At 38.7% G+C, this 487,587-nt stretch overlaps 1 protein-coding gene, 1 long non-coding RNA gene and 1 other non-coding gene across 4 annotated transcripts; 2 read left to right on the plus strand and 1 right to left on the minus strand.

The window, feature by feature from the left end:
* Positions 1–64,891: 64,891 nt before the first annotated feature.
* On the plus strand, positions 64,892–132,286 carry YTHDC2 (YTH N6-methyladenosine RNA binding protein C2). 2 transcript variants are annotated; one of them, XM_059061078.2, is made up of 30 exons: positions 64,892–65,299; positions 66,843–66,933; positions 73,567–73,763; positions 75,097–75,296; positions 80,378–80,544; positions 81,308–81,410; positions 82,638–82,794; positions 85,917–86,024; positions 87,152–87,300; positions 89,037–89,172; positions 93,623–93,749; positions 93,961–94,026; positions 99,342–99,520; positions 99,775–99,871; positions 99,950–100,037; positions 100,125–100,205; positions 101,902–101,984; positions 107,641–107,746; positions 109,202–109,321; positions 109,630–109,902; positions 111,605–111,731; positions 112,980–113,185; positions 113,540–113,735; positions 116,152–116,261; positions 117,638–117,930; positions 122,263–122,440; positions 127,950–128,153; positions 128,918–129,100; positions 130,325–130,412; positions 130,531–132,286. In XM_059061078.2, the coding sequence occupies exons 1-29, from the start codon at positions 65,113–65,115 to the stop codon at positions 130,403–130,405; spliced, it is 4,293 nt and encodes a 1,430-aa protein (XP_058917061.1). In that variant the 5' UTR covers positions 64,892–65,112; the 3' UTR covers positions 130,406–130,412; positions 130,531–132,286. The 2 variants fall into 2 exon arrangements, with proteins under 2 accessions (XP_058917061.1, XP_066887564.1); XM_067031463.1 differs by having other exon boundaries at positions 116,155–116,261.
* A 56,810-nt stretch (positions 132,287–189,096) lies between these two features.
* On the minus strand, positions 189,097–189,170 carry TRNAD-GUC (transfer RNA aspartic acid (anticodon GUC)). The gene has a single exon. It is a non-coding gene; the product is annotated as a tRNA-Asp (tRNA).
* A 39,780-nt stretch (positions 189,171–228,950) lies between these two features.
* LOC136794168 (uncharacterized) lies at positions 228,951–471,217 on the plus strand. Its single transcript, XR_010840540.1, has 4 exons — positions 228,951–229,012; positions 349,576–349,707; positions 468,702–468,844; positions 471,133–471,217. It is a non-coding gene; the product is annotated as an uncharacterized lncRNA (long non-coding RNA).
* Positions 471,218–487,587: the final 16,370 nt, after the last annotated feature.

A 487,587-nucleotide genomic window follows, 5' to 3' on the forward strand; every position in this document is an offset into this window, starting at 1 on the left:
AAGGGCACATATTGTATGACTGCACCTACATAAAATGTATGGAATAAGCAAATTCATGAAAACAGAAAGTAGGTTAGTGTTTGCCTAGGTCGGGGGGAGGGGAAGCAGGGAATGGAGAGTGGCTGCTAATGGGACAAGACTTATTTTTGGAGTGATGAAAGATACTTTAAAAATAGATCATGGTGATGGTTGCACAACTTAGTGAATATAGTAAAACCCACTGACTTCCACACTTTAAATAGGTAAATTTTGTGGTATGTAAATTTCATCTCAATAAAACTGTTAAATTTTTTCAAAGCATAGACATTCATCTGGACTGAAAGGGTCTACGTGTAGCCAGGCTGAGGCCAAGAATGTACCATATGACCTCTTATCAGCTCTAGATACTATTATCCTCTGACTTTGACCCACAAAGATACCAGACTTAGATGTGATCCAAAGGATAAGTAAACTGGATTTTTCAAAAGGGTCACAAAGATCTCTTCATATAGATCATAAGGGAAGATGCTTTACTCTGAACACCTGCACTTAGATGCTACTGGAAACCAGTTAAGACTCAACTTTTACTGTCCAGAAGTGAAAAGTCCTATATGTGGAGTCCAAGCCACATACTCTCTTTCCTAAATGACTGTCCTTTGTTCCAAACTACTCTTCCTCTTCCCACTCTTGCAATGCTCTACAAAGAGAAGACAATGTGATCTTTTAAAATATACATCAGAATATAGATTCTTCCTATTTTACTGAACTTGAAATCCAAATACTTACCCTGTCCTGCAAATCTCACATGAACTGACCCCTGCTTCCCTCCCCACTCTCGCTTTTACCCACAAGCTCCAGCCACACTGGCCATTTTCTGGTTTCCTGGGGGCGCAAAACTTGTTTCCAGCTTAGGGCCTTTGCCTCAGCTCTGCCCTCTCCCAGGAATGCTCTTCCTTCTGACTCTGTGTGGCTGGAGGCTTCCTTCTTTGTCCTCTAGCCTCAGCTTCTCCTTAGCATGTCAATTCCATACGAGGATACTGCTTTATCCTTGGGGCTTATCGTATATTAGACACTCAATAGTATGTGTGGGAAGAATGAATTACCGATTTCTTCATTTTGAGGAGCTATGATATTTACCTCCTGGAACAAGCCTAGGAGGGTCCCCATTTTATAAATGAGAAAGTAGAGACATGGCCTGTAAGAGGCTGCCTAGCAAGTAAAGGTGGATTTTGTTGTGTGTGAGGATAATTTATTGGGAGAGTAATTTAATGATTCTCCCTGTATTTCCCTTCTCCCACTCTGTCAAGCAGGTTGTCAGCCTTTTCATTTCCTTATGTCAGAGATTGCTGCTGGGTTGTTTGAAGGCAGCTGCTCTTCCTGTATTTGGATATCCTTCCTGTGTTTCTTCCCATTGAAGAGCTGATGCTGGTGTGCTGGCGGGGTGAGGGAGGAGGAGAATGACTTTGAAAAGAACTGGTCTGAGAAGGAAAATTCCAGCAGACCGAGGATGAGAACTGGAGCCGTGGAGAAGTGTGCCCAGCTCATTGCAATGGCAGGAGAAATCAAGACCTCAAAGGGACACGGTCCCAAGTGTGAGTCAGAAGGCCAGGGCTTTCCTGCCCCAGCAGTTTCACTTCCCTGGGCAGGTTACAGGGGCAGAAAGTTGGATATGAAGAGCTTACTAGGTTTAGACCCTGATGATGGCAGTGGGCCCATCATGTATGGAGATAAGAAAGCCTTATTCCGTAAACTATGCTACATCATCTCCCCTTGAGGTTGCAAAAATCAAGCAAAAATGAAAATCATCCATTTCTCTGAACAAAAGATCACACATTTGCATAACTATTTGACCAAACTGACACGTCCATTCGGAATCTATTCAAACCACCCAGGGCAAAGCAAACACCTGCTCCAGGCCTGAAGGAGAGAAAGACCTCAGAAGGGGTGAGGCGCCCTGAGGCGCCCTGCAGGGAAAATCAGAGCCAGTGCCTTTTACAGAGCGCATGGAGGGAGGATAGACGGGCGTGGATTTTTAAATAAGAGGGTAATTTGGGAGGACCTGCTCTAGGGAGCCGGCTCTTTCCCCTCAGTCACCACAGCCTCCATACCAGGGGCCACGTGGTCCTCACCCAGGAATGTAGAGAGGTTCCACTCACACCACCAGCCCTCTGGAGAAGGCAGCAAATCTCCTTCACCGAGTGGTGGGAAAACAGGTCTCTGCCAATATTTAACTGGTGAAACTGCTGAAGTGGACTCCCAACTAGGGTGACATGAGAGCAGTAAGTATTTAAGTAAGATTTATGAGGTAGCACATTCCTGGGCAGTCAAGGTTGCTGCAGCCATCCAGTTATCAGTGGGCTTAAAGCTGCATATTGTCTCAATCACTCGTGAAACTGGAATGTCTATAAAATGGCATTTTCCTGTCTTCAGAAATCCCTAAAAAGTCCCAAACTTTCTTATCAACATGAAAAAACATACACTCTTGGGACTTCTCTGGTGGTCCAGTGGTTAAGACTCCATGCTTCTACTGCAGGGAGCCTGGGTTCGAGCCCTGGTTAGGGAACTAAGATCCTGCACGCCGTATGGCACGACCAAAAAAACCCACTACACTCCTGCTCTTGCTTTGCTGGGTTGGCTGTCTCTGCCTTCCACTCCACTCAGCACTTCACTAGAAGGACCCACATTTTCCCTCTCCCAGCACGCCAAGCTCCAAGCATGCTGCCTTTCAAGCAGGACACCTCATCTAATTCTTTTCTAAGCTAAGCTGGATACCCAGCCTGCCTGAGTATTAGACTGGGGCCCAAAAGAGTGCCCGAGACTCCTGCCTATCTTACAGGCTTAGTCTCTGCCCTTCGCCCTGAGAGAAGCCTCCAAATGGATGTTTTGTAGACACATCAAATATAGTCTAACCAAACACTGAGCCCATATTCTCCTCCAAAGTGGTCCTCTATATCAGCATCTTTCTGTTTGTGGCACTCACATTCCCATTTCCCTAAAAATTACCACATCACCAGACTCTTTTTTTACCTTCATTTCCAATATTCATTCTACCATATCTAAGATGTTCCCATTGAAGTCTTCTTTCATGCTGTCTCTCCTTTCCCACGTTCCCTGATCCAAAAATCTGGGCTTCTAGCTCAGTCTCCTGGATGGTTCTATAGCCTGCATTCTGTATCCACCTCATTCTTCCAAAGCCCACCCCCAAGTGACCCTTCCTCATCTATTTTCCATTGTTAATTCATTCACTCAACAAAGATTAAGTTACTACGTGCTGGGTACTGTTTTAGGCACTGAGTGTACATTGCAAAAAATATGCACAGTCACTAGTATTTTGGAGCTTACATTTCTAGTGGAATAAACAAATACATAGTAAATCAGATTGGGGTGAATGCTGCGGTGGGGAAAGGAAAGCCTTTAGTAAGAGGCATAGGGAATGCTGGGGATGGGGTGGTGTTGTATATTGGGTGGTGAAGGAGGGTGCTTCTGGGAAAGTGATATTTTGTCAGAGACCTGAAAAAAAGAATGAATGGGTGAGTGCATGAGTCATTTGAACGTCTGGGAAAAGAGCAGTCCATGGAGTGAGAGCTGTAAGTACCTCAGAGGCAGGCTTGGTATGTTCAAGAAGCAGTTAAGGAGCAGGGATCTCATTAGAATTTTAAAAGGAATACTCTGGGGACTTCCCTGGTGGCGCAGTGGTTAAGAATCCGCCCGCTATTGCAGGGGACACGGGTTTGATTCCTGGTCCAGGAGGATCCTATATGCCTCAGAGCAACTAAGCCTGTGCGCCACAACTACTGAGCCTGCGCTCTAGATCCCGAGAGCCACAACTACTGAGCCCATGTGCCACAGCTACTGAAGCCTGGGTACCTAGAGCCTGTGCTCCACAACAAAGAGTAGCCCCTGCTTGCTGCAGCTAGAGAAAGACTACGCAAAGCAACGAAGACCCAACGCAGACAAAAATAAATAAATAAATTTATATATATATAAAAGAAGGAATACTCTGGCTACTTTATTGAGAATCAAGGGGAGATGGTGAAATGAGGGAGCCCAGCTAGGAAGCCATTACAGTCATACTGGTTGAACCAAGGCTTAATGGCAGGGGTGCCAAGAAGTAGTTGAATTCTGGAAATATCTTAAAGGTAGAGTGGTTAGGATTTGCTGATGGGTTGAATGTGGGGTGTGAGAGCAGACTCCAAGGTCCTCTAACCAAACCATTGAAAGTCTGGAATATCCATTTATTAAGATGTGGAAGACTGGGGAAAGAGAAAGTTGGTGTTGAGGAATGAGGGTGAAAATCAGGAGTTTGGTTTTGGGCATGCGAAGTTTGGAATGCTTTTTAGATAGCTGCGTGACAATGTCAAATAGGCACTTGGATGTATGAATGTGGAGGTCAGAGGAGAGGTTAGGTCTGGATATGTACACTTGACAGGTATCAGCATATGGATGGCATTGATGAAACCAGATGAGATCACCAAGGGAGTGAGTGTTAGGAGCGTCATGTAGAGTGTGCAGTGGCTCTGGGGATTTCTCACTGACTATAGAGAACAAAAGCCCTTTGCACCTTAGGCCCCGCCCCAAGGCTGTCTGGAATCCAGCCTGACCTGGCTGTTCAAAGACCCGCTCTTGCCTTTTGTGAATCCTCTACACAGGCGTTACTTTCATCTTCTCCTCCCTGAGTCCCTGGCATACTTTGCACATTTTAAATTCTAAGCCTTAAATGCTACCCATCTTAAGAGGTCCAATTCAAATCCCACCTTCATTTATTCATTTACTCCCCAAATATTCTTTGAAAATCAACAGTGTTAGGCGCCAAAGATACAGCAGTAACAAAACAATCACTTTCCAGACAGCCTTTCCTGACTTCTTGTCTCATTGCCCTTTCCCTTATTTTCTATAGCAAACAAACCCATGAATATTAATTGGTAGTATGGTACAGGCTCCATGGAAGGCACTGGAACAAAGCTGGAAACAAGAGATGGTCACAGTATTGCAAAAGCAGGCAATTAACACGAAATTACAAAAAAGTGTGTTCCTTGCTCTCACAGGAGAATGCACTGTGTTAGGCAGAATAATGCGTCTTCCAACCTCTGGTGGCAAGATGTCTACCCCCTAATGCCAAGAACCTGTGAGTGTATTCGTTTGCATGGCAAAAGAGGAATTAAGGTTGTGGGTGAAATTAAGTTTGCTAATCAGCTGACTTTAAGATGGGGACATTATCTGGGCTATCCAGGTGGGCCCAGTGTAATCACAAGGGTGCTTAAAGGTGGATGAGGTAGCAGAAGGGAAGAGTCAGAGAAAGATATGTGACGATGGACGTTATGTTGTTGGCTTTTTTTTTTTCACAATTTTAAAATTTACTTTTTTTAAAAAATTGAAGTATAATTGACATATAGTATTATATTAGTTTCAGGTGCACAACATGATTCAATATTTGTGTACATTGCAAAATGCTGACCATAATAAGTCTAGTTAACATTTGTCAGCATACATAGTTACAGTTTTTTTTTTTTTTTTTTTTTTTTTGCGGTATGCGGGCCTCTCACTGTTGTGGCCTCTCCCATTGCGGAGCACAGGCTCCGGACGCGCAGGCCTAGTGGCCATGGCTCACGGGCTTAGTTGCTCCGCGGCATGTGGGATCTTCCCGGACCAGGGCACGAACCCGTGTCTCCTGCATCGGCAGGCGGATTCTCAACCGCTGCGCCACCAGGGAAGCCCTTCTTTTTTCTTTTTTATGATGAGGACTTTTAAGACTTACTCTTAGCAACTTTCAAATATGCAATACAGTATTTTTAACTATAGTCACTATGCTTTTGACTCCCCTGTTCACTTGTTTTGCCCATCTCCCCCTGCCACCTGACAACCACCAATCTGTTCTCTGTATCTATGAGCTTAAGTTTTGTTGTTGTTTGGTTGGTTTGGTTTTTAGATTCCACATATAAGTGAGAATATATGGTAGTTGTCTTTCTCTTTCTGACTTACTTCACTTAGTATGATAATCTCTAGGTCCATCCATGTTGCTGCAAATGACATTATTTCATTCTTTTGTTTTTTAACATCTTTATTGGAGTATAATTGCTTTATAATGCTGTGTTAGTTTCTGCTTTATAACAAAGTGAATCAGCTACACATATACATATATCCCCATATCTCCTCCCTCTTGCGTCTCCCTCCCACCCTCCCTATCCCACCCCTCTAGGTGGTCACAAAGCACCAAGCTGATCTCCCTGTGCTATGAGGTTGCTTCCCACTAGCTAACTATTTTACATTTGGTAGTGTATATATGTCCATGCCACTCTCTCACTTCGTCCCATCTTATCCTTCCCTCTCCCCATGTCCTCAAGTCCATTCTCTACATCTGTGTCTACATTCCTGTCCTGCCCCTAGGTTCTTCAGAACCATTTTTCCCCCTAGATTCCATATATATGTGTTAGCACATGGTATTTGTTTTTCTCTTTCTGACTTACTTCACTCTGTATGACAAACTCTAGGTCTATCCACCTCACTACAAATAACTCAATTTCATTTCTTTTTATGGCTGAGTAATATTTCATTGTGTATATGTGCCACATCTTCTTTATCCATTCATCTGCTGATGGACACTTAGGTTGCTTCCATGTCCTGGCTATTGTAAATAGAGCTGCAATGAACATTGTGGTACATGACTCTGTTTGAATTATGGTTTTTTCAGGGTATATGCCCAGTAGTGGGATTGCTGGGTCATAGGGTGTTGCTGGCTTTGCAGGTGGAGGAAGGAAGTCACAAACCACAGAATGTGCGTGACTTCTAGAAGCTTGAAAAGGCCAGGGAATGGATCCTCCCCTAGAGCCTCCAGAAAGGAATGCAGCCCTGCTGGCACCTTGATTTTAGCCTGATGAGACCTGGGTTGAACTTCTGAACTGCAGAACTGTAAGGTAATAATACATGTGTCTTGTTGTAAGACCCTACATTTGCAATAATCTGTTAATGGTAGCAATAGAAAACAGCACTTGATGGTGATGTAGCTCTTTCACAGCGTTGTGTGACCTCTCCCAATGTAAATTGCCAGTTTCCAAAGATCAGCAACAGTATAAATATCTTTAAAAGTTCCCTCTTTTAATGCTCATAGTAATCAGGGTTCTTTTGGTTGGAAGTAAGAGGAAACTTAGCAAAAATTTTCTTAAGGTGCAAAACTGGCTCCATCAATGACAAGTACTGGAGTAGGTCTAGCTTCAGGCACAGCAGAAGAGATGGTGAAATGAGTTTGACATTGCCAGAAATCCACCTCTCCTCTGTGCTTTCCTCTGTGCTCACTTTCTACTGATTGGCTGTTCTTCAGTGCAGGCAGCTCCAGTCTTACTTTCCACGGGCTTAGCAACCCCCAAATAAAGAAGGAAGTTTTTCCTCAGCTCTAGGAGTTGAAACTCATTATATTTACTTGTGTCATCTGCCTGACCTTGCTCTAATCATGGTGGCCAAGGAAGGACCATGGTCTCACCACCAGGCCAGGGTCAAGTTCCCAGCCCTGGAGACCAGGAGCAGGGTCAACACCCTCTCTCCCCAGTGTGTGGAGAGAACAGGGGAGGGTCCACCGTGACCTCCCTTTCCCTGTGATGCCAGAGCAAGGAATAAGTGTCCAAAGCAGGCTACAGAGAAGTGTATGGACTTTGAAGTCAAATAGATTTAGTTTCAAATTCTATCCTTGTCTTTTCCTAACTGGGTGTCGATCAGCAGTCTTACAACCTTTCTGAGCCTCAGTTTCATCATAAGCAGTTACGTAATAGTGTCTGACTTACTGAGCAGTTCTTAAGCCAGATTATCTGCATAAAATTGCCTAGCACTGTGCTTGGCATGGACAAGGTACTCAGGAAATGTAGTTCCTTTCCCTTTACCCATTTAGTGAAGGAGAGAGTCCTGTAGCCTGGCAGCTTCCTACCAGACACCTCTTCCTGGCCCACATTCCTCGCATCTCCAGAAAGCCTTACTCTTCTCTCCCTGCTGCCAACTTGAATCTACCAGCTCTGCAGGGGAGTTCTTGGCCATCTCAGAATCCTTCATGCTTCTCTAGCTGAAAGGGAATGCTCTTCAGTTACTTATTTAGAAGCAATGACCTCCCGTGCTCCTGCAAGAAGGATCCCTTGCACGAGATCGCTGCTAGGACCTTAAATCTACAGCGGAAGGAAAATACAAGTGGTAGCATTGTATTTTCACAAGGAACTGCTTTCACTTCCCTCACAAGTGCCATGGAGAAAGGGGGCTGCCGCTTATATTTCAAGGTGGAGCAGGCAAAAACAGAATTTGTTGGATGTTCAGCAAATCAATAGTGAAGCTGGGAGCAGATATTTAGAACGAAATGGAGCCAAACTTGGGTGGTTCTCAAAATTATCAACTTACGAAAAAAAAAATCTATCTGGCACTGTCCCCAGAGCTATCCCGTTCACTATCTCACACCTTACCTCAAGCTATCACTACCCACGTCAAGCGCTAAAACAGGATTGGCAGAGCCTTGCACAGAATTCCAACCAGTGCTAGTTCATTTCCATGAGGACTCAGTACAGAAAGACTAGGAAGGGGTAAAGAGAGTATCTCTAAATCCTTAAGACCTGTCATTAGTTCCTTACTTCCTCAGTTGTTTTAGGTCTGGCCTTATTTTAGAGACTGGCTTAGACACCCTCAACTCCAGACCTCAACCATTTCTGGTAGGTAAGTATTGTGAGAGCTTCTGAGCTTGGATGAAGAGGGTTTTCCTCATCACCCACATGCAGCCAGAAGATAGAAAAACTTCTAAAAATTCCATTCCACTAGAAATCAAGTGGAAAATCACATTGCAACCCAGTTTCCAAGCCAATAAAGATGAACAATCCAATAGTGGGTAGGGTAGGGCAAGAGAGGGGGGAGTGTGGGAGAGAATGAAGAGAGGGAAAGAGAAAAGAAAACCCTAAAGCTATCTTCAAATGTCAGGGGACAAAATGAAATTAAGTTGCCCAGATGCACAGAATGAAAACATTTAGTCATTCCCCCAAATCTTCAAGCATGAATAATAGGCTCTGTATTAGCCTACCCAAACTAGGCAAAAATCCCATTAGCAGGTCTACTTTTTAAGAAAACAACAAAATCTCTGCAAATATGGTTAACTCACCCTAAATCTGCTGTCAGAGGAAAATGTCAAGGAATGAAATGAGATTGATAGGAAGATGAGGGTCACAAATGAGAGAGGGTGGTAGAGTTAATGGCATCTTTGGGATCTGAGAGGAGACTATGAAGATGACTGGCTTTGGTTTCACAGAGACAAAATAATCAGCTTGCTTACTGCACCACTTTTCATATTCTGCATTTTCTTCCTGAGGCAGCAGGAGGATTTGCAGTCTTATTTTGCATACTCAGCTTCACAGAAGGAAAGCAATATGGTGTACCATTGTGGGGGAAATGACATTAGTCTGAACATTTAAAGCAAAAATTGAATCAAAGTACTGCCATGTTAGCCTTCCATCAGAACCTGAGTTAGATTTATGTTCACACTGGTTGATTGTTAGGCAGGGAGGGTCATAAACTTACTTCCTTCTTTCTGAGTCAAGGAAGGTTTTATGGCCGTTCTTAACATTATTGACGCCATCTCCTTCAGGGACATTCTTTTCTCTGAGCTTTGCAAATACTGCACTCTTTTCCCCTCTACTTCCTTGACAGTCTTCCCCGGGGTTTGATCTGGGCCTCTCCCCTTTACTGTGCTCTCTCTCCTCAGGCATTCTGATCTGCTCCCACAACCTCAGTTACCATCCTTCTGTTAAGAGCTGTCTTCCCTTTTGAGCTCCAGAGCTATGTAATAGCTGCTTCATTGGACATCTCCACTCTGGCTCCTCAATGCAGTGTATCCTTCAAATTCTTTAACTTTCCTTCCAGAATTGCTGTGTTCTTGGCCCTCCTACCCCAGTGAATAGTTCAACTATACTAATAGAAAACTGGACAACATCCTTAACACCTTTCTCTTACCCATTCCCCACATCCACTTAATCCTCAGGTCTGTCTATTCTACCTTCTAAATATTTCTTGAATCAATCCACCTTATTATAACCATCTTGCCACCGCCTTCAACCAAACTGACATCGGGAGGGAGTGGAGAGGTTAAGAAAACTGTCCCTGAGCCCAGGTTTAAATTCCAGCTCTATCTTATATTACTCTTGAGCAAGTTATTTAATTGGTTTATCTTTCAGTTTTCTCATCTATAAATTGGTATGATAGCACAACAACCTCACTGAGCTGTTGCAAAAGTTAATGACAATACTGTATGGCTGAGTCACTTTGCTGTACACCTAAAACTATCACAACATTGTTAAACAGCTATACTCCAATATAAAATAAAATGTTAAAAAAATTAATGACAATACATGTGGAGTGCTGAGAAGTGGGCCCAGCATATAGTTAGCTCAAGATAGTGTTAGTCGTGGCTATATTTTATTACTATTATTATTACTATAATTATTATTGCCCATCTCCCACCTAACTTCATCTCCTTATATTCACTAATATTTCTTTCCAATCCTTTCTGCACATAATATCAAGAGTTGTGGTTTCTAAAGGCAAATCCTATTGTGATACCACCTTGATTATTCAATTTTCCTCAGAATAAAGTCCAAATTCCTTCACATAACTTAAGAGGCTCTTCATTACCTGGATTTTCCCTGCACCTCTCTTGCATCAAGTCCTTCCTGACATCTCTGGTCTTTTATTATTATTTTTATGTATGTATGTATTTATTTAATTTTGGCTGTGTTGGGTCTTTGTTCCTGCGCACGGGCTTTCTCTAGTTGTGGGAGTGGAGGCTACTCTTCATTGTAGTGCATGGGTTTCTCATTGCAGTGGCTTCTCTTGTGGAGCACGGACTCCAGGCACACGGGCTTCAGTAGTTGTGGTGCGTGGGCTCAGTAGTTGTGGCTCATGGGCTCTAGAGCGCAGGCTCAGTAGTTGCTTAGCTACTCCGCGGCATGTGGGATCTTCCCGGACCAGGGCTCGAACCCGTGTTCCCTGCATTGGCAGGCAGATTCTTAACCACTGTGCCACCAGGGGAGTCCTCTCTGGTCTTTTTCACATGACAAACATGTTTCCCTCTCTTTACACGGATAATTTCTGCTCTCATATAAATTCTCCATTGATTGTCCCTGGCCTGTATTGGGGAAATAAAATCATAAACAAAATCTCCCAATCTAGAAAACCTCCCCACAAAGGTAGTAGAAAAAGGAAGCAGGTTTATTATTGAATAAACATAAAACCAGAATGTGATGTATATGTCACAGGCGAGCCACTAAAAGATGGTGAAGACAAAGAAATCTCTCACCCTTTTTTGTAACCAAGTAGATACAGCCTATTACATACATGTTTTCAAGATAGATAATAACTAGTCCACAAGTAAGAGAACTTGATAACATCATTTGTTACACATAGTTCATTCCTAGTTTACCTGGTAATTGGGGTGACCATCTGTGTTAGTTAATTGGCTTTATCCAGAAGAAAAACAAACTTCTCATACTTTTATGACAGGAGGCAGTTTTGCAACTTAGAGCAAGGTACCCACCCAAGGTAGGCTCCTATTCTGCCTTAGAAACTGGGAGGTAGGCATGCTATCTCTCTTGATGTTTATGTTTTGAAAAGATAGCTCCCAGGTCTTTGAGAAAGACATTCTCTAAAGCTGACAAAAGGCCTACTTAGTTTTCAAAAGGATTTATATACATTTCAAAGAGAGGAGAAAGTCCTTTACAATCACAAGTTTTCTATAGTAAATGCTCTGAGTCAAAAAAGAAAAAAAAAAGGGGGGGGGGAATCTTTTCCTTTCTTTCCAACAGGGAGAATGGAGCCTCTTAATTTGTATTTATTCTTACACTTGCACCAGAAGAGGTTATGAGCTGCCATGTCTGCCCACAGCACCCTTTTCTTCCTCTGTATTACACTTGAAGCACCATTCAGTATTTCCTTCATTTACTCTTTAATGAGTGTCTACCTGGTTCTGGATACCGGCTACACTATGGTAAACAAACTGACAGGGTCTTATCCGAATGAAACTTCCAGTTACTGAGGGAGCTAGACAAATAAATAAACAACTATATGTTTATTTATCTATTTTTTCCTTTCAAGCATGATTTCATTAGATCACTTAAATATCCTTTCTTTTTAAAAAATTTATAAAATTTGTAAAGGTTACTATCCATTTACAGTCCTTACAAAATACTGGTTCTGTTCCCTGTGTTGTACCATACATCCTTGAGCCTATCTTACACCCAATAGCTTGTGCTTCACACTCCCCCAATCCTGTATTGCCCCTCCCCACCTCTCCCCACTAGTAACAACTAGTTTTTTCTCTGTATCTGGGAGTCTGCTTCTTTTCTTTGTATTCGCTAGTTTGTTGTGTTTTTAGGATTCCACATGTTAAGTGATATAATTTAAAATGTGATGAGTATAAAACAAACATGTTGCTTTTGAATAGAAACATTTTGTTCAAGAATTAATTAATGATTGAATAAACACATTTCTAGAGCTCCATAACTTAAGGAAGAGAGATTGCTTGGGCAAATAAAAAGAAAAAATTAGGATTGGAATTTGTCTCTAAACCCCATAGAGAGTGACAGCCTCTCATGTAGGCAGGATGGGTTGAGAGTGAGGAAATTGCTTCATGCTGTTATTGTCTGCCCCTCTCTTTAGAGGATAAAAGGATGGTATAAACAAACTTCTTATGAAGCTGATATATTATCAATGTTGATGCAAGTTCAGACAGTCAATTTGTGTGGCTCTAAAATTAGTGTTCTATTTCTCAAGACATCAGTTAGGACAAATATTCAGTTTTCTAGATGTTGGCTGACTGGTAACCTCAACCAGGATCATATATTTCATCCCAGGATTTGTAAGAAAGTGTTGGATATCAGAGATTTATATAAGAGAAAGAAAAGGCAACCTCGTAGCCAGTTCCAGTAAGCCTACTTCCAAGAGTGCTACCCATGTTGGCAGCATCTGTGCCTGATATTCACTCCTATTCTCTATCCCAGCCAGAGATATGCCCTACTGCCCTCCAAGATAAATCCAGCATTCCATTCTATGCCCTAACCTCATATATATTTTTTACATGTTAACTCTGCTCCAGTCAAGGAAGCTCCCTTGTTGGAAGACATAAGGGTAGCTTAAACAACAACTTTGAAGCTGATTTTGGTTGTATGAATGAACATCTTTAAAGATAAATGCCAGGGATATAATGCGCTGAAACTATAGTAGTGACCTCTAATTTTGATGTCATGGGCTTGAGAGAGAAGTGTTCAAAAAGAGGCAATGATTTAGAGTGCATCAGACTCACCTATAGAGATTGGAGTTTCTAATTCATTAGGTCTGTGTTGGAGCCTGAGAATATGCATTTCTAACAGTTTCCCAAGTGATGCTGATCCTGCTGGCCTAGGGGGTAAAACTTTGAAAATCACTGTTTGATGCTGATGGTTGCTAATCATCTGCACATTAGAATCATCTGGCATGCTTTTAAAAAAATACCAAGGCTGGAGTACTACATTAGACCAATAATGCCAGAATCCCTGGGAATAGGGCCAGCCATCTGTATCTTGTAAAGTGCCACAGTGAAACCAGGGTTGAGAACAACTATCTTACATAAAGCCCTGGGAAAGAAAGCAGAGGGATGAGGGGCAGGTAGAAAGGGTAGTGCGTGAACAGAAGTGAATATATTCTCTATATATGTTGGAAGGTATAGAGAGGAATCAGAACATGGTAGATTATGATTATATATGGTGTAAGCCTCTCCTATGCAAGCTGGACCAGAGAAGGGGAGTGACTTGTCCAAGATTTCACAGCAGATTAATAGCTGATTTAGACCCTGAGTTCTTATGATTTCTAGTCCAGTGATTTTTTTCCTTCTGCCACTGAACTTGGACTTTACCTCTGACTGCCCTCAAAACACTTATGAGAAATTCAACCTTGGGGACAGATGCGAGAATACCATGTGATAAATCCCATGCTATGGGAACAGGAACACCAAGATGGGTCATTTAGCTCAGTCTAGGAGGTAAAGTGATGAGTAGGCACTAACCAGTGGCGAAAGAAGGGCAGTTCAGAGAGAGAGAGAGAGAAAAGTGCAAGCCAGGGTGTAGAGGTTGGTTTGTGAGGGATCTGCAAACTTTTCAGAAGAGCTGTAGCATAAAGAGAGAGTCAGGTAGTGCTCAGATCTTGAAGGACCCACATCCTATAAGTAATGGAGAAGACACTGATGGATTTTAAATAGCAGGGTGTAGACTAACAGGATAAGATTTGCATTTTAGATAGGTCACTTTGTCAGTGATGAAGAAGTATTATTTGAGGAGAGCTAGTCTGTAGGCAGGGAAACATTTAGGGCACTGTTGAAATAGTTCAGGGGAGATATATGTTTTTAAAATTTTCTTGAAGTACAGTTGATTTACAGTGTTGTGTTAATTTCTGCTATGCAGCAAAGTGATTCAGTTATACATATATATATATATATATATATATATATATACATACATATATATATACACTCTTTTTCACATTCTTTTCCATTATGGTTTATCACAGGGTATTGAATATAGTTCCCTGTGCTCTACAGTAGGACCTTGTTGTTTATCCATTTTATATATACTAGTTTGTATCTGCTAATCCCAAACTCCCAATCCTTTCCTCCCCCATCCCCCTCCATCTTGGCAACCACAAGTCTGTTCTCTATATCTGTGAGTCTCTTTCTGTTTCATAGATATGTTCATTTGTGCTGTATTTTAGATCTCACATATAAGTGATATCATATGGTATTTGTCTTCATTTTTTCTGACTTTCTTCTCTTGGTATGAAAATCTCTAGGTCCATCCATGTTGCTGCAAATGGTGTTATTTCATTATTTTTTATGGCTGAGTAATATTCCATCGTGTGTGTGTGTGTGTGTGTGTGTCTGTGTGTGTGTGTGTGTGTGTGTGCATACAACATCTTCTTATCCATTCATCTGTCTATAGACACTTAGTTTGTGCCCATGTCTTGGCTATTTAGTGCTGCTATGAACATAGGGGTGCATGTATCTTTTTGAATTATAGTTTTGTCTGGATCTATGCCCAGGAGTGGGATTGCTGGATCATATGTCAACTCTATTTTTATTTTTTTGAGGAACCTCCATACTGGCTGCACTAATTTACATTCCCTCCAACAGTGTAGGAGGGTTCCCTTTTCTCCATACCCCCTCCAGCATTTATTTGTAGACATTTTAATGATGGCCATTCTGACCTGTGTGAGGTGACAGTTTTGATTTACATTTCTCTAATATTTAGCAATAATGAGTATCTTTTCATGTGTCTATTGGCCATCTGTATGCCTTCTTTGGAAAAATGTCTATTTAGTCCCATTTTTCAATTAGGTTGTTTGTTTTTTTGTTATTGAGTTGTATAAGCTGTTTGTATATTTTGGAAATTAAGCTCTTTTGGTCACATCATTGCAAATATTTTCTCCCATTTTGTGGGTTGTCTTTTCATTTTGTTTATCGTTTCATTTGCTGTGCAAAAGCGTATAAGTTTGATTAGATCCCAGTTGTTTATTTTTCCTTTTATTTCTAGTGCCTTGGGAGTCATACCAAGGAAACATAGGTATGATTTCTATCAGTGAATGTTTTGCCTATGTTCTATTCTAGTTTTATGGTGTCATGACTTTTAAGTCTTAAGGCCATTTTGAGTTTATTTTTGTGTATTGTACGAGGGTCTGTTCTAACTTCATTGATTTGCATGTGGCTGTCCAACTTTCCCAGCACCAATTGCTGAAGAGACTGTTAGGGGAGATATATAAAGGGTATATCTTAGAGCAGAAATATAGAGTAGGGGAGAGAGCAATGAATTGAGAGACTTTTAGAACTAAATAACCCAAGGCTTGGTGATTAATTTGAGATGGTATATGAAAGATGAGGGTGGATCAAGCATGATGCTGAGCTTCCAGGGCTGGGCAATATGGAGCAACTGTAATAGGAACATTGGAGGAGAAGCATATGTGGAGATGAAAAATGCCATTTCGAGAACGTTGAATATTGAGGAGTCTGTAGGTTATCCAAGTGGAGATGTCTAGTACATGTTGAGTAAAAGAAAATTATTCACAATTCCCATTCAGAGAGAGAGTTAGAATCACAGGAGTAGCTGAAAAAAAACAGCAGGGCATGATTGAATATTTCCTTTCTCATATTAGGGAAGCTTTCAACTTTCTGGAAAGTTTTTATCATAAATTGGTGTAGAATTTTGTCAAAAGCTTCTTCTGCATCTATTGAGATTATCATATGGTTTTTCTCCTTCAATTTGTTAATATGATTTATCACACAAATAACATACAGGGGAACTCCTATAAGTTTAACAGCTGATTTCTCAGCAGAGGCTCTGCAAGCCAGAAGGGAGTGGCAGGACATATTTAAAGTGATGAAAGGGAAAAACCTACAACCAAGATTACTCTACCCAGCAAGGATCTCATTCACATTTGATGGAGAAATTAAAACCTTTACCCCCAAATTAAATTAAATTAAATTTAAATTTAATTAAATTCAGCACCCTCAAACCAGCTTTACAACAAATGCTAAAGGAACTTCTCTAGGCAAGAAACACGAGAGAAAAAAAGACTTACAATAACAAACCCAAAACAATTAAGAAAATGGTAACAGGAACATACATATCAATAATTACCTTAAAGGTAAATGGATTAAATGCTCCAACCAAAAGACATAGACTGGGTGAATGGATACAAAAACAAGACCCATATATTTGCTGTCTACAAGAGACCCACTTCAGACCTAGGGACACATACAGACTGAAAGTGAGGGGATGGAAAAAGATATTCCATGCAAATGGAAATCAAAAGAAAGCTGGAGTAACAATTCTCCTATCAGACAAAATAGACATTAAAATAAAGACTATTACAAGAGACAAAGAGGGACACTACATAATGATCAAGGGATCAATCCAAGAAGAAGAAATAACAATTGTAAATATTTAGGCACCCAAGATAGGAGCACCTCAATACATAAAGCAAATGCTGACAGTCATAAAAGGGGAAATCGTCAGTAACAAAATAATAGTAGGGGACTTTAACACCCCACTTTTACCAATGGAGAGATCATCCAAAATGAAAATAAATAAGGAAACACAGCTTTAAATGATACATTAAACAAAATAGACTTAATTGATATTTACAGGACATTCCATCCAAAAACATCAGATTACACTTTCTTCTCAAGTGCACATGGAACATTCTCCAGGATAGATCACATCTTGGGTCACAAATCAAGCCTCAGTAAATTTAAGAAAATTGAACTCGTATCAAGTATCTTTTCCAACCACAATGCTATATGATTAGGTATCAATTACAGGAAAAAAACTAAAAAATACAAACACATGGATGCTAAATAATATGCTACTAAATAACCAAGAGATCACTGAAGAAATCAAAGAGGAAATTAAAAAATACCAAGAAACAAATGATAATGAAAACACGATGGTCCAAAACCTGTGGAATGCAGCAAAAGCTGTTCTAAGAGGGAAGTTTATAGCAATATAATCCTACCTCAAGAAACAAGAAAAATCTCAAATAAACAACCTAACCTTACATCAAAAGCAATTAGAGAAAGAAGAACCAAAAAAAAAAAAAAAAACTGTAAAGTTAGCAGAAGGAAAGAAATTATAAAGATCAGACCACAAATAAATGAAAAAGAAATGAAGGAAATGATAGCAAAGATCAATAAAATTAAAAGCTGGTTCATTGAGAAGATAAACAAAATTGATAAACAGTTAGCCAGACTCATCAAGAATAAAAGGGAGAAGACTCAAATCAACAGAATTAGAAATGAAAAAGAAGTAACAACTGACACTGCAGAATGAGAGATTACTACAAGCAATATATGCAAATAAAGTGGACAACCTGGAAGAAATGGAAAAATCCTTAGAAAAGCACAACCTTCTGTGACTGAACCAAGAAGAAATAGAAAATGTAAACAGACCAATCACAAGCACTGAAATTGAAATTGTGATTAAATATCTACCAACAAACAAAAGCCCAGGACCAGGTGGCTTCACAGGCAAATTTCATCAAACATTTAGACAAGAGCTAACATCTTCCCTCTCAAGCTCTTCCAAAAAATATCAGAGGAAGGAACACTCCCAAACTCATTCTATGAGGCCACCATCACCCTGATACCAAAACCAGACAAAGAGGTTATAAAAAAAGAAAAATACATGCCAATATCACTGATGAACATAGATGCAAAATCCTCAACAAAATACTAGCAAACAGAATCCAGCAGCATATTAAAAGGATCATACACCATGATCAAGTGGGGTTTGTCCCAGGAATGCAAGGATTCTTCAGGATTCTTCAGTATATGCTAATCAATCAATGTGATACACCATATTAACAAATTGAAGGATAAAAACCATATGATTATATCAATTATCTCAAGATGCAGAAAAAGCTTCTGACAAAATTCAACACCCATTTATGGTTAAAAACTCTCCAGAAAGTAGGCATAGAGGGAAATTACCTCAACATAATACAGGCCATATATGACAAACCCACAGTCAACATCATTTTCAATGGTGAAAAACTGAACCCATTTCCACTAAGATCAGGAACAAGACAAGGTTGCTCACTCTCACCACTATTATTCAACATTGTTTTGGAAGTTTTAGCCACAGCAATCACAGAAGAAAAAAAAATAAAAGGAATCCAAATAGGAAAAGAAGTAAAACTGTCACTGTTTGCAGATGACATGGTACTATACATAGAGAATTCTAAAGACTCTACCAGCAAAGTACTAGAGCTAATCAATGAATTTGGTAAAGTTGCAGGATACAAAATTAATGCACAGAAATCTCTTGCATTCCTATACACTAATGATGAAAAATCTGAAAGAGAAATTAAGGAAACACTCCCATTTACCATTGCAACAAAAAGAATAAAATACCTAGGAATAAACCTACATAAGTAGACAAAAGACCTGTATGCAGAAAACTATAAGATGCTGATGAAAGAAATTAAAGATGATACAGATGGAGAGATATACCATGTTCGTGGATTAGAAGAATCAACATTGTGAAAATGACTATGCTACCTAAAGCAATCTACAGATTCAGTGCAATCCCTATCAAACTACCAATGGCAGTTTGCACAGAACTAGAACAAAAAGTTTCACAATTTGTATGGAAAAACAAGAGACCCCGAATACCCAAAGCAATCTTGAGAAAGAAAAACAGAGCTGGATGAATGAGGCTCCCTGACTTCAGACTCTACTACAAAGCGACAGTAATCAAGACAGTATGGTACTGGCACAAAAACAGGAATATAGATCAATGGAACAGGATAGAAAGCCCAGAATTAAACCCACGCACATATGGTCACCTTATCTTTGACAAAGGAGGCAAAAATATACAATGGAGAAAAGACAGTCTCTTCAATAAGTGGTGCTGGGAAAACTGGGCAGCTACATGTAAAAGAGTGAAATTAGAACACTCCCTAACACCAGACACCAAAATAAACTCAAAATGGATTAAAGACCTAAATGTAAGACTGGACACTATAAAACTCTTAGAGGAAAACATAGGCAGAACAGTCTATGACATAAATCACAGCAAGATCCTTTTTGACCCACCTCTTAGAGAAATGGAAATAAAAACAAAAATAAACAAATGGGACCTAATGAAACTTAAAAGCTTTTGCACAGCAAAGGAAACCATAAACAAGACAAAAAGACAACCCTCAGAATGGGAGAAAATATTTGCAAATGAAACAACTGACACAGGATTAATCTCCAAAATATATAAGCAGTTCATGCAACTCAATATCAAAAAAACAAACCCAGTCCAAAAATGGGCAGTCCTAAATAGACATTTCTCCAAAGAAGATGCACAGATTGCCAGCAAACACTTGAAAGGATGCTCAACATCACTAATCATTAGAGAAATGCAAATCAAATGTACAATGAGGTATCACCTCACACCAGTCAGAATGGCCATCATCAAAAATATCTACCAACAATAAATGCTGGAGAGGGTGTGGAGAAAAGGGAACCCTGTTGCACTTTTGGTGGGAATGTAAATTGATACAGCCACTATGGAGAACAGTATGGAGGTTCCTTAAAAAACTAAAAATAGAACTACATATGACCCAGCAATCCCACTACTGGGCATATACCCTGAGAAAACCATAATTCAAAAAGAGTCATGTACCACAATGTTCATTGCAGCACTATTTACAATAGCCAGGTCACGGAAGCAACCTAATGTCCATCAACAGATGAATGGATAAAGAAGATGTGTCACATATACACAATGGAATATTACTCAGCCATAAAAAGAAACAAAATTGAGTTATTTGTAGTGAGTTGGATGGATCTAGAGTCTGTCATACAGAGTGAAGTAAGTCAGAAAGAAAAAAAAAACAATTAAAAAATGGTTCTGAAGAACCTAGGGGCTGGACAGGAATAAAGACGCAGATGTAGAGAATGGACTTGAAGACACGAGGAGAGGGAAGGGTAAGCTGGGATGAAGTGAGAGAGTGGCATGGACATATGTACACTACCAAATGTAAAATAGATAGCTAGTGGGAAGCAGCCGCATAGCACAGGGAGATCAGCTCGGTGCTTTGTGACCACCTAGAGGGGTGGGATAGGAAGGGTGGGAGGGAGGCTCAAGAGGGAGGGGATATGGGGATATATGTATATGTATAGCTGATTCACTTGGTTATACAGCAGCAACAAACACAACAATATAAAGCAATTATACTACAATAAAGATGTTTTAAAAAGTAAATTTTAATTAAAAACAAAAAACAAGCAGGGCAATGCAATCATGGAAACTTGGGGTGGTGCCAGTATTTCAGGGGAAGGCAGAGCAAGAGGCGTCAATGAAAGAGAATCAGTGTGTAGTGGAACAAAAGTACTTATGTGTGAGTCATCACCCCTGTTAATCACTTTTCCTCTACTTCTCACCCATGCTTGAAGAAGAAATGTGTATTTGGCCCCTCATTTCTTGCTTCTTCCCCTTTCCAAATTAGTAAGGAAAGCAGAGGCAGAAAGGGCAAATAAATGTATATAATAAAGAGATGGATGGAAGAAGAGTGTGGGAGAATAAAGAAGAAGAGTCTCATCTCTGGAGCTCAGGAAGATAATTTTGGAGATTTTGGATTGAGAGACTCCAAACCAGCTGTGAGGTTTAAGAAAACTTGCGTTATAGGAATCTTTGAAAAATGTGGCTGAATTAGATTCCCTTTAATATTCTTAGAGGGATCTCAGGCTAAATGATTTTTAGTTGTTGCTCTGGACATTTTTGGGAAAGTCTCTGTGTCGGGACTGAGCAATATGACACAACAGATTTACTAGGGTTATAAGAAGGAATCTTCAGGGATGTAGGTGGCACCCAAAAGGAAAAATGCCACAGAAACCAACAAGATGATGGAGCAGCCCTCAGCACTGAGTGCTGCTGAGAGATCAAATAACCAGGTTTGCTTTTGCCAATGCAGTTTTGAAAGAGTTAGGAGTCAGAAGTCCATGGGCAATGAATGAATGATAGGTAAAGAAGTGGAACAGTGAGTTTGATATACTCGAACGAAAAGCTTGACTGATAAAGGACAGAATTAAGAGTGGCTAATGGGAGATAAGAAGACCATTTGAAGTGAGACATCAGTTTATGCAAGTACAAAGTGATTGATCTGAGCAGATGTTTCAGTGCAAACACTTTGATTCTCTCTAACTCTTTAGCCAAAGCCCAGCTCCTCTTGCCTGGTGACAACTGTACATCACCCTCATGGAATAATGCTAAAGAAAGAGTAAATAAGAAGGAATTTGGTTCTTATCCAAGAATATTTGGGAGAGAAGTTCCCATGCTTTTCTGTGTGCTTGCTATAACCGTTTTGTTGTTTGTTTTCCTTTTTTAGTTTAGAAGTTCCCTTAGAAAAAATTATTACAGAAAATTTTTTAAAATGAAATCATCTGACTTCCATTTTCTTTTAATTAAAAAATTTAATAATATATATATATTTCAATAGTAAAAATGGTGTCTCTCCACCAGTTAGCCTTTGTGTACACTGGAAAAGAAATGTCTCCTGCTTCCTCTGAGTGAAGCAATAGCTTCTTTAAAGAGGAAGACGTATTTAGGAGGAGAAAAGTTAAACCCATGGCCATCCTTACATTCTTACTTGCAAATCCAAAATTCTCTTCTTTGGTGACTTCTAGTCAAGGTCAGCTTGCCTTGAAAGCAGGCTTGTCAATAGTGTGCTAAGAAAGTGGCAACGATATCTTTTCAACTATTGTAACAGAGTTGATATTCTGCTATTAGACCTCCATTCCTTAGGGTTTGGGATTGTCCTTTCTCAAAATGTCAGACCACTGCCACACAAAATGTGATCTGTAGAAAAGCAGCAGAGGCAACACTACGAGTGTGTTAGAAATGCTAATTTCCCCACCTCACTCTAGACCCACTGAGTCAGAATTGCTGGGCAGTGGTGGTATGTAGGGCCCAAGAATCTGTATTTAACAAGCCCTCCATGTGATTCTTGCATCTGCTGAAGTGTGGGAAGCACTCTTGCAGGCTCGTAGGAAGGAACCCTGTCTCATCCATCTAAAGCATGTTCGGTATCTTCCTTTGCTCCTTGAGATCCATTCCCCTGCATTCTCACACTGCTGGGTCCCTAAGAAGCAGATCTGTATTGGTAATATCAGCAGTATCCTGGGAGGATTGATTGATAGATGGCACCAGAAGGAGATGGATCTTAGAAGAGTGTGGTCTGAGATGTTTATTTCTTCCCAATGTCCTTTCTGCAAGGTCATCGAGGGCTGATGGCTTCCTTTAACTGAAGGTCACAGCTTCTTATCAGTTGGCTCTCTCCACACAGCGCTCCCTGCCTCAGTTTCCCTCCTTTCACCTCTTTGTAGTGGTGGTTATGAATTCCTTACTACTGTCCTAGTAGCCCCAGGAAATTGCACTATCCCTGGTCCTTTCCCTGTGTTTAACTCCACCTAACAGATAATTTGTAAATAGTCACTTTATAATACTTCCTTTAAATCACCCAACTTAAGCATGCCTTCCTTGTCCTTTCACGACTCTGACAGAATCCATACATTCCCAATGCCTAGAATGATGATTAACAAATCTTTATAGTAGGAACAAATGAAGGACAATATAGATAATCCTATCTTATGATGGATCAACTTACGATTTTACAACACTTAACAACAGTGCGAAAGTGATACACATTCAGTAGAAACTGTACTTTGAATTTTGATGTTTTCATGGGCTAGCAATAAGTGGGTTGATACCTTCTCATGATGCTGGAGAGTGGCAGCTCTCAGTCAACCATGAGATCATGAGGGGCAAGAACTGATACACTTAGAACCATTCTGTACCCATATTCTGGTTTTCACTTTCAGTACAGTTTTCAATAAATTAAATGAGATATTCAACACTTTGTTACAAGATAGGTTTTGTGTTAGATGATTTTGCCCAACTGCAGGCTAATATAAGTGTTCTAAGCACATTTAAGGTAGGCTAGGCTAAGCTATGATGTTCGGTAGGTTAGGTGTATTAAATGTATTTTTGATTTATAGTATTTTCAACTTATGATGAGTTTATTGGGATGTAACCCCATTGTAAGCTGATGAAGATCTCTATATATGGAAAGGCATAACCATCTCCAAGAGCAACAGTTATTAGTAGCTTAGTGACTTTATACTTTTTAAAAAATGCCAGTAGGCCAATTTGATGATGGGATATGGAAACGTGGGATATGGATTTTAGAGACATGAGGTCCAGAGCACTGGCTTTGGGAAGTACTGGCCCAAATACTACCCTAATGCATTAAACGGGAGGTGATTGATCCCAGGGGCCATCAAAATTCACTGTCCTCAAAAATTTCAACAGTAAAATAGGTTAACACAGTCACGAGGTAGGGAAAAACTTGGTAGGTAATTCAAAAATAATGACTAAGCCTTCAGGAATTAGCAAATATGGCTGGTGGGAGAAGAGGACCTTACAGCAATATATTAAATCCTGGCTCTTACGGGTGGTCCAAGGATATTCAACTGGCTCATGCTTAAGGTGGGGCAATATTAAAGACAAAGCTCTAGTGCTTGGAACAGTGCCATGCTGTATTATTATTCAGCAGACATTGTGAAGAGTGAGTGGCTATTTTCTTTTATCAAAGAAGAGATCTACCAATATCAATGTCCCCTATCTTAATAGAATCTGCTCATCTTTCTTGTTAACTGATCTGTGGTACGTTCCTTAGCCTTTGCCAACATTGAAAAGCACAGTCAATATGAATCAAAAGGACTTGGAAGATTTGGCATTTTGGGACGTGGTGTACAACCCCACCCTGTACTCCATCACCTTATTTTATTTCCCCCAGCTCAAGTTTCCAGGGCCATCTGTAAGCACTGATCCCTATGTAAACAAACACAAAGAGATGGGCAATGGACATTGTTTAGAGTTATGATATCCTTACTGTGTATTTTATGTATTTTAAAAATTCTTTCCTAAGAGTAACTGAATTTACCAACCAGCTTATCAAAACAGGCAATCCTTGGAAGATTGTTTTTTTTTTTTTTTTAAAGTTTCCATCTGCAGCATAATGTTGTATATCCAGACCTGCTTCTTTTATCACTTCTTTCACCCAAAGTTCCCTCAACACATCTTGAATCAACTCTTCAAATTTCTATTCTGGCTCACCACATGTCAAATCTTGCTAAGCAAATGAAGAAACAACACTCAACATATCTCTTCCTGTCAACGGCAACATCTGCGTTCGAGTCATTAAAGACTAGATACTGAATTTTATCCCACTGTTTACTCTCATATCAAACTTGGTAAGGAATGTATACAAGCACTTTCCCTTATAATTATGGACTGAGGTATGCAGGGCTCCGAATCAGCGCTCTTTGGTTTAGCATCTTGTGCCTTGATTACTAATTAAAGTAACTCATCTCCAACTAATTCCATCACATGATGCGTGTCCTGCCTGACAGGATGCAAATTTAACTACTCTGCTAGACACAGGATACCTTCTACTGCAGACAGGGAAACTGTAGTCACCAGCATGAAATGTCATCTGCTTAAGTCATTTTAACTCCAAAATAGTAGTTTCTGTATCTACTTAGATACAGAATACTTAGTATTACCTACGTTTTTGTACTTTAGTTCCTGCAAAGATTCTTTCTACTTGAGGGCACTGAATGCCAGTAGATCCTAAAAAGTTACTAAAGCCAAAATAGTCATTGTGCCCAAGAAATGACACTTAGTCCAGGAAGACATGAAAATGTTTGGGTAGCTGGTAATTTGCCATATTTTAAGACCCATCTGAATAAATAGTGAATAAGGGAACCACCCTCTCCACCTAAAAAGCTTGATAGAACAGTTGTTTTATACACATTTGAAACTAAGCTATTGGTTTTGTTTGTTTGTTTTTGCAGTACGCGGGCCTCTCACTGTTGTGGCCTCTCCTGTTGCGGAGCACAGGCTCCGGATGCTCAGGCTCAGCGGCCATGGCTCACGGGCCCAGCCGCTCCGCGGCATGTGGGATCCTCCCAGACCGGGGCACGAACCCGCGTCCTCTGCATCGGCAGGTGGACTGGCAACCACTGCGCCACCAGGGAAGCCCAGCTATTGGGTTTTAAAAATTCAGTAAAGAAAGAAATATGGATAGTAGTTGATTGTATGTGCAGGTTTCAGCTCCCCCCGTCCACTTACACCAAGTGTCCAGCACATCAAATTATTCATCTCATATCAACAATCTCCTGTTGGAAATCCAACAGTCCCTTCAAACTCAGCAAGTCAAAAACTGATCTGATCACTTTCCCTCTTATATTATGCTCCTTCTTTTGACTTTGTTATCTCAGTGAATGGTAACCTACTTACCCAGATGCCCAAAGCTAAACTCTGGGAGACATCCCCACCTTAACCAATCACCAAGCCCTCTTTTTTCTTATATGATATTTGATAATATATGATATTTCTCAATTCCTTCCTTTTTTTTTTTTTTTTTTTTTTTTTTTTTTTTATGGTACACAGGCCTCTCACTGTTGTGGCCTCTCCCTTTGCGGAGCGCAGGCTCCGGATGCACAGGCTCAGTGGCCATGGCTCACGGGCCCAGCCGCTCCGCAGCACGTGGGATCCTCCCAGACCGGGGCACAAACCCGTGTCCCCTGCATCGGCAGGCGGACTCTCAACCACTGCGCCACCAGGGAAGCCCAATTCCTTCCTTTTTTATTCTCAACATCCAGTGTCTTTATTTTGTTCCTCAAAATTTCTTACCTGAATAAGTGACATATCCTTCTAATTAGTATTTCTGACTCCAGACTATTGCCTTTCAATTAATTCTCCAATTGCAGGTCAAACTGGCTTTCTGAAAAATACAAATATGACCCTTGGGCTTAACTATCTTTCAGTGCCTCCTCATATCTTTAAGTGTTTTTTTAAAATCCAAACCCCTTATCATGGCACACAACCTGCTTTATAATCTGACCCCATCCTTGTGCCTTCACCTGATTTCCTGCCACTCTTCAACTCTCACTTGATACTCAAACTGTAACAAACGACTTGTAGTTTCCTGAACAAGGCCTGTAGTTTCTCTCTAGCCTTTACACCTTAGCTTGGATCTCAGGTGGGGCATCTGAGGCCACCACCCCCCAGAACACATTAGGCAACAACTGGAGACATTGTTGATTGTCAGGCCTGAGAGGGATGCTACCGACATGTACAGCACAGTCTCCCACTACAAAGAATAACCCAGCCCCAAATGTCAATAGTTCCAGGATTAAGAAACCCTACCCTGTTCCTTTTCCTTCCCTTGTGTGGCAGAAATTACTCATTATTCACAGTATCATTCTTCATTTTTCTTTGAATTATCAAACCTTCCAAGTTTAGCTGGGCTACATTCCCCAGCTTCCATTGCAGGCAAGCGTAGGCATGTGTGCAGTAAAGGGTTATTATTGTGGGCCTGAGATTTCTATCCTTAGGAAGCCCTGCTTGTGAGGCTGACCTTTGGCTGTCATCTGGGAACTTGAATTTCAGGAGGGTTCCCACCAGTCCCTGATAGGAGTGGGTCACTATGCCTAAACTGTATAAAAATATATAGTTTATGGTGACCTCTTGCTTTTCTTCTGGAGATCTGGAATTTTGGTACATTCTCAAGTAGAAAGTGACATGACCAGCTCCGATAAAAACCCCTGGTACTGAGTCTCTAGTGAGCTTTCCTGGCACAAAGTACTTCATACATGTTAACCACAGTTTGTTCATGGAGGAATTAAGTACATCCTATGTGACTCGACTGGGAAAGTACTTTCGGAAGCTTGCAGCTGTTTTCCTCTGTACTTCACCCAATGGGGCTTTTCCTTTTGCTGATTTTTCTTTGTATCCTTTTCTTACGGTAAATCTTGGCCATGAATTTAACTGTATGCTGAGGCCTGTGAGTACTTGTGTATCACTGAAACTGGAAAAAGTCTGGGAACTCCTTACAAAACATGTAACTAAATTCTGTCCAGGGAGAAGTGAACAGAAGTCAACTTCTGGGTCACATCCTTAAAACAAATTGTTTCACTCTTCTTCCCCTTTTCCTTCTTCCTATATACTGGATTGGTACTAGCCAGCTAGCTTCAATCAGGTGGACAAGGACCATACCCTGGAGTAGAGGTTGGTGACTTTTTCTATAACCAGGCCACATGATCTCTGTTGAAACTACTCATGTCAGCCACTGTAGCACTGAAACCACCATAGACAATATGTACATGAGTGTGTATAGCTGTGTTCCAATAAACCTTTATTTACAAACACCAGAGGGGGGCCAGATTAGGCCTGTGGGTCATGGTTTGCCAATCCCTGCCCTAGAGGACAGAGACAGAAGGTGTCAAAAGACAATTCTCCATGGGTTTAACTCCTATGATGTGATCACCCCCGCTTGCTATCCATACAAATATCCTAGGAGAGCCCTCTCCTAAGTGTTTCTATCTAGTCCCATATATATATATATATCTATCAAAACAATTACTTGTCTGAATTGTCATCTCTCTACTCCATTATTCTGTAAGCTCTTGAGAGCAAGGACCCTTCATCTCCATATCTTTAGTGCCCATCACAGGGCTCAAGATGTATCGGGACTTAAAACAAATTTATTGATGTGGTTAATCAAGTACACTTTGCTTTTTATAATTTTTTTTTCTTTTTTGAATTTTATTTTATTTTTTAATACAGCAGGTTCTTATTAGTTAACCATTTTATGCATATTAGTGTGTATATGTCAATCTCAATCTCCCAATTCATCACACTACCACCACCAGCCCCTGCCACTTTCCCCCCTAGGTGTCTATACATTTATTCTCTACATCTGTGTCTCTATTTCTGCCCTGCAAACTGGTTCATCTGTACCATTTTTCTAGGTTCCACATACATGAGTTAGTATACGATATTTGTTTTTCTCTTTCTGACTTACTTCACTCTGTATGACAGTCTCTAGATCCATCCATGTCTCTATAAATGACCCAATTTCGTTGCTTTTTATGGCTGAGTAATATTCCACTGTATATAGTACCACATTTTCTTTATTCATTCATATGCTGATGGACACTTAGGTTGCTTCCATGACCTGGCTATTGTAAATAGTGCTGCAGTGAACATTGTGGTACATGACTCTTTTTGAATTATGGTTTTCTCAGGGTATATGCCCAGTAGTGGGATTGCTGGGTCATATGGTAGTTCTATTTTTAGTTTTTAAAGGAACCTCCATACTGTTCTCCATAGTGACTGTATCAATTTATATTCCCACCAACAGTGCAAGAGGGTTCCTTTTTCTCCACACCCTCTGTGGCATTTATTGCCTGTAGATATTTTTGATGATGGCCATTCTGACTGGTGTGAGGTGATACCTCATTGTACATTTGATTTGCATTTCTCTAATGATTAGTGATGTTGAGCATCCTTTCATGTGTTTGTTGGCAACCTGTATATCTTCTTTGGAGAAATGTCTATTTAGGTCTTCTGTGCATTTTTGGATTGGGTTGTTCGTTTTTTGATATTGAGCTGCATGAGCTGGTTTATATATTCTGGAGATTAATCCTGTGTCAGTTGCTTTCTTTGCAAATATTTTCTCCCATTCTGAGGGTTGTCTTTTCGTCTTATTTATGGTTTCCTTTGCTGTGCAAAAGCTTTTAAGTTTCATTAGGTCCCATTTGTTTATTTTTGTTTTTATTTCCATTACTCTAGGAGGTGGATCAAAAAAGATCTTGCTGTGATTTATGTCAAAGTGTGTTCTTCCTATGCTTTCCTCTAAGAGTTTTACAGTGTCTGGTCTTACATTTAGGTTTCTGATCCATTTTGAGTTTATTTGTGTATGGTGTTAGGGAGTGTTCTAATTTCATTCTTTTACATGTACTGTCCAGTTTTCCCAGCACCACTTATCGAAGAGACTGTCTTTTCTCCATTGTATATTTTTGCCTCCTTTGTCATAGATTAGTTGACCATAGGTGTGTGGGTTTATCTTTGGGCTTTCCATTCTGTTCCACTGATCTATATTTCTGATTTTGTGCCAGTATCATATTGTCTTGATTACTGTGGCTTTGTAGTATAGTCTCAAGTCAGGGAGTCTGATTCCTCCACCTCCGTTTTTTTCCCTCAAGACTGCTTTGGCTATTTGGGGTCTTTTGTATCTCCATACAAATTTTAAGATTTTTTGTTTTAGTTCTGTAAAAAATACCATTGGTAGTTTGATAGGGATTGCATTGAATCTGTAGATTGCTTTGGATAGTATAGTCATTTTCACAATATTGATTCTTCCAATCCAAGAACATGGTATATATCTCTCCATGTGTTTGTATCATCTTTAACTTCTTTCAACAGTGTCTTATGGTTTTCTGCATACAGGTCTTTTGTCTCCCTAGGTAGGTTTATTCCTATGTATTTTATTCTATTTGTTGCAGTCGTAAATGGGAGTGTTTCCTTAATTTCTCTTTCAGATTTTTCATCATTAGTGTATAGGAAGGCAAGAGATTTCTGTGCATTAATTTTGTATCCTGCAATTTTACCAAATTCATTGATTAGCTCTAGTAGTTTTCTGGTGGCATCTTTAGGATTCTCTATGTATAGTATCGTGTCATCTGCAAACAGTGACAGTTTTACTTCTTTTTCAATTTGGATTCCATTTATTTCTTTTTCTTCTCCTATTGCCATGGCTAGGACTTCCAAAATTTTGTTGAATAATAGTGGTGAGAGGGGACATCCTTGTCTTGTTCCTGATCTTAGAGGAAATGCTTTCAGTTTTTCACCATTGAGAATGATGTTTGCTGTGGGTTTGTTGTATATGGCCTTTATTATGTTGAGGTAGGTTCCCTCTATGCCCACTTTCTGGAGAGTTTTTATCATAAATGGGTGTTGAATTTTGTCCAAAGCTTCTTCTGCATCTATCGAGATGATCATATGTTTTTTTCTTCTTCAGTTTCTTAATATGGTGTATCACCTTGATTGATTTGCATAAATTGAAGAATCCTTGCATCCCTGGGATAAATCCCAGTTGATCATGGTGTATGATCCTTTTAATGTGTTTGTTGAATTGTGTTTGCTAGTATTTTGTTGCGGGTTTTTGCATCTATATTCATCATGATATTGGTCTGTAATTTTCTTTTTTTGTAGTATCTTTGTCTGCTTTTGGTGTCAGAGTGATGGTGGCCTCAGAGAATGAGTTTGGGATTGTTCCTTCCTGTGCAATTTTTTGAAGAGTTTGAGAAGGATGGGTGTTAGCTCTTCTCTAAATGTTTGATAGAATTCACCTGTGAAACCATCTGGTCCTGGAATTTTGTTTGTTGGAAGATTTTTAATCAGAGTTTCAATCTCATGACTTGGGATTAGTCTGTTTACATTTTCTACTTCTTCCTGGTTCAGTCTTGGAAGGTTATACTTTTCTAAGAATTTGTCCATTTCTTCCAGGTTGTCCATTTTATTGGCATTGAGTTACTTGTAGTAGTCTCTTAGGATATTTTGTATTTCTGCGGTGTCTTTGTAACTTCTCCTTTTTCATTTCTAATTTTATTGATTTGAGTCTTCTTCCTTTTTTCCTTGATGAGTCTGGCTAATGGTTTATCAATTTTGTTTATCTACTCAAAGAACCAGCTTTTAGTTTTATTGATCTTTGCTATCATTTCCTTCATGTCTTTTTCATTTATTTCTGATCTGATCTTTATAATTTCTTTCCTTCTGCTAACTTCGGGTTTTTTTTTTGTTCTTCTTTCTCTAATTGCTTTAGGTGTGAGGTTAGGTTGTTTACTTCAGATTTTTCTTGTTTCTTGAGGTAGGATTGTATTGCTATAAACTTCCCTCTTAGAACTGTTTCTGCTGCATCCCATAGGTTTTGGATTGTCATGTTTTCATTGTCATTTGTCTCTAAGTATTTTTTGATTTCCTCTTTGATTTCTTCAGTGATCTCTTGGTTATTTAGTAATGTATTCTTTAACCTCAATGTGTTTGTGTTTTTTATGTTTTTTTCTCTATAACTTATTTCTAATCTCATAGCATTGTGGTCAGAAAAGATGCGTGATATGATTTCAATTTTCTTAAATTTACTGAGGCTTGATTTGTGACCCATGATGTGATCTATCCTGGAGAATGTTCCATATGCACTTGAGTAGAAAGTGTAATCTGCTGTTTTTGGATGGAATGTCCTATAAATATCAGTTAAATCTATCCGGTCTATTGTGTCATTTAAAGCTTGTGTTTTCTTATTAATTTTCTGTTTGGATGACCTGTCCATTGGTTTAAATTAGGTGTTAATGCCCCCCGCTATTATTGTGTTACTGTTGATTTCCTCTTTTATAGCTGTTACTTTATGTATTGAGGTGCTCCTATGTTGGGTGCATATATATTTATAATTGTTATATATTTTTCTTGGATTGATCCCTTGATCATTATGTAGTGTCCTTCCTTGTCTCTTGTAACATTCTTTATTTTAAAATCTATTGTATCTGATATGAGTATTGTTACTCCAGCTTTCTTTTGATTTCCATTGACATGGGATATCTTTTTCCATCCCCTCACTTTCAGTCTGTATGTGTCCCTAGGTCTGAAGTTGGTCTCTTGTAGACAGCATATATATGGGTCTTGTTTTTTATCCATTCAGTGAGCCTGTGTCTTTTGGCTGGAGCATTTAATCCATTCACATTTAAGGTAATTATCGAAATGTATGTTCTTATTACCATTTTCTTAATTGTTATGAGTTTGTTTTTATATGTCCTTTTCTTCTCTTGTGTTTCCCACTTAGAGAAAATTAATTCCTTTAGCTTTTGTTGTAGAGCTGGTTTGGTGGTGCTGAATTCTCTTAACTTTTTCTTGTCTGTAAAGCTTTTGATTTCTCTGTCGAATCTGAATGAGATCTTTGCTGGGTAGAGTAATCTTGGTTGTAGGCTCTTCTCTTTCATTACTTTAAATATATCATGCCACTCCATTCTGGCTTGTAGAGTTTCTGCTGAGAAATCAGCTGTTAACCTTATGGGAGTTCCCTTGTATGTTATTTGTCATTTTTCCCTTGTTGCTTTCAATAATTTTTCTTTGTCTTTAATTTTGTCAGTTTGATTAGTATGTGTCTTGGCGTGTTTCTCCTTGGGTTTATCCTGTGTGGGACTCTGTGCTTCCTGGTCTTGGGTGGCTATTTCCTTTCCCATGTTAGGGAAGTTTTAGACTACAATCTCTTCAAATATTTTCTTGGGTCCTTTATCTCTCTCTTCTCCTTCTGGGACCCCTATAATGTGAATGTTGTTGTGTTTAATGTTGTCCCAGAGGTCTCTTAGGCTGTCTTCATTTCTTTTCATTCTTTTTTCTTCATTCTGTTCTACAGCAGTGCATTCCACCATTCTGTCTTCCAGATTACTTATCCGTTCTTCTACCTCAGTTATTCTGCTATTGATTCCTTACAGTGTATTTTTCATTTTAGTTATTGTATTGTTCATCTCAGTATTTTTGTTCTTTAATTCTACTAGGTGTTTGTTCTTGAATTCTTCTAGGTCGTTGTTAAACATTTCCTGCATCTTCTCGATCTTTGCCTCCATTCTTTTTCCGAGGTCCTGGATCATCTTCACTATCATTATTCTGAATTCTTTTTCTGGAAGCTTGCCTATCTCCACATTATTTAGTTGTTTTTCTGGGGTTTAATCTTGTTCCTTCATCTGATACATAGCCCTCTGCCTTTTCATCTTGTCTATCTTTCTGTGAATGTGGTTTTTGTTCCACAGACTGCAGGATTGTAGTTCTTCTTGCTTCTGCTGTCTGCCCTCTGGTGGGTGAGGCTATCTAAGAGGCATGTGCAAGTTTCCTGATGGGAGGGACTGGTGGTGGGTAGAGCTGGGTGTTACTCTGGTGGGCAGAGCTCAGTAAAACTTTAATCCACTTGTCTGCTGATGGATGGGGTGGGGTTCCCTCCCTCTTGGTTATTTGGCCTGAGGTGACCCAACACTGAAGCCTCCCTGGCTCTTTGCGGGGCTAATGGCAGAATCCCGGAGGGCTCACGCCAAGGAGTGCTTCCCAGAACTACTGCTGCCAGTGTCCTTGTCCTCACGGTGAGCCACAGCCACCCCCTGCCTCTGCAGGAGACCCTCCAACACTAGCAGGTAGGTCTGGTTCAGTCTCCTATGGGGTCACTGCTCCTTCCCCTGGGTCCCGATGTGCACACTACTTTGTGTGTGCTCTCCAAGAGTGGAGTCTCTGTTTACCTCAGTCCTGTCGAAGTCCTGCAATCAAATTGTGCTAGCCTTCAAAGTTTGATTCTCTAGGAATTCCTCCTCCCCTTGCCTGATCCCCAGGTTGGGAAGCCTGACATAGGGCTCAGAACCTTCCCTCCAGTTGGTGGGCTTCTGTAGTATAAGCGTTCTCCAGTTTGTGAGTCACCCACCCAGCAGTTATGGGATTTGATTTAATTGTGATTGCACCCCTCCTACCATCTCATTGTGGCTTCTCCATTGTTTTTGGATGTGGGGTATCTTTTTTGGTGAGTTCCAGTGTCTTCTTGTCGATGATTGTTTAGCAGTTAGTTGTGATTCTGGTGCTCTCACAAGAGGGAGTGAGCACATGTCCTTCTACTCCGCCATCTTGAACCAATCTCTGCTTCTTATACTCTTTACTACTTATTCTCCAGGTTCCTTGGCAGTCAAATCAAGAAGGCAGTATTACTCATCCAATCAGAACTCTACCCTATAGCATTCTTCCAAAGCCTTCTAATCTCTAAGCTACATCTCAGAAGGACACTCAGGGGTGCACATGTCTCACTTTAGGGGCGTACTTGTTTTAGACCTTACATAGCATTTAATACAATAGAACAGGATATACACTGATAGAATGTTTATAACTCACTCCCAGAATCAGTTCCAGCATTTAAAAATTTTACCCAGTGAACTTCATGTTCATTGATCACAGGATAATGCTTCTTCTTCTGTGAAAATAAGGGTACCAGAAATGTCCCAATAATTCAGCTGCTGTCACTTTTAGGAGTATTTGCTAACACAGCCATGGGACAAATTATACCCAATGGGACCTGTCTTGCTTATGAGAGACAAAACTGCTCACTTGTCGGCCAGAATTTCTGGCTCTTGTACATCCTCCAAATCCTGCTCCACTGTGCACACTCTCTACAAATGAGTTCCAAACACCTTCCTATAAACCCTCCTCTATTTTTGGAAATAGCCCCACTGGGCATGTTGAAGCTATAGCACCCTTATTAATGTAATTCCTCTTTCTTTTCCCTGTGGCCATGACTGGATATTAGTCCTCTAACATCCAAACTTGTATGAGATAAAAGATTTGATTGTAACTGGAAGCCATCTGGCACAGGTCAGAACATATTTTATGGGTAGGCTGTCCATCGCAAAGGTTTGGGTGTATTCTCTGCAGGCTATCAACTTCCCTATGACTAACTGGGCCATCACTTCCAGTTCTGATTAAGCACATCACTACCCATATGAAGCATCTCTGGTTCCAAATGTTCACATTATCCCCATCATGGCTATCTTTCCTGGTACCTGTCTTCAACAGTGAAGTAGCATCAACACCTTGACAGTTCCCTGAGGGAGTCAACAGAACCAGCCTGTTTCTGGCCTCAGTGTCTCTTGAGGCTGCTGGTATACCTCCTTTGGATGTCAGTTATTGGCTGTTCATTGTTTCTTAGTTTGAAATCGAATAATTAATAGAAGGACATTGAGACTTTCTGAAACCCAAGATGGATATGAATTACATATTAATAAATATTTGTAAATATTGACAAATTGGAACTTCTCTGACTTGACCATTCACAAGGCAAGAGAAGCAAATGTTATATGAAAGTGGTATGTCAAGGACTGGGTGAAGCCTAGGGTGGAAATGGATCTGATCCCAAATAGACAATATTCAGCACAATACCATAAAATTGCTGGCTGAAAGAAAATGATGATATTGAAGGAGCATATGGTGTTTTGGCCAAAGTTTATGAGAACTGGGAGTGTCATCCTTAAACCCAAAGGGCAGATGTAAGTAAGTACCTAGGGATTATCTGAATCTGTATCAAATAGAAATCAAATTCCTTATCTTGCATCATATACAAAGGTAATACAAGATAATGAGACAAAATGATAAATCAACCCAATCTGGTCTGTTGTCCTATGCTTTACTTAGTTCACTATTTCTATCTATCTGAATAAATTCAGATAATTTTTCTTGCATTAAAGCCTTTAGTATCCATCCACCATTCAATTTCTACCCATCCTACAAAGCCTACTATAAATCTATTTCTACTCAGAAGCATCTACTGCTCTCCCTTTAGGCTCCATCTTTATAGAACTTGTCTGCCACTCACATGAATACCTTCATGACACACAGCCTTGTGTTACTCAACGTTCCTTTATATGAATTATTTTTATTATCTCACCTCTTGAGATCGGGAGCCTTCACCAAAGCAGTTAGCTTAGCACAGCTATGTGGCAGCTACTCACACTTTTGATGGGTGGGTTTTTAAACATTGTAGAAGTGAAGAAAAACCAAAATAACAAACACCGTGACACAACGGACATGAACGATGTGAAAGCCAATTTGCATGGGAGCTGGGGCCTCCCAAGGAGTTTAGGGGCTTCTTTCTCAAGAAGTTCCCAGATGCCAGGCCTGAGGCAGAGTTTGCAGGGCAGGAGCTCCCTGGCTGCTCCCTTCCCCGAATTCTGAAGTCCAGTATAAAGTCCTAGTCAAAGGCCCCAAACTCACTGTCCAGAAATAAAACTCAGGTTTGTACTCTTTGATAGGTCACCTTGCAGGACACACCCTGGACTTCAGCAGTTGTCTGCAGTGATCCAAGCACGGGTAGGACATTCCGCAGGAGTTCTTGGATCCCAGCACGAGGCCATGTAGGGTGAGTCATGTGGGGCCTGAGAAAAACCAGATGCTTGGGAAAGAAGTAACAGGAGATACTGGAAATACTGTATGGTCTAGACTGAATGCTTCAGTGGTTTCAAGATAAATAAAGTAGGCCAAGGGTGAAATGTGTGAGCTCAGTCAGCTTTACCCAGGAGACTTCCAGCTCCTATCTTCAGGAAACAGCTAAGGCTCGCTTATGTGACCACAGGCAAACTTGGCATGCACTTTCCTTGCTTTCTTTCAGCCTGATCTGTGTACTTGAATTTATAGGAGGCACATTCCCATTACAAGCATTTCTCCAGATTCTAGGGCCTGATCTTGGAGCATATGGAAAGGCAGTCTCTACAGGCGTTTCATTCCTGCAGGAGGTGCTAACTGAGGTACCTTCCCCTGCCGAGGAAGGATGGGTGTTCTGGGGCTCTGCTCCGGCTATTTGCTCTCCTCAGATGTTACCTGCAGGTGGATCAGTGCTGATGACTGGCATGTTCACCAGAGAGAGATTTGCAAAGGCTGAGGGAGGACTGGCTGGTCCCAGGAGGGGCCTGAGCCTAATCATGCCTTAGCCAGATGGCATCAGAGAATGTTGTCATTCACATGGACATGAGAGTAGGTCAGTGCAAATCTTTCGTTCAGCAGGCTAGGGAAACAATGTTCCAAAACTAGTGCTTGCAGAATTGTCTCTCAACATTGTTTTCTTCACATCAGGTTCGGAGGTTCCATCCAGGCTCTGGTACTGTCATAACACAGGTCCTGTCCAGCTGGGCTCACCCATCTGTGCCTACGATACGCCAGAGCATTGTCTCAGCTTTCCCAGGGTGAGTTCCTGAGTTGGCTTTGTTTCTAGTCATCCTGTTTCTGACCCTCACTTTGATCCTTTGGCTCATGTCCCACTCAGCTCCTCTAGCCTGATGAACTTTTTGGTTTATTATTCTTTTGACTTGACTTAACTGGACTTTTAATCAGCTTTCTTCCTCCTGCTAGTTCTATGCAAGCCCCTGTTGGCACCCTTCCAGGCCCCCTCCCACCTTTGCAGACTTTTCTCTAGGATAGCCTCGTTGGGGGTGAACTAACTTCACCGTCCCTCCCGCATCTGACTTTGCCTGAGAAGGCTGTAGGAAGCAGCTCTGCAGAAACAGATGTGTAATCAAGTTACATGAGAAAGCCAGAGTCATTATACTTAACAGACCCAAATTCTCCCTCAACAGATAGACTATCATAATATTTAGTCTATTGACTAATCAAATTAATGTTGAAACCACCAAGCCCTTAGAGGACCACAGGTGGCAAGTGTCAAAGAACTGACCTCGATGGGCAAGTAAACTTTCAAGTCTTTGAAGAAAATCCAGGCTTGAGATCCCAGGCTTACAAATGGAATTCACAACTAGGCTTGTGATTACAGTGGCAGTATATAGTGCTAATAAAAAAATGAAGAAATACAAGTCTTCTGAAGAAAATTGAAATTGTATCCACATGAACATAATTTAAGTAAATACTCTGAGCACTAACACAATGCCTTTCAGATTGTCAGCTTTCCAGGCAGACATATTCAAATACCTGAGTCTGTATTCCCAAGATAAATTCAGTTTTTCACACCTCTCAGACCTAATATGTGAAGTTAAGGACTGTAAGTGAGCAGTAATGTTTTTCCTCATTTTGTTTTACTATTTATTTAGCCCAGCATTGCCTCTGTGATGTTTCAGTCTGCACAATGGAGAATAAAGCATCTTATCATTTCTTCCTTTGAACTTGTGGTTCCACTGTGCCTTCTACCCAAGAAATTTCCCCTCTCATCTCTGTTTTTCCAAATCCAACCATCCTTGAAGGACAGTGAAAGTCCTGCCTCTTCCTTGAAGCCTTCTATGATGTTACCAGCCAAGCATGTTTTGTTTTGTCTTATCTTTTGAGCTTTTGTACTGCTCATTGTCTTTCCCATTCTTCTAGCATTGCTTGATTATATGAACCAAATATTAAAGCTCATGAAAATCTACCCGGGGATACAGATCAACATACGACCTCATCTAGCATGTGTTCTATAAAAATACAGTTCCTTAATTAGGAATTTGGATTTTTATTTTAATGATATCTAAGTTCTAGGGTTAAGCGTGGCTTCCTTTTATTTATTTATTTTTTCGGTACGTGGGCCTCTCACTGTTGTGGCCTCTCCCGTTGCGGAGCACAGGCTCCGGACGCGCAGGCTCAGCGGCCATGGCTCACGGGCCCAGCCGCTCCGCAGAATGTGGGATCTTCCTGGACCGGGGCACGAGCCTTTGTCCCCTGCATCGGCAGGCGGACTCTCAACCACTGCGCCACCAGGGAAGCCCCGTGGCTTCCTTTTAAAATGGGTTGCAAACTGGCAGCTTGTGGACCATGTTCAACACAAGAAGTGGGGTTTTTTTGCCCTACACAGTGTTGCGTGGCCCAATGTTTTAATCAAGTCAAATTATTATATGCTCAATATTTTAAAATTTGGAACTTTCCTCAAAAATATATATTTCTAACTTTGCTTCAGCTCTCTGAAGATTTGGCAGCACTGGGCCCTCCTGATTAGCTGTAGGAGGGACGCTCACTCTGGATAGAGTCAGCACTCTGATTGCTCCAGTCCTATGTCACTCGTGTTTCTACAGCACAGAAACTGAGGGCCCTTTGCCTTCCATCATCTTCCAAGCATCTCACTTCATCCATTTGCCTTATCTGTCTTGTCTCCATAAGCATCTGAATTTGCAAGGCCCCTTTTCACTAAATTGTTTTTACCTACAGTTTAACCTAACTCTTTTTGCTTTCTTCAGATTTTAGTAGCAATTTTAAACTTCCTCTTGTCTTCACTTTAGGTGTCAACATTCTCTTACCTAGCTCACTGGCTGCTGAGAGTCTTCAGAACTTCAAAGCAACTTAATTTCAAAAGCTCTTAAGGACATACCTTGAAATAATCTGTCTTCTTAACTCTTAATTATTGAAACACTTCTCATTCACTCTCTGCTCCCTAACTCTTTTTTGAAGAGAAACTGACTTCTGATCAGTATTGCCTGCTCCATTCTGTTTGGTGGAAGTTAGAAAGAGCAAGATGGTAGCATCATCCCCCCTGCCCGTGTCCCTAGACAGTGGAGAGCAGCCTATTTTGCAATACAAGTGAGAGAAGTCTTCCACCAGCTTGAGGGTCATGCTGGTATCCACATTATTGTAAGTCACCTCCAGGAAGCGAGAACTGATACCTGCAAGGACCACACAATTGTGATGATCTCCCCTGTGAATGAGACCCAGGGAACCAACCTGGCACTTATGGAAACTAAGCCTGGAGAATGGCTGTGCAGTTCAGCCTGTTTTCTTCCTGATCCACTCTGTAAATATGCAGTCAAATCTCGTGACACTCTGAGCTAATGGCGTTCAGCTACTGGAAGGTCTTTGGAGGGCAATCAGGTGCTAATAAAAATATGCTAATGGCAGCTTGTGATCTAGCAGCAGGACCCCAGGATTTGGGGTTGGCATGGCAACTGCCAGCAGATAGTTCACGCAGAACAGGAACAACGGAAAGAATTAGAATGAGCTGCTTAAATGCAAGTGTTAATGAAAAATGTGAAACACAATTGAGGATCAGAGAGAATGTTTGGTACCCTCAGCGGCAAAAACAAAACACACAAACACACAAAACAGAAAACCTGAAAGCAAATGAAGCCCTTCCTTTCTTCTATGGCCATAGAAGGCAAGCCAGTCGCTGGGAAGAATTTAGTATTTAGCCTGATGGTTTTATAGAGGACCTATGACCCTGTAGAAATCTGTGTCCCATATGTGGACGAGAGAAGTGTCATATGTGTATGTGTCTCCCTGCCAAGGCTGAAAGAAGAGGTCTGACAGGGAACAGCTTTTAGCAATCTACTGTATCAAAGGCAGTACAGATGGCAGTTTTTGCTTTTAGTTTAACTGAATGTCAAAGAAAAAAAAGGGGGGCTCCCTCACAAGAGCATATCCAATATGTAGAAAGAGCTTGAAACTGGGGCTTGTACCCATGTGCATATCAATCACTGTGAAAACCTAAGGCGTGTCTCAATGTGTGTGCACATGTGGGCATTCCTGTATTTTACATGTGCCCTGCACTCTTTCCCCTCTTTGCCTGAAGCTGGAAGTTTCATAGTAAGTCAGCCTCTGCCACTGTGGGCTTGAGACCACAAAGAACAAGATTCTTTCCTGCTTTTCCACTGCAAAGAGTCAATGCCGTTGTAAATGATTTCCCATGGCGGGGATGGACAAGAAGCAGGCTAAGTTCACTGTCTCCGTTAGCTTTGCTAGCTTATGTGGCTGAGGGGAATGACACAGAATAAAATTATTTGGAAGGGAGCTGTCTGAGACAGGCAGGGATGGGAATGACTCCAGGAAAACAGAAGTAATTTATCTGCAGCCATCACAGACACTCTCATGTGCCGAAGATGGAAATGAAGCCAGCTATGCAGAAAATGAGGCATGCATATCTCTGGGGGTGCAGAGGAAAAAGGAAACAGAGAGGTAGATGGACCATGAATTAAGTGAGTTTGGGAATATAGGGGATCCTGGGAAAATCTGTAAAAGCTCAAAGGACAATCCATAGGCAGAATAGTAGGAATTCAACTCCTAAGATTCGTGTTTCAGTTCACGCTGTCCTTAGCCTCACCTGAAACTTCTACTTAGGGAAAAGGTTGTGTCATTCGACAAATACACTTTTCCAATGACTTAGGCATAGCTTCCTTTTCTTAGTCACTTCCTTCCTTCTCTTTGATACAATAGGCCCTTAAAGAAAGACCAGGGGAGAAAAGCTGGTGGAAATGCGTGAGACTTGAAACAATTGCTATTGTCCTAGAGTGAGTGACAGGTGTTCTGCTGCTGAAAGGATGGTTCTAGGTATGGCTTCATGTAAATATCTGGGGAAATCAAGATTTTGTGGGGACAGCCTGAAGTTTATATAATTGGGGAAGCCCCATTTAAGAAAAAAAAAACAGAATTGCAATACAAAATTGCTAAGGCTCTCCTAGAGACTTGGAAAGGGTCTGGGCAAGCGAGGAGCATGTCAGATAATATCCACTACCTGCTGTATATTATTATGTCAACACCTGCGGGGGCAAGGGAGTGCCTTTCCATTGAGGGGTCCTTAGGCAAGAAAAAATAGGGTCCATTTATTCTTTTTAATTTAAGCAGTCAGCCTGGGCTTAAAACACCCACACTGTTGTCTGCTCATTAGAATAAATGCTGCATCCTGTACTGTTAATAGCACTTCCTGAGGAAATGGGCTGAAATCCCAAGATAATATCACTAAGAAACCAAGCGACGTTACGGTGATGGGCATATTCCTAGAGACACCTACATGACTATAGTATGTCACCTCAAATAAGACACAATCTCTTGGTCTTGTAGCAGACCTGATGGTGATGTGTATGGTATAAAACTGAAAGAAGCCAAGAGTTCACTTTGAATCCTTCTAGATGCCAAAGGCAGGCAACTCATTGCTTAGAGGATAAGTACAAATTTAACTGGAGCTATTGTAAATAGTATGAGACTCCTAAAGAGTGATGTGACATAAGAAAATAGAGTCCTGAGGTGATAATAGGAGTCTTTTGTTTTGGACTCACAGGAGCACCTGTGCTTCAGCTCCACAGGAATTTAAGGGAGCCAGGGAATTTCTGTCTTCATCAGGGGATGTCTTCCTGCTGGGCTCCTCTGAGAGGCCTGGTTTCTTCTGAGGTTGCTGGCATCAGGCACAAAGGATGTGAATGGATGAATGAGGACTTTCTTCTGCAAGGGCGCCCTCTTGTGGGGAACTCATTAATTATCTTGCAAGGGAAGGGGCTGTCCACCTACCCTGTCATCTTACACAAGGCACAGTTGTGAAGATTCCCAAAGTTTCCTATAAAGCTTCAAAAACCAAGTCTCATCCAGCACTGATCTCTCTCTCTTCTCACTGTGGCTGAACTGGTGTATTTCTCAAGTCTATGAGATCCTTCTAAACCGGTAACCCAGTTCCCTGTCAGGCAAAGTGAGTGTCCTGAACACACACTCCTTGCACCTTGCTCGTTCATTCTCCTGAATTCTCCTAAATGCACAAAACCCTGAGTTAATCTGTCCCTTACTTGCCTCTTCCCTGGCCTTCTTCACCCTTCATTCCTGCAAAGTCTTTCAACTCGCTTTTGCCTCCAGGCTCTCTCACAGGCTGTTTTCCTTACCTGAAACACACTTCCTCTTAACCTTCTCCAAATCTTAGTGATCCTTCAGGTCTCAGCCTAAAAATCTGGGGAGACCTGTTCTCCTCCTCCAAGCCTGGAGTTGGGGCATGTCCTACAAGCACCCACAGTGCTCTTTGCTTCCCAGACATAGCTCTTACTGGGTTCTGTTTTCATTACCTTTTTATTTATCAGCATCTCCCACGAGACCAGGCTCCCCAAAGGCAAAAATTCTGTTTCTACCTATTTTGTTCCTGGTGGTGACACCAGTGCCCAGCCTGTTGTCCGTTACTTAATAAGTGTTAAATAGGTGTTGGGTGATGAATAAATGAGTGGCACACAACAAGACACCATTCTCTAACACTGCACACACTCCTTAAACACTAATGCACGCACATTCAATACAATTCCTGGGCAGTATTTGATCACCACCAGTTTAGTAAACAACTACCCAGCACCTACTATGTGTCAAACACAGAAATTGACACAGTGTAAAAGGAATCAACAGAGAAATTAAAGAGAAGTAGAATATAGCTGGGGCTACAGCACCACAGGAGGAAAGGGAATCACACAGGAGAGTTATGATCCGCTGAAACTTCACCTGCTGAGAAGGCAAAATTCTCAAAGGCTTTACCACTTAGGTGGTCATTGTTAGAAACATTATCACGAGCAATTTCAGTTGAGTGGTGAAAATGACTGGCGTGTTACTTTTAATCACATTTGGAGGCTTCTATGAAGAATAAGGAAGGAGTAGGCACTTTTGTGTCTATTGCAAGAAAGATCCCTGAGCAGGTTTTAGTTTTGATTAATTCTTGGCCTTCATGTGGCTCCAGTAAAAGGCTCTGATTTGGCCAGCCCTCTAGTCAGGACCACCGTGGAGCTTCACATCCCCAAAATCTCCCTGCCTTCTTTGAATATTTAGCCTCCTTGTCTTCTCATAGGGTTCAAGGAACAATCTAAGATTGTGAGAGTAGGGTAATTGCTGTGACTCACTAAAGAAGGCCTCCCAGCACCAAAGTGTTACCATGAGCTCTAAAACCTGCAAATCATATGATAATTATTCCTGAAGCTCCTTGGCAGCCCTTAAGTATAATTATCATGTAATCTGCAAGGCATGTAATGTTTTCAAAACAAGCATGAATGGAAAAGAAAGCTAATGAGCCTCTCCTTTTTTTATTAGCACAGCCCTACTCTGAGGTCAAAGGGACCAAGGCGTAGGTAGCCACAGGTCATGTCCGAAAGCGCCTCCCTCTGGTGGGAGGTCTGTCACTTTGTAATCTACTGCGACAGCCTAGTTTGCCCATTGGCTCCGAACAGTGACTCAGTGCCGTCGTGCTTTGTTTCCTCTCTCTGACACTGCGGGTGGCTCTAGCAGTTCCTAACTGAACTATTCAAGTGAGTCCTAAGGATTTTAAGATGAACTCTGAACAAATTACCTTTGTCAGGCCTGGTGGATGGAGGCTTTTCAGTTTGCTTAGATTGCCATGTGGAAAGGGGGGAATTGGGATAAATAGGCCCAGAAAGCCTGTCAGTTCTACTCCTGATCCACAAGGATTGGGGATTTCCTCCTGGAGAAGAGTATGGTGATTACCTATCTCCTCTGGAGCCATCAATTTCCTGGTGTGAAATGGGGCAGCTATGTTTAAGAAACAAAGTGCAACACAATTTTACAGCTCAGGGCAGGAGGCCAAGAAAGGCGAATCGTGTGGCTACTTGGGGAGATATTAAGTGAAAGGTAATTTTGAAAACTGCAGTCCATGTCCAGCAGAGGAGAGCTTATTTAGCTGCAGCAGTGACAAGGAGCTTGCCTGTGTAGGATGGCAGTTGGAATCACTGGATGCTGAGGTCCTACAGGGTAGACGCTGTGCCTCCGTCCTCTTGGTGTTCCAGGACACAGGTTCTGACACACAGAGGGATCTCAATAGTGACTGAATCATTATGATCCACACAAAAATGGAGACTCTTTCCAGAGCTCTTGGAATGTAGTAAATTGAGACAGTGGACTGGAGAGAGAAAAGAGAATGGAGTTTGCTAGTGTGGAGACTACAACCTCTGTCTCCATGTGTTATCAGGTGTACTCCTGCTCTCGCCCAACCCCCCATGTTCCCTGCCCCAACTCTGGGGAAACTCTCCTCTAGCCAGGGCAGGAAGATCTTTCTTTTCAAACATCTATCCCTTGGCCAGCTGATCAACCCTCAAGGACAGAGCAGTCAGATTCAATATGGGACAGTGCCTGGTCTCACAGCAGAGACAAAATGTCAAAAATGGATTTTTAAACATAAAATTTTATTTGATTTATTTCATAAACCTATTTTTTAAAAATAAGTAAATATAGAAAAGGCCTGGAATCACTGTAGCCTTTGATAATATTTTGAGCATATTTCTTTCTTATATCTTTTTCTAAGCAGTATTTTGTTTTTTCTGTAATTGTGGCATATGGCACAAAGCGTTTGTATCTTACTTTAACTTAAGCCATAATTGTTTCCCTGTGATGTTATTATATACTCTCCGTAACTATTTTTCATGGCCCTATGATGATAGGGGAATAGTTTATGTACCCATTGCTCTATGGTGGCAACATGATATTATTTCCACTTTTTCACTGTTCACTAATAGTGTCATAAAGAATGTCCTTAGGCATATAACATTTTCTTTCTTTAAAACTATTTTCTTAGGGAAATCTTTTATGACCTAGGGTTAAGCAAAGAGTTCTTAAGAATGACACCAAAATAGGATCTGTAAAGAAAACAATTAATAATTTGAACTTCAGCAATTTAAAAACTTTTGCTCTGCTTAGGATATCAACAAGAGAATAAAGAGACAAGTTATAGATGGGGAGAAAATATCTGCAAATCATCTTTCTGACAAAGGCCATGTATTCAGAATGTATTTTTAAAAGATCAAAACTCAACGATAAGATAGCAAACAACCCAATTAAAAAATGGGCAAAGGACTTGAACAGAATCTTTACCAAAGAGGATATAAGGATAGTGAACATAAACACATGAAAAATGCTCAACATCATTAGCCATTAGATAAATGCAAATACAAAACCACAATTAGATATCACTACACCCCTATCAGAATGGCTAAAAGAAAAAATGCTGACAATACCAAGTGGTGACAAAGAACTGGAACTCTCATACATTGCTGGTAGGAATGCAGACTAGTACAGCCACTCTGGAAAACAGTTTTGTGGTTTTGTATGAAGTGAAACAGACTCTAACCACTGATCCCACAACCCCACCCCTGGGTATTTACCATAGAGAAATGAAAATTTATGTTCTCACAAAAGCCTGCACACAGATATTCATAATATTGATAGATTTGTTTGTAATAGCTAATAGCTAGAAATATCCCATGTCCTTCAATGAGTGAAGGCATAAATAAACTGGTATATCCGTACAATGGAACACGACTAAGTAGTTAAAAGGAACAAACTATTAATGTACTAAACAACTTGGAAAAATTTTGAAAGCCTTATGCTGATTAAGAGAAGCTGGTGTCTAAAAGTTACATATTGTATGATTTTATTTATTTGACATTCTCAAAAAGACAAAGATAGAAACCAGATTAGCAGTTGTCAGGGGCTAGGGGATGAGGGTGTGACTATTAAGGGAGTTTTCTGGGTGATGGGACAGTACAATTTCCTGATTGTGGTGCTACAAGAATCTATCCATGTGTTAAATCTCATAGAATTCTACTCCAAAACAAAAAAGGTCAAACTTACTGCATGATCATTTGGGGAAATTAAATTAAATTTTAAAATAGAGTTATTTTTTAGGGAAAATCACCAGAAGTTGAATAAATGGGATAAACAGTCAGTCACAGGATGAAAGAGCTACGAGGAGCTTCATTAACTATTCAGCTCCACCTGTGGAAACTAAGATGAGATGAGACTTTCCCAAGGTCAGTGGCAAGCCTGGGACAAGAAGGAAAAGCTACACCTACCTGCTTTGGTGCTTTTTCCTTAACTGCTCAAGTCTCTTCAAATGAAAGATATGCTGTACTGTTATGGAATAATTTTCTTCTCACAAATCCAGTCCAGAGAGGGTATAGTGGGGACAGGGAGCAGAGGGGAATTGCATCACTGCACTTTGGAAAATCAGCCCCATTCTGCAGAAAATCTTGTTTTAATCAGTTTGTGACCATATAGCAAATGGGTGTAACTACAGGATTTCAGGTCCCAGCGCTGTGTCAGAAGGAAAAGAAGTTCAGAAAGCTGGTCCTTGGTTGGCTGGTGAAAGCTCCCAGATACAGAGGGAAAATCTGTTACAACTAACAAACTGTAACACAAGAGTAAGACCTGAAAACAGCAGAGAACTATATAATCATTCATCAAAATGATGATAACAGGAACAATTCAGGGGCTTCCCTGGTGGTGCAGTGGTTAAGAATCTGGGGGACATGGGTTCGAGCCCTGGTCTGGGAAGATCCCACATGCCATGGAGTAACTAAGCCCGTGTGCCACAACTACTGAAGCCCATGCACCTAGAGCCCATGCTCTGCAACAAGAGAAGCCACTGCAATGAGAAGCCTGCGTACCGCAATGAAGAGTAGCCTCCACTCACTGCAACTAGAGAAAGCCTGTGTACAGCAACTAAGACACAACACAGCCAAAAATAAATAAATAAAATAAAATAAAATAAATACATTTTTAAAAACCAGGAACAATTCAGTCTTTCTTATCAGTGAGTTATTTATTGGTTACATGAAAATCTATGCATTTAAATATGGATATTCTTAAGGGAAATATTTTTTTACTCATTGATATTCTATTTCATGATTGTTAAATGTTCCATTCAAAACTGAAGGGAATGATTCATATATTTTCCTATCTGTTTTTTTAGGATGATATATAATATGATGGAAAGTTTTTTTTTTGTTTGTTTTGTTTTTTGTTTTGTTTTGTTTTGTTTGCGGTACGCGGGCCTCTCACCATTGTGGCCTCTCCCGTTGAGGAGCACAGGCTCCGGACGCGCAGGCTCAGCTGCCATAGCTCACGGGCCCAGCTGCTCCGCAGCATGTGGGATCCTCCTGGACCAGGGCACGAACCAGTGTCTCCTGCATCAGCAGGCAGACTCCCAACCACTGCGCCACCAGGGAAGCCCTCATGGAGAGTTTTAATTCAACTATCATGTATATTCACAAATGTTTGTCTCATCTTCCCTTATTTTCTCTAACTTTTCTTACAGGCTAAAAGTCACTGAAAACCTCAGGGTAATAAGACAGCATAGATCTTCTAATAAATAAAACAATCACAATTCCAACTAAATCAGTTGAGAAATAAATTTGTAAATGTGTTCTTGTATGTTGTAATAATGGATCATATGCATGATAAAAATCACATGCATGAAATCTTATTAAGAACAATATTATATATCTGTTGCTTTGTAAACTGGTCCCCGTGCATGGAGGACAAGGAGAAACTGAAGAAAGAGGCAGACCAATCCAGATTGGCAGGCGGCAGTTTTCATAAGCAAAAAAACCTTTTTTAGGAGGCTTGTCTTGGGTGGCTATAAGACCAGTAGATCTCTGAACCTGATACCCAGAATATGAACTTATATGGGGGCCTTAACTGGGTTCAGTCACATATACCATCCACATGGTCTCAACAACACATTACTGTCTCAAGGCTGCATCCCTGAAAATGGCTCCAGCTGTGGGAACGGTGGGCGGAATGTATATTCCAAGGAGGGGAAGAGCGTGGGGATCCTCCAATTGCCTGGGTTCAGCTTACAGGTCACCAGGCAGTCACGTCCACTCGATGACCTCCTCCAATAATATCTAGTTTGAATGTGTGTCAAGAAATCTGTTCTAAGATATTAACAAGCTGAAAAGTCCTTAATAAGCTTGCCAGACGTCAGAATGTTGAAAACGCATTTTTTTCCAAATTTGTTTGATTTTATTCAAATAAAAGTTGAAATTGTAGATTTTTTAAACTGTAAAGTTCTTTAAAGTTTCCTTATTACCACCCTTACAGATGAGGAGATTGAGGCAGGAAGAATCCCGCAGCTAGTTTGTACAGAACTGACGTCTGCTGTGAGTACTGCCTCCTTCCTCTTCCCTGTGCTCTTGAGCAGTTCTCCTCCCCTGGCCCCTAAAAGTGTAGAATTTTTCCTGACTGGTTGGGTGAACTTCCGATTGGTCAGATAGCTTTCTGGTAACATGGCCTGAAAACAAACAAAAGATATGCTTGCTAAAGTTTCAGAGCACTGTGTCCTGAGGGGCAAGTAAAATGATCACAGGTTTATCCATTTTACTCTTTATTTTACATAGAGCTAGAGAAAATCTAGAAGGGAAAAGGATAGAACTTGTTTTATTTGCCTGCTACACTCTGGATATCCCTATTTTACCTCAATATTTGGTTTGGGGAAGTAACAGGAAAATGTGATAATGACTAAATTGCAAAACCAACCGAGGGAAGTATTTTAGGAGAGGCAATTAGATTTGTTGTAGGGAAAGAGATTTTCCGATGAAGCTGGGGTTTTGGTGTTGGACAAAATCAATTACAACTGAGTTACACCTATCTCCAACTTGACTGCACCTTGGCTTGTGAGTGGGGTCTACTTGTATGAATGCCAGCTGGTAATGGGCAATTAATGTTCAATGAATGAATGAATGATTTTCTTGCCCCATAAAATGTCGACAGAAAGTTTTAAAAGTGTTAAGAAGATATCTCAGTTCAATATAAAGAATAATGTTCTAAATTTTGTTTAAAAATGGAAGAGAAAAACTGTTACAAAAAAAAAGAATGAGATACCTTGTAGAATATTTACTCTTTTATTCTCTGTGCAAGCAGAAGCCAGAAAACCACTGATAAGGAATTTAGTGGATGGTGTGTATATACAAAATCTAGGATTCCTTCCAACTCTAAGATTCAAAGATTCTGTGGTAAAAATGTTGCCTCATATTCAAAATTATTCAAAATGCTATTCTCTTGTTCACATCTTTTTTTTTTTTAACATCTTTATTGGAGTATAATTGCTTTACAATGGTGTGTTAGTTTCTGCTTTATAACAAAGTGGATCAGTTATAACATATACATATGTTCCCATATCTCTTCCCTCTTGCGTCTGCCTCCCTCCCACCCTCCCTATCCCACCCCTCTAGGTGGTCACAAACCACCTAGCTGATCTCTCTGTGCCATGTGGCTGCTTCCCACTAGCTATCCACCCTATGTTTGGCAGTGTATATATGTCCATGCTACTCTCTCACTTCGTCACAGCTTACCCTTCTCCCTCCCCATATCCTCAGGTCCATGCTGTAGTAGGTCTATGTTTTATTCCCATCCTACCCCTAGGCTCTTCATGACATTTTTTTTTTCTTAGATTCCATATATATGTGTTAGCATATGGTATTTGTTTTTCTCCTTCTGACTTACTTCACTCTGTATGACAGACTCCAGGTCCATCCACCTCACTACAAATAACTTAATTTCGTCTCTTTTTATGGCTGAGTATTATTCCATTGTATACATGTGCCACATCTTCTTTATCCATTCATCTGTTGATGGACACTTAGGTTGCTTCCATGTCCTGGCTATTGTAAATAGAGCTGCAATTAACATTTTGGTACATGACTCTGTTTGAATTATGGTTTTCTCAGGGTATGTGCCCAGTAGTGGGATTGCTGGGTCATATGGTAGTTCTATTTGTAGCTTTTTAAGGAACCTCCATACTGTTCTCCATAGTGGCTGTATCCATTTACATTCCCACCAACAGTGCAAGAGGGTTCCCTTTTCTCCACACCCTCTCCAGCATTTATTGTTTCTAGATTTTTTGTACATCTTTATTTTTTCCTTCAATCTCTTAAATCAAAAGATTTGGTAAAAGTGTTGATGAAAATTGAGGGAGTTATGCTATATGAATATAATATCTATCTTATATCTATCATCTATTTCCAAGCTAGGATAAACATTCATATATATATCACATATATTCATGTAATTCTACATATGAGATGATTTTAAAAATTCTAAGATCTCAGTTATGTAATTGATTTATTTAGGTATCAATTAATTTCTTATATCTGTCATGAATGTCAAGTTCCAAAGAGTGATATCTGGTCATTAAGATCAGCAAAATGCCCCAAGTGGCTATTTCTATTCCATTTACTACCCAAAGGGATTGGTTACTTGGTGATTCTGTCTACAACTTGGCAATGATTCTATACACCATTTAAACTTATGTAAGCATGCATCTATAAGCCTCAAGTGGGAATTCATATTTGAACATTTTTTTTCACATTAATCTTTCTCTCAAGGAAATGGTAATGATAATATGATAAATATTTGTATAGGAATTTATAGTTTGTAGAGCAATTCTACACATTTATTTAATATAGTGAATTTTACACCTTGTTATAGCCTCAATGCAATTCTACTGTGACTACCATTTTATAGATTAAAAACACTCAGATTCAGTGCAGTTGGGTGTCTTGACCAAAGTTACCCAAATAGTAAGTGATTGAGTTGAGACTGAAAACCCAGTTTCCCAATTCCTGGTTCCACATTCCTTCCCCTTTACATAACATTGATAAATGTTCTCAGCAGTTTCTTCAGAGGTAATTGAGTTAATAATGGGGCCCTTTGATTTCTGTTTGAATGCTCTTCAGTGTAAAATGTAGGAATGTGATAAATCTAAGTACTGGAGAAATAGGCCCTACAGAAACAGACTGTTTGATTTATAAAATTTGTTCAAGGTCCCTTTACAAAATTGTAATAACAACATATGACTTTTTAAAAAATTAATTAATTAATTAATTAATTTACTTTTGTCTGTGTTGGGTCTTCGTTTCTGTGTGTGGGCTTTCTCTAGTTGCGGCAAGCAGGGGCCACTCTTCATCGTAGTGCGCGGGCCTCTCACTATCGCGACCTCTCGTTGCGGAGCACAAGCTCCAGACGTGCAGGTTCAGTAGTTGTGGCTCACGGGCCCAGTTGCTCCGTGGCATGTGGGACCTTCCCAGACCAGGGCTCGAACCCGTGTCCCCTGCATCAGCAGGCGGACTCTCAACCACTGCGCCACCAGGGAAGCCCCAACATATGACTTTTTAATAAATGTAATTTGGAAGCATTTAAATGTTGGCAAGATCTGTTGCTATATAATGAAATGACCAATCAAACTGTGGTATAATCCCAAATAGGAATATATCATGACTGTATCTATATGACTCAAAAATAACTGCTTTTTAAAAGAAAATTGATATTGCAGAGTCTAATTTTTAAATTAATCTTTGCATTCATTGGTCATATTTTTGACATAACAGAGGCAAAGCCTCTACAAAATATAAATACTCAAATGAAAATTGAAGAATTCAGTCCAGTATATCTGTTTTTTCTTACACGCAGTCATTTTTATATTTGACTTCAGGGTCTGCTTTTAGATCTTAAGCTTCTTGAGCACAAACTGTATCTAGATTATACTTTTCTCCAAGACACCGTTAGGCATAGGGGAGTTGTCTAATAAATGTGTACCGAGTTGAATAAATCATCAAACAGATGGGCTTCCACAGTATTCTACTCTATGATCTGTGGTAATTTTCCACAGCTGTTTACGTTTCTCACCAAAATGAGAACCATTCCTTTCAACATGGACAGCCACACCTTCTTTCTTAAAATCATTTCGTCCCACTGCTTGAGAACATTTCTCTCCTGGTTTCCAGCTCCCCTTTTTGCTTTGCCTTTCTTTTTAATGTTGGCACTTCCCAGGATCCTCTTTTCTACTTCCTTCTGATCCCTTCACCCGTTATCCCTGGGTATCTTCATATATTAATAATCCCCAAATCTATATCAGCAGCTCATAACTTTCAGTTGAGGTCTAGATCTATATATCTAGCTTCCCACTGGGTAGCTTCACATCTTCACTTGAATATTGCACAAACACATCAAACTAAACTTATTCTCTTTCTCCACAGCTGGTTCCTCTTATTATGTCCATCATCCACTTAGTCTTCCAAACCCGAAACCCCAGAGTCCTTGCCTCTCTCTGCCCCTCACTTCCCACCTCCTGTGAGCCCCCTTGCCATGCAAATAACATATTCATAGGTTCTAGGGATTAGGATGTAGGTATCTTGAGGGGCATCATTCTGCTTACCACATGTCCATCAGATTGTCCTGTTCTAAAATGAAATGGCTGCACCTTTCTACCTCTGCCTCAATCAGTTATTGAATGGAGAGCCACATCCCATTGGATCTAAACCCCAGGAAGGTTGTGAACTTGGCAAGGTCTCTGCGGTAGAGTTGGTTCCTGATGGGCTGATAGCTGAATGTTGTCTACTGACAGCGCTCTTAGCAGCTGGGACAATAAGCTCCTTTCTTGAAGGAAGAACTGCGTGGTGCATCTCCATGTTTATCACAGTTCACTCTTTGAGCCATCTGGATCCACTTCTTCATAGCTATTTGGGGAACTGCTCCTCTTGGATTCTGGTGGGTCTCTTAATCTGGGGGAGTCTTAGAGGAAGTGATGGGAAAAAGTAAAATTCTGAGCACTGCTGCAGGTCTTGGGGTCCCAAGTGATACTCATTGTCCCCTCCCCCACTAGCAAGTCTAGATTCCCCTTACCCTCAGAGAGCTGGCCTCAGTGGCTTACCTCTTGGCACAACCCAGATCCTCATCTCTGATTGTGGCACTTGTTCATTTAATTATAACTGAATAAGGGAGTATGAAAGTGGTGCCCCAATGAATCACGCAACATATTCCTCTTTGCCCCTATTGTATAACTATAGCCCTGCCTCTTCTTAATGACTGGGGTCAATGACCTCAGCAAAGATGTTGAGTTTTCTTCTTGCCTGCTGATATCTGTATCCCTTGGTGGAAGAGTTCTTCCATTGAAGACCAAGATTTCTAACCCTGCAAAGGCAAGAGCTTTGTGGACAGGAGGCACACATTTCCCAAAGGGGTCATGGGGAGTCAAGATAAGTGTGGTCAGTTCTGCTTCCACCCCTTGGCTTCTAGACCCATGTAGTCTTCCTAATGGGGTCGCAACACTATATGAAGCCTTTGACTAAAGGTATATCCTGTGTCCTGGAGGGGGGTCCACCGTCCTCATAAAGTATCACCCTCAAGCTGGTGTTTTAGCTGTACTTCCAGGAAGCTGTGCTACTTCTCTTGCCAGAAGCTTCTTGGTGGTGCAGTATGTGATAAGACCAGTGGATCTCATGATCATGAGCCCCCTCCTATGCTTCAAGTAATGTGAGTTAAGTGATTTGACATAGTGTTATGTGGGATCTCATGCCCATAGAGCAAACACTCTGTAAGCCCTTGGATAGTAATGCTGGCTGAAGCCCTGCAGGTAGGAAAGGCAAACCCATACCAAGAATATGTGTCTAGTGTAAGCATGAATCACAGGCCTTTTCAAACTAATAGTGGCCCAATGTAGTCAACTTGACCAACAGGTGAACTGATGGTCAGTTCATCTCCTCAAGGAATGGTGCCATATTGGAACTCTAGGATTAGTCTCCATTAATTCCAGGCTAGACATTGGGCAGCAGTAGCAGCAACATCAGCCTTCGTTAAGTGGGTGCCTATATTGCTGGGCCCAGGCATACCCTCCATTTCTGTCTCCATGGCTGCTTCATTCATATGCCCATTGTGCTGGCACTGGGGTGGCTGATGACAGCACCTGGCTGGTGTTATCTGGCTGAGTTATTTTGTCTACTTTGTTGCTTAGTGCCTCTTCTGTGGTTGATCCTCTTTGGTGGACTATAAAATGTGATAGAAAGGTTTTCACATCTTTTGCCCACTCCCATGTGTCCTTTCATATATCTCTATCTAGTCCTTCTTGTCTCCCTGTTTTTCCAATTTTCCTGCTTTCATGCTCCTGACCAGCTGGCTAGACCATTTGCCACTACCTATGAGTTATATATATTCTAACTTGGGCCATTTCTCTCTATACAAAGTAGATGACCACTTGAAGCTCTGCCCATTGGGAAGATTTTTTTTCCTTGCTACAGTTTTGGTTCTCAGGGAAGATACCTGGAGGTAGAATATGGTGTGCAAGATATCTATTAAGGACTGTCCTTGAAAGGACTGTGGGAAAAAGAGAAAGGAAGCAAGATTAGGTAAAGGGAGAAGTATAGCTTGGTATGGGCCTAATGGCAATCTGATAGGAAGCTCTGGAGTTAAAGTGATCTTTTAGCGTTGTCCTATGTTGGTCTGTCATGGCTGGGCCTTCATATCTCCACCTCAATCAGTCACTGGGTTTCGGCTGCTCTGAGAAAGTCGTGACTCTGGTCAAGGAGTTTCTTTGAGGCTGAGTCAACCCCTGAACAGTTTGACAGCTGCAGGCTGCCACTGATGACACTCCCAGCAGCTGGCCAACAAGTCTTCTCTTGAAGGGGGATTGGGTCGCACATCTCTGTGTCCACACAGAATCAGATAGCCTGAGTTCAAGTCCTGTCTATGCTGATTACTTCCTGGGTGATCTTGGATGAATTACTTAACTGTTTTGCCTTTCAGTTTCCTCATCTGTAAAATGGGGGTCGTAGTGTTGTTTATTTCCTAGGGATATTGTGAAATTCCAGGACATAATTCATGTAAAGCACATCATATGGATCACTAAGAAGAGCCCAGTGAAACTTAACTATTATTATTTTTTATTAGAAAACTGGATCAGGCTATGCATTATAGTATTATCAGGACCTTTATGTTGGATGGCTATCTTCAGACATTCTCCTTTAAAATGTTTTCTATTTTTTTGTCTGGGTTTAGGTATAGGAAGTTAGCTATACAGTATTTAGTTTCAAATCTTTGGAGAAGCAGTCTGGTATTTTCTTTGCACACAGAGCACCTCTTGTATGTAAGAGGCTTGCATTTCTTCTTGCAGCTAAAGGGTATGGCAAACACAACATGGAATCTTGGAGCAAGCTGAGTGTGTGGATGGCTGTGCATTATCATCACTCTCTTCTGACCTCAGATGATGACTGGCTCTCCAGCCACCTCCACCCCAGCTATGGCGAGTCTGGCAGGCTGTGAAGGGGAGCCCTCTATCTGGCAGTTACTCAATGTCGGTTAGCTTTAAATAATTCCTAGCTAAATATCATCTCTTGTAAGGAGCCTAGGTATCCTGGATTTAAGCTGAGCAACCATACTTTGTGAGGGCTCAGACTGACCCCCTGTGAAGGAAACAGTGAGACCAAGAGCCCCAGAGAGAAGCACCCCAACCCAACATCTTAGGCAAAGCCCCTAGGGTGATGGTTTTCAAACTTTAGATTGCAACCCATAAAATGCCAAATAATTTTAGTGGATGGTGATCAACTTTTTTTAAAAAATGAGCTAAAGAAATAAAAAATATCTGAATGTATTTAACCTAGTAGTCTTATATAGTGGTTCAGAAAACATTTTCATTTGTGCATGTATTGCTTTTTCTGGGATACAATGTAAATAAAGTGTGTATCTGGTTGTATATCTGGCCAAAATACATAATCTTAGGGAAAAGATACTTGTAGCAAAAACAATTACTACTACACAGAGTCTACTCTGATTACTGCGATTATAGTTGTTCATAGTTGTATATTAAAACCGGTGATGGTCAAGGAGGGCCTAGAGCAAAAGATCATTTTCTAGTACCACCTTGTGGCCAACCTATTAATATACCTTTATGTAGATAGGAAGGTAGGTAGATTACAGAGTATTAGCAAAATATATATTTTTGATGTCTGTGTAATTATACATGTAATAAATGATTGAGCTGGAAGAAACTTCACAATTAACTCAGGTAGGGGGGGCAAATTTCACTTCACAGATCCTGATATGTAGGACTTAATTTCTCTGTAATTAACTTAATCTCAGTCAGTTCAGTGGCCCCTAGTCCACCCGTAGGCTTGTTTCTAAACTCTGGAGGACTTAAGGGGTATCAAGTCATCAGGAAATGTGGGAAGGGTTTCTTTCTTTTGTTGTCAAACAACATTGGTCACTTCTGAATCTTTCATTCCTTGTTCCCAGCTGTGCAAAACCTTCAGGTCTGGTGTATGTCTCTGCCAATTCTGGGCCCCTTTTGGGCGCCAGGAATCCCCTGCTGTTCTACACCACACTGAGCCCCATCTGCCTAGACAGCCCACACCACCACTTTCCCAGGCTGCCTCCTTGGGGATCCACCTGGGAAAGCTGCACAGGTCAGGCTCTTAGAGGATCTCCCAGACCATCTGGAGTTTCTGTTTTGTTCTCCTCTAGGAGGGCAGGGCTCAGGATCCTTTTTAAAAATTAATTAATTAAAATTAAAAAAAAATTTTGGCCGTGCTGCGCAGCATGTGGGATCTTAGTTCCCCAATGAGGGATCGAATCTGTGTCCCCTGTGGTGGAAGCTTGGAGTCCTAACCACTGGACAGCCAGGGAACTCCCTCAGGATTCTTTTTAGTGACTCACAAGCATGTTAGTACATGACTTCTTCCTCCCCCTGAGTCTCCCCATTTCTTCCACCTCCCAGCCCCTGACAAGCACCTTTCTATTCTCTGTTTTGATGAGTTTGACATTTTTTTTCTTTCTTAAAAAAAACAAATCCACATATAAGTGCTTATAATTCCACATGCAGTGTTTGTCTTTCTCCGTCTGGCTTATTTCACTTAGCATCATGTCCTCCAGGTTCATCCATGTTGCTGCAAATGATAGAATTTCCTTATTTTTTAAAAAAGTGTGAATAATATTTTAGTGTGTGTGTGTGTGTGTGTGTGTATGCCATATTTTCTTAATCCTTTCATCCGTTGACAAACACTTTGTTTCCTATCGTGAAGGATGTTACAATGAACATGGGAATAAACATATCTCTTCCAGATAATGGTTTTGCTTCCTTTGGATTTCTACCCAGAAGGAGGATTGCTGGATCATATGGTAGTTCTACTTTTAATTTCTTGAGAAATAACAATTCTCTTTTCCACAGTGTCTGTATCAGTTTACATTTCCACCATTTGTGTACCTGTTGGCCATTTGTATGTTTTCATACAAATGAAGAAATACTTATTCAGGTCTTTTGCCCATTTTTACTTGGGTTATTTGTTGTTTTGCTATTGTGTGAGTTCCTTATATATTTTGAATATGAACCCCTTATGGGATATGTGGTTTGCAAATATTTTCTCCCATTTCATAGGTTGCCTTTTCATTTCATTGATAGTTTCCTTTGCAGAATAGAAGGTTTTTAGATTGATGTAGTTCCACTTGTTTATTTGAGCTTCTGTTGCCTAATCCAAAAAAATCATTGCCAAGGCCAATGTCAAAAAGCTTACTCCCTATGTTTTATTCTAGGAGTTTTATGGTTTCAGGTCCTATGTGCGAATCTTTAGTCCATCTTTAGTTAATTTTTGTGCATGGTGTAAGATAGGGGTTCAGTTTCATTCTTCTGCTTATGTTATATCCAGTTTTCCCATCACCGTTTATTATTAGAATCATTCTGTAAGGAAGAGCTGTCCTATCCCTCCTTTACTTATACATCCAGTTATGTATTAATATTACTGTGGGCTCATGGATGTTTATTTTATTTTATGGGTTATATTCCAATACTATCACTATTTTATTAGTCACATTGTGCCAGCATTAGCCCCTATGAAAGAGCTCCTTGAGGTTGGCTCCTGTGTTCTTTTGATAAGCCTGTATCCTGTTTTGAGCAATTCCTTACCTTCTGACACATAAAAATGTTTCAGGTTCATCTTGCTTCTGTCCTGTCCCAGCCCTGGAGTCAACCATTTCTTTAGGGAGCCTTAGTTCTTTTTATTGGAGAATGGAATTTGGAAACTAGGATCTGAGTGCTAGATGTACACAATAATATTGGGATGTCTGCTTCTAGGCCATCTCAGTGTTTACACTCACACATACATTCTTACATAGTTATTTTTATTTCTTTACCTATCCCTCTGTGTATATATATTAAAAGCCATGATTTCATACTGATACTGCTAATTCCAGTCCAACACCACAGACCTCATTCTGGCTTTCCCTCTTTCCTTGTTTGTAATTCCTTCTTCCAAAATCTGGCTGCAGACTAGAGAAGAGGGAGGATCACAGGAGGGGTAGGATAAATCACTTCTGTCCACATTCCATTGGCCGGCACTTAGCTATTTGGTGTCACAATTTCACGGCAAAAATAGGGACAGAAACATGGGAGAATATGGGAGAAATGTGGTCTAGTGTGCTTAGAAAGAAGAGGAGAAACATGAAAATTTATGAGCACTAGCATCTTTGCCATAGCCACAGTGCCATGCAAATATTGTAATTTTCTATGTGTGCCATGAAGTGAAAAATTTGAGAAGTACTAGAGAGACTCAATAACTTGTCAAAATTAAGGAGCAGCTAGATTTCTTCCAGTTAAATCATATTATCTAACTAGGGCTGAGCACAACAATTTTATTATTATTTGGGAATATTTTTGATATGTAAATAATGAAGTCAGTGAGAAAACACCAAAACTTGAGTGTAATAAGTAGACTCAAGGTTTCAATTCAGGGCACATTTTGTTCACCTTAATCTCTAAGGCAAATAGAAATCTGAGTGTTTATGTATGTAAGTCTGTTTGTTGGGTTAGGTTTTTGGGTTTTAGTTTCTAAATTATCATTATTTGTAACTCTGTGACATCCTGTGAGGTACTGTAGGAAAGTGACTAACATGGTGGGACAATAATTATTCTTTGACTGGTACTGAGTTGCTAATTCAAATTCTATGGATATGTTAAGAGATTTGTGGTCTTTTCTACTTTAGTGAAGGAGATGGCTGTTCTCTGTGGCTTACTTTCTAATTTCTTATAAAGTCTTAATGTATCTTCTGGGAATTAAAATATTCTGCCTTCCAAGATAGCCGTTCTTCCCCTTTTAGCAAAACCATATCCGAGATATTATTTTTGTGGATAATTAGACATGTTTATTTTAGATAAATTAATTATCTGAGCTAAACAGACCTGCAATTTAGTACCTTGTATAAGGGAATATTTAATTAATACAGAATATTTGATCATTCAATTTGGATTGAAATTATATTTCACTTTAAAACATAAAAGATCACATAACGACTCTGTTTATCTGGAGGTTCAAGAATGACTTTTATAAAGGAGGGAATATACCTTCTGATATTATGTAGGAAAAAATAGTACTAGACTCAGAGTCTTGTAGGTTATTTTTAAAAAAAACAAATTTATTAAGGTATAATTGACATACAATAGCACATATTCACAGTGTATAATTTTAAAAGCTTTGATATATGTATACGTAAGTGAAACCATCACCCAAATCAAGGTAATGAATATATCCATCACCCCAAAGAGTTTCCTCATGTCCCCTTGAAATTCCTTCCCCTCCATATTATCCCTAGGCAACCACTGATCTACTTTCTGTCACTATAGATTAGTTTGCACTTTCTAGAGTGTTACATGAATGAAATTATATAGATGTACTCTTTTTGTCTGACTTCCTTCATTTGGCATACTTATTTTGAGTTTCATCCATGTTACTGTGTGTAACAATATAGTTCATTCTTTTTATAGTTGAGCAGTATTGCATTGTATGCATGTATCACCATTTGTTTATCCATTCACCTGCTGATGAATATTTGGATTCTTTCCTGTGTTTGGGCTATTACAAACAAAGCTACTATGAACATTTGTGTTCTTGTCTATGTACAGATATATACTTCCATTTTTCTTGGGTAAATACCTAGGAATGGAATGGCTGGCTTTTATGGTAACTGTGTGTTTTACTTTTTAAAGAAGCTGCGATACTGTTTCCAAAGTGGTTTCTTTCCCATCACTAGTGTATGAGAATTCCAGTTCCTCAACTAGCTCTCTAATACTTTGTAAAATCAGTTAATTTTAGACATTCTGATAGGTATGTAGTGGCATCCCTTTGTGGATTTAAGTTGCATTTTTCTAATGATGAATAATATTTAGCATTTTTAATGTGTTTATTTGCCACCCATATATTTTCTTTGGTGAAGTACCTGTTCAAACTTTGCCCAGTTTAAAAAATTGGGTTGTTTGTTTTCTTATTATGGTATTTGAGAGTTATTTATATATTCTGGACATGTCTTTTATCAGATATATGATTTGCAAATATTTCCCCCCAGTCTGTGTTTTATCTTTTCATTCTTTTAACAATGTCTTTCAAAGATCAAAATTCTTAACTTTGATGAAATCCAATTTATCAATTCTTTCCTTTAATGGTTTGTGTTTTTGGTGTTATATCTAAAAAGATCTTTGTCTAACCCAAGGTCACAAAGATTTTCTCTTATGTTTTCTTCGAGAAGTTCTGTAGTTTTACCTTATATTTAGGTAATACCTATAATCCATTTTGAGTTAATTTTTGTGTATGGGGTGAGGGAAGGTTTGGGATTATTTTTAAAATTTTATTTACATTTGGCCATTCAGTTCCAGCACCACTTGTTGAAAAGGCCAGCCTTTCTCCAGTGAATTATCTTTTTACCTTTGTTAAAAGTCAGTTGTCCAAATATATGTGGGTCTATTTTTGGACACTCTATTCTGTACCAATGATCTATTTGTTCACCTTCATGTCTGTACCACACTATCTTGTTGAATGCAGCTTTATAATAAGTCTTTAAATCAGGTTGTGTTCGCCCTCAAACTTTTTTTCTGCTTCAAAGTTGTTTTGGCTATTTTAGTGCATTTCCATATGAAGCATCAGCTTGTTACTTTTTTAGAAAAAAATTGTGCTGGGATTTTGATTGGGATTATGTTGAATTCATAGACTAATGAGAGGAGAATTGATATCTTAACACTACTGAGTCTTCTGATCCCTGAACACAGTATATGTTTTCATTTGTTTGTCTTTAAGTTTTTCTCAGCAAAGTTCTTTTGTAGCTTTGGAGTTTTAAAATAATTTTTAATAAGATAAATTCACTTTTGTTTCTTAGACATGTTTTGTTAGTTGTTTGCAGCTAATTGCAGTGAAAAGTGAGGTCAACATGAAAGTGAAACATAGCACTTCAACTCACTCCTCATTGGCCAGATCTAATTATATGTTCCCACCTAACTGCAACAGGGCCAGGAAGTACAGTTCTGGGACATCCCTGGGAAGGAAGAAAACCAGAAATATTTGACGAACATCACTGTTGACTACCAAAATATCTTTGGTTGCCTACCCAGTAGTCATTCTCCATCCCTTTTTACTTGCTATGAGAACCCCAATTTTGTCCATTCTCTTCTAGGTGACCACCTGGTTCAAAAAAGACAAGACCTTTCATGGTAATCTCATTTTTCTTTGCTGGTTATTGGGTTAGCCATGTTCTGGCTAGGAGACATAGGATGTCTATGTCTGGGACTTCTAGGAAAGCTTTTCTTTATCTTAAAAGAAATATCAGATGGGGGCACTTATCTTGCCTTTATCTGGTTCTGTGTGATGATGTGCTTACTTGGATCTGCAACCAAGAGGGAAGTGTCAAACACTCTTAGGAGGCAGAGTGCTAATCTGAACAGATTCTGCATGACTGAGGGCATTGGTGTACAATGTTGAACTAATCATTTCCTGGAACCACCCTATCCCAAGACTTCTTGCTATATAAGATGATAAATGTCCTTATTTTGGGCCTTTTTTAATCTTGGTTTTCCTGTTACCTGAAGTCAAAAACATCTAGTTAGTACTGAATGCTAAGGATGAGCCAGGAATTGTACTAAGTACTTCATAGGCATAAAGGTAATACAGTCTAACTTAATTCCCATAATAATGCTGTGATATAGGTGTTTTTATCACATACATTTTATGGATGGGTAAATTAAAGCATAGGGAGATTAAGTCCTTACACAAGGCCATAACTATAAAGTGGTAAAAACAAAGATTAAAACTTTAGGTCTATCTGACACTAAGTTCAACTTGAAATCATTTGTAAATATTCCATATCTTCCTTATTTTTAATTTTTTTCTGAAGCACATGTAAAAAGTAGAATTGCAGTGTTCACCCTAAGCACCAGAAATTTCTAGGAGTAGGCAAAAACACTAGATAATGTAGAATCTGATTGACTTTATAATTTACTGCTGTGTAACTTAAGTAAATATTCTCCTTTTTTCAATGAACATATTCCATATGTTTACTAGGTACTAGGAATACAAATATTTTGGCATTAGTCCAAAAGAAAGGAAAGAGGAAAGAAGAAGCACACATTAGATCAATGCCTAATACTTACATATTATGTCAAATTCACAATACTATAAAATGAAGATTAAATATACCCATTTTACAGATGGGAAACCAGAAGCTCAGAAGGCAAAGTAAGTAGTCAAGTCACAAAGTTAATAAATGATGGAGCCAATAAAGTGTGGAACAAAGAGGTTATTGAGTGAGATTGAAAGCAATATGTGTCTGACACCACATAAAATGTTTTCAGTTTTATCACAATATATTTGGTGCATCCAGGTATTATCTTCTATTTATGATTTGTCCTGGAATGAAGAGAGGCCTCATGATCAGCTGGGCTTTTTTTCCATTACCTCATTAATTATCACTAGCATGGACTTGGACCAGTTTTTAAGCTCATCCAGCCTGTTTACTCATTTGTATCATGAGGTAATATAACAACTTCATATGGTTTTGTGAGGATTGGAAAAATAAAAACAGTGCCCCTGGGCACTTAATAAATGGCAGGCATTATTACGAACAGCTAAGGAAATTAGGATCAACATAGTAGAAAATGTTCACACAGTTCACTGGTAACCATGCCAGGACCAGGACACAGGACTTATTTCTGCTTATCCAGAACTCTTTCTAGTAGCCAATCAAATTGATTAGGATCCCAAGGATTATGAAGAAAGTTTTCAGAGGATAGAGATGAAAAATCTTAATTCCAGATTCTACAATATGGAAAACCAATAAATATTTATTGTATGGCCATACAGTTCTAGCTACTGATGAAACAGTGACCAACAAGATGTTCTAGCTACTGATGAAACAGTGACAAACAAGATAAACAATGTTCCTGCTCCTAAAAAGCTTATGTTATAGTGAGAAGAGCAAATAATAAATATATAAATAAACAAAATAATTTCAAACAGTGGTAAATGATAATGGGTTGATGTGGGAGGGCCTATCTAGGTAAGGGATGGAATCCTGGCTTATATGAGGAGAAAGAGGCATCCATGTGAAGTACTGGGAGGAAGACTGTCATGTGCAGGAGAAAACTGTGCAAGTGGAAAGTTCCCCTGATGGTAATAAGCTTGGTGTGTTCAAGGGACAGAAAGAAATTAGTGCATTTGAGCACTGTGAGGATGAGAATGGTGTGAGATAGACAGAGGCCAGATTAGGCAGGGTCTTCAGAGTCATGGTAAGGAATTGAGGGTGTTTTATAGTTGCAATGGGGAGCAATTGGAGTGCTTTGTGTAGGGGTGTTAACCTACTTGGCTTCTACAGTTGTCTCTCTATCTGTGGGGATTGGTTCCAGGACCCCTTGAGGATACCAAAATGCAAGGATGTTCAAGTCTCTTGTATAAAATGGCAGTAATATTTGCATATAACCTATACACATCATTTTATGTACTTAAAATAATCTCTAAATTACTTGTAATACCTAATGCAATGTAAATACTATGTAAATAGTTGCAGTGCACAAATTCAAGTTTTGCTTTTTGGAACTTTCTGGAATTAAAAAAAATTTTTTTTTGGTTTAGTGGTTGGTTGAAGCAGTGGATAAAGAACCCAAAGATACTGAAAGCCAACTGTGTTTTTAAAAAGATCTCTCTAGTTGCTTTCTGGAGAATGGATAATAGGAAGACTAGAGTGGAAGCAATTAGGGTGGCTGGGTTTAGGTTTATGTTAGTGGAATTGTATACAAGCAAATGGACATTCTCATGATCTTCCTTGACATTCCAAACTAAAGGGTTGCATCTTCCTATTCCATCATCTCACATAGCACTTACAACTACCTTTAATAATTTTTTTGTTTACTGTTTGTTATTCCCATATAGGGTTGCCAGATAAAATAAGGCCACTCAGTTGAATATGCATTTCAGGTACCAAATAATTCTTTACTCTGTGTGCTCCCAAGTATTGCATGGGAAATACCTATACTGAAATTGTGTTCCTTATCTGAAATTCCAATAAACTGGGCATCCTGTATTTTTGTTTACTAAATCTGGCAACTCTACACCCACTAGAATATAAACTCCACGAAGGCCGGAGCCACTTCTGCCTGGTTCCCCAATGTATATCTAGGGCACTTAGTAGAAGCCCACATATGCTTACCGAATGAATTAATGATTTAACCAAATAGCGAGCGACTGAATAAGTGGTTGAACGAGAGCCCCTCGGGACGGGGGGGTGGGGGTGGGGAGGTGCGTGGGGACAGGAGACGACAGGGAGAACCAGCTCGACTGGGAGCTGGAGATTGGGGTGCAGCGCCCAGGAGGCCAGGGACAGTCTGCGCGCTGAGGTCACCGGCGCCGGCCCCGGTGACGTCATCACGCCCGCGCTCTCCGCGCGGCTGGGACTTTAGTGCCGCCGGCGCCTCGTCGGCTGTTGTGGTCACCGGGGGCTTCCCAGTGAGCCTGATCCAGCGCAGGTAGCCTGTGGAGTCGTTTGGCCCCGGCAAAGGCCCCCGAGGCCCACTTTCCCTGTCGTTGGACGTCAGCCAGTTGGCCTGACCGCTGTACAGCGAGGAGAACATCTCCTCAGGGCCATGTCCAGGCCGAGCAGCGTCTCTCAGCGGCCGTCGGCTCCTGGAGGGGGCGGCGGCAGCGGTCCAGCGCCGTGTGGCCCGGCGAGCGGCGGCCGGGCCAAGGGGCTGAAGGACATTCGTATAGACGAGGAGGTGAAAATCGCGGTCAATATCGCTCTGGAGCGCTTCCGATACGGGGACCAGAGAGGTGAGGTTCCTGACAGGGACCCCGCCGGCTGCCCCACCTCCCGGAAGCCAGGCCCCTCGTGGGAAGGGGCTGCCTCACGGAAAGGAGGGGAGTCGGGGGCAGTCCACCGGGCCGGGGCGAGGCGGGCGCGGGTCTGGGGCGGGAGTTGTGAGCCTTGCCCGGGGATGTGAAGAGCCCCGTGGCGTCTTGCGGATCAGCCGGGTTACGGGGCACTTGCCTGGCGTCCGAAGGCACGAAAATCAGGTTGCTCAACTGCAGGAGGCATTTCTTTCCCCAGGGAGAGGCCTTTCGGTAGCTTTGCCACAACTTTTAGGTATTGTTAAGACCCTACTTTTTTTTTTTTTTTTTTAAAAAGGAGGTTGTGGTAGCCTTAATCGAGGTACGTTTAGTTTGAGTTTCGAAAGTAGAGGAGCAGAAGGAAATCAGACGAATAAATGCAGTGGCAATATGTACTGCTTTGTTTACATCCTGGAAGTATCGCTCTAAATACTTAAAAAAAAAAAAAAGAAAGAAACTCGTTCTGTTAGACGAAACGTCTTCCGTACCTCTTAAGGTTGAAAAGCTACTTGTCTTGGGTCACACAGTGCAGAACCAGCAGCCGACCTGTGATCAGTACGGTATATTGACAGCTCATTCCGATTTGCTGCTCTAAGTAGAGGACCCCTTATTATGGAAGCTTAGAGTCCTTCCCTCTCCCCTCAAAAAAGGACCTGGACAGAGTGATTCCGAACTTTCATTAAACAGAGGTGAAGCCCCAGAAATATACAGCATCATATCCGGTCTGAGGCAGTGAAATAGGGATTCTATGCAGTTTTTGAAGGCAAAGACAATGGAATCTGATGCTGAAAAGTCATATTACTTGAGCATACCTCATCCTTGAAGGAAATAAACATTTTGTTAGTTAAGCAAGTAAGTTAAGATAGTAAAATATGTTCACCTGGAGCTCAAGATTTCAAATAAGGACTAATCTTTGGTGAACATCAGAGTCCTTTATCACATTTAGGTTTAAATGTTATTAATATCAGAAATCTGGTAGACATTCAGTGGTTAATTAGTACAGGCATATCTCATTATTGCACTTCACTTTATTGTGCTTTGCAAATGCTGTGTTTTTTTTTACAAATTGAAGGTTTGTGGCAACTCCATGTTGTCAGATGATGGTTAGCATTTTTTATCAATATAGGATTTTTCAATTAATGTGTGTACGTTGTTGTTTAAGACATAATGCTGTTGCACACTTAATAGGCTACAGTGTAGTGTAAACATAACATAGGCCCTGGAAACCAACAAACCAACATAGGCCCTGGAAACCACAAAAATTTATATGACTTGCTTTATTACGATATTCGCTTTATTACAAGGGTCTGGAATCAAACCCACAGTATCTCCTAGGAATGCTTGTATCTACTTTTCACATAAAATATGATAATAAATTTGATTATATGTTTATATGATTTTTCATATTTTATAAATATATATGTGTATTGAAGTACCTTGAAGGAATATTGCCGATCCACTATTGTGTGTGTTTTTTTCCATGTAGAAATGGAATTTCCTTCTTCTTTGACCAGTACGGAAAGAGCCTTTATTCATCGATTGAGTCAGTCTCTTGGTTTGGTTTCTAAAAGTAAAGGGTAAGCTGATAAGTTTTCTTAATTGAAAAAATTATTTACTGAAAAAGAGAAATGTTTTTGACTAAATAGTTATTACTGCTTTAGTTAGATTCACATCCTAAATTATATTGTGTGTAGATGATCTGATTCATGTCTGTACCAAACTCAGCTCTTTGCTTTTCTTACTATCCCCCTTTTTTTTGTTTTCCCTGACTGGGGGAGAGAGGGAGAAGAAGGTAAATTTTACGATGTAAAGAGAATGGTTTAAAAGTTGCATTGGGAAAGGTATTATCTTCTTTTATGGAAACCAAAACTTTTTTCTTGAAGAATGGATGGACTAAAAATAATAAGTACAATTATTTACAGAACTTATCTCTTTTAATGCTACTGTACTATAATGGTATGCTTTTAGAACATAAGCTTGTTTTTTTTCATACCAAGTCAAAAATCTGATGATTAGAACTGATTAAATATAACTGAACAGGAGGAAACATATATATTTTTTGAAGATCACTTATCCATAGTGGGGAAAAGGCACTTGAGCCATCCATATTGAAGAACTCTAAAATTCTGTGGAGTTATTTCATTTTGGGACTAAGAATGATGGGATTGATATAGAGTTCTTAGTTCTTATTGTTCTTAGTTCTTAGTTCTTATTGGTGCTATTGACGTTTTGGACTGGATAATTCTTTATTGTGGAGGGCTATTTTGTGCATTGTAGGATGTTTAGTAGCATACCTAGCCTTTACCCACTACATGCCAGTAACACTTCCACCCCCAGTTGTGACAACCAAAAATGCCTTTAGACATTTCCAAAATCTTCCCTGGGAGCAAAATTGCTCATGCTTGAGAACCACTGAGATTAGGGGGAAAAAAGATGAAATTTCAGCTTCCAGTTTTTAGGTTAAGAAGAGGGAAAACAAAGCCTTAATTAAGTAAATGTATTAATAACTAAATAGAAGGTCGTTGAGGTTGGAATGTCTTGCATATGAATGTCCACCACAGTGATGATATAGTTACTGACTGAGACAAGGGATGTAGCTTAGGTGCATGTGCCCTTTGAACATCACTAAAACCAGTGGTGGCATCCTGGGAAGGTTCCACCCATATTATAGTCCTATGGATAGGTAAAATATTGCACTTGAAAATAAAAATAAGGTGCAAGGCCACAATCCTTTATCCAAAAACACCTGGGCCAAATAAGTTTTGAGATGCAGATTTTCAGATTTCAGAAAGGCAATAGGGTATATTAGCAGTATGTTATATTTCTTGCTGAAAATTGTATGACTATTCACACTAAGGTAAATAAAGATCATAAATAGCTTCATGTTAATTTAACCAGGCTTTGCTGCCGAATGAAGTTGCTGCAGACGTACAGAAGTCTGCCACTTTTCAGAGCTGTTTGGATTTAAGGGTAGTAGATAAGAGATTATGGGCCTGCACTAGAAAATATCTGTTATAAACGCACTGTTCTGCATCTACATCATTTCTGTGGTTACATGGGTTTTTAATTCTAAACAGTGAACTTGGAAATGACCTTTAGAAATTACTCTTAGAAAAGCAGTCCATTGGACTAGACTACCTCTACTTTTGTTCAGTAGCATGATCCTTTAAGGGATGGTCCAGAGAGGAAAAGAAAGTTGGGGGGGAAGGGGAGAGCAAGTTATCAGGACAAAAAAAGGGGGATGAAGAAACTTTGAAGAGACAGAAAGGAAACAGGAAAGAGATGCTAAGGGAATCAAGGCAACCCCACCTATTATCTCATCCCTACTCCCTATATCTAGTGCTCCATAAATCCTCTTCTTAGTAAATGTCCTAGCTCTTTCCCAATCCCTTTTTATATCTGAGCAAACTTAGTACAATGTTTTTCTAGTGGTTCTTGTCATTTTCAAATGCCTTTCCTTCTTTTTACATATATAAAGAACTAAATCACTTTGAATATATTTCTTAAATCCTTTCTTTTCATTTATATGAGAATTTGTACCTGACTTGTATGGGTTTTTCTGTTCACTCTTGAGTAAAGATCTTTTATTTTTAACCTCCTAGAATTAACTTTGTTAATTTAAGATAGTTAAGTTAGTTAATAATTGTTAAGTTAGTCTTTCTGTTGTGTGTTTTTTTTTTTTTTTTTTGTGCCTGGTATTATGATTCCATAATACCTATTTGAGAGGTGTAGAGGAAAGGGAAAGAAACCTGGATTCTAATCCCAGTCTCTCACTGCTTTGTTCTTTAGCTTTGGTCATGTCCCTTAGCTTTAAAGGCCCGTTTTCTTAAATGTAAAAAATGAAGGAGTTAATCTCTATGTGTTGGTTAAGATTCTGTGATGCCGTAGTTTATTTTGAGTTTCTTACAAGGGTTTTAAAAACAGATTCCAGACTTACTGTGTGATAATTTACAATTTTTTTTCTGATCACTTTTTAATTTTTTTAAATCTCCTTTCTTTTAAAATGAAGCCACATGTGTTGGATTTTGTTTTTCATCTCCTCTTAGAGAGTTGAATTTACTTTGAATTGATTATTTTCTTTATAATTGCTCATCTTTTGGTAAAAATACTCTTGTTGGAGTAACACCCCCATTTTGTGTTCTTCACTATATCCTAACGTTTTCTTAGACATTCCAGTCAAGTTTTCCCATACCCCAAATTTCACCTCCTTTTAATTTGTTCTGCTTTTCCTCAACCTATGTCACTGTGTTTCGGTTCTAAGAGCACACTTTTTTGAGTCTTTAATTTGTTCATGAATAAAACCAAATTCTTTCCTATTCTTAGTCCAAATTAGACAAAAAGAAATTTACAAGATGAACTTTGTTAAAAACTTGTGGAAAGAGAAAATATAAAGTGTATGAAAGCAGGTTTTCCAAGTACAGGTTTTTTATCCTGTGATTGCTGAAGGTGCTGCTTAATAGGTATCCAGGTATTCTCACCCTGACCAGGAGGCTCTACCCTACAAGACCCCCTTTCAGATCTGAGTTACTGCCTCCTTTACCTCCTGCCATGGAAGATTGCATACTGCACTCCACCTCTCTTCCCCTAGCTAAAACAGGAAAAATGGGTTAAAAGTGATGAACCCTGTTAGTGAAGTTTTGGATATCCATTAAGTAAACCCCTACAGTGCGCAGTAATAATAGTAACAGCAGCTAACATTTATTAAGTGCTCTTGTGCAACAGGCATTGTACTAGATGCTTTAAGTAGATTATTTGATCCTCACAACACTCTTGTATGGTAGGTTCTATTTTTTCAATACCTGGTACCTGTAATAACAGATGAGGCAATTCGAGCTTAGAGAATTAAATAGTTTTCCCAAGATCACACAGCTAGCAGGTGGCAGAGCCAGCAATCAAACATAGTTAATGTTTAGCTAATTAATTTTTGTTTTTCACAGTGAGTTCATAGCAGTGTTTTAGGAACTGTGAGGAGTTAAGACAGAGATATTGAATAAGGCTCATCTCTAAGTTGCTTATTGTCCATTAAGTCACAAAAAGAAAAAAAAATTACCACAAACATAGCATCACATGAAAATAATTGTGTTTGGTGACAAAATTAACTTGTTTGGTTTATTATTTTCTAGGTAATTGTAAAAAAGCACAAATTTATATGATTCAAACTTTAATAAATTTGTAATTTTGTATTACAGTATTGAGGAGAAAATGGTTTGGAGTTAGATCTTTGCATCTGTCTGCTTAGTGGAAGTATAAATTAAAGGGAAATGAAATTAAGTATATACTAGACATCAAACAAATATGTATTATCTTTTTAGAGTCATTAGCTCCTTGGTGGCTGTGAGCTTTTCAAGCAGTGATTTCAGATTTTGGCTCTTCAGCAGATTTTTAAACTGTTCTCAGGTTTGTAAAGTGGGGAATAGCAAGGTGTATGATTGTATTTGAGGTAAATTATTCAGTAACATGCTGTGTAAATGAAACATTTATTAATATTAAAATTGCATCAAATTTGATTAGTTATATCATCATTTTTCTTTAAAAAAGCTATTGAAATATCATAACTTCATTATAACATGCATGATTACTTTTCCCTTTGAAAGTTAGAAGTTATGATGGTCTTATCTGTATTTTTAGTCCATTTACTTTTATACTTAAATATGGCATATAGGGCTTGCAAGTTATTATTTTAAAAAATTCTTGTGAAGTTCATTTATCTAGCATCTTTTCCATGTTGTGCAGGTAGTTTCTAGTCAGTTTTGCTGTGTAAAGGGAACTACTAGATATTCATCAAATTATAGTGTTGGTTACCTTGGAATGAAAGCATAAGGAGGAGATTTCAGTGTGTTCGTTCATATAGTAGGACAACTCTACTATATTGAATGTTTTCATCCACACAATAATGAGGTGAATATTTTGCCAAAATTTCACTAATTTTTAAATTATATATCAGTGTCACTGTGGTGCTGAATGGGGTAGGAATGAGCACTAGTAGCCTAATAGCACTAATAGTAGAATTTCTGTACTAAAACATAAAAACTATCAAGTTGATATTCTCTTTCTGTCCCACCATCTGGGTTCAAACTGAATTTAGTAAATTGTAAATGGTAATGACTAAGTACTCACACTTGCTTAGTATGAGTTATTGTTATAGATTAATGCTGAATTATTATTAGGCAACCTATGTTAGGAAAGTTTCAATCTGACCCGTTATTTTAGTTGTGAGCTTATTGAGGAAACAGTATATTTTACTCGACTTTGTAATCGCAGCTTATAGCATAGTGCCTGGCATACAGTAGGTACTCAATATATGATGAGTGATTGAATGAATGAATAAAAGAAAATTAAAGGTGAAATATAGCAAAACTTTCCTGAGATGATTTTTGAGAAAATTAAAGCATCTTGGAGCTGATAGAAATATTAGAGGTTTTAAAATTCTGTGTCAGAGAAGTAAAATGATTTATTTTTGATCACATAGTTAGTTAATTGAAAGATTATTACTAGCTGAACACAAGCCTCCTGACTGTTGCTCTAGTTAGTGCTCATTTCAGCACACTTCTGGCCTTCTATAGTTAAAATTTTATGAAGTACGTGGAACAGAAGGGGAATGAATGATGGAGTCTATCATGATTGTACTGAAGTTTCAGAAAGGTCCATGGGAAAAGAACCTACTACAGAGAACAACTCTAGAATCCAATAATTCTGATTTACCATGGAAATGACTAAAATTTCTAGATCAGTTAAATTTTAATAAGTTCATCTTTATGCCATCATTTAAGCATCACTAAGCACTTGTTCAGGAGTAGATGATGGCATAGAAAGGGTATAATTCATTGAGGAGTTTCCAGAAATTAAAAATCTTGGTAAATTGAAAGCCTCACTTAGAAGACTTAGATAGCTAAAGCTGTATAGGTTAATCTTCAGTTTAATGTTACTCTATAGTGAAGATATTATTGAAAATATTTAAATTAGATTTAGGAATTAGGAAAATTGTAAAATTTAATTTAGAATTAGTAAAATTATATATATAATTTTCATTGTATTTGTGGCTTTGTTGCTCATTTCTATAATATGATAGTGGCATTAACAAATGGCAAAACATTTTATGAAATGTTTTGTGTAACTTTTTTTGGCACAAGAAATGATATTTTTTCCTGGCTCTAGTTATAATAATAGCTTTCATTTATTTAGTGTGTACTTTGTAGCAGATACTACCCTTTACATGCATTATCTTATTTAATCATATGAAGAGTCCTTTGAGGCAGGTATTATTATTATTATTATTATTATTATCATCATCATCGTCTTAGGCTCAGAGCTATTAAATAATTTGCTTGTGGTCCCACAGCTAGTAGGTGGTAGAGATAGGATTCAAATCCAAGTCAGTGTGCTTTCATAACCCAAGCTCTTTACAGTACTACATTGTACTAGATTATAGACATGTATTATTAAATCATTCAAGATACATTTGAGGACTTCCTGTGTGTATAACATTGTACTTAGTACTCCTGAAGCTACAGAAGTCATCAAAGACATAGTTAGGACGATTTAAAGAAGTAAATATACCTACATCAGGTAACTTGAGAACAGTTATAAATCATCATTACCTTATAATTGAAGGCTAGAGTCAGAAGCTTTGAAAAACTTCTTTTTTTTTCCCCAGTATACATCTGAAAATACTTATCAGTAATGCTGATTTGTGTTTTTTTGGTCCAACCACTAAACTTGGCTTTCTTAACAGGTTTCATGGGAGTGTGACATTACCAGCATACTGGAGAAACATTCAGTGGGGTATATTAGTCTGTACCACTGTTATAATTGGACCACCATAATGTTTTCATTATCAATTTTAGATTCTATTATTGTTCAAATTGATTTTCTCCCTCTATATGTTTCCCAGCATGTATTAACTGGTGATGTTTCATCCACCATGAAGCCTGCTAAGACAAACTTTAACACTTAAGGGTAAGTAAGCCTTTTGTTTTTGCTGATTTAAAATTGGATTTGCAGCATTTTGAAATTTTAATAGAAAATGGTCTTGTGGCCACTTTAGCACTGAATTCCTCTTTACTGAATTTTCTGGGATTTACAGCATCTTATCCCAAAGCATTTTGATCTTTTTCAGTGTTTTGCTTGAGACATGTTTTCTGAGTAGCCATACATCATATGTGAACAAATTGACTGTATATAGTAAATAAATGATTTTTATTAATATTCAGAAAGGGAGCAAGTAGATACCTAACTGTGAAGAAGAAAGATGGATCAGAAACAGCTCATGCAATGATGACCTGTAATTTGACTCATAATACAAAACTTGCTGTTAGGAGCCTAATTCAAAGATTTCCTGTCACCAATAAAGAGCGTACTGAACTTCTGCCTAAAACAGAAAGAGGAAATGTGTTTGCAGTTGAAGCTGGTATGTATTTTCTGGGGAGCTTCCTTGTTTATCCTATTATTTCTTGACTGTTCTTTTTCCACTTAAAATTTATTTTTAAAAACTAACATGAAATATGATTTCTCAATTTGAATAGTTGGTTAGAAATGATTAAGAGTTGTGAAGATTTTGGAATGAAATGCAGTGTTAAGGCACGTCATTAAGTTAGACAAGGGTTTTTGTAAAGTGTTACAGTAATAGCTAAACATTTATTGAGCACTTATTGTGTGCTAGACAGTATACTAAACTCTACATACATAGAGCCTCATAGCAACCCTTGCAAGGTAAGAATTTCCCCTATTTCACAGGTGAAGAAACTGGGGCCCAGAGAAGTTAAATTTGTTCAAGGACACTCAACCAAACAGTAAACCACAAAGCTGGGATGTGACTCCAAAGTCTGAACTTTCCTATATTATGCTGCCGTGACTCACTAATAAGTGGGATTTTGAATTGGGACTTTAGCTTCTGGGAAGAGACAGGACAGAGTCTTCAGTACATTAACTTGCTCAAAGGTGGATAAATAAATATATTTAGGTTATAAAATGAAGTAATTTTACTATTTGGAAAAATAACTTTTCTAATGAGAAAGTTATTTCCTTTATTATCTCCAGTGAAAGAATCTGCATAATTTCTATTGGTGGAGTACGTTTGCAGAATGTAGCAATGCATGGTGCTAGCTATCAAGGAGTTTTAAAAATACATGCACATAAAAATATTTTGAGTTATGTGAAGAGTATAAAACACATCATGCCTTTTGTATTCCTATCTGCTTAAATGTAGATGTTGGCTAAAATGCACAATTAGGAGATTTGTTAAGCATTAGGACCTTATATTTACAAATATTATTCTGTTTGATCACATAATCTTACATGCTAACTTTAAACATAGAGGGTTTTTTATTTTTCATATGTGTTTTCATATTGTATGTTATAGAATTTATAAGTATAATATACATTGTTTCCTAATCTAAAATTATAATTTTCTGTGTTATAATTGAGAGAAACAAGCCTGAAAATTATTTTAGAATATCAAAATTCGGTTTTATTTTTAATGATTTTTGAATGATTGATTTTTGTTCATTTTTAAACATTGTGCACCAGAAATACTTTTGGGAAATTTGCCTTCTCATTGATATAAAAATGTGTAACATATTCTCTAAGAATATTGTGTGGCAGTACAACAGCTGAGGCATTGCTTTTTAACTTTAGACTGAGTAGAGAAGAAACACTTGAAAGGAATTACATTAGAAATTACTTATTTTTGTTTTTTAACTCTTTATTGTTGATCATAAATTTTTTTGTTCTCTTATTCAAAGAAAACCGGGAAATGAGCAAGACAAGTGGGCGACTCAACAATGGCATACCTCAGATTCCAGTGAAAAGAGGAGAATCTGAATTTGATTCTTTCAGGCAGTCTCTGCCAGTGTTTGAGAAACAAGAAGAAATTGTTAAAATAATTAAGGAAAATAAAGTAGTTTTGATTGTAGGAGAAACTGGGTCTGGAAAGACTACACAGGTTTGTTTCTTCTTTGCTGTTTATAGAAGAAAAAATTATTTTATCTCGTGATGGTTTTATATCAAATTTACACTACATGTATTTTAACAAAAATCAAAAAAGGAACTTTTGTTTATTTTAATGGTTATTTCAGAAATAAATTATTACTGGAAGTACATTTTGAGAATTTGTAGAAAGGTAATATTTTAAAATATTTATTTTTAAATTAGTACATAAGGGCTTTATTTAAACAGAGGTGAGGTTGTGATTTGGTATCATGAAAGGAAAATGGACTTTGACCTTCAGTTCAGATTCCAGCTTCCGTATTTATTGAATGTGAAATTTTAGGCTAGACTTGTAACTCTTGAAGCCAGAGTCCTCATTTATAAAATGGTACTAACAATTGCTAGCATTCAAGGTAGGGTTTAGAGATAATGTCTGTGAAGTGCCTAGCCTAGTGTTTTTACATAGCAGCTAAATTAAAAGTAATATTGATGACAACAAGAAGTGTTAATACAAAGTTAACATAAAGTGGGATTAATATGACATGTTTGACTTGGATGTTCAGAATCATAGTACTTCATTATTATGAAGTTTCACTCATAGGCTGACAAGGTTGGAAGTAAGCATGGTACGATGATATGACCTTTTCTTGTTTTTGTTCTTTAACATGTTAGCATGTTGAAACAGTAAAATTACTTTGCTTTTGATTGAGAAGCAGATAGAATAATCAGTATAATTTTACATTTTCTTCTTTTCTTTTATGGACAAATAAATTTGCTTTTGACAATTGCTTAAGATTTCCTATGCTTATATTGGTTGGTTTCATAAAGTTAGTCAAATAAATAAGGCAAGGTGGTAGGAGAGGTTGACTATAAACTTTACCAGTTATTTTACTTGTGGGACTTAATCATTTTCACAGAAGTATAACTCTTTATACCTAAAACTTGAGCCTATAAAACTAATTACAAACGTGATGAAATTTTTATATGAAGACAATGTGTAAGATTTTTCTTCAACATGATTATGATTAAGTGAAATTCCATGGAGTCATGCCAAAGAATCTGTTCAGATGTCTTAGATTGTTATAATTATTTTAGTATTAGAAAGTTTTGCCAGTAGATGTTAATTGTAGCCATTTTAATTATATCAAATAGAGATTATGAAAGTTTTGATAAAATATAACAAATATGGTTTTAAATTATTTGAGTGTTCTTCCTAAGGATATTTGTATACTGGAATTATGGATATCTATTTTCTCAATTATGTGTATCATTTTACTAGGTATGAAAAGATCTGGAGAATTTAGTTAGGAATTAAATATTATTTTCTTTGCTTTTCAAAAGAAACTATTATAAATGGGTTTAAACTTAAGAAGTAATTGTATCTTGTTGAAGGAGCTCAAATAAAATTACTAATGTTCCTGTCCTATGAAATACAAATATGACATAGTTTGAAGTTAATATCATTAGCCATTTTCATCTTTCCTTTGGTAGCATTACGAAATTATTTTCCTTTTGAATGTTCATATTCATTATTCATGTTCATTATATAAAATTCAAACATTATAGAAAATATTATGGAAAGTGAAAGATTTCTAGTTCTCTTGCCACCCTCCTCTTTCTCTGGTTTATTGTCAGAAACTTGGAGTGTATGTTTCTGGGTTTTTGGGGGGGATTTTTTGTTTTGTTTTTGTTCTCTTTACAGTATTGATATAGATTATTTTTAAAACAAACATGGGATAATATGTATACGCTTTGCATCTTGCTTTTTTCACTTAATAGATATTGGATATTTTTCTGTGTCAGTACCTAGCGATAGACCTCTCTCTTTTTTTTTTTTTTTTTTTTTTTTTTTTTTTTTTTTTTGCAGTGCGTGGGCCTCTCACTGTTGTGGCCTCTCCCGTTGCGGAGCACAGGCTCTGGACTCACAGGCTCAGCGGCCATGGCTCATGGGCCCAGCCGATCCGTGGCATGTGGGATCTTCCCAGATGGGGGCACGAACCCTTGTCCCCTGCATCGGCAGGTGGACTCTCAACCACTGCGCCACCAGGGAAGCCCAGACCTCATTTTTTTATTTTCAGACCTCATTTTTTAAAACAATTGAGTAGCATTCCTGAGCATTTTTGTAATAACAGCGATAAAATAAATGACCGTTTACTGCGTGCTGAAGTTTTACAACAGTTATCTTAATTAAACCTCTTATTAACCCAAGATATGTAGGCTTGTTATTATCTCTTTTTACAGATGTGGAATAAAAACTAAAATTTACAGATGTTAATCTACCCAAATTCACATAACTAGGAAGTGGCAGAGCAGGAATCTTACTCTGTACTTACTTTATTATATTGCATCCTAGTATTTCTTTTCTAATTGTGGGAATGTTTTAATAGGATAAATTCCTAGAAGTGGAAATGCTGGATCAAAATTACTGCATTTAAAATTTTAGTAGCTAGATTAACTAGTTACTGTCTGTTAATTCAAAAAAGGGTTATCATTTTAAAATAGTACTGAATGTATTTAAAGTTCCCATTTCTCTAAAACATAGGCAATAATGGATATATTTTTTTTTACCTTTATCAATCTGATAAGCAAAAAATAATGTTTTAATTTGCCTTTCTCTGATTCTTAGTTCAGTATCTTTTCGTTTGCTTATTATCTATTTATATTCTGTGAGTTACTTATTTATATCTTATTTTTCTTTAGGTTTAATCATTTTGGATTTATTTTTAATAGTGCTTTGTACATTATGGATACATGGCTGTTATGTGTTAGATGTCTTAAAAACAATTTCTCTCAATTTTTTGGTTGCTTTTTCAGCTTTGCTTATGGTATCTTGATTAGTAGTTTTACATTTTTATTTAGTCAAATCTGTCAGTCTTTTTTCAGGGCTTCATGCTATGCTCAGAAAATCATTTTCTACCCAAAGATTAAAAAAAATTTTCCTACAAATATTTTATTCTAATACTTTTATATTTGTAGTTTAAAAAATCCATCTGGAGTTTATTTTATTGTGTCATATCAGGTAGGAATCTAACTTTTTTCCTTATGTTAGTATCTAGTGTTCCAATATAATTTTCATTTAATAATCCCTTCCCCCGATTTTAAGATACTACTTTTTAAAAATTGAAGTATAGTTGATTTACAATATTATGTTAGTTTCATGTATACAGCAAAGTGATTCAGTTTTATATATATATATAATTATTTTCAGATTATTTTTCATAATAGGTTATTACAAGATATCGAATATTGTTCCCTGTGTTATATAGTAAATCCTTGTTGCTTATCTATTTTATATAGTGTGTATCTATTGATCCCATACTCCTAACTTATCCCTCCTTCCCTTTTCCCTTTGGTAACCATATACTTGTTTTCTACGTCTTTGAGTCTGTTTCTGTTTTGTAAATAGACTCATTTGTATTATTTTTTAGATTCCACATATGAGTAATATATAATATTTGTCTTTGTCTGTCTGACTTACTTAGTATGATATTCTCTAGGTCCATCCATATTGCTGCAAATGGCAACATTTCAGTCTTTTTTATGGCTGAGTAATATTCCATTGTGTACGTGTGTGTGTGTGTGTGTATGTGTGTGTGTATACACACCCACCACATCTTTATCCATTCATCTGTTGATGGACACTTAGGTTGCTTTCATGTCTTGGCTATTGTAAATAGTGCTGCTGTGAACATTGGGGTGCATGTATTGAGATACTACTTTTGATCAAATACTAAATTTCTATAGTACCTGGGTATATTTCTGGAATTTTTGTGACATATTTTTAATTATCTGTTCCTACACCAAGATCTCACTTTTTGCATTTTTGTAGTTTTACAGTATGTAGCATAATATTCCTCTTTATTAGCTTCTCTTTTTAGATATTTCTTAGCAGTTTGTTTGCATTTATGCTTCCAGATGAACTGGTCAAGTTTAAAAAATCCTGGAGAGTAAGACATGCATGAAAAGATGTCCTTTTCACTCATAGTTAAAGAAATAAAATCAAAACAATAATTATATTTTTCACTTATTAGATTGGCTGAAATTTAAAAATTGATGAAATCCAGCATTTGCATAGGTGTTGGGAAAACAGCATCTTCTGCTCTGTTGGTAAAAGTATAAATTGTTTTGAAGGGAAGATTGATAATTTTTCTATGAAAATTTAAATTTATATACTCTTTTTTGACTCCACATATATTTGTCTTTGCATAGTATGTGAAGATAGATGTTCACTGCAGCATTCTTTATAATAGTAAGCAACAGCATCAAAAATAACAAGCCTAAACAAACTGGAAATTGCTTAATGTATAGTCATATTTGTTAAATTATAGCACATCCATAAGATGGAATGTGCAGCTATTAAAATGGATTAGGTAGAACTGATATGTTATTAAGTGACATCTGCAAATTACAAACATGAAGTATAATAATGACTTTGTGTGAATGAAAACTTGTTTATATACACCAATAATTTAAGTTGTATAAACTTTTTTTTTCCCCAAAGAGTTTATAAGAAACTTAACAGTAGTTACTTTCATGGATAGGACTATTGGTAGTGGTATGGGTGGGGAAGACTTTTACTTTTTATTTTAAATCTTTCTGACCTGTTTAAAGTTAATTATAGAAAAGTGTCTGCAATCCTGGTATTAGGCTATTTCTGGTTTCTTTATATTTTTCACTATTTCAAAAATTCCAATGGAATTTTGATTGTTGTTTCATTGACTTTATAGGATAACTTAGGAAGAATTGACAGTTTTGCAATACTGATTATTCCTATCCAGGAATATGTCATATTTTTCTAGTATATTCCTGTCTTTTATGTTTTTCAATAGTGTTTTATAATCTTTTTCATGTAAACCTTAACTATTTCTTTATAATTTTGTTTTTAAGTGTTTTAGTTTCTATTGTGAACAAGCTCTTTTTAAATTATAATTTTTAGCTGATTATTAGAAGTTACATGAAAGTTGTTGGTTTTATGATTATTTTATGTTTGGACATGTTACATAACTTTTTTTAGTTCTGATGGTTTTTCAGTTGATTGGCATGGATTTTCTGGATATACAATTATGTTATCTTATAGTACTTCAAAATTTGTTTCAGATTCCTCAGTTCCTTTTAGATGATTGCTTTAAAAATGGTATCCCCTGCCGTATATTTTGTACTCAACCAAGACGATTAGCAGCTATTGCTGTGGCTGAAAGAGTTGCTGCAGAGAGAAGAGAAAGGATTGGTCAGACAATTGGGTATCAGATCCGTTTAGAAAGCAGGTAAAGGCAATTCACCTGTAGCTTTTTATCATTCTTAGAAAAGACTAAATATTTATATTTCACTAAATATAGAGCATGTGTTAGTTGAAAAGTTAGATGATCATTTTGTTCCAAGTAAGTTTATAATAGGACACTGAGCTCATGTCTAAACTTAATGAGGTTTTGAATAAATAAATAGCTTGAAAAAGAGTTTGGGCCATAGACAGAAATCCTGTTTCATAGTTTCATAATAAAGTGCAAGTTATTTCACCTCTTTGAGTCTTAGTTTCCTTATCTATAAAATGGGGCTAATGAAAGCATCTAGAGCACAGGTTTGATGTGAAGTTTATAGTAAGCGCTCAGTGAATGTTAGTGAATGAATTGATTATTATTATTAGTAGTAGTGCTAGTAGTACCTTCTTGAGAAGTAGTACCATTTCTTTGCTCACAGCTATTTGGATTTAGTGATTCAAAAAGCTAATCTCATTTATGATATACTTTTCTCCCCCAAGTAAAAAGTGTTTAAGATCTTTAAAAAAAAATCTATTTAAGTTCTTTAACAAAATAATTACTAAATTAATAAAAGGCTGTTAGTAATAATACATTTGTGAGATTATCAGGCATAAAATACATATTTCACATAACTTTGCTAATAAAGCATATATACTAGTACACTGTTATATTAGTAACACTTATTAAAGTACAAAAGACACTAGCATTTAATATATGACCTTGTTTTAATTACATAAAAGATTTGTAATTGTGAATTTGATTTTTTAAAAAGGGTTTCTCCAAAGACACTTCTGACATTTTGCACCAATGGGGTACTGCTTCGTACTCTGATGGGAGGAGATAGTTCATTATCAACTGTGACACATGTTATTGTGGTAAGAATATTTAAATTTAAATATCTAATTAAATTTTTAGAATAAGATATAAATGAGAACCAATTTTTTTAAAGCAGGCTATTCTAATCAAGTTACTTTTTTTTAACTTTTATTTTTAAAGATTTATTTATTATTTATTTATTTTTGTCTGCGTCGGGTCTTAGGTTCTTAGTTGCAGTACGTGGGATCTTCGTTGAGACATGCAGGATCTTTCATTGTGGAGCAGACTTCTCTCTATTTGTGGCCTGCAGATTTTCTCTTCTCTAGTTGTGGCATGCAAGCTCCAGGGCATGTGGGTTCTGTAGTTGTGGCGTGCGGGTTCCAGAGCACATGGGCTCTAGTTGAGGCGCAGGAGCTCAGTAGTTGTGGCGTATGGGCTTAGTTGCCCTGTGGCATGTGGGATCTTAGTTCCCTGACCAGGGATTGAACCCGTGTCCCTTACATTATAAGGTGGATTCTTTACCACTGGACCACCAGGGAAGTCCCTCAAGTTACTTTTTATTGTCCATAATTGTTAGAAATAAATATTTTATATTAAATAAAGATATTCTTACCATCAGGTTTTATGAGTGAGAATAAAATAAGTAGATAGGTTTTTTTTTAAAGTGCTTTTTATATATGAAAATGGCACATGTATTTTAAGGGTTCTCTAGAATGGTGCAAGTTTTCTTTTTTCTCTGTGCTTAGTCATCTGATTTCTCTTCCAAATCTTAGAGGCATACTTTAAAGTCATTTAACTTCATGGTTAAGCTGCTAAATTAACTAGCTGCTGCTGAAATAAGTAGATGAATTACCACCTTATTAAAGAATTCTAAGCTTTTATCTAGTTTGTGTCAGAAGGCTTAGATTAAGTTTTATAAGCTTGTGATAGAGCAGCTTTTGGAAACTTATTAGTTCTGTGCATTCAAACCACGGGATGCACCTGGTTCTGATACTAACAGAAACATATTAAAATAGATTTTGTATTTATTAAAATTACATTAAATTAGACTCCACTAATTCAGCATTTGTTGTAGTTTTTGTGGGAAAAAGGGCAGTGTTTTGTTACCCACAGTAGGTCGTTAATGTCTGATTATTTCTAAATTGTCCATAATACAAAATTTTCACTAATTGGCTGTGTCCACATTTAACTTGAATTAGTGTGAAACCCAGCAGCTCCATAATTTTAAAGACTTCAGTTATTTTTATGTTTTAACTGTTCCGTGGTTTTGTTTTTGTTTACTGCAGGATGAAGTACATGAAAGGGATCGATTTAGTGATTTTTTACTTACAAAGTTAAGAGATTTGTTGCAGAAGCACCCAACTTTGAAACTAATTCTTTCTAGTGCTGCCTTAGATGTAAATCTTTTTATGAGATATTTTGGGAGTTGTCCAGTGATATACAGTAAGTTAAACTGTCAGATTTCTTCTAGGATTTTTATGAAAGAATACATTTTTGGCTTGATTTTATTTATTATAATAGAAATTGGGGAATAGTCTGATGTATAGAGCATCCGTTTATGTTTTCTCTGAGATATGCTTCATCAGTCATCTCTATATATTTTCATCCTCTCCTTTTCCATCTACAACTCCTTGGTATTGTGTAGTGAGCCAGTTCTCTAGTCTTAAAAGGAGATATGCTTTATTTTGTATTCCCCTTTAAATTCTGTCCTATAGCTTTGCCTTTATTGCTAGACTCTTTCAAAGAGTAGTCTATACACCCGTGTTTACTTCCCATGTACTTCTAAATATGTTGCCACTTAACTTTTGTCCTTATCCTTTAATCAAATCTGGTTTTTCCACCAATCTTTAAAAAAATTATTAATTTCCTCCTCAAAAGTTGAAAAAGTTGTGTGTTTACCTCAGTGAAATAGTACAAACATTCAGGGAAAAAGTTCACAATCACCTGTCTTCTTTTCATTTCATCTTTTCTTCCCTGAGATTTACTTGATGTTGAAGCCCAGTGTATATCCTGTCTCACCTTGTCCATGCTCATACAACATATGTAGATATGTACATATATTTTGGGTTTATAGAAAATGGTTTTTACATAAATGGGCACATGCCATATACAATGTTTTACAATTTGCTTTATTCATATGACAGTATATTATGAGCAGTTCTCCAGTTTAGTAGCTCTAGACGTAGCTCATTATATTGAAAAGCTGCTTTTATATTTCCTAATATAAATGTACCATGATTTATTTAACCATTTCTTAATATTTGGACATTAGATTGGTCCTGGATTCTCCCTTTCCCCTACTATAAACATCGTTGTTATGAGCATCCTTCTACATATATTCTTATATATTGGTGCTCTTATTTCTTTTTTTTTTTTTGTGGTACGCGGACCTCTCACTGTTGTGGCCTCTCCTGTTGCGGAGCACAGGCTCTGGACGCGCATGCCCAGTGGCCATGGCTCACGGCCCCACCCGGACCGGGGCACGAACCCGTGTCCCCTGCATCGGCAGGCGGATTCTCAACCACTGCGCCACCAGGGAAGCCCTGGTGCTCTTATTTCTAAGGATAGATTCCTGAAAGTGAAATTGTTGAGTAAAAGAATGTATCTGTTTTTAATTTTAACAGTAAGATGGTTTAGCCATTTTACTTTTTCAAAAGGCTGAAATGATTCACATTTCTGCAGTTTATGGGGCTATTCATTTGTGCATTCTTACCAGTATTGTTTTGAAACTGATTTAATTTTACATAAAAATCTTACTTATATTTTCCGTAGTATTTCTCATAATAGTTACCCTTTTTTTGTGAAATGCTCGTATCCCATAATTTATTTGCCAGAACTACCTCCTAAGTCTCATTCTGTATTACAGCCTGTACTTTCTTGGTCTCCTCTATGGGCTTCTCTTCTTTTGAATGGTGCTTAAATATTGATATTTTTGAGGATTTTCCCCATGATCCATATTTTTTTCTCTTCCTCCCTTCACTCCCCTTCCCTTTCCTCTTTCCCCTCCCTTCCCTGCCCTTCCCCATCCCTCTTCCCTTCCCTTCCTCCTTTGATTTCTTGGCTTTTTCTCTCTTTCCTGCTCTATGCTGTTCTCTACTAGGTACTGGGGGTGCACAGTTAGTTTTCCTGGAAGATCTCATTCTTGCCCTTGGCTTCTACTTTCTCTTGCACTGATGACTCCTGAATCTTTATTTCCCAGTTCAAACTGTTCTCCAGAGCTTTGGACTTGGTTGCTTATAAGCAGTTCACCTCTATTACGCCTGAACTGAATACTTAATCCTTCCTAAAAAATCTGCTTCTCTTGTGTTGCCTGTTTTGGTTAATCATACCATTGACCTAATCACCTAAGTCACAAACCTGTAAGTCTTTTTGCTCATAATATTACTGGGTGGTAAGGTACATAAAATTTATGCATCTGCTAATTGAAGGTCATTTTGGCACCTAACATTTGACATGTGTAAAACCAAACCCCGGCTCCCACAAGCCAACCTGTTTTTCTTTTAGCTTTCCTTGTCAGCCTCAGAAAATGACAACATCATCCATTGAGCTTTGTAAGCCAGCCTTTCAAGAACTGTGGTTGACACTTCCTTATCATTCTTCCATATCCAATCTAATGCTGAGTTCTGTGGATTTTACTTCCCATCTATCTAGAGTCTGTCTGTCTCCTTCCGTTTTTACTATCACCAGTCTTGTTCAGGTTATTGTCCTCTTCAGCCTGAACTGTTGTAATTGCTCCTACCTGGTCTGTTTCATCCACTCTGCTTTCTTTTAAATCCATTTCCCATGTTGCAGCCAATGTGGAATTTTCAGCCAGATTTCTAAAGTGGAATTTTGATGATGTTAAATACTCTCATGAGCTTGAAACTTTGAACAACCTTTACCTCAGAATAAAGACCTAAACCCTTAATAAGACTTATCTGTTTCTTCTGCCTCATCTTGAACTACAGTCCCTTCTTCACACCCCTCTTCACATCATGTTCCAACTAGCTTGGCCTTTTAGTTCCTTGAGAACATCATACTCTTTCCCACCATAGGGGCCTTGTACATACTGTTTTTTTCTTCATAGTATACTCTTTCCTGTCTGCGTAGCTTAGTTATTTTGTTTACCTCCTTCTCTTGGTTCTCATTTTTCTCAGTGAGGATGCTTTTCTTGATTCCTTCAAATTCCCCTATTATGTACTGTCATGGTATCTTGTACTTCTCTCTCATAGGACTTTTTACAACTTTATTTTTACATTGATGTTTTGGATTATTGGATTAATGTCAGATTCCCCTGCTAGACTGCAAGCTTCAAGCTTCAAGAGAGCAGGAGGAACTCTGTTTCTGCTTACCATTTATATTCCTAGTGCCTAGCATGATGCCAAGCAATAAACTAAACAGTAAACACTGGAAAAAAACATGCAAATGAACAGTTGTCTAAAATATAGATCAGGACAATATGAGGATCACTTGACCTATGGAATTGCCTTTGGATTAATATTCAGATTTATTAATTTGAGAATCTCATGTTTTTATGTGAATTATCTCTAAGATGCAAATTGACTGTTTAAAAAATTCCTATTTAGTACAGGGAAGACCATTTGAAGTAAAAGAAATGTTTCTGGAAGACATTTTAAGAACTACTGGATACACAAACAAAGAAATGTTAAAATACAAAAAGGAAAAACAACGAGGTAAGCTTTTTATCAAACAGATATAAAAGAAAATTACTATTGATATTGACTTTTTGGAGTACTCCAGTCTTTTACTATGCAGATACAAGGACACTTGAAAGTATTTCTCTCTGTGTATAGTTGTAGAATATTGTATTAGAATACTGTCCCATATGGATGTTCTACATTCTGGTTTATGTCCAGAAGTTATAATCTATAGAGAGGAATTGAAAGGGGATGCCAGAGTTGAGGAGGCTGAGTGTGTCTATATCCAAATATTCAACCACTATTTTAAGGAGGCAGAAGATTTGTGCTGGCTGTCCCCAGCATATGTTATAGAGTGGGAGTGGGGAGTGGGTGAGGAAGTGAAAAGAGTAGCATATGAGTAATAACAGGCTCATCTTTGGTATAATTGTTGAGTTTTTCAAATCTTGATATTGTATGAATTGCATCAGTACTTTGAATTTAACATTACTTGCCTATTAATACATCTCTTATGATTTATACTATATCTCAGCTTTTGAATTAAGGTTAAGTTCCTTTTGCTTACTTTTAACTACATTATTCATGATGGAAGACTTGGCTTCAAGCTTTGATTCCTTTGTTTAGTTAGTATAACCTTGGACAAATAATCTCTTAACTTCTTTGGATTCTTCACTTGAAAAAAGGAATTAGCAATGCCTGTGTCACAGTGCAGTGCTGAATCACTAATATGTAAATTATAAAACTTCTGGTTCTCAAAACTTTTGAAGATGAAAATTGAATATAACTTGTGTCTCAAACAGCTAGCATGGTGGTAGAAATTCAATAAATGATTTTCTACAAAGTGCTATATGAATATTAGTCATTGATTTAAACAGTATTTGTTATATGGCTAAAATACTGGTCATTAAATTATGTCCTTATTTAGAAGTAAACTTCTTACTAGTAGATGAATAGATGAGGTTTTATAAAGCAGTTTCATGTCTCCTTTTGGTTCAGCATAACACATTTTATTGAATGTTCCTAATTAATATATTTTTTAAAAGTAACTTTAAAATAAGGCCAACTTTTAGGTATTTTCAGATTCACTTAATTTTTTTAAACAAAGAAATATATTTCAAAAAGCAAAGAATTTATCTACTTATTTTCTTTGGTAATTAATTTAGAAGAAAGACAACAAACCACACTTACAGAATGGTACTCAGCTCAAGAGAATACTTTCAAGCCTGAATCTCAGAGACAGAGAGCTGTCCCAAATGTGACTGAAGAATATGATTTATTGGATGATGGTGGTGATGCCGTCTTTAGTCAGTTGGTAAGACCTCAGTGGTTTCACACTGCTATTTTGAGTGAAAATTGTGTAATTTAAAGAACATTTTATGAGATTATATTTTTATTACATTATTAAGGCATAATTCCCTTAGTTTATCTTAGACTACAACACATTTTTCAGAATAATTTTCAACACACTTTTTTTTTCAAATAATGCATCATCTTTTATTGTTTCATTCTGAGTTAAAATTATTTCAATATTTTCTATAAATTTTGTGAAGAAAATAGTTGTAGATATTATGTATATACACACACATTATTATTGGTAGATATCTTATCATCTCAAAAGTGTAAGAACCTATGAGCTAAGCAATGCAAGATAAGCTAAGTTAGGAAAAAACTGAGAAAAGCCTGTTGGTATTAGGGCAAGTAATCAAGACTGATGTTTCTACCACAAAGCCATGTGACTCTGTAAAATCAATTACCCACTATAGACCTCAGTTTCTTTTTCTCTTCTGATTTTCTCCCTTCTATTTTGCCACGATATCTTTTACAAATGAAATATTTTGTAGAAATCCTGCCTGCTCATCCATCACTCTCCATCCCCACCCCTAAGTGGGGCTTCTGCTACTTTGGATTCCTTGGAGTCTGTTTGAAAACTGGAACCAGCGGATTTCCTAGGACCCTTCTGGTCTTTGATTCTGGTTTAGAATTCTTAAAAAGGCATTGGTGATTAGTGAGATGGCTGGGACTATGCACTTCTTAGAAAAGGAATTAAACTCTTTTGAGCATGAGAAGCTACGTAATGCAGATATGCTTGCAGTTTTCTCCCAGTGTTTAAAGTTCTGATGCATCCAAATGAACTGTAGTTTTAAAGAATGTTTAAAAATTGTTATTTAGTGCAGGGAACATCCATTTGGTTCAGTGAATAGCATTTTGACCATTTAAATTAGTGTTTCTTTTTTTAAAAAAATTATTTGTTTATTTTTGGCTGCATTGGGTCTTCATTGCTGCGTGTGGGCTTTCTCTAGTTGCGACGAGTGGGGGCTACTCTTTGTTTTGTGGTGCACGGGCTTCTCATTGTGGTGACTTCTCTGTTGTGGAGCACGGGCTCTAGGTGTGCTGGCTTCAGTAGTTGTGGCACGCAGGTTCAGCTGTTGTGGCTCGTGGGCTCCAGAGCACAGGCTCAGTAGTTGTGGCGCACGGGCTTAGTTGCTCCGTGGCATGTGGGATCTTCCCAGACCAGGGCTCGAACCTGTGTCCCCTGCGTTGGCAGGCTGATTCTTAACCACTGCGCCACCAGGGAAGTCCCTAAATTAGTGATTCTTAAGCCTGGCTGTACAGTAACCTCCCCTAAGGAACTTTTAAAGTCCTATGGAATCTGGCCTCCATCCCAGAGATTCTGAAGTACTTGCTCTGGGTTGGGACGTGGCTTCAGTGTTGAAAAGCTCCAGGTGATGTTTCCTCTGTTGTGCAGTTGGGACATAAGACCACTGATATACAGGTACATTTAGCAACATTCTGTCAGAAACACAGTTAATATTGTGACTGTATCATACTTCTTTGTTGACAGGCTCATTCTCAGATAAAAGATGAATGTGAAAACAAGATACAATATTGTGAGTGATTATGTTTGTGATGAGATGAGAAACTTTTATGTCAAAGCCTTTGCTGTAATACCGAATGGTTAGTAGTTCTTGTGGCTGATGGCCATCTCATGTTCTTTGCAAGCAAAGGTTAAGCTGTTAAGTAATTTATAATCTTTGCTTCTTTTTAAAGACAGAAAAAGATGTGAATTGCCTTGAGCCATGGTTAATAAAGGAAATGGATGCTTGTCTTTCTGACATATGGCTGCGTAAAGATGTTGATGCCTTTGCTCAGGTCTTTCACCTTATTTTAACTGAAAATGTTAGTGGTAAGTATAATTTATTTAAGTTTTTTTTATTACTCTTGAAGTTATTTATTATGATAGAAGTGTAGCTTAATTCATAAAATTCAAAATTCACTTTTTGTTCACAACCAATATTTTGTTCTTTTGGAGTACTATTTCAAATGTACAAATCAGGATCTTCTTATTAGCCTAGTAGACTAAATAAGTATTGATTAAATCAGGGACTCTTAACCTAATGTCTCCAGAATAGTTTCATGGGGTCTGTGAATATATGACAATTATATGCAAAAGTATTTTTATGTGTATACAATTTGTGACATAAATATACTCCCCCCTATGCATCACCCTGGAATATCTTGGATTTTCAAAGAGATTTGTTATTTCAAAACGGGAAAAATGTTAATAACTTTTGCTCTAGATTATTCATTCAATAAATGGAAAATTTTAGTATACCTTTAGTTGTATAGGTTCAAGTTCTGATTCACATGAACCTGCGTTATGTCACATGACATATTTTCACTAATGATTTATTCTGATTTCGTTAGTTGGTTATAATGGATATTGGCAATCAGGTGAGTTTTAAGACCCTGAAGGCTTTTAGGCAAAAGGTAGAATGACGATAATAAAAGGTCGGTACTGGAAGGGATTTAGATATCAAGTAGTTTATCTCCTCACTTGAACTTCTCAGCATTATTATTACTATACTTGATCACTCCTTTCTTGAAACATGTTCTTCAGTTAACTTCCGATATTCCATACTTGATTTATTTTCTTCTCATCTCCCTGGCTGGTATGTCTTGGTTTCCTTGGCAGGATTTTTTTCTTTTTCTTGACCTCTGAATATGGAATGTCCCAGGCCTCAATCCTCAGACCTTCCTTCTATTTACACTTACTCCTTAGATGGATCTCATCTAGTCAAAGCTTTAAATATTTATTTAAAATGACTCCTAATTTTACGTCTCCAATCCTGAACTCCCCCCTCACTTCAATACACCTCACCACTTGACATCTCCGGTTGGAAGTCCGTTAGGGGAATAAAACTAGATATTCCCCAAACAACTTGATTCTCTGTTTTTCTACCTCCCTCTCAATCTGCTTTTTCCTTAGTGTTCCCTTAGCGATCATTATCAGTTGTAGACCTCTTTAAAAATGCATGTGCCTGGCCATCCCAGGCACACTGAATCTAACTCTAGGGTACTACCATTCACCTAGTTGCTAAGGCAACAAAATATAAAATCATCTTTGACTTTGCTCTCATACCCCACATATAATCCATTAGCAAATCTTGTTAGTTTTACCTTCTAAATAAATCCCGAATCTCACATGTTTTACTTCCTCTACTGCTGCCATCCTAGTCAAAGCCAACATTTCTTTCCTGGACTATTACAGTGGACTATTAACTGCTTCTATTCTTATGTTACTAGTCTGTTCTCCAGAGAACAATCAGATTGATCCTTTTGAAAGGAAATTGGATCATGCCACTTCTTCTCTCAGCTGTCCCATGGCTTTCAATTACACTTTGAATAAAAATCAAAGTTCTTTCCCTGATTCAGTCTCTGACAGTCTTTTTTATCTCATTTTCTACTACTCTTTTCCTTGTTCACTGTGCTTTAGCCACTCTTTTCTTCCTGCTTTTCTTTTTTTTTTTTTTTTTTTTTTTTTTTTGCGGTATGCGGGCCTCTCACTGTTGTGGCCTCTCCCGTTGCGGGGCACAGGCTCCGGACGCACAGGCCTAGCGGCCATGGCTCACAGGCTTAGTTGCTCCGCGGCATGTGGGATCTTCCCGGACCAGGGCACGAACCCGTGTCTCCTGCATCGGCAGGCGGATTCTCAACCACTGCGCCACCAGGGAAGCCCTTCTTCCTGCTTTTCATATATGCTGGCCCATTCCCATTTTTGGGCCTTTGCTTTTGTTGTTTTCTTTGCTTGGAACGTGGTCCCCACAGAGACTCATATGGCCCAATGCCTACTTCATTTAGGTTTCTATCCATAAGTTAGGAAATTTGAACTCTGAGACATGTTGCTTTAAAATATTTATGAAACATTTTAAAGTATTTTTGTATTGTCTTTGACACTCTTCCTAGATATTTCTTTAGAGAGTACTAGACTATTACTTTGATAATGGTCATCCATTATGACCATCCAGGTCCCTCTCCTTTATAGTTTTATTGGACATTTTCCAGAGCGCAGTATTCGAATGTCTTTAGGCCATGTGTATGTAGTAAACTAAAATGTTATGGTATCTCTATGAACAGTAATTTACTTCCCATGTTTTTATTTCTCTTCTAAAATCTCAACTCTTAATTGGCACCAGAGTTGAAAATACTTCATGTGATCCAGGAAGCCTTGGGCTTGGTAGATTTTTTTTTTAATCATATCAATTTCCCTCTGTGATCTTGTATAACCAGGTAGTAATTAGCTGGTTTAGTAAGACTAGGCATTCTATGGAACGCTGGATGCTAACCCTCTATTGCTGCATAACAGATGATTCCCAAACTTAGCAACCTAAAACATCTATTATTTCACATAGTTTCTGAGAGTCAGGAATCTGGGAGTGGCTTAACTGAGTGGTTCTGGTTCCTAGTCACTCATGGAGTAGAAGTTAAGCTGTTGGCAGGTGTTCAGTCATCTTAAGATTTATGGGGCTGGAGGATCTGCTTCCAAGAAGGCTCACTCACATGGCTGTTGGCTAGAGGCCTCAGTTTGTCTCTGGCTATTGGCTGAAGGCCTCAGTTCTTTGCCATCTGGACCTCTCCATAGGATTGCCTTATTCTTCCCAGAGTGTGTGATTCAGAAGAGATGAAGAAAAGGCAAGCAGGAAGCTATAGGTACCTTTCATGACCTAGTCTCCAAAGTTGCGCACCATCTTTTCCACTTTATTCTATTTGCTAGAATGAGTTACTTAGTCCAACTCACACTCAAGGAGAAGGGAATTAGGCTCCATCCCTTGAAGGGAAGAGTATTAAAGAATTTTTGGATGTTTTCAAACTCCCACACTTATCCATACCCCTAACTGAATATTCCTTTAAAACAGTAATTTGCATATAGTGAGTACAAATCATAATCTTTGCAGATCTCTGTAATAATGCATGTCCCTGGCCATCCCAGACCTACTGAATCTTAGTCTAGGAGTAAGGCATAGCTATCTGTGTTTTCAGAAATAAAAAGCCTGAAGTAATTCTCTCCATAGGTCCCTCTCCCCACTTTAAGAACCATTGGCTTATATTAATAACGGATACCATGTTTTTTTCTTTTATTATTATTATTATTTTTCTTTTTTGCGGTACGTGGGCCCGTCACTGTTGTGGCCTCTCCTGTTGCGGAGCACAGGCTCCGGATGCACAGGCTCAGTGGCCATGGCTCACGGTGGACCCAGCTGCTCCACGGCATGTGGGATCCTCCCGGACCAGGGCACAAACCCGTGTCCCTTGCATCAACAGGTGGACTCTCAACCACTGCGCCACCAGGGAAGCCCTGGATACCATGTTTTAGAGGGTTGTTAAATAATGAGGATAATTGGGTATATATGGAAAATTAAATTTTTCCTTTTGTAATTATCTTAAATTTTACTACAGAGGTTTTTTTTTTTCACTGGTGATTTCTTTATGAAATTTTGTAATTTTGTAATTTATGAAAATTAGTTCTCAGTAATTATAGTATGCTGCATTGCTTGAAATATATTCTAAGAAGGAATTTAAATTCAATAAAAGTTTAATTTTTTTCTCATGGAGGGGTTTTATGGGAAGTAAACCTCCTGCCAGTGTTATTCTCATTAAGCATCTAAGATAATAAGAACCTGGAATGATGGGGTAATAAAAGCAAAACAAAAGGACCTCAAAAAATCATTTTGAACTTTTAATTTGCCCCTTTAAGCATTCTTTACCAGATACTGATGAAAATTAACTTTTTTTTTTTTTTCTGCGGTATGCGGGCCTCTCACTGTTGTGGCCTCTCCCGCTGCGGAGCACAGGCTCCGGACGCGCAGGCCGAGCGGCCATGGCTCACGGGCCCAGCCGCTCCGCGGCACGCGGGATCCTCCCGGACCAGGGCACGAACCCGCGTCCCCTGCACCGGCAGGCGGACTCTCAACCACTGCGCCACCAGGGAAGCCCGAAAATTAACTTTTTAATTCTTCTTTAATTATATCTTGTCATTTGGTCAAGGCAATATCTAGATTTAGGAAGATTACTTAAGGATTCTACAAAGTTAGTAGCTTTCCTTTTCTGTTTTAATTAACAACTATCTTTCCTTCTCCTGCCTTCCAACTGATAGTACCTATTTCATTCTGCTTATACTAAGGACACGTCAGTATTGGATCTTCTTGGATCAACGGAGTTAAAGGTTATACAATGCTTTTATATACTTAGGTAAAGGAGCAAGTCCCAGGTTAATTCTCCTAACATTCAAGAAAATTTAAATGATTTTCCAAAGTAATTTGGAAATTTAACATTTATGTATCTTTTCCTTCTTTTAGTGGATTACAGACATAGTGAAACCAGTGCAACAGCTTTGATGGTTGCTGCAGGACGAGGTTTTTCAAGTCAAGTAGAACAGTTAATTAGTATGGGAGCCAATGTTCATATTAAAGCATCAAATGGCTGGTAATTTTAAATTGCATTCATTTTTTTGTATATCTTTGTATAACTACACATATCTTTTTTGATTTCTTATATCTTTATATTAAAAGCTATTTGTAATAATTGCTCATACATCTCTACTTTAATGGGTGAATCAATAAATTTGAGTAACTAGTTTTATAATTTTGAGAATATTATTTCTCTTTCTTAATTCAATATCTTTGAATTTTGGCAGGATGGCTTTAGATTGGGCTAAACACTTTGGGCAGACTGAAATTGTGGATCTTCTAGAATCTTACAGGTAACACTTTGTACTATTTTTAATTAATCCTGACTCCTTTTAAAAAAACTTAGCCATATAAATCATAGAATGTGACAAATGAAGGCTATTTATAGTCTCTTATCCAGATTTTTTTTCTTTGTAGTTCTAAGGAGTTTTTCTAATAACAGCTTTCAGTTATTTTGTAGGTTGCTAGTAAGATCCACTGTATTATAATATTTATCTTATTTTTTATTTTATCTTAAAAAAGAAGAAGGGGAATTTCCAGTTAAACATGGTATTTGTCTCTCTGCATTTGCCCAAAACCTCACGAAAATGGTAAGAAAGGAATATAAAATGTGTACACTAACAAAGTCAAAGAGAATGGAAGATGAAGTGGTTAGTGATGATGATGTTATCATTGAAAGATGAAAGATGTTAGTAAATTTGATGAAATTTAGAAGTTATTAAAGATGTTAGTAAATTTTTGGATGTTGTATGGCTAATGGATTACTGATGTTTGACTTAGCAAAGCTAAGAAAGCTGAAGCCTGAGTGCCTAAAGAGGGAAGTGCCAATGAGAAACAACCTCATTTTAGCTTTGAACTTCTTAGAGGCTCATTCAGCTACTTCTGAATGAAGCAATGAAAGAAAGGGCTAAAAAAATAACAGAGTTAGTTGAAATTCTCTATGAGGAATATTTGGAATTTCAGATTCCCTTCTCCCCTGCCCTCAGATGATATCTCTTTCCCACCGTAGCAGGATGTGGGAAATTTATTGAAAAATTAAACCATTTAGAGTTTGGTCTTGGGGTGACCAGATACAGTGGGAGAGTGGGAGTAAGGTATCAAACAGAAAAGGGGTTTAAGTGAAAGTCTACTTAAAGACTAAAAGTTGAGATACCATCCACTCCCTTCCCCTGCTGTCCCTATCACCTTTTCCTGTTTGAAGCTTATGTTCTTTGGCAGAAAACTTGAGAATTCCTTCCTGGAAAAACAGACCAAGCCTAGAGAAAAGATTTAGAACTTTAAGAGTTTTGGTATTCTTTCAATGAAAAGACCATCTTTAAACCAGATAACTCAATTTTCCCCACTTGTACACATGGAGGTTTTTGTGTTTTACTCTTTAAAAAGAAACAAACTGCCAAGGATTGATCACCAGGCATTTGAGTGGAAAAAACACTCAAACATCAAATAAACAGTAACAACAAAAAACCCCAAGAAGCTGAATAAAACTGAGCATCAGTGACCAGAAGAAAACTTCAAAAATAGTAATCGAAAATAACATTCATGAACCAGAAAACAGTATGCTTTAAAAAAAAAAAAAAAAAAAGGAACAGGGGCTTCCCTGGTGGCACAGTGGTTGAGAATCCTCCTGCCGATGCAGGGGACACGGGTTCATGCCCCAGTACGGGAAGATCCCACATGCCGCGGAGTGACTGGGCCCGTGAGCCATGGCCACTGAGCCTGTGCATCCGGAGCCTGTGCTCCGCAACAGGAGAGGCCACAACAGTGAGAGGCCTGCATACCACACACGCACGCACACACGCACGCGCGCGCGCGCGCACACACACACACACACACACACACACACACAGGAACAGAACACAAATCTTTGTTCAGATTTCATCTTCATGAGGGCTACCCAAATTTACCTATCTATTGCAATCTGCCTCCTCCCACAGTTGATCCTCTTTAACCTGTTCTACTTTTTCTTTTGTCCATAGGACCTACCATCCTCTAATAAACTATATAATTTACTTATTTACTGTATTTATTGGTTTATTGTCTGTCTCTTCTCTCCAGTGGAATTTAGTAAGCTCCTTGTCTCCTTTGTTCAGGGACAGTGTCTGGATATAGATGTTCAGTGATTATTTTTGAAAGAATGAATAAACAAGGAAGAGCCCTTGAAAATTAAAATATGATAGAAAAATAATTCAGAAGCATTTCAAGATAAAGTTGAAAAAAATTGCTGACAAAGTAGGAGAAAAAGACAAAAAAATAGAAAATAGTAGAAAAAGGATAGGAAAATTTATTTCCTATGTATTTTTTTATGAGGAAGCTGTTAGAGAATGTGTTCTACAAAAATGAGGAAGTGAAGTAAAACAGAGAAGAGCTCAGTAGATCCAGCACAGGAGATAGGTGAAAGAAATGCTTAGTATGTTGGTGCACAGGGCTGTTACTATGCCAGCTGCCCAGTAGGCCTAGTCTCATAGAAACAGAAGATAGAGAGCTCCAGGAGGAAGGTCCCTCTGGGGTAAAAAGGATTACCTGATGGTTTTGATCATATTAAAAAGATTTTATGAATTTGTTGGACACTTTGGGAAGAATTAGTGCTAAGTACAGAGAAAACTAAGCAAATAAAAATTAGACAGTAATTACTCAAGGAAAACCAAAAAGTTACAGAAGAAAGGGAGTGTAATCATAGTTACTATTTAGCTCAGTGGTAAATAATGTTTACGTAGCAAAGTAAAGCTGAATGCAGTTTTAATGAAGATTGTATGGGTTTGTGTGTGTGGAAGCTATATGGGGGTGGGGGGGGCAACCTCATTTTTCATTAATTGGAGATTCACAGATAATTACTAAATTGTTAAATCAATAAATAGCAGAAGATGAATGTTGCTTAGAAATACGGCAGTAAATACCAAAAGAAATGGCTAAAAGAATTGAAAAAGGTCCTAGGCAGTGTGACTAGGAGTGGAGAGGGGTTTTTGTTATAACTTCTATAAACCCTTTTTTATTAACACTATGTACATGTATTACTTTGATTTAAAAAAAAGGGCAATACTTTCAAAATCCTATGAAACTATTGTAATTCTCCTTTTAGATAATTATTTTAGATAAATTTTGGTATTTATATAGATTTTAGATTAGACATTTAAAGAAAAAAGATATTTAAAACAAATTTAAAGAAAATGTATTTTATAGTACATTGATAGTTTTTATCTATTTTCAACCTATAAGACTGTCAAAAAAATAATAGAGTATGAAGTTAAAGTATATTAAAACTTCTATTATTCAAGAACATATAAAATGTTTTATTTGACTTGGGTTTTTGTATTTAAGTCTATAGATGAAGTCTCAGATATTAGATGAAGTAAACATTTGAAATATGAAAGTAGTTTTATCATTTTAATTTCATTAAATGATAATGTAGAGTCTCAAAGTCTTGGCAGATCCAAATGCTAATTCTGATGCTAATTATTCATTTCATTAATAGCACCAGAACTTACAATCCTTTTAATGCTAACACTTCGAATGTGCCAGATATTGTTATGGTGTTAGGTGTAGCTCGATAGGTACTACAGATTACCATGTAAAACAGTTATCTGGATAATATTTTAATTATCCCAGCTAAGTCAGCTTTCTTTTTATTCCACAGATCATGATGTTATCAACTATAAATTTCAAATATTAAATTTATTATGTTTGCTGGATTATTGATACTTGATATATAAAGTTTATAGCATTAAAAAAGAACATAATACCTCCCTAATTTACCTGGTAAAAATAAGAAAACAAAAAACTTGGAATGTTTTAGATTGGATTTAAAAATTTTAAATACTACAATTATAACATTGCAGAATTTTCATATTTTTTCCTATTGAAAGCAGTCTTTTTAAAAAAAATTTACTTATTTATTTATTTTTGGCTGCGTTGGGTCTTTGTTGCTGCACATGGGCTTTCTCTAGTTGCGGCAAGCGGGGGCTACTCTTTGTTGTGCATGGGCTTCTCATCGCCGTGGCTTATCTTTGTTGTGGAGCACAGGCTATAGGCGTGTGGGCTTCAGTAGTTGTGGCTCGTGTGTTCAGTAGTTGTGGCTCACGGGCTCTAGAGCACAGGCTCAGTAGTTGTGGCACATGGGCTTAGTTGCTCTGTGGCACGTGGGATCTTCCCGGATCAGGGCTTGAACCTGTGTCCCCTGCATTGGCAGTCGGATTCTTAACCACTGCGCCACCAGGAAAGTCCCTGAAAGCAGTCTTATGTTGTTTTCTGCTAAGCTCTTTAAGAAAGATTGGGCTGAACTGAACGTTCTAGAGATCATATTGATAATTACTAGTGATGGCAGTTTTATATTTTCACATACAGGATGAAGAAGCAAGGGGGTTATTTCAGTAATTTCTACTGATTTTGGCTTTTGGGAAATAGCATAATCAACCTGCTTTTAGTATAGGATAACTGAATTAGTAGTCATTTTAAGCTGATACCTGTAGAGTGTTTTTTTTAATATATGAATTATTCTACAGAATAGTGTTTATAATAATGAACAATTAGAAACAACCTATTAAGAAAATGTAAATGATGACCAAAAGTTTGTGTTTTTTTAAGTTTTATTGAGATAAAATTTACATACCATATAATTCACCTACTTAAGTGTATAATCCAGTGGTTTTTAGTCTGTATGTTCAAAGAGTTATGCAGTCATCACCACAGCCAATTTTTAGAACATTTTTATCACCCCAAAAAGAAATCTGTGCTCATTAGAGGTCACTTCTAATTTCCCCCAACTTTAGCAGCCCTAGGCAACCACTCATCTACTTCCCATTTCTATAGATTTATCTGTTCTGGACATTTCATATAAATGGAATCATATAATATGTGATCTTCTGTGATTGGTTCTTTCACTTAGCATAGTGTTTTCAAGGTTTGTACATGTTGTAGCATCTTTTTAATGACTGAGTAATATTCCATTCTATGGATAGACCACAGTTTGTCTATCTGTTCATCAACTGATGAACATTCAGGTTGTTTACACTTTTGGGATGTTATGAATAGTACTGGTATAAACATTTGTATACAGATTTTTATGTGGACATATATTTTCATTTCTTCTTGTCTATATACCTAGGAGTCTAACTGCTGGGCCATATGGTAACACCATGTTTTAACAGTTTTGAAGAACTGCCACATTGTTTTCCAAAGTGGGTGCACCATTTTACATTCCCACTAGCAATGTATTAGGGTTCCAATTTCTTCACATCCTCTCTCACACTTATTAGTATCTGCCTTTTTTATTAGAGTCATCCTAGTGGGTGTGAAGTGGTATCTCATTGTGGTTTGAATTTCATTTCTCTCATGACTAATGACGTTGAGCGTATTTTCATGTGTTTATTGGCTATATTTCCTTTGGAGAAATGTCTTCAGTTGGAATTTTTTTTAAAATACTTATTGCCAAATTTTACTTTGAATAATATACTTGAAACCAAAATATGAATTACATTATAGTTAGAGTATTAATTGTCACTTACCCTCTTTAGAGTATATTGAAAATTTGAACATGGACATAATGGGAATCATTGGCCTTTAAGGGTTACTCTTTTTAATGAAATTTGACTTGGTCTCTGTTTTTCTTTTCTAGTGCTTCATTGGAATTTGGAAATTTAGATGAAAGTTCTTTGGTTCAAACAAATGGGAGTGATCTCAGTGCAGAAGACAGAGAGCTCCTGAAAGCTTATCATCATAGTTTTGATGATGAAAAAGTAGACTTGGATTTGATCATGCATCTTCTATACAATATCTGCCATAGTTGTGATTCTGGTAAATAAGTATTGTCTTAAAGAACTGAAGCAAAAATACATTCTTTAACTTAAATTTAGTATTTTGTGTGTGTACAAATTTTTATACAATTTTATTGATAATAATGCACAAATAATCTCTTGTGTCATCTTATAAGTATTAGAGTTTATCAGTACTTGAAAACACATGATGTAGTTTATTATAGCTAGTTGTTTTGATTGATTCTGGTTTTACAAAGAGATTTAATGTTTAAAAAAAAGTCATTCTTCTTCAAGGTGCAATATTGATTTTCCTGCCTGGATATGATGAAATTGTTGGTCTGAGGGATCGCATCCTGTTTGATGACAAGCGGTTCGCTGACAATACTCATAGGTAAAAGCTAAAGCTTTATATTTATTGCATTAAATAACAGTTAGGTACCATAGTATATTTTCTCTTAATTGTCAACAGATACCAAGTCTTTATGCTTCATTCAAATATGCAAACATCCGATCAAAAGAAGGTATTAAAAAACCCACCTGCAGGTGTTCGAAAAATAGTAAGCTTCATAAAAATCTTATTTTTTCCATTTTATTAGTCATTGGTTTTGCTTTCATATTAACGATAACATAATATCCTATTGCAGATCCTTTCCACCAATATTGCTGAAACCAGCATCACAGTCAATGACGTTGTCTTTGTTATTGATTCTGGTAAAGTGAAAGAGGTATGTATGGATAAGTTGTATTTTTACCTAAATGACAAAGGTTAAGTTCCATAACAATAAATGCTTTTATAAGCAGAACTCATTTTAATGGGAAAATTTCTGGTTCTAGGATGAATTTAACGTAGTAAATGTTGGTTTCACTAAAGTAAATATTCACCTTAAACAATTCAGTTTGTAGGATCTGTCTTGTTATTTTAACAAATTATACAAAAAATTTAGCCTCTGCTCACTAAATATCAGGAATAAAATAAAGGATCTGGCTAGTTACAGTGAAAATTTTGTCAGTGTGGGAATTTGATTACATATTTTGTATGTTTTCTTTCTACTCATGGGCATGGACCATGTCCCTCTTGTTCATTGTTATATCTCCAGTGCTCCACATATAGTAGGTATTCAAAAGATACTTAGTTCAAGAGAACTATGCTGACAGAAAACAAACAAACATAAAACCAGGCTTCAGCAAATGATGGCTAGCAGTAAAATTGGGCCCATCACCTACTTTTGTAAAAATAAATTTTGTTGGAATACTGCCATGTCTACTTTTTACTCATCATCTGTGGCTGCTTTCACACTCCAGTGGCAGATTTGAGTAGTTGCAACAGACCCCCTCTGCAAAGGCTAAAATATTTACTGCCAACTCCTGATATAAATAAAAGGCAGCATTTATTTCCTTTTAGTGTTGGAATGCCCAGCAATTCTCAGCACCCTTAATTTTGGTCGCTCCTTTCACTAAAATAATTGAAAGTGATAGAGGTAATTGATTTTTCAAGGAGAGCAATGCTATCCATGTTGGGAAAGCAAATTATATCTGTTCTAGTGGATATAAATGATCATTTTTAATGTGAAAAAATTAATTACCTTTAGGTGTTATTTATCGAGTAAACTGTGATGGTAGTGCCAAAAGTTATTTTATATACAAAATTGTCAAATGTAACATTTTATTAAAAACAAAATAAGCAGCATCTTTTCTAAAAATCCCATAATTTAACAATTATGAGAACACATTTGTATTTGCTGTATGTAGTTATTTTATGAAGAGGAAAGTATAAAGTCACTGAATGATTGATGTATATATTCTAGCAATGAATTCTTTTAAAATATTTCTCTACATAAGTTTCCACTTTAGAAGTGAAAGTATGGGAATAGTAATGGTTCTTTTTTACTTTCTCTTTTGTAACATTCTGGATAGGCTAACTGCATTAGTAGTTCAGCAGGAGGCAAAATGGAAGGGGTTAAAATTATTTAGTTGGGAATAGGATTACTTTAGTGATTATTGTTATTCTTCCAATCAGCTTCCTGGAATGTATTTCAGAAAATGTCTTTCCCTGGTCACTCCTATTACCCACAATGATGTAAATCTGATAGAAAATGACCTCAAGGAATAGATCTGTTTTCTCCAATCTTGATGCCTTATGAGAACTGACTGCCATTATCCAAGTGAAGCAGAGTAAAACAGCTTAGCAAAGCACAGAATGAGGAAGTTTTACAGCTCTTCTAAGTTTAATTTTCATTCATTTTCCTTAGAATGTTTGTGCCCAGAAATCTGGATTTTATTTTAAAATCAGTACCCTGTTCTAATTAATCAAAAGGGACTTTGAATTAAACTCGATGTGCTAAAATATATTCATAATGTTTTCTGCTATTTCTCCTTAAATACCTTTTATGTATTAACATGAAGGTGATTTAAATATTACAGAAATCCTTCGATGCACTGAATTTTGTTACAATGTTAAAAATGGTGTGGATTTCCAAAGCTAGTGCCATACAGCGAAAAGGCAGGTAACGTATATTTAATGAACATTGATTCAATTGCCTATAAAATGGAAACATTTTCATATGTATTACATATTTAATGTATATTCTACTTTCTATAAAATGTTAAAACTTTCATGTTAGTCTTAATTTTTATATTATTTTTGCAAAGCAGACCATTTTAATACTTATTTTTAAAGTTGAATTTAGGTTATGTTAAAAATAAAAATTTTTGTCTAGTATGATCTACACTCAGAAGACATAAGAAACTTAAAAAACAAAAATAAAAGCAGTATAAGATGTAGGACTAATTTCTGTACAATACAAAAAAAGCTCCATGAAAATCAATTAAATAAAGACCACTACATTAACCTCACATATACCACATATATCTCATATATACCTAAGGAAATGCAAATTAATGAGATACTATTTTTTACTTATCAGATTGGCATCAATGAAAAATTTTAACAGCACACACAAGAGTTGACAAAAGCATGGGCCAATAGGCTTTCACAGTTTGCTGGTGGGAGTGTATATTGATGTGACTTCTTCAGAGGATGATTTGAAACTGTTTATCCAGGTCTCCCCTTTAGCAGTGGATTCCACTTCTCATAATTTATCCTGAGTATACTTGCACATGTGTGCCAAGATGTATGTTTAAGAATGTTTTCTGCAGTATTATTTGTAGTAGTGAAAAGTCTAGGAAAACTGTAGTATCCATAAGTAGTGAAGTGATTAAGCAAATTATATTATTGCCACACAATGTCATACTAAGTAACTTAAAAGGAAATATGTAGATGTATGTGTTTTATATGGAATGAGTTTTAAGAAACTCATATTAATTGAAAAAAGTAAGGTATAAAACATGTATCTAGTATTTTCTTATTCTAAAAAATTATGCATGTGTATGTTTGCATGTATATTTAGACACACATATGTTGTCAAGACTGAGATAAACATTACAAAACAATGATTGTTGACTCTGAGAAGGAGGATTTGTGGGGCTCTTGGAGGAAGGAGACAATTTTTATTTTTGTATTTTTTGTAGTTTTTGTATTTTGGTTATTTAGCACATACTTGAATTACTTTTTCATTTTTAAAAAGGCAAGATTAAAAAGAGTAATATTTTTCAGTGATTACTTGACTAATTTTTCTTGCATTTTAACTAACAAGAAAACATCAGATACTGACTTTAAGAGTGCTGCCTACTGAAGATGGTGGATACATTGATTTCTGTACTTTATAACTTAATAGAATGCCCTTTGTTGTTGTTATTTGTTGTTGTTATTGTGTCAGTTGTCTTCTTATGACAATTGTGGCTTGGCACATTGAGCTGGACTTACACCGTATTAATAGTATATTATCAGGGATAAAAATCAGAAATTATAGAAATTTTCTTTGTCATATTTTTCAACAGATGTTTTTTGGCAGCCTTCACTGTGAAAGTGTTAGGGGTGCAATGATGAATAACTATGGTCTGATGGGTAAAGTTTGAGATGAGATGGGGAAATGTTGCAGTCCATCTTGGAATCCAATAAATTAAGCAATTTTAATACTATGTGATCTGCACTGTAACTGGATAATGCTTCTAGAGGAGTTAAGATAGAATCTGAGACAAATATGATTAAATAGGTATTTTGGGAAGGCATTTCTGTCAGAGGGAAGACATTCACAGAGGCCTAAAGGCAAGAGTGACAAAGAAAGTTGTTTGGATGGAGTTTAGTTTAGAGGAGAATAATGAAAAATGAGTGGAAAGAGGTCAGTTGCAGACTGGTCCTTTAGGGCCATTTTGTATTTTCTCTCTCTTCTTTTTCTTCTTAATAACATGGTTATAGTATTCTTTTACCTTTTTGAGGAATGAATAGGTAGAGACAAAAATGATGGTAGGAGGACCCCAGTAGGAGACTCTTTTCATTAATCCTGTCACGATAAGGGAGAGATGAGAGTAGCCTGAATTATTATAGTGGTGGTTGAAATAAAGAGAAATATAGGCATACCTCCCCTTACTGCACTTCTCAGATACTGAATTTTTTACAAATTGAAGGTTTATGGCAATCTTGTGCACCCCGTGTTGAACAAGTCTATCAGCACTATTTTTCCAACAGCGTTGCTCATTTCTTGTCTCTGTGTCACATTTTGGTAATTCTTGAAATATTTCAAACTTTTTCATTATTATTATATTTGTTATGGTGATCTCTGATCAGTGATCTTTGATGTTATTGTAATTGTTTTGGGGTACCATGAACTGTGCTCGTATAAGAAGGCAAACTTAATCCATAAATATTGTGTGTGTTCTGACTGCTCCACCGATCGGCCATTCCCCATCTCTCTCCTTCTTGGGCTTCCCTATTCCCTGCGACACAATACTGAAATTAGGCCAGTTGATAACCCTACAATGGCACCTAAGCGTTCAAGTAAAATGAAGAGTCACACTTCTCTCACTTTAAATCAAAAGCTAGAAGTGAATAAGCTTAGTGAAGAGGGGATGTCAAAAGGCTGAAAGCTAGGCCTCTTAGCACCAGTTAGCCAGGTTGTGAATGTGGAGGAAAAGTTCTTGAATGAAATAAAAAGTGCTACTCCATTGAACACATGAATGATAAGAAATCGAAACAGCCTTATTGCTGATGTGGAGAAAGTTTTAGTGGTCTGGATAGAATATCACATCAGCCACAACGTTCCCTTAAGCCAAAGCCTAATCTAGAGCAAGGTTCTAACTCTTTTCAGTTCTGTGAAGGCTGAGAGAGGTGAGGAAGTTGCAGAAGAAAAGTTTGAAGCTAGCAGAGGCTGCTTCATGGGGTTTTAGGACAGAAGCCATCTTCATAACATAAAAGTGGAGGTGAAGCAGCAAGTGCTGATGTAGAAGCTGCAGCAAGTTATCCAGAAGATTTAGGTAAGATAATGAGGGTGGCTACACTAAACAGATTTTCCTTGGAAAACAGCCATTTCTTGGAAGAAAATGCCACCTAGGACAGGCTGACTCTCTTGTTAGGGACTAATGCAAGTGGTGACTTGAAGTTGAAGCCAATGTTCATTGACCATTTTAAAAGTCCTAAGGTCCTTAAGAATTATGTTAAATTTACTCTGCCTATGCTTTATAAATGGAGCAACAAAACCTGGATGACAGCACATTTGTTTACAACATGGTTTACTGACTATTTTAAGCCCACTGTTGAGACCTGCTGCTCAGAAAAAGTGACTCCTTTCAAAATACTACTGCTCATTGACAATGCACCTGGTCACCCAAGAACTCTAATGGAGATGCAATGAGATTAATATTGTTTTCTTGACTGCTAACACAACATTCATTCTTCAGCCCATAGATCAAAGAGTAACTTCAGCTTTCAAGTCTTATTCGTTAAGAAATACATTTTGTAAGGTTATAATTGCCATAAATAGTGATTCCTCTGATGGATCTGGGCAAAGTAAATTGAAAACCTTCTAGAAAGGTTTCACCACTCTAGATGCCATTAGGAACATTTGTGATTCATGGGGAGACGTCAAAATATCAACATTAAGAGGAGTTTGGAAGAAGTTGACTCCAACCCTCATGGATAACTTTGAGGGAGGAAGTAACTGCAAATGTGGTGGAAATAGCAGGAGAACTAGAATTAGAAGTAGAGCCTGAAGATGTGACTGAATTGCTGCAATCACATGATGAAACTTTAACAGATGAGGAGTTGCTTCTTATGGATGAGCAAAGAAAGTGGTTTCTTCAGATAGAATCTACTCCTGGTCAATATGCTGTAAAGATTGTTGAAATGATGACAAACGATTATATTACGTAAACTTAGTTGATAAAGCAGCAGCAGGGTTTGAGAGAATTGGCTCTGATTTTTTTTTTTTTTTTTTTTTTTTTTTTTTTTTTTTTTGTGGTACGCGGGCCTCTCACCGTTGTGGCCTCTCCCGCTGCAGAGCACAGGCTCCGGACGCACAGGCCCAGCGGCCATGGCTCACGGGCCCAGCCGCTCCGCGGCACGTGGGATCTTCCCAGACCGGGGCACGAACCCGTGTCCCCTGCATTGGCAGGCGGACTCCCAACCACTGCGCCACCAGGGAAGCCCAATTGGCTCTGATTTTGAAAGAAGTTCTGTGGGTAAAATGCTATCCATCCAACAGAATGGCATGCTTCAGGGAAATAGTTTATGAAAGGAAGAGGCCGTTGATGTGGCAAACTTCATTATTGTCTTATTGTAAGAAATTGCCACAGCCTCCAGCTTTCAGCTGATCAGTCAGCAGCCGTCAGCACTGAGGCATGACTCTCCACCAGCAAAGAGGCTATGACTTTGAAGGCTCAAATGATGGCTAGTGTTTTTTAATGATAAAGTATTTTTTAAATTAAGGTATGCACGTTGTTTATTTAGACGTAACGCTATTGCACACTTAATGTACTACAGTATAGTGTAAACATAAGTTTTCTGTGTACTAGGAAGCCAAAACATTCTTGTGATTCACTTTATTGCAATGTTTGCTTTATTGCCATGGTCTGGAACCGAACCTGAAATATCTCTGAGGTGTGCCTGTAAGTAACTAATTCAAGAGATATTCAGAAGAGTAATATTGTGATTGTATGTCCAGGGGGTGGGGGGGTAAGGAATAGAGTAGAATGAAGGATGTCTTACAGGTTTCTATGAAAATTTTGTGGATGGTGGTGCTATTGTCGGGGAAAATGTGAAGCGTGGTTATGTGGGGAGAATTAATTTTTGGTTGTGTTGTTTGAGTTGACTGTGGAAAATCCAAGTGGAGCTAAGAGCCTTCTGAAATATAGGTCTAGAATTAGGATAAGGAGACCTAGATGGATGGAATTTGAAGTTAAGAAGATTATTAATATCACTTGGGAGAGAGCGGAATAAGGAGAGCAGAGGGCTAATGTCTGACCGCAGAGGAACATCAACATTTAAGGACTGGGAAGGGTAGAAATCTTTCAGAGGAGCCTGGATAGTTGGGAAAGCTAATGGATGTGTAGTGAGGGAAATATTTGATGAAGGAAGGAACGGTCCAACAATGTCAGATTTTCTAACTTGTATCACACTGTGTTATAGTTAAGTTTGTCTCTTTGGATTATGAGCTTTGTGAGGCTACGTAGGGATATTTCTGTATCTCTGTCATTTGGTATAGTCAGCCTTGCTATTAGCTGATACAGGGACTTTGGGTGAAATTAAAAGTGACTGCTTTTCCTCAAGATGTATTTCTAGTGCTTTCCAGAAAATTATGCAAGTCTCTATCATCATGGGGTAAATGACACTCCCTTAGAGTTGTGTAATGCATAACTTCCACAACTCTGTGTTTAGTGGGCCTAAACACAGTGCTTAGTATCAGCTCTGTAAAATTGATTAAATTTAAATTACCATATATTTATTCATGCCTTATTTTTTACTCACTTTTATTTTTGTGTGCATATATATATATAGTATATAAATTTTTACCATTGTCTTAGAAGTATTACTTGTCAGGTAGTATTACTTGTCATTCGTGAATCTCACTTTATAAATAAAATAATTGAGTCCCACAAATGTGAAGTACCTTTTCAAAGGTTAGGGGATAAGTATCAGAGTAGAGGTTCAGACTCAGATGTCCTGATACTGGTTCATTGTTCTGTCTCCTAAATCATATTGCTTTTACAGTTTCCTTATTATAGTCTTTATTCCTTGTTTGAGCCTTAATTTTGTGTTTTAATTTTAAGGGCAGGGCGATGTAGACCTGGAATTTGTTTCCGGCTGTTCAGTAGACTTCGATTCCAGAATATGTTGGAATTTCAGACTCCAGAACTTTTGAGAATGCCATTACAGGTGGAAATTTACTTAACTCCATCTAAAATGCTATTTTTTGTGGGTGAGGGAGGAGAGGGACCATTTCAACTTATACTGATTGGGCTTTTAAAAAATCAATTTATAAAATAAAATTATAAAATATATATTATGGAGGATGGTTATATATAACTAGTATTTTTTTCTGTATAAGAAAATTTAACTCAAAAACGTCCAAAATTTAAAAGAATTATTTCAGTGCATTTGAAATTTAGTATGGTTTATAGATATATTGTTTTTTTAATGTAACATTCTAGGAATCTGTCAACCACATGAGTGTTCACCTTTTAAATTCTCAATGAGAAGTAGAAAACAAGTCATTTAAAGTACAAAAGATAATACCAAAATCTCAGTTTAAGATGCTGATCGTACCTTGGCAGTTTTGGAATTGAGTTCACTGAGATTTCCTAGCCTGTATGAATTGTTTTCCTTTTGGTTTTCTGACTTCATGGAACAGCCAAACACTATGCACTTTCTAGGGAAAACTATCAGAAGTGCATTAATTTGATTCTCTGGTGTGCTGAGCTAGATGCTGGCTTTCAAACCTTAAAGAGACACTGGGTCATATTTTTGGCATCCAGGTACCTGGATGACTTCCCACTTCTCCATGCCTGTGTGCCATTTTCTATTCTTCTTAGGATAAAATGCAAAGTTCTTAACAAAAGCCTAAATTATCTCTCCTGCTTGTGTCTCCAGTTTTAATTTTTTAATTCTTGCCTTTCCTCTTCTCTCTGCTCATACCAGTAGTTTCAATTTCTGAAGCACATTTTGTTTCCTTCTACCTTAGGGCCTTCATATGTGCTATCCCCTCTCCATTGAAACCGCCCCCTTATTCCTTTTCTGTTTAACTCCTAATTAATCTGTACATCTTAATTTAAGTGTCATTTCCTCAGAGAAATTGTCTTTGACTTCCCATGGCCGCCTCCTCCCACTCTTTCTTGAACTTGTGTTTACATCTTTAGTTCCCTGTATCCTTCATAGCACTTATCCCAGTTGTAATTAAGTAGTTAATTATATAATTATTCTGTTTTTCACACACAGTGAAAATCCATGGGGGCAGTGTCAGCCTATCCTCTTCTTTTTCTCCAACTTGATACGTGGTGCCTGGCACCTAGCAAGCACTTAAATATTTGTTGAATGGATGAAAGATTCTAGAATGTAATATAAAGGGGAAAAAAGATTTTTGGACAGTGACTGTTATATATAAGAACTGTGTGAGGAGACATTACCCGCAGTTGATGGAGGATGGTTATTAAGATTCTCGCACTAAAGTATGAGTCCATCTTTCATAGAAAGACATTGTTCCCTCTGCTGTTCATTTTAACCAGAGACTCTACTAGTCTGTGTTGGGAAACTATAGTTCCCAGGATTTTTTAAAAACTAAATATCAATTATAAGTGTCAGTATTTCAAAATTATTTGCTGTTCTTATTTACAGGAACTTTGTTTACATACCAAGCTCTTAGCCCCAGTTAATTGTCCTATTGCTGATTTCCTTATGAAAGCTCCTGAACCTCCACCAGCTTTAATTGTAAGAAATGCTGTGCACATGCTTAAGGTTGGTGTCTTAATAGTTTCATTTTACCTGAAATTTAAACCAATTGAGAATATGTCTTAACTAATTTTGTACCTAAAAAAATTATCTTCATATTATGTATTTTGAATAATACTCTCGTGGTAATTATAGTAACACAGTAGGTATAGTTCATTTTTATGTAATATATTTGAAGCAAAATATATTTTTTATGGGGTATAGTAGCCAAAGAAAATTTATGTTCTTATATCTTACTTATGGATTTTTAAGTATGTGGTTTGATTAAACAGTTTTTGGTCATGTCAAGTTCTATTTTATATCCTTTTATTTAGACAATAGATGCAATGGATGCATGGGAAGGTCTCACTGAACTTGGATATCATTTGGCTGACTTGCCAGTAGAACCACATCTTGGTAAAATGGTCCTGTGTGCTGTGGTGTTAAAGTGTCTGGACCCCATCCTTACAATTGCCTGCACACTAGCCTATCGAGATCCTTTTGTCCTGCCAGTGCAGGCCTCTCAAAAACGTGCAGCTATGCTTTGTAGGAAACGTTTCACTGCAGGGACTTTCAGTGACCACATGGCACTTCTCAGAGCATTCCAGGTACTATTATTGTCATTTTATTTTTGAAGTGTTGCTGGTTAAACACATTTCTAGTGTAAGTGTAACAAATTAAAAAATAGATATGATTCTGTTAATTTTGTTTCATTATAAAGTCACATTTTATTAATTGCTCAGAAAAATAGCTTCCTAAACTGTTAATATGTTAAAATTATCATGTTTTTCTCTACTTTTTTCTTTCATTTTCTCAGTTTTCTCCTTGTAGAACTATGTTTATGTATATATTTATTTTTATTTATACTTATATGTATATTTCTTTTTTATAAACCCAAATTACTTATCTTTAATCATATCTTGTTTAGGAATGCTCTAAAATTTTAGTTAAGAAACATTGTATATTATTCGAAGTATATAGAACAAAACAGAAGAAAATTATCTTGAATTTAATATCCATTTATTGATTTTTTAGAGTGCATTCCTTTCTTGTGTGCTCAAGACACTATGTTGAGATTTTAATTTTATAAAGCAAAATCCAAAAATCACTTAAAAATTTTAAGATAATAATAGTGAGAAAATGAGGAAAGTGATAAATGGGAAAGAAAAGATAAGGATAGTGAGCCTGAGTAAAGGAAATGATATATAATTTAGAAATTCAGCTATGTGGAGGAAGAATATGTTATTTCTTGAAAAGGTAGACATGTTATTTATCCTTCCATTTTCTTGAATGTAGGCTATATCTATACATTAAAAAATTGTGTTTTTGCAGAAAGTACTCCTTTCCAGGCATACAGGATTTTTCCAGTATATACAATTAAAAAAATAATTGTAAAGGTCTTTTGTGGGCATTATTGAATAGTGGTTGATGCATTGCTACTAATTTGGCCTATTAGATACCATATATTATAGTAGATCAGTTGAGTGATTATAACTGGGGGGAGATTTGGAGTAGAATTCCTATCTATTCTTTGTTTTTTCCCCAGCTCCTTCAAAAACAGAGAAGGTAAATTACTGCTTTTTTCTTTCAGTTATATTCCAAAGCAAGAGAACTCATTTTCAAAGAGAGCTCCATTATACTACAGATAGGTGATTTCTAGGAATCCCACTTTCCATTGAGGGAGGGGAGGGATAAATTGGGAGATTGGGATTGACATATACACACTACTATATATAAAAGAGATAACTAATAAGAACCTACTGTATAGCACAGGGAACTCTACTCAGTACTCTGTAATGACCTATAGGGTAAAAGAATCTAAAAAAGTGGATATGTGTATATGTGTAAGTGATTCACTTTGCTCTGCAGCAGTAACTAACACAACATTGTAAATCAACTGTACTCCAATAAAAATTATTAAAAATATAAATGTTGATGTTGAAAAATGAAAAAAAATTACTGTCTTCGCAACTTTCCAGTATACAGTACAGTGTTATTAACCATAGTCACCATGCTATATATTACGGCCTCAGGACTTATTTATTTTATAGCTCAAAGTTTGTACCTTTTGATCCCCTTCACTTATTTCATCCACCCTCCTCACTCCTCTAAGCCCCCGCCTCTTGCAACCATTAATCTGTTCTCTGTATCTATGAGTTTGTTTTTGTTTGTTTTTCATAGTCTTAGATTTTATAAAATAATTAGAAAAAGGAGAATTGACCTTGAGTGGTTATTGTAGTGATTTTCAGTTACTTTGCTTCCTTAGTGGTGATTAGAAATGTGTCTTGTTATGTAATTATATTTTTATAGGCATGGCAGAAAGCTCGAAGTGATGGGTGGGAGCGAGCCTTTTGTGAAAAGAATTTTCTTTCACAAGCTACTATGGAAATAATCGTAGGCATGAGAACTCAGTTACTTGGTCAACTTAGAGCATCAGGTAAAGTTTTCCTCCAAAGAACCTATTTAAACTACTGAGAGTTGCCTATACTTTATAGTATTTCTGGTGTTAACTAATGCCATCTTATATTATTTTTATGACATTATCATGTTGTATGTCTTATGTTCATGAACTGCTTTTGTAGACTTCTGTATTACCTCAACTTTTGTTTGTTGATTAAAAAATGATATTGTAGAAGCTATAGTTGAGAAATATATGAATCTTTTTGATACTGTTGGCAATGAGCAATTTATATTTATTGGCAAAAATCAATTTAGAGATTGTACTTGTTATATTTTATCACTATTAATAAATATTGTGCTCTATGAAAGAGAAATTACAAAAATTTAAGTAGATTGATATGAAAGCTGGCCTTTATATTTTTGGAACATAAAACAACTAGTAATCTCTTGAAGGCACTTGATTTTTTTTTTTTTTTTTTTTTTGCGGTACGCGGGCCTCTCACTGCTGTGGCCTCTCCCGCTGCGGAGCACAGGCTCCGGACGCGCAGGCTCAGGACGCGCAGGCTCAGCCGCTCCGCGGCATGTGGGATCTTCCCGGACCGGGGCACGAACCCGCATCCCCTGCATTGGCAGGCGGACTCTCAACCACTGTGCCACCAGGGAAGACCTGATTTTTTTTTTTTGAAGAGAATGCCAGTTTTGCTATTTCATTTTAGAATTGCTCCTTTGAATATCTTTTTGAGTGGCATAGTACATTGAGGAAACAGAAGAAAAGTACCTGAGCCTGGATTTATGGAATAGCTGAAGTGCCAAAGTAATATAAGGAATGAACCAGAGGATTTAGAGTTGTCTCAAACATGGGGAAATATGAAGGACTTTTGAAATTCAAGCAAGAATATATTTACTTGACTTCACTTCCAGGATTAGTTTCTGTCACAACCAAGATGTTATTAATACCATTCAGCAGAATATTTTAGGTTTTCAGCTATGATTTTAGTATGATTCTGATAGCAGCTTATGAAGAACTTTATTGCAAGAATGTGTATTTGTTTTTGAAGTCCCTAACTCTTCAATGAATCTTCTGCTTACTTTAGCCTAAGCATACTTAAACTTTCTTAGAACATTGACTCTATATTTTAAACTTTTCAGAGGAGATTTTATGAATTATTATGGTGTTTGAATCATTAAACTTGTATGGATTTTACAATTTTTTGTTAAAAACCCAAATTTAAAAGTATATTTTGTGCAATAGAAAAAGTTGGTGTGGTTTCTTTCCTCTTTCTAGGTTTCGTGAGAGCACGAGGTGGTGGTGACATTCGAGATGTTAACACAAATTCTGAGAACTGGGCTGTTGTTAAAGCTGCATTGGTTGCAGGCATGTATCCTCATTTAGTCCATGTGGACAGAGAGAATGTAGTATTGACAGGGACAAAGGAGAAAAAAGTACGGTTTCATCCCACTTCAGTTCTCAGTCAGCCTCAATATAAAAAGGTAAAACTTTTTGAATGGTCTTAGGCCGTGAGGTAAAACTAATCTAATTTAGATAGTTGAAGATCAATAAAAATATGCTCCCAATGCCAACCTGCTTTAAGAAATTAATTAGTTATGTATGTATAATTCAACATTGGAACAATATTTTGGTTGAGTCTTAAAGTTGGAAGAGGTAATGTGTTAAGTAATGAGGACTTTTGTACAAACTACATGAGTGATGACTTGCTTTAATTTTTGTTTGGGTACTAATATACAACATCTATTTCGCTGAGGGACTTCATACATTTTAAAAGTATTAACAGTAAGTTAAGTGGTAAATTTACTTAACAGTTTTACAATTTATTTTCCTAATAGATTCCTCCAGCTAATGGTCAAGCTGCAGCAATTCAGGCACTGCCCACAGATTGGCTTATTTATGATGAAATGACCAGAGCTCATAGAATAGCTAATATTAGATGTTGTTCAGCAGTGACACCTGTCACTGTATTGATATTTTGTGGACCAGCTAGGTTGGCAAGTAATGCTCTTCAGGAACCTTCATCATTTCGAGGTAAATATATTACTGAAGGAAATACAAATCTATTTGAAGTAAAATTTTTTCTTCTTACTAAACCAAACAAATTTTGAAATTATAAAAATTTATGTGGTAGTAGCTCCCTTTTGATGTATTAAGACTAATTAAAAATTACTAAAGTGTACCACTGTTCTTGAAATTGATTTCTAAGATAACTTGATATTCATTTGTGCATTTTTTTAACATCTTTATTTGAGTATAACTGTTTTACAATAGTGTGTTAGTTTGTCCTTTACAACAAGGTGAATCAGTTATACATATACGTATGTTCCCATATCTCCTCCCTCTTGCGTCACCCTCCCTCCCACCCTCCCTACATTTGTGCATTTTTGATTAATCTTGTTGATAGTCTGTTTTTTCTTCCACTTGAATTTAAATGATAGTTTAACATAAAAAACAAGTAATTGTTTAACCACCAAATATAAAATAGATAGCTAGTGGGAAGCTGCCACATAGCACAGGGAGATCAGCTCCTTGCTTTGTGACCACATAGAGGGGTGGATAGGAAGGGCGGGAGGGAGACACAAGAGGGAGGGAATAGGGAGGGAATATGGGGATATATGTATACATATAGCTGATTCACTTTGTTATAAAGCAGAAACTAACACAACAATGTAAAGCAATTATACTCCAATAAAGATGTTAAAAAGAAAACAAAAAAGTAATTGTTTAAAGGAAATGTTACCCATAATCCCACTACCCTTATGCAAACACTTTTTAATATTATACATTTTTTTCTGTATGTTTACATATTTTAGGTTATTTTACCCATACTGTTTATATTCTGCTATTTTCATTTCACAAAATATAAAAAAAACATTTTAAATATTTCATATTAATGGTTGGAAAATATTCTATCACATTATACTGACATAATGCATTTGAAATGTTCCTTTATAGTCGGACATCTTGATTGTTTCCAATTTTTTGCTATTTGGTGATTCAGCAAATATTTATTGGACAACTATTACATGTCAGTTATTGTGCTAGGCCTTGAGGATATAACAGAAAACAACATATACAAAGTATTTCTGTCTTCAGGAGTTTACCTGGTAGTGGGTGTTGACATATAGCAAAAAAGTAAATAACATGCATGGTACTTTGAAGAAAATGAAGAGGGTCTCCTTAGGAGTGACCAACTTTAGAAAGGGACCTTAGACAAGTTTCTCTGAGGAGATGAGGTTTAAGCTGAGCTCTGAAGTATGAGAAGAAATCAGCCATGTGAAGATGCAGAAATATGCTTTAGGTAGGAGAAGATGGCAAGGACCAAGATTCTGCACTAGGAAATGATATAGGAACAGACAGAAAGGTTGTATGATTGGGACCACAGTGATCAAGGTGAGACTGTGATGATCTAAGGTTGAAAGAAAGGCATGGACTTGTAAGGGAAATGCAAGGGAAACCATTGAAGGGTTTTAAGAAGGGAGTAACATGGTGTGATTTATGTTAAAAAAATCATTTTGGCTTTGCGAATGGATTGCTTGAAGGAGCAAGAACAGAAGAGAAGAGGCAAGTAGGAGGCTTTTGCAGTGGTCTTACGATAGATAATGATGGCTCAGAATTACAGTGGTGGCATCTGACATGAAAAGAAGTAGATTTTTTTTTTTTTTTAATTTTTGCGGTACGCGGGCCTCTCACTATTGTGGCCTCTCCTGCTGCGGAGCACAGGCTCCGGACGCGCAGGCTCAGTGGCCATGGCTCACGGGCCCAGCCGCTCCACGACATGTGGGATCTTCCCGGACCGGGGCACGAACCCGTGTCCCCTGCTTCAGCAGGCAGACTCTCAACCACTGTGCCACTAGGGAAGCCCAAGAAGTAGATTTAAAATTATTTTGGATGTACTAGTAACGGCTGGATTGAATGTGGGTGGTGAGTGAAAGGGAGGAATCATTATTCTTGGGTTTTTGGCTATGGTAGGTAGTTGGATAATTGGTGCCACTTATTTGAGATTCAGAATACTGGGAGGAGCAGGTTGTGGAGGGGAGAAGTCAGGGGTCCTCTTAGACATGTTAAATTTGAGATGGCTAAGGAATCCTAAGTAAGATTTTTTTCTTTTGGAGTCTGGATTTATTATCCATATCTGGAGCTCAGGGAAAAAGTTTGGACTAGCATTACAAATTTGGAAATCATCAGCTTGTAAATGATATTAAAAAGAAGGGTTCTTGACAAAATTTGAAAAATTCTGATATTTAGAATTTGAGTAGAGAAATAAACAATGGCCAGATACTGAGTTTTAATTTGTGACCTGTTGTGTTTGGAGAACTCCCCGCACAAATTGTTAGTATATCAGGAGGATTTGTGTAAATGTAGAGTATCTATATTGACTTACTTTTTTGTCTGTGATATAAGATAGTAAAAATGAAATTTTTTTCCTTTCAATATGCGTGAACAGCAGATGGTATTCCTAATGACAGTAGTGATAGTGAAATGGAAGACAGAACTACTGCTAATTTGGCAGCTTTAAAACTTGATGAGTGGCTCAATTTCAAACTAGAGCCAGAGGTAAGTTGCTTTTTAGTAGTGTGATAGATTTCTTTTACTCAGTTGTATGAATTGATACACAGTGTGATGAAAATTATATCTTTAAAATTGAGCCCTTAGTATGAGAGAATACAGCTTGTTTTTCAGTTTTCATACGTTCTCTGCCATATTGGGGTTTATTCTCTGCAGAGGATTTGAAAAATCTAGGTGTGGCTCAGTATTTGAGCATGGCAATATTTGAATATTTTTGTATATATAAGAAAATATTGAGTATTGGGTACACAAGAAATCCTTTTATTTTATATAACTCTGTTTATAAGGGAAAGATGTGAGTTCATCCTGTTTTCTCTTTTCATATTTCTCTGGAGTAGGAATGATGAATTTTTTTTTCAAATTAAAATTTTTCTTGATAAAGCCTTCCCTTAATTCCATCTTTACTTTTAAAGATCATTCTATATACTTTTTTGGTAGAATATCAACTGTTAAAAGTTGATACTGGCTAGGTTTACTTTTTTTGCCATATATTCATTTATCACTTCAACCTACTGCAGTCTCATTTCCATTCCCATTGATCTTTCACTTCACTGAAACTGTGCTTGCCAAGGTCAATATTGTCTCCTCCAGGTTGTCAAAGCCAGCCTGCTGTCCTTGATAAACTTGACCTTTCTCTCATATTTAGCTATTGTCCATATCCTTCTTTTTATTGATTCTGCCCTTCCCCATTTTTCTTCCTCACCCCTGTCCCAACTTCTTTGTCACTAGTTTCTATGACATTACTCTTTCCTGACTCTTCTTCTATCTAGAGAGGTCATTCCTTCTTAGGTTCTTTCACTAACTCTTCTTTATGTGTTTGTGCTTTAAATGTTAGATGTTCTCTAGTAGTCTGTTCTTTACTCTGTTCTTCTGTCTCTGCACAATCTCTAAGGACCTTACCTCTGTGTGTAGATTTAGTAACCGTTTATGCATTGATAACTTCCAGGTACATCTTATATGTATTTCCACCTTAGGCTTTTCTCTGGACCTATGAATCCAGCTGCCTTATGGACATCATCATTTGGCAGTAAAATAACGTATGAATGGAACTAAATGTAATTTTCTTTATTTACCCTGCTGTTACTTCTCCAGTATTAATCACACTCTACTACACATTGTTTACTTTCTCTCTCATTGGACTGTTTCATTTGATTTTGGGTCTCTAGTACCTCAAAATGGTAAATAAGAAATTTTATTTCTTTCATGCAACAAAAAGACTGAAACTGATAGTAAGTGATACAAAATGTGAAACATGTTCTTTGGAAACAGTTTCAGACCTTAACTAATAAACAAATAGTTGTCTTGCAAGTGTGATAGATATTTTGCTTGTATCTATTTGAACTGAAGAAATCATTTTATTATAGGCAGCCAGTTTATTGCTGCAGCTTAGACAGAAGTGGCATAGCTTATTTTTACGCCGAATGAGAGCTCCATCCAAACCTTGGTCCCAAGTTGATGAAGCTACCATAAGAGCAATTATAGCTGTTTTAAGCACTGAAGAACAGTCTGCAGGTTTACAACAACCATCTGGGATTGGCCAAAGGCCAAGGCCTATGTCTTCAGAAGAACTTCCTTTGGCATCATCTTGGAGATCAAATAATAGTAGGAAAATTTCAGCAGATACTGAATTTTCTGATGAGTCTACTACTGCAGAAAGGTAAATTCATAACATTTTATCAAAATGAGATATTTTCTCTAGGAAAATAGTTATTTATCGTAGAATCACGTGCTTTTATAATATTTAAAAATTACTTTCTTGTAATCTAAGATACACAAAAAGGTCACAATAAAATGGGAAGACTTTCTTACTTTCAAAAGATAATTGTTTCAAGTGTTAGATAATATTAAGGATTTCAAGCTCCTGTGGTCTTGAGTTATTTAACAAGGAATTTTTTTGTCAGGAAAAGCTTAAAACGTTTAATTTCCAGAATTTACAAATTTAGGGTCTGAGAAAAAGATAGCAACATTTTTTACTATGTATTTTAGTTGATATATGTCAAGTCATATCTTTCCTAGATACCTCACAATGAGAAGTGTTGGCTGTGGCCATTTAGAAGAACAGCCTCCCCATAAGCCTTACCTAGATATTAATAACACTGACTAGTATTCCTACAGAAAACTACTTTGTTCATTCATTCATACAGGGACACGTGGAATGCCTGTTGTTCTTAGTGTGAGGGATATGGCAATGTGTAAGACAGACAAAATCTCTTCAAAGAGTTTACATTTTATTGAGGGGAGGCATACATATATTTAAAAAGTAAATTTACTATCTTGGCAAAATGTTTTAGTTTAGCTAAATTCTTTTATCCTTTCTAGCATTTGGCAATTAAATGTGATTTTTTGTTTATTATATGATTAGTAATAATAATGAGAGCTCTTATATTGAATTATTTATCCAAAAATGTATTTGGTGGTATAATAGTGGTTATAATGAAGTGTTGGTCATGATTCAGAAATATTTCTGGTTGTAAAAATATTTGTTAGAATCAAATTTAAATTTCTTTATATCAGCTAAAATTTTTTTTTAAACCGGCTTAGAATTGATAATAGAGACAAAATTCTTGCTTGGAATGCTAGTTTTGGCAGTATGGTAGATAGTCTCTGTGGTGAGAATATGATTTCATTGTTAAAAACCTGAAAATAGGAACAAAGGAAACATAAAAGATATGTAGTGCTTATTGTTTTTCAAGGATCAGATGGAGTATATAGTACCTGCCTTCTTTTGATCAGATTTTACTTATTTGAAAGAAGCATAAAGGCATGTTATCAGTTAAGACTTCAGTTAAAAAGGAATAATACATGGTGGTTTCCAAGTTCTTCATTGGAATTTGAATGTTCTTCATTTGAATTCTTCAAATTCAACCAGTTGCTTAGAAAACCTTCTCATAATATGCGTCCCTGAACCTTTTTCTCTGATGTAGACATTGCCAAGTGAAAGGAAAATAGTAAAAAACACATTTTCTACTTAGACATGCCTCACTTTTTAAAAAGATTGTTCTGAAAGTTTGCTTGAACAATGATTGTTTAGAATGTGTGAATACATTTGCACAGAAATTATGTGGTAGAGTTATTTATAGACTAATCTGTAAAAAACCTGTTATATTCACAGAGACTTTTTACACACATATGTGTCTATATACATAAACACATACTACACACATACATTTTTAGGGAAAAAAACCTTCATATTTTTTCTTTAAAACAGTAATACAGGGCTTCCCTGGTGGCGCAGTGGTTGAGAATCCGCCTGCCGATGCAGGAGACACGGGTTCGTGCCCTGGTCCGGGAAGATCCCACATGCCGCGGAGCGACTAAGCCCGTGAGCCATGGCCGCTGAGCCTGCGCGTCCGGAGCCTGTGCTCCGCAACGGGAGAGGCCACACAGTGAGAGGCCCACATACCGCAAAAAAAAAAAAAAAACAACAAAAAAAAACAGTAATACATACTCATTTAATAAAATTTGGAAATACAGAAGAAAATCAGAATTATAAAGTGTAATATTAGTTATGCTTTAGAAACTGATTATCTTATAAATTCATTTTTCTACCTGTGATACCAGTGTCTACCATTTTCCTTTCCTTACAAGTTGTAGCCTTGCATTCTTCATTCTCTTGTCTGTTGAACAGTGAGATACAGAATTTCATCCACTTTTAGGCTTTTGGTAGCATTAATAGATAAGGCCTGGAATTGATGTAGCTTGGTGAGGAATAGAATGAGGACTCTTAGGAAGATTTATTTTTGAATGGAGAAGTTATAATCTTTCTAGGATTACTTCTTGGAGAAAAGGGATTTATAGTTAGAGTTTTCATGCTAGCATGGCAAGATATAGATTAGATAATTTATTTTAATAAAAGCATTTTATTGAAACTATTTTTTTAAAGTTTAAGAAACTATTTAAAAATAGGAGTTGCCCACATCCCACCTTAAAATTAAACTAATTTTTTAATTGTCATTTTCTAAATAGTAACTTGCTCATTTACAGAGGATAAACGTATCTTTTCTATAAGAAAAATGAGATATAAATGAGTTATCAGAACTCTTTGTTCCTCTTAAATAAACATTTAAGTTGGAAGGGTTTACACAAATGCTTTGTTTCTACGTGCATGAAATGTTGGAGGGAAGCCAAGTATGAGAGAAAAGCTTAGAATAGAGCACATAGTCAAAGATCAAATTGATAAACCACAAAAGTAGATATTTAGTTCTATTGGAAACATCATTTTTATTTTAATAAGGTATTACACTCAGTTAAATTCTGTTACCTAATTTTCAGGTAAATAAAGTACCAGGGAAAGAATGATGGAATTTTAGAGGTGTAACTTGATAATTCATTGAACGTCAATTCACGAGAGGAAAAAAACCCTGAAAAGTTGGTTTTTTACATTTATCAAGTTGTTATTAATTATTCAGATGTTTATTCATTATATATTTTTGTTAATATTTTTAGGCTTTAGCTATTTTATTTCATTTGTGAATGAAATAGTATTGGATCTAAGATACTTACTGAAAGAGAAGCAAATTGTGGGGATAAGCTATTTTAACTTGTTTTGAAGGCAGAAAAATTATAATTGCAAGACTCAGCGGAAGTTTATGAACTATTAGTGACTTGGTCTTTTTTGTTTTGATTATTTATTGTAAATATTGTTAAACATAGCAAAGTAAATGATATGTTATGGTGAATTCCATATTTCAGCTTCAGTAATTTACCAAGATTTTCACCTATTTGCTTTATCTACCCCAATTATTTTTTTCTTGCTTCCTTTCTTTTTCTGTTTACATATTTCAAAAATCAGTCTCACACATCATGTCATTTTACCCTTCTGTATTTAAGTATGTACCTCTTAAAAGTAGAGGAATTTTTCCTACATAATCAAAATCCAATTATCAGTCCCAATAAAATAATCATTTCCCCAATTCTCAAACTATAGATTTATTTGAAACAACATCTAGGGAGGACTCATGCATTGTATTAGGGTGTCTTGTTTCTTGAATCTCTTGTGATCTAGAGCAGTTAGTTCCTCTGTTGACATTTTTTAGGGAACGAGGTCAGTGGTATTAGATGTACCACATTTTGTATTTGTCTCTTTTTATTGCTATTCCCTATGTATTTCATGGAAACTGGTGGTTAGCTCTCAGGGCTTGATTAGATCCAGTGTTTTGGCAAGAATATTTTATAGGTAGTGCTATTACCTTTATATTGCACTACTTTAGGAAGTACTTAATGTCTTTTTTTTAATGTCTGGTTGTTCCACTAAGATGTATACTTTTAAAAAAATTATAAAATTCCTGACTGCCATTTTTGCTGCATTTATTGATAGAATTTTAAAACAGAAGAATCTTAGTGTTTATCTAGTTTAATCCCTTTATCTAACAGGTAAGGAAATTAAAACTCAGATAAATTAAGACTTGCCCAGGATCACCTGCCTCATTAGTTGTAAATTTAGTACTGTCCTAAAAATCTTCTCTCCTGACTCTAGTCCAGTCTTATTTCCACTTTACCATACTGTAATTTTTAGTATGCTTTTGAAATCTATTGTATTTGGCTTTACGATATTGTATGAAAGTGGAACGGAAGTGGAGTCGGTGATATTCTAGCGAAGGCCATTAGCACAGATATATTTAATTAATTTTATAATGTTAAAAGACATTAAATATCAATATAAGACATTATAATTGTTAAGGACTTCTCCTAGACTGACATTAAAAGAGATTAGGAGTTTTGTAAGAGAATAATACTTGGGTATTTAATATTAAGTTAAAGATTTTTGTAGGTTGTTTTAAATGTATTTTTGTATTGTTTTAAATGTTGTTTTTGTAAGTACTCCATAATAGTACAACTCTTTCATCTAAATGTAATTGAAGAATGAAATTGCCTTTTTAAATACTATTCCATAAATCAAAGTGTCATTGGAACTTTGGTTTGAAATGTACTCTGTTTTGTATTATGAACTTATGTATAACTGATCTTTGCTTCCTCATTTTCACTCAAGAGTACTGATGAAGTCTCCATCTCCAGCACTGCACCCACCTCAGAAGTACAAAGATAGAGGAATTTTACATCCTAAACGAAGCACTGATGACAAGTCAGATCAGTCTTCTGTGAAATCTACAGACAGCAATAGTTATCCAAGTCCTTGTGCTAGTCCTTCTCCTCCATCCTCAGGAAAGGTAGAGTATCAAGGATTTGTAGCAAATCTGATGTTACATATTTAAACAAAATTATAAAATAATTCTGTTTTTAAGTTACTAATCATGGCCTCTGTTCTAGATATAAATAGAAGCTGACAAACTGAGTAAATTTTTTAGGTTTTTCCTGCTTGCCAAGTATTTGGGGTTATTATCATCTTGGGGTGTTTTAAACCTAATAGGTCATTCACTGATGGCATGTAGCTAGGCAGTTCATGATTTCCTTTCTGTATCTTTAGAAACTTTTTTTTTAAAAACAAATGACAAGAAGATTTTCTTAAATTAATTTTGGTTTATACCTTCAGAATTGAAAACAATAGTTTCTTTCAATTCTTAATTGATTTCTCCAATTCAATGGTTATATTAAAAAATACAAGACTGGATGGGGTTAGGAAGATAGGAAATGTTGATAAAGAATTGAGAACTATGTATCTTTTAAACAATTTGTAGTACGAATGATTTCAAATGTTTAGAATGTTTACTTTTACTTTCCTGCATTGTTAGTACCTGAGTATTCGATTAGTGTTTGTTAGCTATATGATATGGTTCTGGTGAAAATGTCTGCTGAAATACTCTTGTTAAATAAGAGGAAAAGAAATGTTTTTGCAGATTTGCATTCTTAGGTTTTAAGATTTTTTTGTTTTTTGTTTTTAATTTTAAAGTGCCTTTATTAAGGCATAATTTACACAATAAAATTCACCAATTTAAACTGTACAGTTGAGTGAATTTTGACAAATGTATACAATCATGTAACTGTATGATAGTCATGTGGAGAACATGCCCATCACCCCTAGATTCTGGCAACCACTAAACTGCTCTTTGTTCTGGGAGTTTTGCTTTTTTTGGAACTTCCTGTAAATGGAATGTATATAACTTTTTATGACTGGCTATTTCACTTTTGAAATTCATCTGTATTATTGAGTGTATTATTAGTTTATTACTTTTTATTGCTGAGTAGTATTCCATTGTATGGATATACCACAGTATGTTTATCTATTTACCATTGATGGACATTCAGATCCTTTCTACTTTTTGACTATTATGAATGATATTCAGGTACAAATCTTTATGTATAGATATGTTTTCTAATCTTGGGTACATACCCAGGAGTAGGTTTGTTGGGTTGTATGGTAAGTGTAACTTTACAAGAAACTACTCAACTGTTTTCTGAAATAGCTGTACTATTTTCTATTCCCTTCAATAATCTATGAGAATTCCATTTGTTCAGTATTCTTAACAATACTTAACATTACTAGTCTCTTAATTTTAGCTATTCTCGTGGGTATATAGTGATACTCCACTGTAGTTTTAATTTGCATTTCCTCAGTGACTAAGGATGTTGAGCATCATTTCATGTGCTTTTTTGCCATTTCTGAATCTTCTTTGGTGAAATATCTGTTCAAAGTTTTGTTAACCTCTTTACATTGTTTATTGGTTGTCTTTTTTTATTTAGTTGTAAGAGTTTCTTAGTATATTCTGGATACGAGTCTTAATTTTATGTTTTGAACATTTTTTCTAATAGTCTGTGCTTACATTTACGTTTTCTTAATGGTGTCTTTTTTTTTTCTCATGTAACCCATCACTTTATTTATTTATTTATGAGTGTTTTTTAATTTTTAATTTTTTAAATTTTTTTATTGAGGTATGCTTGATTTACAGTAGTATATTAGTTTTAGGTATACAACATAGTGATTCAATATTTTTATAGATCATACTCCACTTAAAGTTGTTACAAAATAATGGCTGTATTTCCCTGTGCTGTACAATGTATCCTTGTTGCTTATTTACTTTATTTTTTATATTTTTAATTTAATTTTTATTATATGTTGGAGTATAGTTGATTTACAATATTGTATTAGTTTCAGGTGTACAGCAAAGTGATTTAGTTGTCTTTTGAAGAAGAAATATTGATGGAAATCCATTCAATCTATTTTTTCCTATTTTGGTTTCATCTGTTTTTTGTATTAGGGTTCATATTTTTGGTGTCCTAAGAAGTCCTTGCCTAACCCAAGATTTTCTCCTGTGCTTTCTTCTAGAGATTTTTACAGTTGGAACTTTTACATGTATTGATAGGTATATGATCTATTTCATATATCTTGAATTAATTAATTTCAAGTTAATTTTTGTTTATAGTATGGGTGGGTGAATGACAATTTTTTGTTGTTTGCCTATACAGTTGTTCCAGAACCATCTGTTGAAAAGATCTTTTTTTCATTGAATTACCTTGGCACCTTTGTCAAGAATCAGTTGACCATAAATATGTTTTCTACTTATTGGACTCTGTTCTATTTCATTGATCTGCATACTTCTCCTTTGCCAGTGCTACAGTGACTTGATTATATAATAGCTTCATAGTAAGTCTTGAAATCAGTAAATGATTTTTCTCCAACTTTGTTCTCCTTTTGCAAAATTGTTTTGGCTCTTCTACAATCTTTGTGCTTTTGTATAAAGTTAGGAGAAGCTTGTCAATTTCTACAGAAAAATGTTTTGGTATTTTGAGTGGAATTGCATTAAATCTATAGATCAACTTGAAAATCTACAATTAACAATTTTTAGTCTTCCAATCCATAAGCATATCTGCATTTATTTAGATATTCTTTAATTTCTCTCAACAGTGTTTTATAAATTTCAGAGTTCAAATATTACAGTTTTTTGTTACATTTATTCCTAAATATTTTATATTTTGATGCTGTTTTTTAAAAATTTTAAGTTTCAGTTGTTCATTGGTAGCATATAGAAATACATTTGATTTTTGTATATTTATCCTATATCCTATGACCTTACTTCACTTATTAATTCTATTAGCTTTTTAGGTAGATTTCTCAGGATTTTCTACATGGACAATCATGCTGTTAATAAAGATAGTTTTACTTTTTTCCTTTCCAAAGTGAACGCCGTTTATTTCTTTTCTTGCCTTATATCTATGGCTAGAACCTCCAGTAAAATATTTAATAAAGTTGTTGAGAGCCTTCCTCTTAGTCTTGACCTTAGATGGTAAGCCTTAAGTCTTTCACCATTTAGTGGAATGTTTTCTTTTGGATCTAGTTTGCTAAGAAGTTTTGTTAGGAATAAGCATTGAATTATACTCAGTGCTTTTTTTTTTACATCTATCGAAATGATAACACAATTTTTTTTTTTTGGTCTGTTAATATAATGGATTTCATTGATTTTCTAATGTTTATACCTCTCTTGGTCATAATGTATTATCCTTCTAAAATATTGCTAGATTTGATTTTGTTCAATCAAAAGTTTTATTAAATGAGGGATCTTTGTTTATGAGGGATATTATTCTCTAGTTATCTTTTCTTGTATTATCTTTGGATGGTTTTGGTATCAGAGTAATGCTGTACTCTTAAAGATTAGTTGGGAGGTGTTCCTTCCACTTCAATTTTTTGGAAGAGATGTATAGATTTGGAATTATTTCTTCCTTAAATGTTTGATAGAATTCACTAGTTAAGTCATTTTTACCTTACCCTAATGTATCTTGAATCAGTATTATGCCCTTTCAGTTACAGTTTGAGAACCTTGCAACAGTGTACTTTTGTTTTACCCTTCTATCTGTTATGTAATTGGTTTCATACATTTTTTTCAACATATATTATAAATGCCACAATGTATTGTTTTTTACTTACATAGTCAATTATCTTTTTATCAAAAGTCAGGAAAATGTCCTTTATATTTACTCAATATTTACAGTTTCCTGTGCTTTTTATTCTTTTGTGTTGACATGAATTTCTGTCTTGGATCATATTCTTCTGAAGGTTTAAAAGAAAACCTTCTTTTAACATTTCTTTAAGTACAGATCTGCAGGAAATGAATTCTTTTAGCTTTTGTGTGAAAATTATTTTTCACTTTTATTTTTGAAATATATTTTTACTATGTATATAATTCTAGGTTGACAGTGATTTCTTTCATTATTATAATACTATCATATTAATAGTTTACATAGTTTCTTATGGGTTGTCTACTATCATTCTTATCTTTCTTTCTCTATATATAATTTGTCTTTTTTTCCCTAGCTGCTTTTAAGATTTTCTTTTTCTCACTGGTTTTCAGCAATTTGATTTTGATATGACTTGGTCTGGTTCTCTATATTTCCTGTTTAATCTGTATATTTATAGTTTCCATCAATTTTGGGAAATTTAACATGATTATTTTTCATATATTTTTTTATATCTCACCTCTCCCCCTTCTTCTCTGGAACTCTAGATATACAAATGTAAGACTACTTGATATTGTTTCACGGGTCACTGATATTCTCTTCATTTTTTTCAGTTGTTTTTGTCTCTTTGCTTCATTTGAGATCATTTCTATTGCTACATCTTTAAATTCACTGAAGTTTTTATATGTAGTGTCTAATCTGATGTGCATTCTTTTTAGTGTATTTTTGCTTCAAATATTATATTTTCATCTCCAGAACTTCCTTTAAAAAATACCTTCTATTTACCCATTCATCACATTTATGTTTCCACCACCTTCTTGAATATAGCACATAGATTTAGGATAGCTGCTTTAAATTCTTATCTCCTAATTTCATCATCTGTCAGATCTCACTCTGTTCCTGTTGATTAATTTTTTTCTGGTTGTGTGTCATATTCTCCTGTTTGCATTCCTTAAAATCTTGTTTGGCTGTTAGATTTTTGTTGTGTTTCTTTAAATAGTGTTAGACATTTTTCTGATACACAGTTAAGTTAGTTGCAATCAGTGTAATACTTTCGAGATTTGCTTTTAAGCAGTGTTAGGGTGGATCCAGGGCAGTTTTTATTCTGTTACTAATTTAGTTCCAGTACTAAGGTATGATCCTTCTGTGGGCTAATGCACTATGTATTACAAGTTCTTTCTCTTCTGTCTGGAATAAGATGAAATATTCCCAACCATGTGTGAGCTCTAAGAACTCTTTTCCTTTGGATCTTGGCCTCAGGTTATTTTTTCTTACCTATGTGCAGGTCACTACTTAGCCAAAAACTTGTGGGAACCCCTTCTGCAGTTCCCTGAGAGTTTTCTTCCCATGAAGCTTCCTTCTATGTAGTACACTGCCATGGAAAATCTAGTTACCTTGGCCTCTAAACTCTAAGGTCTATGTCTGCAATTCAATGAAACCATTGGATTCTGTTTGTGTTTGCCTTCCTGCATTGTTGCCTGGAAACTGTATCCAGGCAGTAAGCTGGAGCAATTTTTGTTTTGTTTTCAGACTTTTCAAGTTTATTAAAATATTTTCTGAAAGTTCATTTGGAGTGTAAATCAAAGTTGGCAAACCAGGATCCTTTCTTCATAAGGGATTTTGAATACTCTGAAAATGAGTACTTGGTTTTGGCTCTTTAACCTCATTTTGATTGAGCCTTGTGTAGGTTTTCAGACATGATAGAGCTATTTGCATTTGTTGACTATTTGGTAAAATATTTTGGTTTATATATTTATGAAGGTGTTTAATGGAGCCTATTGATTTTGAAAGGTCAAATTACCTTTCAAGAATTTATACTTTCTTTTTTAGGGCTCAAAATCTCCTTCACCAAGACCAAACATGCCTATTCGATACTTCATAATGAAGAGTAGCAATCTGAGAAACCTTGAAATTTCTCAACAGAAGGGTATCTGGTCTACAACCCCTAGTAATGAGCGGAAGCTAAACCGAGCCTTTTGGGAAAGCAGCATGGTTTACTTGGTATTTTCTGTTCAAGGATCTGGACATTTCCAGGTGAGCCATCCTGAAGCAGTAAAAGGGCATTGTTCTGTCTGCAGATTAGATCATTTAAATCATAGAGGTTAAAAAGAAGCTGGCTTTTTATTGTATTGGGATGCAAGAATGCATTGTGCTTGATGGAGGATGAGGAATATATTGCACCTCTTCAAAGGAATGATGTATATGGATCCCTTTGCTTTTGCCTTGTTTTACCAGAGCTTTTCCAGATAAACAATTTTTCCTTCTGAGACAACTTTAGATTTACTATTTCTCAGGTGGATTAAAAGTAATGAGAAGCGTGACTTTCTGATAAAATGTTTATTTTAAATAGGCCAAAGAGGTTAGTTTTGACTGTCAGGAAACAGAGTGTGTTTCTTAACTCATCTTTACTTGCTGTATATCTGAATTTATAAAATAATGAATTTATTATTTGACACTATTATAATTTTTGGAACTAAAAACCTAGACGTTAGATTGTAATGGAATTTGTAATGGAATAAATGTGGGTTTAGAACTATGATATATTATTTAGAAAATATCTGTTTGTATTTGAAATTATATTAGAAGGCTGGAATTGGTCTTTCCTCTAAAATTTGCTAATTCATCTTTTTATAAAAAACAATGAGTGGCTTTCTGGATTTTTGTTATATATCTATTATTTTTATATTACATTTTTACCTTAAAATAAAAAAAAAATAACTCAGAGTTTCTGAGATAAATTGAATTCAGAGTCTTAATGTCATCCTCACCTTCACCGTTTCCCCTCATTTTACCCACAGGGATTTTCTAGAATGTCTTCTGAGATAGGAAGGGAGAAGAGTCAGGATTGGGGTTCAGCTGGACTAGGAGGAGTGTTTAAGGTGGAGTGGATACGAAAAGAAAGTCTTCCCTTTCAGTTTGCACACCATTTACTCAATCCTTGGAATGACAACAAGAAAGTCCAGATAAGCAGAGATGGGCAGGTATACAATGGCATTTAATATTTTTCTTCCACTCTTCTTTTTGTTTTGTTTGGCTGTTATTCAGTGATTTGTTTGAGGAGCAAATGCAAGAATACAAATTGTATATTCTGTGTGCACATGGGGAGATAATGGTTCAGATTTGTAAAAGAGCTAGTTAAAAGCCTACTTTCAAATGTGCCTGACAGAGCTCATTGTTTTTTTTAACATTTTGTAAATTTGACTTCTCTCTGTCATTGCATATATAAAATCTTTCATAAGTCAATTATTGGAGGTTCCTGTTTAACTAAAGATATGATCAAAATCTAGTATAATTCTGAAGTAATTTCACTAAAGTCTAAGGATAACAACAGTATCTAAGTTCTTTATGGCTTTAACTAATGATATAACATAAATAATAACCTTTTTATATTTTTGTGGCTTGTTTTATTTCTATTATGCTTTGCTTTGCCTTCATGATGTTGCTGATATGTATTTTAAACTAGTTAAGGTGATGGGAATTAACATATATTGATATATTGACTACTGTGCTAGCTTCTTTATATGAGGTAGTTCAATTCTTAGGCCTAAAATGAGTTATTAGCCAAATATTTTATAGGAGAAAATAGATTCAGAGAATCTATCTAGTCTTACCTAATGTCACATCTAATACTTTATTTGAACACTTGTGACTCAGTTCAAATCACCATATGAAAAGTATTAGGGTTCTTTTTTAAGTGCACATGATGTCACAAGGGGACTATAAATGTTCTTTTCAATTATATAAAAATATTTTCATTTGTATTCTATAATAATGATTTTGAAATAAATCACATTCCTGTAGTCATCCAAGATAGTTTCTTGAGAAAAATACCCCAAACATCTAATATGCTAAGTATCACCATAAACCTTTGGAAGTTTACGCTGAGTGCTTTTGCTAAATCTCCATGAAAACAAAATTCATTATTTCCAGATAGAAAAAATTGCAGAAGAACTCCCTGGAAATTTCTCACCATTTTGTCACAGATAGTTGCAATATTTGCAGGTTAACTGCAATCTTGGAAATCTGGAAGTCAACTCTGAATCTTAACGAAAAGAATTAGAGCAATGCATAACATAGGATTTTAGCATGTTCTTGTAGAAACATGGAATTTGAGTTGATTTTCTTATTTTTATCAGTATAGGTTTTGATGATAAAAAATTCAGTCTAGTCCTTTTTATGTTTATTCTGACTTCTGGTTTATCTAGGAACTAGAACCTCAGGTTGGTGAACAGTTGCTCCAGTTATGGGAACGCCTTTCATTGGGAGAAAAAACCACAGCTGATTGACATTCAGGTTATACCATACTTGATTTTGAGTACTGGCAGTATTTGTGATCATTAAGGATATCTTTCAGATTATTTATCTTTTCTTTTTTTTCTTCTTCTTCTTTTTTTTTTTTTAACCCTTCCAGACTTCTTAGCTTCAGAAGAACATCATGTCTACTTATAACCACTGAATGCACTGACTTCCAAAACCTGAGATGAGGTTGTGTGTTATTCTGAATGGGCTTTTCTGGTTGAAAGTGTTGGATAGTTAATTTTTATAGTGATCATAGGGAATAATTATATGTTTGTTAATATGTTTATAATTGAATGAAATAGAGTGGTTTCATATTTAACACAATAGCACTTAAACATACTTAATTTGAAGTTAAACATTTCATTTGTTTGAAACACTGACTTAGAACTCTTACTGGTGATTCTTTTAATGGAGAGTAAATTGTTTACTTTTAAGAAAGGTCTGACTATATCTGTCCATCTGAGCAACATTTTAGAAGAGTCAACTCTAAAGATTTATCATTAAAAAACAGGCAAAGAAAAGCAAATGACCAAAATCTATAAGTGTCCCTTTAAAAATAGTGTGTGCTGATTAAGGACTATTCATTGTGCCATTTTTAACCTGAGGCACATTAAAGAAAAACAAAAAAGATGGATATTCTTTTTTTGCAACTATGAAATGCAGTAAAAACTGAAGAAAGGCAGAATTCCTCCCTGACTTTGATCAGATCAGATTAAGTGCTTAGTTTTATTCCTGGGTGCTACCTCTTTTAACGTGATGTGTCCCAAACCTTCCTTTCTCCTACATTACAATCGTCACACATCTCTGATATAAAAACAGTGATTATGATCTCTATGTTTTGGCTAGAGAAACTTGATTTAGACAAGTTAAAAATTTAAGCAAGTTATACAAGTTGAAAAGAAATGCTCTTAACAGTTAGTGGTAGCTTGGTTTCTCTATGTCTTCCAAACTGAAGCCTCCAAACACCACAATTCTAAATGCCTTCTATTTGTTTTCTAGTACTTTTTATTCTACCTATGTTTCCAGGTAAGATTTCTCTTGTTTTGCATTTGTGGTTTAATAAATGGAGAGTAACTTTTTGTAAACCCATTTTAGTGCCAACTCTCATATATTTCTTTGCTATCTCAGAATTATTTGGTTTGCTCTCTTTACCACAGTTGTCTATGAAATTTTCTTAGACGCTTTCTGAAGGGAAATGGAGGTTCAGGGAGAAATCAAAGAAATGTCTTGGTTACTGAGTTCTAAATAGAATAGGTTTGATAGCACTTCTCATGATACAGTTGGGTCATTGCCATGTAACAAAAAACCAACATGAATCTGATTTAAAGACAAAAAGAAAACTCTAAGTCCTCTGCTTCTGTATTTGAGAACAGAGAACTGAAAAATCATGGGTCAACGTAAAATCTTGGGAACTCTTCTACTTTCTCTGGGAAAGCATTATATGTTGGTGCATAAGTTTAAAATGTTGGCTGTGACTTTTGCCTATATTTGTAGGTACTGGATTTTTGTTTGTTTTATACTTTGAAACATACCTGTAAATTGAGCCTATGTGAATTATGTTCCACTATATGCATATTACAGTTCTTTTCCTATTAGAGCAAGTTGTGGTTTTCTGATAATGGATACATTTTGTTTAGGTACATATTTAGCAGTTCACAGTGTCCTAATTTGGAAGTAAGAACTTCTAAAAAATAGAACTTGTTTTAATTTCCATCTGTTTTCTAATATATATCCCTGTATGTAAATGATGAGTTTGTTGATATTTAAGATGAACACAATTTGAATGTAATTAAAATGCTGTTTTTTGGAAGAGGTGAACTTTAAACATAATTATTAAATGAAATTCTATTAAATCATTTAAATTTTGTTATTTCTGACATTATATAGTAGTACTAAGGTAACAACGATCAACAATACCCTTTGAGATATTAATGAATTTCATACACTTTGAAGAATACTAAATTGCAATAGAAGGTGATGGCCTCATATCAATACCTCCCCCTCAAAAAAATTGCTTTATTATGATAGGGGAATAGGGAAAATCCCAAGACATGTTTTTTAAATCCTTTGCTTATTAATAGAATATGTAGCCATCCACCTTCTGTTCTCAGGACACTGCATTATGGTACTGCGTTATTGCATCCACTGAACAACCCAGCTTCACTCTACCAGTTACAGCAAAGATAGACAATAAGGAAAGAATAATCTCAAGTGAGTACTTCAAGAAAAGACATGTTCATTTAAGAATTTGTCCTCAGAGATTCATTCCTCACCATTTAAAATCTTATATCCTGAGACAGAGTTAAGTATTGAGGAATAAGTCAAATGAACTTCACCCCTGAATCAACACCAGGGTGAAAAACTGGACACATAATTCACAAGTGACCACACCTCTCAGTCCGAGTGAGCTTCCCGTAGCACAGATCCTCACTGTGCTCCTGAATTCTCTATGATTCCTCTCTACCCAGAGGACCACACAGTGCAGTCAGTATGGCCAGGCCACTGGATTCATCATGGTCTTTCTAGCCAAAAATGAATTTCTACTTGGCTGTCTAATGTCAAATTCTGTATATTCAAAATTGAACTACAGTTCTTTCCCCACAATCTATTCCACTTAAATCTGTCCTATTTTCAATTGATGCCAGTTTCATTCTTTTGGTTGTTCAGATCACAAAACTTGGAGTCATCCATGATTCCTTTATTTCTCTCAAACTAATCCATCAGAAAATTTTCTTGGCTTCACCTTCAAAATATATCTGGACTCCAGCTGTTTCTCACCACATGTGTCACAACTTCTCTGGACTGAGCCACCATCATTCCTAAGATGTCTTCCCTTTTCTCCTGTTCCTCATGCCACCAATCTGTTTTCAACACAGAAATCAGTAGTCCTTTAAAAACATTAAATCAGTTCATATTACTCTGTCGCTCAAAACCCTTCAGTGGCTCCCCATTTTGCTCAAAGCCAAAGTTCTTATAATGGTATAAGCACCTTTTATGATCTGGTCCCCCATTACATCTCTTAACTTCTCTACGCTCCTCCTCTGCTCATTCTGCTTTAGCCACATTGACCTCCTCACTATTCCTTGAATATACCAGGCACCTTCCAGCATCAGAGACTAGTTTTAGCTATTCACTCTGCCTACTCCTCTCAGAATATCTGTTTGGCCTATTAGTTGTGTCATCATTTAGTGTTAGGTTTACTGTAAATATTTTTAAAAATTTATTTAACTTCTAGAATTAACAGTAAAATCGAAACTTTCTTAGATGTATAGCTCTATGAATTTTAACTCATGTACAGATTTCTGTAACTTCCAGCACAATCAAGATACAGTTCCATCACCTCCAAAACTCCCTCATGCTATCCCTTTGTAGTTATATACCCTGACACCTGCCAGCCATTGGTCTGTTCTCTGACATTTCTAGTTTTCTCATTTTGAGAATATCATTTAAATAAATCATGCAGTATGTAACCTTTTGGGTCTGGTTTCTTTCACTCATCATAATGCCTTTAAGAGTGATCCAAGTTGTGTATATCAAAGTTCATTTCTTTTTATCGTGAGTAGTATTCCATTGTATAGAATATGCCACATTTTGTTTTCAACCATTTACTTGTCAAATGGCATTTATATTGTTTTCCATTTTGTGTGTGTGTGTGTGATTATAAGTAAAACAGCTAAACATTGTGTACAGTATTTTGTGTGGAAATATGTTTCCATTCCTTGAGTAAATGCCTAGGACTGGGATTGCTGGATCATGTGGTAAGTGTATGTTTTATTTTATAGGAAACTGCCAAACTGTTTTGCAGAGTGGCTATACCATTTTGCATTCCTACCAGCAATGTCTTAGAGTTCCTGGTTGCTCCACATACTTGAAAGTACTTACCATTGCTGGTATATTTTATTTTCATCATTCTATTAGGTGTGCAATAGTATCTGATCATCGTTTTAAGTTGTATGTCTCTAATGGCTATTAATGTTGACTGTCTTTTCATGTGCTCTCTTAGTCTCTTTAGGCTGCTATAACAAAATACTACAAACTTTGTGGCTTGTAAACAACCAAAATTCATTTCTCATAGTTCTGGAGGCTGGAAGGCCAAGATCAAGATGCCAACATGGTTGAGTTTGGGTGCAAGCCCTCTTCCTGCTTGCAGATTGCTGACTTCTTACTATGTCTTCACATGGTAGAAGGGGATTATAAAGGCACTAATCTCATTCATAAGGGCTCATCCCTCATCGCTTAATCACTTGCCAAAGGTCCCAGAAAGATTCCTAATATCATCACATTAGGCATTAGAATTTCAACATGAGAATTTTGGGGGCACACAAACATTCAGCCTCTAGCAGTCACCCTCATCTTTGGTGAAGTGCCTGTCCAAGTGTTTTGACCATTTAAAAATTAAATCATTTGTTTTCTTACTGTTGAGTTTGGCGATTTCATTATATTTTTGGAATACAAGTTCTTTGTCAGATATGTGATTAAGATTTTTTTTCTCTCTCTGTAGCTTTTAATTCTCTTAACAGTATTTTTTGTATTTTTAAATTTTTTTTAAAAAACATCATTTTTTTCTTTTATTAATCATGATTTAGGTGTCATATCTAAGAAGTCTTTTGCCTAATACTTAGTCAAGAAGATTTTCTCCTGTGTTTCCTTCTAAATTATATGTTTTATATTTAGATTCATGATCCATTTTGGGTTAATATTTGTACAAGTTGTGATGTTTAGGTTGAGGTTTATTTTTAATGCATATGAATGTCCAGTGGTTTCAATGCCATTGTTGAAAACTTTACCTTTATTGAATTGTCTCTGCACCTTTGACAAAAATCAGTTTGTCTGTTTCTTTGGCTCTCTTTCTGGACTCTCTATTAGGTCCCATTGATTTATATATCTGTCCTTCACCAATACTGAAGTCTCGATTATTGGTGTTTTAGAGTAATTTTAAAAAATTGGGTAGTGAGGACTTGCACTTCCAACCAAGATGGAGAGTAACATGGACGGTATTTACTTTCTTTCCTGAAACAACATTAAAAAAAAAAGACAAAGTACATGAAGCTGCAGTTTTCAAGACACTGGACATCAGGTGAAGGACAGTAATCTCTGAGACATAGGAAAAAAACAAGGTGAGTCCTACAATTGCCCAAGCTTACTGCCTCAGAGGGTGTCCAGGCTGTGGCATAGGGAGGGGAACTGAAGCAGAACTTGAAGGTTTCTGAGTTGAGGAGACAGAGGTTAGATTGGGGAAACCAAAGCAGCTAGAGTTCATAGAACAGAAGAGCAGAGAAGGTAGAACTGCATAGCAGGCCAATCCCAGAGATCTGTCGGTCTCCCTGGAATACTCATCAGAGTGCCGATCAGGTCATGCATGCACAGAAACTGCCTGAGGTCAGGAAAAGGACCATCTGAAAGGGTTAAAGGGAATAGTGCCTGGTGCTTATAAAGGGCCAGTAATAGTATCTGTTCTCACTAGCCAGACTTGTAAAAATTCAAAAGAAGGCAGAAAAGAGGAAAAAAGAAAGAACAAATGGAAATAAATGGAAACAATAAAATAAATAGAAAACAAATAATGAGATGATAGACTCAAACCTAACAAAAGCAATAATGATATTAATGTCTAAAAATCCCAGTTAAAAGGGAGAGCTTGTCAGACTGGATAAAAAAAAAAATCAAGACTCAATTACATGATGCCTACAAGAAATGTACTTTAAATATGAAAAAAAATAGGTTAAAAGTTTTTAAAAATGGGAGAAGTTATACCATGCTATTATTAGTCAACAAACAAACAAAAACCTAGAATGGCAGTAGAATTCAGAGCAATGACTATAAAGACAGCGATGAAGACAGGCAGTTAGTAATAATAAAAGGATCAATTGACATAATCCTAAATATTTAGGCACCTAATTAAAAGAGCTTCAAAATACTGAAGTGAAAGTTGATAGAACTGAAAGGATAAGTTCACAGTATTGTCAGATTTCAATACCTCTCTCTCAATAGTTGATACAAAAAGTAAGGAAAAAGTCAGCAAATATATTGTAGACTTGAAGAACACTATCAACCAAATTGACCTAATTAACATTTATAGAACTTACCACCCAACAGCAGCAGAATATACACTCTTTTTAGGTGCACACAGAATATCATGATAGACCACTTTGTGGACCATGACACAAATCTCAATACATTTATTTATTAATTTATTTTTTCTTGTGGTAAGAGCATTTAACATGAGGTCTACCCTCACCAAATTTTTAAGTGTACAATACAATAATGTTAACTATAGGCACAGTGTTGTACAGCAGATTTCTAGAACTTATTCATCTCCATTTCCCACTCTCCCTATCCCCTGGCAACCATTATTGTATTCTCTGTCTCTATGATTTTGACTACCTTAAATACCTCATAAAGTGAATGATGCAGTATTTGTCCTCCTGTAACTGGTTTATTTTACTTAGCATAATGTTCTCCAGGTTCATTCATGGTGTTGTGTTTGACAGGGTTTCCTTCCTTTTCAAGGCTGGATAATATTTCATTGTAGGTATGTACCACATTTTCTTTATCCATTCATCTTTTGATAGACATTTAAGTTGTTTCTGTATCTTGGCTATTGTGAATAATAATACAGTAAACACAGAGTGCACATATCTCTTTGAGATCCTGATTTCAGTTCTCTTGAATATATCCAGAAGTGGGATTGCTGGATCATATGATAATTCTATTTTTGAGAAATCTCAATAAATTAAAAAATGGTTCCGGTCATACAAAGTATGTTCTCTAACCACAATGGACTTAAATTAGAAATGAGTAACATCCTACTTTAAACCAGCTGGAAAAAGCAATGTTTTCTCACTAGTTTCCTCATAAACTCCAGGATTGACTCTCATTGGATCAATTGGTCATGTGTTTATCTCTATACCAAGCACTATGCTAATTGGCCAAATCTGTGTCAAATATCCACCCCAAACACATGGACCAAGAACAGAAGAGAAATGATTCTCTAAAGGGATATCAAAGTAATATTACCAGAATAAGCATTCTGGGGAAGGCAAAATTATTAGCTATCCACTACCAAAACCTACTAGAACTAATTAGTGTGTTTAACGAGGTTGCAGGATACAGGATCAGTTTTTTAAAAGTGTATTTCTATACAATTGTAAATTAAAAGAAATACCGTTTATAGTAACATTAAAAATATGAAATACCTAGGAATAACTGACAAGAGATGTGAAAAAACTTGTACTCTGAAAAGTACAAAATATTGCTGAGAGAATGAAGACCTAAAAAAACAAATTGTGACTTAAACTTGTTCATAGGTTGGAAGACTCAGTATTGTTAAGATGTCAGATCTCTTCAAACTCTTTATTTAACAAAATCTCAAGCAAAATCCCATAAGCCTTTTTTGTAGATATTGGCAAAATTCATGTAGATTGCAAAGGATCTAGAGTAGCCAGAACAAGTCTGAAAAGGAACAACTTTAGAGTACTCACAGTACCTGATTTCAAGATTCATAAAAAACTATAGTACATAAAACGCTTGATATTGGCATACAGATAGACAGGTAAATCAATGGAACGTAATAGAGAGTCAAGAAGTAAACCCAACATCTAGGGATAACTGATTTTTTTAAAAAAAATCAAGGGCACCAAAATGCGTAGGGGAGGCTGAATCTGCTGGTCTGGGGCTCACACTTGCAGAACCACTATCCAGAGGAGACACATTGCAGCCCAACATCTCCAGCCTGCCTGCCTTTAAGCCAGACCCAGATTTGAGGAGCCCAAGATCAAGCTACTTACCTGGACTTCCCAAAGGATAAGAAGACCAAATATCTTTAGGGACATCTATAATTCTACCAGCTGGAAAGCCCTAATCTATAGAAATGAAGCAGTGGAACTGACAGGGTCTTGGTGCTTCAGCTGGGTGTCAGGCCTGTGCTCTGAGGTGGGAGAGCTGAGTTCAGGACATTGGTCAACTAAAGACCTCCCAGCGCCACGTAATACCAAACGGCAAAAGCTCTCCCAGAGATCTCCATCTCAACGCTAAGACCCAGCTCCACTCAATGAGCAGCAAGCTACAGTGCTGGACACCCTATGCCAAACAACTAGCAAGACAAGAACACAACCCCACCCATTAACAGAGAGGCTGCCTAAAATAATAAGGTCACAGACACCCCAAAACACACCACTGGACGTGGTTCTGCCCACCAGAAAGACAAGATCCAGCCTCATCCACCAGAACACAGGCACTAGTCCCCTCCACCAGGAAGTCTACGCAACCCACTGAATCAACCTAAGCCACTGGGGGCAGACACCACAAACAACAGGAACTACGAACCTGCAGCCTGTGAAAAGGAGACCCCAGATACAATAAGTTAAGCAAAATGACAAGACAGAGAAACAACAGATGAAGGAGCAAGGTAAAAACCCACCAGGCCAAACAAATGAAGAGGAAATAGGCAGTCTACCTGAAAAAGAATTCAGAGTAATGATAATAAAGAAGATCCAAAATCTTGGAAATAGAATGGAAAAAATACAAGAAACATTTACAGAGACCTAGAAGAACTAAAGAACAAACAAACAATGATGAACAACACAATAAATGAAATTAAAAATTCTCTAGAGGGAATCAATAGCAGAATAACTGAGGCAGAAGAACGGATAAGTGACCTAGAAAATAAAGTAGTGGAAATAATTACTGCAGATCAGAATAAAGAAAAAAGAATGAAAGGAATTGAGGACAGTCTCAGAGACTTCTGGGACAACATTAAAGGCACCAACATTCAAATTATAGGGGTCCCAGAAAAGAAGAGAAAAAGAAAGGGACTGAGAAAATATTTGATGAGATTATAGTTGGAAACTTGCCTAATATGGAAAAGGAAATGATCAATCAAGTCCAGGAAGCACAGAGAGTCCCATACAGTATAAATCCAAGGAGAAACATGCCAAGACACATATTAATCAAACTATCAAAAATTAAATACAAAGAAAAAGTATTAAAAGCAGCAAGGGAAAAACAACAAATAACATACAAGGGAACCCCATAAGGATAACAGCTGATCTTTCAGCAGAAACTCTGCAAGCCAGAAGGGAGTGACAGGACATATTTAAAGTGATGAAAGGGAAAAACCTACAACCAAGATTACCCAGCAAGGATCTCATTCAGATTTGATGGAGAAATTAAAACCTTTACAGACAAGCAAAAGCTAAGAGAATTCAGCACCACCAAACCAGCTTTACAACAAATGCTAAAGGAACTTCTCTAGGCAGGAAACACAAGAGAAGGAAAAGACCTACAATAACAAACCCAAAACAATTAAGAAAGTGGTAAAAGGAACATACATATCAATAATTATCTTAAATGTAAATGGATTAAATTCTCCAACCAAAAGACACAGACTGACTGAATGGATACAAAAACAAGACCCATATATTTGCTGTCTACGTGAGACCCACTTCAGACCTAGGGCCACATACAGACTGAAAGTGAGGAGATGGAAAAGATATTCCATGCATATGGAAATCAAAAGAAAGCTGGTGTAGCAATTCTCATATCCAACAAAATAGACTTTAAAATAAAGACTATCACAAGAGACAAGGAAGGACACTACATAATGATCAAGGGGTCAATCTAAGAAGAAGATATAACAATTATAAATATTTATGCACCCAACATAGGAGCACCTCAATACATAAGGCAAATGCTAACAGCCATAAAAGGGGAAATCAACAGTAACACCATCCTAGGGGACTTTAACACCCCACTTTTACCAATGGACAGATCATCCAAAATGAAAATAAATAAGGAAACACAAGCTTTAAATGATACATTAAACAAGATGGACTTAATCGATATTTTTAGGACATTCCATCCAAAAACAACAGAATACAGTTTCTTCTCAAGTGCTCATGGAAAATTCTCCAGGATAGATCATATCTTGGGTCACAAATCAAGCCTTGGTAAATTTAAGAAAATTGAAATCTAATCAAGTATCTTTTCTGACCGTAATGCTATGAGACTAGATATCAATTACAGGAAAAAATCTGTAAAAAATATACAAATAAGGCTAAACAATACACTACTTAATAACCAAGAGATCACTGAAGAAATCGAAGAGGAAATCAAAAAATACCTAGAGGGGCTTCCCTGGTGGTGTGGTGGTTGAGAGTCTGCCTGCTGATGCAGGGGACACAGGTTCATGCCCTGGTCCAGGAAGATCCCACATGCTGCAGAGTGGCTGGGCCCATGAGCCATGGCCTCTGAGCCTGCACATCTGGAGCCTGCACGTCCGGAGCCTGTGTTTTGCAATGGGAGAGGCCACAACAGTGAGAGGCCCGCGTACTGCAAAAAAAATAAAATAAAATAATAAAGCCTAGAAACAAATGACAATAAAAACACGACGCCCCCAAACCTATGGGATGTAACAAATGCAGTTCTAAGAGGGAAGTTTATAGCAATACAATCCTACCTCAAGAAACAAGAAACATCTCAAATAAATAACCTAACCTTACAGATAAAGCAATTAGAGAAAGATGAACCAAAGTCCCCAAAGTTATCAGAAGGAAAGAAACCATAAAGATCAGAACAGAAATAAGTGAAGGAAAAGATAGCAAAGATCAATAAAACTAAAAGATGGTTCTTTGAGAAGATAAACAAAATTGATAAACCATTAGCCAGATACATCAAGAATAAAAGGGAGAAGACTCAAATCAATAGAATTAGAAATGAAAAAGGAGAAGTAACAACTGACAGTGCAGAAATACAAAGAATCATGAGAGATTACTTCAAGTAACTATATGCCAATAAAATGGACAACCTGGAAGAAATGGACAAATTCTTAGAAAAGCACAACTTTCTGAGACTGAACCAGGAAGAAATAGAAAATATAAACAGATGAATCACAAGCACTGAAATTGAGACTGTGATTAAAAATCTTTCAACAAGCAAAAGCCCAGGACCAGGTGGCTTCACAGGTGAATTCTTTCAAACATTTAGAGAAGGGCTAACACCTGTCCTTCTCAAACTCTTCCAAAATATAGCAGAGGGAGGAACACTCCCAAACTAATTCTATGAGGCCACTGTCACCCTGATACCAAAACCAGACAAAGATGTCACAAAGATAGAAAACTATAGGCCGATATCACTGATGAAAATAGATGCAAAATCCTCAACAAAATACTAGCAAACAGAATCCAACAGCACATTAAAAGGATCACAAGCCATGATCAAGTGGGATTAATCCCAGGAATGCAAGGATTCTTCAGTATATGCAAATCAATCAATGTGATACACCATATTAACAAATTAAAGTAGAAAAACCATATGATCATCTCAATAGATGCAGGAAAAGCTTTTGACAAAATTCAACACCCATTTATGATAAAAACCCTCCAGAAAGTAGGCATACAGGGAACTTACATCAATATAATAAAGGCCATATATGACAAACACACAGCAACATTCTCAAGGGGGAATAACTGAAACCATTTCCTCTAGGATCAGGAACGAGACAAGGTTGTCCACTCTCACCACTATTATTCAACATAGTTTTGGAAGTTTTAGTCACAGCAATCAGAAAAGAAAAAGAAATAAAAGGAATCCAAATCGGAAAACAAGAAGTAAAGCTGTCAGTGTTTGCAGATGACATGATACTATACATAGAGAATCCTGAAGACTCTACTAGAAAATTACTGGAACTACTCAATGAATTTGGTATAGTAGCAAGATACAAAATTAATGCACAGAAATCTCTTGTATTCCTATACACTAATGATGAAAAATCTGAAACATAAATTAAGGAAACACTCTGATCTACCATTGCAACAAAAAGAATAAAATACCTAGGAATAAACCTACCTAAAGAGACAAAAGACCTGTATGCAGAAAACTATAAGACACTGCTGCAAGAAATTAAAGATGATACAAACAGATGACGATATACCATGTCCTTGGACTGGAGGAATCAACATTGTGAAAATGACTGTACTACCCAAAGCAATCTACAGATTCAATGCAATCCCTATCAAACTACCAATGACATTTTTCACAAAACAAGAACAAAAAATTTCACAATTTGTATGGAAATACAAAAGACCCTGACAAGCAAAAGCAGTCTTGAGAATAAAAACAGAGCTGGAGGAACCAGGGTCCCTGATTTCAGACTATACTACAAAGCTACAGTAATCAAGACAGTATGGTACTGGCACAAAGACAGAAATATAGATCAATGGGACAGGATGGAAAGCCCAGAATTAAACTCACGCACATATGGTCACCTTATCTTTGATAAAGGAGGCAAGAATATACAATGGAGAAAAGAGAGCCTCTTCAATAAGTGGTGCTGGGAAAATTGGACAGCTGCATGTCAAAGAATGCAATTAGAACATTCCCTAACACCATACACAAAAATAAACTCAAAGTGGATTAAAGACCTAAATGTAAGGCTAGACACTATAAAACTCTTAGAGGAAAACATAGGAAGAACACTCTTTGACATAAATCACAGCAAGATCTTTTTTGATCCATCCCCTAGAGTAATGGAAATAAAAACAAAAATAAACAAATGGGACCTAATGAAAGTTAAGATTTTTTGCACAGCAAAGGAAACTATAAACAAGACAAAAAGACAACCCTCAGGATGGGAGAAAATATTTGCAAATGAAGCAAGTGACAAAGGATTAATCTCCAAAATTTATAAGCACCTCATGCAACTCAATATCAAAAAACCAAACAACCCAATCCAAAAATGGGCAGAAGATCTAAACAGACATTTCTCCAAAGAAGATATACAGATTGCCCACAAACAGATGAAAGATACTCAACATCACTAATCATTAGAGAAATGCAAATCAAAACTATAATGAGATATCACCTCTCACCAGTCCGAATGGCCATCATCAAAAAATCTACAAACAATAAATGCTGGAGAGGGTGTGGAGTAAAGGGAACTCTCTTGCACTGTTGGTGGGAATATAAATTGATACAACCACTATGGAAAACAGTATGGAGGTTCCTTAAAAACTAAAAATAGGGGCTTCCCTGGTGGCACAGTGGTTCGGAGTCCACCTGCCGATGCAGGGGATGTGAGTTCGTTTCCCGGTCCGGGAGGTCCCGCATGCCGCAGGGCAGCTGGGCTTGCACGTCCGGAGCCTGTGCTCTGAGGCGGGAGAGACCACAGTGGTGAGAGGCCCGTGTACCACAAAAAAAACAAAACAAGCAAAAAAAACCACTAAAAATAGAACTACCATATGACCCAGCAATCCCACTACTGGGCATATACCCTGAAAAAACCATAATTCAAAAAGAGTCATGTACCACAATGTTCATTGCAACTCTGTTTACAATAGCCAGGACATGGAAGCAATCTAAGTGTCCACAGACAGATGAATGGATAAAAAAGATGTGGCACATATACACCATGGTATATTACTGAGCCATAAAAGGAAACGAAATTGAGTTATTTGTAGTGAGGTGGATGGACCTAGAGTCCGTCATACAGAGTGAAGTAAGTCAGAAAGAGAAAAACAAATACTGTATGCTGACACGTATATATGGAATGTAAAAAAAAAAAAAAAGGCTCTGAAGAACCTAGGGGCAGGACAGGAATAAATACACAGATGTAGAGAATGGACTTGAGGATGCCAGGAGGGGGAAAGGTAAGCTGGGACGAATTGAGAGAGTGGCATGGACTTATATATACTACCAAATGTAAAATAGATAGGTAGTGGGAAGCAGCTGCATAGAACAGGGAGGTCAGTTCTGTGCTTTGTAACCACCTAGAGAGGTGGGATAGGGCAGGTGGGAGGGAAACGCAAGATGGAAGAGATATTGAGATGTATGTATACGTATAGTTGAATCACTTTGTTATAAAGCAGGAACTAACACACCATTGTGAAGCAATATACTCCAATAAAGATGTTAAAATAAATAAATAAATAAAAAGGGCACAAAGGCAATATTGTGGAGAAAGTATACCCCTTTCAATAAATGTGATGGAATAATTGGGTATCCATATACAAAATAATGAGCTTAGATCCATACTTCACATAATATATAAAAATTAACTCCTAATGGATCATAAGCCTAAAATATAAGAGCTAAAACTATAGAACTTGTAGAAGAAAACAAGAGAAAATCTTTCTTGGTTTTCCATAATTTTTAGTTCCACTATCTCTAAAAGAACAGAAGGATAAATTTGGCTTCAAAAAAATTTAAAACTTCTCTTCTTTAAAAGACACTATTAAGAGAATGAAAACACAAGGTGTAGACCACAAGAAAACATTTGGAAGATATACATTTAATAAAGGACTGGTATCCAGAACACTTAAATTCTCCAAACTCTATAATAGGTAAAACAACCCAATTTAAAAATTGGGCCGTTTCAACAGTTAGTTCACCAAAGAAGATACAGAGAAGACACATGAAAAAGATGCACAATACCATTAGTCATTAGGAAGTTAAAACCGCAGTGAGATACGATTATGTATCTAGTAGATGGCTAAAATGATAAAGACTGGCCATGCAAACGTTGGCAAGGACAGGGAGAAATTGGATTTCTCAGTCCAATGTAAAATGATACAACCACTTTAGAAAATAGTTTGACATTTTCTTAAAAAGTTAAACATACACTTAGCCACATTCCAGTCCTAGGTATTGACATAATTTTTCCTCACTGTTTTGCATATTTTAATTATGGTAATTATCAGATACTTTAATTGCTTTATGATTCATTGTTTTCATGTCTGCCTTCTCTGTCCACAGACATTCCTTGGAGGTGGGGAATCTTTCAATTTTATATGCTGAGTTTCTTGCCCAGTGATTAGTAGGCATTTAATAAATATTTGCTAAGAAATTACTAAGAGCAATAAAGAAAATAGCAATGAGAAAAAGTCATTATTGAATATTAATTTTACCTAGTCTCTTTTATAGTACAGTATAATATTTTATTTATTTTCACTTAAAATTATATGATGATTTTCCCCCATGGTATTGCAGACTTCTGATTCATTCATAGTAATGGCTATATAATATTCAATACATTTCATTTTTTTAGAATAAAATTATTTCATTTATTTTTCCCTATTGTGAATAGTGTTATTGCAAATATTTTCTTATTTTAAATAATTTCATTAGGACAGATACCCAGGAGTAGTATTACTAGATGAGAGGGTATGAACAATTCTACTATGTATTTCAAGGTATACTTAGCTACAAGTGGAGGATATAGTTCCTTAAATAGAATGATTTGGGTATGAAAATAGTCTTAGCTATACCTGGGTAAATTTTTAAAAAATTTCTTTAATTTATTTTTTGTTCTAGTTTTATTGAAATGTAATCGACATATAGCACTGTATAAGTTTAAGGTGTACAGCATAGTGATTTGATTTACATACATCTTGAAGTAATTATCACAATAAGTTTAGTGAACAAAAAACTTTATTTTTAAATCAGGGAAATAATCTTTTTAAAAATTAGGCCTATCTGTTTGGGTTTGAAAAACATACACAAGGGCTTCCCTGGTGACGCAGTGGTTGAGAGTCCGCCTGCCGATGCAGGGGACACGGGTTCGTGCCCCGGTCCGGGAGGATCCCACATGCCGCGGAGCGGCTGGGCCCGGGAGCCATGGCCGCTGGGCCTGCGTGTCCGGAGCCTGTGCTCCGCAACGGGAGAGGCCACAACAGTGAGAAGCCTGCGAACCGAAAAAAAAAAAAAAAAAAAAACCCACACACAAACCTGTTGGTGGTTCTTTCCCTTTCGTGTGGCAGTTTCTTAAGAAACGATTCTATAGTTACAATTAATTTTTCTCAGAACATGTTTCATCTACTCTTAATTCATCCTAGTTAACCATCAGAAACACTAATGTGAGTATGTAAATATATAGAATCCTTTATCTTGTTCCAAAGTGTATTTGAGATTGTACTAAACAAATTCTGGTGTGAAACATAGGGGAAAATAACAAAATAAGAAATGACTTCTTGTATAAACAGCAAAACATAGGGTCATCAGTTAAGAAAAGTGTGCATATAAGACTGGCCTATACTGCTGTAATGCACTGTCAATACTTGATCATCTTTAGAGATGTGGCTTCTGGAAATTTTAGTTTTCAGTCTTTTGTTTTAAGTAGAAGTATTGGTAAGTAAATGATAAAATATGTTGTATTGAGTGAAAGTTAACTTTTGGGTCACCCCTAAGAATTTGGTGTGTGTATCAGTCAAAAAGTTTGGTGTAACTTAATTGTAAGCAACACATTCTGACTTAAGCCGTAAAGGAATTTATTTGAAGGATGTCAAAACGGTTTAGAGAACTGATAGGATTAAAGATATGGAAATGGGCAGGGGAGTGGGTAGATGGAGTTAGAGCCAAGGAAAGGTCAGTCCAGGATCTTACCACTGGCTTTGCTGCCACTGGACACTGACAATGCTAGATTCCCACTTCTTTTTTCAATGACTTTTCCAGTCTCCCCTGTATCTTTTCCCCACCCTCTCAAGAATCAAAATTGGTGGGAGCAAATGACTGGCCAAGTGGGTAACCTTCCTGTCTAAGAGTAGGAAGCAGAAGCATCTGGCCTCTTCTGCCATGGAAGGTGGGACCCTGCCTCCTAACCACCCTAATACATTGAAGTATCTCTCCCAAGAACAAAGAGGTTTGAATTATGGTTAGATTTTTTTTTTTTAAGGGAGACATAGATCTGTTATAGCAGCTACTGATTCCTGATGATTATAGTATCATTTTTTGTTTTCCCAGTGGTTGAAATAATGTTAACAGTTGAGGTTCTTAAACTGTGGCCCATGCATGATTGGAGAGACCTGGACAGGGCCATGTGTTCCCTGAAATTATATGCAGAATTTAGGTATATATGACTTTTTCATTTTGGGGGGAATTTCCAAGAGACCCACAATGTATAAAAAGTTAAGAAATACAGGCGCTTCCCTGGTAGCACAGTTGTTAAGAATCCTCCTGCCCATGCAGGGAACACGGGTTAGAGCCCTTGGTCCGGGAAGATCCCACATGCCACGGAGCAAGTAAGCCCGTGCGCCACAACTACTGAGCCTGTGCTCTACAGCCTGTGCTCCGCAACAAGAGAAGCCACGGCAATGAGAAGCCCGCCCAACCAGAATGAAGAGTAGCCGCCGCTGTCTGCAACTAAAGCCCGCGCACAGCAACGAAGACCCAATGCAGCCAAAAATAAATAAATTAATTTTTTAAAAAAGAGAAATACTACCTGGAATGTTCTACATAATTACTTTCTCCTTGTGAAATTTCATTTTGTTTGTATTAATTATCCCTAGTATTATTTCCTTTTTTCCACTAGATGGTGGTGTTGCATGGTGCTTTCAAACTTCAATCGTAAGCTTTATAGACGTGAATGAAAAAGTGCAGTGATTTAAATGGCACGTTCTCAAGAACATTTTAGGGTTGGAAGGAATTTAAGAAATCACAAAGTGCATGATTTTTTTTTTTTTTTTTTGACAGATGAAGAACCTAATGCCCAAAGGTTAAGGGAGAGCTTTGACTGAAAACAGGACTTTGGAAAAGTCAAAAGGATGCCCTGATGGGGAGGAACACTTGGAGCTGGGGCTCTTCTTCAGTCATAACATACTTTAAGGATATGCCTCTGGCTGCTGGGACCAGGGTGATACTGGTTGTGGACTTGGATTCTTTGGCTCTGAGACATTTCTATATTTCAGTTACAATCATGACTTAAAAGCCAGTCCTTCTCCCATGAAGCAGAAGGGGTCCTAGTAATGCTGAGAGGCTTTGGTTAGGGAGGGAGCTTGCCCAGAGCCTTCCTTGTAACTAACCTTCCCTACCACCTTCACGTACCTTACAGTTATGTGCTTTATGTTCTCTCCACAGCCAAAGGTAACACTATAAATGTGTGGTTATGGAGTATTGATGACACATAAGGAACATATTATAAATACTGGTGTTTGGAGTCCTCAGACATGAAGAGAGAGAAAATCCAAGTCAAATGGGGAGACCACTTGGGCAAAGTGTCTATACAGATTCTCTGCAGCATCCCTTGTGTACAGACCACTAAACAAAGGCATGAAGAAGAGCCATGGTATGTGCTCAGGACCCACTTCTCTAGAGTGTAACCCTTCCATATTTCTTTCCCCAAAATTCTTTTTCTTTTTTTTTCCCCAAGACTGCGTGGCTTGCAGGATCTAAATAATTCCCCAACCAGGGATGGAACCTGGGCTCAGGGCAGTGAAAGCACCAAGTCCTAACCACTGGACTGCCAGGGAATTCCTCTTTTCCCCAAAAAATTCTTGATGTGCCTAAATCTCCAAAAGATGTGCTATTTTTCCCTCTACTTCCTTGTTATCTTTTTCCTCCAGTCCTTTCTGACTTTGGTAATATCCTCAGCCATACTCTAGCCAAGACAGGAACTAAAGTGCTCACTGTTCACCTCTTTCCACTGAAGCTAATAATATTGAGTCAATAAAGTATCCTTTAAAAGAATAATCTTTTCATTTGCACTGATAAACATACCTAACTACATCTAAAACTCAATGTTGTGTCTTAAATTATAGTAAGCAATTGTGAAGTTTGCTATGATGGATAGACCTTGACTCTACAGATCACTCTCCTTTGTGCCCAGGATACTGGCTTTTATGTCCTCTGACTTCTTGTTAGGCTTGGCCAATAGAAGGCAACAGCGAGAAATGGGAAGGTGAGAAGATAGAGAGCTGAGAATTTATTTCCCTACATCTGTCTGCTAGGTCACTGGGCAGATTCTCTGTGTCCTTGATCCTCTGCTAAAAGCCACAGCTCCTGTCAGATAGCTCTATCCTACAGCTGGGACTTTCTGATTTCCAGCGACTTCTTGTTTCTTCCTTTGCTCCATCTGGTCTAGGGGTGGTAGTAGCCTCCTGCTCTTGCCAGTCATTGGGTAGTTCATTCCCCCTTGTTGTTTTTCCTTAACCTTGACTCCTTTGTAATAGGCACTTCATAAAAATCTCTTCAATCTTTCCATCTGTTTTCAGTCAAAACCTTGACCTGTTCAATGAAACTTTATTGAATTTCTGTAGTTTGAAATTCTTTATTAAGATCTGTTTGTGATGATGGATTTAAATGTGAATTTTCAAATTGGAGCATTAATGGTCAAGTTTTATTAGATTTAGTTTGAAAACATTTACTGAGTGCCAGGTATGGCATTGATGAGGCTTAGGCCATGCTGCCTCAAAATATGCCCTTTAGCATATTAATCATTTTGAATTAAAGTTATTTAAGACACAGCTGGTGCAAGGATACTTTGATCTCCACTTGTCTCCCTGAAAGCAGGAAATAAATCTCCCATGTGAAAAGTACCATCACTGTACCAGGAGGGAGAGAGACATCCTTATCACTAGAGACAGGGAATTCAGGGCCAAGAAGGCTGTATAAACAAACCTTGTTATTTCTTTACTAATTTACTACTGCAAGCCCAAACCCTTTTGTCTTGTCATTTCTTCACAAATTTACTGTTTCTTTGTCTAAAAGGTGTAAAAACTGCCTGCTTTTGTCACTTTTATGGATCCTATATCTATGGGACCACCCTAAATATAAAATGAAATTTTTTTTTTTTTTCTTCCTGTTAATCTGTCTGTGTCAGTTTAATTATTAGACCAGCCAAAAGAACCAAGAAGGGTAAGGGGAAATTTTCCCCTCCCTGACAAAATGAGGCACTTCAGTTTCTCATTATGTATTACCCTCATCACAACCCTCTAGGTTGACCTGAGGGCTTTATAGCTGAAACTTTTTAGCCATTAACAGAATAGTTGAACGTTGACATTTTTTATTGTGTATGTATTTGTATGTGTGTTTTAAAACACTATCATAAAAATCCATTATTTACTGCTCATCATAGTTTCTATGTAGGCACTCTGGTACATTACCCAGATACCTGTTTAGGAAGGAAACAGGTCCCCTTTCTGCGTGCGCTGCTGTCAGAAAGCCCTCAGATGTCAGCCCCTTGTGGGTACTGCCTCATTTGAAGAGAACTGCCTTGCCCAAGCCATGCCTGCTTTCCAGGGTGACCCATCTCCAGTGACTGATTGACATTTGGGGTATAAATGTTTAGGCCTCTTGTCCCAACTTGAGACAACTCTGAAGGGTCATTCCAGCTTCAAGACTTTCTGTAGAGAGGGCTGAGACCTCCACTGAGATTGCATATTGTGGCTCATCTTCTCTCTCTACCCATGTCTGCTGCTTTGCTTCCTCTTTTCAGGTATTTATCACAAGGACACTCCTACATGCCATAATCCTTCTCAGAGTTGGGTCCAACATGTGACATTTGGTGCCAGGAGTGATCCAAAAATGTAGATGCTGGCAGAAGATGTTGGATCTGGATTATGCACTACTTGGTTGACAATGAGGACTCTCATCACTGGTGGTAAATGGAATGCAGATAGCCCCTGGCACAAGGTAGCAATGCAATTGTTAAAACTTTTGACCTTGCTTGAGCCACATGACCATCTACTCTCTGGGGACTGGATGAGAGGGGATAGTGCTGGACCTGACCTGGGTCATGTACTTTGCAGCAGGGGAACTGGCAAGGTGTTGTGACAGAGATTTAACAGAACCCTATGCGGGAGGGTGAGAGTTCACCAAAGAAAAGGATGATGAGATGTCCGGTGCAGTTGGAGATGCAGTCCTTGTTACTAAAGTACTTATTATCGCCTACAAGGCTGTACTTGACCTGGCCTCTATTTTTCTAAACTTCATCTCCTTCCACTGTCCTCCTCCCCAACATTCTAGGCCACGCTAGCCTTCCTGCTATTCCTTAAGTATGCTAAGCATTTAATTCCTGCAGTGGGGCCTTTGCACCTGTTCTCTTTGCTTGGAAGGCTCTTCCCTCATTTTACCATGATCACTCCCTCACTATGTGGGTCTCTGCTCAAATGTCACTTAGTCAGAGGGGTCTTCCCCAACCTTTTCCATATGGTCATTCTATTCATCTAATTCTTTATCTAGTTTAATTTTTCTTTATAGCACCAAACTGTACTTGAACTTCAATTATTTTTGTTTGTTACTTTGTATCATCCACTTGAATATGAGCTCATAGAGCAATAGTTGTGCCCTTTAAATTACTGTATCCATAATCCTTAGAATAGTGCTTGGCATATAGTAGATGCTGAATAATAATTAATGAATGAGGATAAAGGGCAGATGGAAAAATAGAAATGCAAAGTAGGGAAAGGTTAATTTTGACTGGAGAAAACAATGATAAAGGCTTCGTGGAAGAGAAAGCATTTACATTGGACATTGCAATGGGTAAAATTGGCAGGCAGAATCAGAAATATTCAGGTATAGAGACTTTTGTGAGGAAAGGCACTTTTGCGCAACATATAAAGGAATGAGTAGTCCATTGTGACAAGAGTTATGGGGTAGTCTGGTGACCCAGGCCAAGTGGTCTTGGGGCTAGTTCATATTGTGGTCCAGGCACTGTTAATAAGTAGTGCCTAACCATGGAAATACTCTTAAAAAGTATTGCTGCGGGCTTCCCTGGTGGCGCAGTGGTTGAGAATCCGCCTGCCGATGCAGGAGACACGGGTTCGTGCCCTGGTCCGGGAAGATCCCACATGCCGCGGAGCAACTGAGCCCGTGAGCCATGGCCGCTAGGCCTGCGCGTCCGGAGCCTGTGCTCCGCAACGGGAGAAGCCACAACAGTGAGAGGCCCGCATACCGCCAAAAAAAAAAAAAAAAGTATTGCTGCTGCTCTTTAAGTTATTTCTTCCTAAATCATGTGCAAACCATCATTTGTGGTTCCTGCTCATAGTTCAAACAAATTTACCTACCTACTCACCATGCCAGTTAGTCGATATGTATCTATAGTATGTACAGGTTAAGTAGTTACCCCCCTGTTATCTCCATGTTCTTATAGGGTCCTAGTGTAATGTAGAGAAGACCAAGACTCCTATTAAGCCAGTGGTTAGTAAGGGAGTGAGTGATGTGATTTCTTATGCCTGTGTCAAAGGTTCACATTTTGAACAAAGCTTGGGTAAGTACTCTCAACAATGAATATCAGAAGAGGCTTTAGATGTTTGCATTTAAAAAAAATTCCATAGACTATACCTCTATTTAAATATGCATTATTTAATCAATATTTTGATGAATATTTGATAAGGTATTTAAATATTCAAATTAGATAAGTTTCTGGAAGGACGGTAAAATAAAAGTAGGTTTGTCTTATTCCTCTCCCTGAAGCCACAGAAATGGACAAAAATAATCAAATATAGAGGAAAAAATATAGAGAAAACTAGGAAACAGCTAAATTCCATATCACAGATGAAAGAATATCTTCTAGATATAACATCATTTGAACTAAATTGAAAAGGGATGCTCAGAGCTGACTCCTATAAGGGACAGATTTCAAAATGTAAATTAGTGGATTAAAAAGAGCCCCACTAGTAACCTTTAACTTAATACAGTAAGGATTATGGGTGGATCAAGGAGAAATAGGGAGGACCTTGACTGCAGCATGTTTCTATTCCCCAAAACAAGGGAGATGATGTTAAAAGAGACCATGTACCTACACAGTCTTTATTGTTTAAGATCTGCTCCCAGACTAGGATAATTTTCAGACTGACCAGGATCCTAAGAGATTACCTTACAGAAACAATGTTTATACAATAGAGAGTTAATGAGTTTTATATTAAGTTTTATATTAAGCCTAGGTTTCTATGGAAAGGCAAAAAAACAAAAAACAAAAATTCTAAAAAGGGAAAATGGAGGTTGTGGCAGAGATACTCTAAAGCAAGTAGATTTGACAATAAAATGATCAAGGAATAAATTAATGGTGAAAATGTGGTACTAGTCAGTGCTATTATATCTTGAGGAAATGTCTGATTCCTGGTTTGGACATGGAGAAAGAGGAAAAATGAAAAATTTCTGAAATCATTTTCTAACACGCATAGTTTAATTCTGTTTGATTATTGTTTCCCTATAATTAATGTTAGATCTCTGTGGCATTAGTTCTCTGAAACCTAAACACTTTTTTACACTAAGTAAGAAAAGGAACAGGTGAAGCAAATTTGAAGCTTTTCCTATGATTCGCATCGTTTAGGTAATTTCTGTTTTCTGTATCCTGAGATGATCAATAGTTGATTGGAGGTGAAAATCATATTGAAAATCTTTGTTATTGGGTGTTTTATTTTTCTACTTCTAGGATTTCTGATGTACACGGGTTACCAGTTGTTCCTTACCATTGTTTCCTATAGAGATTCTGTAGTCCAAAGGCAGGTATTAATTTATGGCTCTGCCTTTACTTATCTGTGTGACTTGGGGCAAGTTTCCCAATGTGTTCAGGTTTTGCCTTTGTAAAATGCAGATAATATATATCTCATAAGCTTGTTGTAAGGATTAAACAGTATTTCACCGACAACACCTGGTTCAGTGTCTGGGATAGAGAGGGCATCCTAGTAATATACTATTGTTGCTAATTCAGTGGTAAGAGCTCATAAGTAATGAAATATGATAATGCCAAAAAGAAAGCTTCCTTCACTGAAGGATTTTGTCCCTCCTAGGTGGTAGCCCACCCATGACACCTGTTACATTACTCTATATTCTTAAAATTAGCATAGCATAGCATTCTGCTGGACATTTTATGGATGGGAATAATTAGAAATTTTATTCTTGGTTCAGATAATGGCCTCTGAGCATATAGAAGTCTCCTAATTCACTGTCAATGAGTTCATAAACTCCTCTGGATCTACAGCTGTGAACCTATAGTACATATCCTCTGGGCATTTTTAACAAATTTTTACTTGGTGATAATTAATAAATTAATAATTGGTGCTAAGGGAATTTAATGTATCATGAAAGGAGAATCAGAAGCAGCAAGTCAGAAACACATGCGTCTATAAAGGACATGCAATTAGAACAAAAGAAAAGTTTGAAGGGTGATTTGACCTTGGCTAACATACTGGCATATTAGAGTGATTACCTCCCAGAACTTGTGTTGATAAAATAAGTCTTCTTCATTTAAACACTGATCACTGATGCTATAGAAGTTATCTTGCTTTATTAGAATAGTGATATTATGGGAACTCCTGAATTATTGTTAATGATTAGTGCTTAAGTATTAAATTCATACAAAATACATCTGCAGCCTTTTAAGGAAAAGTGATGCTTATATTGTCTTTGAAAAATTGTTTCTGTACAAAGTCATATTCTTCTACATAATCCCTCTCCTTTAGTGAGGAAGATCTCTGTGTATAGTCTCATAATCATTCTCAATAAGTTACCCAATGTTCAATACAACTGTAGGCACCTAATAATAAGAGTTCAGAATGTATACAATGTTTTTTAAAGAGCTTCCTCAAGTTGTTTTGTATTAAATATTTTATTATAATAATAATTATTATTTAATGTCCAGGGATCAGGAATCTTTGTTTATCAGAGATTATAGCTTGTAGTGCCCTTCAGATAGAGTCATGGCTTGAGAATGAGGCTGTCCTAGTAAGAATCAATACCTCTGGCTTCATTAATTTCCTTGGAAAATGGAGAAAGGAGTAAGATAGGTACATGAAAAGGATATCGTTTTGGTGCCTTTTTCTTTCTTTCTTTTTTTTTTTTTTCTATGATAAACTTCCAAGTGTGATCAGAGGCCATGTGAAAGGCTTAAGATCCACACTGCCTCCTACTCACTAATTTCACTGGATGTCTCCAAGGAAACAAATCACCATGTCTAAAACTACCAAGTTCGCTATTTGGATGCCCCCTTCCCCAACTCCACACCCCCCTCCAGGTGTTCCTCATTTTTGATATCCTAACTCAGCAAATGGCACCCCAGTTCATTCAGATGCATGTGCCAGGAGCTAGGGGTTATTCTTAGTCTGGATACATCCCTCTGCCTCACCTTCTACAACCACGACTGACCTTTTTACTTCTTAATATCTTTCAAATCCATCTGTCTCTCTCCATCTTCATTGTCACTGCCCTGGACAAGCCATCCTCACATTTTACCTGGAGTACTTCAGTAGCCATCTAATTGGTCTCTTCATTTCCATTTTTCCATTCCAATCCACTTTCTGCAACTCAAGTGACCTTTTAAAACCAACTTGGATTACATCACTGACCTATTTCAAATCTTTGTTGTTGGCATAAAAGTCTGTTTGATCTGGCCCCTGCTTGCATGTCCAGGTTTTTCTGACACCTCCTCTTCACTTGCTGCACACTCTCTTAAAATCCTTCATCAGAGATGTGCTTCTTCCCACAGCAAGGCTCACCTCAGTCAACATCTTCAGATTTCAGGGCAAAAGTTACTGCTGAAGACTTCTCAGATTTTCAGACTTGGTCAAATCCCCACTATGTGCTTTTATTGTACCAGGTATTTTTCCTTGAACATTTATCAGACATAATACCTTGTGTGATCATTCAGTGTTTGTGCAGGAACACTATATACTAGGTGCACTATTGCAGCATGCCACCTGGGACATTGTAGCCTTTTCCCCCCTTCTTTTTATATTAATGCCTTGGCTTCATTCACGGCTCTTTTCTATGTGTTATCTTCAGAGTTGAGTTGGAGGAGGAAGTAAGAGCCTATATGATAATTAGCCATCTTGTCAGGAACAAGAAATTCCCTATTTCCATTCCCTGTGACTTTCATAATTAAATTTTAGTAGCTTCTGTATACTCATCTTATTGATGAGCAACAGTGTGAGACATTCATAAGGCAGGGAAAACTAAACTACAGTATTCAGGATCATATGTAGGTGATGAAACTATAAGAAAAGCAATGAAGTGGTTACCATAACAGTCAGGATAGGTATTATCTTTGTGGGGAGGGAAGCGATTGTAATTGGGAAGGGACAGGTTGGGGGCTTCTGAAGTGTGGCAGTGTTTTTGTTTCTTGACATGGATGGTGATCAGGATGGGCTATATAATTTGCAGAGCCATTGCAAAATGAAAACGTGGAGTTCCTTGTTTTAAAGATTATTAAAAATCTCAAGACAGTGACATTAGATCAACCATGGGGACCTTAGTGTGGGTCTCTGTGTAACTGCACATGACTTAGCCTTGGTGGTGATTGGATGAGTATTCACTCTATAATAATTTGTTAAGCTAGGTGTTTACGTTTTATGCACTTTCTTCTGTTTGCTATGTTTCACCATAAACAAATAAAATCACTGAATAAAAGGGGAACTCAAAAATGACAAAGAATGAATTAAAACTCAATATGATTACTTTGAGGAGCTCACACTGGTTAGGAAAAGATAAAAGGGTAAGAAATATAAACAGAAAGTCAAGAGATATGAATAGTAGAAGGAACTGTGTTAACATCTGTACAAAAATAGGAGGCCCCAAAGGAGAGAAAAAAATAATCAGAGAAGTAAATATTTTAAGAAATAATGACTGAGAATTTTCCAGAATGAGAGAAAGTGGTAAGAATTCACTGAGTATAAAATAGGATAGATAAGAAGATACCTATACCTAGACATACTATCATAAACTTTAAGAACAAATAAGAACCAGAGAAAATTCTAAAAGCTTCTAGAAAGAAAGAACAGATAAGTCATAATAGTACAAGGGTAAGAGTAAATTTAATGCTGAACTTCTCTTCAATGACATGGAATGCAAGAACATAATGAAGTAGTGTCTTCAAAATGTTAAAGGAAAAATCCTTTAGATTTAGAATTTTATTTTTAGCTAAACTGTTTGTTCTAAAACTTTTTGATCTCAGAACTCCTTTGCATTCTTAAAAATCATTGAGGACTCTAAAGAGATACTGTTTTTGTGGATTATATCTATTAATATTTAATGCAATTGATATTAAATCTGAAAAAAGATTTAAAAAATAATTGTATTACTTCATTGAAAAATTACTAGTTACATTTTAACATAAATAGCATACTTATGTATATTTCAAACAAAGTACAATTAGTGAGATGACTGGCATTGTGATGACTTGACCTGACTCAGGAACTTGATCTGCTGGGAAATGCTCTGTCCCCAAGGCATTTGTCAAGAACAATAAGCAAAAAGTCTTTAACATCTCAGCTGCCTGAAGCTACAATGCTAGTTGGGGCAAACAAGCCTGGCCAGAAACTTTAGAGGAAAATCTGGGAAACAAAATATGTATAGGGGGTTTTGAAAAACTCTAATTTATTTCTGGTAATCTAGAATGCCATATGCATGTGTGGGACGGTGAGCATATCCAGGAAAGGCCTGAGAGGGCCTCATTTTCTCCCCTCTGGCTGCCTTTGAGGCCATGGGCAAGCAGAAAGTAAAGGCTAAGGCAGAATTGTAACTTCTCAAGTGTTAAAGATATGCTCCAACACAAACTCAGAGCCGTTCATCGAGGCTCCAATCTCTTCTTAAAATTGTTCTAAGAAGGTGAGAACACGGTTATGGGATAAAGAAAGATGTCTTACCCTAGAAAATAAGTGTGCTTCTGGTGATCAGGAGAGAAGTTCTGAACATATTCAGACATCTCTATCTCCTCTGCAGATTCTGCACAAGTGATGACTTCATTGCAGTTTCTCTCTTCTCTGCTTGCACATTCTCTAGAGTAGTTCTAGAGGCTTCTGAAGCAAGAATGTGAATAATAAGAGGATACCAGCTTATCTCATCAGGCATACCCTAACATGTTGCTTTATTTCTACTAAACATAAAATCAGGAAACAGAAGCAAACAAATGAAATAAACCACCTAATCAGTTTTAAAACATAAAAATGGGCTCCAGGGTAGAGTAGAATCTAGGACCACAGTGTTTTAGAAAATAAAATTTAGAAAAATAAATAATGCCAAAAGCACACAGTAAATGAAGCCTGTTTCAAAGGAAAAAGACTAAATTAAAAATAAAAACTTTCAAGCAGTTCAGGGAACACAAGAAGCATGTCATAAAGCTGAGCAAGTTGTGAATAGGGAGGAATTCAACACCTGTTTGGGAATCTTTTTCCATTTAGGACTCATAAACGAAGCTCTGTCATTTAAGGTTTAATCTTTTGAAAAAACAAGCCTTCATCAATAAAGGTGCCTTGCTCTGTCAATTTTCTTTCACTTGGGATGGCACTCAGAGTGCAAATGATGTGAAAGGAGGCCGAAGCTCTCTCCCTAAGTCAGTAATACAAGTTGGTTGTGATTCCATGAGGTCTACTGTGCTTTTTAGCATTTTAAATTCTATTTTGGATTGGACTGGGGAGGAGGGAGAGTGGATTCATATTATATTTTTCATCTTGTTGCCCAGACTTAGACTTGTCCCATTTCTGAAGCATTACCATTTTTGGAGTTGAGGAAAGAGAGTTGAATTGAATCCTCTAAGTTTACTTTCTGCTGGTCTGGTGTAGGAGACCTGTGCATGCCTTCCCTCCCACATCCAGGAGTCATATCTATTTGAGACTGATCCACTCTTACAGGCTGAACACTGTGAAGCAGATGAAGCAACCAACAGACAAATGATCATCCCCATTCAACACTGCTATAAAGTATAGAAAAATGTTTTACAACTGGTTTAATAAAAGAAGTCATTATTGGTTTTCAAATTCATCCAAGCACTGACATGTTACTAGGCACTGAGTTAGGTGCTTGCACATGTATTATTTCACTTTATTGTTAGCATCATTATTTCCCCCAAAGTTCCAATAGGAAATTAAGTGATACTGCAAGCCATTTCTGGGTGAAATTGCTGCCAAATGCTTAGAGGAAATTCAGAGCTTTAATTCATAGGTTTAATTCAAGACTGAGCTGAATCAATCTCAGATGCTTTTCTATTCCAGTTCAGATTGTGTTGTTTTTACCTCTTTCCTTGAATCTCCTACAACAGGTCTCAGGTCTGAGACCTTGTCACTGTGAGCACTCGAACAATGAAGACATATTTGAAATGTACAAACTCTACAAAGACACCATGACTGACCTACCCTTGTCAAGAAGTCCATTTGTTACATTGATTTAGCCAAGAAGTTTGCATCTCATAACTACTTTTGAAATTTACAAGCTGCTTATAAAACCCTTAAGAAAGAATAACCAGATATGAGGATGCATGCAATAATATTTTATGACAGTGGAGAAGTGCATAAAACCCTTAAGAAAGAATAATCAGATATGAGGATGCATGTAATAATATTTTATGACAGTGGAGAAGTGCATCTCTGAAACTTAACTCTGAGTCCTTCATTCAGATGATATGTTGACAGAGGGGCCAGAATGAAGATCAGGTATGTGGGGCTTTCTGGATGACTGGACCTCAACATATATTTCTGTTCCAATTCCGGTTAGAAAGCCCTTTCTCAAGGCTGCAGGTAAGAGGACTTACAGCCTCAGTTTTTAACCCTTACTCCAACTCATGTGGAAAGGCATTTGAGCCCAGAGGTGATATAATACTTCCAGTACAGGTCAGAGTCCAAGCCTGAAGGCATTCATGTGGTCTAGTGCAAGGACAGGTGTTGAAGGGAGACCTAGAGGAGTCTCTAACTTCATGATCAGGACCTTTTACTTCCCTTCCTCAGTCAGGAGCTGGGATGAGCATTGGGAGATCTTGGCTCTCCTCCCTCCCTGCTTCACACTGTAAAGTTTCAACTTGTTCAGAATCTTTAATGCATGTCCACGTGATACCATCTCACAGTCAGGATGTTTTCTGAGGGGGCAAGGAGTTCACCAAGTTCAGCTGGCACCAAGAATGGAATCTGTCATCTGGGGAAAACAGGGATGTAGCACAATTGGAATGAGATGCTTTAGCTGGACAAGCTGAGGTCCTGGGGTCCTCCTCTGCCTCCTCCAATCCAGGATGAGGATCAGGCTGCCAATGCTCATGGTCATAAAGCATGACCTCGAGACAGAAGAAGGGGGTTTGCAACTGGTGAAAGTATGCCTCAATTTTTCTAAAAAGAAAATCAGTTCCTAAGTAGTACAGAGCAAGTATAGGAGCATGGCTGAGGAACTTTTCATATTCAGAGCAAGGACACAGCTGTGTGTGTGTGTGTGTGTGTGTGTGCTCATGCGTGTGTGCACGCATGGGTATATGCACGCATGCACACGTGCATGTGTGTTTATGTTGTGGTAAAATGTATATCTCACATGAAATTTTCCATTTTACCAATTTTTCAGTGTACAGTTCAGTGGCACTAGGTACATTCATAGTACTGTGCAATGATCACCTCTATGCATCTCCAGAACTTTTCCTCATCCCAAATTGAAACTCTGTACCCATTAAATAAAGACTCCCCATTCTTTCTTTTCCTCAATCCCTGGCAACCACCACTCTGCTTTCTGTCTCTATGAGTTTGACTATTCTGGATACTTCATAGAAGTGGAATCATACCAATATTTGCCTTTTTGTGGATGGCCTATTTCATGTCTTTAAGGTGCATCCATGTTGTAGCATGTGTCACAATTTCCTTCATTTTTAAGGTTGAATAATATTTCATTATATATATATATATATATATATATATATATATATATATATATATATATACACATACATACATACCATAATTTGTTAATCCATCCATCAGTGGATGCTTGGTTTGCTTCCAACTTTTGGCAATTGTGAATAATGCTGCTATGAATGTGAGAGCACAAACGTCTGTTTGGGAGCTTAGTGTTTTTACTGTGAAAAACGACACATCTACAATTTGGGTTTGGAGCATTGTATGTTCTTGTTTGGGTTAACCTTTCCATCCTTGAAGAGTGTCCCAGCATGAGAGAAAGGAGGATATTCTCAAGTGTTTGAGCAGAAAAACTGGGCACAGCCTGGTAGCCTGAAGCACAGAACCTGTAAATTAATGCTAGTGAAAATTTTTTTTCTGATGACAAAATCTTTCTCAGATTACTGTGTTGCCAATCAGCTTTTGAAAGTGTTGCTTGGTTTGACTTTCCTAACTGATCTTCTTGACTTAGTTTTCAGTGTTTCAGGAGGTAGCTTAGTTTCAAATGCCCAACAGTCCCTGACCTGGGCCTGCCTCCAGGCTTTGTTAGGAAGTGAGAGCTCTGTTTACTTCAGTATTTTTTTTTCTTAAAACACTTGTTAAATTATGGAGATGTGGCCTTATTTTTTTTTTAATTTATTTATTTTTGGCTGCGTTGGGTCTTTGTTGCTGTGTGTGGGCTTTCTCTAGTTGTGGCGAACGGGGGCTACTCTTCATTGTGGTGCACGGGCTTCTCATTGTGGTGGCTTCTCATGTTGCGGAGCACGGGCTCTAAGCGTGCGGGCTTCAGTAGTTGTGGCTCGTGGGCTCTAGAGCGCAGGCTCAGTAGTTGTGGCACACGGGCTTAGTTGCTCCACGGCATGTGGGATCTTCCCGGACCAGGGATCAAACCTGTGTCCCCTGCATTGGCAGGCAGATTCTTAACCACTGCACCACCAGGGAAGTCCTGAGAACTCTGTTTATTTTACTCCCCCCACACTTTGCTGAGAGAATGAGGCAGCAGTGATGGAAAGGAACAATTATGGTGACTTCTCTGGGTGGTTAGAAGAGTGAAGCTGAAACATAGGAAAGTGCTAATTCTGAGTAAAAGCCCAGCAGGAAAGTGGAAGGGGAAAGGCTACGTCTATCAATACTTCCCTACAGAGATTTTCTTTGGGCTATGGGCTAACATGTGACAGGGAACTTACATAAATTTAAGGATTTTTGTACATTTTCTACCTATAGTTACAGGAGCACATTTTCTTTATCCATTCATCTATTGATGGGCACTTAGGTTTCTTCCATACCTTGGCTTTTGTGAATAATGCTACAATGAATATAGGAGTGTGTGTATCTTTTTGAATTAGTATTTTCATTTTCTTTGGATAAATACCCAGAAGTGGAATTGCTGGATCATAAGATAGTTCTATTTTTAATTTTTTGAGGAATCTCCATACTGTTTTCCATAGTGGTTGCACCAATTGCATTCCCAACAGTAGTGTACTATGGCTCCCTTTTTTTTTTTTTTTTTTTTTTTTTTTTTTTTGGCGGTACGCGGGCCTCTCACTGTTGTGGCCTCTCCCGTTGCGGAGCACAGGCTCCGGACGCGCAGGCTCAGCGGCCATGGCTCCCGGGCCCAGCCGCTCCGCTGCATGTGGGATCTTCCCGGACCAGGGCACGAACCCGTGTCCCCTGCATCGGCAGGCAGACTCTCAACCACTGCGCCACCAGGGAAGCCCTTTGGCTCCCTTTTCTCTACATCCTTGCCAGCATTTGTTTGTTTTCTTTTTGACACTAGCCATTCTGACAGCATGAGGTGATATCTCATTGTAGTTTTGATTTGCATTTCCCTGATGGTTAGTGACTGTTGATCATGCTGCTTCTCTTTGGTGCCTTGTATTCATTTTTCTGTCTTCAGAAGAGTTAAGATCTTAGGCATTTGCTTCTGGCTTGCTGTTGTTGTTGCTGATACTGGGAGAAACTGTGGAGATAATTTCTCATCCATGAATATCCACACCAACTGAATACACTGTAAAATATAGACAGTAACCATTGTAAAAATGCCTTGGAAATGAAATGATACCTAAAGCAAACTGTTGCTAAATGATGAAAATAAGATGAAGAGCACTTTCTGGCATTAATGTAATTATTTCTTGTAATTTTATCTCAGTAGTAAAGATTTATATATACCTATTATTAATCAAGAGAAAGATCAATTTAATAGCTCATAAGTGGCATAAGTGATAAAATGACGTCTCCAAGATTGAATAGGAAAACACTTTAAAGAAAAAAAAGTAGAAGCAATATTTCCATACAAGAATCATGAAAATATGCACATACTTATAGATGTTAAATATGAGTGCAACTAGGATAATATTCTTAAAAATATGTTGTATTTTTCTTTTTTGTCTCCTTCCATGTATTTTTCTTCTACAGCCTGAGGGATTCATATGCCTGAGGGTGGGGATGAGGTTATAGGATTATTACAGTAGGAATATAAAACAAAAGAAAGAATTAACATTCAGTTTCTGCCATATCAAACAGGATTTTGCATTAAGGCAATAGGCTTGCATGACAAACTTTATGAGGAAGAGGCAAGTTTCTCAAACTTAGCACGTCAAGAACCAAACAGGGAGAACTTGGATCAGGCTATAAGAGTTTCTTCAATAAAGGTAAACAGAAGTAAATTCCCATCTATCTATGACAGTTATTCCATGAGGCATACTGCCGTAAGCATGAAATGAAATCCTCTTGTCATGAGGGATAAAGAGGGAAGAGAGAGGCAGAGTAGGTAGGGGGTGAGAGACATCCCAACCGCTCCTCTCTGGGCTAAAATATGTTAAATAATCTGAAGGGAATGCCAAGGTCAGGGAACTGTGTCCTTGATTGGCATTTTGGGGTTGGGGGTAGGGGGTTATTTTTGTAAGTTACACCCTAATTTGTGGGAGAAACCGCATCAAATTAAACTTGGTGACAGTGGTTTTAGGCATAAAAGGGGGGCTAAGCTTAGTTTTCCCACTAACCTTTGGTTCATGGCCTAGAGAAGTCCAGAAGCTTCTAATATTCTTTAGGAATGACACAACATTTGGCTAAGGATTTTTTAAATTAAAAAAATGTTTTTAATTTAAAAAACTTATTTTTAAATTTTTGGCCATGCTGCACGGCCTGCAGGATCTTAGTACCCTGACCAGGGATTGAACCCACGCCCCCTGCAGTGGAAGCGCAGGGTCCTAACCACTGGATGGCCAGGGATGTCCCTGCTAAAGGTTTAGATGAGGAATTTGCTCTAGGTTGGAGTGGGGGAGTGTGGGGGGAAGTTACCATGTAGCTGAAGGCTGCAAGGCAGAGCCGGTGGCTGGGATCATACAAGAGACACACATACTTCCAAGTAAGCCAAGTAAGCCAATGAATAATGCTAGGCCCAGAACAAGCCAAAGAGACCAAACCACAAATTACACCAGGCACGAATTTGTGCTGTAAATGCTGTTAGAGGGATAAGTTACCAGTCTAACTAGGGTGGTTGACGTAGAGGTAAGAGAAGCAAGAAGTTACCACTCAGATCATTAGGTCCCTTTGTCCACTGCCATGAGCATGCACCCCATCTGAGGGCAGGGGTGGTAGAAGGGAGAATTTCTGAAAGCCTGGCCTTGGTCCTAGCCTGGGAGTCCCCAGTGGAAGTCTGGCTGTATCTCCTGTATGATCCCAGGAGGGATCAATGAGTTACTTCAAAGTATGTTCTCAGACAGACAGATTACTAGATTGGACTGAAATGTAAATGTCTTCCTCCTGCTACTAGCTGGTGGGTGCTTGTGAGCACTTATCAGAAGAGTTATAGGCAAGATTTTAAAAATGTACATTTCCTCTGCCCATGTGAGCAAAGGGTGAGAAATTTACAGCTCTAATAAATCAATAAAACTCTTAAAACAAACTACATAGTATGACAAATGACAGCCACAACAAATTAAGATGAGAAAACCCTTGTGATATTTTTAAAATCTAGAAACGTATTGAGGAAATGCTATATACCTTGGGGGTTGATTCTGACAGCTATCCACTAAGTAGGGAAAACTAGCTACTGTTCCTAAGGCCAGTGGGTGTAGAGGTGAGAGCACAGGCTCTGGGCTCGAATCCAGACTCCACCATTCCCTGCACTGGAGCTTGGCCAAGTTGCATCAGTGGCCTCATCTGAAGATGGGAATAATCAAATGTCTTCAGAGAGTGGCTTTCAGACACATGGGTTAATATGTGTAATATTTAATAAGTGCTCATAAACATTCATTTTCATTAAAAATGTGGACTATCTATTGCCTTGTGTGAAAACAAACTTGAGAGTAAATAAATCAAAGGGGTCTTGTTAGGGATGCATTTTGAGTGTCCTGAGTCTATATATTTGGCAGGAGCTTTATTCTAAATCTACAGATTCTTTAGTTGAAATGGCTAATCATCATTTCACCTGGTTAGGAAAGAGCAGAAAAGGACTATGATATGGATAGTTCATTAACAAGAATTCCATTGTGTTTCATCATATTAAATGCCACTTTCAGAGATTAGAATAAGATCATAAGACAATAAACCAGTTATGAATTAGCTTAGTATGTATATTTTATTTATTTATTTTTATTGGAGTATAGTTGATTTACAATGTTATGTTAGTTTCTGCTGTACAGCAAAGTGAATCAGCTATACATATACATATATCCCCTCTTCCTTGGATTTCCTTCCCATTTAGGTCACCACAGAGCACTGAGTAGAGCACCCTGTGTATACAGTCTGTTCTCACTAGTTATCTATCTTATTAAGTATGTATATTTTAAATGTCACATTAGAGCTCACTTCATGGTTAGGTATTATTTCCTTTAATATTTAAGTATTCCCTATAACTTATTTTGTGTTTCTTACTCATGAACTTTTCTAAATCTTTGAAAAAATTCACTGACATAATTTATTAAAGGGGATGAGTTCCTTCAGTTTTTGCCCACACTGTGCAGAAATTCCTTTTATTTGTAATAAAACCACCACTCTCAGACACAAATGTTTTTCTTTGTTAGTTTTTCAGAAAAAAAGGAATGACGAAAATGCTATTTTTACTTTCATGTTGCATACTAGTCTTCAAAATGAGATAGTTTGAAAGTGACCTGTCAAATGAACTAGATTATTTACCAAAATGCAGAGGACACTGTTCTTTACACTCGATTAAAAAACAGATGATTTCTTAAAATTGCTGTGTACTGTCTATCACTGTGACATCCAAAGCCCTCTCCCAAGAGTTAAAGTTTGTGGATTGTTGTCTTGGACAAAGTTTCTCAGCAAGGCTTCTATGCATTTCTGAGGCATGGTTAAGTACAGCATCCAATGTGGATATTCTCGTCCTTACTTTTCGCTGGGGAATTAAGGAAACAAATTCCAGATGACCAGCAGTGTTTAATTTAGTGGTTGCATACTCAGTATACTTCCTGGTTAGAATGAACTGAAAAACAAAAACTGTACCCATTGGCAGACAGTTCTCGTTGTGTCTCGTGCGTTTCTGCATGTCTTGTGAGCAGAGGCACTGAGTGACTTTGTTTTGTTTTCAATGATGTTTGTGTCAACCTAAAGGAAAACTCACAGTTTAAGAGTTGTGAGTTTAAGTTTTATTCAGGGTCTTGCTGAAGACTATAGCCCAACAGACAATCACTCAGCTCTGAGGAAACTGCTCTGAAAACGTAGGAGAGAAACCAGTTTATATCTGATTTTTGGCTAGGGAATACATACAGTCAAGCATATATCTTGGCAAAAGATTACTGCTAATCACAAAGAACAGATATCTCAAGTGAATGATTTTTGTGCTTTTCTGTGTATGGGAAGATGCAAGAATCTGGGGTCATTAAAATTCTACCTGAGATATACATCTAACTATCTAAGGGGACTGCTTGTCCAAAGCAGAGGGCCTCATCCTGTTATTGTCTCAGTTTCCTGTTAGAGTGCACTGTGGATCAGCAGTGGGTTACGACTTAACCCTAGCAAAACCAGGTGGTGAGCAACACTCTTTGTTCCTCTTTGTTCACATTTATATAGCGAACAGCCTTGGAAGATAGAGATGGTGTCTCCCTCTGGAACAAATGGGAGGCATGCTTACCATCCTTGTAAAAGCTTGGGTTCTTGCACCACACCCCTCTGTGTGTACAGGTGTCCCATCACTCTCTTTGCATTGACTTCTGGGAACCAGGGCTCAGGTAACTGACACAAGAAAATGCAAATACTCTGGCAACTGCTATTGCTGTGTGTAACCATGTATTTTGACTCTGATCCAGGAGTTTTGTGTCTTCTGTTAGGATCTGTAAACTGTGGCTGACTGAGCATGAAACAAGAATAGATCTGCAAAAGAAAGTTGGGGTGCAATTACCTGAAAAGGAAAAAAGGATGCTGGACAAACAATGACCAGATATCTGCTACCACAACAAGTACTTTCATATCAGTGGTCCTTTCCTCCAACTGATTATCTTGCTTAACAGCTCTCCGTGTCCAAATCCTAGTCTTCAACTAAGGCCAAGCAAATCTTCTCCAGCCCAGGAATGGCATGAAACCTCTTGGTATCTCATTCTTAGAAAAACACATTTCATAAAGTAGGCATTTGATAAATATTTGCTCTTGATGATTTTGATCTGCATCCTCCTGTGTCTTCTGGCTAAAATATTTTAGAAGACAGAGAGTATAGTATCTGGGATTTACTAAAGTCTTTAGTAAATATTAGTGTAAAAAGAGTCTTATTAATCTAGTAAATACATATTAAAATTAGCCATGTTGACAAATAGCTTATTCCAAGGGTCAAACTTATATTATGGGAAAAAAATCACTTGCAGTAACATGAAATGGATATAAAATAGGTATAAACTCCTTCTTTTAGTAAGTATAAGCTATGTTTTCATCTGTTCTGGGCTTTGGGATTATGTAATAACTTTTGGCTGTATCCTTGTGGAGAGCTTTAAGATTTAGTGTGAGGAGAGATATATACTGGGAAATATTTTTACCTAAAATATTTCACTGGAATGTTGGCAAATTTGATAAAAAGTTAATAAGAAAAATGGAAAGATGGCTCATGGTTTCAATATCTAAGAGCTAGTTTAACTACATGTGAGGCTCAAGTTGAACTTCTCTTTGTAAAGATAAACTTAGCATCTTCCTGAAAGCACTATGTCTCAGGACCAATACCATGCCCTAAGATTCTAAGATCATGGATCCCATTTGAAAATATTATAAACCATTTCTCTTAAAATATAAGAAATATGAACATCTCTTTTCCATACCCATATCAAGATTCCTTCAAAACTCGATCTCTTCATTTCTTCTCTGATGTTAATACTTCATAGACCTAAAAGCTCTAAATGTTTAATCATTCATTTTAGAGCAATTCTTTGAAAATGATATGTAATTCCAGTGGGTACAAGATCTACTCAAAGGACTTACATCCAAAGCAATTTGCTTTTGCCTTTGGCAGAGATGTGTATACTGAGGCAAAGACTGGCAAATTTGTGGATCTCTGGGGTGAGAGCAGGTCCTAAGATCTCAGAGCACAATCAATGGGAAGACATAGCCATATATCCGGTAAGATATTCTTTTGTCTTATTTTTTTAAAATGACTTCATTTTAATAACAGATACCACAAGGATAAATTTTAAGAGTTTTGATAAACAAACAGAAAAAGTAAACTGGAGAGTTTTGAACTTGAAGGTTACTGAAAATATATAGAAACAAAGAACTGCTATGAAAGTAATGGCTCCCAAATTCTGCTGCCCACTGGAATGACCTGGGGCATCTTTAAAAACTACTGATGCCTTGTTCTCATTCTCCAATATTGCAATTTAGTTGGCATGGAGTGTCAGCAGGGCATTAGGAGTTTCCCATATGATTCTAGTGTGTAAGCAGAGTCTGGGAACCACCATGTCAAAGAGTATTTCCTCAAGAAGATGCTTCATAATCTGTGACAGATTCTAAAGACATTAGTGACCTGTAGTGTGCTCAGTGATGGCTCCCCAAAATGTATGTCCATGTCCTATGTCACCTTATTTGGAAAAAAGGGTCTTTGCAAGTGAAATTAAATTAAGGATCTTGAGTGAGGAGATCATCTTGGATTATCTGGGTGGTCCCTAAATTCAATGACAAGTAACCTTATGAAAGGTAGGCAGAGGGAGATTAGACAGAGAGAAGGGGAGAAGGCCGTGTGACCATGGAGGCAGAGATTGCAGTGATGTGCCAACAATCCCAGGAATGCCAGTGGTCACCAGAAGCTGGGAGAGGCAAGGAAAGGAAGTCCCCCTAGTGCCTCTGGACGGAGTGTGGCCTGCCAACATTTTGATTTTGGATTTCTGGACTCCAGCACTATAAGAGGATAAATTTACATTGTTTTAAGACACTAAGTTGTTGGTGATTTGTTATGACAGCTCTAGGAAACAAATACATTACCTAATGCTGCTGTAGTAGGAGAACAGATGCTAAAATGAGGGATGCAGTTGATGAATGCTAGCTTGTTGCTACACATGAATCATAGCCACACACCACAGGGCAGCTTTGTAATTCAGGTTCAAATGTCCCCATTGTGGGGAGCTGGGCTGGAGTTACAGCTTGGCAGACCATCATTAGCTAAAACAAAACCTCCTCTGCCTCAAATATCTTTTATATTTGTATCATTTAGGAATTTTTTTGGGGGGACAGAAAGTCCAACTGGCCTCCTCCAAACTGGTAAATAGATGATTGACTGAGAGGTGCTAGTGGAATGCTCAGTGGCTTACTTAGGGGATTAAATAATGAAAATGGGACAGAATTTCTTTATATCCACCAGCTCTGTCCCTTCCACTTAGGCTCCATTCTCAGACAAACTCAGTCCTTTGGGGGCAGATAGGAGTAGCTGAAGATTTGTGTCCTCACAGCTGCAACTGCCTCTGTCTCAGAAGTATCAGCAAACCTCTCCTGGTGCTTCATTGCAGTTATCGAGTGAGATGCTAATCCCTGATCGGTTTAGGCTAGTGTGAAGAATACATGTATATAGACATGTGCTGATGTTCCTTGAATGTATGATTCCATCTCAAAGCTAACTGTTAATGATTAGGCGTTCTGATTCATTGTAATTTATTCTTATAAGTAGAATACCTGTATTTTAGTCTTGCTGGTCTTCATCAGATAGTATTCAAAAACTGCTTTTTGGACATGAGTTCTGCTTGTTTTTGTTTGATTTTAAAGATTCCACATATAAGTGAGATTTGCCTTTCTCTGTCTGACTTATTTCCCTTAGCATAATGCCCTCAAAGTCCATCCATGTTCTTGAAAATGGCAGGATTTCCTTCTTTGTTATGGCTGAATAATAGTCTCCTTAATATTTTGAAGTGTCATTTGTCATCGAGCTTCCAGTGTTCCTGTGAAGTTATGAGAAAGAATTGATTCCCCATCCTTTGAATATGACATTTTTCCTCTCTGGAGTCTTATACTTGTGTGAGCCCATTCTATATGGAAATTCATGTCATTTAGCTTTGGGAAATTTTTTTGAATTATTTCTTTAATAATTTCCTCTCTTGTGTTTTAGTTTCCTTCTCCTTTTTTAGTGAAACTACTTTAAGTCGGATGCTGCACATTCTAAACCAGTGAAACCAAGAAAAGGGTTCATGTGCCTGCAGCGCAGAAAGCCCAACTGACAGAGTTTGCAACAGAGTAAGGATTTTATTGCAGGGCACCAAGCAAGGAAGCGGACACAAGTCTCCGATCCACTCCAGCTTGGTCTTCAAGCTAGGGATTTTTAAAGGGGAAAGAAACAGGAGCTTGTGGTTAATCATCTTGTGACATTTCTTAATCACAGTTACAAGGAGGCAGGATGTCTGTGGTTTATGTGTCTCTGGTCCGGTGGTCCGTGACCTGGTGGTCTGAGTTAACATGATCTGCAAAGGTCATCTTGCCCTGGAAAACAACTTAGATTTGTGCGTCAGTGATGTTATCACTGCTTATAGTCTTAAGGCATCTGGTACTGGTTAATTATTACTGCACAAGTGTGAGATAGAAGTCAGAGGGGTAAGAAGAAAAGGAAGAGAAAAAAAAAGCTTTAAAATAAAAAGTTAATACTAGTTAATGTACTGGACTTGGTTTCACCAGTTCTTTAATTGCCTTTTCTCTCCTAGTTCCCATCTTTTAATATTTTTGCTCTGTTTTCTAGGACATTTCCTCAACTAGGTTTTCCAAACCTCCACTGATCTTTTTAATTTTGGCTACCTTGTTTTTAATTTCCAAGTCTTCTGTTACTTTAGGTATTCCTTCATTGTTTCCTGAAATAATGTCAGTTAGGATGGCAATGATAATTTTCTTTTGAAGTTTTCTTTTGCTTCATGGCCTTACTCTTGTCTTGTTTGCTTGTTTTGGTCTTATCTTTCACATTAGAAGCTTCCCCCAAATGGTTGGTGATCCTGGGCTGTCCATTCATCTTTAAATGAGTCATTAACAAGCTGGTTTGGCTGTGTGCATGGCCAAGGCCTGTTGTTTGGTGACTTCACTGTAGGATGGTCCTGGGAGTATGGAGTCATTTATTAGACTTTCCCCTTAGTCGGTTAGTTTCTCCAGAATAGAATTCTCCTATCTTTTGACTGGGGTGAGGTTGTATAATCCCTGTTCCTAGATTCCTGGGTTCTCAATGGGAGTAAGGGTTAGAAAGGTTTTATAGATCAGTACGTAGACTCTTAATCCTTTCCTTGTTTCATGCCTTATCTTTGCCTTCTGCTGTTCAAGATGTCCCCAAATCTGGAGTCTTTCAGGTTCAATTCTCCAGTGCACTGATTCTCAAACTCTTTGGTTTCAAAAACTCTCTACATGACCTTAAACATTATTGAAACTTCCAAAGAGCTTTTGTTTATGTTGGTTATATCAATTGATATTTACCATGTTAGAAATTTTTATAAAACAACAACAAACCCATTGCATTTAAATATAAACAACACATATTTATGAAAAATAGTGAAACTTTCCAAAGCAGTTTAGTGAGAAGAGTAGCATTTTAAAATATTTTTGCAAATCATTTTTTATTGATTGATTGAAGTATAACTAATTTATAATAATATATGGTTTAGGTGTACAATATAGTAATATAATATTTTTATAGATTATATTCCATTTAAAATTATTACAGAATGACTATATTTTCCTGTGCTGCACAATATATCCTTATTGCTTGTTTATTTCATACATAGTTGTTTGTATCTCTTAATTCCCTATCCTAATCTTGTCCCTTCCTTCTACCCTATCCCCACTGGTAACCACTAGTTTGTTTTCTATATCTGTGAATCTCTTTCTATTTTATTATTTTCATTCATTTGTTTTATTTTTTAGATTCCTCCTATAAGTGAAAACGTAGAGTATTTGTCTTTCTCTGTCTGATTTATTTTGCAAAGCATAATATCCTCTAAGCCCATCCATGTTTGCAAATGGCAGAATTTCATTTTTTATGGCTGAGTAATATTCCATTGTGTGTGTGTGTATGTGTGTGTGTGTGTGTGTGTGTGTGTGTGTACAAACCACTTCTTCTTTATCCATTCATCTGTTAATGGACACTTAGGTTACTTCCATATCTTGGCTGTTGTAAATAATGCTGCTATGAACATTGGGGTACATGTATCTTTTTGAATTAGTGTTTTTGTTTTCTTCAGATATATACCCAGTAGTGGAGCTGCTGGATCATGTGGTATTTCTATTTTTAGTTTTTTGAGGAACCACCATACTATTTGCCATAGTGGCTGCACCAATTTACATTGCCTCCAGCTCTGTACTAGTGTACAGGTAGGCCTATATCGCTATGAAGTTCCCTTGTAAATCTGGTTTTGCTGCACTGCATAGGTTTTGGAAAGTTGTGTCTCCATTTTTATCTGTTTTGAAGTATTTTCTGATTTCCTCTTTGATTTATTTTTGGCCCACGGGTCTTTTAGTAGCATGTTGTTTACTCTCCATGTGTTTGTGTTGTGTTTTTCCCATTTTTCTTCCTGTAATTGATTTCTGGTTTCATACTGATATGGTCAGAAAAAATGCTTGATATAATTTCTTTTTTTAAAACAATTTATGTATTATTAATGAATTGATTGATTAATTAATTTTGGCTGCATTGGGTCTTTGTTGCTACATGTGGGCTTTCTCTAGTTGCAGCAAGTGGGGGCTACTCTTTGTTGCAGTGCACAGGCTTCTCATTGTGGTGGCTTCTTTGTCGCGGAGCCTGGGCTGTAGATGTGTGGGCTTCAGTAGTTGTGGTGCATGGGCTTAGTTGCTCCGTGGCATGTGGGATCTTCCTGGACCAGGGCTCTAACCCATGTCCCCTGCATTGGCATGCAGATTCACTGAGCCACCAGGGAAAACCCCTATAATTTCTATTCTCTTAAATGTGTTGAGACTTCTTTTGTGGCCTAACATGTGTTCTATCCTGAAGAACATTCCACGTGCACTTGAAAAGAATGTGTATTCTGTTGGATGGAATGTCCTCTAAATATCAATTAAGTCCAACTGGTCTATTGTATCATTTAAGACTGCTGTTTCCTCATTGATTTTCTACCGGGTGATTGGTCCAATGATGTAAGTGGGGTGTTAAAATCTCCTACTATTATTGTTTTATTGTCAATTTCTCCCTTTATGTCTGTAAATACTTGCTTTATATATTTAGGTGCTCCTATATTGAGTGTATATATGTTAATGTATGTTATATCCTCTTGTTGTATTGATCCCTTTATCATTATAAAATGTCCTTCTTTATTATTTGCTATAGACTTTGTTTTAAAATCTACTTTGCCTGATATGAGTGTCACTACCCATGCTTTCTTGTCATTTCCATTTTCATGAAATATCTTTTTCTACCTCCTCACTTTCAGTCTTTTTGTGTCCTTAGGTTTGAAGTTAGTCTCTTGTAAGCAGCATATAGACAGGTCTTTTTTTAAAAAATCCAATCAATCACCCCATATCTTTTGATTGGAGCATTTAGTCCATTGGCATTTAAAGTAATTATTGCTAGGTATGTACTTATTGCCATTTTACTACTTGTTTTCTGGTTGATTTTGTAGTTCTTCTCTGTTCTTTCCTTCTTTTAGCTTCTTCCCTTGTGGTTTGATGATTTTCTTTAGTGATGTGCTTATGTTACTTTCTCTCTAGTTTTTGTGTATCTGTTGTAGATTTTTGATTTGTGGTTACCTGGGGGTTCATATATATTGACCTATAACTATGTCTACTTTTTAAAAAACTGATAGTCACTTAAGTTCAAACACATTCTAAAAGTACTACATGATTTATTCCCCTCCCTGACATTTTGTGGTTTTGATATCATATTTTACATCTTCATATTTATCCTTTTACTGTTTATTGTAGTTACAGTTGATTTTATACTTTTTAATTAATTTATTTATTTTTTTGCAGTACGTGGGCCTCTCACTGTTGTGGCCTCTCCCGTTGTGGAGCACAGGCTCCAGACGCGCAGGCTCAGTGGCCATGGTTATGGGCCCAGCCACTCCACGGCATGTGGGATCTTCCCGGACCGGGGCACGAACCTGTGTCCCCTGCATCGGCGGGTGGATTCTCAACCACTGCGCCACCAGGGAAGCCCGATTTTATACTTTTTTGTCTTTTAATCTTCATACTCACTGATTTAAGTGGTTGATCCACAGCCTTTACTATATATTTGTCTTTACTAGTGGGATTTTTCCTTTCCTATAGGTTCTCACTTCTTGTTACAGCCTTTTCTTTTCCACTTAGAGAAGGCTTTTCAACTTTTCTTTTAGGGTCAGTTTAGTTTTGAGGAACTCTTTTAGATTTTGCTTGCCTGAGCAATTCTGTATCTCTCCTTTAATTCTAAATGATAATTTTGCTAGGTAGAGTGTCTTAGGTTTCAGGCTTTTCCTTTTCTGCACTGTAAACATATCATGCTACTCCTTTCTGCCCTGCAAAGTTTTTGTAGAAAAATCGTCTGATAGCCTTATGGGGGTTCCCTTGTATATGAGTGCTTTTTTTTTTTTAACTTTTGCTGCTTTTAGAAATCTCTTCTTATCTTTGTATTTTGCCATTTTAATTATAATATATCTCGACATGGCTCTTTCTGGGTTCATCTTGTTTGAGACTCTCTGTGTTTCTATACCTGGATATCTGTTTCCTTCTTCAGGTTTGGGAAGTTTTTAGCCCTACTTTCATCGAATACATTTTCAACACTTTTTCTCTCTCTCTCCTCCTTCTGGGATCCCTATAATGTGGATGTTGGTATGCTTGATGTTGTTCCATAGGTCCCTTAAACTGTTCTTATTTCTTTTCATTCTATTCTGTGTTCCCTCAATCTGACTCGTTTCCAAGCTTCTTCAGGTCCTTGGGCTTTCTCTGCTACACTGAACCTCCCTAGAGTCTGGTAGAAGGAGAATTTTTGATCCTCTTCCAACCCACACTGGGCCAGGAGAACTCAGTGAGGTTATCTGAAGCACCCTCTGTCTGGTCACTATTTCTGTTCCACCACTGCAGCATGTTGGTAATTTCTAGGACTTCATTTAGGAAACAAGGTTCAGATTTTATCTATTGTCACATCCCTCAAATTATGGTGGGTTCTTTCAGCTGAGAGAGGGCAGAGGCAGTTATTGGGGATGCTCACTAGTCCCTGACTCTCTTGCCACCCTTCTGACTGCTCAGGCAGCCGAGGGAGCCTCCTCTGTGTGTGGAAAACTGTGCTGCAAATAGTCTTCTATGTGTTTCCTATCCTGACTTAGAAGTACCAAAGGATTTGAATACTTTGTTCCTCTGGGTTGCCTGTGGCAGTCCCTCTTGTGTCTCTTCACCCCCTGAAAAACTGGGCACAAATTGTGACTTCTCTTTCTGTCAGGTATTGTGTGTGTGTGGTGGTGGGGGGTGCGGGTATGTGTGGTATTGGTGGGGAGGCTTGTTTTCCTTATTTTTAAAAAGATTTTATTTTTTGAGACATCAGTGTGCCCTTTGTGTTCTTTTTTCTGTTTTCTCTCTTTGGCTGCCTATAATTCATGTATGACACCTGGAGGATCCACAAGGTGTCCTTGAGCATGTAAGTCACATTCTGAGGATGGCAGAACAGGAAACTAAGAGGAGCCTGATCCCAGCCCTAGATTGCCTAACCCCAGACAAACAGTCCTATACTACCTGGAAGCTCTTAGGTGAGAGAATACACCCATTGTGTTAAAGCTACGATTATTTTTTCTTTATACATAGCTAAACCTACTTCTAATCAATACTGCTACCCTAATCATTTCAATCCTGAGTCTGTGAGTGCTGAGTAGACACAAAAGTAACAGAACATCATCACTATTCTCAGGGAGCTCATAAGTTGGCATGAGGGGCAGAAACCTGTACAACTTACTCTGGCACAAGGTAAAGTAGGAGAGGTGCAGAAAAGATTGCAGAATGCTGTAGGGGTTCAGTGGAGAAAGATGCATCAGGTTTATCAGTGAGCAAATGTGGTGAGAGACTCAGCAAAAGATGGATCTTGAAGGAAAAGAATAAATTTTTTAAATGCTGGAGACAGGAAGGGAAGACTTTCCAAGCAGAATGAATAGCATGAGCAAAGGGGAATGCATGGTATCTGTTCAAGAAATTCTGTGTTGTCTAGATTGCAACATTCCTGCGTGGAGCAGAGTAGGGAGAGGTGAAGCTGGAGAGTTAGGCTGAGGCTACTTATTAGGAGGCATCGGATGTCCATGTATTAGGGTCAGTGTATCGAAAAATAGTAAAGAGCTTTTCTCTTTTTTATTTCTATGTACTTGATTTGCTCCATCATCAGCCAAAGTATACAACTTCCCTGGGAGCAAAGACACTAGAATTCTTAAAGTTGAAATGCAGATGAAAAGCAAGTGTTAATATTGAGCCTATGAAATTCAAAATAGGATTTAGCAGCAAGACAATAAGCTTGGAAGCCAAGTTTTTTCTTAAAAGTAGGACTGCTTTTTTAATTCCTTTATCAGGCTGAGAAAAGAACCCAGAGGCTTCAGATGATACGATTCTGTTAAAGTGTTTAAAGGATTCCCCTGTCCCTTTTGTTATCTAGGCCTGGAGGCTTGATGTCCAAGTAGGAATCAAGAATAAGGCAGAACTGGGCTTCCCAACCTGTGTACTGCCAGTGGGTTAGAGGTACCTCCTAACTGTTACTTTTCAGGAAAGCTTGGCATGATCTGGGGTAGCCAGATCATGGCTAGTAGCTGTGGCTCCTGGCTCGTGGCTTCTAGACATGAACAATTTTGTCTGTGGCTTGAGCAAAAATAGAATCAGACACTTTCCCTATGCTTGGCTTAGGAGATGCCCTGCACTTGAGCGTGGATTTCATCAGCCAGTAGATCAGGCAGATGTGTTGCTGCCCATTGTGGACACATGGCCTCTGATGCTGCAGGGGATTGCAGGGGTGTGGGGGACCTCATCTTCTAGGTGCTGGGGAGTGTGGGTATCACCTGAGGGACTGTGGTCAGAGTTCAGAGGTTGGGAGGCCTGGTGCAGGCTCCTGGTAGACCCAGTTATGGCTGTTTTTCCATATATGATATATTTTTGCCCAGGTACAGCAGATGCACCCTTTTATGGTGCCCAAGCTGTAGATGGAGTGACTGCTCTAACAATGCATGTGCCTTCTGCAAATTAACTTTACCATTAGTTTAAGTACTTGATGTGGGAAAAAGTTTGATTGCACTTGAGGTGCTTTTCTATAATCACCCAAGATTTCAATATTACACTTATCCATGAAAGGAAAGAAACAGCTAGTCGATTCTTTAAATGTCATTATTTCTACTATTGTAAGTTTTTGAACTTGTATACAATCCCCAAATTTTGAATGGTTGCAAAATATTTGATGCAAAAAATGGTTTAAAATTTATCACACCTTTGTGAGACTAAACTTTCTCATCAATGTCAACTTTCTGAATTTGAAGAGCTCATCATGAAAAACTTGCTCAGAAATTACTTGTGCCTATTTTAGGGATACAAGCTGACATAAAATTTATGCATTTAGAGTCACATTCAGGTTTCTCTTAAAAGACTGGAAAATATTTGTGTATTTTATACAAATTCAAAATTTAATAACTTTCTTTTTTTTATTTTTCTTTTTGTGGTAAGCAGGCCTCTCACTGTTGTGGCCTCTCCCGTTGTGAGCACAGGCTCTGGACGCACAGGTTCAGTTGCCATGGCTCACGGGCCCAGCCACTGCGTGGCATGTGGGATCTTCCCGGACTGGGGCACAAACCCATGTCCCCTGCATTGGCAGGCGGATTCTCAACCACTGCGCCACCAGGGAAGCCCTAATAACTTTCTTGATTCTTGTCTTCTTATTTATCATAATTACAATGTAATGATTTTTTTTTCAGCAGACCACATATAGATGTCCCCACATCTCCTCCAGTTTACTCCAGTGTACTGAACAAATATTGTGAACTTTTATGTTTGTTGTGAAAAAGGACTAGAGTATTGACAAAGAAGAAGAAAGTCTGAGGTCCCTCTTTCCCCTCTATAAGGCTTAGGGAAGAAGGGAAACCAAGGAGATCGGGCATCAAAGATTACAGAACTATCCAGACAGGTATGTGGGAGCCCAAGATACTAGTTCTACTAATAAACCTTCTCAGTTATGCTATAGGACACTGCAAGATTTAAAACCAACCTTGCAGCTGGCCACTACTAGCATGGAAAGTGCAGATGGTTTTCCAGCAGCAGTGGTGGAAATGAACCAGCCTGTAGCAGCCCTTCTGGTTTCCTATGGACTTGGAGTCACGAGCAAGGGATGCAGGAATTCCTTTTTGCCCCAAGGAGGAGATATGGAGGTGCCATCTGTGATGGGACCTGGTAGAGACCCAGAGTAAGAACATCGAGGTTACCATCTGTGGGGCCATCTAGACTGGGGGCAAACATTTGGGACCACAGGTCTAGAGATGGATGTTCTCACATCACCTCCAAACAGCCAGACATGGTCAGTTGTGTTAGGAAGCAAGGACTTGCTGCCTGATGCACATAGAAGCCAATACCACGGCACTGGCCTTTGAGAAGAGAAAGAGCTTTATGGTGAGGTCCACCAGCAAGGAGATAGGAGGCAAGGGCAAATCCATCTCCCTGATCTGGGGTTTGGCAAACTTTTATGAGTTAGGGAAGGATGGGTTGGTATGAGAAAGCACTGGCAGGACAGATTTTGATCGGAATGACTTTAAGCAAGACTATTTATGGTAAGGTCTGAAAAAGGGCTTTAACACCAGATCTTCCTGAACAATGGACCCTTCTTGTGACGAAGTTCTGGCTTTCAAGTTCTGGCCATTTTGCCAGTCCTTTGATTCCACGGTGGGGAAAAACTTTGGTGCCAGGTGTTATTTCAGGTCAAAATATCCTCTTCTGTACATGTTCCAGTTACATGACTCACAGTTTAGACTCAGTGCCCCTGCAAGATAACTTTGACATTCTGTTATTGATATAATAGGGCCAGTTTGAACTGGTCTGTGATGGTTACAGTTGCGCCTTTGGGGTCAGGCAATCCAGCCATTCAGCAGCAAGGATCACTGGATTCAGAGAATGCCATGGTGGTCTGGGGACCCCCTCCTTGCTGCTGCCAGGAGGGCATAGTAAGTCCCTTTTATCTATACAGTGGCCATCTCAGGGCAGTTGGAAGTGAGGGAGCAAAGCCTGAAAGACTGAAAATTTGGTAAAAATGTCTAATTAAAACTACTGGGTGGATTACTACTACCAGTTCACTTCTGGGTATTTACATGAAGAAAAGGAAAACACTAATCTGAAAAGATACATGTACCCTTATGTTCATTGCAGCATTATTTACGAGAACCAAGATATGGAAGCAAACTAAGTGCTCATTGATAGGAGAATGGATAAAGAAGATGTGCCATATATATATATATATACACACACACACACATACATATATATACACATACATATATATATATATATATACACACATACATATATATATACACACATATATATAATGGAATATAATTCAGCCATTTAAAAAGAAGGAAATCTTGCCGTTTGCGACAACATGGGTGGACCTTGGGGGTATTATGCTAAGGAAATAAGTCAGAGAAAGACAAATAGCATACGATCTCACTTATATGTGGAATCTTAAAAAATAAAGGAAAAAAGTCTAGCTCATAGGTATAGAGAACAGATTAGTGGTTGCCAGGGGCCAGGCATTGGAGGTTGGGTAAAAATGGGTGAAGTGGGCCAAAAGGTAAAAACTTCCTATTATAAAAGCAGTCACGGGAATGTAATGTACAGCATGCTGACTATAGTTAATGATAAAGAAGTGTTTGAATCTCAGCTTTCACACTCAGTAGCTTTGGGACTGACCTGGAATAGGTGAAGTGCCTTCTCCACACCTCAGTTTCCTTCTCTGTAAACAGGAGCACAATCTGCTCGGGATTGTTAGCAAAATCAGAAAGCACCAGAAAGCACCTGGTAGGCCCTCGTGGTGCACAATGGGGCTGAGTGGGGAGGATCGTGGCTCCGAATCCACACCCTGCCTGCCGGCCTGGGAAGGGACCACAGCTCCCCAACCTCACCTGCAGCCCTGCAGGGCTGCCGCTGGAAGCGCTCAGTAAATGGAGGAGTACAGAGCCTGAAGCCTGGGCGTGCTTGTGCTTGTCTCTCAGAGCCAAAAGGCACTTGGTTGTAAAGGAACATTTTCCAGTTGTTAAGATTTATTCTTAATTAGCTTGAATCTCTTCAGCTTTCCAGGGCAGTCCAGGAGTTGGCCTCTAGTTTGTCCTCAGGAGCGGCGGGCGTGGCGTGGCGGCGGGGGCTGCGGGGAGCGTCTGGTCTGCTCTACCTTGCCCGGGTCAGCCCCTCCGTCTCCGTGTCCCGGGCCCTGTCTTCCAGGGCCTCACAAGTAGGCTGTGTGCCCCGGAGCAGAGAGCCGCCTGTGACCATGGCGCTAGGCGGGGACTCCCAACCTTCAGAGCTCCAAGGACCCCTCCGAAGAGCTCGGGCCCCCTGGGGGCCATCACACACCCCAGGTGACTCTGGGGTTTAGGAAGTCACTGCCCACTGTCCCTGCAATGGAACCCCTTCTTTAAGCATCACAAATTGGGGACACACCTGCTAGGGTCGTTGGCCCCAGGCCCTTTTCCTTTCTCCCCTGTCCCCTTGTTCCCACACATCCTTTGGGTCTTTTCCTGTGATCAGCTTCTGCTTCCTGGAGCCTTGGTCCCCTACCTGCCCACCTCCTCACCTGTCTTATGTTCTCCAAAGTTCGTCTGGTATTGGGGCCCCGTGGGTTTCTTGTTATTTCCCCTTTATGTGGAATTTTTCCTTGAAGCATAGCCTGAGCCTGCCAAGGCAGGGGTTCTTTCTGTCTGCCTGTCACCCTGTGCCTGGAGCAGCATCTGGCATGCAATAGGTGCTCAGTGAATACTTGTCAAGTGCACCAGCATGCAGGGTGGGTGGGGGCCTGGACCTGGTTGTTGGCTGCCACCGGCCTGTGCCAGCATACTGCTATGCCTGCCACTTGGCACCCCCTTTTCTCATGGGGGTGCTAGTAAACCTTAGCCCGCGGCACCTCCTGTTCAGCCTTTTTGCCCACCGAGCAGCTTCTAATTCAGGTGCGTGCATGGGAGATGCTTTCAGCTGTCAGCCCTGCCTTTGGGGGGGCCGGCTCCATGCTTGTCTCACGCAGACATTAAGTGCAGCTGGAGGCAGGACACCCCTCCCACCTCTGGGCTGGAGGTGCCACAGGTGAGCGGCTGGGCCACCATTCTGCCTGCCACCCCTGTTACCTGGATATCTGGGCCCAGAGGACAGGCTGGCCCAGGGGGCTCAGCGGGAGTGGCCTGCCTGGTCTGGCCATGCTGAGTGAGCAGAGGACTCACTGCCCCTTCTCCCTCGATGCAGGGCAGACGCTCTGGCTCCAGCTCCGGGACTCTCTGGGACCCCTGTGACCTAGCAGCCTCTTGTGCTGTAAGTTTCCCTGGACAGCAGGGCAGCGAGGGAGGCCAGGGCCTGGGTCTGGGCCAACACAGCTCCTGGGGGAGGTGGAGGTCCCCAGAGAGAGCTGCCCTGAGCCAGGCTGGAGCAGTGACCCTGGAGCCGCAGCCTCTGTGCCCCCAGAGCACCCTGCAGGTGTCAGTGGGCCGTGGGGGAGCTGCTGAGGACAGGCCTCCCATCGGAGTGGCCCTGGGGCCCGAGACGAGCAGGGCCCAGCTCCCCATTTGCAGAGAGGGGCGGGGAAGGGACTGGGGTTCTGCTCGAGGCCAGAGCAGTGGTCCCCCCACTGAGCTGGCTCCCTCTCTCTAGGGCGTGGATGATGCCTTCTACACGCTAGTGTGCACGATCCGGCAGCATAAGGCATGCAAGCTGAGCCCGCCGGATGAGGGTAGCCTGGGCTGCCTGAGCTGCAGGTGCCTGCTCTCCTGACCGAGGCGGGGCGTGGTGGTGCTGGATGTGGATGTGCCGGATGTGGAGGTGCCGGATGTGGGATGTGAAGCGGGAGGAGGCGCACTCAGGGGAAGGAGGCAGGGAAGGAAGGAAGGGCCACTGGAGCCTGGCCAGCCCAGGTGGGTGGACAGAGTGACCACAGGCTTTCCGGGACGCTTTGCACAGACTGTCATGAACTGACGCCACTGGACCCCAGCTGTCACTCTCCTCCAGCCCCATCCTGGCCCGCTGGGCACAGGCTGAATCACAGTAAATTATCTGATGGTCTTGACCCCTGTGTTTGGCTAAGGCTGGGAGGCGGCAGTGTGTGTGGCCCCCCAGGAGGCATGCGGGAACCTCAGCTTCGTCCAGCCGGTGGCCCCTCTGCATCTGGGGGCCCTGGGTGCATCCTGCGGAGACCTCTGTGTGCTGCAAGAACCTGCCAGTCTAGCACTTAACACATGAAACTTTATTAACATTTAACCAGCAAGGGGGGAAATTGAGACCAAAGGCTGTCCCTTCCCCTGGGACGGAGGCCTTCATAAGGAATGGCTGGGCGGAGGGGAGCTCATTTGGCCTCCGGATGGGGTTGTATTTCTTGAGTTTTGGGGACCCTGACAGGCAGTAACTGACTATGGCAGAGGAAGGGACGCAGCCTGTTGGGTCCATCCCACCCAACAGCATCCTCTGCTCTGCCGTGGGGCCCAGGTGGCTGCGTGGGCTCTGGCATCTGGCCAGCCCTGCCTCCTTATGTGTGTGAGGGTGAGGTCGGCCCACCTACCTCTGTCACCCCTTGGTGGAGGTGGCCTGTTGCTCCCAGAGCCACCTCAGGTCACCAAAGTGGCCTTGTGGGGCACGTCCACGCCCCAGCTGGCCATATACAGCTCTGAGAAGGCTTGCCTTGCCTTGGGCCAGAATTCTGGACTGGCGAGGGCGGCCCCTTTAGTCACCGTCCTGGCTGGGGCGTGCTCATAGCGCCCCGCTCTCCCGGGGCCCAAATGCAGGCCAGGCCAGGCCCTTCTGGGTCAGGGCCTTGTGCTGTGTGAGGGGGGCACCGTCCCGTGGGAAGGCCAGCGTGAGGCAGCGGGCACGTCGCTGGCTTCCCGGGGCCTCGGGCTCACTGTGCTCACAGTCGCCTTGTCTTCTGGAGGCCCCTGAGCGTCCAGCTTCCCTGCGGATGTAGAGGGGGTTGTGGGGACATGCGCAGCCTTGGGGCAGCTCTTGGGGCACTGCCCTGACTCCGTCGTGGCCATGCTGGTCACTGCCCTGGAAGGGGCACTGGCTGCAGGTGCCACTGGGCAGGAGGAGAATCCTGGGCCCAGTGGCGCTGTCTTCAGCAGGCTGGGCAGAGCCAGTGGCAGGGGCCTCAGTGGGCTTGCAGGGCCAGGCCTGTCGTGCGGCCCTGGGGGTGGCCCGGCCAGGCGCTACAGGGGAAGGGACCCAGCCTTCCGGCTCAGAGCTGATGTCCAGGGGCCACGTGCCTGTGGCCTCATGGTTCACTGGGAGTTTTGGGAGGGAATTCCATCGCCATGGCTGCAGCCAATCCTGAGGGCCGTCCTGGGCTGCGGGTGGGCAGGCCAGACGTGGAGCCTCCAGGGCCCCCAGAGGGAAGCCTGCGTCCACGGCCCCCTCATGCTGCTGCTGCTCCTTGGCCTTCTGGATGGCTGGGCCGGGTGAGGGTCTGGGCTATTTGTGTGGGCAGGTGGGCCAGGGAGGGCCAGTCCGTCCTCTCCGGGGAGCATCCTGATGCTGGGAGGGGTAGGGAGAGGCCCAGGGGCCTCGTGGGGACCTCCTCAGGTTTTGCTGGAAATGAACAGGCTGGGTCAGTTTCTCCACCAGGTCATTCAGCCTGAGCAGGGTGAGACTGTGGGGCCCTGCGTGGCCGCCCCAGCCCAACACTGAGAGCAGCCTTCCAGGCTGTTGACCTCTGGTATCTGCCAGAGGTCAGATGGCTGCCTCTGGTGTGGTGGCTGCCCTGATGCCCAGCCCTGGCCTGGTCGGCCGAGGGTTAGAGCAGAAGAGCAGACAGATGGGGGTGAGGAGGAAGGCCCGGGGCTCGCCCCACTGCTCACTGCCCCAGAGGGTGACTCGGGAGGAGACCGCAGCTGAGCCCACCTGGGGGGGAGCATGTCACACTTCATCCTGCAGAGCTCAGCCATTGAGGCCTGCAGCTGCCTGAGCACTGTGTCACCCTCCAGGGCCCAGGCCCGGGACAGCATGTCCTGCAGGAGCTCCTGCAGGCCTTCCAGGGGCAGCTTCAGCAAGCGTTCTAGGGCTGCGGATGCTGTCAGGACAGCGGGGGCCCCACTGGGAAGGCTCAGCCCCCCGCACCCTGGGGCACCTCCTGTGGCCTGCGGCTGTGTTCGGCTGTGTGCCACACCTGGGGGTCCAGCTGTGCCCGGGAGAGCCATGGGCAGGGCCATAGCAAAGGGCGCCCTCCAGAAGGTGCTCAGCTTGTGTGCCAGTTGGCCCTCCCTCTGCCGCAGCCTGCGTGCTCCATGCTCAGGCCCACTTACTTTTGTGCACCTTGAGGACCGTGTACGCCATGGCCGTGAGCACACGCTCGCCCCCTAGGATGTAGGCGTCCCAGAGCTTCAGGGTGAGCAAAAAGGGGGTCTTTGGGGAGAATAGGCACAGGAGGGGCAGCTTGAGCAGGGCGCAGTGGGGGTCCCAGCACAGGCTAAGAACCACCCCCCCCATCTGCCTCTGGTGCCTACAAACCCCCCAGGCTGCATCAGACAAAGTCCTATAGCTCCTCGTCTGGGTGGGCTCGTCCCAGTGGGGTCGTGGCTCCTGGATGAAGATGCTTCTGCTAGGCCACTCAGGGTCCGAAGGGCCTGGCCAGCAGGACTACTAATCTGGGGAGCAACAGAGACTGTCCCACACTTGGTGGGAACACCTCAGTGGAGCACGATGCTGGCTTGCCTGCACCCAGGGCTGACTCAGCCTGCTGGATGGGAGCCAAGGCGGAAATGGCTGGTCTCTGGGACTTTGAGGTGCTCCACGCCCACCAGGAGGGCTTTGGGCTGCCCCTCAGACGTCCCTCAGGAGAGGCCTGGCATGTCTGGGGCGGGTGGGGCTGGGCCCTCCCGGGGTGTGAGGAGTGGGGGGCAGGGAGCGCCTTGGGGACCCAGCGTTCCTGGGCAGCCTTACCCGGTCGATGAAGCACTGAAGGAACCACTTAGTTGTGTAAATCCCTGTGGACACCTGCTCCTCGTCCTAATGGCGGACACACAGGGGCTCAGGGTCTGCCCGTTGGGCCAGAAATCTCCCTGTTTCAGGGCCCTGTGCAACCTCCCCCAGGGGCCGGGGGGACATGCTGCCCATGGGCCTGCTCGGTCCAAGCTCACCCCGGCCCCCCAAGAGGAGGAGAATGAAGCCTGCAGGAGGGCCAGGCCCCTGAAGTGGCCGTGGGACAGAGCCTCTGTGGTGGGGGACGACACTTCCACCCACCAGGTGTCGCTTCTGCTGGGGGAGGGCGCTGCCTAGAATGTGCTCGTGATGGGCCTGGAATCTCAGCAGTTTTGGGAACCCCGAGATGAAGAAGCCTGAGGAGCCCCTGGACCCCCACAAGTCAGAGCCGTGCCTAGTGGGGGTTGAGTACCGCAGGTGTCCCTGGCAGTGACCCCAGTGTGCAGTGCCCTCCTGAGCCCTGGCTGGACATGCCCTTCCCAGGCAGGACAGCCTGTGAGGCTGGGGCGGCCAGGGCACAGGCCCCACTCCTGGAGGACCAGCTCAGCTGGTGTCCTGGGCTGAGGGCCTGGCAGGCTTCCGGTCCTGGCACTCGCCCTCCCCAGAGCAGCCACAGTGTGGGATGGGGGTCCCAGTATTAAGGGGCAGGGCGTGCGGCCCACATGAGTGTGCCTGGCTGTTTCCTGGGCTGGGCAGCCAGGCTGGGGGCACAGGAGGGGGTGCTGTGGGGCTTTGTCTGGCCAAGGGCTCGGAGGGCACTGGGGGGTGGCAGGCATGAGGCAGAGGACCAGCAGGGAAGGGAGTGTTGCCTAGATGCAGCCGGGACTGAGGGCTGTGGCTCCAGGACCCAGAGGGCAGCGTGGGGAGCCAGGGCCCTTCGCTGATGGGGAGATGGACTGGGCTGGGGTCCCCACCAGCCCTGCTGCCAGGGGAACTCTGCGGGGAGACCCCTGGCCCTGAGGCACACCCAGCAGTCCACATCAGGCACCTACCATGCGTGGCGTGCTTCTCGTCAGTCATCAGCTGGACCAGCGCCCAGAAGGCTCAGGAACATCAGCATGACGGCCACAGCCTGCTTCATGCCCTGGCAGTGCCCACCTCCTGCAAGAGCCAGATGCGCATGGAGGCCTCCTCTGCCCCCTCACCACACTCCCACCTCATCTCCTAGACGGGCTCCCGCCCGGATGAGCTCACACCACCCTGGAGGGGGCCACCCGAGATGCCCTCCGGGCTGGGAGAGCTCCATGCCTGAGGCTCTGGGCGCTGTCCTGAGGTCCCCTTTCTCAGACGAGGCATGTAGGGTGATGCGGTCTGGAGGTCCTGCCATGAGAGCAGGCAGGGGGCCTGACTGTGGCCTGTGCGGGCCTCGGAGGGCATAAGGCCAGGAGACTGGCCCAATACCCCACTGTGGGTAGCCTGTGGGGTCCTCTCAGCTGGTGTTCCTGGAGGGAATGTTCTGGAAAGAGCAGGTGGGGTGGGAACTACCTCCGTGGGGGCCCACAGGCATCTGGGTTACTGGGAACGTCCATCCCTGCTAAGTTTCCGATTAATAATATGGCATCTTCAGGATCAAAACTCAAGTTTCATGACCACAGCGATGCTTATTAGGCCTCGAGCTAACTTGTTACAAAAACTTTCTGCTGAGGCCAGCACCTGGCAGCCCTGCCAAGCACGGGGCTTGCGCAACCCAGGAGTCGGGAGCTGTTTCTGTCCTGAAAAGCAGAGGTCTGCACCCCAGCCTTTCTATCTCAGTCTGAGGCTGGGGAGCCCCCTGCATCATCTCTGTGACCCTCTGTGCCTGCGTACTGACCAGCGTGAAGATCCCCTGGAAGGGGCAGGGCCTGAGCTTGGGTACACTCACAGTGTCGTACGTGGAGTAGGTCGCCAGCACGTGGAACAGGGCTTGCTGCCTGGGGAAGGGGACACAGGGGTGCTTTTTTCATGCTGAGGATCTTAGTTTCATGTTGTCTGACAAACCCTCATGACAAAACAGGTGTGTTTAAGAAATAAGCCAAAAAAGCAGTGAAGTCTTCAGGGCACCTCGGTGTTAAATATTTTTCAGGAGTAAAGTCTACATGCAATAAAACGCAAATATCCCAGGTATACAGTTTGATGAGTTATTTTCTTTATTTTTGCAGTTTGCACACATTATAGTTCAGTCTCTGGGACGTACAGCCCCGTGGGTTTTCATCCACAGGATGGGCCGCTGCATCTGTGCTCCAGCTCAAGCTCCCAGTCCATCAGCCCCGGCAGCCGCTGATCCTTATCCTCCTGGGGCTGTCCCTTTTCCAGAATGTCCTATGAATGGATTCTTTCACTTAGCAAAATGCGTCTAAGACTCATCCATGCTCTTGAGTGAAGCAATAGCTTGTTCCTTTGTGTCCCTGAATCGTAGTCCATTTCATGGAATTCCACGGTTTATCCATTCCCTCATTGAAGATCTTCTTGGTTGCTTCCAGGTTTAACGATCATGAACAAATCAGTGAAGATTGCATGCAGGTTTTATGTGGACGCAAATTTTCAACTCCTTTGGGTAAATACAAAGGAGCATGACTGCTGAGCACATGGTGCGAGTATGTGCAGTTTTGTAAGAAACTGCCAAGCTGTCTCCCACAGTGGCTGCACCATATGCATCCCCATCAGTGCTGGACGAGAGTTCCTGATACTCCACGTCCTCGCCAGCACTTTGCGTCTGATTCCATGTGAGTCCTTTAGTAGATACACAATTGGCAAATCTTTTCTCCCACTCTGTAGCTTTCTTTTTCATTCTCTTAACAGTGTCTTTTGCAGAATGAAAGTTTTACATTTAGATTCAGTTGTACTTGTCAGTTCTTTCTCTCATAGGTGTCCTCTCTTTCACCTGGCTGGCCTCCTCCCCAGTGTCCATGGCCTTACCCCATCCTGACCGTCTGGTTTTCTAATGCCACAAGCAAGTCCCCCCACCCTGCAAACAAGCCAGAGGTTTAAGATAGAGCACAAGTTGGGACACGGCCACATCCACTCATTTGTGTATCCAGTAGGCTGCGTTCTTGGACAACAGTGGCTGGGCCTGAAGTCTAAAATATTTACCATCTGGCCCATTACATGAAACTTCCCAGATTTTGTCCCCAGGTCTGTAGATGGGCAGGGGTGGCAGGCACGTTGGGGCCCACCAGGCTCATCCCTCACACCCTGGGCTCCTATCTCCGTGAGGCCTGCAGCCTGGTGGCTGTGGGGTGATGGATGTGCCGAGGGCCAGTGGTGTCTGACTCACCCTGGGCCTGGCCTTGGAGGTCAGCAGAGACACAGACATACTCTCCTGGCCAAGGCAGACATGGGGCCACCCCACTTTGATGCCCATGGAGCCCCCTTGGTAGAGACATCTCATTGTGAGAGGAGAATGAAGGGTCCGGGGCGACCACTTGTGTAGCACAGCCCACGTTGGCCTTGCTCATCTCAGCCCTGCCGTGGCCAGACCCTCTTCTCTCTGGGGTCGGGGCTCTGATAAGCATCTCTTGGTTCAGAGTGAGCTTGACCTGCTGGCTAATCATGGGTGCCCCGAATCTGTTGGCAGAACCTGTTCTCCTGCCCGCCCACACGGTCTCCTCAGCAGTCAGGCTTTTCACCCAACACCCAGTTACCTGGGTTGGAACAGGTTGTTCAGAAAGCAGTGAGGGATTGGGAGAGCCGCTCCCTGGCTGTGTATTAGGGGATTACAGTAAATGCTTCAGGTGTAGCAACGGGGTCCAGATCATGTGTAAGGAAAGAATCCCTGTTTTTTGTTTTTTTTTTGCTACACCACACGGCTTGCGGGATCTTACTTCCCCAACCAGGGATTGAACCCTGGGCCCTCGGCAGTGACAGCGCCGAGTCCTAACCACTGGACCACCAGGGAAGTCCCAAGAATACCTGTTTTTAAATGCATACTGAGAGCCTAGGGACGGGGTGAGGCCAGACGTCTTGGGTTCCCTGCAAAACATTTGTGCTGGTCAAGTGTGTGGTGAACGCAGGAGACGGGACAGGACAGGGTCCTTAGTGTTGGACCTGGGTGATGGAATCTGGGGGTTTGTCACACTTTATTTTTTATTTTATTTTATTTTATTTTACTTTACTGCAGTACTTGGGTCTCTCACTGTTGTGGCCTCTCCCGTTGCGGAACACAGGCTCCGCACGTACAGGCTCAGCGGCCATGGCTCACGGGCCCAGCCGCTACGCGGCATGTGGCATCCTGCCAGACCGGGGCACGAACCCGTGTCCCCTGCATCGGCAGGCGGACTCTCAACCACTGCGCCACCAGGGAAGACCCACACTTTATTTTTATAAATGATGGAAACGGTTTAAAAGAGCAGAAGTATATAACTAAAAACATCTAGATGGGGCATCATTTTGACCCCTCCCACCCGCATTCAGTCCATCTGGGCTCCGGTCCAGCCTCTCTGCTGCCTGGCGCCCCTCCCCTCCCACAGGGCCCTCTGGGGTCCGTTGAGCCTGTCCAGCCGGCCCCCACTCTCCCCTCGGCCTCCCGCCCCCTGCCCTGTGCCCCACATCTCTGCCATTGATCCTCAGGTGCCCACGAGCGCCCCCTCAAGGATCAGCCAGCCCAGCCAGGCCAGGGGTCAGGCATCCCGCCACCCCAGGTCCATGGCCTCTCCCTCTCCCCTGGGGGCCCTGGAAACCCACTTGATGCCGTAACGCTCCCGGAACATGATGTGATTTCAGAGAGCGCGGGTCACATCCAGCTGTCTGTTTTTACCCGGGGCGCACAGCCGGGCCTGCTCCTTCATTCCTTGTGGGCGGGGCCAGCGTCAGGCGGAACTCGTACCGACAGCAACAAGTACCGCGAGAGAGCGGGCGCTGGGCGGTCAGCGGAACGGCAGCTGATTCTGTAGAAAGCTCGTTTTGCTTGTTCCTGAAGCCAGGGCGGGTCACAAGTGACGCCCACGTGCAAGGCCCAGACCCCTGCCAGTTAAGAAGGCACCATCAAGGCCAGCTGGACCCCTCCTCTGCCCCCAGCATGTGGCCTTCCAGGATGACATGGCCCGCCGGCCCTGAGCTTGACCCCAAGGCTGCTCCCAGGTGCGGAGCGGTGGGGGTGGGCAGGGAGGGCGGCTGGGCCTGTTCCCTTATACCCGCCTGAGTGGCATGGCGAACAGGCCGGTACAGGCGAGGCGGCGCGAGGGCTCACTGCCTTCGCCTCTGATAGGCAACCTGCTCCTAGTTTCCCAAGTGTGAATCTGGCACCAGCCAGACTCAGGGCCCCTGGGAACGGGGGGCTCGGGCTCCCATCACCCTGACGCTGAAACAGCCCAGGAGGAGTGCGGAGCTCCACGGGCCTGACACCCCCCTCTCGGACCCCTGGTTAAGAAGGCGAAAAGTATCCTTGGGGCTCCCCTTAGGCCTAACAGACAAGCATGTTTCCAGTTTCAGAGCTTTTTTTGTTCATATAGAGGGCCATTCTTGACCTCCGCATATTACATATTATCTTGATCTCTGTATGTATCTGCCTGGTTTTCGGGGGCCCTTTAAGAGCTTTGGGACTGAGCTTGATGCTGGGTGTGGTCCCACAATTATCAGTGGGTGTTCACCACATTCTTAGCCTCTTAGGTTACATGTCTTCCATCTGCTTGTAGAAGCCTGACCACCACCGTCACACCCACTCCTGCTGCATTTCCCCTGCCGCTCCTACTGGGTCTGGGCGCACAGAGCAGCCTCCCCGGGCTATATGACTTCGGGGTACCCTCGGTGGAGAGGCGGGGCTGAGCGGTGGGAACAGGCCGGGTGCAGGGACCTCTCTGGGGCGATGGGAAAAGACCTGTTTCTTGTCCTGATTCAGTCTTTCTTCTCAACTCGGGCCTGTCCTTCATCTGGTTTGGTTTTGCCGTCTCCTTTCATGGTTTCTGTGGGTGTCTCCTTGCTCTTTCCCCCCTGGTTTCTATCCCTTGCTGTGTGACTCTGTCCCTCCCCCCCTCAGCTGTCTGGGAGGGCTTATTTTGATTCCAGGTGGCATCTATCCATCTCTGGATCCAGTGTCTGCCCTGGGCCAGACGGGATGGGCAGCAGGGGGTTGTTCAGGGCCTTCCTGCCAGGCAGGCCTGGGGTCTGTGCGCCTGGGAGGTGCCAGGAAAGCACTGGGGATGGGCAAGGGGTCCCTGAGGTGCAGCCCTCCCCGCAAGCTTCTGATGGCCTGGCCTGTCAGTGCTGCCCCCGAGCAGGTGGACAGACTGTACGTGTTATTTCCCTTTGTCCCCGCTTTCACCTTCTCCACATCCAACAGGAGAGACCATACATGACCTCGAACGTGTGGGGGGATTCCTTTGTAGACCCACCACTGCATCTGCGGGAGAGAAGCCAGCCCTGAGACAGGTGGGGAGGACTCCGAGGAGGAGACAGAGTGAGAAGCATCTGGAAGATGCTCGGGAGGAGCTGGGTCTGCCTAGACCTGGGCCTGGTCTCTCAAAACTAAGAGCGGACCGTGGCCCCAGCTGCTCCCTTCCTGCGGGTCCTGGGCTGGGCTGGCTGCAGCCCTGGCATTGGATTCTCCCCAGGCCTTGTGGGGCACCGAGGCCAGCGCCTTTCAGGGTCAGGATGCTCAGCCTTCTACCTTCTCACTGCCGTGGTATTTACTCCAGTTCCACAGCATCTTCACCCACTTGTCGGCTTGGAGTGAGCACGGGGCTCTGGCGTTGCCGATGCTTTGACGTCCTCCCCCCACTCTCCTCTGTTCTGCTGGTCTCCTTCCTCCATCCACACACCTCATCCCCTGCATCCTCCCCTCCTACTGTCATCTTCCATCACTTCTGCATCCTACCTCCTCCTCCCTCAGCTGCTACACTGTCCTCGGCCAGCCCCTCACCTCCACTCTCCTACCCCTCCATTCTCCACGTTTGCCCCACTCCCAGACCTACTCCTCCTCCTTCCACCTCAGCCACGCTTCCTTCTCCCCCCACTCCTCCTTCATGCTGTCCTCCACCTCCTCTGCCATTTACCTTTCCTGCTCCTCATCCTTTCCCTGTCTCACTTCCTTCTCTTCCCTCCATCCTCCTGCATCCAACTTTCCTCCTGGAGCCATCTGTTCTCTGCATCTTCCGTCCATCCCTTCCTCCCCCTCCTCCTGCATCCTTTCTCTTCCTTCCTGCTCCACTGTGCCAGGTAGCTAAGCTCTGACCTTGGGCTCCTCACATGGACACGGGCACCTCTGGCAGCAGCCCTCTCCGCGACGGAGCCAGGAGGGGGCTGCACGGGCCCGGCTGTCCTTCAGTACTGGGAGCTCAGTGTCACCTCTGCCACATCCCAGGAAGGATGGAGTCAATACCTGGTGGCCTCTGTCCCAAACACAGCCAAAAGAGACGAGGTGATGCTCACCTATACGACCTCTTGCTGGTGGAGCTGAGCCTCTTTGATGGAAGTGCACCCAGGGATGGGGCAGGAAAGATGGAACAGGGCAGGCGAACATCAGAGCAGGTCAGAGCCCACGAGGGCCTCCAAACACTTACAGGCATGAGGCAGAGTGCGTGCTCAGCAGCGGAGGGAACTGTGGGATCGCTGCCATTCCAAGCCACAACGGGGCCTGGGTCAGAGGTCAGGGTCAGCACTGAGCCCGTAACCCTTAAGGTCAGGTGCCCAAGGGGAGGGTCCTGTCACCAGGCAGGGGAAGGTGACCAGAGGCAGGTGTAACCTGACAGGCGCCGGGCCCTGACACAGGACCCTCAGGACCAGCCGGTCCCTAAACCCTGACCGGCCCTCACCCCTACCCTCCCTCTGCTTGTTAGCAGTGCCAGGAGGCTTCATATGCCAACTTGAAGCCTTTATAGTTTGAAGCCATTTCCCCATGGCAGGCCTCACCCAGCTTCTGTGAGGTTCTGTGATGGCCAAGCCAGTGGCTCACTTGGGTACAGCCTTTCCATGGACCCTCAACCTGATGCCGATACAGCTGCTCTGGGCTGGCCTGGATCCCCTGGTCCTCAACCTTCCCCCCTCCTCCATCTCCTCCTCCACCTCCCTCCACCTCTTCCTTCCATCCATCGGCCCTGCCTGCTCCATCCCCTGATCATCCTCCTCCTCCCCCTCCTCCATCTCCTCATCTTCCTCCATCATGTCCTCCTCATCTTACTCCCAGCTCTGGCCTCTCCCAATCCTCCAACTCCCTTCATCTCTTCTCTGCTTCCTGACTCTCTTCTTCCCCTGCCTCTCCTCCTCCCTCCATCCTCCTCTGTCCCTCTCTCCTCCTGGAGCCCTCTATCCTTTGCCTCTACTTCCAACCATCTTGACTTCCTCCTCCTGCATCCTCCCCGCTTCCTCCTCCTATCCCTCTACCTCCTTTGTGCCAGGTGGACAAGCTCTGACCTCCTTGGGCTCTGCATATGGACACGGGCACCTCTGGCAGCAGCTCTCCCCCCACGGAGCCAGGAGGAGGCCCCACAGGCCTGGCCCATGGTCAGTGCTGCAGGGTCCACGTCATCTTGGTGGCAGCACAGGATTGTCTGAGTCACCCACCTGGTGGCCTCTGTCCCCAGGGAGTCTGTAAGGGTTGAGGGTGCAGGTGACACTCACCTTTATGACCTCGTGCTGCTGGAGCTGCACCTGGTCTCAACGAATGCACCAGGGGTCAGGTTGCGTTCATTGCAACGGCGAGGTCGGGCGAGTGTCAGAGCAGGTCAGAGACAGGAGGGTCTCCAACTGCCTATGGATATGAAGCAGACTGAGTGCTGGGCAGTGGGTGGAACTGTGGGGTCACTGCCATTCCAACCCACTCTGGGGCCCAGGTCAGAAGTCAGGGTTGGCACTGAGCTTATAACCCCGAAGGTCACCATCCCAGTTATAGGGCCCTGTCACCAGCAAGGGAACTGTAACCAAGGCAGGTTTGGCCTGCAGGTCCTGAACTTCTGGGTAGTGGACTTACTGATTAAAACACAACTTCTTAACCATTCTTTTTTGCACTAAATTATACCACTAATTGAAATGTTGTAAGGAATAGCCGGTGTATGAAATGTGATTAAGAATGACAGATGCTTAGAATTTAGATAAAAAAGGTCAGGTTTTTAATTTATCACAGAATACTAAGTTATAAAGTCCTTCTGTTGTCTCCTGGGTTTTCTTTATTTTAGGACACAACGATGTTATTGTTTTAGAGGAGAGGTCTCTGGCATGGTAGCAGTGATGGGAGATTAGGGAGAAGTCTCACATTGATGATATAATGCTTTCCTTTATTCTGACAGTCTTATCTTGAATGGGAAAGGGACAATATGTTCACTCCTTAATTATGTTTTTTATTTTCCCCTGAAAAAAAGGGGAAACATTAAGGTTTCATGTGGTAATTGTTCTTTGATTCTGGACATGAGTCTTTGGAGAAATTCTTTTTGGCAAATGCAGTTCACTAACACACAGTGGAAATGGCCATCAAAAGCTTTCATAAAGAATCTAATAGTATAGAGTAATAACTACTTTGCCAGGGCGCTGGGGGAATTAATCAGAGAGGTTCTGTAGAGTGGTTTGGAGATGGAAAGTGCAATATAAATGCTAAGTAGCCACATATTTTTCTGGGAAGAGGTGCAGCAAATGTAATCAGGGATCTGCTCAAGCTGAGCAGCCTGACGGCCACCTCCATACTTACAGTTAATGTTGGTAGAATCCTCTGCAAAACTTCCAACAGAGCATCTCTTTTTTTCCCTCCTACCACAATAGAAACCATTTCCACAAAACTTAGGGCGACTCAAGCCTCTGAAAGCTTTTGCAGAGTCGTGAAGAAAAAACCAGCATATGATACCTACATAGTAGGTGCTCAGTGAATATTTGTCGATTTTATTTTATTTTACCATTGCTTTTTAGGAGCCCCATATTCGTGTGCTTTTAAATGCCCCTAAGATGATATTAGCACTAGATGGCGCTATGTCACCATAGAAGACGGGCCCCAGGGTTGGTGGTGAAGGGGGTGGGATCTCTAATTTTGTAATTAGCTAAAAATGTAGATAAGCAGAGATTTAGTTGAAGTCATTGATAAGAAATCCTGACCTTTTTATTTTGGAGGAGAGGGGGCGGCCAGAGACCTACTGTATTATTTTACCTCTGCATACATAAAGCAAATTCAATTTGATTTAATTCTCACTTTGAGGGATGGAATGCTAGGCTGCAGCTGACTCTGTTTCACTGTGTGTGTGGTGTTGGTAATGGGCTATGACAGCATCCCTCCTGCAGCTAGCTAACTCTCTGTCACATGAGCAGTCAGAAGGTGACTGGAGATTTGGAGAAATGGAGGTGCACAATTGATTCTCACAATGAGAATGTGCTTTCTAGTCTTTCCTTCTCTGGAAGCTAATGACTATTTAATTTTCATTAGAATAAAAGTATTGGTTTTTGTCGTAGTCCTTGGAAATTCCCATAATGGGCTAAAATGTTACTTTGCCCTTTAAAAAACAGTTTGTAATGATTCAGACTGTTAATATGATTTTTAAAACAATTGAACAGTTAAGCCTTAAGGTACTGTCTAAGGGCAAAATGCTAGCAGAAGAGATTACTGGCTTCCACAATAAACAGAATTATTTTTGTGGGAACAGAGACTATTCCTTGAGCTTCCCATCGTTTACAGGTTTTGTGAGGAGATGTGTTTTAATTTGTTAATTATGGTATGTTCAGTTTGGTGTTTAAAATATTCAAAAGGAGTTAAATCATTTAAAGAACCTAGAGGACAAAGGAAATGAGTTCTTCACCAGAATAAAGGCCTCTGAATGATTGTATTACTATGGGATGCATGGTTGTATATATATTTATGCCTTATTGAGGCAATCTGGGGCTACTCAGAGAAGAAATTGTGGGGGAGAAATTCTAGAAAGGAAGCCAGAGAATCTACTGAAGAGGCTAGAAGTAGCTTGATGTAAGAGAAAGGAAGAGGTTTAGGTATGTGTTAACACCACAGTTCTTAACCTGTGTGCTGGGACACCCCCAGGGAACTGAGCACACTCACAGGGATGCCCTGGGATGCTGTGAGGACCTAGATTGGTGGGATGGGGGGAAGAGAGGTCCAAGAGGGAGGGGATATATGTACACATATAGCTGATTCACTTCACTGTACAGCAGAGACTAACACAACATTGCAGAGCAATTATACTCTAATACAAAATTTAAAAAAATATTGAGTGAAAAATGTAAAAATAGAAAAAAAAGTTACGTAGACAGTTCAGTGGCAAAAAAAAAAAAAAAAAAAAGGAAAAAAAGAAGTATCTGTGGTTGTTCACTTAAAACTTGAGACCTCTCTGAAGAAAACCTCACAGAGATTAAGTACCTGGCCCCCTTTAGTGAGGGTTGGGATCGTTACAAATAAATGAGGGAAGGAGGTCAGCTAAACTTGGTTGATTCAAAGTGGAAAGATTCCATGTTGACTCAGTGTATCAGTTTTCTACACTGCATAACAAGTTACCACAAACTCAGTGGCTTAAAATAACACACAGGTAGTATCTCTCAGTTACTGTGGGTGAGGAAGCCGTGCACAGGTTAGCTGGGCCCTCCGCTCAGGCCCTCACAAGGCTGCAGTCAGGGTGTTGGCCAGCCTGTACTCTCAGCTGGAGGCTTGACTGGGAAGAATCTGCCCCAAACTCATTCACGGTGATGGTAGAATTCATTTCGTGTGGCTGAATGACTGAAGACCCCTGCTTCTTAGTGGCTCCTGCCTGGAGGCCCTCTTGGGTTCTAGAGACCACTTGCAGTTATCAGCCATGTGACTTTCTTCATAGCTGGTTTCTAACGTGGCTGCTTGCTTCTTTGAGGCCAGCAAGAGAATCTCTCTGTTTGCTAAGATGGAATCATGTCACATGATCATGGGAGTGACAGCCCATCACCTTTGCTATATATAATAGGTTAGGAGCAAGTCATGGGTCTTACACTCAAGAGGAAGAGATTTCACAAAGGCATTAACATCAGAAAGAGGGAATTATTAAGATCTGCCTGCTGTATCACGTAGCAGAAATGGAGCGCTCTTTATTTTCCGTAAGAGTCCTGACTCCTGTTTGCCACCTCAGCTATATTTTAGACTAACTCTCTTTTCCTTACCTATAATCTCCACCAAGAGCTATGGAGTTTACTGAAAAGCCACTCAACTGTGCTCCTGGTGTGACCTCAGAGCAATGAAGCAATGAAGCAATGAAACCCTTCAGCTTGAGCTGCTCTCTGTAGCCCTGAGGGGCTACAGTTGCCAGCCCCCTTATCTGATGGGGTTGGTTTTGCTTTAGGCTGTTTTGCTGCAGAAGCTCTGTGTTTGCTAAAAAATAAAGATTCGAAAATACATTCCCCTCCGTGAGTATTAGGCTTAATTATTTTATGTTTACTTTTTGGAAGCTTTGTTGTTATATTTGTGATCTAACGAATTATTACCTTTGAATCAATAATAACATGTCTAGCAAAGAATATTTAGATATATCTAGATTATGGGACCTAATACATCACATACATTTTCTTATCATATAAAAAATTACCTATGTGAAACTTTATAGTTTAACCCTGTTCTTATCTAATTTGAATTTCTAGTCTATTTAGTGCTTACATAGGGAGTGGGGTGATGCTCTCTTTGTATCAAAGATAGATTGCAGTAATATAAGTGGTGAACAGCAGGGAGGAGTTATCATGTAGCTACACTGGATCACTCATGACTAGACACTAAATCTTCTCCACCCTCTCTCTTTCCTTGCTCTTAGATTGTCTCAGGAGGATCATCCATGAAACAGACTTCAGTCCTTGGAAAAGTGGCAGAGGGGCAGGTGGTTTTGTTCTCACTGACTTAAGTTTGGACAAAAATGTGACTCTATTATGCAGGGAGATATTAAATGCATATTAAATAACTATATTTTACTTAATTTGACCATAAACTTTGACTGAAATACAGTGAGCATTTTATTAAATATTGGTAACCAGCATCTTAAAAAAATGATAGAGGTTGCCATTCTGGCATTAGAGAAAGAGAATCCAAGATTGCTTTCTTGCATTAATCTCTCTAAAATTGTTCCATCACCTGATAAATTCTACTAATTGTAAAACTGAAGTATAAAAAGAAAAGAAAAACACAAAATGCTGGCTTAAGGAAATTAATCTATCATTTTTACAGTGAATATATTTAGTTTCAGTAATAAGAACAATTAAATGTTATTAATAAAGAAATTAACCTACCAAAAGATATGTGCAAGCTATTTAGAAGTAGGAAAAAAGTCATTTTTTGAGGTATTATGAAGTAAAATTTCATTGGGGAAGAATACTGGAATGTTTTTCTCAAGACTCATGAGAATCATAAATCCATGGAAACTGAGGAGTCTCATTTTGCTTTGGTAAAAAAGAACTGTGTGAAGCTTTGCCTAGGGGTATGAATCTGCATTTATAGAAAGCTATAAAAATTTCATTCTGTTTTTTATCATCTCACCTTTCCATGGATTTCACTGTGATGTGAGTGAAATCTGTACCCATGGAAAGCCTATGATAGGCAGTTACCCAACAATATAGTCAGGATTCAACTATTCTAATAAGTAGATGAGCATTTAAAAAATATTTGTCAAGCACTGCTGATGTCTTCAGTGCTATATAGAAAACACATGGTTTTTCTCCATGGCCTCATAATTCAAGGTATATCATGGCATCTATCCCACCTTTGATTGTCAAAATACAGTATTGTACACATGCGCACGTTTTCTTTAGAGGAATGTTCTCTTTAAATCTCTGAAGGTTTTGTGGCTTGATGTAGACTTTATAGGTAAGAACAAATTCATACAGCCTTTTTAGGGTAGGAATTTCCCGTGTGCAGGCTGGTGCTTCGTGAAGCAGGTTAGTGGCTGTCTGAGAGAGGAGTGGGGTTTAATGAGAGGAAGACAAATGGCTGCTCCAGTGTGGGAACCCACATTGAGAAGGTAGCTCATCCAGAACATCTGTGAGACCTATAGCAGTGGTTCTCCAATGTAACCCTCTATCAGAATCATGTGGAGGGCTTGTTAAAGCAAAGATTGCTACCCCACCCCCAGTTTCTGTTTAAGTAGGTCTGGCTGTGGGGTCTGAGATTTGGCATCTCTGATGAGGTCCCAGATGATGCTCAGCTGTTCTGAGAACCACATTTTGAGAAACATTGACCTGGAGGGTCAGACCACTACCTGGCTTGATTAGGAACTGGCTGCTTGCAGGGAAAATAGGAGGCGAGGAAAGCTGGAAGAAACACCTAAAATGAGAGTGAGGATCCTGGGACTTGATATGAAATACTTTCTTAAGGAGCCTATGGTTGACAGTGACCTTGGAGACAGTCACTCCCTTCACTCGCTTCCATTTCATACTGGCAAGAAGGCAAGTAATTGCTCACATGGGGAAGTAGCTCTCACTGTAATTGGGGCCACAGGCTTTCGAGTCGGCTGAGACATGAGTCTGAATTCCTGTGCCACCTCACAGTGCCAGAGTAAGCCATTTAACCTCTTTAAAGACGCAGAGTAGTTTCTCAAAAACAACAGTGTGGTAGACATTCATCCTTCCAAAGCAGAGGGAACCCCAGTGAACGTAACTGCAGCCTGTCTTCTGTCTGTCCGCCCCTGGGACCAGGGCAGGGTTCACATAACCTGGCTTGGCCATATGTGGGGGGGCAGGACTCTTAGGTTTTCAGCTGGGGCTCATTAAAGAGAGATGGATTAACAAGAGGCAAACAGTTGACTAACGTGTGCAGCACGTATCTTTTATAAAGAGTAACTCAGATGGTGGCTTAGAATTCTGGCTTACATAGAGTCTTCAACAAAGAACAGTACATTTACGGAGAAGTGACAAGACAGAGGAACAGAGGAAAGTGATTTTAGGCTTCTAAGAGCTAAAACTGTGGGAAGGGCTGCAAACAGTGGGAAGGTAAATATCTGGGAGGGAACTAACGAGTAAGGTTTGTTTGCAGGTTCCTCTGGTGGGGTCTCTGGGCTGATAGATTTTATCTCCAATAAAAGCAGAATTTATATCCTGCTTTTAGGCAGACAAGGGGGAGGAGAGAATGAGCTTGTCTTGCATTTGCTGCTGCTCAACTGCCTTCAGCTTTAAATATTTTTTTTTTATATCAAAGAGGTGTATTTTGGGGTGGCATATTCTGGTTTCCTTCAGCCACATAGATGTTCTGCTGGGAGCGACGGGATAGAATCAATAGGGGAGACAAAAATGAAGGGATGGTTAGAATCTGTTGGTGGTCACAGCCGCATCAGTGTCCGTCTGCAGTGGTGGCAGCATCCAATGGTGGTGGCATTACATCTACTGCCAAAATTGCACAGTGCCTTCACCTCCGTGACTCCTGTACCTACTTTCCTTCCCTCTCCTGGGGCTCCTCTTTTCCCGAGGTTTGGGAGGAAGAATGGAGGAAGGGCACACGTCTTCTATATGAGAGGGCTGTGTTTCATCCTTGGCTGGCCATGTCCTCTGTATGGCTGGCATCAAATGACAATGCGTTTATTGCCCAGTGGGCAGCCCTCTGGCCTCAGAGCTTAAGCCTGGCTAACTTCCATGGTGTCCATTTGGCCCAGAGCAGGTACATCTATAGGTGGGAAGGCAGACCACTACAAGGCTGCCCCTTTCCTCAGGCAGCCTCTTCCCACAGCTAATTCCTTGTATTCTCTGCTCAAAAGGGCACAGAGGTAGATCAAGAAGTCCACACATAGGTAGAGTCCACCTGGGGGATGGATGTCAAGTGCCCTTTTGTAGCCACTGCTAATTTCTTAAATCCCATATCATTTGGATTTGGGGTAGGAGAATAGCCTGGTCCTCAGAGGGGAGTGGAGAAAGCCACAGGACTTTCACCTTATGCCAGTATTTCTTTTTTTTTTATTTCATATTTTACAGCCCCTTATTTATTTATGTTATATATATATTTTTTATTGAGGTAACATTGGTTTATAATATTATATAAGTTTCAACTGTACAACATTATATTTTGGCCTCTGTATACACCACAGTGTGCTCACGACCAAAAGTTTAGTTTCCATCCATTAACATACAGTCGACCCCCTTTACTCTCTCCCTCCCTCCACCCTCCTTCCTATCTGGTAACCACTACTCTGTTCTCTGTATCCGTGTGTTCATTTTGTTAATTAATTAATTAATTAATTATTATTCCACAAGTGAGTGAAATCATAACGGTATTTGTCTTTCTCTATCTGGCTTATTTCACTTAGCATCATACCCTCAAGGTCCATCCATGTTGTCACAAATGGCAAGATTCATCTTTTAAAATTTATACCAATATTGTTTTTTTTTTTTTTCAGGCTGCACTATGCGGCTTGTGGGATCTTCGTTCCCTGATCGAGCCCGGGTATTGGAAGTTTGGAGTCCTAACCACTGGACCACCAGGGAATTCCTGATGCCAATATTTCTTAATGGGAGCACTATTGCTATTTTGGGTGGGAAAATTCTATGCTGTGCAGGGCTCTCCCTTACACTGCAGGATCATTTCCAACCTCCACTTGGTTGGAGAGCCATTGCTAGGCCATCAGCTCAGTAACCCGTAGGAATTCTAGAATTTCTAATCTGTTACTTACACAGGCTGGTGGGAGTAGCAGGTAATAGCTGCATGACTGCTAAGTTCTGCAGAAACATGCCTGGCAGTTCACTTCAGAATGTCGGGGTTCTTAGCACCTATTATGCTCAGCTTTGGGCTTTCATTGAAATTCTGAGACAAGAGAGGAAGAAGCACTATCCTTTTACAGGATGATAGCAGCATGTCTCCTAATCACAGTATAAGATGCTTTATATCTGGGGTTTCTTTAACACAGCTCATCCCCTCCTGGTATGTAGGTTTCAGTCAGTCTTGATCAGAAAAACTGCCCCTTTCCTATCTCCTTCTTCTGAATTCTTATGGAGGACCCTCAGTCTTTGGGACGGTATAGCTCTTATTGATCTTCTATAAATGTAAATCTTATCAGAATCCTAACAAATTATTTTTGATGTCTGTAATTTCAGGATCTTAAAAGTAACACTAATGCTTTGTATTTGGTTGAACCATGGAATGGCTGTTCTTGTAGGTTAAAAATGATTGAATGTTGACGATTTTGTGTAATTCTGTCTAATTATGTTAGGGGACTGCGTACCTAGTTTGAATGTGACCATAAAGCTTTAGCATAGAGTAGTAGTGACTGTGACAGCAATAGGACATTATGTCATTTACAAGAGGGGCAGACAGATTTTACCCGTTTACCGCGAGTCCGTCTTATCTGAAGAACATGGGGGATAGGAAGGGAGCTAATCTCTTAGGTTTGCATTACGTTCTGCAGTTACAGAATGTTTTCACATGCATGATCTCATTTGTTCAAATCTATTCTCTAATTAGGCTAAATACTTAAAATGTTCAAATAATAAGGAAATACCTTGTTATGATAGTAGCATTACATACTTTGGGTTCTGGGATATTAGCATATAGGTTTTGGCTTTATGAATTTTGAGGCAGGTCTTCATAGGGGAGTTGAAATTTTAGTGTTGGCTTGAAGATGAAAGAGAAAGTCGTTTGTGAGGAATAATAAAAGAGAGAAATTAGTTAATAATAATTTAAAATCCTCAGACCTATTTGTCAATATCTACAAACCAGGAGATATACCTCCTTATTCTAGTAATGCCAACCAATGGAATTCCATTGATGTGGATTTTTCAAGGAAAATCAAGCTCTTTCATAAAGTGAATTAAAACTTTGTGTCCATCGCATGTCTGTCCGTGTCCTTCCACATCCATGTGGATTTGGAGAATGTGCCATAGTGAGTTGCACCCTTTGAATTTGAATGCTATGTAATATGTTCATTGTGATTGTTTTAGCTCTCTCTTTCTTCTTGCAGAGAGGAAGGCATGAGAATCCTGATGCTGTGTCCTTTATTATCCTCATCCTGGAAGAAGCCGTGATGTCAGGTTGATCATATGAATCCTTTCTATTTGCCCTCGGTAATCATTTTTGCTGACCCTCCTTCTTGAGTCTCCCAGAGGAGCAGTCTGAAATCTGCAACTCTGCTTCAGCCTCACGTCTGCTCTAGTCTTTCCACAGATAACCCCTAAAAGTCCTGCAAAATGCTGGGGAAAGAGGGCAAGAGATGTTGGGCTAGTCTCAGCCAGACATTTATATTTATAACAACTTAAAAGTATTACATTTAATTATATACCCCTTGGTATACATCTGTCTTTTGGATGTGACATGAGATAATTAATATGTAAATACCAATTAGAGTGCTTGGCACAGAACAGGCAGTCAATAACTGTTGGTTTTTATCTGTCTGTCTTTAACTAATAACCTTTGACCAGCAAAGATGGTTTAGGAAAATATTAGGTAACTCAGTTTCAGCCATTATGATGTTGTAATGAGTTATGCTGACCTAATGTCCTTGCTTTATTCAGTGGCTCAGATAATATATGAATGTGAGAATGCTTTAAACCAAAGATAATACCTCAAATGACAAGCCTGTTGTCAAGGTGCTTGGATGGAAGTGACCATTTGCAGCGATACCTTAACTTGGGTTAATGTTCATACTATAGGCCACGTGATATGATCTCAATATTAGAGGAAAGGATGCATCTTGATGAAGCTCCCTACCAACCTGAAAATGTTCGCAGCTTCTCAAAGCTATTGTCTCAGTTTCACTGCTGCTGCAGTTGCTACTATTTTTTTTTTTTTTAATTTATTTATTTTTGGCTGTGTTGGGTCTTCGTTTCTGTGCGAGGGCTTTCTCTAGTTGTGGCAAGCGGGGGCCACTCTTCATCGCGGTGCACGGGCCTCTCTCGTCGGAGCACAGGCTCCAGACGCGCAGGCTCAGTAATTGTGGCTCTCGGGCTTGGTTGCTCCGCGGCATGTGGGATCTTCCCGGACTGGGGCATGAACCCACGTTCCCTGCATTGGCGGGCAGATTCCCAACCACTGCGCCACCAGGGAAGCCCTAGTGGCTACTATTTACTTGGACTTATTGGTGATGTTCTTCTGAAATTCAAGAAATAACTTTTGAGAGACTTCCAACTTGGCTTAATATGATGCATGCCCTATGGCACATGCTGGGGCCTTTTTCAGTGAAAGGGTTCTAGTGGCCCTGACTCAGTAGCAAAGACTGACTTTTGTGGTAAAAATCAGCTAATATTTGTTTATGCTTTGTGGGTTACAGATTACTTCTCATATATTGCCTCACTTATCCTTACATTAACCCCATGTATTTTTATCTACAAAGTTGAACACTACTCTTTGAGGACATTATTTATTTTCCCTTCAGATGAAATGGGCATTTCTGGCTTTTAAGTGAATCTATGTGGTGGCTAGTTGAAAGTTAAATGGCTAAGCTTCACCCTTTAAACATCCAACTCCTTAGACAATACTTTAGGAGGTACAACTGCATGTAGTCAGTATGGTTGTAATGGTATGAATGCTTTATGCAGTGATACTTTGTGCTTTGAATCAGTTTCTTACAACAAGCTCTTCTGTTGCCCCCTTGGAATGACGAAACTTCTTCATAAACATTATATTAAACATAGAATGTTTTAGCAACATCAACTATGATATTATTGTAATTTCAAAGCAGGAATGGTGATTTTTGATCAAAAACTCTGGGGAAGGGCCTTGTCAAAAATTATAGCAGAATCACTTGTTCAGTATTGTTTTTTAATATCCTTTTAAGTCCCTGCCAAGAAGAGTGGGCACCTCGTAAACATTTGCTGAAATGAATTGTGGAAGTCATCATTATAGATTAATTGGTATTCCACATTTAAAATTGAGAGTCCTGTGTCCTGTGCATTGACTACACTGGACCATTGACCAATTCCTGGATGTTACCAGAACCGTCTTGTCCCCTATGCCATTGGTCACTCCACTTCTTCCATCTTGATTTCCCTTTCCATCTCTATCAAAATTCTACCCATCCGTTGGCCTGCATCAAATGCCATTTTCTCCCTGAAGACTTCTTGGCTTTTTCTATCACCACAGATGGAAATAACTAACTCAAATGGTTCTCATAGTACATTGTTTATGTTTCTTTGGGTCCTTAGCATATTTTTCTTGTGTAACAGTAAAACGTATACATATACATAACATCTTTCTTTTTAGAATTTAAGTTCTCTGAGAACTTTGTTGTTGTGTTTATCTTTGTACCTCAGACACACACACACATACACACATACACACACACACACATACATACATTTTAGCATAGTGTCATGTATTCTAGTTTTGAACAAATAAAGTTTACAGAGAATTAACTTTTCTTTCTATATTGTAATACCTATAACTTCCCCATCCTTCGTGAAAATTTTCAACAAAGATCCTGACAAATTAGGAAAAAAATTAAGATTTGATTTTCACTGAAATTTTAAGGCCACTGATTGAAATATAAATGAACAGTACAATGGGTCAGGCTCTGGAGGAATTAAATTTTTAAAAGATAATGAGCAAATAAACCTATTTTGATTAGTTGGGGATGAACAGAATCACTGTAAAAACCACTGATATTTAGTCTAAAAACCTAGGGAGATAATGCAGCCTTTTTCTTCTGACAAGAGTGAAATGTTTATTACAATTTTTTTTCTAGTTTAGAATTCAGCATGTGGTTCTCAGATAGTCTCCAAATAATTTATTTAACTCACAAACTCAAAGCAGCAACAACAGAAACAACCCTAGAATATTATTTCTAGTTCAGGTAATAGAAGGAACTAAAAGTAACAGGAGCTTGGCCTGGGGTGGGCGTGGAGCTGAAGCCTCAAAGAAGCTGAAGCAAAGGTGTGGAAGGCTGCAGTTATTTATTTAAACCAGTTATATAGGTGAATCAACCAGTTCCCTGAGTGGAGCCTCAAACAATGAGGTTGGGATGAAATAGGCATGACTCTGCAGATTTCCTAGGGCCGCGGGGGAGGAACTGCAATACTCCCCCCAACTCCCCTCCTTGTTCTTCCTTTTAATACAGTTTTCCCAGAGGGGTTTGCAAAACATTCACTTTAAAAGGTGTTATGGTAAGTTCCCTAGCGGAAGCTTCCTTCCTGGCAGAGACAAGTATTCCAGCCTGCAGACATCTGGGTTACTGACTTGGTAAACCAAATAAGTGAGGATGAATGAATGGACGAGAGTAAAGAGGCTGCACAGAAAGGGAACCCCTTCCCACTGCATCTTTCAGGCTGGAGGACATTAGGATGCAAGCAGAGGTAGCCCCTGAGTTTGGGTTGCCAGCTGGGGGCTGGGGGGGCTTCTCCGTCCTAGCCCGAGTGGATTAATCATGCGGCTTCAAAGATTTGGGCTCTTCTGCCCCCTTGCTGTGAATTTCCCTGTCCCTCAAAAACACCCAAGACTTGTTAGGGAGATTCTCTCTGACTGCTTGATTTTATTTTCTTTAAAAAATTTATTCTTAATCTGTCCTTTTCCAAAAGAAAAATAAGCTTTTTTAATGGGCAATTTAGCAGTGTGGTAAAACCAAAAGGGACAGAGTTCTCACTTCTCTCTTATAGAGAAGGAATAGGGGGGGATTTAAAGCTTAAAGTCTTAGGTTAAGCGGTTTTCTTCCCATTTGACGGAAAAGCAGACAAACTGAATGGATTTTGAAATTTTATGGAGCAAAGGCTAAGTAAGCCTGCAGCCCAAGGTATGGTTATAAATGAGCTCTTTGGATGCTGTTTATGCCTTTGGGTTGTATGTGGCTGTGTGTGTGTGTGTGTGTGTGTGTGTGTGTGTGTGTGTGTGTGTGTCTATGCGTGTGTGGTGTGTGCAGTGGTGTTTCCATTGTGTGTAAGTGGTATAATCCCTTTCTGAGGATACCTGACAGGAAGCTTACGTTAATACTCTGCTTTTAGAATGGCGATCAGCATGAGGCCCAGCTGTTGAAGGTGACACTAATATTTTTTCCTATAGGGCAGACAATACTCTAGGAAACATCACAGAGAGAAATTTCTACAGCTCTACTTGTTGAGAATGAGTGGGGCTGGAAAGATAGATCTTCAATCCACCGTCTTTTAACGCTGCCTGCCTGGGAAGTTTGTCTCTTAAAAGCTCAGTCATTTTTCCGAGCTCTGATGGGATGAAGGCCAAAGCAAAATGAGCCTTGGTCTGAGTAGCTGCCTTTAGCACTTTGGATAATTAACTGTTCATGGATCAATGAGATCATTTTCTGTCAGAAAAACCCCGACGTTTAGAAGAGTGGACTGAAATGAGCAGGGCACAATAGCTTAATGTTTAGTGGAATTCTCCAAGGCTCTAATAACCATCTGTACAAGTTATCTTGGTTGAATTAGCAAAGCCTGCTAACAGACAATAAGTAGCACCGATGGCCGGGTGTTTTGAGATGCCTTTAGCCCTTGGTCCTTGAGTGTTCGGGCTGCTTCTTGGATTAGTTATAAATCACTCGTGGGGAACTGCAATTTCATGGCTCTAATATGGACAAATTACAGTATATTACAAAATATTATTTCTTCCTCAACATTTCTATAGAGATGAAATCTGGCTACGATGAGCATCAAGGGTCATGTAGATGGGAAACAGATGTCACAAAAAGTAAAACATGTTCTGAAATGGTATTCAGGCAGGGGTGGCCGTATCACATAGTCCTCCAGGTAAAGGAGATGATGAGCGATAATTGCGGTTACTTCTGTATGTTTATATATACTTGTGTGTGTGTATATATGTTTGTGGGCACAAATATGAATATGTAAGCACATGTACAAACCTCATTTTTAGCGTGAATGGACACCCCTACATTCTCCTTGATTCCCTTTCAAAGCTTGGGTTCCATTGAAACCAGGGAACTGGAGTCCCCCCAAGTTGGTCCCACTGTAGGCATGTCTGTCTGTGGAGTAGCCAGGTCGGCTAGCATACACACTTCTAAGCATATAGTATGTCCTCAACAGAGGTGTGATTTATTGGATTGTGAGGGAGAAGGTCTGGATGGAGAGAAGAGAATCAGGGGAGCCGAAGGATGCGTTCTTCTGACCGGAAGTGGGCGTGCTACCCCACGGAGAGTTGAAATGCCAGAATCAGAATGTGCAGATCCAGAGACTAAAAAGTGGCTTCTAAGCAAACTGACTCCACTTGCCCACTTTGGTTTTAAGGACCCCCCCACAGGAAAGGGTTTTTAGATGAAGAGGTGATCGTCTTCTCCTATCTCTACAACATCTCACAGTCATCTTGATGGCCATGCCCCACTTTCTCTACAGCCCCGCCACTATTTCTCCTTTCTAAGAGGAAAAGAAAGGGTGAATACATAGTACAAGTATGTCAAAAGTATTGAAAGAGACACAAGGAATGTACACTAGTGGAAAAAAAGGAGGTTTTGAGTATTGTCTAGAAGTGTCAGTGGATGAGAGTAAGTTCATCAGGTAAAGAAGAGAGGGAGGGGATTCCCACTAAGGAACTAGAATGTGCAAAGGTATGGAAAGAAAAAAGGTCAATATAATTTGTTCCTGAGTTTGAGAGATAAAATAGATAATTTTCAAAATTTATTATTAGGAAAACATATATCTTCACATCTGTCTCCTTTGTAATTTTTACAATTACGGATTATATTTTAATCAGCAAAAATAATAAAAAATAAAGATAAAAGAAAAAAAAGGGTGAATAACTTTCATTCCAAGGTGAGTACATTGTCAGTTCTCAAAGCGCCCCCTCCCCCTTTTGGGGCTCAAATCAGCAGAGAAATGGTTTTATTTAGAGTTTATTCGTAATTCCTCAGAAGCTGAATGTACAATTTCACAGCATGTAAATGTTGTGTGCAGGCTGTCAGATCCGGTTATGCTGTGGCTCCCAAGGATGCTTTCAAGGTTGTGTCTGTTCTGCAGTAATAGGATTTATATCGTGGAGTGTTTTTTGTCTTATTTATATGTATTACATTGTTTATGCTGTTAAGTTGCAAAAATGGTATTTACTCTGTAGTGATTTGTAATTTCTTGCCCCCTTTTAAAGCAGTCTCTGGTTTTGATGTCATGTGAGACTTCTGTTTAGGAATAAAATCACGTAGCCAAGAAGAAACAAAGATATTTACTGTATGTTTGTTTGGTTCGCCTTTGTGTCTGGTTTCTTCAACAAGCTCTTGGTTCAAAGTAGGCATGGGGTAGGGATGGATGCTGAAGAAAAATGCTAATGGGAGGCCTAGTGACTGGATGAATTTCAGAAAGCTCTTTCCTGATGGAAAAAAGATTGCTCAACTCAAAATCTTTCAGGAGCCCTTTTAAACATGCTCTATCCTTCCTAAGAAATTATGTCCCACAGGTGCCTAGAAGTAGGGAGAAAACAGTGAGGCAAATGGAGAGTGGATCTCCCCTCCTCACCTGCACACAAGGAGCACGTGGGGGATAGATTCCACATGTGCTTTTACACAGACACAAGTGGCTCAGATTCCTCAGGGATGATCAGGAGGGGACTGGGGAAGTTTGAGAACCTGTGTTCTAGGGAGCCTAGTATTTCTTACAAATCACAACATTTTTGTGTCAGAAATGATCACCTTGAAAACTGTTTATAAGGTAGAGAAGAGTATTTTGAGCTTCTCTGTTTAGAGGTCATTTGAAACTGTGGAAACAAATATATATGGTCTAAATATCATGTCAACTGGAGTAAAAAATTTTCCCTTTTCTTATAAATCTGGCTTAATTATAGGAAGTGAGAGCACAAACTTTAGGGTCTTCAGCAGCTAAATGAGGCTTTTCGGGTTATTAAAAATAGAAAGAAATACCGTGCATCTCTTTGTAGTTACTCTGCTACAGAATTGTTTTCGCAAGAGCAAGTGGTCAATGGTTAACTTGTTAATTAGCTTTTCCCATGGATCCTTAATCTTTCTTCCTCCACTTCCTTCAAAAGCAATGAAATTAGGGGTTGGAGGAGTACATTATGAGGAGGATCTTTTTTTATTATTATATTTTAAGCTTAGAGAAGGAAGGTGTCAATTTTTAGTAAAAATCCTATTGTATTTAACCACAGATTTTTGCAATCTCATGACTGTGCTATCTAGAGAGTTTTCGGAGTCTTGACTTGAGTGCAGGCAGTAATTAGGAGGTATTACTAGGTTAATTAGAAGCTGCGCCTCTTAATGAGTCAAAATTGTTCAGGGGAGAAAATTGCTAGAGAAGGGAGAGTTCAGGGAAAGGATTTGTCCCAAAAAGTTGTTCTCCCGTGAAGGTCGTGCTATTCTTATAGCAAGATATGCCTGTGTTCTTGTTAGGCATGCTCATTATGCCTGCTTTGTATCAGCTGTGTTAAGTGAACAGTGATGTAGTAAAATAATTTCTGCTCATTGACTAAATTAAAGCTAAAATACTAAACCAGCTTTGACCCTACATTACTGGTTACTTAGTCTCCTTGATATTCACACCTGTCCAGTACTCCTTCTACTTCCTGGAGTGGTGTCTCCTTTGCTGGATCTTCTTCCTCTGCCTGTTCTTTCTGCGTGGCTGGACCTGCACGCTCTCTGCATGGTTTAACACCACTTATGTCCTGATAACTAGAAACCACTTTCCCAGCCCAGACCTTTCTCCTGAGCTCCTGATCCACAAATATGACTGATGCCTCACTAGCCTCTCAGACTCAGTATTTCCAAATTGAATTCATATTCTCCCCACCTTCAAATCTGCTCTCATTTCAGTAGAAATAAGGGTATCAACTTTGACTTTTCTCTCTCCCACATCCGACAAACCCTTTCAGTCACCAATCCTGTAGATTTTGTCTCCACAACTCTTTTAGACCTATCCCCCATCTTCAGTTCTGCTGACGCTACTGTGAATCCCTTGTTCTACTTCTGACCCAGGCTGCTTAGACGGCTTCAACTCCTGGCCAACCCATAAGGCCTCAGGAGCACGACTATTCCTCTTGCCCCTTCTTTGGTTTCTTCCATGCAGTGAAAGCAACTAGTAAACACAGCCTGGCCTTGTGGATATGGTTTACTATCTGTGGACTGGCTTGGAATCCTTTGGAGAGTGAACAGAGCTCCAATGGCCCGGGACTTGTCTCACACCGTGGCAGTTCCCATCTGGGGCCTTCCTCTGGGTGGTCCAAAAGAGTTAGTTGCTTGTGTATGAGGTTCTGCCTTCAACGACTGTGTTTCGTTTTTCACAGAGGGTGTGGCTTTATCTTCATTTAGCACCTGTCCAACTATTCCTTGGTCATACCTCTGATAATCCAGAGGGCCAGCTGATTTCCTTCCAAATGGTTTGCTTCTGTAACCAAAAGTATAAGAAGTGGATGCTTCCGTCTCATTATATTTGTCAAATGTTGGTTGCAACTGACCCGTCTTTTTTCTTTTTGTCTTCTCCTTTTTCTTCTTTCTCTTCCTCTTTCTCTTGCCACTTCCCTGCCTTCTCCTCCCCATCTTCCATGCCCCTTCCTCTCCCCGCCTCCTCCTCCTGCTTCTGCCGGTACTACTGTTACCTCTTCAAACCTCCCCTCCTCCTCCCCCCTCCCCTCCTCACTTATATCCTCCATCCCCTTCCTCTCCCCCTCCCCTCTTCCTCACTTATATCCTCCATCCCCTTCCTCTCCCCCTCCCCTCTTCCTCACTTATATCCTCCATCCCTCTTCCTCTCTCCCCTCCCCTCTTCCTCACTTGTATCCTCCATCCCCCTTCCTCTCTCCCCTCCCCTCTTCCTCACTTATATCCTCCATCCCCCTTCCTCTCCCCCTCCCCTCTTCCTCACTTATATCCTCCATCCCCCTCCCCTCTTCCTCACTTATATCCTCCATCCCCCTTCCTCTCCCCCTCCCCTCTTCCTCACTTATATCCTCCATCCCCTTCCTCTCCCCCTCCCCTCTTCCTCACTTATATCCTCCATCCCCTTCCTCTCCCCCTCCCCTCTTCCTCACTTATATCCTCCATCCCTCTTCCTCTCTCCCCTCCCCTCTTCCTCACTTGTATCCTCCATCCCCCTTCCTCTCTCCCCTCCCCTCTTCCTCACTTATATCCTCCATCCCCCTTCCTCTCCCCCTCCCCTCTTCCTCACTTATATCCTCCATCCCCCTTCCTCTCCCCCTCCCCTCTTCCTCACTTATATCCTCCATCCCTCTTCCTCTCTCCCCTCCCCTCTTCCTCACTTGTATCCTCCATCCCCCTTCCTCTCCCCCTCCCCTCTTCCTCACTTATATCCTCCATCCCTTTCGTCTCCCCCCTCCCCTCTTCCTCACTTATATCCTCTATCTCCCTTCCCCTCCCCTCCTCACTTCTACTCCATACACTTTTTTTTTATGTTTTTGGCAGAGACCCTTTTTTTTTTTTTTTTTTTTTGCGGTATGCAGGCCTCTCACTGTTGTGGCCTCTCCCGTTGCGGAGCACAGGCTCCGGACGCACAGGCCCAGCGGCCATGGCTCACGGGCTCAGTCGCTCCGCGGCATGTGGGATCTTCCCGGACCAGGGCACGAACCCGTGTCTCCTGCATCGGCAGGCGGATTCTCAACCACTGCACCACCAGGGAAGCCCCAGAGACCCTTTTGAGGGGAGTTTATATTTACTCATTTCTGAGGTACGTTTAGTTTTTCGTTTATGTTTTACTTTTTTTTTTTTTTTTTGTGGTATGCGGGCCTCTCACTGCTGTGGCCTCTCCCGTTGCGGAGCACAGGCTCCGGACGCGCAGGCCCAGCGGCCATGGCTCACGGGCTTAGTTGCTCCGCGGCATGTGGGATCTTCCCGGACCAGGGCACGAACCGGTGACCCCTGCATCGGCAGGCGGATTCTCAACCACTGCGCCACCAGGGAAGCCCTATGTTTTACTTTAATGTCCACCATTCTCTCACTTATTTCCCTCTGTTAAATACTGCATACCCTATAATTTTGTTTAATTTGCCTCTACTTTTATCTTCCATTATGACTACCTCATAACTTCCTATCCTCTTCTTCCTATGCTGTTAATAACTGGTCTTCCTAGCTTGGGTGTTGCACCCTCCTCACCCTAAATTTTATAGCCAAAGGAATCTTTCTGAATTGCAGATCTGATTAGGAGGCTCCCTGTATAGTATAGTATAGTATAGTATAGGCCTTTATCCCTAGGCCTTCCTGTCTCTCTCTCCAGCCCTCTTTGTTGCACTGACCTTCTTTGAAAAACTTATGTTTTGGCCATAAAGAATTATTTGTGGATCCTTTCATTTTATAGGTGATTTGATCTTTCTGGAGACCCTGGTGCTCAGGCTTTCTCTCGGTGGTAATGCTCTTTGCCGTCCTCCATCCCATCCAATTGCCTTAAGTACACCTACTCAGTTTTCAAAAGTCATCTCAAGTGTAAACTCAATAATCGTTTGCCTTAAAGACTTTCCTGCTTTTGCTTCTCCCGTAGTAGAATTGACCACTCTCCCTTTTAAGTTCGCTCTCTGGCCTGCACATTCTTCTCAAGAACGTTAGGTAGCACCATTGAGCTTAATAGACTCTAGCTCTTCATGGTCCCTACTATGTTCCAGGCTCCATTCTGAGCACTTTACACAAACCACTTACTTGATTACTTATCTGTCTCCCTTTATGGGCAGGGAATGTCTTAATAATATTTTTAAGTTATTAGCTTTCAATTATAGGAATGAAAGATGCAATCTGAGGAGAACTATCAATTCCTACCACAGATCCTAACTACTTGTTATATACTCCGTGTACCATCTACTTTTGTTGCTAAGACCCATCCCTCTGCAGCCCACCGTCTCTCACCTTTTCAGGGACTACTTTTCTATAATTATTTGCTTTCTTTCTTGCATCTTCTACTGCAGCAATAAAGAGCTCATATTGCCAGTTTTCAAATCATAGCTCTGCAACTTACTAGCGGTATATTTTTGGGCAAATTAATTGACTTCTCTGTGTCTCAGTACCTGTATCTCTAAAACAGTGATACTTTGATAATTAAAAGCAAAACAAGAAAGTATGTGGTACAGTCCCTGGCACGATGTAAATGCTGAACAAATGTTAATTATCAGATGATTTAAAATTATTTGCAACAACATATGAAATGCCTTATCATCATATATTAACAAGTATCCCTTGGGCTTTTGTCCCCATCCAGCTACTGCCCCATTTTTATCTCTGCTTCATAGCAATATTACTGTAAAGAGTTGCCTATGCTTGCTGTCTTTCTCTCATTTTCCTTCTTAACTCACTGGAATGGGGTTTTTATCCAAAGCATGCCAGTGAAGCAGATCTTATGACACTTATCAAGGTCACCAGTGATTTATACCATGTCAGAGTCAATTGTCAGTTCTCTCTCTTTGTCCCAATCAACCTCTCACTAGCAGCTGACATGGTTGATAACTCCCTCCTTGAAAAGGTTTCTTCTTTGGGCTTCAGGGACATGGTAAGCCTGGTTTCCCCCACCTTTTGGGCCCCCTCTCTCAGTCTTGTTGCTGGCTCCTCTCCTGTCTTTTCCTCTACAAGATCCCTGAAAGTAAGAGTCCTCCAGGGCTCAGTCTTTGGTCCTATTCTTTTCTTTATCTGTATTCTCTTCCGACCTGACCTGATCTGGTCCCATAGCTTCAGATAATATCTATATGTTGATGAATCCTCAAATTTATATTTCTAGCTCAAGTCTCTTCCCTGGGCTCCTCACTCAGATATTCAGCTGGTTACTGGGCATCACTACAGGGATGTCTAGTAGGCAGCTGGGATGCAACATGCCCAAAATAGAACTATTAACTCCTCTTTTCCAAAGTTGTACCCCCCAAGTTCTACCCCAAGTAAATGGCACACCATCCATACTAGGCTGCAGCCTAGGATTCATCCTGGATTGCTTTCTTACTTTTATTCCCTATTAGTGAAAGTCCCCATAATCTCTCTTTGCATTATTTCTACAGTCCCTAGCTCTACTTTTCATTCCTCCGTTAGTCTTCCTGACGAATCTTTCTAAAGCTTAAATCAGATCATGTCACCCTTCCTGAAAGCGCTCTAAAACTTCCATTATGCTTAGAATAAAAGCCAGTATCCTTGACATGGCCTAGAAGGTCTCTCATGATATTGTTATTTTCTAGCTCTGGGACCTCATCTTCTACTTTCTTCCTTGGTCTCTTCACTATAGACACATTGGATTTCTTTGACCTTGAGCATGCTGAGCCCATTCCAGTACCGGTGCCTTTGCACTAGTTTTTCCTTCTATAGTGATGTTCTTTCCTCCGATCTTTTCATGGGTGTTGCCGTCTCATCATGCAAGTATCCACTCAAATATAATAATAAGTAAACAGAATTACCTATATTTATTTAGAATTCCTAGTTAAAAGATTGGCTCTTTTATTGGTCTGTATTTTGTTTTTATAACTGTTCTGAAGTAGAGGTTTAACTTAATTTTCTCCCAAAATTTAGCCATTTGTTCTAACACCATTTATTTAAAATGCAATTATTTTCTCCACTAATTTGAAATGCCAATAGTGGACACCTAGACTGCTTGTACTGGCATTTCTTGTGAAAGAATTGGTGAGTGTACTTAACCCAGATCTGAATTTCACAGGATGGCCAGCAAGTCCTATGGATTGTGGCCAAGGTTTATATTTGGTTGAAAATTCTTCTGTCTCCAAGAAATTTTAATTTTATGCTGGCATCTACTATCCAAAGGAATTTATTTGTGAACAACTATCACTATCTTGTGAGCATTATAAGAAATGTCCAAGTTAAGTACCTGTTAACTACCTCCTTATCTGTAAAATATTTTTCTAGCCCCTTTAGCTCTAAATCTTATGATTCTAGGCTTGGGCTTTTAAAAGGCTTTTCTTATATATTTTTGAATGAACTCTACCCACATATACTGATATTTAAGATATTCTGTGTTTCCATACTGCATTTTTGGCTTTAGAGATTAAGTTCAACTGTTTCTAGGTATTTCTTTTTCTGGAAAAACATTTGTCAACATCAAAGACTTAGTGTTTGTTTTTAGCGTTTTGAGCTTCTAAAGTTTCCCTCACATCTATCTTTGTTCTCTGTTTAGCTCAGCTGCTACATTTCTTTTTTAATATATGACCAGACAAAATGTTGATAATAGTGGGGCCCCTGGGAATACGCTGGAGTTGTGCAAGCTTTACTCTTTTACTCCTATTAATGCAGGAAATTTCTGATCTTTAGAAAAAAACTGAAATGTGGAAATATCAGTGTTTGCTCAAGGTCTTTTTTCCCCAAATAGCTGTGCTGAATTTGTACCTTATTTGGACAATTTCCATATTGAAAGGCTCAGAATGCTCTACTATGTGACTCCTCTTTTGCCCTCTAAGAAAAAGGTCGAAACATTTAAAATGGAAATAGCAAGGCTATTATGTGGGAAGTGTGGTTGTAGAGCAGAATGTCATTTTGATAACAGAAAGCAGGAAAACTCCTGAACAGAGCCTGGCTTCCTTCTTCTCGGTGCTAAATAAATAATGCATTTCTTAAAGCCTGTATCTTTGGATGCAAACCTAGGTTTGGGTAAAGAAGAAAAGCATTTCAACTCTATTATTGGCCTTCAGATTGTTTCTGTTTTCCACCAGTTCTGAAATTGCAGTCAATTAGGTACTTTTTCTTGTGACAGATTGGAAACCAGAAGGGAGCTTTATGAATTCAAACAGAGAAATTTGAGCTAAAAATGTCTGTAAAGCACTCCTTTGCACATTTTCTCTTTAGAATTTGCAGAGTACATTAATTTTCTGATATAAGTAATTATGAGATGTTTTAGGCTTAGCCTTATATCAAGTTAATAGAAGGGATGCTTTATTTTGAATTCCTAACTATTTTAAAATGTATTTATTTTAATCATTTGCATTCTGTTACAGAATTGGTAGACTGATTGGAATGGGACTTCTTAAACCTGGATTCCCACACCTTCTCCTTGATTTTCAGTTCCTGTGTTTTTAGACTTGATTCCATGTTGATGATCTATGAGAGCTAACTGTTTTTAAGTTTGTAGCACCGTCCAGGTTTCTCATTCTAAGTCCATGGAGTGAAAATTATATATTTCTTTTTATGGTTGGCCATAATTTTTTTTTGTTTCTGATGAGCAAAACTCCCATTTCAGTATCTTCATTTTGAAGAAGATATTTCAAATCCAGTAAGTATCAATCTGGGAAAGTAGTGCTCATGTTTGAAACATTTAGTGGATGGGGGATTTGGTAGACACCTTTGATGCCCTGCTTAGCTCCCGTTTTTCCATGAATTTAAATCTATGGTTCAGACCCTGCTTCTAGAAAAACTGACCTATGATGGTTGGTACCAGAAGAAGAGTCCTGGGAAACAGATTCTAAGGGATTCTGAAGTTGACTCTGTTCCCAGGTGGCTGGCAGTGAGTCCCTATCACTGCTGGTAGGTGAGGTACTGATAGTCCCTGGTACGTAGCAGCAGTGCAGTTATTAAGCCTTTTACTTATGGTGAACTGGGGTAGGAAGGAGATGCACTGGCTTGTCTGATATCTCTGGGATTTGAGAGGTTCAGAAGCAAAAGTATTGTAAGGACTGAATTGGGTGCCCGTTGCTGAATGCCCTTCATGCTCATGGCAATCAATCACCAACTCAAAAGAAAGTGTGACAGTCAGAGGGCTACCTTGGCAGCACGTAAATGTATGGTAGAGTTAAAGACCAGACTTAATTGTAAGAGTGGCAGAACTTTGGAGAAGGCTGAATTCTCAACTCAGGCAAGTCTTCTGTGACAAAGTTAGTTCCCCTTAGGCAGGGAGTGGGACTCTGAAATTCAGGTTGGAGAGAACTGGGTAGATATACTTGAGTATGTGGAATTGCCAGATTCCTCTGAAGTCTTGGAACTCTCCTCCTGCTTGCTGGAATACTGTAGAGGAGCCCTATGCGATAGAAGCGCCTACAGGACTATGCTGGCCTTCTCAGAATCTGCCCCCATCTCTCTTCCTAGCCACCCAACCCATAACTAAGGTCAAGTGTCAGCATGACCCATGGAGGTCATGAAGGGGAAATGCTATATGCAAAAGGAGCTGTAGGACCTGCCAGAAACCAGGAGAGTGTGCTGAGGTGCTGGATTAAAGGTGATGGAATTTAAAGCTGAATAAGGGAGGTTTTTGAATCTATGAGATGCTTTCTTTTGAGGCAGGATTTAACACCCTGGCAAAGATCCTGGAGCTAGTTCTATTACTCTGCTGGGATGTATCTTGGAAGCTTGGGGAAAATGATAGCCCCCATTAAATTGGGTTGAAATGCCAGTGCTGCCGTGGCCAACCATGGAGGAGTTGCAGTAATGCCCCTTCCTAGCTCACACCTGTGACTTCATGGGAGCTGCTAAAGGTGGGAAAACCTGAACTTGGTTTGTGGATGGGTAGACCTGGTATACCGATGAGAGTGAAAATTTACTGATACTGTACCTCATCCTCATTCAGGGGTGGTTTTGAAAGACTGGTGTGGGAAGTACTCCCTATGGGCAGAGCGTTGGGCAGTGCACTAGATCATCCGCTGTGTGGAAGGAGAAGTAGCCTAAGGTAAGGTTATATGTGGGTTCATGAGCAGTGGCAAATGACTTAGTTGATTGCTCTGGGGTCTGGAATGAGTAAGATCGAAAGGTGTGAGACAAGGAATTTTGTGTAGAGGCATATAGATAGACATATGGGAGTAATGATGAAGTGTGAATATCTTTGTATCACATAATAATAGACAACAGAAAGTGTCTACTGGGGAAGAGTCAATAACCAACCAAATGGGCAGAACGACTCAGCCAGTTGATGTTAGCCAACCTCTGTTCTCGGCCACCCCTGTGCTCATACAATGGGCTTTTGAATGAAATAATTATGGTGGGAGATATGAAGGCCATGATGGACCCATTGGCATGGGGTCTGTCCATTTGAGCTTATCTAGCTGCTGCTGAATGGTTGACCTGTCAACAAGTCTGATGCTGAACTCCTGTTATGGTAGTATCCCTCAAGGTGAACGATCAGGCCCTTGGTGGCAAATTGGCTAAATTGAACCCCTTCTACCCTGGAAAGAGCAATACTTCATCTTGGCTGAGATAGATACATATTCTGACTGAGTTTGTCCTTTCCACCGCAAGGCCCAGTCAGAACCACTAACCAAGGGCTCACCCCCAATGTTTGACTCACCAACATGGGATTCTGCATAACGTCACATAGGACCAGGGACATACTTTACAGGAAAAAATGTGGGAGGGAGGCATGTGGCCATGGAATCCACTGTTCATACCTCATCCCACATCATTCATAAGCTGCTGGAATGAAGGGCCACTTAAGTTCTCCAGGAAACAGATGCTGAGTTGGAGCGGGAGTGCAAGAGGGTACTACTGCAAGTGGCTATAATACCTTTAAACGCAGGTGGCTATAATACCTTTAAACGATTAAGGGGGCAAGAACTGGGCAGGGAAAGCTTTCAGACTATGATGCAATTTGACATTTGTGAAAAAAGAAGAGAGGAAGCAAGGGAGAGAGCAAGGGGAGAGCAAGACAGACCACAATGTAGATCTGACAGACTCAATGGGGGACACTCTGGAGTCCCTCATGGGGCAGAAATGCTTAGTCATTGGCTGCGGGCAGCTGGCAAGAGTGTGGCCTTGACTCAAAAGCTGAGGCAGAGATTGAAGGTGCTAACAGGTGGACACTGTCACCTGAATGCCCTCCTCGCAGCTGAACAGCCAGTGTTTTTCCTGAAGGGAAGTTGGAGTGACACACTTCCACTGCTGCCACAGTCCACACCTGTGCCCTCTGATCCAGGTGTTCAGGGAGCAGCTTCTTCCAGGTTTCAGTGGCCTCTGTTCATGAAGGGAAACTTAAAAGAGGGAAGTTAGGGAAGATCTGCAGCCCTCCCTGCTGCACTTGACCCTGGGGCTGCATCTGGTGCTTGCGGTTTCCCTCCAACACTATCCATTCTAAATTCCCTTGCTTTCAGTTAGCATTTCTGCTGGGTTTGGTCCCTTACCTGGTGGTGTGACTCAAGCTCTCATTCCTACGGGGTTTGAGCCCCTGATAATTCTACCCTTCTCCAGTTAGTGCTATTGCACTTGTCCGTTTACAGTCAAAATTAGACAAAGGAGTGCCCAGAGATGTCCAAGTGGGTCACTTGAATTCCACACATATTCCTCCTGGTCTCCACCTCCACCTGCTAATCTGGGTCAATTATCCCTGCTGTGATGGTGGCCATTCTTTTTGTCTCTTGGTCCCTGGACACAGGAGTTCTAAGTATCCAGGTTACAGTCTTGGCTTGTGGTTCAGTGAGCCCTTTATTGTGTTTCCTGACAAGAGCGTTCTCTCCCGTTTTTGGACTGGGACTTCAACCCTGCAGAGCACAGAGCTGTGAGAATAGGAAGCACAAAATGTCCCAGTGAGACATTGGGAATGATGACCGGTGGGGCTATTCCTATTTTTATGCTTTGGTCCTGGATCCATGTAGTCTTTTTAGTTAGGAGTAAAGGCCTCTGAATTGGTGTGTCTACATCCTCAAGGATGACACCCATTGTCACAGAGTATTGCCTCTGAGCTGGCATTCCAGCCCACACAATACACAGTGGAAGGCAGAGGTGAAGCTCATTGTTGAGTACAGTAGGTTTAAAGAAAAGACTGCATACTGAGAATGGGGCTCCAGTTTCCTTCTCAGGATGGGCTGATTCTTAGGACAGATGTAGCCAGAGAGGAGATGGGAAGTTTTGGTATATTGATATTTGATAGCACCTGAATAAATGTCCAGTTCTCTGCTGGTGGAGAGATCTCTTTTAAAATCAAATTGTCTGAAATGTTTGAGCATTTGAAAAATAATAATTGTAGGCATTTGGCAGATATGATGGGGCACACAGAGAAAAGTTAAGCATAGTACATAGGAAACTAAGAAAATAGGTTTTTAAGAAAACACTACTTACTAACTTCTAAATTTACTTATCTGTTGTATTTATTGTCTCCTACTGGAATATCAGAGCCAAGGGGCCCAGGAACGCGGGCCTCTCACTGCTGCGGCCTTTCCCGCCGCGGAGCACAGGCTCCGGACGCACAGGCCCAGGGGCCACGGCCCGTGGGCCAAGCCGCTCCGCGGCACGTGGGATTCTCCCGGACCGGGGCACAAATCCGTGCCCCCGGCATCGGCAGGCAGACCCCCAACCACTGTGCCACCAGGGAAGCCCAACACTTATTCTTAAAAGCATTTGTTTTATGAGTTGCTTGCTTGCAGGCAACACAGTGATGTAGCTTTGAAACTATAGGTATACCTTGTTTTACTGCACCTCATTTTTTAAAATTGTACTTCACACATACTGTGTTTTTAACAAATTGAAGTCTTGGGGCGACCCTGCATCAAACAAATTTATTGGCACCTTTTTTTTCCAACAGCGTTTGGTTTGCTCACTTTGTGTCTCTGTCGCATTTTGGTAATTCTCAAAGTATTTCAAACTTTTTCATTATTATTATATTTGTTATGGTGATCTGCTATCAGCGATCTTTGATGTTATTCTCCAATTGTTTTGGGGCACCACAAACCATGTCCATGTGAGATGGTGAACTTGATCAATAAATGTTGAGTGTGTTCTGACTGCTCCACCAACCAGCCATTCCCCACCTCTCTCCTTCTCCTTGGGACTCCCTATTCCTGAGTCACAACAGTATTGGAATTAGACAAGTTAATAACACTACAATGGCCTCTAAGTGTTCAAGTGAAAGGAAGAGTTGCACATCTCTCAATTTAAATCAAGAGCTAGAAATGATTAAGCTTAATGAGGAAGGCATGTTGAAATCGAGGCTCAAAGCTAGGTGTCTTGCACCAAACAGTTAGCCAAGTGGTGAATGCAAAGGAAACTAGTTCTTGAAAGGAAATGAAAATTGCTATTCCAGTGAACACACAAATGATAAGAAAGCAAAACAGCCTTATTGCCCATATGGTGAAAGTTTTAGTGGTCTGGATAGAAGGTCAAACCAACCATAATATTCCCTCAAGCCAAAGCCTAATCCAGAGTAAGGCTGTTAACTGTCTTCAATTCTATGAAGACTGACAGAGGTGAGGAAGCTGCAGAAGAAAGGTTTGAAGCTAGCAGAGGTTGGTTCCATGAGGTTTAAGGAAAGAAGCCGTCTTCATAACATAAACGTGCAAGGTGAAGCAGCAAGTGCTGATGTAGAAGTTGCAGCAAGTTATCCAGAAGATTTAGGTAAGATAATGAGGGTGGCTACACTAAACAAGAGATTTTCAATGTAGAAGGAACAGCTTTCTGTTAGAAGAAGATGCTATCAAGGACTTTCATAGCTAGAGAGAAGACCCCCAATGCCTGACTTCAGTGCTTCAAAGGACAATCTGACTCCCTTGCAGCTTGTGACTTGAAGTTGAAGTCAGTGCCAGTACTCATTGATCATTTTGGAAGTCCTAGGGCCCTTAAGAATTATGCAGATCTCTTCTGCTTGTGCTCTATAAATGGAACAACAAAGCCAGAATGACAGCACATCTGTTTACAACATGGTTTACTGACCATTTTAAGCCCATTGTTGAGATCTACTGCTCAGAAAAAAAGATTCCTTTCAAAGTATTACTGCTCATTAACAATGCACCTGGTCACCCAAGAACTGTGATGGAGATGTACGGTGAGATTAATGTTTACAGGCTTGCTAGCACAACATTCATTCATTCTCTAGCTCACAAATCAAGGAGTCATTTGGACTTTCAAGTCTTATGCTTTAAGAAGTACATTTTGTAAGGCTATAGCTGTCATAAATAGTGATTCCTCTAATGGATCTGGGCAAAGTAAATTGAAAAGCTTCTGGAAAAGTTTCACCATTTTAGATGCCATTAGGATCATTTTTAATTCACGAGAAGAGATCAAATATCAACATTAACAGAAGTTTGGAAGAAGTTGTTTCCAACCCTCATGGACAACTTTGAGGGGTTCAAGACTTCAGTGGAGGGAGTATCTGCCGACGTGGTGGAAATAAGCAGGAGAACTAGAATTAGAAGCAGAGCCTGAAGATGTGACTGAAATGCTGCAGTCTCATGATGCAATTTTAATGGATCAGGAGTCACTTCTTGTGGATGAGCAAAGAAAGTGGTTTCTCCTGATGGAATCTACCCCTGGTGAAGATGCTATGAAGATTGTTGAAGTGACAACAAAGGATTTAGAATTTGACATCAACTTAGTGGGTAAAGCAATGGCAGGCTTTGAGAGGATTGACGCCAATTTTGAAAGAAGTTCTGTGGGTAAAGTGCTCTCAAACAGCATTGCATGCTACAGAGAAATCGCTTGTGAAAGGAAGAGGCCATTGCCTCAGCAAACTTCCTTGTTGTCTTATTCTAAGAAATTGCCAGTCACCCCAACCTTCAGCCGCCACCACCCTGATCAGTCAGCAGCCAGCAACATCGAGGCAAGATGCTCCATTAACAAAAAGATTTCAACTCACTGAAGGCTCGAATTATGGTTAGCATTTTTTAGAAACAAAATATTTTTAAAATTAAGCTATGTACGTTGTTCTTTTTAGACATAGAGCTATCGCACACTTAGACTATAGTATAAGGTAAAGATAACTTCTGTATGCACTGGGAAACTGAAAAATTTGTATGGCTTGCTCTATTGCGATACTCACTTTATTGCAGTGATCTGGAACCCAACCCGAAATATCTCTGATGTATGTCTATACATTTTCCTCAGCAAGTTCAAAGCACTTTCCATGCTTAAAATTCTCACAATAGAGTGATAAAGGCATTATGTCCCAGGAATTCTTATGCATATTTTATAGATGGGAAAGTACAAAGGCAGAGCCAGGCACTGGTAGAGGTAGAGGACTCCCTAGTGAGAAATGGGGTACTGAGTTGTGAAAAAATGTGGCATTTAGGACACTCTGAGGACAGAAAGGGAATGATAAAGCTAAAACATCCAAAACCTAGTAGGAAACCCATATGAAAAAGACTCAGCTTCCTCTGGATCCAAAGGGCAGAGAGATACAATTCTTGTCTTGCAGTAAAGAGAGAACCAATAAGGAATGACAGATCTGTCCAATTGTAGTTTATAGCTGAGAGTTTCCTGAGTTGTAACAAAGCAGATTGTGTAATTTATTTATTTATTTATTTTGCGGTACGCGGGCCTCTCACTGTTGTGGCCTCTCCCGTTGCGGAGCACAGGCTCCGGACGCTCAGGCTCAGCGGCCATGGCTCACGGGCCCAGCTGCTCCGCGGCATGTGGGATCTTCCCAGACCGGGGCACAAACCCGTGTCCCCTGCATCGGCAGGCGGATTCTCAACCACTGCACCACCAGGGAAGCCCAGATTGTGTAATTTAAATAGCTGATTCTGTTTGCTTTACTGTAGGATAATATACATAAAGTGGAAGGGTATAATGCTGTGGATTATAGGGAAGCCATCTTTGGATGGACAACTTCTCTGCACTTCCTGTGCTACAGCAGTCGAAAGACACCAAAGTTGCAAATTCCTTGAAGAGTTGAAAGCGAATCATGCAGGGAAGTAGCCTGAACTTCCTGAGACGTATGTTGTCCCAAGAACCTATTAATTCTGTACTATAATTAGCAGTAGATGATTTTGAGTAGAGCCAAATTTGATTATCTTTTCTTTGCTACTGCAGATAACAATTTCCAAGTTGGTTAGTGGAAACGGGAGTCAAGAAGGAGGGTAGGAGGCAGATGGACAACTGGACATCCACAGTGACCACCATTTGGTGGAGATCCTTCTATTTGAGTATTATGCTGCATCAGATGTTCAGTACATATTTCTTTTATAAAAGAGGTCTAGCATCATAATAGCCTAACAACTCTTACTTCTCAAGGGATTGATATTACTGAATAGAGTAAGAACCATTCTAAAACAACTTCTGAATAGGATCCCTTTTGAAGATTTGCAAATGTGGCAGTAACAAAGAATAATGTAGAATTTCTTTTTAACACCCAGACTGAAGATTAGCTTCCATTTTGCACCTGCATCTATTTATTTGATTATATGAATTAATTCGTGTTTACATATGGAAACAAAATCTATGCTATTGAGAAATGCCAGTGTATATGTTCTATTTCTCTTAAAATGAATTCACTGGAAAGGTCCTGGGGATAGATCCCAGGATGGGTGTAAAGGTAGAGATCAATAAACGTACAAACACCTGCATGGGTACTGTCAGTGCTCTGCCCACATCTCCTCAGAATCGATTCCATTTCCCTGTGTACTGTTTCCTTTGTGATTTATCTCTTCAAGGGCTGCCCTCAGGCTGCTGAAGGTAGCTTTGCCTCTGTGCACAGAGAGCAGGGAGTGCCTGGGAATTTAGTCCCCAGAGCCAGCCCTTAACCAGTGATGGACAGGTGCAAGGTAATAAATCTCAATCTCCCTTACCCTTGATGGGACAGCGGGGTGCACTAGCTCCAGAGTTCCCCTGTGGGATTGAACGAAGCTACATCCTCTCAGACATGGCTTGAAATCTCACCCTTGCATAGCTCCCTTCCCTATCCTGTCTCCTTTCCCTATATCCCTATTGTTTATTTCAGAATACTTCCTAATAAATCAGTTTCACATGAATCTGCATCTCAGGGTCTCCCTTTGGGGAACCCAACCTCAGACACTTGCTGTATGGAGCTAGAATTGGAATGCCATAGAGTGGCGGATTGTTGCATTATAACTCTTAATGTTTCCATTCTATTTCCATTCATTCCATTACTGACTTTCCTCTTACCACCATTCCTGCTTCCTTTTTCTACAAAAATTGCCCACTGGTCTTCTGTAGGGTTTTAGGATAGGTATGCATTGTTAAAGATTCATACTGTATTTAAGTAAATCTCTAAATTTGCCTATTAGTAGGTTACCTGCTAATAAATGAGAGACTTGATATATTTTTATACTTGGGAAGGGTTCCTCTTTAGCATTCATATCCATAAATCTGCTTTGTAAACAGATTACTTCCTATAACATAATTTATTACAGCGCGTTGGAAGCGGCACTAAAAATATATCTGGTATCTGCGTAAATCTGTAAATAGAAGAGGGAAAAAGAGAAATGAGAGGTGGAGGAAGGTTGCTAATACTTATTGAGAATCTTCCATGTACCAGACACTATATGTGAACTGAAGAATGACAGGTTAAGGAACTTGCTCCAAGGTTACACAATTAGTGAATAGCCAGACAGGAATTTAAACCCAAACAGAACAGAAGTGAGTGAAATTAAGCTCCTGTGTTGTTTGAGGGAAACCTGTACTCTTACATATTATCATCATTCTGCTTCTGCCATCTTCATGCAAGCACATCAGTCTTCCTGGTTTAATTGCCATTGATCCATTTTTTTCCCATTCTTACAGCCAGAGGCCTATATCAGTTCTCCGTGGACTGCTGCCACCCTCTCTGCTCACTCCCTTTTGCACGTGAGGGCCAACATCATCTTTTCAGAGTGCTGTGGCATCTCCAGAACACAGCTGTCATTCCCCAATTCCTTTTTCCATAAAATCAAAAATTTTAAATTATGGTCTTATAGACTCTCCATCAGGCGAAGGAAAGTCCTTCTTTTGCCAATTGCCATCATTGCCCATTTGCTTTGGCACACACTTTTGGCTTAGGAGGATAAACCAATTTGCTTTTGAACAATGCACAAGCCAAACATGGGCTTTGGACACCATCTAAATTCTTCTTTCCCTCCTTCCCCTGCTGTTACGTGTGCCCTTTCCACATGACGTCCACCAGGCCCTGATACCTGAATCCTTACCAACAGAGAGGAGGCCATGGTCTTTATTCATCCAGGTCCCCACCTGGAATACTCTTCCCAGCCCCACTCATACACTAGACTGAGGGTCTTCCATTCCTGTCAGTGGCCCTGCTCTTTGTTTTCCTATTGTGAATATTCATCCATTATTATTCATTCTCCTCAAACTTTCCATCACTTGGTCAAACCTCTGATTTCCTTGTAGCTTTGTGCTATTTTGATAATTTTGTGTTTTTTTAAGTGAAATATCCAAGTTTAGAACTTAGAACTGGGAGCAACATTCGAGGTCCTCTAATCTAATCCTCTCAATTTAATTTGTCCAGTTTATGATATAAAGCATTTCTTAATTGCAAAAGTCATATAATTTTCAGTTCAGGAAACGTTGAAGACAGAAAGGAAAAAACAAAAACAAGAATCACATGTAATATTACTGTCCAGTGATAACTGTTACTGATATTTTGATGTACACATTTAAAAGAAATATTGTTATGCCTGTTATTGTTAAGCATAACAATGTAAATATTGTTATACTTTTAAAAAATATAAGTATGAACATTTTATGTCCTTCATGTATGTTTTTCTCTTACGATATTTTAATTAGGCATGTAATAAGTGCATACTCATTAAAAATTTTAACAATGTACATAAATTGAAATTTCCCCTTGATTCCTTTTCCCTGTTCACCTCCCCAATCTGTTTTCTCCTCAGACATAATAGCTGTTATCAATTTAGTGTGTATCCTTTCATATCTGTTCCTCTATATTTATATACACATATATACATATAGAAATATTTAGTTTTTCTTACATATATATTTACATTAACTGTGTCATTATCTGTGCATTGGTCTGAAACTTGCATTCTTCACTTAGTAATATGCTCTAGACATCTAACCATGTCAATCTATCATTTCACTCTGGATCCTGACAGAAAATAAATGGCTCAAATAAAATTCAGTAATTTCAGGAGAGTTTGATAACCTGAACTTCATGGCCAGGGTGTAGGGAGACCGTAGGGGACAGTGCAGTACCCTGAGATGAGTAATAATGGGAGCATTGTTGTCATCTCTAGACCGGGACAGAAGAGTTATAGGGGGTGAGCGAGATGGGGTGTGGGGATGGCGGGAGAGAGGAGAGAGAGAGAGCGAGAGACGACCGAGATTTTCAGTGGAGGGAGGCAGTCAGTATGCACGGATTCCATAGGAAGACAGCCAGGAAAATAATCCTTCCCTCTCCCTCCTCCCTCTCTGTTATGGATTAAACATTGTATATCCCCAAATTCATATGTTGAAGCCCTAACCCCCAACGTGCCTGTATTTCGACATGGAGCCTTTGGCAGGTAATCAGTGTTAGATGAAGTCATAAGGGTGGGGTCCTCATGATGGGATTAGCGTGCTCATAAGAGAAGATGAAAGAGCTTGCTCATTCTCACTGCACACACAGGCACTGCAAAAAGGCCATGCTAGCACACAGTGAGAAGGTGGCCATCTTGCAAGCCAGGAAAAGAGCTCTCACTAGAAACCAAACCCTGCTGGACCTTGATCTTTGACTTTCCAGCTTCCAGAACTGTGTGCTAATAAATGTCTGTTGTTTAAGTCACCCAACCCATGGCATTTTGTTATGCAGCCCCTCTGATCTTGGAGGGAGGTCCTTGTTGGCTGAATATAGTGGGAAGCTGGAGAGCTAGAGAGTTGTTGATGCAGCCCATCTATGTCAGCCTCCCAAGGCACAGAAGGCACATTCATGCAGATTTAACTCTTCTGTAAATTTTCAGTGCCTGTAGATGACAGACATTGTTCTAGGGGCGAGAGAATAAGGTAAAAAAAAAAAAAAAGCCACTGTCCTTCAGGAGCTCACATCCATTAGTATTGGAGTCAGTGTTCCATAGAATGCAGAATATTTCTTAGCTTGCATGTGTGAGTTTGTTAATGATTTGTTACTGATGGGAATTTATGCCACTTTAACTTTTCCTTATTTAAACAGCTTCATGAATATTCATGTTTGTGCATCTTTCTGTACATGTAATAATACTTCTCTCTGGTAGATACTAAGAAGTAGAGTTGCTAGATTAAAGGAAATAGGCATATTTAATGTTAAATAGGCTGATCTAAATTACACTTCTACAAATAGGGTATGAGTACTTACCCCTTTTCCCTCAGTGATAGTTATTGTCATTCTCTCAAAGTGTACTGATCTGATGCAGGGCAGAGGGAGGCTGGGGACCGGCATAGTCAGTGATTGTTGTTTGAATTTGAATTTTGCTGACTTCTGGTAAGAATTAGAACATTTTGATGTATTTATCGCTGTTTGTGTTTCCCGTTTTGTGAATTACCTCGTTTGTTCGTATCCTTTGCCGATTTTTTTATAGAGCCACTGTCTTATTTATTTCAAAGAGTTCTTTATCTATTTTAAGTTGTTCTTTAAAGTCTTGTTCTGTTTGCTTTAGTAACACTGTTTAGTCAGGCCTTAGGTGGTGCTTATACGTGGGGTCTCTTAGTCATTGTGCTGATTTTCCTCAAATGTTAGTCAATGTTTGGCTGAATTCATCTTGTAAGTAAGATTCCCTCTTGACTCCCCTGTGGATGCTTCATCTCTTTGTGACACTGGTGGGTAGACTGTGCCAGCAGCTAGTCTCCTGGGAGTGCAATCCCCCTGTTTTCCCTGGGATGCTGTTCTACTGCCTTGACTCATGGACCTGTCTTCCTGCCCCGTCTGGGGCCGATGCCTTTGCTGCCTCAGCCCAGCATGGTGGAGTGTGTGGGGGGCAGGCTCCTAACCAGCCACACTGCTGGCTGCCCTCTGTCTGTCCTCTCTGTCCCGCTCCTGTGAACTGGGCCTTCCTTGGAGTCACTCCCGCCTCCCACGCTGTCCCTTCTTTTATTTATTTATTTATTTTTAAGTTATAGACTTTATTTTTTAGAATAGTTTTCGGTTTACAGAAAAACTGAGCAGAGATTAAAGAGTTTCCATATACCTCTCCCCCACCCTTCCTCTCTCCACACATTTTCCTCTATTATTACATCTTGTATTAGTATGGTACGTTTGTTACAGTTGATGAACCAATATTGGTACATAATTTTATTAACTAAAATCCATAGTTTACATTAGGGTTCACTCTTTGTGTTGTACATATTCTGTTGGTTTTTCCAAATGCAAAATGTCATGTATCCAACATTACAGTGTCATACAGGATAGTTTTACTGCCCTAAAAATCCCGTGTGCTTCTCTATTCACTCTCCCTCCCCTAACCTGTAGCAACCACTGATATTTTTACTGTTTCTCTAGTTTATTTTTTAAAATTTTAATTGAAATACAGTTGATTTACAGTGTTGTGTTAGTTTCAGGTGTACAGCAAAGTGATTCAGTTATACATATAAAAATATATATATATATATATTCTTTTTTAATATTCTCTTCTGTTATAGGTTATTACAAGATATTGGGTATAGTTCCCCGTGCTATACTGTAGGAACTTGTTAGTTATATTTTAATCCCAAACTCCTAATTTATCCCTTCCTCCCCTTTGGTAACCATAAGTTTATTTTCTATGTCTGTGAGTTTATTTCTGTTTTGTAAATAAGTTCATTTATTTTAGATTCTACCTATAAGCCATATCATGGGATATTTGTCTTTCTCTGTCTGGCTTACTTCGCTTAGTATGATTATCTCTAGGTCCATCCATGCTGCTGCATTATTTTATTCTTTTTTATGGCTGAGTAGTATCCCGCTGTAACTATGTACCACATCTTCTTTATCCGTTCATCTGTTGATGGACCCTTAGGTTGCTTCCATGTCTTGGCTATTGTAAATAGTGCTGCTATGAACATGGGTGCATGATTCTGTTTGAATTATGGTTTTCTCAGGGTATATGCCCAGTAGTGAGATTGCTGGGTCATATGGTAGTTCTATTTTTAGTTTTTTAAGGAGCCTCCGTACTCTTCTCCACAGTGGCTGCACCAATCTTTATGCCCACCAACAGTGTTGGAGTGTTCTTTTATCTCCACACCTTCTCCAGCATTTATAATTTGTAGACTTTTTGAAGTTGGCCATTCTGCATCTGTCCCTTTCTTGTATGTACCATTTCTTTCTACTCCCATTTGCCTTCTGTCCTTCAGGGAGTCCTCAGAAATTTATGTACCCAAGAATACCCCTTCTCATTTTTGAGGACTATTACAGAATTCAAATATGTTTTTCATATTGTGTCATATCCAGAGATTTGGGATTGGAGGGAGAAGGCTGGAGCATGAACTAGCTTAGCGGTTGCCAGACTTCTGCTATAAAGGCCCAGGCAGTAAGTATTTGAGGCTTTGCAGACCAGATGGTATCTGTCACAAGTACTCTGTTCTGCTTTTGTAGTACAGAAGCAGCCACAGACGATAAGTGATGGATGGATGTGGCTGTGTTCCAATCAATCTGATTCACAAAACAGGCGTTAGAAAGAATTTGACTCTCAGGCACTGGTTTGTGGACACCTGACCTAGATGCCTTCTCCCTTTTGTAATAGATGAAGACTCTGAGCCATAGAGGAGGTCACGACATTTGCCCAGAGCTGCTCCACTTGTGAGGGGAAGAACTCAATAGATCGCTTCATCATCTGTGATCTTGCCTCCACTTTGCTCTTTTTGCAGCATTAAAGTGACTCCTAAACATAGCCAAGTTCCCCCAGAGCCTTGGAAACAAGGAAGTTGCTTTCAACTTTTTACTTTTTGTTCTGTGACTTGAAGGCAAATAAAGCCCAGGCCAAGTTGCCCAGCTATGACGCGACTGGGGAATCAGAGAGCTGAGGGCTGGATGGGCTGTTGGCATTAGGACTGAGAGGACGATTACTGTCCACATTTTAGTCTTGCCTTTTGTCAGCTGTAGAGACATTATGCAAGATTAATGGAGCATAAAGTATTTGAGCTCTTCAGAGACAAGTTTCTTTGTTATGATGTGATTTCTTTTGTGTTGTGATTCCTACTCATCTTGTGTGAAACTGATAGGATTCAAGCTATGTTACTTAAATTCAAGATGGAGTCACAGAGGCCAATGTGACTTCTACACTAGTTGTTTTGAAACATCCAGTCTAGGACTGTGAGTGATAGATTAAGAGTGTTACTTTAGATAAGGAACTTGTGTAGTAACATCCTTGGGAAAACTTCACTGGAACGGGAGGGGCAATTGATAGAGGCCAGACTCCCTGGTGAGTAACATTTACCCCCTACTGGCAGACCCTTTCAAATGAGACCACTGAGCCCAGTAACCTGAAGGCCCTTGGTTGTAGGACTGACTCCAGGCTGCTGGAGCTGTTCCAGATGGATGCTGTTGGAGCAGAGAGCCACTTCCTGCTCATGCCTGTCGGGAGACCCAGAGCCGGACCAGGGACCCCTGCTCGTCCTGAGACACCTGCTTCCCACACTTCTCCTTGGAGTAGATCGTGACCCCCTTTCTATTTTTTCTACTTTGATTAACCTGTGTGTGTGCTAATTGTATGCGGTAAACCAAGTGATTCATGATTTGAATATGGGCTCTGCTTCATACATCTTCAATCCTGTGATTCTTACCTGGTCTTACTACTGGGCCCTGCAACAAACACATTCTAATTTAACTATAAATATTATTCCCAGTTTTAGTCAATGGGTCCACCAGGGGCAGAATTTAATAGGGTTGAAAGCTGTTTCTCTTTTTGTCTAGCTTTAGGGCAATAGGAGAGGGATTATGCTTGGAGTCTGGTTTGAGGGTTATCTGTATTCTGCCACTTAACAAGCTGTGTGACTTTGAAAACATTGTTTAAACTCTCTGTTTGCCATTCAGTTCATCCTAAAATGAGAATTATAATGCCCACCTCATAGGGTTGTTCTGAAGATTGATGAGATAGTATATAAGAAGGTAATTTCTATGTTGAAAGGCATTGTAAAAACTGAAGTTATTAGTAGCTGGTTGGAGAATAGAAGCCTTGATATAGATAACAAATTAGTGCCAGTTGCTGTGATTTCTTATTTGAAATGCAGGAAATGGGGGATATAACTGAAACAGTACACTCGACACGTTAGCTAGCAAACCCGTGTAACATTTAATGGGAAACTAAATGTGAATTTATTTCTGTTTAAATTTTATTATTACTAGGAGCTTTATTTCAAGTTAGTGCATCTACTTTAATCTTCTTACAATTATCTAGGAGAATAAATAAAATCTTCCTTCCATTGGGGGAGTTTAAATGAAGTGTTGCATTTAAAAATGCACTTGTACAAAATACAGTACTGCTTTGATCTGAGGAATGCGATGGTGAATTTCACCTGTTTATTTTATGAAGTCATTCTTCATGTTCCTTTCATTCAAAACGAGACAATAGGACATAATTGTCAGAGTACAGGAGTTTAGATCTAGACTGCTTGGCTTGAATTCCAGCTTTGACATTTACCAGCTTTGTCACTTTGGACACGTTACTTTCTCTGTTTCTCACCTACTTCAGCCATAAAGTTGAGATAATAATAGTGCATACTATTTTTTATTTGCTTGTTTTAAGAATTGAATGAGTCATTGCATGTAAAGTATTTAGAGCAGTGCTTGGTGGATAGTAAGAGCTCACTGAATATTAGGTATTATTACTTATTGCCAACACTATGCTAAGCATGGTGCTAAGGATCTAAGAGAGCTGATCCATGTGTTAAGAGAGCAAAATGAGCAGATCTGGGATATTGAAAGAGTATTCTACTCTTAGTGATGTGGGGAGAAAGAATTGGAGGTACATAGAGGCAAAATGGGGAAATGTTTAAGGAATGAAACTGATGCTTAATTTTAAGGAAACCTTCTCAACAGGGCTTCAAGGCATATGTAATGCTTTGCATTTCCTTTTGCAGCTAAGGAGACCAAAGGTCCACGAATTATGAGTGGCAAAGCCTGGTTTTGACCTCAAAAATCTGCCTTCCACTGTGGAAGGTCATTGCCAGGCCTGCTCTGTGGAAATAACCGACAGCCCAATGGCACAGCAAGGAATAAAACATGGCAGTAGCTATGCTATACAAAGTGCTTTGTCAGTGCTAATAGCTGTGTTATGTTACTGTCAAGCAGTGATACATTTGGAACCTGAACCTGCATTGTAGCTCACTTGACACATGGTAATAAGGTATACTCTTGAGTGCTGGTGCCGATGTGTCCTGCCAACCCCCAGTGCAAGCTCCCAGGTCTAAAATGAGGCAAAGAAGGTGAATCTGCAGTTCTTGGCCCTTCTGGATCCCAGGCAAGCATCCCTTGACCCATGCAGGCTGCTGAAAACACTAAAACTCAGATGCACTTTCTTGGGGAACAAGAGAGCTGCAGGGGAGTTGCATCCGTACACAGTATCATAAATTCTTGACCTTGTATGTACTGTTGCATCATTTGTTTGCTTGTTCAGTGATAAACCAAAGTGGAAGGAATGAAGCTCAAAGCCAGTCATTGTTCCCACCAGTCCTTGCACCCTGAACCATCTTTGGGCTGGCCTGTTTCCTACTTTAGTGCCTAATACTGCACTTTTATTGAGTTCAGACCTTCCCAAGACTCTTCATGTTGGTGAAGAGTCTCTCTTCACTACCGCAAAGTTGTGATGTTCACCACTGGCAAAGCGCCCAGAAGGGCCACCTCACTGTGGGAAAGTGAAATTAACTGAGCAAGAAACCTGGCCCTCTCCACAGTTAACTTTCTCTTGGAGCTTTCTCTGTGGACCCTTCTTAACGATCTGAGAATGCTACCCTTAAACCTGGCTCCAAATATGAGAGAACTAACATTTTTGTTGCTTTATTCTCTTTGCATAGCTGAGACCAACTAAAATTTTCTAAAAATATTAATACTTATAAACTAAGGGAGGTCAGTTTCCAGTTATGGCAGGTTGAAGATCATGGTGATCCCTTTCTGCCAGAACAAGTACAGAACTGGAAAAAGTTGCCCAAGATATCCATTTAAGGGCACTAGAAATTGACCAAAAGCAGACAACAAATTGAGAAGAGTTTATCCTTGAAAATGAGAGAATTTAACATAAGAACAGCAGGCTTATGTGGCCTTACTGTGTGAGGTTCCCTCTCACAATAATCCTAGGGTTGCTAGATAAAATACACGTTGCCCAAATTTGAATTTCAGATAAACAACAAGTAATTATTTTAGTAAGTATGTCTAACATATTGCATGGGACATACTTATACTAAAAAATTACTCATTATTTATTTGGATTTTAAATTTAACTGGATAGCCTGTGTTATTATTATTGTTATTTGCTGAATCAGGCAGCCTTCCATTTCTATCCAGCCACACCCCCTCACCTGAACAGCTGAAGCAGCAAGAATGTGGGGCTAGATGGGACAACCAGTAGCTTTGCTGCCAGAGGGGGTAGATTTGATTTGGGGTGGGAGGTAGGAGTTAAAACCCGTGGCTTTGTCTGCTAAAAGTGATGAACTTGACTGGGAACTGGAAAAAGCATCTGCTTTACTGACCTGAGGTTGCAATTCTTATTGGGGTGAGTGGGTTTTTCTCAGTGTTCCCAATTCACCCTTATGAACGCCTGTGACACAAAAGGGTTTCTTTCTATGCTCTTACACCTCCCACACTGTATGCTGCCATTATTGGTTATTTGGTGGGAGGTTAAAAATGGTGATGGGCTGTTCTCACTTCTCTTGCTTCAGCCTCACTTAGATCCTGGGTGCAGAGATCTCAGGAGTGGGGCTTTTTCATCATTCTTATCCCCCATATGGTACCTCAAGCTCTGCCCAGTATCTGTGGTGAGCTGAAGGCAGGAGTGAGCTCCCTGGTCTTCTCCCAGTGGTAGCTGACTGTGTGCCAAAACAGAAGCCTGGACCCTGGGGGATTTCCTGGCCCATCCCCAGTGGCAGCAGCTATAGCTTTTAAGCTTCCCTCAGCAGCAGTGATCCTTTGCTCGAGATCAGACGGGTGGTTGCCCTGTACTACTGCACCCCAACCACAGTGGTAGATTGGTATCTGTGCCAGCACATGGTTACTGGTGGGCTTGAAGGGGGCTTCCTGCCTCTGCCCTCAGAATTTACCTTTGCCTGGGCCCCAGGTAAGGGCAAGCCTTGTTGGCTTCCATCCCAGCCCAGAGGCGATGAACCTTTGTCTGGGCTCTGAGGTGGGAACACGCCCCGCCCCAATCCCCAGAGACCTACACTTCTTGGCTCTCACTTTCAGAAGGGTCCTCTTCAAGAAGGGAAAGTGGGTGGGACTTTGTGTGCCCAGAGGGCTGGTGGGGCGGGGCTGGGATGGGGTGGGAAGAGCTTTGACAGAACGGGACTTCCTGTGTCAGGATTAACCAGGGATCTCAACATCACTCTAGCCTACCCTTGAAAGAATGAAGAATTCCTTAAAATTTACTTGTTTCCTCACTATCCTCTTTTAAGGTGGTCACCTCTTCATGCTGTACTTTGCCACAGGTGAAGCAGTTTGTGCATCTGGCCTCTCCTCAGAGAAGTGAAAATTAGTTCACCTGTCTGCCTTGCTGTCTCGGCTCTCTGATGAGCTTAAGGCAAATCATGATTTTATTAATTATCCAACTTTTTCTTGCTTTCAAGGTGGGAGTCATGTTTTATTGGGTTTTTTTTTTTTTTTCTGCTTTGTAAGTCTAAAGGGAAGAGAAACAGTATCCCTCTTTAATTAGTCTTTATTATTTCTGACGTTCTTCTTGGCTCTCCTATGCCACAGAAAGGTAGCAACTCCTCATACTTTCTGGGAGAAGATATCATTAGGATTCTATGTACCCAAAAAGAAACTGAAGCCATGAAGACACTTCATCTCTTCTTCTTAAGAGTTGAGTGAATAACTAAATCTTCTAAAGTTCATACATATTCTCATGTTTAAAATTTTAATGTTTCAATACTAAACAGTTAATTTCTTTTAAAAAGGGGGTTATGAAAAAATGTGAGACATGGCTGCAGATTTTGACTGGCTCTTGCTTTGAATAATTTTAGATTCTTAAAAGATGCTTAAATTTTACTGCCTTGTAATACATAGAATATATGTTTTAAAATGTTAGAACTTTTTGTATGACTTAGATATATGCACCATAAACATTTGGAAAAGAGTGGATGAAACAGCATTTGGAAGGGACTTTAGCCAGTAGGTGGAATTTTATTTGATCTTAATATCAAATGACTTTTAAGATGAAATGAAAAGTTTCAGTCTTCCACTTTTCTTTTGGCAAGATATGATTAAAAGAAATCCAAGAGGAGTGCATTGAGTGGGCTGATGTACTGTGAGATGCCAAGAACACTAATGACTTAAGAATGGAAAAAAATAGGAAACCGTTTTGAGGCAGAGCAATTTAAATATTAAGAAAAATATCTCAGTCAATTTGATGAGAGGGAAATTCTGGTGATTTTATTTCTCTCAGTAAAGAATGGGTCATCTTTAGAAATCTGTCTTTCATCTGGGAGTACAGCCCTACTTAACATATAACACAAGCATTTCACATGAACCTCCTACCCATTTGTAAAGATTTAGGCGTAGAGAAAGAATGGTAAACCAACAAGCAGAAAACTCATAAAATTAATCCTAAGAAGGAAATATTGGGTTTAAATGCCTACAAGAACTTGTGGATGTCCAAGTCACCATTGAACAGTAGGGCAGTTTTTTTCTGCAAATAAGAAATGTTTATTCAAAATACTCAAAATAGCTCTAGCTCTTCAGTTTTTATGTGTGAGGCCAGGTTACATCTGCATAGGACTCTGTCTGGGTGATGACTATGTAAAGTTGAACGCTGAAGTTTTATTTAGATATAGAATAAACATAATCTTCACAAAGGACCTTATTTTTAAAATTGTATGTCTCCTTTACTCTCTAGGTTTTATGGAGTCATCCAACACTCTTACCTACAAATTTTCTAGAATCCTCCTAGAACAACTCTTCTTTATTGTGCATGTGACATGTAAAAATTATATAGAACTCAAATTTCAGTGTCATAAATAAACTTTTATTGGAACACAGACACCTCATTTGTTCTGGATCATCTAGGTCTGTTTTGCTAGACAACAGCAAAGAAGTTGGGTAGTCTTCTCAGAGACCACGCAGCCTGTAAAACCTAAAATATTTACCCTCATTTTCTACAAAGTTTACCGACCCTTACTATAGATCACTATGTCTCAAACTTTAATGTACATACCAATCAGCCAGGGATCTTATTAAAATGTAGTTTCTAAGAATCGGGTAAATGGTATTCTGATGAGTGATTAGTGAGAAGGCCTGGAAAGGAGTTACAACCTTCACCACCTTCTCTCCTGGAGGGTGCAGGCCTTTCCCTACTCACTTCTATTCCCTTATTGGTCACGTGGACCCAGAGGAATGTGGGTCAGCCAGACAGATCTAGGCCGAGTGCAGCCACATGGAGAGAAGAGCAGCCAGCACAATCCCCTTTGTCAGCCCAGCTAGTTGAGGGGACTGGGGCAGGATGGAGTAGGGAGTGAGTATGTGGAGGGAGCTGTGTCCTACTCTGACACATGCCCCCACCTGCTCCATATGGCATCCTCTCCTCCCCTCCTCTCCCTGGCCTAATGTCCCCATCATTACATCCTTGTAGATACAGAATAAGATTCCTTTTGTTCTCTGTAGCACAGGCTGACAGGGTGAGAACTCCTGGCTTTCTTCTCTTTCACAGTCTTCTTTGCTTTATCCTTTTCCTCTATTCCTTCAAGCTTCTGTCTTGTTGCTCTTCTTACTCTGTATTCTCTTCCCAGGCAATGTCACCTGTTTCCATGGCTTCAATTGCTATTTTTATATTGAGAACTTCCAAAACGTTTGACCAAGCTTTCTTCTGAATATTGGTTTGCCTGCTTGAGATTTCTACTTGGATGTATCATTTTTAATATTCAGGTTTCATCAGTTCAAATGGGATATTCTCCCAAATGCTTCTCCTCCAGTACTCTCTCTAATAGTAAATGGTTGGCACCCCCCACTCAGTTGTTCATGCCAGAGACGTGGCAGTTGGCTTTGCTTTTCCCTCTTTCTTAACCTCCTTGAACTATCATTATTAGCACCTCCTAAATATCTTTGGAATCCATCCATTTCTTTCGTTTCTCACTGTCACCATTCTAATCTAAGTCAGCATCATTTGTCACCTGTTCTTCTGCAGTAGTTTTCTGTTGAATCCCCTATATTTAATTTTACCACACTAAAAATAATTGTCTTCACTGTGGCCAGAGTAATCTGTTTAAAATGAAAACATGATCATATCTCACTTCCCTAGAATAAGGTCCAAACTCCTTATTATGACCTGCAGATTCTGCCTCCCTGGCCCCATTACAAGTCTCTGGACTCTCTTATTACTTATTCCCTTGCTTCCTATGATCCTGCCGTATTAGATTTTCTTTCATGTTCTTTTTCAGCCAAGTGCTTTAAATGTACGTTGCTTATAATCTAACATCATGGCACTGTAGGTAATGCATTTGAACACTCATATTACTCTGGCCCCCAGTAGGGCATAAATTCTTTCCATGGGTGCACTGTGCAAACCAAGGTTAAATGCAGAATTTCCTAGCAGGAGATAAGCTGCCTGCTTAGACATATGACATGCTGTGGGCTCAGAGGGAAGAACAGCACGATAGAATTTCCAGATCTGTGTACCCCTCATGTTGCCAAGTTGCCCAGCTCTAGCCACACTTCTACATGAGGCTTTGAGACAACATTCATTCTCAGACACAATTCCATTGCATAGATTTTCCCTTTAAGGATTTTTTTGAGATTTAGCTGTTCTTCTCAGGCGTTAGAGACATTGTCTCAAGGTGTCTCAGCTTCAGTCATGCTTGTAATTCCATTCTAATGGGATACAGTGGTACACCCAATGTAAGGTGGTAATTTATTGAGAATTTACTATGGCAGAAAATAGTAATCATAATTCTAGATATTAATAATATCAAGATTTATTGAATGATCACTATGTAATTCGTATCCAACCATATAAGATACATACCATTGTTAACCGTGTTTTCCGATGAGGAAATTGAGGTTAAGTAACTTGCCCAGAGACATATGGCTATTATGTAGAGGAGCGTGGATTTGAACAACTTATTGGGAAATAACTTATTTTCCTGAGTGTAGGCTTACACTGTAGAGCAATGAGAGATTTTGCAGCCTCTTCGTGAGACGTCACCCCCAGCCCACCTCCCCATCCCAGGCTGGGCCAGTCTTTCCTTGTGCTCTGAGCTCCTCATCTCTGTCCCACCCATCCCCTCAATACCCCACCGCATCTTATAGTTTACCATCTGTGTGTTCCAAAGTGAAAGTAGAATACTCTCACCCTGAGAGGCCAGGTAGGCTAAGTGTGGGCTTGTTCTTGAGGGCTTTTTGCCCATTTAGAAGATTAACATGGCTTGATTGGACGGGAAGGGGATTGAAGACTTAACACTTCAAGGGTTGAAGGGAGAAGCATCCATCCAGGAGAGTTGTGAGGATTCTGCCAGGTGGAATGGAGACAGGTGGGAATCTTTGAGCGCTTAGTGCCACTGAGGTGGGAGGAATGATGGCTGCATGGTGAGCCTACTGAGAGTGGAGGCAAAGGTCCCCAAGGCCAAACTGGGCCTCGAGGCCTCCAATGTAAATGGATCCTGGCTTGGGCCAGCAGCAGGTCACTGGTGACCACACAGGCTGAGTCACAGGCCCTTCCCTGTGACCCAACATCCCATAAACCCTGGGATGTTGAAAGGTACAAAGTTCATGGAGAGAGGCTTGAAAATTAACTAGCATATTTGCCTTCTAGCCTTTTGTGGTGGGTTGGAGCTGGAGTGGACACAACTGAGTTGTATCTACACATTTACAATAAAGAGATGTCATGTTATTTGCATCTTGAGTGCCCAGGAACAACTTGCCCTTGTTTCAGCCTTGCTTAGTTCCCATCGTGCAGGTTGGCCCCATTGAAAATCTCAGCCTCTGTATAAAAGTTGGCCAGCTAGCCATTGCTGAGTAATCTTATATAATGAGGCAGGAGATCTTGTGAAGCCATCCTGGGACAGTGTTCTCTGAAGGACCAGACCTTTGGTATTGCAGTTATATGTCTAGGCTCTGGAGTAATTGCTGGAGTTAACACTGTTTTCTCAAAGGCAAAAGTTACTAAATTTAGTTGAAAATACTTCATGTCAGCTATAAATAGAGGGAGAAAATACAACCTTTGAATTTACCTGTAATACAACACGGTGTGATATGAACAACTGTGAAATTTTATTTTTATTTAGCTTTATCTAGTCCATGAGTAATTTCCATCAGACTGAGAATGCTCCCAGTGTAATTTCCTGGTGTTGAATTATCTTAGATCAATGATAACTGTACCTTTTAAAAGATGTCTAGAGGACAGTTAAGCATTCTTCAGTTTAGAAGACTGAAAAAAGACATAGATTTTCCACCAGGGAAAGTTAAATAATAGACGGATTTCTTTTTTTAAAGGTGACCTGAGATCTTTGTGTTTTATCAGTTGAACCTCTTCATGCGAATGTGAACTCTTTCACATATTTGTAAAGTATAATTTTTAAAGAGGTAAAATAATGATTTCCAGGAAATAATGAAATGAAGATGTGTCATTAATTTTATTTAACTCATTAATTAGTGAAGGAACCAGTTAGATGTTAATACTAGTTGAAAGAACATTTAAGAATCTAGGACGTTTATAGGTGGTGTGATAAAGAAGTATTATAAGATTGCTGAGTTAGTTATAAAACTCTTTAATGTAAAACAGGCCATAAATCTTTGGGGATTGTCTGTTATACTGAATAGAAGTCTACAAGTTAATAAGTTCATTGCATCTAGAACCTTTAATCTGTGGTAAACAGTATATTCCTGTGTACAATGCTTGGGTGGTCATTGCCCCCCTATGATTCTGAAAGTATGGGATGTGTACCCTTTTCTCCTTTCTGATATATTATTTCAAAAGGACTATTGATGCAGCTTATTTCCATGACTGCAGATCCTTTCTGTGACCTGAAGAGGTGATCCACCCATGTACATTTTCCTATACCTTCCTGGACTCCCCGGCTGTGTTACAGCTTACACAGTTACCAGGGATAGGGATGCTGCTGTGACCACAGAACAGGGCAAATCTAATGGCAGGCAGCCTCATTCGCAGGGCACTCTCACAAATATTGCAGCTTCCCAAAGAGTTCTAGAATCTCACTTTAGTAAACATGAGTAACGTAAGCACAAAGCCTCTAGCTCTTACTTTTGATTGAGTTTACAACTATTTAGAATAAGGAGCTAATAGTGACTTTACCAGGAGGTTTTTTTTTTTTTTTTTTTTTTTTTTTTTTTTTTTACCAGAAGGTTTATTAAATAAACATTAATTATATAGGCTAGGGGTCAGGAACTCGGCCACCAGATTCAGAGAAATCAGAGTTCCACCATTTGTCTACCCCTTATGAACTCTGTCCTTTTGGCCATCTACTTAACCTCTCAGGGCCTCAGTTTTCTTACGATGGTGATTGTGAAGGTTATGAAAAAGAATGACTGTAAATGCTTATTACAGTGCCTTGGACACAGCTGTTTAGTAATACAAAATAAGTCACAAATTATGATTAACCATTGTAGGTCAGATGCTGTACTAGGCAGGTCTTGGACATTTAGGGATGATATGGTCCTACCCCTGAAGATAAGTGCTTCCATTAGGGAGAGAGACCTGTAATCAACAGTTATCATACAAAATGTTTATTGCTTTTATAGAGGATCCATAAAGGGCTGTGGACATAGTAGTGACAAAGCCATTAATTCCACCTAGCAGGGGGTGGTGTACTGAAGAACATACAAGGAGGTGACATTCAAGATGGCCTTTGAAGGAGTGGGAACAGTGTCAGCAAAGTTTTTCTGTTAAGGATCAGATAGTAAATATTTAGGCTTTGTGGGCCTTACGTGTGTTTCTCAACTACTTATCTCTGACATTGCAGCGCGAAAACAGCCACAGTCAATACACAAACAAATGGATATGGCTGTGTTCCAATAAATCTTTATTTACAAAATCAAGCAGTGGCTGGATTTGACCTGTGGGCTTTAGTTTGACAGCTTCTGGCTTAGAGGATAAGCTAAAGGGTACAGCCTACAGTCGTCCCCCCTTATCTGTGGGGGATACGATTCAAGACCCCCAGTGGATTCCTGAAATCATGGATAGTACTGAAGCCTAGGTATACGTTTTTCCCCCTACACTAATGGGCAGGTGGCAGGTACAGTGGGATATAACAGGCATGATTCACTACTGAGGCGGGATGGAGTAGGAGAGTGAGAGATTTCATCATGCTGCTCAGAATGGCAATTTGAAACTTATCAATTGTTTATTTCTGGAATTTTCCATTGAATATTTTCGAATCATAGTTGACCGTGGGTAACTGAAACCGTGGAAAGTGAAACGCAGGAGAGTTGGGGGACGACTCTTATTTTCTGTAGGTTGAGGATGAGGATGGGGTGAAGTTGTTTGGTCATCTGATGGTGAAGCTCTCAAAATGGAAAGTGACAGAAGGTGGGAGTGGGAGTCTTCATGACCTTGAATTTTAAGTGAGGCAGTTGCTGGTGATGTTCTTCTTGCCGCAGATATTCTTGGGTTGTCAAGAATGGAGCACAGCTAGGGCCACACCAAACTTGTCTGCAGGTATGAAAGGGCAGGACTCAGAAAGTAGTATCCTGAGGTCTGATGCAAGAAGGACTTGTTATTCATGGGTCTGCAGGAAGGGCTGACTAATCAAGAGTTGAGAAGTGAACCAAAGGCCAGGAATTGGACACAATTAATCAAGCACCAGAGCTGGGGTGACCATTAGGAGGCAAACCCCACAGAAGTGTGTGTGCTGGAAGCAGCAGCCAGGGGGGTGTGGGAAGCTGGACTCGTGGCCTGGCGGGACAAGGGCAGGTGCCAGGTGGTAAGTGCTGAGCCAGTGCCGGATGAGGCTATTCTTTAGGTGGGTGTGGTGTACTTTGCCTGGCGTTAGGTGGGATGTGATAATTGCTCTGGCTCTAGAGCTTACCAATTTGGGATCCATAATTTATATTCCAGAGAGATAGGCTCATCAATTTGTTCTTTAAAACATATAAGCAATATTCACTAAGCACGAGTAATGCATGTTAGAAGTCTGAAGAGTTCCAATGTTAATTAAGATATAAAAGAAGGAGATACACAACTGGAAGAACATATACAAAAGAGAAGAACATTGTTATATGCCAGGAAGAGAATTCAGCATTTTGAAAAATATCACATTTGCAAAAGGAGTAGACTAGATAAGGGAGACTTTGAGGGTTTCAGTTGCTTAGCATAAGCTAACAATACCAGGTGCCCACTAATGTGATTTCTGTTTATCCATGTGTAGTGTCAAGATGGTGTTGAGATTATGAGAGGTCATAATTCCTCTGTAGCTTGCACTGCTCAAGGCACATGTGGAAAAGAAATTTTTTTGGGGGGGTCTGGATGCTACATCCTAAAAGATAAACATGGACTTGAGGACATGGGGGTGGGGAGGGGGAAAGCTGAGGCAAAGTGAGAGTAGCATTGACATATACACACTACCAAATGTAAAATAGATAGCTAGTGGGAAGTAGCCGCATAGCACAGGGAGATCAGCTCGGTGCTTTGCGATGACCTAGAGGGGTGGGATAGGGAGTGTGGGAGGGAGATGCAAGAGGGAGGAGATATGGGGATACATGTATGCATATGACTGATTCACTTTGGTGTACAACAGAAACTAATGCAGCATTGGGAAGCAATTATACTCCAACAAAGATGTATTAAAAAAATATGTCAATAGAAGGGTAGCCAGGAAGGTAAAAAATATGTCAGTGATATGCTATAACTTTAGTTGCCATGTAATTTATTGTCCAAACTAGGATATGTGTGAGAGTGAAAGGGGGCTATTAAAAAAGTATCTAAAACTTGGAAATAAAGCAAGAGAAAGACTATGTATCCTTTCAGCGTCCTACTGGGGCATAATTTATCAGGCCTGCCCAAGATTATTTGATTCTCTAGAAGGGTATAGCATCTCACTTTGCCATTTACTGTTTGATTAGTAATGGAAATGACTACTGGAAAAGACAAAACCTACTTTGTAGATTTCTGTCTAATAGAAAAGATAATCCCAAAATTTATTATTCAGTGCCTCTTAGAGTATTAACCAGCTTTTTTTCTTGTTTTTTTTTTTTTTTTTTTTTTTTTACGGTACGCGGGCCTCTCACTGCTGTGACCTCTCCCGTTGCGGAGCACAGGCTCCGGACGCGCAGGCTCAGCGGCCATGGCTCACGGGCCCAGCCGCTCCGCGGCTCGTGGTATCCCCCCGGACCGGGGCACGAACCCGTGTCCCCTGCGTCGGCAGGCAGACTCCCAACCACTGCGCCACCAGGGAAGCCCAGTGTTAACCAGTTTTATATCTTAACTAGAAAACTTATTCTAACATCTCTGTTCCAAGTCCTCTACCATGTTATTTGTTCCCTCTCTGCTTAATAATTTAAATAAAATATTTGCCACATATTCATTCTATATTTGTTTGAATGCATATTTTAACTTTTAAAATTTTATACTTTGACAAGGTATAATTATTATTCTGGAAAAACAATGTTAAACTAGGACTGTCTTGGGAAAAACAGACTGTATGATCACTGTAGGTAGAAGAAGTGTTTGAAGGAATTCAGACTATGTATTCTGGAGAAGATAGGCTGTAGGATGCTCAACAGGGGCCTTGAGTGATAAAATGTTGTGTTTTTTGTGTATTTTGAAAGCCTTAAGAAATGAGGCTGAAGCTACACATAGGGACCAGAAGAGGTAGAAAAACAGATGGCAGCACCACGGTGGTTCTTTGGGTGCTGAAGCGTCCAAGAGTGAGGCTATAGTTCAGGCCTTTGGTGTGTGCATATGCAGCAGCCCTTGTCTGTCGATTCTACCACTTGTCACTAGTAGAAGTGGGAACCTGAAGGATGGCATGGCTGAGCAAACCAACTCTCTCAAAGAGGCTTGGGGGGATTAGGTGTCTTACCCGTAGTTGCACAGATTGAAATTCAGATGTTGGTTTCTAGACATTCAGGCCTGGGATCATCCCATCACATCCCAAGTGAATTCCTTCCATTTGAATTTTACATGGTTGAGTTTTGGTAAGTATGTCCATACTATGCTATACATTGCATTTTACACTCATTACATTTTGTAAATGTATTTCTAAGTATTGATGCAGTCTATATAGTTGACATTCATTTTTTAATATATATATTTTTACTGAAGTATGGTTGATTTACAGTGTGTTAATTTCTGCTGTAAAGCAAAGTGATTCAGTTATATGTACATATACACATATGTGTATACACACACACACACACACACACACACACACACACATATATATGCACACATTCTTTTTACATTCTTTTCCATTGTGGTTTATTGCAGGATATTGAATATAGTCCTGTGCTATATAGTAGGACTTTGTTGTTTATCCATTCTTTCTTAAATGGTTCACATCTGCTACCCCCAAACTCCCATTCTATCCCTCCCCCATGCCCCATCCCTCTTGGCAACCCCAAGTCTGTTCTCTATGTCCATGAGTCAGTTTCTGTTTTGTAGATAGGTTCATTTGTGTCATATTTTAGATCCCACATATAAGGGATATCATATGGTATTTGTCTTTCTCTTTCTGGCTTACTTCACTTAGTACGATAATCTCTAGTTGCATCCATGTTGCTACAAATGGCATTATTTCATTCTTTTTTATGACTGAGTAACACTCCATTGTATATGTATATACCGCATCTTCTTTATCCATTCATCTGTTGATGGACATTTAGGTTGTTTCCATGTCTTGGTTATTGTGAGTAGTGCTGCTATGAACATAGGGGTGCATATATCTTTTTTTTGTCTGATATATGCCCAGGAGTGGGATTGCTGGATCATATGGTAATTCTATTTTTAGTCTTTTGAGGAAATTCCATACTGTTTTCCATAGTGGCTGCACCAGCTTACATTCCCACCAATAGTGTAGAAGGGTTCCCTTGTCTCCACACCCTCTCCAACAATTTGTTATTTGTAGACTTTTTATTTATTTATTTTTTTACTGGGGTATAGTTCCTTTATAATGTTGTGTTAGTTTCTGCTGTACAGCAAAGTGTATCAGCTATCTCCTCTTTTTTAGATTTCCTTCCCATTTAGGTCACCACAGAGCACTGAGTATAGTTCCCTGTGCTATACAGCAGGTTCTCATTAGTTATCTATTTTAAACATAGTATCAGTGGTGTATATATACATCAGTCTATAACCAGAGAAAACCATAATTCAAAAAGACACATGCACCCCAATGTTCATTGCAGCACTATTTACAATAGCCAGGGCATGGAAGCAAACTAAATATATGTTAATCTTATATCCTGCTACCTTGCTTAATTCTTATATCAGTTCTAGTAGTTTTTGTGTGGAGTCTTTAGGGTTTTCTATATATAGTATCATGTCATTTGTATATAATGACAGTTTTACCTCTTCCCTTCCAATTTGGATATGTTTTATTTTTCTTGTCTGATTGCTATGACTAGGACTTCCAATATTATGTAGAAACGGTGAGAGTGGGTATCCTTGCCTTGTTTCAGATTTTAGCAGGAAGGCTTTCAGCTTTTCACCGTTGAGTATTGTATTGGCTATGGGTGTTGAGTTTTGTCAAATGCTTTTTCTGCATCTATTGAGATGATCATGTGGTTTTGTCTTTTGTTGATGTGATGTGTCACATTGATTTGCATATGTTGAGCTATCCTTGTGAACTTGGGATGAATCCCACTTGATCATGTATGATTGTAGTTGACATTCTTAATGACTAAATTCAATTAATTATGTTGAGACATCATAATATATATAATCATTACAAGTTGGGAACATTTTTAGCTTTCTAAAAGAAATTGGTTTTAAGAATGTGAAATACTATTGTCACTATAAGACTATCTACCAGAATATTCATGTATTTATATATGAATGTACATATATATGTATAGGTATGTATAGATATATTTAATTGCAGAACATTTAGAACTGTAAACCCAGATTTTAAATGAGTGAGAAACCTAAGAAGAGTTCTTTAGCTGAAAATGTTGTATACTGCTCTAAATCACTTAAATGTGCCCGGGGAGGTACATCATTCCTTCTTATAACAGCCTTCAGTTTGACTTTCAGGAAAAACAATTAAAAATGGCTCAGTAAACTCTGAAAAAACTCCGTTTGATGCGTGATTGCACCAGTAGATAAGAAACCATTACCTGTGAAATAGTCTAATTGAATTCCCATGCCATGGGTTAGCTTTATTGTTTTTCAAAAGAAAGCTACATTTAAGATAGATTGAAGCTTTAAAATGCTTATTAAGCTACCAAATATTTTTGCTTCTTTGTATAGTGAACATAAAACATTTGGAAAACTAATAAAACGTTTGTGAACTCAGTCTAATAACAAAATACATTAAAATCTTTTAAATGATGGAGTCTTAAATCATTTGCTTTATGGCAGACTGGAAATTGTATTCTTAACCGTTTTCAATATTTTCAATGGCATCTGCTTTTAAAATTATTATTGGTTCACTTCAACTGCCATAGTGCTTCAGATTCTATTCTTGGTTACTATGAGACATAAAAGATATGAATTTCTTAAAGTATCAGTTCTCAAACTTTTTAAAAAAAAAAACTGTTACAAAAAACCCCCAAAAAACCCCCCAAAACTGTTACAACCTTCCAGTGGAATTTGGACTCATGGATAACAGCGAATTGGTGATGAACAAAATGGTATAAAAATTCATGCATAGGGCTTCCCTGGTTGCGCAGTGGTTGAGAGTCCGCCTGCCGATGCAGGGGACAGGGGTTCGTGCCCCGGTCCAGGAAGATCCCACATGCCGCGGAGCGGCTGGGCCCGTGAGCCATGGCCTCTGAGCTTGCACATCCGGAGCCTGTGCTCCGCAATGGGAGAGGCCACAACAGCGAGAGGCCCGCATACCGAAAAAAAAAAAAAAATCATGCATAATGGAGTTATTAAAGCGTTTGTTCTTTGGTAGGATTTGTGGAGTGTAAAATGAAAGTATTTAGAATTATAAATTATTCTCCTGTAGTGACAAGGAAAGGACTTGCATTTTTGGATTAGTTTTCAGAAGGAAGACCCTCATCTCTTCCTAGCAGGTCGTAGCCTGTGCTTTTCAAGTCACTAGTTTAAAGCAACAGAAATAATTCCAGTGTCAGACCTGTTCAGTACCAAAAAAATAATGACAGAACTGAGATGGGAAGGCATTTTTCTGTCCCAGAAGAACAGCAGCAATTTTGGGGACACTAATGGAAAGCCCACGATAAAGGACTGCAAATGAATACAGTGTTAAAGATTTGACTTTTAAATATTGATGGGCTGGAATGGTTTTCTTTCTGTCCTGCCTGATTTATCTGTGCATGTGTATTTGGGGAAGGAGGGACAGGATAGAGAGGAGAAAGATGGAAGAAGAGATGTGGAGAGGATAAAGAATTTCCAGAGAGACAGTCAGATCATTTGTCAATAATAACAATTTTGTCTTCTCTTTTTAAAATTGCTGTTTATACCTTTCATTTTAAAACTTATTTCAGAGGTAAATAACAGTGGAGTGAGCAATTTTTCCCTAATCCTGATAAGGAGATGCCTCTGAGTTTTCACCATAAAGTGAAGAAAAAATTGCTCTTGCTTTAAGGTAAATATTCTGTATCAAATGAAGGAATCATTGTTTATGCAATTATTTGATAATCATTTATTGAATACTTCCAACATTGTAGGCACTCTGCTAGGGGCTTGAAATATCCTTCTTGGTCTAGTTTACTAACAGTTTTTAAAGTACATATTATAAAACCAACACTGAATGCTGAGTTTTATTAAATATCTTTTCTGTACTTGTTTCAAAAGACTTAGAGCTTTTTTTCAAGTTCCAGTATTTGATAACTTACATGAATACATCTCATTTTAGAAGTAATTAGAAGTGGTATACGTAGATTCAAATGTACATAAGTAATGTAAGATTTCCATATAGGGAATATAGTTAATAATATTGTAACAACTTTGTATAGTAATAGATGGTAACCGGTCTTACTGTGGTGATCATTTCATAATTTATAACTATTGAATTACTATGCTGTACATTTGAAACTAATATAATATTGTATCTTAATTATAACAGTAAAAAAGATACTAAAAATACATCTCGTCTTAAACACTGTAGCATTTTTTCAATAAATTGATTTGGCCAGTTTTTAAAAAACATTTTCCTAGATTTGACTGGATATATTTTTGTTTGACTTACTGAATTTTGTGAATTACTGAATTATAAGTATGCCAACTTTATTTTATTTTGTATTGAGTTATAACTGATAGATAACATTATATTAGTTTCAGATGATTTGCAAAATAATGGCCATGGTAAGTCTAGTTAACATCCATCACCGCACATACTTACAAATATTTTTTCTTGTGATGAGAACCTTTAAGAGCTACTCTTTTAGCGACTTTCAAATATACAATACAATATTATTAACTATAGTCACCATGCTGTATGTTATAGCCTCATGACTTACTTATTTTATAACTTGAAGTTTGTACCTTTTGACCCCCTTCACCCATTTCGTGCACATCCCAACCCCACCTCTGGCAACCACCAGTTTGCTCTCCGTGTCTGTGAATTCAATTTTGTTTTTTGTTTTTTTGTTTGTTTAGAGTCTATATATAAGTGAGATCATAAGATATGTGTCTTTCTCTGACTTATTTCACTTAGCATAATTCCTTCAAGGTCCATCCATGTTGTTGCAAATGGCAGGATTTTCTTCTTTCTCATGGCAGCATAATCTTCCATTGCATATATATGCCACATTTTCTTTATCCATTTTTCCATTGATGGACACTTAAGTTGTTTCCACATCTTGGATATTGGAAATAATGCTACAGTGAACACCAACTTTATTTTAAATGATTGAATCCATATTTATAAGAGAGACAGACATAATTTTCTTTCTCATTCTATTTTGGCAAATTTTGTATCAGGAGTTTGCTACTTTTGTATGATTCACTGGGGAGTTTTTCACCTTTTTTATGTTATGGAATAATTTATATGACAAGAGTATTATCTGCTCTTTGAAGGAATAAAGAGCTTACCTATAAAACTGGGTCTAGTGTTTCTTTGTGGAGACAATTTTGGAACATCCTTTTAATATTTTTACATTGTTACTGATATATCTTCTTTCAATTTTGGTAATTTCTGTTTTTTTCTAGAAAATTATTCAGTTTATTGAAAAATTTCAAATTTACACTCTGCATCTGGCTAGAGACAGAGATGAGGGGATTTAAGAGTCATATGGTAAGCCAGGCTTAGAAATAGAGTATATTACTTTTGCCAGTTGGGTTAAATATTCTATGAGATTTTCTTTTAAACTTAATACTCATTGAATTAATTATTATTACCTCTGATTTATAAAATATTTACAAATATTTGCACTATAGTATACATCATACTGTTTTGCAACCTGGCTCCCCGCTCTGCCGCCCCTTAATATATCAAGAGAATCTGTCTTTAAAGTCCATGTAGAGCATGATTTCTTAAACTTGGCACTATTGACATTTGGGGCTTGATAATTCTTTGTTGCAGGAGCCTGTCCTGTGATTATAGGATTTTTAAAAATTTAATTAATTAATATATATATTTTAATTTTGGCTGCGTTGCATCTTTGTTGCTTCGCATGGGCTTTCTCTAGTTATAGTGAGCGGGGGCTACTCTTTGTTGGAGTGCGTGGGCTTCTCATTGCAGTGGCTTCTCTTGTTGCAGAGCATGGGCTCTAGGCGCATGGGCTTCAGTAGTTGTGACCCATGGGCTCAGTAGATGTGGCTTGCAGGCTGTAGAGTACAGGCTCAGTAGTTGTGGTGAACGGGCTTGGTTGCTCTGTGGCATGTGGGATCTTCCTGGACCAGGGCTTGAACCCGTGTCCCCTGCATTGGCAGGCGTATTCTTAACCACTGCACCACCCAGGGAAGTCCTATAGGATATTTATCAGCATCTCTGGCTTCTACCTACAAGATGTCTGTAGCCCGTCCTCTCTTCAACTGTGACAACCAAAAGTGTGTCCAGATAAATGGCCCTTGGAGGGAGGGGCAAAATTGCCCCCAGGTGAGACCTACTGATGTAGGACCATGCTACTCTTTTTAAATTTTTAAATTTTCATTTTTTTGGCCACACGGCATGTGGCATCTTTGTTCCCCGACCAGGGAGCGGACCCACAGCCCCCTGCGTTGCAAGCGTGGAGTCTTAACCACTGAACCACCAGGGAAGCCCCAACTACTCTTTTTTTAAAAGCTGCATTAATAACCGACTGATGAGTTGTTAGTTTGTTTTCAATTTTCCACTATTACAAATATGTTGAAATCAATAGTCTTTCACTCTTTTGTAAGGATCCTTATGGGATAAATACTAGTTCTGGAATTATACACACGATTTTCACTTTAGTATTGCCAAATACCATCAAAAGAGGTGATTCTGATAAACACTCTCATCAGCCAAGTATTACAGTGTTTTTTCCCTTATACTCTCTGAAATAGATTATCAATCTTTCCAATTTTAGTTAATCTTACTGCTTTAATTTGCATTTCTTTGCTTAATGTATGTTGATCAAACTTTTGAATCTTTTCCTGTGATGTATCATTGTGTTCTTCACCCCTTTTCGTATTAGGTTATTAATCTGTTTATTTTTGATTTGTAGGAATACTTTTTGTGAGTATTAATACCCTCATTTGTTGAATTTTCCCTCAGCTCATTGTCTTTTATTCTTATCTAATTTATTTTTGTATAAATAATTTTACCTTTTACGTAGTCAAATTGATGTCAGTGTTTAATCACTTCCCTGCCATGCCAGGAAAGACTATTCACAACCTGAGATGATTAAAATATTTACTCATTTTCTTCTGGTACTTTTATGTTTTTATTGTTTGTATTTAAATCTTTGATCCCTCTGGAATTTATGCTACAAGTTGTTATATAAAAATGAACTTAATTTTTCCTCAAACGGTTACTCCATTTTTTCATAGCATTTATTTAATAGTTTGTCTTTTTCTTTCTATTTAAAATGTTGCCTTTATTATACACTTAGTTCCCAAGTACGTATTCTCTTCCATTTATTTATCCATTTCAAATCCCATAATGTTTTAATGACTAAATCTTTAAAGTAAAATTTGTTATTTGGTAGGAAATTTCTCTTTTGTCTTTTCCAAAATTGTTAAGGATATTCTTGCACATTTACTCTTCTAAGCACTTTGGAATCCATTTTTTTGTGTGTTCCATGAAAAATCTTGTTGACTTTTTACTTGGATTTTATATATTGGGGGAGAATTAAAAGGTTGCGATATTCCCTTACCTTCCATTATCATGTTTTACCTCTCCATTTATACAGGTCTTTTTTTAAGGCCTTTAGGGAAATTTTTCTTCAGTAGTTTTGTTCAGTTAGTTGTATCTCTCTCAGGCTACTGACTTTCTTTAAATGACTGGTTATTTTCAGTTTTACATTTATTTTTATGCTGATTAGAATAGGCAGTTGATATTTGTATGCTCACCCCAAACACTGATCCCTTGCTCGAGTTTACACACTAGGTTTTGTAGTAGCGGGTACGTGCTACTTCCTAGGTGGACTTCCCTTTGGTGTGTGTGGAAGGTCCCCTATGATCGCCAAGTGAAGGTGACTGTACAGGTGGGGTGTGTGTTTCACTCCTGGAGGAGCTGGATCAGGCTCTAACTAGAAATTGACTAGCCAAGCACAGCTTTCCCTTTGTTTAGATTTAGGAAGTAGTTCTCAGCATTCTGGCTGAGGGCAGGTGCTGCAGACAGCTGTTCTGTATCCACGGAGCAGAGGATGGACAGCCTGATCCAGCCATCAAAGGCAGTCCTTTACTTAATTACCTTTAATACTGCTCCACAGCCCATCTGGCTTCTGTTCCTGCCAATTCTGAGCCTAGAGCTTTCCTGGGAGGAATAACACCTACTTCTGCTGAAACTTTATCCTGTGCTTATTTTGCATTTTGGTTTTCTCTCCTCTGGCTTATCTGTCATTACGATCTGTTCTGCTTTTTATTTTCCAGAAAGCCATCAACATTTCTGATAAAAAGTTCTTACTTTCACTATTGCTCTGGTTTATCTTTGTTAGTATGGATTTACTTCCATTTAAATGAAATTTTAGTGTGTATGTATGACTGGGGAGGGAGCATCTAAATCAGAAATGTGTAATTTAAAAAAAATCCTCTTTTCTAATAAGTTGCTTTTCCTACACAAGAAAGTAAGTGAGTTTAGTAGATTATATATGTAACTAGGCACCTTTCTAAATGTTCTTTTTTATTTCTAATAGCTTTACTAGTTCATTCTTCTGTGTTTTAGGAGTTGCTTTCCATTAATTTAGTCATCTTGATTTGCAGACTCCAGACTTTCTTCTTCTCAGGAACATTTTCTTCTGAAACTGCTTCTGCCTCATCTTTTCTGTTTCCCCTGTCTGCAAAAATATATATATGTACATATAAATACATGTATTTATATTTTGTATCTTCTAGTCTCTCATTATTTTGATCTCTTTTCATATTCTGAGTTCTGGGTACACAGCAGACGTTTATTGAAAAAAAATATATGCAGTAGTTACTACAGCAGCTTTGCCAAGCAGCAACTCATGCGGAGTCTTGACTATTTTTCATTATCAGTAAAATTCTAAACATGTAGGTAATTGATTGCTAGGTAGTTTGAAAATGTCACAGTAATACTTTTAAAAATCATTCTTTTATTTCTCTTTTCCATCATTTTCACTTAAAAATAATTTATTGTTTCAATTATTCAGTCTCAGTTTTCTCAAAAGGAAGCAAGAGGATATTTATTGAATGGCCACTCATAAGATTTTCCAGAAGAGGGAAAGTGGGGCAGAGTAGACCCATCTCTCCTCCAGTCCCACCACTACGTGGGTCTCTGCCAGACCAAAGTGTATGTGTATGAAGTACTTTACTGAAGGGTTAGATGTACCTAAAAGGGTATAGCGTGGTAGGAGGGTCAGCAGTTGAAGTGTTAGTTGGTCTAAATGTTTATCTTTATTGCACAAGGGAGCATATTTCTAGGCTCTTGGCCTTCATATGTTCAGTGTCCCTTGCATGTTTTTTCCATCACTGACCTCACTTCTCTTGTATGTGACCCTCTCCTGTAACTCACACATTTCTCAGTTTAACAACTTCAGCATCTCTGAGGAAATTCTATCCTTTTCCAAGGAAGCCTTTATACCTTGATGTTTTCTGGTGCTGGCTTTAACTGGAGAACATAGGGTGAGCATGGGCATTCATCTCTGGGCAGTGGTACAGAATCCAGAGGTGATAGGCTCCAGTTCCAGGAGGGAGAGTGAGTATGTTCTCCCACCCTACTCAATTCCACTTCGTCCCCTCTGTTAGTGAGTGTATTAGTCAGGGTCCAGTTAGGCAAATAGCATGACACATGCTTTTAACAGAAACAAGAAATACAGGGAATTGGTATTGGAGGACAGAAGGATAATAAGTGATGAGTGAGGTAATATAGAGATAGGAACTGCATGGAGCTGCTGTCACCCTAGGGCAGGGGAAATGGAAGAGGGTGAGGTTAATAGGACCCTGAAGGTTGGCAGTTGGGGCCTTGCGGAGCTGGGACCCAGAACTTGAAGAAGGGGAGCTGCCTGGTGGTATCTCTGAGGGAGTGCATTGAGGCTAGCTCTGGGAGTGTGGAAATAAAACCCAAACTGGAACCATCTGTAATTAAAACCAATTGCTGCTGCTGCTATAAAGAACCATGGCTGGGCAAGACCGATAGGAATGGTGGGTAAACAGGAAGGAGACTCTTTGTTCTTCCTGCAGCTTCACATTCTCCCTCTAGTGATCTCTGTTGGCAGAAACTAACAGGGAGCTGCTGGGACAGGAGAACTGTCTACAGAGTCCAAGCCCCAGCATCACACAGCTGAGTAGAGAAGGGAGGGTTTTGAGGTGAAACAACAGTTAATATCCTGCACAGTGAAGTCAGTGAGGGTTTGACGTGAAGTGAGGTAAATTTACATTCATCAGAGATGCACAAGCTAATCCCACCTCCTGGAAATAACATATTGGTGCAAGGATGGATGAACAGAGCAGTGGAACAAATAGGGTACAGAAATAGAGGTGTACATATATGGTTACATGGTTTGACAAAAGTGCCATTGTAGTTCAGTGGACAAAAGATCACTTTTCAATAAATGGTGCTGGAGAAAGGAGTGTCTGTTTGGGAAAAAAATGAATCTTGAACCTGACCTTACATCATACATAAAAATGAATTCAAGGTGGATCGTACTCTAAATGTGAATGGTAAAACAATAAAGATTTTAGAATGTAACAAAGAAAAATGATGATGGAGTAGGCAAGATTACTTAAATAAGACCCCAAAAGACATTAAGTCATAAAAAAAAAAAAAAGAGAAAAAGATAAGTTGGACTTCATTGAAAGTGAGAACTTCTGTTCAGCAAAAGACATCATTAAGAAAGTGGGCAAGGAAAGTTATTCATCAGTAAAGATATATGTATATATGTATATATATGACAAAGGACTCATATCCAGTATGTATAGATGTTAAACATCTGTAAATCAGTAAGGATAAGACATATAACAAACGAAAGCCGCAGTGAGAGAATAGTACAAACGCATAGAATGGCTATAATTAAAATATTCAAAACATTGGTGAGGTAGCAGAACAGCTGGAGCTGCTGATGGGAGTGTAAATTGGCTCAGTCACTTTGGAAAACTAGTAGTTGTTCTCTATGAACCTAAACGTACTCCAACCTTGTGATGCAGCAATTCTACTTGCATATATATTTCCAAGAGAAATGAGTGTCTGTACCCACCAAAAGGCATGTAAAAGATTGTTGTTTGCAGCTTTAGTTATGATACCCCCAAACTGGAAAGAGTACAAATATCCAGCAATAGAACAATGCAGAAGCCAATTGTGGGATAGTCATGAAATGGACTACTGTGCAGCAGTAGAAAGAAGGGCCTGATAAACACAGAAGCATGGATAAATCTCAGAAACGTTCTGTTGGAGAAGTAAAACCAGACGCAAACATGTATATACTGTGTGATTCTGCAGATGTGAAATTAAAGACGGGCAAATACAAATGATGATGATGAAAGTCAGAGTAGTGGTTGTCCTTGAGGAGAGTGCTGGGCTGCACTGCGAAGAGGCCCAAGGGAATTTTATGGAGTGACAGAAATGTCCTCTATCTTGATCTGGGTGTTGGTTACATAGTTTGCATACACAAGTAAAAATTTACCTAGCTGTACAGTTAAGAAGGTACACTTTTGGGCTTCCCTGGTGGCGCAGTGGTTGAGAGCCCGCCTGCCGATGCAGGGGACAGGGGTTCGTGCCCTGGTCCGGGAAGATCCCACATGCCACGGAGCGGCTGGGCCCGTGAGCCATGGCCGCTGAGCCTGCGCGTCCGGAGCCTGTGCTCCGCAACGGGAGAGGCCACAACAGCGAGAGGCCCGCGTACCGCCCCCCCCAAAAAAAAAGAATGTACACTTTACAGTATGTAAATCATAGCTCAAAAAAGAAAAAGACCCTAAAAAGGAAAGAATATTTCTTTTGTTAGCACGTTCATGGCTTAGCCCGTTAGGAGCAAGGGGATTCCCATGATTGTGCTGAGGAGCATTTGTCTCTTTTCTGTCGGGTGGAAGGCCTAGCATCACACAAAACAAAACAAAACAGAAATCATAACAGCTTTGGGTGTTGACCTTTTTGTGACTTGTGAGGAGGGGCATCACTTTCAAATTGAATTCTTTTAATTTTAGGACTCCTTCTGAGAGAGAGCAAGGGGTGGGGAGTTTGTTCATCACACCCTGGCCTTTGTAGAAAGATGAAAAAGACTTCACAGCACATAGAGGATGAAGTGCCCAGAACACCTTGGAAGGACCGAGGGGAGGCAATGAAGCAATACAGGGAGCAGTGCTAAAGGGCACAGGTATGTAGTGAGATTACCTCATACAGAAAGCACTTGACAAGTAATAGCTACTCATTCAAATCTTAGGCTTTTAGTAAAGCCAAGAAATAGCATCTTTGAGCAAATGGTGAAAAATTGTCTCCCTTATTTTTATCTTTGGGCAAGTGTATGTATGGGAATATGTGTGTGTGTTTGTGTGTGTGTGCGTGCGTGCGCACATATTCACTTATGCACTATGAGAAGAGAACTACCTATGTATTAACCCAATGATCCTTTCCTATGAGAGATCACCTCTGCTGGATTTCTGGGGGTGATAAATAGCCTGTTTGCATCCCTAACTCTTGCCAGCAAGGAGCCCAGTGGAGAGTCAAGCCCTTTTGTTGGAGAGGTCATGGGCATTCTGCCAGAGAAATTTGGGCACTCTAGGGGAAAGGTGATTGTAACTGAAGTGTAATTAAAGAAGCAACAGGACTGGCATGACCATCATTTGGAAGCAAGGGGAAAAACCTAGGAGGAGTGAATGAAGACTAATGGTGTTAATGCTAACCCAAAGCTAAGTTTCTAGCATAGCCTGAATAATACATAAACTTATAATTAAGATTTAAGATGATCCCCTGTGGGAAATGTTCTTTTGGGCCAGAAGAATTCAATATTTCTTGTGATCACTAAAGGCAAAATGATAAATCATCTTTTCATTCTCTGTTGGAAGTAGGAGAGTGGTAACTTAAATCACAAAGTAAGTGCTAAAGTATTTAGAAGGAAGAACTGAGACTGCTGGCGGCAGTGCCAGGAGGATAGAAATTCATAGGAGTCTTGGTGAGTCCCATCAGCTAAATGTGGCAAAACTCAGAAGAATTGTGACTTTTTGGTGTGGGTGTGGAGCGGGGGGTGAGAAAAGAATTGACTTGGAGTTTTGAACTTTTAGGAGTTTTTCTTAGGAGAAGATGAACTAAACATTTTCTGGCCTGCCAGTCTATATGTGTTGGGCTGAGATTTTAATTTTGAGATCTTTGCCATGAAAGGGTGAGACCATCTCGATTGCATTCTATAGAATAACTGTGAAGTAATTGGCCCTTGGGTGGATGCCAGTTCACAACAGTCAGGAAGGTGAAGAGGGAACTGCAAAGGGATGGAGACTGGAGTAGTAAAAATGAACTAGTTCACTTGCCTCTTTTTATACACAGGGAACCAGAGTAAATTGTCCAAAGTCACACAGCCAGTTAGCGGTAGGGCTAGAACTTGAATGCAGATTTCCTGACTCAGCACCTGAGGTCCTGTCTATTTTGCACAAACCTCCACAAAGGGATGCTGTCCGCCAGAGACACTGCTCAATGCAGGAATCATCATTTTGTCATGAAAAAGTATTTTCTGGTGACTTCTTGCCTTCTAATAGATGGGGATACTGTGCATGGGTGGAGAGAATCATAGACACCCTGTTTTTTAGGCTACAGGTTTAAGGAATAGAATTTTATTGGTTTCAATAAGTTAGGAGATACAGTTTTATTATATTGTCAATAAGGAAGAACATGGAGAGCTTTCCTCCTTCAGTTTTGTTTGTCTGAAAATGTCTTTATATTACTCTCTTTTTCTAATGATAGTTTGGCTGCATTTAGAATTTTGGAATGATGCCTCTTTTTCCTCAGCACCTGGAAAATGTTACTGAATTGTTTTCTTCTGTTTTTTACTATTGAGAAGTCTGTTGTCAGTCTAATAATTAGTGTCCCTTTACAAATAATTGATCATTTTACTCTGGCCTTTTCACTTTTTGTCCTTGGTTTCTTGTAGTTGTACCATGAGGGCTGATGTATAGATTTAGCTGTATTAATTCTAATTGGGACTCACTGGGGTTCCTGAAACTAAGGTTTCCTCTTTTATCAATTGTGAGAAATTCACAGCCGTTATCTTTTTCAATCTTACCTCTCTCCCATTTCCTCCTTCCCTCCTCCTATCTCTTTAAAGAAACATGTTGGACCTTCTCATTCTCTCTTCCGCTCCCTTTAACCACACATCTCTCTTTTGATCCTTTCTTCACATCTCTCTTCCTCTTAACTGATTTTCTCTTCAGATTTTGAATCTGCTGCTCTATCTATTCATTATGTACTCATTTCCTAAAGTTCTCTATGTTACTTCAGCAAATATGTTTGTCCTTTTGTTTTGATGGTTAAAATGATCTCTTCCTAATCCACTCTTTCTTGAGGGTGAATCCCTTTGAAGATCCCAGGTTTGTGTGGAGTCTGTTCCATCACCCTGACTTGCCCAGGCCAAAGTTTATCACTATTTGGCTGTTAATATGCTAATCCTTCTAGAACCACCCCTTCATTCTCTATTTCCTGGTATCAGTGAAGCTTCAGCTCCCATTTACCATTTCAGCTTTCTACTGAATTTCAGTTTTTTAGTTTTTCTCTTCATTTGGGGCTTTTCTCTTACTTTAGTGTCCTTTGTCATGCATGTAAGTGGAATGTTGTTGTCAAGCTCCTCTAGATGCTTTGCATGGAAGGGTTTTTAATGTTATTCAGACCAGGGTTTCTTAAATTTAATATACATACACATTACCTGTGAATCGTGTTAAAAGGCCAATTCTATTTCAGTAGATCTGGGGTGGGGCCTGAGAGTCTGCGTTTCTCACAAGCTCTCAGATGATGCCATTGCCTCTGCGCCATGGACCACCCTCTTAGTAGCAGCATCCTAGATCACATATTATTGCAAACAGAAATCTGTGGAAATTTACCTCGTTTTCAAACAAGTAAAGGACTAGAGGATAGAGAAAAAAATTCTAGTACTTCTGTTAGTTAGACTTGTTTGGCTGCAAGTTATATCATACAAAAACTGAAGAATCTCTTGGAATCCTAAGACAGAATTTTTTTTTATTTGTCTGTAGAATGACTGGAAACAGGAACTTGAATGTGATCAACTTTGCTTCTTTGCTTTCTGCATTATTATTTTCTGTCTCTTATCTGCTTCCTTGTTAACGTGGAGGGCATCAGCCACTGGAGAGCTCTCTCCTCTCTCTCTCTCTCAAAATCAAAGAAGTAGTATATCATAGTGGACAAAGGAATGGCTTATTGAACTAAACTGTCTGGTTTGAGTTCTGGCTTTGCCATTTGCTAGCTGTTTAACTTTGGGCAAGTCATTTAACCTATGTGCCCCTTAGTTCTCTTATATGTAAAATGGGGGTATTAACAATTCCTACAGCATGGGATTAAATGAGTTATTATATAGAAAATGCTTAGAACAGATATTGAAATAGAGTAAGCATGCAACAAATGTTGCAATTTTTATATTTTCTTCCATTTTATTTCTCATATATCTTCTAGAAAATGACTCATTAGTTCAACTTGGTTCAAATACACAGACTTGGACCTATCAGAGGTGGCCAGGAGTTATATTGTATGAAATGGCTTCTCCTGCAGTAGTCATGTGGATGAAGGTGGTGGCAGTTCTTTAGAAAGAAGACGGTCTGATCTCCTGGACTAAATAATGGGCTCAGTCAGTGGTCCACAGTACAGTGCCTGTGAACTAATTTGAATAAACAAGTATGTCTTTATTTCTTCCAGGTGAATTATATTACCATAGCCTTTCATTTTTAAAAACAATTAGAGGCTAGTTACTAGAAACTAAGTATTATTTTTGATTACTAATATTTTATTTTTATAATTTAAATTGGCATGTTTCTCAAGGCTATTCTGTATGGCATCATTCTACATTCTATATGCATGTATGGTCCATGCATATTTCCAGAGGGTGTTATTCATATGACTCTGATATGGCTGGTCACCTACCTTGATGTTTGCTAAAACACAGTGTTTTGATGTCTGCAAAAACTCTGGCATTACTGGAGTTGACTTGGGACACTCTTTCAGTATGCTTTAAGAAAATTGGATTCCATAATTCTTAGCACAGTTGCAAAGGTCCTATTGCACATGTACAAATGCAAATAGTTGGATTTCTTGTTTTTTTCAGGAAGGACTCTTTTTAAAATCAAGGCACCCATCAGTCACCAGTGTTGTCTTGAGTGGTTCTCTGCTTTCTATTACTGTTATTCTGGTTTTTTAACTGTAAATAATTATTAGCTTATCTTTTTATACCAATTAAAATTTTTTTGTAGATTTACTGGTTAACCTTACATATGTATTGATGCAGTAATTTTCTAAAGGCTAGATATTTAAATATGAATATCATGTAATTCAGATATTAATCACCACAATCCTATTGCTAATGTAAATTTCTACATAATTTCCCAAAACTCTGTATTACAGTAACATTCACTATTATTACTGACTTCATTTGCCACTTGAATGTGGGAATGAGTAGAGACAAGGGGATATGGTTTCTCTTTAACCTGCTAATATGGGACTTTATGAGAAAAGTTGGAGAAGATAGTGTTATGGATTGAACTGTTCTGTCCCACACCCCCGCCACCCCACCAAAAGATGCTGAAGTCTTAACCCCCAATACCTGTGAATGTGACCTTATTTGGAAATAAGATCTTTACAGATGATCAAGTTAAGGTGAAGTCATTAGCGTGGACCTATGTCCTTATGAAAAGGAAAAATTTGGACACAGAGACAGATACGTACAGGGAGAATGTCATGTGAAGATGAAATCAGAGATCAGAGTGATGCATCTATAGGCAAAGATGCCAGAGATTGTCAGCAAGCCACCAGAAGCTAGGAGAGAGGCATGGCCAGATTCTCTCTCACAGCCCTCAGAGGGCGCCAGCCCTTGATTTCATACATCTAGCGTCTAGAGCTATGAGAAAATAAATTTCTGTTGTTCTAAGCCACTTAGTTTGTGGTACCTTTTTACAGCATCCCTAGCAAATGAATACAGAAAGGAAGATAGGTAAACAGGAATATAGATATATAGGAAGATAGGTAGATACATAGGTAGGTAGGTGGGTGGGTGGGTGGATGGATGGATGAATTGATAGGTAGGTAGGCAGATAGATAGGTAGATAGATAGATAGATAGATAGATAGATAGATAGATAGATAGACTAACAAAGAAGAAATCAGGAGAGCTGAAGAAGGTGAGGCCCTGTTCTATAAGATAAGAATGAATGCTAAGGCTGTATGTTTTGCCATGAGCTGTGTATTTGCTCTTTGCAAAGTCTGTCACAAGTCACCTGCTTTGACTTGCATGAAGAGCAGGAAAATCATATTGGTCCTATGTATCAAAAAGACATCCTGTGTGACACTCTTCTCCTGGGGAGCTCCTATCTGTGGTCCAGAAGTTCAGTCAGGCCTACTGGGCATTGCAGAGTGACAGTTATTGGCTGGGTGTGGGAGTAGCAGAAGATTTCCATTTCTTGAGTGCTATTAGGAATTTGCGACTAAATCACCCTGAGCTGGGCTGTCACTGGGTCCGGTTGCTGGTGGGGCTGAACATTCAGGTGCCGCCCTTCGGTATGTGCTAGTGAGCAGAAATAGCCAGTATTGGAGTAACAGTGGGAGAGAGGTGGTGATGAGGATATAAACTTACTCTTTCCAAGTAGGTTGGCTATCATGAAACTTAGACTTTAAAAGGCCAGCGACTTCTGGGGTTGGGATTGCTGCTCTCCTGTTGAGGGGGAATAGGCGGTGTTGGGAGTCCATTCTTTATCTCTTGCTTATAGAAATCTGGGCCCAAATTCTGAATTTTGATTCTGTTCCCCATGTTCATGATGCCATTCCTGCCTTTGTGCCTGGCTCAGTGTGTGGTGTCTTTGTTTTCTGACTTTCTGACTTGGGCCCTTTCAATGCATTTGCATCTTTGACTCATTCTGCTTCACCCCCTTTGTATAGGACCCCTCACCCTCAGGGGACCAAGCCCTGGTCCTCTGACTAGAGACCCATCTGGCCTTGCTCGATCTTTTGTGTAAGTATGTCAGAAAGGAAGATTCCACTGAATGCTGAGGTAGGATGAATGTGAAGTTCTGAAGTGTGCTGCCAATCACCTTAGAGCAGACTTTCAGAGGAAATGTCTCGAAGTGGATCCATGGCTCGGGACTCCCTCACCCACTTCAAGAATTGAGAAAGTAGAAGGAGGTGGACGTGTTATGGAGGTTTCTTTGGAAAGCGTTGTGGCTGTGAATGCTCCTTTCTGCACAAAGCTCTGTGAGGGTAGCCTCCACAGGTGCACTCAAAGAAATGGGGATGTGCTGGGCTCTGCATTTAGGAACCACTGTAGACCAGGTATGACTCCAGCCTGGGAAATCCAGATAGGGAAAGCAAGGTTGGCTCACTGCTGCCGTGGGATCAGCCTGCTGTCCCAGAGTTGCTAGGGCAAAGGATGTAGAAGTGTGTCTGTGGACAAGATGGGGGCCATGCGGGAGGGGGAATAAGCTTGGGGTTTTCAATAGGCCTGCCTAGAAGGGCAGAGAGGCCAAAGCTGCAAGGCAGAGGAGGGAGCCATCCAGTTACTGGGGGCTAAGGAAGAAGTTGCAAGGGTGTGGAAAAGCTAGGAGGATGTGACCTATAGGAGAGAGGTTCCCATGGTGGAACTTTCATGGAGTCCATGGAGGTGTCCTGTGAGCATGAGAGAGAGTTGTTTTCAATATCTGCCAGGTCCAGAGAGCACAAGTCTCACTTAGACAGAACCACCTCAAGCAAGACCTTTCCTAGGACCTTCCGACCAAGGTGTTGGGAGCCCTGGGGTGGGGGGCTTTCTGCTGCCCTGCTCTATCTTCCAAAACTGCTCACAGTGGCTCCAGCCTGCAGCCAGTCCAGGTGCAAGAGGGGAGAAGATGGGCTGTTAAATTATAGTAGTGATGAATGTGGTGGGCTATGTGGCGTCTGTTTTGTAAAAGATGAGACAAGTCATGGGTTTGTCCAAATCCTTATCCAGGGTCTGGAGAAGAACTTTCCCCACTGAATAAATTTTCAAGGGACAGTGTGAGACTAAATAAAGTCATGTTTTGGTTACTTCCTAATGGTGTGTGTACCAATTACTGGTCACCTCTGTGGGATGGTGCTTCTTTTAGGGCAACACTAGGAAGAAATTCCTCAGATACTTAAAAGTCAGAGGAGGAGGATGGAAAGATATTCATGGCGTTAAAAAGTTTAGGGCATTTGGAATAATGCTTATGGGGTTACATATTACCTTCTGTTTCAAAGCGATTTAAAAAAAATCCAGTAGGTGAAAATTGGGCACTGGATTTCTTGGATGGCTCATGATGATTCGTGGCATATAGGTTTCATTTATAGGGGCAAGCACTGTTGTTGTTGGCACACAGCACTGCAACAGAAGGCGTGGTTCTCAAAGTGTGGTCCCTAGACCAAGTAGCATCAGCAACACCTGGGAATGTGTGGAAACTAGATTATTAAGCCCCACCCAGAGCTACTGAATCAGAAACTCAGGTCTGGGTCCAGTAATCTGTGTTTTGATAGGCCCTTCTAGTGATTCTGGTGCAGGTTCAAGTTTCAGCCCCAGCTGGCATTGAGGTTAAATTTCCTGGCTTTGGTGTTCAATAGCTCTGTCTTGCATATGCCATTACAACTGTAACTTCGGACACATTCCCGAATTTCAATCTTTTTGCTAATCTGGAAAATGAAGATAGTAATTTTATATCTTTCATTGGACTAATGTCAATATCAAATGAGACAACATAATTGAAGAGCTCTTTAGTACAGTCTCCAGAAAATAAACTTTTTGAATTCTTGTCTGTTATGAGTATAGATTATTAGTTCTTCCTAGGGTTACTGGAAATAGCAAATAAAAAGAGAGGACTCCCAGTTAAATGTACATTCCATATAAACAGTTGTATGATGTTGCATTTTTTAACATTAAAAAGTTTAAAAGAAAGGTTTTTTAAAAATTTTATTGAGGTATAGTTGATTTACAACGTTGTGTTAATTTCTGCTATACAGCAAAGTGATTCAGTTATACATATATATATTTTCATATTCTTTTCCATCATGGTTTATTGCAGGATATTGAATATAGTTCCCTGTGCTATACAATAGGACCTTGTTGTTTATCCATCCTATATGTAAGAGTTTGCATCTGCTAATCCCAAATTTCTAATCCATCCCTCCCCCACCTCCTCCCCCCTGGCAAGCACAAGTCTGTTCTCTGTGTCTGTTAGTCTGTTTCTGTTTTGTAGATAAGTTCATTTATGTCACATTTTAGTTTCCACACATAAGTGATATCACATGGTATTGTCTTTCTCTTTCTGAATTACATCACTTAGTATGATAATCTTTAGGTCCATCCATGTTGCTGCCAATGGTATTATTTCATTTTTTATGCCTGAGTAGTATTCCATTGTATATATATACCACATCTTCTTTATCCATTCATCTGTTGATGCACATTTAGTTTATTTCCATGTCTTGGCTATTGTGAATAGTGCTGCTATGAACATAGGGGTGCATGTACCTTTTTGAATTATAGTTTTTTTTCTGGATATATGCCCAGGAGTGGTTGCTAGATTATATGGCAACTCTATTTTTAGGTTTTTGAGGAACCTCCCTATTGTTTTCCAAGGTGGTTGCACCAATTTACATTCCCACCAACAGTGTAGGAGTGTTCCATTTTCTCCACACCCTCTCCAGCATTTGTTATTTATAGACTTTTTAATGATGACCATTCTAATTGGTGTGAGGTGGTATCTAATTGTAGTTTTGATTTGCATTTCTCTAATAATTAGCAGTGATGAGCATCTTTTCATGTGCCTATTGGCAACCTGTTTGTCTTCTTTGGAGAAATGTCTATTTAGGCCTTCTGCCCATTTTTCAATTGGGTTTTGTTGTTGTTATTGAGCTGTAGAGTATGTTTGTATATTTTGGAAATTAAGCCCTTGTTAGTCACATCATTTACAAATATTTTCTCCCATTCCATGAATTGTCTTTAAGTTTTATTGATGGTTGCCTTTGCTGTGCAAAAGCTTTTAAGCTTGATTAGAACCCATTTGTTTATTTTTGCTTTTATATTCATTACTCAAGAGGTGGGTCCAAAAAGATATTTCTGTGATTTATGTCAGAGAATGTCTTGCCTATGTTCTCTTCTAGGAGTTTTATGGTTTCAGGTTGTAAAATTAGGTCTTTTAAACTGCTTTGAGTTTATTTTTTGTAGATGGTGTGAGGGGATGTTCTAATTTTTTTCTTTTGTATGTAGGTGTCCAGCTTTCCCAACACCACTTGTTAAAGACTGTCTTTTCTCCATTGTATATTCTTGCCTCCTTTGTAGTAGATTAATTGACTGTAGGTACCTATGTTTATTTCTGGGCTCTCTATTCTGTTCCATTGATCTATATGTCTGTTTTGGTGCCAGTGCCACAGTGTTTTGATTACTGTAGCTCTGTAGTATAGTCTGAAGTCTGGAGAGGTTATACCTCCAGCTTTGCTCTTTTACCTCAGGATTGCTTTGGCAATTCCTGGTCTTCTGTGGTTCCATATACATTTTAGGAATATCTTTTCTAGTTCTATGAAAAATGTCAAGTATTTTGACAGGGATTGCATTAAATCTGTATATTGCTTTGGGTATGGCCATTTTAACAATATTAATTCTTCCAATCCAAGAGCACAGGATATCTTTCCATTTCTTTGAATCATCTTCAGTTTCCTTTATCAATGATTTATAATTTTCAGCATATAGGTCTTTAACTTCCTTGATTAAACTTACTCCTAGAATTTTTTTTGACGTGATTTTAAACTGGATTTTTTTTAACTTTCTCTTTCTGATATTTCATTATTAGTGTAAAGAAATAAAACAGATTTTTGTATATTAATCTTCTGTATAATACTGCTACCTTGCTGAATTCATTTATTAGTTCTAATAGTTTTCATGTGGAGACTTTAATGTTCTCTGTATAGAGTATCATGTAATCTGCAAATAGTGACAGTTTTACCTCTTCCCTTCCAGTTTGGATACATTTTATTAACAGATTTCCATGGATAGAACTTCCAATACTGTGTTGAATAGAATCTCAGCTTTTCAGTGTTGAGTATTATGTTGGCTGTGGGTTTGTCTAAATGGCCTTTATTATGTTGAGATAGGTCCTTTGTATATCCACTTTCGTGAGAGTTTTTATCATGAATGGATGTTGAATTTTGTTGAGTGCTTTCTCTGTGTTTGTTGAGATGATCATGTGGTTTTTGTCTTTCCTTTTATTAATGTGGTGTATTACATTGATTGACTTGTGAATGTTGAACCATCCTTGTGATCCTGGGATGGATCCAACTTGATCACAGTGTATGATATTTTTTATGTATTGTTGGACTCAATTTGCAAATATTTTGTTGAAGATTTTTGCATTTATATTTATCAGTGATATTGGCCATTAATTTCCTTTTTTTGTAGTGTCTGTCAGGTTTTAGTACCAGGGTGATGGTGGCCTCATAGAATGAATTTGGGAGTGTTCCTTCCTCTTCAGTTTTTTGGAATAGTTTGAGAAGGATATGTATAAGTAGTTCTTTGTATGTTTGGTAGAATTTTCCAGTGAAGCTGTCTAAATCTGGACTTTTGTTTGGAGGGAAATTTTAAAAATTATAGATTCTATTTCAATTCTAGTGATCAGTTTGTTCAAATTATCTGTTTCTTCTTGACTCAGTCTTGGCAGGCTGTGTATTTCTAGAAGATTTTCCATTTCTTCTGGTTGTTCAATTTGTTGGCATATAACTATTCATATTCATATTCTATTATGATTTTTTTGTATTACTGTAGTATCGGTTGTAATTTCTCCTCTTTCATTTCTTATTTTGATTATTTAGGTTCTCTCTCTTTTCTTCTTGGTGAGATTGACTAAGGGTTTGTCAATTTTGTTTATCTTTTCAAAAAACCAGCTCTTGGTTTCATTGATCTTTTCTATTTTATTAATTTTGATTTCTATTTTATTTGATTTCTGTTTTATTAATTTTCTCTCTAATCTTTATTAATTCCTTCTGCTGACTTTGGGCTTTGTTTATGCTTCTTATAATTCTTTTAGGTGCTAGACTAGGTTGTTCATTTGAAATTTTTCTTGTTTCTTGAGGAGGCCTGTATTGCAATGAAATTCTCTCTTAGAACTGTTTTTGCTGCATCTCAGATTTTAGAAAGTTGCATTTCCATTCTCATCTGTCTCAAGTTATTATCTGATGTCTTCTTTGATTTTATAATTGACCCACTGGTTTTATACTAGCATGTTTTTTTGTCTCTCTGTGTTTGTTCTTTTTTGTGGTTGATCTCCAGATTTATACTGTTGTGGTCAGAAAAGATGCTTGAAATAATTTCTATCCTCTTCAATTTGTTGAGCCTTGTTTTGTGACCTAATATGTGGTCTATCCTAGAGAATATTCCTTGTGCACTGTTTTTTTTGGACGTAGCATCCTAAAGATAACAATTAGTTCCAACTGATCTACTGTGTCATTTAAGACCTCTGTTGCCTTATTGATTTTTCTGTCTAGGTGATCTATCCATTGATGTCAGCAGGGTGTTAAAGTCTCCTACTGTTATTTTATTCTTGTCTATTTCTCCCTTTATGTCTGTTAGTATTTGTTTTATATATTTAGGTGCTCCTATTTTGGGTGTGTATATGTTGACGAGTTTAATGTCTTCTTCTTGTAGTGATCCCTTTAATATTATGTAATGCCCTTCTTTGTATTTCTTTATGGCCTTTGTTTTAAAGTCTATTTTTATCTGATAGATTTTTATCTGATATGAGTATTGCTATCTGCACTTTCTTGTTTCCATTTGCATGAAATATCTTTTTACCTCCCCTCATCTTCAGTCTGTGTCTGTCTTTCTTCCTGAAATAAGTCTCATGTAGGCAACACATTGCAGGTTCTTGTTTTTAATCCAATCTGCCACTCTGTTTATTGATCAGAGCATTTAGTCCCTTGATATTTAAAGTAATTACTGATATGTATGTACTTATTGACATTTTAATACTTGTTTTCCAGTTGCTTTTTTACTTCTTTTCTGTTCATCTCTTCTTTTTGTTTCTACTCTTGTGGTTTGACAATTTTCTTTGGTAGTATGCTTGAGTTCCTTTTTTTTTGTTTGTTTTTGTGAATCTATGTTTTCATTTGTGGTTACCATGGAATTTATGTATGTTAACCTATAACTATATCTGCTTGCTATACACTGATAGTCATTTGAACTAAAAGTTCAAACACATTTAAAAAAATCTACATTTCTATACTCCCTTCCCCCACATTTTATGATTTTGATGTCCTCTTTTATATCTTCATGCTTATCCTTTTACTGTTCATTATACTTTTAATTGCTTTGACAATTTTTTTGACTTTTTTTTTTTTTTTTGCGTTACATGGGCCTCTCACTGCTGTGGCCTCTCCCGTTGTGGAGCACAGGCTCCGGACACGCAGGCTCACGGCCATGGCTCATGGGTCCAGCCACTCCGTGGCATGTAGGATCCTCCCGGACCGGGGCACGAACCCGCATCCCCTGCATCGGCAGGTGGACTCTCAACCACTGCAACACCAGGGAAACCCCAATTTTTTGACTTTTTAAAAAAAGCTTCTGTACTGGTTTATTTAAGTGATTTTCAATCCTTACTATATATTTATTTGCCTTTCCCATTATGATTTTTCCTTTTCCTATAGATTCTTGCTTCTTTTCTATTTAGAGAAGACCCTTCAATATTTCCTTTATGGTGGGTTTAGTATTGCTGAAATCTTTTAGTTTTTGCTTGTCTGAGAAATTTTTTTACCTCTTTTTCTATTCTAAATGATAATCTTTCTGGGTAGAGTATCCTGGGTTGAAGGTTTTCCCTTTAGGCACTTTGAATATATCATGCCACTCCCTTCTGGCCTACAGAGTTTCTGCAGCGAAATAAGCGGATAGCCTTATGTGGGTTCCCTCGTAACTGACTCTATTTTGCTCTTACTGCCTTTAGAATCCTCCATTTTTAAATTTTGCTATTTTAATTATGATGTCTGGATGTGGATCTGTTTGGGTTCATCTTGTTTGGAACTCTCTGTACTTCCTGTGTCGAGATATCTATTTCCTCTTTAGGTTTCAGAATATTCAGCTGTAATTTTTCTTCAAATACATTTTTTAACACCTTTATTTGGGTATAAATGTTTTACAATGGTGTGTTAGTTTCTGCTTTATAACAAAGTGAATCAGCTATACATATACATATACCCACATGTCTCCTCCCTCTTGCATCTCCCTCCCACCCTCCCTATCTCACCCCTTTAGGTGGTCACAAAACACCAAGCTGATCTCCCTGTGCTATGCTACTGCTTCCCACTAGCTATCTATTTTACATTTAGTAGTGTATATCTGTCAATGCCACACTCTCACTTTGTCCCAGCTTTCCCTTCCCCCTCCCATTGTCCTCAAGTCCATTCTCTACATCTGTGTCTTTATTCCTGTCCTGCCCCTACGTTCTTCAGAACCATTTTTTCTTTTCTTTTTTTTACATTCCATATATATGTGTTAGCATATGGTATTTGTTTTTTCTCTTTCTTACTTACTTCACTCTGTATGACAGTCTCTAGGTCCATCCACCTCATTACAAATAACACAGTTTCATTTCTTTTTATGGCTGAGTAATATTCCATTGTATATATGTGTCACATCTTCTTTATCCAGTAATCTGTTGATGGACACTTAGGTTGCTACCATATCCTGGCTATTGTAAATAGAGCTGCAGTGAACAGTGTGGTACATGACTCTTTTTGAATTATGGTTTTCTCAGGGTATATGCCCAGTAGTGGGACTGCTGGATTGCATGGTAGTTCTATTTTTAGTTTTTTAAGGAACCTCCATACTGCTCTCCACAGTGGCTGTATCAATTTACATTCCCACCAACAGTGCAAGAGGGTTCCCTTTCCTTCACACCCTCTCCAGCATTTATTGTTTGTAGATTTTTTGATGATGGCCATTTTGACTCGTGTGAGTGATACCTCATTGTAGTTTTCATTTGCATTTCTCAAATGATTAGCAATGTTGACCATCCTTTCATGCGTTTGTTGGCAACCTGTATATCTTCTTTGGAGAAATGTCTATTTATGTCTTCTGCCCATTTTTGGATTGGGTTGTTTGTTGTTTTGATATTAGGCTGCATGAGCTGCTTGTAAATTTTGGAGATTAATCCTTTGTCAGTCACTTTGTTTGCAAATATTTTCTCCCATTCTGAAGGCTGTCTGTCCATCTTGTTTAAGTTTTCCTTTGCTGTGCAAAAGTTTCATTAGGTTCCATTTATTTATTTTTGTATTTATTTCCCTTTCTCTAGGAAGTGGGTCAAAAAGGATCTTGCTGTGATTTATGCCAGAGAATGTTCTGCCTAAGTTTTCCTCTAAGAGTTTTATGGTGTCTGGCCTTACATTTAGGTCTTTAATCCATTTTGAGTTTATTTTTGTGTGTGGTGTTAGGGAGTGTTCTAATTTCATTCTTTTACATGTAGCTGTCCAGTTATCCTAGCACCACCTATTGAAGAGGCTCTCTTCTCCATTGTATATTCTTGCCTCCTTTGTCAAAGATAAGGTGACCATATGTGTATGGGTTTATCTTTGGGCTTTCTATCCTGTTGCATTGATCTATATTTCTGTTTTTGTGCCAGTACCATATTCTCTTGATTACTGTAGCTTTGTAGTATAGTCTGAAGCCAGGGAGACTGCTTCCTCCAGATCCATTTTTCTTTCTCAAGATTGCTTTGGCTATTTGTGGTCTTTTGTGTTTCCATACAAATTGTGAAATTTTTTGTTCTAGTTCTGTGAAAAATTCCAGGGGTAGTTTGATAGGGATTGCACTGAATCTGTAGATTACTTTGGATAATATAGTCATTTTCACAATGTTGATTCTTCCAGTCGAAGAACATGGTTTGTATGTATCTATCTGTATGATCTTTAATTCTTTCATCAGTGTCTTAGAGTTTTCTTCATACAGGTCTTTTGTCTCCTTAGGTAGGTTTATTCCTAGATATTTTATTCCTTTTGTTGCAGTGGTAAATGGGAGTGTTTCCTTAATTTCTATTTCAGATCTTTCATCATTGATGTATAGGAATGCAGGAGATTTCTGTGCATTAGTTTTGTATCCTGCTACTTTACCAAATTCATTGATTAGCTCTAGTAGTTTTCTGGTAGCCTCTTTAGGATTCTTCAGGTATAGTATCATGTCATCTGGAAACAGTGACAGTTTTACTTCTTCTCTTCTTATTTGGATTCCTTTTTCTTCCCTGATTGCTATGGCTAAAACTTCCAAAACTATGTTGAATAATAGTGGTGAGAGTGGTCAATCTTGTCTTGTTCCTGATCTTAGTGGAAATCGATTCAGTTTTTCACCATTGAGAATGATGTTTGCTGTGAGTTTGTCATATATGGTCTTTATTATGTTGAGTTGAGTTCCTCTATGCCTACTTTCTGGAGGGTTTTTATCATAAATGGGTGTTGAATTTTGTCAAAAGCTTTTTCTATATATATTGAGATGATCATATACTTTTTCTTCTTCAATTTGTTAATATGGTTTATCACATTGATTGATTTGCATATATTGAAGAATCCTTGCATTCCTGGTATAAACCCACTTGATCATGGTGTATGATGTTTTGAATGTGCTGTTGGATTCTCTTTGCTAACATTTTGTTGAAGATTTTTGCATCTATGTTCATCGGTAGTATTGGCCCATCATTTTCTTTTTTGTGACATCATTGTCTGGTTTTGGTATCAGGGTGATGGGTGGCCTCATAGAATGAGTTGGGGAGTGTTCCTCCCTCTGCTATCTTTTGGAAGAGTTTGAGAAGGATAGGTGTTAGCTCTTCTCTAAATGTTTGATAGAATTTGCCTTTGAAGCTATCTGGTCCTGGGCTTTTGTTTGTTGGAAGATTTTTAATAACAGTCTCAATTTCAGTGCTTGTGATTGGTTGTTTATATTTTCTATTTCTTACTGGCTCAGTCTTGAAAGGTTGTGCTTTTCTAAGCATCTGTCCATTTCTCCCAGGTTGTCCATTTTATTGGCATATAGTTTCTTGTAGTAATCTCTCATGATCCTTTGTATTTGTGTACTCTCAGTTGTTACTTCTCCTTTTTCATTTCTAATTCTGTTGATTTGAGTTTTTTCCATTTTTTTCTTGATGAGTCTAATTGTTTAACAATTTTGTTTACCTTCCCAAAGAACCAGCTTTTAGTTTTATTGATCTTTGCTCTCATTTCCTTCATTTATTTTTCATTTATTTCTGATCTGATCTTTATTCTTTCTTTCCTTCTGCTTCTTTTCCTTTTTTTTGGTTCTTTTTTCTGTAACTGCTTTAGGTGTAAGGTTACTTTGTTTATTTGAGATATTTCTTGTTACTTGATGTAAGATTGTATTGCTATAAACTTCCCTCTCAGAACTGCTTTTGTTGCATCCCATAGGTTTTGGGGCATCGTGTTTTTATTGTCATTTGTTTCTAGGTATTGTTTAATTTCCTCTTTGATTTCTTCTGTAATCTCTTCGTTATTTAGTAGTGTATTGTTTAGCCTACATGTGTTTGTATTTTTTATAGTTTTTTCCTGTAATTTATTTCTACTTTTATAGCATTGTGGTTGGAAAACATATCATACTTGATATGATTTCAATTTTCTTAAATTTACCAAGACTTGATTTGTGACCCAAGATATCATCTGTCATGGAGAATCTTCCACGAGCACTTGAGAGAAGGTATATTCTGTTGTTTTTGGATGGAATGTCCTCTAAATATCAATTAAGTTCATCTTGTTTAATGTGTCATTTAAAGCTTTTGTTTCCTTATTTATTTTCATTTTGGATGGTCTGTCCCTTGGTGAAAGTGGGGTGTTAAAGTTCTGTACTATTATTGTATTACTGTTGATTTCCCCTAAAGGTTGTTAGCATTTGCCTTATGTATTGATGTGCTCCTATGTTGAGTGCATAAATATTTACAATTGTTATATCTTCTTCTTGGATTGATCCCTTGATCATTATGTAGTGTCCTTCTTTGTCTCTTGTAATAGTCTTGATTTTAAAATCTATTTTGTCTGATATGAGAATTGCTACTCCAGCTTTCTTTTGATTCCATTTTCATGGAATATCTTTTTCCATCCCCTCACTTTCAGTCTGTATGTGTCCCTAGGTCTGCTGTGGGTTTCTTGTAGACAGTGTAGTATGGGTCTTGTTTTTATATCCATTCAACCAGTGTATGTGTTTTGGTTGGAGCATTTAATCATTTATATTTAAGGTAATTATCAATATGTATGTTCCTATTACAATTTTCTTAATTGTTTTGGTTTTGTTATTGTAGGTCTTTTCCTTCTCTTGTGTTTCCTGCCTAGAGAAGTTCCTTTAGCATTTGTTGTAAAGCCGAATTGGTGGTGCTGAATTCTCTTAGCTTTTGTTTGTCTGTAAAGATTTTAATATCTCCATCGAATCTGAATGAGAGCCTTGCTGTGTAGAGTAATCTTGGTTGTAGGTTTTTCCCTTGCATCACTTTAAATGCGTCCTGCCACACCCTTCTGGCTTGCAGTTTCTGCTAAAAGATCAGCTGTTGACCTTATGGGGATTCCCTTGTATGTTATTTGTTGCCTTTCCCTTGTTACTTTTAATATTTTTTCTTTGTACTTAATTTTTGATAGTTTGATTAATATGTGTCTTGGCATATTTCTCCTTGGATTTATCCTGTAAGGGACTCTCTGCTCTTCTTGGACTTGATTGACTATTTCCTTTCCCATATTAGGGAAGTTATCAACTATAATCTCTTCAAATATTTTCTCAGTCCCTTTCTTTTTCTCATCTTCTTCTGGGACCCCAATTATTCGAATGTTGGTGCATTTTTTTTTTTTTTTTTTTTTTTTTTTTTTTTTTTTTGGGTGAAGTAGAAGAGGACAGCTTTATTACTTTACCAGGCAAAGGGGGCCACAGTGGGCTAATGCCCTCACAACTGTGTGTCCCAACCCCAGAGAATTGGATGAAGAGTTTTATAACAGTGGTTCAAGGGTGGGTGTTGGTGCATTTTAATGTTGTCCCAGAGGTCACTGAGACTGTCCTCAATTCTTTTCCTTTTTTTTCTTTTTTCTGCTCTGTGGTAGTTATTTCCACTATTTTATCTTCAAGGTCACTTATCTGTTCTTCTGCCTCAGTCATTCTGCTATTGCTTCTGTCTAGTGAGTTTTAAATTTCATTTATTGTGTTCATCATGGTTTGTTTGCTCTTTAGGTCTTCTACGTCCCTGTTAAACATTTCTTGTATTTTCTCCATTCTATTTCCAAGATTTTGGATCATCTTTACTATCATTTACTCTGAATTCTTTTTCAGGTAGACTGCCTGTTGTTTCCTCATTTGTTTGGTCTGGTGGGTTTTTACCTTGCTCCTTCATCTGCTGCTTATTTCTCTGTCTTCTCATTTTGCTTAACTTACTGTGTTTGGGGTCTCCTTTTCACAGGCTGTATGTTCCTGTTTTTTTTGTTGTCTTCCCCCAGTGGGTAAGGTTTGTTCAGTGTGCTGTATAGGCTTCCTGGTGAAGGGGACTGGTGCCTGTGTTCTGGTGGATGAGGCTGGATCTTATCTTTCTTGTGGGCAGTACTGCATCCGGTGCTGTTTATTGGGATATCTGTGAACTTATGATTTTAGGCAGCCTCTCTGCTAATGGGTGGGGTTGTGTTCCTGTCTTACTAGTTGTTTGGCATGGGGTGTCCAGCACTGCAGCTTGCTGGTTGTTGAGTGGAGCTGGGTCTTAGCATTCAGACTGAGATCTCTGGGAGAACTCTCATTGATTGATATGTTGAGGGGCTGGGAGGTCTCTGGTGCACCAATGTCCTGAACTTGGCTGTTCCACCTCAGAGACTCAGGCCTGACACCCAACCAGAGCACCAAGACCCTGTCAGCCACACAGACCTCAGCCCTAGTTCGTTTGCTTCCCATCACTCTGCCAGCTCCTGCCTCTGCACCTCACTCTCTTTCGGTTTAATCTTTACTTCCCACACTGGTTGGGGGTGGGGGGCAGTGCAGAGGTTGCCAGTGGGCAGCTGCCCCACTGTGTCCTCATCTGCACCCCACACCGAGCTTGCCCGGTCCCTTCTAGTCATGGGGTGGGGTCCACAAAGAGAGTATGATCACCGGACAGACCCACAGACCTAGCAAGGAGGGAGCCAAGTATATTTTTGATCCCCTTCTCTCTCTCTTCTCCTTCTGAAACCCCTATTATGCATAGCTTGGTATGTTTTACATTATCCCATAAATCTCATATGCTGCTTTCATTCTTTTTGTCTTTCTGTCTGCTGTTCTGATTTGGTGATTTCCATTATTCTGTCTTCCAGATCACTTATTTGTTGATCTGTGTCATTTAGTCAGCTATTCATTGCTTCTAGATTGTTTTTTTTCTCAGCAATTTATCTATTTTTGATTGGTTCATGTTTATAGTTTGTAGTCCCTTGTTACAGTGATCTGCTTTTTTATCAATATTTCTTTAATTCCGTGAGTGTTTTTATTACCACCTCTTTCAACTTGGGGTCTTGAGCTCTGTTTCATTATTTGTTCTTTCAGGGGATTTCTCTTTCTCTTTTAACTGGGAGTAGTGCATCTGTCTTTTCATTTTACTTAACTTTCTCTTTCTCTATGAATTTAGGAGAAAGTTATCTATTGTGGTCTTGCAAGGGTGTTTGTATGTGGAAATGTCCCTGTGTAGACTATGTGTGTATAGTACCTTTGGTACGAGGGCTGGTTTTGATATGGATACCAGCCACATCTTTCCTCAGGGTGTGCTGGCCACTGTCCCCTTGATAGGAGGTGTGGTTGGTGTTATGGGATCTAAAGCCTGTGCAGGGTGTGAGGCATGATTTTCTCTCTACTCCGTGGCTGTCACCACCCTGTCAAGGGTGGGGTTTGCTCCCGGTGTGAGAGTAGAAGCCCTGAGGTTTGATCTTGATCAGGCTCCATTCCCCTGAATGCATGGCTTGCCCCCAAAACAGGGTGGGGGGTATTGCTGTGGCAGGTGAAGCCGGTGCCCTCACAGAAGACCAATGAACCGTGTTTGCAAGCGTCTGGGGCTCTGCTCAGATGCAGCCCAAGGTTGTGTCCTTTTCTCTGAGCGTCCCTCCCAGCTAGTGCAAGGCTGTGGTGTGGAGGGGCCTGGGGCTCGGGGCTGGGAATTATGGCTGCAGGAACTGAGGTGGCTGCACTGCCACCAGAGATCTGGGCTGCCTCTTTGTCAGTCTTCTCCCAGGACCTGTCTGTCCCAGATCTAGCACTAAGCTGTGGTGTGGAGTGGGTGGAGTCAGAGTGCTCTCATTGGGCAACAACTTCTGTGTACTCCTGTGGTGCCACCTGAGTGCACGCTGCCTCTAGACTCAGTTTTTTAAAGTTTCACTTCTGCTTTAGTTATTGAAGATATTTTCTTTCTGAATCCATATATGATGCTGTCAGTAGACACTTTATCTCAAGTCATAAGTGCTCATTTGTATAACATTAAGGAAGTTATTTTTAAAATTTATTTTCTGTGTGTAGTTGAGATCTGCACAATGTAACTACTCATTTTGTTGCTTTTTAAATTATCTTTAAAAGTTTGTTTACAAAAACACCTAACTGAATTTGTGTTAAATTTATTATTTTCCCTTTTAAAACCCAGTTCTGTCAGCTGACCACTATTACACATTCCAAACACTGACATAGGTCATATCAGGCTAATGGAGCAGAGACCATAAAGCTCACAAAATATTATGTTTCTTTTCCTACACTTCCCAGCCCCCTTACAATTGGATGAGATTAAGTGAGGAGTTTTGGCCAATGCAGCATGTGAGGCAGTGTTTGGGTCTCTACCTATCTAAGGCAGGGAAAAGTCTGTGTGCAAGTTTCTAGTACCATTGTTGACAAGACACATATTCCACGTGGAGCAGTTACAAGATGGCAGAGACTCTAGTGTCCTGGATTCCTGGGTGACCACATGGAACTGAGGTCTGCCAACCTGTGAGGGGCAGGTAGTGTGAGAGAAATAAACAAGTTGTGTCAAGCTACATGGACTTTGGCGCTAATTTGCCATCACAGCATGACCTTGCCCTCCCTCACTAATTATATGTCTTCTCTATAAACAAGTAAGATAAAACAAGAGAGATGCTCTATCTTAGGAGCCATTGTCTAGACTTGGCTATAAAGTCACCCCCCCTTTTAATAAGGAATAGTTTGAGAATATACCTCACTTTATAGTTGACATATATCGTATGTCTCTTGCTGAAATAGGTTGACTGTTTCCTTAAGGGCATGTCTTTAAAGAGCCCCAAATTAGCATCTTTTGTCATTATTCATTATACTCTAATAAATTATGTTGACACTGATACCATTTCCAGCATGTCCACTATTTTTCATGTGGCAAATAACATCAACAGCTGGTCACCATATTGTCATTTAGAGCAGATTTAGTATAGGACTCTGAAAAATAATGGTCTCTATATTGTTGGCATTGGGGACATACAGTGTCTCAGGAGGTCTCTATAAACATTTACTGAGATTCATATAGGCTTAGAGTTTGATGGTTAAAAAGCCAGAATCATAATTAAAATAGGCCTAGAGGCAATCCTATATGTACTAAAGACATTGTAGCATCAGATAATACTCCCCATCACATATTAGCAGAATCTCATTTCTCCTAAGTGTTCACCACTAATTTCCCAAAAGATGCCTCACATGGGTCCCTACAGCAGTTTGTCACTTGTGGGCACCATGTCACATCTGCCCTCTTTCCTGCTCTTGCTCTAGCCTTCTCTAGCCCACAAAACTGCTAGGAAAAGGAATAAGGCCACCAGTGCCATTACCCATCAGAAAGATAGTTCTGTCTGTGCTTGGAGATTGTCTTCAGTCTCCAAAATCCTCAACGCTGGATTTTTTTCAGAGGTGAGAAGGTCTTCCCAGGTCTGGGGCATACTATGCCATTTGGGCCTTGATGCAACTCTGGTTATCTTGAAAATGTCACAAAAAAATCTCTAAACAGTATTCTATATTATAATCCTCAGTCTTCTAGTAGGGGGTCAAACCCAGAATGTTTAAAGAGAAATAGACAGCATACCATCCTCTTTACCCTCCTCCACAATTTTGTTGTAAGATCTCAATGGAAAACACATTCCTTCTTTAATTATAAAACAGAGCTTAACATGCCTTTCACCAGACATCAACATGGAGTGTGTGTGTGTGTGTGTGTGTGTGTGTGTGTGTGTGTGTGTGTATGGCGGGAGTGTCCATACCAGCAGAAGAAGTTGTGCCCTGTTAAAGCTGAAGCCTGCACTGCACATGATTTTACTCCTGTATGACTTGCTTTTCATAATATAGAGCATTGTATTCATGTCAAGGAGGCTGAGGACACTTGAAAAAGACTGATCAGGGTTTCTCAAACCAAAGCAATTATAGAGGTTGTAGAAATATGAAAAAGATAGATTCCCTTAATAAAAAAAAACCCATTCAAAAGATGAAACGACTTGTGTCCATCAATAGATGAAAAAATAAAATATTAATACATACAATGGAATATTACTTGACTTTAAGAAGGAATGAAATTATGATATATGCTATAACATAGATAAACCTTGAAAACGTTATGCTAAATGAAAGAAGCCAGACACAAAAGAACAAATATCATATGATTCTACTTACATGAGGTACCTAAAATAGACAAATTCATGGAGACAGAAAACAGAGGGGAGTGGGATTGGGAAGTTATTGTTTAAATGGGTACAGAGTTTTCTGTTTGGGATGATGAAAAAGTTCTGGAAATGGATAGTGGTGATGGTTGAACAACTCTGTGAATGTACCTAGTGCCACTGAATTGTACACTTAAGAATAGTTAAAATGGTAATTTTTATGCTGTATATGTTTTACCACAATAAAAAAATATCCAAAGATTCTAAGAGTAAATACATTAAATAAAGGGTAAACGATGGGATTGAAGGATGATGATTTAGGTTTGCTAGATTATAAACTTCTTGAGGACAGAAACATTATCTTATTGTACAATAGATGCTACAATATCTATTAAAGTGTTTTAAACACATTGCAAGACTCAATGAATTCTAGCTGAATAGAATTCGATGACGGCCTACAGGATTTTTCTATTTAATTTGTCCTTGGAGTAGGGGAATAAGTGGATTTCCTGATCAAATACAGGGAAGTGCTTTTAAAGGCTTGTTTTCTTGGAACAGTTTGTTTAGATCTGCCAGTGTTTGACTGCAGCCTGGCTGCTTGCAAAGCTTGGGAAAGAGCCAAGCAAAGCAATAAGAGAGAAGTGATAGGTTGAGGGGTAAGTGATCGGAATTCAATCTGATATGCAGCTCTGGCAAAGGGATGCTCAAAGGTTAATAGCACAAAGATATTGGCTTTGAAAAAGAACATTCTTTCAAAGAATCCAAAAGGACACAGAACAAACTGGATTGGAATTGATGGTACAGAATCTCTGCTGTGTAGAAAGACGAGACAAGTGGAAATCACTTAAGATGGATAATATTCCTCTTTCACGGCAGCAAAGTACAAGTGACAAAAGCAGGCAATGTCTATAGCCGCTGAACTTTTCCAAACGCTTATTCAAAAAGACTCTTTTCTTGGATTATTCCCTTTGACACAAATTATATCTCTACATGCAAAAAAAAAAAGAAAAGGTTCTTCTGGGAGGTTACATTCTTAGGGAAGTACAATGAAGCATCTAGGTTTTGCAGTGTAGACCAAAACTTTATTTTATAATTGGAATTTAATCCAGATAAGTTTTATTTTAGATTATTTTTTATAAGCAATATGTCAATACATTCTCACTTCATTAAAAATTCAAGCAATGGCTGAAGTATCAATACACAGAGTTAAAATGAAAAGCATCTTCCCCTTCCAGTTATCCCACTTCTTTTAACAGAGGGGTCCACTGGTAAGGTTCCAGATGGTTCTCTTTGATTTGCACACATACGTGTAAATATATACATAGCTTTTATTTCCATTAATTTTTAAAATATAAATTGGATCAAACTGTCTTTTTCTGAAATCTGCTTTTTGTTGGAGTTTTTCAAAGCTGTGGAATGACTGAAATGAAGGAGACTAAGAACAGAGACCTTATGTCATCTACACACCAAAAAAAACAATGTTTGTATAATGAGGAACTGCCCACATTACTTAGATATTTAAAGAAACAAAACTCTACAAGGTGATTTTCAAGCTATTGGTGTGAAAGGTGTGGAAGTTTATGTGACCATAAAGTAATAGGAAAAAATTCACACACCACATATAAAAAAGTCTCATCTGCAAAGTCACATCTTTATACTTACATACAAAGAGTGCAGGCAACTTACTTGTTTTTTCTTTGGCTGGTTGATACCTTAAGAAATTAACAACTTTTGTATACGTGTTAAATTTTGCATTTCCCTTCATCCTCTGTTGACTAAAGTGAAGAATCACAGCTAGTTGAATTAATTATCCAAACTAGAACATGCGTAAAATTAAGCCAGATATTTTGGAGATCTAAAACCTGGAGTAATTTAAATTAGCTACAGAATTCTCATTGAAGTCATAATCCTCAAATTAGAGCTTGGCAATATATATGGCTTAGTGGGTAAGGAAGAGAGGGATGTTGCCTTCTGATTAGTCTCTAATTGCTATGTTACGGATTAAAAAGTATCTTGCTAGTTTTGTTTCATTTGCAAAAATCAGGTGCTTTAGGTTGTTGCTTGTTGCGTTGTTTGCACAAAGCCATCTCTCTTTGAGTATTTGATCTATAGACTGTCAGAGGCTGCTGTGCCACCCTCTGCCATGGGATGCCTTCCCCACTTCAATCATAGAGCATCTCTCCATCTTCTATGCCTCCCTGCATGTCATTCTTCCTCAGGGTTCAAAGGGCTTATTGGGGAAGCTCAAATGGATTTGGGGCCTCAACTCCTACTGGGACCTTTGGAGTCCGGCAGATAAGTCACCAGTCAATTCTCTTGCCTTCTGTTTTCCTCTTCCCTGTAATTCCAGTACAAGTGGTTGCCAACTGGAGGTGCCCTATGTTTTTAAACAAATGTGGGTTGCTAATAATGAGGTGTATGGTTGTTTTTAATTGTTTTAAAGGCAGACCTTATTATCAGCCAACATTTACTAAATTCCTCCTTTGTGTAAAACACTCAGTATTTATTTCCAATTCTTTTTGACCCAGGAGAAATTCATGCTCTCTACCCTTAGCTTTGGACTTTAGCAGGATCAGTTAATCAAAGATGTTTGGATGTGTCAGGCAGGAGACTGGGTGTTTTATGGCCTTTTTTGTCCTTTAGCCAAACTATCATTAACAGACATGATTCTTGATGAGCTGGTTTAAAGCAGTCAAGGTTTAGGAGGCCAGAAAGAGGCAGATCAAGCAAATAAACAAGTCTGTTAATGATCTGTGCATATGAGATTTTACACCTTCCAAAATGCATCTACTGGCTTTGATTTTTGTGAGCTAGAATTTAAAGGATGGTGGCAAAACCAACTTAGATGCCAAGAGATGGAGACTGTATTAAACCAAGTAGGTTCTTGAAGTCTGAAAATGCAAATTACTACTACATTTGTTAATGAGGTTGCTATTTTTAAAGACACACACTAATACAGCCAATCTGTTTCACAGCACAAAGTGACTCTTATGTTATTGCTCCTTCACTGGACTTTTTTTCCTTTTTCTTATCTTCCACTTAAACTTTTTTTTCCCCCTCTTTTTCTTCTGGTAGGATCTACTCAGCTACTCCAACTGGGTTAGGAAGTGCAGATTAGGAAACGCCCTTGGGTTTCCTAAACTGGTGGTTTATCAAGAGGTTTCAGAGATCATCCAGTTGGATCCTTGGAGGTCAGCACTGGCCAACCTCTTATTCAGAAAGATTCAGGAAAATAGGAACCCTGGGGAGGAACTTATAAAACTTAGGTGTTAGAGCCTCATGTTCATTAATGGGTTGGGTGAACTAAGCAGATGATTTGATCTTTCTGGGCTGCAGTCTTCTTAGTCTATAAAATGGGAGCTGGTAGGAGAGTGAATTGGCACAAGCCCTATGGAGGTCAATTCAAAATATCTGTCAGAATTACACATTCACATACCTTTAGATCAATCCCATTTCCAAAAATTAATCCTTCAGATTGTGAGTGACACATGTAGAATGACGTTCATTGCTGTACTGTTTGTATTATTAGAAGTTTGGGAGCAACCCAATAGCGGATTGGCTAAATAAATTTTGGTACATCTGTAGGTACTATAGAATGTTACACAGTTGTACTCTCCATTATGGACATGGAAAGTTGTCCAAGATATGTTGTTAAATCAGAAAAACAAGGTTCAGAAGAATGTGTGTAATGCACAATCGTTTGTTTAAAAGAAGAGAAGACGAACAAGAATATATACTTGATCTCATTTGCACAGAGAAACTTTGTTAGGAGACACAAGGAAGTAACTGAAACCCAAGCCCATCTACTCCCTTACTTAGCCTGGGTACTGTGATGGAAACCATATTTTATGTCTACACTAATGTGACTTTGCTTTTCCATTGTCTCCAATACCACTTCATTCCTCTGCTGGGACAATTATGCCCAATCAAATGCCTTAATTGTTCATTATAGGAACTTCCCCAAACATCAACCATTTGTGCCTTAAGGTTCTTTGAATTCTTAGGTCTTAAAATCCTCACCTTGATGATTCCATTAATCCTGGACTGTTGTGTGGAGATTCTTACCCAATTCCAGTCAAGTCACTGCACCGAAAGACAAGCCTTAAACCAAGCTTCTAATTCTCAATAACTTTTGACCTTACACTACAAAGTTTTGCAATGTGATGTCCTCTTTTACTGCAGTAAACAATACACTTAGCTTTGTCTTATTAATAAGTTGTGCTGGTGATTTTAGGGGAACCAGTGTTTGACAGAATAAAAAGTGATTACCTAATGGGGCAGGTATATGTGTATATGGAAACTAGACAGATGATGAAAGGGAGGCAAGACCCTTTACTGAATATTTTCATACTGTAAAATTACGTGAATACATTATCTATCTAAAAGTAAATGGAATAAAAGTAAATCTTATTTTGAATAAATAAAAATATAAAATTAAGTCAGGGGTTAACCATTAAATAACTAAGTTTTCTTTCAATGCTCTGATTCTGTTACAATTTCATATTGTCAGCTAAGAAATTGATTCCCCAAATTGGCGTGATATTGAAGATGCCTGCTCAGTTTATATACCCATTATAATGGGATAGCTTTCAAATACCCAGTTCATTGATTCATCCATGTTTCTAATGTTGATTTCAATTAACATTCGTCAGAGCTAAAAATACAGATTTATTCCAGAGCCCAGGTCTATTTTGACAGAATGATTTTCAACATTGTGACTTTTTAGCATAGGAGACTGTGGTTTTAACTGGAAAACCAATTACTTTAAAAACTGTTCTGCTCCTACCCTTTAACATGATTTGTATCAAAAGAGGCCTGTATTTTTTGGAAGGCAAAAATGAGTATTATGATTAGTGACTGACAGAAAATCCAGTGTCCCAGGGTGAACTGGATCTAACTTCAGAGAACTCTGAAGGTATTCTCAGAGCCTCAGCTGACTGCGGTTTAAAGGTTTGTTGTTACTGAGGAGTTGAAGTAACATAAAAAGGAAAGAAAATTGTCAGAAAAGAAAAAAAACAAATTTTAAAAGTAGTGAGAATGAATAGCAAAACTAACTTTGGCAGGTTTTTCTAGGATTATGGTTTGTTTTACCTTTTTTTCTCCCTTTAAATAATATATGGAAGGAATAAGCTAAATTAAAGGAAGAAGATGCAGGAAAAGGCAGAGGAGAAAGAAAGGAAGACAAAGAGAGGAGGAGGAGGAGGGGAGAGGGGGAGGGGGAGGGGAGAAAGGGAGGAGGAAGGGGGAGGAGGGGCATGGGGAGGAGGGGAAGGAAGGGGGAAGAGAAATAATACTCTGTGAGGATGTGCTATGGTTAAGCTTTATGCAAAAGTAAACATGAGTCCTTCTTCTTGTAATCTAAGTGCTAAAAGAAGGAGAGATTAGGCAGAGATAATTGAAAATGACCCTGTGAGGATGTGCTATGGTTAAGCTTTATGAAAAAGTAAACATGAGTCCTTCTTTTTGTAATCTAAGTGCTAAAAGAAGGAGAGATTAGGCAGAGATAATTGAAAATGACCCTGTGAGGATGTGCTATGGTTAAACTTTATGAAAAAGTAAACATGAGTCCTTCTTCTTGTAATCTAAGTGCTAAAAGAAGGAGAGATTAGGCAGAGATAATTGAAAATGACCCTGGAGCACTTACATTTATTCCTAAGTAGCCACATTCTTTAGGTATTTCTTTTTTACTTTATTAAATCTGAGTGTAGAAAGAAATTATTAATTTTCAAAGTATCGTAACATAGATTTTGCATTTGCATAGTAATGTATTTACATTTACAATTTACCAGAGACTCTCAAATGTGTTCTTATTTCTGATTTCCTGATATTATTCACTATTCTCTATGTATGGCACATTGAACAAAGAATATGTTCTTTCTTTCTCTCGATGGTATTTTTTCATTCAATTAATATTGACATTTACTTGCATCTTTCAGACATAAGTAGTTATCATATTTATCACTCAGCATTAAACCCAATTACATATTCAAGAGAGCTTTTTGAAGCTGGTGTCCATCTGTTAAACATAACCTCCGTTGACTACATCAGTTTGATTTTTTGCTTATGAGCCTTTTTCTTCACTCATACTCATCTCATTTTTTGTCTGTTGATTGACAAAGGCTGACAATTTTATATTGGCAGATGGGACTGAAATTTCTAAAAGTTGGGTATCAAATTTTTCTTTGTGGTTAGAGAAAAGGTTGGATTGAAATTCTATTTATCCTGCCACTGATTTTGATGAAAACATGGAGCGCTGGGGCCCCAATTTAGATGAAAGAATGCCCACTGTTAGTTGGATGTGAGCACACCTGGGGAACAGGTAGGGCGGCCTGCCAGGAGGGCATACGCATGAAGGACTGAGGCTACTCCTGGGAGAGAACTCATCCTAAGGTGGATTTGAATACTCCCTACCATCTGTCCATCATCTCTGTTCCCTCCGCAGCCCCATCAATATATATAGCTGTGTCTGTTAATAGGAGAGAGGTTGGTAAAAGCAGAGAAAGAAATGTGTGGTACAGTTCACCACTGAAGCTCTGTACCTTGGTGGACCCATAGGAGGTGGTGCAAGTGCCTTGAAGATACCCCAGGTTTTGCATAATTAGGTGGCACTGCCTGGTTGGCCACCGCCGTCTTGACTAAAAGCTGAAGTAATATTTATGAGGTAGTTAATAGGACCCAATCTTGAGCCTTGGGAGAAGGCTGTCTGGTGTATCCCAGAAATAAATGTGCGAAGCCTGTGTTGGCAGAAGAGAGCTTAGAGCAAAGCATTAATTAAGATGATTTATTGTTATAAAAAGAATTCTTTAGATGAAATCCTTTGTATGGGATGTGGGTTGCACTGATTTACATTGGTCTGAAAATTGGAAAGATTTCTGAATAGGAATCTTTACTATCTGGATTTGGTGAATGAGATGACCCAATTAATGTTAGCTTCAGTGCTAGCCCACCAAATTTTTAACTATTTATCAGTCATTTCCAACAGAGTTGTGGCTCATTCTCAGAGTGATTTCAGTGAAAGTAGTAGTGAAATCGCAGGTAGTTACAGAGGAGTAATGTGGTTTCTTAAGGGAACATTTAGAAGTAAATTGAATTCACCAGACCCAAAGCAGACTCTCCATAGCACATGGTGTTTCCACTGTATAGAACTACAGTGAGCAATAGCAGAGGTTCTTTAGCGAGAGACACTGATTCTGGCTAACTTTAGTAAGAATATATACTTCAAATACTACAAAAATAGCTGCTAAATTTTTTAAGCTGGAAAGGACATAGGATCTCTTTATTACAGACCTTTCTCACTTCGAAACTGAAATTTTCAGCTCTTTAAAAAAGGCGCCTAGCTTTTTTATCCATGAGAAAAAGCATTCAGAGCTCCCAATATTTGATGAATAAATGAATGGCTATTGATCCCTGAAGGTCTCTTCCAAATTTTTCTGGCACAAAATTGTAAAAAGAGGCTTATTGTTGCTGGCCTTCTTGTATAAATTTGCTCTTCCTTAGAATCAATGTTTTATATTGGCTGATTTAGGTATTTCAGTGCTTGAAGCTAGGAGGTGAGCTAGATGACAGTGAGATTTATTCTGGTGCTGTAACTCTAGTGTTTTCCTAATAAAACCCAATTTCTGTTCCACTCTTAATCCCCTGGGTCCAGAGGCTCCTTCCTCCTTGGTAGGGAGAGATTTGGAATTTTGGCCAATTTTGGGTTCTTTTATTCATGTCTTACCAAATGTCTGGGGGGAAAAAAGTCAACTGTAACTTTCTTTATGTATTTATCAAAAAGTAATAGAAATATGGGAGTTTAGAAATTATCATCAAAATATGAAAAAAAAGGTTGGCTAACTAAAGATTGATTTATTTATGATTTCTTAGTCTTTCTACTCTCGAGATAACCTTTTTATTTCTCTCATTCTTTTGTTCAGTCCTCCAACAATTATTAATTGAACATCTACTATGTGTCAAGAATTATGCTGTGTGTGTGTCTGCTGGGGGTTGTGGAAACCCCCCTGCTGGAAACAATGGGGACATGGTCTCTGCTCTCATGGAACATTCAGCCTCTCAAGTGAGGCAATTAAGGACTTCTCTAGCATCTACTAACCTAAGGTTGTGCCTCAGTTTCCTCTAGTGTACAACAGATGAAGTAATGCCGAACTCATACTGTTTGGATTACTGTAGCTTTGTAATACAGTCTGAAGTTAGTGAACATGATACCACCTGCTTTTTTTTTTTTTTTTTTTAAAATAATGCCCAACTCATAGAGCTGGATGTATAAAATGAGATAAAATATGTAAAATACTTAGCAAACTGTCAACCACAGAGAAAGCTCAGTAAATGAGGGCAGATATGTGTACAATCCCTTTCCTGACTCTTTTGAACCAAAGCAATCTATAAGACAATTACATTATGAGTAAACCTGAAGATAAATTACTATGGAAACATTACTAAAGTAGGTCCATTCTTCAGCCCCCCTCCTGCAGAAGATTGCCTCTTTGTGTTTGTAAAAAAATCATGGTAGTTGGGAAGAGAGAATGAGGAATGACCTATACCCAAGTCTTCCGTTGTACTTTACTTCTTCAGTGATTGCAGGCTCCCCGTGGCAAGGCTAAGGAATGGAGTTCCCCTCATGTAACAGAAAGCCCGGTAGCCTGAGCTGACTCATCCAGGTTTGCACCTGCCATGTTCCTTTGCAGAGCCACCTTGTGGACAAAATCCATCCATGCATCATGGCATGAGGTTGAGAAGTACTTTCCTATTACAGTGCCACCATGGGTAAAATGTGGCAGAATTCAGACAGAGCCTGTGAGGACACTCAGACTCTTGCAAAAGAATCTGAGGTTTAAAATGTGTATCTGACAGTTCCCTCAGAGTGAAAAGTCAGTCTCCTCCTCAAATGCCCCAATAATAGTGGGGTATGAAGAACACAAATAGTCTTGAATTCAAGGAACTGGAAACCTGCTTGGGAGTTGGGAGAGAGAATGCGTATAACATGAAAAGTGAAATAGCTAAACAGGCCAGCTTTAAATAACAGTACTCTTTAGCAAGTATTGTTGACTGGGCCTTGTGTTAGGTGTAAGGGTGTAGAGATAAAAATATTTTCTGTTCCAAGGAGCTTACAGTTGAGGGGGGAAGACAGGAATAAAGCAGCAGTGAAAATAGAAAGGTCGAGTCTTCCATATGGTAACAGTTATGTGGGTATTTAGCTGATAGCAATATCAGAGAGGTTACAGGAGAGTGCAGGCTCATGGCTAAAGATGAAAGGGAGAAATCATTACTGTTACGCCAGAGGAGAGAGAGTCTGCAGTAAGTTGTAAATGGCAGGGAATGTGTAAGGTAGACCCTGAAGGATAAACACTTGAGCTGGACAAATGAAGGCAGACCCCGCTGCTGTCCCTTCAGTCTGATGAGGGAGACAGGAGGTGAGATGGTTTACAGAGGAAACCTGAAATGGAACCTGAAATGGAACCGTTGGGTCCTAGGCTGGGGACTGATATGAATGGCTCTGATGCATTGTGTTAGTCTCTTCCCTCCTCAGGGCCTCCTTTCCTTACCTGTTAAATGAGCACATTGGGTTAGATGATCTGCAAATCCCTTCTCATGTTCACACCTTTCTCCAGTTTCTTCACTTAGAACACATGGAGAATTCAAATGATGAGAATGAGGCTCATCACAATTTGGAAAATACTATTTCTTTTCATGCCAGAGGAAGCAATGTAGGAGAATAAGCAATAGCTTCTCAACGTTACTATGTTAAGTGTGTCTCTTTTTTTGTTTTTCGGTACGTGGGCCTCTCACTGTTGTGGCCTCTCCCGTTGCGGAGCACAGGCTCCGGACGCGCAGGCTCAGCAGCCATGGCTCACGGTCCCAGCCGCTCCGCGGCACGTGGGATCTTCCCACGTCCCCTGCATCGGCAGGCGGACTCTCAACCACTGCGCCATCAGGGAAGCCCAAGTGTGTTTCTTTGTAGTAGGAAATTTCTTTTTAATCTCTTGCAAATATTTTACTGGTATGTCCTCCTACTCATTGTATACTGCAGAAGGGATATTTTTGTCCCATTTAGCACCTGCTCTTTATTGTTTTCATTTCCTGGGGAACCAGTCATCAATGATGACTAGTTTAGCTTAGTTTCAGGTGTGCAGTAAAGTGATTCAGTTATACATATATATGTATATTCATACGTATATTCTTTTTCATATTTCTTTCCATGGTGATTTATTATAGGATATTGAATATAGTTCCCTGGGCTATACAGTAGGACCTTGTTGTTTATCCATCCTGTATATACTAGTTTGTCACTGCTAATCCCAAACTCCCTCCTCAGAAACACTGTTCTTTGGAATTCTCGACTCAAAGACTTTCTTTCAGTTTTGCAAAGGTAGTATGCCATATACCAAAGAGCACTATGGCATGGGGGTGGTTTGACTACTCATACAAAAATATATTGTGCTTGCAGTGATGGAACTGAAATTTTAATTTTTGTAAAAGAATGTATTCTGTTCTTTCCTTCAGTAGCATGAAAGGCTGTGTCTATACAGAATCAAATTTAATGAAGAGCTGTCCATTATACAGCTATTCTTATCTACGTAGAAAATCAAAATGCTGAAAACCAAAAGGCTGAGAATCTTTCTTAATAGTTTTATTACTGGAATACCCTGATTGGTTGCTTGCACTGATTAGCTTCAACAGAAAATGAGTAAAACTCTCCTTCTCTTGTTTTGTGTGAGAGTTACAAAGTGAGTTACATGACTTATTTCTTTCTGCACTTCAGATAGATGTGGGAAAAGGTTTCATTTAGGCACTAACAAAAGGACTGTCTTTTATCCATCCAGGATTTCTTTCACTTTCTCTCCTGTAGTTCTGCCAGCTTGAGAATGGTGGTGCTGCTGCCCTATTCTTGTTTCCCTGTTAAAGATGGCTTAGGGCTTTCCCTCCCTGGATCATTAACAACATTAGCAGCGAGGTAAAGAAGAAAGCACCCTTCAACCCCATGACTCAGGACACAAGCCAATGACTTCTAAAGGTCGGGGGAGGGCCTGCCAGTGTCTTCCTGGCTCATGTGCCTGGTGTCGCACCAGGTCACCAGATGCCTTGGCTGGGTCGGTGTCACTTCTACAGAGAAGCATCAGATACCAGCCTCAGCTGAGAAGGCAGAGCTGACTGCAGCAGACTGACAGTCTGGTCTGTGGAGGCAAACTCAAGGCTGCTGGAATTCATTTCAGAAAGCTCTCCAACCTTCCCCAAAGCTCAAATCAGGCCAGAGAAAACATGAATTAACTCTTGAAGAAAAGCACAGGGAAAGGAGAGCTTTGCGAGTGGGTGGAGAGGTTTCTGTATTCCCAAAGCCGAGGAGTAGGGAGCCTAACAGGCATTTTGCACAGAAGCATTTCCCAAACAGACCAGAGGTGCATATGCCTGCTTCCAGGTGAAAACTACACATGTCCTGGGTGGCCCAAACCCGAGGACAATTTCCCATTTCTCCTCCGAGGATTCACCATTGAATCTATGGGGTGCACAGGGCTCTTAGTGCGCCTAGCTCCCTCTCCTCCTCTCTTCTGGAGCCTGAGGGAGGGGAAGCCCTTCCTGCCCTGGTGCCCAGAGCTGTCACTTGGGCCCTGGGTCCGTGAAACCTGACCCCCAGCAGGACAGGTGGCTGTGTTAACAGCCTAGCCATCAGCCCTAGGGTCCCTGTTTCTATTCAGTTCACACTGCTCAGTGATCTTTGGAGGGTCCCTGCTTAAGCACGGAGACAGACAGCTTTGGCAGGCTTCCACGTCCCATCAGTCTGTCTACAACATGCCATCCTTAGCAGTGTGCGTCTCTGAATTGAGGCAATCAGTGCTCTTCTAGGGTTAAAATAATAAGAAAAATTCCTGACAGCTTTGAAGGCAGACCCTCCTGCTAGTTTTAAATAACAGGCGTTGTTCTCTGGCTAGCTGTCTGGAGCAATAAAAAGGAAAAATACAAAAAGACAGGCTGGGAAGAAGCGTGTGTTCCCGCGCGCGTGGGCAGGATCGTCTGGAGAGTGTTTCCAGGGATCTCTGGCAGGAGGCTTCTAGTTCGTGAAGGATTTCCCCGGCACTGCGCCAGGGCAGGATAACAGATGGGCTGCTCTCTGCTGCAGGAGGGAAAACACCTTTTGCGGTCGCCAGTGCCCTTCACTGCAGGCCAGCAAATAGCAGAGCCACGCAGGTACCCCTTCTGCTCCTGGATGCAATCATGAGGCATCAGATTTTTCTGTGTAAGAATAGAAATCGTATTTTCCCAGTGTTTGGCTCCTGAAAGCTGTCAACTGTGAAGAGTGCCCTGTCCTTCCTGATTCAGAGGCGCAGCTTCTGGAACGCTCCAGCGAGTAGCCAAAGGCGTTTTCATTTTTAGAGATTGTCAGACATCTTCACAGGCTTCCTGTTTATGACCCTCCCACACCCTTTGCGAGGTTGCTGATCTCATTTTTTCTGTCTTCAGGGTTGTACCATGTGTGGAGACCAGAAACCCCAGGGATCACAATTTGAAAAGGTTTCCCTTGTTAGCATGGGAGTCTTAGCATGCTTAGCACGGAGGTTAAGAAAAACTCAGCCAGTGCCGAAATTGTCCAGAGTAGCCTGTACTTTGGCTTGGCATTTTAAATCATATTGAGTTGCTATATTTCTGACCTCCAGCACAATTTCCTGGAAAGATTAAACTGAACCAGAATTCTTCGTTGAATTCTCACAACAGCTAGGTGAGGTAGGTGTTGGTTTCCGATTTCTTCTGAAAAGACCAAATCAAAGAGGAATTGGTTAGTATATTTCAGAAAATGCAGACCCTGGTTTGTCTTCTGCCACGTGATGCCTTGGGATGAGGGCTGGTTCTGCTTCCCCTCCTCTTCAGCTGCCTCCTCCCTGGCATCGGTGCCTTTCCTTCCAGAAGTGGTGGCTCTTGTTCCTCTGAAGCTGCTAAGCAGACAGAAGCTCAGGAATTCCAGCTGAATCTGGTTGTTTTAAGTGCAGATTTGGGGCTTATAAGTGTGCCGTGTACACACAACGTCTGTAACTGCTATTTCTTTTTGAGAGTTGTGATCCTTTTATACCTGGTCTTCTTCCTTTTCCTCCTTTTTTTCTTTTTCTACTTCCTGTTCCTTCTCTTTCTTGTCTAGTTTTTTTTTTTTTTTTTTTTTTAGAACAATGGACTGTTTTCGATCTGTGGGTTTTAAAACCAACAAATGATTCACTTTAACTGTTGTTGCTATTTTTGAGAGAGATGTTTATGTGGATTTGGTCCCAAAATGCTAGGATGCTTTCTCAAACTACCTGATCTTAAGAGTCTTCTAATCTATGTGGAAAGCAGTTTTGGTCCTAAAACAGGTGATAGAAACAGCTTCCTGGTGTAATCATTTGCTACCAATGACTTTATGTGCTTGTGCTTTTGTGATTATTGGGTAAACGGCTGAGTTATTTGTCCTGTTCCATCCTGCATACTTCTTGGTGGCAAGGATGGTGTCACTCATTTTCATATCCTCTGTGGCGCCTAGAAGACAGATTGGCATTTCAGCTAATTTAATTTAATCGTTGTAAAAAGTGTGCGTGTGTGGGTCAGAGAGCTAGAGGAGATGATTCATGTGCAACTGAGAAGGGTAAAACCTTTTTACTATGGATCTCTAGCTACTAAACTGTTGACTGAAAAAAATTAATCTTTCCAGATACTTACAAACTAGATACAGAACTGGATCCAGAAAAGAAATCCAAGATTCTGTTATTTCCACAATGCTGCCAGGCATATTTGGAGAACTGAAAATTCTTGGACACCTACTGGCTTGTGAAAGGAAATGTCCAGAAAAAAATGTCTTAAACATTTAAAAACTTTTCTTAGCTCTCATAAAGCCTGAATACAAAATAATGTGTTTACTACAAAAAAGTTTACTGAGGACCGTAATAACCAAAAAAGCAATAAACTTCGTTTTTTGAGAGGGACAGAAATAAGAATTCATTTTTATGAAATTTTGTAATTTGTATAGAGTCTTTCAACAAAGTGTGGGATTCTTTGCTTTTTTCCAACTTCTTCAGTGGACAAGTTGTTGAGGACTATGAAGAGAGGTACAAACAATTATTCATTCACTGTCAGGGTTTTATTATGAAAATTCTTATTTTACTTAACAGCAGATTCCTTTCTAGGAAGAGCTGTGTTTGTCGAGTGAATAAGCTAGTACACAATTGGAGCTGGGGGGTGAGACAGCTTGTTCAAGGCCTGATAGCTTTTTTTGAAATTACTTTCAGAGGATGGCAGGATTAGGTAACCACAAGGATTTTGTTTTGCTGACTAAAATTTGCAAACTTGGTGCAAGAATCGAGTTGCTTGTGACAATCGAGAGGATTTTTGAAGAATAAAGGAGAGAAGGGTGATGAAGGGTTTAGTGACTAGAGGAGAACTGCAGGAGGGGGAAAAGCACTGTCTCAGGAAGAATTTCTTAAAATGAAAACTTGTTATGTGTTATAAGTTCTCTTTTCTACCATCCTTCTCCCTTCCCCTCTCCCCTTCAGTCTTCAGTAAAGTTTGTGCTACTCATTAACGAAATTGGTTGGTAGTGTGATAGAAGTTTGGGTGTGACCTCATGGTGGGACCATGAGCCAAGACTGCTCATGGGAGATGAGAGATATCTGTATATTCAAGGAAATCAGTTCTTTTAATCCCCTGTCGTATCAGAGATCAGGAGAAAACCAACTTTGATCTATAGTCAGCTACCATTGGACTCTAGTAAGCATCCATTACTTGAACCCTCCAGAGTAGTCTTAATTTATTTACACTTTTGCAGAGAAGATGTGGTAGGCTGGATAATGTCCTCCAAAGGTATCGGGTCCTAATGCCTGGAATCTCTAAATGTTACCTTACGTGGAAAAAGTGTCCTTGCAGATGTGATTAAGTTAAGGATCTTGAGGTGGGTAGGTTATCCTGGGTTATCCTGGTGGGTTCTAAATGCCATCACATGTATGATTATAAGAGGGAGACAGAGAGAGAGATATTACACAGGCACAGAGAAGAAGGTGTAATGAAAATAAGGCAGAGAGATCTGGCCTGGAAGATTGAAGAGATGTGGTCATAAGCCAAGGACTGCCAGTGGCCACCATAATCTGGAAGACGTAAGGAACAGATTCTTCACTAGAACCTCTAGAAGGAGCATAGTCCTACTGACATCTTGATTTTGGCCTGATTTCAGACTTCTGGCCTCCAGCATTGTGAGAGAATAAATTTCTGTTATTTTAAACCACTAAGTTTGGGGTAGTTGTCACTGCAGCCAGACCTTAGTATTCTGATGGTTGGTCTGAGTTTATTGACTTTTATTATTTTTTACATCTAAATGATACACAACTCAGAATGGTGTCAATAATATTAATTACCAAGATCCAAACATATATTCTCCTACCAACGTGTGCCCTAGGCTGATTGCCAATGGCTTAGTTCAGTGCAAATTTTTAGAAGTATTGAGTTAGTTGAAAGTGGCTGCCTTGTGGAGTATAAAATGTGAAAAATAAGGAGCAGGAGAAAAACAATAAGGACTGACTGAAGGAGAGAACTTGAGGCTATACTACTTAGCTGTTCGATATTGAAAAAGTGTAGTAGCAAACTTACAACTCTGTTGTATATTAAGGAAAACATGTCTCATTTTGGGGCAAAGGCTTTTCAGAATTCTTGGTGGGCTCAAAGAAATATTTGGCTTACATCTAGGGACCAAGTCATAAAATGACACTTTTTAACATTAGGGTCATAGCTGGTGAGACTTGAAGGAATGTAGATAGACAGGAAAAAGAGGGTAACCTGTCTCATGTTTTATTTACTTCTAGGATGTGTTCATTGTGTGAATAATGGCTGGCATCTCCTGCCATATGTGCATTGTGGTCTGTATCTTCGCCTTTTTGTCAAGTGTGTCTCGTGAATCTGAGTTAAGTGCTTTGTGATGGGGTGACTTTTTGCCATTTTATTTGTTCATCCATTCAACATTTACTAACAGCTAGTAGAGTAGAGTAGCAGGTATTGCTGAGGAAGTGAAAAGGATAAGGTATGATTTCTGCTCTTAAGGAAACTACTGTCTACTGGGGAGATAAAATATGCACATATTTTGCTTTTTGACATGTTAGAAGGTGAACATTATCAGTGGAGTTCAGAAGAGGGAGAATACTTCTGGTGGGGGATGGAGGAAAGACTTCATGGGGGAAGTGGTATTTTAGCTGGGTCTAACCTGAGGGGTAGGAGTTGAAGATGTGGATAAAGGTAGGAAATAACTTTCTAGACAGAGGTAAATTGTGAGGAAGGCACAGAATGCAGGTAAACTTCAGGCTTTCTTGGGAAATAATAATTTTTAAGAGAGAATGAGAAATTCCCACCTCCAGGAAAGGTCCAGTAAAGGGATAAGTTTTGCATTTCCACCTGAAACAACTAATAAATGGGACAATATATATAAAGTGATGGTTCTCAAGACATCAAACATCAGTCAGTGAAGGAGAGTGATCCTTGAGAGATGGTAAACCAATTAGGTGATCCCTGTAATTGTCTCAGGTGACTGCCAGGTGAGAGTTTCTAGGCAATACTGCAGATATGGGTACCCAGGCTGAGCCTGGCAGTCTCCCTAAGTGGCTGAGATGGAGCTGTGAGTTCAGTGAGCCTAAGAGGGGTAGAATTCTTAGAGAAGAGTACTAGAAAGGAGAAAGCTGCACAGAGGAAAACTCTGGAGCTCTGTAGAAATTACCCTTAAATATACAGTAGAGAGCTCATCAGCACATATGCGTAAGGGAACAGTCATGGCTGGGAAGGAACCATCCTAAAGGATCAGAAGGAACAATGCTCATATGAGGGCAGGGAGAATAGTGCCTGTTCCCAACAGCCATACTGGAAAGCCTCATAAATCACAGGGCTTTGGGTCAAATACTCAGAGGGATCTTGCCCTAGTAATAGGGAACAATTAACTTTAGAACACACGTTGCTCTGGCTTTGCCAAGCAAAGCTTAAATGTAAGACCCAAAAGGTTCAAAATACTACCAAGAGACTTAACTATACCTCAGAATAAAGCTCAAGAGTATTTATAGATACCAAAAATATTCAACACCCAACAAAGTAAAGTTGTCATCTTGTCCTCTGTTCTACCACAGCAATCTCCTCCTTCTCCATCCTCTATCTGACTCAGAATCGTTCTAGCTTCAAGGTGCTGTGCGTGCCTGACCCAAGGAAGCCCTGGATTAATGTAATTGGCTTATTTTTAGAAATGGTGACATAGACTATTTCTGCTTTGGGCACATTTCCTGGTTAATGAAATAGATTAATGTTCCCTTCATTTGTTCTTGGCTTCTGCTACCCTGCAGAATTTTATAAGAAGCTGGCTCACAGAGGTGGTGTCCTCTGACAGTGCTCCAGAAAAAGAACATTTAATTTAGTGATTTTTTGGTCCTGGGGATGAAGGATGCTCTGGTATAGCATTCTCATTTCCTTTTATTATTCCAACTTTACAAGCATGCAAACCATCTGTCTTCATAAGCAAAACTTAATGTAGAATCCTGAACAATTAGGAAGTAATGAAGATCTTGTAAAACAGCTATCAGTAAAACACAGGCAAGGCAGCACTTGTAAAATTGGAATGAATATGAATCAGCAAGCCTGCAGATGTGTGCTCTTCAGGCCTGAGGATGCTACTTAACTAATTTACACACTTGTTGGAAATTCATTTCAAAAATATTATGGAAAAGAGAGCAGTTTGAGATATTTTTAAGTAGAATGGTTCTTGGCAGGTAGTTTCTAATAAATCTAACTCCATTGACTATGGAGACATGTGAACAGACTCTGAGACAAACATGAGGGAAGGAAGTACAGAAGAGTGGTTAGAACACAGGTAATGGTTAGCCCAGCCTGGCTTTGAGTCCTTGTACTATCATTTACTATGTGATCTTGGCCAGTTTATTTAATTTTGCTGAGCCTCAGTTTCCTCATCTGTAAAATGAAGACAATAGTATCCACCTCAGAGTATTATAGTTGTAGAGATTCAAGAGCTGCTACTAATAAAGTGCTTAGCAGGAGCCCTTTAATAAATGTGATGTAATAATTAATTACGGAGAAATCATACAAGTCCACATTAACTGCTAGTTTTGCATGAAATTACAGTAATAAAAGATAAAGGGCTTCCAATAGTGTCTCATATAATTTTACTGACATTGAACAATTCAAATTCTCTGGATATTGGGCTTTGTTACATGCACCATTATAAACAAGCCAGAACGGGTAAACCTGGTAGAAATGCTTTTCTTAAATCTTTGTTGCTTTGTTTTAAAAATTTTATCTTAAAATGAACTCTGTTATTTATTTATTTATTTTTTTCTGGTACGCGGGCCTCTCACTGTTATGGCCTCTCCTGTTGCGGAGCACAGGCTCCGGACGCGCAGGCTCAGCGGCCATGGCTCTTGGGTCCAGCTGCTCCGTGCCATGTGGGATCCTCCTGGACCGGAACACGAACCCGTATCCCCTGCATCGGCAGGCGGACTCTCAACCACTGCGCCACCAGGGAAGCCCTAAAATGAACCCTAGGCGGACTCTCAACCACTGCGCCACCAGGGAAGCCCTAAAATGAACCCTGTTATTGAGTAGAGCAGGTGTATGGTCCATGTCGTTGCCCTAGTAGAGGTCCAGGACCTCTGAGATGCTCATTAGGGCTTGTTACTTAAGAGAAACACTGGTACATGAGGCGGATGTGCCATCACAGGTGACAGACATATTTCAACAGTAATTCCAACCCAGATTAGAACTATGGGGAAGTGATAATATGAGATTTCTACTGAACAAACGAATCTAGACTACTGCCTCTACAAAGACTCAGAATATACACTGTCATGAGAGAGAACTGCAAAAAACAAATAGGCCAGAGGACTTGACCTGAGGGGTGGCAGATAAGACATTAGTTGTAAATATCCTGTGGCACGAAAATAGTTAAGTTCAATATGGTTGGATTTCAATATGATTTTTGGAAGCTGGTGTAAAAACTCCTAAAAATTAGGCTAATTAATTACTTGATGTTCCTAGTTATTCTTTCTTTCCTGTTTAATATGAAATGACATATCTGGCAGTTGAGGGAAGGTGATCCTTTTACCTTTCCCTATTTGTAATTAAAGAAGGTTCCAATATATCACCTTAGAATGGAATCAAAGTTGACTACTTGGCACCCTGCTTCCAAAACTTCACCTTGGCTGGAAAAGTCTTCTGAGAAGAACAGTGAGATTCTTTGGGAAATTAGGAAATTAGGAAGGTTGGCTTGTGAGGACAAAGGAAAAGGATGATCTATTTATAAGCTGCTAACAAAAGATTTATAACTTCTTGAAACAATGGAGAGACATGATTTATCTTGCCAAGTATGAAAAAGTGGGAGTTTTCAGGAGGGAGCATGGATTAGCAGACCTGAGTTTAATGAGAAGAGCCTTGGGAATACATGACCAGAGTAAGATGTGCATTTTCAGGAAACAGCTAAGGCAGTAACAGGACAGGTTTTGCCAGTTGGGGTTTGTCAGCTGTTTAGTGATGCAGAGAAGTTCGTTTTGTCAGAGAGAAGCAGGCATAGTAAGCTTGCAGGATTGAGGACAAGTGACTGGGGGTCAGAGAGGTTTTAGAAAAGCAGCATGGGGACAGATGACACTGAAATAAAGCCCTGCTCTGAAAGCAGAGGCTGTTCATTCTCTGGGCTGTTTACTAATTCCTATTGGTTATGGTGGCTCTGGGCCCTCAGCTAACTGTGGCCAGGCTGGGCCTTCAGAAGAACTTCATCCCTTATCAGGACAGAGGGGCAGAGCCACATTGCTGCCATCACTGAGAATCCTAGAATTTGTAAATGTCTCCTCCTTTGAGACCTGGATAAGGCATAAGAGTTCAAAGTTCACGCTCATGTACTTGTATCTAACTTGAAACCAGCTGACCATTATTTAGGTATGGATTTTGGTGTTTGCAGGGGAAGTGGAAAGTTTATATATTTGTTTTGAGTTATGACTTCTATTCTAAATATCTTGTCTGCTTATTATAGTTTTAGGACCACAACATTTCTGGTCCACATGTCACTCATATTTTCCTATTGCTGTTATTGCTGTTATTTAAAAAACTCAACTTTTTTCCCTCTAATTTTTAGGGATTTTTAGATATGAAACAAAGTAGGTGCCATCTTGATCCAATCTGGTTTAGCTACTTAAAACTTTTTTTTAATTTAAAAATAATTTCAAACTTCGAAAGTTATAGAAGTAGTACAAAGAATTGCACTATACCCTTTACCCAGATTTTAGCTCATTTGGACCTATTTGCTTCATCATTTGTTCTCTCTCTCTCTCATATATTCTTTTTTGGGAACCATTTGAAAACTGAAAACAATATATCTGTTTATCCCCAAATAACTTCAGTGTAGATTTCCAAAGAAGAAGACCTTTTTCTTCATAACCTTAATACAATGGTCAACCTCAATAAAATTAGCAGTGGTATGATACTTTTAGCTAATCTACTTTCTTACAGACAAGTTTTGCCAATTTACTCTATAAGGCCATTTATAATATTTCTGTACATGTATGTGTATTTTTCTCCTGTGCTACAGGATCCAATTTAGGATCAAGTATTGCGTTTAGCGGTAATGTCTTTGTAGTCTCCCTAATCTGGAACAATTCCCCAGCTTTTCTTTTTCTGTTATGGCATTGACACTTTTGAAGACTGTGGTAGTTTCTTTTAAAAGTAGAATGTCCCTCATTTTGGGTTTATGTATGTTTTGTGATGATTTGTTTTAGGTTATACACCCCTAATCAGAATACTGCATAAGTGAGATTGTATCCTTCTTAGTGTATGTTATCCAGAGGCACATGATTTCCACTTACCTCCCATTTATGATGTGAATTTTGCCAGATTTCTCCACTGTATAAATACTGTTATTTTTTCTTGCTCCTAATAAGCAGCCCTTGTTTGAGACATTTTAAGACCTTACAAATGTCCTGCTCCTTATCAAAGTTTACTCCCCAAATGAAAATTAAGACTACCATGAAATGTCCCACCATCTACCCACTAGAATGGCTAAAATTATAAAGACTGATCATAACAAGGATGTGGAGCAACTGTACTTCCCATACTTACTGTGGGAATTTAAAATGGTGCAACCACCTTGAACAATATCTGACAGTTTCTTATGAAGTTAAACATTCACTTCCCATATGACCTAGGAATTTTGCATTTAGTATTAACCCAAGAGAAATGAAAGCACAGGTCTACACAAAGACTTGTGCATGAATGTACATGGCATCTTTATTCACAATAGCCCCAAACTGGCAACAACTCAAATGTCCATCAACAGCTGACCACATATACAAATTGTAGTACACCCATACCATGGAATACTACTCAGTAATCAAAAAGAACTACATTCTGATACATGCAACAGAATAGATGAATCTCAAAAACATGTTGCTCTGAGAAAGAAGCCAGACACAAGAATAGGTACTGTATGATTACATTTATGTGAGATTCTAGAAAAGCTAAAACTACATCTAGGAGAAGAAAGCATATCAGTGGTTGCCAGAGGTTAAGAATGGTGGGGAGGTGTTGACTGAAAGGGGGCACATAGGAGTTTTTAAGGAGATAGAAATATTTTTAGTCTTGATTTATTGGTGGCTACACAGGTGTAAAAATTTGTTGAAAATCATCTAACTACAAATAAAGGGTACCTTTTATTATGTGTAAATTTTGCTCCTCTAAAGTTGGTAATTTCCCTCCCATATTTAGTATCTATTTATGCTTCTATCCTGAACCAATCACTATTGTAATGGTTGAAAAATAATGATTTGTCAACTCCAACGTTCACCCCATTTTACCAGTTGGTACTTGGCATTCTTCTGCAATCAAGTGTCTACCCTTCTCTTGTATCTTTCTTTTCTTGTTTGTTGTCATTACAGATTCATGGAGTCCCAGTTTTTTTAAAGCCTTATAATTTACTAAACCTTTAATTATTTGGCATTTAAATTGTTTCATAGTTGTCCTGAGGTAGCCCCTTCAAGCTGGTGCCTGTAACCTTGTGACATGCCTCATCATTTATTATTGAGCACTTCCTTACTCTGAAGTGAACTGAAGTTCCAGACATATCTTGCATCTTCTCTGCCCCTCCCCTAGAATAGCCATTTCTCAAGATGTCCTGGTTTCTATTAGCAGGGAATGGTAATAGAAACCAAGATCTGACTACTAGATGTGTTCGTGCATCCTGGGGTATTGTGCTTTTAGGTCTTTTCAGAGATGTTTAGTTTGGTTTTTACCAGAGTCACTAAAATGAAAGGAATAGGGATTAATTGCTGGAACTCTCTGAGAGGGGAGAAAACAAGCCTTTAAAAAACTAGCTTTTTTCTTATAAAAATAATACATCCATTCTTAAGACATGGAAAATCAGTTTGACAAAATTAGAGGAATGAGAAGTCATCCAAAGTACAAACTTGTAGTAATAGCCATGTTAATATGTGAGGCTCTAGACTTTGATTTAACCCCTTTTACTAGCTGTTACCTCCTTGTAGTCCTCATTTATGTTGTGGAATTTCATGTTTATTCTCTTGACCAGAAAAAATACCATATTCCCATTGGAGCTCTGTTGGTTATTTGCTTCTCAGGAAGGCAGCCGCGTATGTGGATATGTGTGTGTGACTTAGGAAGGAGAAACAAAGTGAGTAGGAAACTGAGGTGGGATCTAGGAGAGTAGATCTCTTTTTCTTAAATGACCATTTATAATTTCGCAAGCTTCTACATAGGGTTAGCAAGGCAGCGTGGCCAAGAATATATGAATACTAAAAAGTGGTCCTCAGATTTTCTTATTGTTACTGAAAATTCCCACTACTGAGTCTAATTTATAGTGTCATTGTTACTTAATCAGAATCCAGTGAACTGTGGCCTGGCTAGGAGGTCCTCAGGCAAGGCCCTATTAGAACTCAATAATAAGGTATAATTTTTCCTCACATTTTTAGGAGGTATTGTCACCCTGTAGATGTAAGCGAAGAGCTGACTTCTGTAATGCGAAATAGATGAAACCCTGACACTTGAGTCATTTAATACTGAACTAAAAGAACCCAAGATAATACACCACAGGAAACATTGACAGGAGATGGGGAGGACTTCTCCACCTCTAATTTCTATTATTGAATAAGAGGAAGACAGGGATGCCCATTAAGTATTTCGAATGGCTGTCTCATCTCATGTTTCCTGTTGTAAAATTAAACTTACAGAATGGAAACTCCTTTATACTATTTTCTTTGACTCCTCCGACAGACACACTGAACACATTATAGTGGAAATATTATGGTAATCCTATTTTTTTCCTCTTTTTCTTCTCATTTCCCCCTATTTTTATTTTTCATTTAGCATACAGTGAACTATATTGGTTTTGTAAAAAGGATATAAAATTTATTATAAATTCAAGTAATAAACAAAAGGAAAAGCAACTGGAATCCCTCAAAAGTCCATTCAGAAATAAAATTCTTAATATTTGATGAACCCTGTTCTACAGCTATTTTAATTTATATATTTGGACAGGATAGGTAGAAATAATTTAGAAAACTGAGATCATATAATAAATTCTAATTTAAATAAAATATATTAAATAAAACATATTAAATAAAACTTCTTGACTCTCACTTGAGTTTTGCAAAAAAAGCCACTGAAATTTTTTTTTAAATTGAAGTATAGTTGATTTACAATGTTTTGTTAGTTTCAGGTGTATAAAAAAGTGATTCTGTTATATGTATATTATAATATATAATATATATGTCATATATATTATAATATATTATGTATGTAATATATATTGTAGTCTATATTATATGTGTGTAATATATATTCTATATATGTGTAATATATATTATAATATATAATATAATATATATTCTTTCTCAGAATCTTTTCCCTTATTGGTTATTAAAAGATACTGAGTATAGTTCCCTGTGCTATACAGTAGGTCCTATTGGCTGTTTTATATATAGATGTATGTGTATATGTATGTATATGTTAATCCCAAACTCCTGATTTATCCCTCCCCACCCCACTTTCCCCTTTGGTAACTATAAGTTTGTTTTCTATGGCTGTGAGTCTATTTATTTTAAAAAGACACTGAAATTAAACTGAAGGAATTGATAAAACTCACTAAATTTTTTTTACTGTATAAGATATTTATTAGTAAAGATCCCCCTACAGTTAAAAAAATAGGATTTAAAAAACAAGGTGTACGTGTTGTGAATGTGTGCATGCACGTGTTGTGTGTGATATGTTTGCAAGAGTGCCTGTTTTACAGGTGCATGAGTGTCTGCCTGTGCATGTGTGCACATGTGTGTGCCAGTGTGGAAGTGTATTTCTCTGTGTGTGTGTGTGTGCGTGTGTGTGCATGTGTACAGACGTGTGTTTGTTTGTAAACGTCAATCTTTGGGATTGGAATCCCTAAATTCTTACCTCAACTGAGAATGTCTGTCTTGCAAGAGGAAGTCTTGAATTAAACTTTCTTTACCTTGGAAATTTGGAGACATCACTACACTTTCTTTCTGTTTATTGTTGGGAGAAATCTAGGTATACTCTAATTTTGTTTCACCCTATGTGACTTGCTTTATTGGTGTAAATGTCTATAGATTTTTTTTAATATACTTGAAGTTCAGTAACTTCTTCAATATATGTTTCAGTGTTAATCAGTCTTTTTTCTATCATATAGCATTGCTTATTGAGTTGCAGACTCAAATTTTGCTTCGTTAGAGGAGCAATACTAACATATATTTGATAAGTCAATATTGATTTTGGTAGAGAGTCTTCATCATAGTTTGAAGAAAACTATAGAAAACTTCATCAGGAGTTTTCTTCTACTTCTATATAACTCACAGTTTTTATCCGAAATGAGTAGTGAATTCTATACATTTTCTCTCCTTTACTTTGATGATATGTTCAATTATGTAGACAGATTTCCTAAAGGAGCTGTCTTAACTTCCCTTAAAAAATACTTCTTGGACTGAACCAGGGAGAAATAGAAAATATAAACCAACCAATCACAAGCACTGATATTGAAACTGATTAAAAATCTTCCAACAAACAAAAGCCCAGGAAGAGAGGGTTTCACAGGAGAATTCTATCAGACATTTAGAGAAGAGCTAACACCTATCCTTCTCAACCTCTTCCAAAATATAGCAGAGGGAGGAACACTCCAAACTCATTCTATGAAGCCACCATCACCCTGATACCAAAACCAGACAAAGATGTCAAAAAAAAAGAAAATTAAAGGCCAATATCACTGATGAACATAGATGCAAAAATCCTCAACAAAATGCTAGCAAACAGAATCCAACAGCACATGAAAAGGATTATAAACCATGATCAAGTGGGGTTTACCCCAGGAATGCAAGGATTCTTCAATATACACAAATCAATCAATGTTATATACCATATTAAAAAATAGAAGGATAAAAACAATACGATCATCTCAGTAGATGCAGAACAAGCTTCCAACAAAATTCAACACCCATTTATGATAAAAACTCTCCAGAAAGTGGACAAAGAGAGAAACTACTTCAAATGATAAAAGCCACATATGACAAATCCACAGCCAACATCATTCTCAATGATGAAAAACTGAAAGCATTTCCTCTAAGATCCAGGAACAAGAGAAGTGTACCCACTCTCACCACTATTATTCAACATAGTTTTGGAAGTTTTAGCCACAGCAATCAGAGAAGCAAAAGAAATAAAATAATCCAAATTGGAAAAGAAGAACTAAAACTGTCACTGTTTGCAGATTACATGATACTACTATACACAGAGTATCCTAAAGAAGCCAACAGAAAGCTACTAAAGCTAATTGATGAATTTGGTAAACTAGCAGGATACAAAATTAATGCACAGAAATCTCTTGCATTCCTATACACTAACAACAAAAAACCAGAAAGGGAAATCAAGGAAACACTCCCATTTACCATTGCAACAAAAAGAATAAAATACCTAGGAATAAACTTATCTAAGGAGCCAAAAGACATATATACAGAAAACAATAAGATACTGATGAAAGAAATTAAAGATGGTACAAACAGATGGAAAGATATACCATGTTCTTGGATTGGAAGAATCAACATTGTGAAAATGACTATACTACCCAAAGCAATCTACAGATACAATGCAATCCCTATCAAATTACCAATGGCATTTTTCGAAAAACTAGAACAAAAAATTTACGATTTGTATGGAAAGAGAAAAGACCCTGAATAGCCAAAGCAATCTTGAGAAAGAAAAATGGAGCTGGAGGAAGCAGACTTCTTGACTTCAAACTTTTCTATAAAGCTATAGTAATCAAGACAGTATGGTCCTGGCACAAAAACAGAAATATAGATCAGTGGAACAAATGGAAAGCCCAGACATAAATCCACGCACATATGGTCACTTTATCTTTGACAAAGGAGGCAAGAGTATACAATGGAGAAAAGACAGCCTCTTCAGAAGTGGAGCTGGGAAAACAGGAAAGCTACATGTAAAAGAAAGAAATTAGAACACTCCGTAACACCATACCCCAAAGTAAGCTCAAAATAGATTAAAGACATAAATATAAGGCCAGACACTATAAAACTTTTAGAGGAAAACATAGGAAGAACACACTTTGACATAAATTACAGCAAGATCTTTTTATGACCCACCTCCTAGAATAATGGAAGTAAAATAAAAAATAAACAAATGAGACCTAATGAAACTTAAAAGCTTTGCCCAGCAAAGAAAACTATAAACAAGATCAAAAGACAAGCCTCAGAATGGGAGAAGATATTTGCAAACAAAGCAACAGACAAAGAATTAATCTCCAAAATATACAAGCAGCTCATGCAGCTCAATATCAAAAAAATAAACGACCCAATCCAAAAATGGGTGGAAGACCTAAATAGACATTTCTCGAAAGAAGACATACTGATCGCCAATAAACATATGAAAAGATGCTCAACATCACTAATCATTAGAGAAATGCAAATCAAAACCACAGTGAGGGGTAGGACGTTCAAGACGGCGGAGGAATAAGACATGGAGATCACCTTCCTCCCACAAATACATCAAAAATATATCTACATGTGGAACAGATCCTACAGAACACCAGTTGAACACTGGCTGAAGACCTCAGACTTCCCAAAAGGGTCTTGGTCCTCTGGCTGGCTGTCAGGCCTGAGCCTCTGAGGTGGGAGAGCAGAGTTCAAGATATTGGACCACCAGAGACCTCCCAGCCCCACGTAATATCAATTGGAGAGCTCTCCCAGAGATCTGCATCTCAATGTTAAGACCCAGCTCCACTCAATGACCAGCAAAGTCCAATGCTGGACACCCCATGAGAAACAACTAGCAAGGCAGGAACACAACCCCACCCATTAGCAGAGAGGCTGCCTAAAATCACAATAAGTTCACAGACACCCCAAAACACATCACTGGATGTGGTACTGCCCCCCAGAAAGAAAAGATCCAGCCTCATCCACCAGAACACAGGCACCAGTCCCCTACACCAGGAAGCCTACACAGCCCACTGAACAAACCTTACCCACTGTGGGAAGACACCAAAAACAACGGGAACTATAAATCTACAGCCTGTGAAAAGGAGAGCCCAAACACAGTAAGTTAAGCAAAATGAGAAGACAGAGAAATAAGCAGCAGATGAAGGAGCAAGGTAAAAACCCACCAGACGAGACAAATGAAGAGGAATTAGGCAATTTACCTGAAAAATAATTCAGAGTAATGATAGTAAAGATGATCCAAAATCTTGGAAATAGAATGGAGAAAATACAAGAAACTTTTAATAAGGACCTAGGAGAAATAAAGAGCAAACAAACAATGATGAACAACACAATAAATGAAATTAAAAGTTCCCTAGAAGGAATCAACAGCAGAATAACTGAGGCAGAAGAATGGATAAGTGACCTGGAAGATAATGTAGTGGAAATAACTACTGCAGAGCAGAATAAAGAAGTAAGAATGAAAAGAATTGCAGACAATCTCAGAGACCTCTGGGACAAGATTAAATGACCAAAATTCGAATAATAGGGGTCCCAGAAGAAGAAGAGAAAAAGAAAATGACCGAGAAAATATTTAAAGAGATTATAGTTGAAAACTTCACTAATATGGGAAAGGAAATAGTCAATCAAGTCCAGGAAGTGCAGAGAGTCCCATACAGGATAAATCCAAGGAGAAACACACCAAGATACATATTAATCCAACAATCAAAAATTAAATACAAAGAAAAAATATTAAAAGCAACAAGGGAAATCAACAAATAACATACAAGGGAATCCCCATAAAGTTAACATCTGACCTTTCAGCAGAAATTCTGCTAGCCGCAAGGAAGTAGTAGGACATATTTAAAGTGATGAAAGGGAAAAACCTACAACCAAGGTTACTGTACCCATCAAGGATCTCATTCAGATTCAATGGAGAAATTAAAACCGTTACAGACAAGCAAAAGCTAAGAGAATTCAGCACCACCAAAGCAGCTTTACAACAAATGTTAAAGGAACTACTCCAGGCAGGAAACACAAGAGAAGGAAAAAACCTACAATAACAAACCCAAAACAATTAAGAAAATGGTAATAGGAACATACGTATCGATAATTACCTTAAATGTAAATGGATTCAACATTCCAACCAAATGACATAGACTGGCTGAATGGATACAAAAACAAGACCTGTATACATTGCTGTCTACAGGAGACCCACTTCAGACCTAGGGACACATTCAGACTGAAAGTGAGGGGATGAAAAAAGATATTCCATGCAAATGGAAATCAAAAGAGAGCTGGAATAGCAATTCTTGTATCAGACAAAATAGACTTTAAAATAAAGACTATTACAAGAGACAAAGAAGGACACTATGTAATGATCAAGGGGTCAATCTAAGAAGAAGATATACCAATTATAAATATTTATACACCCAGCATAGGAGCACTTCAATACATAAGGCAAGTGCTAACAGCCATAAAATGGGAAATTGACAGTAACACAATCATAGTAGGGGACTTTAACACCCCACTTTCACCAATGGACAGATCATCCAAAATGAAAATAAATAAGGAAACACAAGCTTTCAATGATACATTAAACAAGATGGACTTAATTGATATTTATAGGACATTCCTTCAACAAACAATAGAATACACTTTCTTCTCAAGTGCTTATGGAACTTTCTCCCAGATAGATCACATCTTGGGTCAGAAATCAAGCCTTGGTTAATTTGAGAAAATTGAAATCATATCAAGTATCTTTTCTGACCACAATGCTATGGGACTAGATGTCAATTACAGGAAAATATCTGTAAAGAATACAAACACATGGAGGCTAAACAATACACTACTAAATTACCAAGAGATCACTAAAGAAATCAAAGAGAAAATTAAAAAATACCTGACACAAATGACAATGAAAACACAACAACCCAACACCTTTGGGATACAGCAAAAGCAGTTCTAAGAGGGAAGTTTATAATGATACGATCCTATCTCAAGAAACCAGAAACATCTCAAATAAACAACCTAACCTTACACTTAAGCAATTAGAGAAACCAGAACAAAAAACCCCCAAGGTTAGCAGAAGGAAAGAAATCATAAAGATCAGATCAGAAATAAATGAAAAAGAAATGAAGGAAACAATAGCAGAGATCAATAAAACTAAAAGCTGGTTCTTTGAGAAGATAAACTAAATTGATAAATCATTAGCCAGACTCATCAAGAAAAAAAGGGAGAAGACTCAAATCAATAGAATTAGAAATGAAAAGAGAGAAGTAACAACTGACACTGGAGAAATACAAAGGATCATGAGAGATTACTACAAGGAATTCTATGCCAATAAAATGGACCACCTGGGAGAAATGGACAAATGCTTAGAAAAGCACAACTTCCAAGAGTGAACCAGGAAGTATTAGAAAATATAAACCAACCAATCACAAGCACTGAAATTGAAACTGTGATTAAAAATCTTCCAGCAAACAAAAGCCCAGGACCAGATGGCTTCCCAGGCGAATTCTGTCAAGCATTTTGAGAAGAGCTAACACCTATCTTTCTCAAACTCTTCCAAAATATGGCAGAGGGAGGAACACTACCAAACTCATTCTACAAGGCCACCATCATGCTGATACCAAAACCAGACAAACATGTTGCAAAAAAAGAAAGCTACAGGCCAATATCACTGATGAACATAGATGCAAAAATCCTCAACAAAATACTAGCAAACAGAATCCAACAGCACATTGAAAGGATTATACACCATGATCAAGTGGGGTTTACCCCAGGAATACAAGGTTTCTTCAATATATGCAAATCAATCAATGTGATACACCATGTTAACCATTTGAAGGATAAAAACCATATGATCATCTCAATAGATGCAGAAAAATTTCCGACAGAATTCAACACCCATATATGATAAAAACCCTCCAGAAAGTTGGCACAGAGGGAACTTACGTCAACATAATAAAGGCCATATATGACAGACCCCCAACCAACATCATTCTCAATGGTGAAAAACTGAAACCATTTCCACCCACTCTCACCACTTTTATTCAACATAGTTTTGGAAGTTTTAGCCACAGCAATCAGAGAAGCAAAAGAAATAAAAGGAATCCAAATTGGAAGAGAAGAAGTAAAGCTGTCACTGTTTCAAGATGACATGATACTATACATAGATAATCCTAAAGATGCTAACTGAAAACTACTAAAGCTAATTGATGAATTTGGTAAACTAGCAGGATACAAAATTAATGCACAGAAATCTCTTGCATTCCTATACACTAATGATGAAAAATCTGAAAGAGAAATTAAGGAAACATTCACATTTACCTTTGCAACAAAAAGAATAAAATACCTAGGAATAAACCTACCTAAGGAGACAAAAAACCTATATGCAGAAAACCATAAGACACTGATGAAAGAAATTAAAGATGATACAAAGAGATGGAGAGATATACCTTGGATTGGAAGAATCAACATTGTGTTCTTGGATTGGAAGAATCAACATTGTGAAAATGACTATACTACCCAAAGCAATCTATAGTTTCAGTGCAATCCCTATCAAACTACCAATGGCTTTTTTCACAGAACTAGAACAAAACATTTCACAATTTGTAAGGAAACGCAAAAGACCCCAAATAGCCAAAGCAATCTTGAGAAAGAAAAATGGAGCTGGAAGAAGCAGGTTCCCTAACTTCAGACTACACCACAAAGCTACAGTAATCAAGACAGTATGGTCCTGGAACAAAAACAAAAATATAGATCAGTGGAACAGAATAGAAAGTCCACATTTAAACCCATGCACATATGGTCACCTTATCTTTGTTAAAGGAAGCAAGAATATACAATGGAGAAAAGACAGTCTGTTCGATAAGTGCTCCTGGAAAAACTGGACAGCTACATGTAAAAGAATGAAATTAAAACACTCCCTAACACCATACACAAAAATAAAGTCAAAATGGATTAGAGACCTAAATGTAAGGCCAGGCACTATAAAACTCTTAGAGGAAAACTTAGGCAGAACACTCTATGACATAAATCACAGCAAGATCCTCTTTGACCCACCTCATAGAGAAATGGAAATAAAAACCAAAATAAACAAATGGGACCTAGTGAAACCTAAAAGCTTTTTGCCCAGCAAAGGAAACCATAAACAAGATGAAAAGATAGTCCTTAGAATGGGACAGAATATTTGCCAACGAAGCAATGGACAAAGGATGAATCCCCAAAATATACAAGCAGCTCATGCAGCTCAATATCAAAAAAAAGAAACAACCCCAAACAAAAATGGGCAGAAGACCTAAATAGACATTTCTCCAAGGAATATTTACAGATTGCCAACAAACGCGTGAAAGTATGCTCAACATCAGTAATCATTAGAGAAGTGCAAATCAAAATTATAATGAGGTATCACCTTACACTGGTCAGAATGACCATCATCAAAAAATCTATAAACAATAAATGCTAGAGAGGGTGTGGAGAAAAGGGAACCGTCTTGCAGTGTTGGTGGGAATGTAAATTGATACAGCCACTATGGAGTTTCCTTACAAAACTAAAAATAGAACTATATATGACCCAGCAATCCCACATCTGGGCATATGCCCTGAGAAAACCATAATTCAAAAAGATACATGTACCGCAATGTTCCTTGCAGCACTGTTTATAATTGTCAGCAACCTAAATATCCATCAACAGGTGAATGGCTAAAGAAAATGTGACATATATACAATGGAATATTACTCAGCCATAAAAAGGAACAAAACTGAGTTATTTTTAGTGAGGTGGATGGACCTAGATTCTGTCATACAGAGTGAAGTAAGTCAGAAAGAGAAAAACAAATACTGAATGCAGCACATATATGGAATCTAAAAAAATGGTACTGATGAACCTAGTGGCTGGGCAGGAATAAAGACGCAGATGTAAAGAATGGACTTGAGGACATGGGGGTATGGCAGGGGAATCTCGGATGAAGTGAGAGTAGCATTGACATATATACACTACCAAATGTAAAACAGAAGGCTAGTGGAAAGCTGCTGCATAGCACAGGGCCATCAACTCGACGCTTTGTGACGACCTAGAGGAGTGGGATAGGAAGGATGGGAGGGAGGCCCAAGAGCGAGGGGATATGGGGATATATGTATACTTATAGCTGATTCACTTTGTTATACAACAGAAACTAACACAGCATTGTAAAGCAATTATACTCCAATAAAGATATATTTGAAAAAAATCTTCTTGGTCATGGTGTATTATTTTTTTCGATATACTGCTGTGTTTAATTTGCCAATTTTTTTTGAATTTTTCTATCTATATTCATGAATGGAATTTGCATACTTTAATACTGCTGTTAAGGTAACATTAACTTTATAAATAACTGTTCTTTTATTTCTGTTGTCTGAAACGGTTTAGTTACTATAGGGCTAGGGACTATCTATTTTATATTAACTTGCCTGTAAAGCCCATCCATTAAAATGTCTGGGGAAAGTGGTTTTTTGAAATGGCAGATTTTTTAAACTGCTTTTGCAATATGTTTTACTATGTTTATTGGTACCTCCAAATTTTCTACTTTGTCTTGGACCAATTTTAACATCTTTTATTTTGCTAGAAAACCATCCATTTCCTCTTGTTTTTCAGAAATGTTGATATGGAATTGCATATGATATTCTCTACAGTCTTTTGATCTCTTCTATACTTTATATAATTGTTTTTACATCTAATATTGTTAATTTTTGTTTTCTCTCTTCTCCAGGAGTTGATCAATTTAAATTTTTTAGAAGCAGCTTTTGTTTTATTCATTTTTCCTTTTTATTATTTGTATTTTCTCTTTCATTACATTTAGCGCTTAAAAACTTTATTAATTTCCTCCTATCTATGTAATACGTTTTTGTTTATTTTATTGATCTATTTCCAATATATTATTTTGCATACTTAAATTATACTTACTATTTCTTTTATTTTTTCCTATATATTCTAATTGCTGGCTTGATTAATGAACACAAGGTCTGCTTCTGTTGGATATGGTTTATATGTTGCTTATCCTTTACTATTCTAACTTTTTTCTTCCATTTCTTTCTCAAATTCTGCCTGTTTAACTTTCATCCATTCATGATAACTCGTAATTTCTTCTTTGAACCATTGAATCTATTGTTTGAGCTCTTTTAAAATTATTAGCTTCCTGTAATTTTTTTCAGACTATAAATCACTCTTACTCTGAACACTTTCTGTGATTCTTTTTGGTGATTCCCCTTTGAAATGTGTTCTCTATTTGCCTGTTGCTTCTATTTTTTTCTACCTCCCTCTTTTTTTTTTTTGGCAGATTTTTGATGTATATGTTCCAGTTGGTTCCTTTCTGAATCTTCACTCATCTGGGATTTTGCCTGGCCACCTGTATAGAGTGTGGGGAGGGAGTGGGTTGGTGGAAAAGAGGAAGAAGAATGATCATGATCGTCCTAAACGTCTACTTTGTTTTTCTGTCTTAAATCTCTTCTGTTAAATCTGTTAGTTCCTTTTCCTGATGAGTCCTTTAGGTAATAGACTTCCTGAATTTTGATTTAGCAGCTCCTAACTCCTGCCCCTCCTTCCCTCAGCTTTACCAGTGGGAGCTTCCTTGGCTTTGATGCTACATCATGGGCAGCAGGAATGCCTGGCAACATGGTTCCTCCTACACCTCCCCTGCTTTTCTGCATTGTTGAGATGAGTCTCTATAGCAACACTCTCAGTTGCTCCAGGATACTGTGCATGTCCCTACATCTTAGCAGTTAATCACAGGATCAGTAGCAACATATCTGACGGCTGTAAACTTTTTTTATTTTAATGTGTTGGGACTTCGTTTGTGTGCATGGGCTTTCTCTAGTTGCGGTGAGTGGAGGCTACTCTTCATCGTGGTGCACGGGCCTCTCACTGTCGTGGCCTCCCTAGTTGCAGAGCACAGGCTCCAGATGCTCAGGCTCAGTAGTTGTGGTGCACGGGCTTAGTGCTCCGCGGCATTTGGGATCTTCCCAGACCAGGGCTCGAACCCGTGTCCCCTGCATTGGCAGGCAGATTTTCAACCACTGCGCCACCAGGGAAGCCCTGGCTGTAAACTTTTGAGGAAATCTGTATCCTGCCCAAGGCGTGGGGCGGGAGCTCTGTTCACCCCTTTGTCTTAATTCAAACTTCACCGAATTTGTCTGGAAGGCCTCATAGTTTATTGTTAGTGGTTCTGCTTCTTTCCCACTGAATCTTAGAGAGAGCAATGGAGAAAGAAGCTGAATGGACTTTCACTGCTGCATTTCCTTTTTAGAGGAAGTGCTGAAGAGAAAGGAACCAGTGAGAAGGAAGGAAAGAAGCTTGGAAAATCTGCTAACGAGCCCAACTGTCCTAGGCTTACTGAGAAATCTGCATTCACTTCAGAATTGAGAGGCGAGGCAGACCTTCATACTCGGAGAAAATGACTTACTGAGATTGATTTTGTTATTCAGCTAAGATGCTTCATATGATCAAAGTTGTGTTTATTCATCTATGGCATTGAACTTGACTGTTTCTGTTAGTGGAGATTTAGTGGGTGATTTGTGTGCTCTGTTTCACCACTAATAACTAGAAGCCCATATCTGTTTCTAGAGAAGACAAATTGAATTCTTCAACTGAGCAGCCTCGAGTAGATGCCAAGTGACAAGTGGAGTGAACACATCACTGAACCCTGAGGTCAAGTGGGAGAGGTTGTTTCTTGGTTCCAAATCCACCTGTCTATACTCACTTTGTAATGCTGGGGCTTGGACTCCGCAAAACAGCTTTCTCTTTTGTGTGCTGGCCTTTAGTGAGGCCCACCTGTATGAGGCACTAGAGAGTGACTAGAAGGCTGGAGGGAGAAGAGGCACACTCTGTCCAGTTTGCTCCCTGCTCCTGCCAGCAATGCCCCTTCATCCTGGCAGTGCATTTGGTTCAAGTCTCCAGCTTTTATTTCCACATCCTAAGAACCAGCCTTATCATGTCTTCTTGAATGTAGTAGAGCAGCCAGGCAGCACCCCCTCCTCAGAGGTCTGAGTAAACTTGACATTGTGCATTCACAGGACATATGTATTTTAAGCAAAGTTTATCGTTGTTTAAGCAATGTAAGTCAAAGGTCAATGATTTATCTTACATAGTCATGCATAGGGAACTCTAAGATGGAGAGTATTAAATTAGTAAATATTAAGGGAGAAAGGGGAGAAGGGTTGTAGGATTCTGTATCAAAATTCCTCCCTTTGGATGCTCTTCAGCTGGTTGTGGTACAAACACAATGAACAAAAGCTCTATGTATATACATATATATATACACATATATATATTTTGCGGATAGCTACTAACAATTGAATTGCTGGATTTCTAGACTTATATTTGATTATACTCTGAAACAAATGAAACATTACAGCTGAAGGTGAGTACAGCATGTAGAATGAGAGGAAAAGGATCTAGATTCGGAAACAAAATTCTTACGTACTAAAAATACGAAAAGCCTCAGTGATTTCACAGGTTGACGCCCATGTATGAAAGACTTGACTAAGACTCTAGGGTCCTAGATCAGGGACTGCACACGCTCCCTGGGAAGCACCTGGGTAGCAAAGCTCACCACTTCATGGTGGGACTGGCCATCCTGTGACCCACATCCATGATGCCAGTGAGAGAGAAATTGAGGCATGAGAGCCCAAGGGTCTTATATGCCTGGGAGTTTAATGTTATTATTGTTACCTTTAAAAACATATTTTAAGCATTATCCTTTGTAAATTAATTCTTTTTTTTTCAACTTTCAACGTATGTGAATACTGCAGTTTCACAAACCTAGAATTTGCTACGTGCTTTTCTCTAATTGGGATATACAGCCTTTTTTTTTTTAAAAAAAAAACAGTGAAGTTTGTCAGATGCTAGTTTAAGGTTTTCACATAATTGGTGCACCTCTTCCTTCAGTATCTATATTGCTGTTGTGTTGTAACCTGGAAATTCTTCAGTCCTGTACATATACAGATGCAGACACAAATACACATATATATTTATTTAATGGCCATTTAATGACTTTTCCAATTGCCTTCCTTTGTTAATACATTGTTATTATTTAACTTTCCTACAGGATGTATTGTTTACATAATCCTTTAAAATAATTTCAATTTTACTTCTTTGTAATTTCCACTTTGGTGGAAGTGATTTAGAAAATGTTCACTTTTGCAAAAAGCATCCAGATTCAATCTGTGCTGATACAGAAAGGGGACTGGTCTGTGTTATTTTCCTGGATCAACTTGTGGAGTACAGACAAACTACATTCATCTGGCAAACCAGATTATTTGTGTGGCTTATTCAATGATGTCAACGTATTGGAGAATTTCTGTGTCCCGCTCCATTTCAGAGCTGGGGGAGCTGATATCTCTGTTTCTGTATATTGACTCAGGTCATGTGATTACATTTGAAATTTCTGGAAGATATAGTTTGAATAATCTCTGCTTGTGGAGAATGTCTTGCTTATATGAACTTCTTGCTTCATTATTGCAACAAATGTGGTCAGTCACTATCATGTGCCAGGTACTGTGAGGCTCTGGCAGCAGTGAAACACTGAAAATAAGATCTTGTGCTCATGGAAACTAGCATTCTAGTGGAGAAAGACAGACAACAAAGTTGTGAAAAGCATACTAAAAAGATTAATGAAATTGTAAAAAGTGCTCAGAAGGAAAAGAAATAGGCTCATGTGAAAATAACTCATGTGTGGGTGAGAAGTGGGCTAGGGAAGTCTCTTTAAAAGAGGTGGCGCTTGAGCTGAGGCCTGAGAATAAGAAAGAGTCAGTCATGCTGCAAAGCCTTAAGGAAGAGTGCTCCAGTGTAGGCTGAAAAAAGGGTGAGTGCTAAGGCACTTAAGCAAGAAAGAGCTTGGGATGCTTGAATGACAGAAAGGAGGTTAGGGATAGGGAGCCAGGAGGAGCATGGAAAATAACAACCATCATGGAGGGACTTCTTTTATTATTATTATTATTTTTTTTTACTTGATATGAATATTTTATTGAGTGAGAGAGAAACTGTTTGCAAACAGGAATCCTTAAAACTTGAAATATTGAAACTGGTAAGAAGCTCAGAGACATGATGTCACAAGATGGCTTATAAAGTGAAAATGAGGAAGCTGTTTAATCTTTACAATGATTGCTTATTGCGGGGGAGGGGTGTCCAGACAGCAGGGGATAAGTTAAAACTGATTTTCTTGTACCATTTTAGAAAGATGACTTAGATTTAATTTATGACTATCAGAGGCATTTACAAGAAATAACTGCTTACATGGCTTAACTGATTTTGTATACTCAGGGGATCTTCAAGCTTCGTCTCCATTTTATTTTATTTTAATAATTATAACCCATTTACTATCTCAAATATTGAAAGACAAGGTTTACTCACATTATTGGTCTTTAAAAATAATTATTTTGACAGGGAGGGACTTTTAGAAATTTAGATTTTATTCATAGTGCAATAAGTTGCCAATAAAGGAGTTTAAGCTGGTGAAAAGACTAAATCTGATATATGGTAGTGGTTACGTTCCTAATCAAAGCAGAATGGTATAAGGTGGATATTTGTCAATTCTTTCCATAATCTAGTAACAACTCTTTAAGCTTCTATTCCCTAAAAAGTGCTTAAGATTATTATCATTTCATTTAAAACCTAAAATTAGCTTAAATGAGATCTTGGGAAACTGAGGACTGCAGGTAATACATGAATTGCTTTTTTTCCCCACCTCCTATATTCTGTCTTTTATAAAGAGAAAACATTTATTATAGAGCAGTCATTGCTAATGCTTAATAATTATGAAACTGATCAGGACCTCAAGGACTTATATTAGAATCCTTAGATGGATCTAGAATAACCTAGTTTACCTGTGGGTTGAGTGGGAGGGTGGGAAATGACATTTATCCTCTCATTGGCAGCTGCCCTGGGCTCAGAGTGTCCCCTTGACATGACTGGTAGGACTTTGGATCAGGACGTTATATCAACAGCCCCTTTCCTTCTTCCTTCTTCTTCTACTAGGTGATACCCAGGCCTTAGACTGAAACCCTTGAACAGATGTTGCAGTGTAGAACGTCAGACAAGGGAGACATGATTTAGTCACCAAACTATTTCCCAGGAATCTTATATATAAAAAAAGGAAGCTTATTTCCTGTTTATTGTTGTCAGGCACAAAAATGTGGACACCAGGGTTAGGTCCTATTGGGGAATTAGGTTGTACTGGGGAGTTCGGAAAAGAAAGAATGTGACCAGTAGTCTACCACCCAACTTTGGCAATGTGAAAGCATAATTGCATTATGAAAACTTTAGTTATGGGAATAGTTTTCCCTTTTGAAAACCCCAAAGGTAAACATTTCCAACATATTTAGGGGATGCAAAAGAAACAGGAACAGCCCACTGATTCTTTTAGAACAGGGTTTCTCAGCCTTGGCATTATTACATTTTGGGCCATATAATTCTTCATGGGGGTGAGGCTGTCTTGTGCATTGGAGAATACTTGGAAGCATCTTTGGCTATACCCACTAGATGACTGTAGCATCCACTTCGGTTGTGACAACCAAAAATGTCTCCAGACACAGCCAAATGTACTCTGTCAGGCCAAATCACAGCTGATTGAGAACCACTGCTTTAGATTCTCGGCCAGATTATCCTTAGGCTCACCATTGTTTCTCTTGTGCCTTGACTCCTTAAGTCATCACTTGGGAAAGATTGCTTAGGAAGATCTTGAGTGTTATGTGTGGTAAACACGAGGTGAGAGCTAAGATACAATCAAGAAAATAGGTAGGGAAGAATCCTTTTTATCTTATCATATAGAGCTAACATTTGGTCAAATAATTCCTCAGGGTGAATAGAACCAAAATTTTATTTTTATAGACTTAAGTTCTAAGAAGGGAGAGAGAGCAAACAACTTGAAAGATGTGGTATTTTAAGGTTCTAAAATATATTGATAAAACTTCCTAATTTAATAGCAACAACAAACAATTAGTCTATGAATGTTTAGAAATTTATGCCATTCAACTGATGACCTTAAATTTGTGATTTGAGGATATTCTGGAATGATGAAATGGGAAAAACCTGATTCTGGTAAAATGTGATTTGGGCATTTAGTAGCTGAGTGACCTTGGGTTTGCATTCTTCGATTTAGGGGAAAAAATGTTATTCATTAGGTATACATATACATAATACCTTCAATTTGGATAACCATCAGCCCTTAGTGGATATCATATATATATGTCATAACTCATGAGTATATAATAAGATGGAGAGAAATATAACTCCTCTGTATTTCAGGAGGAGAAATCCAAGGATTTAGTGTTGCACTGATTCATAGACACAAGTCTTACTGGATCAACTCAACCAGATCAAACTTCAGTTTTGCAGTTACATAATTTTTTAACTTAATTATCTTAATAGGTGTATAGATTTAACTGATAAGCAGTCCAGGTGAGAGATATAAATTTTTGCTGGATTCAAACTAGATAACAAACTTTAAATAAAGCCAGTAGGTTGTTCTGACTCTGAAAGAGCCCTACTGCTATTCCCAAGGTACTCTTATTTCATTCAAAGATTTAATCTTTCCTTTCTTAACAGGATAATTAGCTTTGTAAATATGGAATGTGAGGCATCCTGTAGTCTACTCACATCCAAGTTGCGTTTCTAGTTGTCTTAAGGAACTTCGTTTTCCAGTATGGTGACACTGCTTTGTAAAGCCAGTGAATTCAAATGGGAACTTGATCTCTTATTGGCTTGTCAACAGTAGTGTTGTTAAGAAATAGCCCCACCTGGCACTGTTAAGAAATGGCCGTTGGGTAAATGAAACTTGCCTTACTGTAAGCAGTCTGTACTCTATGTTATTCCCTCTCAAGTTGCTTGGTTTCCCAGTCATGGCTTGTTTTATGAGTGCATCATAGCTATTCCAGTATCCCATTACCTTGACAGATGTTTTAGTCTCTCTCAGCTACCACTTGGCTCTCCTTCTACCACACTCTTACCACCTCCCTTGTCTCCCCTCCCTCTCCTTCTTCAGTCAGCTCTGATGCTACCTTTCATCCATGGCCTATTCTGATGACTGTGTAAAGGGAACAGGAATCTCACCACAGTGGCCTAGCTAGTCATTCATTCACTAAATATTTATGGGTTCTTACCTGTTTTAAACCCTGTGGGTTATTTAGTAGTGAATAAAACTGAGATGGTCCCTGCCCTCCTGGAACCTGTAGGTAGTGGGAAAAGCAGAAATCAAACAAGCCACAAATAACATATATAATTACAAAATGTGTGGAAAGAGGAGAGGATCACTCCAGAGGAAGTAGTACAAATAATGGCCCTGAGGTGGGGCAGAGCATGGCTTGACTCAGGATAAGGACAGAGGCCAACTTGTAGTGAACAGGGGAAAGAGAGCCCTGCTCTACTGTAGACTTTCCCCCCTTACCCATTTTTCCTTGTTGTCAGTCAAGCACCCTATCAACAAAGCACAAGAAGGTTTTGAAGGATGAACCCGTGCCCTGTGAGACGTGGCACCTTTGGGGAGCTCTCCTTGTGGTTCTACAGGGCTCTGCTTTTTTTGTGAGGCTTAACAGTCTTGGCCAAATCTCAATGATATATCCTGTCTACTTTGTACTATACATGCCAATTCCATTTCTCTACTGCTTTGTCCTCTAACTTGATTGCCCATTCTGCTGGTATTGCTTGCTCAGCTCAACTCACTTTCTAGGTTCTTAGCTGTGACCCTGCTTTTCTGGACTTTTCCCATATATTTGTGTCTCTCCTCTCTGGTATGGTACTTCTATGGACTGCCCACAGGGGAGCATCACTCTCCCACTAGACTGTTCCAAGGTGCCATCTTGACATTATCAGAACTGTGATGGTAACATGACTCTAACGTTCTTGGGATGTTACAAAGACGTGTACTCTTTCCTTCTTTTCCTTCCTTCCTTCCTCCCTCCCTCCCTTTTCTTTCTTTCTTTTGTTCTTTCTTTCTTTCTTTTGACAATAGCTGAGAATTTTCTAGAATTAATGACAGAAACCAAACCACAAATACAGGAAGCACAGAGAACAAGGAGAATAAATACTAAAAATATCTAGGTCAAACTGCAGAAAACCAAAGACCAACAGAGAATCTTGAATGAAGTCAGGGCGGGGGACTTATAGAGGAACAAGGTTAAGAATTTCATGAGACCTCTCATCAGAATCTATGCAAAGAAGAGAGTGGAGTGAAATATTTAAAGTGTTGAAAGAAAAACCCACCAAACTAGAATTTAGTATCCAGCAAAATTATCCTTCAAGAGTGAAAGAGAAATAGAGGCTTTCTTAGACAAACAAAAACTGAGGGAATTTGTCACTAATAGACTTGCGTTGCAAGAAATGTTAAAATAAGTTCTTCAGAGAGAAGGAAAATGATATAGTTCAGAAATTAGGATCTACAAAAAGAAAGGAAGACCATCAAAGAAAAAAATAAGTGAAGGTAAAATAAAAGTTTATTTTTCTTAATTTTATTTGACCTAATGGTAGTAGCTCAAAATAAGTATAGCAGTAACATATTGGGTGAATAGAGCCTATGGATGAGTCAAAGAATGTGCGATGTGTAGAGAGTGGGAAGGAGGAATTGTGAATACTCTGTCATAAGGTACCACCCATAAGTGGTTTTTGAAAGTGGACTTAGATTAGTTGCAAATGTATGTTGCAAACTGTAGGGTAACCAATGAAAAAACTTAGGAACCAAAAAAGGTGATATAATTCATATGATTTATTTTATCTGTTGCTCATTCAGGAAAAGTACCTTGAAATTCAAGTATGAATTCTTATAAGAGTGAGGCCTTGTTGGGGAGCTGAAAGTGATGCACCTAACTGTGAACAGCTTGGGTTCCTGTCTGAAAATTTGTTTCCGTGTGCTGTGTGTTGTCACTTCACTTCTCTGAGCCCTGTTTCCTCCTTTACCAGTGATGTCCTAGAATTACCTGCTTCACAATGCTGCTGTCAGCTTAAATGAAACAACAGATGTTTAAGGTTTTTGGAATCCTAAGATTTATTTCAATTCCCTTTTTAATTTTATAACCTTTTTTTAAAAAAAAGAGAAAGGTATTTTTCAGGCAATGGGAAACCCTCCACAAATAAGCACCAAACTTTATAATTTTTATGAGTGATAAACAAATGTTAGTTACTACCCTTAGAATGCTAAACATGGAAGCAATTCTACTGGAAGAAATGAAATATTTTGTCTGAGTGCTTTTGCCACCCATTAGTCCCTCAGGTTAACTATATATACTCAGGGTCCTGAGGTCTAATATTCTAGTTATTGATTTTACTGCAAAAAGTTTTACTCCTCATTGCCTTATGCAGTATGTGATGAGAGTTCAAATGGGCTCTAAAATATCTTAAGTGTCCAGTGCTATTTCAAAGATAAATTCCTCACTTGTCATAGTGAATCAGGAATAACTGCTCTCATTGTTTGTAATGGAAATGAAACCTTTTAGGGAACACTTATTAGTCATCAACACTCAGCCACCCCCACTCCATTAGAAATATATTTTGTTTCTTGACTATGGTGGTAACATCCCAAAGATACTTAAGTCCTTGCAAACTTTGAATTAGCCTTTCCAAGCATATGGAACCATCGGGAATTTAGCAGGCTCTGCACCTAGAAGTTGAAGGAGGACACTGTAAGGTTGGTGAGTCAGTGAGGGTTTTTGCTCATCTAGGCAGCTTTAAAGTCAGAACTCATGGGCCAGCAGCCACTAAGTTTGTCCCGTCTCCATATTCCATTGAAGAAAGTGAGGTCGAGAGTGACCCCGAGCTGGGCAGAGCTGCTCTGCTGTTTCCCCTGGATACGGGCAGACAGAGAGCTGACAGAGGAGGGGCACCCAGAGATATCTGGAGGTGCCAAGTACAACTGGAGGTCATGGTCTCCAGGAGGGTCTGACATTCCACAACGGAAATGGAAATATAAAACTGCCCCGTTCAAAAGCCCTGGGGTATCAAGGTATCCCGACAGAAGGAGTGTGAAGAGTTGAGGAATGTCCAAGGCTCATCTTGTGAAACAGAGCTCCAGTGAGAATAGCTGTGGAGCCTGAGACAGTGCAGAGGGAACAGAGGGAGTATTTCTTATTTTGTAGTTTTGACGTGTATGTGTTTAAAAAAAACCCGTGTTTCATCAGCTAAGTAGACACCTCATTTTATAAAATGCCGGAGTGACTTAAGTAAGCCCATAGTTTTTAACGTTCAGTGCTAGATGAGGTTTAAGTTATAGGCCTTGATTATAGGAGAAATTACAGCTAGAGTCAGAGACCTAGGAAGTAAATACAAGTTCTGTCTGTGATTTCCCTAAAAACTGTGGGAAAACAAGGTGTTTGCAGGATGCATTCAACTTTATTAACAGGGAAATCATTACTTATTATGAACGCAGACCTGAGTGCCATAGCATGAAATAACTACAGCTTGCCCACCTGCCACAGTGACTGCGAGGGTCACATAATCCCCAGCGATCTACCGTGATCCCAAACATTAGGTGACTGATGAGATCATCTCCACAGTTTTTTAAGCAGCCTCCCATACACCTGGAGAACTGTTTGGATACAAGACATAATTGATTGACTCATGACATAGTACCCTTTATTGGCAATACTGTAAATTCCAAGGTGCATGGTCATCCCCTGAACATAGTACCCAGGAAGATTCAATGATGAGATTCTCCTCCAAAGGCAAAGAGAATGGGGTCAGCTGATACATTTAGTTTCTTTCCTCTTCACATTTCAGATGGATACAGACCAGCCAGTGCTGGGCAACTGGGGCTGGTTCTCCCCCTCACCATCTGTTCCCTGCTGTGCCCTGATTCTGGGAGGAGAGGGTAGTTGGCCCACTGGCTGCCCTGGGGTTTCCTTTAACATCGTTTCTTTTCTGACTCTTCCCTGGAGTGAGAAGTCCCAGTACTCTAGAAATTCAAAGTAGTTCACAAATCTTCTTTATACCTATTCTGCTTGTGTTCACCAGGACCCAAACAACCTCCATTTGTCAAGCTAGCCAGTGCTTTGCTCTGTGATCTTCTCATAGTGCCCTCTTGCTTTCCTGTCCCTTCTCTTATTTTAATCTACTGTCAAAACTCAGGTCTGCCAATCAATTCCTTTCTAACTCATTTTATCAGTCACCTGTTCTCTTCTATAGTCTGGATGAAATCTAATTTGTGTCTGAATGCAGATCTTGTAGAACGTGTATTTTAAGGACCTACCTCCCCCTTTTCATAAACCAGATCCTGGAAACGTCAATTATCTCTATATACTCAGTTCTCTATTTACAGCCTGAACCAATAAGAGCCAATGTGCTGTATCATAATGTTTTCAAGAAAATGTTATAACAGTAGCTTGGTGGAATTTTTTTTTCCATCCTGTCAGTTCAGTCTTCTGATGAAGGTTTGGATTTATTTTTCCTGAACTGTTATCTACATATTTAATTACAAGTGAATGCTGTATCATTTTCTTCTGCCTTGCTTGTGGGAGAGTGATGTTTGCCGTCTGCAGCAAGAAAACCACAGGAGGATTTTTCTCTGCTTTAAACAGCAGCAAGATTAGGAAAGTAACCCACAGGCTTCTCCTATCTCAAGAAGAAGGAAGAGGGAAATTTTATATCAACATTGGTACAGTATTCATTAGAAAGAGGATTTTTTAGTAGTATATTTGAAGTTATTTTCCTCTTCATATAATATTAAGGAAGGTATCATGCACTCAGGAACTTGCCCTCTTTCTCCTCAGGGTTTATAAGCTATGCTAGCTGCTGTTACGGTGATTAACAACATTCCCCAATATGTAAAATATTAGGCGATGTGGGAAATCAGCAATAAGAGACTATTTTTGGCACAGCCTTTTAGGCCGTATTGTAGAAAGAGCAAAAGACCGAGAAGATAGGAAATGTAGTCTCTTCCTACATCTGTCACTAAACTGCTATGTGACCTCGGGCAAGACATTTAACCTCTTTGAGACACAGGTTTCATAGATGTATGAAATTCAAAATTCCCAACAATTCCAAAATTGCTATGACATTTGAAAGAGTTAAATTTGTTCTTCCGATCATTTACAGAGGCCCTCTTGTTCAGTAGAAGACTTCAAAATAATGTCTACCTTCAAATAGAAATGACTTTCTAAATATATACAGTGCCCAAATTTGGGGGAACCCCTTCCCTGCGTCAGACTGCTTCAGTTCTTTAAATCTCATTGAGAATAAACTCTCTTTCTTTATTAGTGGTGCAACATCTAAATAGTACTTAAATATTACCTCCTTGCTTTCAGCCTCTGTCTGAAGTGGAAAGTTTGAATGCTCTCAGCCTCTACTTGAGCCTGTGCAGAGCATTTCTGATAATGGATCCTTTTGTCTTTTCATGATCTTTCTGAGCGTCAGAAGGCAGCGTTGGTAGTTTAAAGTTGAAATCTATTCCTCTTCCCTTTGGGCTTAAACCTGTTACGTAAACACTGTCCAAGACAATCTTATTTGACAAGCAAAGGAATTCACCTTTTCCTAAATAGTGTAGGGGGTAAATCTTCACAAGGGCAATAGTTTCAAACGTTTTATTCTTATATAACTACTAAAAGAATTTTGAAAAATTATGCAACTCCCCCCCCCCAACGTTAAGTGGGTATCTCTGTTTTTCAGTATAAGTTACAAATATTTGAAAAGAATTATAATTTCTGGTGCACTGTTATATTATTTCAAATGTTTCCAGGGGAATCTAAATACCTTGAAGAGTTGATACCCTCCATCCTCTGCTTACAAAATAAATAAGAAGTTTTCTTTAACAGAAATTTTACATCATTCCATTTATTCTTGGATTTATATTTGAATTTCAGTTCCTTCAGAGAATTTTATCTCAATGTATTTTATGCTTAGAGTTCTCTTATTGATCACTCTACCATATGTCTCTGCAACAAAAATATTTATGAATTGAAATTAATTTTTTTTGAAATTTGACCTTACCATAATATTCTTTCTAAATTATTTTTGGAAAAAAACCACTTTCTTCTGTATTGAGTTACCATGACAATGATTATTCCTGTACAATTAAAGTAAAATAGATAATTTAAAATTTTGATGAGTGACTTTTAAACATGAGGTAAATTTTTAAGGAAATTTTTCTCCTAATAAAACTAATGGAATTTGTGTCCAGTTAATTTATAAATCCATAAATAAATATTGCTCATTGCTAGAATAAAATAGGACTGAGCATCCCTTTTATTTATATTTTTGTTTTCTAGATATAAGCACCAAAAGCCATGTTCCCACATAAATATGTAGGAGTGGAAGGAATTTTGTTATATCAATGGCACTGCATTTTTGGACTTCTTCCAAGTTATGCATTTAAATCATATCCATATCATATGTTTGGTAACATAGTTTTATGTTATCACAAATTATTTTTGATAATATATCAGCTAATGACTTGATTAGGTCCCCCTTCAACTTTGTTGAAATTAAGGAATGGAAAACCACCTGGTTTCCAAGTCAATTTATTATGCAGTCATTAGAGCAATCTTCTTTCCCAGTTTCTGGAATGTATATCACAAAAGCTTTACCAAGACTCATCAACCAATTATTAATTACACCCATTATTCTTTACTTTTATGGACCTTGTTAAATATGATATATTCAGAAAGCGTTGGAAAACAGAATTATTAATTTTAAAACACTTTTTGCCAACTCAGTACGTTTTAATAAAATGCTTTAGTTTCTTCTCCTCGCATGTGTGTGTATGTGTGTGTGTATATATATATATGTCACAACCTTGAAGCTTTAGATTTAGCTCCTTCAATTTATAGAAAATGTCAGCCTTATAACCAGTTTGCAAAGCCAGTGTTGTCAAACCTTTCAAATCAGGCTTTTTCTCTGTAAAAATATTTACTTTGAATCTTTTGTTCAAATACACTTTAATTCAGAAACATACCCCAGGGACAACTATCTTCTCTTTACATTCTAATTCTAAAATATATAGACACTTGAGGCATGGAGTCTTGCCAAGGGTTCGTGCTAAGCCTCTGGGCTCTGCAGTCTTCTGTAGCAGTGTGCTCATGGCTTTGACCTCTAGGGACTCTCAGATAGGAGTATGATTGTGGGTTATGGAAGAGGTGATGTTCTTTGGCACTCTGGAGCTTTTTAAACCCTGAAGCAGTGCACCATAGTAGGATTAGGGTAACTGTAAGCTGCCCTTCTCTATTGTAAAAGGATAAAGGATGACTGGGAAGGGGAGAAGGGGGACAAGGGGAGGATTAGCATGATGTCTCTACTACAGGGACATTCTCAGATGATCTATTTTTTTATTGAGGTGTAATTGACATATAACATGTTAGTTTCAGTTGTACAACATAATTCGTTATTTGTACATATATTGCAGTCAGCTGATCCATTTTTGAAGGAAGAGGTAAGAGTTGAGTCTGGAATTGATTCCCTCAAAACCAACCATGCATGTATTCCTTTGAGAAAAGTTGGTAGGCCCCCAGGAAGTATGTGTTTTCAAGTTTGAAAGCTACTGCCCTAGGGCAAGCCACCAATATCCTTAATATCTTTATTTGGTATTTGTTTTCCTCAATTTAAATATGTAATTGTCTTTCATAAAAATGTTTTGTGTGACCTTGGGCATACTTTGCTTAGGAACAATGACCAGTGCTTACAGAATTAATCTTGTTTTATGAGAAAGAAAAATGGTCTTATTCCTGGTACCAGAGGGATTTCAGGTTCCTAGTGGGGAATTAACCCTGAAAATGCCTCTATAACAATATCTAAGCCTGTCTCCTGGATGAATGACCACGTGAATCTCTAACCCCTCCCTTTGCAGCAGCCCTGACCCTCAGTTTTATTAGCTTTGATGATCTGCACCACTAGGGAGTCATAAGGAAGTACAGTGTCTGAGTGAGACCTTGGCCCAAGCCCCTCATTTCACACAAAGTTTCTCACTGGCAAATTACCATCTGCTTCTTGATGTTTCAGGAGATGTAGTAAGTATCTCAGCAACCCTGAGCCACCCTCTAGCCATTCTCAGATGCTCCTAACAACATCCTAGCCAAGCTTATTTCAATAAACTCCTGACTCAGGGATTGTCAAAACGGTTTATTTTAGATCAACGAAACCTTTTGCTTTCTTTTTAACTGACTATCTGAAAATGTAAAAGCGTAACTGCTTTATTGTAATTATGGAAGTGGGAGTCCTGCTCACTTGTCTATCCTTGAATTCTGGGCAACCAGATTTGAGAATCACCATCTCAACTTGCTCTCAACTTGCCTCCAACACTTTCATCACAGATCACCAACTGGATACTTATTGAAACTACCTGTGAGTTTAAAAAATGCTAATACTCAACTCTACCCCCAAGAGCTTCTGTTTACTTGCTCTGAGTTCTTTGCCTAGGTGATTGTAATGTGCAACCAAATTTGAGAACAACTGCATCAGATTTTTTTAAATGTAAATTTGATTGTGTCACACTCACTCTTAACATTTTTAAGCTTCTCAGTGGTTCTCAAAGTGTGTTACCCAGACTAGTAGTTTCAGCAGCACCTAGGAACTTGTTAGAAATACAAATGATCTAGCCTAAAGCCAGACCTATTAAATCAGAAACGCTGGGAGTAGGACTCAGCAATCTGTATTTTAACAAGCCTTCCAGGGTATTCTGATTCATGCTTAAGTTTGAGAAACACTGACCTACAAAATAAAGCCCAAACTTGGGAGCCTAGTGTACAAGAATTTTCCCTGTCTGAACGTTGCCAGTCCCTGATGTAATGAACCCTTTACCCCAGTCATACTGATAAAGTACCCACTCTCTAATCTCTGTCATGTTAATAAGATTTTATGTTTATTATAAAAATATTTAAAATCAGATAATTTCATGTAATCACATTTTAATATATCCACTCTTCTGGTGGTTTTGGAACTTACTGAGTAAAAGAGTCCCTTGGAAAATTTGTTTTAAATGCAAATTCCTGAAGCCAGCTCCAATGATTCTAATTCAATAAGCCTGGGTGTGACTCAGAAGGGCATTTTTTAAAGCATTGAAGCTGGTTTCTGATTGTAGGCAAAACCACCACTCTGAGAGTCACTGCTGACCACCAGCAAGTTTAGTTCCATTCTTTATCCCCAAGTATTTCTTGATTTTTGATTTTGATTCTAGTGTTAATATATTTTAAAATTTCCATTTTTCATCAGTTTGCTAAATATACAAAAAATGATTTTCATATATTCACCTATCCAGTAATCTTGCTAACTTGCATAATCTAAAAACTTTTTTTGCAGACTTGTTAGGATTTTTTTATGTAGACAGTACATTGTCTGTGAAAAAAAGAGTTTTACTTCTTTCTTTCTGATCCATATGTCTTTTTTTTTCTTGCCTTATTACACTGACTAGAAATTCTAATACAATGTTAAATAGGAGTGATGAGAGCAGGCATCATTCTTTTTCTGCCCTTATGGGAAGAATATTCAGTCTTTCACCATTAAGTACATTAGCTATAAGTTGTGTGTGTGTGTGTGTGTGTGTGTGTGTGTGTGTGTGTGTGTGTGTGTTTCTGATAGTTTTTATCAGATTGAGGTAGTTCCCTTATATTCCTACTGTTCTGAGAGATTTTTACCACTAATGGGTGTTGAAGTTTGTCAAACACTTCTTCTGCATCTTTTGAGATGACCATATATTTTTTCAGTGTAAGTACGTTTATCATTAGTGTTGATCTAGCAACTTTGTTTGGATAAGAGAAATTACCTTCTGATATGGGGAAATTTTTAAACCTGAACTATCATTTATGATTTTTAAAAAACCCTTTGAGTCTTGGAATATTTCCCTCTCATGTGCTTCATGGCATTAAAGTATTGAAATGAATAGAGAAATAGTTGATTTTTCCTTTCATCTATGCTAATGCTTTCCATTAGGGATCAATGAGTTTGGATTATATAAATTGAGTACTGGCATTTTTCTAGGCAAAATAATGAAATGTAGTCTTTCTTTGATGAAATGTAGTAGGAAAGGAAAAGGGAATTAATGTTGATTAAGGATTCACTATTCTTAGGCTGTTTGTGTGCAGTTTATCATTTAAAATTTTTCTTACATATACCTCATAGCTAAGAGTCATCTTCATATGTCAAATGAGATAGACTCAGAAATTTAGTTATTTACTTCTGCAATGAATCTGATTCATGCATTTTTAGTTTTAAAAACAATATTATGGGACTTCCCTGGTGGCGCAGTGGTTGAGAATCCGCCTGCCGATGCAGGGGACACGGGTTCATGCCCTGGTCCGGGAAGATCCCACGTGCCGCGGAGCGGCTGGGCCCGTGAGCCATGGCCGCTGAGCCTGTGTGTCCGGAGCCTGCGCTCCGCAATGGGAGAGGCCACAACAGTGAGAGGCCCGCGTACCACCAAAACAAACAAACAAACAAAAAAAACACAAAAAACAATATTATGACATTACAGAATGTTTGGAAAACTGGAAGAGTGAGTCTCTCATCATCCCAGCACTCTATGCAATAAGTATTTTGGAGAATTAGATGTTGACTTTTTTGTCTAAAAGTCTGTAGCATCAATATGAAGAGCAATTTTATTAAGTGTTTATATATACTCTTTTAATAATGACCATTTACCCAAGGGTGTATAGAGGAGAATGTAGGTACAACTGGTACCAATGAATAACTTGTACAATATCTAGCACTTCATACGTACATTTGGTCTCCCCAAGGAGACCAAATGGTCTCCCCAAGGGTGTAGATGATGTTCTGAATACCTTCTGTAGTCCCCTGCAGTAGGTATCATAGTGCTGAACATGAGGTAAGCGTTTTAAGAAATACTTGGAGGTTGATGGCCTAACCCAGGACCTTAGTTTGGCAGAACAGGAACTCAATCTGTCCAGACTAAGCATGGAGGAGGAGGAGGAGGAGGAGGAGGAAGAAGAGGAGGAGGGTAAGAAAGAATGAAATATTCTGGTGATGGCAACAAGCAGAAATTTGGAGCACATGAGATTGCCTCTTATTCCAAATATAAAATTCAGGACAAAGGAAATGCTCATTTGGTTGTAGGAACAGAGAATTACCATGTGTGGCTTCATGCTGTCAACTCATTCTGAGAACGTAGCTTCCTCTAAACCACAGGCATCATCCCCACTCTGCTCCAAAGTCAGTTCCTAATCCTGACCCATCAGGGAGAGTCCTGTTTATTCCAAGGAAGAAGAAAAATAACATTGCACAGTAGGAAAGCAAGTGGAACCCAAAATCTGAAGGGCTGCATTTGAATTCTGGTTCTGTGTTTCAGAATACTTTTAGGGTGCTTTTGGCTGCAAGTTAAAATAAAAGCCAGAACTCACCAAAACCCTCTTAGTTGGCCTACCAGTAAGTTAATTCCTTATCTCACATGATGGAACTTCCAGGATTAAGAAGGGCTTCAGAGGTGGTTGGGTAGAAGAATAGAGAGATGGCAGGCTCTAGTTTCTTAACTACATCTTTGAGGAGTTAACCACCACCTAGGAATCACAAACCCTTTTTCAGGAGTCCCCTGACAGGCATCACAACACAACTGGATAAAATTGGGTGAAGAGTCTGTTCCTAATCCAACTGCCAGCAAGGGAAATAGGTTACCCTCAAACCACTGGTCTACCCTAGACCTGGGGTGAGACTAGATTTCCATAAGGTCCATCTATGCACAAAACCCTGGTTTTAAAGATAAAAAGTGAGGAATGGATGGAGGATAGGAAACCCTGTGCTTACTATATGTTGCCTCTTCTGATTGGGGTTTTGGTTTATCACCTGTCATTGGGGATAATAATACTCCTCTCACAGGTTCCTATGTAGGTTAACTGAGATTATGTATGTAAAAGAGCTATGAATAGCATTTTTATTATTGTCTGATCTCTTTAGCTCACACTGATTTCCTACAGAATTTAATAGTTCAGTAGTGGTTTTATGTGCCTTAGTCATATCTCTAAGCACACTGTAAACATCTTGCAGGTGAGAACCATGCTTCTCCTTCAGTGTTTTTATATCCTCTAGAATATTGGGCACATAATATATTCTACATGTTTAATTGACTGTAGTATTCTCTATTTGAAAAAATATTGCAGATAAAAGAGAAGTGATACTTGTTTAAAAAATCATTTATTCTAGAGTATATTTTTTCCTTTTTCTTTATGTTTCATAGTGTATTGATTCATCTATTAGCACTTGTGCAAATAAATTCAAAATACATTTCATTTTTCCATGATTTTAATGGATCTGTGTAATTTCTATGAGGATCAGTAATAAAGTACTGAATGGAAATGATTGTCTATAGACTGAAAATGATTAGGTTCAGGGCCTGAGTATACCACATGGTATGTTATCTAACCTCTTCTCTAACATTTTAATTCTGGTAAAATTAAAGTTAATGGTAAATATAATTAATGACAAACCTGATGCATAGCACTGAAGGGAAAATGAGCTCAAGTGGAAACCCACCAGGCTGGGGAATTTATGTGGATACAGAGTTGGTTGTGAAAGTCACTTTAGATTATATGGGTTTTAGCCCTTATCTCTTAAGCTTTTTGTATCATCGGAGACATTTCTCCTCCCTACCCTCAGAGTTCTATCCTAGTTCAGAGTCACCACCCCATTTCAGTTTATGTAGTATCTTCTCAGCTTTGGATCCTTTAAAAATATCTTAATTATTTAAAATCTAATATTATACTTATTTTTCATGGTTATTTTGTGGTACCTAGTAAGTTGTTAGGTACATGTAATACTAACTGCTATCATAATTAATGGAGAACCTGTGCCAGGCTTGAAGTTTAATGTTCACATACACTTTAAAATGACTTTCACTTAACTTCTATTAGTCCCATTTTATAGATGAGGAAACTGAAGCTGAGAGCTTTTAAGTAACTTGCTTAAACTAAGTGGTAGATGAAGGATTTGAACCCTTGTACTTTTGGCTTTGAAGCTTCTGCTCTCATTTGACTATATCTTAGTTGAGATCTTCCAGGTCTCCATGTCCTTTTGTGTTAAACTAAAGTTGGACAATATGATACCAAGATTTTTTCGTGCCTTGAGACTTTGTAAATGTTATGAATCTTAAGATTAATTAAAATCTTGTAGGGATATGTAGTTCTTGGTATCTGTACTCCTGATTCAAATACACTAATCAGGTAGGTATCTTTAAAAGAAAAAAGCCTTTACTTACATGTGATTTTGTACATAGGTGTGTACATGAATATAGATAAATGTGTTGAATGTCTTTAGTGTTGAATATTTAGAAGCTTAACAAAAATGTTAGAAGTTGTGAGGTATAGAAAATCGCTCAAATGTGCTATTAATTGTAGCTTTCCTTGAAAATAAAGAAAATATTTTGATTATTGTTTGATAATTGACATTACAAATATTAGGTACATTTTCCAAGTGATGGATAAATAGGTACTCTCATTAATGATTATTTCTATTAATTGGGTAGATGGGCTTTCCTAAAGGCGAAAATTTAAATGCTCTAATTAAAAAAAAATTATTTCAACAAATCACTGTTAAATGAATCTCAATTTTTCTGGAGTTTGCATAAAACATGATCGTGAGCTGTTGAGTTTACTTTGGTGGAGGAAGGCAATGTATCCTGCTAACCCAGGAAACCTTATCTTTCATTTTGAGAAGTCAGTTGGTGAGCAAAGCCAAATTTAAGTTGGAATAACTTCTGTACTCAATGAAAAAGAAAATACAAATCCTATCACGGAGGAAAGTATATTTAGTGATGACTCAGACGAATGCTGGGGCCTGATAAGAGGGCTCCTTCAGGTTTTTAATTGAAATGTGACTACCACAAGGGATTGACAAAACTCACCTCTGATTTCCAGATAAATGCACAAATCCAATGTCACTGAAAGCCGATGAGACAGATTTGAGAAAAGTGATTTTAAAAGTACCTCCCGCCCTGCTTATTTCAAAATAGGACAACTCCAATGCAACTTCGTTTACCTGACAACTGAATTTTTAATGGCTATCTGGGTGTCATTGGCAGTAAAGTAGGATTATTTCCATTTTCTCAGACTTTTTAAAGCCCCTTTGTTCCCTGTAGCTATTTATCTAAATGTGAAGTAGTAAGATAATATCAATAGCTGGCATAAGGGTTTTTCATTTTAGTTATTACAGCAGAACACTTACCTCTAAGGTTTTTGGTTTCCTAGTGTGCTAAGAAATGTATCTTTCTGAGCAAGATATTTGCAATCATCTCACCCTTACCTCTACACCTCAGGGCAAATGTTGCACAGCATGACACAAACATTAGGAAGGAAACAGAATGGATTTCTCTACTAATTTATTCCCCATGAAAGAAGCTTCTGGTTCCTGATGCAAATCAGAACTAAATGTCTGCATGGTATTCTGTTACTTCCTCTCTTCAGTGTGGTCCCTGAGACTACTTTGTTTGCAACTGCAGGAAGGAAAACACTCAGTGGGATTTAGTGGGAGGAGCTAATTAACTATGGAGACCCAGGAAAAGGACCTTATTTTGGGAAGAAAAGACCAATGGCCTCAGCCTTTCTCTTATACTATAAATTGGGTTCTTCACCCATGTCTCAGAAGATTCTCAGATTAATATTTGTGGGAGGTTTCTTAGGGAATACTCTTGGGATCAACATCTGAGGAAGGGAAGGGAAGGGAAAGGAATGGAAGGGGAAGGGAAAGAACCAGGATTGGTCAGAGGAAGTTGGGCAATCTCAAGGATATTCTCAGCTAACTTGATGGGAAGTTCTAAAACTGGACGTTATTCCACATTGCAACAAGGGGGCTTGACTTTTATGTTCCTGTGTTGACTTTCACTGGATGCAGGCTGCCACCAGGAAAGAGGTGCAGCCTGGGGTAAGGAGCTGTCATTAGCTGAAACAATTTCTGGAGAGAGGTGACAGTTGAGAGCTGTAAGCCACAGTGCTCCCTAGAGCATCAGATCCTTCAGTCCTGTAGGAAAATGTGTGGAGCACACCACAGTGCTCAGTTCTCCAGGTTATAGTGGGACACCAAGGCCATGAGTTTTGGACTAAGCCTCAAAGTGGGAGAAGTGGGTGAGAAGAATGTATTTTTTCCAGAAGATTCTACAAGAAAAATCTGGAGATAAATATATCTATTTTATAAATATATATTATATATTATAAATATGTATCTCCTAAGTGTGTTCTGAGATAAAATGGTAGAGCTGCCTTTCCTTGTTTCCTGCCTACTTGATTGCACATTACTGTCCTTTCATGACTTCTTTACTTTTTCAAGTCCTAGCCTGATTTTTTTTTAACCTACCTGCTCTACCTGTATGAAAATATTGAGGAAATAAAGAGGTTTCTCCTGGGCTTCCCTCCATCCCTGGAGATGTTCTGAGGCCACTTTTAAGACACTTAGAAGAACTTGGAGTAACTTCTTAAAAATTTATCATTAAAATGCCAGAATCAGAAATGGTAGCCAACAGTAATAAGAGTTTATGCATGTTCTAGGCTTGGGATTTAACACATTCTCTAGGTGAGTCTTATATGTGGTAAAGTTTGTAAGCCTAAAAGAATATCGTGTCCATTAGATTTTTCTGAAATATGCATGTAATTGTTAATTTTATGTCTCAACTTTGGTAGGCCATGTTACCCAGATATTTGGTTGAACATTATTCTAGATGTTTCTGTGAAGATAATTTTTAGATGTAGTTAACATTTAAATCAGTGGGCTTTGACTATCAGAGTGGATTACCCTCCATAATGTGAGTGGAACTCATTCAGTCAGTTGAAGGCCTTAATAGAGAAAAAACTGGCCTCCCCGGTAAAGAGGGAATTCTGCCAGCAGACTGCCTTTGGACCGAAACTGTAACTCTTCCCTGGTGGCCATATATATATATATATATATATATATATATATATATATATTCTTTTCCCCACAACTTTGCCAACATTTGTTATTTGTGGTCTTTTTGATGACAGCCATTCTGACAGGTGTGAGGTGCTATCTCATTGAGGTTTTGATTTGCATTTCTCTGATGATTAGTGATGTTGAGCATCTTTTCACGTGCCTGTTGCCCATCTGTGTGTCTTCTGTGGAAAAATATCTATTCAGATCTTCTGTCCATTTTTTGATTTGGTTAGTTGTTTTTTTGATATTGAGTTGGATGAGATATTTATATATTTTGGATATTAACCCCTTGTTGATCATATCATTTAGAAATATTTTCTCCAATTCTGTAGGTTGTCTTTTCGTTTTGTTGATGGTTTCTTTTGCTATGTAAAAGCTTTTAAGTTTAATTAGGTCTCATTTGTTTGTTTTTGCATTTGTTTCCTTTACCTTAGGAGACAGATCCAAAAAATATGTTACAATTTATGTCAAAGAGTGTTCTACCTATATTTCCTTCTAGGAGTTTTATGGTCTCAGGTGTTACATTTAGGTCTTTAATCTAATTTGAATTTACTTTTGTATATGATGCTAGAGAATGTTCTCATCTCATTCTTTTACATGTAACTGTCCAGTTTTCCCTGCATCACTTATTGAAGAGACTGTCTTTTCTCCATTGTATAGTCTTCCCTACTTTGTCGTAGATTAATTGATCATAAGTGCACAGATTTATTTCTGGGCTCTCTATTCCATTCCATTGGTCTATATGTCTGTTTTTGTGCCAGTAGCATGCTCTTTTGTTTACTGAAGCTTTGTAGTATAGTCTGAAATCTGGGACTATGCTATCTCCAGCTTTGTTTTTTTTCTCAATATTTATTTGGCAATTCAGGGTCTTCAGTGATTCCATATAAATTTTAGGATTATTTGTTCTAGTTCTGTGAAAAATGTCATGAATGTCATGGATATTTTGATAGGAATTTTATTAAATCTGTAGATTTCTTTGAGTAATATGGCCATTTTAACAACATTAATTCTTCCAGTGCAAGAACACAGGATATCTTTTCATTTTTTTGTTTCATCTTTAATTTTCTTCATCAGTATTTTTCAGAGTATAGGTCTTTCACTTCCTTGGTAAATTTCATTCCTAGATATTTTATTCTTTTTGATGTAATTTTAAAGGGGATTGTTTTCTTGCTTTCTATTTCTGATAGTTCATTATTAGTGTATAGAAAAGCAACAGATTTCTGTATACTAATCTTATATCCTGCAACTTTACTGAATTCATTTATTGTTCAAATAGCTTTTGGTGGAGACTTTAGGGTTTTCTATATTTAGCATCATGTCATCTACAAATAGTGACAGTTTTATTTCTTCCCTTCCAATTTGGATGCCATTTCTTTTTCTTGTTGGATTGCTGTGGTTAGGACTTCCAATACTATGTTAAATAGAAATGGTGAGAGTGGGAAAGTTTGTCTAGTTCCTGATTTTAGAAGAACTGCTTTCAGCGTTTCACCATTGAGTATAATGTTATCTGTGGGTTATAGATATCTATTAAGTTCAATTGACCTAGTGTGTCATTTAAGACCACTGTTCCCTTGTTGATTTTCTATCTGGATGATCTGTTCATTGATGTAAATGGGATGTTAAAGTCCCCTACTATTATTGTATTATGTCAAATTCTCATGTCTACAAATGTCTATGTTTTATATTTAGGTGCTCCTATATTATACATATATACATATGTTATAATATATATCACACACATATATGTTATAATATATATTATACAAATATATGTTAACTAATGTTATATCCTCTTCTTGTACTGATCCCTTTATCATTATATAATGCCCTTCTTTGTCTTTTGTTGTAGACTTTGTTTTAAAAATCTACTTTGATGTGAGTATTGCTACTCCTACTTTTTTGTCATTTCCATTTGCTTGAAATATATTTTTTCATCCTCTCACTTTCAGTCTGTGTTTTTCTTTAGCTCCAAACTGAGTCTCTTGTAAGCACCATATAGATAGTTCTTGCTTTTTTATCCAATCATCCATCCTATGTCTTTTGATTGGGGCATTTAGTCCATTGACATTTAAAGTGATTATTGATAGGTATGTAGTTATTGCTATTTTGTTTCTGGTTGTTTTTGTGGTTCTTCTCTGTTTCTTCTTCTGCTTGTTTCTTCTTTTGTGGTTTGATGATTTTCTTTAGTGGTATGCTTATGTTCCTTTCTCTCTAGTTTTTGTATATTTATATTAGGTGTTTGACCTATGCTTATCGTGTGGTTCATGTTAACCTAGAACTATATCTACTTTTTTAAAACTGGTAGTCATTTAAGTTCAAACACACCCTAAAAGATCTACATTTTGAACACACATGTTCTGTGTTTTTGATGTCATATTTTATATCTTCTACATGTCTATTCCTTAACTATTTATTGTAGTTATGGTTTACTTCACAGTTTTCTTCTTTTACTCTTCATACTCACTTATTTAAATGATTGATCCACAAACTTTACTATATATTTGCCTTTACTAGTGGGAGTTTTCATTTCCTATAAATTCTTGCTTTTTCTTATAGCCTTTTGCACTGGAAGGAAACCCTTTAACCTTCTTGTACAGGTGGTTTAGTATTGATGAAGTCTTTTGTTTTTCCTTGTTGGAGAAGTTCTTTATCTCTCCTTCAATTCTGGATGATAACCTTGCTGAATAGAGTACCCTAGGTTGTAGGATTTTCCCTTTCATCACTTTAAATATATCATGCCAGTCCCTTTTGGCCTGAAATGTTTCTGCAGAAAAATCAAATAACAGCCTTATTAGGATTCCTTTCTATATGACTCTGTTTTTCTCTTGCTTTCTTTAGAATTCTCTATCATAAATTTGCCATTTTATGATAATTATGATATATCTTGGAGTGTGTCTCTTTGCTTCATCTTGTTTGCGACTCTCTTTTCATCCTGTACCTGGATATCTGTTTTCTTCTTCAGGTTTGGGAAGTTTTCAGGCATATTTTCATCAAATACATTTTTGACCATTTTCTATCTCTCTTCTTCTTCTGGGATTCCTATAATATGAATGTTAGTATTCTTGATGTTTTCTTAGAGGGCCCTTAGTCTATTCTCATTTTTAAAATTTTGTTTTTATTTTTGGTGTTCTGACTCTGTGATTTCCATTATTCTATTGTCCAGATCACTTATGTGTTCTTATATATCACCATATCTGCTCTTAATTTCTTCTAGTGTGTTTGTTTTTCATTTCAGTTATTGTATTCTTCATCTACGACTGGTTCTTCTTTATATTTTCTAGTTCCTTGATAAAATTTCACTGTGCTCATCTTTTCTTTCCCCTAGTTCAGTTAGCATTCTTTTCACTAGTGCTTTGAACTCTTCATCTGGTAAATTATTTATGTTTCATTAGTTGTTTTTTCAGGTATTTTTCTTGTTCTTTCATTTGAAACAAGTTCCTCCGTCTACTCAGTTTGCTTACTTTTCTCTGTTTCTATGAAATTCAGTAAAACAGTTACCTATACCATTCTTGAAGGGGCATCCTTGTATGGGAGCATCCGTATGCTGTCTATGTGTTCCCAGTGGCTTTGGTGGGAGAGTTGGATCTGAAGTGAACACAGGTCATATCTTACCCCATGGTGTGCTGGCAGCTGTTACCTTGGTGAGAGGTGAGGCTGGGGATGGAGGGGCTAGATCATGACCCAGGTGTGAGCTGGGGCTTCTTTTATGCTCAGTGGCCAACATTGCCTTACTGGGGGGTGGAGTTGTGTTACAGGGTTTTGCAGCAGAAGCCCTGAGGGTTGGGTCCCAGTTGTTTCTGTTCCCTTTAAGTGTGCACTCTCCCCCATCCAAGAAACGGCACCTTCACCCCAGATGGAAGCAGTGCTTGAGCAAGATGGGCTGGAGCAGGTGCTTGCTGTGGGCAAGGATTCACTCTGTGGCAGTCCTGGCACACCAACCAGAGATCCTGACCTCTCCCCATCTGCTGCTTCTGCAAGAGCCAGCAATGGTTGCCCTCTCCCCATTCAGATGCAGTGCCAGGTCTGAGTGGCACTGTGCCCCACAACTGTGTACCCTCCTCAGCAATGGCAGGCTTTCACCCTCATGAGGAGCTGCACCACAAAGCAAGAGGGTCTGGAGCATTTGTTTGGTGTAAGCCAGTGTGTGTGCTTGGTAGGTGGCAGGAAATTGGCCAGAGTCCCAGGCAGTTTCAATTTACTTTTTCCACCTTATCTCAGGAGCAAGCAAGTATGTGCACACTTTTCAGGAGTGGAGTTTTGGTTTTCTACAGCCCTCTTGTTAGTCCTATTGGTTTTCAAACCAGCTAAGGGGCTCGTCTTTCCAGTGACGTACTCCAGGGCTGGGGTGCCCAATGCATGGTTTGAACTGCTTACTCTCCAGGGAGGATCTCTGTGCCCATGTAATCATTCTCCTCTTCTGGGTCCCCTTCTAGGTGTACAGGCCCCAAACCCATCACTTCACTTCCCTTGCTACCTGATTCTGTGTGTATCTTTCTTTACAGCCTTGGTTGTATAAGAGTCTTCCTGCCAGTCTCCAGTTTGTTTTCAGTGAGAATTGCTCCATATGTAGATGTATTTTTGGTGCATTTGGGGGAGGGGGGAGCTCAGTGTCCTTCTACTCTGCCATCTTGATCCCCTATTAGCTGTAAACCTTTACCAAAAAAGAAAAAATGGAAATAATTAAGCATTAAACTCAAGAAATTTGAGAAAATATACCATGGGAAATCAGAAGAAAAGATGTAAAAAAAATTAAAGCAGGAATCAATAAATTAGAAAAGAGAAAAATAATGGAATGCATAAATAATTCTGAGAATTGTTATTTTTGAAAACAAAATAGAAAAATATAATAGGCAAGCAAATATTGAAAAATAGGAAAGAGTAATTCAGATTTCAGCAATGTCGCTGCGTTGTTTTAGGTAACAAAAATTTCCTTCTCATGTAGGATAAATAGAATATCTAGTCAGAATACATGTTTTTTAAAAATTGTTTGAATGCATCTGTGACAGCAAGGCAATGAGGCTTTGCTGAGCCAAGATGCAGAAGAGGAGGAAGGCCAAGAGAGATTAGCCCAGGTTTAGGGTTCATCATGAATAAGCCTTCAAGTGAATGTTGATTTCAAAAGTGGCCACTGAAGAGCTGAGAAGCTCAATGGAGCTTTTGAAAATCAAATGGTCTAAGGAAGAAGAATTGGAATCTAGGGACTGCCAAGGAGAGGGAGCCTTGGTAAACACTCCAGGATCCTGGATGGGCTCCTGAAGGGTGAAACTAGACCATCTCTCATAGTGACGGAAGCCCAGTTTTGAATCATGTTAACTCTTGATTAAATTAGAACTTTCTCTTCCTGGCTTGACTGCCTGCCAAAAGCAAAATAAATCTTTTTGTAGGAAGATAATATAACCCTCAAATTACATCTCATTCTTAATAAATAATATTCTTTATGCCACAAAAACTATTAGTCATGCAAGAAGATAAGACCACATGTAAAAAAATGAGAGAAAGAGAGAACATAGAACATCAAATGTTCATTAGAGCTGATCAACAAAACCAATTTTATATTTTGAAGTGATTATTAAAATTGATAAACCTTTGGTAAGAATTATCAAGGAAGGGCTTCCCTGGTGGTGCAGTGGTTGAGAGTCTGCCTGCCGATGCAGGGGACATGGGTTTGTGCCCCAGTCCGGGAAGATCCCACATGCTGTGGAGCAGCTGGGCCTGTGAGCCATGGCCGCTGAGCCTGCGTGTCCAGAGCCTGTGCTCTGCAACGGGAGAAGACACAACAGTGAGAGCCCCGTGTACCGCACAAAAAAAAAAAAAAAAAAAAAAAAAAAAAGAATTATCTAGGAAAAACTAAGAAAGTTATACATAGCCACATAGCCAATATAATGTATGAAAAAGGGAAAATCACCACACATCCTGTAAACATTGAAAAGATCATCAGAGGATACTATAAAAATTGTGCTTATTTATATAAAAATTTACCTCCTAGAAAAATACAAAAAGAAAGTTGAGCGAAGAAATAGAAATTTTATACAGCCCAGTATCTATTTAAGAAATTTAATTAGTAATTTATAAACTCTTCACAAACACACAGAGTAAGATAAAAATAAAAGGTCAGTCCCAGATTCTCTGTTGGCTTCTTTAGTGAATACTTTAGAATATTTAAGAAACAAATAACATCATCTTATTTAAACTGTTTTTGAGACTCATAAAGAGAAAACATATCCCTACTTGAGTTTAAAGCCTTCATATATATGATACCAAAATATGACAAGGATATGACAAGAACAATTATAGTTCTTTCTCATTCATGAACATAGATTTAAAAATTCTAAATAAAATATAATCAATCTAAATTCAGCAGTTTTAAAATAGATAATATATTAAAACTGATAAGAATCTATCAGGAATGAAAGGTTGGTTTAGCACTTGAATATCAATCAATGTAATTCACATGAACAAAATAAAGGAAGAGAGATCATGTGAAACGTTCAACCTTCTAAGACTGGAGCATGAATAATTAGAAAGTCTGAACAGATCTATAATAAATAAGGAGATTGACTCAGTGATTCAAAACCTTCCAATAAAGCAAAGCTCAGGAATATATATGAGTTGGCTGGCAAATTCTACCAAACACTTAAAGAATTATTAGTATCAATCCCTCTCAAACTCTTCCAAAAAGTTGAAAAGGAGAGAACAATTCCAAACTCATTTTACAAGTTCAGCATTACTTGATACCAAATCCAGACAAAGACATTACAGAAAGAGAATTACAGACCAATGTTCCTTATAAACATAAATGTAAAAATTCTCAAAAAAATGCTAGCAAACAAAATTCAACAGTACTTTAAAAGCATCATACCCGTGAACAAGTGGGATTTATCCCTGGAATCCAAGTATGTTTCAACATTAGCAAATCAATAAACATGATGCACCACATTAATAGAAGGAAGGATAAAAGTCACATCATCATTTTATTAAATACTGAAAAAGAATTTGACAAAATTCAACATGCTTTCATAATAAGAACCCCCCAAACTGGGAGAAGAATAAAATTACCTCAACATTATAAAGGCCACATATACAAGCCACAGCATATACAATGGGGAAATAATAGTCCCTTCAATAAATGGTATTGCAAAAACTGGAGCCCCCAACTCAAAATGAATTAAAGGCTTAAATTTAAGACCTAAGACTGTAAAACTCCTGGAAGAAAACATAGGGGGTAATCTCCTTGGTGTCAGTCTTGGCATTGATTTTTTGCATTTGATAATAAAAACAAAGGCAACAAAGCAAAAATAAACAAGTGGGACTACATCAAACCAAAAGCTTTTTCACAGCAAAGGAAACCATCAACAAACTGAAGGCTACCTACTGAAGGTGAAAAAATATTTCCTAATCATATATCTGATAACTATATATCATATAGCCAAAATATATAAATAACTCGTATGATTGAGCATGAAACCCCAAACACTCCAATTTAAAAATGGGCAGAGAAACTAAATAGATATTTTCCAAAGAAGACATAAAAATGGTCAGCAGGTAATGAAAAGATGCTCAACATCACTATTAGTGACATGCAAATCAAAGTCACAGTGAGATATCACCTCACACCTTTTAGAATGACTGTTGTCAAAAAGACAACAGATAACAAGTATTGGCGAGGATATGGAGAAAAGGGAACCCCTGTGCATGTTGATGAGAATGTAAATTGATCCAGCCACCATGGAAAACAGTATGGAAGTTCCTCAAAATTTTAAAAATAGAACTACCGTATGACCCAGAAATCCCACTTCTATGTATATATTCAAAGGAAATAAAAACAGTATATCAAAGAAATATAGGCATTTCCATGTTCACTGCAGCATTATTCACAATAGCCAAGATACAGAAACAACCTAAGTATCCACTGATGGATGAATAGCTAAAGAAAATGTGGTATATATACACCATGGGATATTATTCAGCCATGAGAAAACAGGAAATCCTGACATTTGCTACTACATGGATGAACCTTGAGGGCATCATACTGAGTGAAATAAGCCAGTTACAAAACAACAATACTATATGATTCCACTTTTATGAGGTACCTAAAAAATTCAAATTCATAGAAACAGGGTAGAAAAGTGGTTTCCAGGAGCTGGAGAGTGAGGGAAATAGGGAGAGGGTGGTAAAAATATACAAAGTTTATATAGATAGACAGATGATAGATAGATATAGATATATATAGATAGATATAGTGAATAAGTTATATATATTATATATATACATATATATGTAATATGAATAAGTTCTGAGGATCTAATGTATACCGTGGTAAGTATAGTTGATAATAGTGTATTGTGTAATTGAAATTTGCTAAGAAAGTAGTACTTAAATGTTCTCACACACACACACACACACACACACACACACAAATATATATATATATATGATGTGATGGATGTTTATTTAACTATATGGGGGAATCCTTTCACAATGTATATGTATATCAAGTCATTACAATGTACACTTTAAATAACTTACAGTTTTATTTGTTAATTACACCTCAATAAAGCTGAGAATAAAAGAGCCCACAGCTATTGCCATAGTCAAGGTGAAAAACTGAAAGCTTTTCCTCTAAGATCAAGGAAAAAAATAAAGATGCCCACTCTTACCACTTCTATTCAGCATAGTACTTTGAGTCCTAGCCAGAGCAATTAAGCATGAACAATTAATAAAAGCCAGCCAAGTAGGAAAAGAAGTAAAATTGCCGCTGTTTGCAGATGACATGACCTTATATATAGAAAACCTTGAAGACTCCACTAAAAATGGTTAGAACTAATAAAGGAAGTCAGTAAAGTCAGTTGTGTTTCTATACTCTAACAACAAAGTATCTGAAAATGAAACTAGGAAAATGATTCCATTTACAATAGCACCAAAAAAGAACAAAATACTTAAGAATAAATTTAACTAGTGAGGTGAAAGATATGTACTGAAAACTACAAAACAATCATGAAATAACTTATTTGACACAAAAAATGGAAAGACATTCTAGTTCATGACTTGGAATACTTAATAATGTTAAAATATTCATAGTACCCAAAGTCATCTACAAGTTTCAAAGCAATCCTTATCAAATCTCAATGGCATATTTTACAGAAATAGAAAAACACAATTTTACAAGTCATATTGAACCATAAAGGATCCTTAATAGCCAAAGCAATCTTGGTAAAGAAGAACAAAGCTGTAAGCATCACAATTCCTGATTTTAGACTATATTACAAAGCTATAGAAAAACAGTATGGTACTGGAATAAAAACAGACACATAGACCAGTGTAACAGAATAGAGAGCCTAGAAATAAACCAATTTGTATATGGTCACCTGATCTTTGACAAGAACGCCAAGAAAACACAATAGGAAAAGGATAGTCTCTTCAACAAACGGTATTGAGAAAACTGGCTATCCCCATGCAAAAGAATGAAATTGGACGCTTATTTTACACCACACACACAAAAATCATCTCAAAATGAGTTAAAGACTTAGATGTAACAACTGAAACTGTAACAACTCTAGAAGAAAACACAGGAGGAAAGCTTCATGGTATTGGTCTTGGCAAATATTTTATGGATATAACACCTAAAGCAAAGGCAACAAAAGCAAAAATAGACCTGTCAGATTACATCAGACAAAAAGCTTCTACACAGCAGACATGACAATCCACAGAGTGAAAAGGCAGCCACAGAATGGTAGAAAACATTTGCAAGCCATATATCTGATAAGGGGTTAATATCAAAATATAAGGAGCTCCTACAACTCAAAGCAAAAAACACCTGATTAAAAAATGGGCTAAAGACTTGATTAGACATCTCTCCAAAGAAGACATACAAATGCCCAGAATGTATTTGAAAAGATGCTGAATGTCACTAACCATCAGGGCAATACAAGTCATAACCACAATGAGATATCACCTCATATCTGTCAGTATGGCTATCATCAAAAATACAAAAGACAACATGTATTGGTTAGGATGTGGAGAAATTGGAACACTTATACACCGTTAGTGGGAATGCCGAATAGTGTAGCCACTATGGAGAACAGTATGGTGGGACTTCCCTGGCAGTCCAGTGGTTGAGACTCCACATTTCCACTGCAGGGGGCACAGGTTTGATTCCTGGTCAGGGAACTAAGATCCTGCATGCTGCGTGGTGTGGCCAGAAAATAAAATTTAAGGCAATAATCATTCATCCATTTTTTTTTTAAAAAAAGGAAAACAGTTTGGAGGTTCCGCAAAAAATTAAAAATAGAACTGCCATTTTACCCAACAATACCTGATTTTTTCCTGGGTATTTATTCAAAAGTATTGAATTTGGAATCTCAAAGAAATATTAGTACTCCTATATTCATTGCATCACTCTTCATAATAGCCAAGATATAAAAACAACCTAAATGTTAATCACTGGATAAATATTTAAAGAAAATGTGATATATATATATATATATATATATATATATATAAAACCTATTATGTACATTTAAATACATATAACATTTTGTATATATATTTATAAATTCAGTCTTAAGAAGGAAATTCTGCAATATGTAACAACATGGATAAAAACATTCTATTAAGAGAAATAAGGCAGTCACAAAAGGACAAATATTACATGATTGCATTTATATGAGGTATTTAAAATAGTCAAACTCAGAATCAGAGAGTATAATGATAATTGCCATTGGGAGAGGAGGAAATGGGGAATTGCTAATCAACTGGCATAAAGCTTTAGTTATGCAAGATGAATAATTTCTAGGGATATGGTGTATAAGATTGTGCCTATGGTTAACAATACAATACTGTACACTTAAAAATTTGTTAAAAGGGTAGATTTCATGTTAAGTATTCTTATCAGAATAAGATGAAATTTAAAAAATAACAAGGTAAAAGAGCGGTAATTGGAACCAGAAGAACAGAGTCATACGGAAAAGGCCACCTTGAGATGATCTGTGACTTTCAGTTCTACCTCACAAAAAGAAAGAAGAAAAATACCTATTCCAACCTCACTTTCCTCCCTGAATATCATCTCTTGCTAGGATAATCTGTTTGCCAAACCCATTGAGAAGCAGAGAGCAAGGGAGCCCACTGATGTAGGTCAACAAGTCAGTATGAGGGAGCAGAGAGTGAGGTAGAGAAGGCTGGAGAGAGGACATTAGAGGCAAGTAGAAGATATACAGCACTGTTAAGACCTCTCAGTATTGTAGTCTTGCTTGGATATTCTTTACATCTTTCTTTGCCACCCCAGGAAGCTCACTTGAATGAAGGTGCTCACATGGATAGATTGAAATAAAAGACCAAAAGACCTCACTTGGTAGGGTTTCCTCTTTAGGGCTTCTTTCTGAGGGCTGACACAATTGAACTGAATCTGACTCAACTCAGCTAGTGACGGCAGCTGGGGCCAAAGAGGACGATATGGGCCCAAGACAGTCTCGTTGAAGAAAGAACAGTTAATATCATGGTTATGTAAAAGTCCTTGTTCAAATAAAGTCTCCTCTTGAGCTCCAGGTCTTCACATGTGAAGGTTGAGCTGCCCTGGATGAAGGGAAAGGGAAGCATAGAACTTTCGGGCTTGAGTTTTGAAGGACACAGTTTTAAAACAGCTGATGCTTTTAAAGGCTCTCATCATGCACACAGGGAAACCAAGACCTATTGAGCAAAAGTCTATTGTCCAAGGTCAACCCAGGAGCTAGTGGCTACTCCACAACCAAAGCCAGTTCTCCTCAGTCCCAATCTCATGTTCTTTCCATCTTTCCATGCTGCCATATCATAGCCTGGACTGTTTTTGTTTTTATTTTTTCCTTTAATTGCAGATGTTCTATACACATGGGCTGCCTCCTCCATAATATATTTACATCTTCTGGTGCTGAGGCAGGAGAGCTGCCCATGATGTTTGCTCTTAGATGTCAAGAGTGTATAGATCCCGTGTGTCCTTGAAGTTGTGGGTGGTTAACTCTGGCATGGCAGTCTTTGATGTAGTGTCCTGTAGGTTGGTATGGCTTGTAATTGCCACTTTTTTCCTCATAATAATTCTCTTAAATATATTTTCTGGGTCCTCATTGACTGTGACATTAGCTGTCATTTTGTCATATTAATTTTGCAGATACTGCTTTCAGGGAGCTGCTTCTGTGATTTCCTTGTGCTGAATGGAGGGCCAAATGGAGCCCCCATGGTATAGGTGCACAGCCAGGCCTTAGCCCTCCTGAAGATTTGGGGGATGGCCTCCTACATGAGTGGGGGTTGCTCCTCTAGATCTTCACACTTAGAAATACTTATTTTTTGAATGAAAAATCTACGTGTACCTAGCTGTAAATAAACCAAGATGATGCTTTTAGAGTAATACTTCATAGAAATGAAATTCTGAAAGACAGTTATAATTTGCACCATGTTCCAGCCAAAAAAGGAATTTTTTCTAATATTTGTTATTATTTATATTATTTTAGTATTAAGATGAAAGATATTTTATTATTAAGCTAATATTTTCATAAATGAATGAATACAAAGATCATCTCTTTCATTTATAGCCTTGTATATTTGTGTATGTAGTTGAAAAGAGAAGCTAATAGGGTTTTTGTTTTTCCCTCACTCATGAAATCTCTTTTAGCATTGTGTTAATCTAGCCAGGTTTCTGTGCAAGGCAGGCATAAGAAATAATTCTTGTGATGCCCATCTACTCTATCTTCTAAAAAGGGACTCTCTCAGGGAATTTTACCTGAATGTGTCTTTGCCATTCATCCTCTGTCCTCCAGGAGGATGGGTAAAATCCTCAGGGTCATATTGGAAATAACCATAAATCTCCAGAGTCTTCTGTGAATCCTACCAAAGAATTTTACACTGTTGTCTTAAAATTTTTTAACCTCTTTGAAAGGAAATCATTCTCAATCTATACACTCTGGTATTTTACTCATTTATTTATTTGTTTAACAAATATTTTCCAGAGCCTATTAGATGTAAAAAATTGTGCAAGGTGCCAGGGATATAACAGTACAAGATGATTTGAGACTGGTTCCCGGGGAATCTAACAGACTATTCATCAGTTGGGCTACACTATATTTTGGTGAAAAATCCCAAGGTTTCAGTGGCTTAACTCCACAAGGTTTTATTTCTCACTCTTGTTACAGTCTTACAAGTCTACCATCATGAAGTTCTCTGCTTTCAGCTACATAAACAAGAGAGAGCACGTGGAGAAGTTCTACCCAGTTGTAAATCCTTCAGATGAGAGTGATGTATCACTTCCAGCCAGTGGACTGAAGGTAGTCACAAAACCCTATCCTGCAACAGCAAATCCTGGGAAAATTTGGGGAGCACTGGGACTGTGTGGTGGGCACTCTTGTCTTTGCCACACTCAGTGCAGGGATTGAGAGATACGTTTCTGAGGAAGAGACATTTATTCACGCTAACGCATTAAGCAAGAGTGAGGGTAATCAGAAAAATAGGTGGGAAAGCGTTTCAGCCAGAGGGAGGCTCTGAGATGGAAAGAGCTTGATACACCTGCATAATTGAAAGATGATTAGTGTGGCTGTAATATAGAAAGAAGGAGGGTAGTAAGAGCTCATGTTAGAAAACAGGCAGAAGGCAGATCAAGCAGGACCAGATCTTGCAGGCAATGGTAAAGATTTCCAATCTTTCATACTAAGTATAATAGAAATCCACTGAAGAATGTTAAGCAAGGAAGTGACACTGGGACCTCTGTATTTTAAAATATCACCCTCACTGCAAGGTGAAGAATTTATTGGAGAGGATATGAATAGGACTGGGAGACCAGTTAGGCAGTTTTTCAGAAGTCCAGGAAAGAGGAGGGATAGAGGAAAAAGCAATGAAAGTCAAAATAAATGCATTTGAGGTCTAGGAAGCAGAAGTAGGTGACTGGATGTGGAGGATGAAGGAGAGAAGGTCTCAGTGATGGCAATAGGTTTCTTGCAAGACCAACTGTTGAGCTAGGAAATGTAGGGAACACAGCAAGCAGATTTTTCAGGTGTAGGAGTGAGAAGTGGGGAAATGAGTAATCATATATTCAGTCCTAGACATAAAGAGTTGGGGATTGCCTGTTAGATGTCTAAATAGAGATATTGATGACTAAAATCAGATATATTTTTATGGAGCTTCAAATAAGGGTCTGGACTGGAATTACACGTTGGAAGTCCTTGATTTATATGTGGTCATTAAAACCATATGGGAGCTGGGAGTGCCTCAAAAGAAGAGAAGATGGCTCAAGATGACTCTGAGAAACCTTAGGAATTAGAGGTTAGGAAGAAGAAGGGGAGATGTAGGCCAAAGAAAGTGAGAAGGGATAGTAGAGAGGGAAGAGGAAAACCCAGAGTGTGAGGTTGCACAAGGGAAAGGGAGAGCTTACTTCAAAGAAGGATTCCTTTGGGGATGGCTGATGAGGGGCCAAGTAACATGAGGTCAGAAAATGTCATTAGATCAAGTAGATGGAGGTCCTTAATGACCTAAGAATGATTAGAAAAAGAGTGGCTTTGGCAGACAACAACTCTGTTTTCAATGTCAAAGTTAACTTATAGCCATATTTGGTGAATTCCCTGAGCATCTCTTTTAATAACTGGACTTTTAAATTAAATGTTTCAGAAAGTTTTCTATAGAACAAAACATTGTTGAACAGAATTGAAAATGTCACTGTTCCAGTATACAGCAGATTCATACAATTGATATAGGTTTCCAAAGTAACAGTGACATTTTAAAGAAAGTTTCAAAATTAGTATGTCATTGGTACAACTGTGATATGAAAGTGAAGCCGTGTATCTTCTTAATCTACTTTTTATTGGTCCTAAACTTACTGTTTCCAGTTTGCTTTTTTAATTTAAAATGAAAGTGCAGAAAATCAGAGAGGCTAGAACAGTAGAAATCATCAAAGGGATGAATTGGAGAAATGGTCCTATGAGGCAAAATTAATGATGTTGTCTAGCCTGAGTAAGAAGATGAGAAGGGGCCACCCTGTAATTCTTTAGTCATGACTGTAGAGAAGTATAGAGAGAGTGCTGACTAGGGGCTTTGCATCTCCATGGAGGGCCAGAGGAAGGCGAATTGAGCTAGAATTGCTGTAAGAGATAATTGGCTTAATAATAATAGGTTTTTGACTGTAAGTGATTTAAAAACTGGAGAAGGTAATGAAGAGAAGTACCAGATCTCCCATCTTACAACACATTTAGCAGAATAGTTGGCAAGTCATTTGTGTTTCTGTCATTCTTTAATGGGGTTCTCTGGTAATGGGAGGTCATCATGCATCTTTGAGGGACGTCACTGGTAAAAAAAAACAAGCAGGGGAAGGCCCTGACTAGGATTGCTGAGCTTTGCTGACTTTCTTCTCATAGCATCCTTCAGCCATGCCTTTATGAAGTTTTAAAGACCCTGAGAAACTCTCCTGGGGGAGGGAGGCCTGGGATTTGGGTACTTCTGAGCTTTTTCTTATGCCCTATTTAGTGAAGTGCGTTCAGTATGCAGTGGATTGCATTCTGACCTTCTCTTATATACCTGGAGCATTTTCTTCTGTAAGAACTTTTCTCCTGTGCCAATTTCCCCAAGATATCTAGTGTTCTGAGTTACTTCTTTCCTTTAATATCAAAATAACAATAGTCTGAGTCAGCAGCTCTTGTGAGCCTAGGAAGTTGACTCCCCCTTCCAAAGATTTTTGAGGATCCCAGGGAATTCTTGCCCTTCTTTATTGGCCATACCTCCCTTTGAAGCACTGCTCTGGGCTTCTCCTGCATTTTTTTTTTTGCTGCCTCCAGAAAGCTTTTCCAGATTGTTGAGCTGCTTCCCTGCTCTTCTTCACCCTGTGGGTGGATACAGTCCTTCCTTTAAATGTTCCTCACCCAATGGACACAAAATCTCAGACTTTACTGAGTTTCAGGGCAACTCAAGTCCTGTTGATGTTGCCTCCTTAACGTCTCTCAAATATGTCTCTTCTATCCATTCTGCAGTTACCTGCTTGAAGGCAGTCTGCTATTTTTATATTCCCAGCTCCTAACCAAGATTGGCAAATAAGAGGTACTAATTCAAAGATTGTTGCATGATTTGTTGCATGGAGGGATGAATGAAAATAAAATAGTCAGGCTAGAAATTTGCGGGTGGAATCCTAGGCAAGAAGGACTGGAGGGACTGCCTTTTCTTCTATGCAGAAAGCTGGAAGAGAGTAAGGGAAGTACATGTAAGGCTCAAAAGAACAAAGTGAAATTGAAAAAGCTGGAATGTAAAGACTGCAATGGATTTTTTAATCAGTTAGACAGGAGAGGGGAAGTTCCATTTTATTTATTTATTTATAAGCTAAACAGGAGCTATTAACAGGATGAGAGAACCATTGTTTATTAGTGCTCACTTTATGTAACATAATACTAAACATGTCATGAATATCTTACTTAGTCTTTATGTCAACTCTGTATAGGTAGATATTAGTATTATCCTTATTTTACAGATGGAGAACTTGAGACATGGAGAAATGAATTAACTTGCCTAGGGTCACATGACTAGTGAAGGATGGAATCAGGATTTGAACCCAGATCTGTCTGAATCTAGATATTGTGCTCTTAGCTTCTGTAGCATGTTGCATATAAATACTGCTAATACATTGTATCTCCCTAATCTTACTGTAACTTAGTTTTGTTTGGAAGAAGGAAATAGCATAAAGACAGGGGTGTAAGTTTAAAAAAGAGTAAAAAAGGTAGGGAGAGAAGGGGCTTTAGGCAGTCTCAGCTTATTTCACAGCCTTGCCTAGGGTTGTCTTAATTACTCTTGGGTATAGGCTGTTTTATGATAACTATATACCAGGTAAACACTTAATTCCCCCCTCTCCCACATTCATTTTATAGATGAAGAAGCTAAGGTTCAGAGAGCTAGCACCTTGTACAGACTCATGCAGCTAATACCTTGAAACTGGGATTCAACCCCTGACCTGTGAGTCTTTTTTTTTTTTTTTTTTTTTTTTGTGGTACGCGGGCCTCTCACCGCTGTGGCCTCTCCCATCGCAGAGCACAGGCTCTGGACGTGCAGGCCCAGCGGCCACGGCTCACGGGCCCAGCCGCTCCGCGGCACGCGGGATCCTCCCAGACCGGGGCACGAACCCACGTCCCCCGCATCGGCAGGCGGACTCCCAACCACTGCGCCACCAGGGAAGCCCTGTGAGTCTTTTTTTTAACTTTTGATTTTATATTGGAGGATAGTTGATTAACAATGTTGTGTTAGCTTCAAGTGTACCGCAAAGTGATTCAGTTATACATATACATATATCCACTCTTTTTTAGATTCTATTCCCATATATATTATAACAGAGTACTGAGCAGAGTCCCCGGTGCTATAGAGTAGGTCCTTGTTGGTTATCCATTTTAAATATAGTAGTGTGTACATGTCAGTCCCTAACTATCCCTCCTCCCCGCTTTCCCCTGGTAACCATAAATTCATACTCTAAGTATGTGACTCTGTTTCTGCTTTGTAAATAAGTTTATTTGTATCATTTTTTTAGATTCCGCATGTAAGCAATATCATACATTTGTCTTTCTCTGTCTGACTTAATTCACTCAGTATGACAATCTCTAGGTCCATCCATGTTGCCGCAAATGGCATTATTTTGTTCATTTTAATGGCTGAGTTATATTCCATAGTATGTATGTACTACATCTTCTTTATCCATTCATCTGTCGATGGACATTTGGGTTGCTTCCATGTCTTGGCTATTGTAAACAGTGCTGCAGTGAACATTGGGGTTCATGTATCCTTTCGGACTGTGTTTTTCTCCGGATATATGCCCAGGAGTAGGATTGCAGGATCATATGGTAGCTCTATTTTCATGTTTTTAAAGGTCAGTCTTAAGGCTGTGTTCTTGCCATAACTCCATAGGAAACTTTTGTGTGATAGCAAACATTTATCATAGGTAGATTCATAATACGTTATAGTGAAAGGATAGCATAGAGATCATGTAACTCAACTCTTTCATTCTGAGGAAATGAAGTATTGAAGAAGCAAATTGACTTTGTAGTGATCATAGATGTAGTTAATCACAAAGCTCTACTAGGAGCCACGGTTCTTGGGTTTCTTTGAGATTTCCTTTTGCCACCAGAATAAACTGCCTTTAAAAATTTCCGGGACATTCTTTGACCAAGGCTATCTCCATACCTGTAAACCAATTCTAGTTGAAGGGTGAGCCTTAGGGCAGCTCTCTCTTTCAGAGAAAGAGCATCACAAAGGACCCCACCTTGGGCTCTGATCCATTTTCTTTGGTGGTGTCAGGTGTGTGGGCTTAGATATTATTGACTTGCCTGCAGGCTTTCTGTGAGACTTTGGAAAAACTGTCTGTTCACTACTTTAAAATGAAGTCTAATTATTCTCCATTCTGCAGTGACAGACATCACAGTGATGGTGTATTTGCATGCAAATACCGCAAATATTTAACATGAATTATATACTAAATATTTGAATTTGTGCAGGCAAAATTGTGTCCCTGGGATATCTCATATCTGCTGAATTGTAGAATTCTGGGGTTTTATGAAGCAAAGGGAACACTGACAAAATTTAACTTGGGAACAACAGTTAGACTGTAAATTATATATGTATTATTGTCCCTCATTTGCATGACCAATTGTAGGGAAGTTCCTTATTGTGAGATGCAATAATTTTATACAATTGAAGCAGCTTCAGCAGTCCTCAAGGAGGTTTCCCTAGTAGAACACTGTCTCAGGGAAAACAAATTATGTTGATTTACTAGCAATTCTGCAAATGGGTTGTCTGGGGGAATCAGGAGGAGTCTTTTTATGGAGCACAAAGAAATGGCTCACTATTTGACATTTTAAATTGCTTACTTGGAATATGCAAAACTGCAGACATCTAATTGCATGTTGTCGCCTCTGAGGAGCCACCATTTTACGCTTGGATTTGGAGCCTTGCTGTGTGATGATTACGGGGGAGAAATAATACCCCTTTTTCCAAGTTGTAGAGGGCAGGGTAGAGACTATGAACATCAGGAAAAAGGAAAGAAGAGTGAGTCTGTTGCAAATTCCTATTTAAGATACTGCTAGTAGCTCTACGCTTTTACTGAAATTAGCTTATATGGATGTTTCCATCAAATGAGCAGCATGAGAAGGAAAGGCAGTTGGCAACTTAGAAGTCTCTTAGTCTCATAAAATCCAGGACAAGGTGGGTTTAGAGATAATCTAGGCTATGCTGTTGTTCACTGTGCAGGCAGGAACGCTGAAAAGTGAAATGCAGTGTCCAACAGGCACCAGCTATGTGCTAGAGGAGCCAAGGCTGAACCTCACTGGCCAGGGTTTCAGGTCCCATCAGGATGGGCAATTCCTGGCAGTGTGATGATGTTGAATAGGGTTTTGTAGCTCTGGATGGCATTTTATTTATTTTCTATGAGATCCAATAAACTGACACTGGCATTTTTTGGGTGGCCAATTGTGCCCACCTGCTGAAGCAGACTGTGTAGCTGCTTCCTTGACAAAGAACTTTACGCTGTAGATGCCCATGAGGAGGTGTGGCCTGGTAAACACATCTTGTGGTTTCCAAAACTGAAAGTGCCCCTCTTCTATTCTGTGCTGAAGATGTAACTGGGGATATAAGGATTTGGGGCTGCTGCTCATTCTCTGACTAAACATTTAAGAAAATTTGACTTTCTTTGGGAAATTTCTGGCCTGGAGTAGGGGAGCACTAGCAATAAACTTGTGCTATTTCTTTAACCAAAAGCAGGTTTTTCAAAATTAAAGAACATTTTTGTCTGTCTTCTGCACGTGTTTAACTTTTTACTGTATTACTCATGTGGGACTTTGATATGACATTTTATCCTATTTTTGTTTTATACCAGATGAGAAAATTATAGAGGATAGACTATTCATCTGAAATCTCTTTCATCTCCTTCCCTGCTCAGCACAGCAGTGCCTTACATGTAGAGGGTCCTCATGAAACATTGCTAAATGAATGGACACATCCCTGACCATCTCTGGACCTTTCACTCCCTAGATGCTTCGCAGTATGTATGGCTATGTGATTAGGTGTCTGCCCCCAATTTATTTCCCTCCTGGATGTGGTGGGTAATAGGCATGGAGATCTCTGCTTTATCCCTGCCATCCCTTGACTTACTCACTAGTTTCTTTTTCCAAGACTTGTATAGTGAAGAGAAATCTCAAGGTTGTCCTCTAGAGCTGTGTGCACAACAGTTTTCTCATTTCTAACTTCAGAAATTCAGTCAAAAATTTTTTTTTCACTGTTCAGACAGTGCTATTTCTAGTGAGTTTGCTTAATGGGAAATATAATTGCCATCAACTTTAGAAAATTAGGCCCTTTTTTCATGACGCTGCAATTTTTGTTGTTGTTTTTCCAAGAATGTTGCCAAAACAATGATCTGTTTTTAGTTTTTCTGGAGCTACTACCATTCTTATACCCTTAAATTTTAAAATATTGTAGAGCCATTATTGTTTGTTTTTGGCAATCTCTCTGTGAGGTAAATTTAAGCCTAATATTCTGGAGGCCAATTTTGTTAATTTTATTCTTAACAAAACTTAATCTTAGATTCATAAATAAATTTTGTGATAAAATTCAAAATCCTCCCAAATTCTGTGTGTATTCTGTGTACACATCTATTTGATATCAGAGTCATTTGATCATATCCTTACTTTATAACTAAAAAAGAGAATTTTAGTAAGTCATTCCAATGCAGAAGGACAAGGAGGAATTTGAGGAGGTAGAGCTGAAGACCAGGTGGGATCAACATGCTACCAAAAGCAGGAAGTGAAGAAAAAAGCTTACGATTGAGGAGAAGAGAGAAATGAATAGAAAACAGGAGGAAAGATGATGGTGTAGAAACTGATTCTGACTGTGTGCTTAGGACACATTAGGAATTACAACAAGTGTAAGACACATGATGTGGGAGAGGGGAAGAACAAGTTTGCCTTTGTTAGATAACTACTGAGGTGTGCAATTGGACTGGAGCTTGGGGGTTGTGTCCAGAGCTTAACCAAAAAGGACTTGGCATCCTATCAGGTATTTGGGCATTTAAAATGGTGCAGAACTGTTGAAACTCCTTATTGTCCAGGCAATAATATGGCTGAAATCACTCCATTCTAATAATTTTATAAACTGGAAAACATAGGACTCCCAAAGAATAAACATTCATCCTTGAAGATGAGCTCATGTTTAAAAACTACACATTACATAAGCAAGATTGAGCAGATGCAGCCAATAGAATAATTACTATCCTAAGATCCAAACATTTTAAATCAGAAGGAAACTATAAAATAAGAATATTTAAAATAATTGTAAAAATAAAAAATAAACACAAAACACAGTGAAAGAATAAAATTGTATAAAAAAGAATATGTGGACCAGCGGGCAGACAGGAGAAGCAAGAAGAACTATAATTCTGCAGCCTGTGGAATGAAAACCACATTCACAGAAAGATAAACAAAATGAAAAGGCAGAAGACTATGTACCAGATGAAGGAACAAGATAAAACCCCAGATAAACAACTAAATGAAGTAGAGTTAGGCAACCTTCCAGAAAAAGAATTCAGAATAATGATAGTGAAGATGATCCAGGACCTCAGAAAAAGAATGGAGGCAAAGATTGAAAAGATGCAGGAAATGTTTAGCAAAGACCTAGAAGAATTAAAGAACAAATACCTAGAAGAATTAAAGAACAAACAGACAGAGGTGAATAATACAGTAACGAAATGAAAAATACACTAGAAGGAATCAATAGCAGAATAACTGAGGCAGAAGAACAGATAAGTGACCTGGAAGACAGAATGATGGAATTCACTGCCGCAGAACAGAATAAAGAAAAAAGAATGAAAAGAAATGAAGACAGCCTAAGAGACCTCTGGGACAACATTAAATGCACCAACATTCACATTATGGGGTCCCAGAAGGAGAAGAGAGAGAGAAAGTACCTGAGAAAATATTTGAAGAGATTATAGTCGAAAACTTCCCTAACTTGGGAAAGGAAATAGCCACCCAAGTCCAGGAAGTGCAGAGAGTCCCAGGCAGGATAAACCCAAGGAGAAACACACCAAGACACAGAGTAATAAAATTGACAGAAATTAAAGACAAAGAAAAGTTATTGAAAGCAAGGGAAAACTGACAACATGCAAGGGAACTCCCATACAGTTAATAGCTGATTTCTCAGCAGAAACTCTAAAAGCCAGAAGGGAGTGGCATGATATACTTAAAGTGATGAAAGGGAAGAAGGTACAACAAAGTTCACTCTACCCAGCAAGGATCTCATTCAGATTCAATGGAGAAATCAAAAGCTTTCTTGACAAGCAAAAGCTAAGAGAATTCAGCACCACCAAACAAATACTAAAGGAACTTCTCTATGTGGGAAATACAAGAGAAGAAAAGGACCTACAAAAACAAACTCAAAACAATTAAGAAAATGGTAATAGGAACATACATATCAATAATTACCTTAAATGTGAATGGGATAAATGCTCCAACCAAAAGAAACAGGCTAGCTGAATGGATATAAAAACAAGACACAACTATATGCTGTCTACAAGAGACCCACTTCAGACCTGGGGACACATACAGACTGAAAGTGAGGGGATGGAAAAAGATATTCCATGTAAATGGAAATCAAAAGAGAGCTGGAGTAGGAATTCTCGTATCAGACAAAATAGACTTTAAAATAAAAACTATTACAAGAGGCAAGGAAGGAGACTACATAATGATCAAGGGATCAATCCAAGAAGAAAATATAACAATTATAAATATATATGCACCCAACATAAGAGCACCTCAATACATAAGGCAACTGCTAACAGCTATAAAAGAGAAAATTGACAGTAACACAATAAGAGTGGGGAACTTTAACACCTCACTTACACAAATGGGCAGATCATCCAGACAGAAAATTAGTAAGGAAACACAAGCTTTAAATGACACAATAGACCAGATAGATTTAATTGATATTTAAAGGATATTCCATCTGAAATCCGCAGATTAACTTTCTTCTCAAGTACACACAGAACATTCACAAGGATGGTCACATCTTGGGTCACAAATCAAGCCTCATCAAATTTAAGAAAATTGAAATCATATCAAGCATCTTTTCCAACCACAACGCTATGAGATTAGAAATCAATTACAGGGAAAAAACATTAAAAACACAAACACATGGAGGGTAAAAAATACATTACTAAAAAATCAAGAGATCACTGAAGAAATAAAAGAGGGAATCAAAAAATACTTAAGAGTCAAATGACAAAGAAAACATGATGATACAAAATCTGTGTGATGCAGTTCTAAGAGAGAAGTTGATAGCAATACAATCCTACCTCAAGAAACAAGAAAAATCTCAAATAAACAATCTAACCTGACCCCTAAAGGAACTAGAGAAATAAGAACAAACAAAACCCAAAGTTAGTAGAAGGCAAGAAATCATAAAGATCATAGCAGAAATAAATGAAATACCAACAAAGAAAATAATAGCAAAGATCAATGAAACTAAAAGCTGATTCTTTGAGAAGATAAAGAAAATTGATAAACCTTAGCCAGACCCATGAAGAAAAAGTGGGAGAGGACTCAAATCAACAGAATTAGAAATGAAAAAGAAGTTACAACGGAAACTGCAGAAATACAAAGCATCATAAGAGACTAATACAAGCAACTCTATGCCAAAAAAATAGACAACCTGGAAAAAATGGACAAATTCTTAGAAAGGTATAACCTTCCAAGACTGAACCAGGAAGAAATAGAAAATATGAGCAGACCAATCACAAGTAATGAAATTGAAACTGTGATTAAAATCTTCCAACAAACAAAAGTCCAGGACCAGATGGCTTCACAGGTGAATTCTGTCAAACATTTAGAAAAGAGCTAACACCCATCCTTCTCAAACTCTTCCCAAAAACTGCAGAGAAAGGAACACTCCCAAACTCATTCTATGAGGCCACCATCATCCTGATGCTAAAACCAGACAGAGATACTATAAAAAAAAAAGAAAATTACAGACCAATATGACTGATGAACATAGATGCAAGAATTCTCAACAAAACATCAGCAAACAAAATCCAACAACACATTCAAAGGATCATACACCATGATCAAATGGGATTTATTCCAGGGATACAAAGATTCTTCAGTACGTTCAAATCAATCCATGTGATACACCATATTAACAAATTGAAGAATAAAAACCATATGATCATCTCAATAGATGCAGAAAAAGCTTTTGACAAAATTCAACACCCATTTATGATTAAAAACTCTCCAGACAGTGGGCATAGAGGGAACCTACCTCAACATAATAAAGGCCATATATGACAAACCTACAGCAAACATCATTCTCAACGGTGAAAAATTGAAACCATTTCCTCTAAGATCAGGAACAAGACAAGGATGTCCACTCTCACCACTATTATTCAACAAAGTTTTGGAAGTCCTATCCACTCCAACCAGAGAAGAAAAAGAAATAAAAGGAATACACATTGGAAAAGAAGAAGTAAATCTGTCACTGTCTGCAGATGACATGATACTATACATAGACAATCCTAAAGATGCCACTAGAAAACTACTACAGCTAATCAATGAATTTGGTAAAGTTGCAGGATACAAAATTAATGCACAGAAATCTCTTGCATTCCTATACACTAACAATGAAAGAGCAGAAGGAGAAATTAAGGAAACAATCTCATTCACCATTGCAACAAAAAGAATAAAATATCTAGGAATTAACCTCCCTAAGGAGGTAAAACACCTGTACTCAGAAAACTATAAGACACTGATGAAAGAAATCAAAGATGATACAAACAGATGGAGAGATATACCATGTTCTTGGATTGGAAGAATCAATATTGTGAAAATGACTATACTACGCAAAGCAATATACTGATTCAGTGCAATCCCTATCAAACTACCAATGGCATTTTTTACAGAACTAGAATAAAAAAATCTTAAAATTTGTATGGAGACACAAAAGACCCCAGATAGCCAAAGCAATCTTTAGGGGAAAAAATGGAGCTGGAGGAATCAGATGCCCTGACTTCACACTATACTACAAACCTACAGTAATCAAGACAATATGGTACTGGCACAAAAGCAGAAATGTATCAATGGAGCAGGATAGAAAGCCCAGAGATAAATCACAACACCTATGGTCAACTAATCTATGACAAAGGAGGCAAGGATATACAATGGAGAAAAGACAATGTCTTCAATAAGTGGTGCTGGGAAAACGGGACAGCTACATGTAAAAGAATGAAATAAGAACACTCCCTTACACCATACATAAAACTAATCTCAAAATGGATTAAAGACCTAAATGTAAGACCTGACACTATAAAGCTCTTAGAGAGGGCTTCCCTGGTGGCACAGTGGTTGAGAGTCTGCCTGCTGATGTAGGGGACGCGGGTTCATGCCCTGGTCCAGGAAGATCCCACATGCCACAGATCGGCTGGGCCTGTGAGCCATGGCCACTGAGCCTGCATGTCTGGAGCCTGTGCTTCACAATGGGAGAGGCCACAACAGTGAGGAGTTCGTGTACCACAAAAACAAAACAAAACAAACCACAAAAACTCTTAGAGAAAAACATAGGAAGAACACTCTTTGACATAAATCCCAGCAAGATCTTTCTTACCTACTTCCTAGAGTAATGGAAATAAAAACAAAAATAAACAAATGGGACCTAATGAAACAATAGCTTTGGCACAGCAAAGGAAACGATAAACAAAATGAAAAGACAACTGTCAGAATGGGAGAAAATATTTGCAAATGAATCAGTGGACAAAGGATTAATCTCCAAAATGTATAAACAGGTTACACAGCTCAATATTAAAAAAACAAATAACCCAATCAAAAAATGGGTAGAAGGCCTAAATAGACATTTCTCCAAAGAAAACATACACATGGCCAAGAGGCCCATGAAAACCTTCTCAACATAACTAATTATTAGAGAAATGCAAATCAAAACTGCAATGAGGTGTCACCTCACACTGGTTAGAATGGGCATCCTCAGAAAATCTACAAACAGCAAATGCTGGAGAGGGTGTGGAGAAAAGGGAATCCTCTTGCCCTGTTGGTGGGAATGTAAATTGATACAGCTGCTATGGAGAACTCTATGGAGTTTCCTTAAAAAGCTAAAAATAGGGCTTCCCTGGTGGTGCAGTGGTTGAGAATCCGCCTGCCGATGCAGGGGACACGGGTTCGTGCCCCGGTCTGGGAAGATCCCACATGCCGCGGAGCGGCTGGGCCCGTGAGCCATGGCCACTGAGCCTGCGCGTCCGGAGCCTGTGCTCCGCAATGGGAGAGGCCACAGCGGTGAGAGGCCCGCGTACCACAAAAAAAAAAAAAAAAAAAAAAGCTAAAAATAGAATTACCCTATGACCCCGCTATCCCACTACTGGGTATATAGCCAGAGAAAAACAGAATTCAAAAAGCACCCCAATGTTCATTGCAGCACTATTTACAATAGCCAGGTTATGGAAGCAAACTAAATGCCCATCAACAGATGAACGGTTAAAGAAGATGTGGTACATATATACAATGGAATATTATTCAGCCATACAAAGGAAAGAAATTGGGTTATTTGTAGAGATGTGGATGGAACTGGAGACTGTTATACAGAGTGAAATAAGAAAGAGAAAAACAAACATCATGTATTAATGCATATATGTGGAATATAGAGAAATGGTACAAATGAACCAGTTTGCAAGGCAGAAATAGCAACACAGAAGTAGAGAACAAACATATGGACACCAAGGGGGTAGTGGGGAGGGTGGTGATGGTGGGATGAATTGGGAGGTTGGGATTGACATATATACACTAATATGTATAAAATTTATAACTAATAAAAACCTGCTGTATAAAAAGTAAATAAATAAAATTAAATTAAAAAATAATATGTGGATTAGAAAAGAAGAACCAAAGAGATGTCTAGTAATAAAAAATACAATCCTTGAAATTATAAGCATGAGAGATGAGTTAAATAGATGATTATGTATAGAAGAAGAGAGAATTAAGTTGAACTAATATCATTAAAGGAAAATTCCTAGGCGGTCTGACGGAGAGATAATAAAATGGAAAGATAAGCAGCAGTTAATAGATAAAGGTGATAGAATAAGCAGGATAAAGAATGAAAAAAAGGGAACAGAGAAGAGGCAATATTTGAAGGGATAAGAAGTTTTTGTAACTGAGGAAAGATGTGAGTTATCATATTGAAGAAGAATCACAATATTTTCCAAGTAGAATTTTAAAAAACCTATCCCTGCTATACTTGTATCTAGTATTATCATCCTCTTCATCATAAGCCTCACTTTTAAAATATATCCATGATATTGTAAATCATATACCATGAATAAAATATGGACTAAGATAGCCCCTATACTTGAGGAGTTTATAGTCAGCATCATCATTTATATTCACAATCATCCTCAACGTCATCAGTAATAACATGTATCAAGGGTCAGAAACCGAACTAAGCATTTTAGGTCAATTACTTCCATTACTAGGAAAGCCTATTTTATAACTTTACTAGGCTAACTAGAAGATGGCCTCCTATCTTCTTTTGAATAAAATAAAGGGCCAAAATTAATTTAGCAGTAAAATCTGACATCTTTTCTAACATTCTATTAGAAAAGCTTTTTACAAATATGTAATTCACATGAATGACCAACACAATTAGATTAATTTATTATATGGTTCAGTAGACATTTATTGTTCACCTGCTATGGAGACTAAGGTGTGTAGGTGTTCTTAGGTCTGAGGGTTGTGCCAGTTATAGTTTGTTTTGTATCTATATAGCTCAAGACTTAGTGGCTCAAAACAACATCCAATTTATTTGCTCATAATTCTGTAGTTTGGCAATATGGGTTGGTGTCATCTTGAGACCATTCATTTCTGTTCCACATGGTGATGGCTGGATTCACACGTGCATTTGGGCTTTGGCTAGGTTGTCTTGAATAGGGGGGATGGCTTGAACAGCAGAGACCTTTCTCCACATGCTCTCACATCTTCCAAGAGCTACCTGGGCTCTTCCACATGGTGGTGGAATAGTTCCCAATAGACGAGCACTTTTCAAGCCTCTATTGTGTTATGTTTGATAATGTTCCATTGGCCAAAGCAAGTTATATGGCCAGTCTCAGAGTCAATGTGTATGTGTATGTGTGTAATACCTAGTGGGCATGGATACCAAAAGGCATAATTCACTGGGGCCATTACTACAACAGTTTACCTCAAGGGTAATTAAAATATAACTGGAGTTGACATCTCAGTTAACTAAAAATTCTATGACAAATAAAATTTGAGAGTTACTATCCCTTTAAGACTATAAATCTTTAGTCATTTCTTAGGTTATGATAGTCTGTCTGCAGTATTCATCAGGGGAATTTAGTCTAGATGGGAAGCCGATCTGAACTCTCCAGGTAAAAGCAGGCTTCCACTACAACAGCTTCTAAGAATCTGTCCATTTTAGATGAGTGGATTAGTTTTATACAGTCCCTCAAATGTGTTCCTTTGGAGAGCTCATCTTGGAGGCAGTGAATTATTGCTTCTGTGGAAGGATCAAGCGGCTAACCTTCCATTCCTATCTCACTGCCACAGGCAAGGAATCTCTTTAGAAGCTGGAAGAAAGACGATGCCGTCTAGTACATTGGACATTTCAGCCTGCAAGAATATAATTAATCATTACTTTCTGGGTCAGCTTCTGAAACAGCTCCTTTACCATCATCTATCTTTTTCTATAAGAGATCTTTAAATTCTACTTTGTTAAAGAAAGAATAATGTGGCTGCTTTTTGTGGGGGTGGGATAAGAGTCTTGGGAAGGTATCATTTTCTTATTTTGAGAGAGAGATTTTAACACATCCATAAGTATAATTGTGAAAGTTCTAAGGTTTTTGAGGATACTTATGTCTTCAGAAAATTATCACTTGTACAGAGTGTAGTGGACATTTGTGCCAACAATTATTGCTCCTTTATTTTTTTGCAACAACCCTAGATTTCCATGTGGGAATTTATATGTTTCCTGGAAATCTGGCTCTGTGTTCTATCTTCGGCATTACAGCCTGAGATTGTAATTAGTCAGTGAATTTTATTCCACTGGCCTCAGTTCAGATGTGGGCAGGTAACCTGAACTATCATAATTAGATAAAATTTGTGGGAATGTAGGGAAAATTATATTCTTTTCTGCAAGATGAGGAAGAAAAAGCATATAGTGCGTGGAGCTGTTGATAGCTATCTCTCTCAAGACCACAAAGGAGACCAGTGCTAGATGATGCTGAAGGCAGAGTGACAAGATAAGAAGAAATCAGGTCCAAGATGGCAACAGTGAGCTCTTGAATCAAGCTTTAGCTGAGCGATTTTTCAGTTACATGAATTAATAAATTACCTTTTTTAAAAATCCATTATGAGTTAGGCTGCCATATTATTTGTAACCTAAAGCATCCTAACAAATGACCTCAAAGAGCAGATGAAATGCTCATTTTGTAAAATCCCTTGAAGGCCACAGGGTGGGGAAGAGGATACCTTTATAGGATGATGATAAAGGAGAGGATGATTATAACCTAGAGAAGGGGAACATTGTCTAACATGCTGCTACCAGCAGAGCCTTGTGTGAGAAGAGTCTTGCAGATGATATTTTATGGTGCAGGAAACATCCGTGATGATAAACACCCAGAAATGGAACTATGTCCTCTTACTGGAATGAAAAGGAAAGTTTTTGGCCTGGGACTAGTCTGTCTTGGCATTCCTTCTACACACAGAGTCATTTGTATAAATATTAATTTAACACATTTATTGAGCCCCTATTATGTACTAGGTACTTGGAATATATAGAATGATAATAATAGTAATAGCAATAATACTGATAATAATTCCTATACTCAAAAGTTCAAAAATCAGTGAGAGGGCTTCCCTGGTGGTGCAGTGGTTGAGAATCCGCCTGCCGATGCAGGGGACACGGGTTCATGCCCCGGTCTGGGAAGATCCCACATGCCGCGGAGCGGCTGGGCCCGTGAGCCATGGCCGCTGAGCCTGTGCGTCCGGAGCCTGTGCTCCTCAATGGGAGAGGCCACAGCAGTGAGAGGCCCACATACCGCAAAAAAAGAGAAAAATCAGTGAGAAGAGGATGAGATTCAGTAAAATAATTACAACTCAGTGTAACAAATCTGTACAAAGTATTAGAAGCCAATCAATGGAACAATCAGTTCTACCCACAGTCTAGGACAGTGGTTCCCAAATGCAAGTCCATGGCTATTTTTTTGATTTGTTTTCCTGTGGCAAAGTGAGAAAATTAAGAAAAACCAAACGAGTGAAATGTTCATAAAACAAAATTCATGAACTTGAAACACTCTTATTTATTCTGAGATTATATTCTTCCTTTTTGTTTCTAACTTGTCCTATATATTATGATAGATGTGTGTGTATATGTGTGTGTGTGATCTTACTTGGCGAAGTAACAGTGAACAATCCCATATTAGGACTCCCTTTTTTTTATATTAATGTCTGTATTTCAAAACTTTGGTAATAACTTGTCTAGGATATAGTTGGAGAGGGCTTTAGTGTATAGGTTATTCTGAAATGGATCTCGAAGAATAAATACAATTTCAAGGCATAGTGAAGAAGACAGGGGCCTCAGCCTAAGCCCCTGATATGAAATAGTGGGGCCTGATTGGGGCATGGCATCGACTTTGGCATATTTTAATAGGATATATCATGCAGCGAATGGCAGGAACTAAAGATGAAGTAATTGGCTTGATTCACATATTAAAAGACTGTGAATGTCATGCATTAGATTTGATCTAATAGACGGCTGGAGCTACTGAAGCATTTTAAAGTAGGGGAGTAACATGACCAGATTTGTGATTCAGAAAGATAATAAAAGTAATAGGGAAATGGGTCCACTTCTTTGACAGTTATGTTTTTTAGTGGATCTAAAAGCAGAAGATACTTTTTAAATATGAAGAATAAAACTCTTAAGAGGGCTCTGATATTTATCAACAGAAGGAATTGGTTAGCGATTCATAAAAAATGATGAATCACAAACTTGGCTTTTTCTGGTTATTTTCAAACAGTTAAAAGAACACCCCTCTCTCTCTTTCATACACACACATACACACACACACACACACACACACACACACACACACACACACACAACTTCAGAGCACAGGTCCCTCTCCAGATTTTTTTTTTTTTTTTTATCTTTAAGTGAGGAGCAGGTTTTTTCCTCCTGATTTGTTGCATTGAAAGACTCTCTGTTGGTCTTCCCAGAAGCTAAATTGTGTTTCCAAAGGAGCACCTTGGGAAGGCATCTCATTCCTATTACAAGGGCCTTGGAAAAAACAAGCTCCTAGAGTCTGGGTCTCTCTAAGGAGATGCTCTGTTTGGCTTAGGAGGCAGTTGTTGGTTCATTTTCCCCATTCTAAATGAAAACAAAAGCAAAGAGTAAGTAAGCTGCCATTGCACCTACATCTCGGCACTGGATTAAACTGAGCCATAATCTAGTGGAAAGAGAATGCTTTGTGGTTGGAAAGAATTTTGTTGGAGTTCCAGGTCCTTGCCTATTAGCTATGTGATCCTGGTCAAGCATCTTAACCTCTGTGCCTCAGTTTGTTTATATGCCTGTTTAACCTCATAAAATTGCTGGGAGGTTTAAGTAAAATGACATAAGCAAAGCCCCGTTCCTGGCCCATCACGGATGCTCTCACACTGGCAGTTGACTTCTCACAGAGTAGAATGGCTGGACATTCTCATTTTATATTTGTAGAGTCCAGGCGAGAGTACAAATGGAGGCCTATGTACCATATGTGTAAATGTTTATAATATAAACATTTATAAATATAATCAAATCAAACCCAAAACTTTTGATTTAATATAAATTAAACCAACAAACTTTTAAGTAAATATGTTCTATGCTTCTGGATTGGCAAATGCACCTTCATAGTGAAAAGTTCAGAACTATGTGTAAAGCAACAATTCATAACAAACAACTGAATAGTGCAAGTTAAAATGAATATAACATTTGCCAAAGACCATGATTGTCTCCAGAAAGGCTCATTGGCAGCGGCCACTGGGTCGGGGCAGGAGGAGAGAAGGGGAAGCAATTTCTCCTTCATTGTTGGCTAGCCAATGCTCACTTCTAGGCCCTCCCTGAGTTTCTCTTTCTCTTTATGCAGGAGAGACCCAATTATCCCTCCCATGGCTGGACTGTTGACTCATCTCTCACCTCCACCTTTGCCCCACCATCCAGCTACCTTGTGAAGGTCCTGAGTATTGCATCTTCAATATTACTCTTCATCTCCCCTGTCCTCTCCAGGTTACCTCTTACCACAAATTGCCATCAACACTGCTACCTGCACCAGCATTTCCCTTTTAAGTTCATCAAAGCAATATGAAGCTGGAAGGCCAGGCTTTCACTTCCCCTCTAACCTCTAGCCCATAGCCCATCCTCCTCATCTTTCCATCTCTGACTCTGTCCTGAAAGAAGGCCTCATGTGAAAGTAGGACACACCAGCCCATGGGTCCCAGCCCTCTCTGCACACATTGAAACAGCTGCCCTTGCCCGTCTCCTGATCCCAAGAGTGTACACAGTGGTTGTCTCTCCGACAGCCAGATCAGGGGAGTGGATCAAGCAGGGCCTGAAATTGTAATTAGGACCATTGGGACAGGAATTTCAGGGTCTGTATACCTCACGCATTGTGTAGAAGTAGAGGCACAGACCATAGGCAGGCACATCACCTTGATCCCTATCTCTGTGAGGAGGCGTGTGATGGAGGAGGGTAAGATGGGGACCTCTAAAATATAGGGCTCAGTGCAGGGGAGCTTCTCTCCCAGGCTTTAGAGGAATGCTGGTTTTAAGGGACAATTGTGTGTGCTACCCTCTTCCTTGTTACTACAGTCCCCTTTTCAGTGCTTCTGATGTTTTTTTTTTTTCTCTTTATCTTAATAGTGTTTTTCCCTTTCTCCATGTCCCACTTGCTTTTACTCTCTCTTCCTCACATCTTTTTTTTCAAAAAAAATATTTCTTTATTTGTTTATTTTGGCTGCACCAGGTCTTAGTTGAGGCACACAGGATCTTGAGTTGTGGCATGCAGACTTCTTAGTTGCAACATGCGGACTCTTAGTTGTGGCATGCGTGCAGGATCTAGTTCCCCAACTAGGGACTGAACCAGGGCCTTCTGCATTGGAAGCGTGGAGTCTTACCCACTGGACCACCAGGAAAGTCCATACAGAATATAATTTTAAAGGTAAATCACATATAGGTCTGTAACAGAAGATTCTTCTCTATGCTTCTCTTTCCCAAGTTAACCACTTAGTTCTGTTCGCATCCCCTGCATCGGCAGGCGGACTCTCAACCACTGCGCCACCAGGGAAGCCCCTTTGTCTCTGCTTTTTCTTTTTTCTTTTGCCCTACCCAGGTACGTGGGGGAGTTTCTTGCCTTTTGGGAGGTCTGAGGTCTTCTGCCAGCGTTCAGTAGGTGTTCTATAGGAGCACTTCCACATGTAGATGTATTTCTGATGTATTTGTGGGGAGGAAGGTGATCTCCACGTGTTACTCTTCCGCCATCTTGAAGGTCTCCTCCTTTCGCCCATCATTGTATGCTGCAAACAGCTGCGTGTTCTCCATCCTTCTGGACTTGCCAATGTGGAATTTCTCAAACAATTGATCGGTCTTCATAATAATTCATATTGTTGATAATAATTACTTGTTCATATAATTACTAAAGTAACACTTTCTCCACTCCTCACCTCCACGTGTAGTCGAGACACATGCTATTTTACCCTATGACCCAGGAACGCCCCTCGTAATTATAAAGCAGAGAGGACCTGCAACAGCATGTTCATGGTTGTGTTGTCAGAGATGATGGCGAAGGGGAGGCAAAACTTTACCTCTACCCATCTTAGGCTTTCAGCTGGAACTCTTTAACAAGATGACAGATTAACAAGAGAAAAAACGTTGACATGTGAAGCGCCTGTCACGCAGGAGAAAACTAAACGAAAAGTAACTCAAGAGTTGTGGCTTAATATTTCGGCTTATATAACATCTGTAACAAAGAACAATACATTTGTGAGAAGTGACAAGACAAAGGAAAGCAGTTTTAGGCTTCCAAGGGCAGAAAACTGTGGGAAGGTGAATAGATAGGAGGAAACTAGTGTAGTAAGATATGTTTGCAGGTTCCTCTGGTGGGGTCTCTGGCCCGACAAGAGTCTGTCCCCAGTAAAAGGAGAATTTATTTTAACTTTAGGTGGAAAAACAGAAGCTTCTTCTGTATTTGCTGCTTCTTAATTGCCTTCAGCTGAAAATAAATTTTACCTCAGAGTTATTGTTCTGGGGTGGCATACTCTGGTTTCCTTTACCAGGGAGTTGAAGGCAGTTTGGAAGCCTACTACTGGAGGAATGGAAAGGCAAAATGTGGTGGGTATACTCTGTGGGGTGCTTTGCATTGCTATAAGTCATGGACTACGTGTACAGATGCAACGTGTATGGATTATAAAAGCATGTCGTATTAAGTAACAGAGTAACAGCATTCATCTAAAATAAAACTTATTATACATAAAAATTATAGAATTTAAACGAACAAAAACAATAGAGGAGCCTCATGCCAACTTATGATGATCATATGCTATGGACTACAGTCATGATGAACTCAACTCATAGCACCTGAATTTCAAAAATCAACATTTTTGTCTTGCCATGGGCAATCTTCCTGCGGTCATTGAATTCTTATCTCTCAGCCCACCAGGCAGGGTCTCTGCTTCTTGCTATTACAACTTTTTTGGGATTCATGGTGCTTTTAATCCTTCACACTTCCATGGGGTAAGTGGATCAGATTATACCCTGCTGGGGAACCCCTAGCTCTCCTCTGAGGGCACTGCAAGTGCTTTGCCATTCCTGCCTGAAAAGGAAAGTCAATTTGTAGATCTAGGTTCTGTACGGGGTCAAGAAAAAGTTAGAAATGTCTATTCGCTTTTTCTCTTATCCTTACATTTTACATTTTCTGTATTTTTAAACAGTAATCATAGTACATTAAATATGTTAATTAAAGGTACAAGCTAAAAGATGGTTGGCAACCATGTGTTTAAGGAGACATTTGCTGGCCTGAACCCTTAGGGTCCTTTAGATGGTGATTCAGCATTTGTTTACCACAGAGGAAAATCTTGCAATGTCCCACAAACTTTTTTGGGATGCTTTATACATTTTTGGAAGATGAGTGGGAAAGAGTTATCTGTTTGCTCCAAAACATTTAATGGCTTGCTTGTTACTGTCTAAAATGTAAATTCGTAGTCCTAGAACATTTGCTTTTGCTGCTGTAATGTTTCTCAACTGAGACATGCTGGTGGAGTTTGGGGAGGAACAGTTCTCCCTAGTGTGGCACTTAGTGGGTATCACAGGAGGGTTAACTCCTGCCTACCACTAAAAGGCTGGGGGCTTGCCCATTCTTGGGGATAACCCCAAGTTCCCCCAAGTATTTCGTCAGTCTCCTGGGGGAGGGGTCATTACCTGCCCCTTTATGAACAGTTCTCCCTGATGCTTTGCCTGCACTTTCTGGACTTTTTGCAACCAGTTGAATTCCCACACCTCCACCATGATACCCCACCTATATACCAACCCACAGAGATCTCTTCCTCCTATGAATATTATGTTTCTGGCCCATTATATTATTTTGTGGTTTCTATTATATTGTCGTCTTAGGTCATTATTTAGTGTGCATATGTTTTAAAAACTTTCATGATTCTATATATTACTTTCCCAATTAGCTCATAAGCTGGAAGACCTGAAAGGTGGGAGAAGGGGAAGCAAAGACCTCCAATGATTGTTCTGATCAGTGCCTCCCTTTAACTGGGTTCCAGGTAAAAATCTTCAATTCTAACAAAGCTTGGAATATTGTCCCCAAGCAGTTTAGGAAGGACAGTAGACATTTCATTGTGGATTATGAACTTTACATTTCTACTCACGACTTGAGTTTAGCTTTGGGCTATTTCGGTAGAGTGACCTTCATTAAATATATGTTTGATAAACGAATTGAAAGTTGTAGTAACCAGTGACTTGTGAGACTTCTGAGAACTTGGTCAGAACAGCTTCCTTCCCTCACTAGGGTAATTTAAAAATTTCCATTTCTTCAGGACAGGAGAGGAAAGAATGTTCTCTCCTGAAATATCTGTCTTACCACTGAAAATCATCCAAGATTTTGGTAGCGTTTCTGCTAACACCAAAAAGTCTCTGACCTAATCTGGTAAGTGAGGAGAAATGCAGTGATAATTTAAATGCGTGCCACCCCGCCTCCGCCAAAAGGAGTGTTTTGGAGGAGCTCAGCCTGCTTTGAATGGCCTTCCTACAACTTCATGCTTGTTACTTTGTCTAACAGCCAATTAAATTTGCATGGAGAAAGAGTCTGTAGAGATCTGGTTGAAAGAACAAAAATGCACAGAAATGCTAGGGAACATTTTCAGTTGCCAGTGTATAAATCACCACAGACCAGGCCTTGAGAGCTTGTAAGCTTAGCGCAGAATGAGCAAGATTTACTGAGCTAAGGGACTTAACACCCGTGTGTGTGAGAGGCAAGAATCTGAATCGATAAAGGTACAGCAACAGAGCAGTAGTATTTGAGCTCCCCTTCTGAGAGTATAGGGGGGCCAGAATATGCCACTCCCAGATATGCCATTTGGCATGAGAGTTATTTTGAGCTGGAGGCAAATGAGAATCAACAAACACAAAAGAGCATCTTCTCAGAGCTTTTTTTTTTAAATCTGACTAAAGGCAAAAACTACTGAAAAATGAGAGCTGCCATAAATCTCCCCTTCCTGAAAGTTTTATGGCCATGATGAAGGAGGAAATTTGGCCCTGAGATGAACTTGCACAAATGATCTTTTTTCTACTAGTTTCCCCTGTATATTTACCTTCCCACTGTTGCTGCCTTGAAAACTGATAACCCTTTTCCTTTGTCTTGTCACTTTTCTACAAATGTATTGTTCTTTTGTTAAGATGCTATATATGCCCCAATTCTAAGCATCCCTTTGGGTTACTGCATACTTCCATGTGTATGTGTGATGTACATGTTAATAAACTTCTGTTTGTTTTTCTCCTTTTAATCTATCTTTTGTCAATTTAATTTTACAGAGCCCCAGCTTGAGAATCTAGGAGGGTAGAAGGAAAAAGAATCTTTTCCTCCCCTATAGTGGCTATTGGGGTTAGGTTGAACGGCATGTGGGGAAGAAGTGCCAGATCTCAAGGTCCCAGTGATTTCCTAGGTTGGCTCTAAACAGTGAAGATATTTCAAAACTCTCCTATTTTAAAATGTTGGGCCTTGACACAGTAAAGTCTCCCTGTAGTGAACTCCGCGATGCACTTGTTTTATGAAAATAGATGCATTACTACTAGGAATCATGCTGCTAGGCCAGCAGAGCTGAAATCGAACTAGCAGCAAAATTCTCTGCAGTATATGTATGAGTGCAAAACAGTTTTGCATTCAAGGAAGCAGTTAGGGTCAGACACGCTCCATCCACTGTTTTCTCCTTTCCTAATCTGCCCCAGTCACACTACTTTTTTGCTGTTTCTCAGTGTCACGGCCATGTTCTACCTCAGGGACTTTGCACTTTTTATTTTCTCTGCCTCGATGCCATCTGCCTAGATTATCACATGGCCACCCACTTGCTTCTTTCTGATCTTTACTCAAATGACACTTGTTCACTGAGGCTATCTCTGGACACTACCTAAAACTGCTATCCTCTCTCTTATTATTTTTCTCCCAAGTGCTTATGATTATTTAAGAGATTATAAAATGTACCCATTAATCTCTTTTTTCTTGCTACTCTGCACTCCAATTCACAACATTAGCTCCCTAAAAGGGAAGTTTTTGTCTGCTTTATTCACTGCTCCCTTCTCCACACTTGAATCCACAGCTCAAATCCCCTCTTTCCCACCTCTTCTAGCCACACTGGAATCCCTTTATTCTGATTTCCTGTTTTACTCAGGGCTCTGCAGTTAAATCCTTAATTGACTTCCCACTGTCTTAAATATGTTAGTTTTTTTTTTTTTTTTTCAGAGCTTCTTAAGGTTGGGGAACAAGCCCTGAGCGTGTATATTGTTCAGGATACAGAATCAGAATCTGTGGAAGCTGAAAGTGGGATATCTTTTGTTTGAGAGGAGAACTGGGAAATGAAATTGTATATGTCTCTTCTTACTTAGCCCTGACTAGAAGCCAGTTATGGGTACTGAGATTTGCAAAGGAAGCAATTGCCCTGGGCTACATTACTTTGTGTATTCAGGTGGTTTAAATTAACTTTCTGTGCACTGACAAGGATGGTGAAAGTTGAAGGGAGTCTTTGACTTAGTGAGCTAAACCCAGAATCATATTAATTGATTAATTAGGCTGAGAAGACTTAGATAAGATTAAATTTGTCTTCTCTGTGGTGTTTTCCCAACATTCAATGCAAAGAGGTAGACTCTTAAGGTCAAATTGAGGCCCTGTTGAGGCAGAACAGAACCTGTCTCAACTAAAGAATCTAGTAGCTCTTAATCCCCAGGCTTGTCTTAAAGCCAAAAGTTTGTAGAAGATATTATGTTTACTTGGAATAATAATATATGTTTATTGTAAGAAATGGTATACTATAGATGCCATATTATATGTGAGCTGTAAATGACCTACCTCTCTAGCTTTTTTTCGCTTTCCCTTCTTTGTTCTCCTAATATATAACTACATTCCATAAAACTCTGGGAGGAGAGAAATCAGTTCTGCTTGCTTTTTTCCCCTGCAGCTGCAGGTATTGGAATAAAGATGCCCCTGGCTGTTTCTAATTCAAATCCAACTCAAAGCTTTGTTTCTTCCAAATCCTCATGTTCGGCACATGGCTGGTGTTCAGTTCATACCTGTTGATTGACTGAATGGAAATTGATTAACTCTCTTTAGTAAGGAACCTGGGGACCTGTCGGCATATTCCTCTGGTGTTTTACGTGAGAATGTCTGCCCCTGCATTTGGAGTAATCATCTCTGCTGGACAGAAACTCGGAAGCATGTGGTGAAGATACAATTTCTTGCCCCCCATAGTATACTGAATAAGGTTCCATGGTTCTAATTAAACTCTTTTCTGAGTTTAAATTGAAGCGAATTAAATGCAGATAGTAAAACACATTGAAGAGTGTTTTAACCTTACAGGCTTTTTTTTTGTTTGTTTTTTTAAACCTGAAGTTTTAGCCAATAATCTTATGAAAAAGAACGTCGCTGAAATAGAGGCAGCTGCCACCTCTGCTCTCCAGATTCTTGTTTTTTTTCCTTAGGGGTGATATTTGGTGGGGCCCAGAGTCACCCTTGACAGCAGGATCCTTCAGGGCAGCAGGGTATTGTCGGACTTGTTTTGTCCTAAAGTTATTCTGTACCCATGAAGACTGACAGTAGATAGACTTATAGCTGAATAACAAGTGGAGGGTGGGTGCCAGGCTGACATTCTTCAGAATTTCTGCAGTAGTCAGTCAATCTGCTATACCTTGGGCCCTGCTCAGCCTACAGTAAAACATTTAGGAAAACTGCAGAAGCCTCGATCCCTTGTCCAAATGGAGCAGAAAAGCTTGATTGTAGGACTGACAGGCAGTTAAAAATTCTCCCCGGAGAAATGCTTTTGTGAATTAAGTGTGTATACAACAGCTGCCGATGTCCATTACTGAAATGGATATGTGAAGGAACCAATTTGTTTCTGTTTAGAAAACACTTTAGAGTTTTTAAATTAAGCCTGGGAAATAAAAAGTCTTTTTATTTTTCAAGAGCTAGATGTGTCAAAGGGTTAGGTTGTAAACCCAAGGAGAGAGAATTCATCCATTTGGATGGAATTAAATAGAATGTACTTGAAAGTGATGTGATGTAAATTACTGAAATCATATATATATATATATATATATATATATATATATGAAAGTGATGTGATGTAAATTACTGAAATCATATATATATATATATATATATATATATATATATATATATATGAAATCACATATATGGTTGTGATGGAGAAGGGATAGAAAAGAAGGGCACCTGGTGAAGGAAAGGTACCACTGGTTAGAGAGGAAGGAGCAAGTTTGTGATGCATATCACCTGTTTTACACTGTGGATAGGGAATACTAGCTTTCAGAAGGGACTGTGTCTTATTTCCGTTTTCTGACGTTCTTTGTGAATGCAAGATGGAGAGACTGCAGTAAGAAGGTTCTGGGAGTCAGGCTCTAGGAACTCTGATGTGTGAATGGAGGAGCCCCAGGGAATGCCCAGCACAGGAGAGAAAGGGGAAATCATTGGTAATGTCATGTATCCAGCAGAACTTCTTCAGAGGTGGTAAAATTTTTTTTTCAGTTTTGTTTGTTTTTTCTTTTTCTTTCTCTTGTATTTAGTAAGAGTTTATTGTGTATATAAAACAGTTCACAAACTGGATGTTCTCAAACCAAGGGTGAATGAAGCTCAGAGGTATATTGCTATAAAAGCAGCTTATATAGTGAAAATGCAGAGGCTGTTTATTGTTTACAAAGATTGGTTATAGCATTAGAGTTCCTGGTGATAGGGGATTGGTTAAAAGTCATTACCTCATGCCCATTGGGGGAAGAGCTTAAGTTTTGATTATGATTTTCAGTGCCATCTACAAGAAGCAGCCCAAGTTAAGTTCCAGTTGTTTTAAAGAATAAGCTAATTTGTTTCACCTATGTGTTTTTAATGGTTTTGTCTGCTCAGGGAATTTTCAGATTTGGTCACTTTGTACTTAATGTTAACAGTGCGTATGTAACATATTTTGTTTAGCCATTCGTCTGTCAATGGACATTTGGGGGACTTCTCTGGTGGCACAGTTGTTAAGAATCCGCCTGCCACGTCCTTGTAGACAGTGGTACTTTCATTTGTTCTGGCCACATTATCTACAGAGTATGCTGGACACACACACAACAGAGCCAGCGAAAGTGACCATGAGAGGATTTCAGTGTGAAATGGAACTGGAGGAAGGAATGGAGACTCTCATGCACACACCCCCAGGAAACAAACTGAGGAACCAAGAGACTGATTTCCCCTTAGTGCCTGATTTACAGAAGATGGGAACCTGTCTCCTGACCAGTGAACACCTGCCAAGAGTCCTTCCCCATCTTCAAGCCAATGAACTCACTGCCTGGTCTCCGGCTGGATGCCGCATCTTTTCACTCCTTGCCCATAAACAGAGCTGCCCAAACCCTCAACTGACTTTCTGAATTGCAAGTCCTCTGCTATTTCCCCAATAAACTCAATTTCTGGTCATTTGAAAAAAAAAGAAAATCTGCCTGCCAATGCAGGAGACACGGGTTTGAGCCCTGGTCCAGGAGGATCCCACATGCCTCAGAGCAGCTAGGCCCATGCGCCACAACTACTGAGCCTGCGCTCTAGAGCCCGCGAGCCACAACTACTGAAGCCCGTGCGTCTAGAGCCTGTGCTCCGCAACGAAGAGAAGCCACTGCGGTGAGAAGCCCGCACACCACAACGAAGAGTAGCCCCTGCTCGCCACAACTAGAGAAGGCCTGCTCACAGCAACAAAGACACAATGCAGCCACCAACAAATAAATAAATAGGTTTAAAAAAATGGACTTTGGACACTTGGGTTGTTCTACCTTTTGGCTGTTGTGAACAGTGCCGCTATGAACAGGGTGTGCAAATATCTTGTCGTGATCCTTCTTTCAGTTCTTTTGGGTACATTCCTAGAAGTTGAATTGTTGGATCATATGGTAATTTTATTTTTAGTTTTTTGAGGAACTACTGTACTCTTTTCCATGGTGGCTGCACGATTTTGTATTCCTATCAGCGGTGCACCTGGGTTGCAATTTCTCCTTGCCAATACTTATTTTCTGGTTTTATTTTGATAGTAGCCATCCTAATGGGTGTGAGGTATTTGTTTCTCATAAAAAGGATTCATTTAAGCAATTCAAGGGAGAGAAAGCAAAAAGTAAAAGTTTCTTTTAAAAGTCTCATCACCCAGATAAAAGCACTATTTGTCATTGTTAAAGATGGGAGATATCACAGCATGTTTTATGCTGGGATTGACCCAGTAGAGGAGGAGAAATTGATGATGCAAGAGAGGGCATCTTTGATGCTTTACCCTTGAGTAGGCAAGAGAAGATGGGATCTAGCACACAGCTGGAGGAGCTTGCCTTCCATAGGAATGTGAACAGCTCATCTGTGGAGATGGAAGGTGTACTAAGTCAGATAGTACCCATAAGATGCTGTAAAATAATCAGTAGTGTGCTTCTTGCTCATGTTATAGTCCTCTGCAGGTCAGGCCTCTCTCCTAGGCAGCATCCCTCTAAGTGGTGTTTCTAGAACTGGAGCTCCTTCTGGGGTGTGGTTCTGCAGTCCTGGACTTCTGCACTTTCAGCCATGCAGGGGCCAGAAGGAGTGTGAGCCTAGAATCTCAAGAGAGACTTTGGGGGCCAGATGGAGAAATGGCTTACATTACTTTCACCCCTCTTCCTTTGGTTTCTATTCATGCTCTAAACCAGTGAGAAGGAAGGCTGAGAAATGCAGTTTTGTGCTTTCAGGAAGGAAAGAGAATGAATGAACTTCTAGCCAGTTTCTGTCATAAGAAGGAAGGCAGAACATATGGATGCAAATGATCTTTGTTAGTAGATATAGTTATGCAAACGTGTGGAAGTTCTCTTACTTCTCAGTGAAACAGGAAGTGAGGGAATAGGGAAGCAGGAGAATTAAGGGTTTGAGGAAAGAGGGAATGGTGTAAAATGGTCATCTAAGTGGGTGGAGTGTAAAAATGCTCAGGGAATGTCATAGGATCCTTCTTAGGGAACTGTAGTGCAGCGCCGGGGGGCTGGCTCATGGCTGCTGTTGGTCTGTAGGGTCCGTAGTGGGGAGATGAGCCCGAAGCTGAAGCCCACAGGCGTATGTATATCTGCTGGTCACTCTGGCAGCCATGGCCTTTGGAAAGTACTGGCCGCGGCGTCATTTCTGCCTAACCTCACAGGAGTTCCCTTTTTGGTCATCTCTAACCAGCGGCCCAAGAGGGAAAGGAATTCTGGGAAATGTAGTTCCTAGCCTCAGTCAAGGTAGCAACGAAGCACAATCCAGTGTACTTGGCTTTATTCTTCACCAAAGCACCTATCCACCACCATTTGAAATATTTTATGTGTGCTTCCTTTATTTGTTTTTTGTTTTCTTATTAGTATAAAATTTAACTCCATAAAGATACACATTTGGTTTGTCCTCTGCTCTCATCCTCAGCACCTAGAACAATGTCTAGCACAGAAAGTATTTGTTGAATGAATGAGTTTTCTGGACATCCTTCCACATATCTTTGTATATATGTATACACACAGCCACATACAAACAGGTAAAATTTTATAAGAATGGGATCATACTCTCCACTTCCAGCTCTGTAACTTGTTTTGTTTTTTCACTTACTGCAAAGCCATAGACATCTTTCAGTGGCAATAGCTATTGGTCACTATCACATTTTAAAATTGTTATAAAGAATTCCTTCATGCCTAGCACAGTCTATTTAGTGAATTACGTTAATGTAATCAATTGATTCCTGATTGGTGCTAAACATTGTGCTAATCTGGCTCTAGGTTATTAAGGGAGGCTTGATGGAAATCACAGAAGGGTCTCCATTAGATTCTTTGAAAATAAACCAATACAATATGATTTTTCACATAGCCCCCTGACTCATTAATCTATACAAATATGGCTTGAACTTTTCTCTGGCCATAGAGTGCTCTTCAAGGGGTACCAATGGGCTAGTGTCTAGGGTGGGTAGGATATGGGATATATTCACCAGAAGGTCCTTATCAAATGCCAGACCAGACAGAGAAAGTGAGGACAACCTGAACTTACTTAGAAATTATGGTCTGAGGCCCATGAAACTTAAAACTTGTTGTGCTCAGACTCACAAATCCTCAGATGTCTATGTGCCTTATTCTTACAAATTTTGTCCTTTCCTCCACTAAAAGGATATGAGAGGAATGGGGTAATAAAGATGATGCTTATGGTATATATGTTCTGGAGTAACCATTTGGAGCCCAACCATAACCAGTCTGCTGCTGGGGCTCCAGCCTGGAGGTCTAAATTGGGAAAATTATTATATAAGTAAGCTCAAGGATGAAATAATGTGAAACTCTCTGAATTCAGCCCTGGGAAAATGCAGAATGCCTTTGTAACTTATGAGAGTATCATGCACATCCTTCAAAATCAAGGATTTGTTTTACAACCCTTACCATATATCCGAACCAGCTAGTCCTCACCATAGACCAATTAAATTAAGTCTCTGGGAAGGGAGCCCAGACACTGACCTTTGCAAAACCTGAATAAAGTGAGCATGAAATTCACCACAAGTGGATGCATTTCTCCAATTTCTGTCTGTGCTTTGAATCAGGGAATCCGGAAACCTGTGACTGTGTGAGGCAGGGGAAAGCTGTTTAAACACACAGTCAGGTGGTGTCAGTAGCAACCTGGCCAGAGTCTAGTTATTGGCTACCAGTTGCTACCTGCTGTCACCCACAGCTGACGAAGCTGGAGCCCCACAGTGTGGTGTGGTCTGGGCTCGTGATTATGGCCACTATCCACTTCGGCTTTGAAGAACCTATGTGTTCTTCAGCTCTCATCTTTCTGTGTCACAGATGGCAACTGAGGCTTCAAATTGCAAACATTTCTAGCAAATAATACATTATGCATATAGCACTTATTCTCTAGCTGGAAGCCACTAAGTGATCTTGGGAAGATCATCTTGTAATGAGTTTATAGAAATATAAATATTTGTATATTTCTCATGCAGTTGTCCTAAGGGTTCTTAATGTTGTTTTGTTTTCCTTAAGTGAGAAAAATATAGTAAATATATATAGTATGATGCCATTAAAAAAAAGCTAAGATTACAATGCTTAAAAAATTACTAAATCTTGGTATTTTCATGGAGAAAGGGATGGAATAAAACACATCAGTTGTTAACACTGGTGTCTTGAGGTAGAGGTGGGAAGCAAGGGTGAGATTGGAAAGGAATAATTAAATTTTTTTGAATTGTGTTAATCACAAAGAGCATGTTAATGTTGTAATTTTAGGAAAGGGATTTCAACATTAAAAAAATATGTTATCTTAGAGATTTTTCAAGCCCCTTGTGCTCAATGCAAAACTTAAATGGAAGGAGGGCTTCTTAAAGAAAAAGATGATGGAATCTTGCTACTGATGTTTCTGAAGGGTCCCATTTATTCGTTTATTCACTCCTTCATTCATTCAGTGAATGTTAACTGAGCCACAGCCATGTCTCAGGTACCGTTCTGGCATTGTTCTAGGTGCTGGTACAGCAGCTAATAGAGCTATTTGCTGCTTTCTCTTGTGGAAGAGACATAAACAAATGATATGTAAGTCTGATAGTGAGAAGTGGTAGTGAGGAAAGCTAACGAACAATATAGGGATAGTGGATGGAGATGATGGTCAGGGAAGACCTCACTGAGAGGTGACACTTCAGTAGAGATTTAAGTCAAGCAAGGGAGCAAGCTGTGGAAAGTTGAGGGTGGGGGAATAAAGTTGCAGACAAAGGAGGCAACATGTTTAAAGAATAGTAGGAAGGCAGGGTGGCTCAGTAGGAGTGAAGGAGAAAGACAAGACAGGGAGCTAGTTATGGCCCAGATGATACAGGTCTTATTGGTTTTATTCCGAATGCAATGGGGACCAGTCATTAGAGGCTTGTGAGTAGGGCAACATAATCTGATACACACTTGAAAATAATCTGAATGTTGTGTGAATAGATTACTGGGGGACAAAAGTAGAAGTCGGGACAAGTAGGAGATTGTTTCATTAGACAAGAGAATCTGGGAGAACGTTGACCTCTTTAACTTTCTGGCAGATAATTTGTTTTGGTACCTTTCCTTTGTTGCTCTTGGGTATGAGGAAGACAGATCCAAAGGGAAGCCCCTTTGAGGTTGTATGTGTGGGCTGATTGAAGGTATTGCAACTGAAATAGATTCCCTGAGTGTGAGCCACTTAACCATGTAATTTTTCCTTGCCTTCTAGACCCGCTCCATTCCAAATGTATCACTTCTTTGGTATCTTGGAATGCTGCGGACCTCATGACTTGGTATAGCAGAAAACACAAAGCTCTTAATAGGCAACTCAAGTTGTGTAGTTAGTGGAGTCCAGTGCTCAGGACCATAATCTCTACTGGGGCCTGTTAGCTCTTCAGGAGCTTCTTTTTGAGTGGTGGATAGTTCTTTGCTGTAAGGGCAAGCCCCTGCTCTAGAATCCCAGGGATTGTACTGTAACTCTTCTATTGAGGCTTGTTAGAGACTATATAGCAACTTCATTAGCTGCAGAGAACTCTAATACAGTCATACCTGCTGGATCATACTGCCCAAGAAAATAGAGCACTTGTACTGCAGCCTGGATCTGCTGCAGAGCTTTCTTTTGAGTTGGACAATACAAGAAACTGGTAGGTTTAGTCACTTGCTTGACAGGTTTTCCAAAGTCTGGCATATGTTGCCTCTAAAATCCAAAGATCCCTGCTAGGTGCTGAGCCTTTTGCTTAGTGGTAGGAGGTATAAGGTACAATAAGTTTTATCTTTTAGTTTAGAAGGAGTACCCCAGGCCACTGAATCCCTGAAAACTTTACAAATGTGACAGTTCCCTGATGTCAGGCTTGTTGCCTGTCCTCTGGCATGCATCTGTCTTACTAGAGCATCTTGGGTACTTGGACCTATCTGTTTATCAGGTTCAATTAGCATGATGTTGTCCATATAGTGAAACAGCATGTTGTCATGCAGGCTGTGAGGATGATGAAATTCTTTAGAGGCTATACCTTGGAGGAGACTAAGAATGTGAATATAGCCCTGAAGTAAGAAAGGCATTGTGGAATACTTTCCTGGAAAAATAAAGTTGATCTTTGTACCTTTGGGGAATTAGAGTATGGGTATCTTTGGGGAAACATTATTCTGCCTTTCACAACCCTAATCCAGAGACTTCTTGCTAAGAGCATTTTATAGATAAGGACTACCTTCCTCATAGCAAATATTCATCTTTCTACCAGGAAGATGGTCATCAGCATGATTACAAGCCCATTATTCTGGATCACCTGTCTTCTTTCATTTCAGTGACTGGGATAGAAATAGAGAATTAGCCAGCTACTTTACCTCCTTCCTTCCCAGATTGATTAGCCTTACCTCACAGAAACCAGAAGACGGGGGACTTAGCTCCCAATTGTGGTATCTAACATCTTTCTGTTACATTTATTACTTCTCTTCTCTATAAATCTATTAACCTAGATATCATCTCTCTGTCCATCTATCTATCCACCCATACATCTACATAAATTGACCCTTGAAAATTATTTAGGATAATATACAAAAAGTTTAGTTCAAATATTAAGCATAGATTATCCATAAAGCTAAGTAAAACCTGTCAAGAGAGGCAGGCTAGAGTGCAGAGAAGATGAAAAGGGATGAGGGACAGGTGAGGACCTCCATCCTGGAGAGACTGTGAAATCTGGCAGGTTCCTGGTCATTACTTTATCATCAAAATGCACCTCATGGAGGGGATGAAAGCAAGTCATCTAAGGAGAGGTGCTCATCTTACAATTCTGTGTGGAGCACCTGTACTCCTATGCTATGTTTCCGGGGATATGCGGAACTCTCACCATTTGTGATTCTCCATCTTTCCATCTAAGAACCACCCAAACTGGGCTTTCCCTTCTTCCTTTCCTTTCTTCATCGCTTTCATTATTGCTGTTGCTTACCAGGTAAATGTAGATGTAGGAAGGATGAATAAATCAACCTTGATAAGAGCCTTTCCTCTGTATTTCATTTCTGCTCTTTTGCCAATTTTCTTTGGGAAATTTGTTTATTAAAAAAAATAATTAAGCACTTCAATAAGAAACTTTGAAATTAAAGCCTCATATATTGATCCCAGGCTCTTTTAAAATTAATTTCAATTATGGAATATTTCAAACATGTTGAAAAATCAAAACAAATAATGTGCATACCATATACCCATCACTAAAATTAAACAAATATCAAACTGTTGCTGTATTTTTCTTCTAGTTTCTCTTTCTCTTTTATTTTTTACTTTGTAGAAAATAAAGCATTACAAATGGAGAAAAAATCTACCCCCTCACTTTCCATCTTCCTTTTACTCCAGAAGTGTATTTTTATTTTTCCCAAGCATGTTTTTGTGCTTTTATTATACATTTATGTATTTATGAATACTGTCTGTTGACTCATGCAGTTCTCTTAAATTTTATTAGCTATATAGATTTTCACTGTACACTTGAATTACTTAATCTGTTCTCTGGTTCATTGACATTTAGATTTTTCCAGTTTCTTAAATTATAAACAGTACTGCAATGAGTACAGAGAGCCCGATTCTTTGTGAATATCTGTGAACAGTTTTCTAGAATAGGAAATAGGAGTAGATTTCTGCTCATTGTGGATCGTAATCTATTTATCTGTCTATTGTGTATCTATCCAGACATACATCTTCAACCTTTTTAGATATTATCCAATGCTTTTTCAAGGCAGTTTAACCAATTTACATTCCACCCGTAGCATAAAAGAGTTGCTCTTATGAACCTGGTAAATAGTTTGTACCAGACCAGATACAGTGGTATAATAGGCCAAATTTGTCTGCCAGTGGCCACTCTTTGGAGAATTCCCATTTTCTTGGCATTCCCACTTTTTGAAGTGTCTAAAACACTCTAGGCATGACCTTATGAAGTTATGCCTCTTAAAAAATTTCCTATTTTCTTACACATCGATCACTAGGTTTATTAGACATTTTTAAATTTTGCTACTCTGATGGATATAAATTGTGTTTCATTTTGCCATTTTCACTCATTTTGATAGCTGTATGGGATTTTCAATGAATAAAATTTCTCTGATTATTAGTGAGGTTAATCATTATTTTATACATTCATTGGCCATTTGGATGTTATCATCTGTGATTTCTCAGTTCTTATCAATTATACATTTTTCTCTTGAATTATTTGTCTTTTTTCACAAATCTTATTTGGAGTATGCATTATTTAAGTATTCTCACAGCCTGTGACTTGCCATTTTACTTTGTTTGTTGTACCTTTTGTAATAGTTTTTAATTTTAATATAGTCAAATTAATAATTTTCCTTATAGCTTTGTCTTTTTGTATCCTGTTTAGGAAATTAATTTTTATCCTGAAGTCATAAAAATATTCTCCAAAATTTTAGAGATTTGCTTCTTACATTTAAGACATTAATTTTTTACACACAAGTTGGAGATCTACTTTTGTGTTGTGCTATATGGATTAACAAAATGTTCAGCATCATTTATTGACTAGTGTATTTTTTCACCACTTGCTTTGTCATACCTGCTCTGTCATGTACCAGCTCCCATATGTATGTGGGCTTGGCGAGCCAATATAGCATTGTTCAAATTATTATGATGTCAAAGTAAATCAATATCTATGAAAAAAAATCCCTTATTTGTTTTTTTCCTTAAAAACAGTTTTGGCCATCCTTGACCTACTGAATGATTTTGGGAATCAACATGCCAAGTTGTTTAAGAAACTATTGAGATTTTGATTAGAATTGTAGGGAATACATTAATAGGTATTCTAATGTTAGTTGACCTTTTAACTCCTGGGACAATCCTTATTTCACCATGTTGTATTATTACTTTTCTATGTTGCTGTATTCAGCTTAGTAATGTTTTACGTAGGATTTTTACTTCTGTATTCACAAGTAACATTGACCTTTCTTTTTCTTTCTTGTCCTTTCCTGATTTTAGTACTAAGGTATTAATAGTCTCATTAAATGAGTTGCAGAGATTTTTGTCTTTTTTCTATCATCTAGAATAGGGGTTAGCAAACTATGGCCTGCTTGCTGACTTTGGTCCATTGCCTGTTTTTTTAAGTACAGTTTTGTTGAAACATAGTTTTGCCCATTTGTCTGTGTATTGTCTGCTTTTATGCTACAACCATCAGAGAATGTATGGCCTGTATGTGAAAATAGAAAACATACTAAACCAAAAATAAGTAGAAGGAAGGAAATAATAAAATTGAAAGCCAAAATCCATGAAATAAGAAAGAAATAGAAAACAGAGAACACCAAAAGAACCAAGAGCTAATTCTTGAAAAATATTAATAAAAAATAAACTTCTAGCAAGATTAACCACAAAAATGAGGGGAAAAATAAACATCACTAAGAATGGAAAGGGGCCATAAAAATGAACGCTACAGTTCAGGGATATAAAAATCCCAATAGAATATAAACAATGGAATTCCAATCGAAGCTGAAAACTTGGACTAAACATATTTTATTTAGAAAGTAAAAATTACTGAAAATATTGGTTTTGACTCAAGAATAAATTGGACATCTAAAAGATATATAACCATTAATGAAATTGAAAGTGTAAAAGTCTACCCAACACACACACACACACACACACACACACACACACACACACACACACACACACACACATATCCACCAGGACCAGATGATTTTATAAGCAAAATCTTCCAAATTTAAAGAACAGTCATATAATGTGTTCTAGACTAGAGGCTTAGAAATTAATGGTATCATTATCCAGTCACTATTTTACACATCATTTTTAATTTCTAAGCTCAAAGCTTCTTAGGTCATACTGACAGTACCAAATTTAACTTCAAGCTGGTCAACAGGCTCCCAGTTACAAGTTCTTATGGAGCTTTCCCTTCCCTTATCCCACCAAAATCCGGGTTGAGCTAGACTTCCCTGTTGTCACCGTGTGACAGTGAGTAGATTATTTCAAGCCCATGTTCTCACTGGGGGTGCAGGCCTTTGAAGACTTTGGCACTAACACTTTGCCTTGCTTAGGCTCAAGATCTCACCTCTTGTCTTCAACGAGGGCCAAAATGCTCTGTTGCTGAGGCATTCACCCCTCCAGCTCACTCAGAGCATCTGCTACTGCAGCTGATACATACTAAAAATTATTGGTTCAGTCTCTCTTTAGTTTTGGAATCTAGTGAATTACTGTTATGGGCTGAATTTTGTCTCCCCTTGTACCCCTCCCCACACCTCCCAAAGTCATGTGTTGAAGTCCTAGTCCTCTAATCTTCTGAATGTGATTGTATTTGGAGGTAGGGTCTTTAATGAGGTAATTAAGTTAAAATGAGATCATTAGGCTGGGCCCTAATCCAATATAGCTGGTATCCTTGAAGACAAAGAAATATGGATGTGGATACTTATAGAGCAAAGACCATGTGAGGACAAGGTGAATAGGTGGCCATTCATAAGCCAAGGAGAGAGGCCTGGGAAGAAACCAACCATACCGACATCTTGATCTTGGACTGCCTTGAGAGCTGTGAGAAAATGAATTTCCATTGCTTAAGCCACCCAGCCTGTGGTACCTTGCTGTGGCACCCCTAACGAACTAAAAATTTCACTTTTTCTTGTGAGCTTAACTTTGCATTTAAAACAATATTTGTTGTATTCTACCCAGCATTTTTAATTGTAGCTGGAAGGTTTTTAGGTTAGCTAGAAAACATATTGTGGGAACTCAATTCCCAGGCTCATTTTAAAGAGCCAGATTGTGCCCTCTGTACTCTGCCAATCTTCACTAAAGCCGTCACCTAGTGTCTAACAGTGAACGTTAGACCAGAGGTCAAGAGCCCTAGTTTTTCATCATACCTTTCACTAACTAGCTGCAAGCCAATTAATTACTCCTTCTCAGCTTCAGGTCTCTCATCTGTAGAAGAGTGGTTTCCAAACGGTTCTCAGTCTTCACCTCCTCAAAGCCCCTTCAGGAGCTGCTGAGGCATGAGTGAGTAGGAGGCCGATGGGTAAGTTCTGTGCTGTTAGCCCATTTAAACCTGAGTGGTAACTCCTGTGTGTTTTTGCCTTTGCATTCTAAAAAATACCTCGTGAACAAAGCACTGTGGGAACAAAGCACGCTTAAACCCATTTTTTTAAAGATAAAATCTTCAGTTCCTGTAGCATCGTTTTAGCCTGTTATTTTCCAGCAGTGGCCTCATGCCCACTGTCTCTAGATAAAACAGAGAATCAAGCCCCCGAAGTCAAGTGATTTTCCTGGGTCTTTCCAGGAGTCAGTGGCAAATCCTGACACAAGTCTGTAGGCCCCTGATTCCTGGGCTTCTCTTCTCAAGCCCGTGCTCTGTTGCAGCACAGCATGCATGTCTGACCAAGGGCACTGTCTGCATGACATAAGTATAACACCCACGACTTGTTCAGAGCTTCCTTGAGAACTGTGGAGAGTATGATATCGATTCTTTTAAAAGTGCTGCCTGTTTTCTCATGCGTCCACTTTTCTCCCACTTTCCTGCACTTGTGTTGGCTGACAGGGTTTATCTGTCAGTGGCTTAACAAGTTGCTGAAAAAAATGGTATCTGTCCACCCTCCAGGAAAGGAGGCTGCATGATCACAGTGGATCATAATCACAATGGACAGTCACTATCTGTCAGAGAAGCCATAGTGCAGGCATTTCTCTGACTACATCTCCAGCTGTGCCTTCTGAAGAGGACACTTGCCACCTCCCAAGCCCAGTCTGTAGCCCTTTGGTGTCCCTGGGCCCTAGGAGCCCCTGTGGATCAGCATCTGTCAGAGGCACAGGCTGCAGACAGCAAATGCTTATTTCACCAGATTCTCGTGGAGCAAAGCTTTTTTGGTATTTGTACAGTATTCAAAACCAAAAGAGCAACAACAAACAAACAAATGCCATGGACCACTTTTGGGTTCTGAACATTAAGAAAAAAAAATTGGTCTCACTCCTTTAATACAAGCCTCAATTCTTCTTTTAATTACCCTGTTTTCCTTCCCAATTAACAATCAGCACCTACTTGGCTTTGGCAATTTTTCTGCTGGAGAGTTTCATGTCATATTTGCTTTGCTGCAGTTGTTTCCACAATAGTAAGAGGGGATGTTCCCTTATATCTTTGTATGTCATGGAATGTGCCTCTCGGTATCATACTGGCGCTATCTAAGAATTTTGACTGATTGTTATTCCTAGAAGAATAAATACATTTGCTGTGAAGTTTGCCTGGAGTTAGACTAATGGTAACCATTTCTTCATACCTTATCTCTATTCATCATTCACAAGGCATCACTTTAAATATTTTTTCCCACTGTTAAGAATCCAAATTAATTTTAATGAGATTTATAGTGCTGAATAAAAATATTCAACTTTTATTTCTGTCTTTTAAAGAATCTCTTATGGAGTCAAACAAATTTGGAACCAGAAGTGACTGGGGTATCATAGTCTGGGGTATTTCTTACTGTTTTTGGTAAAAAGCATTTGAATTTCCATTTGGGGACCCATCTTGCTCCAACTCTCAGCCCAGGTGGTTTGGGTGGAGTTGACTCTCGTTTTACCTGGCTCTAGGGGTGAACACGGGCTCGGGCCTGGCTGATTTGCATGTTCTGTTTCTCTGGGCTCGTTGATTGGCCCAAGGATAGGTTCAGGAATGTTGCTTTCAGTGTTAGTAGAGAAATTTCTTTTTGGCTTTGTACTAGAACCTGGGAGGATACAGAGTTGAAGCTCCCCAAATTGGAGGGTGGCAATGAAGCCCCCATGGAGTAGAGCTGAGTTAAAGAATGGGAATAGGCCAGATCCTGGTAATATAGTAAGCTGAGCCTAGGTATGTGTGCTCCTGGACATTTTAGTTACACAAGGCAAGAAACTACCCTTCTCCCTCCCCAATACACACACATACTGTTATTTTTTCTGAGTCAACTGGATTTGGATTTTCCTCCATCTGCAACTGAATGATTCTAGGAGACTCTTAGGAATTCCTTGCCAGAATGTGGCATCATGAGACCCTCATCCATAGTCCCTGGTTCCCAGATTTTAGCACCCCACCCCAGCCCATAGTGCATGCCTGGTATTGTCTCATCCCCAGCTCTCACACTGGAGGGTCTTCACACACTCATATGGACAACCCAGTCTGTGAATCTAAGCTCTGTCCTGAAAACTCCTGGAAAGAGTCACTCTTGGGCTGATGCTTGGGCCTAGAGGTATGCATTTTGGTGATGTGATTGCTTCTTGGATGGACAGATCTGAGGAAAAGGTCTATACAGTCCCTAGAAGCAAGCTTGGCAAGAAAGATTTCTGGATCTAGGAACACAGCCTTGAAGGAAGAAGGCCCAGGGCCTGGGGCACCCAACATGGCCCATGGCCTCTCAGCCCTGAGGAGATGATGTTGGCCAGAGTGCAGGGTCCCTCTTGCTTGGGCCTTAGGGTGATGCTGGCTTTGGTTCCTCTATTCCTCTGCTATGTAGTTTTGTAAGAACTGCTTCTTAGGGAGGTGGGGAACACTTTGCAGGGCTGTGCGTTTCATTGCAGTTGTGGCTGCTGATGTCGCTAAACCTCTGTCTGGTTTCTGAGGGCCACTAAAGAGGGTGGAAAGGAGTGAGAAAACAGATCGGTGACTTTGATGCTTCTGCTGCTTTTTGCTTGCATGATATCTTCTCTTTCTAAAAATAGATATCTGTGGTTAAACCACTGCACGAGGCAGTATCCTTCCAGGGTTTCCTTACTATATTTGTCCCTCACTGAGTATCCTGACCATTGACTTCCTTTGGCTGCATCATTCTCACCTTTGAACTCTTCTCTTTTTCCCCACTGTACCTTCCATGTCTGTGCATCTGCATTTTCTGTGGCCTTTGGTGACCTTTGGAAGCCACCTTTGTATTACAGCAGTAGCTGTGATCTTCTTTGGGCTGCTTTTACTCTTCTGTGTTCCACCACCTTATTATATGCAGAGAAGTCCATGCACACCATTCTGCACCCCCAGGCCCATGCCCACACCCACCAGCCCTGGGCAGCCCCACCGAGGTCCATCAGTTCTAGCCAGCTTTTAGCTTGGTTCAGTCTCCTAGCTAAAGCATAAAATATGGATTTGTAGATATTGACACACACATATACTTGAAGAAAAAAGCATTAGAAGTCATCCCTAAGATTACCTAGCATTCTTTGGCCCACATTTTGTATTTTATACAACAGGAATCTGAGCCCCATTGAGGTCTTATGTAAGGTCACACAGCCCACCAGGGACTCAGCTGGGACATGCACCCAGGCCTCTTGACCCTTACTCCATGGCCCTTCCCATTCCCCCATGGTGACTCCCTCTGTCACAGAGAAGATTTTTCCCTTTTTCTGCCAAGCTAGAATTACTGGAACTAACAAAATGTAAGAGAATTTATTTCAAGTATTGTATTTCTTGTTTTATTTATTCCTTATTAGCTCAGGTTTCTCTTCTTTTATGTTTATCCTTATAGTATCTTCTGGTCTATGAATACTAAAACAGATCTCTGAGTTGGTTTGTATTTGTTTCTCTTTCCTCTTAATTTCAACTTTCTGAGAAAAACAAAGTGACTTAAAAAATTTAAATTTCAGAAGCTAGTCTATGAGTCTAGGGTATAGACTTGAGAGTAACCCCAGGATGTTCAAGCTGTTTGCTTCTCATTAGCCCCAGAAAGTGGGAACATGGTGAAAAAGATGAATAGATGTTTTCCTCTAGTTCATTCACTAACAAGGTAATTAATCACATTCTAAAGCCATGTGAGGTCAAGGATATTTTCTCTGTTCTGTTACCCAATGTGGAAACACACACACACACACACACACACACACACACACACACACACACACACACACAAAATGACTTAAATCTTTTTCTGAATCATCAGGCCATCTTTGTAAAGAATTATGTTTTCTAGGAGTGGGAGAAATTCATAGCATATAAATAAAAGTTTCTAGCATAATTCAGTTCCTCTGTGTGTGTGTGTGTGTGTGTGTGTGTGTGTGTGTGTGTGTGTGTGTTGCATTATTGGGAAGGGTGAACATTTCATATGTGATTAATTCAAATCAACCAATTAGAAAATAATTTTTTCTTCTCCTGTGTGACTCAGTGATTGTCCATATTCTATGGACTTTATCAGATTTGTTTTGCCCTCATGAGACTTGCAGTCTGGTTCATTTATATCTTAGTCTCTTTTTCAGATACATAATAAGGATTGAATAAATGAAATCAGTAAATAAACACATGATAAATTCAGTTAATAAACCTAGTAAATTAATAAGATGAAATATTTATAGTCAACATAGTACATCAGTTGGTAAACTCATTAGTGATGCAGTCAATGTAAGAAGAATTCATGTAATTTCCAAGTTTAGATAATGTGAAAATGGAAGAATTAAGACAGGATAATTTTTTCTTTTATTATTTGTATAATTCCGTGATAATGGGTTGGAAAACCTTTACTGCTCTATATCTCATTTCAAAGTTTCTTGGCTACACTGGTTCGTAATTTGTATCTTTGTAAAATTTGATTAGATATTAGAAACACGAGTGGGTGTGCAATCTATTCATGACCATAACATCTGTTCAACAGTAAATCTTTGTGCTCTGCTACCGTCACCAAAGGGAATCTTTTTTTTTTAATTTTAGAAATGCACATATGTTTAATCTCTAACTGAAATCTCCTTTTGTGCTATGCCACACTGCTGATTAACAAATCATTTACAGGTGTGAGATTTTGATTCCTTTTTTTTCCCCCACAGTTCACACACACACACACTGTATTTTATTTTTACAAGAGATATATAAACTGACACCAAGCATTGTAAATGGATGACCACAGCAAAAGAAACAATGATTGCAATTACCAAACACAAATCACACTCATACTATGTCATAATATTGACATTCTGTCCAGTAATCCTCCACTGTAACAGCTCCTTTACTTTGCAGTGAAAATTGATTTGTATATTTTTTGCCTCTGAGTCCTTGTGGGATTCTTTTTTTTAATTCAAACAGAAAGTCCCCCAAATTATAATCATCCTCATCAGTTCACTCAGTTCCATGTAATTAATTTTTTAAAATCTTGATCATTTGTTAGCACTTTTATGAATTCATCAGTTTTCCATTAGAGTTCTGAAAATGCTTATTCATTCAGTTCAGCAGTATAGTCAGTTAACAGAAACCTGTACTTGTCAAGAGTCTTTTCCATGAATTCCTTGAAGATGAAACCCTTTTATAGGAACATTTTTGCAAAAGCATCAGAGTACACCCAGAACTGTCTGTAAATGGCAAAAGACTTAAAAATGACCACGGTTAAAAATTTGATGAAAGTTCATAATAATGCAATTGACAAGAAAATTTAGTTATTTCTGAGATACACATTTTAAAGTAATAACTAGAATTATGACTTATAACATTATACCAGAATATATAAGATTTTTAGAAATTTCATGTAATGTCTGAAACACTTATATTAACATATTTCCATACAAATAACCCAAAGAAAGTTTAGTATTAGTTGTTTTTGTTTTTTTTTTTATACTGCAGGTTCTTATTAGTCATCAATTTTATACACATCAGTGTATACACGTCAATCACAATCGCCCAATTCAGCACACCACCATCCACACCCGACCACGGTTTTCCCTCTTGGTGTCCATATGTTTGTTCTCTACATCTGTGTCTCAATTTCTGCCTTGCAAACCGGTTCATCTGTACCATTTATCTAGGTTCCACATACATGAGTTAATATACGATATTTGTTTTTCTCTTTCTGACTTACTTCACTCTGACAGTTTCTAGATCCATCCACATCTTAACAAATGACTCAATTTCGTTCCTTTTTATAGCTGAGTAATATTCCATTGAATATATGTATCACATCTTCTTTATCCATTCATCTGTCGATGGGCATTTAGGTGGCTTCCATGACCTGGTTATTGTAAATAGTGCTGCAGTGAACATTGGGGTGCATGTGTCTTTTTGAATTATGGTTTTCTCTGGGCATATGCCCAGTAGTGGGATTGCTGGATCATATGGTAATTCTATGTTTAGTTTTTCAAGGAACCTCCATACTGTTCTCCACAGTGGCTGTATCTATTTACATTCCCACCAATGGTGCAAGAGGGTTCCCTTTTCTCCACACCCCCTCCAGCATTTTTTGTTTGTAGATTTTCTGATGATGGCCATTCTAAGTGGTGTGATTTGCATTTCTCATTGTAGTTTTGTAGTTTTGATTTGCATTTCTCTAATAATTAGTGATGTTGAGCAATTTTCATGTGCTTCTTGGCCATCTATATGTCTCCTTTGGAGAAATGTCTATTTAGATATTCTGCCCATTTTTGGATTGGGTTGTTTGTTTCTTTAATATTGAGTTTCATGAGCTGTTTATATATTTTGGAGATTAATCCTTTGTCCGTTGATTCATTTGTGAATATTTTCTCCCATTCTGAGGGCTATCTTTTCATCTTATTTATGGTTTCCTTTGCTGTGCAAAAGCTTTGAAGTTTCATTAGGTCCCATTTGTTTATTTTTGTTTTTATTTCCATTACTCCAGGGGGTGGATCAAAAAAGATCTTGCTGTGATTTACGTCAAAGAGTGTTCTTCCTGTGTTTTCCTCTAAGAGTTTTATAGTGTCCAGTCTTACATTTAGGTCTCTAATCCATTTTGAGATTAGTTTTGTGTTTGCTGTTAGGGAGTGTTCTAATTTCATTCTTTTACATGTAGCTGTCCAGTTTTTCCAGCACCACTTATTGAACAGACTGTCTTTTCTCTATTTTATATCTTTGCCTCCTTTGTCATAGATTAGTTGACCATAGGTGCGTGGGTTTATCTCTGGGCTATCTATCTTGTTCCATTGAGCTCTGTTTCTGTTTTTGTGCCAGTACCATATTGTCTTGATTACTGTAGCTTTGTAGTATAGTCTGAAGTTAGGGAGTCTGATTCCTCCAGCTCCATTTTATACCCTCAAGACTCCTTTGGGTATTCGGGGTCTTTTGTGTCTCCATACAAATTTTAAGATTTTGTGTTCTAGTTCCCTAAAAAATGCCATTGGTAATTTGATAGGGATTCCATTGAATCTGTAGATTGCTTTGGGTAGTACAGTCATTTTCACAATATTGATTCGTCCAATCCAAGAACATGGTATATCTCTCCATCTGTTGGTACCATCTTTAATTTCTTTCATCAGTGTCTTATAGTTTTCTGCATACAGGTCTTTTGTTTCCCTAAGTAAGTTTATTCCTAGGTATTTTATTCTTTTTGCTGCAATGGTAAATGGGAGTGTTTCCATAATTTCTCTTTCAGATTTTTCATCATTACTGTATAGGAATGCAAGAGATTTCTGTGCATTGATTTTGTATCCTGCAACTATACAAATTCATTGATTAGTTCTAGTAGTTTTCTGGTGGCATCTTTAGGATTCTCTATGTATAGTATCATGTCATGTGCAAACAGTGACAGTTTTACTTCTTCGTTTCCAATTTGTATTCCTTTTATTTCTTTTTCTTCTCTGATTGCTGTGGCTAGGACTACCAAAACTATGTTGAATAATAGTGGTGAGAGTGGACATCCTTGTCCTGTTCCTGATCTTAGAGGAAATGCTTTCAGTTTTTCACCATTGAGAATGATGTTTGCTGTGGGTTTGTCATATATGGCCTTTATTATGTTGAGGTAGGATCCCTCTATGCCCACTTTCTGGAGAGTTTTTATCGTAAATGGGTGTTGAATTTTTCATAATCTTTTTATGCATCTATTGAGATGATCATATGGTTTTTATTCTTCAGTTTGTTAATATGGTGTATCACGTTGATTGATTTGCATATGTTGAAGAATCCTTGTATCCCTGGGATAAATCCCATTTGATCATGGTGTATGATCCTTTTAATGTGTTGTTGGATTCTGTTTGCTAGTATTTTGTTGAGGATTTTTGCATCTATATTCATCAGTGATATTGGTCTGTAATTTTCTTTTGTTGTAGTATCTTTGTCTGGTTTTGATATCAGGGTGATGGTGGCCTCATTGAATGAGTTTGGGGGTGTTCCATCCTCTACAAATTTTTGGAAGACTTTGAAAAGGATGGGTGTTAGTTTTTCTCTAAATGTTTGATAGAATTCACCTGTGAAGCCATCTGGTCCTGGACTTCCGTTTATTAGAAGATTTTAAATCACATTTTCAATGTCATTACTTGTGATTGCTCTGTTTATATTTTCTATTTTTTCCTGGTTCAGTCTTGGAAGGTTATACCTTTCTAAGAATTTGTCTGTGTCTTCCAGGTTGTCCATTTTATTGGCATAGAGTTGCTTGTAGTAGTCTCTTAGGATGCTTTGTATTTCTGCAGTGTCTGTTGTAACGTCTCCTTTTTCATTTGGAATTTTATTGATTTGAGTCCTCTCCCTCTTTTTCGTGATGAGTCTGGCTAATGGTTTATCAATTTTGTTTACCTTCTCAAAGAGCCAGCTTTTAGTTTTATTGATATTTGCTATTGTTTTCTTTATTTCTATTTCATTTATTTCTGTTCTGATATTTATGATTTCTTTCCTTTTACTTACTTTGGGTTTTGTTTGTTCTTTCTCTAGTTCCTTTAGGTGTAAGGTTAGATTGTTTATTTGAGGTGTTTCTTTTTTCTTGAGGTAGGCTTCTATAGCTATAAACTTCCCTCTTAGAACTGCTTTTGCTGCATCCCATAGGTTTTGCATCATCGTGTTTTCTTTGTCATTTGTTTCTAGGTATTTTTTGATTTCCTCTTTGATTTCTTCAGTGATCTGTTGGTTACTTAGTAACGTATTTTTTAGCCTCCATGTGTTTGTGTTTTTTACGTTTTTTTTCCCTGTAATTCATTTCTAATCTCATAGCATTGTGGTCAGAAAAGATGTTTGATATGATTTCAGTTTTCTTAAATTTACTGAGGCTTGATTTGTGACACAAGATGTGATCTGTCCTGGAGAATGTTCCTTGCACACTTGAGAAGAAAGTATAATCTGCTGTTTTTGGATAGAATGTCCTATAAATAATAATTAAATCTATGTGGTCTGTTGTGTCATTTTAAGCTTCTTTTTCCTTATTTATTTTCATTTTGGATGATCTGTCCATTGGTGTAAGTGAGGTGTTAAAGTCCCCCACTGTTATTGTGCTACTGTCAATTTCCTCTTTTATAGCTGTTAGCAGTTGCCATATGTATTGATGTGCTTCTATGTTGGGTTCATATATATTTATAATTGTTATATCTTCTTCTTGGATTGTTTCCTCAATCATTATGTAGTGTCCATCTTTGTCTATTGTAAGAGTCTTTATTTCAAAGTCTGTGTTATCTGATATGAGTATAGCTACTCCAGCTTTCTTTTAATAACCATTTGCATGGAATATCTGTTTCCATCCCCTCACTTTCAGTCTGTATGTGTCCGTAGGTCTAAAGTGGGTCTCTTATAGACAGCATATAGTTGTGTCTTGTTTTTGTATCCATTCAGCAAGCCTGTGTCTTTTGGTTGGAGCATTTAATCCATTCACGTTTAAGGTAATTATCAATATGTATGTCCCTATAACCATTTTCTTAATTGTTTTGGGTTTGTTTTTGTATGTTCTTTTCTTCTCTTGTGTTTCCCACTTAGAGAAGTTCCTTTTTCACTTGTTGTAGAGCTGGTTTCATGGTGCTGAATTCTGTTAGCTTTTTTTTTTTTTTTTTTTTTTTTTTAGCGGTACGGGGGCTTCTCACTGTTGTGGCCTCTCCCGCTGTGGAGCACAAGCTCCGGATGCGTAGGCTCAGCAGCTATGGCTCACGGGCCCAGCCGCTACATGGCATGTGGGATCTTCCCAGACCGGGGCATGAACCCGTGTCCACTGCATCGGCAGCAGACTCCCAATCCCTATGCCACCGGGGAAGCCCTCTCTTAGCTTTTGCTTGTCTATGAAGCTTGTGATTTCTCCATTGAATCTGAATGAGATCCTTGCTGGGTAGAGTATTCTTGGTTGTAGGTTCTTCCCTTTCATCACTTTAAGTATATCCTGCCACTCCCTTCTGGCTTGTAGAGTTTCTGCTGAGAAATCAGCTTTTAACTTTATGGGGGTTCCCTTGTATATTATTTGTCATTTTTCTCTTGCTGTTTTCAATAATTTTTCTTTGTCTTTCATTTTTACCAATTTGATTACTATGTGTTTCGAAGTGTTTCTCCTTGGGTTTATCCTGTATGGGATTCGCTGCACTTCCTGGACTTGGGTGGTTATTTCCTTTCCCACGTTAGGGAATTTTTGACTATAATCTCTTCAAATATTTTCTCTGGTCCTTTCTCTCTCTCTTCTCCTTCTGTGACCCCTATAATGCGAATGTTGTTGTGTTTAATGTTGTCCAAGTGGTCTCTTAGGATGTCTTCATTTCTTTTCATTATTTTTTCTTTATTCTGTTCCGCAGCAGTGAATTCCACCATTCTGTCTTCCAGGTCACTTTTCCTTTCTTCTGCCTTAGTTTTTCTGCTATTGATTCCTTCTAGTGTAGTTTTCATTTCAGTTATTGTATTGTTTATGTCTGTTTGTTTGTTGTTTAATTCTTCTAGGTCTTTGTTAAACATTTCTTGCATCTTCTTGATATTTGCCTCCATCCTTTTTCTGAGGTCCTGGATCATCTTCACTATCATTCTGAATTCATTTTCTGGAAGGTTGCCTATCTCCACTTCATTTAGTTGTTTTTCTGGGGGGTTATCTTGTTACTTCATGTGGTACATAGCCCTCTGCTTTTTCATCTTGTCTGTCTTTCTGTGAATGTGGTTTTTGTTCCATAGGCTGCAGGATTGTAAATCGTCTTGCTTCTGCTGTCTGCCCTCTGGTGGATGAAGATATCTAAGAGGCCTGATGGGAGGGACTGGTGGTGGGTAGAGCTGACTGTTGCTCTGGTGGGCAGAGCTCAGTAAAACTTTAATCCACTTGACTGTTGATGGGTGGGACTGGGTTCCCTCCCTGTTGGTTGTTTGGCCTGAGGCAACACAACACTGGAGCCTACCTGGGCTCTTTGGTGGGGCAAATGACAGACTCTGGGAGGGCTCTTGCCAAGGAGTACTTCCAAGAATTCTGCTGTCAGTGTCCTTGTCCCCAAGGTGAGCCACAGCCCCAAACCCCCGCCTCTGAAGGAGACCTTCCAACACTAGCAGGTAGGTCTGGGTCAGTCTCCCCTGGAATCACTGCTTCTTCCCCTGGGTCCCAATGTGCACACTACTCTTTGTGTGCCCTCCAAGAGTGGAGTCTCTGTTTCCCCCAGTCCTGTCGAAGTCCTGCAATCAATTCCCACTAGATTTCAAAGTCTGATCCTCTAGGAATTCCTCCTCCTGTTGCCGGACCCCCAGGTTGGGAAGCTTCACGTGGGGCTCAGAATCTTCACTCCAGTGGGTGGACTTCTGTGGTATAATTGTTCTCCAGTCTGTGAGTCACCTACCCAGCAGTTATGGCATTTGATTTTACTGTGATTGCGCCCCTCCTACTATCTCATTTTGGCTTCTCCTTTGTCTTTGGATGTGGAGTATCTTTTCTGGTGAGTTCCAGTGTCTTTCTGTTGATGACTGTCCAGCAGCTAGTTGTGATTCTGGTGTTCTTGCAAGAGGGAGTGAAAGCACATCCTTCTACTCTGCCATCTTGGTTCCTCTCCTCACCCTGATTTTTTCCAAAGGGAATCTTAACTTTTATTGAGCACCTGCGTTTCACATACATTATTTAATCTAATCATCACAATAACTCTTATAAGGGTGTGCCTGTGTGTGCAATCATTATCCCTATTTTAGAAATTTGAAAACTTTAATTTGAGTGGTTCGGGTAAGATGTGTTGGGTCACAGCACTAAAGGGTGATACAGTTAGGACGTGGAAATTGGTCTGTCTGCTGAGAACATTCTTCATGCCTCAAATAATGCCACCAGTCAGTCTAAAAGGCTGAAGTGAGTGAAACTCTCAGTTAAAGTCCTAATAACACTCTAAGTTCGTTTTATTCCTCTTTTGATAGTCACTTAACTTCATTGTAGAATCTTCTACTGAGTTTCATTGGAAAAGAAAAAAACTGGGTCTAAGGTAGGTGTAATGTTTCCTTTCCATATAGTGTTCCAGCTCTTGGAAATGTTCTTTGAACCAAATATTTTTCAGTAAAGCCCATCTTCTGGAACCTTCATGAAAGCTCCACAATAGCAAAAGAGCTAAGTCTTTAAACAAGACTTCATTATGCGTTATTTGTCAAACAGAGGCCCTTAAGTGCCTGGCAATAAGTATAGCTAATAATATCAAAGAGAATACGTACTTTGTACCAGCCATCATACTTTGCATTTGTATCATAATAGTGGTAGCAGCAATGTTTGAGTATTTACTAGGTGAAAGATACTGTGTTTTGCATAAATCATCTTATATTTATTTTTTTCAATGTTTCAATGAAGTAGATATATTATCTCCGTTTTACATATGAGGAAACATCTTCAGTGAGGTCTAAACTTGCATAGCTAGATAGTAACACAGACTAGAATTGATTTTCCGGCTAGGTGACTTTTCAAAACTGAAATATTACAAAAGGAAGGGAATAGTCCTGTTGAATGCTTTTTACCAGAAGAAAGCTCACAGGAATTATTCCCCCTCCTTCCCAAATAATTTCTGAACACACTTCCTATGTGAAAAGCTCTCTGCCTGTGAAGGTCTTTTGAGGATAGTCAGACAGTAACCTTGCTGTAAAGGAGCTTGCAGCCTGCACCGTAGAGATTGGACAAGCACACAGTAGCCATGTGACAACGTAGGCAGGACCCCATGGGAGACTGGGGCAGAACACAGTAGGAGTCCAAAGAAAGGGTCCTACCTCTCTCTCACTGGCATCTAGCAAAAAAAAGAATTAAATTTTTGGGGAGGTGAGTAAAACAAAATGGAAAGAGCTTTGAAAACCAGGTTAAGATTCTTATTAAGCATTTTTATGAATAAAAAAACTGTAAAATGCTTTACAAGCTAGTTTTCCTAAAACTGGAAAAATTTGAGAGATTCTGAAGAAGACAGAGGGAGAAGGAAAAGAAAATAAGAAAAGGTCAAAGAAAAGGAGATAGAATGGTGAAGATAATAAGAGAGATAACAGCTATTGGTCTCAGTTTTAGAAGCAACAGAGAAACAGTTTTGCTTTCTGAAGGGAATACTCTCAGAATGGCCAATTTCCTGTAAACAGTAGGTGGCAGCCTTAATATCTCCTGCCATAACTCTAAAGCATGGCTTAAGTGATGGGACTGTAGTCTTGAAGAGAAGGTCATGATATTTGGAAACTGGAAACTGAGCATGTTAACAGTTGACCTACAATAGCCATTGTTACTTTTCTTTATGTTCAACTATGAAATAACAACTGAAGTCTAATTTTGTTCTCGATCTTCTATATTTCAAAGTACAGAACTTAAGTATGGTGATAAGGAGGGAATGAAGTTTTGAGTCTTTAGCTCTCTACCATAACTTCTGTGGGATGTGGAAGAGAGCAAGTTGTTTCAGGTAGAGTCATCTAAATACACTTGGAATTTGGGTTGACATAATTAAACTCACACATGTGTGCATAAGTGTGTATATAAATATATCTAAATTCTATATATCTATCTGTCAATATACTTTATAGATAGATTTGGAGAGTTCCCAAGGCATACTGATTCTGAATTCCATAGCATCCAAGTTAGTGCTATGAATTGCTTTGCCTCATCTTTACATGGAAATTTCCACATCAGAAAGCTAGCATTTTACACACTTCTCTGTACCAATACTGCTTTGCCAATGACGTTCAGAGCCTTCAGAAGATGGACAGTCCTTTCAATAGCTTCAATGATGAGTGATTGAGCTTTGACTATTTATTTAACTGAATTCTGTCTTGATTTCACGTTGAAAAAAATTATCATTTCGAGGTTGAGGTCTTTGCTAACAGCAGCGTCATCATAATGGTGTGAACTTATTATTTGTGTTACAAGGTCTTTATGTGGTGGTTAGTTGGGATGAGGTTTGAGAGTGGATTTCCAAATCCTTACCAGTCAAAACACATTGAACCCTATAAAAACAATGAGGGTAGCATCAGGGCAGACTTCTCATAGCATAGGTAATGGAGTATGTACATTTTGGGTTGGCATTTTCAAGAAAAAGTGTACACAGATATCTTAATTTTGTCATCTACAAAGGCTTATGATAATGGGAACTTATTGCTAAGAAACTCCTTTCTCAGAAGGGCCTGTGGATACAGCCTAGGCTTCATTACCATCACAGTCAATTTGCCTCTGGTTAGCACTCCCCACACTACCTTCAAAATACCTTTTTCCATTTCCCTTGTTCTCACGTAACTCCAGGTCCTTGGGGGAAAGTCCTTGGGTATTTCTAATCTGTATATATTTAACTTGTTCTAAAAAATGCTTGTTAAAATGAGCTGAACTGGACTAATGAGCCAGTATGGCAGCAACCAGCAGCAGCATTCACACAGCTGAATGTTCCCCAATATGTGTGACAACAGTGTCTGTGTCATCAGTGTGAAGTGCAGCCACCCCCTGCCTCTCCAAGAGACTCTCCAAGACCAGAGCTGTGTGGCTGACAGGGTCTTAGTGCTCTGGCCAGGTGTCAGGCCTGAGCCTCTGAGGTGGGAGAGCCAAGTTCAGGACATTGGTCACAGAGACCTCCCAGCCCCACGTAATAACAAATGGCAAAAGCTCTCCCAGAGACCTCCATCTCAACACTAGGACCCACTAGATTCAATGACTAGTAAGCTACACTGCTGGACACCCTATGCCAAACAACTAGCAAGACAGGAACACAACCCCACCCATTAGCAGAGTGGCTGCCTAAAATCATAATAAGGTCACAGAAAAACCAAAACCCAACACTGGACTCAGTCCCACCCACCAGAAAGACAAAATCCAGCCTCATCCAGCAGAACACAGGCACCAGTCCCTCCACCAGAAAGCCTACAAAACCCAATGAAACCCACTGGGGGCAGACACCAGAAACAGTGGGAACTATGAACCTGCAGCCTGCAAAAATGAGACACCAAACACAGTAAGTTATGCAAAATGAGAAGACTGAGAAATACACAGCAGATGAAGGAACAAGGTAAAAACCCACCAGACCAAACAAATGAAGAGGAAATAGGCAGTCTACCTGAAAAATAATTCAGAGTAATGAGAGTAAAGATGATCCAAAAACTTGGAAATACAATGAACAAAACACAAGAAACATTTAACAAGGACTTAGAAGAACTAAAGAGCAAACAAACAATGGTGAACAACACAATAAATGAAATTAAAAATTCTCTAGAAAGAATCAATAGCAGAATAACTGAGGCAGAACAGATAAGTGACCTAAAAGATAAAATAATGGAAATAACAACTGCAAAGCAGAATAAAGAATGAAAATAATTCAGGACAGGCTTAGAGACCTCTGGGTCAACATTAAAAGCATCAAAATTTGAATTACAGGGGTCCCAGAAGAAGAAGAGATAAAGAAAGGGACTGAGAAAATATTTGAAGAGATTATAGTTGAAAGCTTCCCTCATATAGGAAAGGAAATAGTCATGAAGGCCAGGAAGTGCAGAGTCCCATACAGGATAAAACCAAGGAGAAACATGCCAAGACACATATTAATCAAATTACCAAAAATTAAATACAGAGAAAAAATATTAAAAGAAGCAAGGGAAAAACAACAAAAAAGATACAAGGGAATCCCCATAAGGTTAACAGCTGATCCTTCAGCAGAAACTCTGCAAGCCAGAAGGGACTGGCAGGACATATTTAAATTGATGAAAGGGAAAATCCTACAATCAAGATTACCCAGCTAGGAGCTCATTCACATTTGATGGAGAAATTAAAACCTTTAAAGGCAAACAAAAGCTAAGAGAATTCAGCACCACCAAACCAGCTGTACAATAAATGCTAAAGGAACTTCTCTAGGCAGGAAACACAAGAGAAGGAAAAGAGCTACAATAACAAACCCAAAACAATTAAGAAAATGGTAATAAGAACATACATATCGATAACTAACAAATGTAAATGGTTGAAATCTCCAACCAAAAGACATAGACGGGATGAATGGATACAAAATCAGGACCCAAATATTTGCTGTCTACAAAAGACCCACTTCAGACCTAGGAACACATACAGCCTGAAAGAGAGAAGATAGAAAAATATATTCAATGCAAATGGAAATCAAAAGAAAGCTGGAGTGGCAATTCTCATGTCAGACAAAATAGACTTTAAAATAAAGACTATCACAAGAGACAAAGAAGGACACTACATAATGATCAAGGGGTCAATCTAAGAAGAAGATACAACAATTGTAAATACTTATGCACCCAAAATAGGAGCACCTCAATACATAAGGCAAATGCTAACAGCCATAAAAGAGGACATCAACAGTAAAACAATAATATTAGGGGACTTTAACACCCCACTTTCACCCTGGACATATCATCCAAAATGAAAATAAATAAGGAAACACAAGCTTTAAATAATACATTAAACAGATGGACTTAATGGATATTTATAGGACATTCCATCCAAAAACAACAAAATACACTTTCTTCTCAAGTGCTCATTGAACATTCTCCCAGATAGATCATATCTTGGGTCACAAATCAAGCCTTGGTAAATTTAAGAAAATTGAATTCATATCAAGTATATATTCTGACCACAGTGCTATGAGATTAGAAATCAATTACAGGAAAAAACTATAAAAAATACAAACACATGGACGCTAACCAATGCACTACTAAATAACCAAGAGATCACTGAAAAAATCAGAGGAAATTTAAAAAAACCTACAAACAAATGAGAATGAAAACACGATGACACAAAACCTATGGGATGCAGCAAAAGCAGTTCTAAGAGGGAAGTTTATAGCAATACAATCTGACCTCAGGAAACAAGAAAAATCTCAAATAAACAATGTAACCTCACACCTAAAGCAATAGAGAAAGAAGAACCAAAGAAAAAAAAAACCCAAAGTTAGCAGAAGGAAAGAAATCATAAAGATCAGAGCAGAAATAAATGAAATAAAAACAAAGAAAACAATAGCAAAGATCAATAGAACTAAAAGCTGGTTCTTTGAGAAGATAAACAAATTGATAAACCATTAGCCAGACTCATCAAGAAAAAAGGGAGAAGACTCAAATCAATAGAATTAGAAATGAAAAAGGAGAAGTAACAACTGACACTGCAGAAATACAAAGGATCATGAGAGATTACTACCAGCAACTCTATGCCAATTAAATGGACAACCTGGAAGAAATGGACAAATTCTTAGAAAACCATAACGTTCTGAGACAGAACCTTGAAGAAATAGAAAACATACACGGACCACTCACAAACACTGAAATTGAGACTGTGATTAAAAAATCTTCTAACAAACAAAAGCCCAGGACCAGATGGCTTCACAGGTGAATTCTATCCAACATTTGGAGAAGAGCTAACACCTATCCTTCTCAAAGTTTTTCAAAATATAGCAGAGGGAGGAATACTCCCAAACTCATTCTATAAGGCCACTATTACCCTGATACCAATACCAGACAAAGATGTCACAAAAAAGAAAACTACAGGCCAGTATCACTGATGAACATAGATGCAAAAATCCTCAACAAAATACTAGCAAACAGAATTCAACAGCACATTTAAAGGATCATACACCATGATCAGGTGGGGTTTATCCCAGGAATGCAAGGATTCTTCAATATATGCAAATCAATCAATGTGATAAACCATTTTAACAAACTGAAGGAGAAAAAGCATATGATCATCTCCATAGATGCAGAAGAAGCTTTCAACAATATTCAACACACATTCATGATAAAAACCCTCTAGAAATAGGCATAGAGAGAACTTACCTCAACATAATAAAGACCATATATGAGAAACCCACGGCGAACATCATCCTCAATGGTGAAAAATTGAAACCATTTCCACTAAGATCAGGAACAAGACAAGGTTGCCCACTCTCACCACTATTATTCAACATTATTCAACATAGTTTTGGAAGTTGTAGCCACAGCAGTCAGAGAAGAAAAAGAAATAAAAGGAATCTAAATCGGAAAAGAAGAGGTAAAGCTGTCACTGCACTTGACATGGTAGTATGCATAGAGAATCCTAAAGATGCTACCAGAAAACTACTACAGCTAATCAATGAATTTGGTAAAGTAGCAAGATACAAAATTAATGGACAAAAATCTCTTGCATTCCTATACAGTAATGATGAAAATCTGAAAGAGGAATTAAGGAAGCACTCCTATTTACCATTGCAACAAAAAGAATAAAATACCTAAGAATAAACCTCCCAAAGGAGACAAAAGACCTGTATGCAGAAAACTATAAGACAGCGATGAGAGAAATTAAAGATGATACAAACAGATGGAGAGATATACCATGTTCTTGGATTGGAAGAATCAATATTGTGAAAATGACTCTACTACCCAAAGCAATCTACAGATTTAATGCAATCCCTATCAAACTACCAATGGCATTTTTCACAGAACTAGAACAAAAAATTGCACAATATGTATGGAAACACAAAAGACCCTGAATAGCCAAAGCAATCTTGAGAAAGAAAAATGGAGCTGGAGGAATCAGGCTCCCTGACTTAAGACTGTACTACAAAGCTACAGTAATCAAGACAGTATGGTACTGGCACAAAAACAGATATATAGATCAATGGAACAGGATAGAAAGCCCAGAGATAAACCCACACACATATGGTCACCTTATCTTTGATAAAGGAGGCAAGAGAATACAGTGGAGAAAAGACAGCCTCTTCAATAAGTGGTGCTGGGAAAACTGGACAGCTACACATAAAAGAATGAAATTAGAACACTCCCTAACACCATACACAAAAATAAACTCAAAATGGATTAAAGACCTAAATGTAAGATCAGACAGTATAAAACTCTTAAAGGAAAACATAGGCAGAACACTCTATGACATAAATCACAGCAAGATCCTTTTTGACCCATCTCCTAGAGAAATGGAAATAAAAACAAAAATAAACAAATGGGACCTAATGAAAGTTAAGAGCTTTTGCACAGCAAAGGCAACTGTAAACATGACAAAAAGACAGCCCTCACAATGGGAGAAAATTTTTGCAAATGAAGCAATGGACAAAGCATTAATCTCTAAAGGAAAGAAAATATACATGCAGCTCATTCAGCTGAATATCAAAAAAAACAAACAACCCAATCCAAAAATGGGCAGAAGACCTAAACAGACATTTCTCCAAAGAAGATATACAGATTGCTAACAAACACATGAAGAATGCTCAACATCATTAATCATTAGCGAAAAGCAAATCAAAACTACTATGAGGTATCACCTGACACCAGTCAGAATGGCCATCATCAAAAAAATCTACTAAGAATAAATGCTGGAGAGGGTGTGGAGAAAAGGGAACACTCTTGCACTGTTGGTGGGAATGTAAATGGATACAGCCACTATGGAGAACAGTATGGAGGTTCCTTAAAAAACTACAAATAGAATTACTATATGATCCAGCAATCCCACTACTGGGCATATAACCTGAGAATACCATAATTCAAAAAGAGTCATGCACCACAATATTCATTGCAGCTCTGTTTACGATAGCCAGTACATGAAATCAACCTAAGTGTCCATCAACGGATGAATGGATAAAGAAGATGTGGCACATATATACAATGGAATATTACTCAGCCATGTAAAGAAACGAAATTGTGTTATTTGTAGTGAGGTGGATGGGCCTAGAGAGTGTCATACAGAGTGAAGTAAGTCAGGAAGAGAAAAAAATACAGTGTGCTAACCCATATATATGGAATCTTAAAAAAAAATGTTTTGAGGAACCTAAGGGCAGGACAGGAATAAAGACGCAGACGTAGAGAATGGACTTGAGGACACGGGATGGGGTAAGGGTAAGCTGGGACGAAGTGATAGGGTGGCACAGACTTACAGATACTACCAAATGTAAAATAGATAACTAGTGGGAATAAGCCACATAGCACAGGGAGATCAGCTCGGTGCTTGTGACCATGTAGAGGGGTGAGAGGGACATGCAAGAGGGAGGAGATATGGGGATATATGTATACATATAGCTGATTCAGTTTGTTATAAAGCAGAAACTAACATACCATTGTAAAGCAATTATACTCCAATAAAGATGTTAAAAAAAAAAAAGTAGCAACCTAGTCCCAAAATAGAGCTGCACATAGCAGAAAGCAGCTTCTAGATGAATTACACATTCTAAGCCTGAGGAACATGAAGACTGGTATGCTGGGACATCTCTGCTGGGAATGTTGTGTGAGGTCCATTATTAATTCATTTGGAATGTAAAGTTAGCTGCTCCAGGACCTTCAACATTTTTCAAGATAGGAAAACTCCTGTGTAGTTTGAGACAATTCTTAACTGGCTCTAAAAGCAAACAACATCAACAACTTAATTTTTTTGCAAAGAATGTGTAATCCGCTTCATTTAGCTCAATGGTAAATAAATTATAACAGATATTGTGCTGTAAAAAAAATAAAACAAAACAAAACAAAAAACCACACAAGTGTACCGAACATGTGAAAACTGCTTTCCTAAGAGTTCTGTTTTTCAAAGTGTTTTTTAATGTGGTAATTTGTCTGGAACAGAGAAATTTAGGATTGGGTATCTACCAAGATCAATTTTGTAGCTTCCCTACTTTCTGGGTTGCCATCCCCAGGAAGGAATAATGATGAGTGGCTTTACTCTTCTTGGCCTTTTCCCTCTCAATTGAATATACAGGTACTGTTATTTTTCTAAGTCTGTTTTCCATGAGATTTAAGTGCTTTTAGGGCAAAGGTGATGCCTCAGTCATTCTCCTATTCCCCCAGCACTTTGTAGCATGGTCCCAGCAGTTAAAGAAATATTTAAGAAGTAAATTAAATGAAATTAACACAAATTGTATTGGATGTATTTTATAAAAAATTGAAAATTCATTTTTTTATTAATATAACAGCATAAAAGTTATCCAGTTTTGAATTTCTCCTTATATGCCATTGGGATGTTAAACATCTGACAGAATTTTATGCATAAGCAGGAATAGTTGCTATTACTGAATTGATTAAAGACATGTTTAAAAATATTTGATCATTATTTAAAATGTAATGCATTTAAATTCACAAACCTTACATATCTTATTTCCTAAAAACCTGAACACCAATCACAAAATTCAAAATTTTCCTAAACATTTCCATAAAATTACAAGTCCCAGAAGATGATTTTTCTTAAATGTTTTATTCACCTTTAAAACACATATCATTATGGCAATAATTATAGAAGTTATGATTAAATCAATTTTAACAACTGTTTTAAAATTTCAGCACCATGAGTGTGATTAATTGCTTCATTATTTGTATATGTATTTCTATGGCTAACATTAGCTAGTTATCTTATACTTGCACTTAAGAGAAATCATCCACTGTACCAGAGCAGGAGATGCACTTTGTGGATTGATGCTCCGTGGGACACAGGAACTGGTTGTGTCCTCTGTATTACTGATCTGAGGACAGGGAAGGAAATTCATAATGGGCTCTACATTTAGGAGACAGAAAATAGCCTGAGGTGAAACAGAGGAGCTCTTTACCATCATCAGCAACATGGCAGCAGACACCAGTCATCCTATGATTATTTCAACTAGACTCTAATTACCAGAAACATTGAATAGTGTTGGACTGACTTTATGATAATAAAAGCAATTAAAGTTAGAATGCTTTTATAAATTTGTACATTGTCAGCTTGGCAAACTTGTTTTCTTTTTTTCCAGGAAGATAGTTTTCACAAATATATAAGCAAATAGTTAAGGAAACTCAGGACTAAACTATGACAGAAAGATTGTCTTGTTTTTCTGTCTTCTCTGAAGAATATCTGTTATGAATATGTCCTTCAATCTTTAATAACTCAAGTAAGCCATGGAATGAATTGTCCTGTATTGATAATTAATGATGTTAACAGTAAATGTGTCACATGGGTGATGTGCGGGAACACAGGGTGATGATATATTGTTATCACTGTCTCTATCAGTGATAATCAGTTTAATTAGAGTATAATCTGCCTTTGAGTACGTTTTTGAGCTTTAGTGGAGAACCATCTTGAGTCCAGTCCTTGCTACATCATTTATGGGGCCTTTTTCATTTTGTACCACTGCAGAATGAAGATGTGGGCCTCTTTTTCAAAAAAAAGAAAGGAAAAACGCAATTAAAGGTGCTAAAATATAATAAAATATATAAAGAAAATAAAATTCTAAGAAAAATTAAATTTTAAATTATTAGCTTGAATTTTAACATTCACCATACATTGTACAATGCCAGGTTTAAATACAAACATAGGAGCCTTTAACTTTTATAACTCATAGAGAGCCTTTAACTTGTATGCAGAATCACTGTTACACAATTTGTATTTGCATCTTAATCATGCATATGTATAAAATAATTGCTTCTGACATTTGGATGAGGGTCTTAAAAAAGTTTATGAAGAACTTTCATGTATATTACTTTGTATACAAGTTAAGATATTTGCTACTATCATCATTTTATGGGTGACCCAACAGGGGCTCAGAGGCTATATCCCATGCTTGCCAAGTCTTTCAAAATAGAGAAACTTTGATAAGCTAATCTAGTCTATTTACACTATATTCCTACCTGTGAAATTATGTTGCTATTATAAAAGTTTTGAGATCTGTAAAAAGGCAGTTTTCCTTTGTTTAGCACTCAACCAGATCTTCTTTTCTTGTGAGGTATCAGAAGGCATTGGACTTTCTCTGATAAGGAGCAGTAGTATAGTGTGTAAGAGTGCTGTGCACCCCAATTTTCAGCTCTGCTATTCACTAGCTGCAAAGTTTGGACAAATCACTTAACTTGGGGATAATAAAAGCACCTAACTCTCTTCAGGAAGATGAAATGAGGCACTACATGTCAAGCACTTAGGACAGCACCTGGATGTAGTATGCAATCAGTACAGACAACCTATTGTTATTCCTTCTTTGGAGGGGGTAATTTTGTTGCTTATTAGCACTTGTATGGCAGAAGGAAGATGAGGGAAAGGAAAACACATCCAATGTTTGTTAGTTTTTATACTTTCCAGAAATCTGGTGAAAGATTTAATTTGGGGTCTGATTGAAATAAAAGAATAGGAGACCTTTTTTCAATAATTAAATATTTCGGGCTTCCCTGGTTGCGCAGTGGTTGAGAGTCCACCTGCCGATGCAGCGGACGCGAGTTCGTGCCCAGGCCCAGGAAGATCCCACATGCCGCGGAGCGGCTGGGCCCGTGAGCCATGATCGCTGAGCCTGCGCGTCCGGAGCCTGTGCTCCACAACGGGAGAGGCCACAACAGTGAGAGGCCCGCGTACCGCAAAAAAAAAAAAAAAAAAAAAATTAACTATTTCATCTTATTGGTTGAAATTCCACAGGCCAGTCAGTTTCATCTGTTCCAAGGTCCCCAGCTGTACCCCCCAGTTCGTCCAGTAGCTAATTTATCTCTGAGGGGTCCAGAGGCGGGACCCTGAGTGGTAGAAAGATTAAAAAGAGCCCATTAGTGAAAATCTCTCCTCCCTGGGAAAGAGACAGTCTTGAGTATTTACAGCCCTAGAGTGAATGCTTAAGCTGTCCCTGTGCAATTTGGGAGATTTAGAAAGAGACCCAGCTCCGCTCCCTGCCCCCTGCCCAATCCCTTAACATGGTATCATAAATTCTAAAATCCACCTTCAGAGTTAGGTTATGGCCTCAAATCTCCTCTTTTATAATGCAGACACCCCAGGGAGCTGTGCCACTTTTAGCTGCTAATTTACCCTTCAAAGAAATGAGTTCCTGAGGTCTTTTCTTTCAAGCTAAAGGGTCTCTGTACTCGATATTGTAGAAGGGCTTGGAGTGTGGGGTAGGGACCAAAAATAGAAAATGGACAGTAGAGGGAGAAAAAGATTGGAGGAGAGTCAGTGCGGAGCAAAGATCAGCTGGCCAGAGTCAGGAGACCTAGGTCTACTCTTGTATTGCCTTCAGGTCGCTGAGCAGCTTCGGGAGGTCAGAGGCAAACTCTTTGAGGTTCGGTCCCTGCTCTGATATTCTGATTCCCTGTCCCCACTGTGTTTGGTCTGCTAGCTGATACCTCTCAGTCCTTAAGTGAAGAAAAAAAGATAGATCTCAAGAGAAGGTGAGCAGTTTCAAACCTTCCCAAACATTCTGGAAGGTTTCCTTTGCATGTTGTCTACTTTATCCATCTGAGCCTTCAGCAAATTAATCACAGTTGTTCTGAATTCTTAGCCTGATAATTCTAACATCCCTACCCTTTCTGGCTCTCATACTTGCTCTTTCTTTTCTAACTGTGTTTTTTGCCTTTTGAAATACCTTGTAATTTTTTTCTTTATAGCTAGACATGATGACTGGGTAAAGGCACTATGGTAAATAGGTCTTTAGTGATGTGGTGGTGAGGTGCAGGGGCAGAGGAAGTGTTCTCTAGCCCTATGAGTAGGTCTCTGTCTTTCAGTGAGCCTGTGCCTCTTGACTGTGAATTTCACAAATGTTCCTCAGTTTCTTCTCTCCTCCTTTAGGTGTGACTGGATGGCTAAAGGTGGCTGGAATTGAGTATTTCCCTTTCTCTAGGTTAGTTAGGCTCTGAAAATACCCCATCAGGTAGGCTCTGGTTAACTAGTTTCTCCTGAGGACGGGACATATTAAGAACAGAATGCTCTAGTGCATTTAAAAATGGTTCCTTTTCCCTTCCTCCTGTCAGACGCATAAGGGGATTTTTCTCCAGTATTCACTGTGAGAACCAGGTTGAGCTCCCAGAGTTCAACAAAACCCACAAAATGTGGAGGCCTCCCTCTGACTAGATCCTCCTGGAGTTTTTAACTCTCAGAGTTGTCCACACTGAGCCTCTAGCAACTAATTAATTAAGTTCAAGTTTTCCTGCCCCAGCACTGGTTCTCATGGAGGCTTCTGCTCTGGTATGTTGTGATTCTTTGTATTTATTTGCCTGTCTGTCTCTCTAATTTGGGGGGCAATAGTTTGCCCTGTGACCTCAATTCTCTTACAGATCTTAGAAGAGTTGTTGATTTTTCAGTTTGTTCAGGTTTTTACTTGTTGTTAAGATGGAGTGGTGACTTCCAAGCACCTTACATGTGGAAGCAAAAACCAGAAGTCTGAAAGGTTTACTTTGACATACCTGGTGTCTACTGGTCCTAATGTATGACATATTTACAGAAGAATCTGCTACTCCCATCTCTGGGTTGATGTTGGGGAACTCACAATCATTAGTTTTACAATATCTCAGGAGTCTAGTTTCTTGAGGGGATGTAACTTACTTTTCAAATTCTCTAAACAAATACAATAATATTCAATTTCATGTTTTGAAAATAGTGTTTGTGGATGTCACTAACCATGACTCTGTTCTGGGTCTTAAACTTGGTTGCTTCAGCCCCTCAAGAGTAGATATAGGGGCTGCTCTTTGATGATCTCTGGGCTTATAGCTGTTTGAGGGCATTTAGGGTTGTGTCCATGACATTTATTTTTATTTATTTATTTATTTATTTATTTATTTATTTTTGTGGTACGCGGGCCTCTCACTGCTGTGGCCTCTCCCATTGCAGAGCAGAGGCTTCGGACGCGCAGGCTCAATGGCCATGGCTCATGGGCCCAGCCGCTCCGCGGCATGTGGGATCTTCCTGGACCGGGGCACAAACACGTGTTCCCTGCATCGGCAGGCGGATTCTCAACCACTGCGCCACCAGGGAAGCCCCCATGACATTTAATAGGTGCAGGACAGGCCTGGATCTTGTGGGTAGATGAGACATTGCTCCCTCTGAGTGTAAGCTGCTCATGCACTGGTGTGGATGTGCAGAAGTGCACAGTGGATAATCATTCATCCATAGGCCTGTGGGTGGTCGTAAGGACATGCTCAGTGTGATGGCTCGGTGGTTGTTTTCCAGGGCTGTATCCAGCTTGGCTTTTGATGCTCACCGGGACTTCATAGTAAAGTGATTAAAATTAAAAATCTTGTCACTCACTACCTTAAGGAGTCATAAAAGCCAAGAAGGACTAATATGTAGTTAGGATATTTTAAATATCGAGAATTATTGCTCAAAGACCCACTTATTTCTTTTGTACTTCTGGTATTCCTCTACTTAGCCAAGGGGTAATTTCTGCCTCCGAAGAATTGACAGAAGAAAAAAGAGGCTGCATTTTCAGCTGCCCAGAATATTTTACCTATATTTAGTTCAGTAAACATTTAGTAAGCAACACTAAAGTTAGATTGTGTTGGGTCATTGGAAAATGCAGATAAATAGGACATAGTTCTTGTACTGAAGCTCAGAGTCTAGAAGATAAAATAGATTCTAAAAATACATGCAGCCTGGGGAGTATGGAACAGAAGTGGAAAACATTATACTTTACTTTGTGAATGAGGAAAGACTCCATGAAAGGAGGTAGCATCTGAAGGATTAAAGGATGGATAAGATTCTGACAACTAGAGATACATCATTCTACTTAGAAGACATTATGATTTTCTCCTCAACATCCATCCAGCACAGCTATTGGGTCACAGCAATGTAATAGTTTGAATGAAATCGACCCTATCTCTTCTCCCTGGTTATGCTTTCATTGGTCCAACCTAGTTAGGGAACTCTGCTTTCTTTCCATTGTAATTCAGGTAATCCAGACTTCATGTGTTTTGCTAGACCACAGACATCAGTCAAATTTGCATAAATCTCAGCAATTTTTCTGGGAATTCCATGACATTTATGCTGTATTTCCTTCTAGTTGCTAGCTACTGTAGTGTATTGTTATGAAACAGGGAACTATAGACTCCACCGTGAGGGAAGCAAGCCTAAGGATGATACAGGTGGAAGGACATAGAGCAGAGAGAAAGGCAAAAAAAATGGAACCTCAATACCTATCTAACCCATACATGAAACTTTAAATTTGTCAATGTCTCCTTACATAAACTGACAAATTCACTTTACCATTTAGGCTAGTTCAAATTAGGATTTCTGTGCTTGGAACCAAAAGTATTATAAGTGATACAAGGTAAGTGAGGGGTGGGTATTTCAGGGAAGCATAGTTCAGACTCAAGAAACATCATAATAAAGATAAGATGTGCCATAATTTGCAGGCACAGGGGTCATGAATGGTAGGCTAAATTTGAGGATTAGAATCTTACAGTGAACAGAAATGTAAAGATTAATGTTCACCACCTTCCTTTGTCATATGAAGGAAATCAGGGTCAGAGATCCCTATTGATATTTCTGGGGTAGAGCTGGGTAGTGGCAGGGTTGGTAATGAAAACCACCAATCTGTTCCTTAGATCCCATCTGCCTCCCCACTTCTTGTTTGGTCATAGTGCGTGGTTTTTGGACAAGTCTGTCTACTGGATAACTATTCCTCAAAGTCCCACCATGTTTTCAGACTCAACTAGGACAAGACAGAGCTTATGATTTTTGCCCAAACATTTGCTCTTCTCCCTGTGTTTCCAGACTTCAGTTGCTCCAGATACAAATCTGATTTTTTTTTCTGATTTTTTTCCTTTTCATCTAAGTGTTCTTCTTATATGATCCACTCACCTTCCATTAACACCTATATCCTGATTACTCTCAAATATACAGTCTTAAACCTGTGATTTTTAGACTCTTGTACACATACATATTTCATACATTTCACCAAAGGTCCCAGAAGTATATCAGACTGAACATGTCCCAGATGCAATAAATATCTCCCCATCCCCCAAGCAATTAGAGCAGACAAGTGGATCCACTTGTTAGGTGTCTGGGATTCATTCTCAATACTTTCTCTCCCTAACCAATCCCTCCAACCCCTGTTATCCAGTTGATCAATATATTTTTTAAGTCTTTATAATCCTTTCCCTTCTCCCCACCCACTGCCATTGCCTTTACTGAGGTCATCAATCAGAAGTAAAAACAGTCTCCTTGCCTTTATTCTTGCATTACTTCCAATCCACACCACCCCCCCCACGGACTGTCAGTGATCTTCCTATAATGGATATTTTAGATGACATTGTAATAGCTCTAGATACTGACCTGCCCTGCCCCCTGTATTGTTGTTGTTTCCTTGACTATTTCTTTATTTGTGTTTAACTCAGCTGAAGTCTATTTCCCACCCAGTGCACAGCCTCTGATGCCCATGCTTAGATTTTCGCCCTCGTTTTTACCTTTTAGCTTGGCTACCCAGGGTTCAGTATAGGTCACTATTGGTTAAGGTCATGTTGAAGTCCCTTTAGCCAGTTGGAATTTTAGCCTTTCTGGTGTGTGTGACTTGCTGCTATCCAATTCGGGGAACTTGTGTTGTTGCTTTTGTTTGTTTCGCCCCACATTTGGGTTGGAACCAGTAGCTTAGAGGTTTCCTCTCTGATGGCTCCTGGGAGGGCATAGCTTGGGCATGCACACAGTCTTCTGTTTGCTGGGAAGGGAATGGCTGTGTTTACAAATAATATAAGTCTGGTTTCCTAAGAGTTACTCCTGGGTTAGAGCAGCTTATTGTTCAGATGGTGTTTGGTCAGAGGCTGTGCTTGAGCCCCTTGTGCCAGGGCAGTCTGCCCTGTGTTGATCAGTCTGTGTGTAGCTTGGGGTTGCTTTCAAGTCTGCCTCCATCCTACTGTGACAGCTCATGAGTAGGTGCAGCCTAGCACATGTGCACAGCATTTCCAATACCCAGGGTTATCGCCAGGGGGGCTCTTCTTGGCTGTCTCTTTCCCTTGTTCTCAATATTAAACTGGCTGCTCTGCCATTTTGTTGGTGTCATGGAGCTAACATAAATTCTCTTAACCAAGATCTCTGTTGCTTCGGACAATGGCCTTAGGCATAGAATTTGCCACTTTCTGTTCCAAATAAATCAGCCACTTCAGGCAGAGCTGCAGAACTTGTTATTCTTATGGCCTTCCTTTATCCCAGGAAAAGTCCTTTGGACACCCAATGTGAGCTGAGAGAAGTGACCTTCTTTCTGGAGATGACACTCTGTGAGTGAGTGAGTACTGGAGAAGGCAGAGCAGTCCCTGGTCTTCTCAACTTTCCCTTCCTTCCATGATACTTCTGCTCTGGGGCATCTGCAAATAGTGGACACAGTGGAGAAGGAAGATGTGAATGAAGTCATAAGGGTAATGGTGATATCAAAGAACTCACTTCTAGGCAACAAGGGGCAAACAACTAGGACCCGGAGACCAGCAGATGTGATATTTGCCACTGTCTGTGGATATCAGAGGACCAAAGTGTTCAGTTTTCCAAGGCAGAGCAGTGCTGCATATTCTGTGGCTTTACGCTAGCCCTGTTCCAGGCAGCTCTAGATGAGCATGAGGAATTAAAACATCTAGCAGGTCAGTACTGCCTGGACATGGATCACTTTTGTCAAATTCCAACCCATTTGAGACTCTGGGGTCTACTCTGCATACCATGCTAACCTGCCTCTGCCTTTAGAGGTCTGATGATGCCCTTGAAGGGAAAGGAAGACCTCTTATTGTTCCTGTGCTGCACTTGTTTTGTTCTTTGCTAAAAAAAAAAAAAAAAAAGTGTTTGTAGATCCCATTCACCCCAAAACACACCAAAAATTCTCTTGCAAATGAGCTGGAGTAGGGGTGATTAGGGGCCCAGAATTCTGGTTCTGCTGTGCCTGGGGTGTAGCATCTGCCCTAGAATCTGGACGGGGGAGAGAGACCTCATTCTCTTGGCCTGGAATAGAACTTCTGCATCATGGGGCTGGGGGTGACAAAAAGCATCAGCAGACTATTCCTTCCAGGGTAAAACCATAGCCACAGACTACTGGGAGCTGAAGGAAGAAGGCACCCTCACCCCATCCCCCATCTTTTTGGCTGCATGCACCAGGGGTGGAACTTTTATGATGTGGAACTGATTGAGGGTGTGTGGGAATGGAGTGTTCCTGGCTCAAATGCCACAGACTCTCACTGTTCTTATTGGAATTTAGTAGATTTTCTTGAATGAATGTTTCTCCATTTGCTGTATGCCCATAGGACAATTTTCAGAACCTCTGAAAGATTTTTTTAAATATATTTTTTCAATAGTTGAATTGTCTTTGTGGGTGTAGGCCCACTGAGCTCCTTATTCTATCATTCCAGAATTCTCATTATTCATTTTTAACATCCCAGAATCTTAAAAAAATGAAACTAACTTAGTCCTCTCTCAACTTTTGAGAGGCCCTGATTGGTACCTTTAAGCACTCAATCTTTAATTAATGAACAAAGGAATAAGTGGGAACTGATGGTATTATGAAAGATGGATGGAAGCAGACATTTAGGAGACTGTTGCAGTTATTGAGTGTATGGTGTCCTCCTTTTCTGCTCACTTCTCCCCCATTTTCTTCTCAGCCAGAGAATATAGAAATTTAAGCAATTTAGGAATACAGTATTTTCAAAATCTTCAATCTCTGGTCACTAGAAGCAGTAGCTTTTCTCCCAAAGGGGCCAGGATTAACAGGATGGGAAGTGTAAATCTACCTCTGCATCCCTACTTTTACTTCAGTCCATCATTCACACAGTTCTTTCAGTATAGCTACGAGGTTTTATTGTGTTTGTATTGATAGCATCCCACCCTGTGTCCCCTAGAAGGCAACACAACTGGAAATGAATGTAATGAAAGCAAGCAAGCATACCCTATCAAATTTGAAAATTACATTCTTTGCAGGTACTTAGCAGTAATTAATCTCTGCCCTGGCATGGATGGAGGAAAAGATGGATGGCAAAAGCATCCCATTGAATTTTGCAAAAACTCCTTTTCAGAAAAATACAGTTGATCTCTACCACTATTTAATATGGCTTAATCCTATCCCCTGATTGTCCTTGACTGATGCAACAAGGAAACATGTGTGACTTATGCATCATTTTCCCTAACTAGAGGCACCAAATTAATTAATCATCATATAACCGTCTGTTACAAAGCTTAGTGATTCATTCATTTCCATTTTATACCAGTTACAGATGTTGAGAGACATCTATATGTGATGATAATGGACTGAAGTTACTTTTGGAAAACAATTCAAAACTCTTCCTTCCTCCCTTCCCCCAGCTAATTTCCTCTCTCTTATTGCTGCTTGAAGATGAGGAGTGAATGTGTGAGAGCCACATGTGGAAATTACCTTTATTTTCATAATTGAAAATGTTCATTTGCCCATGACTGAAAAATTATACAATCTATTTTTTCAGTTATTTATCTCCTGTGGAAACCTGAGCCCACTAATTGCCTTTTAATATCGATTCTCCTCTCTTTCTTGCTAATGACACATCAGATTTTAGCTGGCCCTACAGCCATCTAGAGTAAAGACTATATTTCCCAGCCTCCCTTGCAGGTAGGTGTGGCCATGTGACATAGTTTGGGCCAATCAGATGTAGGTAAAAGTGTCATGTGTAACTTCTGGGAAATGTCTTTAAAGGGAGAAGCATGCTCATCTTTGTCCCATTCTCTTTCCTGCTGCTGAAATGACTTCAATAATGCTGGCTGTTAAGGAGCTACCTTAACATATGATGCAACCAAAGTTATGGAATCCTGGGTTCCTGACAACTCTACAGAACTGCTATTTAGCCCTGGGCTGCCCACCTCTGGGCACTTGAAGTGAGAGCATAAAATCATGTTTTTAAGCCAATATCATTTTGCCTTTACTTTCATAAGGCACTGAATCTAATACAAATCTAATATCATCTATGCATCAGTAAATCAGTTTTTAGTTAGAAAGTGATAAGCAAGGTATTAGGTGATGTTTGTAAAAGCACTATGCCTTTCTATGATGAGAGTGGATAATCAAAAATCACTGAGATACTGCCTAATAAAACAGGTTTAAGGTATAATTGACATACAATTTAAAACTTCACATATTTAAATTGTTCAATTTGTTGAAGTTTACACATGTGTACATCATCTCAATTAAGATATTAAATATATCCCTCACATCCAGAGTCTCCTCCTGCTCCTTTAAAATCCCTTCCTCCTGCCTCTTTCTGACCCCACATAACCCCAACCCCAGGCAATCACTGATCTGCTTTCTTACACTATGGAATATTGCTGACTTATTTTTTACTGCTGAGTAGTATTGCATTGTAAAGATATATCACAATTTGTTTATCCATTCAATGGTTAATAGATATTTAGGTGGTTTTCAGTTTGGGGTATTATAAACAAGGCTGTAACAAACACTTGTGTATGAGTCTTTCTGTGACCATCTGCTTTCACTTCTGGTAAGTAAATAACTAGGAGTACAGTGTCTGGGTGACATGGTAGGTTTATGTTTAACATTTTAAGAAACTGCCGAAAAATTTTCCAGAGTTTACCATTTTGCCTTCCCATTAGAAGTATACAAGGGTTCAGATCCTCCACATCTTAACATAGTCAGTCTTTTAAAATTTTAGACATTGTAATAAATTCTAATAGATCTGTATTGTATCTCACTGTATTTTCCATTTGCATTTCCCTGAGGCTAATAATGTTGAGAATCTTTTCATACTTTTCCTTGGTATATATTTTCTTTGTTGAAGTGTCTTTTCAAAATTTTTGCCTATTTTTTCTTATCTGATTGGCTTCTTTCTTTTTTTTTTAACATCCTTATTGGAGTATAATTGCTTTATATAGTTGCGTTAGTTTCTGCTGTATAACACAGTGAATCAGCTATATGTATACCTATATCACAATAACCCCTCCCTCTTGCGTCTACCTCTCACCCTCCATATCCCACCCCTCTAGGTGGTCAAAAAGCATTGAGCTGATTTCCCTGTGCTATGCAGCTGCTTCCCACTAGCTATCTGTTTTACATTTGGAAATGTATATATGTCAATGCCACTCTCTCACTTTGTCCCAGCTTACCCTTCCCCCTCCCTGGGTCCTCAAGTCCATTCTCTATGTCTGCAACTTTATTCCAGTCCTGGCCCTAGGTTCGTCAGAACAATTTTTTTTTAAGATTCCATATATATGTGTTAGCATACGGTATTTGTATTTCTCTTTCTGACTTACTTCACTCTGTATGACAGATTCTAGGTCCATCCGCCTCACTACAAGTAACTCTATTTCGTTTCTTTTTTATGGCTGAGTAATATTCCATTGTATATATGTGCCACATCTTCTTTATCCATTCATCTGTTGACGGACACTTAGGTTGCTTCCATGTCCTGGCTATTGTAAATAGAGCTGCAATGAACATTGTGGTACGTGATTCTTTTTGAATTATGGTTTTCTCAGGGTATATGCCCAGTAATGGGATTCTTGGGTCATATGGTAGTTCTATTTTAGTTTTGAAAGGAAACTCCATACTGTTCTCCATAGTGGCTATATCAATTTACATTCCCACCAACAGTGCAGAAGGGTTCCCGTTTCTCCACACCCCCTCCAGTATTTATTGTTTGTAGATTTTTTCATGATAGACATTCTGGCCAGTGTGAGGTGATAACTCATTGTAGTTTTGATTTGCATTTCTCTAATTATTAGTGATGTTGAGCATCCTTTCATGTGTTTGTTGAAAATCTGTATATCTTTTTTAGAGAAATGTCAATTTAGGTCTTCTGCCCATTTTTGGGTTGGGTTGTTTGTTTTTTTGATATTGAGCTTCACGAGCTGCTTGTCAATTTTGGAGATTAATCCTTTGTCACTTGCTTCATTTGCAAATATTTTCTCCCATTCTTAGGGTTGTCTTTTCATCTTGTTTATGGTCTCCTTTGCTGTGCAAAAGCTTTTAAGCTTCATTAGGTCCCAATAGTTTATTTTTGTTTTTGTTTCCATTTCTCTAGGAGATGGGTCAAAAAGGATCTTTCTGTGATTAATGTCATAGAGTGTTCTGCCTATGTTTTCATCTAAGAATTTTATAGTGTCTGGCCTTACATTTAGGTCTTTAATCCGTTTTGAGTTTTTTTGTGTGTATGATCTTTGGGAGTGTTCTAATTTCATTCTTTTACATGTAGCTGTCCAGTTTTTCCAGCACCACTTATGAAGAGACTGTCTTTTCTCCATTGTATATTCTTGCGTCCTTTATCAGAGATAAAGGCTACAGCAGCAGCCGTAGCGTCTCATGCCCGTCTCTGGTGTCTGCGCTGATAGCCATGGCTCGCACCCATCTCTGAAGCTCATTTAGGCGGTGCTCTGAACCCCCTCTCCTCACGCACCCAGAAACAATGGTCTCTTGCTTCTCAGGAAGTTCCAGACTTTTTCCTGGACTCCCTCCCGGCTAGCTGTGGTGCACAAGACCCCTTCAGGCTGTGTTCACACAGCCAACCACAGTCTTCTCCTTGGGTTCTGACCTCTGAAGCCCGAGCCTCAGCTCCCAGCTCCCACCTGCCATGGAAGATGAGCAGACAAGTCTCTCGGGCTGGTGAGTGCTGGTCAGCACTGATCCTCTTTGTCGGAAACTCTCCACTTCGCCCTCTGCACCCCTGTTGCTGCGCTCTCCTCTGTGGCTATGAAGCTTCCCCCCACACCCATCCTCCATCTCCACCAGTGAAGGGGCTTCCTAGTGTGTGGAAACCTTTCCTCCATCACAGCTCCCTCCCAGAGGTGCAGGTCCCATCCCTATTCTTTTGTCTCTGTTTTTTCGTTTTTCTTTTCCCCTATCCAGGTACATGGGGAGTTTCTTGCCTTTTGGGAAGTCAGTTCTTCTGCCAGCATTCAGTAGGTGTTCTGTAGGAGTTGTTCCACATGTAGATGTATTTTTGATGTATTTGTGGGGAGGAAGGTGACCTCCACGTCTTACTCTTCCACCATCTTGAAGGTTCCCTGCTTCTTTCTTATTATTGAGATCTTTATAGATTTTTGGTTACAGTTCCTTTATCAGATATGTGAGTTGCAGATATTTTCTCAAGTCTATGACTTGTTTTATTCTTATCTTAACAATGTCTTCCAAAAAATAAATGTTACTAATTTTGATGAAGTTCAATTTATCAATTTTTATAAGGGATCTTTGTCTAACCCAAAATCACAACGATTTTCTCCTATACTTTTAAAAATGGGTTTAATAGCTTTAGGGTTGTTTATTTAGTTCTCTGGTTCATATTGACTTAATTTTTGTCTAAGGTTTATATGTGGTTGATTGAAGTTCTTTCTTTCTTTCTTTTTTGCTTTGCATAAAGACGTTCAATTGCTCCTGTACCACATGTAGATCTAATAAGTCTCAGCCAATTCATCAGGGAGCTCTAGAGCAAAGACTGCTTGATAGAGGAGTCTTACACTTGGAAGATATGGCCAGATCTGCTCTTTCATTGTGTGGAGGCTGCTTGGGAAGAGCATGTCATTGGTCAAATACTTAAGGCAGATCCTAAAGATTCTGAGAATTGTAGGCTTTGAAGATAAACAGGAAGTTCTTTTTCTAAGGGAGATCAAAACAGCACATCTCTATGACTCCCAGTTATATTCTACATAAGTAAATATAGTTTTTCTTAATGAATAATTAATAATCATAACTTAAAGTATAGATTTAGTTTTAGTTGTGACATAACATATGCTCTTTGTTGATTAAATCAAGTAACACTTATCCAGTAAAGATTTATTGAGTGCCTACAAAATGCTCAACACTGTTCTAGGCTCTGGGAATACTGTACTGAATAGACATTATACCTCTTTTCATGGAGCTTACATTCCTGTGGGGATACATTCAGCTGAACCATGAAGTTGTTAACTTTAGATACTACAACCTAGCAAATTATACATACTAAGTTGAGCTTTCTAACGACTTGATAACCCAGCAGAGGAGATCTATAGGCAGACTAACAAGGACTGTTGATGGCAAATACACATTACTTCTTTCTCCCTCATTTTGCTGCTTCCAACCCCAGAGCTGAAGAGTTGCCTCTGAAAAAATATTCAAGCCCGCCAGCAACTGGAGGCCTCCCTTCCTGGATAGTGAAGAATGGCATTCTGGCATTTACTAATGTAACCTTGGCCCCCTCTGGGAATCTATACTTTTGGTCTTAGAACAAAGCCTAGGTCCTAGTCCATAGGCTATGATGTGATTTCATAACAAGGGCCAAATGCCAATATGTTAAGAACTCAACCTGTGTCCTGGCTCCTCACATTCTCTGGTATGTACTGTTTTATAATGTCAAGCTTCCAATGCTTCTAATTCCATTCCAAAAAGTGAACATTTAATCATTTATTATATTCCTGACCCAATCACATACACAAAGTCTGTTGTTTAATAAAACTGTTTCTATTTGTTAAGAAAAGTAATATAACTAGAAATTGTAGGTGATAAAAACTTATAAAAATGTACATGAAAGCATGAAAAAGGGCTTTGTAACTTCATATTGTTATTAATTGTCCAACTCACTTACTATAAACTAAGGCACAAAAGGAACTGACTATTTGAGAGGACAAAATTCTTTAAGATGGGAAGCTATTTTCAGGAACTAAACATGTAAAATCATTATGATGAAAATCAGTTTTGAGGGATAGGATAACTTGGGGACTAATTTCTAGTGGTAATAACTAATCAAGCCTAAGGAATGTGTTCCTCTCCCTAAGTTTTAAGACTTCTGTCACTCAGCCACTAACCTCCCTGGAAAGAGATGTCAGTGGATGATAAGACCTCTAGCAGTGCAATTTTCTACCAAAATCTAGTTGCACGCCATTCATGGCCGACAGAATTTAACACTACTGGAGGGCTGGAGATAGTCTAGGCTCTGTGGAGAGGCAGGTGCTCTAAGATGATGATCTATGGCAGAATCAGGAATAACTTAGGATCTGGGATATTCAAGTGGAAAGACCTCCACCTAGTCAGGCCATTCATCTCCCACTCCTCTCCAACACCCCAATCAATAATGCAAATATTGATTTGCCCCATTCTTCATGCAGGTTGGAGGCAATACTACTGAATCGCAGTTTAGAATTCAAAACAAGGCTGAACCCCTTTGAATCTCAAACCTATGAGGAAATTTCAGTCCCCATTACAAACTGCTGAGGCAGAGGAATTTATCTCTGTCCTCCAGACCTCTTCTTGTAGTTCAACATCATTTGTATTATTTTAATGTATTCATTTATGAGGATAACAGATTTCAGGTTATTTTTAGGTCTTCAGCAGCATAATCTTCTATTATGTTAATATAATAAAACACAGAAGATCCTGACAGATTTATGAATTCTATTAGCCAGAGCATATAATAGAGGGACCTAATCTAGTGTTGATGGCATGAGTGGGTTTGGAAGCTTTCACTGAAGAACAGATACTTTTAAAAATTTTTTTAATTGAAGTATAGTTGATTTACAGTGTTGTGGTAATTTCTGCTGTACAGCAAAATGATTCAGTTATACATATATATTTACATACATTCTTTTTTTAATACTCTTTTCCGTTGTGGTTTATCACAGGATATTGAATATAGTTCCCTCGGCTATACAGTAGGACCTTGTTGTTTATCTATCCTATACAAAATATCTTACATCTGCTAAATCCAAACTCCCACTCCATCCCTCTCCTAGCTCCTTCCCCCTTGGCAACCACAAGTGTGAAGAACAGTTACTTTAAATATGAGCTAGGGCAGTGGTGCTCAGGGTTGATAGCAGTTCAAGTGGAGGGAAAACTTTGTGGAAGGCTCTCCAGCTACAGAAACCTTGACATTTTTGAAGAACTAAATAAAGAACAGCATAGCTGTGAATGAAGAGAATAGTGCAAGGTGAAGGCGAGGTGTGAAGCTAGAGGAAAGCAGAAGGTGTATCGTACAGGGTGTTGTGAACCAGGCTAAGACTTGTTTGTTTCTACATAATATCTGGAAAACAGCAACTTTTAGAAAAAGATGAACCTTCCTGTGGTGCAGGCTGCCTGGGGGGGAGTTGGCCAATGATGACCCACTCCTATAAGGAACAAAGTTTTACCTTGCTGATGATCTCTTGCAGTTTCCATGGCAACTGAGCAGGCCAACTTTTATCTTGACTCCTGAATATGGGTTCTGTGATAAAGAACAGAGACATAGCAAGTCAGACTGTCTTCCTGGTTGTTTCTGTTGTAGCAGAACCAGTCAGCTAAGTCCTTAGGAGGCTTATTTGAAACCCAGATTATGACCAAATGTGCATGAAATGGACAGTGGTGTTGCTACACTCATACCTACAAGTCCTGTGATCATGTGAACAGCAAAGCTTTGTACTGCTTGTCTTGGGGTAAAGTTAGAGATATTAAATGAGAAGTCTATTTCTATCCCATACATTAGACTTCAGGATTTAATGGTATTAAAATTTAGATGATCCGTTGTTGAGTCTTTTTTCCCCACAAAGTTCTCTTTTTCTCTCTCTTTCTCTTTCCCTTTCTTTTACTTTTTGGAGCCAGTCACTGTTCTGGGCACTTGATAAATATTAACTTAACTATTTCCCATGACAGTCTAATGAGATAGATGCTACTATTTTTCCCATTTTACAGAGAATGTAACTTAGGTCAGAAAAGTTATATAACTTGTTCACAGTTACATGTCTGCTGAGTGGTAGAGCCAGGTTTCTGATCCAAAACTCTACTTCCTCCCAAGAACAGTGGAATGTAGTAAAGGAATTTAAAGAGAGGAGAGACACCATCAGTTCTCTCTTTAAGAGATTGTTCTAGGCAAAATGTGGAGAAGATATCTGGTAAGAGCAGGTAGACCAGTCAGGGATATATTGTAATATTCTAAATGAAAAATGATGGTGCCTTGAAGTATGGCAGTGACTGAGGATAAGGAATGCTTAGGACTTATGCTTAACAGGATTGGAAGTGTCAAGAATGAGACCCATAATACTGGCAAAAACAAGTAGGTGGATGGTGGTGCCATTTAATAAATAGGGTACACTGGAGCATATTTGAAGGGAAAGATGGTAAGTTCAGTTTTTCATGTGCTGAGTTTGGAAGTAGAAATATGGAATAGGCATTTTAATGAGTGAGCATAGAGCAGATGGGTAAAGTCTGGGCTGGATATAGGAACTGGGGGTGCATCTTCTTATAGATAGTACAGATACTAACTAAAGCCATGGTAAGAGACAAAATTGCTTAAAGAGAGTATAGACAGAGAAAAGAAAAGAAGGCCAATGACTCAATTATTAAAATAGAAATAAACCTATTTATACCTTTGATGAATCCACAGAGTTGCCTTATTGTGCTGCGATATTTTCTGAATTCTGAAATAGTGTTTGCAGTTTGTGAGAACGAGGTTTGTAATTAGAGTATTCATTTAAATTTTGGATCCATGGCACCTTAAAAAGCAAATAAGACCATTGGTGCTTGCAGTGGTTATGCACTGAATGCCTGAGAAGCTAGTCTTATCTTCAGTGTTTCTTGTCATCCCAGAATAAGGATTAATTGTGCACTCTACTCTGGAATAGCCCTGGATGATAAAGACATCATCAGAGATTAATACCCCATATCACAAAGGAAAGATTTTTTGTTTCTCTTACTTGTTTGTTTCACTTTCTCTTACAGTAGAAGCCTGCCTCTCTTCTGGAACATGCCTTCTCATTCACAATGTGAAATTTTGTATACCAAGAAAACATGTGTTTCCTGCATTCTTTTAGATTTATTTTGTTGAGTACACACATGTCAAAGAATGGAGGTTTGGGAAAGGATGAGACCAGATGGGGATATGGTCGAGCATATTACTACTATTGTTCTGTATGGGCATCCACAGATGCTCAATAAATACTTTCAGACTTGACTAATAGATCAAAAGATATGAGTTTTGTGATTTTACAAATTACATTCACCATCCATTCATTAACCAATTCACAATCATTCATTAATCCTTGTAGTAAAAATCCACCATGTTATGGACATTTGTCTTTTAACTTTACAAGTGCTCAATATGATATATATGTAACACACCTAAATAGAAATAAATCCTGAATAATATGTTTAAACATATACCCACCTGTATTGCTAAAGTATTGTTGCCAAGGTAAACAATATGAAAAGATATGATACAAATACTCTTAAAAATTGTCAGTGTGCACTAAAGTGGAACATATGCATTCCCTATAATGTATCTGTTATGTTGGCTATCAACAGAAATGTGTACATATGTTCACCAAAAGATATGTATTAGAAAGTGCATAGCAGCACTATTTAGTGTAGCCATAAACTAAAAATTAACTAAATGTCCATCAGTGCTTGAAAGGAAAATAGAATACTGTATGACAAAGAGAGTGAACATTACAACCATATGCATGGACAATTATTTTTTGACAGAGGCAGCAAGGTATTTCAATGGAGAAGAAATGGTGACAGAACAACTAGATATTAAAAACTGAGTGTTGGAAAAGACCTTATACAATTTGCAAAAATGATTTGAGATTGATCATAGACCTAAACATTTAAGCCAAGACTACAACACTTTTAAAAGAAAACATTGATAACATCTTCATGACTTTGGTGTAGGAAAGGTTTTCTTACATAGGGCAAAAAAACACTTAGCATAAAATAAATGGTTAAGCGGGCTTAATAAAAATTATAGTCTTGTGCTTATCAAAAAAAAAAACACTGTTAAGAAAATTTAAAAGTGAGTCAGATTAGGAGTAAATATTCACTCTACATATCTGTCAAAGGACTTGTTTACAGAATATATAAGGAACCCCTGTAAATCAATAATTACAAACATGAACAATCTAATTTAAAAATGGGCAAGAGATTTCAGACATTTCACAAAAGAAAACAAGCTCATGGAAAGGTGCCCTACATAATTAATCATATTGGAAATGCAAATTAAAACCACAATGAGGTACCACTTCACACCCACTAGAACGACTAAAATCAAAAAGATTGATAACACTAAGTGTAGGTGAGGCGATGTAGCAACGGGCATTCTCACTCAGTTGACTGGAGTAAAAAGTAGTGCAACCTCTTTGGAATACAGTTTGGCAGTTTCTAATAAAAATTAAACATATCTCCTTTCTTTCTTTCCTTACCTAATTCTCTAGGACCTCTACTATTACAATAGACTGAAGTTATGATTGTGATCTGCCTTGCAGTGTTCTGGATCTTAAGTGAATGCATCCACAATTTCTCCATTAAGTATAATTTTGATTGTATGTTTTTTGGATACATCTTTTACTATCTTAAGTGTTCTCTTCTAACCTTGCTTTGCTGAGACTTTTTATCATTGTTAAGGATTGAATTTTATCTAATACGCATTATAAATCAAAGTAATCATAGGATTTTTCTCTTATCTTCCAAAGTAGTGAAGTACATTAAAAGATTTGCCTGAGTTCAACTCTTTTTTGCATTCCTGAGATAAATCCAACTTGATATAATATATTACTATTTTTAATTTCTATTCAGATAGCTAGTATTTTATTTATATTCATGTGCATTTATAAGTGAAATATGAAGGAATTTGAAGGAAAAGGATAAACATTTATTATTTTCAAATGATATTATATGCTGAGAACAACATGAAATAAGAGTTTGGCAAAGTTGCTGAATATAAGATCTTCCTATAAAAATAAATGAAATTATGCCAAAATAACCATCTAGAAAATATATTATTCCATTCATAATAGTATCAAAATGGTAAGTTTATTGAAATTAACTTTAAAAAACCCCTAAGACATCTATGCAGAAATTTTTGAAACTCTAATAAACTGAAGTATGAAGATGTACTCTGAATTCTTTGATAAGACAAATTAATATAAATGTCAATTTCTCCCAATTACTCTGTAAATTCAAAGCTGTCAATCAAAATTTCAGTTGGTGCTATTGAGGAATTTGATAAGCTTACTCTAAAATTCATATACATGTTACTAAGTTATTAAAAAGAAGAAAACTGTAAGGAGGAACTAGGCCTACCAGATATTATTGCTACAAAGCTATAGCAATAAAATACTTTGGTGTTGATACAAGAAGAGACAAGTAGACCAAGAGAAGAGAATAGAGAAGTCAGATTCAGAACTCAGTTCCCAAGGCTGAGATCCTCTGACCTGAGTCTGCTCTGGTCTGGTTCTTCCTCCAGGAGCTGCTAGTGTTTTCTGCATGTCCCTGCTATTCTCTTGTGATTTCCTGGGCTAGAGTTCAGCAAATTCTCTGTGTCTGTTGCCAGCTTTCTCTGCCTATGAGTTCTTGTTCAGTGATATATAAAGCGAGGCTTTTCTTTCCCTCAATGGGGTCTAGAAGACGTCTGCCACACTTGTTAACCTGGGAGCAGCAGGTTCTCAAACCTGGTTTCTTACGTATCTAAGGATCTGTGAGGGACAGGAAAGAGCACATCTCAGAACTGCTCTGCTCTAGAGACAAGGAAGCTGGGGTATTTACCTACCAACCCAGTTCATTACTGGATGAGGGAGGCTCCCTGTCCTCTCCTCTCACACTTCTAGTTAGCTCCTTCTGTAGTCTGAGCACACTCCCCCTGTTAGAGAAAATACTTAGTCTGAGAGTCACTGGTGTTTGCTATAAAATGCTGTTTCTTGGCTCATATGGGAATGCTGGGCACCTAAACAACTACTGTGTTACATTACTGCCATCATTTTGCTTTTTGCACATAGACTCTAGGGAGCTTGGTAAAGTCTTGAGATTTTAAAGAAGCTAGTTGGAAAAACCAAAGCTATATTTAAGCAGTGGTGGTATACTCCTATTACTCAGAACTCTCTGGAAATGACTTGAGTTTGGGCTGTCTTTAAGCTAGCAAGTTGTGTTAAAAGTAGAGTGTAGTGGGTTTTCTTTGTGGAAATACCTCATAATTGAACACCACAAGCTTTAAAGAAATTAATCTTGTTGCTGTGTTGAGGCTGAATAATCAGGTTTTCAGAAGACTCTTACTTGTCTTCCCCTTTTAAAGTTCCTATTCAGTTGCCAATATCTCTGGTCCACATGAAAAAAGCACACCATCCAGACTCCCGAGAGAACTGTCAGCCTCAGAGTTACTCTCTTGACCAGGAAGAGTCCCTGTAGCCAGAGCTGCTCGCAGTAGGAGTAGAACACTGATGGCTATCCAAAATGAACTGAGTTCCTCCTGGGGACCTAGTGCCTGAAATAATGGTCCCACTTTGCAAGCAGATAGCTTAGTGTTAAAGCCCTGTATCCAGTTGAGGGCAGCACAAATAGTGGAAAAGGTGTTAGACTGCCAGAAGAGTAAGATTCAAGATTACACCTGGCCATGTATTAGTCAAGTGATATTACATATATTACCTCCCAAGCATCAGTTTTTTTCTTATGTAACATGCAGGTTAACCTAATTCACAGGGCCATTTTGAGAATCAAATAGAATAAAAATAAGAATGCTGATATCATAAAATATGTTATTGATACAATAATAATAAAAATCTCTTCTTACAGGAAATAGATTTTATTTGTTGAGAAAATTTGTTAGTCATTGGTTTTGACGTTTTCTGTGGGAACTCTGGAATGTGCTAAATTCATGCCAGGTTGTGTCTATTTCATGTGATCTTAGGGCTGGCTATAGCCAAATTCATATCATAAACAGTCATTGGTTTTTCAGGACATTAAGGAAAATATCCCTTGTCTCCTTCATTGCAGGCTCCTCTACTCTTTGTAAAATCTGCACAGGGAACTAATACTATTTTTTCAAGTATTATACTATTAGTTTAAAAAATACCTTTAAGTGACAGGAAATCCTTATTAAGTCATCAAGACTTGGAAAGAGATCACTTCAGAATGCCCTTGGCACAAGGGTTAAGTAAGAAATGCATTTCCAACCTTCCAGACGGGTGGAACAGGCTACTCAGAGCAGGCAGTCCACTCTGTGAATGGGTGGGTGTAGTGGTGCCAGCCGCAAATACAGTGGAGTAGGAAGAGTCAGCACTTCAGTAGGAAGGCTGCTGGCTCTGGGAACAGCAGTGGTAGTTTAATGTTAAACTAGGTCAAATCCTACTATAACTATGACCAAGCATGTTCAAAGAGAATAGAAAGAAGATTCTTAAAATATGTATTTAAGCATAATATGAATCAGGTAGGAATATAGGCATTGCAGGATGGAATGGCTGGGAAAGGCATTTGTGGAAGTGGATCTTGTGTTGTCTTGAAGATGGCCAAGGAGAGAGAGGAGACAAGGGAAACAATGCAGCAGAACTGGATTCATGGATGAGCAGGACAAGGGGTAGGACAGCCTTGGCAAAAGTTAAGGATGTTTGTTGGGGGTGATGGGAAGTTAGGTTTGTGTTGCAGGTGGAGGTGGGAGATTAGGTTGGTATAGCATTTTACTTCCCTGGAAAGCAAACTCTGAGACAGATATACGTGAAGGAAACTTATAGGAGAATGTTCTTGGAATGAACATCTATTGGGAAAGGAAAACAGCAGAATTGGACAGAGGGAAAAGGTGAGCTTCTTTAGCTTTTGTTAAAGTTATATTCATTGATATAATTAGTTTTGCTCTTTAGCAAACACAACTTGCATTTTTCACTTAGCAATATTCTTGAATATCTGTCAATATTAGTACCCATAGCATTCTTTTAAAAAACCTACCACATGTATTCCATTGCTTTCTTTATTTTCTTTTTTAAAAAATTTTTTATTGGAATATAGTTGCTTTACAATGTTGTGTTAGTTTCTACTGTACAGCAAAGTGAATCAGCTATATGTATACATATATCCCCTCTTTTTTGGATTTCCTTCCCATTTAGGTCCCAGAGAGCACTGAGTAGAGTTCCCTGTGCTATACAGTAAGTTCTCATTAGTTACCTATTTTATACATAGTATCAATAGTGTTTATATGTATATATGTGTCATCGTGGGCATGTTACTTAACTTCTTATCTCATATGTAAAATGGGATAGTAGTAGTATTGCTGGGAAATTATGTGAGATAGGAGCACTTAGAATGGTATGTGGTTCAACCAAAGACTATATATATGTTTGCTTTAAAAAAAAAGTGTGTATATGTCAATCCCAATCTCCCAATTCATCCCACCACCCCCTTTCCCCCTTGGTATCCACATGTTTGTTCTCTATTTCTGCTTTGTAAATAAGATCGGCTATAACAATTTTTTTCAGATTCTACATATATGCGTTAATATATGACATTTGTTTTTCTCTTTCTGACTTACTTCACTCAGTGTGACAGTCTCTAGGTCCATCCACATCTCCACAGATGACCCATTCCATTCCTTTTTATGGCTGAGTAATATTCCATTGTATATATGTACCACATCTTATTTATCTACTCCTCTGTTGATGGACATTTAGATAAATCTCTTAGAGAAAAGCATAGGCAGGACACTCTTGGATATAAATAGCAGCAAGACCTTTTTTTGACCCACCTCCTGGAGTAATGAGAATAAAAACAAAAATAAACAAATGGGACCTAATGAAACTTAAAAAGCTTTTGCACAGCAAAGGAAACCATAAACAAGATGAAAAGACAACTATCAGAATGGGAGAAAATAGTTGCAAATAAAGCAACTGACAAAGGATTAATCTCCAAAATATACAAAGCTCATGCAGCTCAATATCAGAAAAACAAATGACCCAGTCAAAAAATGGGCAGAAGATCTAAATAGACATTTCTCCAAAGAAGACATACAGATGGCCAAGAAACACATGAAAAAAATGCTCAACATCACTAATTATTAGAGAAATGCAAATCAAAACTACAGTGAGATATCACCTCACACTGGTCAGAATGGCCATCACCACAAAAGCTACAGACAATAAATGCCAGAGAGGGTGTGGAGAAAAGGGAACCCTCTTGCACTGTTGTTGGGAATGTAAATTGATACAGCCACTATGGGGAACAGTATGGAGGTTCCTTTAAAAACTAAAAATAGAACTACCATATGACCCAGCAATCCCACTACTGGGCATATACCCTGAGAAAACCATAATTCACAAAGAGACATGGGGCTTCCCTGGTGGTACAGTGGTTGAGAATCTGCCTGCTAAGGCAGGGGACATGGGTTTGAGCCCTGGTCTGAGAGGATCCCACATGCCACGGAGCAACTAGGCCCATGAGCCAAAACTACTGAGCCTGTGCTTCTGGAGCCTGTGCTCCGCAACAGGAGAGGCTGTGATAGTGAGAGGCCCGTGCACCATGATGAAGAGTGGCCCCCACTTGCCACAACTGGAGAAAGCCCTCACACAGAAACAAAGACCCAACACAGCAAAAATAAATAAATAATTAATTAATTAAAAAGAGACATGTATCCCAATGTTCACTGCAGCACTATTTACAATATCCAGGACATGGAAACAACCTAAGTGTTCATTGACAGATGAATGGATAAAGAAGATGTGGCAAATATATACAATGGAACATTACTCAGCCATAAAAAGAAACAAAATTGAGTTATTTGTAGTGAGGTGAATGGACCTGGAGTCTGTCATAGAAGTAAGTCAGAAAAAAAATACAAATATCATATGCTAACACATATATATGGAATCTAAAAAAAAAAGAAAAAAGTGGTTCTGATGAACCTATGGGCAGGACAGGGATAAAGATGCAGACATCAAGAATAGACTTGAGGACACAGGGAGGGGGAAGGGTTAGCTGGGACAAAGTGAGAGAGTAGCACTGACATATATACATTACCAAATGTAAAATAGATAACTATTGGGAAGCAGCTGCATTGCACAGGGAGATCAGCTAGGTGCTTTGTGACCATCTAGAGGGGTGGGATAGGCAGGATGTGGGGGAGACTCAAGAGGGAGGGGATATGGGTATATACATATACATATAGCTGATTCATTGTTATATAGCAGAAACTAACACAACATTGTAAAGAAATTATTCTCCAATAAAGATGTTAAAAAAATAAAAAATAGAACTACCATATGACCTAGCAATCCCATCACTGGGCTTATACACAAAGAAAACCATAATTCAGAAAGACACATGCACCCCTATGGTTGCTTTCTTAAGTGCAAATTTAATATAATCATATCCACTTCATGGACATTTGTGGGGTTGTTTCAAGTTTTTCAATACCACATACCATACTGCAGTGAGCACCCTTGTATGTGTTTATATGCATTAGAGAATAATATGAGCCAAAGACAAATCTAGAGATCAAATATTTATTTAAAGAAATGAATTTATTTAAGTATATTAGTATCTGAATTATTTTTTCTCGAAAAGATAACTAAATTTCTCAATACCAATTATTAAAGTATATCCTTTCTCCAGTGGTATGAAATGGTAACTTTTTCATAAATTATATTTTCATAGACAATTATGTCTATTTCTGGATTGTCAAAATTATTAATCAGTCATTGATATTATAATATTTGTATCTTCTTTACCTTTTAATACATTTTAAATCTGGTAAAAAATAAACTTCCTACCCTCTTCACACAATCTGTTCTTATATTTTCAGAATTTCTTTAGCTCATTTACTACTCCTTATGAATTTTAGAATCAACATGTCACATACCATGTAATATTTTTTTGAGATGGCATTTATTTTAAATTAATTTGGAGAAAATTGTCATTTTTTTTCAAGCTGTCTTTTATGTCCCTTATTAAAACTTTATCCTTTTCTCTGTAAAGATCTTGCCTATTACTTATGATATTTAATTCCAATTATGTTAAAGTTGTTTCTATTTTTAAAGGAATAGTTTTTCTTTCTTACTGCATTTTCTAATTGGTTTTGCTAATAGATATTGATTTTAATAGATTGGCCTTCTAACCAGCAACATTGCTAAAGTCTCTTAAGATATAATGCAATGTGTAGTTCTGTGAGTTTGCTTCTTCTTTGAGATCTAGGCATTTTCCAGTCTTCCTGGATGTTTATAACCCTATGGAGACATAGACTCTCTCCAAGATGAATTCTCATAGTCTCTTGTCCTGCCTGATGGCAAACACTTTCATTGTTGCCTAGTCCAGTTGGGGATAAAGGGGAAATGTGTGGGCCTCTTCTCACGCAGATGATCCTGCTTCAGCATGCCAACTAAGAATTCTGTCAGTTGCCCTCAGCTCCTTCTTTTGTATTTATCATCTCTGGAGGTGGAATACTCTTGATAACTCTTGCAACTTTTTCAACATTAATTTTCTAAACATGTGTTGAACAGTGATTAAAATGTTCAAACTGATCTCATCAATTTTCTTTCATATTCCCACCACCCCTGCCAATTTCTTGTCTATCAAGAGTTCTACTTCTCACTTGTGAGCACAGTAATATATATGGATATAAATAGAAATATAGAAGAGTCAGACTATAGCAAACATTGAAGTCTATTTTTTCCCAAATGGGTAGTCAGTTGTTCCATTACCATTTATTAAATGTTGGAGCTTTTCCCACTGCTTTGTTTTTTGAAAAGTTGTTTCTTCATACAGTGAATTTTCAAGTCATTAGAATTTTGATAGATTTTTTTGTACACATAGATTATTAATTTAGGTAGAATTTATTTTAATATTATAATATTAGTTCTAGATTCTAGTCTCTCTAGCTATGGACATGATATATCTCACCATTTATTTGTGCCTTCTTTTATATTCTTTAGTAAATTCTTACATTTTTCTCCACAGTTCTTGCACATTTCTTCCATGATTTATCCCTAGGTGCTTTATTATGTTGCAACCTGAATGGGATCTTTAAAAAAAATTGTTTTTTTCTAATCAATTACTGCTGTTATATAGGAAGTTCATTGTTTTTTCATTATTTTTGTTGCAGTTCAGTTTGCATATTTTTGTTAAACTGTTTTCCAGTGCACTAATCTTTCTTCTGCTAGATTCAATTTTCTATTAAACCTATCTATTGAATCCTTAATTTCAATATTATATTTTTCAGTTCTAGAATGTCTTTATTATTCTGTTAACTCCAGTATCTAGATCATCAGTGAGTTTGCTTTTACTAGCTACTTTTTTCTTGGCATTTGTCATATGGGTCCTTTGCCTTGGCATGCCTGGTAATTTGTTACTGAATACAGGACTTGTTTATTTAAAAAAAAAAAAAAAAAAAAAGAGTTAGAGGTACCAGTTGATGCTGTTTCCACCAGAGAGGTTTCACCCTTTCTCTACCAGGAAAATAGAGTTTGGAGATGATTCCCTTGATTTAGCCTGGAACTAAATCTGAGTCCAACCTGAGCTGCACTTTAGGTAAGACCCGGTCTACCTGCTTTCAGCCCCATATAACTGCCCAAAACTCTTCTGTTTTCTCTGTTCCTATACTAGGGACCAGATCTGGATTCTGGAGTCTAAGCCTCTATGGCAGCCCAAGTTGGCATATACTCCTTACCAAAAAAACAAAAACAGAAACAACCAAAAAACAAACAAAAAAAAACAGTTGAAGCTCATCATTGTTAGTTATTCACTCCATCTAGAGATTTTTAACCATCTAGGGCTCCTCTTCCTGGCAGGTATTTTTCTCTAAAGCATCAAGAGAATGCATACAATTCCACTTTGATTTCAGAGATTTAATTTTACAACCCAGCACAACTTTGGAATTCAACAGGTGTTGAGGGGGAAATCATCCATGGTATCTGAAGCCCCTCAAGTTTGCAGTTTTGTCACTACTTCCCTATAAGCTCTGTTGGTTTCTCTGTTTCCTATCAGTGGATCCTCTGCCAGGGAAAAGTCCTGATTCTTAAAATTGGTCCATATTCAGAATCAGCCACTGCCCATGTATGATCTTTAGTTTATCTCTGAAAGAGTCTCTTCTCTTTAGAATTTTAGTCCCTGTAGTTCCTATTGCTTCCAAAGCTCTGGATTTTCAAATTATTTTTAGTATGAATGTTAAACTACTTACTGTATCTTACCCAGTAGTAGAAATGTCAGCCATTTATTTTTATGTTGGCCCTGATTTCAGCACAGTGTTTTCTTCACTTGCCATCACCATCCCCCATATGGCCAGTGTTTCTCAGAATCTTAGGTCTGATGGAGAAACCAGACATATGTGAATCAACTTGGGTTGTAAAGTGGCCAATGTTCCTGAATATGAGTATTTCCACAGTTGAGACTTGGCCCAGTAGAGTTTACTTTCAACCGTAGAGGAACTACAGGTCTCTTTATACAGTCACTTTCTAATTTGTGAACTCTCAGTGCAAATTCATTCACTGATTATCTAAGGTATATCTTCAGATTTAAGAGCCTTTGGATGGTATATTTTCTAAGTCCAGTGCATTTGGATTATTTTTACGTTGCTTTCGTACATGAGTGATCACATGGTTTGATATCAAACTCTTGAATAATAAATGCTTTGTCCTCACCCCAGGACACTAAGGTAAATTTTTCTTCCTCGGTAGGAAGCCTGTCTTTTCTTTCTAGATGTTGAGACTTATAGACATTTTCTGTACACTTCAACTGCTTATATCTTTCAGGTCCAGAAAATTTCTATAAGTTTTTCTATTTGGCTTTAGAGTGCAGGCACACCTCAGAATTATTTTGCACTAGGTTCCAGACCACTGCAATAAAGTGAATATCACAATAAAGCAAGTTACACAATTTTTTTGGTTTCCCAGTGCATAGAAAAGTTGTGTTTACACTATACTGTAGTCAATTAAATGTGCAATAGCATTAGGTCTAAAAAAATTACATACCTTAATTAAAAATATTTTATTGCAAAAAACACTAAACATCATCTCAGCCTTCAGCTAGTTGTGGTAGTAATATCAAAGATCACTGATCACATATCACCATAACACATATAATAGTAATGAAAAAGTTTGAAATATTGCAAGAATTACCAAAATGTGACAGAGACACAAGTGAGGAAATGCTGTTGGAAAAGTGGCATCAATAGACTCGCTCAATGCAGCGTTGCCACAAACCTTCAATTTGTAAAAAAAAAAATACAATATCTGCAAAGCACAAAATGAAGCATGGTGTAATATCTTACTTTTAAAATTAAATAGGACACAGTTTACTACAAAAGTTTTCCAGCACAATTTAAGGAGTATTAAAAAATCATGAAAGCCACCCTAAATTCCACCACCCTGAAGTAAAAATTGTTAACATCTTTGATCAACATTCCAGACAAACTCAATGCATATATGCAAATATACAGATGGAGAAAGGCAGATAAGTAGGTGTAAATAATTTCATAAGAATAACAGCAGAAGGGCTTCCCTGGTGGCGCAGTGGTTGAGAGTCTGCCTGCCAATGCAGGGGACACGGGTTTGTGCCCCAGTCCAGGAAGATCCTACATGTCGTGGAGCGGCTGGGCCCCTGAGCCATGGCTGCTGTGCCTGCGCGTCTGGAGCCTGTGCTCTGCAATGGGAGAGGCCACAACAGTGAGAGGCCCATGTACTGCAAAAAAAAAAAAAAGGCTAACAGCGGAGACAGCAGAAGCAAGAAGAGCTACAGTCCTGCAGCCTGTGGAACAAAAACCACATTCACAGAAAGATAGACAAGATGAAAAGGCAGAGGGCTATGTACAGATGAAGGAACAAGATAAAACCCAAGAAAAACAACCAAATGAAGTGGAGATAGGCAACCATCCAGAAAAAGAATTCAGAATAATGATAATGAAGATGATCCAGGACCTCAGAAAAAGGATGGAGGCAAATATCGAGAAGATGCAAGAAATGTTTAACAAAGACCTAGAAGAATTAAAGAACAAACAAACAGACATAAACAATACAATAACTGACATGAAAACTACACTAGAAGGAAGCAATAGCAGAATAACTGGGGCAGAAGAATGGATAAGTGACCTGGAAGACAGAATTGTGGAATTCACTGCTGTGGAACAAAATAAAGAAAATAGAATGAAAAGAAATGAAGACAGCCTAAGAGACCTCTGGGCCAACATTAAATGCAACAACGTTTGCATTATACGGGTCCCAGAAGGAGAAGAGAGAGAGAAAGGACCCGAGAAAATATTTGAAGAGATTATGGTCAAAAACTTACCTAACATGAGAAAGGAAATAGCCACCCAAGTCCAGGAAGCACAGAATGTCCCATACAGGATAAACCCAAGGAGAAACACGCCAAGACACATAGTAGTCAGACTGGCAAAAATTAAAGACAAAGAAAAATTATTGAAAGCATCAAGGGAAAAACAACAAATAACATACAAGGGAACTCCCATAAGGTTAACAGCTGATTTCTCAGCAGAATATCTACAAGCCAGAAGGGAGTGTCATGATATACTTAAAGTGATGAAAGGGAAGAACCTACAACCAAGAATACTCTACCCGGCAAGGATTTCATTCATTCGATGGAGAAATTAAAAGCTTTACAGACAAGCAAAAGCTAAAAGAATTCAGCACCACCAAACCAGCTCTACAACAAATGCAAAAGGAACTTCTCTAAGTGGGAAACACAAGAGAAGAAAAGGACCTACAAAAACAAACCCAAAACAATTAAGAAAATGGTCATAGGAACATATGTATTGATAATTACCTTAAATATGAATGGATTAAATGCTCCAGCCAAAAGACACAGGCTTGCTGAATGGACACAAAAACAAGACCCATATATGCTTTCTAAAAGAGACAACATCAGACCTAGGGACACATACAGACTGAAAGTGAGGGGATGGAAAAAGATATTCCATGCAAATGGAAATCAAAAGAAAGCTAGAGTAGCAATATTCATATCATATAAAATAGACTTGAAAATAAAGAATGTTACAAGAGACAAGGAAAGACACTACATAATGATTAAGGGATCAATCCAAGAAGAAGATATAACAATTATAGATATATATGCACCCAACATAGGAGCACCTCAATACATAAGCCAACTGCTAACAGCTATAAAAGAGGAAATCTACAGTAACACAATAATAGTGGGGGACTTTAACACCTCACTTACACCAATGAACAGATCATTCAAAATGAAAATAAATAAGGAAACAGAAGCTTTAAATGACACAATAGACCAGATAAATTTAATTGATATTTAGAGGACATTCTATCCAAAAACAGCAGATTACACTTTCTTCTCAAGTGCACATGGAATACTATCCAGGATAGATCACATCTTGGGTCAAAAATCAAGCCTCAGTAAATTTAAGAAAACTGGAATTATATCAAGCATCTTTTCTGACCGCAACATTATGAGATTAGAAATGAATTACAGGGGGAAAAAAACGTAAAAACACAAACACATGGAGGCTAAACAGTACATTACTAAATAACCAAGAGATCACTGAAGAAATCAAAGGGGAAATAAAAAAATACCTAGAGACAACAATGAAAACACGACCATCCAAAACGTATGGGAGACAGCAAAAGCAGTTTTAAGAGGGAAGTTTATAGTTATACAAGCCTACCTCAATAAACAAGAAAAATCTCAAATAAACAATCTAATCTTACACCTAAAGGAACTAGAGAAAGAAGAACAAACAAAACCCAAAGTGAGCAGAAGGAAAGAAATCATAAAGATCAGAGCAGAAATAAATGAAATAGAAACAAAGAAAATGATAGTGAAGATCAATAAAACTAAAAACTGATTCTTTGAGATGATAAACAAAATTGATAAACCATTAGCCAGATTCATCAAGAAAAAGAGGGAGAGGACTCAAATCAGTAAAGTTAGAGATGAAAAAGGAGAAGTTACAACAGACACCACAGAAATACAACACATCCTAAGAGACTACTACAAGCAACTCTATGCCAATAAAGTGGACAACCTGCAAGAAATGGACAAATTCTTAGAAACGTATAACCTTCCAAGACTGAACCAGGAAGAAACAGAATATATGAACAGACCAATCACAAGTAATGAAATTGAAACTGTGATTAAAAATCTTCCAACAAACAAAACTCCAGGACTAGATGGCTTCACAGGTGAATTCTATCAAACATTTAGAGAAAAACTAACACCCATCCTTTTCAAAGTCTTCCAAAATATTGCAGAGGATGGAATACTCCCAAACTCATTCTATGAGGCCACCATCACCCTGATACCAAAATCAGACAAAGATACTACAAAAAAAGAAAATTAGAGACCAATATCACTGAAGAATATAGATGCAAAAATCCTCAACAAAATACTAGCAAACAGAATCCAACAACACATTAAAAGGATCATACCCCTGGATCAAGTGGAGTTTATCCCAGGAATGCAAGGATTCTTCAATATACACAAATCAATCAATGTGATACACCATATTAACAAACTGAAGAATAAAAACCATATGATCATCTCAATAGATGCAGAAAAAGCTTTTGACACTTCAATGCGCATTTATGATAAAAACTCTCCAGAAAGTGGGCATAGGGGGAACCCACCTCAACATAATAAAGGCCATATATGACAAACCCACAGCAAGCATCATTCTCAATGGTGACAAACTGAAAGCATTTCCTGTAAGATCAGGAACAAGACAAGGATATCCACGCTCAGCACTATTATTCAACATAGTTTTGGAAGTCCTAGCCATGGCAATCAGAGAAGAAAAAGAAAGAAAAGTAATACAAATTAGAAAAGAAGAGGCAAAACTGTCACTGTTTGCAGATGACATGATACCATACATAGATAATCCTAAAGATGCCACCAGAAAACTACTAGAGCTAATCAATGAATTTGGTAAAGTAGCAGGATACAAAATTAATGCATAGAAACCTCTGGCATTCGTATACACTAATGATGAAAAATCTGAAAGAGAAATTAAGGAAACACTCCAATTTTCCACTGCAACAAAAAGAATAAAATACCTAGAAATAAACCTACCTAGAGATTCAAAAGACCTGTATGAAGAAAACTATAAGATTGATGAAAGAAATTAAAGATGATACTAACAGATGGAGAGATATACCATGTTCTTGGGTTGGAAGAATCAATATTGTGAAAATGACTGTACTACCCAAAGCAACCTACAGATTCAATGGAATCCCTATCAAATTACCAGTGGCATTTTTTAGGGAACTAGAACACAAAATCTTAAAATTTGTATGGAGACACAAAAGATCCCGAATACCCAAAGGAGTCTTGAGGGTATAAAATGGAGCTGGAGGAATCAGACTCCCTAACTTCAGACTATACTACAAAGCTACAGTAATCAAGACAATATGGTACTGGCACAAAAACAGAAACATAGATCAGTGGAACAAGATAGAAAGCTCATAGGTAAACCCAAACACCTATGCTCAACTAATCTATTACGAAGGAGGCAAGGATATACAATGGAGAAAAGACAGCCTCTTCAATAAGTGGTGCTGGGAAAACTGGACAGCTACATGTAAAAGAATGAAATTAGAACACTCCCTAACAGCAAACACAAAACTAATCTCAAAATGGATTAGAGACCTAAATGTAAGACCGGACACTATAAAACTCTTAGAGGAAAACACAGGAAGAACACTCTTTGATGTAAATCACATCAAGATTTTTTTTTCTTTTTTTTTTTGCGATACGCCCGCCTCTCACTGTTGTGGCCTCTCCCGTTGCGGAGCACCGGCTCCGGACGCACAGGCTCAGCGGCCATGGCTCACGGGCCCAGCCGCTCCGCGGCATGTGGGATCTTCCCGGACCGGGGCACGAACACGTGTCCCCTGCATTGGCAGGCAGACTCTCAACCACTGCGCCACCAGGGAAGCCCCAAGATCTTTTTTGATACCCCCCCTAGAGTAATGGAAATAAAAACAAAAATAAACAAATAGGACCTAACAAAACTTCAAAGCTTTTGCACAACAAAGGAAACCATAAACAAGACCAAAAGACAACCCTCAGGATGGGAGAAAATATTTGCAAATGAATCAATGGACAAAGGATTAATCTCCAAAATATATAAACAGCTCTTGCATCTCAATAGTAAAAAAACAAACAACCCAATCCAAAAATGGGCAGAAGATCTAAATAGACATTTCTCCAAAGAAGACATTCAGATGGCCAAGAAGCACATGAAAAGCTGCTCAACATCACTAATTATTAGACAAATGCAAATCAAAACTACAATGAGGTATCACCTCACACCACTTAGAATGGGCATCATCAGAAAATCTACAAACAACAAATGCTGGAGGGGGTGTGGAGAAAAGGGAACCCGCTTGCACTGTTGTTGGGAATGTAAATGAATACAGCCACTATGGAGAACAGTATGGAGGTTCCTTAAAAAACTAAACATAGAATTACCGTATGATCCAGCAATCCTACTACTGGGCATATACCCAGAGAATCCATAATTCAAAAAGACGCATGCACCCCAATGTTCATTGCAACACTATTTACAATAGCCAGGTCATGGAAGCAACCTAAATGCCCATCGACAGACAAATGGATAAAGAAGATGTGGTACATATATACAATGGAATATTACTCAGCCATAAAAAGGAACAAAACTGGGTCATTTGTTGAGACATGGATGGATCTAAAGACTGTCATACAGAGTGAAGTAAGTCAGAAAGAGAAAAACAAATATCATTATTAACCCATGTGGAACCTAGAAAAATGGTACAGATGAACCGGTTTTCAAGGCAGAAATTGAGACACAGATGTAGAGAACAAACGTATGGACTCCAAGGGGTGAAAGCATCGGGGGTGGGTGGTGGTGTGTGATGAATTGGGCGATTGGGAATGACATGTATACACTGATGTGTATAAAATTGATGACTAATAAGAACCTGCTATATTAAAAAATAAATAAAATAAAATTCAAGAATTAAAAAAAAAAAGAATAGCTGAGTATTGTTATTCAACACAAAATACTAAATTTAGGGCTTTCCTGGTGGCGCAGTGGTTGAGAGTCCACCTGCCGATGCAAGGGACACGGGTTCATGCCCCGGTCTGGGAGGCTCCCACATTCCGCGGAGTGACTAGGCCCGTGAGACATGACCATTGAGCCTGCGCATCCAGAGCCTGTACTCTGCAACGGGAGAGGCCACAACAGTGAGAGGCCCACATGCAACAAAAATAAATAAATAAATAAATAAATAAATAAATAAATAAATAAATAAATAAATAAATTTAATTGTATTTGAACTTAACAAAAGAAAACTGAAGGAAAATCAAATGAATTATTAAACTTCAGATTAATATTTGTTTACTTCAGGAGATTTATTTCTAAAACACTTCTTTTATGTTAAGAAAAAAAATCCGTAATAGACATGTTTCTATTTTAATAAGTATTTATTGACTCCCAGCTGTGAGCAATGAATCCATTCCTTCTCTTCTCCTGTCCCCTTTGCATTTTCTGTTGCTTAATTTTATTTTTTAACATTTGTATTATTTAAAGTTTTTTTTTCCCAACCATAATTCCTTCATTGTTGGTTGTATGTCTAAGTGGATTCAATGCTTTCCACCAGGCTTTCTGTCACAATTTCTTGCTTGGTCTATACGTTATCTCTATCTTTTTGTTGTTTGGCTGGTTTACATTATGGGGCAATTTGTCAAAAAGTTCTTGTGGGAGTTATAGTTGTTCTTGGGTGATTTCACATTTGATTGTGTTCTCCTCTTACCTTTATAATTGAATTTTAATGTGTCTGAGTATGACACTGTTTATTTCTACTTGCTTCCCCTTAGTCATGTAGACATGTCTCCTAATCTTCTATAATGGTTATTGCTCTGGGGAAAACTGAGGCTGGTGTGATTTCTCAGCCTTGTTGATACTTTGCTCTCTGTGTCTGGATGCCTAAAGAATTCTTTTTTATTGTTAAAGTTTATTTCTCAGAAATCTTGATATTGATCTGTTTAATTCAAAAAAATCTGCCAGTTTTATTTGCAGGTTTAATTCTGCCTAAATATTTAAGAATATTTTTGGCATCACTTTTGGGGGTCTTTACTTCAAAGACCTTGATTATCTTTATATTATACTGTAGTTGTCTTTCCATATACCTTGTTTCTAAGTCTAGTTGCTTTAGTATATATTCTTTCTTTTGCATTTATTGTGGCTTTCTCAATGTCATTAATTTGCTTCTCATCTCTATTCATTCTATTTTTTGCTATATAAAATTATATATCAGTAATGAGTGACAGTAGCTCATTGTATTGATTATCGATTTGTTGCATTCTTTCAACAGTCTCCTTTTAAATTTTATTCTTTGTTTTAGAGCTCTTATTCATTGAACTAAAGGCTCCCACAATCCATTGCAAAAATATGCAAGGAATCTTGTTACATGGGTTATGTTTTCTTTGATTCTGAGCTATTTCTCTCCCTTTTGCATGTTGTTTATTTTATTTTATTTTATTTGCTGTAGTATATGTTTCATTCAAGGTCCTGGCAGGAAACTGATGGTACATGAAAACTGGGATTATTGAGGAAAGTTTAATAAATAAACTGTTTACAAAGGTATAGGCAGGCTTCCGGGATGCCCAAACCAACAAAAACTAGTGCAGCATCCCTCAGCCAGCAACAGCAGGGAGCCATTTCCACCCCCAAGCCTTAAGGGGTGAAGAGATGGCATAGCTCCTGGAGCTCATAGAAGACAGCTGCAGGAAAGACCACCTGATAGAAACTGTGGCTTTTTATAGAGGGCCAAGCTTCTCCATGGTCATATGAGGTCAGATGAGAGAGACGGAATAAATTCCCCAGCCTTACTCCTCTCCTTTCCTCTAACCTTTTGCAAGTGTCTTCCAACAGGGAGCCAAAAGGTAAACGTGATAAAGGTCAACCTTCCAAGACATAGAGGATTCAGGAGATGGGTGGAAAGGGGCTGGAGAGAAGGACAAATGGGAGATAACCAGCAGAGAATACTTGCAGAAATGCCATGCTGCTGCTTTTCCTCTTGCTTATATTTGAGTGGTTCTGTCCAGATCTTCTTATACTCTAACATAATGTGGGTTAATTCTTCTTAGCATTCATCATGCCTAATCTGAGTCTGTTTTCTCTTTCCTTCCAAATCATACTTTATGAGGTGTTGCTTCCCTTTTACTTTTCTTGTGCTGGAGGCTATGGATATACATACAGGCATATGGGGATGGGTAGAGTTTAGATACATGATCTGGATTTTGCTCTCTTCTCTGATTTCCATTAAATTTCTTACTTCAGTGCTCTCTATACCAACAAAGGAATATTTACATTCCTGGGCTCTAACTCATTTCCCCAAGATTTTTTTCCACATCTATGATTTCAAATTCTGATATAATACCTCTACTTTTCCGTCCTTTAGTGAGGATTTTACTATATCTAGTGAAATTTTCATTTCATTATACTCTTTTGCAATGCATTAAGCTCCTTTTTATCTTAACTTATTATCTTTGCAACTCATCCTGTTGTATTTTTGCCTTGCTTTTCACTTCTTGTGATTTTCTTTATATAGACAATAGCTTCTTGGGTCCTTGAGTGACACGTTTTCCAAAATACCTATTTCTTGTAAGAAGTAATTTTACTCATCCACTATTTCTCTGAATGTTTAGGATAATGTTTCTTTCCCCTTATTCCCACGGGTCCAAAGCTTTTTCTCACTTTTATTCAAACAAAGCAGGAAATATCTATACTCTGTCGAAAGACTGGATGTGTGGAATTCCCTTGGCTTTTCTCAGTGTCAACTTGGCTACCGGTCAAATCCCCTTGTCAAATCTGCTGTTTAGAGGAGAGATTGATGTAGACAGCATCCAGCCAAATTCCTAACATTGAGCAGGCATTTGTCTAATACATCTTGGCTGTACTGAGGTGGGAGCTTCCCTTGCTCCCCACTCTTGGCTGTCTGACATTTTGAACAGATGCAATCCATGAGAAGCTATAATTACAGGGCAAACCGCTGCCAGGGCTTTTTCTGCCAGGGAATTTCTATGCTCAACTAGAGTACCTCTCTGTAGGGTCTGTACATCCTTGATTATACTGTGTCACAATGCCTGGTCCTACCCCCCCATTTTTGGTGTGATGATTTATTGCCTCTCAGTGGATATAGAGAAACAACAAAGGGAGGCATGATCTGCTCACTTGAGGAACACAAATTAAGAACTGACAGACCATATTTTAAAATTGTTTTCTGAGTTAGAGTCTCTGGGTGGGAAGTCAGATGGTGGAGGAGGAACACAAAATCTTTCTACCTTCTTTCAGACAGGTGACAAATCAGAATAACTTTTCTCATTCTTACTCCTTCATTTTTCATAGTTAATGGAAATTCCTCAGCTTCTCCAGTGGTTTTTGTGGCAATCTGAAGTTTCATCTTTTTCTCTTTTTTAAACATCTTTATTGGAGTATAATTGCTTTACAATGGTGTGTTAGTTTCTGCTTTATAACAAAGTGAATCAGTTATACATATACATATATCCCCATATCTCTTCCCTCTTGCGTCTCCCTCCCTCCCACCCTCCCTGTCCCACCCCTGTAGGTGGTCACAAAGCACCGAGCTGATCGCCCTGTGTTATGCGGCTGATTCCCACTAGCTATCTATTTTATGTTTGGTAGTGTATACATGTCCATGCCACTCTCTCACTTTGTCACAGCTTACCCTTCATCTTTCAAAGCTCTTCACTGTGGGAAGTTTTGAGCATACGTCACTGTGGCTAGAACGATGCCATTTTCAATCAGGAGCCATACTCTCCTGGACCCTGAAAAAAGAGAACATGCAAGAAAATTGGACATAAAGTATGCAATCATCCTTTCTTGGTTTGATGAAATGTCAAACACTTCCTATCATCTAGACCAACTTTTTCTTGATGGTGTCTCTGTCTTTGGTTGAAAGAGGAATTCCACAGGTAGTGTGTAATTTTATTTAAATTTGCTTCATATGTGAGGCTAGAGGCATTATTTATCTATGTGCATGAGCATTCTGAGTAAATTTAGTTTAATAATAAATTATTGCTAACCAAATGAATCAGTAAAGAGAGGTATGAGAAATAACTGTGAAGTTCTCTGCTTGGCTGTTTTGTAATAATGAAATTGAACTACATGCTTAGATTCTCTATGGTGTGACTGATAGAAGCAGTCTATTAACTGTGGGACCTCTGTGACCTTTCATTGACCCCACGGCTAACAGAGGTTTAATATACTAAGCCCAGAGATACCAGAGTGGCTCCCCAGAGAACCATAAAGAGATTGCAGTCATCCCTCAGGATCCATGGGGGATTGATTGCAGAATCACCACAGATGCCAAAATCTGCAGATGCTCAAGTCCCTTATACAAAATGATGTGGTATTTGCATTAAGCTACATACATCTTCCCATGCAGTTTAAATCATCTCTAGATTACTTATAATACCTAATACAATGTAAATGCTATGTAAATAGTTGCCAATATTGGAGAAATTCAAGTTTCACTTTTCAGAACTTTCTGGAATTAAAAAAAAGTTTTTCCTCTGCTCCTGGTTGAATTCATGGGCGTTGAACCCACGGATACAAAGGGCCAACTGTAATTCTTTTTTTCTGGCTCTTCATACCTATAAATATATAGCTAAATTGCACCAATATTTTTTCCTTTGACAGTTAATTTATCTGTATTTCTCTGACACTAAAAATGCAAATTTTCTCTCTCTTCCTCCATATTTATGTATGTCTGTGCCCATCCTTTCGTTTTGCCCATATAACACGTGGCTAATCCCCTCATTTCCTTCAAATCATACTTTTTCAATTATCTCTACTTTGACAATGCTATGAAAAATGTATAACCCAATCTCCAGTCTTGACTCTCTCAATCCCCCTTACCTCTCCCCACCAAATGCTCTATCTTTTAATTTATAGTATTTGTCACCTTCTAACAAACCTTAATTTATATATTTATTGTGTTCTTTGTTATGTTATATCCCCCCTTTCTATCAATGTTGCTAGGACATTAGCTTCATAAAGGCAGGCTTCTGTGTTTTCTTCATGGATATATCCCAAGGATCTAGAACAGTGCCTAGAATATAGTAGATGCACAGTAAATTTTTTTTAAGGTATGAATGGATGAGTAAATGAATGATATGTCCTTTCTCTTTTCTCAGTCTGTACTTTAGAGACTTGTCTCCTGTGGAATTTTGCTTATTATTTTTCCCCCCTGTAATGTTTAACTATTGTGATTCTCTCTTCTTTGGACCCTAAAAACAGATTAAGTCTCCCTCATTCAAAAAAAAAACAAATGCGTACCAAGCCTGCCTCGATCTTTAATGTCCTCTTTCTCCTTCCTGACATCACAAGACTTCTGGAAAAGGTGTATCTATTTTTAACATGTTTTACCGTCACTCCTCCATTCACTGCTTTGCCCTCTGACTTCTCTCTTGGCTACAGAACTGAAATGGCTAATGTAAACCATCAATTGTCTTCTTTTAGTCCTCATCTTATTTCATCTCTTTGTGGGCTTCGGTGGTGGTAACTAATCCCCCCATCTTGAAGGTTTGTCCCCATTGGTTTCTAATATTGTTTTGGTTTTCTTCTTGTCCACCAAGCACAATTTTTCTAGCTCTGCTGTATCAGCTTCTCCACCTGCCCCTTGAGATGTGTCCTCCAGAATTTAGGACTACTCTTTCTTCTTTCTTTACATACTCTCTAGCCAGTTTCATCCACCCTGGTGTTAGTTACTATGATATCACCAATCACCACATCCCCCACTCCCAGCTTTACATTTGTTTTGCCAAATTACTGTTGAGTATTTTCAACTCAGTGCTCAAGAGCACTTCAGGAAGACACACCTAAAATGGATCTCATTAGTTTTCCAATCTCTACATTTCCTAAACTTCATCCTTCTGCTTTCATAACCTTAGCTAATAACAATCCCATCCACAAATTTCCCCAAGCAAGAAACATCAGGGTCATTAGTGACTCCTCCCTTATACCTAAATTATTCATCTAGTTCTTGTCACCTCTAACAGAAACTCATCTATACAGTTAGTTCCTTTATCTCCATTCCAACTTCCATATGCATTGGTTCCTTATCATTTCTATCTGGATTATTGAAGTATTCCTTTAACTGATCTTGGTTTCAGTTTCTTTTTATCCGCTTCTAATTCAACCCAACTAAAATCTTCAAAAACAACTACTATTCCAATAAACACTTAATAAGCACCTACTTCAGTCCCATCAGAAAGAAATAATGGTCCCTGCCCTTAGATGACCATGTGTTTACAAGAGGCCCATGTATAAACAGAATGTAATGTGGTTGAGTGAGTAAATACAATACTAAAGATATGAACAAAATGAAATGAGGTGGATTATCTCAGAGTCACATGCATCTGTCAGAGCAGAGGCCTCCGTCTCCAGATTCCTAATGCAGTGCACTGTCCACTGTGGCAGTGTCATCACTTCCTGCACACCAGCTACAGTGTAGAGAACATTTCCTTTTTATTTTGGTGATGATGGAAGTTGTTTATTGAATGGGAGTTTATTTGTCTCTGGTATGTGGATAATAAAGTTCAGACTAGGGTGGTAGTGATAACTGATCAGTATTTTGAAGGTAAAGCCAATAGGTTTTGCTATTTAGTTGCATATTAAAATATGAGAGAAAGAATGGAATGAAAGATGATACTATTGTTGGACTGACTCCAACAAGAAGGACAGAATTATTATTGACTGAGATGGAGAAGATCACAGGAAAAACAACTTGGGCAGCAAGGTGGGGATGGGGTTGGAATCAAGAATTCAGTTTATGATATGTAAAGTCTGAGACATCTATTGGCCATCCAAGTTGGAGATGTTGAGTAGGCAATTAGATATCACAGATTGAGGTTCAGTGAAGAGATCAGGGCTTGATATATAAATTCATGATTATTAATTGTATTGTTGATATTCAAAACTTTAGGAATAGATGGGATCACCTAGGAAGGGAATGTAGATAGAGAATCGTTCTGAGGAATTATGCTCAGGGACTCCAGTCTTTAGAGATCCAGGAGGTCAGGAGAATCCAGTAAAGGAGACAGAGAAGGAACAGCTATTGAGGAAAAGGAGACCTAGGAGAGTGTGGCACCCCAAAGGGCAAGAGAATAAGATGTTTTAAGGAAAAGGCAGTGATCAGATGTGACAACTGCTATTGGTAGTTCACATAGTTTGGGAAGTGTGAATCGACTACTAGATTTAGCAACTGGAAAGTCATTAGTGACTTAACAAGAGCAGTTTCAGTGGAGGATTGGAGGGATAAAGCATAATTGGAGTAGGTTCAAGAGAGACTGAATGGAAAGACTATAAACAACTCTCTCAAGGACTTATGTTATAAAAAGGATTTAAGAGCTGGAGCAGTAGCTGAAGGAATACAGAGATTGGAGGGAAAAAGGAATGAGACAGGCAAGAAAGGGGACAACTGGAGGAAACATGTTCTTGAGCTGGCACCTGACAACAGGATCCAGTGCCCAAGAGGAGTTGACCTGAATAGGAGTCCAGAAACTTGGAAGGCCTGGTGATTGAAATGATATGAAGTTGTGAGGTCAGACCTTATCACAAAGGGCTTTGAATGATATATTTTTTTAAGTTTTGAGTTTGTCATATAGGACATAGGGAACCACTGTATATTTTGAGCAGGAGAAACATATGATTGGAGAAAGACATGGTTTGGACAGTGAACTGCTCCCAGGCCAGAAACTTTAGAAATGAGCAACTCACACTGCTAGTCTCTTCTTCCAAGTGACTCTTCTCCAGATTCAGCCTTGTTTTATTCATTCTACTATAGGTAGAACATTTCTCATTTGCTTTGCTTTGTTTTTGTATTTTGTCCTGAGTTTATAGTTGTTAATCTGCAAAGTTAAGGTTCAGGATGCACTACAAGGCTATACTGGGAGCAAAAGTTGAGTCTTATATATTCTTGGCAAAATATTCCAGTTGTATGAATTATTCCATCAAAAGCACAATTAGATCCTTTGGCATCTTTTGTGGGCTTCCTCCAGATGTTGATGGCACTCCCAAGTTGGAGTGCTTTAATTAGAACATATTATCATGGTGGTATTACACTTCCCCACCAGATGACATTATTAATTTCATTGCACCCTTACGAGTAGATTGGACATTGGAAGGAAGGACTCAGGTACTGGCAATAAACTTTTGTTCTAAGTCATCTGGTCTAAGGTAGACCTTGGCTCTGATACTTGATTACATGACTTTAAAATTCCACAGCACTTGATGTTTCCTTTGCTAATTTGAAAAGGTCACTTTGTGCACACACATTAGATGACCAGTGATTCTCCAATGCATAAAACATGGTTTCAATTCTGTTTCTTGGTTTCTCTCCATAATGACTACAGATATAAGCCACATAGACAGCTAAATGATCAAAGCATCATTCCTGAAAAAATCAATTTATATTTACTCAGCTTGCTCAATCAGTGTTAAATCAAACTAAGTCATGACATAGAAAATGAAACCTGGATCATACCAAGCCACTGATTCATTCAAGGCAAAGCTATTTAAGTCCCTCTTTAAATGGGAGAGTAATTTCTGATGTTAGATACTCAAGTAATGGCTTGAAAATCATGTTGGTCAGTATAAAATCTTCTAAGCTTCCTACATGTTTAAAATACCATGAATACAAAGCATCAAGTCTGTGTGGGTTTTGAGAATAATAGACTAGACTTTCTAGAATGTGGTGAGTAGAGAATTGAATAATTATTAACCGAAAACTCAAGGGAAAGATAAAAATGATAGGCTCCTTATAAGATAGGACTTAATTCGACAATATGGAGAGCTTGAAAGCTTTATCATAATATATTAGGAAGTTAGCAATGTAGCTGAAACACCAATCAAACCTCAGCTCCACAGTTCAGGACAAATAGACCCTTTATTGGCATTATCAGCTGAGCACTGTAGTGTGCTTGTCCATGGTTCATAATAGGGAACATAATGGAAAGTGTGTCCTTATGTGGAAATTGACTCATTAGTCATTCATTCAAAAAAATGTATGTGTTAGTGTGCTAAGATGAGTAAGACATGATCTATGGCATTAAAGAACTTGAGATTTAGTTGGAAGTGACAAAATATTAACACAATGTGCCATCAGTTGTCATAAGTAGCTCCATAGCAATGTGCACAGGCTACAGTGGGTTATTAAGGAAGGGGTCAATGTACCTGGATGGGCTTTAGGAAGGTCAGAGGATCAGGATGTAATATGGCAGCTGAGATGAATAATTGTTTATCAGGCATAAATGGCAAGAGAGGGCTTTACAGGCATAAGGAGCCATTAGAACAAAACCAGGATGACTTCTCTGAGGACATGTCAGTAGTTTGGGATGATAGAATATTGGGAGCAAAAAATGAGACTAGAGGGTATATCAAGTGGCATTATTTAAGCCATGGAGAAGCAGACTGGAATCAGAAGGACACCATAGGACAGGCACTGTGGTGGATGAGAGTAGGGACTTTGGAGTAACTGGGGTCCTGACTCTGCCACTTCAACCATGTGTGAACTCAGTCTACTTAACTTAGCTTGCTTAAGCTTTAATTTCACAATCCAGCAGAGATATGGTGTGGCCCCCTGAGCCCTCTAATCTCACGTCATCTAACTCTTCCTCATTCAGTAGGCTCTAACTTTACCAGATCTCTTTAATGACCTACAAGGAATGAAACTTACTCCTGTATCCAAGTCTTTGCTCTTGTTTTTCCTCAGACTCTATGCTCTTTATCCAGCTTTTTGGGGTGCTGGCTCCTACTCATCATTGTGCATCCAGTGCTAATGTCCTCTCCCAAGAAGAGCCTGTCTTGTCAATTGTCTCTAAAGTAGTGTCTCCCACCCTCCATCCCACACAATCTTTGTTTCATAACTCATTTCCTTCTTGATTCTTATCATCATCAGAAATTATCTTGATTTATGATGTACTTGTGTATTATTTATTTCATGCCACTGGAATATAAGCTTCAGAACTCTATATCTATCTCCACATATTTATTTTTCTGGGGATAGCTTCCATAACTTTCATTTGAATCTTAAGGTAGTAGGTATTCCTACTATATATTTAGTATTCCTACTATATTCCTATATAACACAGAAATCACTGATTTAAATCATGATAATTCACTCCTTTTATCCAAATAAATTTCTAATGACTCAAACATTTAGATATTTTAGAAAATAAAACCATAAAGACTTTAAAATTGCACCATCCAACATGGTAGCCACCAGTCACTTGTAGCTATTTACATTAAAATTAAAGTTAATTAAAATTAAATAAATTGAAAAATCAAGTGCTGTGTTTTACTAACTGCATTTCAAGTACCCAACCCTTTGGAGCTAGTGGCTACCATATTGGATAGTGCAGATGTAGAACATTTATACCACTAAGAAAGTTCTTTAAGACAGCTGGGTGGATTTACTTATAATCTTATAGAAAAAGCCTTTCAAAGTAGGTTATAAAACCTAGAAAGGGAGAACTTTGATAAGTTTAATTATATGAAAATTAGGAAGTTCCACATAGCCAATGGTACAAACAAAATAACAAAAATGGAAAATATTTGCAACTTTAATGACAAATAAAAAGGTAATTTCCTTAGGTTTATAACAAACTCACATAATTCTATAACTAAAAGAAAAATGACTTGATTGAAAATGTTAAAGAAAATAAAGTCAAATGTCAAAAGCATGTGGAAAGATGTTTAACCTCACTCATTAAAAATATATGTCTAACCAATAGTGACATCCCTTTTGAAATCTATTGAATTGGCAAAAATGAATAGGTTTGGTACTAGTGAAGGTATGGCAACTTGCCCTATTAATCAAATAAATTATGTATTTTCCTGAATAAAATAGAGGTCCTAAAGGAAAGGATGAAAAGCAAGGAATTAGAATATATTAACTGTTTTGGTCAGTTTGAGCTACTTTAATAAAAATACCGTAGACTGGAACCTTAAACAACAAATATTTATTTCTGACATTTCTCAAGGCTGGGAAGTCCAAGATGAAGGTACCAGCAGATCCACTGTGTAATGAGAGCCTGCTTTCTGGCATATAGATGACTGGGTTCCACCTTCATGACATAATTATCTCCCAAAGTCCCTACCCTCTAATACCATCGCCTTGGGGCTTAGAATTTCAATGTGAGTTTTGAGGGGACTTAAGCATTCAGTTCATAACATGAATGTTGTTTGCTATCCTTTTGAAAACTTTGCCTAATAAACATTATATATATATGCTTCTGTACCTTATTTCTTTCATTTTATATTATACTTTTGAGAATTTTTTATATCATCCCATAAATATCTAAAATAAAAATAAAATAAAAAATAAAATAAATAAATAAATTAAATAAATTAAAAATATTTTTATGGCTGTGTGGTATATTATTATGTGCACTTGAATTAATATATTTAACTCTTAGTTGTAGACATTCATCTTCTTTTGAAACCCTTGGAGTAGATCATGGTTGGTCTACATCAATCATGGTGGTTCCATCCCTCCTTACAGTTCCCCAACCCTGACACTCTCTCCAACTCCTCTAGCCCCAGCATTTGCTTTTGGAGTTGGCATGTGACCCTGCCAATGAGACAAGCTTCCAGTCTACGGTATTTTTATTAAAGTAGCTCATACTGAGAGAGAGTTAGCAGGAGGGCTTCTGGAAAATGTTTGCCTCTGTGATTAAAAGAGACACTAATAGGAAATTGTCCCTCTACCACTGGATGTGATAACTTTTAACTTTGATAGCCATCTTGGGGCCACGATACAGGCTAGCCTAAGGACAAAGGTTATGTGCTAATGATGACAGGGCAGAAATAAGGAAAAGTCCTGGGTCCTGGATGATGCTGACGAGCATTTAATTAATTAGTCCCAGAGCTAACCCATCTCCATACTTCTTGTTGGATGAGATAGTAATATATTTCTATTTTTTAAGCCAATTGAATTAAAATTTTCTGCTACTTGTATCCAAAAGAATATATGTAACTTGAAAAATATTTTTTTATATTGAAATCATCGTAGACTCACAAGAGATTGCAAAAATAGTGTAGAAAGACCTGCCTAACTTTCATCTGGCATCACCAAAAAGTAATATGTTGTCTAACCATAGTACAATATCACAACCACAAAATTGACATTGGTGTAATACTACTGATCTTATTCAGGTTGCACTGTTTTTACATACATTCCTCTGTGTGTGCGTGTGATTCTATGCAATTTTATCCCATACATAGAGTTGTGTAGCTACCACCACAATTAAGAGTTGTTCCATCAGCTCAAAGGAACTCCTTTCTGTTATCCTTCTATTCTCCACCTACTCTGACAACCACTAATAAGTTGTTAGCCTAGAGTTTTATCATTTTGAAGGTGTTATTTAAATGGAATTACTTTTGAGGTTAATTTTTACTAAGCATGAGGCCCTCCCTTGAGAACAATTCTGTTTGTTGCATATATAAGTAGTTTGTTCTTTTTTATTGATGAGTATGTTCCATTATGTGGATGTACCAGAATTTGTTTAACCATTCACGCAAGGACATTTGGGTTGTTTGCAATTTTTGGTTTTATAAATAAAGCTTCCATGAACATTTACAAACAGGTTTTGGTGTGTGTGTGTGTGTGTTAATACAAGTTTCCATTTGTTTGGGTTAAATGCCCAAGAGTGTGATTTCTGGGTCATATAGTTAGTACATATTTAAATTTGTAAGAAACCACCAAACAATTTTCCAAAGTGGCTGTACCATTTTATATTCTGACCAGCAATGTATGAGAGTTTCGGTTTCTCTGTAATCACCAGCATTCAGAGTTATACTACATTTTTTAAAGCTCTTCTAATAAGTTTATTAGAAAACTCTTCTAATAAATGTGGCGATGTCTCATTGAAATATCTCATTTTCAAAGGATATATAGAAATTAACAACAATGGTTATATTGAGGGAAGCAGTTTGGAAACAAAAGGAAGAGTAGACATTTTACTTGTAACTTTCTGTATTGTTTGTATTTTTTAGGTGCATATATTGATATGTTACATTTAGTAGATCACCAGGATTATGGGTCATTGTTTTCTTTTTATCTTTGTATTTGTTTTCAAACCCATAATAAGTGTTTAACAATTCTGATATTATTTCAAATTGGAAGTAAATGTCTACATGCCTTTCTCTGTATTGTCATCAGAATTAATGTCAAGGAAATGCTGCAGGCATCTAATAATATTGGCTGTCCTAGTTTTACATTTCACTGTCTTAACACTCATTTACCCAAACTGAATATAATCATTTCCTTGTGTCTACAAATTTGCCAGACTACATCCTGTGCTAGACATGACTCCATTTGTTGTCTTCTGAAGTCACACAAAGCAGAATATATTTTCTTGTTAAATGCCATGCTTAATAGCATTTTGGAATTTAATTGCTTCTCTTTTGTGCAACTAAAAGAGAATGTAAAAAACATAAAATCACACATTGCCTTCCTCAAAGTCTGTTTCCCTCACAATACTATATTTACTTTCAATTTGATCATTTTAAGAGGAATGTTTATACTTCATTGGCTTTTTGAGTAAGGTCACATAAATGTGTAGACACTGGTTATTTGCTGTCTGAATAATGAACCTCAAGAAGGCCTGCAAACCCTCTGCATTCATCAGAGACAGAAAAAAATGCTTAATCAAGTACATGAAAGGAACAGAATAGAATGAAGTAGGACATGACCTGGCAGGGAAAGTGAGTTATTCTGGGCAGAATCATTTCAGCTACCTTCAAGGTCATCACCTTTTGACCTGAATGGATTCATTGTGTGTTAAACCATTCTGAATTTTCACATGTGTCAATGCCCTTCAGCCAAAGGCCAGCAGGAACACACCTGTAATGAAATGAGTTGAGTTCATTACCCATAGCGACAATGGAGAGCATGCACCATGGAGAACTATTGGTGTCTTAGTAAAAGGATGTTCTAGGGTTTGGGAGAGGGTCTGAGGAAGCTGGGCTTTTCTCTAAGCTGACTGACAGAAAGCAGGGGCAATTCTATGATTGGGTATCTAAATCATATCTATACAAAGGGGGGAATGGAATGAGCATAGAAATCTAACTGGTAAGATAGCCATCACTCATCTTAACCAAGAAACCAGGGGTGTTTGGCATTTTGTGGGTGGCACAGTGACCTTGATTTTTGTCTCTGCTTAGAAAAAATTATACACTGACCTAGTTTTATCTCATTTGATCCATATTCTCAGAGTAATCTTTTCTGAGGTTAGTATACTCTGAGATTGTTAACGTTCAATAAAAGAATAATATGGACTTGCTGTGGGTACCAGACCAGCTTCTGAATGTCTCCGGTTGCTCCTCTGCTTTCTTTCTCACATGATTGAAAACATTGAAGCACCCATACCATAGTTTGCTATGTGGGCCATAGCTTGGTGTATGTTATACTCATGTGGCTTTAAATGTACTTCATTTATATGCCATAGCTTTTTGACCTGGTTTTCAGATATGTTGTCATTATTCCAAGGTTAAATGCAAACATAAAATGCACAGCTTTCTCATCAACCTGGAAGTCATTTTCTAGGGTCTGTCTGATACAGCCTTCTGCCTCCAGGCTAGGCTACCCAAGATGATTGTGAAAAATTGCTGTATTTTCTGCTTTTAATGATCTAATTGAAAGGAAGAAAATTCCACTGTTGCCCTCAGAAGTCCATAGCCTTCACTCTGACCCTTTGAAAATGGTTTTCTACTTCATCCTCTACGGAGACGCTCTCTCTCCTGTGTAATGAACTCATTTCCTGAAGCAGGCTTCAGAATTGAGGACTCAAAACCAAGCAGAATTTGAACTGAATCTGGCCATCTAACCTGTTTTATCTCGTATGCATTATGTTTTACAAAGAGGAGAAATTTCATATAAAATTCATCTTTTCACCTGCCTTGATGAATCAGAATTTTTGGCCACACTGGGCAACAGACTGGTTGAAGCTGAGTAGCAACTGTTCCTTTAGATTATCCAAAGATTGCCGTGGTCCCCACCACAGCCTACCGCACTACTGCCCTGTACCACTCATCGTGTCTCCCGCCCGGCCTCATAACACTTGAGGTGTCACCCCTGGCATAGATACCTTTTCTCTGCTGCTTGTATATATTTCTCAAAACAGGCTATGGCTTATAAGGTGGTCTATGGGGTATATTCAATGTCATTCAATAAACATAATAGACCTTGCTATAGTGTGAATTGTGTTTTACGTTTTAGAAAACAAATTAGTTTTATATTAAATGCAATATAGCTATATTATGGAATGCAATGGGGAATGGATTTAAAGATAGATCTAGAATTTTTAAAAAATCCTGCTTCCAACAGCTGCCTCAGGCTATGCCCCAGACCAGCCCGTGAGGTGGTTGAGGAGAAATGTGTACCTTCATCTTTGCCATTGGAGTCACTTTGGCAGAAAAGTTATAGAAAAGCAGTACTAATATAATCATTTCAAGTTTATATTTTCCTGTTTTTGCAGACTTTCAGAATGTCATGGAGTTTTTGAAATGGAAGGAAATTTAGATGTTAGCTAACCTTTAAGTAACTAGTTTATTGGGAGTATGAAATGTATCAATACATAAAGCCACTCTGGGCAGAGACAGAACCCAGATAACCAGATTTCCAGTTCTTGTTCTATGTGAAATGTATAATTGCTGAACATAATAGCAAGAATTATAGCTAAATTATGTAGTATTACTATATTTCTTTGGTTTGATAATTCTACTTGTTACTTATAGAATAGCAGATAGAAAACTTATTTCTCAGAGAAATTTGAAAGTGTTCCCTGATGTAGTATGAAAATAGTTTCTAATGCTGTATAAGATAAATGATCTCAAGTAAGACTCAAATGAAAGTTGCTGGTTACACTAGGTTTTATAGGTTGGCACCTTTAGACAGTTTTAACTGAATTTGTAATGATTTGAAGCACAATAGTTGTGGGAGATGGAGAGAGAAAAAATATTACAACACAAATGAATCTGATTTTTCAAATGTGACTTGTAATATTTTCCTCATCTTTGACAATATAATGAAAATGGCATATTTACAGATCAAACGTCATGCTTCTGATTTAATGTATTTGCTTTTCCCTTTTTAAGTCTCTTTTTTTTGCTTTTTTATTGAAGTATAATTTACATATAATACTATATTAGTTTCAGGTGTACAACAGTGATTCGACATTTATATACATTGTAAATGACCACCACAGTAAGTGTATTAGTCATCTGTCACCATGCAAAGTTATTGGAATATTATTGACTATATTGCTTTAGTGCACATTATATCCCATGATTTATTTATTTAATAACTGTAGGTTTATACCTCTTATTCTCTTTGACCTATTTCACCCAAGCCCCCAGGCTGCCTCCCTCCAGCAACCACCAGTTTGTTCTCTCTATGAGTCTGTTTCTGTTCTGTTCGTTTGCTTGTTTTGTTTTTTAGATTTCACATATAAGTGAGATCACACAGTATTTGTTTTTCTTTGTCTGACCTATTTCACTTAGCATAATACCTTCTAGGTCCATCCATGCTGTTGCTATTGGCAAGATAGATTTTGTTGTTTTTTATGACTGAGTAAATATTCCATTGTATATATAACCACATATTCTTTATCCCTATGAATGGATCTGAAAACCAGGTCAAAAAGCTATGGCATATAAATGAAGTACATTTAAAGCCACATGAGTATAACATACACCAAGCTATGGCCCACATAGCAAACTATGGTATGGGTGCTTCAATGTTTTCAATCATGTGAGAAAGAAAGCAGAGGAGCAACCGGAGACATTCAGAAGCTGGTCTGGTACCCACAGCAAGTCCATATTATTCTTTTATTGAACGTTAACAATCTCAGAGTATACTAACCTCAGAAAAGATTACTCTGAGACTGTGGATCAAATGAGATAAAACTAGTTCACTGTATAATTTTTTCTAAGCAGAGACAAAAATCAAGGTCACTGTGCCACCCACAAAATGCCAAACACCCCTGTTTCTTGGTTAAGGTGAGTGATGGCTATCTTACCAGTTAGATCTCTATGCTCATTCCACATGACCCAGGCTACCTCTGTGCTCAGACTGAGAGCAAGTGAGTTTGTGTGGGAGCCCTTAAAGAGCAGAATCTTCCTTTTCCCTAGCTCTCCAGCTCTCCTGGAGGTAAGCTCTGCTGATTTTCAAAGCCAGACATTATGGGGGCTCATCTTTCTGGTGCAGGTCCCCTGAGCTGGGAGCCTGAGGTGGGGATCAGACCCCTCGCTCCTCATTGGGAACCTCCAAGGTTGTGATATCCCTCCTGCTTGTGGGTCACCACACTGGGGGTGTAGGTTCAAACTAGACCTCATCACTGCCTGCTCCTACCCATCTCAATGTAGCCTTTTCTTTATATCCTCAGATGTAGAACTGTTTTGGTAGTCTTCAGGTCATTCACAGAGATAGTTGTTCCATATGTAGTTGTAGTTTGGTGTGTCCATGGCAGAAGGTAAGCTCAGGATCTTCCTACTCTTCCATCTTTTTTTTTTTTAATTGAAGTATAGTTGAGTTACAATGTTGTGTTAATTTCTGCTGTACAGCAAAGTCATTCAGTTATACATACACACATGCACACACACATATATATACACACATTCTTTTTCATACTTTCTCATCTTGATCAGGAACCCATTTGTTATCTATTGAAACCTATTCCTGTATGCAGTTGGTGAATAGGTTGCATTTGCCTACCTATAGTTGAATAGTAATTGGTAAAATTTTACAATTGGTAATTGGTGAAATATTACAACAGAAAGAATTTGATAGATTATTTGAGTTTACAGATGCTGGAGTTTGACTTGTAGAAGCAGTTAACTGATCTCAGAGGAGCAACTGTGAGTCATATTTGAATCATTTTTCGGCAAATGTCCATTGGTGAATTGCTTCTTTTCTAAATGCCTTTAGTTATTGATATCATCTTCTGTGGTGGTTAATAATTACTTTAATTTGTTTTGAAAGAAAATGATTAATAACTACTTCCCAAAATATATGATGCATAAAGTGTATTTTACATCATATGAAACATATATATTCTTCATAAATGGCTCTATATTATGAAGTGTGGTTGTTATAATAATTTTGCTTGAAGAACAGTTAGTGTTTGCTATTTAAAAAGAATGAAAGCAATAATATCACTCTTGGTTGGATAGGAACTCTAGGAACTTACTAGATCCAAACATATAAGTTGCCTTTTATAGGTCAGGGTGGTTGAATATTAGTAATTTTATTTGGTTTAACCTCAATTCTCCAATTGCCTTACTTGTCATATTTGTAGCACCTGGGGGAACCTTTTATTCAACATATACAAGAACAAACTCATGATCTTCTTTTGCAAAGCTGCTGTCCCTGCATTAGGAGATGTACCATTGTCCATTCAGTTCAGTAAGCTGGAAACCTGTGCCCCATCTTTTATACCTGACATTGTGAAATTTTTTCCGTGTCTTTGTCTATGCCCAGCTACTATGGTTTACTGTCATTTCCCCAGATCAGGGTGTGCCATGTTTCATGCTACCATCAATCCTCCGTACATATTGCACTCCCTATTTCGAACACCCTCTGTGTACACCTGTCATGTCTCTCCTTTACTACATAAATTTCTATTAATCTTTCAAAGTCCTTTAGCTTTAGTACCTTGGGAAAGCCTCTATGTTTTCACTAACATATGTCAGATTCCTTTTTTTTTTTTTTTTTTTCGGTACCCGTGCCTCTCCCGTTGCGGAGCACAGGCTCCGGGTGCGCAGGCTCAGCGGCCATGGCTCACAGGCCCAGCCGCTCCGTGGCATGTGGGATTTTCCCAAACCGGGGCACAAACCCGTGTCCCCTGCATCGGCAGGCATACTCTCAACCACTGCGCCACCAGGGAAGCCCTGTCAGATTCCTTTTAGTGTTTTTTTTTTTTTTCTTTGTAATGTTTGCCTCAATTTTTTAAAAGGTATTTAGTGGTATTCTTCACATAAAATAAAATTTATTCTTCTCATGTGGATAGTTTGGTGAGTTTGTTAAATGTGTAACTATCACTACAGTCAAGATGTATAACATTTTCATCAGCACAAAAAGTGACTCATGCCCCTTTGCAGTCAATCTCCTCTCCTATCCTTCAGCCTCTGATTTCCACCCTATGGTTTTGCATTATTCAGAATGTCACATAGACAAAATATATAGTATATCACTTTATTGTCCAGCTTCTTTTACTTAGCATAATGACTTTGAGATTCATTTACATTTTTGCATGTATCAATAGTTCACTCCTTTATTTACAAGTAAAATCTCGTTGTATGGTATACTACAATTTGTTTATCCATTCAATCCATTCATTTGTTAATACACATTTGGGTTGTTTCCAGGTTCTGGCTATTAGTCATTCGTATGTTTTCCAAATGGGCTCTACTATTATTCTATTTTGCACTTCCACCAACAATATGTGAGAGTTCTAGTTGCTCTGAACCCTCACCAGTGATTGGTATCATAAGTCTTTTAAAATGTAGCCATTTTAGCATTGTAGTGATATTTTATTGTGGTTATTAATTTGTGTTTTCCTAATGCATAATGATGTTCATTATCTTTTCATGTGTTTATTGACATTTGTATACCTTCTTTGGTAAAGTATTTGTTCAAATCTTCTGTCCATTTTTCAGGCATTGTCTTCTTACTATTGAATTGTAAGAGTTTTAAAAAATATATTCTGGATAAAAGTTTATATTTTTAAATTAGATATTTGCTTTGTCAAACTGTTTTACAAAGTGTAATATTTTACATCCCTGCCAGCAGTATATGAGAGTGCTAATAACTCCACTTCTCGTCAACACTTGCTATAGTCACCCTTTTAAATTTTAGCCATTAATAGGTGTGTGTGCATGTGTGTGTGTGTGTGTGTGTGTGTGTGTGTGTGTGTGTGATAGGCTTTATTTTTTAGAACAGTTTTTGATTTACTAAAAGATTTTTATTTACTGAAATGCAGAAAGTTTCCATATACCCTGCACCCAGTTTTCCCTATCAATGACATCTTACTTTAATTAGCACATTTGTTATGATAATGAACCAATATTGATTCATCATCATTTATTAAAGTCCATACTTTATTTAGATTTCTTTAGTTTTTCCCAGATTCTAGGATGCTATCTAGAAAAACAAATTAAGTTGTCATGAATCCTTAGGTTCTTTTTGGTTGTGAGTTTTTTTCCATTTTGTTTCTAATTTTCATTTCTCTAATAGCTAGGGATCAACATTTTTACATATGCTTATTTGCCATCTGTGTATCTCCTTTGGTGAAGTGTCTGTTCAAGTCTTTTGCTCATTTTTATTGTTTTTTTTTAAATTATTGAGTTGTGAGAGGTTTTTTTGTTAAAAATTCTGGCTACAAGTTTTAAATCAGATTTTTTTAAACAAAGTTTACTCCCAGTCTGTGGTTTGTGGTTTGTCTTTCCACTTCCTGAACAGTATCTTTTGAAGAGCAAAAGTTTGCAGTTTTGATGAGTCCAATTTATCAATGTTTTCTTTATATGGTTCATGCTTGTTGTGACTTTTCAATAAATCTTTGCCTAACCCAAGGTAAAAACATTTTTCTCCTCTGTTTCTTCTACAAGCTTTATAATTTCAGTTTTTATATTTAGATCTTTGGAAGTTTATTAATAACAATCTACATAACAATTTGAATTTTGATATTTTGAAATTGAACATTTTTTTCAGACCAATTTTATGCTCACACAAGTAAAATGTATATACAGTAAGTCTCCTACATATGAATGAATTCCGTTCTGACAGCGCTTTCATAAGTCCAATTTGTTTGCAAGTCCAACAAAGTTAGCCTAGCTACCCAGCTAACACAATCAGCTATATAGTATGTACTGTAATAGGTTTATAACACTTTTCACACAAATAATACATAAAAAACAAACACGAAAAATAAAACATTTTTAATCTTACAGTAGAGTACCTTGAAAAGTGCAGTAGTACAGTACCACAGCTGGCATACAGTGGCTGGCATTGAGTGAACAGGCAAGGAGAGTTAATGACTGGAGGAGGGAGAGGAGGGTGGGGATAGTAGAGCTGAAGGATCATCAGCATTAGGAGAGAGAGGGCAAGCTGCAGTTTCCTTCATGCCTGATGTTGATGGAACAGGTTCTGGTTCCACGCTGGAACCAGATGCACGTTTGTAACTTGAAGTTTCATATGTAGGGGACTTACTGTATTTTAAATTTTCAATGACTCAGTATTCTTTCTTTTACATCTCACAGTTCTTGGATTGCCTATGACACTAAAAGTTCTTTCCATGTCAGCATTACAATTCAGTTTCTATTTGAAATACGTAAATATTATGTGTCAGTGAGAGTTCCTTGGTTGTAAGCAGTAGAAGCCAGAAGCCAACTCTGCTTCTATTAGCTAAACAGGTAGTTTATTGGAAGACTGTGAAAGAGCTGAAGAACCAGGCTTTAAATAGAAGGAACTAATTAGCTCTAAAGTGTCTTGGAAGTATGAACTGTTCCATTGTCTTGCTCAGTCATTTCTACTGTAATAGATGACCTGAAACCATCTCTTTGTCTTGGGTAGGGTATGGGGTGGAGGAATAGTCCTTTGGCTACTTGCCTCACAATTAAAACTGATGTCTAGCAGGGGATGGGAAATGAAAACTGTCAACTGGCTTAGCTTGTTAAGTTGGTCACGTGCTCACTCACTGGTTAGGAAGGGTGTCCTGATCAATAGCCCTGTCAGACTGTATTCAGTGGAGGAAAAGGTCCTTCCCTAAAATGAGTTTTGGGTGCTAATACTTAAAGGAGGGATGGATTCTGGGCAGCCCCAAACAACAAATGTTCTTTCTATATAATGCATTGCCTTGAAACTCTCCTTCGCTATAGCATATGTTTATGGGTATGTGTGTATTTCATCCCATATACAGAAAACAAAATGATGCATAAATAGGTATGTCTAATGAAGTAATTAGTCTGGACCAAATTCGTCACTGAAAAACCACCTGGTAGTTCAGATTTAAGAGAGAAAATACATGGTACTGGAAAGAGAAAGAAATGGAATCTAGGACAACTATATTCTAGTTCCTTCTCTGTATATAAACTAGCTGTGGGATCTTGACAAGTCTTTTAATCTGTTTGAGTCTCAGTTTACTCAACTATAGAATAAGATTATTAAAATACATTATGTCTATGTCTCTTCCTGCTCTAAATTCTATAATTCTAAGGCTATCATCTGTGTAAATATTAGTTGTTCCTGTGCTGAGAACAGTAGTTATAACAAGAAAACTGAATACACAGAGACATACATACATAGGCATGTTAGGTTGCCAGATAAAATATAGGAAACCCAGTTAAATTTGAATTTTAGATAAACAACAAATAATTTTTACTATGTCTAAAATTATTTGTTGTTTATCTGAAATTCAAATTTAACTGGGTATTCTCTATTTTTCCTTGCTAAATCTGGCTGCCCTAAGACAGACAGACACGCACACACAGAGAATCAAGGAATAGGAAGAATTACAGGCAGGTTCTTGGATTAGTATTTTTTATGCATCTCCTTCTTAAGTGAATCTATAGCAGCTTCAGTGTAATTTTTCAGCTGAACTCAGGGGGTTTTCTAGATGAAATAAAATCCTATCCCTTCATTATAGGACTGTCTTGATTTAGCCTCTCTCAAGAAATAATGATTTTTAATTCAAGAAAATATTTCTTATTGAACTTCACGAATGAATTTGCTAAATGTCCTATCATCTAAAGCTCATGCTAATTTTTCACCTGAAGCAGAGAAGTATTTTTCTAAGCAGCTTAATGGGTTGCTGACTGAATGAGTATTTTGCCTTGTTGAGAGTTGAGGTTGACTCTTTCAATAAAACCCATTGGCTTTTTTAATTGCCTATGTTTTGTGCTCCTGTACCTACTAATCACAGCAAAGCTGCTTATCCTTCATCATCTTGGTTTCTATGGATACTTTATGTAATAAATCCAGACCTTCAGCACTGAGTAATCACTTGGGGATTCCTGGTTCTGAAGGTTCAATAACTATACAACAGTGATACTGTTGATATATGAGCTCTTTTTCTTTCATGCTTTCCCCACTACATGCACCAAAATGACACAATATACAAAGACAGAATATGTCTTTGTAATTTGCAATTGCATATTTAACTTTGACATATAATGCATGGGAGCTTAATCTGAACAAGGACTTCTCATTTGTAAGTCATATTCCAGGTATCCGGGGACGTGCATGCTTTTAAAGACAAAATTTAATTTATCAACGAGAGTAAATTCTCTTTTGTTGTAGCTCTAATATGGTAGGTTAGTTTAGTAATCTCTCTTAACAATCTATGGCTTTGCTGTCAGAAAATGTACTAGTGTAAAATTAAAGTAGTAGAATGAAAAACACCTGATCAATTGGTTGCTTAGATAAAAGAAATGAACACAAAAGAAAATTGCTTGATTGTATTGAGACCCAAGTGAAAAGTAGATGAATTTTGTGATAGTGATGTGGAGATTTTATAAATCATATAAAATAGAATTTCCCAGTAGTTTGGTAAATGAATGGAAAATTCCACAATTCCTTCACCAAATTTATTCCCAAAAATCATGGCCAGGAGAAAATGCTGAGTCACATTTTCATACATTTCCTAAACATATTTAGTAAAATAGATTTCTTGCTTATCTAAACTTCTTCCCAGTCTATGCAGAGCTTTTTATTACATATTCTCTGGAGTCCTAATGTTTTTTCCTGCTCATGCATTTAATAATGTCTACTTAAGTCTACTTTGTAGCTTTAACACTGAACTTTAATAAGCATTCTCTTTCTACTCTTTGCAAATTTAAATTTTTATAAATTTAGCTTATGTTTTATTTTTATTATATCAATTTATCTGGGCATGTGTCTCCTGTAGGACTGACTGAAAAGAAGAGAACAAGAACTTTATTTCTCATCCTTATCAAGCTGTGTTGTTTCATGTCCTACAAAATGGCCTTACACTCTGGGTTTCCCTCCTAAGATTTTCATGATCTAATAGAATTGTTTCTTGACATTTCCCCTCCTTTACCCCACTATTCACATATCAAAATTTATCTACTACCATGAGTCCCATTAAATCAAAACCTCACTAAATAGATGGTTGAAAGTTTATTCTCAACTTTATTTCTTTCTTTCTCGACAGAATTTCCCTCTTCTGCCTGACTTTATCTCTTGCTTGGACTATTGCAGTAGGCTTCTAGCAGTCTCTCCGTTGCTGCCATTCCTCCTCCATACCCATTCTCCAAAAGGCACCCAGCAATCATTTCAGAGCCTACAAGGCCCCATGTAAGCAGCTCTTGCCTGTCTCTCAACTGCAAAAGTATAATTTTCAAACAATTATTTAGCTTATTAATGAGGAAAGCAGTGAGGTAAAAAGTGGGTTCAGAGAAGGATGTAAGACACAAATGTATCAGTAGAAAAATAAAAGCAAAGAAAGTTGGAATAATAATGCTAAGTTAGATATAACATGGGTTAAATACTACAGAAAAATAAAATCATAGCCTTTGGGATTATTTGCTGTATCAGGAAAAAATCCGTTTATCGGTTTCTGCTAAATTAATATGTACCTTTACAGAGATAAAAAGTCCCTGGTTTTAATCAATGGTAAATAGTGAGTTTCAACCCCCAAGAGTCAGATGATTCTTAGGCAACTTGTGAGATAATACACTAGTATGACCACAAACATCACATTAGTCATCTTTTTGCCTTACATTCTTAATTTTCAAAACTTGTCTACCTGTACTCTCCCCTTTGGTCACCAGGGTTCTTGCTACACTGACCTCCTTTCCATTTCTTTAGGCTTTTGTGCTTACCATTCCCTGTGCCTGAAATATTTGGCTACCTCATTCTTCAGGTCACACCTCTCAGATGGTCCTTATCTCAATGTTCTTTCTAAATCCCTTTCCCTCACCTACATCTGATTCACTCTGTAGGTCATCATCCTTTTCCTTTATTCCACAGCAGCAGTGAAAATCTGAACATATATATGGGTGTATTTGTTTCTTCACTAAAGTATCAATATAAGCTACATGAGGGCTGACACATCATCTTTCTTGTTTGTTACTACATTTCTCTTGCCAAGAACAATGGCTACTCATGATGGGTGTTTGATAATTACATGTTAAATTGATGAATGTCTAAAGACTTGTCATGTACTTTCTAAGATTTTCAGATTTTATTCAAATATCATCTGAACAAGGGCTGCCATGTGTTCTTCTAAAGAAGGCATTAGATTTAATGGGAAATAGAGGAGTTTAAGTACCTGATATATTGGACCTTGAAGGTCAGAGCTTCAGGTCAGCATGGTCTAAGCATGAAATCCTTCCTGAAAATACATTTCTAAAGGTCCCATCCCACAATCAAAATACCCTCTCCTTGATTTTATATATATATATATACACATACACATATGTTCTCATATATAACTGTCGGTTATCACAGTGGCTTATAGTCCTTGTTAAAGGTGCAGGTTTCTGCCCTCCTCTACCCTCAGGAGAGATCTCGATGCCATAGTTTGCCTGAAGCCCAGGAATCTTCATTTTAAATAACATCTGGAGATTCTGACATTGTTGGTCTGTGAACCACATGTTGAGAAATACTGGTCTAGGAAATCCAAATATCCAGTTGTATGCCTGAGTATTTGCATGCTACTTAAAGGTTAGCCAAACAAAAACCTGGGGAATCCTGCTTTGGGAGTTTGGTTCCCAAGCACAAGGTCTTACAGTGACCAGTCACACATTCAACAGGATCAATAAAGGTTGCAGAATTACTTAGACTAGGATGAGAGGTTTGCATAGTTTGTAAAACTTAGCTAAAAGCTACACTAGCAATAAGCTGGTGACTATAAAAATGAAAGAGTTTTAAAGTTTGAAACTGCTCAAGGGACCTTATTTATGTTCTACAGATTGTCCCCCATGGATTTTAGTATCCAATTTGAAGATTTTTTTTTTTTTTTTTTTTTTTTTTTTTTTTTTTTTGTGGTATGCGGGCCTCTCACTGCTGTGGCCTCTCCCGTTGCGGAGCACAGGCTCCGGACGCGCAGGCCTAGCGGCCATGGCTCACGGGCTTAGTTGCTCCGCGGCATGTGGGATCTTCCCGGACCAGGGCACGAACCCGTGACCCCTGCATCGGCAGGCGGATTCTCAACCACTGCGCCACCAGGGAAGCCCCAATTTGAAGATTTTTAAGGCAGTTCTGTTATAAATTTTGGTAAAACAAGGTAAGTCCTTTGAATAGCTACTTGTAAATCTTCCTCTTTTTTGCTGTTCACATCTTGGTTCACCCAAGTTCAGACGGACGGATAGCCCAGAGTAATTAACTAGCTTTAGCAGGAATCTGGATGATCCCTGTGACTTTCTTGCTGGGGGAGCATACAGAGGAAAAGATACCACACACATACTCATATCCCTGTTTCCACACAGACTGTGAGGTGTCTCAGCTGATGTAATAGGAAAAACTAAAGGAATGCATAATCCTGCTCAAAGGAGACTTTATTTTCAATCAGCAGTGTCTAATATAAAATAAAAAGGAAAAAAAGGGTTAATTTACCTACCTTGTGTATTTATTGGGCCTAGACTGACCTGGAGTTGAAAAAGAAGACATTGGATGCTCAGAGAGAAGTGAAAAGTCCCAAAGGACAGCCTAGGAGCATCTCCTGTCCCTGAGGTACTATACTTTCTGTTCAGCCAATGAAAGACCCACCTTGCTGTTTCTTATTCACTAGCTACTTCTATAAGCTGTTATTGGAGCAACCATTTTGGTCAGTCAGGTAGTCTATTTGGGCAAACAACCAGTGTAGATAATTTTGATTCACTGAATTGACTCGATGTTTCACTAAACTTGGATAAATCTGGTGGATGTCTTGTGCCCTGAGGACAAACTTTGAAAAAGAAGGAAGTTGCATTATGCAGTTGAAATGGGACTAGGTTGGGATATGGTGTACGTAGATTGTTGCCCCAGTTTTGATACTGACTAGATCAATGATTTCAACTCTATTCTGGATAGGGTCCTGGAACAGAAACATGACATTAGGTAAAAAGTAAGGAAATCTGAATAAAGTGCGGACTTTAGTATAAAATGGTACATCAATATTGGCTTATTAGCCATGACAAATGTACCATACTAATGTCAGATGTTGTCATCAGGGGAAACTGAGTGTAGGGTATACAGAAACTCTCTGTAAATATTTATAACTCTTCTGTACATCTACAAGTATTCTAAAAATGTTTATTTTAAAATGCATGTGTATGGTCAAGAAAAGCATTTCTTAAAATCTAGGTAATATGGTGTTTGTATTTCTGTTTGGTTCTGTTTGTTTGCCAATGACAAGTAGTTGGTTCTGAATTTATTAAATGATCTTAAGACAGCACTTTAATAAGTTATATCTTCTCAGGAGACAGTTTTTGTATTTTCTTCCAATCTGTCAATAATCCCAAGAACAGGATTAATTTGCTTTGTGCTCAGGTAGACAGAATTAGAAACATGATCAATATGGTGGTTACCGAAATAAAACTTGACTTTTCCTCAAAATAATAGCCTACATTCTCTTGACTTGGAAGGAAATATTTCCCCATAAGAAAGGTTTTATACTTTATAAAATCCAGAGAATTGAAATGAAAGGTAAAACATTTTCATCATTCTAATAAAAATTTAAGTGTTGCGAGCAATTCAACACGTTAAAATGTTTGGAATTCAACACATTAAAAATGTTTGTAACAAAATTAATGGAAGCAAAGGTAAAAACAGAAAGAATGTCAAAAAACCAGGGACATATAAAAACCATGGTGCATCACTGAAAAATAGCTCCAAACAGAGGATATGCTTAGTTAAGGCAATGAGTGGTCAGCAAGACCCTAGTTCTTCTACTTGTTTCCCCTCCCTTACAATTTCTTTCCTTCTGAGCATACAGATTAGTCTCCATCACAAAGTAATCAAATTTTACATCTCTAACACTTTAGCTTTTAGTAGCTTTTGCAAAGTGTGAATAGGAAGCAGGAGTATACAAAAATTAGCTATTTTACTTTGTGTTCATGCTTTTGGTAAGATCACTACTGTGAAACCAGAAGGATATTACAGAAATTCTCAACTGTCCCCTATCTATTTGCTGTCAAAAAAAAATGCTGTGTGCACACACACCATACTGCAAAACACATAGCACGCACGCTCACATATGTTAGTAGGCTAGCTGGAGGTCCTCAACATGTGGAGGTCACAAGAGGGAATGGACAGTGCCACTTAAACTGGAGACTCAGCTAAGTGGAGATAGGTTAAGAAATCTTCTGGTGTATATAGATAGGTTTAACAGACTTTCAGCCAAATGTTTGCTGAGACTTTGAGAGAATAGGGCACAGGACAGGTAAATTTTAGCATACGAGTGATTGATTGTGAGCAGGTTTCGGGATTTGCCTAAGAGGGAAACTCAGCATAGGAAGTTAGCATGAGAATCCCTGAAGAATCAGGGGCTGCAGGGCAGGTCTTTATAACAAATCTCTACAGAGAAGAATAAAATGCAATTGATTGGCAGCGCTACATAGCCAACTGCACTGTGCGGGACCACATCCACTGCCCTGGGTAACCGTACTTTTCCAAAAATGCTGTACTACAACTGGACGGGTGGTTATAAGTGGTCTACTGCTCTGGCTCTGACCATCACCTTCGGTGGGTTTGGAGCAGATTGTTTCTACCTGGGCCAGTGGCATGAAGGCCTCGGCAAGCTCTTCAGCTTTGGGGCCCTGGGAATATGGACGCAGCTCAACGTCCTGCTCATTGTTTATAACCTTGGGGAAAGCAGATTACTGCTCTGATTTTAGTTTTCTAAGATGAAGCTACTGGACTAGAAACTTTATAAGTCCCTTTCAGACCTACTTTTCTGGGAGTCTAGGAGAGAGGTGTAACTATCTGATCAAATTTCTCAGAGAGCTTCTCCAGAACACTGGCACATTAAGAAAATAGCTTTAGATGAAGTATACAGAATTCAGATTCTATAATAGATGAATTTTAGCATTTTGTCATTCCCATGCCCATTTTCCTCTTTCTTTGTTGTGAATATAAAGATTATTTTATATCTGACCATTTGCTATCTATCCCTCCATTGTTTGTCCATACCTTCCTCTTCTCTTCATACATTGAAGTTGAAGCAGTTTCAGTATTTGTAGGCAGGAGTCCAGACTCCAGGGCTTGAGGGCCTCTGAACAATGAGGGCTGTTCCTATTTCTAGTGGTGGTGGACAACTTCTGCTTCCCTTGCATTAGGTGCATGTTACCCTCAGAAGATCTTGGGACGATTTCTTATTGTTCTCTGGATTAATATGACCACTTGGAAATATTTAAGATCATACATGTGAACTTCCTAGAAGTGATTTTATGCCCAAATTGTGTTTCTGACTCTGGCATTTTGAGTTCAGTAAGAATAGTCACAGAAGTCAATTCTGCTTGGGACATGTATTCATTTACATGTTCTGGCATGGGTCCCTGGCCAAGATGGCAGTAATGTCTTTCCTCACCACATGGGGCTCTCTGGGGCCATAAGCAGGCTGCACGCTGTTGGTCTTTCTGTACCTGTTGTTCATCAGCCTTGTCACTGGAGCATTGATAGGAATACTCTTTCACAGAAAGCAGAAATTCCAGAGGGGAGGGAGAGAATTTCTACCCATTAGCCATTTCCAGGATTTTTAGATGATAGTTTGTTCAGTAGGATACAGGACATGTACTATATGAAGCTCCTAACTACTGAGATTTCAACTGACAAATTAACTAGGGGATTTTCTCAGTCATTAGTTGCTTGACTGGCTGTCTGAGAGTGCTAACTGCTTTGGACTTATTCTTGATGACAGTTTTGTTAAGCTGTGACTCATCATGTCTCTAATGTCTTCATTCTAGTACAAAATGCTCATATAAAGTCTGTACAAAGGAAAAGTCTTTATATGAGGAAATGGTAGTATTTCAGCCGTCAACTTAAAAACTACCTTCACATATTATACATGGCATGATTTTAAATACAAGAGAGAAGGAAATGTATTAATCAGATAAAGTAGCCCCTTTCCAATAAGGGCAAGCTTAAAACTTGGAATGATAAAATCCTTAAGAGGCCCAAATCTGGTGGCCCATTTATACCCCACATCTAACCATAGTGATGATAAAAAGAAGATAAATGTTTGATCTCAGGGCCAGGGAGCAAGGGGTATGGTGGCTTGAAGTAGGACCTTGTTCTTTGTCTTCTTTGAAGAAAGAATTCAGCAAAGAGACAGAGATTGTGAAGCAGATAAAACGTTTATTAGAGGCAAAGTATATGTGGAAGAACACGGGGGTTAACTCAGAGTGAGCTGCATGGAATGGGGGTGGCTTAGGTTGCTTATACGGGGGCAGTCTTCTGGATTGTCTATGGCCAATCATCTTGTTTTTGCCTGTATTTGGTCTTGACTCAGGGTGCTCCTTGGTATGTTTGTGCATCTTTCAGCCAAGATGGATTCCAGCATGAGGATTTCTAGGAGGTTAACAGGACATGTTATGGGCTGGTGCCCCCTCCGTCCTTTGACCCCTGAGGACTTTCTCTGGGCAGGTATGGGCTGGGAAATTTTCTTGACCACAAGAATGAGAAAAATGTTGTTGCTTTGTCTTTTACCCAATCAAGACTCTGTTGCTGCTGTTATCTTATTGCCAAGTGTCAGCAGGAGACAGCTTACAGCTGCTCAGCCTGGGGCCCATCTATCTTCTACTTCAATTTGAGTTAGTTGTGTTATTGGTTTTTTTTTTTTTTTTTTTTTTTTTTTTTTTGTGGTATGCGGGCCTCTCACTGTTGTGGCCTCTCCCGTTGCGGAGCACAGGCTCCGGACGCGCAGGCTCAGCGGCCATGGCTCACGGGCCCAGCCGCTCCGCGGCCTGTGGGATCTTCCCGGACCGGGGCACGAACCCGTGTCCCCTGCATCGGCAGGCGGATTTTCAACCACTGCGCCACCAGGGAAGCCCAGTTGTGTTATTGTTTTTAAATATTATCTTAAAAAGATACAACCCTTAGAGTCTGCACCTGAATGGTGTTCTCACTTCCCCTCACCTTACCTCCCCTTCATGTACTCCCCTTCCTTGGTCATGGAAGAGACAAATTTGAGAAGTAGCATAATTTAAGCATGCCTTTCTTCTATAGGATGCTTCCTAACATGTTGCTTTTTAAAAAAGGAACTCAATTCCTCACAAAGAAGCATTGGAATTTTAAAAGTGAGACTCAGAGAGATTAAGTAACATTCTCAAAGTCAAACCACCAGGAAGTAGTAGAGTTGAGATCTGAAAGAAGGTCTATTTGACTCTAATGACCACTCTTGTGAATTTACAGATTTATATTAGTTTTCTATGAAGTCTAATAACATATATTAATATTATTCATTATTGAGCATTTACTGTGTGCCAGTAATGGTATTAAGTATTTCATGTATATTATTCTACATAATTCTCATGGCAACTGCCTGCGGTAATATAAATACTTCATTTAAGAGGTTAAGTGACTTTTCTGTGGTCATATGGGTAGGAAATGGCAATGTTTTAGGCAGTGCTATGGAGTCATGTGCCACAGCTGCTAAATCTTAGGCCAGTTTTCTGAGATAAATTTCATACACAGAACTGGACCTATTCATATATGACCCTGACTGCTGCCGTCAGGACTAAGAAACAAATGACAACTGCAGATTTATACATTGTGTGTGTTTTTTAAAAAATATGTTCCTTCTGTTTTAGTTGTTTCAAAAAGGGCCCCAGTTGTATTCAAAATTTCAGTTTATTGAGTGACTGGCTAGATCTGGCTTGCCGTGGGGTAAAAAACAAGACTGCAATGGCCAAGGTATTTGAAAACCAAATATAGATCCTTCCAATTCAATCATCTGCTAATTGGTCTTTTCCTACCTTAGAATCTGCCCAGTGTTTCCATCTACATTTAAATAACACTTGCTGACCTGATACTTTCTGTAGATCCTGATATCTTATTATTATAAGGAAGTGTTTATACATTTTAAAATTTTATTTATTTATTTTTTATTTATTTAATTTTTTTGTGGTACACGGGCCTCTCACTGTTGTGGCCTCTCCCCTTGCGGAGCACAGGCTCCACACTCGCAGGCCCAGCGGCCATGGCTCACAGGCCCAGCCGCTCCGCGGCATGTGGGATCTTCCCGGACTGGGGCACGAACCCGTGTCCCCTGCATTAGCAGGCAGACTCTCAACCACTGCGCCACCAGGGAAGCCCCTATACATTTTTAAATTATGAATTTTGGGTCACAGGGTATAACTACGACCATTGTGGCAATAACAGCTGCCTTTGGGGAGCTGAATCTCATTAGTTTCTTTTGTGTTAAAAGAATAGACTATAACATAGAAAACTATGACAGTTACATTCTAAGACTTTGAGAAATCAAATGTGTATTGAACATGTTAACTGTGGATTTCTTTGAAAAGCAATTTACAGATAGAATTGAAATCCCAGCTGTGACATGCACTTCTTCATGCGGAAAATGCTTTGCACTACTCTCCATCTTGTCCCAAAAGTTATTCTTTAAACTGGCAACTGAATAGTTGAAAAACGTTAGGGTCAAATTGGGCTGATCTTAAATTATAGATGGACTTCACCAAGCATGGCTCATTTATATTATACTTGCTTTTAGTGAATTGCTGAACAGTGAGAAGCCTATCAATGTGCTGAATCAGATAGTGATCCCCACAGGAAAAGATGCTGGAGTTTCACAGTGCAGTAAAATCTCACACAGAACTGTGCAGGGCTCAGCTGCACATGGTTGCCACCCACACAGCTCATTCCAGCTCTCTTCTTTGCCACACAGTCCATTTATGGGCAAGCCGTTCTCATGGCTCCTGGGAAATTGGCACACAACCACTGAATCTCACAGCTGGAGATTCTTCTGGAACCCATCTGTGTTAACATCTAGGTTTGAATCTTTGCTCTACCAGTTACCAGTTCTCTGATGATGGGCAGGTCATTTAGCCTCTCTAACCTTGTTTCTTCCCCAGTGAAAGGGATATGAATATTTATAGGATTATTATACAGATATAGCACAGTACTGGACAAGTAGCAAAGGCACAATAATTGGTAGCTATTATTACTGTCCATAGGCAGAATTCCTCTTTACTCTAACCCGGGGAGTTTCAATATTGTTACATTATTAAATATCATTGGAGAAGGAGATTCCATTCATCTCTAGGTAGCTCATTTCCATCTTTAACTCATGTTTACATTTGTTTTCTTGTGCCACATTAAAGCTTTAAGACAAATTATGATCACTCTGTGGGGAAATCTCAAGAGCTAATTACTTATTATAGTTAAAATGTTAAATTTTACCCTGTAAAAATTTCTCAAGCAGTTTTTAAATGCCGACAGACAATTAGTTAAGAGTGCGTGCTACAATGTTCTGAGGATCTGGAATAGCACACATTGCCTGTGACATGTAGAGCTGAGATATGTTAGAAATAAACATAGTTGATGAAATCTTGACTTGAAACCAGTTTGTGTACTCAGTAATGTGGATACAGAAGTAAATTAGGCACAGTTCTTGACTGCTGTTGGGCAAGCTGGAAGTCCAAGCTACTCAAGGCCTTGGAGAAACTGGACTTTTCCTTTTACTCCACTATCTTACCCCAGCCCCTCCCATCCCTTTTTTGCATCCCAGAGAGCTTGAAGTCAGGGATGGAACACTTCCACAAAACCAGCTGACAAATGTCTGTGGATCTAAAATACTTGATTTAATTTCCAATGGTGAATTTCTAACCTCTCAGGTGACCAGGCAAACAGCCATTATCTGACACTGACACTAAGTCCCATTCCCCTGTACAGGCCCCATAGATCTGGTACCACAAAGACTGCCTGTCCCTAGGTACTAATGGAGGTCAAGAGAAGGCTGAATAAAATAGACAAAGTATTTAGGACCTCTTTGTGTCAAAAGCCAATTATTAATCATCATTTTCTGAAACTATTATAATAAAGACTGGCCTTTTAGTAAAAATACTTTAAAATTTGATTAATCTGGTTATTTCTAGCTATAGCTACTTATCTCTCCTTAGTAAAGACCAAAGAAGAGAGACTTGTGCTGGCTCTAGAATTGAAATTTAAAGGACTGGGAGTCCTGTGCTTGGACCCCAGAATAGGCTTTTACAAATTATTCTGATTTCTTTTTGTGTGTGAACTTGTGATTTTCTATTCTGTCCTTAGTGGTATATATGAGTAAAGACCTAGTTGGAATGATGGACTCAGAGTTCTCTGCCTGGGCAATAGGAAACTTTCCAGTGGGCAGAGTTCTGCTCTTTCTAGATCCCCATAGAGGTCATGTGTTCTCAAAACAAAAACAAATCCCGCCCCAAACCCCTCACAACACTTGCACTATTTTATAAAGCCTTAAACTGGCAGATAGGAAAGGGGAAAGGCAAGGTTTAGAAATAGTCCAACTCAGTGGCCTTCAAACTTTAATGCTGAAAAATCCCCTAAAAGAATTTTGAAAAACATTTACATGTTTTTATTTTTAATATTATTTTAATAATTTTAAAATATTATTTTAATATTTACCATTTTGTTTTAAGCATTTCCTAAAATTGATTATCTACATGTCCAGTGACAGTGTCCCGAGCAGTATATAGATATTGGAAATCTAAGAAACACAATCCTAATGCCTGCCTGCCCTAAAATAATACAGATCAGAATGATATTATTTAAATAAATTGACTTTTTGATAATATATAATGAACTGTGTCAGTATTTAAAAGGTCTTAAATAGACATTTCTCCAAAGAAGATATACAGATTGCCAACAAACACATGAAAGAATGTTCAACATCATTAATCATTAGAGAAATGCAAATCAAAACTACAATGAGATATCATCTCACACCGGTCAGAATGGCCATCATCAAAAAATCCAGAAACAACAAATGCTGGAGAGGATGTGGAGAAAAGGGAACACTCGTGCACTGCTGGTGGGAATGTAGATTGATACAGCCACTATGGAGAACAGTATGGAGGTTCCTTAAAAAACTACAAATAGAACTACCATATGACCCTGCAGTCCCACTACTGGCCATATACCCTGAGAAAACCATAATTCAAAAAGAGTCATGTACCACAATGTTCATTGCAGCTCTATTTACAATAGCCAGGACATGGAAGCAAGCTAAGTGTCCATCGAAAGATGAATGGATAAAGAAGATGTGGCACATATATACAGTGGAATATTACTCAGCCATAAAAAGAAATGAAACTGAGTTATTTGTAATGAGGTGGATAGACCTGGAGTCTGTCATACAGAGTGAAGTAAGTCAGAAGGAGAAAAACAAATACTGTATGCTAACACATATATATGGAATCTAAGAAAAAAAAATGTCATGAAGAGACTAGGGGTATGATGGGAATAAAACACAGACTTACTAGAGCATGGACTTGAGGATATGGGGAGGGTCAAGGTTAAGCTGTGACGAAGTGAGAGAGTGGCATGGATATATATACACTACCAAGTGTAAAATAGATAGCTAGTGGGAAGCAGCCGCATAGCACAGGGAGATCAGCTCTGTGCTTTTTGACCACCTAGAGGGGTGGGATAGGGAGGGTGAGAGGGAGGGAGACGCAAGAGGGAAGGGATATGGGAACATATGTATATGTATAACTGATTCACTTTGTTGTAAAGCAGAAACTAACATACCATTGTAAAGCAGTTGTACTCCAATAAAGATGTTAAAAAAATATTTAAAAGGTCTGGGTAATTAATGAGATAATATTTTCCAAATGAATGAAGCATAATTTTGCTAACTCATGCCTGGGTCAAAGATCAGTTTAAATGGTGAGATTTACCAAAGGATTTTAACGAAACAAAGTATAAAAACTCACTGATGTGGGTTCAGATTCCACCCTGCAACTATCCTTTCACTTGTTGAATTTTAATTAAATATCAAAGAATAAGATCCACAGTTGTCTGACAAAGTAATTAAAATACTGCTTCCTTTCCCAACTATGTATCTGAAGGACACCAGGTTTTCTTCATCTACTTCTATCAAAGTGGCATATTAAAATAAAGTGAAGGCAGAAAAGCAGGCATGGGCATCTATATGTCTCCTAAGTTAGACATTACATAGATTTGCAAAATTGTAAAACAATGCCACTCTTCTCACTAAATACTTTGGTTTGGGAAAATATAGTTATTTTCATAAATATTTGTTGTTTATGCTAACATATTATGAATTTATTATTATTTTAAATGAGTTCATAGATAATTATTTTTAATTTCAGTTTTAATGTCTAATATAGAAAATATCAATATATAGAACTCATCTAAACAGAAGCTCTTTGGAGTCCTCAATAATCTTTAAGAATGTGGAAAGATCTTGGGAGTTCCTTGGCAGTCCAGTGGTTAGGACTTGGAGCTTTCACTGCCGTGGGCCCAGGTTCAATCCCTGGTCTGGGGACTAAGATCCTGCAAGCCACGTGGCACAGACAAAAATTAAAAAAGGAAAAAAAAAAGAATGTGGAAAAATCTTGAGACCAAAATGTTTGAGTACACCATTCTTATTCTCTCTCAATGCAGTGATTCTCAATCATGGCTGCACAACTATGTCAGCTGAGGACTTTTAAACAATTCTCACACTTGGATCCCAACCTCAGAAATTCTGATTAACTGGTCTGTGTTGTGGCCTAGATGAAAAGATTTTAAAACCTTGAATCTAATGTGTAGCCAAGGTTGAGAACCACTGCCATGGACTACATCCTGAATGGTCACTTTAGGCATAAATACCCACAAAGTCACAAGAATGCAATTCCCAGCATCTCTGTTTCCAGAGTATAAGGATGGACTTGTAGCCCTTTTTGGTATCCCTTGGTAACTCTTGTTCCCTGTTGCTCCTGGAAAGCTATGTTTTAAAAGTTGTGTAGCTCGGACTTCCCTGGTGGCGCAGTGGTTAAGAATCCACCTGTGAATGCAGGGGACATGGGTTCGATCCCTGGTCTGGGAGGACCCCACATGCTGCAGAGCAACTAAGCCTATGTGCCACAACTACTGAGCCTGCGCTCTAGAGCCCACAAGCCACAACTACTGAGCCCATGAGCCACAACTACTGAAGCCTGAACGCCTAGAACCCTTGCTCTTCAACAAGAGAAGCCACTGCAATGAGAAGCCTGCACACCGCAACGAAGATTAACCCCCCCTCACCGCAACAAGAGAAAGCCCACACGCAGCAATGGAGACCCAATGCAGCCAAAACCAAAACATTTTCTTTTTAAAGTTGTTTATCTTTGGTCTCCTGTACTTGGAGTGATGTTTTCATAAACCATTCTGGTTTCCATTTTCTTGACCTTTTTCGTTCACTTATACATGTATTTACTTGATAAATACTTTAAAATTGGCTCTTTCTTTGGCCTGGTCTGGGCTTGAACTGATAAAAGATAAGAAGGTAGTTACAAGTGATTGGAAATTAACTCGGTTATGCTAAGAAATATTAATAGGATGGGTTTTGATTTAAACAAGGGTTAGAGGCATTTGCCCGGGAAGAGTGGTAAATTCGGAGTGACGGAATGAGAGACCAAGTTCTGTGCAGTGGCAGATAATTGCTTTATTTAAAGTGTTATTTATCACATAAGGTTTTTCTCAAGACTCTTAATGGTTATCTGAATCAGTGTTCTAATGCCTATATTTCTTCTTTCCTGGAGTGTTCTTCTTTGGACATGCTGACTTCTGTTTATTCGCAATAGCAGCAGTATGTTGTCACTTCTAATAGTTAGCTACTAACCAGAGCAAGAGTAATACTATTCTTGTACACATGGGTCTTGTTTCACTATGAACAGCGCAGGTCTCCCCTACCTTCAAAGAAAAAATGTCATGAAGAGCCTGGGGGTAGGATGGGAATAAAACACAGACCTACTAGAGCATGGACTTGAGGATATGGGGAGGAGGAAGGGTAAGCTGTGACGAAGTGAGAGTGGCATGGACATATATACACTACCAAATGTAGGGTGAGTAGCTAGTGAGAAGCAGCCGCATAGCACAGGGAGATCAGCTCGGTGCTTTGTGACCACCTAGAAGGGTGGGATAGGGAGGGTGGGAGGGAGGGAGATGCAAGAGGGAAGAGATATGGGAACATATGTATATGTATAACTGATTCACTTTGTTGTAAAGCAGAAACTGACACACCATTTTAAAGCAATTATACTCCAATAAATATGTGGAAAAAAAAAAAAAAAAACCCTCCAGAGCAAAGTTGCTGAGAATATTTCCTGTGGTGTGGTCCTTTGTGATACCTTGTACTGACCACCAAGTGTCACTCTTGCTCTTTTTGCTATTGAAAAAAAAAATGTTTTTACTGACAAAGGGACATTTATTCTTCGTCCTAATCCTGATTCATAGATTCTAGTTCAAATTGTGAGTGGTTGCATCTTAACCAGCTTCCTTGTTTGATATCACTTTAGCAACTTAAGGTTGGTAGCCTGGGTCCTGCTGTTTGGGTTAATGGCATGAAGAGAAAATAGCAACAGTGGGCTGATATGATGGATGTGAGCCTTTGTGCCCCACTCACCTGGGCAAGCTGGGTTGCCCAGCTCATTTCTCATCTTGGAGAAATTACTCTGACAGCTCTCTGTGCAGGTGACAATTCAGTCACTTGTAGATTCCTGGTGATAGAGGTGAAATGCTGAGCTATTTATAGAGTTGAATAGCTCAGCATTTCACTGAAATAATTCAGTGAAATAAATAAATAAAATAACTCAATGAAATAAATAAGTAACTCAATGAAATAAATAAATAACTCAGAGTTATTCATAACAGCAGAACCATATAATTTCAAGGGGGTAAAACATGATTGTGAACTCAATTTTCTTACTTCTGTAAGGCCAGTTACAGAAGCAAAATATAAAACACACTATTGAGAAATGAATGTATTGTGGTAAGGAAACATACTCTCCCAGAATCTCAATGACAAGATCCTGTAGTATGTGGCATTATAGTTCTTTCTTTTACGTTTTACCCTATAGATGTGGAGGGAGGGAGGAGCCAATAAAATTGGGTGTTAGTGAAACAGATTTTCACAGTTGATGTCAGTGTTGATACCACTTTGATGTCGTCTGGGCCCATAGGTGGGAATAAGTTTTTGATAAATGTATACCAGTTTAGAATTTCTAGGGTGTACATTCCAAATTCCATGGCCAATAGATATAAAGTGATATTTTGAGCCCCCTGAAAATGAGTTAATCCCATTTCAGTTTTTCGCATCTATTGTCTGATCTTCTGAAGTTCATAAAGCAGGGCTAGAAGACCCAGTATTGGATCCAACCTGATTTAATATGGTCCAGGGCTGTGATTGAGAGATTAGATTCTGTGCTTGCTTACTGTACCTCTCTGATTCCTTAAAAGTTTCTCTTTTTTTTTTTCTGATTTTGAAAATTACTTTTATTCTGTAGGGCAACATTTCTAATTGTTTAGCAGATAAATCTTCAAAACTCAGTGGTATAGACAGTTATTCTATCCTAGAGTAGTCCAGTGATGTTGTCAGGGAGGATTAGCTTTCCTGGAGTCATTCAGGAATGAAGGTTAAGCTCCACCCATACCTTCTGTGGCTCTTGTATGTTCATCAGAAGATTTGATGTCAGCCCTGCACTGTCTTGACATTTAACTTTATCAGGAATAGCAGCAGGCAGCAGGAGGGTGACGGTTGGGTTCATATGATCCTAACTTCTAGTGTCAGACTGATGAGTTTGTGGTTACAGCGTTTGAGCTTGAATAGGTTACTTATGTTGTTTTCTTCTCCTCCTCTTTCTCCTCCTCCTTCTTCACAATAGGACTTAAAGTAAACTCCATGGGAGCCTTAGCAGTGGGAGTTTTTATACTTCAATAGTTTCACACCTTTTAGGACAGTGCTCCTATTAGACACTGGCAGATTTGTTGATTGAAGAATTTCTGAATATTCCAATTGTTTGTGTTTAGTATTTCCATCAGATAAGAATGTTTCTTTAAGAAAAATCACAGATTTTATTGGGGCAAACTGAGGTAAGTTGAAGCTGAAGGCTGGGATAAAAATGGGAAAATATGCTCATTGACACCCTCTCCTCCAAAATCCTACTCAATAGGCATTAATTTTTATTATTACATGCACATCTCTTCCTTGCTATATGAAAGGAAGGATGAGCATGATGTAAGATGCTTATAGTGTAATGTTGCTGGCTCTTATGGAAGCCACATTGCATCATGAAATGAACATGGATTTTGAATTCCTACAGTTCTGGGAGTTGACTTGCGGTTCTGGCACATATTAACTACTTGACCTTAGGCAAGTAGCTAAATCACTCTAAAACTTTGTCTAGTTTTAAAATGAAAAAGAATAGCACTAATTTTCCAGGGTAATAACTTCCAGGGTTATAATTAAAAAGTGTGTGTGTGTGTGTGTGTGTGTGTGTGTGTGTGTGTTTGAGAGAAAGTTGGGGTGCAAGAGAAGCATTCAATAAAAAGTGTAAACAACTTAATTATGATAAATACTCTTTTGTTCTCCTTTAGAATTTGCTGAGCCATACTCCCACAAAAGAAAAAGAAAATGAAAAAAATTTAAACTGCCTTGTGAGGTAACTAAACTCTAGCTATTCAGTAAAATGAAGGAAGGTGGCTGTCCTGAAATAATAATTGTTAGTTGACATACTAGTTTCTTTTTGCTGCTGTAACAAAGTACTGCAAACTTAGTGGCTTAAAACAACACAATTTTATAGTAACTCAAAAAAGATTTAAATTAAGTGGCTTCAGGAAACAGATCCTCAAAGTGTTTTTCCTGGATGACATTTCTCATATGTCCAAGTATTAAAATCTCCTGGAATAGGGGAGTGGGGGAGCAAGGATCAGGGTAACTCATAGCAAGCAGTGGTATCAGTTACTCAGGTAACACTGTAGGATGGAATAAAGTGGAAAGTGAAATTTTGCCACTATAGCAATGAAGTGATTATAAAGATGGTGGAATCATCAGCCTTATTTAATGTGGTTCTGGAGAGCATACATAGGGAAAATTAAAGGCCATGGATATCCAGTAAAGAACACACATGGAAAACTGAAAGATCTCTATGAAACCTTTGAAAGAATGCTTTGTCTCCTAATGTCTCAGGGCAGATAGGACTATGGATCAATCCCAGGACAGATTATAAAGCTGCAGAGTTGAAGACATCAGTAAGTCTCTTACACTAAGGTAAGGGCACTAGTGGGGAAGAAGAAAAATATCCTGAGAAATAGGATAGAGACATTTGGGCTGACCTAGGCAAGACCAAAGAGTCTTGAACTTCACCTAATTCCCTTTGCCTATTGAGGACTTCCATAAAAGCCTTTCAGTGGCTACACTTGAGGCACTAACCTCCCAAACTGATGCCAGTTCTCTTCAGCTGTGATCCGTTCCAACTTTTACTGCCTCCAGGGCAGTTATAAGATTTAGAAACCAGTATAGCTAGGAGGATTAAATAGAAGGGCTGCTCAGACCTGAGATAACCTATAGACCAAAAACATATAAGACTTCTGAAATTCATATCAACAGGAGCCTGGGGATTCTAAAGGTGTTTGAACAGGGGGATGAGATATAAACCTCAAGTGGCCAAATGCATTGCTATGGGTTTACCACCAAAGAGTGAAGATTTGATGTGCTCGTTCAAGAAGTGGGACCCTGAGAAATTTATCCTCTGCAGGGTTGGTAAATCTAAGCATAAACTCAATGATGGCCTAGATTTTAAAAAGTTGAAAAACTGAAATTTCCCTGGAATACCAGAGAGGTGTGAGTCTGAAGACTCGGGGAAGTGGAAATGTTGGAATGATCTGTTATTCGCAACCCGCTAAGCCACTCTTAACTATACTCCCTGGTAAAGCCTGAAGGATATTCTCTTCACCAAGAGATTAACTGCATGCATTGGTCTGCAACAATAAAAGTACATTTTTAGTTTTTAAGTATAAAATTTTATAACTGTAAAACTTCCTTCCTGAGTCCTCTTGTAAAATTTTCAAATAACATTTGTTAGAATATTTGACAAAACAAACTATGGAAATAATATTATAATGCATGGGAATTATTTAGAATACCAGACAGAGCAAGATTTAGAATTGATGGCCATAAGATATGACACAAGCCAACAGCCTTTTATAAAAATAAGATATTATTATTATAATGTTATCCTCAAAAATAGATCCTCAGTAATGTCTTTTGATAGGATGAACTTCAACAATTAACGTTGCAAAAGCCACCTATATTAATATTTGGTCACTATAAATCAAAAGATCACTGTGAAAGCTCTATTTTCTTTTTATTTAATATAAGAATGCTGAACAATTGTATATCAGTTTACTTTCCAAAAGTAATTTTAATATATATTATTTATATGTTATAGCACACCTTTATTTGTAAATGCATAAAAATATAGTTGTAATTTAATGGCTACTCAATGAAAATTCTTATGTAACCATCACCTGGTTCCCTTTACTACTTCTCTCAATAGTCATTCTGCCTAGCTGACTCTTTTTGAGTCTTCACTAGGGATTTAGGCTTGGCTACAATGTCATTGTATAAACCTTGTGGTACTCTATATCTTTCATGTTTTCTCTACCCCCTGCCCTTGCCTTTGTACATGGCCATTTTCTGAATCTTCCTCACATTACCCTAATTTGGTGCCATCAACTTCCTGCTGGTTTCCTGCAATGGTTGGTATCACACCATGTTTGTATACTGATGGGCATGATCTGGTAGAGAAGGAAAACTTGATGATGAAGAAGAGAAAAAAAGATACTGGCAAGAGAGAAGGTCTTAGAAATGAGAGGGGATGGGAAGCAGTAGCAAGATTGACCTTAGTAAGGAGCAAGGAAAACCCATCCATTGTAGCAGGAGGGAGGGCAGAATGTATGAGTAGAAGTGCAGGTAGGTTGATGGATTTGCTGTCAGGCAGGGGTATAGAAACTGTTTTTTTGTTGTTTCTAATTTCTCAATGAATTAATAAATCTTAAGTTCATTAGCAAAGACTTCTTAAACAGGACATAAAAAAAAAACTAACTGTAAAGGAAAAACT

Source organism: Kogia breviceps, chromosome 4, assembly GCF_026419965.1.
Source record: "Kogia breviceps isolate mKogBre1 chromosome 4, mKogBre1 haplotype 1, whole genome shotgun sequence".
Taxonomy (NCBI): Eukaryota; Metazoa; Chordata; class Mammalia; order Artiodactyla; family Physeteridae; genus Kogia; species Kogia breviceps.

Excerpts from the sequence above, each read along its gene's own strand:
- YTHDC2 (XM_059061078.2), top strand. The coding sequence starts at position 65,113 with ATGTCCAGGCCGAGCAGCGTCTCTCAGCGGCCGTCGGCTCCTGGAGGG. Across the intron at positions 100,038-100,124 it reads CTGCAGGTGTTCGAAAAATA|ATCCTTTCCACCAATATTGC; the intron begins GTAAGCTTCATA and ends ATCCTATTGCAG. Across the intron at positions 101,985-107,640 it reads GCCATACAGCGAAAAGGCAG|GGCAGGGCGATGTAGACCTG; the intron begins GTAACGTATATT and ends TTTAATTTTAAG.